The sequence below is a fragment of the Scyliorhinus torazame genome, chromosome 8, assembly GCF_047496885.1.
Source record: "Scyliorhinus torazame isolate Kashiwa2021f chromosome 8, sScyTor2.1, whole genome shotgun sequence".
Lineage (NCBI taxonomy): Eukaryota > Metazoa > Chordata > Chondrichthyes > Carcharhiniformes > Scyliorhinidae > Scyliorhinus > Scyliorhinus torazame.
Window position 1 is genome coordinate 25,685,449 of NC_092714.1, and position 576,716 is coordinate 26,262,164.

General features: G+C 49.9%; 6 protein-coding genes and 1 long non-coding RNA gene across 20 annotated transcripts; 3 read left to right on the plus strand and 4 right to left on the minus strand.

Annotated features, from left to right (window-relative positions):
• Positions 1-32,829: 32,829 nt before the first annotated feature.
• On the minus strand, positions 32,830-119,649 carry LOC140427693 (interferon-induced GTP-binding protein Mx3-like). 3 transcript variants are annotated; one of them, XM_072513198.1, is made up of 15 exons: positions 119,280-119,649; positions 109,837-109,946; positions 105,900-106,109; positions 95,650-95,842; positions 91,554-91,691; positions 85,477-85,631; positions 75,276-75,414; positions 72,579-72,777; positions 71,034-71,112; positions 69,511-69,633; positions 65,604-65,748; positions 49,587-49,745; positions 41,538-41,614; positions 37,634-37,834; positions 32,830-34,903 (listed from the first exon to the last, which is right to left on the minus strand). In XM_072513198.1, the coding sequence occupies exons 2-15, from the start codon at positions 109,900-109,902 to the stop codon at positions 34,676-34,678; spliced, it is 2,112 nt and encodes a 703-aa protein (XP_072369299.1). In that variant the 5' UTR covers positions 109,903-109,946; positions 119,280-119,649; the 3' UTR covers positions 32,830-34,675. The 3 variants fall into 3 exon arrangements, with proteins under 3 accessions (XP_072369299.1, XP_072369300.1, XP_072369301.1); XM_072513199.1 differs by lacking the exon at positions 119,280-119,649 and adding an exon at positions 115,627-115,819; XM_072513200.1 differs by lacking the exon at positions 109,837-109,946.
• Positions 118,801-179,529, plus strand: LOC140427696 (uncharacterized). The gene is made up of 3 exons (XR_011948588.1): positions 118,801-119,051; positions 178,521-178,597; positions 179,438-179,529. It is a non-coding gene; the product is annotated as an uncharacterized lncRNA (long non-coding RNA).
• On the minus strand, positions 137,913-194,759 carry LOC140427692 (interferon-induced GTP-binding protein Mx3-like). Of its 5 annotated transcripts, none has more exons than XM_072513192.1 (15): positions 194,383-194,759; positions 184,955-185,064; positions 178,479-178,688; positions 173,991-174,183; positions 170,027-170,164; positions 167,674-167,828; positions 165,420-165,558; positions 163,357-163,555; positions 157,497-157,575; positions 157,240-157,362; positions 152,931-153,075; positions 148,162-148,320; positions 144,621-144,697; positions 141,536-141,790; positions 137,913-138,906 (listed from the first exon to the last, which is right to left on the minus strand). In XM_072513192.1, the coding sequence occupies exons 2-15, from the start codon at positions 185,018-185,020 to the stop codon at positions 138,679-138,681; spliced, it is 2,166 nt and encodes a 721-aa protein (XP_072369293.1). In that variant the 5' UTR covers positions 185,021-185,064; positions 194,383-194,759; the 3' UTR covers positions 137,913-138,678. The 5 variants fall into 5 exon arrangements, with proteins under 5 accessions (XP_072369293.1, XP_072369295.1, XP_072369297.1 ...); XM_072513194.1 differs by lacking the exon at positions 194,383-194,759 and adding an exon at positions 190,730-190,951; XM_072513196.1 differs by lacking the exon at positions 194,383-194,759 and adding an exon at positions 183,420-183,597 and having other exon boundaries at positions 184,955-185,047.
• Positions 193,969-309,218, plus strand: LOC140427694 (interferon-induced GTP-binding protein Mx3-like). 2 transcript variants are annotated; one of them, XM_072513201.1, is made up of 15 exons: positions 193,969-194,154; positions 272,283-272,461; positions 275,317-275,429; positions 277,542-277,734; positions 280,859-280,996; positions 283,100-283,254; positions 285,040-285,178; positions 287,613-287,811; positions 290,232-290,310; positions 292,148-292,270; positions 293,136-293,280; positions 293,915-294,073; positions 302,907-302,983; positions 304,527-304,751; positions 307,613-309,218. In XM_072513201.1, the coding sequence occupies exons 3-15, from the start codon at positions 275,328-275,330 to the stop codon at positions 307,835-307,837; spliced, it is 1,959 nt and encodes a 652-aa protein (XP_072369302.1). In that variant the 5' UTR covers positions 193,969-194,154; positions 272,283-272,461; positions 275,317-275,327; the 3' UTR covers positions 307,838-309,218. The 2 variants fall into 2 exon arrangements, with proteins under 2 accessions (XP_072369302.1, XP_072369303.1); XM_072513202.1 differs by lacking the exons at positions 193,969-194,154; positions 272,283-272,461 and adding an exon at positions 272,561-272,580.
• Positions 213,015-264,879, minus strand: LOC140427695 (interferon-induced GTP-binding protein Mx3-like). Its single transcript, XM_072513204.1, has 13 exons — positions 264,585-264,879; positions 248,052-248,244; positions 244,107-244,244; positions 241,755-241,909; positions 239,493-239,631; positions 236,322-236,520; positions 232,602-232,680; positions 232,345-232,467; positions 228,019-228,163; positions 223,250-223,408; positions 219,709-219,785; positions 216,638-216,892; positions 213,015-214,008 (listed from the first exon to the last, which is right to left on the minus strand). Exons 2-13 carry the CDS (start codon positions 248,239-248,241, stop codon positions 213,781-213,783), a joined length of 1,887 nt encoding a protein of 628 aa, XP_072369305.1. The 5' UTR covers positions 248,242-248,244; positions 264,585-264,879; the 3' UTR covers positions 213,015-213,780.
• A 992-nt stretch (positions 309,219-310,210) lies between the features above and the next one.
• On the minus strand, positions 310,211-395,558 carry LOC140427697 (interferon-induced GTP-binding protein Mx3-like). Of its 6 annotated transcripts, none has more exons than XM_072513207.1 (13): positions 394,982-395,558; positions 365,343-365,548; positions 358,410-358,547; positions 357,190-357,341; positions 356,034-356,172; positions 354,670-354,868; positions 353,474-353,552; positions 349,582-349,704; positions 345,309-345,453; positions 343,897-344,055; positions 342,331-342,407; positions 317,716-317,937; positions 310,211-316,053 (listed from the first exon to the last, which is right to left on the minus strand). In XM_072513207.1, exons 2-13 carry the CDS (start codon positions 365,527-365,529, stop codon positions 315,811-315,813), a joined length of 1,863 nt encoding a protein of 620 aa, XP_072369308.1. In that variant the 5' UTR covers positions 365,530-365,548; positions 394,982-395,558; the 3' UTR covers positions 310,211-315,810. The 6 variants fall into 6 exon arrangements, with proteins under 6 accessions (XP_072369308.1, XP_072369306.1, XP_072369307.1 ...); XM_072513205.1 differs by lacking the exon at positions 394,982-395,558 and adding an exon at positions 385,747-385,844; XM_072513206.1 differs by lacking the exon at positions 394,982-395,558 and adding an exon at positions 385,744-385,818.
• A 28,045-nt stretch (positions 395,559-423,603) lies between these two features.
• On the plus strand, positions 423,604-472,128 carry LOC140427698 (interferon-induced GTP-binding protein Mx3-like). 2 transcript variants are annotated; one of them, XM_072513211.1, is made up of 13 exons: positions 423,604-423,773; positions 436,666-436,858; positions 437,075-437,212; positions 438,475-438,626; positions 441,925-442,063; positions 447,189-447,387; positions 449,518-449,596; positions 453,791-453,913; positions 456,967-457,111; positions 458,757-458,915; positions 462,535-462,611; positions 463,760-463,978; positions 468,062-472,128. In XM_072513211.1, exons 2-13 carry the CDS (start codon positions 436,669-436,671, stop codon positions 468,284-468,286), a joined length of 1,845 nt encoding a protein of 614 aa, XP_072369312.1. In that variant the 5' UTR covers positions 423,604-423,773; positions 436,666-436,668; the 3' UTR covers positions 468,287-472,128. The 2 variants fall into 2 exon arrangements, with proteins under 2 accessions (XP_072369312.1, XP_072369314.1); XM_072513213.1 differs by having other exon boundaries at positions 423,607-423,753.
• The last annotated feature ends 104,588 nt before the right edge of the window (positions 472,129-576,716 follow it).

Here is a 576,716-nt window from a genome sequence, read left to right on the forward strand (position 1 = left end):
AGCCTCCGTATATTCGTATTCAGCTGTCTCCCCTTCACAAACCCAGTTTGGTCCTCGTGGACCACCCCCGGGACACAATCCTCTATCCTCATTGCCATTACCTTGGCCAGAATCTTAGCGTCTACATTTAGGAGGGAAATAGGTCTATAGGACCCGCATTGCAGCGGATCCTTTTCCTTCTTTAGGAGAAGCGATATCGTTGCCTCAGACATAGTCGGGGGCAGCTGTCCCCTTTCCTTTGCCTCATTAAAGGTCCTCATCAGTAGCGGGGCGAGCAAGTCCACATATTTCCTGTAAAATTCAACTGGGAATCCATCCGGTCCCGGAGCCTTCCCCGCCTGCATGCTCCTAATTCCTTTCACTACTTCCTCTATTTCAATCTGTGCTCCCAGTCCCACCCTTTCCTGCTCCTCCACCTTGGGAAATTCCAGCCGGTCCAGAAAGCCCATCATTCTCTCCCTCCCATCCGGGGGTTGAGCTTCGTATAATTTTTTATAAAATGCCTTGAACACTCCATTCAGTCTCTCTGCTCCCCGCTCCATCTCTCCTTCCTCATCCCTCACTCCCCCTATTTCCCTCGCTGCTCCCCCTTTCCTCAATTGGTGGGCCAGCAACCTGCTCGCCTTCTCCCCATATTCGTACTGTACACCCTGTGCCTTCCTCCACTGTGCCTCTGCAGTACCCGTTGTCAGCAAGTCAAATTCTACGTGTAGCCTTTGCCTTTCCCTGTACAGTCCCTCCTCCGGTGCCTCCGCATATTGCCTGTCCACCCTCAAAAGTTCTTGCAGCAACCGCTCCCGTTCCCTACTCTCCTGTTTTCCTTTATGTGCCCTTATTGATATCAGCTCCTCTCGAACCACTGCCTTCAGCGCCTCCCAGACCACTCCCACCTGGACCTCCCCATTATCATTGAGTTCCAAGTACTTTTCAATGCACCCCCTCACCCTTAGACACACACCCTCATCTGCCATTAGTCCCATGTCCATTCTCCAGGGTGGGCGCCCTTCTGTTTCCTCCCCTATCTCCAAGTCCACCCAATGTGGAGCGTGATCCGAAATGGCTATAGCCGTATACTCCGTTCCCCTCACCTTCGGGATCAACGCCCTTCAAAACAAAACAAAACAAAAAAGTCTATTCGCGAATAGACTTTGTGGACATAGGAGAAAAACGAAACCTCCTTACTCCTAGGTCTGCTAAATCTCCACGGGTCTACTCCTCCCATCTGCTCCATAAAATCTTTAAGCACCTTGGCTGCTGCCGGCCTCCTTCCAGTCCTGGAACTCGACCTGTCCAGCCCTGGTTCCAACACCGTATTGAAATCTCCCCCCATTACCAACTTTCCCACCTCTAGGTCCGGGATGCGTCCTAGCATATGCCTCATAAAATTGGCATCATCCCAGTTCGGGGCATATACGTTTACCAAAACCACCGTCTCCCCCTGTAGTTTGCCACTCACCATCACGTATCTGCCCCCGCTATCCGCCACTATAGTCTTTGCCTCAAACATTATCCGCTTCCCCACTAATATAGCCCACCTGCTCTATTTAATCATTCCCTAAAATTTGACACATAATCCAATAGTGTAATTTCCGATTTCTCACACACCAATTTTTCCTTTATCAATTTAAGTGGTCCTCTTACCTCATGACCAAAAATTAGTTCAAAAGGACTAAATTTGGTTGACTCGTTAGGTCATCCCTAATTGCAAACAATACGAATGGGATTCCTTTATCCCAATCCTCTGGATAATCTTGACAATACGCCCTCAACATTGTCTTTAATGTCTGATGCCACCTTTCTAACGTTCCCTGCGATTCTGGATGGTACGGAGTTGATTTAAATTGTTTTAGTCCTAAGCTAACTTCTTTGAATAACTTTGAAGTAAAATTCTTTCCTTGATCCGATTGAATTTCTGTGGGTAGTCCATATCTAGTAAAGAATTTAAGTAAATCCTCCACAATCCTTTTAGCTGTAATATTACGTACTGGAATGGCCTCTGGAAACCTAGTAGACACATCCATTACAGTCAAAAGATATTGATTCCCACTTTTTGTTTTAGGAAGCGGTCCTACACAATCGATTAGGACCCGTGTAAAAGGTTCCTCAAATGCTGGAATGGGTATTAAGGGCGCTAGTTTTATCACCGCTTGAGGTTTCCATATCACTTGATATGCGTGACATGATTGACAAAATTTAACTTCATCTTTATGCAGTCCAGGCCAATAAAAATGTTCCTGGATTTCAGCTTGAGTTTTCCTTATTCCCAAATGACCTCCCACTGGCACCTCATGTGCAACTCGCAACAGCTCCTTTCTATACCCTACCGGCAATACTACTTGATGAACTTCTGCCCACTTTTCATCCGCCTGCATATGTACAGGTCTCCATTTTCTCATCAAGACATCATTTTTACGGCAATAACACTCTGGTATACTCTCAGTCATCTTCCGTGTATGCTTTCTGATATATCCGTTTTATTTCTACATCTTTCTGTTGGAACTCCGCCAATTTTCCTGAACTAAAAATATCCGCCTCATCCTCCACCTGTTCCTGCTCTTTTTCAACCATCTGATCAAAAATCGTTTCTGATAATTGCGCTTCATCTTCACCTTCACTCTTTGATCTCTCCTCTTGCCTTAACCTGTGACTTTGCGACCTTGTTACTACACAATCTGGAAAAATCCCAGGATATCCGTCCTTCAACACTTCAGTTGACTGATTTTCCACTGGCTTATCAACCACAATAGGCATCACTCCCACCTGCGATCCAGCTATATCATTACCCAAGATAAACTGTATTCCTGGACAAGATAGTTTATCTATTACTCCTACTACCACTTCACCACTCTTCACTGGACATCCCAACCTTACCTTATATAATGGAACGCGACTCCTCTCACCCTGAATTCCACATATCATCACCTTTTCTGGCAACATTCTTTCCAAACTACATAATTCCTCATCTCTTACCATTAAAGATTGACTAGCCCCTGTATCTCTTAAAATTGTGACTTCTTTACCTGCTCCTCCTGATACACATGAGTAAACCTTACCCACACAAGTAAATTCTTTAAAGACATCTGGCACCTTCTTAACAATTACTTCTTGAACAGGCTGTACAATCGTTTGCACCTCCTTCGCTTCCCTTGGGCCTTCCTTTACCACTCTAACAAACCCCACTGTTTTATCCTGTTTTACCACATCAGCCTTCCCAGTGCTTTTCTTCGACCACCAACACTGTGACTTTACATGGCCTAGTTTATTACAGTGAAAACATCTGAAACTTTTCATTTCTTTTCCACCATCCTGAATTCCTTTTTTGTTCTGAGGTACAGTCTCTTTATTGTCTCCCATCAGATCACCTTTACCTTTACCACTTGAGTATTTCTCATGTCCCCAGTTTCTATCCCTCATCGGCTGAAACTGATGTCGGAAACCAATCTTTGATTTATGAACTAATTCATAATCATCTGCCATTTCCGCTGCTAATCTCGCAGTTTTAACCCTCTGTTCTTCCACATGAGTTCTCACTACATCAGGAATTGAATTTTTAAACTCCTCCAAAACTATAATTTCTCTGAGAGCTTCATACGTTTGGTCTATTTTCAAAGCCCTTATCCACCTATCAAAATTACTCTGTTTGAGCCTTTCAAACTCCATGTATGTTTGATCAAATTCTTTCCTTAAATTTCTAAACCTTTGCTTGTAAGCTTCAGGCCCTAGTTCATATGCACTTAAGATGGATTTCTTCACCTCCTCATACGTTCCAGATACCTCCTCCGGTAGTGATGCAAACACTTCACTAGCTCTACCTACCAGCTTTGTTTGAATCAGTAATACCCACATGTCCTGTGGCCATTTCATTTGTTTAGCTACCTTCTCAAATGAAATGAAAAAGGCTTCCACTTCCTTCTCGTCAAACCTTGGCAATGCTTGGACATATTTAAATAGATTCCCACCAAGCCTTCGACTATGACGGTCTTTCTCACTATCCTCATCACTATCATCCAACTGTACGTTTCCCTTTACGTCTGCCAATTTTAACTGATTGTCATGTTTCATGGCCATTTACTGAACTTCAAACTCCCTCTCTTTATCTTTTTCCCTGATCTGTATCTCCCCTTCTTTTTCTTTTTGTTCTGCTAGGGCTATTCTTTCTTTTCTCCTTTCTTCTCTCTCCTTTTCTTTTTCCTCTATCTCTCTTTCTATTTCTTTTTCCTCTCTCTCTTTCTTTTTCTTTTTCCTCTCTCTCTCTTTCTCTTTCTTTTTCCTCTCTCTCTCTCTTCCTCTTTCTTTTTCCTCTCTCTCACTCTCGTATGCCAGCCGCTTTAATTCTTTCTCATGTTCCATTTGTTTAATTTGCAACTGAATTTTTGCCATTTCTAATGAGTCAAACTCTATCTCAGGCAACTTTAAATGCTTAACCCACTGCCATAATTACCTCATCTTTTCGCATTTTGTCAGGTAATGTTAACTGCAATGTTCTTGCCAAATCTAACAGTCTGCTTTTCGTTTCTGTCCGTAAAGTACTGCGTGTGACCTCCACCCCCAAAAACTTCTGAGCCTCTGAAAGAGCCATTGTTCACAACACTCTCCCCACTTAAACTAAAATACCACAGCGGAAAAGCAACAATCCTTCACTGTGTTTAAGTTCACAAAAGCCAATCCAATAGATTGTTATGGGGCGAGGCGTTTTCAGAACCCCTAAATGTATCATGGAGTTCAAACAACCTCTCCCTTTAATGGATTTGTTGCTTTTCCGAGCATGCGGCTTTTTCCCTAGGTGTGGGATTACAATTATGGACACGTGGGTTTTTAAACACAAAACACTGTTTATTCCATGAACTCAATTTAATATCTTAAATAAACATTGGATCTCTTAACACCCCTTACTTCAAAGATAACTCAGAAAATATTGCAACAGTAAATACTTCCTTAAAACTTCCAAGAGACTGAACACCTTTAAACAAAATCACATCAGGCTAAAGGCTTTACTTTAAATCACCCAAATGATCCAGAGATAGTCTTTCATGGCTGAGATCCAGCTCCCTGCAAAACACAGACACACATCCAGCTCTTTTCAAAACTTGCAGCTCTCTGGAAACACACAAGCACACACACTACTTTTTAAACTGAAACTAAAAACCTGCAAAATGGCTGACCTAAAGCCCAGCCCCACCCACTCTCTGACATCACTGTTTTCTTAAAGGTACATTGCTCAAACATCCATGTCTTAAAGGTACTCTCACATGACAAAAGAAAGACAAGAAAGAAAGAAATGGTAAAAGACAGTTAAAATGAAGTGGGCTGAAAACAAATGGTCTAGGTGGGGTAGAGCTAATCATTTGAAGTTGTTGAATTCGATGTTGAGACCGGAAGGCGTGCGTAACTGGAAGATGAGATGTTGTTCCTCCAGTTTGCATTGAGCTTCACTGGAACATTGCAGCAGGCCAAGGACAGACATGTGGGAATGGGAGCAGGGTCTTGTATTAAAATGGCAAGCAACGGGAAGGTCAGGGTCCTGAATGCGCATAGACCGAAGGTGCTCAGCAAAGCGATCACCCAGTCTGCGTTTGGTCTCTCTGATATAGAGACGACCACATTGGGAGCAGTGAATGCAGTAGACCAAATTGGAAGAGGTGCAAGTGAAACGCTGCTTAACCTGGAATGAGTGTTTTGGGCCTGGGATGTTAAGCATGGAAGAGGTATACGGGCAGGTGTTACACCTTCTGTGATTGCATGGGAAGGTGCCATGGGTGATGGGAGGGGAGTGTATGGTGGAGGAGTGGACTAGATTATCTCAGAGGGAACGGTCTCTGCGGAATGCTGACAGAGGGAGTGAAGGGAAGATGTGTTTGGTGGTGGCATCACGTTGGAGTTGGTGAAAATGGTGGAGGATTATGCTTTGCACACGGAGGCTGGTGGGGTGAAATGTGAGAATGAGGGGGACTGTATCCTTGTTCTGGGAGGGAGGGGAGGGGGCGAGGGTAGTGATGCGGGAGATGGACCGCACACTGTTGAGGGCCCTGTCAACAACTGTAGATGGGAAATCACGGTTGAGGAAGAAGGAACACATTTTTGGAAAGTGGCATCATCGGAACAAATATGACGGAGGCGAAGGAGCTAAGAGAAAGGGATGGAGTCCTTACAGAGTGTAGAGTGCGAAGAGCTGTAGTCCAGATAGCTGTGGGAGTCAGTGGGCTTGATGTGGGTATTAATAGATAGTCTATTGCCGGAAATGGAGACAGAAAGATCAAGGAAGGGAAGGGAAGTGTCTGAGATGGACCAGGTGAAAGTGATGGAGGGGTGGAAACTCGAAGCAAAGTTGATGAATTTTTCCTATGCCTTCTCGGTTGGGAGCGTACAGATTTAACAGGACTACCGGTGCTCCATCTGGGACACTGCTGACCATGGTGTACCGACCCCTTGGTCTGTCGCCGTCCTTGTCTCCGTGAACTTTGTCCTCTTGCTAATCAGTATGGCTACTCCTCTAGCCCTCGTCCCATAGCATGAATGGTACGTCTGTCCCACCGAGCTCTTTCTTACCCACAGTCGGTCCTTCTCCCTCAGGTGTGTTCCCTGTAGGTACATTATGTCGGTCTTGGGGCTGGTTTAGCACAGTGGGCTAAATAGTTGGCTTGCAATGCAGAACAATGCCAGCAGCGCCTGTTCAATTCCCGTACCGGCCTCCCTGAACAGGCGCCGGAATGTGGCGACTAGGGGCTTTTCACAGTGACTTCATTGAAGTCTACTTGTGACAATAAGCAATTTTTTTTTTCAGGCTTCTTAAGTGGGCGAAGATCCTGGATATTTTCGCTGGGCCATTAAGTCCCCTAACATTCCAGGTGATGATCCTGATGGGGGGGGGGGTTTCTGTCTCCCTGTTCCTGCGGGATCAACCATGCTGACCTGGTGGACGCGCCCCTGCACTCCGGGGTTTCCCTTTGTTTGGGGGCATTATTCCAAAATGCCCACGGTCGCCGTTCTCACCATGAGGCCGGGCCGCTGCACTCCGGGGTTACCCTCCAAAGTGGTTGCTTGCGGCGCCACCTTGCTTCTTCTGCCTGCTCCCGGCCTATCAAAGCCAATCCGAGTGCCGACTCTTTTTTCCGTCCTGTTTCCTGCGTGTTCTTGTTCCCCCCCCCCGTGCCCCTCCCCTCTCCCTGCGTCTCCCCCCCCACCCCCTCCCCCCCTGCCTTCGTTTGCCCTCCCTGCCCCCTCACCCACCCCGCCCCCTCACCCACCCACTCCCTCATTGGCCAGGTGTTCCCCCTCTGCTGGGAGGTGCGCCGTGGCTTCCCTTACTGCCTGCCTTCCCGTGTTAGCCCTCCCTGCCAGTACGGTGGCTCCCCTCCCAGGGCTGGTCTAACCCCTTGCCTGTGCCCGCCGCTGCCTGTTTTCCCTGTCTGCCCCCTCATCTGCTTTTCCCTGTCCTCGCTCTCTCCTTGACTGGTCTTTCTGACCAGAACAAGGCAGTACAGTCCCGTGCAAACATGTAACAATGTCTATGAGTCTCCGTTCCTGTTTCTTCCAGCGATCTTCCTCCGACCCACTTTCATCACTGCCTTGACTGCCCTTTGTCCAGGCCATTGCCTCCACTGGGGTATTGAAATAGTACTGCTTACTCTGGTGCATGACCCAGAGTCTGGCTGGGAATAATGTGCCAAATTGCACCCCACTTTTATGACCAGGCTTACTTTGCCTGTCTAAAATCGGCCCTTTCTTATGCAAGGTCTGCCCCAATGGCCTGATAAATACGGATTCTATATCCTTCCCTATGCTCATTTTCATCTGTCTGGCCCCTCGCAGGATCCTTTCATGGTCCTTGTATCGGTGCAGCTTCACTATGATCTCTCTCGGCTGCTCCCTTGCGTTGGGCTTCGGTCTGTGTGACCTGTGTACCCTGTCGAGTTCTGGGGTATTGGGGAAGCTGACTCTCCCAACTAGGTTGCTCAGTGTTGTGTTACCTGCGTGGTCGATAACACGTGTTACTCAATCCTTGGTTGATGGTGAGGTCTTCTGAATCTTGTTGGAGAAGACAAGAACTCGTCCAGTGACAACAAAGATGTATTGAGTAACTATAACTATTCATGCATGAGTTCTTTACCTTAACATGGAAACTAGGAATTGGTTAACAAGATTTAACAATAATAACTAAACGTAACTCCACTAACTATCTATGTGATTCTGATGTTACCCTGTTCACAGTGCACCCGAGTGAGAGAGAGAGAGAGAGAGACCCCGTGTGGCTGCCCTTTATACCCCTGTTGGTCCAGCCCTCTAGTGACCATGTGGTGCTGCTATCTACCCATTACCCCCTTGTTTGCATGCACCTACAGAGATCACTACATCTCCCCCTTTTTAAAAAAAAATATATATTTTATTCGAGTTTTTTTGGCCAAACATAACAATACGTAGTGTTTCTTTTACACAACAATAAAGCAATATAAATAGCCGTGGCCAGTTTTAAACAAATAAATAAATAATATATATAAACAAAAACAAAAGAAAAACAAAACTAAATGGCAACTGCCTTGTCCAAAATAAATACTCTCCAAAATTACAATCCAAGAGTCCAATATACAATTACATATATCAAATACCTATACATGTACAATAACATCCCTGAGAGTCCGTCCGATTCCTCCCCCCCCCTCCCCCCCCTCCCCCCTGGGTTGCTGCTGTTATCTACTTCTTTTCCATTCCCTCTATCTTTCTGTGAGGTAGTCGACGAACGGTTGCCACCGCCTGGTGAACCCCTGAGCCGAACCCCTTAACACGAACTTAATCCGTTCTAACTTTATGAACCCTGCCATATCGTTTATCCAGGTCTCCACCCCCGGGGGCTTAGCTACCTTCCACATTAACAATATCCTGCGCCGGGCTACAAGGGACGCAAAGGCCAACACGTCAGCCTCTCTCGTCTCCTGCACTCACGGCTCTTCTGCAACCCCAAATATAGCCAACCCCCAGCTTGGTTCGACCCGGACCCCCACCACCTTCGAAAGCACCTTTGCCACCCCACCCAGGGCCCCTGTAGTACCGGGCATGACCAGAACATGTGGGTGTGATTCGCTGGGCCTCTCGAGCATCTCGCACACCTATCCTCTACCCCAAAAAATTTACTAAGCCGTGCTCCAGTCATATGCGCCCTGTGTAGCACCTTAAATTGTATCAGGCTTAGCCTGGCACATGAGGACGATGAGTTTACCCTACGTAGGGCATCCGCCCACAGCCCCTCCTCAATCTCCTCCCCCAGTTCTTCTTCCCATTTCCTTTTCAGCTCATCTACCATGATCTCCCCCTCGTCCCTCATCTCCCTGTATATGTCCGCTACCTTACCGTCCCCCACCCATGTCTCTGAGATCACTCTATCCTGCACTTCCTGCGTCGGGAGCTGCGGGAATTCCCTCACCTGTTGCCTCACAAAAGCCCTCAATTGCATATACCGAAATGCATTCCCTTGGGGCAACCCATATTTCTCCGTCAGCTCTCCCAAACTCGCAAACGTCCCATCTACAAATAGATCTCTTAATTGTACTACCCCAGCTCTTTGCCATGCTCCAAACCCCCCATTCATTCTCCCCAGAACTAACCTATGATTGTTTCTTATCGGGGACCACACCGAAGCTCCCGTCCCTCCCCTATGCTGTCTCCACTGCCCCCAAATTCTCAATGTAGCCACCACCACCGGGCTTGTGGTGTATTTCTTTGGTGAGAACGGCAACGGCGCCGTCACCATTGCTTGCAGGCTAGTCCCCTTGCAGGACGCCCTCTCCATTCTCTTCCACGCCGCCCCCTCCCCTTCTCCCATCCACTTACACACTATTGAAACATTGGCGGCCCAGTAGTACTCACTTAGGCTCGGTAGTGCCAGCCCCCCCTGTCCCTACTACGCTGCAAGAATCCCCGCCTCACTCTCGGAGTCTTCCCAGCCCACACAAAACTCATAATGCTCTTCTCAATTCTTTTGAAAAAAGCCTTCGTGATCACCACCGGGAGGCACTGGAACACAAAAAGGAATCTCGGGAGGACCACCATTTTAACCGCCTGCACCCTACCTGCCAATGACAAGGGCACCATGTCCCATCTCTTGAAATCTTCCTCCATCTGTTCCACCAACCGTGTTAAATTAAACCGATGTAATGTGCCCCAATTCTTGGCTATCTAGATCCCCAGGTACCGGAAGTCCCTTGTTACCTTCCTCAACGGTAAATCCTCTATCTCTCTGCTCTGCTCCCCCGGGTGCATCACAAATAACTCACTTTTCCCCATGTTCAGTTTATACCCTGAAAAATCCCCAAACTCCCCAAGTATCCGCATTATCTCTGGCATCCCCTCCACCGGGTCCGCCACATATAGCAACAAATCGTCCGCATATAGAGATACCCGGTGTTCTTCTCCCCCCTAAGTACCCCCCTCCACTTCCTGGAACCCCTCAGTGCCATGGCCAGGGGTTCAATCGCCAGTGCAAACAATAACGGGGACAGAGGACATCCCTGCCTCGTCCCTCTATGGAGCCGAAAATAGTCAGACCCCCGTCCATTCGTGACCACGCTCGCCATCGGGGCCCTATACAGCAACTGTACCCACCTGATATACCCATCTCCAAAGCCAAATCTCCTCAGCACCTCCCACAAATAATCCCACTCCACTCTATCAAATGCTTTCTCAGCATCCATCGCCACCACTATCTCCGCTTCCCCCTCTGGCGGGGGCATCATCATTACCCCTAGCAGTCTCCGTATATTTGTATTTAGCTGTCTCCCCTTCACAAACCCAGTTTGGTCCTCATGGACCACCCCCGGGACACAATCCTCTATCCTCATTGCCATTACCTTGGCCAGGATCTTAGCATCCACATTCAGGAGGGAAATGGGCCTGTATGACCCGCATTGCAGCGGGTCTTTTTCCTTCTTTAGGAGGAGCGATATCGTTGCCTCTGACATAGTCGGGGGCAGCTGCCCCCTTTCCCTCGCCTCATTAAAGGTTCTCATCAGTAGCTCCCCTCATCTCCCTCGCTGCTCCCCTTTTCCTCAGTTGGTGGGCCAACAACCTACTCGCCTTCTCCCCATATTCGTACTGTACATCCTGTGCCTTCCTCCATTGTGCCTCTGCCTTACCCGTAGTCAACAAGTCAAACTCTATATGTAGTCTTTGCCTTTCCCTGTATAGTCCCTCCTCCGGTGCCTCCGCGTATTGTCTGTCCACCCTCAGCAGTTCTTTCAACAAATGCTCCCTTTCCCTACCCTCCTGCTTTCCTTTATGTGCCCTAATAGATATCAGCTCCCCTCTAACCACTGCCTTCAGTGCCTCCCAGACCACTCCCACCTGTACCTCCCCATTATCATTAATTTCCAAGTACCTTTCAATACACCCCCTCACCCTTAAACACACCCCCTCATCTGCCAATAATCCCATGTCCATTCTCCAGGGTGGAAGCTGTTGTTTTTCTTCCCCTATCTCCAGGTCCACCCAGTGTGGAGCATGATCCGAGATGGCTATAGCCGTGTACTCCGTCCCCGTCACCTTTGGGATCAGTGCCCTTCCCAAAACAAAAAAATCTATTCGTGAAAATAATTTATGTACATAGGTCTACTAAATCTCCAGGGATCTACTCCTCCCATCTGTATCATAAAATCCTTAAGCACCCTAGCTGCAGCAGGCCTCCTTCCGGTCCTGGACCTCGATCTGTCCAGCCCTGGGTCCAGCACCGTATTAAAGTCTCCACCCATTACCAACTTTCCCGCCTCTAGGTCCGGGATGCGTCCTAACATACGCCTCATAAAATTGGCATCATCCCAGTTCGGGGCATACACGTTCACCAATACCACCGCCTCCCCTTGCAGTTTGCCACTCACCATCGCGTATCTGCCCCCACTATCTGCCACTATAGTCTTTGCCTCAAACATTACCCGCTTCCCCACTAGTATGGCCACCCCCTTGTTTTTTGCATCCAGCCCCGAATGAAACACCTGCCCCACCCATCCTTTGCGAAGTCTAACCTGGTCTGTCAGCTTCAGATGCATCTCCTGAAGCATAACCACATCTGCCTTAAGTTTCTTTAGGTGTGCGAGTACCCGTACCCTCTTAATCGGCCCGTTCAGCCCTCTCACATTCCACGTGATCAACCGGGTTGGGGTGCTCTTGACGACTAGCCATTTCCTTTTTCAATCCAGCTCCTCACCCAGTTCCCACGTAGCTGTATCCCCCCCAGGCGGCGCCCCCCCCGCCCCGACCCCCCCCCCATACCAGCTCCCCCTTCTCCCCAGCAGCAGCAACCCAGTTAACCCCCCCCCCCCCCCGCCAGATCCCAAGCTAGCGTAATTGCACCCCCATGTTGCTCCCAGAAGTCAGCAAACTCTGGCTGACCTCGGCTTCCCCCCGTGACCTCGGCTCACACTGTGCGAGGCCCCCTCCTTCCTGCTTCCCTGTTCCCGCCATGATTACCATAGCGCGGGAACAAAGCCCGCGCTTCCCCTTTTGGCCCCGCCCCCAATGGCCAGCCCCCACAGCTCCTCATCCCCCCTCACCCCCTCCCCCACGACATGGGGAAGAGAGAGAAGTTACAGGGTCGCAGGTTTAACAATCTGGGAAGTTTTCTCTTCCCCCTTTTCCCCCCTTCATCCCACACATTCACCCCCCCCCCTTCTGTCCCAAACGTTCTTTTTCTTCTGGCCCGCTCACTCCAGCTTCTCCTCGACAATAAATGTCCACGCTTCGTCTGCCGTTTCGAAATAGTGGTGTTTCCCTAGATGTGTGACCCACAGTCTCGCCGGCTGCAACATTCCGAATTTGACCTTCCTTTTATGCAACACCGCCTTGGCCCGATTAAAGCTTGCCCTCCTTCTCGCCACCTCCGCACTCCAATCTTGATACACGCAGATCACCGCATTCTCCCACCTACTGTTCCGAATTTTCTTGGCCCATCTGAGGACCATCTCTCTGTCCTTGTATCGGAGAAATCTCACAACTATTGCTCGAGGAGTTTCTCCAGCCCTCGGTCTTCGCGCCATAACTCGATAGGCTCCCTCCACCTCCAGCGGACCCGTCGGGGCCTCCGATCCCATTAACGAATGCAGCATCGTGCTCACATATGCCCCGACGTCCGCCCCCTCTGCACCTTCGGGAAGACCAAGAATCCTTAAGTTCTTCCTCCTCGCATTGTTCTCCAGCACCTCCAGCCTTTCCACACATCTTTTGTGTTGTGCCTCGTGGATCTCCGTTTTCACCACCAGGCCCTGTATGTCATCCTCATTCTCAGCAGCCTTTGCCTTCACGACCCGAAGCTCCTGTTCCTGGGTCTTTTGCTCCTCCTTTAGCCCCCCAATCGCTTGTAATATCGGGGCCAACAGCTCCTTCTTCATCTCCTTTTTGAGTTCATCTACGCAACGCCGCAGGAACTCGTGTTGGTCAGGGCCCCATATTAAACTGCCTTCTTCCGACGCCATCTTGCTTTGTGCCTGCCTTCCTGGCCGCTGCTCTTGAGGATCCACCGCAATCCGGCTACTTTCCTCGCTTTTTTCCATCCGTGCCCGGGGGGGATTCCCTTCTGGATTACCGCACAGTGTTATTTGCCGTTAAAATTGCCGATGGGGCTCCTATCAAGAGTCCAAAAGTCCATTCCACCGGGAGCTGCCGAAACGTGCGACTTAGCTGGTCATCGCCGCACCCGGAAGTCCCATCTCCCCCTTTTTAATGTGTTACAGATTTTCTGTATGGTGTAACGAAAATTGAAAAAACATAAAGAATTAAGTCAACTGGGAACAGATAAAACAAGTAATGCTGTCTACAGAATGGGATGGTATTAATGACGGAACAAAGTCAATCAACGTTTAACAAGTCCAATCCTAAGGAAAATCTTTGTGAGCCCAGACTGTATGAGTTTGATCAGGTGGGTTGATCCTCTCGCCTGTCGTTGAGGTGGCAGTGTTTCTGTCGCCATGTCGTTGTGACCGTCAGTGTTTATGTGTGTCCGTGAGGACATCACGAGACATCGGAATGGTCGAGTCACTTTGTTGTCTTGATTTAGACTTTTTTTTAATGCTTGTGGTAGCGATTCTGTGTTGCATCTTTCTTGAAAGCTGGTTTGCTTGTTTGTTGTGGAGCAAATGCGAATTTGTGAGATTTGTTGCCATGCCATGGCATGTTTGTACTCTTGTTGCGTTCAATGTGTGTTCCGTGTGGATAATTTGAGTAATTGTCACAGTTATTGGTGTCAGTTACATTGAGCGTTTCTTTTTGAGAACTGTGAGAATGATCTGATGTCGTATTGATGTTGGTGACATTAGTCATTTGTGGTGGATTTGATTGCTCTTTGCTGCCTCGGTGCTCCTCTGATGGAGACATTTCCGGTACATTTGAATCATCTGTGATCTCTTTATGCTCCTCTTCCGGAGTTAAAATCTTCAAGATTTCAATTGACGTGGTCTCACTGGACCCAAGAGTAGTCCTACTCTGTGCTTCTGTACAGACGAGCTGAGATCTGTCAGTCTCGCTGTGATCCTGCACACTCGGTATGTCGAGTGTGATCGCTTTATCACTGTTTTCACATACAGTGGGTAGACATTAAGTGTCTTCTTGCCGATTCACGGCTGTCGCTCCGGAGTCGTTGCTTGCAGCTATTCTGGAGCCTGTAAACGAACTCGCTATGGAGGCCGGTATCACTCCCTCAGTGGAGTCAATCGGTGCTCTCTGCGTGGCGTCGCCTTCTGCTAGCATATGTGACATGTAGTTGTCATCCATTTTGTCGACGAGCTGCCGTACTGGATTCTCCCACCATGAGACCCATATGGGACTTGGCACCCATGTTGCTGCTGCAATGACCATCAGATCTGGAGAACTGATCCATGGCTGAATGGCATCCGTCAGCGAGCAAATCATCGCTTCTTGTCAAGGCTGTGTCATGGTGCTCTACTTGTCCAATGAGGAACTCATCTCCTGAGTAATCATCGTCAATGAACAAATCTTTTGCTATGGATTTGTCATTGTGCTCTTCTCTTTGGGTGTTGCAAACTGCTTGTTCCAGGGTGTTGTGAAAGCTATTTTCAACTGCTGGTGTAAGTTCGGGCATTGTTCTGTCTTTTGAGGTAAAAAAATTGGGGTTTGCAGCTTTAAATTTATTTTTGTTAATTTTCGTGCATTTCCCTTTTAAGTGGGCATGGTCCTCTGATGTCATGACGCTAGTGACGTCATGCGTAGGACTCGATTGCGCTTGCGCACTCTGAATTCCCTGTACTGTGTGCTCTTTTCGCAACTGCACATGTGCCGCTCAGAACTTCCGCCTGCTTCTGTTTCAACACTGCCCCATGGTAAGTTTTGGCGCCGTGTTTTCTTGGGATAAATTAAAGGTACTGATTTTTTTCTTGTTCATGCACTGTGCACTGTTTAATCGCGATTTCCAGAGTTAGACACTGTTGTTGTGAAAGTTTTTTCGCTAGATTTTGATCAGATAGTCCATAAATTAATTGATCTATCATCATGGCACCTCTGAAATCAGCATAATGACAGCCTTGTGCTAGTACCTGGAGGTCTGCAATAAAATCAGTGACTGACTCTCTGAATCTCTGGTGCCGATCACAAAATTTAAGTCTTTCCAGCTTCTCACCAGACTGATTTTTACAGTGTTGTTCAAATTTTGCGATAATTACTTTAAATGTAGTTTTGTCTTCACCTTCCAAGAAATGGAATGAATTATATATCTCCAGGGCTTGTGTCCCCGCCGCCAATAAGAGGTAGGCTATTTTTTAGAAATTGGCGCAATGGTTATTTCCTTAATTTCCAGAAATAGATTAAAGTGTTGAAGGAAAATTTTCCAATTATACTGGAGATTACCCGAGGTTCTGAGGGGCTCTGGAGCTGGAAGTGAGTCCATTTTACCAGTTTTTTTCTTGCTCGAGAGGTCCGACTGCTGCGATGCCTTCCATGGTCGAATATCTATCCAAATCTTTTTATTTTTCTTGTCGTCAAACCTAATCTGGCTAGTTTCTGTTTTTGTTAAGGCCAACACTCCTCGGTACATGTTGTGTTACCTGCGTGGTCGATAACACGTGCTACTCAATACTTGGTTGATGGTGAGGTCCTCTGAATCTTGTTGAAGAAGACTCGAACTCGTCCAGTAACAACAACGATTTATTGAGTCACAATTTGATCTGTCAGTTCTCCGCCCTCGATGCTGTCCGGCAGGCCCACGATCTGCACTTTCTGCCGTCGGGACCTATTTTCCGGGTCCTCAACCTTCTTCTTCAAGCTCCCCTGAGCCGCCATCAACCTTTTCACCTCTACTTCCAGAGCAAAGTTCCTGTCACTCAGGGCTATCAAAAATCTCTCAAGGATTTGAATCATCCTCTGCTGTGCCTCCACTTTCTTTCCCACTTTGTCGATTGTCATTTGTCGGGAGACCATCGCCTCCGTCACCACCACCTGGGTCTCGATTCTAATCGCCTCTTTCATGGCGGCCTGCTCCTTCTTTAGGACGGTCCTCCATCCGTCTCCTGGTGATTAGGGAGAGGCTGATGCTCGGGTCAACGGTCATGCCCCCTCTTGGGCTTCTCCTCACCTCGTGGGTCGCCAGTTCGTCCGCTCATTGTTCGTGGCCCTTTCCGCCGCTTCTGCAATCTCTTCAGCCTCTTGAGCTCCCGTTCGCTGGCGTTTTTTCCACGTTGTTCCTTTTCCCCCGTTGGGGTTGTTTTGTTATTGTTTTTTCGGGCAAATTTGTCGAAAAGCGTCTTTTTTGTTTCGGGTTGGGAGGAGAGCCACCTGATGTGCTCTCGCTCAGCACATCACCGTCACCGGAAGTCGATTCGGAGTTTATATGAGCGGGTAAGGTAGCCCAGGTTAAGAGGGTGTTTTGGAGAGGGCCAGGCGGAGAGGGGTTGGCGCTGTTGAGCTTGTTGAGTTCTCACTGGGTCTTGGCGAATGCTGAAAAGCTCAGGGGGTGTGCTGTGGGGGATGGGTCGGTGTGGGGGCGAATGGAGGAGTCCCTGTGTAGAGGGGTGAGCTTGCGGTCACTGTTACTGGCGCCGCTTCCATTCTCTCCAGCTAAGTACTCCACGAGCCCGGTGGTGGTTTCATCGCTCAGAGCGTGGAATCAGTGCAGGTCACGTTTTAAGATGGAGGGTATGTCATTGCGGGAGCAGATCTGTGGCAGTCATAGGTTTCTCCAGGCAGGGCTGGATTCTATGTTCAGGGTGTGGGAGCAGGTGGGGATAGTGATTTTTAGGGTCCTGTTCGTGGGGAGTAGGGTTGCGGAGTTGGGAGAGTTGGAGGAGAAGTTGGTAATGGGTTTCGGTATTTGCAAGTCAGGGATTTCGTGAGGATGGATTAGGCCATGTTTCTGAGGTTGCCATGCCCTATGTTGAAGAAAAAACTCCATATGAAGACAAGATGGGTTAGGGTGTGATTTTGGACATCTATGGGGAGAGGTTCTCGGTGGAGGATAAAAAGCGGAAGTGAGAGGGGAGGTTGGGTGGTCTGGTTGAGACGGGGTTATGGAGTAAGGCCCTGCGAAGGATAAATTCGACCTCCTCGTGTGCGAGGCTAAGCCGCAGTCAGTTTAAAATGGCGCACAGAGCGCACACGGCAGGCTCGGGGATGAGTCGTTTTTGTCCAGGGGTAGAGGATAGATGCGGACGGTGCTCGAAGAACTGACGAATCAAGGAGGGCCACTCATGCACCCACTCAATAGCCAAGGTTGCCCGTCACTGGTCTAAGATTCACTGAATTATTGGAGAGTCCTTCGGGGGTTTCTATTACTCTCCGTTTTAATGGGCCTAACCGTTTGCCTCACATTGAGCAACTGTGTGAAAAGCAGTGCCCAGAAGGAGTGAGGACCTATCTCAGTGGGACGAGGGACAATGAGAGTGAGGACTTAAGGTTGCGAACAACAAAAGGTTTTAATAAGTTGACAAGTGTAGTTGTGACAACTGACTTTGACTCACAACTATCGGTGCCTAACTTCACCCGTGCCCACTATGTGTCCCTAAAACCATTTCATCTTGCGAGCACTCCCACCACATATAGGTTTATTCCGAGGATGCACAGCAGAAGTGGGGTGGAGGCAGCCTGCTGCCTTCTCTGCCTTATTGCCTGAGATGTCCTTGGTGGGCGTCATTTGGAGGGCCAGGCCCTGGAAGACCCTGGCCGGATTTTGGGTGGTACTGATGTTGTTGCGGCAGCCTGTTCTGTCCGCTGCCCCTGGGAAGCGCCGGTAACAGGAAGGGCGGATTCAGAAGGCCTGATCACTCCCAGGATCTCCTGGGTAGAAGGTCCCACTCCAGAGCTCCCCCCTCCCCCCCCATCCCGGGTGTTCGTGGGTCCCTGGTCCCTCAACGGGACAGACAGCTGGAGTGAACTCCAGAAGCCTCAACATCATCTGGCACTGCCAGCCTTGAGGCCTGCTAGAATCTGCACCATGGTGGTGAACCCCTCAGCAATGGTCCTCTGTGTCTGTGCCATAGTCTCAAAGTCCTCAGCCGTGGTCCTCAGGGACTGATCCATGCTTTGGAGTTCTTCAGTCTTGACTTTGACTCTCGTTCCAGGCTTCCCACTGCGACTGTTGCCCTTCCAGGATTGGCCTGGGTGCCACGCAACATCGGCAACCTCTCCTGTGACTGAAGGCTTTGGGGCTCCTCCATTCAGCCCTGCAGTCGCAGTCCCTCCCGACTTACCTTTGCATCACCGGCAGCTGAGGGATGAACGTGTCCAGAGCCATAGCATCTGGATGGGGTGCAGCAGAGTCCAGGCGACACTGATTGTTGGTGGGCCAGTTTCTTCAGTGGTGTTCATGCAAGGCAAGGGACATGATATCATTTCCTGGAGGGACACGAAAAGGAATAGTGTTAGCCGCATGCCTGTCGGGTCAGAGGTCGAGGACATCTGGCATGTGTGGGCACTGCGCTTAAGCAGGGAGATGTTCTGATGAAAAGTGCGGTGGGGCGTTTTGAGAATGATGCTGGGAGGCCGGATGCTGGTCACCCGTGAGGTATTGGAAAGTGGGTTCAAGGTGATATACCGGGGGGGGTTGACGTAAGGGTTGATTTTCAAGGGGAGACAGGGGGCACCTGCCTTTGCAGGTTGTAGCAGGTCATTCAGCATTTCTATTCATTGGGTAGATTGTGGCCCAAATCTCCTCCATGGCACAAAGCAATCGGGTCAGGGCCCAACCCGAAAATCTGGGAGCTGGTCTTTTAGCTGCCGACCTCCTGGCTTGAATGAGACTGAGCGCTGTGCAGCCGTTTAAATGTTACACCCCCTTGATCGCAGTGCTCAGATGACCCACGGGGCGGGAGAGTCAGATGCTTTGCGCCTCAGGGTGCGGTGTTTTTCATGTGGAGAAAGCGTTTTCCCCCCAAGTGCCTAAATATCGTGATCCAGATTATACCGTCGCTGCCCGGGGGGTTCATACTAATTTTTGCTCCAAAAATTACACTTTGCCATTTTTCCGGAAGATTCTGTCCTATGTCTGACACTCCTTGAGGAGTTAATTTTGGAGTCTTTTATCTCTTTGAAGGTGATCAAGTAATTTGCTCCATTGACTGGTCTACTGTTACTCTCTTGAAAACTGATAATTCCAGACGAAAGGTCAGCTAGTGGGCCCCGATTTCAGCTGTGGTGCAGATCAGATAGCTGAGGGTTCAGGTTCCACTCGGTGGGCTGAATTTTCGAACCCTTCCCGTCAACGAGATTTTCCGGTTCCGCCGAAGGCGGCCCTCTGTGTTTTGTTATGCTCTTGACGTAGTATAAGCTGCTTCCTTGATGTGCACTCTGACAAAGGAAGGTTCAGACTTGGAGTTAGCTTTAACACGTTAATTAAACTATTAACAATTCTCCTACTTGGATTGGACTCTCCTGTTAATCCTTCTATAGCGCTACTCAGACTGACGAACCAGTCTGCTACAATCCACGTGGTGTTCAATCAACCCTGTGTACTCACTGAGTGTCTCCACTGGAAAGAGGAAGATCATGTGTGCTGTGTCCTTATATATGGGTTGGTGTAATGCCCCCCTGTGGTAGTGTCACCTCTGTGTGTATCGTGAATGCCCATTGGTCGTGTCCTATCTTACTGACCTATTGGTTGAATATCTGTGTGTCATGTCACTTGGTGCTCCCTCTAGTGTCTATCTAGTCTACGTGTATTTACGTTAACCCCTTGTGTATTTACAGTGATGCATATCACCACATCCCCCTTTTTTCATGTGACATATTTTCTGTACTGTGTTAAAGAAACTTGAACAAAAAACAGATAGATAAGTGATGCTCTGCACAAATCATGATAACAGTGATCATTAAACAATAAGTCCCAAATCATGTGCATGAGTCCAAAGTTCATTAATTATTATGGTCAAAAGGCTTTCTTGTTTGGTTGGTGAGTTGGTGATGTTGATGGTGGCATTTCTTTGTAAACACCATCAGTGTCCCTGTGCTGAAGGAACCAAGAAGTGGTCACATCACTTCGTTGTCGGACTTGGACTCTTTTTTTTTCTTTTGATGCTTGTGGTGGTAATTCTTGATGGCATCTGTCCTGAAAGCCAGGTTGCCTGTAGGTAGTGCAGCAAACGTGAAATGGTAAGATGCATCCTCCTGCCATGGCATGTCATTGTACTGAGCTCAGCAATAACAGTGTCCCTCATTTGCAGAGTTGTACCATGTCGTACCAGTCATAGTTCCATTGGCGTTGTGTTTGTCGTGCTTGTTGTCGACGTTGTTGCCTTTGGTTTGCTTCTTGCTATTGTCTTTGAAGTTGTTGTTGTGTTGGTTGGTTTTGTTGTTGTGTTTGCTGTACTCAAGGACCACACTCTGTGGATAATACGAGTCCTTCACACAGTTACTCGTGTTAGCGTGCTTTGTGGCATCTGCTGTCTCCTTGAGCGTGCCGTCACTGAGTTTGTGGCGCTCCCCATCTGGAGTCATGTCCGGCTTGCTTGAATCAGCTTTGGCTTGTCGGTGCTCCCTGTCTGGAGTCTGGTCTGTTTCACCTGAGTCAGGTTTGGGTTCTTGATGCTCCCCGTCCGGAGTCATTTCAGGTTCACTTGAATCTTCTGAGGTTTCTTGATGCTCCCCGTCCGGAGTCAAAACGTTCAGGAATGCATTTGCTTGTGGAGAGGCTCGAGCGAATGAGGTTTGAAGTAATGTGGTGTCACCGGAGTCACCAGTAGTCTCACTGTGATTGTCGAGTGCCTCTGTACATTCTAGCTGAGGTCTGTCACGTTGCACATCTGGTATGGGAAGTGGGATGCCATCATCACTTGTCTCACATCCAGTGGGTAGAGCCTCAGTGTGTTCTTGTCGTTCACTTGAGCAGGGTAGACTGTCAAAGTCTTCTTCTTGTTCACTGGAGCGTGGTAGACTGTCATAGGCTCCTTGCTGTACACTTGAGCATGACAGACTGTCATAGTCTTTCTGTTGTTCACTTGAGCGTGGCAGACTTGCATTGTCTGCTGCTGGTTGCACACTAGAGGTTGCTAAACCCTCATGGTCTTGTATATGAATGGACTGCGCTCTGGAGACTTGCGTTCCTTCCATCGTGGAGTCCGTCCACGAGCTCGCTGTGGAGGCTTGCGTCACTCCCTCTGTGGAGTCTTGCAGCGTTCTTTGTGTGGAATCATGCGTTGGTCTCGCTGTGGAGACCGTCATCACTTCTTGTTCATGCAAGGACTGCGCTCTGGAGTCTTGCGTTGCTTCTATCATGGAGGCTGTCCACGAGCTCGCTGTGGAGGCTTCTGTCACTGGAGTCACTTTCTGTGTGGAGTCGGGACTCTTTGCGGTGCGTGGACCACTCTGTGTGGCAGCAGGCCGCTCTCTGTGGGCTTGTACCGCTCTCTGCCTCTTAGCGTCAGGCCGCAGCATAATACTGCACTCACGAGTCGGGATATCATATAAGCTGGGCTGAAGATCCTCAAATCTGAAGAACACATCCGCGTCTGTGTTGGATTCTTCACTGTAGAACACATCTCGTTGCGGTTCGGATTTGGTACTGGGGTCACCATCTCCAATGTTGAAATTATTGTCTGAGTCGTAGCCTTCAAGGACTGTATCATCTCTTTGGGCGGTGCTAACTGCTTGTCGCAGGGTTCTGCGGAGGTTACTTTCAGCTACTGGTCGAATTTCAGGCATTGTGTTGTCGTTCCAGGTGAAAGAATCTTGTTTTGAGGCGTAACATTTTTTTCCCCTTGTTTTGGGACATTTCCCCTTTAAGTGGGCGTGGTCCGGGGCCTCTGACGTCATGATGCTTGTGATGTAGAGCGGAGAAATGGATTGCGCAGATCGCTGTTCCTTTACTTTGCGCATTTCTCTCAACTGCGCATGTGCGGTATCTTTTCCAAGATGGCCGCCGATCAAAATTGTCGTTCGTTTCTCCGGTACCTCGGCCTCGTGGTGAGTATTGACGCCTCTCTTACCGTTTTCTGTTGGTTTGTTTGTGTTTTCCTCGCAGTATTGTTCTAAATTGTCCAGGACTGTCTGGAAGACTCTCTTTACTTGCCCTCTGGAGTACTTGAAGGCTTTGAAGATTTGTTCTGCATTTGCACTTGCAATTGTGAGCAGAAGCTCTGTCTTTTCAGCATCGGCCATGTCTTGTAGGTCGGATGCTACCAGGAAGATCTCAAAGCTTTGCCCGAATGCACACCAGTTTTCACTGAGATTGCCGTGGCACCTGAGCCGCTGAGGAACCGGAATCCCGATCATCTTGCCTGGGTGCTTTTGCTGGTTGTCACGGTTTGCTGAGTTGTAACTATGGATTTAAACAGTCACTCCTGGGTACCATGATTTGTTATGCTCTTGATGTAGCATAAGCTGCTTCCTTGATGTGCACTCTGACAAAGGAAGGTTCAGACTTGGAGATAGCTTTAACACGTTTATTAAAATAGGGCAGCACGGTAGCATTGTGGATAGCACAATTGCTTCACAGCTCCAGGGTCCTAGGTTTGATTCCGGCTTGGGTCACTGTCTGTGCGGAGTCTGCACATCCTCCCCGTGTGTGCGTGGGTTTCCTCCGGGTGCTCCGGTTTCCTCCCACAGTCCAAAGATGTGCAGGTTAGGTGGATTGGCCATGATAAATTGCCCTTAGTGTCCAAAATTTCCCTTAGTGTTGGGTGGGGTTACTGGGTTATGGGGATAGGATAGAGGTGTGGACCTTGGATAGGGTGCTCTTTCCAAGAGCCGGTGCAGACTCGATGGGCCAAATGGCCTCCTTCTGCACTGTAAATTCTATGAAATCTATTAAATTAACAATTCTCCTACTTGGATTCGACTCTCCTGTTAATCCTGCTATAGCTACTCAGACTGACGAACCAGTCTGCTACAATGCACGTGGTGGGTGTGATGTTCAATCAACCCTGTGTACTCACTGAGTGTCTCCACTGGAAAGAGACTGAGCATGTGTGCTATGTACTTTTATATGGGTTGGTGTAATGCCCTCCTGTGGTAGTGTCACCTCTGTGTGTATCGTGAATGCCCATTGGTCGTGTCCTATCTTACTGACTTATTGGTTGAATGTCTGTGTGCCATGTCTCTGGTGCTCCCTCTAGTGTCTACCTAGTCTACGTGTATTTACAACCCCTTGTGTATTTACAGTGATGCATATCACCACACCCTGCTGGGTGGGTTCCCTGGGGTGGGACAGGCGAACCACGCAAAGTATCGTAGACATCCCCGGGACCGGAAGATTCTGCCAGGGTGGCAGGGGTAGGCCCCGCAGGAAATCTCGCCCAGAAAACTAAATGGAAAATCTGGGTCCATTCCTGCTGTGTTGAAGGGATGCTGTGCTGTTGAAGGTGCAGTCTTTTGGATAAATCACCACAGTGAGGCCAAGTCTTCCCTCTCAGGTGGGCATAAAAGCTCCTATAACAATCTTTCAAAGAAGAACAGGGGAGTTCCAGCCAATGTTTGTCCCTCAACCAACTTCCCGAGAGCTGAATATCTGGTCACTGATCCCGGTGTTTGTGGGAGCTTGCTGTGCGTCAATCAGTTGTTAATTAACGGATTGTTTTCTCTGGAGAAGTTTGGGAGGATTTGATAGAATCCCTACAGTGCAGAAGCAGGGACATATGGCCCATTGAGTCTTGCACTGACCATTTGAAAGAGTGCCCTACTTAGTGCCGCACTCCCACCCTATCCCCGTAACCCAGTAACCCCACCTAACCCTTTGGACACAAAGGGCCAATTTAGCATGGCCTATCCACCTAACTTGCGCACCTTTGGACTGTGAGAGAAAACCAGAGCACCCGGAGGAAACCCATGCAGCCACTGGGACAATGGGCAAATTCCACACAGTCACCCAAGGTCCGAATTGAGTCCGGGCCCAAGGTGCCGTGAGGCAGCAGCGCTAACCACTGTTCCACCGTGCCGCGGTGGCCTTTAAAATCATGAGGGGTCAGGATAGAGTAGATCGGGAGGATCTGTTCCCATTTTATGGAAGTGTCACAAACCAGAGGGCAGCAATTAATGTTGAAGGCTGACAGATCCATCGACGATATAAGAGAAAAAGTTTCCACAGAAAATGTGGTTAGGATCTGGAATGCAGTGCCCGACAGATGGAGACATGTTGTTCAAAAATAGAATGAGATAATTATCTAAGAAAATGAACTAAAATAAAATCGCAGGTTACAGGGAAAGGGCAGGTGTATGTGAACAGGTGAGTTTCTCTTGCAGAGAGCCGGCATTGACGCAAAGGGGCCGAATGACCTTTAGAGGTGTAACCATTTTATGATTTTATTCTATCGTTCTTCGTGTCTTCCAAAGCAAGAGGATTAATATTACATTGCACAAGCAGACAGCATCGGGAGATGGTGGTGCAGTGGGAATATTGCTAGGTTCAAGTCCCACCATGGTAGTTGGTGGGATTTGAATTCAATTAATAAAATCTGGTGTCATCAATTGTCACAAAACACTCATCTCAAGGATGTGTTCCATCTGCCGACTCGTGGCTCCAGGCCTACTGCAATGTGATTGGCTTTCAACTGCCCTCTGAAAAGGCCCAGCAAGCCGTTCAGTTCAAGCGTGACGAGGGATGGGCAACAAACGCTGGCCTTGATGGAATAAAAAGAAAAGAAGTTTGCTCCAGGTTTGCCGATCCTACAGGTCCTTTGGGATTGAAGATCAATTTCAGGGGCAGGCCAAAAATGATTGTTTTTAAAACAAAACATTTCAAGTTCTCAAGTTGATCAGTTGTAACAATGTGGGGAGTGGGATTCTCTCTGCGTCGCCCAGCAGGAAGGCTGTTAGACTGACTGACAAGAATCATCCAATCAGACAATGAAAAAAACCCACTACTGTTGCCAAATGGTGTGGGGAGCCAGGGATTTGTGTGAATGGAAGGGTCAGGCAACCAATGGGGGAAAGTGGGGGTGGCAGGTGAGTGGGCAGCAGGAGGCTGTGCGATGGAACCTCTCGGATAACATCCAGCCAGAATTGCCTCGAGACAGCACAGACGCAACAGGAAGGCTTCCTTCTATGCTGTATATCTGTTTTTGAATAGTTCTGTTTGCTGAGAAGGCTTTTAAATATCTGTAACCAAGTTCATAATCCCGACACCACCTTCAACACTCTATCCCTCCACCGTCGATGCACAGTAGCAGCCGTGTGTACCATCTACACGATGCACTGCAGCAACTCACCAAGGCTCCTTTGACATCACCTTCTGATGTACCATTAATCCACTGCTAGACGATGAGAGTGCGAGAACATAGGCTTTATTACACAAGAACTTGCCTGCCTGAGATCGCTGTAACAACTGAGCGCCGCCCCCAGACGGCCGGTCTATACACTGTCTGGGGGGTTCCAGGGTTCCAGTATACTACATGGAAAAGGGATCATATTACAGTACTCCATAGACAACTTATTCTGGTGAATGCATTCACCACATTCACCCCCTGTTAAAAAAATGAAGTCCAGCGGGGGTGAAGTGGGGTAATCAAATGTTCAGTCTGTCTGGAGGCCGGACTGTTCTATTGGACCTCCTCAGCCGTGGCGGTGCGGCGAGTGCTGCCTGCCGATGTAGTCGTTGACTCCGGAAGCGTGTCGTCTGGAGCTTCGGTCCAGCGTGTCGGCGATGGTTGAGGAGTGGGGGTAGGCAGGGGGTGGTGGATGGCGGCAGGGGTTGGTGGATAGCGGTAAGGGGGAGGTGGATGGCGGCAGCATAGGCTCGGGGGGGGGGTGTAAAGTGTTGGGGGGGGTGACGGTAGGCGGGGGGGGGGGGCGCATTGGCATGGGATCCAGCAGTGGCCAGGACCCGGAGGGAGACCGTATCTTGCAGTCCGTCTTGGTGCGCGATGTAGGCGTGTTAGAACAAAGAACAAAGAAAATTACAGCACAGGAACAGGCCTTTCGGCCCTCCCAGCCTGCGCCGATCCAGATCCTTTATCTAAACCTGTCGCCTATTTTCCAAGGATCTACTTCCCTCTGTTCCCCGCCCGTTCATATATCTGTCTAGATGCATCTTAAATGATGCCATTGTGCCCGCCTCTACCACCTCCGCTGGCAAAGCATTCCAGGCACCCACCACCCTCTGCGTAAAAAACTTTCCACGCACATCTCCCTTAAACTTTCCCCCTCTCACCTTGAAATTGTGATCCTTATAATTGACATCCCCACTCTTGGAAAAAGCTTGTTGCTATCCACCCTGCCCATACCTCTCATAATTTCGTAGACCTCAATCAGGTCTCCCCTCAATCTCTGTCTTTCCACCGAAACAATCCTAATCAACTCAACCTATCTTCATAGCTAGCACCCTCCATACCAGGCAACATCCTGGTGAACATCCTCTGCACCCTCTCTAAAGCATCCACATCCTTCTGGTAATGTGGCGACCAGAACTGCACGCAGTATTCCAAATGTGGCCTAACCAAAGTCCTATACAACCGTAACATGACCTGCCGACTCTTGTACTCGATACCCCGTCCGATGAAGGCAAGCATGCTGTATGCCTTCTTGTCCACTCTATCGACCTGCATTGCCACCTTCAGGGTGCAATGGACCTGAACTCCCAGATCTCTCTGTACATCAATTTTCCCCAGGACTCTTCCATTGACCGTATAGTCCGCTCTTGAATTAGATCTTCCAAAATGCATCACCTCGCATTTGCCTGGATTGAACATCTGCCATTTCTCTGCCCAACTCTCCAATCTATCTATATTTTGCTGTATTCTCTGACAGTCCTCCTCGCTATCTGCAACTCCACCAATCTTAGTATCATCTGCAAACTTGCTAATCAGACCACCTATACCTTTGTCCAGATCATTTATGTATATCACAAACAACAGTGGTCCAAGCACGGATCCCTGTGGAACACCACTAGTCACCTTTCTCCATTTTGAGACACTCCCTTCCACCACTACTCTGTCTCCTGTTGCCCAGCCAGTTCTTTATCCATCTAGCTAGTACACCCTGAACCCCATACGACTTCACTTTTTCATCAACCTGCCATGGGAAACTTTATCAAACACCTTATTGAAGTCCATGTTTATGACAAATACAGCCCTTCCCTCATCAATTAACTTTGTCACTTCCTCAAAGAATTCTATTAGGTTTGAAAGACATGATCTTCCCTGCACAAAACCATGCTGCCTATCACTGATAAGTCTATTTTCTTCCAAATGTGAATAGATCCTATCCCTCAGTATCTTCTCCAACAGTTTGCCGACCATTGACGTCAAGCTCACAGGTCTATAATTCCCTGGATTATCCCTGCTACCCTTCTTAAACAAAGGGACAACATTAGCAATTCTCCAGTCCTCCGGGACCTCACCTGTGCTCAAGGATGCTGCAAAGATATCTGTTAAGGCCCCAGCTATTTCTTCCCTCGCTTCCCTCAGTAACCTGGGATAGATCCCATCCGGACCTGGGGACTTGTCCACCTTAATGCCTTTTAGAATACCCAAAACTTCCCCCTTCCTTAAGCCGCCTTGACCTAGAGTATTTAAACATCCATCCTTCGCCTCAACATCCGTCATGTCCCTGTCCTTGGTGAATACCGATGCAAAGTACTCATTACGAATCTCACCCATTTCCTCTGACTCCACACATAAATTCCCTCTTTTGTCTTTGAGTGGGCCAACCCTTTCTCTAGTTACCCTCTTGCTCCTTATATATGAATAAAAGGCTTTGGGATTTTCCTTAACTCTGTTAGCCAAAGATATTTCATGACCCCTTTTAGACCTCTTTATTGCACGTTTGAGATTTGTCCTACTTTCCCGATGTTCCTCCAAAGCTTCATCAGATTTAAGTCGCCTAGATCTTATGTATGCTTCCTTTTTCATCTTAGCTAGTCTCCCAATTCCACCCATCATCCATGGTTCCCTAATCTTGCCATTTCTATCCCTCATTTTCACAGGGACATGTCTGTCCTGCACTCTAATCAACCTTTCCCTAAAAGACTCCCACATTTCAAATGTGGATTTACCCTTAAACAGCTGCTCCCAATCCACATTCCCTAGCTCCTGCCGAATTTTGTTATGCTTGGCCTTTCCCCAATTTAGCACTCTTCCTTTAGGACCACTCTCGTCTTTGTCCATGAGTATTCTAAAACTTACAGAATTGTGATCGCTATTCCCAAAGTAATCACCGACTGAAACTTCAACCACCTGGCCGGGATCATTCGCGAATACCAGGTCCAGTATGGCCCCTTCCCGAGTTGGACTATTTACATACTGCTCTAAAAAACTCTCCTGGATGATCCTTACAAATTCTGCTCCATCTACGCCTCCAACACTACATGAGTCCCATTCAATGTTGGGGAAGTTAAAATCTCCCATCACGACCACCCTATTGCTCCTACATTTTTCTATAAACTGTCTACATATTTGTACCTCTACTTCACGCTCGCTTTTGGGAGGCCTGTAGTAAAGTCCCAACAATGTTACTGCACCCTTCCTATTTCTTAGCTCTACCCATCTTGCCTCAGTGTTCAAATCCTCCATCGTGCCCTCCTTAATCACAGCTGTGATATCATCTCTGACCAGTAATGCAACGCCTCCACCCCTTTTACCTCCTTCTCTATCCCTCCTGAAGCATCTATACCCTGGGATATTTTGTTGCCAGTCTTGCCCTTCCCTCAACCAAGTCTCAGTAATATCAATAACATCATATTCCCAGGTACTAATCCAAGCCCTAAGTTCATCTGCCTCACCTGCTACACTTCTCGCATTAAAACAAATGCACCTCAGATCACCTGTCCCTTTGCGCCCATCATCTCTTACCTGTCTACTCTTCCCCTTAGTCACATTGAGTTTATCATCTAGTACCTTACTGGCTTTAGTTGCTGCCTCTTTACTGACCTCTAACTTACTAATCTGGTTCCCATCCCCCTGCCACATTAGTTTAAAACCTCCCCAACATTGTTAGTAAAAGCACCCCCTAGGCATTGGTTCCAATCCTGCCCAGGTGTAGATCATCCGATTTGTAATGGTTCCACCGCCCCCAGAACCGGTTCCAATGTCCCAAAAATCTGAAACCCTCCCTCCTGCACCATCTCTCAAGCCATGTATTCATAGAATTCATAGAGTTTATAGTGCAGAAGGAGGCCATTCGTCCCATTGAGTCTGCACCGGCTCTTGGAAAGAGCACCCTACCCAAGGTCAACACCTCCACCCTAGCCCCATAACCCAGTAACCCCACCCAACACTAAGGGCAATTTTGGACACTAAGGGCAATTTATCATGGCCAATCCACCTAACCTGCTCATCTTTGGACTGTAGGAGGAAACCGGAGCACCCGGAGGAAACCCACGCACACACGGGGAGGATGTGCAGACTCCACACAGACAGTGACCCAAGCCGGTATCGAACCTGGGACCCTGGAGCTGTGAAGTAATTGTGCTGTCCACAATGCTACCGTGCTGCCCACTTTCTTCCGGTCCACAGGTGACTCCCCTTCCGACTTCTTCGCTGTGACTCGGACAGTGTTTCGCACTCCCCAGCCTGGTGGTCGGGAGGATGCAGCCATAGCTCATACGTTGAGTCTAAACTGTATCGTCGTTAGGTCTAAACCAGAGGCTTAGACCAGCATGTAGATCCACCAATAGCAGCCGAGCTCTAAACGTTTCCTCTTCGATGACTTTAATCACTTGTTCTCCAATCCACGATCGCCATCAAAATCCTCTTCGCCAAAAGATCGTGGTTTCAATTCTGCCAGGTCAGTCCTTCATTCTGACTATTCTTGAATTTCTACTCTGACTGTCTCGTGCCACTGGTAGCAATCCTGAGATTACTACCTTTGAGGTCCTACTTTTTAACTTATCTCCTAACTCCCTAAATTCTGACTGTCGGACCTCATCCCGTTTTTTTACCTATATCGTTGCCTATATGCACCACGACAACTGGCTGTTCACCCTCCCCCTTCAGTATGTCCTGCAGCCGATCTGAGACATCCCTGACCATGCACCCGGGAGGCAACATACCATTCGGGAGTCTCGTTTTCGACCACAGAAACGCCTGGTCTACTCCCCTTACGATTGAATCCCCTCTGACTATAGCCCTGCCAGTCTTTTTCCCACCCTTCTGTGCAGCAGAGCCAGCCACGGTGCCATGGGCCTGGCTACTACTGCCTTCTCCTGTTGAGTCATCTCCCCCAACAGTATCCAAAACGGTATACCTGTTTTGGAGGGAGATGACCGCAGGGGACACCTGCACTGCCTTCCTGTACTTTCTCTGCCTTTTGGTCACCCATTCCCTGTCTCCATCACCAATCCTAATCTGCTGTGTGATCAACTCACTGAACGTGCTATCTTCGACCTCCTCAGCATCGCGGATTCTCCAAAGTGAGTCCATCCGCAGCTCCAGAGCCGTCATGCGGTCTAACAGGAGCTGCAGCTGGACACACTTCCTGCACATGAAGGAGTCAGGGGCATCGGCCGCCTCCCTGAACTTCTATTGGGGATTGGGGGTTGGCATGCAGCAGCTGGACCCTCTCGACCAGGGGGTCGGTCTTATGGCTCCTCGTATGTTTCCGGAGAAGGACAGGTCCCAGAGTTGTCGGCCAGGATGGAAGCGAGACCCCGGAGATGGACTTCCTAGGGAAGACAAACAGTCGTGAGGGGTCTCGTTCGTGGCTGTGCAGAGGAGCGATCTAATGGAGTGGAGTGCGTCGGGGAGGACCTCCTGCCAGCAGGCAATCATAAGAACTAGGAACAGGAGTAGGCCATCTGGCCCCTCGAGCCTGCTCCGCCATTCAATGAGATCATGGCTGATCTTTGTGGGCTCAGCTCCACTCTCTGGCCCGTACACCATATCCCCGAATCCCTTTATTCTTTAGAAAGGTATCTATCTTTTTCTTAAAGACGTTTAAAGAAGGAGCCTCAACTGCTTCACTGGGCAAGGAATTCCAGAGATTCACAACCCTTTGGGTGAAGAAGTTCCTCCTACACTCCGTCCTAAATCTACTTCCCCTTATTTTGAGGCTATGCCCCCTAGTTCTGCTTTCCCCGACCAGTGGAAACAACCTGCCCGCATCTATCCTATCTATTCCCTTCATAATTTTATATGTCTCAATAAGATCCCCCCGCATCCTTCTAAACTCCAATGAGTACAGTCCCAGTCTACTCAACCTCTCGTCATAATCTAATCCCCTCAACTCTGGGATCAACCTAGTGAATCTCCTCTGCACTCCCTCCAGTGCCAATATGTCCTTTCTCAGGTAAGGAGACCAAAACTGAACACAATACTCCAGATGCGGCCTCACCAACACCCTATACAATTGCAGCATAACCTCCCTAGTCTTGAACTCTATCCCTCTAGCAACGAAAGACAAAACTCAATTAGCCTTCTTAATCACCCGTTGCACCTGCACACCAACTTTTTGCGACTCGTGCACCAGCACACCCTGGTCCCTCTGCACAGCAGCATGTTTTAACATCTTACCGTTTAAATAATAATCCATTCTGCTGTTATTCCTCCCAAAATGGATAGCCTCACACTTGGCAACATTGAATTCCATCTGCCAGACCCTAGCCCATTCACCCAACCTATCCAAATCCTTCTGCAGACTTCCGGTATCCTCTGCATCGGGAGACCTCTAGACCGAAGGGCAAGAAAGAAGGACGGCCTTCCGTACCGTCGCGTTCCCCCTCTCCACCTGCCCGTTTCCCTGCGGATTGTAGCTCGTAGTCCTGCTCGAGGCGATGCCCTGACTGAGTAGGTACTGACGCAGCTCATCGCTCATGAGCACGGTGCCCCGGTCACTGTGGACATATGTAGGGAAACCGAACTGGGTGAAGTGCCTTTATAACGGTGGCCGAGGTCATGTCGGGACATGGGATAGTGAAGGGGAAGTGGGAATATTCGTCAATGATGGTCAGGAAGTATATATTACGGTTGGTGGAAAGGAGTGGTCCTTTGAAGTCGATGCTGAGGTGCTCAAAGGGCCGGGAGGCCTTTACCAGGTGGGCCTTGTCTGGCCGGTAGAAGTACGGCTTGCACTCTGCGCAGACCTGGCAGTCCCTGGTCATGGCCCTGACCTCCTCGGTGGAGTAGGGCAGATTGCGGGCTTTAATAAAGTGGATAAGCCGAGTGAACCCCGGATGACAGAAGTCAATGTGGATAGCCCGAAGTCGGTCGTCTTGTGCCCTGCGGGACAGGGCATCTGGGGCTTGTTGAGCTCCCCAGAACGATACTTAATATCGTAAGTATAGGTGGAGAGTTCGATTCTCCACCTCAAGGTTTTGTCATTTTTTATTTTGCCCCGTTGTGCGTTGTCAAACATGAAGGCAGCCGACCATTGGTCGGTGACGAGAGTGAACCTCCTACCGGCTAGGTAGTGCCTCCACTGCCGCACAGCTTCCACAATGATGTCGTTGTGTAATAAATTGATGTACCATTAATCCACTGCTAGACGATGAGAGCGCGAGAACATAGGCTTTATTACACAAGAACCTGCCTGCTTGAGATCGCTGTAACAACTGAGCGCCGCCCCCAGGCGGCCGATCTATCCACCGTCCGGCGGGGGGGCCAGAGGCGGAGCCCACCAGGGTTCCAGTACACTACATGGAAAAGGGATCATATTACAGTACTCTACAGACAACTTATTCTGGTGAATACATTCACCTCACCTTCTAAACCGTGACCTCTGCCATCTAGGACAAGGGCAGCAGATGCTTCAGAATACCACCACCTGCAAATTCCCCTCCAAGCCACACACTCACCTGACTTAGAAACATTTCAGCACGGTAGCACAAGTGGCTAGCACTGTGGCTTCACAGCGCCAGGTTCCCAGGTTCGATTCCCTGCTCGGTCACTGTCTGTGCAGAGTCTACACGTTCTCCCCATGTCTGCGTGGGTTTTCTCCAGGTGCTCCGGTTTTCTCCCACAAGTCCCGAAAGACGTGCTTGTTAGGTGGATTGGCCATGCTAAATTGCCCTTAGTGTCCAAACAAAAAGGTTAGGAGGGGTTATTGGGATAGGGTGGAAGTGATGGCTTAAATGGGTCGGTGCAGGCGCGATGGGCCGAATGGCCTCCTTCAGCACTGTATGTTCCATGTTCTATTTCATCGTTCCTTCACTGTTGTTGGGTCAAAATCCCGCAACACCTCAGCAGTATTGTTAGTCAACCTATACCATGCGGACAACAGTGTTCAAGGAGATTCTCACCACCACCACCTTCTGAAGGGCAACTGGGGATGGGCAATAAGTGTTGACCTAGCCAACGATGCCTGCATTCCGTGAACAATTAAAATAAAAACTTCTTTGGCCCTCCACCTCCCTCCCTCCTTTAAAACTCCGCGAGAAAGTTGGGTGTCTCCCTCTTCAGCTTAGTGGCCATTGTTGTCTTATTATGCACCTGCAAAGTTACCTGGGACATTTTAGACATTTAAAGTTGATGAGTAAATGGAAGTTTTTTGATGGGGGAACAGGAGTAGGCCATTGAAACCCTCCAGCCTATTCTGCTGTGCTTTTAGATCATGGATGATCCATACTCGAACTCCATGGGCGGGATTCTCCGCGTACCAGCGGGGCAATTTAGCGTGGCCAATCCACCTAACCTGCACATCTTTGGGTTGTGGGAACGAAACCCACGCAAACACGGGGAGAATGTGCAAACTCCGCACGGACAGTGACCCAGAGCCGGGATTGAACCTGGGACCTCGGCGCCGTGAGGTAGCAGTGCTAACCACTGCGCCACCATGCTGCCCCGTACTCTTGTGAAATTAACAACTGATGTTTATCGGATTTTATTTTGACCTACTTCCAGTGAAGCGTTTGGTGGTTGTCACATTCTGAATTGTAACAGATAATGACGCACAAGACAACACAATCTGCTGCTTTGGAACCTGAAGGAAAGAGATTCCAATAAGATGCCTCAACGACAAGTTAAAGTTCTCCTGATCACCCAGTTCTCTGTCCTAAGAGGGAAGCGGAGTCATGTGGACAAGGGAATCCCAGGGTTCAGTCCATGGACTTGTCCACGTTAACTGATTTCAGCCAAGGTGACACTCTGAGCTGCTACAAGGTTGGGGAGAGTAAATCCATCCGGGTTGATTCAACCGATGTCTTCCCTGTGACTCCTGGCGAAAGATGGTACATGTGTGTGACCTTGAGTGAGGAAGATACCAATGTACTTCCAGCTCAGTTGAATATTTTGTTGTAACTGACTTTCAAAGCTCAAACAGGAATAAATGAAGGAGAGAAAAATAGGCAAGCAAAAACAACACATCACATTCAACTATTTGTTCATCTGCGTTCAATAAGCACTTAAGCATATTCCAGCAATATCTTTTGTGCTTTTTTCAGCCGATCTATTTTGCTTTGAAGGGCTTCTCTCTTCCTCTTAGTATCTTGGTCTTCATACAGATATTCATCGATGCGGTCTCTATCTTGGATGAGTTTGAGCATCTCGGTCTGCAGTTTATCAGTGAATTGCTTCAGGATATGATAGGATATCACCAGAGGAATCTGGTCAGCCAGCCGACTGGAAGCAATCTAGAATTGGAGACCAAAAATGAAGGTTGAGAGTTATGCATGAGCTCTGTCTGCTCCACTTGTGTTTCACCAAATTTACCCAATTAATCGAAAAACCGTGGCAAAGGCTGAAGTAATATGGCCAAGTGGTTGTGTTATCAGACGATAAATCTGGATGTCTGATCTGATGGTGTGGAGATATGGAGCGCGATCTTCAAAATGTTTCTAACTGAGCTGGATTTGTGGGTGTTTCCTGACAGCCGTCCCGGGGAGACTGCTCCTGGTATCTAATGCAAATTAGGGCCGATATTGATGCCCCACGGGCTTCACGTCGGAAATGACTGTCCCGCCAGCTGAATTGTCTAGACTGCGCCCCGCAGCTCTCCGCTAACAAGGGGGAGGTGTAGTACTTAAGCCGATTGCACAGAGCACACCCCCAGATGGCACACAGTCATGTCACCAAGGAGATCTGCACCACGATTCGAAGATGCTGACCTGGCCAGACTGTTGGATGCGGTGGTGTCCAGGATACCCTGTTTCGTCGAGGGGGGTCAGAGGGTCAGTCACAGGGCAGCCAGTGCCGCCTGGGTGGCAGTGGCCATGGATGTCAGTGCGGGGAGTGTCACAAGGTGGACCGCCATCCAATGCCGCAAGAAGCTCAACAACCTCCATCGGACCGCATCGGCCCCTTGGCACCATCGCCACCCCGGCCACCACCGACTCCACCCGATGACCCTGCGGTTGGTACCGCACCATTCCCCCCTCAGCACAATACCGTGCCTGTGCCCCAGCACACCCTGGCACCCACCTGCGCACCCCACCCATCACCAGCAGCCGTGCCCACGCCTGTCCCCCACCGTAGCCCTCTCACACCCACGATGCATGAAGCATGCGGCCCACGATGCCCTCTCTTTGTCCCCGCAAGAGAAGTTGGCCCCTAACAGACAGGAAAGGGCCCTGACGGGCAGTGGGGTGCCGGCAATCAGAGTTCTCACACACCCCGAGGAACGGGTCCTGGAGATCGCGGGGGTGGCCGAGGACAGTTCGATCACCGACGTCGAGATTGGTCTGTGCCTCAGAGATGAGTATCCAGCGGCCCCCACCCAGATGACCCATCACACATGTGTTGTTCTTGCCAGACATAATGATCCTTCCCACCCATTGACCGCATGTCTATTCTCCTGCAGGATCTCCGTCTGATGGTGCTGGCCCTCCCAGGAGAACACCTCGGAGGAGAGCTCCGAGGATGCCATTGTCAAGGCATTACGGCTATCATCCCCATCCCCATCGGCTCAGAAACACATACCTTGGTGGGTGCAAGTAGTGGACAGGCTTCCGGGGCACAATCTGGTAAGCACCGCACAGTTGCTGATGCACATCAAGCTTGCTCTCCCGAGTTCCCCCCCTCATGACCACGGTGACGAGGCTTGTGCCACTGGCAAGTTGGCCAGGGCCCTCCGTCCCCAGGCCCTCCAGGGGACAACCGCCAGGGGCATCAAAGGCCAGTTGTGGAGGGCACAACAGACCACCACAAAACAGGCGACCGTCCGGCTGGTGTACAGTAGGGCACTACCAGAGTGGTCGAGCTATCAGAACTGCATTTTAAGCAGTCCGATGCACCACTCTAAGACAGCCCGGGTCGCCACATGGCCTTTGCTATATCGGATCTCCACATCGGTCAGTCGTTTCTGTACTGGTATCATTAACCAGAACCTAAGGGGATACCCCTTATCCCCCAACAGCCAACCGGCCACCCTGAGGTGTCCCTCGAAGATCGCGGGATCTCCAAAAGCCCCAGGATATAGCTGCCGTGCACACTCCTTGGGAAGCGTGCACATACCTGCGTGATCTTCATGTGATGGTCACACACAAGCTGAACGTTCAGGGAGTGGTACCCATTCCTGTTAATGAAAGCGACAAGTGATCCATCTGTTATCCCCTGGAACTGGGTCATAGAATCATAGAATTTACAGTGCAGAATGCAGGGTCATTCCAGCAATGGCGGAGAATCCTGCTGCCCGGTCATTTTGATGGGCTTTGTTCAGGCCAAAGTTTATATGGTCAGCTGCCTGGGCAAACAGGGCATCCGGGCTTCAGGGATGCATTTGTGGGTCGTTGGTTGGGACATGCCGCCCTGGAATGAACCCGAGGCGCAAAAGGTTCAGGGCTGTGATGCCCTTGACAGCCACCGGGAGTGGATAGCCTCCTCCTGCATGTGGTGCCAAGTCCGCACAACATGGCACAGGTGACACACCTTCCCCTTGTTGAGGTGGAGGCACTTTCGGCACATGCTGTCCGACAGCTGGATTTGGGCGGCACGGTGGCACAGGGGTCAGCACTGCTGCCTCACAGCTCCAGGGTCCCGGGTTCAATTCCAGCCTCGGGTGACTGTTTGTGTGGTGTTTGCGTGGGTTTCCTCCGGGTGCTCCGGTTTCCTCCCACACTTCAAAGATGTGCAGGTTAGGTGGATTGGCCATGCTAAATTGCCCTTAGTGTCCAAAAAGGTTAGGTGGGGTTATTGGGTTAAGTGGAAGGGTGGTGGCGTGGGCTTAAGTAGGGCCGGTGCAGACTCGATGGGCAGAATGATCTCCATCTGCACTGTAAATTCTATGATTCATCATGTCCTTCTCTGCTTCTTTTGTTCATCACTTTAATGACACAAAATAGGAAACTAATTGATTGGCAGGCATTAACAGTACACAATGCAGAGAGTTAATCTACGTGTTTTGGTTAACCTGATGGCATGTTTACCTTGTAGTACGTTTGTACGTGGTATGACATTTCCTGGATGCTGGCATTTGTAGTAAATATTAACGTCTTGCCTTTCATTGTACTTAAGTGCTGGCTGTAGATGCTGTCCTGGGAGTAGACCATATTTTCAATCTTGAACTGCGCCTGCAGCATCTTCTCCGCTTCACTCTCTTCCTGTCGGCTGATGGACTCAATTTTGATCTGTACACAAAGACAATAATGTGCACTAGACTAAAACCAGACTGAAACTAGACACTTCTTCCGGACATCGTCTCAAAATCGCAGGATCCAGCCCCTGATCTCATGTTTTGATCACAACCCATTCATTCTACTTCTAAAAATAAATTGCAAGTGGATGTTAGCTTTTGACATTAGTGGGTAATTGGTTTGGTGGTAAGAGGCATCGAGTAGTAAGAAAGGGGATGCATTCGCGGCAGGAGGCACAGCGGTTAGCACTGTTGCCTCATGGGACCAGGGACTCGGGTTCGATTCCGACCTCGGGCGACTGTCTGTGTGGAGTTTGCACGTTCTCCCCATGCCTGCGTGGGTTTCCTCCGGGTGCTCTGATTTCCTCCCACAGTCCAAAGATGTGCAGGTTAGATGGATTGGCCATTCCACATTTCCCCTTAGTGTCTGAAGGTTAGGTGGAGTCACGGGGATGTGACCAGTGGGGCGAGATTCTCTGGCCTCTCCGCGGTGTGTTTCTCTGCAGTGGGAGGCCGCCTGCCAACGGGATCTTCCAGTCCCGCCCTTGTCAACAGGATTTCCCATTGAATCCACACTACACTGCTGGGAAACCCACTGGGGATGCACCGTCGTCGGGACTGGAATATCCCGCTGGTGCGAACAGCCGGAAGATCTGGCCCAGGGTGCTTCCTACGTACAGGGGTCTCAGCTTTTCTCCAGACACATCTGTGACTGAGACGAAAGAAGGGAGAGGTTTATTTAAATCCCAGTTTGTGGATGACACAAAGTGATGAATCACAAAACATTGTGTAGATGGGGAGTAGAAAGTTTAACAGGGACTCAAACTGTAACAATCTTAAACATTCACTCCCTGCGGGACTGGCATTTCAGATCTGCCGTGTTCACCATCTACAAGATGCACTGCAACAATTCACCAAGGCTCCTTAGACAGCAGCTTCCAAACCCACAAACGCTGCCACGTAGAAGGACCAGGCAAGCAGATACATGGGAACACCTCTACCCACAGCTTCCCCCCCAATCACACACCACCCTGACTCGGAACTATATCCCCATTCCTTCAATGTCGTTGAGTTAGAATCTTGCAACTCCCTCCCTAACAGCACTGTGGCTGCACCTACACCACATGGACTGCAGCGGTTCATGAAGACGGTTCACCACCACCTTCTCAAGGGGCATTTAGGGACAGGCAATGAATTCTGGCCAAGCCAGCGATGCTGGCATTGCAAGAAATTTACAAAAGATAAAGAAAAGGTGTTAATAAGGCTAGCAGGTAGAAAGGTCGCCAGGCCCGGGTGGGATGCATCCTTGATTGCTGAGAGAGGTAAGGGAGCATATTGCGGAACCGTTGAAAGAAATTTTCCAAGCCTCTCTGAACACAGAATTAGTCCCGAGGGATTGGAGGATTGCAAATGTGACGCCGTTGTTTAAGAAAGGGGCAAAGGATAACCCAGGAAACTACAGACCTGTCAGCTTGACATCAATAGTGGGAAAACTGATGGAGGCCATAATACGGGATGAGATAAATATGCACTTAGAGAAAAATAAGTTAATACTCGACAGTCAACATGGTTTTGTCAAGGGCAGGTCATGTCTGATAAATTTAATTGAGTTCTTTGACGAGGTGATAAATGCAGTGGGTGAAGGTAGTGCTGTGGATGTTGTTTATTTGAACTTTCAGAAAGCATTTGATAGAGTGCCACACGGCAGGTTGGTTAGCAAATTAAAACTGTTTGGGATTGATGGGGCCTTAGCAGCATGGATTAGAAGTTGACTAAGAGATCGGAAACAGAGGGTGGGTATAGATGGGCATTTCTCAAACTGGAAACAAGTTGAAAGTGATGTTTCCCCGGGCTTAGTGTTGGGATCCTTGCCTTTTCTGTTTTATATAAATGATTTAGAAGTGGGTGTTGAGGGCAAAATCTCTAAGTTTGCAAATGAGACTAAGCTAAGGAGAATAGTGAATTGTGAGGATGACGCTGAGCGACTTCAGAGGGACATTGACAAGTTGGCCAAATGGGCAGACACCTGGCAGATGAACGTCAATGCAGTGAAATGTGAGGTAATCCGTTTTGGTGGAAGAAACACGGGGAGACAATATCGGCTCAATGGTGCAATTTGAGAGGAGTACAGGAACCTCGGGGTTCAAGCGCCTCATTCTCTGAAGGTGGCCAGGCAAGTTGAAACAGTTGTTAAGAAGGCTGAGAACATCCATTGGTTTATAAATAGAGGCATAGAGTATAAAAGCAAGGAAGTGATGCTACACCTCTACAAATCTTTGGTCAGACCACATTTGGAGTATTGTGTTCAGTTCTGGGCACCTGATTTAAGGAAGGATGTTAAAGCCCTGGAAAGAGTTCAGAGGAGATTTACGAGAATGACACCAGAAATGAGGTGGTTTAGATACACGGAAAGATTGGAGAAATTGGGCTTGTTCTCCTTGGAGTAGAGTAGATTACGAGGCGACCTTATTGAGGTGTTCAAAATCATGAACAAATTTGACAGGGTAAGAAGGATATTCTGTTTCCACTAATTGGTATGTCAGTGACGAGGGGTCACAATTTATAAATGGTCAGCAAGAGAGCTGGGAGTGAGATGAGAAGAAACCTCTTTACTCAGAGAGTTGTTGGGGTTTGGAATGTGCTGCCTGGCAGAGAGGTGAAGGTGGGTTCCACAGGAGGTTTCAAAAGAAAGCTGGATACGTGATGGATTGAGAGGGCTACAGAGATAGGACTGGGGAATGGGACTATCTAGGTTGCTCTTTTGGGAGCCGGTGCAGACACGATGGGCCCCTCGTGTGCTGTAAATAACAAATAAAAGGGTAATCAGAAAGACAAATGGACCGTTGGCTTTAACCTCAATGTGGCTGGACTACAAAAGGGGAAGGGTTGATGCTTTGTTTCTGCAGAGATTTATCAGACCTCATCTGGATGACCTCACTCAGTTTGGGCATTGCAACTCCTAAAGGATCTATTGGCCTTGGAGGTTCAATGCAGATTCACCAAAATGATACCGAGACTTTATGGGTTGAATGATGAGGTTGGGTAGTATAAACGTCGATATTCGCTTGAGCACAGAATGTTGACGGCTGATCTGTTTGAGGGTTTATAATGATAAAGTGATTTGAGGGGGTGGACACATATTTGCTGCTGGGAAGATCCACAGCGACGTTAACACTGGAACGTGGCCATTTCTGAGTGGAAGCAGGAAGCACTTTGTCACTTGAGAGGTGATAGAAGTGGGCAAGATCTGTGGAGAGAAACAGACTCTTCAGGTTCAGATAACTGGTGAAAGGTCATCTCGAACTGAAGCATTAACTCTGTTTCTCTCTCCACAAGACGCTGCCTGACCTGCCGAGCATTTTCTGCTTTTATTTCCGATTGCCAGCATTTGCATTTGCAGTGGAAGGTCAGAGGTCGAAACCTGGAACTTTCTCCCCATAAGACTGTTGGGTGCTGGGTCAGATGAACATTTCCAGCTCAGAATACCACGGGATATGGAGGTCGAGAACACCCACTTTGGAATTGAATAATGGGCAGGCTCAAAGGGCTGCCCGGTCGGTGCACCCATGTTCATAAGTGCAAAAAGACATTAATAAGTTAGCAATAAACAGTTTGCCACTGGTAAAACCTCAATCATTGGCTACAAATAGTCAAACCTCATGTAAATGTCTTGTTATAATGATACGTTTTTACTGTACCTTGGCAGCTTTCAAAATGTTGCAAAAGGCACTGAAATGTTGCTCGGCAATAGCAATAAAAGCTGTTCTTGTAATTTCTGCAACAGGAAATCGGAGACAAAATCACATCTTCCGCTCACAGCCCATTATCCAGTATGAGGTTCATTTTTAGATTTTCATTTTTCTTAATGCTTAGCTTATTAAAAAATGATCTTCTTCGTGGTCTATATAAACACAATTCAGGGAAAGTCCCCCCTTTTTTGGGAGCTTGCTGTTCAGTAAAGTCAGACCGAGACATAACGGGAGGGATCTTCCGTCCCGCCGCACCCGCTTTCCAGTGCGGCGCACCCCCAGTGCCAGCAGTGGGATTCTCCGTCCCGGCAGCCGGCCAATGGGGTCTCCCATTGCGGGCATTCCCGTGCCTTGTGGAAATCCGCGGGCCGAGCGCGCTACCGGCGAAACGGAGAATCCCACCGGCGGCGAATCCAGCTCGGCTTCAATAAAAACTGAAGGGATTCGCTGGCCTCGCCCGCCCGGCAAGTGGAAATTTCCGTCGGAGGTCAATGGGCCTTCACACGGCCTGCGGGACGCCCGTGGCGATCTTGCAGAGGGCGGGGCGGAAGTATCCAGCCTAAATCTGTCCACGGCAAACACATCTGCAGTAAGTGTGTGCAGCTGCAGGAACTTTGGCTCAGAGTTATTGAGCTAGAGGCTGAGCTGCAGACACTGTGGCGCATCAGGGGGGGGTGGGGGGGGACGTTACCTGGATGCTTTGGATCTCTGGAAAGGATGGCGAGTACAAGTCTAACATTAAGTCAACGCATGAGACTGGACGTTACAAATAAAATAAAAGCATAAAGATAAGGCTCTGTATCTGAATGCATGAAGCATTCAAAACAAAACAGACTATCTGGGAGCTTGCATAGAAATAGATAAAGAGGATGGATCAGTGGTTCGCACTGCTGCCTCACAGCATCAGATACCCGGGTTCGATTACCGCCTTGGGTGACTAGAGTCTGCACGTTCTCCCCGTGTCTGCGTGGCTTTCCTCTGGGTGCTCTGGGTTCCTCCCACAGTCCAGAGATGTGCGGATTAGGTAGATTGGTCGTGATAAATTGCCCTTGGTGTCCAGCATACGTTTTGGGGATGGAGCAGCACAGACAGGGGAGTGGACCTTGGTCGGGTGCTCTTTTGGAGTGTTGGTGCAGATCCGATGGGCCGAATGGCCTCTTTTTCCACTGTAGATATTCTATGATTCTAAGTATGATTTGATAGTAACTACAGTACATGGCTGCAGGAGAACATGGATTGCCGCCAGAATATTGAAGGGTACAGGAAATTTAGGAAGGACAGGAAGCCAGGAAAAAGTGGAAGGGTGGCTCTGTTAGCTAATTATGGTATTAGCTCAATAGATATGGACAAGCTAAGTTCAGGAAACAATGTTAAGGGCCATATGGACTTGAAACATTAATTCTGTGTTCGGAAAACAAAGGTAGTTTTCAGGGACTTATTCGGAAACCTTAGAAATAAGGTATTGTTTTAAGTGAGTTTAATTTCATGTTTCTGTGCCTGGAAAGATAAAATCTATAGTTGGATTAATGCTGGACAAAGGTGTTTTATGTGTGGGGGTTGGTTAAGTTCCAACTGTATTTCTATTGTGCTTATAGAGGGCTACAGCGTAAAGAATAAATAAAAGGCATATTCATGTGATTGTTGATTAGCAACTGGGGCTTTGTACAGTAGAGAAGCTTTTAAGTTTTAGTTTATCTAATTTCATTGCAGTTGGAGAAGGTTCGTTAGAGAGAAGGAAGCTCTCACAGCTCTGCTAGAATCAGTTGACTTATAATGCTAGAGAGAGAACATCTCGGCTTTGCTGGAAGTAAAGACATACCATGGATTAATGGTTAAGAAAAGAATGGCAGAGATCTGAAGTAAACCATGTTAAGGAAACTAGAGCAATTAAGAGAGGTTTCCAAGAAGTCTGAGGTTAAAGAAAGAGCACTGTTTAGCAAAGACAGTCTGAACTGAGAAGGAGGTTGGGATGCCAGAAATATATCTGAAGTGATTTTCATGTTTGTAAGGATTTACAACAGTCTGTGGAACATGAGTTGAAATAACTATGGAAATCAGTAACTGGATCTCAGAGTTTGTGTAAAAGCAGTGAAGACAAAAAAATCTGAAAAGAGTTGGTTTGAACCTTGACTGGGTTCGCTGGTAAACAAAGAACAAAGAAGAACAAAGAACAATACAGTACAAAGTCTTACAACACCAGGTTAAAGTCCAACAGGTTTGTTTCGATGTCACAAGCAAACCTGTTGGACTTTAACCTGGTGTTGTAAGACTTCGTACTGTGCTCACCCCAGTCCAACGCCGGCATCTCTACATCAAAGAACAATACAGCACAGGAACAGGCACTTCTGCCCTCCAAGCCTGCGCCGACCATGGTACCTACCGAAACTAAAACTGTATGCACTTGCGGAGTCTGTATCCTTTCATTCCCCCCCTATTGATAGATTTGTCTAGATGCCCCTTAAATTTCACTATCGTACCTGCTCCCACCCCCTCCCCAGGCAGCATGTTCCATTTAATTACCACCCTCTGTGTAAAAAATATGCTTCGCACAGCTGTTCTAAAATTTTACCCACACACTTTAAACCTCTGTCCCCGAGTACTTGACTCTCCTACCCTCGGACAGAGCATCTGACTATCCACTCTGCCCATGCCTCTCATAATCTTGTAGACCTCTATCAGGTCGCCTCTCAACCTCCGTCGTTCCAGTGAGAACAGACCGAGTTTATCTAACCTCTCCTCATACCTAATGCCCTCCATACCAGGCAACATCCTAGTAAACCACTTCTGTACCCTCTCCAAACCTCCACATCCTTCTGGACAATATTCCAAATGAGGCCTAACTGAGATCCTGTACAGCTGCAACATGACTTGGCAATTTTTATATTCAATGCCCCGATCGATGAAGGCCAGCATACCATATGCCTTCTTGACCACCTTATCCACATGCGTTGCCACTTTCAGTGATCGGTGGACATGCATGTCCAGATCTCTCTGCCATAAATACTCTGTATCCAACTTACCAGCTCTCCTCTGACCCCATGTGTCTTCACCTTTTGTACCAGTCTACCATGAGGTACCTTGTCAAAGGCTTTATTGAATCCATTTCTACAACATCTACTGCCTTGCCCTCATCTATGATCTCTGTCCCTTCCTTGAAAAACTCGATCAAAATTAGTGAGTCACGACCTCCCTTTCACAAAACCATGCTGTCCATCACTAATCAGTCCATTTGTTTCCAAATGTGAGTAATCCTGTCTCTAAGGATCTTTTCCAATAATTTCCCTACCACTGAAGTAAGGCTCACCAACCTATAATTTCCTGGATTATCTCTGCTGCTTTTCTTAAACAATGGAACAACATTGGCTACTCTCCGGTCCTCTGGAACTTCATCGGTAGCCAATGGGATACAAAGATTACTGTCAAGGCCCCAACAATTTCCTCCCTTGCCTCCCTCAGTATTCTGAGGGAGCAGTAAGTGTGTCCCAATCAATGTAGGGAAAGTTAAAATCACCCACCACAACAAACCTATTGTTTGTGCATCTTTCCAAGATCTGTCTGCATATCTGCTCCTCTATCTCTCAAAGAACAAAGAACAAAGGAAAGTACAGCACAGGAACAGGCCCTCCGGCCCTCCAAGCCTGCGCAGAGCATGCTGCCTGTCTAAACTAAGATCTTCTGCACTTCTGGGGTCCGTATCCCTCTACTCCCATTTTATTCATGTATTTATCAAGATGCCCCTTAAACGTCACTATCGTCCCTGCATCCACCACCTCCTCTGGCAGCGAGTTCCAGGCACCCACTACCCTCTGTGTAAAAAAACTTACCTCGTACATCTCCTCTAAACCTCGCCCCTCACACCTTAAACCTATGCCCCCTAGTAATTGACCCCTCTACCCTGGGAAAAAGTCTCTGACTATCCACCCTGTCTATGCCCCTCATAATTTTGTAGACCTCTGTCAGGTCGCCCCTCAACCTCCGTCGTTCCAGTGGGAACAAACCGAGTTTATTCAACCGCTCCTCATAGCTAATGCCCTCCATACCAGGCAACATCCTGGTAAATCTCTTCTGCACCCTCTCTAAAGCCTCCACATCCTTCTGGTAGTGTGGCGACCAGAATTGAACACTATACTCCAAGTGTGGCCTAACTACGGTTCTATACAGCTGCAAGATGACTTGCCAATTTTTATACTCAATGCCCCGGCCAATGAAAGCAAGCATTCCGTATGCCTTCTTGACTACCTTGTCCACCTGTGTTGCCCCTTTCAGTAACCTGTGGACCTGTACACCTAGATCTCTCTGACTGTCAAAACTCTCGAGGGCTCTACCATTCACTGTATATTCCCTACCTGTATTAGACCTTCCAAAATGCATTACCTCACATTTGTCCTGAATCCCGCTGGCTGTTAGGAGGTCTGTAGTAAACCCCCAACATTGTGACAGCACCCTTCCTATTCCTGAGCTTTACCCGTATTGCCTCGCTGCCTGAACCCTCCAAGGTGTCCTCCCTCAGCACAGCAGTGTTCTCCTTAACCAATAATGCAACTCCCCCTTTATCTTGCCTGAAGCATCTAAATCCTGGAATGTTTAGTTGCCAATCCAGTCCCTCTTTCAACCATGTTTCTGTAATAGCAACAACATCATCATTCCACGTACGAATCAAAGCTCTAAGTTCATCTGTTTTACCTGAAATACTCCTCACATTGAAACTAATGCAGTTTAGCCCACCTGCCCCGCTGCGTTGAACAACCACTCCCTGCCTGCTCTTCCTCTTAATCCTACTGGCCTTAGTCTGTCGCTCTCCCTCAGTTATTTCTCCCGCTGACCTACTGCTCTGGTTCCCACCCCTCTGCCATACTAGGCAATTCAATCTGTTGCTCTACCTTGCACTTTTCTCCTCACTAGCTTTTGTTTCTATCCCCTCTTTACTACCCTGTGACTTCCTGCATTGGTTCCCATCCCCCTGCCACATTAGTTTACACGTGGAGTAGAAGCTTTTTTGACAGTGTTTCTTGGAAGTCCTAGTCTGGATTTCAGAATGCAAACTGCTAAGGGAAAGCATATTTATGAGAGAGGATTTTAAAGTGTGTTCTTGGGAGTGGAAGTTGGAAACTCACAAAATCACAGAACCACTCCCCCACCCGATCACTGTAATCCCACCTAACCTGTATATCTTTGGGCACTAAGGGCCAATTTATCACGGCCAGTCCACCCAGCCTGCACATCTTTGGACTGTGGGAGGAAACCGGAGCACCCGGAGGAAACCCACGCAGACACGGGGAGAAAGTGCAAACCCCACACAGACAATCACCCGAGGTCAGAATTGAACCCGGATCTCTGGAGCTGTGAGGCAGCAATGCTAACCACTGTGCGACCGTGTCGCCCGTAACAACAATCACGTGACAATCATCGGGGGGGGGGGGGGGGGGGGGGGGGCTTCCGAGGCGAAATCCAGACACCAACTTGGGTTCAGAGCGAAGTGTGTAGTTGACCACAATCATATTGTGTGCTTAAAAGGTACTTTTGTGTATTATTTCGTGCCAATCCCAAACCCTGTGTGTAATTGTTGTGCTAAAGTGGGGGATAAAGAGGTATTGTATTATAATGCAACTTTTTATGAGGTGTTGGAGAGGCAAGTTTTGATCAGGAATAGTCAGCATGGCTTTGTCGGAGGGAGGTCATGCCTAACAAATTTGATTGAATTTTCTGAGCATGTAACCAAGTGTGTAGATGAGGGTAGTGCAGTTGGTGTGGTTTACATGGATTTCAGCAAAGCCTTTGACAAGGTCCCAGATGGGAAGCTTGTGAAGAAGGCAAATGCACGAGGGATACACAGTAACTTGATATGGTGGATTTAAAATTGGCTTTGCTGAAGGAGATGGAGGGTGATGCCAGACGGCTGCTTTAGTGACCGGAAGCCAGTGTCCAGTGGCGTGCCACAGGGATCTGTGCCGGGTCCCTATTGTTCATCATTTATATAAACAAATATATGACTCTGTAGGGGGTAGAATCATTAAGTTTGCAGATGACACAAAGATTGGCTGGGTGGTTAACAGTGAGGTTGAGTTTCTTGGGTTACAGGAAGATATAGACGGGATGGTCAAATGGACATGATGGTGGCAGTTGGAATTTAACCCTGAAATGTGTGAAGTGATACACTTTGGAAGGAGTAATGTGACAAGGAAGTATTCAATGAGAGGTCTGACACTGGGAAGTTTTGAGGAACAAAGGGACCTTGGTGTGTTTGTCCATAGATCTCTGAAAACAGAAGGGCAGGTTAATAGGGTGGTGAAAAAGACATATGGGACACTTGCCTTTATTAATCGCGGCATAGTTTACAAAAGCAGGGAGGTCATGTTGGAGTGTATAGAAATTTGGTGAGGCCACAGCTGGAGTATTGTGTACAATTATGGCCGTCCCATTATAGGAAGGATGTGATTGCACTGGAGGGGGTGCAGAGGCGATTCAGCAGCATGTTGCCTGGGATGGAACATTTAAGTTATGAAGAGAGGTTGGATAGACTTGGCTTGTTTTCGCTGGAGCAGAGAAGACTGAGGAGCCAACTGATCAAGGTGTACAAGATTATGAGGGGCATGAACAGGATGGGTAGGGATCAGCCGTTCCCCTTAGTTGAAAGGTCAGTCACGAGGCGACACAAGTTCAAGGTGTGGGGCAGGAGGTTTAGGGGTGATTTGAGGAAAAAACGGAGGATGTGATGGTCTGGAATGCACTGCCTGGGAGGGGGGTAGAGGCGGGTTGCCTCACATCCTTTAAAAAGTACCTGGATGAGCACTTGGCACGTCTTAACATTCAAAGCTATGGGCCAAGTGCTGGCAACAGGATTAGGTAGGCAGGTCAGGTGTTTTATGCTTTAGTGCAGACTATTCTGCACTGAATTATTCTGTGATTCCGTCATAAAAGCTGAACTGGCAAAAGTGAATTGGCAAATTAGGTTAAAGGCTAGGCCAATAGAGATGCGGTGGTAAACATTTAACGAGTGGTTAACTAGGAAGGGAGGGCAGCACGGTGGCGCAGTGGTAGCACGACAGTCTCCCGGCGCCGATGTCCCAGGTTCGATCCTGTCTCTGGGTCACTGTCCGGGTGGAGTTTGCACATTCTCCCCGTGTTTGCGTGGGTTTTGACCCCACAACCCAAAAATGTGCAGGGATAGGTGGATTGAACATGCTAAATTGCCCCTTAATTGGAAAAATGTATTGGGTACTCTAAATTTATAAAAAAAACTAGGAAGGTTAAAGATAGTATCAAACTTAAAGAAAAAGCACAATTATGCAAACGCAGGTGGAAGATCAAAAGATTCGGCAGAATATAAGGAACGCCAAAGGCTGGCAAAAGGATGAATAACGACGGGAACATTAGAGTAAACCAGCCAGAAATATAAAAACAAATAGGAAGCTTTTTCCTGAATATTTGAAAAAATCTAACGAGTTGACAAAGTGAGCATTTGTCTTATTGACAGTGAGTCTGGAGAATTGACAATGGAAAAAAAGGACATCCTGACTTGGAATATATCACCGTTCCTTCACTCTCCAAATTCCTGGAAACCCCTTCCTAAGAGCACTATGGGTGTACCTGCACCACATCGACTACAGTGGGTCAAGAAGTTGGTTCACCAACAGCTTCGCAAGAGCAATTAGGGATGGGCAATAAATGCCGGCCTAGCCAGTGAAGCCCATCCTGTGAAAGAATAACAAAAAAAAGGCAACTAATTTATTCAGTAGTCAGTGTGGATTCTGATATGAGGTTGGCAGCATAAATTCTAATCTGATCTGAGCTGGTTGATGCAAGGGGTGGGTAAGGACAGTTTGCTATGTTAAAGTTAGGAACCATTAACTCCTATGGATATGACTGAATTCTAGATGGTTCCTTGATGGGGACTTAGTGAAGATTTGTCTGGTCCCCTTTGTGAATATTCTTGTCACTGTATTGACCCAGTGATCTTAAAATATAGAGGTGCACATTTTAATTAAGGAAGTCAGGTACCTGTGACGGTTGTCAGTTTCTGAATGGCTGGTTCTTCCAACTTGACAATCTCATTCTTTACAAGTGATTCAAATGTTTTGTAGTTGACAAATCCAGGCAGTTCCCTTCCACGGTAAGATTCGTCAAAACATAGAACTTCATCACGCAGGAAATCTCGGACTAATAAAACCAATGGGGAAAAATAACTCTGTAAATCTTCAAGGCATCGAACTGTAGAATTCTTACAATGCAGGAGGAGGCCATTCGGCCCATTGAGACTGCACCAACCCTCCGAAAGAGCCCCCTACCGAGGTCCACTCCCCCACCCTATCACCGTAACCCCACCTAACCTGCATCTCTTTGGGCACTAAGGGGCAATTTAGCATGGCCAATTCATCTAACCTGCACATCTTTGGAGTGTGGGAGGATACCAGAGCACCAAGAGAAAACCCACGCAGACACGGGGTGATGCACTATCAATTACGATGAGACAAGAGCAGAGAGGAATCAAGGCTTTATTACGCAGAGATGTGTTGCCTCCTACAGCTGCTGCCAAAATGGCTGCAGCTCGGTGAGCACACATATTTATACTCCGCCTACTGGGCAGAGCCAGCAGGCCGGATCTACCCCCCTACCTGTAGTACAGGAGCCTTACCGTATTACTTCTCATATGTGCAATATATACAAACAGTGGTGACTACCACATTCACCCCCTGTTAAAAGAGTCCAGCTGGGGTGGTGGAACAACTATTTACATGTATGTGAGCATTTTAAAAGAGTACAGTTTGGGAAAAGTTCACAAATTTAGCCGGTCGGGTGCCTTGATCCTCCGTTGTGAGCGCCGCAGTCCCGGTGGCGATGCAGACGCCGGCTTGGTCGCCGGTGACTCCGGGAGCGTGTAGCCCTCATCTTCAGCCCCGGGTGGAACCAATGGGAGGACGGATCGTCCTGGAGCGGGGGCAGTGGTGAGGTGCGCTGGGGGGAGGATGGTTGGCGCCGGGGCAGTTGGGGGGGGTGACGGGGACCCAGCTGGTGCCAGGTCCCTGAGGGAGACTGTGTCTTGGCGGCCGTCAGAGTACGCCACGTAGGCGTACTGCGGGTTTGCATGGAGTAGCTGTACCCTCTCGACCAACGGGTCTGCCTTGTGGAGCCGCATGTGCTTGCGGAGGAGAACGGATCCTGGAGCTGCCAGCCACGTTGGGAGCGAAACCCCGGAGGTAGACGTCCTAGGGAAGGCAAAGAGACGTTCATTAGTCGCAGTGCAAAGTAGCGATCGGATGGAGTGGAGGGTGTCGGGGAGGACCTCCTGCCAGCGGGAGACCGGGTGATATTTGGACCATAGGGCCAGCAGGACGGCCTTCCAGATCGTCCCGTTCTCCCTCTCCACCTGCCCGTTTCCCCGGGGGTTGTAGCTGGTCGTCCTGCTCGAGGCAATGCCCTTGCTGAGCAGGAATTGAAGCAGCTCATCACTCATAAAGGAGGATTCCCGGTCGCTGTGGACATAAGCGGGGAAATCGAACAGAGTGACGATGTTATTGAGGGCTTTGATGACTGTGGCAGATGTCATATCGGTGCATGGAATGGCGAAGGGGAATCTGGAGTATTCGTTGACCACGTTAAGGAAGTACGTGTTTCGGTCGGAGGAGGGGAGGGGCCCTTTAAAGTCCATGCTTAGGCGTTCAAAGGGACGGGAGGCCTTCACCAGGTGCGCACGGTCTGGCCGGTAGAAGTGCGGTTTGCACTCCGCGCAGACCTGGCAGTCTTTGGTGACCGCCCTGACTTCCACAATGGAGTAGGGTAGGTTGCGGGCCTTTATGAAGTGAAAGAACTGGGTGACCCCTGGGTGACAGAGACCATCGTGTAGGGCCCGGAGCCGTTCCACTTGTGCGCTGGCGCAGGTACCTCGGGATAGGGCATCGGGGGGGGTCATTGAGCTTACCGGGGCGATAAAAATCTCGTAATTGTAGGTGGAGAGCTCAATCCTCCACCTCAAGATTTTATCATTCTTGATCTTGCCCCGCGGTGTGGTATTGAACATAAAGGCAACCGTTAGCGAGGTCGCGAGTTTCTTGATTGCCGCGAGGTCAAGCGTACCCCCTTCTAAGAGGCACTGGCGGATGTACGCCGACCCTATGCCCGTAACGAAAGCGTCCCTGATTAGGAGTTCGGAATGTTCAACGGCCGAAACTGTCTGGCAATCGTAGTTCCTCGTCAGGGCGTGCAGAGCACACCAGAAATCTTCCAATGATTCACCGGGGAGTTGTTGCTGCATGGACAGGAGGTGCCTGTCGTAGAGTTTGTTGATCGGCCAGTAGTTCTCTTTCAGAAACGCCATGGCCTCAGTGTAAATGTAGTTGGGCGCATCCCGGATAAGAGGAAAAATATCAGAGCTCAACCGTGTGTACAGGATCTGTAGTTTCTGTGCCTCTGAGGGTGGTTCTGTCGCTGATCCAATGTAGGCTCCAAAGCAAGCTAGCCAGTAGTCGAAGGCCGACCTGGCATTGTCTGCTTGAGGGTGCAGCTGCAGCCGATCTGGCTTGATGCCTAGGTCCATCGCTGTAAAATCTCTGCGTAATAAATTGATGCACTATCAATTACGACGAGACGAGAGTAATCAAAGCTTTATTACGCAGAGATGTGTTGCCTCTTACAGCTGCTGCCAAAATGGCTGCAGCTCGGTGAGCACACATATTTATACTCTGCCTACTGGGCGGAGCCAGCAGGCAGGAAACTACCCCCCTACCTGTAGTACAGGAGCCTGACCGTATTACTTCTCATATGTGCAATATATACAAACAGTGGTGCCTACTACACGAAGAGAAAGTGCAAACTCCACACAGTCACCCGAGGTCAAAACAGCAATGAGATAAATAACAAAATAACGTGGTTCGGTGGTGTTGGGTAAGGGACAATTTTTTTTCTCAAAAATATGGGGCGAAATTCTTCCCCAACGGCACCAATCAGATGGGCATCGCGCCGGCCCAAAGGTGCGGAATGCTCCGCATCTTTGGGGGCCGAGCCCCAACATTGAGGGGATAGGCCGGCGCCGGAGGGATTTCCGCCCCGCCAGCTGGCGGAAATGGCGTTTGGTGCCCCGCCAGCTGGCGCAGAAATGCGGCGCATGCACGGGAGCGTCAGCGGCCGCTGACAGTTTCCCGCGCATGCGCAGTGGGGAGAGTCTCTTCCACCTCCGCCATGGTGGAGGCCGTGGCGGAGGCGGAAGGGAAAGAGTGCCCCCACGGCACAGGCCCACCCGCGGATTGGTGGGCCCCGATCGCGGTCCAGGCCACCGTGGGGGCACCCCCCGGCGCCAGATCGCCCCGCGGCCCCCCCAGGACCCGGAGCCCGCCCACGCCGGTAAATACCAGCTTTGATTTACGCCGGCGGGACATGCAATTTCTGGGCGGGACTTCGGCCCATCCGGGATGGAGAATTGAGCGGGGGGTCCCGCCAACCGGCGCGGCCCAATTCCCGCCCCCGCCCAATCTCCGGTAACGGAGACTTCGGCGGGGGCGAGGGCGGGATTCACGGCGGCTAATGGCCATTCTCCGACTCGGCGGGGGGCCGGAGAATGACGCCCATGTTTGTTGGAATTTTAAAGAAAAATAATCAACACAAATAAGAACAAAAGAAATGCAAAACATCACTTGCAAATATGAAAGTTTAAAAAATGTTTTCCAATAAGGGATAATTTAGCGTGGCCAATCCACCTACCCTGCACATCTTTGGGTTGTGGGGGTGAGACCCACGCTGACACGGGGAGAATGTGCAAACTCCACACGGACTCATCACGCATGGATTCTCAGTGGAATTCTATAACAGGTTCGTTCCTGAGTTGGGGCTTCTCCTCGTGGAAATTTTCAATGATTTGTTTAATAACTGGGAGCTTCCGCACACGCTGACACAAGCACCAATTTCGCTTATTTAAAAGAAAGATGAGGGGCGTCATTCTCCGACCCCCCAGTGGGTCGGAGAATGGCCGTTGGCCGCCGTGAATCCCGCCCCCGCCGGTTGCCGAAGTCTCCGAAGGGAGAAAAGTCGGCGGGGCGTTAATGTCGCCGCTGCCGCGGAGAATGTCATGGGTCTGCGCAAGGCAGCCGATTTTCGGCCTGCCGATATTCTCCCTTCCGGATGGGCCGAAGTCCCGTCGACATGATGACCGTTCACGTCGACGTGAATCAAACCTCCTTTTCATCGGCGTGACCCTGTGCTCCAGGCTCACGCCGACCAGCGAGGAGGTGAGTGACGGCCTGGGGGGTTGGCTCTGGGCAGGCGATGGCGTGGCCGCAGTCTGAATGCGTGAGGAGAGGTGTGTCTCGGGTTGTGTGTGTGTGTGTGTGCGGCGGAGGGGGGGGGGGGGGTGGTTAGAATAGGCTGGGCTCCGGGGGACTGCCGGGAGGGGGTCCGTGCCGGGGAGGGGGATGGGGTCCGTGACGGGGAGGGGGATGGGGGGTCCGTGCCGGGAGGGGGATGGGGGGTCCGTGCCGGGGTGGAGGTTGGGGGGGGGTCCGTGCCGGGGAGGGGGATGGGGGGTCCGTGCCGGGGTGGAGGTTGGGGGGGGTCCATGCCGGGGAGGGGGATGGGGGGTCCGTGCCGGGGTGGAGGTTGGGGGGGGGTCCGTGCCGGGGTGGAGGTTGGGGGGGGGGTCCGTGCCGGGGTGGAGGTTGGGGGGGATGTCCGTGCCGGGGAGGGGGATGGGGGGTCCGTGCCGGGGTGGAAGTTGGGGGGGGGGTCCGTGCTGGGGAGGGGGATGGGGGAGGGGGTCCATGCCGGGGTGGAGGTTGGGGGGGTGGAGGTGAGTGACGGCCTGGGGGGTTGGCTCTGGGCAGGCGATGGCGTGGCCGCAGTCTGAATGCGTGAGGAGAGGTGTGTCTCGGGTTGTGTGTGTGTGTGTGTGCGGCGGAGGGGGGGGGGGGGGGTGGTTAGAATAGGCTGGGCTCCGGGGGACTGCCGGGAGGGGGTCCGTGCCGGGGAGGGGGATGGGGTCCGTGACGGGGAGGGGGTTGGGGGGTCCGTGCCGGGGTGGAGGTTGGGGGGTCCGTGCCGGGGGTGGAGGTTGGGGGGGGGTCCGTGCCGGGGAGGGGGATGGGGGGTCCGTGCCGGGGTGGAGGTTGGGGGGGGGTCCATGCCGGGGAGGGGGATGGGGGGTCCGTGCCGGGGTGGAGGTTGGGGGGGGGTCCGTGCCGGGGTGGAGGTTGGGGGGGGGGTCCGTGCCGGGGTGGAGGTTGGGGGGGATGTCCGTGCCGGGGAGGGGGATGGGGGGTCCGTGCCGGGGTGGAAGTTGGGGGGGGGGTCCGTGCTGGGGAGGGGGATGGGGGAGGGGGTCCATGCCGGGGTGGAGGTTGGGGGGGGGGGGTCCGTGCCGGGGTGGAGGTTGGGGGGGGGTCCGTGCCGGGGAGGGGGATGGGGGGTCCGTGCCGGGGAGGGGGATGGGGGGGTCCGTGCCGGGGTGGAGGTTTGGGGGGTTCCGTGCCGGGGAGGGGGATGGGGGGTCCGTGCCGGGGAGGGGGATGGGGGGTCCGTGCCGGGGTGGAGGTTGGGGTGGGGTTCCGTGCCGGTGAGGGGGATGGGGGGTCCGTGCCGGGGAGGGGGATGGGGGGTCCGTGCCGGGGAGGGGGATGGGGGGTCCGTGCCGGGGAGGGGGATGGGGGGGGGGTCCGTGCCGGGGAGGGGGATGGGGGGGGTCCGTGCCGGGGTGGAGGTTGGGGGGGGGGGTCCGTGCCGGGGAGGGGGATGGGGCGTCCGTGCCGGGGAGGGGGATGCGAGGGCAAGTGAGTTGGTCCACCTGGCCAGGTGCCAGCCTCCAACAGTTGGACCCAAGCGGTCCATGCCACCTGGCTGGGGGGAGGAGGGGATATGGGCAATGATGACATGTCGTCATTCACCCCCACCTCCCCCCCCCAACCAGGCCGTCATGTTTTCAGACCATCCAGCGATGTTGGCCGCCGTGGCGGCAGCCGCTCATGTCTATGTTGCCCTGGATGAGGAGGAGGAGGAGGAGGAGCGTGCCAGAGAGGCGGCAGAGGGACAGGCGGCAGCCGCCCAGGCTGGAGGGACACCTGACCGACAGGACGAGGAGGGGGAGGAGGACGTCGCGGCCCCACGGCAACGGAGGCACCCGAGGGCGCCCCGTGTGTACTGGCCCCGGCAGTCATACCAGGACCTCACGGACCGGGAATGCAGGAGGAGACTCCGGATGAGGCGGGAAACCGTGGCACACATCTGCCACCTGCTGGCACACCTGTCACCGCGTGGCACTGGCGGGGGTCACCCTCTCCCCGTGTCCGTCAAGGTTACGGTGGCCCTGAACCTTTATGCAATGGGGTCATTCCAGGCACCGAGTGGGGACCTGTCCGGCATATCGCAGACATCGGTGCATCGGTGCATCCGGGCAGTGACAGATGCCCTATATGCCATGGCGCACCGCTACATCCGCTTCCCCGTGGACCGGGCCAGCCAAGATGCCCGGGCCGTGGGCTTCTCTGCCGTGGCCGGATTCCCCATGGTCCAGGGCGCGATCGATGGGATGCACGTCGCCGTGCGGCCACCTGCAGATAACAGGGCCGTGTTCACCAACAGGAAGGGGACCTATTCGATGAACATACAGGTGGTCTGCGACCACCGCATGATGATCCTGCACGTCTGCGCCCGTTACCCAGGCACTGTACACGACTCATACGTGTTGTCGCGGTCATCCATCCCCGACATGTACGAGGGACGCCATCCCCGGCTGAGGGCTGGTTGCTGGGCGACAGGGGCTACCCATTGCGATCGTGGCTGATGACACCTATACGGAAGCCACGCAATGAGGCGGAGAACCGCTACAATGATGTCCATGTAGCGACAAGGGGAGTGATAGAGAGGTGCTTTGGCGTGCTGAAGATGCGTTTCAGGTGCCTGGACCTCTCTGGGGGCGCCCTCCAGTATCGGTCAAATAGGGTCGGCCGCATCATTGTGGTGTGCTGCGTCCTGCACAACATAGCCCAGCAGAGGGGCGATGTGCTGCAGGCAGAGGAGGGCGGAGTGTAGGAGCAGTAGGAAGAGGCGCAGTCCTCCCCAGATGAGGGGGATGGGGGTAATGGTCAGGGCAGACGGGGTAGACACAGGCGGGTGGCTGTCCACCATTACCAGCTGGCCCAGCGGGCACGGGACAGACTGATAGACGCCCGCTTCACTGACTAGATGGGCGTGGGAATCGGGTAGTATGGCCACAGACCGCACACCATGGCAACAGCCGACCACCCACACCCCCCACCCATCCACCCACCCAGCACCCTCACCCCCCTCCCCAACCCCACCCACCCCACCCGCATGCACACCACCCCCCCCATTGCCGATCCACCTGCGGCACAACGGGCCGGGCTCACACAGTTGCGGGTGGACGCGTGTCTATTGCAGGCCATGGAGGATGATGACAACCCACCCTGCGGTGAGCTCCTGGCTCTACATCGTTGGACTATGTCTGACCCATGGCCACAGTACCACCATCCACCCGGACCATCCCTGCATGCGGCTGTGACACTGCAGCGCACGGTCCCGTCCTCTGCCCGGGGGATGTTGATGGCGGCCCAGGGGGAAGGGGGCAGACTCACCTGGGGCTGAGGTAAGACCACCCCTCACACACACACTTGCGTTCAACGTACATGACACCCCCGCACGCTTTGGACAGAGCACAAAGGCAGCTTCTGTAGGTGTAACATTGACTTTAATAACCAAAGGAGTTCATGCACGTGCCCTAGCCCCTAAAACTCATCTGTGCCCTGCACCCGTGCCAACTTATTCAGTGTCTAATTGTTTGGCCTTACGGACCCTTTGACTATGTCTACGTGGTTCTCCCGACGGTACAGCAGAACTGGAGGTGGACTCCTGTGATTCCTGCCCTCTGACACTGGATCCCTTTGGCGGCCGTTTCCTGGGGCGCCCTGGCCTAGATGGGCCAGGCTGCGGCCCGGGCGACTGGGATGGCGAGCTGCCAGCCTGTCCTGCCCGTTGCCCACCCGATGCTCCTGGGACGGAAGGGGGGGGGAGTTCGAGGTGTCGCGGTGTACCGGGACCTCCCCTACAGGAGGAGCCGGGACGGACCACACCACCTCCTCCTCCCTCGGGGTGCCCGATGGCCCCCAGGCCTCTACATCGGTGGGGGATGCGAACGGACTGGCCATCCGACGCCCCCTGGAGGCCCGTGCTGGTATCGACAGGGGTCTGCAGGTTTGCAGCCATGGAGCCCAGGGGGTTGGCAAACCCTGTCTGTGACAGTGCGACGCCGGCTCGCACATGGCCACTGGCGCCGATGCCCTCAGCGATGGCATGCAGAGACTGGGCCATGGCCTGCTGAGACTGGGCCATGGCCTGCAGAGACTGGGCTATGGCGTTGAGCGCCTCTGCCATCTGGCGCTGGCTCATGGCCTCCTGTGAGAGGGCAGCCATTTCCTGGGCCACAGACGCCGCCTGCACGGAAAGCCCCAGGCCTCGCAAACCGTTCCCCATGTCTGACACCGTCGCACCCATTGCCTCCACCGCGGACGCCACCCGTGCGGTGTCAGCTTGGGTGGCACGCATGACCGGCAGCACTCCCAGCTCCTGGACGCGGGTGGACTCCTCCACCTGCGACTGCAGCCGCCGCAAGCCGCCCGTCACCCTCTTCGCTCGTCTCCGGGTCGGTGGTTGCATCGGATCTATGTGTGGGTGTGGTAACTCCAGGAACCCGGGATCCATCTGGGCGGCAGATGTTCGCTTGGGCTGGGCTGCCCTCCGACCGCCCCGCCCCTCTGCTGCTCCTACCTCCACCTGCTGTACCGGGACGGCTGTGTTGTGCGCACCAGTGAGTGTACCAGACGCCTCGTCACTAAAGTGCCCAACCGAGGTGAGTGTTTCTGCGATGGTGGAGGGTGTTGGTGACAGCAGTGGCGTTGTGTCGTGCTCTTCGTCCCACTCTGAGTCCATGGGACTTTGGGGTGGGGGTTCGTCTCCACCCATCCACTCTGAGTCACTGTCCGGTATTTCGTCTTCCTGGGCAGTGCTGTCCCGCGTAGTGGTGTCCCGGGTAGTGGTGTCCCGGGTAGTGGTGTCCCGGGTAGTGGTGTCCCGGGTAGTGGTGTCCTGGGTAGTGGTGTCCTGGGTAGTGGTGTCCTGGCTCGGATGTGACGGGGGCCTGTGGCTGCCCCCCTCGTCGCTGGGTGGTCGCTCCCGCACGTGACGGGGGTGTCGTCTCCCTGTTGCTCCAGGTCTCTCCGTCTCCCGTGGCCTCCGAGGGGCATCCTGCGGGTTTCGCATGCTGAAGGGTGCGGGTCTCTCCGTCTCCCGTGGTGTGCGAGGGGCATCCTGCGGGCGTCGCATGCTGGAGGGTGCGGGTCTCGCCATCTCCCGTGGCCTCCGAGGGGCATCCTGCGGGCGTCGCATGCTGGAGGGTCCGGGTCTCTCCGTCTCCCGTGGTGTGCGAGGGGCATCCTGCGGGCGTCGCATGCTGGAGGGTGCGGGTCTCCCCGTCTCCCGTGGCCTCCGAGGGGCATCCTGCGGGCGTCGCATGCTGGAGGGTCCGGGTCTCTCCGTCTCCCGTGGCCTCCGAGGGGCATCCTGCGGGCGGTCTGCATCTGCGGGGATGGGTGCCTGGACGTTTGGTCCTGCGATACACAATGAAGCATGCATGGTTAGACATCAGGCAGTGATCAGGTGATATGGGGGAGGGGGATATAGGGGAGGGGGGATATGGGGACGGGCTGTCGGTGGCTCACTTGCTACTACGCCCCCGACCTCTGCATCAGCCATCTCCCGGTCGTCAGGTCCGCCAGCCAGTTCCAGGGCCCTTTCCTCGTGTTCGGTCAGTGGCCTCTCATCAGCGGGGGCCTCCTCCAGTCCTCACATGCTCCCTATTGTTGTGTGCGCGCTTATCCTGTGGGGGGGGGGGGTGGCAGGGGTAAAAGGCAACACTGTTAGGCAGGTATATGAATGCACGCCATCGGTTGCGCGTGCATTGCAGAGGTTAAGGTTAGGGCTGGATTCACTTGGGGATATGGGGGAGGGGGGGATATGGGGGAGGGGGATATGGGGAGGGGGGATATGGGGGGATATGGGGGAGGGGGGATATGGGGGAGGGGGGATATGGGGGGGATATGGGGGTGGGGGATATGGGGAGGGGGGATATGGGGGAGGGGGATATGGGGGAGGGGGGATATGGGGGAGGGGGGATATGGGGGAGGGGGGATATGGGGGAGGGGGGATATGGGGAGGGGGGATATGGGGAGGGGGGATACGGGGGATATAGGGGAGGGGGGATATGGGGGATATGGGGGAGGGGGGATATGGGGAGGGGGATATGGGGGAGGGGGATATGGGGGAGGGGGATATGGGGGAGGGGGATATGGGGGAGGGGGGATATGGGGGAGGGGGATATGCGGGAGGGGGGATATGGGGAGGGGGGATATGGGGGAGGGGGGATATGGGGGATATGGGGGAGGGGGGATATGGGGGAGGGGGGATATGGGGGAGGGGGGATATGGGGAGGGGGGATATGGGGGAGGTGGGATATGGGGGAGGGGGATATGGGGAGGGGGATATGGGGGAGGGGGATATGGGGGAAGGGGATATGGGGGAGGGGGGTATATGGGGGAGGGGGTATATGGGGGAGGGGGATATGGGGGAGGGGATATGGGGGATATGGGGGGGATATGGGGAGGGGGAATATGGGGGAGGGGGGATATGGGGAGGGGGGATATGGGGGAGGGGGGATATGGGGAGGGGGGTATGGGGGAGGGGGGATATGGGGGAGGGGGGATATGGGGAGGGGGATGTGGGGGATATGGGGGAGGGGGGATATGGGGGAGGGGGGTTATGGGGGAGGGGGATATGGGGGAGGGGGATATGGGGGAGGGGGGGATATGGGGGAGGGGGGATATGGGGGAGGGGGTATATGGGGGAGGGGGGATATGGGGAGGGGGAAATGGGGGAGGGGGGATATGGGGGATATGGGGGAGGGGGGGATATGGGGGAGGGGGAATATGGGGGAGGCTCACCCTGCCTGCTCTGACGAGGTCGTTCACCTTCTTGTGGCACTGGGTGCCTGTCCGTGGTGTCAGGGCCGCAGCGGTGACGGCCTCTGTCACTTCCCTCCAGAGACGCTGGCTGTGGCGTAGGGCAACTCTGCGGCCGTGCCCGGGATACAGGGCGTCCCTCCTCTCCTCCACCGCGTCCAGGAGCGCCTCCACATCCCGTGACTCGAACCTTGGGGCTGAGCGGCGGCCAGCTATCCAGTCGGGTGTTCCGGTTGGGTGGGGGGAGCTGCGCGGCCTTATGAGCCGTCACGCCGTGCGGCGCGTATGACGCTGCACGGCGTGAACCACTGCGCAAGCGCGGATCCCGTTACGTCGCTGCTAGCCCATTTCGGGCCGGAGACGTTCGACCCATTTTTCCGCCGTGACGCAAGTCGGATTTGCGCCGTTTTTTGCGCCGATCGGTGGACTTTCCGCCGATAACGGAGAATTTCGCCCAATGATTCAGAGGAATGTGGGTCATATTGTCCAACTTTGCTTTCGAATATGGATGCAAAGTTGTTGGCTAAGGTGCTGGCAACGCGCATAGAGTGCGTGCCGGGAGTGATAGGAGAGGGCAAACGGGGTTCATGAAGGGGTAACAGCTATCGTCTAATATTAGGAGGTTACTAAATGTGGTGATGATGCCCCTGAAGGGCGAGGGAAGGGAGGTGATCATATCTGTGGACGCAGTGGAGGTATTCGACCGGAATGTGTGGGATTCCTTTTTCGGAATGTTTAGCGGTTTGGCTTTGGGCCAGGGTTGGGGGGTTGGATCAGGGTGTTGTCCATGGCTCCCACGGCCAGTGTACGTACGAACAATACATGTTCCGGCATTTCTGTTTGCACCGGGAAATGAGACAGGATTGTCTGCTGTCCCTGTTGCTTTTTGCATTGGCGATTGAGCCATTGGCAATGGTGCTTAGGGCTGCAACGGGTGGAGGGGTATAGAGAGAGCGGGATAGAGCACTGAGTGTCCCTGTACACAGATAACTTGCTGCTGTATGTTACAGACCTGGTGGAGAGTATGGATAGGATTATGGGGTATTGACAGAGGTTGGGGCATTGCCAGGGTATAAGCTCAATGTGGGAAAGAGCGAGGTGTTCCTGATTAATACTTGGGTGCGGGGGAGGAGTTTGGAGAAGTCGCCATTTCCGCTGATCAAGTCGAGCTTTTGATATCTGGGAATAAGGGTGACGCATAGTAGGACTCAGTTGAATAAATTGAATTTGGCTAATTTGGTAGAGGGGATTGATATACCCTCAATTATGACACGAGATAGTGTACTCGTAAAACGAGGGCTTTAATAAACAGAGAACTTCGCCAGCCAGAGAGATGAGTGCTCACTGAGCGCCGCCCACAGGACGTCACCTTATATCCGGCCCCTGGGAGGTGGAGCCAGAGGCGGAGTCCCCCGGGGTTCCAAACCCGGTCTTAAAAGGACATTACATGAATGATCTTAAAGGCACATTACCCATTCATCACAGGGATGTTCTCCCTCTTTTGTTGGCAGGGAGGGGCCAGACTGTGAAATCATAGAAATCATCAAAATCATAGAATTTACTATGCCGAAGGAGGCCATTCGGCCCATTAAGTCTGCACCGGCCCTTGGAAAGAACACCCTATTTAAGCCCACACCACTACCTGTAACCTAGTAACCCTACCTAACCATTTTTTTGGGGACACTAAGGGCAATTTAGCATGGCCAATCCATCTAATCTGCACATCTTTGGACTGTGAGGGGAAACCGGAGTGACAGTGCTAACCACTGTGCTACCGTGCCACCAAGCAGTGAAGATGATGGTCTTACCGAAACTTCTGTTTGTTTTTCAGTCTCTCAATTTTTGTCTCGAAGTCTTTTTTTGTGAGGATAAATAGTTTGATTTTGGATTTTATATGGGTGGGCAGGGTACTTTGGGTTAGGAAGGCGTTTTTGGAGAGGGACAGGCAGAGGAGAGTTTTGGCTTTGCTGAATTTGTTGTATTACCACTGGAAGTGCGTCATGGGGGACGTGTCAGTGTGGGGGCGGATGCAGGGGTACGCGTTTGAGAGCACTGGCGCTGGTGCCTCTTCCGTCTCGCCGGCCAAATACTCCACGGGCCCAGTGGTGGTTGCATCACTCAGGGTCTGGAATCAGGGTGGCATGCTGGCACAGTGGTTAGCATTGCTGCCTCACAGCGCCAGGGATCTGGGTTCAATTCTGACCTTGGGTCACTGTGGAGACTGCACGGTCTCCCCCTGTCTCCGTGGGTTTCCTCCGGGTGCTCTGGTTTCCTCCCACAGTCCAAAGATGTGCAGGTTAGGTGGATTGGCCATGATAAATTTCCCTTGAGGGTGGGGTGGAAGGAATAGGATGGGGGATTGGGCCTAGGTAATGTCGGTGCTGACTCGATGGGCTGAATGGCCTCCTTCTGCTCTGTAGGGATTCTATGAGAACAGGTGACATTTTGGGATTGAGGGCATGTCGCTGTGGATGCCAATTTGTGACAATCATAGATTTATCCCAGCAGGGTTGGACTCACTGTTCAGGGCGTGGGAGTGGGAGGGGATAGAGAGATTCAGGGATTTGTTCGTGGGGAGGAAGGAGCTGGCCACGTGTCCAAGCTTGCCACCCCTGTTGTTGCTTGAAAAGATTATGTCTGAGGACGAGATAGGGGAAGGGTGGGATATTTATGGGGGAGTTAATGGGGAGGGAGAGGGTCTTTTTTCTGTTCCCGCAGCCGGCCAATGGAGTTCCCCATTTTGGCCACCCTACGCCGCCTGGAAACCCGCGGGCTTGGGTGCGCTGCCGGCGGACAGGAGGATCCCGCTGATGGAGAATTGCGCTGCACTTCTCCAGCAGGAACCACCTCGTGCTGTCTTCCCTTACATCGCGCCACCGGAAGTCGGGGTAAGGGACAAATGTTGGCCAGGATATTGGTACGGTTCTGCTGCTCTTAATCACAGAACAACATGGGATCTTTTCCATCCACCTGACCTTGATAGGGCATTGATTTAACACCTGACCCAACAGACAGCACCTTCGACAGTATTACTGAATCTAACAACCTCCTAACCCAGACATGGGGAAGACATTATCACCAAGCTGATTTGTACCATCAGACTGAAATGTTGTGACTTGATTCACTGATAAATTGCTACGTGTAAGAAAATAGTTTTCAATGTTATGTATTGAGGAATGCCATTGCGCAGTGTTCTTAATTATATGTTATAAGTGGGATGGAATCTATTGCTTGACTAACGCACAAAATCCATTCTTCTGCCACAGTGGTTACCACTGTTGCTTCACAACTCCAAGGTCACAGGTTCGATTCCCGGCTTGGGTCACTGTCTGTGTGGAGTCTGCATGTTCTCCCCTTGTCTGCGTTGGTTTCTTCCGTGTTCTCCGGTTTCCTCCCACAAGTCCCAAAAGACTTGCTGTTAGGTAAATTGGACATTCTAAATTCTCCCTCAGTGTACCCAAACAGGCGCCGGAATGTGGCGACGAGGGTATTTTCACAGTAACTTCATTGCAGAGTTAATGTAAGCCTACATGTGACACTAATTAAGATTATATTATTATTATTTTGTTCTTGTGTGAATTCTTGGCCTTCCCATTGACTCTGTGCTAGTTTAGTGCCTGAGGCAAAAAGCTTTCTGCTCCCATTTTCAGGTGCAAATCTTTTCAATGCTCCTTCGATCTTGCTCCTGGATTATTCACAGCAGTGTCTAGGGGATTATTCTTTCAAACCTGGAGAATCCAGGAGAATGCTGGAATGTTGGTAATGTTAGATGCCAGGGAATGGCAGTGGGAGAATGCTGCTGCATGTTATCCCATTAGATGATTACTCAAGGTCATCGTTGGAGACTACCACATTTTTTAAATAGGAAGAGCAGGGGCAAAATTGAAGGGCGGGACTAAAATGTATCAATTTGTCTGGAGGCCTTCTGGTCCTTTTCTAGCATTTTACCTGTGGATTTGGGACAGTTTGGGCCAAGAATGTCTTTGCTACATTCTCTGTCTCCTTTCTCTTATTGATTTAGATTAGCAAGTGCGTGAGCACATGAGCATAATAAAGAACTTAGCATGACACAGATTTATATATACATTTGTGTCCCTCAGGATGTCCCCAAGGGACAGGGAGGGCAGGCCTCCATCTTTAACGTCTCTCCAGATACACCCTCAGTCAGAAAGCTAGATCGCACTCCCAGACTTTCATGAAGACATGGGGGCCGGGATTCTCTGACCCCCATCGGGTCAGAGAATCCCCGGGGGGAGGCACGAATCCTGCCCCGCCGCCGGCTGCCGTATTCTCCGTTGACAGCGGCTCCCCCCCTGGCGATTCTCCAGGCCCTGATGGGCCGAGCGGCCGTCCATTTTTGGCCAGTCCTGCCAGTGTGAATTACTCACCTCACGCACGGCGGAACCTGGCAGGTGAGTATGTGGGGGCGGTCCTCGTGGGGGGGCGTGAAAATACACCAGCTGGTCTGCGCATGCGCGGAATCGCGGCGGCCGTTCCGCACATGTGCAAGTTCACGCCGGCCCTTCGGCGCATGCGCAAACTCACGCCTTTGCCGCCAGCTGGAGCAGCGCCAACCCCTCCGCCGTACACCTAGCCCCCGAACATGCGGAGAATTCCGCACTTTCGGGGACTGTTGACGCCGGAGTGGTTGGCGCCGGTTTTTCCACCGGCGGGGGACTTAGTCTCCAAAAGGGGGTATCCCACCTGGGGAGTCCACGCCAAGTTATATCAACAGAAACAAAGGTTTATTTACAAGGTTTTGGTACACTGCTCCTGGGAATACCCACCCGGGTCTGAGTAGGACAGTACCAAACTGGCCGACCTTATGTACGATGGCAATTAAGCTTCTGCCACATCATTAGCGGAGAAGACCGTCTTCTACAAGGGACACGGGAAATACAATTGCTCCCACCCTGTAAATCCAGTGCTGTGCAGGTTATGACACATACTATCAATCATACCCCAGCCAGCAGTCTAATTTAAAAAGGTAGCTCAAATGATTCATACTCACAGTTTGATACATTCTTGTCCAGAAATGAATTCCAATCTGTAAACTCTTTTCGGACTTTGGTGACGTACCTCTTCCCACTTAAGATATTCTGAGGTTCTTCCCCAGTGGTCAAGCTTCTTGTGTGATTGCAGAACTTATTGATTTTCTGCAATCAATTGAAGTATTGGAAAATTACCATTGTGAGAACACAGGAAAACATCATACAGGGAACAACCATTATACCATAAAGCTTTGTTCTGCCACAGACCATGGGCAGGATTCTCCAAAATCGCGTTTGGTGCGGGGGCGAGGAACCACTTTTACGCTCTCGCGATTCTCCAGTCCCCGGAGAATCACCCGCGCACAATTTACGTGGTGCTGCTGGGGAACGATTGCCAGAGGCCCTCCCAGCGATGCTGCAATCCCGACCAGCCGAATTCCTGACGGCGTGGTCTAACCACATCTGGCCGGTCGGGACTCTCGCGCGGCGGCTGCAGACTCAGTCCGCGGCTGCCCTGGTGGGGGGCGGGGAGATCAAGTACCGGGGGGGGGTGGCCTTACGGGTGGCCGGGGCGGTGATCGGGCGGGTTAGATAGAGCGGCGCGGGGCAGATCGTTGGGACCTTCTTTGTTGGTCCAGGACCGCCAGCTGAGTCCGCCATCACGTTTGGCGCGGGTGTTGGAGGCCGCCGCTGTGTGCATGCGCAGATTCGGAACCGGAAGTACGGGGGGCTATTCGCGCAGCAAAAGCTGCGAGAAGCTCTCTGGGGCTCGGTCAGCCCCTTGCAGGTAGGCGAATAGGTCTTCATTTTTTCAAGGAAAGTCTGGCGTGAAACGCCAGCGTTTTTACACCAGCGTGCGGACATAGCCCCATTTTTGGAGAATCCAGCCTCGTGTATAATCAACTCCATCTGCCCACTCAAACTCCCAAGAAAACTTTCTTTAAAATATCCCCTCACTCGCAGGCAAAATTCCACTACCGTATCCAGCCTTACATCTCACTTCATATGAATCCTAAAGCTGAGGTTTTTCTCAGGTCATGTCTGGATCTGCTGCAAATTAATTGATTACTACAATTAAATGACAACTGCATTGTTATTGTTCTGTTTGACTGTCAAAATGGACTCAGGCAATTGAGATGAATCCAGGCCTTTCTTCATTTAGCAATTACTAAACGTCTATGCTTCCATAATCCTAGCTGTTGTAATAAGGGTGTCTTGCCGAAGACGTTTTGAGACTTGTATGTTTGAACATGAACCCTTTATAGGTAGTCTTTAACTATTTGTAGTTCCGAGGGTTGGTCATGCATGGAGCTGTTGCTTCCCTGCACGTTGACTTCAGAGTATGCTTTCTAGACAGTTGTCTCCCCAGTGTGTCTTATCATGTGACTCTATACATCATACCATAGTCAATGCTATTCTCCAGTCCCATTTTAACCCTTGCTTTGCTGAGCACCTTTGCGTTAGAATGCATGCAGGCATATAATACATCATCCCCTTTCTTCTCTAAATAAAGCCTTCCTCCCGTCTACAGAATGTTACAGTACAATTGTCACTTGCTATCCCTGCTCACCCGTCTCAAGCCTCTGACTATGAATTCAGACTGGCTTGAAACTTGACAGTTCTTCCACATCTCGGTCTGTCACATTTGAATCATAGAATCCCTGCAGTGCAGAAGGGGGCCATTCAGCCCATCGAGACCGCACCGACCATTTGAAAGACCATCCTCCACAGATCCAATCACCGCCCTATCCCTGGAACACCACCTAACCTTTGGGGCAATTAAGCATGGCCAATTGAATTATCCTGCAAATCTTTGGACTGTGGGAGGAGACCGGAGCACCCGGAGGAAAGCCACCCAGACACGGGGAGAAAGAGCAAACTGCACACAGGCAGTGTCGGAATCGAACCCGGGATCCTGGCGCTGTGAGGCAGCAGTGCTAGCCACTGTGCCGCCGTATCGCCCCCAAAAGTGCAATATCTCAGCTCAGCACTCTACTGAAGTATCAGCCTCTTGTGCTGAAGTCTTGGAAAGGGCCTTGAACCCACAACCTTCTGACCTAGAAGCAAGAGTGCTGCCAACTAAAGACTGGTAGATTTGGAGGGGTGACAGCAGTACTCTGTTTCTGGTATTTCTCTCTTTTAACAACGTTTCTGCCTGTTGCAGAATCTGTGGGTTTGTCCCATTCCTTCTGAAGGGAATGTGCACTCCATTCATTCTTCGAGTGGAATCAGATTTTCATTTTTTTGGGTGTCTTACTGGACGTATATGTTTCACAAATGGAACGTTTCTTTCCATTTGCTTCACAATCTCAGACAAACGCTTGTTTGCTGTTTCATTCTCAAATTGTTTTGCAAGCTTACGAATCTTTTTATTCAGCTCAATGATTCTCAGCACCCAATGATCAGGCGCGCCCAGTGCATTTTCTCCTTCGACTTCCTTGCGCTTCAGTGTCTGATTTACAGTTTTCGATCTTATTTCTGTCTTTTCTTTCTCTCCGCAACAGAACTTTGTCCTTTTCCTTCGTTTTGGTTTGGCTGTCCCTGTGGAGTGTTGACTTGTTCCAGTTCTGTAATTGTGCTTCTTTATCCACTCGCAGTTTGGAAAGTTTGAGGGGTTTTCCTTTCAGTGCCTCCTCTTTGCCATTCAGCTGTTCCTTCAGCTCTCCAGTCCGCTCCTTATAACCCACCGGCTTCCTCCTGGAATACGGAACATTGCCGAGTTTTCTCTGCCAACCGGTTTGTCAGTTTGCTCAGAGTGATGTTAAATTCATTTTCCTTCTCTTCACAATTTTCTAGAAGGATAACTTTTGTCCGGAGGGATTCTTCCAGCAGTAAAGGTCTTTCAACAGGTTTTCCTTTACTTTGCAAAGTTTGCTGCCTTCATCTTGAAGGCACTTCGAGTTACTTCTGCTGCGCTAAGGTCTCTTGTTGCCCTTGGCAGGGTTAGCCTCTCTCTAGGGTCTCTTGTTGCCCTTGGCAGAGTTAGCCTTTCTGGGTCTCTTGTTGCCTCTGGCAGATTAGCCTCTCTCTGGGGTCTCTTGTTGCCCTTGGCAGGGTTAGCCTCTCTCTAGGGTCTCTTGTTGCCCTTGGCAGAGTTAGCCTTTCTGGGTCTCTTGTTGCCTCTGGCAGATTAGCCTCTCTCTAGGGTCTCTTGTTGCCCTTGGCAGAGTTAGCCTTTCTGGGTCTCTTGTTGCCTCTGACAGATTAGCCTCTCTCTGGGGTCTCTTGTTGCCCTTGGCAGGGTTAGCCTCTCTCTGGGATCTCTTGTTGCCCTTGGCAGAGGTAGCCTCTCTCTGGGGTCTGTTGTGATTTTATGTCCATGGCTGTTTTCTTTTTTCTTACATTTCCCTCTGAATTGTGAGCTGTGGGTTTATTTTATCTTTCATTTTCCCTCGCTTTTACGATTTTGGGGACTCTTTTTCTTCAAGTTTTTAAACTTTTAAAGCTTTCTCCTGTTTTGAAACAAACTCTGTCTTGATGTTCCAGTGATCAGGTACATGGGACAGAGCTGAGGGGCAAGTTGGTCTCTTCCTGCCTGTCAATTTCACCTGACTGCATGTAATTTCATTGTATTGGCTACTCATGTATAAGGAACTGGTTCTCAGACCTGGATTTGCAGGTTAGGTGGATTGGCCAAAGCTAAATTACCCTTAGTGTCCAAAATTTGCCCTTAGTGTTGGGTGGGGTTACTAGGTTATGGGGATAGGGTGGAAGTGTGGACCTTGGGTAGGGTGCTCTTTCCAAGAGCCGGTGCAGAGTCGATGGGCCGAATGGCCTCCTTCTGCACTGTAAATTCTATGAAAATTCTATGATTTAACACACTGCGTGACTCTCTACTCCAGTGAATTCAACTTCACTTGTCCACTGAGGACGGGCGATAATGTTACGGAAAATAGAATTTAAATCCAGTTGTTGAAATAGCCTTACCTCGATCATAAACATCACCTTCTCATCGTAGGCGATGGGGACTCCGCTGCTGTAGATTTTCAGATGTTGCATTGTGTTGCTCAGCTTCATTTCAACATCCTTCCTTAACTGCGGCAGTGATCTCTTGCAAAGATAAATCAGATCACTTTTAGTAACAGGCCAAGTTGATAAATAGACCTGGCCATTTTGATGATACCTTACCCCCATTGACCGACCTTCCTTTCCAGATTTCCCAATCCCTTGTAACCGAAGAAATACGAAGGAGAAATTTGTCTATCACAACCTGAGGAAAACCTCAAGTTATCTCGACAGCCGGTGAAGTATTTTTGAAGTCTGGCCACTGTTACAATTGTGGGGATGCGGCAGGATCACTGCATAGGGCAAGGTCCAAAACGGGCCACATGATAATCTGTTGGGATCGTCTGTACGGGCAGAAGATTCCAGCTCACCTCCGGAATACAGCCATGGAATCTTTAATGCTTATCTAAATGGGCAGACAGAACCTCAGTAATAACTGAGAAGATGGCACCTTCAACAGCGAGCACTTCCTCAGAACTGCATCAGAGATTTTCTGCGCTCAAATCTCTGAAGTGGGCCTTGGAGCCACAACCTTTGAACTTGTAAAACCATAAGACGTAGAGCCGAAGTCAGCCACTTGATCCATCCAGTCTGCTCTGCCATTCAATTAGATCATGGCTGATCTGATCTATAAAACTCAACAGCAATAGTGCTACCACAAAGCCTCAGCTGACCATTTGCGTCCATTTATAGTGTCTCATTTGATGGCCTTTCCTTGTAACTTATTCCTCAGCTTGTATTTCAGTGAAAAAGTCCCCTTTCATAGAATTTACAGAGCAGAAGGAGGCCATTCAGCCCATTGAGTCTGCACCGGCTCTTGGAAAGAGCACCCTACCCAAGGTCAACACCGCCACCCTATCCCCATAACCCAGTAACCCCACCCAACACTAAAGGCAATTTTGGACACTAAGGGCAATTTATCATGGCCAATCCACCTAAGCCGCACATCTTTGGACTGTGGGAGGAAACCGGAGCACCCGGAGGAAACCCACGCACACACGGGGAGGATGTGCAGACTCCGCACAGACAGTGACCCAAGCCGGAATCGAACCAGGGACCCTGGAGCTGTGAAGCAATTGTGCTATCCACAAGGTTACCGTGCTGCCCCATACTTTCACTACTAAACGTTTTCACTATTAAATTGTGTCCCCTTGGATTCAACTAATGTTCATAGCCCAGGAAATAGATTTTGAAAATGAATGCACGAGCAGAAGGTTTTCCCCCATGTGCTGCATTCTGGGATCTCGAGCCTGGAGGTCAGAACTCCCAGTATGATATTATTGTGTGGAAAATCCCATGGAATATCCAAAACATGCTTGAATCAAACAAAACCCTCTCTGGGAATACTAACTTGTAGGAGTCCCCCCTCTGAACCCTGGGTAAGAGGAAACATGACAATCCAGATATCAAAGAGATTATAGATCGTATAACAAAATATAACTTACGATGATGTGATTGACAAGTTCCGTTGTTAGTCTACTAGCTAAACACGGGATGCTAGCCTTCCCCTCATCCAGAAGCTGCCTAAATAGTCAATTCAAAAAAAATGCCAGTGTGTTGGGATTGATGTATTGTGAACAAATAACAAAACGCTTAGTCGAGGAAACAGAATTTATAAAAATATTTTAACAGGTATCGTTGTTTTCAAATTCCTCCATGGCTTCATCCCTCCCTATCTCTGATAACCCTCTGAAATCTTTGCATTCCTTACATTCTGGTCGCTGGCGCATCTCAAATTTTAATCGCTTCATCATTGCCAACCTCTGACCTGTCCTTCCCATTTGAAGATGTTCCTTAAAACTACTGACCAAGCTCTTGGTCATATTGTCCTAAAATGAGCTGAATTTTTCCAGGTCGGGTCACAATCCCAATGTTGTCCTTTATTCTGAGTTGGGGACTCGGAAGTGGACTTGACGCCTCCTGGAGTCCCGTCCAGTTTTCATTGGGGACTGGATTCCAGCACTGGAGGTTTGGTCAGTGCTGGCCGTTGGTCTCTTTTTGTAGAGTAGGTGCTGCTGAGGGGCCAGTAGCAGGAGTGGCAGCATCGACACAGAGTAGGGGAGCAGCCGACATTGTATCAGGCAGAACTTAAATGGAGACATCAGTCTTCATGCAGTAACTGCAATGGCATACCTCCTGCTTGGAGAGACCTGAGCAGTACACCTTACTGCTGACAGATTAGAAAACGGCCTCAAATATTTCATTCCTCTGACCTCCCCCTGCATTGTTGTGATCGTGACACAGCGGGGTACTCTGTGCCATCAGGAAAACTTCAATCTATTGGCAGGAAAGGGATTGATTGCCCTATTAAGTTGCCTAATTAGTTACCTTCAGCTGCCAGGAAGGCTGAATGCCTTCCTCCAGGAAAGGTGCACGGATGCAGGAATATGTCATGGAGTCGGCCCAATGTGATTTAATCAAAATTTCAATGCTCATTCCCCCCCCCCCCCCGCGGTCTCCAACATCCTGCCTCCAAAGCTGTCTCCCTATGGGGCTGGGAAAATTCATCCCGATTTCTCCGTATGTGACTCAACACCAAATTTTGTTTGATATTGGAAATAAAAACAGCAAGTGCCGTTTCCTATCATTAGTCTGACTGATAATCTGATGAACATTTTGAAATGAAGATTACAATGATAATGAAAGGTTATAGAGATGGAATGCTTCCAAATTCAATGCGTGATGCACCCTAATGACCATATGGAAATTTAAAAAATTGCATGTGCCTCATTGTCAATCCACCGATTATTGGTGATACTTTTCGAATACTCTTACCACTTGCTTCAAAGTATGTCATTAGCACACTTCACCAACAACAAAATATGCGATCTTTGGCTAAATCTGTACAGATGTTTGGATGCAGATTAAAATACTTAAATAAACACAGAACGTGCAGGGAAATGGGTCATAGGTAAGTCTAGGGACCAAGGTTGAAGAGTTAGAAAGGAAAATGGGAGGAAATTAATTGGAAGAAAGTCTTCACACATTACCTAAACTGTTCATGGTCTTCAAAAAATGCCTTCTCTTTTGTGATTGCATCATCCAGTGTCAATTTGTCATTGATGTCCTTTTGCCCACGGCACTTGACAATCATGTAACCTTTCCTCAGCTCCACTACTATGTTTCGTACAATGTCGACCACATTCGCCTCTGTTCCTTTATCGACCAGGTCAGGTTTCGTTAAAATGCCTTCAGGTTTAAAATAAAGGCAAAATAAATTGACTCGGTTGTGCCATTTCTGTTCAAACAGTTCAAAATTGCATTGAATTCGCTGAGAGTGCGAATTCGCTGAGTGGGAATTCGGTGAGACTGGGAATTCGCTGAGACTGGGAATTCGCTGAGAGTGGGAATTCATTGAGTGCGAATTCGCTGAGAGTGGGAATTTGATGAGAGTGGGAATTCACTGAGACTGGGAATTCTCTGAGTGGGAATTTGGTGAGAGTGGGAATTCGCTGAGTGGGAATTTGGTGAGAATGGGAATTTGGTGAGAATGGGAATTTGGTGAGAGGGAATTTGGTGAGAGGGAATTTGGTGAGAGTGGGAATTCGCTGAGAGAGGGAATTCGCTGAGTGGGGATTTGGTAAGAAAGGGAATTTGGTGAGAGGGGGAATTTGGTGAGAGAGGGAATTTGGTGAGAGTGGGAATTCGCTGAGAGTGGGAATTCGCTGAGTGGGAATTTGGTGAGAGTGGGAATTTGGTGAGAGTGGGAATTCGCTGAGTGGGAATTTGGTGAGAGAGGGAATTTGATGAGAGAGGGAATTTGGTGAGAGAGGGAATTTCGTGAGTGGGAATTCGCTGAGAGTGGGAATTTGGTGAGAGTGGGAATTCGCTGAAAGTGTGAATATGGTGAGAGAGGGAATTTGGTGAGAGAGGGAATTCGCTGAGAGTGGGAATTTGGTAAGAGAGGTAATTTGGTGAGTAGGAATTTGATGAGGGGGAATTTGATTAGAGTGGGAATTTGGTGAGGGGGAATTTGGTGAGGGTGGGAATTTGGTGAAGGGGAATTTGGTGAGAGTGGGAATTTGGTGAGGGGGAATTTGGTGTGAGTGGGAATTTGGTGAGGGGCAATTTGGTGAGAATGGGAATTTGGTGAGGGGGGATTTTGGTGCAGAGAAGAAAGCGGTGCTGCCTTTTAGCCTCCAACACTCACAATGGTTTGTGTCAGCCTGAGGACCTGAGGCAGTAAGTGTTTAACTTTTTGCCCCACCTTAGTGCAAGTTAGTGCATAGAAAGCAAAAACTTACAGCGAACTAAAATGTAGATCTAAATAATGTGAATGATCCAGATTAATATATGCCAGAGCATGTCTCCTGCCAAAACCTTTGTGGGAGTTCATTCGCAGAGCGAACCGTCAGGGACAAGGGGCGCGATTCTCCACTCCCACGCCGGTTGGGAGAATCGCCTGGGTGCCAAAATTTCCAGGTTGCCAGTCCGACGCCCTCCCGCGATTCTCCCAAGCGGCGGGAACAGCCCGGTCGAGTTTCGCGGGCAGCAGGCCGGAGAATCGCCGGAGACACACAAAATGGCGATTCTCCGGCACCCCCGCTATTCTGAGGCCCGGATGGGCCGAGCGGCCAGGCCAAAACGGCGGGTTCCCCCCGGCGCTGTCCACACCTGGTTGCTGCAGTCGTGGGCGGTGCGTGAACGCTGGGGGGCGGCCTGTGGGGGGGGGGGGCCGAGGGGGGATCCTGCACCGGCCTTCACCTGGAATGTGGGGTGGCCCGCGATCGCTGCCCACCGACTCTTCGTGCCGTCCTCTCTGAAGGAGGACCTCCTTCCTTCCGTGGCCCCGCAAGATCGGTCCCCCATCTTCTTGCGGGGCATATTTAGAGAGGACGACAACCACGCATGCGCAGGTTGGCCGGCGCCAACCCGCGCATGCACGGATGACGCCTGTTATGCGGCGCCGGCCGTGTCATCTATGCGGCGCCGCTTTTACGCGGGCGACAAGGCCTGGCGCGGGTAGGTGACGCGGCCCCGATCCTGGCCCATTGTCAGGGCCTGAATCGGTCAGGACCGGGGCCGTTCCGCGCCGTCGTGAACCTCGACGGCGTTCACGACGGCGCGGCCACTTCGGCGTGGGAATGGAGAATCCCGCCCAAGGTGTTTGACCTGTAACAATCAGCCTCATGCTCAGCACCTTTAGTCAGCTATTGCACTTTGAGGTATCTTCATAAAACAATCGGAGAGCCACAGGTTCAAGATATATTCTTCTCACTTGCTACATGCAATTGATGTGGCAACATGCTGCCTCAATGAACCTTTTGGAATGCGTTATCTTTCTGTAAAGCTCTTCCGACCGCCCAAGACAAACACCCATTACCAGACAGTAATATCTAGAATTCCAGAACAGGCACAAATCAATAGGTGTTAGTGTGGCTGTGCCACAAGACTATGGGTGAGAAAACCATTTGGCCCATCTTATCACGCATGATGGTAGAATCTGCAGTTGCCCCACCACAGCCCCTGTTGTCCAACTCCTCCAGAAATGAACTAGATAAATATCAGATGGGAACGAGGAGGGGTGATGCTCAGACCTTGCACAGAATGTGTTGACCGGACAATGAACTCTTTCACAATCTTTTGGTGTCTTCACTTTACCAACACCACAACAGAAAGATTTGTCTCTGTCGGAGGGGCCAATTGAAGGCCTCGTAGTTCCCTTTTGTTAGCTGATATGCAATTACCCAGAGTTCTCTCTCCGGAAGGGTCCACTTCCTGGGCCATTTTCAGAGCTTCAGTGGTTGCTATGTCAACGTTGCATGGCACAACCACAAGGTTAATTGTTTCTTGTTTCTGAATGAATGACTTGATGAGTTTCTTAATCTGAAATGTAATACACCAGATCACATGATTATAGAACATAAAAAACATTTGGTGAAACCTTTGACAATCCATTCGATGTTCATCGAACAACAAAACTCGTGCCATTTTCCTTTTGCAGGCAGGAAAATTTATTTTTGCATTTTGATGTAACAGCTGAATGGACTTGAAGAGATTGGTAAATGTTGGTGTAATTTAAAAATTAGCACGAAGGGGTAGGACAAAAGGAATCCTGTTTGGGAGGACCATGGGGGTTTGCGGGGAGGTCCCCAGTGTGAGAAGAGGGGGGGAGATTTATCCACATGTCTGTGGGGGGTGGGGGATAGTGTTCCCCTTGCCCGTGGGGTTGGTCCCTCATGAGCCTTTTTCTTGGGGGCGGGGGGGGGGGGGGGGGCGGGGGGGGCGGGGGGCGCCCTGGTGAGCGTGAGGGGAAATCATAGTTTAAAAAGTGGATAATTCTTCCGACTATAGAATAGAGAACACTGCTCTAAAGAGGAGCATACAGACTTTGGTGTATCAATGCATATGCGTTGAACGAGGCAGGACAGGTTGGGTATGCAGTTAATAAAACACACGGTATCTTGGGCTTCAGTAATAGCGGCTGTTATGGGCCAGAGTTTAACAACTCCAAAATGTACTATGGAGTCCACCAAGGGCTGGTTTAGCACAGGGCTAAATAGCTGTTTTTTAAAGCAGACCAAGGCAAGCTAGCAGCATGGTTCAATTCCTGTACCAGCCTCCCCAAACAGGCACCGGAATGTGGTGACTAGGAGCTTTTCACAGTAACTTCATTTGAAGCCTACTAAGCGATTTTCATTTCACTTTTTTCATACCTGACCTGTAACGTTTTATTGATTTTGGCTACGATGAGCACACGAGCCTGCCTTTCAGGTGTTATTTAACAGAGTTCTTAGGTGCTTTTAATCACACAAAAAAAATCTTTATTCTACAAATTTAGTTAACATTTGTATACACATACACAGTAAGAACTTTTATCAACTACAAACATAAAGACCCCACACAGCTACAGTAATCTAGGTGTAACCCTGAATGAATTCCCCCTTAACTGTTCCAATTCAACAACAAAATCCAAGTAAAACCAGAAACCCCTTTTCAAAGGTGTGGTCCAGCACACGGCACACTTACTGGTATAAGACCTGTTATTGATACTCTGTTCCTCTTTTCAAACAGCAGGTTTGAATTCCTCCCTAAAGCAATTATCTCTTTTAAGTTACCAAGCAGTTTGGAAACAGCTTTTAAAATGAAGATAGAGAGAGACACTTCTTTTAACCTGTGCAGTTCAAACCAGTCCAAAAATTCTTAGCGAAAGTAAAACTCAGAGCCACAGCCCAGCTCGGCCCACACAATGACATCACTAAAGCCATGTGATAAGACAAAAACATTTCTTAAAGGGACACTCCCATGACAGAGCATAAAGTAAAAATGCAAATAAGTTATTTTCAACTCTATATAAAAAACTGGTTTGGCCTCAACTAGAATATTGCATCTGGTTCAGGGCACTTCATCCTATGAAGGCATTAAAGAGAGTGCATAAAAGATTCACGAGAATGGATCCAGCGGTGAAGAACCTCAGTTCCATAAATAGATTGAAGAAGTTGGGACCATTTTCCTTCGGGAAGAGATGAGGGGATTTTAGCGAGATATTCAAAGTCATGAGGGGGTTGGACAGGGTGGATGGGGAGAAACTGTTCCCACTCGTGTAAGGATCGAGAACTATTAAAAGAGGTAATAGTCGGCATAAGGGAAAAAACCTTTTCACGCTGCGAGTGGTTAAGGTCTGGAATGCACTGTCTGACAGTGTGGTGGGGGCGGGTTTAACCGAGGGATTCAGAAGGGAATTAGACTTACCTGGAAAGTAAGAATGTGCAAGTTTACGGGGAGCGGCTGAATGGCCTCTCTCTGAGATTTGTTCTTAACTATTACACTTTAATATTACGTAAAAGAATGGGACATCCCAAACCAGTTTTTTTATATATGAGTTTAAAATAACTTACTTGCATTTTTACTTTATGCCATGTCATGGGAGTGTCCCTTTAAGAAATGTTTTTGTCTTATCACATGACTTCAGTGATGTAATTGTGGGGGTGGAGCTGGGCTGTGGCTCAGAGTTTTACTTTCGCTTTGAGTTTTTGGACTGGTTTGAACTGCACAGGCATTGGCCCAGAAAATTAGTTCAGTATTGGTAGTTTTAATAAATGTAAAACATTTATGCAGAGCAAAACGTGAAGAAAGAAAGACTTCTTTTTATCCAACACTTCGGGATGTCCCACTGTTTTACATAATATTAAAGTGTAAGCGATCCCCCTTCTCTCACCTAACCCGGGAATGGTATGAAACCCGGTGAAGGGGAAATTGACATTGATAAATAACAAAATAACTGAGACTAAGAAACAAGAGTCCGGAGAAGGTGGGAGCGGAACATGCTGAATCTGTAGTGTTCAACTGACCCTGTTGACTTTAAGGACTGGCATGACGTTTCTTTGCGGAAATCAAAGTTTAAGTGACGTTTAACTCCTAACGTCTAGCCGTCTTGATTCTAAGCCTGTAATGTGATTAATGTCGTGTAACTGTGCGATTGTGAAAGGAAGTGAATGAACAAAATCCTGCAAGATGGTGTTCTATGAGATTAACTATAAATCAATGAGGTTAAAGTTATTGTGGAATTTGTAACAAACACTCCACATGGGCTGGTTGCTTGAAAATCGAGAAACATACATAGAAAATAGAAGCAGGAGCATTATTATCAAGACTGATCGTCAAGTTCAATACCCTAATCCCCCCCATATCCCTTGATCCCTTCAGCCCCAAGAGCTATATCTAATTCCTTCTTGAAATTGCACAACTTTTTGGCCTCAACTACTATCTGTTAAAGTGAATTCCACAGATTTACCACTCTCTGGGTGAAGACATTTCTCCTCACCTCAGTCCTACCCCTTATCCTCAAACTATGACCTCTAGTTCTGGATTACCCCAACATTGGGAACATTCTTTCTGGATCTACCCTGTCTAATCCTGTTAGAATTTTATAAGTTTCTATGAGATCCTCTCTCACTCTTCGAAACTCCAATGAATATAATCCTAACCGACTTAGTCTCTCCTCATATGACAGTCCCGCCATCCCAGGAATCAGCCTGGTAAACCTTCGCTGCACTCTCTCCATAGCAAGAACATCCTTCCTCAGGTAAGGACACCAAAACTGCACATAATACTCCAGGTGTGGCCTCACCAATGTGCTATACAATTGCAGCAAAACATCTCTATTCCTATACTCAAATCCTCTTGCTATGAAGGCCAACATACCATTTGCCACTTTACTGGCTGCTGGGCCTGCGCGCTTACTTTCAGCAACTGATGCATGAGGACACCAATGTCTCGCTGAGTATCCACTTCTCTCAATTTACACAATTCAAATAATAATGTCTTTCTATTTTTGCTACCAAAGTAGATAACATCATATTTATCCACATAATACTGCATCTGCCATGCATATGCCCACTCCCTCAGCCTGTCCAAATCCGGCTGGAACATCTCTGTATCCTCCTCACAGCTCACCCTCCCACCCAACTTTATATCATCTGCAAATTTGGAGATAATGCATTTAGTTCCCTCGTCCAACTCATTAATATGTAATGTTAACAGTAGGAGTCTGAGCACAGATCCCTGCGGTATCTCACTAGTCACTGCCTGCCAATCGTAAAAAGAAGTCGGCAGAGATGAGTTCTTTGTCTTGTTAATTGTGTGAGGGCTGGAGATCAAAGAACCCGCACCCAATCGCTGAACCTTGAGTAGGAAGGTTCGGCCAATCCAGAGCCGATCACGCAGGGAGCAAGCACTGAGCGGGTTATGATACTGGGCCCCGAGGTGATCGCTAGACAGATCAGGATAACGCTGTCTGATCAACTACTTGGAGATCAGGAGAGAACTGATCACTCGCTCCAGTCCGACTCTTGAATATTAGGCTTAGGAGACCTCATGTGGGCACGGGAGTATAAGTTTTATTGAGTGTAAGATGTTTAGAGTGCCAAATAAACTTTTTTTTTTTTTTTAAATATTTTATTGAAAATTTTTGGTCAACCAACACAGTACATTGTGCATCCTTTACACAATATTATAACAACACAAATAACAATGACCTATTTTATAAACAGAAAGTGAATAAATAATAAATAACAAAAATGAAAACTAACCCTAATTGGCAACTGCCTTATCACAAGTAACACTCTCCAAAAATATAATTTAACAGTCCAATATATAATTATCTGTAGCAACGACCTATACATATTATACAGTTATATTAAGAACCCTGAGAGCCCTTCTGGTTCCTCCTCCCCCCTCCCCCCACCCCCCCCCATCCACCCCCCCCCCCCCAGCACCCCCCCCCCCCCCCCCCCCCACCCCCCGATCCTGGGCTGCTGCTGCTGCCTTCTTTTTTCCATTTCATCTATCTTTCTGCGAGGTATTCGACGAACGGTTGCCACCGCCTGGTGAACTCTTGAGCCGTCCCCCTTAGGACGAACTTAATCCGCTCTAGCTTTATAAACCCTGCCATGTCATTTATCCAGGTCTCCACCCCCGGGGGCTTGGCTTCTTTTCACATTAGCAATATCCTACGCCGGGCTACTAGGGACGCAAAGGCCAAAACATCGGCCTCTCTCGCCTCCTGCACTCCTGGCTCTTGTGCAACCCCAAATATAGCCAACCCCCAGCTTGGTTCGACCCGGACCCCTACTACTTTTGAAAGCACCTTTGTCACCCCCATCCAAAACCCCTGTAGTGCCGGGCATGACCAAAACATATGGGTATGATTCGCTGGGCTTCTCGAGCACCTCGCACACCTATCCTCCACCCCAAAAAATTTACTGAGCCGTGCTCCAGTCATATGCGCCCTGTGTAATACCTTAAACTGAATCACTGATTGAGCCAGGGGCTCAATCGCCAGTGCAAACACGAGGACGACGAGTTTACCCTGCTTAGGGCATCTGCCCACAGCCCTTCCTCGATCTCCTCCCCCAGCTCTTCTTCCCATTTCCCTTTTAGTTCATCTACCATAGTCTCCCCTTCGTCCCTCATTTCCCTATATATATCTGACACCTTACCATCCCTCACCCATGTCTTTGAGATCACTCTGTCCTGCACCTCTTGTGTCAGGAGCTGCGGGAATTCCCTCACCTGTTGCCTCGCAAAAGCCCTCAGTTGCATATACCTGAATGCATTCCCTTGGGGCAACCCATATTTCTCGGTCAGCGCTCCCAGACTCGCGAACTTCCCATCCACAAACAGATCTTTCAGTTGCGTTATTCCTGCTCTTTGCCACATTCCATATCCCCCATCCATTCCCCCCGGGGCAAACCTATGGTTGTTTCTTATCGGGGACCCCCCCAAGGCTCCAGTCTTTCCCCTATGCCGTCTCCACTGTCCCCAAATCTTCAGTGTAGCCACGACCACCGGGCTTGTGGTGTAGTTCCTCGGTGAGAACGGCAATGGGGCTGTCACCATAGCCTGTAGGCTAGTCCCCCTACAGGACGCCTCTCTAATCTCTTCCACGCCGCTCCCTCCTCCTCTCCCATCCACTTACTCACCATTGAAATATTAGCGGCCCAATAATACTCACTTAGGCTCGGTAGTGCCAGCCCCCCCCTATCCCTGCTACGCTGTAAGAATCCCTTCCTCACTCTCGGGGTCTTCCCAGCCCACACAAAACCCATGATACTCTTTTCGATCCTTTTAAAAAAAGCCTTCGTGATCACCAACGGGAGGCACTGAAACACAAAGAGGAATCTCGGGAGGACCACCATCTTAACCGCCTGCACCCTCCCTGCCAGTGACAGGGACACCATGTCCCATCTCTTAAAGTCCTCCTCCATCTGTTCCACCAACCGCGTTAAATTTAACCTATGCAATGTGCCCCAATTCTTGGCTATCTGGATCCCCAGGTAACGAAAGTCCCTTGTTACCTTCCTCAACGGTAGGTCCTCTATTTCTCTACTCTGCTCCCCTGGATGCACCACAAACAACTCACTTTTCCCCATGTTCTATTTATACCCTGAAAACTCCCCAAACTCCCCAAGTATCCGCATTATTTCTGGCATCCCCTCCGCCGGGTCTGCCACATATAGTAACAAATCGTCCGCATACAAAGATAACCGGTGTTCTTCTCCTCCTCTAAGTACTCCCCTCCACTTCTTGGAACCCCTCAACGCTATCGCCAGGGGCTCAATCGCCAGTGCAAACAATAATGGGGACAGAGGGTATCCCTGCCTTGTCCCTCTATGGAGCCGAAAATATGCAGATCCCCATTCATGACCATGCTCGCCATCGGGGCCCTATACAACAGCTGCACCCATCTAACATACCCCTCTCCAAAACCAAATCTCCTCAACACCTCCCACAAATAATCCCACTCCACTCTATCAAATGCTTTCTCGGCATCCATCGCCACTACTATCTCCGTTTCCCCCTCTGGTGGGGGCATCATCATTACCCCTAACAGCCTCCGTATATTCGTGTTCAGCTGTCTCCCCTTCACAAACCCAGTTTGGTCCTCGTGGACCACCCCCGGGACACATTCCTCTATTCTCATTGCCATTACCTTGGCCAGGATCTTGGCATCTACATTTAGGAGGGAAATAGGTCTATAGGACCCGCATTGTAGCGGGTCCTTTTCCTTCTTTAAAAGAAGCGATATCGTTGCTTCAGACATAGTCGGGGGCAGTTGTCCCCTTTCCTTTGCCTCATTAAAGGTTCTCGTCAATACCGGGGCGAGCAAGTCCACATATTTTCTATAGAATTCGACTGGGAATCCATCTGGTCCCGGGGCCTTTCCCGCCTGCATGCTCCTAATTCCTTTCACCACTTCTTCTACCTCGATCTGTGCTCCCAGTCCCACCCTTTCCTGCTCTTCCACCTTGGGAAATTCCAGCCGATCCAAAAAGCCCATCATTCTCTCCCTCCCATCCGGGGGTTGAGCTTCATATAATTTTTTATAAAATAATAATTTTTATAAAATGTCTTGAACACTCCATTCACTCTCTCCGCTCCCCGCTCCATCTCTCCTTCCTCATCCCTCACTCACCCTATTTCCCTCGCTGCTCCCCTTTTCCTCAATTGGTGAGCCAGCAACCTGCTCGCCTTCTCCCCATATTCGTACTGTACACCCTGTGCCTTCCTCCATTGTGCCTCTGCAGTGCCCGTAGTCAGCAAGTCAAATTCTACATGTAGCCTTTGCCTTTCCCTGTACAGTCCCTCCTCCGGTGCTTCCGCATATTGTCTGTCCACCCTCAAAAGTTCTTGCAGCAACCGCTCCCGTTCCTTACTCTCCTGCTTCCCTTTATGTACCCTTATTGATATCAGCTCCCCTCTAACCACCGCCTTCAGCGCCTCCCAGACCACTCCCACCTGGACCTCCCCATTATCATTGAGTTCCAAGTACTTTTCAATGCACCCCCTCACCCTTAGACACACCCCCTCATCTGCCATTAATTCCATGTCCATTCTCCAAGGTGGGCGCCCTCCTGTTTCCTGCCCTATCTCCAAGTCCACCCAGTGTGGCGCGTGATCCGAAATGGCTATAGCCGTATACTCCGTTCCCCTCACCTTCGGGATCAACGCCCTTCCCAGCACAAAAAAGTCTATTCGCGAGTAGACTTTATGGACATAGGAGAAAAACGAGAACTCCTTACTCCTAGGTCTGCTAAATCTCCACGAGTCTACACCTCCCATCTGCTCCATAAAATCTTTAAGTACCTTGGCTGCTGCCGGCCTCCTTCCAGTCCTGGGCTTCGACCTATCCAGCCCTGGTTCCAACACCGTATTAAAATCTCCCCCCATTATCAGCTTTCCCATCTCTAGGTCCGGAATGCGTCCTAGCATCCGCCTCATAAAATTGGCATCATCCCAGTTCGGGGCGTACACGTTTACCAAAACCACCGTCTCCCCCTGTAGTTTGCCACTCACCATCACGTATCTGCCCCCGTTATCCGCCACTATAGTCTTTGCCTCGAACATTACCCGCTTCCCCTCTAATATAGCCACCCCCCTGTTTTTCGCATCTAGCCCCGAATGGAACACCTGCCCCACCCATCCTTTGCGTAGCCTAACCTGGTCTATCAGTTTCAGGTGCGTTTCCTGTAACATAACCACATCTGCCTTAAGTTTCTTAAGGTGTGCGAGTACCCGTGCCCTCTTTATCGGCCCGTTCAGCCCTCTCACGTTCCACGTGATCAGCCGGGTTGGGGGGCTTCCTACCCCCCCCCCCCCCCCCCCCCCTTGTCGATTAGCCATCCCCTTTTTCCAGCTCCTCACCCGGTTCCCACGCAGCTGTATCTCCCCCAGGCGGTGCCCCCCCGCCCATCCCCTCCCATACCAGCTCCCCCCTCTCCCCAGCAGCAGCAACCCAGTAATTCCCCCCTCCCACCCCCCCCCGCTAGATCCCCCGCTAGCGTAATTACTCCCCCATGTTGCTCCCAGAAGTCAGCAAACTCTGGCCGACCTCGGCTTCCCCCCGTGACCTTGGCTCGCACCGTGCGACGCCCCCTCCTTCCTGCTTCTCTATTCCCGCCATGATTATCATAGCGCGGGAACCAAGCCCGCGCTTCTCCCTTGGCCCCGCCCCCAATGGCCAACGCCCCATCTCCTCCACCTCCCCTCCTCCCCCCATCACCACCTGTGGAAGAGAGAAAAGTTACCACATCGCAGGATTAGTACATAAAACTCCTCTTTCCCCCCTTTGTAACCCCCCTCTTCGCCCCCCACATTCGCCCCACCACTTTGTTCAAACGTTCTTTTTAATAACCCGCTCATTCCAGTTTTTCTTCCACAATAAAAGTCCACGCTTCATCCGCCGTCTCAAAGTAGTGGTGCCTTCCTCGATATGTGACCCACAGTCTTGCCGGTTGCAGCATTCCAAATTTTATCTTCTTTTTATGAAGCACCGCCTTGGCCCGATTAAAGCTCGCCCTCCTTCTCGCCACCTCTGCACTCCAGTCTTGATAAACGCGGATCACCGCGTTCTCCCATTTACTGCTCCGAATTTTCTTTGCCCATCTAAGGACCATTTCTTTATCCTTAAAACGGAGGAATCTCACCACTATGGCTCTGGGAATTTCTCCTGCTCTCGGTCCTCGCGCCATCACTCGGTATGCTCCCTCCACCTCCAACGGACCCGCCGGGGCCTCCGCTCCCATTAACGAGTGCAGCATCGTGCTCAAATATGCCCCGACGTCCGCTCCCTCCACATCTTCAGGAAGACCAAGAATCCTCAGGTTGTTCCTCCTTGCATTGTTCTCCAGTGCCTCCAACCTTTCCACACATCGTTTCTGATGTGCCTCATGCATCTCCGTCTTCACCACCAGGCCCTGTATGTCGTCCTGATTCTCGGCTGCCTTTGCCTTCACGACCCGAAGCTCCCGCTCCTGGGTCTTTTGTTCCTCCTTTAGCCCTTCGATCGCCTGTAGTATCGGGGCCAACAGCTCTTTTTTCATTTCCTTTTTGAGCTCTTCCACACAGCATTTCAAGAACTCTTGTTGTTCAGGGCCCCATGTTAAACTGCCACCTTCCGACGCCATCTTGGTTTTTGCTTGCCTTCCTTGCCGCTGTTCTAAAGGATCCACTGCAATCCGGCCACTTTCTCCTCCTTTTTTCATCCGTATCCAGGGGGGATTCCCTTCTGGTTTACCGCACAGTGTTTTTAGCCGTCAAAATTGCCGTCGGGGCTCCTATCAAGAGCCCAAAAGTCCGTTTCACCGGGAGCTGCCGAAACGTGCGACTCAGCTGGTCATCGCCGCACCCGGAAGTCCGTGCCAAATAAACTTGTGCGCGAACAATAATTTGGTAGTCTTTGGTTGTTGATGCCCAGAGAAACGTCCAAACCTGAGTGAAGGATCGTAACTTACAAAATGCATTATGTTATTAAATTACAAAGATGAGGTCACACTTGTTATATGGGGGTCTGGGTTGGCAATCTATGTATATCATGACTTCACAAAGGACAATGAGATTATTGTCTTAATATTTAGCAAGGTGGCCTATTAATTGAGTTCTTCGTACCTGCTCTCCTATATTTATCGGCTGGTTGCCAACTGCGACTCTGGCGATTCCTGGCAAGTCGATAAGAGTCAGATCAGGAACATTGGTGGATTCGATTTCCAGGCTGATTAATTCATGGCTGATTCCCAATCCATCCCCCGCGATTGCATTCTGGGCTGGGAAGATGTCACATATGAGAAGTAACTGGATTAGATATCATGATAAGGCCCACTATCTTGTGCAGTTAGCTGTTAATATAGCTTAACGAGAAATCAGGCTCAAATGTATTGTTTATGAGGCTTATTGCAACATCTTCCTCAGCTATGTACATCCAACTGATGCCTGAACTTACAATAATAATCTTTATTATTGTCACAGGTAAGTTCACAGCAATGAAATTACTGTGAAAATCCCCTACTCGCCACACTCCAGCGCCTGTTCGGGTACACAGAGCGGGAATTCAGAATGTCCAATTCACCAAACAAGCACGACTTTCAGGACTTGCGGGAGGAAACCGGAGCACCCGGAGGAAACCCACGCAGACACGGGGAGAATGTGCAGACTCCGCACAGACAGTGACGCAAGTGGGAATCGAATCTGGCTCCTTGGAGCTGTGAAGCAACTGTGCTAACCACTGTGCTACCGTGCCGTCCATATTGTAAGCCAATCACCCAACTGGTTGCACCTACTGATGTCACTGAATATTTGATGCATCTATCAAAAGTATTGGTGCTCAATCAATGACTCCAGAAGCGAGATTGGATGACAATTGAAGGCTTTATTGGACTAGATGTTTCACCCAGCAGCGCAGGTACAGAATGCAGCTGCCAGGGAGGCACAGACTCTTATACTCCGCCTTACTGGGCGGAACCAGCATGCAGGCTTCACCAATGATCTTCCTGTCTCAGGTACCTCCCACACCAATGGTCTTACAGCATCAGCCTGGGTACCGTAATATCCCTAATACCGACTACCACAAGTATGGAATAGTTACCTGCAGCTCTGCATCAATATATAAGCTGATAGCTGCAATCTGGTATTCTTACAAAGCCCAAATGTTTGTTATGGATCTGTCAGCATCTCAGTTCATAAGTGAACTTGATGTTGTGAGGCCTTGATTAGGCCTCAGATAGAAGACTGTCCAGTTTTGACATGGTGGCTGATATTGAAGCTTTTGGAAGGGGATGAGGAGGGCCAGGAGCCTAATTGCAAGTTTGAAGCATCTTACTTGTGAAGATAGTCGCACAATCCTGGGGCGCTACACTTTAGAGATGAGTAGACTGAGAGAATTTGACTGAAGTTCGTGATTAAGAGTATAGGCAGAGTTCGCATTGATAGCTTGTTTCAGCCAGGTAGGATAGTGAGGGCCAGGCGGAAAGGTGGGGTGGGGGCTGGTTACCATTTCAAGCTAGAACGAGGTTGGATTTAGGAGGTGGTTCTTTTTTTAGGAGGTGGAATGGCCCTGTGGAAGAAGCTGCCAGATCATCCAATGGACGCCTATTCGCACAATTATGACAAGTTGGTACTGCTCATTCTCCGAAGAGGAAGGTTCAACAGTGTTTTCCCTAAATTGACCGGCCCTTTGCCTTTTCCAGGGTACTGCATGCCTCTCGGGATGGCTGAGTGCATTTATATTGTTTAGACATTTAGTGTCTAAACATTAAGATTGTTTAGTGTCTAAACATTAACATTGACCTTAGACATTAAGGTCAAAGCATTGTGACCAGCTGAATGGATCTTTTCCTGATTGTTATTGTTTAAATGTGTGTAGATCATTAAAAATATGTTTTGTATTAGGAGATCTGTCAGGTGCATTTGATCTCATTCTTTCAGGATATTTGACACCTTCCCATCACTGCACCTAGAATACAAGGAATCTGTTCATTTTTGTCTGGTTTAGGGGCTGGTTTAGCACAGGGCTAAAGAGCTGGCTTTGAAAGCAGACCAAGGCAGGCCAGCAGCACAGTTCAATTCCAGTCCCTGCCTCCCCGAACAGGCGCCGGAATGTAGTGACTAGGGGCTTTTCACAGTAACTTCATTGAAGCCTACATGTGACAATAAGCGATTTTCATCTTCTCTCTGTATCCTTTCTTCCACTGCAGTCAGTGCGGCACCAATTTCAATTGACTATAATTAGAGAAAGGCGATTTATTTGGGGGATTCACCAATAAAGAGTGCTTGAGTGTTCAATTCTCAAAGGTGTAAAGATATTAGCTATCATGTCATATTTATTCTCTTGACTTATTAAAATTAGATACGAATATATAAACCCTCCACGTGTCCCCAAAGTCCCTGAAAGCCCCAATGCCAACTTAGTGCCAACTCAAGTGAACCCATGCTTCCCGCCAACCACCCTTACACACTCCATGCCACCTCACCCAGTGTCCACCTTGGTCAGACCTCAGGACCTATGCTGAAACTAAATAAAGTTCTTAAATGTCTGACAATCATTGGTAAAAATTTAACTTCCTTTAATCCCTTATAAAAACTAACACTTCTATTCATAATCCCACCTTGAAGACTTTATGAGCACTTGGAGCTGTCAGTCAAACTGCGGACTGATCGTGTGAGGATGGATGTTATTTTTTATAATAGTTTTGGGAATATTGGGCGGGATTCTCCGGCCGTGCCGGCGACCGGAAAATCCCACTGATGTCAATGGACCTTTACATGGTCCGCGTGCTGCCTGGGGCGAACTTACTTGCGGTGGGCGGGGCGGAAGATCCAACTCATTGTATTATTCGCCAAGGAGGCTGTGTGTGTGTGTGGGTGTGTTTGCTTCTTTTGGGGTTACCAAAGAAACTAACTCAACAAATTGAGGGATAAATTAAGAGACAGCGCCGCAATGGGATGGTGCATCAAAGTAAACAGAATCTCAAAGGAAACTTAAAACATCAAGAGGCATCGAAAGAACGCCTCCGTTACTGTGATGCCCACCGGATATGGAAGGCCTCCAGATGCTCTTTTTCCAGGGATACCCAGCAACAAGCATAGCCACGGAAGGCGGGCTGACAGTGGGGATGGACAATCCCCTACATTGCCCACCGGCTGCAGATATTAATGGTCAGGTTGGCCAGCCCCAGAAGCAGGCCCATGATCATAGAATTTATGGTGCAGACGAATTCGGGCCATTGAGTCTGCACCAACCCGTGAGAAGAGCACCCTACTTAAGCCTATGCCTCCCGTAACCCAGTTACCTGACCGAACCTTTTGGACAGTGAGGGACAATTTAGCAAGACCAATCCACCTAACCTGCACATCTTTGGACTGTGGGAGGAAACCAGAGCACCCGGAAGAAATCCTCGCAGACACGGGGAGAAGGTGCTCACACCACATAGTCACCCGAGGCAGGAATTGAACCAGGATCCCTAGAGCTGTGAGACAGCAGTGCTAACCATCGTTCCACCCTCGTTGGGGTCTTCCTCATTCTCCGTTGCCCTCTGTGCCGGGTGCCCTGTGGGGCAAAAGTATAACCAAAAGTAAAGTAACAGATGTTTAATAAAATTAAAAAGGGGGTGCAGCCAGCCGAGGACAACTTATAAATGTGGGGTCCACAGATGTCACAAGGCTGTAAAAGACACATGCATCTTGGGAAACTGTGAATCAATGCAATCTACAGTTGTAAGGGTCAGCTGCATGCAACATACTCCATCCACCTCAGGTCGCTGATGGTGAGGGGGAGAACTCCCATGTAGAGAGCCCTCCAGTAAGGACCTCTGCCATCAGAAGGTACAGATGGCGGGAGAGGACAAGGAGATGAAAGATGCGCAGTCGCAAAATGTAAAGTCGCCTTGGTCCTAGATAATCATGGGTTGTTTTCCTCTTTGAGGGAAGAGCTGACTGGTGGATTTAATCTGGGGATCCCCACACCTCAGACAAGGGGCAAGGTTGAGAAGATGGGGCCTTCATGAATATCCTCAGCCTGTATGGGAATTGAACCCATGCTGCTGGCCTTGTTCTGCATCACGAACAAGCTGTCTACCCAAGTGAGCTAAACCCAGCCTATATAGGAAACCCCTCTGCACCCTGCTGAAGGTCACAGAGGTCATTTTGGTGGGGCATTGGCACCCGATGGAGGATTCAGGTCTTGGGGGCAATGTGAAATTCTGTCTGAGCACAGTTGTGCTCAGACGGGAGTCCACTGCATACCTGAGCATCCTTGAGACCTCGTGTCACAAAGGCCGAGGGGTCATCCAGTCCACTCCTCCACCCGATTCTGTGTGTTTTGCGGAAATATGCATATGCAAATTATTTAATTAAGCTGTAGGAATGTTAATAAAGTCAACTTGTCCAGGAAAGTTGAGAGATGAAAGGGGTAAAAGTGCTAAATGCATGCATTTGTAAGAAGAGGCCATGGTGAAATTGATTTCTAAGTAAATAGCTTAGCTTTAGAAATTTGCATTGGGAGATAGATAGGGACTTAGCTTCTTAGCTGCTATATTTCAAAGGGGATTGAACAACTTACAAAGGGGAGTGAATAGGAAGGCTTGAAAGATTTTTATTTTTGGGGGAAAGAGGTGCTGAGGGCGATGAAATCAAAGATGAAAGGCAAAAAAAATCTAAGGGGAGATATTGAGCTGAGTTTTTGTTGGCTGTGTGGGGAAGATATCCTCTGAACAGATCTGCGCTGAGACAATATTTGAATCTGAAGCAGCCATCCAGAAAACAGAAAAGTATTTGGTTTTAATTTTCGTGGATTTCCGCATGATTCGGAGAAATTGTATGGTGTACATTTTTCTAAAATGGCAGCAGTTTGCCTTTGTTAGTATTTGATAATATTACTGAATTTCTAGAGTTAAAAATCTACAAAGGGGTGTTGCCACGAAGACGTTAATTTATGTGTTCTGACTAAGTGGGTAGTTTGGGATGTTTCGCAAATGGCTGTAACTTTTATCCTGTGTGCTTAGGTTTTCTTTTCTTCATGTCAATAAATCTTTTCATTCCAAAATCTCCAAAATATTATTGGAATTCTGCGCTTCTGGAATCAGGAGGGTTAATTTGCATGTCAAGATTCCATTTGCGATTTTGCTTGCTCAGGAAATAACATCTGCTGAGGTTGTAAGAACGGACACCACACACAATAAGTTGTGAAATCTGTCATGCAGCACTAACCCCATAATAGTAGCCCTCGGTTTATGACAACAGACAGTGTGAAATAACAAGTAATGACTTTTTAAAAACACTGCAGAGTTATTATTCAAATATTTAAAGGACAGGAGATTTAGGCGGCACGGTAGCACAGTGATTAGCACTTTTGCTTCACAGCGGCAGGGGCCTGGGTTCAATTCCCGGATTAGGTCACTGTCTATGTGGAGTTTGCACGTTCTCCCCGTGTCTGCGCGCGTTTCATCCGGGTACTCCGGTTTCCTCCCACTAAGTGCCGAAAGAAATGCTTGTTAGGTGATTTGGAAATTCTGAATTTTCCCTCAGTGTACCTGAGCAGGTGCCGGAGTGCAGCGACTAGGGGATTTTCACAGTAACTTCATTGTAGTGTTAATATAAGCCAGCTTGTGACATTAATAAAGATTATTATTATTACATTTCTTGACATCTTGACAGCTCCCCTTGCCAGTTCTCTTGACAATTCCAATAAACTTGACAGTTCCAATGAGCCTGGACACATTTTACACAAACACATTTTACACTTTTTCATGCCAACTTTTTAAAATTCCAAAGGATATCTTAGCTTACTCAAAGGAACTTAACCTCTCCCAAAGGTGCCCCGGAACCATATCCAAAAGAGCACCTGAGCTGCGATAAGGGTCGCCCACCAATCCGAAGAGGAATTTTTCCCACCAAGCCTAAAGTGCATAGTTTGTGTTTTGCATACTTCACTGGTGAAACCCAGACCCGACTGGGGTAGGTGCACTTTAACATGTACACTTGCCTCCATGAAAGATGGATGTGCAATTTAGAACCCACTCCCATTCCCCACCCCCTGTGAAAGTTATTGGGGGGGGGGATAACTGGATTCTTGTCTCTTCAGCCATTTTCACAAAGATGGAGAGGTCCTCTGTCTCAAAGTGTTCAACGTGGAGATCGAACATTAATCTACACCGCACGTCTGTACTGGTTTCAAACAAAATATTGGAACAAACCTTTACGAATTTCTCCTTCCACCTCGGCTGCATTTTTAAGTCTCTGTGAGTAGTCTTTGTAGCTTATTTTTCCTTTCCAAACATTCTCCTTTTTGACTTTTTTCAGCTTGAGTTCCAGTGGACACCTTGTCACAATTCCTGTCACAGTGAAACAATACTGATGTCTAAAAACAACATATCAATTCAGTTCAACATGTGGGCTGTGGGAGGGATTATTTTGGAGCAGTGTTGTTAGGATAAAGTAGTGCAGTAAATAACAGTCTACCATACAGAATCTTCCACTCGAAACAACAGTGCGTTCTCTTCAATCCCAATTTAAACTGAGCGGAAAGGCAGAGTTGGCACCTTGTGAACCCCTTACAAACAAACTCAACAAATACATTCTTCATTCACGGTACATTCTTTTGAGAATACTTCCTTTTAAAGGAGCATCACTGGTAAGTGTTTCTCTTCTCTATCAATTGGCAAAGTTGGGGTAATTCAGCCAGTTACAGAAGGAAGTCGACTTTAAGTATGGATTCCCTTATTCCTTAAAAGGTCATTGCCGAGAAAATAATGGAATAGAAATTCTCTTGTATGGCAGCATCAAGTGCATGTTATACTCCAATGGGATCAATGGAACTGAAAATTGGGATGTGAGAATAATGGATGGGGCAATGTTTTACTCATCGCTCTGTGCTAAGGTCCAACATGAAGTTCTACTTCAAGGATAATCTGAAGATATTGTAAGATACTCATAGAGGTCTACACATTTTCTGTTGAGGTACCAACTCTAACTACTTCCCTCCTCAGCATATCCATCCATTTTATGACTTTCCGAAAACACTTGAACTTGACTCTTGAACTTATTTAAACTAACCTGTGACCTCCTTCCTGCCACCGCATACCTCTGGCATGGATATCTCGGCGACCCTTGACCCTCAGCTTCCTCTGGCTGCATTATCGGCAGTGGCCACTGCCTAGCCAGTGGTCATACAGGTAATGCAGAGCTGCCGGCCTCTGATTGGCCAGTAGCTCTCAGGGGATGGGGATGGAATTACACCCCGGGATCAGAAAGATCACCAGCTGCATAGTTAAGTGTCTGATTGGCACTTAATTGGATGGGCCTTCCTGAAAGTAGGCAACGTGGGTCTCTTGCAAACAGTCCAGCCAGCGGCCAAGATTCCTGTTACCTACATTAAATGCTGTCAATTATGTTGTGGCAATAACCCAGACCGGGTTCAAAAAAGGACAGAACTGGATGAAAAATATTCCTGGATGCCCGGGCTCAGGAAACACAGGAAAAGAAGAAAAGGACGAGGAATGGCAGTGATGATTAGGGAGAACATTACAGTGCAGGTAAAAATGGATTTCCTAAAGTGGTCAAGGGCAGCATCTATTCAGCTACAGTTAAGAAGCAATAGAGGTACCATTACACTACTACAGTAGCAAATGGAATGTCACACTGATTCTGGTCTCTTTCACAAGTGGAAACATGGTCTCAGCATCCCCCCTGTCAAGTCCCCTTAGGGTCTCACATGTTTCAATAAGATCACCTCTCATTCCTCTAAACTCAAATGGATATCGGTCCAATTTAACGCCCCTTCCTCATAAGATAACACCCTCATTCCAGAAAGTAGTTGAGTGAACCTTCTCTGAACTGTTTCTCCGCTCGTCAACCAGAAAATTGACCATTTATCCCGACTATGAGACCATAAGCCACAGGAGCAGATGTAGGCCATTCGGCCCATCGAGTCTACTCCACCTCAATGAGATCATGACTGATCTGATATGATAATCCTTAAATCCACATTCCTGCCTTATCCCCATAACCTTTGATTCCCTTACTGATTAATATCAGTATACCTCAGCCTCGAATATACTCAATGACCCAGCCTCTACAGCTCTCTGCAGTAAAGAATCCCAGAGATTCACTACCCTCTGAGAGAAGAAACCCCTCCTCATCTCTGTTTTCAATGGGTGACCTTTTACACTGAGATTACGGCCTCTGGTCCTAGATGTCATAATATGCACCCATGCAGATCATGAGGCAAAAACAGGCAGTGACAGACACCCAGGTGAGCCAATCAACACACAGGGCAGAACACAGATCACTGGACAGAACACCAGAGGGTGGTCTCCCACTATAAAACACACGAGGTATCGACAGTCCGCCTCTTTCCACTGGTGACAACTGTAGTGACAGTCAGGGTGTATATATCAGTCAGCACCTTCTACACGTAGATCAGAGCTAGTCTGGTCCAGTTAGCTAGAGTTAGTTTACTTAGAGTAGTAGAGAGTCCACCCACAGCCAGCTGTGTGCATAGTTATAGAAGTTCAATAAATCATGTTGAACCAACGCCTACGTTTGGTGCATGCTTTACAGTTTATCTGCATCGTGTTGCAGTCCGTATTACCCCAGGGCGAATAACACGACACTAGACTCTCCCACAAAAGGAACAACCTGCCCACATATTCCATGTCAAGCCCCCTGAGAAACTTATATGTCTGAATAAGATCGCCGCTCATTCTTCTAAACTCCAATGACTACAGGTCCAACCTACTGAACCTCTCGTAAGAAAATTCCTCCATACCCAGGATCAACCTCGTGAACCTTCTCTGGACTGCCTTCAATGTCAGTATATCTTTCCTTAGATATAGAGGCCAAAACTGCTCACAGTATTCCAGGTGTGGTCTAAATGGCACCTTGCATAGTTTTAGCAAGACTGCTCTATTTTTATACTCCACTCCCTTTGAAATAAAGGCCAACATTCCATTTGCCTTGCCTATGACCTGCTGAACTTGCAGGCTAGGTTTTTGTGATTTATGCACAAGGACTCCCCAATCCCTCTGTGCTGCAGCTTTCTGCAGTCTTGCTGCATTTCAATAATATCCTTAATCCTTCCAACAAAGTGCATAATCCTACATTATATTCCATCTGCCAAGTTTTTGTCCAGTCACTTAACCTGTCTATATCTCTCTGTCGACTGTTTGTGTCATCCTCACCATCTGCCTTCCCACCTATTTTTGTGTCATCCACAAACTTGGCAATAGTACATTTGCTTCCCTCGTCCAAGTCATTAATAGTTATTGCAAATAATGGTGGCCCCAGCAGTGATCCCTGTGACACTCCACTAGTTACTGGTTGCCTTCCTGAAAGCGTCCCTCTTATCCCAACTCTCTGCTTTCTATCAGTTATCCGATCCTCTATCTATGTTAATATACTACCCCCAGCACCCTGGGCTCTTATCTTATGAAGCAGCCTTTTGAGCGGTTCCTTAGTGAGTGCTTTTTGGAAATCAAAATATATTACATTCCTTCATCTACCCTGTTTGCTACCACCTCAAGAAATTCTAATCGCTCTGCACATTCTCCCCATGTCTGCGTGGGTGTCACCCCAAAACCCAAATATGTGCAGGGTGGGTGGAGTGGCCACGCTAAAATTGCCCCCTATTTTCCTCCGCCCCGGGCCCCTGTAGTTGTCCACCATGTTGCACGGGGACCGGCAACCGTGCGAATGTGCCGGCGCGGAGACGGCCGTCCCGCGGACCAGCGCCGGCCATGCAGGGCCGGCTTTCGGCGCCGGGACAGCGCACAGCACTCCGGTGCCATTCTAGCCCCCGAGGAAGAAGAGAATTACTGGGCGTGGAGGCGGGTTGACGCCAGCACCGCTCGCGCCAGTTTTGACGCCGGCGTCAACACTTGGCCGGGATACCGGAGAATCTCGCCATAGTGAGCAGGATGGGCAGGTAATGATTGTGCTGATCTTTGTGTTTCTTATACTCAGGATGGATGTCGTAGTGTTCACAAAGATCACACAAGAAGTTCATTAACAAAGCTAACATTTATTACACTACTTAATATATAGCTCGACACTTACTCCTATCACAAGCAATAATCTATTAAACTACAATCTACACTATACTAATACTTGTCCCATGCACTCTGTCTTAAACTGTACTCTCCTCTCTCCTGCACTCTCCCCCAGAAGCCCGAGAGTCAGTCCTTTTTATAGATCTGTTCCCAGTTCCATCTAGTGGTCAATTATGATATTACATTAACCCTTTATATACCACACATTCTACATAATGGCACAATGATTACAAAGTTCTCTTACCGCTGCCCCGTGGGAGTGACACCCCTGACAGTGCCTCCAAGACTGAGCTCTTCCCAGAACTCTGGTCTCCGATCACTGCGATGGCGGGAAGTCCCAAATCCTTCTCCACGCCATGCGCTCTCAGTGAATCAATGAGATCAATGCAAGGTCGTACCTTACTTTCGTATTCATTGTAAAACGCAGTATCCATTGACTGAAAGAGAGGACACTATCAAATAAATAAATGCAAAATATTTTTCACTTTAACTGAGTTCCCAGATATTACAAGTCCACACGTTGATTAATACAAAAGCTGGAACCACAGTGCTACAGAGTTCAAATTTCTTTCTAGCACTTCGTGGTGCACAAAGACAGACTTCTGTCTGTTTCCATAGTTAGTTATTCCTGGAACAGGTCGATTACCTGACACCAGAGGCTTATAGCTTGAAGCTCGCTACTCTGCAACAAGATGGATGACCAGGAGTCTCTCTCACTCTTGACCCGTGCCATTGGCTTATTGGACTGATTTGCAGGTTGACACACACAACCTGTCTGACCACGTCATGGACGCACATCCTAGGTCATCAAGTCCTGGGGTGGGACTTGAACTCGGAGCTTCTGGCTCAGAGGCAGGGATGCTACCACAAGACCTCCGTGTTCTACAGAGTACAACATCAGTATTTCTCTTGAAGATCACCAGTAGCTGTCTAAGGATGGATGTGATGTTCTGAGCCCACCCCAATTGCTTTATCTTGCAAGAACAAAAATCTGTTGTTGCATTATAAAACTGACCACAGTTCGGTGCTAAGTGAAAACTAGACCTTGGGCAGGGTTTACCGGCTCCGCCCACCACTGGGACTGTCTGGTTCCACCCAAAATCAATGGAGTTTTGGCTGGGCCACTGAATCTCCTTCAGCGAGACCCACCACAAGGTGCTAGAAAATCCCGGCCATTACCTTTGCCCACATGAAGAGATGCCTGCTCTCTCAGATACATGTCAAAAATGCAATGCGAGTGTTCAAAAAAATACATAATAATAATCTTTTATTATTGTCACAAGTAGGCTTACATTAAGACTGCAATGAAGTTACAGTGAAAATCCCCTAGTCGCCACATTCCGGCACCTGTTCGAGTTCACTGAGGGAGAATTCAGAATGTCCAATCCACCTAACAGCACATTTTTCAGGACTTGTGGGAGGAAAACAGAGCACCCGGAGAAAACCCATGCAGACACGGGGAGAGCGTGCAGACTCTGCATAGACACTGACCCAAACCGGGAATCGAACCCGTGTCCCTGGCGCTGTGAAGCAACAGTATTAACCACTGTGCTACCGTGCCACCCACTGGAGATTTCTGGCCAATATGTATCCCTGAACCAAAATCATTTAAAAACTGATTATCTGGTTATTTCATTGCTGTCTGCAGAGCTTGCTGTCTGCAAATTGGTTGCTGTACTTCCTACATAACAACAATGACCAGGCTTCAAAAAAGGTGCTCCATGACTTCCGGTTGCGGCGATGACCAGCTAAGCCGCACGTTTTGGCATCTCCTGTTTTAACAGACTTTTGGGCTCTTATCGGGAGCCCCAACGGAATTTTTTTTACGGCCAAACCCAGTGTGAGGTGACAAAGAAAGAAGTCCCCCCCGGGTGTGGATGGAAAGGAGCGACAGTAGTGGCCAGATTGCGGAGGATCCCTTGGAGCAGCGGCAGAGAAGAGAAGGGAGAAGCAAGATGGCGGCTGAGGGAGCCCAGATGGTATGGGGCCCGGAACAGCAGGAGTTCCTCCGACGATGTGTGGAGGAGCTCAAGAAAGAGGTGCTGGCGCCGATGTTACTGGCAATCGAGGGATTGAAGGAAACACAAAAGGTCCAGGCGATGGAGCTCCGTGGAGTGAAAGCAAAGGCAGCCGAGAACGAAGACGAGATACAGGGCCTGGTGGTAAAAACGGAGACGCACGAGGCACTACATAAGAGGTGCATAGAAAGGCTGGAAGCCCTGGAGAACAGCTCAAGGAGGAAGAATCTAAGGGTTTTAGGTCTTCCCGAAGGGACAGAGGGAGCTGATGCTGGGGCGTATGTGAGTATGATGCACCGTACTCTAATGGGAGCTGAGGCCCCAACGGGCCCCCTGGAAGTGGAGGGAGCGTACCGGGTCCTCGTGAGAAGACCAAAGGCAGGGGAAACACCACGAGCAATAGTGGTGAGGTTCCACTGCTACAGGGACAGGGAGATGGTCCTGAGATGGGCTAAGAAGACACGGAGTAGCAAGTGGGAGAACGCGGTGATACGCGTATATCAAGACTGGAGTGCGGAGGTGGCGAGAAGGAGGGCGAGTTTCAATCGGGCCAAGGCGGTGCTCCATAGGAAGAAAGTAAAATTTGGAATGCTGCAGCCGGCAAGATTGTGGGTCACACACCAGGGCACACACCACTACTTTGAGACGGCGGAGGAGGCATGGACATTCATTCAGGAAGAGAAATTGGACTAGACTTGAGAAATTGATGTTTGGAGAGAGGTAGCGAGGTGGTGGCACAGAAATGTAAAGTGGGGAGAGGGGAGGGGGGCCCGTGCCGACCATACGGCCCGACGAAACTACAATCTTCTACACTTCCTGGGTCCGTATCCTTCTATTCCCATCCTATTCATATATTTGTCAAGATGCCCCTTAAATGTCCCTATCGTCCCTGCTTCCACTACCTCCTCCGGTAGTGAGTTCCAGGCACCCACTACCCTCTGCGTAAAAAACTTGCCTCGTACATCTACTCTAAACCTTGCCCCTCTCACCTTAAACCTATGCCCCCTAGTAATTGACCCCTCTACCCTGGGGAAAAGCCTCTGACTATCCACTCTGTCTATGCCCCTCATAATTTTGTATACCTCTATCAGGTCACCCCTCAACCTCCTTCGCTCCAGTGAGAATCAACCGAGTTTATTCAATTGCTCCTCATAGCTTATGCCCTCCATACCAGGCAACCTTCTGGTAAATCTCTTCTGCACCCTCTCTAAAGCCTCCACATCCTTCTGGTAGTGTGGCGACCAGAATTGAACACTATACTCCAAGTGTGGCCTAACTAAGGTTCTATACAGCTGCAACATGACTTGCCAATTCTTATACTCAATGCCCCGGCCAATGAAGGCAAGCATGCCGTATGCCTTCTTGACTACCTTCTCCACCTGTGTTGCCCCTTTCAATGACCTGTGGACCTGTACTCCTAGATCTCTTTGACTTTCAATACTCTTGAGGGTTCTACCATTCACTGTATATTCCCTACCTGCATTAGCCCTTCCAAAATGCATTACCTCACATTTGTCCGGATTAAACTCCATCTGCCATCTCTCCGCCCAAGTCTCCAGACAATCTAAATCCTGCTGTATCCTCAGACAGTCCTCATCGCTATCCGCAATTCCACCAACCTTTGTGTCGTCTGCAAACTTACTAATCAGACCAGTTACATTTTCCTCCAAATCATTTATATATACTACAAAGAGCAAAGGTCCCAGCACTGATCCCTGTGGAACACCACTGGTCACAGCCCTCCAATTAGAAAAGCATCCCTCCATTGCTACCCTCTGCCTTCTATGGCCTAGCCAGTTCTGTATCCACCTTGCCAGTTCACCCCTGATCCCGTGTGACTTCACCTTTTGTACTAGTCTACCATGAGGGACCTTGTCAAAGGCCTTACTGAAGTCCATATAGACAACATCTACTGCCCTACCTGCATCAATCATCTTAGTGACCTCCTCGAAAAACTCTATCAAGTTAGTGAGACACGACCTCCCCTTCACAAAACTGTGCTGCCTCTCACTAATACGTCCATTTGCTTCCAAATGGGAGTAGATCCTGTCTCGAAGAATTCTCTCCAGTAATTTCCCTACCACTGAAGTAAGGCTCACTGGCCTGTAGTTCCCGGGATTATCCTTGCTACCCTTCTTAAACAGAGGAACAACATTGGCTATTCTCCAGTCCTCCGGGACATCCCCTGAAGACAGCGAGGATCCAAAGATTTCTGTCAAGGCCTCAGCAATTTCCTCTCCAGCCTCCTTCAGTATTCTGGGGTAGATCCCATCAGGCCCTGGGGACTTATCTACCTTAATATTTTTTAAGACACCCAACACCTCGTCTTTTTGGATCACAATGTGACCCAGGCTATCTACACCCCCTTCTCCAGACTCAACATCTACCAATTCCTTCTCTTTGGTGAATACTGATGCAAAGTATTCATTTAGTACCTCGCCCATTTCCTCTGGCTCCACACATAGATTCCCTTGCCTATCCTTCAGTGGGCCAACCCTTTCCCTGGCTACCCTCTTGCTTTTTATGTACGTGTAAAAAGCCTTGGGATTTTCCTTAACCCTATTTGCCAATGACTTTTCATGACCCCTTCTAGCCCTCCTGACTCCTTGCTTAAGTTCCTTCCTACTTTCCTTATATGCCACACAGGCTTCGTCTGTTCCCAGCCTTTTAGCCCTGACAAATGCCTCCTTTTTCTTTTTGACGAGGCCTACAATATCACTCGTCATCCAAGGTTCCCGAAAATTGCCGTATTTATCTTTCTTCCTCACAGGAACATGCCGGTCCTGTATTCCTTTCAACTGACACTTGAAAGCCTCCCACATGTCAGATGTTGATTTGCCCTCAAACATCCGCCCCCAATCTATGTTCTTCAGTTTCCGCCTAATATTGTTATAATTAGCCTTCCCCCAATTTAGCACATTCATCCTCGGACCACTCTTATCCTTGTCCACCAGTACTTTAAAACTTACTGAATTGTGGTCACTGTTACCGAAATGCTCCCCTACTGAAACATCTACCACCTGGCCGGGCTCATTCCCCAATACCAGGTCCAGTACCGCCCCTTCCCTAGTTGGACTGTTTACATATTGTTTTAAGAAGCCCTCCTGGATGCTCCTTACAAACTCTGCCCCGTCTAAGCCCCTGGCACTAAGTGAGTCCCAGTCAATATTGGGGAAGTTGAAGTCTCCCATCACCACAACCCTGTTGTTTTTACTCTTTTCCAAAATCTGTCTACCTATCTGCTCCTCTATCTCCCGCTGGCTGTTGGGAGGCCTGTAGTAAACCCCCAACATTGTGACTGCACCCTTCTTATTCCTGATCTCTACCCATATAGCCTGACTGCCCTCTGAGGTGTCCTCTCGCAGTATAGCTGTGATACTCTCCCGAACAAGTAGCGCAACTCCGCCTCCCCTTTTACATCCCCCTCTATCCCGCCTGAAACATCTAAATCCTGGAACGTTTAGCTGCCAATCCTGCCCTTCCCTCAACCAGGTCTCTGTAATGGCAACAACATCATAGTTCCAAGTAGTAATCCAAGCTCTAAGTTCATCTGCCTTACCCGTAATGCTTCTTGCATTAAAACATATGCACTTCAGACGCACCTGAAATTGGCGGATCAGGTTAGGCTAAGGAAAGGATGGGTGGGACAGGTATTCCACTCATGGTTAAATGCGAAAAATAGAGGGGTGGCAATACTGGTGGGGAAACGGGTATCGTTTGAGGCTAAGACCAGAGTGGTGGATAGTGGGGGCAGGTACGTGATGGTGAGTGGCAGATTGCAAGGTGAGGCGGTGGTGCTGGTGAACGTATACGCCCCGAACTGGGATGACGCGGGATTCATGAAGCGAATGTTGGGACGTATCCTGGACCTGGAGGCAGGAAACTTGTTAATGGGGGGGGGACTTTAACACAGTGCTGGATCCAGGGCTAGACCGGTCCAGATCCAGGACCGGGAGAAGGCTGGCAGCGGCCAAGGTGCTTAAGGGATTTATGGAGCAGATGGGAGGAGTAGATCCGTGGAGATTTGCCAGACCGATGGGTAACGAGTTTTCCTTCTTCTCCCACGTCCATAAAGTATACTCCCGGATAGACTTTTTTGTCTTGGGAAGGGCGCTGATCCCGAAAATGGCAGGAACGGAGTACTCGGCTATAGCTGTTTCAGATCAGGCCCCACATTGGGTGGATCTGGATCAAGGAGAGGAAAAGGAGCAGCGCCCACTTTGGAGATTAGACATGGGACTACTGGCGGACGAGGGGGTATGTGGAAGGGTGAGGGGATGTATTGAAAGATACCTGGAGGTCAATGATGGTGGGGAGGTCCAGGTGGGAGTAGTATGGGAGGCGCTGAAGGCGGTGGTTAGGGGAGAGCTGATTTCCATTGGAGCCCACAAGGGGAAACAAGAGGGTAAAGAAAGGGAGAGATTGATTGGGGAAATTCTGAGGGTGGATAGGCAGTATGCGGAGCCCCGGATGAAGGGCTATACAGGGAAAGACGAAGACTACAGACGGAGTTTGACCTGCTGACCACGGGTAAGATGGAGGCGCAGTGGAGGAAGGCACAGGGAATACAATACGAATATGGGGAAAAGGCGAGCCGACTGCTGGCCCAACAACTTCAACAAAGAACAAAGAACAAAGAAATGTACAGCACAGGAACAGGCCCTTCGGCCCTCCAAGCCCGTGCCGACCATACTGCCCGACTAAACTACAATCTTCTACACTTCCTGGGTCCGTATCCTTCTATTCCCATCCTATTCATATATTTGTCAAGATGCCCCTTAAATGTCCCTATCGTCCCTGCCTCCACTACCTCCTCCGGTAGTGAGTTCCAGGCACCCACTACCCTCTGCGTAAAAAACTTGCCTCGTACATCTACTCTAAACTTTGCCCCTCTCACCTTAAACCTATGCCCCCTAGTAATTGACCCCTCTACCCTGGGGAAAAGCCTCTGACTATCCACTCTGTCTATGCCACTCATAATTTTGTATACCTCTATCAGGTCGCCCCTCAACCTCCTTCGTTCCAGTGAGAACAAACCGAGTTTATTCAATCGCTCCTCATAGCTTATGCCCTCCATACCAGGCAACATTCTGGTAAATCTCTTCTGCACCCTCTCTAAAGCCTCCACATCCTTCTGGTAGTGTGGCGACCAGAATTGAACACTATACTCCAAGTGTGGCCTAACTAAGGTTCTATACAGCTGCAACATGACTTGCCAATTCTTATACTCAATGCCACGGCCAATGAAGGCAAGCATGCCGTATGCCTTCTTGACTACCTTCTCCACCTGTGTAGCCCCTTTCAGTGATCTGTGGACCTGTACTCCTAGATCTCTTTGACTTTCAATACTCTTGAGGGTTCTATCTACTTCGAAAGAGGGGGGCGGCGAGAGAGATCGGAGGAGTTAGAGACGAAACGGGAAAGATGGAGCAGAGATCAGGGAAAGTGAACGAGGTGTTTAAGACATTTTATGAGAGGCTGTCTAAGTCCCAACCCCCGGAGGGGAAAGAGGGAATGATACACGTTTTGGACCAGCTGGAGTTCCCGAGGGTGGAGGAGCAGGAGGTGGCAGGTCTGGGGGTGCAGATTGAGGTGGAGGAGGTGATTAAAGGAATTGGGAACATGCAAGCAGGGAAGGCCCCGGGACCTGATGGGTTCCCGGTGGAATTTTATAGGAAATATGTGGACCTGCTGGCCCCACCTCTGACGAGAACCTTTAATGAGGCTAAGGAAAGGGAGACACTACCCCCGACAATGTCGGAGGCGACGATATCGTTGATTCTGAAACGAGACAAAGACCCGCTGCAGTGTGGGTCATACAGGCCCATCTCCCTCCTAAACGTAGACGCCAAGCTGCTGGCCAAAGTGATGGCGACAAGGATAGAGGATTGTGTCCCAGGGGTGGTACATGACGACCAGACAGGGTTTGTTAAAGGGAGACAATTGAACGCCAATATACAAAGGTTGCTGGGGGTGATGATGATGCCCCTACCGGAGTGGGAGGCAGAGATAGTGGTGGCGATGGATGCAGAGAAGGCATTCGATAGAGTGGAGTGGGACTATTTGTGGGAGGTGCTGAAGAGATTTGGGTTCGGGGAGGGGTTCATTAGATGGGTTAGACTCCTGTACGGGGCCCCGGTGGCAAGCGTTGTTACAAATAGGCAAAGATCGGATTACTTCCGATTAGACAGGGGTGCCCCCTGTCCCTGTTACTGTTCGAGTTGGCAATCAAGCCATTGGCCATAGCGCTGAGGGACTCTAAGAAGTGGAGGGGGGTGCTCAGAGGGGGAGAGGAACATCGTGTGTCATTATATGCAGACGATTTGCTGCTATATGTGGCGGACCCAGTAGAGGGGATGCCAGAGGTAATGCAGATACTCAGGGAGTTTGGAGAGTTCTCGGGATATAAATTAAATATGGGAAAGAGCGAACTTTTTGTGATGCACCCCGGGGAACAGGGCAGGGGGATAGATGTTCTGCCGCTGAGGAGAGTAGCAAGGAATTTTCGATACCTGGGGATTCAGGTGGCCAGGAACTGGGGAACCCTGCATAAACTTAACTTGACGCGACTGGTAGAGCAGATGGAGGAGGACTTTAAGAGGTGGGATATGGTGCCCCTGTCATTGGTGGGCAGAGTACAGGCGGTTAAAATGGTGGTCCTCCCGAGGTTTCTTTTTGTGTTTCAGTGCCTCCCCATCCTGATTACAAAGGCCTTTTAAAAAAAATAGACAGGTGTATTACGAGCTTTGTGTGGGCGGGAAAGACCCCGAGGGTAAAGAGGGGGTTCCTGCAGCGCAGTAGGGACAGAGGGGGATTGGCACTGCGGAATCTGAGTGACTACTATTGGGCCGCAAATGTTTCGATGGTCTGTAAGTGGATGAGGGAAGAAGAAGGTGCGGCGTGGAAAAGGCTGGAGATGGCGTCCTGTGAGGGAACGAGCCTAAAAGCGCTGGCGACGGCGCCGCTACCGTTCTCCCCGAAAAGGTACACCACAAACCCAGTGGTAGTGGCGACGTTGAAGATCTGGGGGCAGTGGAGGCGACACAGGGGAGTGACGGGTGCCTCGGTGTGGTCCCCGATAAGGAATAACCACAGGTTCGTCCCGGGGAGGATAGATGGGGGATTTCAATGTTGGCAGCGAGCAGGAATTAGGAAGCTGAAGGACCTGTTTGTGGACGGGACGTTTGCGAGTTTGAGAGTATTGGAAGAAAAATATAAGTTGCCACCAGGGAATGCTTTTCGATACATGCAAGTAAGGGCATTTACAAGGCAACAGGTGAGGGAATTTCCGCAGCTCCCGACGCAAGGGATCCAGGATAGAGTGATTTCGGGGGCATGGGTTGGTGAAGGTAAAGTGTCCGAAATATACAGGGACATGAGAGACGAGGGGGAGACGATGGTAGAGGAGCTGAAGGGAAAATGGGAAGACGAGCTGGGGGAAGAGATTGAGGAGGGGCTGTGGGCAGATGCCCTAAGCAGGGTAAATTCCTCGTCCTCTTGTGCCAGGCTTAGCCTGATCCAATTCAAGGTTCTACACAGGGCGCATATGACGGGAGCAAGACTGAGCTGGTTTTTTGGGGTGGAGGATAGGTGTGGGAGATGCTCGGGAAGCTCGGCGAACCACACCCACATGTTCTGGTCATGTCCGGCACTGCATGAGTTCTGGGTGGGTGTGGCAAGAGTGATCTCAAAGGTGGTGGGGGTCCGGGTCAAACCAGGCTGGGGGTTAGCTATATTTGGGGTTGCAGAAGAACCGGGAGTGCAGGAGGCGAAAGAGGCCGACGTTTTGGCCTTTGCGTCCCTAGTAGCCCAGCGAAGGATTCTACTTATGTGGGAAGAAGCGAAACCCCCGGGCGTGGAGGCCTGGATAAACGATATGGCAGGGTTTATAAGACTGGAGCAAATAAAATATGCATTAAGAGGATCGGCTCAGGGGTTCACCAGGCGGTGGCTACCGTTCCTTGACTATCCCGCGGAGCGATAATGGAAAAACAGAAAAGTGAGCAGCAGCAACCCAGGGGGGAGGGGAGGGGGGAGGGAGTGTTTATTTTGTGCTTTGTTTTTGTTTTTCTTTTTATGCTAGTTGTTTATATTTGCTTCTTGTGTATTACTTTTTCCTCATTTGTTGTTAGTTTAATATATTATTTAAATAACGTTTAATGTACATTTTATTACTAAGTTGTAAAAATGAAAAATTTTTGTTTGAAAAACTTCAATAAAATATATATATTTTTTAAAAGGTGCTCCATTGGCTGTAAAGCACTTTGGGACATTCTGACGCTGTGAAAGGTGCTATATAAATGCACGTCCATTCATTTCTTTCCTGCCCACTTGGACAGAAAAGCCAAAAAGCCACAAGTTCCCATGGAACCCACTCTCAAGAGCTGAATGGGGAAGTGTGGGAGATGCAGGGTGGGTGTACTGGTTGCAGGAGGCTGAAGCTTCTGCATTACTTTCACAATACAAAGTCACTTACCTTAACTGAGATTTTTTTCTGTTCTTCCTTTTGTGCCTCCAGAGCACCAAATGCGGACAGCCAGACATTATTCGGACAGGCAAACCCCTTGGAATTACCACAATCTCCGTTAACAACTGGTGCGTCCATCACAATACTGGTTACAGGTGTTCCAACCGGTGGCAATAATGGTTGAATTTGACCATTTAACTGCATCAAATTTGTAGACACCTTGGAAAGGAAAGAAAGTAATTTTTTTAGCTCTGCATCAATAGTCATGATTCCAATAGATTATCAAGCAAACCTCAGCCCAAATTTAAATGATGTTGGTCTGACTGCTGTCTGCCACGGGCATCCTCAAACTGACATCCCACTCACTCCCTCCATCCAGCAGGAATAGAACCAACATTTCACGCTCCTGAATCTGGGTACCACAGAAAGAGGAAAATGTGGTGCAAAATATCTCATGTAACTCAGGTGCATTCCCTAATGGCCATTGCTGCAGGTACACTGAAAATCCCTTAGGGTACCTGACGGCCTCTGTCTCTTCTTAGCCGGTAACCCTCAATCCCAATCAGATATTTATCCCAGTGCTTGTTGTTATTTTCAGAAATGAACATGTAACATTGAGCTCTTAGGCTGCAGTGTATTATCCACTGCTCCATGATGTGAAAAACATCCTGTAATGTTAAGGGTTAAAAGTAAACTCCGTGTGGAGTTTGCACGTTCTCCCCCTGTCTGCGTGGGTCTCAACCCACAACCCAAAATGATGTGCAGGGTAGGTGAATTGGCCACGTCAAATTTCCCCTGGATTGGGGGGAAAAAAAGAATTGGATACTCTAAACTTAAAAAATGAATACGTTTTTAAAAAGGATGACAAGTTAAATTGCCATAGTCCCAGATGGCCATCGGCTTCTCTCCCCTTTCAGGGTCACCACGCCTCAGGTGCGGGACAAGGCGTCATGAATAAGCTCAGCCAGGACAGGAATTGAACCCACAATCGCGGCTTCGCTCTGCCTCACAAACCAGCTCTCCAGCCAACTGAGCTAAACACAATCCTTTCATGGTACCCCAGTTAAAATGAATTCATGGCTTGCCCTCGTGGAAAATTGTAACACATATAGGAATTTCCGGTTTATGTCCTTAAGATTTATGTTTTGCCGGTATTTTATAGTCCTGGATTATGTGATTCATTCATCTCTCTTTCAGTTGTGAATCTGTTTTGCTTGGGGGGGGGTCCTTCTTTATAGCTTCAAAGCTTAATGTGCTGGACTCATCTCTACTGGTCTTCCCCAAACAAAACCAGAAAAAACCTATCTAGCATGGTGCGTCCTACGTGAGCCATCAACCTATCGGACAGAATCGCCCGTGGTGGGAACCGTGGTAATTTGGAATGGGTGCATAAAAGTGTCCCGAAGGTGGGAAATTAGTTTGGAATTATGTTCTCCCAGCTTTGCAGGCAGGTTAAAGGTGGGTCAAGTTTCCCGCTGAGCAATGTTTGGAATCCCATTTGCTTTCATCAGCATCTTCTACATTCTGTGCACCGAATGTTTCTTAAAAGGCCAACTCGCCTGAATCACATTTCCCTCAAAATTAGTGGCTAATTAGAACTACACCTGGCGAGCTCCACTTTGTCCGGGTCTTAGAGGTCAGTAGTCACTGCTTTCGCCTTAATTTTGCAACATTACTGATAAACATCGGGTGCCTCTCGCAAAACCATTCTGGAATTTTGAGAGAGAGGCAGGACCAGGGGGTGGGAAGTGTAATGCTCGTGTTGGATGGCCTGATTTATATTACAAGAACACTTGTAGCTAATGCTATAAATGATTTATTAACATTAACTGATGAAATAACAGTATGATCATGCACAAGCAACCTGTCTCTTCCCTGCTCTCCACTCCGTCTCAGGTCACCTGACTCTAACATTCACTTATATACTAATGAGACTCCTAGTGGTCAGTCGGTGAATTTCAACACAACCATGATATCACAACAAGAAGGACCAGAGGGGCATGGTGAGATGGAGATAAGACCTGGAGATGGGGAAAGTTCAGAGATTAAGCTCGAGATGGGAGACAGGAGCTGGGGACAGGTCCAGGGAGGAATGGTGAAAGACCGCCCCGGGGACAAGTTTAACAGACTGTCCTGGGCAGGGTAAAAGACGGTCCAGTGGATCCCAGGTTCGATTCCCCGCTAGGTCACTGTCTGTGTGGAGTCTGCACGTTCTTCCCGAGTCTGCGTGGGTTTCCTCCAGGTGCTCCGGTTTCCTCCCACAGTCCAAAGATGTGCAGGTTAGGTGGATTGGCCATGATAAGTTGCCTTCTGTGACCAAAAAGGTTAGGAGGGGTTATTGGGTTACAGGGATAGGGTGGAAGTGAGGGCTCAAGTGGGTCGGTGCAGACTCGATGGGCTGAATGGCCTCCTTCTGCACTGTATGTTCTATGTTGTTCTATTAAAAAGGTAAGAAATCAGAAAGATAGAAAGTAAACCACCAATTGACAGTAATTAACTGTCAGAGGAGAAAGCTGAACTTGAACAATTGAACAGACTTCTCACCACCCTTCTCATGCCAGGTCACAAAGTGATGACACGAGAAAGCATTGATAACAGCGCTCAACATCTCGCCATAAAAATTGCTCTCTCGCCCCCCCTTGCTACCAACATCTTTCTCTGAACATCTCTCTTTACGTCTCTTTACTTCTCTCTGCTCTTCTTTCTCTTTCTCTGTCCCAGTCCAAAATGCCTCCTCAAGACCCCTTTTTTTAATGTCTTACAAATTGAAAGTGCACCTCAGCCAATTGGTAGAAAATAACCATTTGGTCTTTGTCAATAATTAAATAAGAAATAGCCCGTTGGTTTTCAGCTAATTACACACATTGTTTCAGCTTCAAGGCAACACTTCTTTTCTACCTCTTGCCCCACAGGGTGGTCTATCTTTGGGCCCCGTGCGTGATATACTCCCCAGCAACGTCCTCTCAGGCAGGTGTGTTCAGCTGGAGCGGCCTCCTGCTCCCATCCCTCGGAATGAGGACCTTCCACCAATCGTGGATGGCCTGAAGGAGAATCCGCAGGCAGGATTTGCTTAACCAGAGGGCTGAAGATTGAATGTGTTTTGAGGCTATCCTGGATGAGTTATCCAGTGCACCTGGCCTGCAGTGAGCGAATGGCTGTCCGGGTGCCATTTCAATATAGGGGCGGGACCTTGGACCCCTGAGGTCATGGAGGTGCGGCCACCTCCTTCCTGCCCCACCATAACATTTACCAAGCTCTTTGCTGATGCATGATTAAGGAGCTGAGGAGCAGAAGACTGTGCGTGTTCAGTCGTCCCACCACCCAGCAGGAATCAGGACAAATTTCCTGCCTGGCTCCGGGTTTATTTTGCAGAGGATTCCAGCCACCATTCCAGGAATGGGAAAATAAAACAAGACAGCAGAGGTCACTGCGATATATAGATTTTTTTAAATCTGAAAAATTCTACTCTGATCTGTAATGGCCATGAAGCAAGTTTCAACAGATACCAACAATGGCGGGAAAAGATTCAACTTACACCATTGAGCAAAATGGACAGTGCTGTTGCTTCCCTGTTACACTCCTTGTCCACTGCACTTCCTACTCGTTAAATGTACCGAGCAGGCACTGTAACATGTGGGGAGTGTAATGGGAAGGGATTGTAATGGGAGGGGAGTGTAACGGACAGAGCGTGGAATGTGGAGATAGTTTAAGGTTGGGAGTGTAACATGTGGGGAGTGTAATGGGAAGGGGGTGCAATGGGAAGGGATTGTAATGGGAAGGGAATGTAGTGGACAAAGAGTGGAATGTGGAGATAGTTTAAGGTTGAGAGTGTAACAGGCGGGGAGTGTAATGACGTGGTACTGTAACAGGCAGCCAGCGTGATCCTGTCTGTTTAGCATTAGTACCCAAGTTTAATTTCTCTTTTACACTCTTGCGTATGCAGTACCTGGGGGGTCACCACACTTTGTCTTGATGAACGGGACTTCCTATTCCGGTGTTTCGTTGAGTTCATGCTTGCCACCAAATCCCAGTCTCTATGGAAGTCTTGCAGTTAATCTGTGGAGATTATTGGAGGTTTCTGATCCAGTCTTAGTTTTTAGTGGCAGAAGCCCATCACCAACTGGGTAAGAAGCTCACAAGATATCTACTTGGTTAAATAGTCAAACTTAATCAATTGAAAACCAAAAATATACCACTGCAGGTAAGAGTGGAGAAGATGTTATTTTATATAGAGAATGGAGGTGTAGAAGAGTCCAGCTTTGATTTTGCATTGAACCTCATGATTTAGAAAGGGAAGGGGTGATCTGATTGAAGGTATTAAGACTCCGAAAGTGAGGAAACTTTCCTGCAGGTGGGATACTCTTGGACAAGGGGACAGCCATTCAGAAGAGAAGTTAGAAAACACTACTTTGTTCTCCCTGTGTCTGAGTGGGTTTCCTCCGGGTGCTCCGGTTTCCTCCCACAAGACGTCCCGAAAGACGTGCTGTTAGTTCATTTGGACATTCTGAATTCTCCCTCAGTGTACCCGAACAGGCACCGGAGTGTGGCGGCTCGGGGATTGTCACAGTAACTTCATTGCAGTGTTAATGCAAGCCTTCTTGTGACAATAAGAAAGATTATCAAAGGTCAATAAGTTGTGGTGAACGTATTGTACTAACCATTCACCACTGTATTACATTGTATCACGCTGTTGCCCATGTGGGCTCCACCTATGGACCATTGTACTGTACTACATGGAATGTATCATGTTGGTGCCCTTGTGGGCTCCGCCCCTAGCTCCACCCCCTTGAGGGGAGGTATAAAGATCTGCTGCCCTGTAAGCGGCTCTCATTAGCAGAGCAGTTGCAGGCGGGCACTGTTCTAGTCGATTAAAGCCACTGTTCACTTCAACTCTCTGTCTCGCGTGAATTGATGGTCGCATCAATTTAATCAACTACAACACCGCAATAGAATCAGCCCTCAAACCTGGCCGACTGGAACTCGACCCACAGGCCACGGAAGCCAAAGGGATTTTTTCACACTGGCTCCGATGTTTCGAGGCCTACCTCGCCGCCTCCTCCTCGCCCTCCATCACCGATGAACAGAAGCTGAGCCTCCTCCACGCCCGGGTGAGCCATTGAATCTCTGTACAACTCGAGGAAGCCTCCACATACGCGGACGCCCTCACAATGCTGAAGCGCCTATACATAAGGCCGGTGAACGAAGTGTACACGCGGCTTCTCCTCACCACTCGCCGCCAACGACCCGGGGAATCGCTGGAGGAGTACCTACACGACCTCAAAGTCCTTGCGCGAAGCTGCAACTACCAAGTCGTCACGGCCTCTCAACATATGGAACCCGCCGTCCGGGACGCCTACGTGGCTGGAGTCAGGTCCAAGTACGTCAGACAGCGCCTGCTCGCGAAAGGTGCCCTCAACCCAGAAGACGGTAAAACTAGCCACCTACCTAGAAGTAGCGTTCCAAAGCCTCAACGCTTTCCCGTCCGATCACGCGATCCCCTCGTGGACCCCTTACCAGAGATTACCCCAGGCCTGTGCCGCATGGCTACCCGCCCTACCCGGGGGGCTACCCTGCTATTTCTGTGGCCAGCACCAGCACCCCAGGCAGCGCTGCCCGGCTCGGAACACGAACTGCAGCGACTGCTGCAAAAAGGGACACTTCGCCAAAGTTTGCCTGGCCAGGTCTAAATCCTCCAAATCGCAGGCCCGACTCTCGGACTCACAGGCCCACAGGCCCTGCAGTGTGGCTGCATGTCTGCCGGCTCCGCCCCCTCCGGACGCGTCATCGGCCTCGTGTTGTGCGTGGGGTCAGCCATCTTCAACCCCGCACAACACGTGCGACTCACGGGGGTCGCCGTCTTGGCCACCGTCTCCCACGCTGCCCACCACATGCAACTCATGGGGGCCGCCACCTTGGATGCCATCTTCCTCACCGCCCGACACGTGCGACCGACGGGTGTCGTCATCTTGGCCGCCATCTGCAACTCCGCCGGACACGTGCGACCGACGGGGGCAGCCATCTTGGGACCACCCCATCACCTCCGACCACGCCGGCTACCTGCAACTCGGCGCGGTCACCCTCGACCAGTCACAACCAAAACACCTCCGGAACTCCATGATGACCGTCCGGGTCAATGGACACAAAACGCCTTGCCTGTTTGACTCCGGGAGCACGGAGAGCTTCATTCACCCAGATACGGTAAGGCGCTGTTCACTCCAAATCTTCCCCGCACTTCAAACAATCTCCCTCGCTTCCGGATCGCACTCAGTGCAGATCCGGGGGTACACTGTCTCGAACCTCGCGATACAGGGCGCCGAGTACGCCAATTTTAAACTATATGTACTCCTCGATCTCTGCGCTCCTCTCCTGTTGGGACTAGACTTCCAGTGCAACCTCAGGAGCCTAACTCTGAAGTTCGGCGGGCCCCTACCCACACTCACCGCATGTAGCCTCGCGACCCTTAAGGTCGACCCTCCCCCGCTCTTCAAAAATCTCACCGCCGACTGGAAGCCAGTCGCCACCAGAAGCAGGCGGTACAGTATCCAGGACAGGACTTTTATCAGGTCCGAGGTCCAGCGACTCTTGCGGGAAGGGATCATCGAGGTCAGTAATAGCCCCTGGAGAGCTCAGGTGGTGGTCGTCAGGACCAGGGTAAAGAACCGGATGGTTGTAGACTACAGCCAAACCATAAACTGGTACACACACCTCGATGCGTACACCCTCCCCCGGATAGCGGACATGGTTAATCAGATCGCACACTACCGAGTCTTTTCCACGGTGGATCTGAAGTCCGCATACCACCAGCTCCCAATCCGCCCGGAGGACCGCCACTACACAGCCTTTGAGGCAGACGGACACCTCTTCCACTTCCGCCGGGTCCCCTTTGGTGTCACAAACGGGGTCCCGGTCTTCCAAAGAACGATGGACCGAATGGTGGACCAGTACGGGCTGCGGGCCACATTTATGTACTTGGACAACATCACCATCTGCGGCCATGACCAGCAGGACCACGACGCCAACCTCCAGAGATTTCTCCAAACCCCCCAAGTCCTCAACCTCACTTATAACAAGGAGAAATGCATTTTCCGCACAACCAGACTTGCCATCCTCGGCTACGTCGTGGAAAACGGAGTTCTAGGGCCCGACCCCGACCGTATGCGCCCCCTCCTGCAACTCCCTCTTCCCCACTGCCCCAAGGCCCTGAAAAGGTGCCTCGGGTTCTTTTCGTATTATGCCCAGTGGCTCCCCAACTACGCAAACAAAGCCTGCCCACTGATCAAAGCTACCATCTTCCCACTGACGACTGAGGCCCGCCAGGCCTTCAGCCGCATCAAGGCAGATATTGCCAAAGCCGCGATGCACGCGGTGGATGATTCCGTCCCCTTCCAGGTGGAGAGCGATGCGTCAGAGGTCGCCCTCGCCGCCACCCTCAATCAGGCGGGCAGGCCAGTACCATTTCACTCCCGTACCCTCAACGTGTAAATATGGCTGACCCCACAGGAGGGCGGAAATTCCCCAATAGAATACTCACCTGGGGGGGGATTCTCCGACCCCCCGCCGGGTCGGAGAATCGCCGGGGGTTGGCGTTAATCCCGCCCCCGCCTGCTGTCGAATTCTCCGGCGCCGGGGTTTTGGTGGGGGTGGGAATCGCGGCTCGCCGGTCAGCGGCTGCTGGCAGCGCCCCCCCCCGCGATTCTCTGCCCCGCGAGGGCTGAGTGGCCGCCCGTTTTCGGCGTGTCCCGTCGGCATAAATAACAACAGGTCCTTACCGGCAGGACCTGGCTCCATGGGGGGCGAGATCTGGTCCCGGCGTGAAATGGACATGGTTCATCCCAGCAGGACATGGCTTGAAGGGTGGCTGGCGGAGTCCTCGGATGATGCCAGCACATGCTGGTGCACCCCCGCATGCGCCAACTCGCGCTGGCCGGCCCATCGGCGCGTTTGGCGTGGCGCCAAGCCCTTCCGCTCCAGCTGGCGCGGCGCCAAACACTCCGGCACCGGCCTAGCCCCTGAAGGTGCAGAGGAATCCGCACCTTCGGGGCGACCCAACGCCGGAGTGGTTCACGCCAATCCTCGGCGCCAGAATGGCCCGACCCGCTGGTACGCGGAGAATCCCGCCCCTGGTCTTCGCCCATCTAAATAAACCTGAGGGCCGACTTAGTCTCCCTTCAAGAGACACACCTGAGGGAGGACCCTGACTGAGGGTAAGGAAGAGCTGCATCGGACAGACCTACCAAGCATGCTTCGGTATGATGGCAGAGGGGGATGAGGGGTGTTTAGCAAAAGGACGAACTTTGCAGCGACAAAGATGGTAACATCGTGGGACGGGACGTAATGCTTAGCAATGTCCTGGAAGGCCACTTGTAAATATATACGCCACAAACTGTGATGACATGGACTTCATTAGGACCTGTTCATGATCAACAACCAATAAGAGGGGGGAGCAGGGAGGGGGAATCGAAACAGACAAAAGAGGAAGAGAATAGGGGAGGGGGTGGGGGAATTGGAGAAGGGAGGAAGGAAAACACCACCCAGAGCACAGAGGAAGCCAGGCAGAGGAACCAAAGGCCACCAAAGAGGGGAGAACCCTGGGGGCGACCATGGCAACAACAAGAGGAAGGACCTGGATTGCCTCAAACAAGCCCCTGGTATGTTTTAATACAATGGGACCCCACATGTAAATAGTTAAACAGTACGTCTGTGGTAACCGATTACTGGGGGCCCAATGTTAACATTTCCCATATCTGTATATATGTTTCCTATGTTTTTATTCCTGATTACTTTGTTTTTCCTTTTTTCATTCTGTTTTTACTGTGTTTTCTTTATGTTGCAAAGTTGCGACAATTAAATGAAAAACCAATAAAATTATTTTTTAAAACAGATTTCCACAGAGCAAGAAATGAGTTGCTCTATGTTGACGGTTCGATTATAGAGTCACAGGGTATGACATTGTGCTCTTCCGCTGGTGGATTTGAAGGCGGGCAGCAGGTTAAGTCTAGCAGTGGCCTGCCCCACACACAATTCTACCTGAGGCGGGGGTGGTCGTTGGGCTGCCCAGCCACCAGGCGGGCAACTGAAGCTCTTAAGCGGATAATTGCTGCCTACCTAACGGCTTTGTGTCACCACCGCTAGGGTTTATCCAATGGCCAGAGGTCGATACCAAGTGTCCAGCCTGTCACGGTTCCTTGTGCCCACTGGAGAGCTCCGTCAAATCCTGAGTTTCCCGAGCTAGCCCCCAATCCCCACAGCCTATTAAACCCTGACCCCCTCCCTCACCTCTTCCAACCCATTCATTCCCCAAAAGCCCCCCCTCGCTACATCACATAATTTAGCTACCAAGTCTGTTCTCGTGCTGAATGCCTCATCAAGCCCCCGGCGCAGGAACTGAACTTTCCACTGCTCAGAGTGTCTCTGATGGTACCAGAGAGCTGTCACCCTCTGATTGGCCAGCCACTCTCCCAGGTGGAGCCTCCTCTTCCCGAGGAATGAGAGTCCAGCCTCAATCCACTGGCCACTTAACTGGTGCAGGGCGGCCATTCCAAGTGTTGACAGACTCCCTCCCAACCTTTCAGCCAGCAGTGCGGGGTCTGTGGCACTCTGTAAAATGCAGCCCATAGGACACAGAAGGAAGGTATTTGGACTCTCAAGTCCACGCCAGCTTTCTGCAGAGCGACCCAAGTAGTTTCATTCCCCAGGTTACAGAATAAATTATGACCAGCACACCGGGAGATCTGACCTTTCAATGATTTGCAGGAATGTTGGATATTTGATACATGGTGGGTGCATTAGAGCTCAGCAAACCTGTTCTGTCCTTCAAAATAAATCACAACCTCTTAGCTGACTCCGTACTCCTTCTGGGATCTCTGCTCAAAGGCAGGTCCCATCTGATGTGTTAGGCAGGTAGGTTCGGTGTGGACTGCACTCGATGCAGGGAAGCTAGAAACAGACATCGAACACTGGAGAAGATCCAACACTGTTTTATTCAACGATGTGGAGATGCCGGCGTTGGACTGGGGTGAGCACAGTACGAAGTCTTACAACACCAGGTTAAAGTCCAACAGGTTTGTTTTGATATCACCTTTCATCCAAGGTGTCGATAGTGCAGATACATGGCAAACAAAACAATATTTACAGAGGTTAAATCGATGAAGTCACAAAATGTACAAAAGTCCAATCTACAGACACTAGCCGAAGGCTAGTGACATCGAAACAAACCTGTTGGACTTTAACCTGGTGTTATAAGACTTTGTACGTTATTCAACGATAGAACTGATATACATATTCAGCTGTGGGTCGACACTATACTGAACTGACTGGAGACCTTGTAGTAGCCTGACCAGACTTACTAGCTACTGCATGGTGTTTGCACTTGCTAGCTCGTGGACTCTGACTGTCTCAGTGGCTGGGTCCCGAGAGAGCGGGAAACCTAGTGCCCTCTGGCTTTATAGTGGTAGTGTCCTGTCTGGTGATTGGCTGCACTGTGTTGTGTGCTTACTGGTCATCCTGTAGGTCAATCACTGCCTGTCTGCATCTCATTATATACATGAGTGGATATTATATCTCCCCGCCTTTATTTTAAAGATAAATAAATACTAACTTGTGCGTGTGTATATATATATATATATATATGCCTGACTATATACAAAAGGTGCCTAAATGAACGTATATACATAGGAAGGTGTCGATAGTGCAGATACATGGCAAACGAAACAATATTTACAGAGGTTAAATCGATGCAGTCACAAAATGTACAAAAGTCCAATCTACAGATTCAGTCTTTGTGGTGGGCTCCGAATTCTTGTCGATCGCTGCAGAGGTGGATCAGGAGCCGCCTGCACGTGGGTAGGCGGGATCGCTGCCATTGCGGTGGTAGCATGGGCCGGCAGGATTGCTGGGAGATCAGTGGCCTCGTGGCAGGGTACATCCGGAGGAAGCATCGTGGGCGGCGGGGCACTTCGGTCAGGTAGCGGGCGCGGAATTCTTCGCAGTGCCCGTCTGTTGCGCTGTAGCAGGGAGACATCAGCTATGCAGACAAGGAACGATCTTGGGGCCACTTGTTTGATCACAACAGCTGTGGCTGACCAGCCGCCCACAGGCAACTGGACACGAACATGATCAGTTGGGGCCAGCTCGGGTAGATCCGTGGCATGAGCATCGTATGTGGCCTTCTTTGGGCCCGTGACTGCTGCATTTTCTGTAAGACCGTGAGGTGGTCAAGGTCTGGAACATGGATGGCTGGAACTGTGTTCCTCAGAGTGCGATTCATGAGCATCTGCGCTGGAGACAACCCAGTGGACAGTGGGGTTGCCCTGTATGCCAGCATTGCCAGGTTGAAGTCGGAGCCTGAGTCTTCAGCTTTGCACAGCAACCGCTTTACAATATGGACCCCTTTCTCGGCCTTCCCGTTTCACTGCGGGTAGTGGGGACTGGAGGTTACGTGACGGAAGTTGTAGGACTGTGCAAAATCAGACCATTCCTGGCTGTAAAAGCAAGGACCGTTGTCGCTCATTACCGTGAGCGGAATCCCATGCCTGGCGAACGTTTCTTTGCAGGCTTTGATTACCGCCTTTGACGTGAGGTCGGACAGTTCACCACTTCTGGGTAACTGGAGAAGTAGTCAACCAGGAGTACGTAGTCACGCCCCTTGGTGTGGAAAAGGTCTACACCTACTTTGCACCACGGAGAGGTCACGATCTCGTGCTGTTGCAGCGTTTCCTTGGGTTGAGCTGGTTGAAATTTCTGACAGGTAGGGCAGTTGAGGACTGTGTCGGCAATGTCCTGGCTGATGCCCGGCCGATAGACCATCTCCCGAGCTCTGCGTCGGCATTTCTCGACCCCAATGTGACCCTCATGGAGTTGGCCCAGCACCATAGCCCGCATGCTCTGAGGAATTACGATCCTGACGAGTTTCAGAAGGATTCCCTCCACCACCGTCAGGTCGTCTTTTACGTTATAGAACTGGGGACATTGTCCCTTCTGCCAGCCATTGTAAGGTGCTGCATCACGCGTTGTAGCAGAGGATCCTTGGCCGTCTCCTCACGAATTTGGACCACCCGTTCGTCAGAGGCCGGAAGGTTGGTGGCACACAACTGCACTTGCACTTCTATGTGGCAGATGAAGTCACTTTGTTCACACGGTGTGGTAATGGACCTGGATAAGGCATCTGCAACGATCAGCTCTTTGCCTGGAGTGTAGACATGTTCGAAGTCGTAGCAACGTAGCTTAAGAAGAATTTGCTATAACCGAGGTGTCATGTCATTTAAATTCTTCTGGATTATATGGACGAGAGGACCGTTTCTACCGTGAATTTTGGCAGGCCGTAAACGTAGTCGTGAAACTTGACTATCCCTGTCAGGTGGCCCAGACACTCCTTCTCAATCTGAGCGTACCGTTGCTCAGTGGGCGTCATGGCCCTGGAGGCATACGCCACTGGAGCCCAGGACGAGGAGTCATCTCGCTGAAGGAGCACCGCCCCAATGCCGTCCTGGCTTGCATCAGTCGATATCTTGGTTTCCTTGGTTGGGTCGAAGAATGCTGGAACCGGGGCTGTGGTGAGCTTTGCTTTCAGCTCATGCCATTCCTCTTCATGCGTGGGCAGCCACTGGAATTCCGTCGACTTCTTGACGAGATGGCGGAGGGCCGTGGTGTGGGATGCCATATTGGGAATGAATTTCCCGAAGAAGCTGACCATCCCGAGGAAGCGGATGACCGCTTTCTTAAACCCCCGGGGTCTTTGTGGCGTTGAGATTATTTATTTTCACCTCTGTAACATTACACCAACCGGTCCCCCTCTCTGCTCAGGTGCTGCGGAGAGCTTCACAGACACTGCTTACCTCTAGATTTAACTGTTCCAGTGCACTCCTGGCCATCCTCCCACAGTCCACATGTTCTAAATTCGACACCATCTCAAACTCTGCTGCCCGGGTCCACACACCCACCAGGTTCCCATTCAGCTTCCAGCCTAATGATCCACATTGCCTTCTGGTTAGGCTTTCGAATTCTCATCCTTACCAGCAGCAGGAAGCTGGACAGGCACCGAGACGTTGTCAAAACCCGACAGATAAGACAGAGCCTCAATGTCAACCAGCATTAACCAAAGGCACTCACTGACCTGCTGGGACGCCAGGATCGCACAGGAACAACAGGTCAAACAGCAACAAGGTAAACAACAACTTTTCCGGAAAACGACACAAGTTTTAAAAGGGAACAAAAGGTGGAAATAATGTGACATGAAAATGTAAACTTTCACATTCGGAAAACAGCGCTAACAGACGTGTGTGTGTGTCGGGGGGCGGGGGGGGGGGGGGGGAGAATGAAATGATTATGAATCTTTTGTACAACAAACCGCATCGAAATGACTCAGTTCAGTCGGGTTTAAGAACCACTTACCTGCATTTGGCTGCCGAATAGAAAGAGATGCCTCGATCTGCACAGTGAACGTGGAGTGTCGCTCAGAGGTGAAACAAATCAGTTGCGATTGAAAGGATCTAAAATGGGTGAGAACTCGAGACTCTGACCTCAGAACAACAGCACAGTGGAGCAGCCAGTCAGCAAAACCTGGAGCTCACACACCCCAATGATAAAGCTGCCGACGCCTCTCCTGCAGGAGCAAGGACTGTCTCTGCCGAGCTGCCTCTCTCACACAGGGCTGGCTGGCCAGGAAACCGAATCCTTGACTCGGTTCTGTTTTGTGATGAATTGAAACTGAAAGTAAACCAGGCTGCAGCCACTGACTCCTGTGAGAGAAGGTTTTTCGGCAGCAGTATCCATCAGGAAGAAGTTTCTGGAACCTCTTGGAAGGGTCAGCTGTGCAATATACTCTTGTCTCAGTAATGGTGACCATGACAACAATCGCAATTAAAAAATATATATATTTTTATTCAGAAAAGATTTTCATGCTAACATTGTAAAATAAAGGAAAACCATTGCAAAATAAGCCCCCCTCCCCCCGCCCTCCATGAGGAAACAAAACTTACAAAGCAAAAAACAAACTTTCCCCTGACAACTGACTGACTAATTCCCTGAAAGGGGGGCTGAAAGGCTGCCATCTCGTGTACAAACCTTCCACTGACCCGCTCATGGTGAACTTGACCTTCTCAAGGTACAAACCCCCCAGGTCACCCAGCCAGGCCGTGTCAGTGGGAGGTATCAGGGACCTCCTCCTGAGCAGAACTCACCTCTGGGCTATTGACAAGGTGAAGGCGAAGGCGCCCACCTTCACCCCCGTCTGCAGCACCGACAGTCCCATACACCAAAAATAGTCACCAAGGGGTGACCCATGTCGATCGGCCCTACTCCCGGAATGACGCCTTTATGGTGGGCGGGTGTCTTCTTCCTGGGTTGAAGGGGTGGGGTGGTATGTATTAGGGGTATTAAGGTACCCTGGGATGCCGAGAGGCTATTGGTGGATGGACACTGGATCCCGATTGGATCAGCCGCCTGCTGGCTCCACCCAGTAAGGCGGAGTATCAGAGCCCGGGTTCTCCCAGCAGCCGCATTCTGTAACTGTGCTGCTGGGGAACAAGTCTGTGTAATAAAGCCATCGTTCGACTCCTTCTCATCTCGTCTCGTGAGTGATTGATTGTGCTATAATTTATGCCGCAAACTTTTAAGGACATGGAGCTCCGAATCATGCCGGAGTGTCTGTGAATCAGCCCTCACGCGGCAAACGCAGCGGCCACTTTGAAACATTGGTTAGCGTGTTTCCAGGGATACCTCCAAACGGCCCCTGGCATACCTACAGAGGAACAGAAAATCCAGGTCCTGCATGCCAGGGTGAGCCCTGATATCTACACGCTTATAGAGGATGCGGAAGATTTCCCGACGGTGATCGCGATGCTGATAAGAATCTACGTTCGGCCCGTCAACCAGGTCTACGCATGCCACCAGCTCGCGACGAGACGGCAGATCCCCGGGGAATCGCTGGACGAATTCTACGATGCACTGTTGATACTGGGGAGAAACTGCAACTACCCATCGGTTGCGGCTAATGAACACACAGAGCTGCTGGTCCGAGATACGTTAGTGGCAGGTATGCTTTCATCCCAAATTCACCAGCGATTGCTTGAAAGAGACACACTAGGCCTCAAAGAGGCATGGGCCCTTGCGGACTCGTTTGATGTGGCGTCACAGAACGCCCGCGCCTACGCCCCCGACCGTGCAGCAGCCCCTTGGGCACCGTGGACCCCCGCCGTGACCGAACTCCCGCCCCCCCCCCCCCCTGCAGGCCTTCGCTGCCAGAGCGGTGGATCATCCAGGGGGGCCCCGCTGCTACTTTTGCAGGCAGGAGAAACTCCCCTGAATGCGCTGCCCAGCCCGCTCGGCCCTCTGTAAAGGGTGCGGGAAAAAGGGGCATTTCGTCGCTGTGTGTCAGGCCGCAGTTTCCGGGGGAGAACCCCAAACTCAACCCCCCCAGCGATCCATGTGCGACCAACGGGCGCCGCCATCTTGTGTCCCGGACTCCACGCGGGAGGGATGGGCGCCGCCATTTTGTGCCCCCACCCCGGCAACGTGCGATCCATGGGCAGCGCCATCTTGCCCACCACTGACCGTGTGCGACCCGTGGAAGCCGCCATCTTGGCTGATGTCTAAGGACCCCGGGATGGATGGCCACACGGGGCCTGAAGAAAATGTCCCGGTGCAGCAACTACGACTGGCTTCGGTCACCCTGGACCGGTCGCGGCCCCGAACGCTCCGAACAGCATCAACAACGATATTCGTAAACGGGTGCGAGACCCCCTGCCTGATCGACTCTGGGAGCACGGAGAGTTTTGTACATCCTGATACCGTAAGACGCTGTTCCCTTCCAATCCACCCAAGTAATCAAAAAAAAATTCTGGCGGCGTGGTCCCATTCGGTAGAGATAAAAGGGTTCTGCATCGCAAACCTCACGGTGCAGGGAAGGGAGTTCAAAAACTACCGGCTGTACGTCCTTCCCCACCTCTGCGCTGCCACACTCCTGGGATTGGATTTTCAGTGCAATCTCCAGAGCTTAACGTTTAAATTCGGCAGCCCTATACCCCCACTCACTATCGGCAGCCTCGCGACCCTCAAGGTCGATCCACCTTCCCTGTTCGCGAACCTCACCCCGGATTGCAAACCAGTCGCCACTAGGAGCAGACGGTACAGCACACAGGACCAATCTTTCATCCGGTCAGGAGTCCAGCGGCTGCTGAGGGAAGGCATAATTCAGGCCAGCAATAGTCCCTGGAGAGCCCAGGTGGTAGTTGTAAAGACCGGGGAGAAGGAGAGGATGGTCGTAGACTATAGTCAAACCATCAATAGGTACACGCAGCTGGATGCGTACCCTCTCCCCGCATATCCAACATGGTCAATCGGATTGCACAGTACAAGGTCTTTTCCACGGTGGACCTTAAGTCCGCCTACCACCAGCTCCCCATCCGCCCGAGCGACCGCAAATACACTGCTTTTGAAGCAGATGGGCGGCTCTATCATTTTTTAAGGGTTCCATTCGGCGTCACTAACGGGGTCTCGGTCTTCCAACGGGAGATGTACCGAATGGTTGATCGGTATGGTTTGCGGGCCACGTTCCCGTATCTCGACAACGTCACCATCTGCGGCCATGACCAGCAGGACCACAACGCCAACCTCCGCAAATTCCTCCAGACCGCAAACGCCCTGAATCTCACATACAACAGGGAGAAATGCATGTTTAGCACCGACCATCTAGCCAATCTTGGCTACGTAGTGCGAAATGGAGTGATAGGCCCCGACCCCGAATGCATGCGCCCCCTCATGGAGTTCCCCCTCCCCCACTGCTCCAATGCCCTGAAACGCTGTCTGGGCTTCTTCTCTTATTACGCCCAGTGGGTCCCCAACTACGCAGACAAGGCCCGTCTGCTAATCCAGTCCACGGTCTTCCCCCTGTCGACAGAGACCCGCCAGGCCTTCAGCCGCATCAAAGCGGATATCGCGAAGGCCACGATGCACGCAATCGACGAATCCCTTCCCTTCCAAGTTGAGAGCGACGCGTCTGACGTAGCTCTGGCGGCCACTCTCAACCAAGTGGGCAGAACCGTGGCCTTTTTTCACGCACCCCCCACGCTTCAGAAATCTGCCACTCCTCAGTGGAAAAGGAGGCCCAGGCCATAGTGGAAGCTGTGCGGCATTGGAGGCATTACCTGGCCGGTAGGAGATTCACTCTCCTCACTGACCAACGGTCAGTTGCCTTCATGTTCGATAATGCACAGCAGGGCAAGATCAAGAACGACAAGATCTTGCTGTGGAGGATCGAACTCTCCACCAATAACTACGAGATCTTGTATCGTCCCGGAAAGCTGAAAGAGCCTTCCGATGCCCTATCCCAACGTGTGCCAACGCACAAGTGGACCATCTCCGAACCCTCCACGAGGACCTCTGCCACCCGGGGGTCACTCGGTTCGATCACTTCGTAAAGACCCGCAACCTGCCCTACTCCATCGAGGCGGTGAGGACCGCCTGCAGGAACTGCCAGACCTGCGCAGAGTGCAAGCCGCCTTTTTACCGGCCAGATAAAGCGCACCTGATAAAGGCGTCCAGTCCTTTTGAGCGCCTCAGCCTGGACTTCAAAGGCACCCCCCCTCCACCGATCGCAACACGTACTTCCTCAACATGATTGACGAACACTCCCGGTTCCCATTCGCCATCCCCTGTCCCGACATGACCCCGGCCACGGTCATTAGAGCCCTCAGCACCATCTTTACACTGATCGGTTTCCCTGCCTACATACATAGCGATAGGGGGTCCTCCTTCATGAGTGACGAACTGCGTCAATTCCTGCTCAGCAAGGGCATTGCCTCGAGCAGGACGACCAGTTACAAACCCCGGGGGAACGGTCAGGTAGAGAGGGAGAACGGAACGGTCTGGAAGACCGTCCTACTGGCCCTGCGGTCCAGAAGTCTCCCAGTTTCCCGCTGGCAGGAAGTCCTCCCAGACGCCCTCCACTCCATTCGGTCGCTGCTGTGTACAACAACGAATCAAACACCTCACGAACGCCTCCTTGTCTTCCCTTGGAAGTCTTCCTCCGGAACGTCACTTCCGACCTCGATGGCTGCCCCGGGACCCATCCTGCTCCGAAAGCATGGCCAGACGCACAAATCGGACACGTTGGTCGAGAGGGTTCATCTCCTCCACGTGAACCCTCAATACGCCTACGTGGTGTACCCCGACGGCCGACAGGACACGGTCTCCCTGCGGGACCTGGCACCCGCCGGAGCCCCAACCACCCCCCCCCCCCAACACCAGTGACCCCCTCTGGAGCCATGCACACCCCCCCAACACCAATCACCCCCTCCCTCCCGCCGACGCACCCCACAGCCGCCCCCTTCCAGGTGGATTGGTCCTTCCCCCGGCCCCAAATAGGGATATTGGAACGGGACGAGACATCGTGACGCTCCCAGAGACGAAGAGGCCGGAACCGGCGCCCGCATCACCACCGGGGCTAAGACGATTGGCAAGGTCGACCAGGGCACCCATTCGACTCATCGAATCTGTATAATGAAACGAGATATGCCTCTGTAAATATTTTTTTTTGGTTGCCCAGTAATTGTAAGTTGCGGCATTGTAAGTAGTTAATATCGGAGCACAGCAGCCGTGTTAGCGGCATCCTAGGTACCTACTCTGGAAACCCCTACCACCATACTACCCACTACCCCACCGGGTTCCTTTTTAACAAGGGGTGAATGTGGTGGTATGTCTTAGGGGTATTAAGGTACCCTGGGATGCCGAGAGGCTATTGGTGGATAGACACTGGATCCCGCTTGGATCAGCCGCCTGCTGGCTCCACCCAGTAAGGCGGAGTATAAGAGTCCAGGTTCTCCCAGCAGCCGCATTCTGTAACTGTGCTGCTGGGGAACAAGTCTGCGTAATAAAGCCATCTTCGACTCCTTCTCATCTCGTCTCGTCAGTGATTGATCACATGTTCCCAGTTTGTGGACGTGATGTTGGAGTCGAGCCCCTATCAGTAACCCCTGTGGAGATTGGACACGCGTTGCTGGCGGACAAAGGTTTCTGTGAGCGTATGTCCTCCGCCAGCAGAGAGGACATTGAGTTCAATAGGAGCGAGGAACGTTGTGGGAACTCTGAAGGCGGTTGTTAGCGCCTAATAAAAAAGATGGGAAGAATTCTTTTCAATATATAAAAGGTAAGAGAGAGGCAAGAATGGACATTGGACCACTGAAAAATGAGGCTGGAGAAGTAGTAATAGGGAACAAAGAAATGGCAGAGGAATTGAATAGTTACTTTGCATCAGTCTTCAGAGTAGAAGATGCCAGTGGCATACCAGAACTTCAAGAGAGTCAGGGGGCAGAGGTAAGTGTAGTGGCCATCACTAAGGAGAAGGTGCTGGGGAAGCTGAAAGGTTTGAAGGTGGATAATCACCCGGACCGGATGGACTGCACCCCAGAGTTCTGAGAGAGATAGGTGAGGAGATTGTGGAGGCATTGGTGGTGATCTTTCAGAAATCATTGGAGGCAGGGAGGGTCCCAGAGGACTGAAAGTGGCTAATGTAACACCCCTGTTTAAGAAGCGAGGGAAGCAGAATATAGGAAATTATAGGCCGGTGAGCCTGACTTCGGTCATTGGTAAGATTTTAGAGTCCATTATTAAGGATGAGATTGTGGAGTACATAGAAGTGCATGATAAAGTAGGACTTTGTCAGCACGGCTTCGTCAAGGGGAGGTCATGCCTGACAAATCTGTTAGAATTCTTTGAGGAGGTAATGAGGATGTTAGACAAAGCAGCGAACGTGATAGATTTGGATTTCCAGAAGGCCATTGACAAAGTGCCATACAGGAGGCTGCTCAATAAGATCAGAACCCAAGTTGTTCAGGGCAATGTACTGGCATCGATAGAGGATTGGTTGACCGACATAAGGCAGAGAGTGGGGATAAAGGGGTCCTTTTCAGGATGGTAGCCGGTGACTAGTGGGATTACATCGGGGTCAGTTTTGGGACCACAGCTATTCACGATATATATTAATGATCTGGAAGAAGGAACTGAGGTCATTGTTGCTAGGTTTACAGATGATACAAAGATATGTAGAGGGACAGGTAATATTGAAGAAGCAAAGAGACTGCAGAAGGACCTGGGCAGGCCAGGAGAGTAGGCAAAGAAGTGGCAGATGGAATACAATGTGGAAAAGTGTGAGGATATGTACTGTGGTAGGAAGAATAGAGGCATAGACTATTTTTAAATGGGGAAAGGCTTTGGACAGCAGAAGCACAAAAGGACTTGGGAGTCCTTGTTCAAGATTCTCTTAAGGTTAACGTGCAGGTTCAGTCGGCAGTTAGGAAGGAAATGCAATGTTCGCATTTATTGGATGGATTTGATTTATTGTCACGTGTACCGAGGTACAGTGAAAAGTAGTGTTCTGCGTACAGGGGCTGGTTTAGCTCACTGGGCTAAATCGCTGGCTTTTAAAGCAGACCAAGCAGGCCAGCAGCATGGTTCAATTCCCGTACCAGCCTCCCCAAACAGGCGCCGGAATGTGGCGACTAGGGGCTTTTCACAGTAACTTCATTGAAGCCTACTTGTGACAATAAGCGATTTTCATTTCACAGTCCAGACAGACCGTTCCATACATGAAAAAAAAACACAGGACATACGATAGATACACAATGTAAATACATTGACACAGACATTGTGTGAAGCATACGGAGTGTAGGGCTACTCCGTAGAGGAGATGTGTGAAGAGATCAGTTCAGTCCATAAGAGGGTCGTTCAGGAGTCTGGTAACAGCAAGGAAGAAACTGTTTTTGAACCTGTCAGTGCGTGTTCTCAGACTTTTGTATCTCCTGCCCAATGGATGAGAAAATGACTGATGTGGGAAGGTCTTTGATTATGCTGCCTGTTTTCTCAAGGCAGCGGGAGGTGGTAGACAGAGTCAGTGGATAGGAGGCGTGTTCGCGTGATGGACTGGGCTGTGTTTATGACTCTGTAGTTTCTTACGGTCTTGGGCCAAGCAGTTACCATACCAGACTATGATGCAGCTAAATAGGATGCTTTCTATGGTGCATCTGTACAAATTGGTAAGAGTCACTGTGGGCATGCCGAATTTCCTTAGTTTCATGAGGAAGTATAGGTGCTATTGTGCCTTCTTGGTTGTAGTATCTGCATTGGTGGACCAGGACAGATTTTTGGTGATGTGCACACCTACGAATTTGAAGCTGTCGACCATCTCCAACCATGGATGTAGACAGGGGTGCGTGTATACTTCACTTCCTTTTAAAAAAAATGTATCTTATTCCAAACTTGCATAAAAGGTTACCAAACATAAACAATTCAGAGAACAAACTTCCCAACACACAACGATACAGTTTGTACAAACTTTTCCCTTTTTCATCCCCTCCTCCCTCCACCCACCCACCCCACGATGAACAGCTCCTCAATCACAGCCACAAACAACCCCACCTTGCCTCAAAGCTCTCCGTTGAAGCCCTTATTTCGTAATTGATCTTTTCCAGCCAAAGAAAGTCATGTCAATCCCCAGCCAGGCCGGGACTCCAACAGACGTCTTCACCGGGCAATCAGAGTGGCAAGAGCCATGATGTCAGCCTTCCTCCCTGCCATCAGCTCCGGCCTCTCCAATAAGCCATGGGGTACGGGCCTCTGGCACGGAGTCTGTCCCTGTTGCTCAGAAGGGAAGGGGGGAGAGGAGCAGAGCATTAGTAATTGGGGACTCTATAGTCAGGGGCACAGATAGGAGATTTTGTGGGAGCGTGAGAGACTCACGTTTGGTATGTTGCCTCCCAGGTGCAAGGGTACGTGATGTCTCGGATCGTGTTTTCCGGGTCCTTAGGGGGGAGGGGGTGCAGCCCCAAGTCGTGGTCCACATTGGCACTAACGACATAGGTAGGAAAGGGGACAAGGATGTCAGGCAGGCTTTCAGGGAGCTAGGATGGAAGCTCAGAACTAGAACAAACAGAGTTGTTACCTCTGGGTTGTTGCCCGTGCCACGTGATAGTGAGATGAGGAATAGGGAGAGAGAGCATTTAAACACGTGGCTACAGGGATGGTGCAGGTGGGAGGGATTCAGATTTCTGGATAACTGGGGCTCTTTCTGGGGAAGGTGGGACCTCTACAGACAGGATGGTCTACATCTGAACCTGAGGGGCACAAATATCCTGGGGGGGAGATTTGTTAGTGCTCTTTGGGGGGGTTTAAACTAATGCAGAAGGGGCATGGGAACCTGGATTGTAGTTTTAGGGTAAGGGAGAATGAGAGTATAGAGGTCAGGAGCACAGATTTGACGTCGCAGGAGGGGGCCAGTGTTCAGGTAGGTGGTTTGAAGTGTGTCTACTTCAATGCCAGGAGTATACGAAACAAGGTAGGGGAACTGGCAGCATGGGTTGGTACCTGGGACTTCGATGTTGTGGCCATTTCGGAGACATGGATAGAGCAGGGACAGGAATGGATGTTGCAGGTTCCGGGGTTTAGGTGTTTTAGTAAGCTCAGAGAAGGAGGCAAAAGAGGGGGAGGTGTGGCGCTGCTAGTCAAGAGCAGTATTACGGTGGCGGAGAGGATGCTAGATGGGGACTCTTCTTCCGAGGTAGTATGGGCTGAAGTTAGAAACAGGAAAGGAGAGGTCACCCTGTTGGGAGTTTTTTATAGGCCTCCTAATAGTTCTAGGGATGTAGAGGAAAGGATGGCGAAGATGATTCTGGATAAGAGCGAAAGTAACAGGGTAGTTATTATGGGAGACTTTAACTTTCCAAATATTGACTGGAAAAGATATAGTTCGAGTACAATAGATGGGTCGTTTTTTGTACAGTGTGTGCAGGAGGGTTTCCTGAAACAATATGTTGACAGGCCAACAAGAGGCGAGGCCACGTTGGATTTGGTTTTGGGTAATGAACCAGGCCAGGTGTTGGATTTGGAGGTAGGAGAGCACTTTGGGGACAGTGACGACAATTCGGTGACGTTTACGTTAATGATGGAAAGGGATAAGTATACACCGCAGGGCAAGAGTTATAGCTGGGGGAAGGGAAATTATGATGCCATTAGACGTGACTTGGGGGGGATAAGGTGGAGAAGTAGGCTGCAAGTGTTGGGCGCACTGGATAAGTGGGGCTTGTTCAAGGATCAGCGACTGCGTGTTGTTGATAAGTATGTACCGGTCAGGCAGGGAGGAAGGCGTCGAGCGAGGGAACCGTGGTTTACCAAGGAAGTGGAATCTCTTGTTAAGAGGAAGAAGGAGGCCTATGTGAAGATGAGGTGTGAAGATTCAGTTGGGGCGATGGATAGTTACAAGGTAGCGAGGAAGGATCTAAAGAGAGAGCTAAGACGAGCAAGGAGGGGACATGAGAAGTATTTGGCAGGAAGGATCAAGGAAAACCCAAAAGCTTTCTATAGGTTTGTCAGGAATAAGCGAATGACTAGGGAAAGAATAGGACCAGTCAAGGACAGGGATGGGAAATTGTGTGTGGAGTCTGAGGAGATAGGCGAGATACTAAATGAATATTTTTCGTCAGTATTCACTCAGGAAAAAGATAATGTTGTGGAGGAGAATGCTGAGCCCCAGGCTAATAGAATAGATGGCATTGAGGTACGTAGGGAAGAGGTGTTGGCAATTCTGGACAGGCTTAAAATAGATATGTCCCCGGGACCTGATGGGATTTATCCTAGGATTCTCTGGGAGGCCAGGGAAGAGATTGCTGGACCTTTGGCTTTGATCTTTATGTCATCATTGGCTACAGGAATAGTGCCAGAGGACTGGAGGACAGCAAATGTGGTCCCTTTGTTCAAAAAGGGGAGCAGAGACAACCCCGGCAACTATAGACCGGTGAGCCTCACGTCTGTAGTGGGTAAAGTCTTGGAGGGGATTATAAGAGACAAGATTTATAATCATCTATATAGGAATAATATGATCAGGGATAGTCAGCATGGCTTTGTGAAGGGTAGGTCATGCCTCACAAACCTTATTGAGTTCTTTGAGAAGGTGACTGAACAGGTAGATGAGGGTAGAGCAGTTGATGTGGTGTATATGGATTTCAGCAAAGCGTTTGATAAGGTTCCCCACGGTAGGCTATTGCAGAAAATACGGAGGCTGGGGATTGAGGGTGATTTAGAGATGTGGATCAGAAATTAGCTAGCTGAAAGAAGACAGAGGGTGGTGGTTGATGGGAAATGTTCAGAATGGAGTACAGTCACAAGTGGAGTACCACAAGGATCTGTTCTGGGGCCGTTGCTGTTTGTCATTTTTATCAATGACCTAGAGGAAGGCGCAGAAGGGTGGGTGAGTAAATTTGCAGACGATACTAAAGTCGGTGGTGTTGTCGATAGTGTGGAAGGATGTAGCAGGTTACAGAGGGATATAGATAAGCTGCAGAGCTGGGCTGAGAGGTGGCAAATGGAGTTTAATGTAGAGAAGTGTGAGGTGATTCACTTTGGAAGGAATAACAGGAATGCGGAATATTTGGCTAATGGTAAAGTTCTTGAAAGTGTGGATGAGCAGAGGGATCTAGGTGTCCATGTACATAGATCCCTGAAAGTTGTCACCCAGGTTGATAGGGTTGTGAAGAAGGCCTATGGAGTGTTGGCCTTTATTGGTAGAGGGATTGAGTTCCGGAGTCGGGAGGTCATGTTGCAGCTGTACAGAACTCTGGTACGGCCGCATTTGGAGTATTGCGTACAGTTCTGGTCACCGCATTATAGGAAGGACGTGGAGGCTTTGGAGCGGGTGCAGAGGAGATTTACCAGGATGTTGCCTGGTATGGAGGGAAAATCTTATGAGGAAAGGCTGATGGACTTGAGGTTGTTTTCGTTGGAGAGAAGAAGGTTAAGAGGAGACTTAATAGAGGCATACAAAATGATCAGGGGGTTGGATAGGGTGGACATTGAGAGCCTTCTCCCGCGGATGGAAATGGCTGGCACGAGGGGACATAACTTTAAACTGAGGGGTAATAGATATAGGACAGAGGTCAGAGGTAGGTTCTTTAAGCAAAGAGTAGTGAGGCCGTGGAATGCCCTACCTGCTACAGTAGTGAACTCGCCAACATTGAGGGCATTTAAAAGTTTGTTGGATAAACATATGGATGATAATGGCATAGTGTAGGTTAGATGGCTTTTGTTTCGGTGCAACATCGTGGGCCGAAGGGCCTGTACTGCGCTGTATTGTTCTATGTTCTATGTTCTATGTTCTATCCCAAATACCGCCACCAAAGGGTCCGGCTCAACCTCATCCCCCACGATCCTGTTAGTGCCACAAACACTCCCGCCCAGAATCTCTCCACTTTTCGCAGCCCCAGAATATACATGTTTGATTCACTGGTCCCTGCCCACACTGCTCACACTCATCTGTCACTCCTTCGGAGAACCAACACATTCTTGCCCAAGTCATATACCTGTGTACGACCTTGAACTGTATCAGTCTCCCCAGTTAATCTCCCTTCCCACCTCCCGTTCCCACTTATCCTTAATTTTCACCACCTGCTCACCTCCCTGATCTCCCAGCCACCCGTATATGTCTCTGATCCTGTCCTCCCATTCCACATCTGGAAGCAGCAGTCACTCCAACAGGGTGTACCTCGGCAACCTGGGGAACTCTTTCCAAACCTTCCATCACCTGCAGGTACTTAAACTCACTTCCTCTAGTGAGCTCTACGCTCTTCTTCAGTTCCTCGATACCTGGAAAACCCCTCGTCTAGGTGCAGATCCCTCACCTTAACCAGCCCCTCTTCTCTCCACTTCCGAAAAGGGGCTGGTTTAGCACAGTGGGCTAAACAGCTGACTTGTAATGCAGAACAAGGCCAGCACCGTGAGTTCAATTCCCGTACCAGCCTCCCCGAACAGGTGCCGGAATGTGGCGACTAGGGTCTTTTTACAGTAACTTAATCGAAGCCTACTCGTGACAATAAACGATTATTATTATATTATACATACAATCTCCCCCCCCCTCCCCCCCCTCCCTAGATTGGCTCTCCGACCCAACCCGTTCACCGGGAGCACTTCACTTTCCCCGACAGTAAGCTTCTATCCCGGGAACGCCCCAAATTCCCCAATAGGCCCAGGATGCTCTCTATGTCTGCAGCGGGTCCGAAACATATATCCGTGCATAGCGATACCCAATGCTCCCTTCATCCCCCCGTAATCCCTCGCCACTCTGTTGATGCCTTAAGAGCCAATGCCAGAGGCTCTATCGCTAGTGCAAACAACAGCAGCGACAGGGGGCACCCCTGCCTTGTTCCCCTGTGCAGTTCAAAGATTTGTGAGGCCATGTCGTTGGTCTGCACACTCGCCATATGTGCCACGTACAAGCCACAGACTTCGGCCCAAACCCAAACCTTCCCAGGACTTCAAACAGGTATCGCCACTCCACCCGGTCAAATGCCTTCTCTGCAACCATGGACACCACTACCTCGGGTACCTGGGCTCCCAGCGGGGTCACGATCACGTTTAACTGCCTCATTATATTCCTAGAAAGCTGCCTGCACTTTGCGAAACCTGTCTGGCCTCCGCGACCACCCCCGGGACACAACTTTCCATCCTTCCCGCCACCAACTTTAGCCAGCACTTTCACAGCAGAGATATGGCCTAATTGACCCACATTCCAACGGGTCTTTTCCCTTATTTGGTATCAATGTGATTGTTGCCTGCATCATTGTCTCCGGCAGCTCCCCCTTCTCCAACACCTCATTAAACACCCCCAAGAGATGTGGTGCCAGGTGCGTCACAGACTCCTTATAGAATTCCGCCGGGTAATCATCAGGCCCCGGGACATTCCCCGACTTCATACCCCTTATACTGTCCAATAACTCCCTCAGCCCCAAGGGCTCCTCTAGTACCTGCCTCTTCAACTGTGGAAACTTCAGTTCATCTAAAAACCGTCCCGTGTCCCCCTCTTCACCCCACAGGTCCACCCTGTATAGCTCCTTCTAATAATCCCGAAATGCTTTATTTATCTTCCCCAGCTCCGCCCCCACACCCCTGCCCCAGTCTGTACCTTCAATATTTCCCTGGACGAGGCCTGCCTTCGTAGCTGGTGTGCTAACATTTGATTTGCCTTCTCCCCGTATTCATACGGCACCACTCTTGCCCTATGCAGCTGTCCTGCTGCCCTCTCCGTCGTCAACCTATTGAATTGCCCCTGCAATTGTTTCTTCCCCACCAATCCCTCCGTGGTGGGCGCCCTCAAGCACGCCCTATCTATCTCAACTATCTTGTTCATTAGCCATTCATTTTCCTCCCTCCTTTCCCTATCCGCATGTGCCATGTACAAGATAATCTCCCCCCTGGACCACCGCGTTTCGTGCTTCCCAGAATGTGGCCGCCGATACCTCCCCGTTTTGGTTCAATTCGACATAATCTTTAACCACAGCCCACACTTTATCGCAAAACCCTCAATCTGCCAACAACCCCGAATCGAGCCTCCACCCAGGCCTCTGCTCCCATTTCAATCCAGGCTGAATCTCCAGCCGATACTTCATTTCCTAAAGTCAATAACTAGCTGCTTAGTTTTGCTGGCGTTGAGGGAGAGATTGTCGTTACACCATGCCACTAGGTTCTCTATCTCCCTCCTGTGCGTTGACTCATCGTTGTTCGAGATCCGATCCACTACCGTTGTGTCATCAGCAAAGTTGTAGATGGAATTGGACCCAAATTATAGGGAGCATAACAGGGGGATAAGTACTTGTGGGGCGCCAGTGTTGAGGACTATCGTGGAGGAGGTGTTGTTATTTATCCTTGCTGATTGTGGTCTATGGGTCAGGAAGTCGAGGATCCAGTTGCAGAGGTAAGTCCTTGGATTTGGAGTTTTGACAAGCGCTTGGCTGGGATAATGATGTTGGAGGCGGAGCTGTGAATGAATAGGGCTCTGACGTAGGAGTTCTTTTTGTCATGATGCTCCAGGGATGAATGTAGGGCCAGGGAGATAGCGTCTGCTGTGGACCGGTTGTGGCGGTATGCGAACTACAGTGGATCAAGGTATTCTGGGAGTATGGAGTTAATGCGTCGCATGACCAACCTCTCGAAGAACGTTACAATGATCGATGTCAAGGCCACTAGACAATAGTCTTTGAGGCACGTTGCCTAGTTCTTCTTTGGCACTGGTATGATGGTGGTCTTCTTGAAGCAGGACTGGATCAGATGACCCGACCCGGCAGGATGCCTACAACCATCGACCTGGAAGTTGAAGAGGCCCAAACTGGAGGTCTGACCACAACCTCGATTTGGATCTGACCCGGCCCTCGGAGAGCCCGACCCGGCCTGAGAACCGACGCCAGCCCCCGGATCACCCGATCTAGCTGCCGGAGCACCCAACCCAGCCCCTGACCACAAGACTCAGCCCGACCCAACCTGGAGAGGCCCGCCCAGCGACCCGACTTACCGGAGGATGGAAGGAAGAATGTGGAGGCCCGACCAGGCCTACTTCAAGGCCCAACTCCAGGAACGCCGGACCAGACCACCAACGCTGGAGCAGAACACGGGACCCGGCGCAACCTGACCCAGGAAGCCCCTGTCTGCGACCCAAACCCGGATTAAAGACCGCATAAAAGGCGGAGAACCCGCACGAGGACCCAAACATGCTGCAAGGTAGACCAATCCTTGCCTGACCGGATTGCAAACATCAAAATTGCAACCAGCACCCAGCACCCTGCCAGACACAACCACCTACCTTCCACAATGTCAGACCTCTCCCAGGACCATCCAGAAGCAGCTGCCAATCAAGGAATTGCGGGAGATGCGATGGTCTGCAGGTGAGACAAAAGCAACACGGCTTAAAGTCTCCTCTCCTCAGCATACTCTTGGCAAACGTCCAAGCGATCGGAAACAAGCTGGACGAACTTAACGCTAAACTCACCTCTCAGAGGGAAGAGACTGCTTTATGCTCTGTTTCATTGAATTTACAGTGCAGAAGGAGGCCATTCGGCCCATTGAGTCTGCACCGGCTCCTTGAAAGAGCACCCTACCCAAGCCCACACCTCCACCCTATCGCCACATCCGAGCACCAGGTGCAGTTGATGAGGAGGCAAACCCCTTCATCCTTTGCATTGCCTGGTGACAACGTCCAGTCCGTCCGGTGTATTAAAAAGCCTTCAGTTTGTATGGCGCAGTCCGGTGAGGCAGGGGCGAGCCATGTCTCTGTGAAATGGGCAGCACGGTAGCATGGTGGTTAGCACAATTGCTTCACAGCTCCAAGGTCCCAGGTTCGATTCCCGGCATGGGTCACTGTCTGTGCGGAGTCTGCACGTTCTCCCTGTGTGTTCGTGGGTTTTCTCCGGATACTCCGGTTTCCTCCCACAGTCCAAAGATGTGCAGGTTCGGTGGATTGGCCGTGATAAATTGCCCTTAAGTGTCCAAAATTGCCCTCAGTGTTGGGTGGGGTTACTGGGTTATGGGGATAGGGTGGAGGTGTTGACCTTGGGTAGCGTGCTCTTTCCAAGAGCCGGTTCAGACTCGATGGGCCGAATGGCCTCCTTCTGCACTGTAAATTCGATGATAATCTATGAAACCACCTCCTCCGGCAGCGAGTTCCAGGCACCCACTACCCTCTGTGTAAAAAAACCTGCCTCGTACATCTCCTCTAAACCTTGCCCCTCGCACCATAAACATATGCCCCCTAGTAATTGACCCCTCTACCCTGGGAAAAAGTCTCTGACGATCCACTCTGTCTATGCCCCTCATAATTTTGTAGACCTCTTACCAGGTCACCCCTCAACCTCCGTCGTTCCAGTGAGAACAAACCGAGTTTATTCAACCTCTCATCATAGCTAATGCCCTCCAAACCAGGCAACATCCTGGTAAATATCTTCTGCACCCTCTCTCAAGCCTCCACATCCTGCTGGTAGTGTGGTGACCAGAATTGAATAATATACTCCAAGTGTGGCCTAACTAAGGTTCTATACAGCTGCAACATGTCTTGCCAATTTTTATACTCAATGCCCCGGCCAATGAAGGCAAGCATGCTGTATGCCTTCTTAACTACCTTCTCCAACTGTGTTGCCCCTTTCAGTGACCTGTGGACCTGTACACCTAGATCTCTCTGACAAACACATCCTCCTTCACCTCCCACCAACATTCCGAAGGGACCTGTTCCCTCCACACCCTGTTCCACTCCCATCATCCACAACAATGCACCCCATCCCATCACACCTTCTCATGCATTTGCAGGTGTAATACCTGCCCCGTTACCCCCTCTCTTCTCACCCTCCATGGCCTCAACCACTCCTTCTGGATAAAGCACTTTCATTTGTGCTTCTTTCAACTCAGTTGTACTGAATTTTCTGCTCACACTGGGGTTTCTTCTGCATTGGGCAGACCAACCTGGTGACAGTTTTGAGAGAGCGGGGTGGGGCGAGGTGTTTTTCCTGCTGAGACTACAAGGAGAGGAGGAAAAGAAACCACTTTTCTGCAATGCCCAGGTGGGAAGGCCCTGGCGACCAGAGGGTTAATCCCTCCAGTGGTAGCTTTAGGGTCAGCAATTACTGCCAGGGCCCGTCCCTACCGGAGGATGGAAGGAAGAATCCACGTGGAGGCCCGACCAGGCCTACTCCAAGGCAGAGCAGACCCATATTGTGTGCCTCCCCACCCACTCACTGGGTCGCCTTGAGGCAGCTGTTGGGCTTCCCCGCATGGTGAACCCTCCAAGTGAACGAAGATCACTGCCAAACCTGTGTCAATGAGCATTTTCTGTTGTTGGATTTCCCCCATCCCCCCCCCCCCCCCCCCCCCACAATTAACCACGGGTATGGCCAGCAATGATAAACCCACTGCAGACTGTGTCAGGGAACGTGTGGTGACTTTTTCTGATTGTTGCTATTACTGCTGATACCTGCATTTCTTTTGAGCCAGTTGTCCGTACATTGCCAACATTATGGCTTCCAAGATGGTGGTTCTGCATTTCTCTTGGGGTTACACGGACGATTGGTATGAAAACATACACCTCATCCACATGGGTTCTCCCTCCACTTAGAAATAAGACTCAACACATCTTTGACATTTCCATTCTTTTAATGAACAATAGTTAACAAGAAAGTAGAACAACCTCTGCCAATTGGTGCATTTTCGAAGGCATTAAAACTTGAAGCTGATTCTTTCCTTTCAAACGCGCGAAGGTTGTGAGGATACAAAAAGAAACGATGATATAAAGGGAGGCAATTCACAGCAGAGAGAAAAATATGTTGAGTTTGACTGAATAAATTGCCGTTCACTTTACATTCGTTATACTTGGGATTTGCAGTGAGTGCAAACCGTAAAGCTCCAATAAAAAATAGCTATTTTGTTCAGCAATACTTAAGTCCTGTACCAGCAAACGACTATTTAAAATTAGTCTTTATTTAAAAATATATCAAGAGATATGTTGAGAAAGATGGTTTTGGTGTGGCTCATTCTCTTCCCTTCCCCCACCTTCTCCTGAAAATGCTTCTATTCATGATGGGTCAGTTTGCTGATGCTGGGCGCTATTCAACTAAATGGGAACAAGGTCCCACAGCGAGTGCGCCTTGCTGCTGTTCCCTGAGAAACACATGGCGATAAAACGGCACTCGCGATAAATAAGGGGCCTCAGTGGGGAACGTGCGGCCGAAGCTGCACAGAGCCCCAACCTTGTTTTCTACACCTGCCTTACACTTTCTACACATGGGGCTGGTTTAGCACAGAGGGCTAAATCGCTGGCTTGTAATGCAGAACAATGCCAGCAGCGCCGGTTCAATTCCCGTCCCGTATTATTGCCGGAACTCCTCAGTATAACGAGAGATTTATGAGACCCCGATGCGGCCCCTGACCCCCTCCAAGCCCCAACACACTATGGGAGGATCCCCTCCCCTCCCCACAGCCCCCGCCCCCCCAGCTGGCAGTGTCACCTGGGCACCTTGGCAGTGCCAGGCTGGCACCCAGGTGGCAATGTCAGCGAGCAAGGTTGGCACTGCCAGGGTGCTGGGCTGCCAGTGCCAGGTGTTATGGGCCAGGGTTTAGAGAACCCCAAAGTGCATCATGGAGTTCACCTGACCCACAACTTTTAATAGATTGTGGTATGGGGAGCACACGGCCCACTCTACAGGTGTGGTACAGCAGAAATGGAAACGTATCTTTTAAAGCAAAACAATGTTTATTCTATGAACTCAAGTTAACCTTTATAAAACATACAGTGAACATCTTAGCAACCATCAATTCAAATACAACCCCCAAAGAATACAACACTAAGTAATCCTTTAAGCTTTCCTTTTAACATTCATAAGACTTAAAACATCTTTCACCAGAAGCACATCAGGTTAAAGTCACTACTGTTATTAGTTTTAAATCACCAAGATTGATTTACAGTCTTTAGCTTACAGAAATAGACTCTAATACACCTTCTGGCTGTGACTGCAGCTATCCAGCTCTGAAAATGAAACTAAAACACACCCTGCAGCAAACAGACTAAAACAAAAGTAAAATGCTGACAGACAGCCCAGCTCCACCCACTCTCTGACATCACTGCAGTAATAAACACCCATTGCTTAAAGGTACTCTCACATGACACAGGGTACCACCCTGTAAAGGCCCTCCATCTGGTGGCCTCCGATCCTCTTGGGAGACCTCCACGAATGCCTTTCCGTCTGGTCCCCGTTTGTGGAGACCAGTGCCAAACGGCGCTCGCCCGAGATCTCCGAGGCGAAGGGGATAAGTCCCAACACCTCGGGTACCTCGAGAAATGCATATTAAAGTGAGACTCTAAAGGATCCTCACCGCTATGTCTTCTGATGGGGAAGTGGGATTACTCTCCGTAATAATGCTTTTCAGCTCTCAGCTTTACCATTCCAACTTGAAAGAGAGCTAGGTGAAATCTGGCAAGCTTCTCGATTTCCGACGACTCTCAACAAAACTTGGCCAGGTGATCCTGGGCTTGTGTCAGCCGCGCCAATCTGTTTTTGAGGTTCTTCCTTTTCTCAGCGGTGTTTCTCTCTTCATGGAGATACTCGTCAATGTGATCCTTCTCCTGAAGAATCTGAAGCATCTCAACCTGTAACTTGGAGGCAAACTCTTGCAGAATGTAATAGCCTATTATCAAGGGAATCTGGTTAGCCAGTCGATCGGTTGCAATCTGAGGAAAAAGAACAGGTGGAAACATGAACTTCCTTGCAAATTAACTCCAGTACATTCTCCAGCTCCTATAGACGAGGAAGGCTGCAGATATTTGGACCTTGGCACTGTGCTGAGTTGGCTACTTTTAGCTGGGTCAGGGTTTTCTGGTTGCCTCCAGTATGTTGGGAGACAATCCAGTAATACCTGGTATCCCTGCGATCTTGGGGATGCACCCTGTGATCCTTAGAGGCCCCCTATCCCCAACCCAGTGACAAAATTTGATGACACTGATCCCACCTACCTGGGTCATAGAATCCCTACAGTGCAGAAGTAGGCCATTTGGCCCATCAAACCTACACCGACCCTCTGAAAGAGAGGACCCTACCCAGACCATGGCCCCTCCGTATCCCCACCTAGCCTTTGGATACTTCGGGGAATTTAGCAATCCACCTAAACTGCACATCTTTGGACTGTGGGAGGAAACCGGAGCACCCGGAGGAAACGCACGCAGATACAGGGAGAACGTGCAAACTCCACACAGACAGTGACCCAAGTCCGGAAATGAACCCGCGTCCCTGGTGCTGCGAGGCAGCAGTGCTAATCCCTGCCACCATGCCGCCCCAAGGCTCCGATGCTGCTTCAGGCCAGGTGTAGTTCCAGCAGTGGCTGCCGCTCCCGGTGATGCTTCTGAGGCTGAAGAGCTGCTGGCTCTCCGATTGGCCGGCATCTCTTGGAAACACGATGTCTGCCCTTTAAAGGGTTGTGAAATCCGACGCAAACCGATAAATGTCCAACGGCCACTGAATCAGTCCGGAGCTCCCAGAAATGGCCCAAGGCGGAGTCGGCCTGAGCTTTCTGTCCACCATGGGGGGCTCCCCCCACAGCCAACAACATTCAACTTTGTGTTTGAGTGGGAGGAGAAGTAGGCGGATGATGAATAATCCCTGTGGAACTGTACCTCTGTGAGTCAACATCTTCAGAGTAGGAAGTAAAGGAACATTATACCAAAGGACAAACTGTAATTTTGATTGGATCATCAACTCCTTAGTGAAAAGGTGGCTGGGACTTGGTGGCTGTTGGACACCAATACTCCAAACTTCAAAAATAAATAGCCAGTGAAATACAATTTGAGCCAATAACAAAGTGCATTTGAAATTTTATGTTCTCTTTGGGCAGCATGGTAGCATAATAGTTAGCACTCTTTGTCAAAAGCGTCATCGGACTCGAAACGTTAGCTCTTTTCTCTCCCTACAGATGCTGCCAGACCTGCTGAGATTTTCCAGCATTTTTTCTTTCGTTTCAGATTCCAGCATCCTCAGTAAATTTGCTTTTAATTAGTTAGCACAGTTGCTTGCTTCACAGCTCCAGGGTCCCAGGTTCGATTCTTGGCTTGGGTCACTGTCTGTGCGGAGTCTGCACGTTCTCCCCGTGTCTGCGGGGGCTTTCTTCGGGTGCTCCGGTTTCCTCCCACAGTCCAAAGATGTGCAGGTTAGGTGGATTGGCCATGCTAAATTGCCCTTAGTGTCCAAAAAGGTTGGGTGGGGTGATGGGGATAAAGGGGATAGGGTGGAGGTGTGGGGCTTAAGTGGGGTGCTCTTTTCCAGGGGTCGGTGCAGACTCGATGGGCTGAATGGTCTCCCTTCTGCACTGTAAATTCTATGATCATTGTGCAGAAGCCTTTTGTCACAAGGATAAAGTTTAAACTATTAGGAGTGTTTGAGTGGGAGGAGAAGTAGGCGGATGATGAATAATCCCTGTGGAACTGTATAATCCTCCTAGAGCTTCTCCTTCTCTACTGCCATTACCTTGGCGGAAGGTCAGAAATCAAGCCGACGAACAGGGTTTAGGCTGGTTACAATGATGGGGCAGATGAAGCTGTGAGTATATTCACCTCCCACATTGACTCAGGATAAACCCAAGACAAGGGGCTGGATTCCCCGGCCTCCCAGCCACATGTTTCTCAGCAGCGGGAGGTGGCACGGCATTCACTGTCGCCAGGATTCTCTGTTCTCGCTGCTGTCAATGGGAATTCCAATTAAAGCCAGAGCTTTCATAGCACTTCCCGCAGTCTGGGCATTTATACGATCTCTCGTCAGTGTGAACTCGCCAGTGTCTCTGCATGTTGGATGAGCGAGCAAATCCCTTCCGACATGTGGAACAAACCAACGGCCTCTCCCCAGTGTGAATTCGCTGGTGTGTCAGCAGGTGGGATAAACAAGTGAATCCCTTCCCATATTGGGTGCAGGTGAACGGCCTCTCCCCAGTGTGACTGCGCTGGTGTGTCTGCAAATGGGGTGAAGTAGCAAATCCCTTCCCACACGCGGAGCAAATAAATGACCTCTCCCCAGTGTGAGTGCGTCGGTATACCAACAGGTGGGATGTCTGAGTGAATCCCTCACCACACTCAGAGCAGGTGAACGGCCTCTCCCCAGTGTGACTGTGCTGATGTACAGTGAGGTCAGATCATCGCCTGAACCCAGTCCCACAGTGAGAGCACCTGAACGGTCTCTTGTCAGTGTGAACATGTTGATGAGACATCAGCTCCTGGGAGCTAATGCGCTAACATAATCTTTTATTCTTTCGGTTTTAATTCCTTACAATCCATAAGGATATCTCTTTCTCCCCATTCAGAAGGATTCTGAACCCACCTTGTAGTACGTTTTCAGATGCATTGTCATTACTTCAACAGTGGCGCCATTGGCAGGCACAGATTCAAATCCGAAGCGTTTTGATTGGTGACCGTTTTTGCTCTCCTCTGACTCTTCCTTTTCGAACTTTGCTTTGTTGAGTTTCTGGCTGTAGATGCAGTCTTGCGAATACACCATATTTTCAATCTTAAATTGAATTTGCAGCTGCGCTTCTGCCAGACTTTCCTGGTGTTTCTTTAGGTCTTCCGTCTTTACCTGGCAATAAAAGAAGACATTACCAAAACTGGAATTCTCAGCCTCAGATTTAATATGTGCAGGAGTCTCAATTTTGTCTCTGTCATTGGGCTGCACAATGCACTTGTTCAACGGAATAACACCAAGGGCGAAAGGGTTAAATTAGGAGGCTAGGATGCGTAGACTAGGCTTTTATTTCTTTGCTTTCTATGACCAAAGGAGCAATTTGCTTGAGGTGTTGCAGCTGGTTAAAAGAGAAACCCTGTTTGGTCTAGCAAGGAGAATAGAGCCAAAACGCATACTCTTAAAATGAAATCATGTTCAAATGCAATTCTGCTGTAGTCTGATTGAAAGGGCTCAAAGGACTGGAGGAACTCCAAAGTCGTACAGGTTCGTTGGATTGGCCATGATCATTGTGCGGGGTTATAGGGATAGGGCAGTGGAGTGGGCCTAGGTAGAATGCTCTTTCAGAGGGTCAGTGCAGACTTGATGGGCCGCATGGCCTCCTTCTGCACTGTAGGGATTCTACGATTCTTATGGGAAAGTTCATGAGCACCTGCTGGCAGGTTTGCTGAAGGGTTGTGGAGGGTGGGAGGTTGGAGTGGGGAGGGGGTGGGAGTGGGGGGGGGCACTGGAAAATTACTGGCTGGCTTTTCCCACCATCCTGCTGACCCCCCCCAAGCTGCCCTCAATTTTATGCAGGCTGGGGCGAGTGCCGCCTGGTGTTAGCCACCAGCCCTCACCCCAACTGAATATATTTAAGAAGGAAAGACTCTGAAGGTGCAAAGGGGAACGGGGAGGGAGCTGGGGCTGGAGTCTCCGATTGCCGACGCCAAAATCGCATTCGGTGATTGGCCGGAGAATCCGTTTTGACGCCGAAATCGGGGGCAGCGCCGTTTTCCGGACGCTCCGCCCCCTCAAAGACGGCGTCAGCGCTGAGTACGCCGCACGCCATTGGGACGGCCTCAGGATGTCACCTGAGGCCCACACTCAATGCTCTGCCCCCGATGGTCTGACTTCCCGACGGGGTGAGGCGCGTGTGGTCACAGTTTTCGGGGACCTCGCGTGGTGGCTGCGGACTGTGTCCAGCGTTGCCACAGTCGGGGGCGGGGCCGTTCCGCTGGCCGGGTGGGCTTCGGCAGGGGCTGTGGGGACTGGTGGGGTGTGGTCCGGGGATGGCGAGGGTGTTTACAGGGGGAGCACTACCTGGCAGGCCAGGTCTGCGCGCGGACGGCACCATGTTGTACGACGCGACCGCTGCAGGTCGCCGCCGTGCACATGCACGGCCATGGGTCTGCCAATTCTCCACCCGTATCTGCAGGTATCTGCGGGGGGCTTTACGTGCATGGCTGCTAGCCCCCCAGCGGTGCTGACTTTTGGTCATAAGACTAGATACATGCTCCAGATATAGCCTCAAAATCAGAGAACCCAGTCCCTGGTCTCGGAAATAGAGAATCCAGCCCCTGGAGTATGGTGTCAAGATAGAAGACCAGCCATAATCATGTTGAATGGTGGAGAAGGCTCGAAAGGCCAAATGGCCAACTCCTGTTCTCTATCTTTCAATGTTTGCGTGAGGCCCTTAAGTAGCCAATTCTGCATTATATGAGTCTGGACCAAAAATATTCTGCCTGTCACACAATTGAGCAACATTGTGTATGAATTTAATGTCGTTACAATGCTAGGTATGTACGCCGCAAATACAGGAAACTGGTTGATCAAATCTTTTTCTCCCCCAATGTTTTTATTTAAGTTTTTTCAATTTTACCAAATATTACAAAAAATTTATGTTTTTACAAATCCACCGACACAACATTCAGGAAAAAAAACACAAACCCACACAATCCACTCGCTTCTCAATGCCTCCTCCCCCCTCCCCTTCCCCCACCCTTGCCCTAGAGACTGACAGTGATTAATTCCTTAAAATAGCCAATGAATGGCCGCCACCTCTGGTAGAATCCCTCAACCGATCACCTCACAATGTACTTGACCTTCTCTCGTTACAGAAACTCCATTAGGTCCCCCAGCCATGTCGAGGCGCTGGGTGGGGTTGGGAACCACCACCCCAGCAGAACATGCCTCTGGACGATCAACGTGACGAAGGCAAGGACATCTGGCTCCGCCCCGGTCTGCAGCCCCGGCAAGTCTGACACCCCAAATCTGACAACCAGAGGACAGGGCTCTAATTAGACATTTAAATCACCGACATGGTGCTGAAGAAGGAGACACAAAAGCTGGTTGATGAAATCAAACAACACGTCCCTCCACTTGTTTGTAATTGGCAGAGTACAGACTGTATTCAACCAGCTCATGCTCGTAAAACGCAAAGCAAAATGTCTCCTGTTAGATGTGATTCCGTGATTGGGCAGCACTTTCTGAACAATCCTGGGCGTGCTTACAGCTACACTAACAACCAATTTATGAGCAATTAAGCTCATACAGTAGTTTTTTAATTCTTTCTAGAACATAAATTCATCCACGAGGTTCTCTGAAAACAAAGGAATACGTTCAAACTTAGTCCCTTTTCTGAATTAATAGGGAGCTTGAGGAGCCGATAGTTCCCCAATGATTTCCCTACGGCAATGCATCGACTAATCAGAATAAACTTTCAACCTAACAGACCTCCTTGTTGGTACAAATTGTTGATTTTGTCTGAAATTCAGTATTCTGGAGCTGGTCCTACTGGGTACAGACAAAAATCTTTGGCAACACATCGGTCTTGTTGAACAATCAGCTCCCTCTGCCCAAATCCACGGCTGTGGTATTTGATACTCCATTAGCTAAATTCTACTTCAAGTTTGTGGGGTGAAAACAATGATCATTTTTAATCTACGAATTAGTATCTATGCGGTACCTTGGCAGCTCTCATGAGATTTGGGGTGCCATTAAAATTGTAGGCGGCGACTTCCAGAAAAGCACCTCGCACAATTTCTACGATAGAAAGTGGGAACAAAAAAATGACACATTCGTGAGTGAAATTAGAACAGGTCTTCACAATCACTGATGATTCCATAGTGTTTGATTTGAAGTAGTCCTAGCTGGAATGCAGCAAAACCTGGACAATGTCCAGGCTTGAGCTGATAAGTGGCAAGTTATATTTGCACTACCCGAGTGCCAGGCAATGGCCATCTCCAATAGGGTAGAATCAAACCATTGCTCCCTTGACATCGAATGACATTACCATTGCTGAATCCCCCACTACCAATATCCCGGGTTTTACCATTGACCAGAAACTGAACTGGCCAACCCTATAAATACTGTTGTTGCAAGAGCGGGTCAGAGGCAAGGAATTCTGCAGAGAGGATCTCGCCTCCTGACTCCCCAAAGCTCGTCTGTCATCCACAAGGCACAAGCCAGCAGTGTGATGGAATACCCTCCACTTGCCTGGATGTGTGCGGCCCCAACAACACTCACGGATGTATAACCATTCCAAAACAAAGCAGCCCGCTTAATCACCGCGTTTCCTTATACTCTGGGCTGTAGCTTCCAAGCTCCAAGGTGGGGGGAGGTGGTGGTGGGGGCAGAGGGGGACAATTCCCTGATAATGTGCTGGAAAATCCTCTTTGAAAGTTCACAGGTAAGGTTTGCAAGGCAATTGCCAAAGTGCAAACTTTCCCTGGGCAATTGTCCTGTACCAGGAACCACCGGTAAATCTGATTTGAATCAAAAACCTTGGATACATATATACATAGAAGATAAGAGCAGGAGGAGGCCTTTTGGCCCTTCGAGCCTGCTCCACCATTCATCACGATCATGGCTGATCATCCAACTCAATCGCATAATCCTGCTTTCTCCCCATAGCCTTTGATCCCATTCTCCCCAAGTGCTATTTCCAGCCGCCTCTTGAATATATTCAAAGTTTCAGTATCAGCTACTTCCTGTGGGAATGAATTCCACAGGCTCACCACTCTTATGTGAAGAAATGTCTCCTTATGTCTGTCTGAAATGGTTTACCCTGAATCCTCAGACTGTGACCCCTGGTTCTGGACACAGCCATTATTGGTAACATTTTCCTGCATCTACCTTGTCTCATCCTGTTAGAATTTTATAAGTCTCTATGAGATCCCCCCTCATTCTTCTGAACTCCAGTGAGAACAATCCCAACCTAGTCAATCTCTCCTCATATGACAGTCCCGCCACCCCTGGAATCAGTCAGTTAAACCTTCGCTGCACTCCCTCGAGAGCAAGAACATCCTTCCTCAGAGAAGGAGGCCAAAGCTGCACACAATACTCCAAGTGTGGCCTCACCAAGGCCCCGTATAAATGCAGCAACACAACCCTGCTTCTATACTCAAAACCTCTCGCAATGAAGGCCAACATACCATTAGCCTTCTTTACCGCCTGCTGCACCTGCATGCTTACCTTCAGCGAATGATGCACAAGGACACCCAGGTCCCGCTGCACACTCCCCTCTCCCAATTTACAACCATTCAGGTAGTAATCTGCTTTCCTGTTTTTGGATGGTTCTGGCTGGGTTATATCACTAGTTACGCAGAAAGATTTAGAAGAATTAAAACCTCTTCTAACTCCTGGGTAACCTGCATACAGAATGACGAGACTCCCCTCACACCCCAAGCTAGTGTTGTAAAAAAGTGGCTGTGCTTCTTCCCTTTGACAGATCTCACCTTCATAGAACATAGAACATACAGTGCAGAAGGAGGTCATTCGGCCCATCGAGTCTGCACTGACCCACTTAAGCCCTCACTTCCATCCTATCCCCATAACCCAATAACCCCTCCGAATCTTTTTGGTCACACGGGCAATTTTATCATGGCCAATCCACCTAACCTGCACGTCTTTGGACTGTGGGAGGAAACGTGAGCACCCGGAGCAAACCCACACAGACACGGGGAGAACGTGCAGATTCCGCACAGACATTGACCCAGCGGGGAATCGAACCTGGGACCCTGGCGCTGTGAAGCCACAGTGCTATCCATTTGTGCTACCGTGCTGCCCGAAGCCAGACCCCGGGGATGCACTGCTCAACTCGGATTTCCCCCGCCTGAGACGGAAGGTCGGGCAAGACAGGAGTGTAAAAGATTAAGGTAAAAGGCTCGGAGCGGAATGGCAACCTGACGCTGATTGTTGCTCCGAGCAAGCTGAGTACCTCCCGCTCCCTCCCTCACTAATGCACAAGTGGCATTAGGGCGCATTCTCTGTAACTGTGGCAACTCACCATGGCTCCATTGACAGCACCTACCAAATCCACGCGTTCTACCACTTAGATGGACCAGGGCAGCAGAGACACGGGAACATGACCACTTTCAAGTAACCCACCAAGTTTAAACATTTTCTTTGCCAATTGAGGGGCAATTTAGCGTGGCCAATCCACTTACCCTGCACATCTTTGGGTTGTGGGGGTGAGGCCCACGCGCACAAGGGGCGAATGTGCAAACCTCACATGAACAGTGACCCGGGGCCAGGATCAAATCCGGTTCATCACTGCCACAAGGCTGCAGTGCTAACCATTGCACCACACTGCCGTCCTAAGTACCCCACCAAGTTACACACCACCCTGACTTGGAACTATATTACAGTGGGAACTCCCTTCCTAACAGCACTGTGAGTGTACCTACACCACATGGGCTGCAGTGGTTCAAGAAGGTGACTCACCACCATCTTCTCAAGGGCATTTAGGGATGGGCAATAAATGCTGGCCTAGCCAGAAGTGTCTACATCCTAAGCTCGAAATAAAAGATTGGGTGGCCAATTTCCTTTGTGCACGCTCCTTTCCATCCCCGAATCCAACTTCACATTCAGGCACAACCAGCTGTGAAAGTCTCAGCTGTTATCTTTAAAGACCAGCTGAGTTTAGATGTTTTTATTGATATTGCATTATGTTTAGCTGACAGTAATTGAGGGCATGGGATTGGGAGTTATCACTGACCCAGATCATCACGCCCTGCTGTGTATGATCCACATTCATCCACACTATCTGCATTTGCCTCTCCATCAACTCTACCTGGACTCACTTCACCACCCTATCCCCGCAACCCCACCTAACCCGCACATCTTTGCACAGTGGGAGGAAACCGGAGCACCCTAAGAAAACCCACGAAGACACGGGGAGAACGAGCAGACTCCGCACAGTCACCCGAGGCCGGAATTGTACCCGGGTCTCTGGGGCTGTGAGGCAGAAGTGATAACCACTGTGCCCCACCGTATGTTTCAGACATCGTGCTCACACAGCATCGCTCTTGCCAGGAGATTGACATGACCTCTTCAATAGCAAATAGTGAGTCTCAGCCTGCCACATATGGTAACAAATGACTTCAGACATGTTTCAGGTGTACCATCGTCGGAACAGCACGGGAAGGATCCCAGAAAAAAAGTGTTTACACTTTTACGCTCTGTATTCCGTTCCTGATGAAACAATGGAGGTTTAGTTCACTTACCTGTAACTTTCTTGAGTGTTTGATTGGCCGGACGTTGCAGTTGAACAATCTGTTTCCTCACTGTTGTCTCAAACGTTTTGTAGTTGACAAACCCAGGTAACTCCCGCCCACGAGCAGCTCCCTCGAATTCTGCCACTTTATTCTGCATCAGTTCATGGACTGTTGGTCAAAATAAATAAATTGGAAATTGCCACATTTTCAAGTACAATTAATGTATTGTGTGATACTATGGCAGTCGTATTGTATACAGGATGTCCCTTCCAAGTGCTTCACAGCTAATGAAGTATTTTTGAAATTGAAATATAAGAAAAGCTGAAATGCACAATAAGGTCCCGTAAAGTTCAGCTGGACAATCTACTTTAGCGATGTTGACTGCCGAATCTATTTGAATGGATAGACATCTCACATGAAGGATGGGACATCCACGAGCAGACCACCCCTCCATCATCAGCACCACACGGGAGAATCAGTCCAGATTTCACTGCTCAAATCACTGGAGCAGGACGGGAACTCGCAACCACATGACTCAAAGGCACCCGAGTCACAGCTGACGCCATTCATACTCCTCTTTCCCCCCTTCTCAACTCAGAGTCCAAGAATTTAGATGCATACTATGTGTCGTAGAAGGGTCTGCTAAATACAAGGTTAATGCGGGTCTGAGTATCGTACCACCCACGCAGTAGCACTTAAAAACCAAAACGGAGCAATCACATCGCTGGGTGTGTTCTATAAGCCCCTTAACAGTCCGAGAGAAACAGAAGAGCTGATATGTAGGCAAATTTCTGAGAAGTTTAAACGTAATAGAGTAGTTGCAGCGGTAGATTTCAACTTCCCCAACATTATCTGGGGTAATTAATGAGTGTAAAAGGTTTAGAGAGAGAAGAATTCTTAAAACGCTTCCATGAGAACTTTGAAAGGCAGCAGATAGAAGGTCCTACAAGGTCCTGGACTTTTCAGGTATCGAAACCAGACAAATTGTTGAAGTATCAGTGGGGGAACATTTTGCAGATGGTGATCAAACCTCCATTAGATTCAAGATGGTTGGGGAAAAGGACAAGGATGGGCCTGGTGGGCGGCTCAGTAGCACAGTGGTTAGCACAGTTGCTTCACAGCTCCAGTGTCCTAGTTTTGATTCCCGGCTTGGGTCACTGTCTGTGCGGAGTCTGCACGTTCTCCCCGTGTCTGCATGGGTTTCCTCCGGGTGCTCCGGTTTCCTCCCACAGTCAAAGATGTGCAGGTTAGGTGGATTGACCATGCCAAATTGCCCTTGGGTTAGATGGGGTTTAAGTAGGGTGCTCTTTCCAAGGTGGGCTCGATGGGGCGAATGGTCTCCTTCTGCACTGCAAATTCTATGAATCAATGATAAAACGGGGGCAATGTTGATTTTAATAGGATCAGATATGATGTGGCCAGAGTGGACTGGAAGCAGACATTTTTAGGTAAATCTGTGACAGAACAGTGAGGCAGATTCAAGAAGGGAATGTGAAAGGGAGAGTACAGGGCCAACATGATCCAATCGGGTAGGACCAACAAATCCAGTGAACCCTGGATAACGAGGGATGTACAGAATTGGACCAGGCGAAAAGGGGAGGCTTATGACAGATCTCATATAGCAGCCCAAAATAGCAGATGTGTAGACATGGCGGACTTTCAATAAAAGGCAGCAGTGCAGCATGGGGCTCTGGCCAATGGGGGGACGCCATAGGGAGAGATGTTGTGAAAGGAACACCACCCAGAGTCTTTGTACCTTTTAATTTGCTGATCTGAGCTTATCAGCAGGCAATACAATACAACATCAGGTTCTGATTGATGGACTCTCCTTTGGTGCGGGAAAACAGTTGCCCAACATTGAGAGGGCGTTGAGACTCAAACACAATTCTTCTGAAGTGATGTGAAGCTTCTGAACTTTCGCTGACTAAAGGGGCAAAGCAGCAGCCAGGTTTCTGTCATTCAGACTGGCGGACAGCCTGAGGCAAAAGTGAGATCGCCGACCTAACATCGGAGTGTGAGTCCACAAAGCCTTCAGCGGGGCAAGGAGGTGGTGCTGGCACACGGCTGTCGAGCGGACCAGCGGGTTGACTCACAACCTCCAGGCCAAGGCAACCAACCCAAAAAGAACAGAGACCAGTGGGCCAGAGAGCCAGCAGCAGTGGCCAGGTAGCCGCCAGGAGCACGCACAGTCATCAAGGTTCAAGGCCCAGCCACGAGAGCAGAGAGGTGAGCAGAGAGGCCATTGTGGGTGGGGCTCGCTGTCATTGACGCAGGCCGCCCCATCAATGGGGGCTGGCCTCCAAAATGTGTAAGTCCCACACTGGCCCAAGATGAGTATAGATTATAGAGCGTCGCGGTGGCACAGTGGTTAGCACCGCTGCCTCACAGCTCCAGGGTCCCGGGTTCAATTCCGGCCCCAGGTAACTGTCTATGTAAAGTTTGCACTTTCTCCCCGTGTCTGCATGGGTTTCCTCCGGGTGCTCTGCTTTCCTCCCACAGTCCAAAGATGTGCAGGTTAGGTGGAATGGCCATGCTAAATTGCCCTTAGTGTCCAAACGTTTAGGTGGGGTTACTGGGTTATGGGGATAGGGTGGAGGCATGGGTTTTAGTAGGGTGCTCTTTCCAAGGGCTGGTGCAGACTTGATGGCCCAATGGCCTCTTTCTGCACTGTAAATTTTATGATTCTAGGAATGTGCACGAGGAAACGTCAAAATAACATTAGAGGAGCAAAAAGGGGATATGAAATGATGCTGGCAGGTCAGATAAAGGGAAACCCCAAGTAGTTTGATACGGCCCATTAAGGACCACGGTAGTAATTTGTTTGTGGAGCCCTGGACGTAGGTAGAGTTCCAAATGAATACTTTGTGTCGGTATTTACTAGTGAGAGGGACAGTGTGGGCATAGAAATCAGTGTGATAAAATTCAAGAAATTAACATAGACAAAGAGGAAGTTCTGAGTGGTCTGGCCGGCTTAAAAGTAGACAAATCTCCAGGGCCAGATGAAATGTATCCCAGGCTGTTGAGTGAGGCAAGGGGGGAAATAGCAGGGATGCTGGCAATAATTTTCAATTCCCCTCTGACCACAGGAGAGGTGCTGGAGGTCTGGAGGACTGCCAATGTGGTTGAAAGCTATTGTGAGACACAGAATTAATCTGCATTTGGAGAGGCAGCGTTAATCAAGAACAGTCAGCATGGTTTTGTTCAGAAGAGTCATGTCTGACCAACTTGATTACATTTTTTGAAGGTGTGTGTAGACGAGGGCACTGCATTTGACACAGTCTACTTGGACCTCAGCAAGGCTTTTGATAAGCTCATGGGAGACTGATAACAAAGAGCCCATGGGATCCAAGGAAATTTGGCTAATTGGATCCAGAATTGGCTGAGTGGCAGGAAGTAGAGGGTGATGATCGAGGGCTGTTTTCTGACTGGAAGCCTGTGTCCAGTGGGGTCCCACAGGGATCAGAGTTGGGGCCCTTGCTGTTTGTGGTTTACATAAACGATTGAGACTTGAATGTAGGAGGGTTGATCAGCAAGTTCGCTGATGATATGAAAATTGGTGGAGGATAGCCTTAGATTACAGGATATAGACAAATTGGTCAGATGAGCTGATCAGTGGAATAAGTGTGAGGTGATGCACTTGGGCAGGACAAACAAGGCAAGGGAATACATGATGAATGGCAGGACCCTGGGAAGCACTGAGAATCAGAGGGACCTTGGTGTGCATGTACATCCGTCCCTTCAGGTAGCAGCGCAGGTGCACACAGTGGTTAAGAAGGCATATGGTATACTTGCCTTTAATAGCCGAGCATAGAGTTTAAGAGCACAGAGGATTTGCTCAGAGGTATGAAACGTTGGTTAGGGCACAGCTAGAGTACTGCGTGCAGCTTTGGAATTTATAGGAGGGATGTGATCGAACTGGACAGGGTGCAGGGGAGATTTACCAGTACGTTGCCTGGGCTGGAGGGTTTTAGTTATGAAGAGAGATTGTCTAGACTGGGATTGTTTTCCTTGGAGCAGAGGAGACTGAGGGGGGACACGATTGAGACGTATAAAATTATGAGGGGCACAGATTGAGCAGACAGGAAGAAACCTTTCCCCTTGGTGGAGGGGTCAATGACCAGGAGGCATAGATTTAAGGTAAGGGCAGGAGGTTTAGAAGGAACGTGATAAAAAACTTTTTCACCCAGAGGGTGGTGGGAGTCTGGAACTCGCTGCCTGAAAGGATGGTGGAGGCAGAGGCCCTCATAACATTTAAGATGTATTTAGATGTGCACTTGCGATGGCCAAGTGCTGGGAAATGGGATTGGAATAGTTAGGTGGTTGATTTTGACCAGCACAGATGTGATGGACTGAAGGGCCTTTTCTGTTTTTTTTATGTTGTAGACCTCTATGACTCTATGATGTAAGAAGGTACATTACCTAGACCTAGGCCAGAGATGTGTTAAGACCTCGACATGGAGATATCTCTAGTCTGTACCCTTTACTGTATATATGTATATAGTTAGGAAAACAAAGCCTACTTCCGCACTAAAGGAATTCGACGTCTCTAAGGCGAGAATGAGCGTGGGGAGGTTTCGAAATCTTTTGTGAGGGAAGGACATTTGGGACAAAAGTAACTTCTGAGGGAATGTGACAAAATATTCTCCAGCCTGGTCCGATTAGATATGAATAGCCTTCCTCCAGGTTTCAATCAGAAGTTCCTACTCAGCTCTGGCAGGACTGGAAGAAAAAGCATTTGAAATAACATAGCCGTCGTTTCTGTTGCGTTATGCACTCACATTTATGTTTAACTTTATCAAGTTGCTTTTTCCAGTTTTCAAACTCCTTCCGTACTAAGGTGAAGCACCTCTCCTTCTTAAAGCAACCTTCTGGTTCTTCCCCTGAAGACAAACTGCTGAGGTTTTCACCAAATTCATTGAGTTTCTGTGAAGAAAACCAGAGACAGTGGAAATGGTGATCACTCATGACCCTGGACAGTAGTTAGTTGGGGGAGTACTGCTGTTGGAATTGGTTATCGCACTGGGGACGCGTTTATTTGGGTGACGTGCTAAATGGCAATAGTGATCTCGGATCACACCCCGCAGCACGGTAGCACAGTGGTTAGCACTGTTGCTTCACAACGTCAGGGCCCCAGGTTTGATTCCCAGCTTGGGTCACTGTCTGTGCGGAGTCTGAACGTTCTCCCCGTGTCTGCGTGGGTTTCCTCCGGGTGCTCCGGTTTCTTCCCACAAGTCCCGAAAGACATGCTCGTTAGGTGAATTGGACATTCTGAATTCTCCCTCCGTGTACCTGACCAGGCGCCGGAATGTGGCGAATAGGGGCTTTCCACAGTAACTTCATTGCAGTGTTAATGTAAGCCTACTTGTGACAATAAAGATTATTATTATCATTGCAAATGGTGAACGACTTTGAGTTACGTCATAAACGCAAGATCCTGCAGATGCTGGCTGGAGATTTGGGGCGAAATTCTCCCCAAACGGTGCGATGTCCGCCGCATGCTGCCCAAATCGGCGCCAATCAGACGGGCATCGTGCCTCCCCAAAGGTGCGGAATGCTCCGCATCTTTGGGGGCCAAGCCCCAACATTGAGGGGCTAGGCCGACGCCGGAGGGATTTCCGCCCCGCCAGCTGTCGGAAATGGCGTTTCTTGCCCCACCAGCTGGCGCGGAAATGCGGCGCATGCGCGGGAGCGTCAGCGGCCGCTGACAGTTTCCCGGCGCATGCGTGGGAGCGTCAGCGGCTGCTGACAGTTTCCCGTGCATGCGCAGTGGGGAGAGTCACTTCCGCCTCCGCCATGGTGGAGGCCGTGGCGGAGGTGGAAGGGAAAGAGTGCCCCCACGGCACAGGCCCGCCCGCAGATCGGTGGGCCTCGATCGCGGGCCAGGCCACCGCGGGGGCACCCCCAGGGGTCAGATCGCCCCGCGCCCCCCCCAGGACCCCGGAGCCCGCCCACGCCGCCTGGCCCGCCGGTAAATACCAGCTTTGATTTACGCCGGTGGGACAGGCAATTTCTGGGCGGGCCGGAGAATTGAGCAGTGCGGCCCGATTCCCGCCCCCGCCCAATCTCCGGTACTGGAGACTTCGGCGGGGGCGGGATTCACTGCGGCCAACGGCCATTCTCCGACTCGGCGGGGGGTCGGAGAATGACGCCCCTGAAAATAAATAAAGTAAGTTCTGGAAAATCTCAGCCGATCTGGAAGCATCTGTGGAGAGAGAAACGGAGTTAACTTTTCAGACTGGTCACATTGAACTTGAAATGTTAACTCTGTTTCTCGCTCTGCACGTGCTGCCTGACCCACTGAGACTCCCCAACTGGTTCTGTTTTTAACTTGAGTTACTGTGTGATGGGCAAGGTGCTCATTTTTAAACTATGTAATGCCAACATATATTAAAGATACACTGGCCGGGTCTAATCTTCCATTCTCCAGATACTTACACCCTGGAGTTAATTTGGAAAATGCATTGGGGACCGCCTTGGAAGTCCCCATGCACTGACTACACGGGAAATGTGTGGGAAGTTTCAATGTCTGTCGGGCAATGATTCTGCATCTGGAACTCTCCAAAACTCTGAATTAAAGTCAAAGACTCGAATGGTTCCAACTCACTTACTCAGAATTAGTTAGAAGGTTTGTGTCGGACCCGCTGGAGAATATGGGCAGAATTATGGGCCTGTTGGTGAGATTTGAGGCCTTCTAGAAACGTAGAAAATAGAAGCAGGAGGAGGCCATTCGGCCCTTTGAGCCTGCTCTGTCATTCATTATGATCACGGCTGATCATCAAATTGGATTAGATTGGATTGGATTTGTTTATTTACACATGGACCGAGGTACAGTGAAAAGTATTTTTCTGCGAGCAGATCATTAATTACATGACAAGAAAAGAAAAGAAAAGAAAATACATAATAGGGCAACACAAGGTATACAATGTAACTACATAAACACCGGCATTGGGTGAAGCATACAGAGGTGTAATGCTAATGAGGTCAGTCCACAAGAGGGTCGTTTAGGAGTCTGGTAACAGCGGGGAAGAAGCTGTTTGTGAGTCTGTTCGTGCATGTTCTCAGCCTTTTGTATCTCCTGCCCGATGGAAGAAATTGGAAGAGTGAGTAAGCCGGGTGGGAGGGGTCTTTGATTATGTTGCCCGCTTTCCCCAGGCAGCGGGAGATGTAGATGGAGTCAATGATGGGAGGCAGGTTTGTGTGAAGGACTGGGCGGTGTTCATGACTCTCTGAAGTTTCTTGCGGCCTTGGGCTGAGCAGTTGCCATACCAAGCTCCCATAAGGGCAGCACGGTAGCATGGTGGTTAGCACAATTGCTTCACAGCTCCAGGGTCCCAGGTTCGATTCCCGGCTTGGTTCACTGTCTGGCCGGAGTCTGCACGTTCTCCCCATGTGTGCGTGGGTTTCCTCCGGGTGCTCCGGTTTCCTCCCACAGTCTAAAGATGTGCAGGTTAGGTGGATTGGTCATGCTAAAAATTGCCCTTAATGTCCAAAATTGCCCTTAATGTTGGGTGGGGTTACTGGGTTATGGGGATAGGGTGGAGGTGTGGGATTGGGTAGGGTGCTCTTTCAAAGAGCCGGTGCAGACTCGATGGGCCTCCTTCTGCACTGTAAATTCTATGATCCTAAGGGACACTAATAATTTCAAAAGGCTGTGATGCAGCCAGATAGGATGCTTTCTATGGTGCACCTGTAAAAGTTGGCAAGAGTTAATGTGGACATGCTGAATTTCCTTAGTTTCCTAAGGAAGTATAGACGCTGTTGTGCTTTCTTGGTGGTAAATTGAATACCCTGATCCCGCCTTCCCCCATATCCCTTGATCCCTTTAGCCCCAAGAGCTATATCTAATTCCTTCTTGAAATTACACAACGTTTTGGCCCCAACTACTTTCTGTGGTAGTGAATTCCACAGATTAACCATTGTCTGGGTGAATAAATTTCTCCTCACCTCAGTCATAAAAGGTTTTACCCCTTATCCTCAAACTACGACCCCTAGTTCTGGACTCCCCCACCATCGGGAACATTTTTGGAAGAGTTTTCTTGACAAAGGCGGCGAAAGAAGAGTTCAACATCATGTCGAACCCGGAATTCATTGAGGTGGGGACGTAAGAGTACAAAGCGGAGTCCTTTGCTGAGAACGCAAAACGTTAGCTCTTTTCTCTCCCTACAGATGCTGCCTGACCTGCTGAGATTTTCTAGCATTTTCTCTTTGGGATCGGGAACATTCTTTCTCAATCTACCCTGTCTAATCCTGTTAGAATTGTATACGTTTCTATGACTAACCGACTTAGCCCCTTCTCATGTGACAGTCTTACCAGGGTGAGTAAGTCTGCAAATGACCTCAAGTCCGGGGCACACAGAAATTGGTAGAACCGTTTTATGCCAAAAACTATCCGAGGGCTTCTTTCTCTATCTGCCCAAGATTACTTTTGTCTTTATCCAAGGTCCAGGTGGTGAACAATACTGGCCTTTCGTCACCTGTGGCATTATGTGGCTCCCCCATCATTTGAGGTTGGGGATATTTGTGGAGCCTCTTCCACCAGTGAGCTGTTTAATTGTCCACCACCATTCACACGAGGATGTTGCAGGACCCCATCCATTGACTGCGGTATCGCTTAGCTCTGCCTGTCACTTGTGGCTTATGCTGTTCTACACGCAAGTAGTCCTGTGTTGTCGTTTCATCAGGTTGACAACTCACTTTTCAGTGTGCCTGGTGTTGCTCCTGACCTGCCCTCCTGCACTCTTCATTGAACCAGAGTTGATCCCATGACTTGCTGATAATGGAAGAGTAGGGGTTGCCGAGGATATGCCAGATTTCCAACATCCCGCAGCTTGACAAATGACCGAAGCTACTACATCTGTGCCCTGCGATGGACAGGAATGGAGGAACTCCTGCTGTAGGGAGTTTCTACTCTTGGTTTAACCCTTTCTTATGCTATTGGACATATGTGGACTGGATGCAGGTTTTGCCTTATGGACCCCCCTGATGATTTTGCCTGCAGTTTACGGGTCAGGATTCTGTCCTGAATAAGGGTCCAGGCCCCCCGGCAGTGTCTTTGTCGTTAGGTTTCACGATTTATTACATACAAACCTGGATCAGGAAAGTTACTTTCTCATGATGTGCTTCTGGAACTCCCTCACCATATTTTTCCAAATCTTTGGTCGTTAAACAGATTTTCTCTTCAATTTCCTTTTCTAAATCAGGCAAAGAGTCCTTGAAAACAAAGTGAAAGGACACCGTGACGTCTAAAATTAATAAATGCAAAACCTCATGTTAAGGTAACTGATTCAAACTCGGGAAATGTGAATAATGCTGAACCATAAAGAAGTTAAGCAAACAAAACTTACTTGGATGTGCTCAACAAGTTCACTTGTAAGTCTATCAGCCAAGCATGGGATGGAGGCCTTCTTATCCTCCAATAGAGGCCTAAAGAGCAAAGGAATTGCACAACCATGTTAGTCACACGGCAGGTATTCGCTCTAAACATCTTAGACGTAGATACGTGGAAATTGGTTGAAGGACAGGAAAGAGAATCGTAGTGAACCTTTAATGGTCAGGCTAGAAGAAGGTATATAGTGAGGTCCCCAAGGATTGGTAGAACAAAGAACAAAGAAAAGTACAGCACAGGAACAGGCCGTTCGGCCCTCCAAGCCTGTGCTGATCATGAAGCCCTAACTAAAAACAAAAACTTCTGTCCTTACTCGGTCTGTTTCCCTCTATTTCCTCCCTGTTCATGTACCCATCCAGGTGCCTCTTAAATATTGCTAATGTGCCTGTTTCCACCACAGCCTCTGGCAGTGCGCTCCAGGCACCCACCTGTTCATGGCAGGAGGGCCGACGCCCTTGCCTTTGCCTTCCTGATCGCCCGCCGTAGAATTCTGTTCAGCTGGCGCTCACTCTCTGTGTGAAAAACTTACCCTGCCCATCTCCCTTAAACATTCCCCCTCTCACCTTGAACTTGTGCTCCCTTGTAAATGACACTTCCATCCTTGGAAAAAGTCTCTGACTATCCACCCTGTCTATGCCTCTCATAATTCTGTAGACCTCTAGCAGGTCTCGCCTCAGCCTCCGTCTTTTCAGTGAAAACAATCCTAGTTTATTCAACCTTTCCTCATAGCCAATATCCTCGAGACCAGGCAACATCCTGGTGAACCTTCTCTGCACTCTCTCCAAAGCTACCATGTCCTTCAGATAATGTGGTGACCAGAACTGCACGCAATACTCCAAATGCGGCCTAACCAAAGTTTTATATAGCTGCAATATGATTTCCCAATTCTTGTGCTCAAGGCCCCGGCTGATGAAGACAAGCTTGCCATATGCCTTCTTAATCACCTTGGCCACCTGTGTTGCCACTTTTAGGGAACTGTGGACCTGCACACCCAGATCCCTCTGTATGTTAATAATAATAATGATCGCTTATTGTCACAAGTAAACTTCAATGAAGTTACTGTGAAAAGCCCCTCGTCACCACATTCTGGCGCCTGTTCGGGGAGGCTGGTACGGGAATTGAACCCACGCTGCTGGCCTTATTCTGCATTACAAGCCAGCTGTTTAGCCCACTGTGCTAATGTTCCTAAGGGTTCTGCCATTTACAGTATAATTCATACCTAGATTGGATCCTCCAAAATGCATCACCTCGCATTTGTCCGGATTAAACTCTATCTGCCATTTCTGTGCCCAAGCCTCCAACCTATCTATATCCTGTTGTATCCTCTGTCAATCCTCGGCACTATCAGCAACTCCGCCAATCTTCATGTCATCTGCAAATTTACTAATCAGACCACCCACATTTTCCTCCAGATCATTTATATATACTACAAACAACAGAGGTCCCAGCACTGATCCCTGCAGAACACCACTAGCTATAGATCTCCATTCTGAAAAACACCCTTCTGCTCCTATGTCTTATGGTCTTATTTGATTTCAATTGACTCGTATTCCAGGTGGCTTGAACTGGACTATCTGCCAAGCATGATGAGTAACACAATCATCATCAAGCCACAATTTGCCACAAACGCCATCCCTCAGACTCATGACAGACAACATTCTCCAATTCGTCCTCACTGAATTTAGAATCTGTGCACCCAGATGGAACCTAGAACATAATCACGAACAGCCCCCTACACCCACAGTCCAACAGTTTGGCAGAACGGACAGTATGCTCAGGCAAGCAACTTCCAGAGAATTGTCTCTGGGATTACAGATTATAATGCTGCACTCGTCAGTCTGTGAAACTTGCTACAATAGGGTCTGCCCTCATCAGCACAGCAACTATTTTCCAGATGTACCAGGACCACAATTCCTATTGCCAAGGCTCTGCTGCAACCCAAACTCAAAACCATTGTGAGTGTTGCACTCATGGAATGCCGATTAACATTCGGCCCTCTTGACGCCTGGTCTGAATGCTCACAGACTCGGCCTTTTGACACATGGTCTGAATGCTCACAGACACCCTGACACCTGGTCAAACAGTCAGGGTCCAGACCACACGTGGCCATGTGAGAAATATGAGAATGACTAGAGCGAGGGTAGGTCCGATCAAGGACGGTAGCGGGAGATTGTGTATTGAGTCTGAAGAGATAGGAGAGGTCTTGAATGAGTACTTTTCTTCTGTATTTACAAATGAGAGGGGCGATATTGTTGGAGAGGACAGTGTGAAACAGACTGGTAAGCTCGAGGAAATACTTGTTAGGAAGGAAGATGTGTTGGGCATTTTGAAAAACTTGAGGATAGACAAGTCCCCCGGGCCTGACGGGATATATCCAAGGATTCTATGGGAAGCAAGAGATGAAATTGCAGAGCCGTTGGCAATTATCTTTTCGTCCTCACTGTCAACAGGGGTGGTACCAGGGGATTGGAGAGTGGCGAATGTCGTGCCCCTGTTCAAAAAAGGAACTAGGGGTAACCCTGGGAATTACAGGCGAGTTAGTCTTACTTCGGTGGTAGGCAAAGTAATGGAAAGGGTACTGAAGGATAGGATTTCTGAGCATCTGGAAAGACACTGCTTGATTAGGGATAGTCAGCACGGATTTGTGAGGGGTAGGTCTTGCCTTACAAATCTTATTGAATTCTTTGAGGAGGTGACCAAGCATGTGGATGAAGGTAAAGCAATGGATGTAGTGTACATGGATTTTAGTAAGGCATTTGATAAAGTTCCCCATGGTAGGCTTCTGCACAAAGTAAGGAGGCATGGGATAGTGGGAAATTTGGCCAGTTGGATAACGAACTGGCTAACCGATAGAAGTCAGAGAGTGGTGGTGGATGGCAAATATTCAGCCTGGATCCCAGTTACCAGTGGTGTACCGCAGGGATCAGTTCTGGGTCCTCTGCTGTTTGTGATTTTCATTAATGACTTGGATGAGGGAGTTGAAGGGTGGGTCAGTAAATTTGCAGACGATACGAAGATTGGTGGAGTTGTGGATAGTAAGGAGGGCTGTTGTCGGCTGCAAAGAGACATAGATAGGATGCAGAGCTGGGCTGAGAAGTGGCAGATGGAGTTTAACCCTGAAAAGTGTGAGGTTGTCCATTTTGGAAGGACAAATATGAATACGGAATACAGGGTTAACGGTAGAGTTCTTGGCATTGTGGAGGAGCAGAGAGACCTTGGGGTCTATGTTCATACATCTTTGAAAGTTGCCACTCAAGTGGATAGAGCTGTGAAGAAGGCCTATGGTGTGCTCGCGTTCATTAACAGAGGGATTGAATTTAAGAGCCATGAGGTAATGATGCAGCTGTACAAAACCTTGGTAAGGCCACATTTGGAGTACTGTGTACAGTTCTGGTCGCCTCATTTTAGGAAGGACGTGGAAGCTCTGGAAAAGGTGCAAAGAAGATTTACCAGGATGTTGCCTGGAATGGAGAGTAGGTCTTACGAGGAAAGGTTGAGGGTGCTAGGCCTTTTCTCATTAGAGCGGAGAAGGATGAGGGGCGACTTGATAGAGGTTTATAAGATGATCAGGGGAATAGATAGAGTAGACAGTCAGAGACTTTTCCCCCAGGTGGAACACACCATTACAAGGGGACATAAATTTAAGGTGAAAGGTGGAAGATATAGGAGGGATATCAGAGGTAGGTTCTTTACCCAGAGAGTAGTGGGGGCATGGAATGCACTGCCTGTGGAAGTAGTTGAGTCGGAAACATTTGGGACCTTCAAGCAGCTGTTGGATAGGTACATGGATTACGGGAAAATGATATAGTGTAGATTTATTTGTTCTTAAGGGCAGCACGGTAGCATTGTGGATAGCACAATTGCTTCACAGATCCATGGTCCCAGGTTCGATTCCAGCTTGGGTCATTGTCTGTGCGGAGTCTGCACGTCCTCCCCGTGTCTGCGTGGGTTTCCTCCGGGTGCTCCGGTTTCCTCCCACAGTCCAAAGATGTGCGGGTTAGGTGAATTGGCCAATGATAAATTGCCCTTAATGTCCAAATTGCCCTTGGTGTTGGGTGGAGGTGTTGAGTTTGGGTAGGGTGCTCTTTCCAAGAGTTGGTGCAGACTCAAAGGGCCGAATGGCCTCCTTCTGCACTGTAAATTCAATGATAATCTATGATTAATCTAGGACAAAGGTTCGGCACAACATCGTGGGCCGAAGGGCCTGTTCTGTGCTGTATTTTCTATGTTCTATGTTCTATGTTCTATGACAGGCTGGCGGTGCTACACAGCCATGTTCCACAGCCACATGGTAGCCTCAGGTGGTACCCAGTATGTAAAGGTAAGATAAAGTTGCCAAAGTCCCAGATGACCATAGGCTGCTTTCCCGTTTGAGGGGGATAACTGACTGGCGATGGTTTAACCTGAGGATCACCACACCTCAGGTGAGGGGCAAGGTTGAGAAGGCGGGTGGGGGGGCCTTCATGAATAACCTCAGCCGGTACGGGAATTAAACCCACGATGCTGGCCTTGCGCTGCATCACAAACGAGCGGTCTAGCCATATGAGCCAAACCGGCCCCCACAATGTAGGAAACCAACGTCACCTACTTATAGGTATCGGAACCAGCACCAGCAGAAGCCACAGTACCCCAGCCATTCAGTTTCCAACTCAGGCCCCCTACATCAGTGGAAATGGAGGCTCCTGCCGAGGGCTACACAAGTCCTGCACCCATTGGGCACACCAAGGTCATCCACACTGAGGGCACTAACTCATAGTGAAGGTAGGGAGGCAATAAGAACAATAGAGGAATAGATGGAGATTATCCTGTTGATTATGATGCTCCAACAAATTGGAAGGAAGCTAGAATGCGATGAAGAGAAGAATGCCGTTAAGTCAAGGAAGGACAAAGGAAGAGAGTAAGTCCTGGGGAGAGTGAGAGAGAGAGAGAAAAAAAGAAAGGGGGCAGGATGGGGTGGAAGAATAATTAACTTAATATAGCAGAATATGCAAAACAGCATCACAGAAGTGATATTAAGGGATCAGTGGTGTAGAGATAGTGTCGCTGGACTGGATAGTGTCATCCTGGGGACATGGGTTCAAATCCCATCACAGCTAGCAGTGGAGGTTAAACTCCATTAACAAAATCTAGAATTGAAAGCCAATCTCAAGAATGATGACCATTACAACTATCTTTGATGATTGTAAAAACCTATCTGGTTCATGAATGTGCTTTAGAGAAGGAAATCTGCCATCCTTTCCTGATCTCCAGACCCACAGCAATGTGGTCGACTCCTAACTGCTCTCTGAAATGGTCCAGCAATCCCCTTAGTTAAAGGACAATTAGTGATGGGGCAACAGATTCTGGCACAGCCTGTGACACCTCACCCAATGAAAGAATAAATTTAAACCAATATCAATTTTGACATTGACCATTTCAGGAAATATTAGAGCTCGTAACCAAATGTAGGCCTCAGGGAGCGTCAAAAAAAGAATAAAAGAGGGGTTTAGAGAGAGACAATGCCAGAGCTTAGGAAGTCAGAAGTTGAATACACGGCTGCCAATGATGGAGGAAATAAATATCAGGAATGTTCATGAGGCTGAGATTGGAGGAGCACAAAGATCTTGGGTGGGCCGTGAGGCTGGAGGAGGGGACAGAGATAGGGAGAGGCGAGAAGGGATTTGAAAACAAGGATGAGAATTTTTTTAAATCAAGGTGTTGCCAGGTTGGGAATACATGTAAACCAGTGAACCTCGCATTGTGTGAATGCAATTTGGTGGCAGATTAGGATACAGGCAGCTTTAACTGAAGATCTTTTTAAAAATTGTTTTTGGTTGTACCTATATTCTTCATGGTCTTCAAAAAATGTTCTCTCATTCGCGATTGCTTCACTCAACGTCACTTTGTTATTAATCTCCCTTTGGCCGCGGCACTTGACAATCATGTAACCTTTCTTCAGCTCCACTACTAGGTTTTGTATAATGTCTACCACGTTGCTTTCTGTTCCTTTGTCAACCAGGTCTGGTTTGGTTAAAATACCTGCAATTTCAACACAACGTTTTGGTGAGATAACAGTGTCCCTGTGCTGCATGACAAATCTCTTCTTATTTGCTTTGAAATCTGAAGCCACTTCTCCATCATCAATGCCCCACCCCCCCAACTGTCTGTGTGGAGTCCCCCGTTCTCCCCATGTCTGCGTGGGTTTCCTCTGGGTGCTCCGGTTTCCTCCCACAAGTCCTGAAAGACGTGCTTGTTAGGTAATTTGGACATTCTGAATTCTCCCTCAGTGTACCCAAACAGGTGCCGGAATGTGGCGACTAGAGGATTTTCACAGTAACCTCATTGCAGTGTTAATGTAAGCCTACTTGTGACAACAAAGATTATTATTATATGACCATTGACTGCACTCATTGTGCACTTCCCATGAAAATTCCCAGGTGGAAGACCAGGGAGAGGAAACACCAAGTACCAATGGGATCGGGGGGATTTCACATCCATTGAAACTGAACAAACGTGAAGTCATACAGATCTTGGGAGGCTTTTATACCTGAATTCCCAGTAAATACTCCCAGGTATACATGCAACCACTACTCATTTTAAGTTGTAGATACAAATTATTTCATGTTTAGTGTGTTCAATGTCAGAATTTGCCAGGCTGGGGTTTAAACTCACAGTCTCTGTGTTACTAATCCAATAAACACAACCATTATGCTATCATACCTGCACTCTGTAACATTTGCATGCAAAATGGGTGAAGTTGCTTAGAACAGTATTCAAAAAAGGGGTCAACTTTTTCTTAAAATAACTCTTGCAGAAATTTGACACAAACAAGATTTAAGCATTTTCATGGCACACACTGGCTTCCAAGGCCGTAAGATCTCATCTCCAATTGCGGGCAATCTTCTGATCTGTAGCCATCCATGTCATTTACGAATATGATGCCGCACAATAAAAGGTGCAACTTAATAATAGTTGGCGGCAGGAGGAAACATTATTAAATGGGATTCTCTGTCGGCGGGATCCTCCGTTTCGTTGGCAGCGAACCCACGCCAGTGGGTTTCCCGACGGCGTGGGATGGCCACAATGGAAAACATTGGCGGGTGCCAGAATGGAGGATCACGCTGCCGGCAGAGGTGTGCCGTGCCGGAAAACAAGGTTGGCAGGAAGGAGAATCCCACTCTTGGCTCATCTATCTGGGTAATTTTCATGCCATACTTTGAATAACCCAAGTTTTATTTGTTGGCAACAACCAGCCTGTCTAGTTCATCCTTGATGTTACCCAGAAACATATGAACACAAGAAATAGGAGTTGGAGTAGGATGTTTTTCCCTTCGAATCTGCTCTGCCATTTCAACTGGATAGAACAGCACGTGGGCAGCACGGTAGCACAGTGGTTAGCATTGTGGCTTCTCAGCGCCAGAGTCCCATGTTCAATTCCCTGCTGGGTCACTGTCTGTGCTGAGTCTGCACGTTCTCCCCGTGTCTGCGTGGGTTTCCTCCGGGTGCTCCGGTTTCCTCCCACAGTCCAAAGACGTGCAGGTTAGGTGGATTGGCCATGTTAAATTGCCCTTAGTATCCAAAAAGGTTAGGAGGGGTTATTGGGGTAAGGGGGTAGGCTTGAGGTGAGTGCTTAAGTGGGTGGGTGCAGACTCGATGGGCCGAATGGCTTCCTTCCGCACTGTATGTTCTAAGAAACATAGAATATAGAACATACAGCATGACTGATCTTCCACCTCAACTCACCTTCCCTCAATATCCCCACATCCTTTAATTCTCTTGGTGCCCAACACTCCATTGGCTTCTATCTCTATTAAATTCAACGGTAGAACAAATACGTTGGTAATATTTTATTTCTGTGAAATGGTCAGATTTAGCATAGTCAGAAATTTTTCCGTTTAATTACCCAGAGTTCTCTCTCCGTAGGGGTCCACTTCCTGGGCCATCTTCAGAGCTTCCGTGGTCGCGATGTCAACATTGCACGGCACCACCACAAGGTTAATTGTTTCTTGTCGCGTAATAAATGATTTAATGAGTCTTTTAATCTGAAATAAAACATCCAACTATTAGCCGGAAAGTCAGTTTATGAATAACCAAAACAAAGTTTGGCGGCAGGGGTAGAGAGAAAGAGGGGGAGTGGAAGGCGCCAAAGAATTCACAAAGAGTAATCATTAGAAGAAGACGAATTGGACAACTATTTATACAAGATGTATTTGACTGCCACTAATATTATGCACTTCACTACGAGATGAAATAGTTTGCCCCTCAAAGTGAACGATGCATGTCACGGGGAGAAAAGGGAAGGTGTAAAATAGGTGTTCCATAAAACTTGCGATCAGCAGCAAATTATATAGCAATCAAAAAAAAAACCTCGAAAGGATACATCACAGATAAACCAGTTTACAATTCTACCACAACAAGATACCTTTCCCTACTGCTGCAATAAATTCTAATACCTGACAATGGCTGAGGGACTGGGTACCAGGGTAGGTGGAAAGGATAGCTCACTGGATGTTTAGAGCTCTGCTATAGGGATCTCGACCAGGAGACTGCTGATGAGGCAGCGCACAGATGCTGGGTACATCGACTGGCCTGCTGGACAGCTGTCTGTGTCTGTGGATAAGCATGCAGAAGTCCGGCCCCAATGCCATGGAGCCAACAGATGTGCTATGGAGCCTAATTTCACAGTTTGTAGGTCCAATCATTGCCTGCCCCTCCCAAGCATGCTAAACTTAACACATAGACTAGCTTAAAATTCCTTCCTTACACGCCGTATCCCAAAATATTATTTTCTATAAGAAATCATTGCAATTTGCCAATTCAAGGTGTTGGCCCTTTTATTTTGAAGTTAGTTAAACCATTTGAACACTGGGATGAATAGAGAGCTATTATTGAGAGTGAAATCTTACTGTGAGGCCAGGAAGATAGAGAAATGTTAAATGCTGAAGGAACTGGTCTTTTGAAGTTAAGGTAAATGTGTATCATTTAGGACATTGTTGAGGGAACTTTACTCAATGAAAACTTACATTGATATCATTCCTTTAATCTAGTAAAATATCCCAAATCTCAATTTGAAGTGCATAATTAAATAAATACTTTTTTTTAAAAATCATGGGATGGGGGCATTGATGGCAAGACCAGCATTCTTATTGCCCATCACTAATTGCCCTTTAGAAGGTGGTGGTGAGCTGAACTGCTACAGTTTATGTGGTCTAGGTATGCACATGGTGCTGTTAGGGAGGGAGTTTGGCCAAGTGACAGTGAATGAACGGTGATATACTTCCAAGTCAGGATGGCGTCACAAGTGTGGTGTTCCCATACATCCGCTGCCCTTGTTCTAAGGTGGTAGGGGTTGCAGGTTTGGAAGGGTCTGTCGAAGGAGCCTTGATGAGCTGTTGCAGTGCACACTGCTGTTTCTGTGCGTCAGTGGTGAAGGGAGTGAGTGTTTGCGGATGGGGCACCAATCAAGCGGGCTGCTTTGTCCTGGATGGTGTTGAGCTTCTTTGAGTGTTGTTGGAGCCTCACTCCTCCAGGCAAGTGGAGAGTATCCCATCACACTCCTGACATGCGGACACCAAAAAAATATACATTGGGCAAACGTAGAAGCATTGCCACATGAGATGGGTTTCAAAGTGCAACCTAAAAGGGAAGAGAGGTGGGGGAAGACAGAGAGGTTTAGGGTTGGGTATTCCAGAACTTGGAGTTTAGGACCTGAATACACAGTCGTCAATGGTGGGACAAAGGGATTTTGAGGATGCACAGGAGGCCAGAGTTGGAAAACTGCAGAGATCTTGGACAGGGTAAGGGCTGTAGAATGTTATGTATCTTGGGAAGGTTGGGGCTGTGGATGGAATTTGGTGAACCTGTGGACTGGTAGACAATGTGGCTCACTGACAGAAGGGTGAAAGGTGAATGTGACTTAGTGAGATTTAAGGATACTGGCAGCAGAATGTTGGATGAGATCTTGAGGTTCGAAGATGGGACACCAGTTGGGACAGCATTAAGGACAGGTGACCTTCCCTGTAGCTGACATACAAACAGCGCAACCAGCGAGTGTCTGATTGGTTAAAAAAAAAAGTGATATTGTTCAATGCAGAGAACTAGATTGTGTCAAATATAAAAAGAGTTTGATCACATTTTCACAGAGCCTGGCTACATACCTGATCGCCAATATCTGCTGGCTGGTTACCAATGGCTACTCTGGCAATCCCTGGTAGATCTATCAATGTCAGGTCAGGAACGTTGCTGGATTCAATTTGTAGACTTATCAATTCATTACTGATTCCCAGTCCTTCACCTGCTATGATGTCCTGGCCTGGAGAAATGTGATCACAGAATCATAGACATTTGTCACACACAAGGTAGCCAGTCTGCCAAGGTGATGTTTGGTCAGTTAAATTATAACATGCATCACGAAAAACATAGTTTGCAAGCCTTATTTTCCTTTGGGGAGGGGAAAGAATGAGAGAATGATGGGCTACTTTCATTTCAAATAAAGTCTAATTAGTCCAGATGATGTAATTTGTTTAGATGAGAGGTAAATAATTGCGCATGTATGTAGGAAATCATCCCTCCATCACTCAACAGTGTTTATCGCCAAAAGGACTACAAGAGGTATCAATTCCAACCGTGGGCCAATTTGGGAAGAAATTGTTTTGTTTTGTTTTTTAAAAATACTTTTATTCTCCTCCTTTTTCACATTTTCTCCCAACTTTACACCCACCAACAATAAACAATAATCAGTAACGAATGCAATGTTAATGCCCATATCAATAACAACGATCCCATCCTCCCACCAAACCCCCAAACAGCAGCCCGCATGTTAACATAAAAAATAACAAAATGGAATCACCCATTGTCATCATTAACACATACAATCCCCCTCCCCCCAACCTGCCCCCCCCTAAGGTCCGATGTTATCCAATTCTCTAAAAGTGCAGAATGAATAACGCCCATGAATTGTAGAACCCCTCCATCCTTCCCCTTAATTCAAATTGGACCTTCTCAAGAGTCGCGAATGAGAAGAAATTGTTGTTGGCCTCACCCGCTGCCACAGGCCCAGTTGGGCAGATATGTCCTTCAGGACTCTGCCAACCCAATCAGTATTTCTGCTACCGAGGAACTCTTGAAGATGGACATTGAAATCCCTACATTCTGTGCCCTTCCTTCCAAGTGATGTTCAACATCAGCTGACGGAGCAGTAGGTGATAATCGGCAGAAGGCTCCCTTGCCCAATTCTGAGTCAATCTTTGAAGTCACTGTTATAGATTCCCGACTATACACAACTGTCATTTTTTTATTCTTTCAACTGATATGGGCTTTGCTGGCTAGGCGAGTATTTTAATGTCCATCCACCCGAGAAGGTGGCGTATAATGCTGTTTCTTTTTAATCAATCATGGAGTCATTGGCATGCTCATAATTGCTCTCAACTAGGCCATTTCATAGTCAACCGCATTTAGATCGGGAGTCACATGTAGGCCAAAAGCAGGTAAGGCAGATTTTGTTCTCCATAGGATATTAGTGAACCAGATGGGTTTTACAACAATCGACAATGGTTTCCCTGGTCATTATTAGACTTTTAATTACAGATCCTTGGATGGGATATGAACCTGCGTCGCCAGAACATTACCCTGGGTCTCTGAATTACGAGTCCGGTGACAGTACCACTATACCACCACATTCCCTCAGGAAAGGGAGTGCCAGGATTTTGCATCAGCGACAGTAAAGGAACGACAATATTGTTCCAAGTTAGGATGATGTGTGACTTGGAGAGGAACATTTATCTTCTACCCTTTGTCTTTTAGGTGGTAGGGGTCTCAGGTTTAGAAAGTGATGGAGGACATCTTTGGAGCCTCAGTAGTCCCATTGGGAATGATGGCACTGGTGACGGCAGGTTGGAGACTATGCGGACACCTCAATGTGGAGACATTCTCTGAGATGTGGATTTAAATTAGAAACAATGAGGTCTTAAGCCTGTAGATCCCTCAGAACAGATGGGAAACCTCCTCTGGAGTAATTGTCTGGGCCCTGGTTGCAGTTTTTCTTGCTCACGGGCCCATAATTAGAGCATGGAGCCTCTGGTTTGCTGCAGGAAGACTGCCTCCATTCAGCTGGCAGTCTCCACACATCATGGGGGTCACACCTCTGGTGGCAAATTGCCACCAAGGCCACCTAACTGGGGCATTACCGAGCAGTGTTCAGCAATCAGAATTAGAAGCCCCGGATGATTTCAAATCTCCTCAACCAGGAGCCCTGAAGTCAGTTTTGATATCCAAACACCACTTAGATGGGATTAATTAACTGGGCCTAACCAGAAGATAAAGTTGGAGACTTTCCGAGTGTGTATGTTCGCACCGCATTCACTCACTTCATTGAAAAGCTTGTTGAATGTTTATTTCATGATGTTAGCAAAGATTCTACCTCAATACCATTCATTTTTATACAACATGAAGTGCAAAATAAAGCAAAAAGTCAGACAAACATGGGAGCGGTGTAGTTCAGTTGTACAGTACCTGTCCGAATCTCTTGCTCCACTTCTGATGGATCGGTCAGGTCCAGTTCATGACATCCATATGAGAGTTTGCCCTTCCAAACATTGGCTTCTTTGGCTTTCTTCAGCTTCAATTCAAGGGGACATCTGGTAACAATACCTGCCGTGGAATATTAAAAGGGTTGACATTGCTTCAAGCGATTCGCAGCCACATATTACTGCTAAGTAAGTGGATCATAGGACAGATCACACTTTAAACGAGCGAAAGAAAATTGATTGAGTCTCAGTACGACTGTCATAACTGGAAATTAATTGGAAGCCTGGAGACTGGTGCTGTATTAGAATGGTGTGGCATCCACATCAGAGCAGGGCACGGAGGTGGGGCAACATGCTGGTGCTCCGATGTCCCTCAGCGAGCTTCCCAACTAAGCCATGCTATTATGTCGAATGGATGAGGGAAGGCGAGCTCGTCGTTTAGAGAGATAATGGAAGGATTGTCCTGGTAGAGAAGATTGAGGGTGATCTAATTGGCGTGCTCAATATGATTGAAGGAGTTGGTGAGGTAGGTAAAGAAAAATAATTTCCTCAGAATGGAGAGTCCAGAACAAAGGGGACATAACCTTAAAATTAGAGTTCAGTTGGTCAGGGGTGATGTCTGCAAGCACGTGACCCAACAAAGAGTAGTGAAGATTTGAACATCTCTCCCGAAAATGACTGCTGAGTTGTGACGTTCAAAATTGAGAGTGATAGATCTTCGTTAAGCACTTTTAAGGAAGGATGTTGCAGATCAACTAGAATCTAACTGCATGGTGGTACAGACTCAAGGGTCGAAGTGACCAACTACTGTCCCTGTCCCAGGAATCACTGTACCGCAGTTCATGGATGGAAATAAAGTCTAAAGTGAGAAATGTATTGATGTATCTCGTCTCTCAGGAACATCTCACAATGGTTCACATACAATGAAATTACTTGGAAGCCTGTGGCTGGTGGTGTATTAGAATTCGTTCATGCACAGAAGGAGTGAGATGAAGGAGGAAAGTCTTTTAATTGTACCTGAAGAGGGAATGATGTTTAAGGCACCAAATGAATTCCCTCCTCGTCAGACTGATTATCCAACATCCAGAATTTGATGAGCAGAAATGTATTCCCACAATGGGGCACAAAAGGCAGCGCGGCGCGGCTGGTAGATGCCGGGTGATCCCTCTTCCGGAATCTACCTGGCTTGCCATGCCTCGGGAGATCTAACGAGATGTCGCGAGATGTCGCAATATGAATCCTACCCATTGTGGGCAGGGCCACTATTTTGCATATCTGCGCATTAGTCAGCGAGACCAGCTGTTTCACTCTAATTATGCTCGCCCATGATCTACCCAAGGTCTTCGCCTCGGACACTGCGGGTGAGCGGCGTTCAGCGTTGGTCTCCAGAAATGGGCACCAGATGGAACGCACTGGTGGGGGTCTCCCAGGGGATCTTAGGCCCCCAGGTGATTGCCCTCAGGGCAGGGTGGCACCCGGGAACTGCTGGTGCCATACGGGCACTGTGACACTGCCAGCCTGGCAGTACCAAGGTGCCCAGGTGACACTGCCAGCTGACAGGGGCACTGTCAGGGTGCGAGGCTGGCAATTTTCCCATGACAGGGATTGGTGTCCTGCATGCGGGGGGGGGGGACGGGGGGGGGGGGGGGGGGACGGGGGGGGGGGGGGGACGACGCAGAGGACCCCCTTATGTATTTAATTTAAAAAAACATTTAGAGTACCCAATTAATTTTTTCCAATTAAGGGACAATTTAGCGTGGCCAATCCACCTACCCTGCACATCTTTGGGTTGTGGGGGCGAAACCCACGCAAACATGGGGAGAATGTGCAAACTCCACATGGACAGTGACCCAGAGCCGGGATCGAACCTGGGACCTTGGCGCCGTGAGGCAGCAATGCTAACCACTGCGCCACCGTGCTGCCCTAGAGGATCCCCTTATAAGTGAGTTGGGGGCTCGGAGGTTCAAGAGATTGGGACCCCATTTAAAAATGGCGTCTAGATCTCCCCCTGTGCTGAGGAGTTCTGGCAAGCGAAGATCCTCAGTGCAGGAAACGTGACTATGTGCAGCGTTCTCGGGTGTTCCCTGGTGAGGCCCCGAATAGAACCAGAGTCCCAGTAGATAGCATGGTGTCTCACGGCGCTGCGAACACCGGGAAACACCCGACTAAACACGTTCATTGTAGGACTCTGTTCCCATTTGGCTCGGCCGCGCTCAATGTGTTTGGAAGACCAAAGATGATGTATTTGGTCCCCATGTCCTCTAACCATCAGCACCATCCCTCTCCCTGGCAACTATCTGAAGCTAATCCAAACTGTTCACAGCCTTGATACCTTTGACTCCAAGATGAGTGTCCAACAAAATATCCATGTCATCAGTGGTTAAGAAGGCATATGATATACTTGCCTTTATTAGCAGAGGCATAGAGCTTAAGAGAAGGGAGGTTATGCTGGAACTTTATAAAATGTTGCTTAGGCCATAGCCAGAGTATTGTGTGCAGTGCTGGAATCCACATTATAGGAGGGATGTGATGGCACTGGAAAGGGTGCAGAGGAGATTTACCAGGACATTGCCTGGGCTGGAGAGTTTTAGTTACACAGAGAGATTGGATAGACTTGGATTGTTTTCCTTGGAGCAGACTGAGTGGGGGGGGGGACATGATTGGGATGTATAAAAGTATGAGTGGCATCGATAGAGTAGACAGGAAGAAACCGTTCCCCTTGGTGGAGGGTCAATGGCCAGGGGGCATAGATTTTTAAGGTCATGGGGCAGGAGGTTTAGAGAGGGGTGTGAGGAAAAACCTTTTTACCCAGAGGGTGGTGAGAGTTTGGAATTCGCTGCTTGAAAGGGTGGTGGAGGCAGAGACCCTCATAACATATAAGAAATATTTAAATGTGCACTTGCAATCCCAGGGCATACAAATTTATGGGCCAAGTGCTGGGAAATGGGATTAGAATGGTGAGGTGGTTGTGTTTGACTGGCGCAGACGTGATGGGCTGAAGGGCCATTTCTGTGCTGTATAATTCAATGACTCTATGACTAAGAGCCTCTGTTTCCACCTCTATGATATATTGTTTAACTCTACTCATTTGCTTCTGAAATCCTCCTGAATGAATTTATTTTTATCTCTAGACTTGATTAGTCCAAAGCATTTCGGGTCAGTCCCCTGTCTTCCACCAATCCAAACTCGCCCAACTCAAACAGAATCCTGTTCACCCTGAATCCTGTTCACCCACCACCCTTGTGCTCACTGACCCTACGATAGTGACGTTTCAGGGGCATCTTGCCAAATACATGAATAGGATGGGAATAGAGGGATACGGACACCGGAACTGTAGAAGATTTTAGTTTAGACGGGTAGCATGGTCAGCGCAGGCTTGGAGGGCCGTTGGGCCTGTTCCTGTGCTGTACTTTTCTTTGTTCTTTTCATTGGCTTCCCCTTAAGAAATGCCTCGATTTTAAAATTCTCGACCTTACTTTCAAATCCGTTCATGGCCTCTCCCCTCCATTTCTCAGCAACCTCCTTCAGCCCTGTCACCCTCTTGAGATATCGCCACTCCCCCAAGTTGGCCACTTGAACAACTCTGGTTCCATTTGTTTCACCACTCGTCCTCTCTTCAGCTATTGAGGTCCTGAATCTGGAATTCCTTCTCTTAGTGTCTCTGCCTCTCTTTTCTCCTTTACGATGGGTGGGATTTTCTGCTCCCACATGCCACGACAATTGATGCAGAAAATGTGACAGCCCAGCAAACGTTGTGTTGACTTTGGGCGGGAATTCGGAACTGGAAATTCCGAAAGATCGACCGATGCTCCGTAGAAACGCCAATTTTGCCTGTCCTTAAAATTCTGTAATGTTGCTCAGTGTCCAATTATGTTTGATAATGTTCCTGAACATACTTACTACAATACCGACGCTCTACAAGTCAATGTTATTGTTAGCTGCTATCTTACCACTCCCTCTGGGAAGTGAGACCCCAGACAGTGCTTCCAGTACAGAGCTCTTCCCGGAGCTCTGATCTCCAATCACCGCGATGGCGGGAAGAGCCAGGTCCTTGTCCACGCCCAACCTCCTCAGCGAATCGATGAGATCAATGCAAGGACGTATCTTCTCCTCATAGCAATCATAAAACCTGGTATCCATTGTCTGAAAATAAACCCAAGAGTAATCCTTCAACAAAGAGCACCTGATCATTGAAATATTTCTGAGTTAGAACTAAATATTTCAAGCATCGCCATTTCCTATCTGACTACTTTTTTTAATGCTAAACTCTGGAATTCTCTCCGTAAGCGTTTCGAGCGCTCTATCTCCTTTTGTCTGTCACCCATTTTGGCCTGGACAAACCTTGGTCCATGTGTATGCATATTCTACCTCGTTGGTCTTGGGTGACTGATATAGTACCTGAGTACACAATCTCGCAGACACTCATGGATGACCATGGGTCGTCATTTGTCCGCGTCCTGCCTCTGTACCGGGCCCCCTTGTGTCCCGTAATCTGAATTTGGAAATGCCCAGACTAAGGCAGGTCTAAGAGGATCTTTATTTGTGGGCACTCACTGACTAATACAAATTATAAAACAGACCCAATAATTTGCTCAGTTCCACTTCCCCGATGATTGTAATTTTTCTGAATTATTCCTTCCCTGATAGTGCCACTCAGGCACCCTGGCAATGCCACCCTGTCAATTCCAGCCTGGCAGTGCAAAGGTGCCTGGGTGCCAAGCTGCCCATGACAGAGATCGGGCCTGGGGATGCCTTGCCCATAAGAGGTGTGTTGAGGTTGAGGGCATAGGTTGGGGCATTGGGGGGAGGGGGGGGGGGGGATGAAGTTTAAGGTGGGGAATCCGAGGGGGGTTGAGAGGTAAAGGCGGCATTTAAAAATGGCGCCCCAATCTCTTTCTGCACCAATGAGACGAGCTCGTCAGTGCAAGAAATAAAGGTACCAGAACAGTGAACTGTCAGAGGGATGAGAAGAAGGCTGAGAAGCCAGAAAGATATCTGAAGTGATTTTTGGGTTTGTGGGCATTTACTACAGACTGTGGAACATGAGTTAAAATATCTGTGGAAACCGGTGGGTGCATCTCAAGAGTTTGTGTAAAAGCATTTAAAACAAAGGAAAGCTGAAAGGCTAGATGGAAAACGTGGATTGGATTTCTTATTAAAAGTGGAGCAGAAGGTTTGTTTGAAAGGATAGTTTGGAAAACCTGGCATGGATTCTTAATGCAAACAACTGATGGAAAGCATTGTTTGAAAGAAGATTTTAAAGTCTGTTTTTTTGGGAGTGGATTTTGGAAACACTTATGTGACAGTCATCTAGGGGAATCTTGAGGGCAGCACGGTAGCACAGTGGTTAGCACAATTGCTTTACAGCTCTAGGATCCCAAGTTTGATTCCCGGCTTGGGTCACTGTCTGTGCGGAGTCTGCATGTTCTACCCGTGTCTGCGTGGGTTTCCCCCGGCTGCTCCGGTTTCCTCCCACAAGTCCCGAAGATGTGCTTGTTAGGTGAATTGGACATGCTGAATTCTCCCTCTGTGTACCCGAACAGGCGCCGGAGTGTGGCGACCAGGGGGTTTTCACAGTAACTTCATTGCAGTGTTAATGTAAGCCTACTTGTGACAATAATAAAAAGGTTATGAAAAGTTTGGATCAGCGAGCTGTGGCTTGACCAAACTTGCCGGTCACCTTCCTCAGCACTGATTGCTGGGTGGGTGCCACACTGCTACCTGACCTGTGAGGATGTCATAGCATCAGTGAGGGGTGCCCAGGGTGGGTGCCGTCCATCCACCCCATTCCCACCAATAACCATTCACATCAGCGAAATAATCAGGTCAAAACAGCCCACTATCTCACACTCATGGTGTGCTGTGAGGCAGCAGTTCTGTGAGTGTGCTTTTTGTTCTGAGAAGGGGCTGGGCATGAGATCAAATGTGATACGTGAAACTACACACTCAGGAAAAGGCTCTACATGAGGCTTGAGAGAATCCTGGCGGGGCGCAAAGCGTCTGAATGCTGCCGGCGGAGCCACTGTTAATGTGGGTGAGGGAAGTGGAGGAACCAGTGTTAATGGGGGCGAGGGAGGTGGAGGAGCCGGTGTTAATGTGGGTGAGGGAGGTGGAGGAACCAGTGTTAATGGGCGCGAGGGAGGTGGAGGAGCCGGTGTTAATGTGGGTGAGGGAGGTGGAGGAGTCGGTGTTAATGAGGATAAGGGAAGTGGAGGAGCCGGTGTTAATGGGGGTGAGGGAGGTGGAGGAGTCGGTGTTAATTTGGATAAGGGAAGTGGAGGAGCCGGTGTTAATGTGGATAAGGGAAGTGGAGGAGCCGGTGTAAATGGGGGTGGGGGACGTGGAGGAGCCGGTGTTAATGGGGGTGAGGGAGGTGGAGGAGCCGTTGTTAATGGGGGTGAGGGAAGTGGAGGAGTCAGTGTTAATGGGGGTGAGGGAGCTGGAGGAGTCGGTGTTAATGGGGGTGAGGGAGGTGGAGGAGTCGGTGTTAATGGGGGTGAGGGAGGTGGAGGAGCCAGTGTTAATGGGGGTGAGGGAGGTGGAGGAGTCGGTGTTAATGGGGGTGAGGGAGGTGGAGGAGTCGGTGTGAATGGGGGCGAGGGAGGTGGAGGAGCCGGTGTTAATGGGGGTGAGGGAGGTGGAGGAGCCGGTGTTAATGGGGGTGAGGGAGGTGGAGGAGCCAGTGTTAATGGGGGTGAGGGAGGTGGAGGAGTCGGTGTTAATGGGGGTGAGGGGGGTGGAGGAGCCGGTGTTAATGGGGGTGAGGGAGGTGGAGGAGCCGGTGTTAATGGGGGTGAGGGGAGTGGAGGAGTCAGTGTTAATGGGGGTGAGGGAGGTGGCGGAGCCAGTGTTAATGGGGGTGAGGGAGGTGGAGGAGTCGGTGTTAATGGGGGTGAGGGAGGTGGAGGAGTCGGTGTGAATGGGGGCGAGGGAGGTGGAGGAGCCGGTGTTAATGGGGGTGAGGGAGGTGGAGGAGCTGGTGTTAATGGGGGTGAGGGAGGTGGAGGAGCCAGTGTTAATGGGCGTGAGGGAGGTGGAGGAGCCAGTGTTAATGGGGGTGAGGGAGGTGGAGGAGCCGGTGTTAATGGGGATGAGGGAGGTGGAGGAGTCGGTGTTAATGGGGGTGAGGGAGGTGGAGGAGCCAGTGTTAATGGGGGTGAGGGAGGTGGAGGAGCCAGTGTTAATGGGGGTGGGGGAGGTGGAGGAGCCGGTGTTAATGGGGGTGAGGGAGGTGGAGGAGCCAGTGTTAATGGGGGTGAGGGAGGTGGAGGAGTCAGTGTAAATGGGGGTGAGGGAGGTGGAGGAGCCGGTGTTAATGGGGGTGAGGGAGGTGGAGGAACCGGTGTTAATGGGGGTGAGGGAGGTGGAGGAGCCGGTGTTAATGGGGGCGAGGGAGGTGGAGGAGCCGGTGTTAATGGGGGTGAGGGAAGTTGAGGAGCCGGTGTTAATGGGGGTGAGGGAGGTGGAGGAGCCGGTGTTAATGGGGGTGAGGGAAGTTGAGGAGCCAGTGTTAATGGGGGCGAGGGAAGTGGAGGAGCCGGTGTTAATGGGGGTGAGGGAGGTGGAGGAGCCGGTGTTAATGGGGGTGAGGGAAGTTGAGGAGCCAGTGTTAATGGGGGCGAGGGAAGTGGAGGAGCCGGTGTTAATGGGGGTGAGGGAGGTGGAGGAGCCGGTGTTAATGGGGTGAGGGAAGTTGAGGAGCCAGTGTTAATGTGGGTGAGTGTTCCAAAAAAACGTAATAATAATCTTTTATTAGTGTCACAAGTTGGCTAACATTAACACTGCAATGAAGTTACTGAAAAATCCCCTGGTCGCCACATTCCGGCGCCTGTTAGGATACAGAGGGAGAATTCAGAATGTCCAATTCACCTAACAGCTCATTTTTCAGGACTTGTGGGAGGAAACCGGAGCACCCGGAGAAAACCCACGCAGACACGGGGAGAATGTGCAGACTCTGTATAGACAGTGACCCAAACCGGGAATCGAACCCGTGTCCCTGAGCAACAGTGTTAACCACTGTGCTACCGTGCCACCCACTGGAGATTTCTGGCCAATATGTATCCCTGAACCAAAATCATTTAAAAACTGATTATCTGGTTATTTCATTGCTGTCTGCAGAGCTTGCTGTCTGCAAATTGGTTGCTGTACTTCCTACATAACAACAATGACCAGGCTTCAAAAAAGGTGCTCCATTGGCTGTAAAGCACTTTGGGACATCCTGACGCTGTGAAAGGTGCTATATAAATGCACGTCCATTCATTTCTTTCCTGCCCTCTTGGACAGAGAAACCATAAAGCCACAAGTTCCCATGGAACCCACCTTCATGCAAATCTATACTCTCAAGAGCTGAATGGGGAAGTGTGGGAGATGCAGGGTGGGTGGACTGGTTGCAGGAGGCTGAAGCTTCTGCATTACTTTCACAATACAATGTCACTTACCTTAATTGAGATTTTTTTCTGTTCTTCCTTTTGTGCCTCCAGAGCACCAAATGCGGACTCCCAGACATTATTCGGACAGGCAAACCCCTTGGAATTACCACAATCTCCGTTAACAACTGGTACGTCCATCACAATACTGGTTACAATTGTTCCAACCGGTGGCAATAATGGTTGACTTTGACCATTTAACTGCATCAAATTTGTAGACACCTTGGAAAGGAAAGAAAGTAATTTTTTTTAGCTCTGCATCAATAGTCATGATTCCAATAGATTATCAAGCAAACCTCAGCCCAAATTTAAATGATGTTGGTCTGACTGCTGTCTGCCACGGGCATCCTCAAACTGACATCCCACTCACTCCCTCCATCCAGCAGGAATAGAACCAACATTTCACGCTCCTGAATCTGGGTACCACAGAAAGAGGAAAATGTGGTGCAAAATATCTCATGTAACTCAGGTGCATTCCCTAATGGCCATTGCTGCAGGTACACTGAAAATCCCTTAGGGTACCTGACGGCCTCTGTCTCTTCTTATCCGGTAACCCTCAATCCCAATCAGATATTTATCCTAGTGCTTGTTGTTATTTTCAGAAATGAACATGTAACATTGAGCTCTTAGGCTGCAGTGTATTATCCACTGCTCCATGAGGTGAAAAACATCCTGTAATGTTAAGGGTTAAAAGTAAACTCCGCGTGGAGTTTGCACGTTCTCCCCCTATCTGCGTGGGTCTCAACCCACAACCCAAAATGATGTGCAGGGTAGGTGAATTGGCCACGTCAAATTTCCGGTTTATGTCCTTAAGATTTATGTTTTGCCGGTATTTTATAGTCCTGGATTATGTGATTCATTCATCTCTCTTTCAGTTGTGAATCTGTTTTGCTTTGGCGGGGGGGGGGTCCTTCTTTATAGCTTCAAAGCTTAACGTGCTGGACTCATCTCTACTGGTCTTCCCCAAACAGAACCAGAAAAAACCTATCTAGCATGGTGCGTCCTACGTGAGCCATCAACCTATCGGACAGAATCGCCCGTGGTGGGAACCGTGGTAATTTGGAATGGGTGCATAAAAGTGTCCCGAAGGTGAGAAATTAGTTTGGAATTATGTTCTCCCAGCTTTGCAGGCAGGTTAAAGGTGGGTCAAGTTTCCCGCTGAGCAATGTTTGGAATCCCATTTGCTTTCATCAGCATCTTCTACATTCTGTGCACCGAATGTTTCTTAAAAGGCCAACTCGCCGGAATCACATTTCCCTCAAAATTAGTGGCTAATTAGAACTGCACCTGGCGAGCTGCACTTTGTCCGGGTCTTAGAGGTCAGTAGTCACTGCTTTCGCCTTAATTTTGCACCATTACTGATAAACATCGGGTGCCTCTCGCAAAACCATTCTGGAATTTTGAGAGAGAGGCAGGACCAGGGGGTGGGAAGTGTAATGCTCGTGTTGGATGGCCTGATTTATAGTACAAGAACACTTGTAGCTAATGCTATAAATGATTTATTAACATTAACTGATGAAATAACAGTATGATCATGCACAAGCAACCTGTCTCTTCCCTGCTCTCCACTCCGTCTCAGGTCACCTGACTCCAACATTCACTTATATACTAATGAGACTCCTAGTGGTCAGTCGGTGAATTACAACACAACCCTGATATCACAACAAGAAGGACCAGAGGGGCATGGTGAGATGGAGATAAGACCTGGAGATGGGGAAAGTTCAGAGATTAAGCTTGAGATGGGAGACAGGAGCTGGGGACAGGTCCAGGGAGGAATGGTGAAAGACCGCCCCGGGGACAAGTTTAACAGACTGTCCTGGGCAGGGTAAAAGACGGTCCAGTGGGTCCCAGGTTCGATTCCCCGCTAGGTCACTGTCTGTGTGGAGTCTGCACGTTCTTCCCGAGTCTGCGTGAGTTTCCTCCAGGTGCTCCGGTTTCCTCCCACAGTCCAAAGACGTGCAGGTTAGGTGGATTGGCCATGATAAGTTGCCTTCTGTGACCAAAAAGGTTAGGAGGGGTTATTGGGTTACGGGGATAGGGTGGAAGTGAGGTCTTAAGTGGGTCGGTGCAGACTCGATGGGCTGAATGGCCTCCTTCTGCACTGTATGTTCTATGTTGTTCTATTAAAAAGGTAAGAAATCAGAAAGATAGAAAGTAAACCACCAATTGACAGTAATTAACTGTCAGAGGAGAAAGCTGAACTTGAACAATTGAACAGACTTCTCACCACCCTTCTCATGCCAGGTCACAAAGTGATGACACGAGAAAGCATTGATAACAGCGCTCAACATCTCGCCATAAAAATTGCTCTCTCGCCCCCCCTTGCTACCAACATCTTTCTCTGAACATCTCGCTTTACGTCTCTTTACTTCTCTCTGCTCTTTCTCTTTCTCTGTCCCAGTCCAAAATGCCTCCTCAAGACCCCTTTTTTTTATGTCTTACAAATTGAAAGTGCACCTCAGCCAATTAGTAGAAAATAACCATTTGGTCTTTGTCAATAATTAAATAAGAAATAGCCCGTTGGTTTTCAGCTAATTACACACATTGTTTCAGCTTCAAGGCAACACTTCTTTTCTCCCTCTTACATTGTGGTAGGCTGAGTGTCGATCAATAATTGGTTAATATAACCTACTGTCATTTAGGTTTGAGACATATTCCTTCCAGTCAAGGTTAACAAGTCATGTTATCTCTTTTTATTCTGTCAGCCTGAGAGGTACACAAGATTCTTATTCCCCCCACATTTTTAGTGCCTGTGTGACTAACATGTTTAGAATTAGAAAGGTTATAAATGTGTGTTCGAAATTACATTTCCAGACTTTCCAAGATATCTATTAATGAATGACTTCTTCTTCAATTGTCGCACAATATATCTGGCTGGTTTCCAATAATACTGGTTTAGTTTTTATTGAAATGACTTCCTTCAATTTTAGCAGAAAATGGTTACGAACATTTTAATTCAGACTACAAGATGATAGTCACATTAAAACTCGTGATTTTGAAACTACCAACAATAAAGTAACCAACATTGAAGGAGGGGGGGCAAGTGGAAGGGGGCGGCGGAGAGGGGGGCGGCTGTGGTGGGGGATAGCTGGACGGTCTTTATTTTGTGGTTTATACTTTGTAAGGATTACAAATTTTGGAGCAAAGAGGAACAGGGACGAAGGGCCCTGGAGTTGTTGATATTATTTGATTTTAAGTCTCTTCCAAGTTTTAATTTAATGGGGTAAATCATGGCAGGAGGGTCTAAATCTGTGGTGTACTCTTCCCGCTATACGTGGGAAGCCGGGAACATTTCCAGTTCCCAGGACCAGCATGTGTGCCGGAGTTGTCTTCAGTGGCAGTTCCTGGAATCCCAGGTTTCGGACCTGGAGAGGTGACTGGAGACACTGTGGAGCATCCACAGGACAGTGAGAGCGGTGGACAGCACACATGGAGAGGTGGCCACACCACAGGCTCAGACTCCACAGGCAGAAAGGGAATGGGTGACCACCAGGAAGAGCAAGAGGAATAGGCAGCGCAGGAATCTCATGTGGCCATTACCCTTGAAAGGGTCCTTCTTGTTGATTCCCTTATTTCAAATTTCTCTTACTTTGTGGTTATCATCTTGATCCACGGATATTTAATGGACATATACCTTTAAGTCAGGCAGAGGAAGTGAGGTACTCAAAAATTGCAAAATAGTACACTATAAGATTTAGCTTTTGAACAGCAGAATTCAGACTTTCTGGCGCCCAAGAGGTCAGAGGGATTTAGTTTGATAGGTTGGCTAGTGGCCAATGAATTGGCCAAAGACCATATTCTGCCCAGTGACAGGCGGTGATTGGGTTCTACCTGTGTGGATGACTTTCGTAGAAACTAGGAAGGGCCAGTCAGATCCTGGATGCTGAGAGGAGAAGCTGTGAGCTGCTGTCTCTCTCTCGCTCTCTTTTCCAGAAATGCTGCCTGCCTTCTGTTTTCAGAACCTGCACTGAGGCTTTGAGACTGTGATAAATCTACAGTAAAAACCAGAACAGACTGACAGCAAAAACCTTCAACTGAAGGTGCAGACTGAAGAAAAGTGTACACGGAAGATGTCCATCTGAAACAGAGGGCTGGATTCTCCGATTTGGAGACAAAGTCCCCACCCTAGCGTGGGAACGGTGGAGTTTTACGCCAGGAAAACTGGCGCAAAACAGCCACCGATTCCCCATTTTGCTGGGGAGACGTAGGAAGGCAGTGTGGAGCTCCCGGGTCTAGCTGCCGATATGCCCCGGAGAATCGCCGGATCTGTGGCCGCGCAGGCGCACGACAGCGGCATGCAGCGGCCTTGTTGTGCTTCATGGTGGATGCCGCTCGCGGACGCAGCCCGTGAAATAGTCCCTCACTTCGGCAGGATCGCGAGCCCTGGACCTCCCCACCACAGTGTCCCCATCCAGGAATAATGTCCCCCCGACCCGTGGATCGGCCCTCCCCCGACTGTGGTGGCGCTAGACGGAGTCCTTTGGTCCAGTCTGGGAACAGCCTCTGACAAACTCTGCCTGATATTCCCTTGCCGGTCTCTGCATCTCGAACATGTCTGTTCGGGCCAAGGCTCGTCGGCGGACTCAGACTCAGCAAGGACCTGGTCTCCAGCAGTCCTGCGAGTGGCAGAGGCCCCGGCTGTCAATGCCTCCTTGGGCTGTGGACCCCTGTCTGTGAGAGGATCACCAGATTGTGAAGCCAAGCCTACTCCAGAATTCCATCCCACCGAGGCACATGTATCTGTGTCGGTGGCAGATGTGGGTGAATGCAACATCCTCTGAGTATACGGTGGCTTCCGCCCCAGAGGTGTCATGGCCGCTGGGGCTGTGGCATGCGCAGGATGACATCCCGCCCTTTTTCTTGCTGGTATCTGCAATGGAGAAAGGAGAGATTTTGTGATTGACTAAGTCGGCTACATGAAAGGACACCGAAAGTCAACAGCCTGTATCTCACCAATGGATACCGGTTACATGCTCACTCGGTTATTGGGGAGGTTGACCTCATTTCCGAAGCAGTCTCGATCTCTCTCATCCCCAGCCTGCTCTATGGCCTGTTCCTCCAAACTGGAGAAGGTCCAGATTACTGGGGTATCACCTTGTTCACGCTCTCTCTAGTTATGGGCAACCTTGTTCTGCAGAAAGACAGAGGTATTAACTGCGATCCCAATGGGTGAATGTGCAGTTCCGCAGCATGAATGCCTATTGTAGCTGCTAATCCCGCTCCCTGCTAAGTGATTAAGAAGCCGCCTGTCCAGTAACTAATATGAGATGGTGAGCTTAAAGTGCCTGCCACACATTTGGTGCTGATGTCCTATCTACCGGTCATATGAGACATCGGTATGGACTCTAACCCTTAAACGATCTTATGCCCTTCTGAGAGTGTGAGGTTGCAGTGAAACGACAGTGCTCTTACCCAGGCGGAGCACAGCAGATCATTTATCCACTTCTTGCCCCACAGGGTGGTCTATCTTTGGGCCCCGTGCGTGATATACTCCCCAGCAACGTCCTCTCAGGCAGGTGTGTTCAGCTGGAGCGGCCTCCTGCTCCCATCCCTCGGAATGAGGACCTTCCACCAATCGTGGATGGCCTGAAGGAGAATCCGCAGGCAGGATTTGCTTAACCAGAGGGCTGAAGATTGAATGTGTTTTGAGGCTATCCTGGATGAGTAATCCAGTGCACCTGGCCTGCAGTGAGCGAATGGCTGTCCGGGTGCCATTTCAATATAGGGGCGGGACCTTGGACCCCTGAGGTCATGGAGGTGCGGCCACCTCCTTCCTGCCCCACCATAACATTTACCAAGCTCTTTGCTGATGCATGATTAAGGAGCTGAGGAGCAGAAGACTGTGCGTGTTCAGTCGTCCCACCACCCAGCAGGAATCAGGACAAATTTCCTGCCTGGCTCCGGGTTTATTTTGCAGAGGATTCCAGCCACCATTCCAGGAATGGGAAAATAAAACAAGACAGCAGAGGTCACTGCGATACATAGATTTTTTAAAATCTGAAAAATTCTACTCTGATCTGTAATGGCCATGAAGCAAGTTTCAACAGATACCAACAATGGCGGGAAAAGATTCAACTTACACCACTGAGCAAAATGGACAGTGCTGTTGCTTCCCTGTTACACTCCTTGTCCACTGCACTTCCTACTCGTTAAATGTACCGAGCAGGCACTGTAACATGTGGGGAGTGTAATGGGAAGGGATTGTAATGGGAGGGGAGTGTAACGGACAGAGCGTGGAATGTGGAGATAGTTTAAGGTTGGGAGTGTAACATGTGGGGAGTGTAATGGGAAGGGGGTGCAATGGGAAGGGATTGTAATGGGAAGGGAATGTAGTGGACAAAGAGTGGAATGTGGAGATAGTTTAAGGTTGAGATTGTAACATGCGGGGAGAGTAATGATGTGGTGTAACAGGCAGCCAGCGTGATCCTATCTGTTTAGCATTAGTACCCAAGTTTAATTTCTCTTTTACACTCTTGCGTATGCAGTACCTGTGGGGTCACCACACTTTGTCTTGATGAACGGGACTTCCTATTCCGGTGTTTCGTTGAGTTCATGCTTGCCACCAAATCCCAGTCTCTATGGAAGTCTTGCAGTTAATCTGTGGAGATTATTGGAGGTTTCTGATCCAGTCTTAGTTTTTAGTGGCAGAAGCCCATCACCAACTGGGTAAGAAGCTCACAAGATATCGACTTGGTTAAATAGTCAAACTTAATCAATTGAAAACCAAAAATATACCACTGCAGGTAAGAGTGGAGAAGATGTTATTTTATATAGAGAATGGAGGTGTAGAAGAGTCCAGCTTTGATTTTGCATTGAACCTCATGATTTAGAAAGGGAAGGGGTGATCTGATTGAAGGTATTAAGACTCCGAAAGTGAGGAAACTTTCCTGCAGGTGGGATACTCTTGGACAAGGGGACAGCCATTCAGAAGAGAAGTTAGAAAACACTACTTTGTTCTCCCTGTGTCTGAGTGGGTTTCCTCCGGGTGCTCCGGTTTCCTCCCACAAGACGTCCCGAAAGACGTGCTGTTAGTTCATTTGGACATTCTGAATTCTCCCTCAGTGTACCCGAACAGGCACCGGAGTGTGGCGGCTCGGGGATTGTCACAGTAACTTCATTGCAGTGTTAAGGCAAGCCTTCTTGTGACAATAAGAAAGATTATCAAAGGTCAATAAGTTGTGGTGAACGTATTGTACTAACCATTCACCACTGTATTACATTGTATCACGCTGTTGCCCATGTGGGCTCCACCTATGGACCATTGTACTGTACTACATGGAATGTATCATGTTGGTGCCCTTGTGGGCTCCGCCCCTAGCTCCACCCCCTTGAGGGGAGGTATAAAGATCTGCTGCCCTGTAAGCGGCTCTCATTAGCAGAGCAGTTGCAGGCGGGCACTGTTCCAGTCGATTAAAGCCACTGTTCACTTCAACTCTCTGTCTCGCGTGAATTGATGGTCGCATCAATTTAATCAACTACAACACCGCAATGGAATCAGCCCTCAAACCTGGCCGACTGGAACTCGACCCACAGGCCACGGAAGCCAAAGGGATTTTTTCACACTGGCTCCGATGTTTCGAGGCCTACCTCGCCGCCTCCTCCTCGCCCTCCATCACCGATGAACAGAAGCTGAGCCTCCTCCACGCCCGGGTGAGCCATTAAATCTCTGTACAACTCGAGGAAGCCTCCACATACGCGGACGCCCTCACAATGCTGAAGCGCCTATACATAAGGCCGGTGAACGAAGTGTACACGCGGCTTCTCCTCACTACTCGCCGCCAACGCCCCGGGGAATCGCTGGAGGAGTACCTACACGACCTCAAAGTCCTTGCGCGAAGCTGCAACTACCAAGTCGTCACGGCCTCTCAACATATGGAACCCGCCGTCCGGGACGCCTACGTGGCTGGAGTCAGGTCCAAGTACGTCAGACAGCGCCTGCTCGCGAAAGGTGCCCTCAACCCAGAAGACGGTAAAACTAGCCACCTACCTAGAAGTAGCGTTCCAAAGCCTCAACGCTTTCCCGTCCGATCACGCGGTCCCCTCGTGGACCCCTTACCAGAGATTACCCCAGGCCTGTGCCGCATGGCTACCCGCCCTACCCGGGGGGCTACCCTGCTATTTCTGCGGCCAGCACCAGCACCCCAGGCAGCGCTGCCCGGCTCGGAACACGAACTGCAGCGACTGCGGCAAAAAGGGACACTTCGCCAAAGTTTGCCTGGCCAGGTCTAAATCCTCCAAATCGCAGGCCCGACTCTCGGACTCACAGGCCCACAGGCCCTGCAGTGTGGCTGCATGTCTGCCGGCTCCGCCCCCTCCGGACGCGTCATCGGCCTCGTGTTGTGCGTGGGGTCAGCCATCTTCAACCCCGCACAACACGTGCGACTCACGGGGGCCGCCGTCTTGGCCACCGTCTCCCACGCTGCCCACCACATGCAACTCATGGGTGCCGCCACCTTGGATGCCATCTTCCTCACCGCCCGACACGTGCGACCGACGGGTGTCGTCATCTTGGCCGCCATCTGCAACTCCGCCGGACACGTGCGACCGACGGGGGCAGCCATCTTGGGACCACCCCATCACCTCCGACCACGCCGGCTACCTGCAACTCGGCGCGGTCACCCTCGACCAGTCACAACCAAAACACCTCCGGAACTCCATGATGACCGTCCGGGTCAATGGACACAAAACGCCTTGCCTGTTTGACTCCGGGAGCACGGAGAGCTTCATTCACCCAGATACGGTAAGGCGCTGTTCACTCCAAATCTTCCCCGCACTTCAAACAATCTCCCTCGCTTCCGGATCGCACTCAGTGCAGATCTGGGGGTACACTGTCTCGAACCTCGCGATACAGGGCGCCGAGTACGCCAATTTTAAACTATATATACTCCTCTCCTGTTGGGACTGGACTTCCAGTGCAACCTCAGGAGCCTAACTCTGAAGTTCGGCGGGCCCCTACCCACACTCACCGCATGTAGCCTCGCGACCCTTAAGGTCGACCCTCCCCCGCTCTTCGAAAATCTCACCGCCGACTGTAAGCCAGTCGCCACCAGAAGCAGGCGGTACAGTATCCAGGATAGGACTTTTCTCAGGTCCGAGGTCCAGCGACTCTTGCGGGAAGGGATCATCGAGGCCAGTAATAGCCCCTGGAGAGCTCAGGTGGTGGTCGTCAGGACCAGGGTAAAGAACCGGATGGTTGTAGACTACAGCCAAACCATAAACTGGTACACACACCTCGATGCGTACACCCTCCCCCGGATAGCGGACATGGTTAATCAGATCGCACACTACCGAGTCTTTTCCACGGTGGATCTGAAGTCCGCATACCACCAGCTCCCAATCCGCCCGGAGGATCGCCACTACACAGCCTTTGAGGCAGACGGACACCTCTTCCACTTCCGCCGGGTCCCCTTTGGTGTCACAAACGGGGTCCCGGTCTTCCAAAGAACGATGGACCGAATGGTGGACCAGTACGGGCTGCGGGCCACATTTATGTACTTGGACAACATCACCATCTGCGGCCATGACCAGCAGGACCACGACGCCAACCTCCAGAGATTTCTCCAAACCCCCCCAAGTCCTCAACCTCACTTATAACAAGGAGAAATGCGTTTTCCGCACAACCAGACTTGCCATCCTCGGCTACGTCGTGGAAAACGGAATTCTAGGGCCCGACCCCGACCGTATGCGCCCCCTCCTGCAACTCCCTCTTCCCCACTGCCCCAAGGCCCTGAAAAGGTGCCTCGGGTTCTTTTCGTATTATGCCCAGTGGCTCCCCAACTACGCAAACAAAGCCTGCCCACTGATCAAAGCTACCATCTTCCCACTGACGACTGAGGCCCGCCAGGCCTTCAGCCGCATCAAGGCAGATATTGCCAAAGCCGCGATGCACGCGGTGGACGATTCCGTCCCCTTCCAGGTGGAGAGCGATGCGTCAGAGGTCGCCCTCGCCGCCACCCACAATCAGGCGGGCAGGCCAGTACCATTTCACTCCCGTACCCTCAACGTGTAAATATGGCTAACCCCACAGGAGGGCGGAAATTCCCCAATAGAATACTCACCTGGGGGGGGATTCTCCGACCCCCCGCCGGGTCGGAGAATCGCCGGGGGTTGGCGTGAATCCCGCCCCCGCCTGCTGTCGAATTCTCCGGCGCCGGGGTTTTGGTGGGGGTGGGAATCGCGGCTCGCCGGTCAGCGGCTGCTGGCAGCGCCCCCCCCCGCGATTCTCTGCCCCGCGAGGGCTGAGTGGCCGCCCGTTTTCGGCGTGTCCCGTCGGCATAAATAACAACAGGTCCTTACCGGCAGGACCTGGCTCCATGGGGGGCGAGATCTGGTCCCGGCGTGAAATGGACATGGTTCATCCCAGCAGGACATGGCTTGAAGGGTGGCTGGCGGAGTCCTCGGATGATGCCAGCACATGCTGGTGCACCCCCGCATGCGCCAACTCGCGCTGGCCGGCCCATCGGCGCGTTTGGCGTGGCGCCAAGCCCTTCCGCTCCAGCTGGCGCGGCGCCAAACACTCCGGCACCGGCCTAGCCCCTGAAGGTGCAGAGGAATCCGCACCTTCGGGGCGACCCAACGCCGGAGTGGTTCACGCCAATCCTCGGCGCCAGAATGGCCCGACCCGCTGGTACGCGGAGAATCCCGCCCCTGGTCTTCGCCCATCTAAATAAACCTGAGGGCCGACTTAGTCTCCCTTCAAGAGACACACCTGAGGGAGGACCCTGACTGAGGGTAAGGAAGAGCTGCATCGGACAGACCTACCAAGCATGCTTCGGTATGATGGCAGAGGGGGATGAGGGGTGTTTAGCAAAAGGACGAACTTTGCAGCGACAAAGATGGTAACATCGTGGGACGGGACGTAATGCTTAGCAATGTCCTGGAAGGCCACTTGTAAATATATACACCGCAAACTGTGATGACATGGACTTCATTAGGACCTGTTCATGATCAACAACCAATAAGAGGGGGGAGCAGGGAGGGGGAATCGAAACAGACAAAAGAGGAAGAGAATAGGGGAGGGGGTGGGGGAATTGGAGAAGGGAGGAAGGAAAACACCACCCAGAGCACAGAGGAAGCCAGGCAGAGGAACCAAAGGCCACCAAAGAGGGGAGAACCCTGGGGGCGACCATGGCAACAACAAGAGGAAGGACCTGGATTGCCTCAAACAAGCCCCTGGTATGTTTTAATACAATGGGACCCCACATGTAAATAGTTAAACAGTACGTCTGTGGTAACCGATTACTGGGGGCCCAATGTTAACATTTCCCATATCTGTATATATGTTTCCTATGTTTTTATTCCTGATTACTTTGTTTTTCCTTTTTTCATTCTGTTTTTACTGTGTTTTCTTTATGTTGCAAAGTTGCGACAATTAAATGAAAAACCAATAAAATTATTTTTTAAAACAGATTTCCACAGAGCAAGAAATGAGTTGCTCTATGTTGACGGTTCGATTATAGAGTCACAGGGTATGACATTGTGCTCTTCCGCTGGTGGATTTGAAGGCGGGCAGCAGGTTAAGTCTAGCAGTGGCCTGCCCCACACACAATTCTACCTGAGGCGGGGGTGGTCGTTGGGCTGCCCAGCCACCAGGCGGGCAACTGAAGCTCTTAAGCGGATAATTGCTGCCTACCTAACGGCTTTGTGTCACCACCGCTAGGGTTTATCCAATGGCCAGAGGTCGATACCAAGTGTCCAGCCTGTCACGGTTCCTTGTGCCCACTGGAGAGCTCCGTCAAATCCTGAGTTTCCCGAGCTAGCCCCCAATCCCCACAGCCTATTAAACCCTGACCCCCTCCCTCACCTCTTCCAACCCATTCATTCCCCAAAAGCCCCCCCTCGCTACATCACATAATTTAGCTACCAAGCCTGTTCTCGTGCTGAATGCCTCATCAAGCCCCCGGCGCAGGAACTGAACTTTCCACTGCTCAGAGTGTCTCTGATGGTACCAGAGAGCTGTCACCCTCTGATTGGCCAGCCACTCTCCCAGGTGGAGCCTCCTCTTCCCGAGGAATGAGAGTCCAGCCTCAATCCACTGGCCACTTAACTGGTGCAGGGCGGCCATTCCAAGTGTTGACAGACTCCCTCCCAACCTTTCAGCCAGCAGTGCGGGGTCTGTGGCACTCTGTAAAATGCAGCCCATAGGACACAGAAGGAAGGTATTTGGACTCTCAAGTCCACGCCAGCTTTCTGCAGAGCGACCCAAGTAGTTTCATTCCCCAGGTTACAGAATAAATTATGACCAGCACACCGGGAGATCTGACCTTTCAATGATTTGCAGGAATGTTGGATATTTGATACATGGTGGGTGCATTAGAGCTCAGCAAACCTGTTCTGTCCTTCAAAATAAATCACAACCTCTTAGCTGACTCCGTACTCCTTCTGGGATCTCTGCTCAAAGGCAGGTCCCATCTGATGTGTTAGGCAGGTAGGTTCGGTGTGGACTGCACTCGATGCAGGGAAGCTAGAAACAGACATCGAACACTGGAGAAGATCCAACACTGTTTTATTCAACGATGTGGAGATGCCGGCGTTGGACTGGGGTGAGCACAGTACGAAGTCTTACAACACCAGGTTAAAGTCCAACAGGTTTGTTTTGATATCACCTTTCATCCAAGGTGTCGATAGTGCAGATACATGGCAAACAAAACAATATTTACAGAGGTTAAATCGATGAAGTCACAAAATGTACAAAAGTCCAATCTACAGACACTAGCCGAAGGCTAGTGACATCGAAACAAACCTGTTGGACTTTAACCTGGTGTTATAAGACTTTGTACGTTATTCAACGATAGAACTGATATACATATTCAGCTGTGGGTCGACACTATACTGAACTGACTGGAGACCTTGTAGTAGCCTGACCAGACTTACTAGCTACTGCATGGTGTTTGCACTTGCTAGCTCGTGGACTCTGACTGTCTCAGTGGCTGGGTCCCGAGAGAGCGGGAAACCTAGTGCCCTCTGGCTTTATAGTGGTAGTGTCCTGTCTGGTGATTGGCTGCACTGTGTTGTGTGCTTACTGGTCATCCTGTAGGTCAATCACTGCCTGTCTGCATCTCATTATATACATGAGTGGATATTATATCTCCCCGCCTTTATTTTAAAGATAAATAAATACTAACTTGTGCGTGTGTATATATATATATATATATATGCCTGACTATATACAAAAGGTGCCTAAATGAACGTATATACATAGGAAGGTGTCGATAGTGCAGATACATGGCAAACGAAACAATATTTACAGAGGTTAAATCGATGCAGTCACAAAATGTACAAAAGTCCAATCTACAGATTCAGTCTTTGTGGTGGGCTCCGAATTCTTGTCGATCGCTGCAGAGGTGGATCAGGAGCCGCCTGCACGTGGGTAGGCGGGATCGCTGCCATTGCGGTGGTAGCATGGGCCGGCAGGATTGCTGGGAGATCAGTGGCCTCGTGGCAGGGTACATCCGGAGGAAGCATCGTGGGCGGCGGGGCACTTCGGTCAGGTAGCGGGCGCGGAATTCTTCGCAGTGCCCGTCTGTTGCGCTGTAGCAGGGAGACATCAGCTATGCAGACAAGGAACGATCTTGGGGCCACTTGTTTGATCACAACAGCTGTGGCTGACCAGCCGCCCACAGGCAACTGGACACGAACATGATCAGTTGGGGCCAGCTCGGGTAGATCCGTGGCATGAGCATCGTATGTGGCCTTCTTTGGGCCCGTGACTGCTGCATTTTCTGTAAGACCGTGAGGTGGTCAAGGTCTGGAACATGGATGGCTGGAACTGTGTTCCTCAGAGTGCGATTCATGAGCATCTGCGCTGGAGACAACCCAGTGGACAGTGGGGTTGCCCTGTATGCCAGCATTGCCAGGTTGAAGTCGGAGCCTGAGTCTTCAGCTTTGCACAGCAACCGCTTTACAATATGGACCCCTTTCTCGGCCTTCCCGTTTCACTGCGGGTAGTGGGGACTGGAGGTTACGTGACGGAAGTTGTAGGACTGTGCAAAATCAGACCATTCCTGGCTGTAAAAGCAAGGACCGTTGTCGCTCATTACCGTGAGCGGAATCCCATGCCTGGCGAACGTTTCTTTGCAGGCTTTGATTACCGCCTTTGACGTGAGGTCGGACAGTTCACCACTTCTGGGTAACTGGAGAAGTAGTCAACCAGGAGTACGTAGTCACGCCCCTTGGTGTGGAAAAGGTCTACACCTACTTTGCACCACGGAGAGGTCACGATCTCGTGCTGTTGCAGCGTTTCCTTGGGTTGAGCTGGTTGAAATTTCTGACAGGTAGGGCAGTTGAGGACTGTGTCGGCAATGTCCTGGCTGATGCCCGGCCGATAGACCATCTCCCGAGCTCTGCGTCGGCATTTCTCGACCCCAATGTGACCCTCATGGAGTTGGCCCAGCACCATAGCCCGCATGCTCTGAGGAATTACGATCCTGACGAGTTTCAGAAGGATTCCCTCCACCACCGTCAGGTCGTCTTTTACGTTATAGAACTGGGGACATTGTCCCTTCTGCCAGCCATTGTAAGGTGCTGCATCACGCGTTGTAGCAGAGGATCCTTGGCCGTCTCCTCACGAATTTGGACCACCCGTTCGTCAGAGGCCGGAAGGTTGGTGGCACACAACTGCACTTGCACTTCTATGTGGCAGATGAAGTCACTTTGTTCACACGGTGTGGTAATGGACCTGGATAAGGCATCTGCAACGATCAGCTCTTTGCCTGGAGTGTAGACATGTTCGAAGTCGTAGCAACGTAGCTTAAGAAGAATTTGCTATAACCGAGGTGTCATGTCATTTAAATTCTTCTGGATTATATGGACGAGAGGACCGTTTCTACCGTGAATTTTGGCAGGCCGTAAACGTAGTCGTGAAACTTGACTATCCCTGTCAGGTGGCCCAGACACTCCTTCTCAATCTGAGCGTACCGTTGCTCAGTGGGCGTCATGGCCCTGGAGGCATACGCCACTGGAGCCCAGGACGAGGAGTCATCTCGCTGAAGGAGCACCGCCCCAATGCCGTCCTGGCTTGCATCAGTCGATATCTTGGTTTCCTTGGTTGGGTCGAAGAATGCTGGAACCGGGGCTGTGGTGAGCTTTGCTTTCAGCTCATGCCATTCCTCTTCATGCGTGGGCAGCCACTGGAATTCCGTCGACTTCTTGACGAGATGGCGGAGGGCCGTGGTGTGGGATGCCATATTGGGAATGAATTTCCCGAAGAAGCTGACCATCCCGAGGAAGCGGATGACCGCTTTCTTAAACCCCCGGGGTCTTTGTGGCGTTGAGATTATTTATTTTCACCTCTGTAACATTACACCAACCGGTCCCCCTCTCTGCTCAGGTGCTGCGGAGAGCTTCACAGACACTGCTTACCTCTAGATTTAACTGTTCCAGTGCACTCCTGGCCATCCTCCCACAGTCCACATGTTCTAAATTCGACACCATCTCAAACTCTGCTGCCCGGGTCCACACACCCACCAGGTTCCCATTCAGCTTCCAGCCTAATGATCCACATTGCCTTCTGGTTAGGCTTTCGAATTCTCATCCTTACCAGCAGCAGGAAGCTGGACAGGCACCGAGACGTTGTCAAAACCCGACAGATAAGACAGAGCCTCAATGTCAACCAGCATTAACCAAAGGCACTCACTGACCTGCTGGGACGCCAGGATCGCACAGGAACAACAGGTCAAACAGCAACAAGGTAAACAACAACTTTTCCGGAAAACGACACAAGTTTTAAAAGGGAACAAAAGGTGGAAATAATGTGACATGAAAATGTAAACTTTCACATTCGGAAAACAGCGCTAACAGACGTGTGTGTGTGTCGGGGGGCGGGGGGGGGGGGGGGGAGAATGAAATGATTATGAATCTTTTGTACAACAAACCGCATCGAAATGACTCAGTTCAGTCGGGTTTAAGAACCACTTACCTGCATTTGGCTGCCGAATAGAAAGAGATGCCTCGATCTGCACAGTGAACGTGGAGTGTCGCTCAGAGGTGAAACAAATCAGTTGCGATTGAAAGGATCTAAAATGGGTGAGAACTCGAGACTCTGACCTCAGAACAACAGCACAGTGGAGCAGCCAGTCAGCAAAACCTGGAGCTCACACACCCCAATGATAAAGCTGCCGACGCCTCTCCTGCAGGAGCAAGGACTGTCTCTGCCGAGCTGCCTCTCTCACACAGGGCTGGCTGGCCAGGAAACCGAATCCTTGACTCGGTTCTGTTTTGTGATGAATTGAAACTGAAAGTAAACCAGGCTGCAGCCACTGACTCCTGTGAGAGAAGGTTTTTCGGCAGCAGTATCCATCAGGAAGAAGTTTCTGGAACCTCTTGGAAGGGTCAGCTGTGCAATATACTCTTGTCTCAGTAATGGTGACCATGACAACAATCGCAATTAAAAAATATATATATTTTTATTCAGAAAAGATTTTCATGCTAACATTGTAAAATAAAGGAAAACCATTGCAAAATAAGCCCCCCTCCCCCCGCCCTCCATGAGGAAACAAAACTTACAAAGCAAAAAACAAACTTTCCCCTGACAACTGACTGACTAATTCCCTGAAAGGGGGGCTGAAAGGCTGCCATCTCGTGTACAAACCTTCCACTGACCCGCTCATGGTGAACTTGACCTTCTCAAGGTACAAACCCCCCAGGTCACCCAGCCAGGCCGTGTCAGTGGGAGGTATCAGGGACCTCCTCCTGAGCAGAACTCACCTCTGGGCTATTGACAAGGTGAAGGCGAAGGCGCCCACCTTCACCCCCGTCTGCAGCACCGACAGTCCCATACACCAAAAATAGTCACCAAGGGGTGACCCATGTCGATCGGCCCTACTCCCGGAATGACGCCTTTATGGTGGGCGGGTGTCTTCTTCCTGGGTTGAAGGGGTGGGGTGGTATGTATTAGGGGTATTAAGGTACCCTGGGATGCCGAGAGGCTATTGGTGGATGGACACTGGATCCCGATTGGATCAGCCGCCTGCTGGCTCCACCCAGTAAGGCGGAGTATCAGAGCCCGGGTTCTCCCAGCAGCCGCATTCTGTAACTGTGCTGCTGGGGAACAAGTCTGTGTAATAAAGCCATCGTTCGACTCCTTCTCATCTCGTCTCGTGAGTGATTGATTGTGCTATAATTTATGCCGCAAACTTTTAAGGACATGGAGCTCCGAATCATGCCGGAGTGTCTGTGAATCAGCCCTCACGCGGCAAACGCAGCGGCCACTTTGAAACATTGGTTAGCGTGTTTCCAGGGATACCTCCAAACGGCCCCTGGCATACCTACAGAGGAACAGAAAATCCAGGTCCTGCATGCCAGGGTGAGCCCTGATATCTACACGCTTATAGAGGATGCGGAAGATTTCCCGACGGTGATCGCGATGCTGATAAGAATCTACGTTCGGCCCGTCAACCAGGTCTACGCATGCCACCAGCTCGCGACGAGACGGCAGATCCCCGGGGAATCGCTGGACGAATTCTACGATGCACTGTTGATACTGGGGAGAAACTGCAACTACCCATCGGTTGCGGCTAATGAACACACAGAGCTGCTGGTCCGAGATACGTTAGTGGCAGGTATGCTTTCATCCCAAATTCACCAGCGATTGCTTGAAAGAGACACACTAGGCCTCAAAGAGGCATGGGCCCTTGCGGACTCGTTTGATGTGGCGTCACAGAACGCCCGCGCCTACGCCCCCGACCGTGCAGCAGCCCCTTGGGCACCGTGGACCCCCGCCGTGACCGAACTCCCGCCCCCCCCCCCCCTGCAGGCCTTCGCTGCCAGAGCGGTGGATCATCCAGGGGGGCCCCGCTGCTACTTTTGCAGGCAGGAGAAACTCCCCTGAATGCGCTGCCCAGCCCGCTCGGCCCTCTGTAAAGGGTGCGGGAAAAAGGGGCATTTCGTCGCTGTGTGTCAGGCCGCAGTTTCCGGGGGAGAACCCCAAACTCAACCCCCCCAGCGATCCATGTGCGACCAACGGGCGCCGCCATCTTGTGTCCCGGACTCCACGCGGGAGGGATGGGCGCCGCCATTTTGTGCCCCCACCCCGGCAACGTGCGATCCATGGGCAGCGCCATCTTGCCCACCACTGACCGTGTGCGACCCGTGGAAGCCGCCATCTTGGCTGATGTCTAAGGACCCCGGGATGGATGGCCACACGGGGCCTGAAGAAAATGTCCCGGTGCAGCAACTACGACTGGCTTCGGTCACCCTGGACCGGTCGCGGCCCCGAACGCTCCGAACAGCATCAACAACGATATTCGTAAACGGGTGCGAGACCCCCTGCCTGATCGACTCTGGGAGCACGGAGAGTTTTGTACATCCTGATACCGTAAGACGCTGTTCCCTTCCAATCCACCCAAGTAATCAAAAAAAAATTCTGGCGGCGTGGTCCCATTCGGTAGAGATAAAAGGGTTCTGCATCGCAAACCTCACGGTGCAGGGAAGGGAGTTCAAAAACTACCGGCTGTACGTCCTTCCCCACCTCTGCGCTGCCACACTCCTGGGATTGGATTTTCAGTGCAATCTCCAGAGCTTAACGTTTAAATTCGGCAGCCCTATACCCCCACTCACTATCGGCAGCCTCGCGACCCTCAAGGTCGATCCACCTTCCCTGTTCGCGAACCTCACCCCGGATTGCAAACCAGTCGCCACTAGGAGCAGACGGTACAGCACACAGGACCAATCTTTCATCCGGTCAGGAGTCCAGCGGCTGCTGAGGGAAGGCATAATTCAGGCCAGCAATAGTCCCTGGAGAGCCCAGGTGGTAGTTGTAAAGACCGGGGAGAAGGAGAGGATGGTCGTAGACTATAGTCAAACCATCAATAGGTACACGCAGCTGGATGCGTACCCTCTCCCCGCATATCCAACATGGTCAATCGGATTGCACAGTACAAGGTCTTTTCCACGGTGGACCTTAAGTCCGCCTACCACCAGCTCCCCATCCGCCCGAGCGACCGCAAATACACTGCTTTTGAAGCAGATGGGCGGCTCTATCATTTTTTAAGGGTTCCATTCGGCGTCACTAACGGGGTCTCGGTCTTCCAACGGGAGATGTACCGAATGGTTGATCGGTATGGTTTGCGGGCCACGTTCCCGTATCTCGACAACGTCACCATCTGCGGCCATGACCAGCAGGACCACAACGCCAACCTCCGCAAATTCCTCCAGACCGCAAACGCCCTGAATCTCACATACAACAGGGAGAAATGCATGTTTAGCACCGACCATCTAGCCAATCTTGGCTACGTAGTGCGAAATGGAGTGATAGGCCCCGACCCCGAATGCATGCGCCCCCTCATGGAGTTCCCCCTCCCCCACTGCTCCAATGCCCTGAAACGCTGTCTGGGCTTCTTCTCTTATTACGCCCAGTGGGTCCCCAACTACGCAGACAAGGCCCGTCTGCTAATCCAGTCCACGGTCTTCCCCCTGTCGACAGAGACCCGCCAGGCCTTCAGCCGCATCAAAGCGGATATCGCGAAGGCCACGATGCACGCAATCGACGAATCCCTTCCCTTCCAAGTTGAGAGCGACGCGTCTGACGTAGCTCTGGCGGCCACTCTCAACCAAGTGGGCAGAACCGTGGCCTTTTTTCACGCACCCCCCACGCTTCAGAAATCTGCCACTCCTCAGTGGAAAAGGAGGCCCAGGCCATAGTGGAAGCTGTGCGGCATTGGAGGCATTACCTGGCCGGTAGGAGATTCACTCTCCTCACTGACCAACGGTCAGTTGCCTTCATGTTCGATAATGCACAGCAGGGCAAGATCAAGAACGACAAGATCTTGCTGTGGAGGATCGAACTCTCCACCAATAACTACGAGATCTTGTATCGTCCCGGAAAGCTGAAAGAGCCTTCCGATGCCCTATCCCAACGTGTGCCAACGCACAAGTGGACCATCTCCGAACCCTCCACGAGGACCTCTGCCACCCGGGGGTCACTCGGTTCGATCACTTCGTAAAGACCCGCAACCTGCCCTACTCCATCGAGGCGGTGAGGACCGCCTGCAGGAACTGCCAGACCTGCGCAGAGTGCAAGCCGCCTTTTTACCGGCCAGATAAAGCGCACCTGATAAAGGCGTCCAGTCCTTTTGAGCGCCTCAGCCTGGACTTCAAAGGCACCCCCCCTCCACCGATCGCAACACGTACTTCCTCAACATGATTGACGAATACTCCCGGTTCCCATTCGCCATCCCCTGTCCCGACATGACCCCGGCCACGGTCATTAGAGCCCTCAGCACCATCTTTACACTGATCGGTTTCCCTGCCTACATACATAGCGATAGGGGGTCCTCCTTCATGAGTGACGAACTGCGTCAATTCCTGCTCAGCAAGGGCATTGCCTCGAGCAGGACGACCAGTTACAAACCCCGGGGGAACGGTCAGGTAGAGAGGGAGAACGGAACGGTCTGGAAGACCGTCCTACTGGCCCTGCGGTCCAGAAGTCTCCCAGTTTCCCGCTGGCAGGAAGTCCTCCCAGACGCCCTCCACTCCATTCGGTCGCTGCTGTGTACAACAACGAATCAAACACCTCACGAACGCCTCCTTGTCTTCCCTTGGAAGTCTTCCTCCGGAACGTCACTTCCGACCTCGATGGCTGCCCCGGGACCCATCCTGCTCCGAAAGCATGGCCAGACGCACAAATCGGACACGTTGGTCGAGAGGGTTCATCTCCTCCACGTGAACCCTCAATACGCCTACGTGGTGTACCCCGACGGCCGACAGGACACGGTCTCCCTGCGGGACCTGGCACCCGCCGGAGCCCCAACCACCCCCCCCCCCAACACCAGTGACCCCCTCTGGAGCCATGCACACCCCCCCAACACCAATCACCCCCTCCCTCCCGCCGACGCACCCCACAGCCGCCCCCTTCCAGGTGGATTGGTCCTTCCCCCGGCCCCAAATAGGGATATTGGAACGGGACGAGACATCGTGACGCTCCCAGAGACGAAGAGGCCGGAACCGGCGCCCGCATCACCACCGGGGCTAAGACGATTGGCAAGGTCGACCAGGGCACCCATTCGACTCATCGAATCTGTATAATGAAACGAGATATGCCTCTGTAAATATTTTTTTTTGGTTGCCCAGTAATTGTAAGTTGCGGCATTGTAAGTAGTTAATATCGGAGCACAGCAGCCGTGTTAGCGGCATCCTAGGTACCTACTCTGGAAACCCCTACCACCATACTACCCACTACCCCACCGGGTTCCTTTTTAACAAGGGGTGAATGTGGTGGTATGTCTTAGGGGTATTAAGGTACCCTGGGATGCCGAGAGGCTATTGGTGGATAGACACTGGATCCCGCTTGGATCAGCCGCCTGCTGGCTCCACCCAGTAAGGCGGAGTATAAGAGTCCAGGTTCTCCCAGCAGCCGCATTCTGTAACTGTGCTGCTGGGGAACAAGTCTGCGTAATAAAGCCATCTTCGACTCCTTCTCATCTCGTCTCGTCAGTGATTGATCACATGTTCCCAGTTTGTGGACGTGATGTTGGAGTCGAGCCCCTATCAGTAACCCCTGTGGAGATTGGACACGCGTTGCTGGCGGACAAAGGTTTCTGTGAGCGTATGTCCTCCGCCAGCAGAGAGGACATTGAGTTCAATAGGAGCGAGGAACGTTGTGGGAACTCTGAAGGCGGTTGTTAGCGCCTAATAAAAAAGATGGGAAGAATTCTTTTCAATATATAAAAGGTAAGAGAGAGGCAAGAATGGACATTGGACCACTGAAAAATGAGGCTGGAGAAGTAGTAATAGGGAACAAAGAAATGGCAGAGGAATTGAATAGTTACTTTGCATCAGTCTTCAGAGTAGAAGATGCCAGTGGCATACCAGAACTTCAAGAGAGTCAGGGGGCAGAGGTAAGTGTAGTGGCCATCACTAAGGAGAAGGTGCTGGGGAAGCTGAAAGGTTTGAAGGTGGATAATCACCCGGACCGGATGGACTGCACCCCAGAGTTCTGAGAGAGATAGGTGAGGAGATTGTGGAGGCATTGGTGGTGATCTTTCAGAAATCATTGGAGGCAGGGAGGGTCCCAGAGGACTGAAAGTGGCTAATGTAACACCCCTGTTTAAGAAGCGAGGGAAGCAGAATATAGGAAATTATAGGCCGGTGAGCCTGACTTCGGTCATTGGTAAGATTTTAGAGTCCATTATTAAGGATGAGATTGTGGAGTACATAGAAGTGCATGATAAAGTAGGACTTTGTCAGCACGGCTTCGTCAAGGGGAGGTCATGCCTGACAAATCTGTTAGAATTCTTTGAGGAGGTAATGAGGATGTTAGACAAAGCAGCGAACGTGATAGATTTGGATTTCCAGAAGGCCATTGACAAAGTGCCATACAGGAGGCTGCTCAATAAGATCAGAACCCAAGTTGTTCAGGGCAATGTACTGGCATCGATAGAGGATTGGTTGACCGACATAAGGCAGAGAGTGGGGATAAAGGGGTCCTTTTCAGGATGGTAGCCGGTGACTAGTGGGATTACATCGGGGTCAGTTTTGGGACCACAGCTATTCACGATATATATTAATGATCTGGAAGAAGGAACTGAGGTCATTGTTGCTAGGTTTACAGATGATACAAAGATATGTAGAGGGACAGGTAATATTGAAGAAGCAAAGAGACTGCAGAAGGACCTGGGCAGGCCAGGAGAGTAGGCAAAGAAGTGGCAGATGGAATACAATGTGGAAAAGTGTGAGGATATGTACTGTGGTAGGAAGAATAGAGGCATAGACTATTTTTAAATGGGGAAAGGCTTTGGACAGCAGAAGCACAAAAGGACTTGGGAGTCCTTGTTCAAGATTCTCTTAAGGTTAACGTGCAGGTTCAGTCGGCAGTTAGGAAGGAAATGCAATGTTCGCATTTATTGGATGGATTTGATTTATTGTCACGTGTACCGAGGTACAGTGAAAAGTAGTGTTCTGCGTACAGGGGCTGGTTTAGCTCACTGGGCTAAATCGCTGGCTTTTAAAGCAGACCAAGCAGGCCAGCAGCATGGTTCAATTCCCGTACCAGCCTCCCCAAACAGGCGCCGGAATGTGGCGACTAGGGGCTTTTCACAGTAACTTCATTGAAGCCTACTTGTGACAATAAGCGATTTTCATTTCACAGTCCAGACAGACCGTTCCATACATGAAAAAAAAACACAGGACATACGATAGATACACAATGTAAATACATTGACACAGACATTGTGTGAAGCATACGGAGTGTAGGGCTACTCCGTAGAGGAGATGTGTGAAGAGATCAGTTCAGTCCATAAGAGGGTCGTTCAGGAGTCTGGTAACAGCAAGGAAGAAACTGTTTTTGAACCTGTCAGTGCGTGTTCTCAGACTTTTGTATCTCCTGCCCAATGGATGAGAAAATGACTGATGTGGGAAGGTCTTTGATTATGCTGCCTGTTTTCTCAAGGCAGCGGGAGGTGGTAGACAGAGTCAGTGGATAGGAGGCGTGTTCGCGTGATGGACTGGGCTGTGTTTATGACTCTGTAGTTTCTTACGGTCTTGGGCCAAGCAGTTACCATACCAGACTATGATGCAGCTAAATAGGATGCTTTCTATGGTGCATCTGTACAAATTGGTAAGAGTCACTGTGGGCATGCCGAATTTCCTTAGTTTCATGAGGAAGTATAGGTGCTATTGTGCCTTCTTGGTTGTAGTATCTGCATTGGTGGACCAGGACAGATTTTTGGTGATGTGCACACCTACGAATTTGAAGCTGTCGACCATCTCCAACCATGGATGTAGACAGGGGTGCGTGTATACTTCACTTCCTTTTAAAAAAAATGTATCTTATTCCAAACTTGCATAAAAGGTTACCAAACATAAACAATTCAGAGAACAAACTTCCCAACACACAACGATACAGTTTGTACAAACTTTTCCCTTTTTCATCCCCTCCTCCCTCCACCCACCCACCCCACGATGAACAGCTCCTCAATCACAGCCACAAACAACCCCACCTTGCCTCAAAGCTCTCCGTTGAAGCCCTTATTTCGTAATTGATCTTTTCCAGCCAAAGAAAGTCATGTCAATCCCCAGCCAGGCCGGGACTCCAACAGACGTCTTCACCGGGCAATCAGAGTGGCAAGAGCCATGATGTCAGCCTTCCTCCCTGCCATCAGCTCCGGCCTCTCCAATAAGCCATGGGGTACGGGCCTCTGGCACGGAGTCTGTCCCTGTTGCTCAGAAGGGAAGGGGGGAGAGGAGCAGAGCATTAGTAATTGGGGACTCTATAGTCAGGGGCACAGATAGGAGATTTTGTGGGAGCGTGAGAGACTCACGTTTGGTATGTTGCCTCCCAGGTGCAAGGGTACGTGATGTCTCGGATCGTGTTTTCCGGGTCCTTAGGGGGGAGGGGGTGCAGCCCCAAGTCGTGGTCCACATTGGCACTAACGACATAGGTAGGAAAGGGGACAAGGATGTCAGGCAGGCTTTCAGGGAGCTAGGATGGAAGCTCAGAACTAGAACAAACAGAGTTGTTACCTCTGGGTTGTTGCCCGTGCCACGTGATAGTGAGATGAGGAATAGGGAGAGAGAGCATTTAAACACGTGGCTACAGGGATGGTGCAGGTGGGAGGGATTCAGATTTCTGGATAACTGGGGCTCTTTCTGGGGAAGGTGGGACCTCTACAGACAGGATGGTCTACATCTGAACCTGAGGGGCACAAATATCCTGGGGGGGAGATTTGTTAGTGCTCTTTGGGGGGGTTTAAACTAATGCAGAAGGGGCATGGGAACCTGGATTGTAGTTTTAGGGTAAGGGAGAATGAGAGTATAGAGGTCAGGAGCACAGATTTGACGTCGCAGGAGGGGGCCAGTGTTCAGGTAGGTGGTTTGAAGTGTGTCTACTTCAATGCCAGGAGTATACGAAACAAGGTAGGGGAACTGGCAGCATGGGTTGGTACCTGGGACTTCGATGTTGTGGCCATTTCGGAGACATGGATAGAGCAGGGACAGGAATGGATGTTGCAGGTTCCGGGGTTTAGGTGTTTTAGTAAGCTCAGAGAAGGAGGCAAAAGAGGGGGAGGTGTGGCGCTGCTAGTCAAGAGCAGTATTACGGTGGCGGAGAGGATGCTAGATGGGGACTCTTCTTCCGAGGTAGTATGGGCTGAAGTTAGAAACAGGAAAGGAGAGGTCACCCTGTTGGGAGTTTTTTATAGGCCTCCTAATAGTTCTAGGGATGTAGAGGAAAGGATGGCGAAGATGATTCTGGATAAGAGCGAAAGTAACAGGGTAGTTATTATGGGAGACTTTAACTTTCCAAATATTGACTGGAAAAGATATAGTTCGAGTACAATAGATGGGTCGTTTTTTGTACAGTGTGTGCAGGAGGGTTTCCTGAAACAATATGTTGACAGGCCAACAAGAGGCGAGGCCACGTTGGATTTGGTTTTGGGTAATGAACCAGGCCAGGTGTTGGATTTGGAGGTAGGAGAGCACTTTGGGGACAGTGACGACAATTCGGTGACGTTTACGTTAATGATGGAAAGGGATAAGTATACACCGCAGGGCAAGAGTTATAGCTGGGGGAAGGGAAATTATGATGCCATTAGACGTGACTTGGGGGGGATAAGGTGGAGAAGTAGGCTGCAAGTGTTGGGCGCACTGGATAAGTGGGGCTTGTTCAAGGATCAGCGACTGCGTGTTGTTGATAAGTATGTACCGGTCAGGCAGGGAGGAAGGCGTCGAGCGAGGGAACCGTGGTTTACCAAGGAAGTGGAATCTCTTGTTAAGAGGAAGAAGGAGGCCTATGTGAAGATGAGGTGTGAAGATTCAGTTGGGGCGATGGATAGTTACAAGGTAGCGAGGAAGGATCTAAAGAGAGAGCTAAGACGAGCAAGGAGGGGACATGAGAAGTATTTGGCAGGAAGGATCAAGGAAAACCCAAAAGCTTTCTATAGGTTTGTCAGGAATAAGCGAATGACTAGGGAAAGAATAGGACCAGTCAAGGACAGGGATGGGAAATTGTGTGTGGAGTCTGAGGAGATAGGCGAGATACTAAATGAATATTTTTCGTCAGTATTCACTCAGGAAAAAGATAATGTTGTGGAGGAGAATGCTGAGCCCCAGGCTAATAGAATAGATGGCATTGAGGTACGTAGGGAAGAGGTGTTGGCAATTCTGGACAGGCTTAAAATAGATATGTCCCCGGGACCTGATGGGATTTATCCTAGGATTCTCTGGGAGGCCAGGGAAGAGATTGCTGGACCTTTGGCTTTGATCTTTATGTCATCATTGGCTACAGGAATAGTGCCAGAGGACTGGAGGACAGCAAATGTGGTCCCTTTGTTCAAAAAGGGGAGCAGAGACAACCCCGGCAACTATAGACCGGTGAGCCTCACGTCTGTAGTGGGTAAAGTCTTGGAGGGGATTATAAGAGACAAGATTTATAATCATCTATATAGGAATAATATGATCAGGGATAGTCAGCATGGCTTTGTGAAGGGTAGGTCATGCCTCACAAACCTTATTGAGTTCTTTGAGAAGGTGACTGAACAGGTAGATGAGGGTAGAGCAGTTGATGTGGTGTATATGGATTTCAGCAAAGCGTTTGATAAGGTTCCCCACGGTAGGCTATTGCAGAAAATACGGAGGCTGGGGATTGAGGGTGATTTAGAGATGTGGATCAGAAATTAGCTAGCTGAAAGAAGACAGAGGGTGGTGGTTGATGGGAAATGTTCAGAATGGAGTACAGTCACAAGTGGAGTACCACAAGGATCTGTTCTGGGGCCGTTGCTGTTTGTCATTTTTATCAATGACCTAGAGGAAGGCGCAGAAGGGTGGGTGAGTAAATTTGCAGACGATACTAAAGTCGGTGGTGTTGTCGATAGTGTGGAAGGATGTAGCAGGTTACAGAGGGATATAGATAAGCTGCAGAGCTGGGCTGAGAGGTGGCAAATGGAGTTTAATGTAGAGAAGTGTGAGGTGATTCACTTTGGAAGGAATAACAGGAATGCGGAATATTTGGCTAATGGTAAAGTTCTTGAAAGTGTGGATGAGCAGAGGGATCTAGGTGTCCATGTACATAGATCCCTGAAAGTTGTCACCCAGGTTGATAGGGTTGTGAAGAAGGCCTATGGAGTGTTGGCCTTTATTGGTAGAGGGATTGAGTTCCGGAGTCGGGAGGTCATGTTGCAGCTGTACAGAACTCTGGTACGGCCGCATTTGGAGTATTGCGTACAGTTCTGGTCACCGCATTATAGGAAGGACGTGGAGGCTTTGGAGCGGGTGCAGAGGAGATTTACCAGGATGTTGCCTGGTATGGAGGGAAAATCTTATGAGGAAAGGCTGATGGACTTGAGGTTGTTTTCGTTGGAGAGAAGAAGGTTAAGAGGAGACTTAATAGAGGCATACAAAATGATCAGGGGGTTGGATAGGGTGGACATTGAGAGCCTTCTCCCGCGGATGGAAATGGCTGGCACGAGGGGACATAACTTTAAACTGAGGGGTAATAGATATAGGACAGAGGTCAGAGGTAGGTTCTTTAAGCAAAGAGTAGTGAGGCCGTGGAATGCCCTACCTGCTACAGTAGTGAACTCGCCAACATTGAGGGCATTTAAAAGTTTGTTGGATAAACATATGGATGATAATGGCATAGTGTAGGTTAGATGGCTTTTGTTTCGGTGCAACATCGTGGGCCGAAGGGCCTGTACTGCGCTGTATTGTTCTATGTTCTATGTTCTATGTTCTATCCCAAATACCGCCACCAAAGGGTCCGGCTCAACCTCATCCCCCACGATCCTGTTAGTGCCACAAACACTCCCGCCCAGAATCTCTCCACTTTTCGCAGCCCCAGAATATACATGTTTGATTCACTGGTCCCTGCCCACACTGCTCACACTCATCTGTCACTCCTTCGGAGAACCAACACATTCTTGCCCAAGTCATATACCTGTGTACGACCTTGAACTGTATCAGTCTCCCCAGTTAATCTCCCTTCCCACCTCCCGTTCCCACTTATCCTTAATTTTCACCACCTGCTCACCTCCCTGATCTCCCAGCCACCCGTATATGTCTCTGATCCTGTCCTCCCATTCCACATCTGGAAGCAGCAGTCACTCCAACAGGGTGTACCTCGGCAACCTGGGGAACTCTTTCCAAACCTTCCATCACCTGCAGGTACTTAAACTCACTTCCTCTAGTGAGCTCTACGCTCTTCTTCAGTTCCTCGATACCTGGAAAACCCCTCGTCTAGGTGCAGATCCCTCACCTTAACCAGCCCCTCTTCTCTCCACTTCCGAAAAGGGGCTGGTTTAGCACAGTGGGCTAAACAGCTGACTTGTAATGCAGAACAAGGCCAGCACCGTGAGTTCAATTCCCGTACCAGCCTCCCCGAACAGGTGCCGGAATGTGGCGACTAGGGTCTTTTTACAGTAACTTAATCGAAGCCTACTCGTGACAATAAACGATTATTATTATATTATACATACAATCTCCCCCCCCCTCCCCCCCCTCCCTAGATTGGCTCTCCGACCCAACCCGTTCACCGGGAGCACTTCACTTTCCCCGACAGTAAGCTTCTATCCCGGGAACGCCCCAAATTCCCCAATAGGCCCAGGATGCTCTCTATGTCTGCAGCGGGTCCGAAACATATATCCGTGCATAGCGATACCCAATGCTCCCTTCATCCCCCCGTAATCCCTCGCCACTCTGTTGATGCCTTAAGAGCCAATGCCAGAGGCTCTATCGCTAGTGCAAACAACAGCAGCGACAGGGGGCACCCCTGCCTTGTTCCCCTGTGCAGTTCAAAGATTTGTGAGGCCATGTCGTTGGTCTGCACACTCGCCATATGTGCCACGTACAAGCCACAGACTTCGGCCCAAACCCAAACCTTCCCAGGACTTCAAACAGGTATCGCCACTCCACCCGGTCAAATGCCTTCTCTGCAACCATGGACACCACTACCTCGGGTACCTGGGCTCCCAGCGGGGTCACGATCACGTTTAACTGCCTCATTATATTCCTAGAAAGCTGCCTGCACTTTGCGAAACCTGTCTGGCCTCCGCGACCACCCCCGGGACACAACTTTCCATCCTTCCCGCCACCAACTTTAGCCAGCACTTTCACAGCAGAGATATGGCCTAATTGACCCACATTCCAACGGGTCTTTTCCCTTATTTGGTATCAATGTGATTGTTGCCTGCATCATTGTCTCCGGCAGCTCCCCCTTCTCCAACACCTCATTAAACACCCCCAAGAGATGTGGTGCCAGGTGCGTCACAGACTCCTTATAGAATTCCGCCGGGTAATCATCAGGCCCCGGGACATTCCCCGACTTCATACCCCTTATACTGTCCAATAACTCCCTCAGCCCCAAGGGCTCCTCTAGTACCTGCCTCTTCAACTGTGGAAACTTCAGTTCATCTAAAAACCGTCCCGTGTCCCCCTCTTCACCCCACAGGTCCACCCTGTATAGCTCCTTCTAATAATCCCGAAATGCTTTATTTATCTTCCCCAGCTCCGCCCCCACACCCCTGCCCCAGTCTGTACCTTCAATATTTCCCTGGACGAGGCCTGCCTTCGTAGCTGGTGTGCTAACATTTGATTTGCCTTCTCCCCGTATTCATACGGCACCACTCTTGCCCTATGCAGCTGTCCTGCTGCCCTCTCCGTCGTCAACCTATTGAATTGCCCCTGCAATTGTTTCTTCCCCACCAATCCCTCCGTGGTGGGCGCCCTCAAGCACGCCCTATCTATCTCAACTATCTTGTTCATTAGCCATTCATTTTCCTCCCTCCTTTCCCTATCCGCATGTGCCATGTACAAGATAATCTCCCCCCTGGACCACCGCGTTTCGTGCTTCCCAGAATGTGGCCGCCGATACCTCCCCGTTTTGGTTCAATTCGACATAATCTTTAACCACAGCCCACACTTTATCGCAAAACCCTCAATCTGCCAACAACCCCGAATCGAGCCTCCACCCAGGCCTCTGCTCCCATTTCAATCCAGGCTGAATCTCCAGCCGATACTTCATTTCCTAAAGTCAATAACTAGCTGCTTAGTTTTGCTGGCGTTGAGGGAGAGATTGTCGTTACACCATGCCACTAGGTTCTCTATCTCCCTCCTGTGCGTTGACTCATCGTTGTTCGAGATCCGATCCACTACCGTTGTGTCATCAGCAAAGTTGTAGATGGAATTGGACCCAAATTATAGGGAGCATAACAGGGGGATAAGTACTTGTGGGGCGCCAGTGTTGAGGACTATCGTGGAGGAGGTGTTGTTATTTATCCTTGCTGATTGTGGTCTATGGGTCAGGAAGTCGAGGATCCAGTTGCAGAGGTAAGTCCTTGGATTTGGAGTTTTGACAAGCGCTTGGCTGGGATAATGATGTTGGAGGCGGAGCTGTGAATGAATAGGGCTCTGACGTAGGAGTTCTTTTTGTCATGATGCTCCAGGGATGAATGTAGGGCCAGGGAGATAGCGTCTGCTGTGGACCGGTTGTGGCGGTATGCGAACTACAGTGGATCAAGGTATTCTGGGAGTATGGAGTTAATGCGTCGCATGACCAACCTCTCGAAGAACGTTACAATGATCGATGTCAAGGCCACTAGACAATAGTCTTTGAGGCACGTTGCCTAGTTCTTCTTTGGCACTGGTATGATGGTGGTCTTCTTGAAGCAGGACTGGATCAGATGACCCGACCCGGCAGGATGCCTACAACCATCGACCTGGAAGTTGAAGAGGCCCAAACTGGAGGTCTGACCACAACCTCGATTTGGATCTGACCCGGCCCTCGGAGAGCCCGACCCGGCCTGAGAACCGACGCCAGCCCCCGGATCACCCGATCTAGCTGCCGGAGCACCCAACCCAGCCCCTGACCACAAGACTCAGCCCGACCCAACCTGGAGAGGCCCGCCCAGCGACCCGACTTACCGGAGGATGGAAGGAAGAATGTGGAGGCCCGACCAGGCCTACTTCAAGGCCCAACTCCAGGAACGCCGGACCAGACCACCAACGCTGGAGCAGAACACGGGACCCGGCGCAACCTGACCCAGGAAGCCCCTGTCTGCGACCCAAACCCGGATTAAAGACCGCATAAAAGGCGGAGAACCCGCACGAGGACCCAAACATGCTGCAAGGTAGACCAATCCTTGCCTGACCGGATTGCAAACATCAAAATTGCAACCAGCACCCAGCACCCTGCCAGACACAACCACCTACCTTCCACAATGTCAGACCTCTCCCAGGACCATCCAGAAGCAGCTGCCAATCAAGGAATTGCGGGAGATGCGATGGTCTGCAGGTGAGACAAAAGCAACACGGCTTAAAGTCTCCTCTCCTCAGCATACTCTTGGCAAACGTCCAAGCGATCGGAAACAAGCTGGACGAACTTAACGCTAAACTCACCTCTCAGAGGGAAGAGACTGCTTTATGCTCTGTTTCATTGAATTTACAGTGCAGAAGGAGGCCATTCGGCCCATTGAGTCTGCACCGGCTCCTTGAAAGAGCACCCTACCCAAGCCCACACCTCCACCCTATCGCCACATCCGAGCACCAGGTGCAGTTGATGAGGAGGCAAACCCCTTCATCCTTTGCATTGCCTGGTGACAACGTCCAGTCCGTCCGGTGTATTAAAAAGCCTTCAGTTTGTATGGCGCAGTCCGGTGAGGCAGGGGCGAGCCATGTCTCTGTGAAATGGGCAGCACGGTAGCATGGTGGTTAGCACAATTGCTTCACAGCTCCAAGGTCCCAGGTTCGATTCCCGGCATGGGTCACTGTCTGTGCGGAGTCTGCACGTTCTCCCTGTGTGTTCGTGGGTTTTCTCCGGATACTCCGGTTTCCTCCCACAGTCCAAAGATGTGCAGGTTCGGTGGATTGGCCGTGATAAATTGCCCTTAAGTGTCCAAAATTGCCCTCAGTGTTGGGTGGGGTTACTGGGTTATGGGGATAGGGTGGAGGTGTTGACCTTGGGTAGCGTGCTCTTTCCAAGAGCCGGTTCAGACTCGATGGGCCGAATGGCCTCCTTCTGCACTGTAAATTCGATGATAATCTATGAAACCACCTCCTCCGGCAGCGAGTTCCAGGCACCCACTACCCTCTGTGTAAAAAAACCTGCCTCGTACATCTCCTCTAAACCTTGCCCCTCGCACCATAAACATATGCCCCCTAGTAATTGACCCCTCTACCCTGGGAAAAAGTCTCTGACGATCCACTCTGTCTATGCCCCTCATAATTTTGTAGACCTCTTACCAGGTCACCCCTCAACCTCCGTCGTTCCAGTGAGAACAAACCGAGTTTATTCAACCTCTCATCATAGCTAATGCCCTCCAAACCAGGCAACATCCTGGTAAATATCTTCTGCACCCTCTCTCAAGCCTCCACATCCTGCTGGTAGTGTGGTGACCAGAATTGAATAATATACTCCAAGTGTGGCCTAACTAAGGTTCTATACAGCTGCAACATGTCTTGCCAATTTTTATACTCAATGCCCCGGCCAATGAAGGCAAGCATGCTGTATGCCTTCTTAACTACCTTCTCCAACTGTGTTGCCCCTTTCAGTGACCTGTGGACCTGTACACCTAGATCTCTCTGACAAACACATCCTCCTTCACCTCCCACCAACATTCCGAAGGGACCTGTTCCCTCCACACCCTGTTCCACTCCCATCATCCACAACAATGCACCCCATCCCATCACACCTTCTCATGCATTTGCAGGTGTAATACCTGCCCCGTTACCCCCTCTCTTCTCACCCTCCATGGCCTCAACCACTCCTTCTGGATAAAGCACTTTCATTTGTGCTTCTTTCAACTCAGTTGTACTGAATTTTCTGCTCACACTGGGGTTTCTTCTGCATTGGGCAGACCAACCTGGTGACAGTTTTGAGAGAGCGGGGTGGGGCGAGGTGTTTTTCCTGCTGAGACTACAAGGAGAGGAGGAAAAGAAACCACTTTTCTGCAATGCCCAGGTGGGAAGGCCCTGGCGACCAGAGGGTTAATCCCTCCAGTGGTAGCTTTAGGGTCAGCAATTACTGCCAGGGCCCGTCCCTACCGGAGGATGGAAGGAAGAATCCACGTGGAGGCCCGACCAGGCCTACTCCAAGGCAGAGCAGACCCATATTGTGTGCCTCCCCACCCACTCACTGGGTCGCCTTGAGGCAGCTGTTGGGCTTCCCCGCATGGTGAACCCTCCAAGTGAACGAAGATCACTGCCAAACCTGTGTCAATGAGCATTTTCTGTTGTTGGATTTCCCCCATCCCCCCCCCCCCCCCCCCCCCCACAATTAACCACGGGTATGGCCAGCAATGATAAACCCACTGCAGACTGTGTCAGGGAACGTGTGGTGACTTTTTCTGATTGTTGCTATTACTGCTGATACCTGCATTTCTTTTGAGCCAGTTGTCCGTACATTGCCAACATTATGGCTTCCAAGATGGTGGTTCTGCATTTCTCTTGGGGTTACACGGACGATTGGTATGAAAACATACACCTCATCCACATGGGTTCTCCCTCCACTTAGAAATAAGACTCAACACATCTTTGACATTTCCATTCTTTTAATGAACAATAGTTAACAAGAAAGTAGAACAACCTCTGCCAATTGGTGCATTTTCGAAGGCATTAAAACTTGAAGCTGATTCTTTCCTTTCAAACGCGCGAAGGTTGTGAGGATACAAAAAGAAACGATGATATAAAGGGAGGCAATTCACAGCAGAGAGAAAAATATGTTGAGTTTGACTGAATAAATTGCCGTTCACTTTACATTCGTTATACTTGGGATTTGCAGTGAGTGCAAACCGTAAAGCTCCAATAAAAAATAGCTATTTTGTTCAGCAATACTTAAGTCCTGTACCAGCAAACGACTATTTAAAATTAGTCTTTATTTAAAAATATATCAAGAGATATGTTGAGAAAGATGGTTTTGGTGTGGCTCATTCTCTTCCCTTCCCCCACCTTCTCCTGAAAATGCTTCTATTCATGATGGGTCAGTTTGCTGATGCTGGGCGCTATTCAACTAAATGGGAACAAGGTCCCACAGCGAGTGCGCCTTGCTGCTGTTCCCTGAGAAACACATGGCGATAAAACGGCACTCGCGATAAATAAGGGGCCTCAGTGGGGAACGTGCGGCCGAAGCTGCACAGAGCCCCAACCTTGTTTTCTACACCTGCCTTACACTTTCTACACATGGGGCTGGTTTAGCACAGAGGGCTAAATCGCTGGCTTGTAATGCAGAACAATGCCAGCAGCGCCGGTTCAATTCCCGTCCCGTATTATTGCCGGAACTCCTCAGTATAACGAGAGATTTATGAGACCCCGATGCGGCCCCTGACCCCCTCCAAGCCCCAACACACTATGGGAGGATCCCCTCCCCTCCCCACAGCCCCCGCCCCCCCAGCTGGCAGTGTCACCTGGGCACCTTGGCAGTGCCAGGCTGGCACCCAGGTGGCAATGTCAGCGAGCAAGGTTGGCACTGCCAGGGTGCTGGGCTGCCAGTGCCAGGTGTTATGGGCCAGGGTTTAGAGAACCCCAAAGTGCATCATGGAGTTCACCTGACCCACAACTTTTAATAGATTGTGGTATGGGGAGCACACGGCCCACTCTACAGGTGTGGTACAGCAGAAATGGAAACGTATCTTTTAAAGCAAAACAATGTTTATTCTATGAACTCAAGTTAACCTTTATAAAACATACAGTGAACATCTTAGCAACCATCAATTCAAATACAACCCCCAAAGAATACAACACTAAGTAATCCTTTAAGCTTTCCTTTTAACATTCATAAGACTTAAAACATCTTTCACCAGAAGCACATCAGGTTAAAGTCACTACTGTTATTAGTTTTAAATCACCAAGATTGATTTACAGTCTTTAGCTTACAGAAATAGACTCTAATACACCTTCTGGCTGTGACTGCAGCTATCCAGCTCTGAAAATGAAACTAAAACACACCCTGCAGCAAACAGACTAAAACAAAAGTAAAATGCTGACAGACAGCCCAGCTCCACCCACTCTCTGACATCACTGCAGTAATAAACACCCATTGCTTAAAGGTACTCTCACATGACACAGGGTACCACCCTGTAAAGGCCCTCCATCTGGTGGCCTCCGATCCTCTTGGGAGACCTCCACGAATGCCTTTCCGTCTGGTCCCCGTTTGTGGAGACCAGTGCCAAACGGCGCTCGCCCGAGATCTCCGAGGCGAAGGGGATAAGTCCCAACACCTCGGGTACCTCGAGAAATGCATATTAAAGTGAGACTCTAAAGGATCCTCACCGCTATGTCTTCTGATGGGGAAGTGGGATTACTCTCCGTAATAATGCTTTTCAGCTCTCAGCTTTACCATTCCAACTTGAAAGAGAGCTAGGTGAAATCTGGCAAGCTTCTCGATTTCCGACGACTCTCAACAAAACTTGGCCAGGTGATCCTGGGCTTGTGTCAGCCGCGCCAATCTGTTTTTGAGGTTCTTCCTTTTCTCAGCGGTGTTTCTCTCTTCATGGAGATACTCGTCAATGTGATCCTTCTCCTGAAGAATCTGAAGCATCTCAACCTGTAACTTGGAGGCAAACTCTTGCAGAATGTAATAGCCTATGATCAAGGGAATCTGGTTAGCCAGTCGATCGGTTGCAATCTGAGGAAAAAGAACAGGTGGAAACATGAACTTCCTTGCAAATTAACTCCAGTACATTCTCCAGCTCCTATAGACGAGGAAGGCTGCAGATATTTGGACCTTGGCACTGTGCTGAGTTGGCTACTTTTAGCTGGGTCAGGGTTTTCTGGTTGCCTCCAGTATGTTGGGAGACAATCCAGTAATACCTGGTATCCCTGCGATCTTGGGGATGCACCCTGTGATCCTTAGAGGCCCCCTATCCCCAACCCAGTGACAAAATTTGATGACACTGATCCCACCTACCTGGGTCATAGAATCCCTACAGTGCAGAAGTAGGCCATTTGGCCCATCAAACCTACACCGACCCTCTGAAAGAGAGGACCCTACCCAGACCATGGCCCCTCCGTATCCCCACCTAGCCTTTGGATACTTCGGGGAATTTAGCAATCCACCTAAACTGCACATCTTTGGACTGTGGGAGGAAACCGGAGCACCCGGAGGAAACGCACGCAGATACAGGGAGAACGTGCAAACTCCACACAGACAGTGACCCAAGTCCGGAAATGAACCCGCGTCCCTGGTGCTGCGAGGCAGCAGTGCTAATCCCTGCCACCATGCCGCCCCAAGGCTCCGATGCTGCTTCAGGCCAGGTGTAGTTCCAGCAGTGGCTGCCGCTCCCGGTGATGCTTCTGAGGCTGAAGAGCTGCTGGCTCTCCGATTGGCCGGCATCTCTTGGAAACACGATGTCTGCCCTTTAAAGGGTTGTGAAATCCGACGCAAACCGATAAATGTCCAACGGCCACTGAATCAGTCCGGAGCTCCCAGAAATGGCCCAAGGCGGAGTCGGCCTGAGCTTTCTGTCCACCATGGGGGGCTCCCCCCACAGCCAACAACATTCAACTTTGTGTTTGAGTGGGAGGAGAAGTAGGCGGATGATGAATAATCCCTGTGGAACTGTACCTCTGTGAGTCAACATCTTCAGAGTAGGAAGTAAAGGAACATTATACCAAAGGACAAACTGTAATTTTGATTGGATCATCAACTCCTTAGTGAAAAGGTGGCTGGGACTTGGTGGCTGTTGGACACCAATACTCCAAACTTCAAAAATAAATAGCCAGTGAAATACAATTTGAGCCAATAACAAAGTGCATTTGAAATTTTATGTTCTCTTTGGGCAGCATGGTAGCATAATAGTTAGCACTCTTTGTCAAAAGCGTCATCGGACTCGAAACGTTAGCTCTTTTCTCTCCCTACAGATGCTGCCAGACCTGCTGAGATTTTCCAGCATTTTTTCTTTCGTTTCAGATTCCAGCATCCTCAGTAAATTTGCTTTTAATTAGTTAGCACAGTTGCTTGCTTCACAGCTCCAGGGTCCCAGGTTCGATTCTTGGCTTGGGTCACTGTCTGTGCGGAGTCTGCACGTTCTCCCCGTGTCTGCGGGGGCTTTCTTCGGGTGCTCCGGTTTCCTCCCACAGTCCAAAGATGTGCAGGTTAGGTGGATTGGCCATGCTAAATTGCCCTTAGTGTCCAAAAAGGTTGGGTGGGGTGATGGGGATAAAGGGGATAGGGTGGAGGTGTGGGGCTTAAGTGGGGTGCTCTTTTCCAGGGGTCGGTGCAGACTCGATGGGCTGAATGGTCTCCCTTCTGCACTGTAAATTCTATGATCATTGTGCAGAAGCCTTTTGTCACAAGGATAAAGTTTAAACTATTAGGAGTGTTTGAGTGGGAGGAGAAGTAGGCGGATGATGAATAATCCCTGTGGAACTGTATAATCCTCCTAGAGCTTCTCCTTCTCTACTGCCATTACCTTGGCGGAAGGTCAGAAATCAAGCCGACGAACAGGGTTTAGGCTGGTTACAATGATGGGGCAGATGAAGCTGTGAGTATATTCACCTCCCACATTGACTCAGGATAAACCCAAGACAAGGGGCTGGATTCCCCGGCCTCCCAGCCACATGTTTCTCAGCAGCGGGAGGTGGCACGGCATTCACTGTCGCCGGGATTCTCTGTTCTCGCTGCTGTCAATGGGAATTCCAATTAAAGCCAGAGCTTTCATAGCACTTCCCGCAGTCTGGGCATTTATACGATCTCTCGTCAGTGTGAACTCGCCAGTGTCTCTGCATGTTGGATGAGCGAGCAAATCCCTTCCGACATGTGGAACAAACCAACGGCCTCTCCCCAGTGTGAATTCGCTGGTGTGTCAGCAGGTGGGATCACCAAGTGAATCCCTTCCCATATTGGGTGCAGGTGAACGGCCTCTCCCCAGTGTGACTGCGCTGGTGTGTCTGCAAATGGGGTGAAGTAGCAAATCCCTTCCCACACGCGGAGCAAATAAATGGCCTCTCCCCAGTGTGAGTGCGTCGGTATACCAACAGGTGGGATGTCTGAGTGAATCCCTCACCACACTCAGAGCAGGTGAACTGCCTCTCCCCAGTGTGACTGTGCTGATGTACAGTGAGGTCAGATCATCGCCTGAACCCAGTCCCACAGTGACAGCACCTGAACGGTCTCTTGTCAGTGTGAACATGTTGATGAGACATCAGCTCCTGGGAGCGAATGCACTAACATAATCTTTTATTCTTTCTGTTTTAATTCCTTACAATCCATAAGGATATCTCTTTCTCCCCATTCAGAAGGATTCTGAACCCACCTTGTAGTACGTTTTCAGATGCATTGTCATTACTTCAACAGTGGCGCCATTGGCAGGCACAGATTCAAATCCGAAGCGTTTTGATTGGTGACCGTTTTTGCTCTCCTCTGACTCTTCCTTTTTGAACTTTGCTTTGTTGAGTTTCTGGCTGTAGATGCAGTCTTGCGAATACACCATATTTTCAATCTTAAATTGAATTTGCAGCTGCGCTTCTGCCAGACTTTCCTGGTGTTTTTTTAGGTCTTCCGTCTTTACCTGGCAATAAAAGAAGACATTACCAAAACTGGAACCCTCAGCCTCGGATTTGATATGTGCAGGAGTCTCAATTTTGTCTCTGTCATTGGGCTGCACAATGCACTTGTTCAACGGAATAACACCAAGGGCGAAAGGGTTAAATTAGGAGGCTAGGATGCGTAGACTAGGCTTTTATTTCTTTGCTTTCTATGACCAAAGGAGCAATTTGCTCGAGGTGTTGCAGCTGGTTAAAAGAGAAACCCTGTTTGGTCTAGCAAGGAGAATAGAGCCAAAACGCATACTCTTAAAATGAAATTATGTTCAAATGCAATTCTGCTGTAGTCTGATTGAAAGGGCTCAAAGGACTGGAGGAACTCCAAAGACGTACAGGTTCGTTGGATTGGCCATGATCATTGTGCGGGGTTATAGGGATAGGGCAGTGGAGTGGGCCTAGGTAGAATGCTCTTTCAGAGGGTCAGTGCAGACTTGATGGGCCGAATCGCCTCCTCCTGCACTGGAGGGATTCTACGATTCTTATGGGCAAAATTTCATGAGCGCCTGCTGGCAGGTTTGCTGAAGGGTTGTGGAGGGTGGGAGGTTGGAGTGGGGAGGGGGTGGGGGGGGGGGCACTGGAAAATTACTGGCTGGCTTTTCCCACCATCCTGCTGACCCCCCCCAAGCTGCCCTCAATTTTATGCAGGCTGGGGCGAGTGCCGCCTGGTGTTACCCACCAGCCCTCACCCCAACTGAATATATTTCAGAAGGAAAGACTCTGAAGATGCAAAGGGGAACGGGGAGGGAGCTGGGGCTGGAGTCTCCGATTGCCGACGCCAAAATCGCATTCGGTGATTGGCCGGAGAATCCGTTTTGACGCCGAAATCGGGGGCAGCGCCGTTTTCCGGACGCTCCGCCCCCTCAAAGACGGCGTCAGCGCTGAGTACGCCGCACGCCATTGGGACGGCCTCAGGATGTCACCTGAGGCCCACACTCAATGCTCTGCCCCCGATGGTCTGACTTCCCGACGGGGTGAGGCGCGTGTGGTCACAGTTTTCGGGGACCTCGCGTGGTGGCTGCGGACTGTGTCCAGCGTTGCCACAGTCGGGGGCGGGGCCGTTCCGCTGGCCGGGTGGGCTTCGGCAGGGGCTGTGGGGACTGGTGGGGGGTGGTCCGGGGATGGCGAGGGTGTTTACAGGGGGAGCACTACCTGGCAGGCCAGGTCTGCACGCGGACGGCACCATGTTGTACGACGCGACCGCTGCAGGTCGCCGCCGTGCACATGCACGGCCATGGGTCTGCCAATTCTCCACCCGTATCTGCAGGTATCTGCGGGGGGCTTTACGTGCATGGCTGCTAGCCCCCCAGCGGTGCTGACTTTTGGTCATAAGACTAGATACATGCTCCAGATATAGCCTCAAAATCAGAGAACCCAGTCCCTGGTCTCGGAAATAGAGAATCCAGCCCCTGGAGTACGGTGTCAAGATAGAAGACCAGCCATAATCATGTTGAATGGTGGAGAAGGCTCGAAAGGCCAAATGGCCAACTCCTGTTCTCTATCTTTCAATGTTTGCGTGAGGCCCTTAAGTAGCCAATTCTGCATTATATGAGTCTGGACCAAAAATATTCTGCCTGTCACACAATTGAGCAACATTGTGTATGAATTTAATGTCGTTACAATGCTAGGTATGTACGCCGCAAATCCAGGAAACTGGTTGATCAAATCTTTTTTTTCCCCAATGCTTTTATTTAAGTTTTTCCAATTTTACCAAATATTACAAAAAATGTAGGTTTTTACAAATCCACCGACACAACATTCAGGAAAAAAACCACAAACCCACACAATCCACTCGCTTCTCAATGCCCCCTCCCCCCTCCCCTTCCCCCACCCTAGAGACTGACAGTGATTAATTCCTTAAAATAGCCAATGAATGGCCGCCACCTCTGGTAGAATCCCTCAACCGATCACCTCACAATGTACTTGACCTTCTCTAGTTACAGAAACTCCATTAGGTCCCCCAGCCATGTCGAGGCGCTGGGTGGGGTTGGGAACCACCACCCCAGCAGAACATGCCTCTGGACGATCAACGTGACGAAGGCAAGGACATCTGGCTCCGCCCCGGTCTGCAGCCCCGGCAAGTCTGACACCCCAAATCTGACAACCAGAGGACAGGGCTCTAATTAGACATTTAAATCACCGACATGGTGCTGAAGAAGGAGACACAAAAGCTGGTTGATGAAATCAAACAACACGTCCCTCCACTTGTTTGTAATTGGCAGAGTACAGACTGTATTCAACCAGCTCATGCTCATAAAACGCAAAGCAAAATGTCTCCTGTTAGATGTGATTCCGTGATTGGGCAGCACTTCCTGAACAATCCTGGGCGTGCTTACAGCTACACTAACAACCAATTTATGAGCAATTAAGCTTTAGTTTTTAAATTCTTTCTAGAACATAAATTCACCCACGAGGTACTCTGAAAACAAAGGAATACGTTCAAACTTAGTCCCTTTTCTGAATTAATAGGGAGCTTGAGGAGCCGATAGTTCCCCAATGATTTCCCTACGGCAATGCCTCGACTAATCAGAATAAACTTTCAACCTAACAGACCTCCTTGTTGGTACAAATTGTTGATTTTGTCTGAAATTCAGTATTCTGGAGCTGGTCCTACTGGGTACAGACAAAAATCTTTGGCAACACATCTGTCTTGTTGAACAATCAGCTCCCTCTGCCCAAATCCACGGCTGTGGTATTTGATACTCCATTAGCTAAATTCTACTTCAAGTTTGTGGGGTGAAAACAATGATCATTTTTAATCTACGAATTAGTATCTATGCGGTACCTTGGCAGCTCTCATGAGATTTGGGGTTCCATTAAAATTGTAGGCGGCGACTTCCAGAAAAGCACCTCGCACAATTTCTACGATAGAAAGTGGGAACAAAAAAATGACACATTCATGAGTGAAATTAGAACAGGTCTTCACAATCACTGATGATTACATAGTGTTTGATTTGAAGTAGTCCTAGCTGGAATGCAGCAAAACCTGGACAATGTCCAGGCTTGAGCTGATAAGTGGCAAGTTATATTTGCACTACCCGAGTGCCAGGCAATGGCCATCTCCAATAGGGTAGAATCAAACCATTGCTCCCTTGACATCGAATGACATTACCATTGCTGAATCCCCCACTACCAATATCCCGGGTTTTACCATTGACCAGAAACTGAACTGGCCAACCCTATAAATACTGTTGTTGCAAGAGCGGGTCAGAGGCAAGGAATTCTGCAGAGAGGATCTCGCCTCCTGACTCCCCAAAGCTCGTCTGTCATCCACAAGGCACAAGCCAGCAGTGTGATGGAATACCCTCCACTTGCCTGGATGTGTGCGGCCCCAACAACACTCACGGATGTATAACCATTCCAAAACAAAGCAGCCCGCTTAATCACCACGTTTCCTTATACTCTGGGCTGTAGCTTCCAAGCTCCAAGGTGGGGGGAGGTGGTGGTGGGGGCAGAGGGGGACAATTCCCTGATAATGTGCTGGAAAATCCTCTTTGAAAGTTCACAGGTAAGGTTTGCAAGGCAATTGCCAAAGTGCAAACTTTCCCTGGGCAATTGTCCTGTACCGGGAACCACCGGTAAATCTGATTTGAATCAAAAACCTTGGATACATATATACATAGAAGATAAGAGCAGGAGGAGGCCTTTTGGCCCTTCGAGCCTGCTCCACCATTCATCACGATCATGGCTGATCATCCAACTCAATCGCATAATCCTGCTTTCTCCCCATAGCCTTTGATCCCATTCTCCCCAAGTGCTATTTCCAGCCGCCTCTTGAATATATTCAAAGTTTCAGTATCAGCTACTTCCTGTGGGAATGAATTCCACAGGCTCACCACTCTTATGTGAAGAAATGTCTCCTTATGTCTGTCTGAAATGGTTTACCCTGAATCCTCAGACTGTGACCCCTGGTTCTGGACACAGCCATTATTGGTAACATTTTCCTGCATCTACCTTGTCTCATCCTGTTAGAATTTTATAAGTCTCTATGAGATCCCCCCTCATTCTTCTGAACTCCAGTGAGAACAATCCCAACCTAGTCAATCTCTCCTCATATGACAGTCCCGCCACCCCTGGAATCAGTCAGTTAAACCTTCGCTGCACTCCCTCGAGAGCAAGAACATCCTTCCTCAGAGAAGGAGGCCAAAGCTGCACACAATACTCCAAGTGTGGCCTCACCAAGGCCCCGTATAAATGCAGCAACACAACCCTGCTTCTATACTCAAAACCTCTCGCAATGAAGGCCAACATACCATTAGCCTTCTTTACCGCCTGCTGCACCTGCATGCTTACCTTCAGCGAATGATGCACAAGGACACCCAGGTCCCGCTGCACACTCCCCTCTCCCAATTTACAACCATTCAGGTAGTAATCTGCTTTCCTGTTTTTGGATGGTTCTGGCTGGGTTATATCACTAGTTACGCAGAAAGATTTAGAAGAATTAAAACCTCTTCTAACTCCTGGGTAACCTGCATACAGAATGACGAGACTCCCCTCACACCCCAAGCTAGTGTTGTAAAAAAGTGGCTGTGCTTCTTCCCTTTGACAGATCTCACCTTCATAGAACATAGAACATACAGTGCAGAAGGAGGTCATTCGGCCCATCGAGTCTGCACTGACCCACTTAAGCCCTCACTTCCATCCTATCCCCATAACCCAATAACCCCTCCGAATCTTTTTGGTCACACGGGCAATTTTATCATGGCCAATCCACCTAACCTGCACGTCTTTGGACTGTGGGAGGAAACGTGAGCACCCGGAGCAAACCCACACAGACACGGGGAGAACGTGCAGATTCCGCACAGACATTGACCCAGCGGGGAATCGAACCTGGGACCCTGGCGCTGTGAAGCCACAGTGCTATCCATTTGTGCTACCGTGCTGCCCGAAGCCAGACCCCGGGGATGCACTGCTCAACTCGGATTTCCCCCGCCTGAGACGGAAGGTCGGGCAAGACAGGAGTGTAAAAGATTAAGGTAAAAGGCTCGGAGCGGAATGGCAACCTGACGCTGATTGTTGCTCCGAGCAAGCTGAGTACCTCCCGCTCCCTCCCTCACTAATGCACAAGTGGCATTAGGGCGCATTCTCTGTAACTGTGGCAACTCACCATGGCTCCATTGACAGCACCTACCAAATCCACGCGTTCTACCACTTAGATGGACCAGGGCAGCAGAGACACGGGAACATGACCACTTTCAAGTAACCCACCAAGTTTAAACATTTTCTTTGCCAATTGAGGGGCAATTTAGCGTGGCCAATCCACTTACCCTGCACATCTTTGGGTTGTGGGGGTGAGGCCCACGCGCACAAGGGGCGAATGTGCAAACCTCACATGAACAGTGACCCGGGGCCGGGATCAAATCCGGTTCATCACTGCCACAAGGCTGCAGTGCTAACCATTGCACCACACTGCCGTCCTAAGTACCCCACCAAGTTACACACCACCCTGACTTGGAACTATATTACAGTGGGAACTCCCTTCCTAACAGCACTGTGAGTGTACCTACACCACATGGGCTGCAGTGGTTCAAGAAGGTGACTCACCACCATCTTCTCAAGGGCATTTAGGGATGGGCAATAAATGCTGGCCTAGCCAGAAGTGTCTACATCCTAAGCTCGAAATAAAAGATTGGGTGGCCAATTTCCTTTGTGCACGCTCCTTTCCATCCCCGAATCCAACTTCACATTCAGGCACAACCAGCTGTGAAAGTCTCAGCTGTTATCTTTAAAGACCAGCTGAGTTTAGATGTTTTTATTGATATTGCATTATGTTTAGCTGACAGTAATTGAGGGCATGGGATTGGGAGTTATCACTGACCCAGATCATCACGCCCTGCTGTGTATGATCCACATTCATCCACACTATCTGCATTTGCCTCTCCATCAACTCTACCTGGACTCACTTCACCACCCTATCCCCGCAACCCCACCTAACCCGCACATCTTTGCACAGTGGGAGGAAACCGGAGCACCCTAAGAAAACCCACGAAGACACGGGGAGAACGAGCAGACTCCGCACAGTCACCCGAGGCCGGAATTGTACCCGGGTCTCTGGGGCTGTGAGGCAGAAGTGATAACCACTGTGCCCCACCGTATGTTTCAGACATCGTGCTCACACAGCATCGCTCTTGCCAGGAGATTGACATGACCTCTTCAATAGCAAATAGTGAGTCTCAGCCTGCCACATATGGTAACAAATGACTTCAGACATGTTTCAGGTGTACCATCGTCGGAACAGCACGGGAAGGATCCCAGAAAAAAAGTGTTTACACTTTTACGCTCTGTATTCCGTTCCTGATGAAACAATGGAGGTTTAGTTCACTTACCTGTAACTTTCTTGAGTGTTTGATTGGCCGGACGTTGCAGTTGAACAATCTGTTTCCTCACTGTTGTCTCAAACGTTTTGTAGTTGACAAACCCAGGTAACTCCCGCCCACGAGCAGCTCCCTCGAATTCTGCCACTTTATTCTGCATCAGTTCATGGACTGTTGGTCAAAATAAATAAATTGGAAATTGCCACATTTTCAAGTACAATTAATGTATTGTGTGATACTATGGCAGTCGTATTGTATACAGGATGTCCCTTCCAAGTGCTTCACAGCTAATGAAGTATTTTTGAAATTGAAATATAAGAAAAGCTGAAATGCACAATAAGGTCCCGTAAAGTTCAGCTGGACAATCTACTTTAGCGATGTTGACTGCCGAATCTATTTGAATGGATAGACATCTCACATGAAGGATGGGACATCCACGAGCAGACCACCCCTCCATCATCAGCACCACACGGGAGAATCAGTCCAGATTTCACTGCTCAAATCACTGGAGCAGGACGGGAACTCGCAACCACATGACTCAAAGGCACCCGAGTCACAGCTGACGCCATTCATACTCCTCTTTCCCCCCTTCTCAACTCAGAGTCCAAGAATTTAGATGCATACTATGTGTCGTAGAAGGGTCTGCTAAATACAAGGTTAATGCGGGTCTGAGTATCGTACCACCCACGCAGTAGCACTTAAAAACCAAAACGGAGCAATCACATCGCTGGGTGTGTTCTATAAGCCCCTTAACAGTCCGAGAGAAACAGAAGAGCTGATATGTAGGCAAATTTCTGAGAAGTTTAAACGTAATAGAGTAGTTGCAGCGGTAGATTTCAACTTCCCCAACATTATCTGGGGTAATTAATGAGTGTAAAAGGTTTAGAGAGAGAAGAATTCTTAAAACGCTTCCATGAGAACTTTGAAAGGCAGCAGATAGAAGGTCCTACAAGGTCCTGGACTTTTCAGGTATCGAAACCAGACAAATTGTTGAAGTATCAGTGGGGGAACATTTTGCAGATGGTGATCAAACCTCCATTAGATTCAAGATGGTTGGGGAAAAGGACAAGGATGGGCCTGGTGGGCGGCTCAGTAGCACAGTGGTTAGCACAGTTGCTTCACAGCTCCAGTGTCCTAGTTTTGATTCCCGGCTTGGGTCACTGTCTGTGCGGAGTCTGCACGTTCTCCCCGTGTCTGCATGGGTTTCCTCCGGGTGCTCCGGTTTCCTCCCACAGTCAAAGATGTGCAGGTTAGGTGGATTGACCATGCCAAATTGCCCTTGGGTTAGATGGGGTTTAAGTAGGGTGCTCTTTCCAAGGTGGGCTCGATGGGGCGAATGGTCTCCTTCTGCACTGCAAATTCTATGAATCAATGATAAAACGGGGGCAATGTTGATTTTAATAGGATCAGATATGATGTGGCCAGAGTGGACTGGAAGCAGACATTTTTAGGTAAATCTGTGACAGAACAGTGAGGCAGATTCAAGAAGGGAATGTGAAAGGGAGAGTACAGGGCCAACATGATCCAATCGGGTAGGACCAACAAATCCAGTGAACCCTGGATAACGAGGGATGTACAGAATTGGACCAGGCGAAAAGGGGAGGCTTATGACAGATCTCATATAGCAGCCCAAAATAGCAGATGTGTAGACATGGCGGACTTTCAATAAAAGGCAGCAGTGCAGCATGGGGCTCTGGCCAATGGGGGGACGCCATAGGGAGAGATGTTGTGAAAGGAACACCACCCAGAGTCTTTGTACCTTTTAATTTGCTGATCTGAGCTTATCAGCAGGCAATACAATACAACATCAGGTTCTGATTGATGGACTCTCCTTTGGTGCGGGAAAACAGTTGCCCAACATTGAGAGGGCGTTGAGACTCAAACACAATTCTTCTGAAGTGATGTGAAGCTTCTGAACTTTCGCTGACTAAAGGGGCAAAGCAGCAGCCAGGTTTCTGTCATTCAGACTGGCGGACAGCCTGAGGCAAAAGTGAGATCGCCGACCTAACATCGGAGTGTGAGTCCACAAAGCCTTCAGCGGGGCAAGGAGGTGGTGCTGGCACACGGCTGTCGAGCGGACCAGCGGGTTGACTCACAACCTCCAGGCCAAGGCAACCAACCCAAAAAGAACAGAGACCAGTGGGCCAGAGAGCCAGCAGCAGTGGCCAGGTAGCCGCCAGGAGCACGCACAGTCATCAAGGTTCAAGGCCCAGCCACGAGAGCAGAGAGGTGAGCAGAGAGGCCATTGTGGGTGGGGCTCGCTGTCATTGACGCAGGCCGCCCCATCAATGGGGGCTGGCCTCCAAAATGTGTAAGTCCCACACTGGCCCAAGATGAGTATAGATTATAGAGCGTCGCGGTGGCACAGTGGTTAGCACCGCTGCCTCACAGCTCCAGGGTCCCGGGTTCAATTCCGGCCCCAGGTAACTGTCTATGTAAAGTTTGCACTTTCTCCCCGTGTCTGCGTGGGTTTCCTCCGGGTGCTCTGCTTTCCTCCCACAGTCCAAAGATGTGCAGGTTAGGTGGAATGGCCATGCTAAATTGCCCTTAGTGTCCAAACGTTTAGGTGGGGTTACTGGGTTATGGGGATAGGGTGGAGGCATGGGTTTTAGTAGGGTGCTCTTTCCAAGGGCTGGTGCAGACTTGATGGCCCAATGGCCTCTTTCTGCACTGTAAATTTTATGATTCTAGGAATGTGCACGAGGAAACGTCAAAATAACATTAGAGGAGCAAAAAGGGGATATGAAATGATGCTGGCAGGTAAGATAAAGGGAAACCCCAAGTAGTTTGATACGGCCCATTAAGGACCACGGTAGTAATTTGTTTGTGGAGCCCTGGACGTAGGTAGAGTTCCAAATGAATACTTTGTGTCGGTATTTACTAGTGAGAGGGACAGTGTGGGCATAGAAATCAGTGTGATAAAATTCAAGAAATTAACATAGACAAAGAGGAAGTTCTGAGTGGTCTGGCCGGCTTAAAAGTAGACAAATCTCCAGGGCCAGATGAAATGTATCCCAGGCTGTTGAGTGAGGCAAGGGGGGAAATAGCAGGGATGCTGGCAATAATTTTCAATTCCCCTCTGACCACAGGAGAGGTGCTGGAGGTCTGGAGGACTGCCAATGTGGTTGAAAGCTATTGTGAGACACAGAATTAATCTGCATTTGGAGAGGCAGCGTTAATCAAGAACAGTCAGCATGGTTTTGTTCAGAAGAGTCATGTCTGACCAACTTGATTACATTTTTTGAAGGTGTGTGTAGACGAGGGCACTGCATTTGACACAGTCTACTTGGACCTCAGCAAGGCTTTTGATAAGCTCATGGGAGACTGATAACAAAGAGCCCATGGGATCCAAGGAAATTTGGCTAATTGGATCCAGAATTGGCTGAGTGGCAGGAAGTAGAGGGTGATGATCGAGGGCTGTTTTCTGACTGGAAGCCTGTGTCCAGTGGGGTCCCACAGGGATCAGAGTTGGGGCCCTTGCTGTTTGTGGTTTACATAAACGATTGAGACTTGAATGTAGGAGGGTTGATCAGCAAGTTCGCTGATGATATGAAAATTGGTGGAGGATAGCCTTAGATTACAGGATATAGACAAATTGGTCAGATGAGCTGATCAGTGGAATAAGTGTGAGGTGATGCACTTGGGCAGGACAAACAAGGCAAGGGAATACATGATGAATGGCAGGACCCTGGGAAGCACTGAGAATCAGAGGGACCTTGGTGTGCATGTACATCCGTCCCTTCAGGTAGCAGCGCAGGTGCACACAGTGGTTAAGAAGGCATATGGTATACTTGCCTTTAATAGCCGAGCATAGAGTTTAAGAGCACAGAGGATTTGCTCAGAGGTATGAAACGTTGGTTAGGGCACAGCTAGAGTACTGCGTGCAGCTTTGGAATTTATAGGAGGGATGTGATCGAACTGGACAGGGTGCAGGGGAGATTTACCAGTACGTTGCCTGGGCTGGAGGGTTTTAGTTATGAAGAGAGATTGTCTAGACTGGGATTGTTTTCCTTGGAGCAGAGGAGACTGAGGGGGGACACGATTGAGACGTATAAAATTATGAGGGGCACAGATTGAGCAGACAGGAAGAAACCTTTCCCCTTGGTGGAGGGGTCAATGACCAGGAGGCATAGATTTAAGGTAAGGGCAGGAGGTTTAGAAGGAACGTGATAAAAAACTTTTTCACCCAGAGGGTGGTGGGAGTCTGGAACTCGCTGCCTGAAAGGATGGTGGAGGCAGAGGCCCTCATAACATTTAAGATGTATTTAGATGTGCACTTGCGATGGCCAAGTGCTGGGAAATGGGATTGGAATAGTTAGGTGGTTGATTTTGACCAGCACAGATGTGATGGACTGAAGGGCCTTTTCTGTTTTTTTTATGTTGTAGACCTCTATGACTCTATGATGTAAGAAGGTACATTACCTAGACCTAGGCCAGAGATGTGTTAAGACCTCGACATGGAGATATCTCTAGTCTGTACCCTTTACTGTATATATGTATATAGTTAGGAAAACAAAGCCTACTTCCGCACTAAAGGAATTCGACGTCTCTAAGGCGAGAATGAGCGTGGGGAGGTTTCGAAATCTTTTGTGAGGGAAGGACATTTGGGACAAAAGTAACTTCTGAGGGAATGTGACAAAATATTCTCCAGCCTGGTCCGATTAGATATGAATAGCCTTCCTCCAGGTTTCAATCAGAAGTTCCTACTCAGCTCTGGCAGGACTGGAAGAAAAAGCATTTGAAATAACATAGCCGTCGTTTCTGTTGCGTTATGCACTCACATTTATGTTTAACTTTATCAAGTTGCTTTTTCCAGTTTTCAAACTCCTTCCGTACTAAGGTGAAGCACCTCTCCTTCTTAAAGCAACCTTCTGGTTCTTCCCCTGAAGACAAACTGCTGAGGTTTTCACCAAATTCATTGAGTTTCTGTGAAGAAAACCAGAGACAGTGGAAATGGTGATCACTCATGACCCTGGACAGTAGTTAGTTGGGGGAGTACTGCTGTTGGAATTGGTTATCGCACTGGGGACGCGTTTATTTGGGTGACGTGCTAAATGGCAATAGTGATCTCGGATCACACCCCGCAGCACGGTAGCACAGTGGTTAGCACTGTTGCTTCACAACGTCAGGGCCCCAGGTTTGATTCCCAGCTTGGGTCACTGTCTGTGCGGAGTCTGAACGTTCTCCCCGTGTCTGCGTGGGTTTCCTCCGGGTGCTCCGGTTTCTTCCCACAAGTCCCGAAAGACATGCTCGTTAGGTGAATTGGACATTCTGAATTCTCCCTCCGTGTACCTGACCAGGCGCCGGAATGTGGCGAATAGGGGCTTTCCACAGTAACTTCATTGCAGTGTTAATGTAAGCCTACTTGTGACAATAAAGATTATTATTATCATTGCAAATGGTGAACGACTTTGAGTTACGTCATAAACGCAAGATCCTGCAGATGCTGGCTGGAGATTTGGGGCGAAATTCTCCCCCAACGGTGCGATGTCCGCCGCATGCTGCCCAAATCGGCGCCAATCAGACGGGCATCGCGCCTCCCCAAAGGTGCGGAATGCTCCGCATCTTTGGGGGCCAAGCCCCAACATTGAGGGGCTAGGCCGACGCCGGAGGGATTTCCGCCCCGCCAGCTGTCGGAAATGGCGTTTCTTGCCCCACCAGCTGGCGCGGAAATGCGGCGCATGCGCGGGAGCGTCAGCGGCCGCTGACAGTTTCCCGGCGCATGCGTGGGAGCGTCAGCGGCTGCTGACAGTTTCCCGTGCATGCGCAGTGGGGAGAGTCACTTCCGCCTCCGCCATGGTGGAGGCCGTGGCGGAGGTGGAAGGGAAAGAGTGCCCCCACGGCACAGGCCCGCCCGCAGATCGGTGGGCCTCGATCGCGGGCCAGGCCACCGCGGGGGCACCCCCAGGGGTCAGATCGCCCCGCGCCCCCCCCAGGACCCCGGAGCCCGCCCACGCCGCCTGGCCCGCCGGTAAATACCAGCTTTGATTTACGCCGGTGGGACAGGCAATTTCTGGGCGGGCCGGAGAATTGAGCAGTGCGGCCCGATTCCCGCCCCCGCCCAATCTCCGGTACTGGAGACTTCGGCGGGGGCGGGATTCACTGCGGCCAACGGCCATTCTCCGACTCGGCGGGGGGTCGGAGAATGACGCCCCTGAAAATAAATAAAGTAAGTTCTGGAAAATCTCAGCCGATCTGGAAGCATCTGTGGAGAGAGAAACGGAGTTAACTTTTCAGACTGGTCACATTGAACTTGAAATGTTAACTCTGTTTCTCGCTCTGCACGTGCTGCCTGACCCACTGAGACTCCCCAACTGGTTCTGTTTTTAACTTGAGTTACTGTGTGATGGGCAAGGTGCTCATTTTTAAACTATGTAATGCCAACATATATTAAAGATACACTGGCCGGGTCTAATCTTCCATTCTCCAGATACTTACACCCTGGAGTTAATTTGGAAAATGCATTGGGGACCGCCTTGGAAGTCCCCATGCACTGACTACACGGGAAATGTGTGGGAAGTTTCAATGTCTGTCGGGCAATGATTCTGCATCTGGAACTCTCCAAAACTCTGAATTAAAGTCAAAGACTCGAATGGTTCCAACTCACTTACTCAGAATTAGTTAGAAGGTTTGTGTCGGACCCGCTGGAGAATATGGGCAGAATTATGGGCCTGTTGGTGAGATTTGAGGCCTTCTAGAAACGTAGAAAATAGAAGCAGGAGGAGGCCATTCGGCCCTTTGAGCCTGCTCTGTCATTCATTATGATCACGGCTGATCATCAAATTGGATTAGATTGGATTGGATTTGTTTATTTACACATGGACCGAGGTACAGTGAAAAGTATTTTTCTGCGAGCAGATCATTAATTACATGACAAGAAAAGAAAAGAAAAGAAAATACATAATAGGGCAACACAAGGTATACAATGTAACTACATAAACACCGGCATTGGGTGAAGCATACAGAGGTGTAATGCTAATGAGGTCAGTCCACAAGAGGGTCGTTTAGGAGTCTGGTAACAGCGGGGAAGAAGCTGTTTGTGAGTCTGTTCGTGCATGTTCTCAGCCTTTTGTATCTCCTGCCCGATGGAAGAAATTGGAAGAGTGAGTAAGCCGGGTGGGAGGGGTCTTTGATTATGTTGCCCGCTTTCCCCAGGCAGCGGGAGATGTAGATGGAGTCAATGATGGGAGGCAGGTTTGTGTGAAGGACTGGGCGGTGTTCATGACTCTCTGATGTTTCTTGCGGCCTTGGGCTGAGCAGTTGCCATACCAGGCTCCCATAAGGGCAGCACGGTAGCATGGTGGTTAGCACAATTGCTTCACAGCTCCAGGGTCCCAGGTTCGATTCCCGGCTTGGTTCACTGTCTGGCCGGAGTCTGCACGTTCTCCCCATGTGTGCGTGGGTTTCCTCCGGGTGCTCCGGTTTCTTCCCACAGTCTAAAGATGTGCAGGTTAGGTGGATTGGTCATGCTAAAAATTGCCCTTCGTGTCCAAAATTGCCCTTAATGTTCGGTGGGGTTACTGGGTTATGGGGATAGGGTGGAGGTGTGGGATTGGGTAGGGTGCTCTTTCAAAGAGCCGGTGCAGACTCGATGGGCCTCCTTCTGCACTGTAAATTCTATGATCCTAAGGGACACTAATAATTTCAAAAGGCTGTGATGCAGCCAGATAGGATGCTTTCTATGGTGCATCTGTAAAAGTTGGCAAGAGTTAATGTGGACATGCTGAATTTCCTTAGTTTCCTAAGGAAGTATAGATGCTGTTGTGCTTTCTTGGTGGTAAATTGAATACCCTGATCCCGCCTTCCCCCATATCCCTTGATCCCTTTAGCCCCAAGAGCTATATCTAATTCCTTCTTGAAATTACACAACGTTTTGGCCCCAACTACTTTCTGTGGTAGTGAATTCCACAGATTAGCCATTGTCTGGGTGAATAGATTTCTCCTCACCTCAGTCATAAAAGGTTTTACCCCTTATCCTCAAACTACGACCCCTAGTTCTGGACTCCCCCACCATCGGGAACATTTTTGGAAGAGTTTTCTTGACAAAGGCGGCGAAAGAAGAGTTCAACATCATGTCGAACCCGGAATTCATTGAGGTGGGGACGTAAGAGTACAAAGCGGAGTCCTTTGCTGAGAACGCAAAACGTTAGCTCTTTTCTCTCCCTACAGATGCTGCCTGACCTGCTGAGATTTTCTAGCATTTTCTCTTTGGGATCGTGAACATTCTTTCTCAATCTACCCTGTCTAATCCTGTTAGAATTGTATACGTTTCTATGACTAACCGACTTAGCCCCTTCTCATGTGACAGTCTTACCAGGGTGAGTAAGTCTGCAAATGACCTCAAGTCCGGGGCATACAGAAATTGGTAGAACCGTTTTATGCCAAAAACTATCCGAGGGCTTCTTTCTCTATCTGCCCAAGATTACTTTTGTCTTTATCCAAGGTCCAGGTGGTGAACAATACTGGCCTTTCGTCACCTGTGGCATTATGTGGCTCCCCATCATTTGAGGTTGGGGATATTTGTGGAGCCTCTTCCACCAGTGAGCTGTTTAATTGTCCACCACCATTCACACGAGGATGTTGCAGGACCCCATCCATTGACTGCGGTATCGCTTAGCTCTGCCTGTCACTTGCGGCTTATGCTGTTCAACACGCAAGTAGTCCTGTGTTGTCGTTTCATCAGGTTGACAACTCACTTTTCAGTGTGCCTGGTGTTGCTCCTGACCTGCCCTCCTGCACTCTTCATTGAACCAGAGTTGATCCCATGACTTGCTGATAATGGAAGAGTAGGGGTTGCCGAGGATATGCCAGATTTCCAACATCCCGCAGCTTGACAAATGACCGAAGCTACTACATCTGTGCCCTGCGATGGACAGGAATGGAGGAACTCCTGCTGTAGGGAGTTTCTACTCTTGGTTTAACCCTTTCTTATGCTATTGGACATATGTGGACTGGATGCAGGTTTTGCCTTATGGACCCCCCTGATGATTTTGCCTGCAGTTTACGGGTCAGGATTCTGTCCTGAATAAGGGTCCAGGCCCCCCGGCAGTGTCTTTGTCGTTAGGTTTCACGATTTTCCGACCGTGTCGGATTTATTACATACAAACCTGGATCAGGAAAGTTACTTTCTCATGATGTGCTTCTGGAACTCCCTCACCATATTTTTCCAAATCTTTGGTCGTTAAACAGATTTTCTCTTCAATTTCCTTTTCTAAATCAGGCAAAGAGTCCTTGAAAACAAAGTGAAAGGACACCGTGACGTCTAAAATTAATAAATGCAAAACCTCATGTTAAGGTAACTGATTCAAACTCGGGAAATGTGAATAATGCTGAACCATAAAGAAGTTAAGCAAACAAAACTTACTTGGATGTGCTCAACAAGTTCACTTGTAAGTCTATCAGCCAAGCATGGGATGGAGGCCTTCTTATCCTCCAATAGAGGCCTAAAGAGCAAAGGAATTGCACAACCATATTAGTCACACGGCAGGTATTCGCTCTAAACATCTTAGACGTAGATACGTGGAAATTGGTTGAAGGACAGGAAAGAGAATCGTAGTGAACCTTTAATGGTCAGGCTAGAAGAAGGTATATAGTAGGGTCCCCAGGGATTGGTAGAACAAAGAACAAAGAAAAGTACAGCACAGGAACAGGCCGTTCGGCCCTCCAAGCCTGTGCTGATCATGAAGCCCTAACCAAAAACAAAAACTTCTGTCCTTACTCGGTCTGTTTCCCTCTATTTCCTCCCTGTTCATGTACCCATCCAGGTGCCTCTTAAATATTGCTAATGTGCCTGTTTCCACCACAGCCTCTGGCAGTGCGCTCCAGGCACCCACCTGTTCATGGGGAGGAGGGCCGACGCCCTTGCCTTTGCCTTCCTGATCGCCCGCCGTAGAATTCTGTTCAGCTGGCGCTCACTCTCTGTGTGAAAAACTTACCCTGCCCATCTCCCTTAAACATTCCCCCTCTCACCTTGAACTTGTGCTCCCTTGTAAATGACACTTCCATCCTTGGAAAAAGTCTCTGACTATCCACCCTGTCTATGCCTCTCATAATTCTGTAGACCTCTAGCAGGTCTCGCCTCAGCCTCCGTCTTTTCAGTGAAAACAATCCTAGTTTATTCAACCTTTCCTCATAGCCAATATCCTCGAGACCAGGCAACATCCTGGTGAACCTTCTCTGCACTCTCTCCAAAGCTACCATGTCCTTCAGATAATGTGGTGACCAGAACTGCACGCAATACTCCAAATGCGGCCTAACCAAAGTTTTATATAGCTGCAATATGATTTCCCAATTCTTGTGCTCAAGGCCCCGGCTGATGAAGACAAGCTTGCCATATGCCTTCTTAATCACCTTGGCCACCTGTGTTGCCACTTTTAGGGAACTGTGGACCTGCACACCCAGATCCCTCTGTATGTTAATAATAATAATGATCGCTTATTGTCACAAGTAAGCTTCAATGAAGTTACTGTGAAAAGCCCCTAGTCACCACATTCTGGCGCCTGTTCGGGGAGGCTGGTACGGGAACTGAACCCACGCTGCTGGCCTTATTCTGCATTACAAGCCAGCTGTTTAGCCCACTGTGCTAATGTTCCTAAGGGTTCTACCATTTACAGTATAATTCATACCTAGATTGGATCCTCCAAAATGCATCACCTCGCATTTGTCCGGATTAAACTCTATCTGCCATTTCTGTGCCCAAGCCTCCAACCTATCTATATCCTGTTGTATCCTCTGTCAATCCTCGGCACTATCAGCAACTCCGCCAATCTTCATGTCATCTGCAAATTTACTAATCAGACCACCCACATTTTCCTCCAGATCATTTATATATACTACAAACAACAGAGGTCCCAGCACTGATCCCTGCAGAACACCACTAGCTATAGATCTCCATTCTGAAAAACACCCTTCTGCTCCTATGTCTTATGGTCTTATTTGATTTCAATTGACTCGTATTCCAGGTGGCTTGAACTGGACTATCTGCCAAGCATGGTGAGTAACACAATCATCATCAAGCCACAATTTGCCACAAACGCCATCCCTCAGACTCATGACAGACAACATTCTCCAATTCGTCCTCACTGAATTTAGAATCTGTGCACCCAGATGGAACCTAGAACATAATCACGAACAGCCCCCTACACCCACAGTCCAACAGTTTGGCAGAACGGACAGTATGCTCAGGCAAGCAACTTCCAGAGAATTGTCTCTGGGATTAGATTACAATGCTGCACTCGTCAGTCTGTGAAACTTGCTACAATAGGGTCTGCCCTCATCAGCACAACAACTATTTTCCAGATGTACCAGGACCACAATTCCTATTGCCAAGGCTCTGCTGCAACCCAAACTCAAAACCATTGTGAGTGTTGCACTCATGGAATGCCGATTAACATTCGGCCCTCTTGACGCCTGGTCTGAATGCTCACAGACTCGGCCTTTTGACACATGGTCTGAATGCCCACAGACACCCTGACACCTGGTCAAACAGCCAGGGTCCAGACCACACGTGGCCATGACAGGCTGGCGGTGCTACACAGCCATGTTCCACAGCCACATGGTAGCCTCAGGTGGTACCCAGTATGTAAAGGTAAGATAAAGTTGCCAAAGTCCCAGATGACCATAGGCTGCTTTCCCGTTTGAGGGGGATAACTGACTGGCGATGGTTTAACCTGAGGATCACCACACCTCAGGTGAGGGGCAAGGTTGAGAAGGCGGGTGGGGGGGCCTTCATGAAAAACCTCAGCCGGTACGGGAATTGAACCCACGATGCTGGCCTTGCGCTGCATCACAAACGAGCTGTCTAGCCATATGAGCCAAACCGGCCCCCACAATGTAGGAAACCAACGTCACCTACTTATAGGTATCGGAACCAGCACCAGCAGAAGCCACAGTACCCCAGCCATTCAGTTTCCAACTCAGGCCCCCTACATCAGTGGAAATGGAGGCTCCTGCCGAGGGCTACACAAGTCCTGCACCCATTGGGCACACCAAGGTCATCCACACTGAGGGCACTAACTCATAGTGAAGGTAGGGAGGCAATAAGAACAATAGAGGAATAGATGGAGATTATCCTGTTGATTATGATGCTCCAACAAATTGGAAGGAAGCTAGAATGCGATGAAGAGAAGAATGCCGTTAAGTCAAGGAAGGACAAAGGAAGAGAGTAAGTCCTGGGGAGAGTGAGAGAGAGAGAGAAAAAAAGAAAGGGGGCAGGATGGGGTGGAAGAATAATTAACTTAATATAGCAGAATATGCAAAACAGCATCACAGAAGTGATATTAAGGGATCAGTGGTGTAGAGATAGTGTCGCTGGACTGGATAGTGTCATCCTGGGGACATGGGTTCAAATCCCATCACAGCTAGCAGTGGAGGTTAAACTCCATTAACAAAATCTAGAATTGAAAGCCAATCTCAAGAATGATGACCATTACAACTATCTTTGATGATTGTAAAAACCTATCTGGTTCATGAATGTGCTTTAGAGAAGGAAATCTGCCATCCTTTCCTGATCTCCAGACCCACAGCAATGTGGTCGACTCCTAACTGCTCTCTGAAATGGTCCAGCAATCCCCTTAGTTAAAGGACAATTAGTGATGGGGCAACAGATTCTGGCACAGCCAGTGACACCTCACCCAATGAAAGAATAAATTTAAACCAATATCAATTTTGACATTGACCATTTCAGGAAATATTAGAGCTCGTAACCAAATGTAGGCCTCAGGGAGCGTCAAAAAAAGAATAAAAGAGGGGTTTAGAGAGAGACAATGCCAGAGCTTAGGAAGTCAGAAGTTGAATACACGGCTGCCAATGATGGAGGAAATAAATATCAGGAATGTTCATGAGGCTGAGATTGGAGGAGCACAAAGATCTTGGGTGGGCCGTGAGGCTGGAGGAGGGGACAGAGATAGGGAGAGGCGAGAAGGGATTTGAAAACAAGGATGAGAATTTTTTAAATCAAGGTGTTGCCAGGTTGGGAATACATGTAAACCAGTGAACCTCGCATTGTGTGAATGCAATTTGGTGGCAGATTAGGATACAGGCAGCTTTAACTGAAGATCTTTTTAAAAATTGTTTTTGGTTGTACCTATATTCTTCATGGTCTTCAAAAAATGTTCTCTCATTCGCGATTGCTTCACTCAACGTCACTTTGTTATTAATCTCCCTTTGGCCGCGGCACTTGACGATCATGTAACCTTTCTTCAGCTCCACTACTAGGTTTTGTATAATGTCTACCACGTTGCTTTCTGTTCCTTTGTCAACCAGGTCTGGTTTGGTTAAAATACCTGCAATTTCAACACAACGTTTTGGTGAGATAACAGTGTCCCTGTGCTGCATGACAAATCTCTTCTTATTTGCTTTGAAATCTGAAGTCACTTCTCCATCATCAACGCCCCCCCCCCCAACTGTCTGTGTGGAGTCCCCCGTTCTCCCCATGTCTGCGAGGGTTTCCTCCGGGTGCTCCGGTTTCCTCCCACAAGTCCCGAAAGACGTGCTTGTTTGGTAATTTGGACATTCTGAATTCTCCCTCCGTGTACCCGAACAGGTGCCGGAATGTGGCGACTAGAGGATTTTCACAGTGACCTCATTGCAGTGTTAATGTAAGCCTACTTGTGACAACAAAGATTATTATTATATGACCATTGACTGCACTCATTGTGCACTTCCCATGAAAATTCCCAGGTGGAAGACCAGGGAGAGGAAACACCAAGTACCAATGGGATCGGGGGGATTTCCCATCCATTGAAACTGAACAAATGTAAAGTCTTACAGATCTTGGGAGGCTTTTTCCCTGAATTCCCAGTAAATACTCCCAGGTATACATGCAACCTCGACTCTTTTTAAGTTGTAGATACAAATTATTTCATGTTTAGAACATAAGAACTAGGAACAGGAGTAGGCCATCTGGCCCCTCGAGCCTGCTCCGCCATTTAATGAGATCATGGCTGATCTTTGTGGACTCAGCTCCACTCTCCGGCCCGTACACCATATCCCCGAATCCTTTTATTCGTTTGAAAGGTATCTATCTTTTTCTTAAAAACGTTTAAAGAAGGAGCCTCAACTGCTTCACTGGGCAAGGAATTCCAGAGATTCACAACCCTTTGGGTGAAGAAGTTCCTCCTAAACTTGGTCTTAAATCCACTTCCCCTTATTTTGAGGCTATGCCCCCTATTTCTGCTTTCCCCGACCAGTGGAAACAACCTGCCCGCATCTATCCTATCTATTCCCTTCATAATTTTATATGTTTCAATAAGATCCCCCCCGCATCCTTCTAAACTCCAATGAGTACAGTCCCAGTCTACTCAACCTCTCGTCATAATCTAATCCCCTCAACTCTGGGATCAACCTAGTGAATCTCCTCTGCACTCCCTCCAGTGCCAATATGTCCTTTCTCAGGTAAGGAGACCAAAACTGAACAGAATACTCCAGATGTGGTCTCACCAACACCCCATACAATTGCAACATAACTTCCCTAGTCTTGAACTCCATCCCTCTAGCAATGAAAGACAAAACTCGATTTGCCTTCTTAATCACCTGTTGCACCTGCACACCAACTTTTTGCGACTCGAGCACCAGCACACCCAGGGCCCTCTGCACAGCAGCATGTTTTAACATCTTACCGTTTAAATAATAATCCATTCTGCTGTTATTCCTCCCAAAATGGATAGCCTCACACTTGGCAACATTGAATTCCATCTGCCAGACCCTAGCCCATTCACCCAACCTATCCAAATCCTTCTGCAGACTTCCGGTATCCTCTGCCCTTTTTGCTTTACCACTCATCTTAGTGTCGTCTGCAAACTTTGACACATTGCACTTGGTCCCCAACTCCAAATCATCCATGTAAATTGTGAACAACTGCGGGCCCAACACTGATCCTTGAGGGACCCCACTAGTTACAGGTTGCCAACCAGAGAAACACCCATTTATCCCCACTCTCTGCTTTCTGTTAGTTAACCAATCCTCTACCCATGCTACCACTTTACCCTCAATGCCATGCATCTTTAGTTTATGCAGCAACCTTTTGTGTGGCACCTTGTCAAAAGCTTTCTGGAAATCCAGATATACCACATCCATTGGCTCCCTGTTATCTACTGCACTGGTAACGTCCTCAAAAAATTCTACCAAATTAGTCAGACACGACCTACCCTTTGTGAACCCATGCTGCGTCTGCCCAATGGGACAATTTCCCTCCAGGTGCCCCGCTATTTCCTCCTTAATGATAGATTCCAGCATTTTCCCTACAACCGAAGTTAAGCTTACCGGCCTATAATTACCCGCTCTCTGCCGACCTCCTTTTTTTAAACAGTGGTGTCACGTTTGCTACTTTCCAATCCTCTGGGACCACCCCAGAGTCTAGTGAATTTTGTTAAATTATCACTAGTGCGTTTACAATTTCCCTAGCCATCTCTTTGAACGTTTAATGTGTTGGCCACAATGGAAAACATTGGCGGGTGCCAGAATGGAGGATCACGCTGCCGGCAGAGGTGTGCCGTGCCGGAAAACAAGGTTGGCAGGAAGGAGAATCCCACTCTTGGCTCATCTATCTGGGTAATTTTCATGCCATACTTTGAATAACCCAAGTTTTATTTGTTGGCAACAACCAGCCTGTCTAGTTCATCCTTGATGTTACCCAGAAACATATGAACACAAGAAATAGATTTTGGAGTAGGATGTTTTTCCCTTCGAATCTGCTCTGCCATTTCAACTGGATAGAACAGCACGTGTGCAGCATGGTAGCACAGTGGTTAGCATTGTGGCTTCTCAGCGCCAGAGTCACAGGTTCAATTCCCTGTTGGGTCACTGTCTGTGCGGAGTCTGCACGTTCTCCCCGTGTCTGCGTGGGTTCCCTCCGGGTGCTCCGGTTTCCTCCCACAGTCCAAAGGCGTGCAGGTTAGGTGGATTGGCCATGTTAAATTGCCCTTAGTATCCAAAAAGGTTAGGAGGGGTTATTGGGGTAAGGGGATAGGCTTGAGGTGAGTGCTTAAGTGGGTCGGTGCAGACTCGATGGGCCGAATGGCTTCCTTCTGCACTGTATGTTCTAAGAAACATAGAATATAGAACATACAGCATGACTGATCTTCCACCTCAACTCACCTTCCCTCAATATCCCCACATCCTTTAATTCTCTTGGTGCCCAACACTCCATTGGCTTCTATCTCTATTATACTCAACGGTAGAACAAATACGGTGGTAATATTTTATTTCTGTGAAATGGTCAGATTTAGCATAGTCAGAAATGTTTCCGTTTAATTACCCAGAGTTCTCTCTCCGTAGGGGTCCACTTCCTGGGCCATCTTCAGAGCTTCCGTGGTCGCGATGTCAACATTGCACGGCACCACCACAAGGTTAATTGTTTCTTGTCGCGTAATAAATGATTTAATGAGTCTTTTAATCTGAAATAAAACATCCAACTATTAGCCGGAAAGTCAGTTTATGAATAACCAAAACAAAGTTTGGCGGCAGGGGTAGAGAGAAAGAGGGGGAGTGGAAGGCGCCAAAGAATTCACAAAGAGTAATCATTAGAAGAAGACGAATTGGACAACTATTTATACAAGATGTATTTGACTGCCACTAATATTATGCACTTCACTACGAGATGAAATAGTTTGTCCCTCAAAGTGAACGATGCATGTCACGGGGAGAAAAGGGAAGGTGTAAAATAGGTGTTCCATAAAACTTGCGATCAGCAGCAAATTATATAGCAATCAAAAAAAAAACCTCGAAAGGATACATCACAGATAAACCAGTTTACAATTCTACCACAACAAGATACCTTTCCCTACTGCTGCAATAAATTCTAATACCTGACAATGGCTGAGGGACTGGGTACCAGGGTAGGTGGAAAGGATAGCTCACTGGATGTTTAGAGCTCTGCTATAGGGATCTCGAACAGGAGACTGCTGATGAGGCGGCGCACAGATGCTGGATACGTCGACTGGCCTGCTGGACAGCTGTCTGTGTCTGTGGATAAGCATGCAGAAGTCCGGCCCCAATGCCATGGAGCCAACAGATGTGCTATGGAGCCCAATTTCACAGTTTGTAGGTCCAATCATTGCCTGCCCCTCCCAAGCATGCTAAACTTAACACATAGACTAGCTTAAAATTCCTTCCTTACACGCCGTATCCCAAAATATTATTTTCTATAAGAAATCATTGCAATTTGCCAATTCAAGGTGTTGGCCCTTTTATTTTGAAGTTAGTTAAACCATTTGAACACTGGGATGAATAGAGAGCTATTATTGAGAGTGAAATCTCACTGTGAGGCCAGGAAGATAGAGAAATGTTAAAATTTCTTCAGTTGCTGAAGGAACTGGTCTTTTGAAGTTAGGGTAAATGTGTATCATTTAGGACATTGTTGAGGGAACTTTACTCAATGAAAACTTACATTGATATCATTCCTTTAATCTAGTAAAATATCCCAAATCTCAATTTGAAGTGCATAATTAAATAAATACTTTTTAAAAAAATCATGGGATGCGGGCATTGATGGCAAGACCAGCATTCTTATTGCCCATCACTAATTGCCCTTTAGAAGGTGGTGGTGAGCTGAACTGCTAGTTTATGTGGTCTAGGTACGCACATGGTGCTGTTAGGGAGGGAGTTTGGCCAAGTGACAGTGAATGAATGTTGATATACTTCCAAGTCAGGATAGTGTCACAAGTGTGGTGTTCCCATACATCCGCTGCCCTTGTTCTAAGGTGGTAGGGGTTGCAGGTTTGGAAGGGTCTGTCGAAGGAGCCTTGATGAGCTGTTGCAGTGCACACTGCTGTTTCTGTGCGTCGGTGGTGAAGGGAGTGAGTGTTTGCGGATGGGGCACCAATCAAGCGGGCTGCTTTGTCCTGGATGGTGTTAAGCTTCTTTGAGTGTTGTTGGAGCCTCGCTCCTCCAGGCAAGTGGAGAGTATCCCATCACACTCCTGACATGCGGACACCAAAAAAATATACATTGGGCAAACGTAGAAGCATTGCCACATGAGATGGGTTTCAAAGTGCAACCTAAAAGGGGAGAGAGGTGGGGGAAGACAGAGAGGTTTAGGGTTGGGTATTCCAGAACTTGGAGTTTAGGACTTGAATACACAGTCGTCAATGGTGGGACAAAGGGATTTTGAGGATGCACAGGAGGCCAGAGTTGGAAAACTGCAGAGATCTTGGACAGGGTAAGGGCTGTAGAATGTTATGTATCTTGGGAAGGTTGGGGCTGTGGATGGAATTTGGTGAACCTGTGGACTGGTAGACAATGTGGCTCACTGACAGAAGGGTGAAAGGTGAATGTGACTTAGTGAGATTTAAGGATACTGGCAGCAGAATGTTGGATGAGATCTCGAGGTTCGAAGATGGGACACCAGTTGGGACAGCATTAAGGACAGGTGACCTTCCCTGTAGCTGACATACAAACAGCGCAACCAACGAGTGTCTGATTGGTTAAAAAAAAAAGTGACATTGTTCAATGCAGAGAACTAGATTGTGTCAAATATAAAAAGAGTTTGATCACATTTTCACAGAGCCTGGCTACATACCTGATCGCCAATATCTGCTGGCTGGTTACCAATGGCTACTCTGGCAATCCCTGGTAGATCTATCAATGTCAGGTCAGGAACGTTGCTGGATTCAATTTGTAGACTTATCAATTCATTACTGATTCCCAGTCCTTCACCTGCTATGATGTCCTGGCCTGGAGAAATGTGATCACAGAATCATAGACATTTGTCACACACAAGGTAGCCAGTCTGCCAAGGTGATGTTTGGTCAGTTAAATTATAACATGCATCACGAAAAACATCGTTTGCAAGCCTTATTTTCCTTTGGGGAGGGGAAAGAATGAGAGAATGATGGGCTACTTTCATTTCAAATAAAGTCTAATTAGTCCAGATGATGTAATTTGTTTAGATGAGAGGTAAATAATTGCGCATGTATGTAGGAGATCATCCCTCCATCACTCAACAGTGTTTATCGCCAAAAGGACTACAAGAGGTATCAATTCCAACCGTGGGCCAATTTGGGAAGAAATTGTTTTGTTTTGTTTTTTAAAAATATTTTTATTCTCCTCCTTTTTCACATTTTCTCCCAACTTTACACCCACCAACAATAAACAATAACCAGCAATGAATGCAATGTTAATGCCCATATCAATAACAACGATCCCATCCTCCCACCAAACCCCCAAACAGCAGCCCGCATGTTAACATAAAAAATAACAAAATGGAATCACCCATTGTCATCATTAACACATACAATCCCCCTCCCCCCAACCTGCCCCCCCCTAAGGTCCGATGTTATCCAATTCTCTAAAAGTGCAGAATGAATAACGCCCATGAATTGTAGAACCCCTCCATCCTTCCCCTTAATTCAAATTGGACCTTCTCAAGAGTCGCGAATGAGAAGAAATTGTTGTTGGCCTCACCCGCTGCCACAGGCCCAGTTGGGCAGATATGTCCTTCAGGACTCTGCCAACCCAATCAGTATTTCTGCTACCGAGGAACTCTTGAAGATGGACATTGAAATCCCTACATTCTGTGCCCTCCCTGCCAAGTGATGTTCAACATCAGCTGACGGAGCAGTAGGTGATAATCGGCAGAAGGCTCCCTTGCCCAATTCTGAGTCAATCTTTGAAGTCACTGTTATAGATTCCCGACTATACACAACTGTCATTTTTTTATTCTTTCAACTGATATGGGCTTTGCTGGCTAGGCGAGTTTTTTAATGTCCATCCACCCGAGAAGGTGGCGTATAATGCTGTTTCTTTTTATTCAATCATGGAGTCATTGGCATGCTCATAATTGCTCTCAACTAGGCCATTTCATAGTCAACCGCATTTAGATCGGGAGTCACATGTAGGCCAAACCAGGTAAGGCAGATTTTGTTCTCCATAGGATATTAGTGAACCAGATGGGTTTTACAACAATCGACAATGGTTTCCCTGGTCATTATTAGACTTTTAATTACAGATCCTTGGATGGGATATGAACCTGCGTTGCCAGAACATTACCCTGGGTCTCTGAATTACGAGTCCGGTGACAGTACCACTATACCACCACATTCCCTCAGGAAAGGGAGTGCCAGGATTTTGCATCAGCGACAGTAAAGGAACGACAATATTGTTCCAAGTTAGGATGATGTGTGACTTGGAGAGGAACATTTATCTTCTACCCTTTGTCTTTTAGGTGGTAGGGGTCTCAGGTTTAGAAAGTGATGGAGGACATCTTTGGAGCCTCAGTAGTCCCATTGGGAATGATGGCACTGGTGACGGCAGGTTGGAGACTATGCGGACACCTCAATGTGGAGACATTCTCTGAGATGTGGATTTAAATTAGAAACAATGAGGTCTTAAGCCTGTAGATCCCTCAGAACAGATGGGAAACCTCCTCTGGAGTAATTGTCTGGGCCCTGGTTGCAGTTTTTCTTGCTCACGGGCCCATAATTAGAGCATGGAGCCTCTGGTTTGCTGCAGGAAGACTGCCTCCATTCAGCTGGCAGTCTCCACACATCGTGGGGGTCACACCTCTGGTGGCAAATTGCCACCAAGGCCACCTAACTGGGGCATTACCGAGCAGTGTTCAGCAATCAGAATTAGAAGCCCCGGATGATTTCAAATCTCCTCAACCAGGAGCCCTGAAGTCAGTTTTGATATCCAAACACCACTTAGATGGGATTAATTAACTGGGCCTAACCAGAAGATAAAGTTGGAGACTTTCCGAGTGTGTATGTTCGCACCGCATTCACTCACTTCATTGAAAAGCTTGTTGAATGTTTATTTCATGATGTTAGCAAAGATTCTACCTCAATACCATTCATTTTTATACAACATGAAGTGCAAAATAAAGCAAAAAGTCAGACAAACATGGGAGCGGTGTAGTTCAGTTGTACAGTACCTGTCCGAATCTCTTGCTCCACTTCTGATGGATCGGTCAGGTCCAGTTCATGACATCCATATGAGAGTTTGCCCTTCCAAACATTGGCTTCTTTGGCTTTCTTCAGCTTCAATTCAAGGGGACATCTGGTAACAATACCTGCCGTGGAATATTAAAAGGGTTGACATTGCTTCAAGCGATTCGCAGCCACATATTACTGCCAAGTAAGTGGATCATAGGACAGATCACACTTTAAACGAGCGAAAGAAAATTGATTGAGTCTCAGTACGACTGTAATAACTGGAAATTAATTGGAAGCCTGGAGACTGGTGCTGTATTAGAATGGTGTGGCATCCACATCAGAGCAGGGCACGGAGGTGGGGCAACATGCTGGTGCTCCGATGTCCCTCAGCGAGCTTCCCATCTAAGCCATGCTATTATGTCGAATGGATGAGGGAAGGCGAGCTCGTCGTTTAGAGAGATAATGGAAGGATTGTCCTGGTAGAGAAGATTGAGGGTGATCTAATTGGCGTGCTCAATATGATTGAAGGAGTTGGTGAGGTAGGTAAAGAAAAATAATTTCCTCAGAATGGAGAGTCCAGAACAAAGGGGACATAACCTTAAAATTAGAGTTCAGTTGGTCAGGGGTGATGTCTGCAAGCATGTGACCCAACAAAGAGTAGTGAAGATTTGAACATCTCTCCCCAAAATGACTGCTGAGTTGTGACGTTCAAAATTGAGAGTGATAGATCTTCGTTAAGCACTTTTAAGGAAGGATGTTGCAGATCAACTAGAATCTAACTGCATGGTGGTACAGGCTCAAGGGTCGAAGTGACCAACTACTGTCCCTGTCCCAGGAATCACGGTACCGCAGTTCATGGATGGAAATAAAGTCTAAAGTGAGAAATGTATTGATGTATCTCGTCTCTCAGGAACATCTCACAATGGTTCACATACAATGAAATTACTTGGAAGCCTGTGGCTGGTGGTGTATTAGAATTCGTTCATGCACAGAAGGAGTGAGATGAAGGAGGAAAGTCTTTTAATTGTACCTGAAGAGGGAATGATGTTTAAGGCACCAAATGAATTCCCTCCTCGTCAGACTGATTATCCAACATCCAGAATTTGATGAGCAGAAATGTATTCCCACAATGGGGCTGTGTTGTGCACAAAAGGCAGCGCGGCGCGGCTGGTAGATGCCGGGTGATCCCTCTTCCGGAATCTACCTGGCTTGCCATGCCTCGGGAGATCTAACGAGATGTCGCGAGATGTCGCAATATGAATCCTACCCATTGTGGGCAGGGCCACTATTTTGCATATCTGCGCATTAGTCAGCGAGACCAGCTGTTTCACTCTAATTATGCTCGCCCATGATCTACCCAAGGTCTTCGCCTCGGACACTGCGGGTGAGCGGCGTTCAGCGTTGGTCTCCAGAAATGGGCACCAGATGGAACGCACTGGTGGGGGTCTCCCAGGGGATCTTAGGCCCCCAGGTGATTGCCCTCAGGGCAGGGTGGCACCCGGGAACTGCTGGTGCCATACGGGCACTGTGACACTGCCAGCCTGGCAGTACCAAGGTGCCCAGGTGACACTGCCAGCTGACAGGGGCACTGTCAGGGTGCGAGGCTGGCAATTTTCCCATGACAGGGATTGGTGTCCTGCATGTGGAGGGGGGGGGGGACGCAGAGGACCCCCTTATGTATTTAATTTAAAAAAACATTTAGAGTACCCAATTAATTTTTTCCAATTAAGGGACAATTTAGCGTGGCCAATCCACCTACCCTGCACATCTTTGGGTTGTGGGGGCGAAACCCACGCAAACATGGGGAGAATGTGCAAACTCCACATGGACAGTGACCCAGAGCCGGGATCGAACCTGGGACCTTGGCGCCGTGAGGCAGCAATGCTAACCACTGCGCCACCGTGCTGCCCTAGAGGATCCCCTTATAAGTGAGTTGGGGGCTCGGAGGTTCAAGAGATTGGGACCCCATTTAAAAATGGCGTCTAGATCTCCCCCTGTGCTGAGGAGTTCTGGCAAGCGAAGATCCTCAGTGCAGGAAACGTGACTATGTGCAGCGTTCTCGGGTGTTCCCTGGTGAGGCCCCGAATAGAACCAGAGTCCCAGTAGATAGCATGGTGTCTCACGGCGCTGCGAACACCGGGAAACACCCGACTAAACACGTTCATTGTAGGACTCTGTTCCCATTTGGCTCGGCCGCGCTCAATGTGTTTGGAAGACCAAAGATGATGTATTTGGTCCCCATGTCCTCTAACCATCAGCACCATCCCTCTCCCTGGCAACTATCTGAAGCTAATCCAAACTGTTCACAGCCTTGACACCTTTGACTCCAAGATGAGTGTCCAACAAAATATCCATGTCATCAGTGGTTAAGAAGGCATATGATATACTTGCCTTTATTAGCAGAGGCATAGAGCTTAAGAGAAGGGAGGTTATGCTGGAACTTTATAAAATGTTGCTTAGGCCATAGCCAGAGTATTGTGTGCAGTGCTGGAATCCACATTATAGGAGGGATGTGATGGCACTGGAAAGGGTGCAGAGGAGATTTACCAGGACATTGCCTGGGCTGGAGAGTTTTAGTTACACAGAGAGATTGGATAGACTTGGATTGTTTTCCTTGGAGCAGACTGAGTGGGGGGGGGGGGGGGGGGACATGATTGGGATGTATAAAAGTATGAGTGGCATCGATAGAGTAGACAGGAAGAAACCGTTCCCCTTGGTGGAGGGTCAATGGCCAGGGGGCATAGATTTTTAAGGTCATGGGGCAGGAGGTTTAGAGAGGGGTGTGAGGAAAAACCTTTTTACCCAGAGGGTGGTGAGAGTTTGGAATTCGCTGCTTGAAAGGGTGGTGGAGGCAGAGACCCTCATAACATATAAGAAATATTTAAATGTGCACTTGCAATCCCAGGGCATACAAATCTATGGGCCAAGTGCTGGGAAATGGGATTAGAATGGTGAGGTGGTTGTGTTTGACTGGCGCAGACGTGATGGGCTGAAGGGCCATTTCTGTGCTGTATAATTCAATGACTCTATGACTAAGAGCCTCTGTTTCCACCTCTATGATATATTGTTTAACTCTACTCATTTGCTTCTGAAATCCTCCTGAATGAATTTATTTTTATCTCTAGACTTGATTAGTCCAAAGTATTTCGGGTCAGTCCCCTGTCTTCCACCAATCCAAACTCGCCCAACTCAAACAGAATCCTGTTCACCCTGAATCCTGTTCACCCACCACCCTTGTGCTCACTGACCCTACGATAGTGACGTTTCAGGGGCATCTTGCCAAATACATGAATAGGATGGGAATAGAGGGATACGGACACCGGAACTGTAGAAGATTTTAGTTTAGACGGGTAGCATGGTCAGCGCAGGCTTGGAGGGCCGTTGGGCCTGTTCCTGTGCTGTACTTTTCTTTGTTCTTTTCATTGGCTTCCCCTTAAGAAATGCCTCGATTTTAAAATTCTCGACCTTACTTTCAAATCCGTTCATGGCCTCTCCCCTTCATTTCTCAGCAACCTCCTTCAGCCCTGTCACCCTCTTGAGATATCGCCACTCCCCCAAGTTGGCCACTTGAACAACTCTGGTTCCATTTGTTTCACCACTAGTCCTCTCTTCAGCTATTGAGGTCCTGAATCTGGAATTCCTTCTCTTAGTGTCTCTGCCTCTCTTTTCTCCTTTACGATGGGTGGGATTTTCTGCTCCCACATGCCACGACAATTGATGCAGAAAATGTGACAGCCCAGCAAACGTTGTGTTGACTTTGGGCGGGAATTCGGAACTGGAAATTCCGAAAGATCGACCGATGCTCCGTAGAAACGCCAATTTTGCCTATCCTTAAAATTCTGTAATGTTGCTCAGTGTCCAATTATGTTTGATAATGTTCCTGAACATACTTACTACAATACCGACGCTCTACAAGTCAATGTTATTGTTAGCTGCTATCTTACCACTCCCTCTGGGAAGTGAGACCCCAGACAGTGCTTCCAGTACAGAGCTCTTCCCGGAGCTCTGATCTCCAATCACCGCGATGGCGGGAAGAGCCAGGTCCTTGTCCACGCCCAACCTCCTCAGCGAATCGATGAGATCAATGCAAGGACGTATCTTCTCCTCATAGCAATCATAAAACCTGGTATCCATTGTCTGAAAATAAACCCAAGAGTAATCCTTCAACAAAGAGCACCTGATCATTGAAATATTTCTGAGTTAGAACTAAATATTTCAAGCATCGCCATTTCCTATCTGACTACTTTTTTTAATGCTAAACTCTGGAATTCTCTCCGTAAGCGTTTCGAGCGCTCTATCTCCTTTTGTCTGTCACCCATTTTGGCCTGGACAAACCTTGGTCCATGTGTATGCATATTCTACCTCGTTGGTCTTGGGTGACTGATATAGTACCTGAGTACACAATCTCGCAGACACTCATGGATGACCATGGGTCGTCATTTGTCCGCGTCCTGCCTCTGTACCGGGCCCCTTGTGTCCCGTAATCTGAATTTGGAAATGCCCAGACTAAGGCAGGTCTAAGAGGATCTTTATTTGTGGGCACTCACTGACTAATACAAATTATAAAACAGACCCAACAATTTGCTCAGTTCCACTTCCCCGATGATTGTAATTTTTCTGAATTATTCCTTCCCTGATAGTGCCACTCAGGCACCCTGGCAATGCCACCCTGTCAATTCCAGCCTGGCAGTGCAAAGGTGCCTGGGTGCCAAGGTGCCCATGACAGAGATCGGGCCTGGGGATGCCTTGCCCATAAGAGGTGTGTTGAGGTTGAGGGCATAGGTTGGGGCATTGGGGGGAGGGGAGGGGGGGGGGAGGGATGAAGGTTAAGGTGGGGAATCCGAGGGGGGTTGAGAGGTAAAGGCGGCATTTAAAAATGGCGCCCCAATCTCTTTCTGCACCAATGAGACGAGTTCGTCAGTGCAAGAAATAAAGGTACCAGAACAGTGAACTGTCAGAGGGATGAGAAGAAGGCTGAGAAGCCAGAAAGATATCTGAAGTGATTTTTGGGTTTGTGGTCATTTACTACAGACTGTGGAACATGGGTTAAAATATCTGTGGAAACCGGTGGGTGCATCTCAAGAGTTTGTGTAAAAGCATTTAAAACAAAGGAAACCTGAAAGGCTAGATGGAAAACGTGGATTGGATTTCTTATTAAAAGTGGAGCAGAAGGTTTGTTTGAAAGGATAGTTTGGAAAACCTGGCATGGATTCTTAATGCAAACAACTGATGGAAAGCATTGTTTGAAAGAAGATTTTCAAGTCTGTTTTTTTGGGAGTGGATTTTGGAAACACTTATGTGACAGTCATCTAGGGGAATCTTGAGGGCAGCACGGTAGCACAGTGGTTAGCACAATTGCTTTACAGCTCTAGGATCCCAAGTTTGATTCCCGGCTTGGGTCACTGTCTGTGCGGAGTCTGCATGTTCTACCCGTGTCTGCGTGGGTTTCCCCCGGCTGCTCCGGTTTCCTCCCACAAGTCCCGAAGATGTGCTTGTTAGGTGAATTGGACATGCTGAATTCTCCCTCTGTGGACCCGAACAGGCGCCGGAGTGTGGCGACCAGGGGGTTTTCACAGTAACTTCATTGCAGTGTTAATGTAAGCCTACTTGTGACAATAATAAAAAGGTTATGAAAAGTATGGATCAGCGAGCTGTGGCTTGACCAAACTTGCCGGTCACCTTCCTCAGCACTGATTGCTGGATGGGTGCCACACTGCTACCTGACCTGTGAGGATGTCATAGCATCAGTGAGGGGTGCCCAGGGTGGGTGCCGTCCATCCACCCCATTCCCACCAATAACCATTCACATCAGCGAAATAATCAGGTCAAAACAGCCCACTAGCTCACACTCATGGTGTGCTGTGAGGCAGCAGTTCTGTGAGTGTGCTTTTTGTTGTGAGAAGGGGCTGGGCATGAGATCAAATGTGATACGTGAAACTACACACTCAGGATAAGGCTCTACATGAGGCTTGAGTGAATCCTGGCGGGGCGCAAAGCGTCTGAATGCTGCCGGCGGAGCCAGTGTTAATGTGGGTGAGGGAAGTGGAGGAACCAGTGTTAATGTGGGTGAGGGAGGTGGAGGAGCCGGTGTTAATGTGGGTGAGAGAGGTGGAGGAGCCAGTGTTAATGGGGGTGAGGGAAGTGGAGGAACCAGTGTTAATGGGGGCGAGGGAGGTGGAGGAGCCGGTGTTAATGTGGGTGAGGGAGGTGGAGGAGTCGGTGTTAATGGGGGTGAGGGGGGTGGTGGAGTCGGTGTTAATGGGGGTGAGGGAGGTGGAGGAGTCGGTGTTAATGGGGGTGAGGGAAGTGGAGGAGCCGGTGTTAATGGGGGTGAGGGAGGTGGAGGAGCCAGTGTTAATGGGGGTGAGGGAGGTGGAGGAGCCGGTGTTAATGGGGGTGAGGGAAGTGGAGGAGCCGGTGTTAATGGGGGTGAGGGAAGTGGAGGAGCCGGTGTTAATGGGGGTGAGGGAAGTGGAGGAGCCGGTGTTAATGGGGGTGAGGGAGGTGGAGGAGCCGGTGTTAATGGGGGTGAGGGAGGTGGAGGAGCCGGTGTTAATGGGGGTGAGGGAAGTGGAGGAGCCGGTGTTAATGTGGATAAGGGAAGTGGAGGAGCCGGTGTTAATGGGGGTGAGGGAAGTGGAGGAGTCGGTGTTAATGGGGGTGAGGGAGGTGCAGGCGCCGGTGTTAATGGGGGTGAGGGAGGTGGAGGAGCCAGTGTTAATGTGGGTGAAGGAGGTGGAGGAGCCGGTGTTAATGGGGGTGAGGGAGGTGGAGGAGCCGGTGTTAATGAGGGCGAGGGAGGTGGAGGAGCCAGTGTATGGAGGTGAGGGAAGTGGAGGATCCAGTGGTAATGGGGGTCAGGGAGGTGGAGGAGGCGATGTTAATGGGGGTGAGGGATGTGGAGGAGCCAGTGTTAATGGGGGTGAGGGAGGTGGAGGAGCCGGTGTTAATGGGGGTGAGGGAGGTGGAGGAGCCAGTGTAAATGGGGGTGGGGGACGTGGAGGAGTCGGTGTTAATGGGGGTGAGGGAGGTGGAGGAGTCGGTGTTAATGGGGGTGAGGGAAGTGGAGGAGTCGGTGTTAATGGAGGTGAGGGAAGTGGAGGAGCCGGTGTTAATGTAGATGAGGGAAGTGGAGGAGTCGGTGTTAATGGGGGTGAGGGGGGTGGAGGAGTCAGTGTTAATGTGGGTGAGGGGGGTGGAGGAGCCAGTGTTAATGGGGGCGAGGGGGGTGGAGGAATCGGTGTTAATGGGGGTGAGGGAGGTGGAGGAGTCGGTGTTAATGGGGGTGAGGGAGGTGGAGGAGCCAGTGTTAATGGGGGTGAGGGAGGTGGAGGAGCCGGTGCTAATGGGGGTGAGGGAGGTGGAGGAGCCAGTGTTAATGGGGGTGAGGGAGGTGGAGGAGTCGGTGTTAATGGGAGTGAGGGAGGTGGAGGAGCCAGTGTTAATGGGGGTGAGGGAGGTGGAGGAGTCGGTGTTAATGGGGGTGAGGGAAGTGGAGGAGTCGGTGTTAATGGGGGTGAGGGAAGTGGAGGAGCCAGTGTTAATGGGGGCGAGGGGGGTGGAGGAGTCGGTGTTAATGGGGGTGAGGGGGGTGGAGGAGCCAGTGTTAATGGGGTTAGGGAGGTGGAGGAGTCAGTGTTAATGGGGGTGAGGGGGGTGGAGGAGCCAGTGTTAATGGGGTGAGGGGGGTGGAGGAGCCAGTGTTAATGGGGGTGAGGGGGGTGGAGGAGCCGGTGTTAATGGGGGCGAGGGGGGTGGAGGAGTCGGTGTTAATGGGGGCGAGGGGGGTGGAGGAGTCGGTGTTAATGGGGGTGAGGGAAGTGGAGGAGTCATTTTTAATGGGGGTGAGGGGGGTGGAGGAGTCAGTGTTAATGGGGGTGAGGGAAGTGGAGGAGCCAGTGTTAATGGGGGTGAGGGGGGGGCTGGAGGAGCCGGTGTTAATGGGGGTGAGGGAGGTGGAGGAGTCGGTGTTAATGGGGGTGAGGGGGGTGGAGGAGCCCGTGTTAATGGGGGCGAGGGGGGTGGAGGAGTTGGTGTTAATGGGGGCGAGGGGGGTGGAGGAGCCAGTGTTAATGGGGGAGAGGGGGGTGGAGGAGCCGGTGTTAATGGGGGTGAGGGAGGTGGAGGAGTCTGTGTTAATGGGGATGAGTGAGGTGGAGGAGCCGGTGTTAATGGGGGTGAGGGAAGTGGAGGAGTCAGTGTTAATGGGGGTGAGGGGGGTAGAGGCGTCGGTATTAATGGGGGCAAGGGGGGTGGAGGAGTCGGTGTTAATGGGGGTGAGTGAAGTGGAGGAGTCGGTGTTAATGGGGGTGAGGGGGGTGGAGGAGCCAGTGTTAATGGGGGTGAGGGAGGTGGAGGAGTCGGTGTTAATGGGGGTGAGGGGGGTGGAGGAGCCAGTGTTAATGGGGGTGAGGGGGGTGGAGGAGTCGGTGTTAATGGGGCTGAGGGGGGTGGTGGAGCCAGTGTTAATGGGGGCGAGGGGGGTGGAGGAATCGGTGTTAATGGGGGTGAGAGAGGTGGAGGAGTCGGTATTAATGGGGGTGAGGGAGGTGGAGGAGCCAGTGTTAATGGGGGTGAGGGAGGTGGAGGAGCCGGTGCTAATGGGGGTGAGGGAGGTGGAGGAGCCGGTGTTAATGGGGGTCAGGAAAGTGGAGGAGCTGGTGTTAATGGGGGTGAGGGAGGTGGAGGAGTCGGTGTTAATGGGAGTGAGGGAGGTGGAGGAGCCGGTGTTAATGGGGGTGAGGGAGATGGAGGAGCCGGTGTTAATGGGGATGAGGGAAGTGGAGGAGTCGGTGTTAATGGGGGTGAGGGAAGTGGAGGAGCCGGTGTTAATGGGGGTGAGGGAGGTGGAGGAGCCGCTGTTAATGGGGGTGAGGGAGGTGGAGGAGCCGGTGTTAATGGGGGTGAGGGGAGTGGAGGAGCCGGTGTTAATGGGGGTGAGGGAGGTGGAGGAGTCGGTGTTAATGTGGGTGAGGGAAGTGGAGGAGCCAGTGTTAATGGGGGTGAGGGAGGTGGAGGAGTCGGTGTTAATTGGGGTGAGGGAGGTGGAGGAGCCGGTGTTAATGGGGGTGAGGGCAGTGGAGGAGCCGTTGTTAATGGGGGTGAGGGAAGTGGAGGAGCCGGTGTTAATGGGGGTGAGGGAGGTGGAGGAGCCGGTGTTAATGGGGGTGAGGCAGGTGGAGGAGCCGGTGTTAATGGGGGTGAGGGAGGTGGAGGAGCCGCTGTTAATGGGGGTGAGGGAGGTGGAGGAGCCGTTGTTAATGGGGGTGAGTTGAGTGGAGGAGCCGGTGTTAATGGGGGTGAGGGAGGTGGAGGAGCCGGTGTTAATGGGGGTGAGGGAGGTGGAGGCGCCAGTGTTAATGGGGGTGAGGGAAGTGGAGGAGCCGGTGTTTATGCGGGTGAGGGGAGTGGAGGAGCCGGTGATAATGGGGGTGAGGGAGGTGGAGGAGCCGCTGTTAATGGGGGTGAGGGAAGTGGAGGAGCCGGTGTTAATGGGGGTGAGGGAGGTGGAGGAGCCGGTGTTAACGGGGGCGAGGGGGGTGGAGGAGTCGGTGCTAATGGGGGCGAGGGGGGTGGAGGAGTCGGTGTTAATGGGGGTGAGGGAAGTGGAGGAGTCATTGTTAATGGGGGTGAGGGGGGTGGAGGAGTCAGTGTTAATGGGGGTGAGGGAAGTGGAGGAGCCAGTGTTAATGGGGGCGAGGGGGGTGGAGGAGTCGGTGTTAATGGGGGCGAGGGGGGTGGAGGAGTCGGTGTTAATGGGGGTGAGGGAAGTGGAGGAGTCATTTTTAATGGGGGTGAGGGGGGTGGAGGAGTCAGTGTTAATGGGGGTGAGGGAAGTGGAGGAGCCAGTGTTAATGGGGGTGAGGGGGGGGTTGGAGGAGCCGGTGTTAATGGGGGTGAGGGAGGTGGAGGAGTCGGTGTTAATGGGGGTGAGGGGGGTGGAGGAGCCCGTGTTAATGGGGGCGAGGGGGGTGGAGGAGTTGGTGTTAATGGGGGCGAGGGGGGTGGAGGAGCCAGTGTTAATGGGGGAGAGGGGGGTGGAGGAGCCGGTGTTAATGGGGGTGAGGGAGGTGGAGGAGTCTGTGTTAATGGGGATGAGTGAGGTGGAGGAGCCGGTGTTAATGGGGGTGAGGGAAGTGGAGGAGTCAGTGTTAATGGGGGTGAGGGGGGTAGAGGCGTCGGTATTAATGGGGGCAAGGGGGGTGGAGGAGTCGGTGTTAATGGGGGTGAGTGAAGTGGAGGAGTCGGTGTTAATGGGGGTGAGGGGGGTGGAGGAGCCAGTGTTAATGGGGGTGAGGGAGGTGGAGGAGTCGGTGTTAATGGGGGTGAGGGGGGTGGAGGAGCCAGTGTTAATGGGGGTGAGGGGGGTGGAGGAGTCGGTGTTAATGGGGCTGAGGGGGGTGGTGGAGCCAGTGTTAATGGGGGCGAGGGGGGTGGAGGAATCGGTGTTAATGGGGGTGAGAGAGGTGGAGGAGTCGGTATTAATGGGGGTGAGGGAGGTGGAGGAGCCAGTGTTAATGGGGGTGAGGGAGGTGGAGGAGCCGGTGCTAATGGGGGTGAGGGAGGTGGAGGAGCCGGTGTTAATGGGGGTCAGGAAAGTGGAGGAGCTGGTGTTAATGGGGGTGAGGGAGGTGGAGGAGTCGGTGTTAATGGGAGTGAGGGAGGTGGAGGAGCCGGTGTTAATGGGGGTGAGGGAGATGGAGGAGCCGGTGTTAATGGGGATGAGGGAAGTGGAGGAGTCGGTGTTAATGGGGGTGAGGGAAGTGGAGGAGCCGGTGTTAATGGGGGTGAGGGAGGTGGAGGAGCCGCTGTTAATGGGGGTGAGGGAGGTGGAGGAGCCGGTGTTAATGGGGGTGAGGGGAGTGGAGGAGCCGGTGTTAATGGGGGTGAGGGAGGTGGAGGAGTCGGTGTTAATGTGGGTGAGGGAAGTGGAGGAGCCAGTGTTAATGGGGGTGAGGGAGGTGGAGGAGTCGGTGTTAATTGGGGTGAGGGAGGTGGAGGAGCCGGTGTTAATGGGGGTGAGGGCAGTGGAGGAGCCGTTGTTAATGGGGGTGAGGGAAGTGGAGGAGCCGGTGTTAATGGGGGTGAGGGAGGTGGAGGAGCCGGTGTTAATGGGGGTGAGGCAGGTGGAGGAGCCGGTGTTAATGGGGGTGAGGGAGGTGGAGGAGCCGCTGTTAATGGGGGTGAGGGAGGTGGAGGAGCCGTTGTTAATGGGGGTGAGTTGAGTGGAGGAGCCGGTGTTAATGGGGGTGAGGGAGGTGGAGGAGCCGGTGTTAATGGGGGTGAGGGAGGTGGAGGCGCCAGTGTTAATGGGGGTGAGGGAAGTGGAGGAGCCGGTGTTTATGCGGGTGAGGGGAGTGGAGGAGCCGGTGATAATGGGGGTGAGGGAGGTGGAGGAGCCGCTGTTAATGGGGGTGAGGGAAGTGGAGGAGCCGGTGTTAATGGGGGTGAGGGAGGTGGAGGAGCCGGTGTTAACGGGGGCGAGGGGGGTGGAGGAGTCGGTGCTAATGGGGGCGAGGGGGGTGGAGGAGTCGGTGTTAATGGGGGTGAGGGAAGTGGAGGAGTCATTGTTAATGGGGGTGAGGGGGGTGGAGGAGTCAGTGTTAATGGGGGTGAGGGAAGTGGAGGAGCCAGTGTTAATGGGGGTGAGGAGGGGTGGAGGAGCCGGTGTAAATCGGGGTGAGGGGGGTGGAGGAGCCGGTGTTAATGGGGGCGAGGGGGTTGGAGGAGTCAGTGTTAATGGGGGTGAGGGAGGTGGAGGAGTCAGTGTTAATGGGGGCGAGGGGGGTGGAGGACTCGGTGTTAATGGGGGCGAGGGGGGTGGAGGAGTCAGTGTTAATGGGGGCGAGGGGGGTGGAGGAGTCCGCGTTAATGGGGGCGAGGGGGGTGGAGGAGCCGGTGTTAATGGGGGCGAGGGAGGTGGAGGAGTTGGTGTTAATGGGGGCGAGGGGGTGGAGGAGTCGGTGTTAATGGGGGCGAGGGAGGTGGAAGAGACGGTGTTAATGGGGGTGAGGGGGGTGGAGGAGCCCGTGTTAATGGGGGTGGGGGGGTGGAGTTGGTGTTAATGGGGGCGAGGGGGGTGGAGGAGCCAGTGTTAATGGGGGCGAGGGGGGTGGAGGAGTCGGTGTTAATGAGGGTGAGGGGGGTGGAGGAGCCAGTGTTAATGGTGGTGAGGGAGGTGGAGGAGTCAGTGTTAATGGGGGTGAGGGGGGTGGAGGAGCCAGTGTTAATGGTGTGAGGGGGGTGGAGGAGCCAGTGTTAATGGGGGTGAGGGGGGTGGAGGAGCCGGTGTTAATGGGGGCGAGGGGGGTGGAGGAGTCGGTGTTAATGAGGGCGAGGGGGGTGGAGGAGTCGGTGTTAATGGGGGTGAGGGAAGTGGAGTAGACATTGTTAATGGGGGTGAGGGGGGTGGAGGAGTCAGTGTTAATGGGGGTGAGGGAGGGGGGGTGGAGGAGCCGGTGTTAATGGGGGTTAGGGGGGTGGAGGAGCCGGTGTTAATGGGGGCGAGGGGGGTGGAGGAGTCGGTGTTAATGGGGGTGAGGGAGGTGGAGGAGTTAGTGTTAATGGGGGCGAGGGGGGTGGAGGAGTCGGTGTTAATGGGGGTGAGGGGGGTGGAGGAGTCAGTGTTAATGGGGGCGAGGGGGGTGGAGGAGTCGGTGTTAATGGGGGCGAGGGGGGTGGAGGAGACAGTGTTAATGGGGGTGAGGGAGGTGGAGGAGTCGGTGTTAATGGGGGTGAGGGGGGTGGAGCAGCCCGTGTTAATGGGGGCGAGGGGGGTGGAGGAGTTGGTGTTAATGGGGGCGAGGGGGGTGGAAGAGCCCGTGTTAATGGGGGCGAGGGAAGTGGAGGAGTCGGTGTTAATGGGGGCGAGGGGGGTGGAGGAGTCGGTGTTAATGGGGGTGAGGGGGGTGGAGGAGTCAGTGTTAATAGGGGCGAGGGGGGTGGAGGAGTCGGTGTTAATGGGGGCGAGGGGGTGGAGGAGACAGTGTTAATGGGGGTGAGGGAGGTGGAGGAGTCGGTGTTAATGGGGGTGAGGGGGGTGGAGGAGCCCTTGTTAATGGGGGTGAGGGGGGTGGAGGAGTCAGTGTTAATGGGGGTGAGGGAAGTGGAGGAGCCAGTGTTAATGGGGGTGAGGGGGGTGGAGGAGCCGGTGTTAATGGGGGCGAGGGGGGTGGAGGAGTCGGTGTTAATGGGGGTGAGGGAGGTGGAGGAGTTAGTGTTAATGGGGGCGAGGGGGGTGGAGGAGTCGGTGTTAATGGGGGTGAGGGGGGGTGGAGGAGACAGTGTTAATGGGGGCGAGGGGGGTGGAGGAGTCGGTGTTAATGGGGGCGAGGGGGGTGGAGGAGCCAGTGTTAATGGGGGTAAGGGAGGTGGAGGAGTCAGTGTTAATGGGGGTGAGGGGGGTGGAGGAGCCCGTGTTAATGGGGGCGAGGGGGGTGGAGGAGTTGGTGTTAATGGGGGCGAGGGGGGTGGAGGAGCCAGTGTTAATGGGAGAGAGGGGGGTGGAGGAGCCGGTGTTAATGGGGGTGAGGGAGGTGGAGGAGTCGGTGTTAATGGGGATGAGGGAGGTGGAGGAGCTGGTGTTAATGGGGGTGAGGGAGGTGGAGGAGTCGGTGTTAATGGGGGTGAGGGAAGTGGTGGAGCCGGTGTTAATGGGGGTGAGGGGGGTGGAGGAGTCGGTGTTAATGGGGGCGAGGGGGGTGGAGGAGTCGGTGTTAATGGGGGCGAGGGGGGTGGAGGAGTCGGTGTTAATGGGGGTGAGTGAAGTGGAGGAGTCGGTGTTAATGGGGGTGAGGGGGGTGGAGGAGCCATTGTTAATGGGGGTGAGGGAGGTGGAGGAGTCGGTGTTAATGGGGGTGAGGGGGGTGGAGGAGCCAGTGTTAATGGGGGTGAGGGGGGTGGAGGAGTCGGTGTTAATGGGGGTGAGAGAGGTGGAGGAGTCGGTATTAATGTGGGTGAGGGAGGTGGAGGAGCCAGTGTTAATGGGGGTGAGGGAAGTGGAGGAGCCAGTGTTAATGGGGGTGAGGGAGGTGGAGGAGTCGGTGTTAATTGGGATGAGGGAGGTGGAGGAGCCGCTGTTAATGGGGGTGAGGGAGGTGGAGGAGCCGGTGTTAATGGGGGTGAGGGGAGTGGAGGAGCCGGTGTTAATGGGGGTGAGGGAGGTGGAGGAGCCGGTGTTAATGTGGGTGAGGGAAGTGGAGGAGCCAGTGTTAATGGGGGTGAGGGAGGTGGAGGAGTCGGTGTTAATGGGGGTGAGGGGGGTGGAGGAGCCGGTGTTAATGGGGGCGAGGGGGGTGGAGGAGTAGGTGTTAATGGGGGCGAGGGGGGTGGAGGAGTCGGTGTTAATGGGGGTGAGGGAAGTGGAGGAGCCAGTGTTAATGGGGGTGAGGGGGGGGGGGTGGAGGAGCCGGTGTTAATGGGGGTGAGGGGGTGGAGGAGCCGGTGTTAATGGGGGCGAGGGGGGTGGAGGAGTCGGTGTTAATGGGGGTGAGGGAGGTGGAGGAGTTTGTGTTAATGGGGGCGAGGGGGGTGGAGGAGTCGGTGTTAATGGGGGTGAGGGGGGTGAGGGGGGTGGAGGAGTCAGTGTTAATGGGGGCGAGGGGGGTGGAGGAGTCGGTGTTAATGGGGGCGAGGGGGGTGGAGGAGCCAGTGTTAATGGGGGTGAGGTGGAGGAGTCAGTGTTAATGGGGGTGAGGAGGGTGGAGGAGCCCGTGTTAATGGGGGCGAGGGGGGTGGAGGAGTTGGTGTTAATGGGGGCGAGGGGGGTGGAGGAGCCAGTGTTAATGGGGGAGAGGGGGGTGGAGGAGCCGGTGTTAATGGGGGTGAGGGAGGTGGAGGAGTCGGTGTTAATGGGGATGAGGGAGGTGGAGGAGCCGGTGTTAATGGGGGTGAGGGAGGTGGAGGAGTCGGTGTTAATGGGGGTGAGGGAAGTGGAGGAGCCCGTGTTAATGGGGGTGAGGGAAGTGGAGGAGTCGGTGTTAATGGGGGTGAGGGGAGTGGAGGAGCCGGTGTTAATGGGGGTGAGGGAGGTGGAGGAGCCGGTGTTAATGTGGGTGAGGGAAGTGGAGGAGCCAGTGTTAATGGGGGTGAGGGAGGTGGAGGTGTCGGTGTTAATGGGGGTGAGGAGGGTCGTGGAGCAAGTGTTAATGGGGGCGAGGGAGGTGGAGGAGTCGGTGTTAATGGGGATGAGGGAGGTGGAGGAGCCGGTGTTAATGGGGCGAGGGAGGTGGAGGAGTCAGTGTTAATGGGGGGGAGGGAGGTGGAGGAGTCAGTGTTAATGGGGGCGAGGGGGGTGGAGGACTCGGTGTTAATGGGGGCGAGGGGGTGGAGTAGTCAGTGTTAATGGGGGCGAGGGGGGTGGAGGAGTCGGTGTTAATGGGGGCGAGGGGGGTGGAGGAGCCGGTGTTAATGGGGGCGAGGGAGGTGGAGGAGTTGGTGTTAATGGGGGCGAGGGGGGTGGAGGAGTCGGTGTTAATGGGGGCAAGGGAGGTGGAGGAGACGGTGTTAATTGGGGTGAGGGTGGTGGAGGAGCCCGTGTTAATGGGGGCGAGGAGAGGTGGAGTTGGTGTTAATGGGGGCGAGGGGGGTGGAGGAGCCAGTGTTAATGGGGGCGAGGGGGGTGGAGGAGTCGGTGTTAATGGGGGTGAGGGGGGTGGAGGAGCCAGTGTTAATGGTGGTGAGGGAGGTGGAGGAGTCAGTGTTAATGGGGGTGAGGGGGGTGGAGGAGCCAGTGTTAATGGGGTGAGGGGGGTGGAGGAGCCAATGTTAATGGGGGTGAGGGGGGTGGAGGAGCCGGTGTTAATGGGGGCGAGGGGGGTGGAGGAGTCGGTGTTAATGGGGGCGAGGGGGGTGGAGGAGTCGGTGTTAATGGGGGTGAGGGAAGTGGAGGAGTCATTGTTAATGGGGGTGAGGGGGGTGGAGGAGTCAGTGTTAATGGGGGTGAGGGAAGTGGAGGAACCAGTGTTAATGGGGGTGAGGGGGGGGTGGAGGAGCTGGTGTTAATGGGGGTGAGGGGGGTGGAGGAGCCGGTGTTAATGGGGGCAATGGGGGTGGACGAGTCGGTGTTAATGGGGGTGAGGGAGGTGGAGAAGTTAGTATTAATGGGGGCGAGGGGGGTGGAGGAGTCGGTGTTAATGGGGGTGAGGGGGGTGGAGGAGTCAGTGTTAATGGGGGCGAGGGGGGTGGAGGAGTCTGTGTTAATGGGGACGAGGGGGGTGGAGGAGCCAGTGTTAATGGGGGTGAGGGAGGTGGAGGAGTCGGTGTTAATGGGGGTGAGGGGGGTGGAGGAGCCCGTGTGAATGGGGGCGAGGGGGGTGGAGGAGTTGGTGTTAATGGGGGCGAGGGGGGTGGAGGAGCCAGTGTTAATGGGGGAGAGGGGGGTGGAGGAGCCGGTGTTAATGGGGGTGAGGGAGGTGGAGGAGTCGGTGTTAATGGGGATGAGGGAGGTGGAGGAGCCGGTGTTAATGGGGGTGAGGGAGGTGGAGGAGTCGGTGTTAATGGGGGTGAGGGAAGTGGAGGAGCCGGTGTTAATGGGGTGAGGGGGGTGGAGGAGCCAGTGTTAATGGGGGTGAGGGGGGTGGAGGAGCCGGTGTTAATGGGGGCGAGGGGGGTGGAGGAGTCGGTGTTAATGGGGGCGAGGGGGGTGGAGGAGTCGGTGTTAATGCGGGTGAGGGAAGTGGAGGAGTCATTGTTAATGGGGGTGAGGGGGGTGGAGGAGTCAGTGTTAATGGGGGTGAGGGAAGTGGAGGAGCCAGTGTTAATGGGGGTGAGGGGGGTGGAGGAGCCGGTGTTAATGGGGGCGAGGGGGGTGGAGGAGTCGGTGTTAATGGGGGTGAGGGAGGTGGAGGAGTTAGTGTTAATGGGGGCGAGGGGGGTGGAGGAGTCGGTGTTAATGGGGGTGAGGGGGGGTGGAGGAGTCAGTGTTAATGGGGGCGAGGGGGGTGGAGGAGTCGGTGTTAATGGGGGCAAGGGGGGTGGAGGAGCCAGTGTTAATGGGGGTGAGGGAGGTGGAGGAGTCAGTGTTAATGGGGGTGAGGGGGGTGGAGGAGCCCGTGTTAATGGGGGCGAGGGGGGTGGAGGAGTTGGTGTTAATGGGGGCGAGGGGGGTGGAGGAGCCAGTGTTAATGGGGGAGAGGGGGGTGGAGGAGCCGGTGTTAATGGGGGTGAGGGAGGTGGAGGAGTCGGTGTTAATGGGGATGAGGGAGGTGGAGGAGCTGGTGTTAATGGGGGTGAGGGAGGTGGAGGAGTCGGTGTTAATGGGGGTGAGGGAAGTGGTGGAGCCGGTGTTAATGGGGGTGAGGGGGGTGGAGGAGTCGGTGTTAATGGGGGCGAGGGGGGTGGAGGAGTCGGTGTTAATGGGGGCGAGGGGGGTGGAGGAGTCGGTGTTAATGGGGGTGAGTGAAGTGGAGGAGTCGGTGTTAATGGGGGTGAGGGGGGTGGAGGAGCCATTGTTAATGGGGGTGAGGGAGGTGGAGGAGTCGGTGTTAATGGGGGTGAGGGGGGTGGAGGAGCCAGTGTTAATGGGGGTGAGGGGGGTGGAGGAGTCGGTGTTAATGGGGGTGAGAGAGGTGGAGGAGTCGGTATTAATGTGGGTGAGGGAGGTGGAGGAGCCAGTGTTAATGGGGGTGAGGGAAGTGGAGGAGCCAGTGTTAATGGGGGTGAGGGAGGTGGAGGAGTCGGTGTTAATTGGGATGAGGGAGGTGGAGGAGCCGCTGTTAATGGGGGTGAGGGAGGTGGAGGAGCCGGTGTTAATGGGGGTGAGGGGAGTGGAGGAGCCGGTGTTAATGGGGGTGAGGGAGGTGGAGGAGCCGGTGTTAATGTGGGTGAGGGAAGTGGAGGAGCCAGTGTTAATGGGGGTGAGGGAGGTGGAGGAGTCGGTGTTAATGGGGGTGAGGGGGGTGGAGGAGCCGGTGTTAATGGGGGCAAGGGGGGTGGAGGAGTCGGTGTTAATGGGGGCGAGGGGGGTGGAGGAGTCGGTGTTAATGGGGGTGAGGGAAGTGGAGGAGCCAGTGTTAATGGGGGTGAGGGGGGGGGGTGGAGGAGCCGGTGTTAATGGGGGTGAGGGGGGTGGAGGAGCCGGTGTTAATGGGGGCGAGGGGGGTGGAGGAGTCGGTGTTAATGGGGGTGAGGGAGGTGGAGGAGTTAGTCTTAATGGGGGCGAGGGGGGTGGAGGAGTCGGTGTTAATGGGGGTGAGGGGGGTGAGGGGGGTGGAGGAGTCAGTGTTAATGGGGGCGAGGGGGTGGAGGAGTCGGTGTTAATGGGGGCGAGGGGGGTGGAGGAGCCAGTGTTAATGGGGGTGAGGTGGAGGAGTCAGTGTTAATGGGGGTGAGGAGGGTGGAGGAGCCCGTGTTAATGGGGGCGAGGGGGGTGGAGGAGTTGGTGTTAATGGGGGCGAGGGGGGTGGAGGAGCCAGTGTTAATGGGGGAGAGGGGGGTGGAGGAGCCGGTGTTAATGGGGGTGAGGGAGGTGGAGGAGTCGGTGTTAATGGGGATGAGGGAGGTGGAGGAGCCGGTGTTAATGGGGGTGAGGGAGGTGGAGGAGTCGGTGTTAATGGGGGTGAGGGAAGTGGAGGAGCCGGTGTTAATGGGGGTGAGGGAAGTGGAGGAGTCGGTGTTAATGGGGGTGAGGAGGGTGGAGGAGTCGGTGTTAATGGTGGCGAGGGGGGTGGAGGAGTCGGTGTTAATGGGGGCGAGGGGGGTGGAGGAGTCGGTGTTAATGGGGGTGAGGGGGGTGGAGGAGCCATTGTTAATGGGGGTGAGGGAGGTGGAGGAGTCGGTGTTAATGGGGGTGAGGGGGGTGGAGGAGCCAGTGTTAATGGGGATGAGGGGGGTGGAGGAGTCGGTGTTAATGGGGGTGAGAGAGGTGGAGGAGTCGGTATTAATGTGGGTGAGGGAGGTGGAGGAGCCAGTGTTAATGGGGGTGAGGGAAGTGGAGGAGCCAGTGTTAATGGGGTTGAGGGAGCTGGAGGAGCCGGTGTTAATGGGGGTGAGGGAAGTGGAGGAGCCGGTGTTAATGGGGGTGAGGGAAGTGGAGGAGCCGGTGTTAATGGGGGTGAGGGAAGTGGAGGAGCCGGTGTTAATGGGGGTGAGGGAAGTGGAGGAGCCGGTGTTAATGGGGGTGAGGGAGGTGGAGGAGTCGGTGTTAATGGGGGTGAGGGAGGTGGAGGAGCCGGTGTTAATGGGGGTGAGGGAAGTGGAGGAGTCGGTGTTAATGGGGGTGAGGGAGGTGGAGGAGTCGGTGTTAATGGGGGTGAGGGAGATGGAGGAGCCGGTGTTAATGGGGGTGAGGGAGATGGAGGAGTCGGTGTTAGTGGGGGTGAGGGAGGTGGAGGAGTCGGTGTTAATGGGGGTGAGGGGAATGGAGGAGCCGGTGTTAATGGGGGTGAGGGAGGTGGAGGAGCCGGTGTTAATGTGGGTGAGGGAGGTGGAGGAGCCGGTGTTAATGGGGGTGAGGGAGGTGGAGGAGCCGGTGTTGATGGGGGTGAGGGAGGTGGAGGAGCCGGTGTTAATGGGGGTGAGGGAGGTGGAGGAGCCGCTGTTAAAGGGGGTGAGGGAGGTGGAGGAGCCGGTGTTAATGGGGGTGAGGGAAGTGGAGGAGCCGGTGTTAATGGGGGTGAGTGAGGTGGAGGAGCCGGTGTTAATGGGGGTGAGGGAGGTGGAGGAGCCGGTGTTAATGGGGGTGAGGGAGGTGGAGGAGCCAGTGTTAATGGGGGTGAGGGAGGTGGAGGAGCCAGTGTTAATGGGGGTGAGGGAAGTGGAGGAGCCAGTGTTAATGGGGGTGAGGGGGGTGGAGGAGCCGGTGTTAATGGGGGTGAGGGAGGTGGAGGAGCCGGTGTTAATGGGGTTGAGGGGAGTGGAGGAGCCGGTGTTAATGGGGGTGAGGGGGGTGGAGGAGCCGGTGTTAATGGGGGTGAGGGGGGTGGGGGTGGAGGAGCCGGTGTTAATGGGGGTGAGGGCAGTGGAGGAGCCGGTTTTAATGGGGGTGAGGGAAGTGGAGGAGCCAGTGTTAATGGGGGTGAGGGAGGTGGAGGAGCCGGTGTTAATGGGGGTGAGGGAGGTGGAGGAGCCAGTGTTAATGGGGGTGAGGGAAGTGGAGGAGCCGGTGTTAATGGGGGTGAGGGAGGTGGAGGAGCCGGTGTTAATGGGGGTGAGGGGGGTGGAGGAGCCAGTGTAAATGCGTCCGCCAGCGGCCCCGGTAAATGAGGACTTGTCTTGGTGTCTGCATGCAATTCACAACAGGATTACACTAAATACTTGTTTGTGTCACAAGCCGAGAGAAACAGTCGGATATAAAGAGTGAGGAAGAGAGAGAAGCTTCGGTGCCCATACCAGTCAAGTTTGTCCCCCGCAGTGTTACAGCAAGCAGGAATTTGGGCAGATGCCCTGCATGTGATTCTCGCGACCCCCCGCCCCATGTATTCAACTCCAGATTAGAAAGAGCAAGAGTTTCTAACGCCGCCGCCTTGGTATACACATACCTCCCTCTTCTCTGCTGTCTCTTCCTCATTCACTTTGTATCCACTCTGCTCCTCTTCCTTTGCTCCCAGGGTCTTCACTTTTGTCAGCACCTTCTTGATTCTTCAGCGCGGGAGAATTGTTTGTCAGTGGGGGGAAAGAAAGAACACGCATCTAATAAATTCCCAGAAATGTCTCTAGCTGCAAATCATTGAGCAGCAGAGCAAACAGTGGACAAGATAGAGCTGAATGAAGAGCGTCGTGTGGCACACTGGCGGATGGTCTGACACTTGTCTCCACCTCTCAACCGGCACCTGACAGATTTGTTTCTTCTTCAAGTTTCAGTTTACGGATACGGGGAAGTAAAGCACTTGCGTTTACATATTTTGACGTGACAGGATATCCTTTAGATATTTCTTCAGAATGGTCGCATGTTATCTTTTACACTTGGACAGAATTTGACCATAAAACATGCGATCTGTCATTGCTTTCTGTGCATGTGAGGTTGTGTCGACACAACTGAAGTGCACCTCGGCTGTATCCTTGCTCCTTTGGAGGCTGTGGCTGTACTTTTAGTTCAATTGGCTGGACAGCTGGTTTGTGAGCTGGCTTGTGATGTGGCGCTAAAGCCAGGAGTGTGGGTTCAATTCCCAACCCCGCTGAGGTTATTCATGCCTGGCCCCCTCAGCTGAGATGCGCTGATCCTCAGGTTAAATCAGCACCAAATCCCTCAAGGTTGTGGGAGTTACAAAACAGAAAAACAATCTCAGCAGGTCTGACAACATATATATTCATAGAATCAACAGTGGTGATGGAGGCCATTTGGCCCATCAAATCTGCACATTGATGGAAATGAAATTGGGAAGGATGTCTAATCTGATATCACTCATTTTACATGATTGTCAAAATGAACCCCATTATTATCCGATGCGAACAGCACAGACGGGGGCCATTTGCCACATTACACCTGTTTGAAATTTCTACTTCCCCTCTTCTTTCCCAACCTTATTTCTTTATTCTTTCATAGAACATAGAACATTACAGCGCAGTACAAGCCCTTCGGCCCTCGATGTTGCGCCGACCTGTGAAACCACTCTGAAGCCCATCTACACTATTGCATTATCGTCCATATGTCTATCCAATTACTTTGAATGCCCTTAGTGTTGGCGAGTCCACTATTGTTGCATGCAGGGCATTCCACGCCCTTACTACTCTCTGAGTAAAGAACCTACCTCTGACATCTGTCCTATAACTATCTCCCCTCAATTTAAAGCTATGTCCCCTCGTGCTAGACATCACCACCCGAGGAAAAAGGCTATCCAATTAGCCCTACTTCCCCTCTTCCTTCCCAACCTTATTTCTTTATTCTTTCATAGAACATAGAATATTACAGCGCAGTACAAGCCCTTCGGCCCTCGATGTTGCGCCGACCTGTGAAACCACTCTAAAGCCCATCTACACTATTCCCTTATCATCCATATGTCTATCCAATGACTGTCCACCCTATCCAATCCTTTGATCATCTTGTATGCCTCAATTAAGTCACCTCTTAACCGTCTCTCTAACGAAAACAGCCTCAGGTCCCTCAGCCTTTCCTCATATGATCTTCCCTCCATATCAGGCAACATTCTGGTAAATCTCCTCTGCACCCTTTCCAATGCTTCCACATCCTTCCTATAATGTGGCGACCAGAATTGCACGCAATACTCCAAATGCGGCCGCACCAGAGTTTTGTACAGCTGCAACATGACCTCATGGCTCCGAAACTCAATCCCTCTACCAATAAAAGCTAACACTTCGTACGCCTTCTTAACAACCCTCTCAACCTGGGTGGCAACTTTCAGGGATCTATGTACATGGACACCGAGATCTCTCTGCTCATCCACACTGCCAAGAATCTTACCATTAGCCCAGTACTCTGTCTTCCTGTTATTCCTTCAAAAATGAATCACCTCACACTTTTCTGCATTAAACTCCATTTGCCACGTCTCAGCCCAGCGCTGCAGCTTATCTATGTCCCTCTGTAACTTGTAACATCCTTCCGCACTGTCCACAACTCCACCGACTTTAGTGTCACCTGCAAATTTACTCACCCATCCTTCTACGCCCTCCTCCAGATCATTTATAAAAATGACAAACAGCAGTGGCCCCAAAACAGATCCTTGTGATACACCACTAGTAACTGGACTCCAGTCTGAACATTTCCCATCAACCACCACCCTTTGTCTTCTTCCAGCCAGCCAATTTCTGATCCAAACTGCTAAATCACCCTAAATCCCAGGCCATCCCATGTAGTTTCTGCAGTAGCCTACCGTGGGGAACTTTATCAAATGCTTTACTGAAATCCATATACACCACATCAACTACTTTACCCTCATCCACCTGTTTGGTCACCTTCTCAAAGAACTCAATAAGGTTTGTGAGGCACGACCTACCCTTCACAAAACCGTGTTGACTATCTCTAATCAAATTATTCCTTTCCAGATGATTATACATCCTACCTCTTATAAACCTTTCCAAGATTTTGCCCACAACAGAAGTAAGGCTCACTGGTCTATAGTTACCGGGGCTGTCTGTACTCCCCTTCTTGAACAAGGAGACAACATTTGCGATCCTCCAGTCTTCTGGCACTATTCCTGTAGACAAAGATGACTTAAAGATCAAAGCCAAAGACTGAGCAATCTCCTCCCTAACTTCCCAGAGAATCCTCGGATAAATCCCATCCGGCCCAGGGGACTTATCTATTTTCACACTTTCCAGAATTGCTAACACCTCCTCCTTATGAACCTCAAGCCCTTCTAGTCTAGTAGCCTGAATCTCAGTATTCTCCTTGACAACATTGTCTTTTTCCTGTGTGAATACTGACAAAGAATATTCATTTAGCACCTCTCCTATCTCCTCGGACTCCACGCACAACTTCCCACTACTGTCCTTGACTGGCCCTACTCTTACCCTAGTCATTCTTTTATTCCTGACATATCTATAGAAAGCTTTAGGGTTATCCTTGATCCTACCTGCCAAAGACTTCTCATGTCCCCTCCTGGCTCTTCTTAGCTCTCTCTTTAGGTCCTTCCTAGCTAACTTGTAACTCTCGAGTGCCCTAACTGAACCTTCATGTCTCATCTTTACATAAGCCTCCTTCTTCCTCTTGACAAGTGTTTCGACTGCTTTAGTAAACCACGGTTCCCTTGACAGGTACATACTTATCAAGGACACGCAGTAGCTGTTCCTTGAACAAGCTCCACATTTCCATTGTGCCCATCCCCTGCAGTTTTCCTCTCCATCCGATGCATCCTAAGTCTTGCCTCATCGCATCATAATTGCCTTTCCCCCAGATATAACTCTTGCCCTTCGGTATATACCTATCCCTTTCCATCACTAAAGTAAACGTAATCGAATTGTGGTCACTATCATCAAAGTGCTCACCTACCTCCAAATCTAACACCTGTCCTGGTTCATTACCCAGTACCAAATCCAAAATGGCCTCGCCTCTCGTTGGCCTATCTACATACTGTGTCAGGAAACCCTCCTGCACACATTGGACAAAAACGGACCCATCTAAAGTACTCGAACTATAGCGTTTCCAGTCACTATTTGGAAAGTTAAAGTCCCCCATAACAACCACCCTGTTGCTTTCGCTCCCATCCAGAATCATCTTTGCAATCCTTTCCTCTACATCTCTGGAACTTTTCGGAGGCCTATAGAAAACCCCTAACAGGGTGACCTCCTTTCCTGTTTCTAACCTCAGCCCATACTACCTCAGTAGATGAGTCCTCATCAAACGTCCTTTCTGCCACCGTAATACTGTCCTTGACTAACAATGCCACCCCTCCCACTCTTTTACCACCTTCCCTGAGCTTACTGAAATATCTAAACCCCGGCACCTGCAACAACCATTCCTGTCCCTGCTCTATCCATGTCTCCGAAATGGCCACAACATTCATGGGATAAGGGCATTGCTGGCAAGTACAGCATTTGTTCCACAGAGATCAGTCCTCGGGCCTTTTTTGTTCGTAGTGTATATAAATGATTTGGAAGAAAATGTAGCTGGTCTGATTAGTAAGTTTGCAGACGACCAAATATTGGTGGAGTTTCGGATAGTGTGAAGAGGATTTTCAGAGGATACAGCAGGATATAAACTGGTTGGAGTCTTGGGCGGAGAAATGGCAGATGGAGTTTAATCCGGACTAGTGTGAGGTAATGCACTTTGGAAGGCCCAAGGCATGTAGGAATTACCGAATACATGGTAGAACTCTAGAACTCTTGCGAGTACTGACAGACAGAGAGATCTGGGCTTGCAAGTCCACCGATCACTGAAAGTGACAACGCATGTGTATAAAGTGGTCAAAAAGGTGCTAATCCTCAACTCCATTTTCACTCCCGCCTTAACCCCATAACTCTTGATTCCCTTACTGATTAAAAATCTGTCCAAGTTAGCTTTGACCATACTTAATGACACATCCCCTACAGCCCCATGTGGTGAATAATTCCACAAATTCACTACTCTCTGAGAGAAGAAATTCCTCCTCATCTCTGTTTTAAATGGGTGACTCCTTACTCTGAGATTAAGCCTTCATAATTTAGACTCTCCTACAAGAAGAAACAAAATGTTCATATCTACCTTGTCAAGCCCCCTGAGAATCCTGGGTGGGATTCTCCCAGCGCTGGGCCGGGCCGGAGAATCCCCGTGAACGGGCCACGCCGTCCCGATGCCGGTACGCGATTCGCTGCAGAGCGGAGAATCGGCGCCATTGGTGCCGGCGTGGTGTTGCTAACTTTTGGTTGGTTCAATTTGCTCTGTTTTATAACCTTTGCTCTCGAGTCACCAGGTATCTTTATGATACCACCACGAGGTTCAAGTTCAAGTACTGATCAATAACTCAACACACCAATTAGTAAGATTCAAATCAAAACACATTTATTATACACAGTCAATCGCTACTCATGCATAAATTCTACTTTCTAGACTATTTTTATCACTAACAGGCCTATACTTAGCTTCGGACTGGCCCACCAGGTCAGAGGAACAGATGGCCTTTTGTTCGGGTTCTGAAACTGCAGGATCCAAAAGCTGGTATGGGCTGGTCGCTAGGAGCGCCTATCTCGTAGCGTGCGTTGACTGGAGACTTACTTGGTTGGTGCGGCAGCTTGGGCAGTTCACTCTCAAGGGTTGATTCGCTGCTGAATGACCCTGCCAAGAAGGACGATTTGAACTTGGGGACTCTACTTTATAGTCCCCAGGAGCTTCCCGCCATTCGGGGCGGACCCCGTACCTGGTTCCAAGTGATTGGACAGCGTTTCGATCACTTGGATCGATTTCTCCAATACTGGAGTATTCCCTGATCGCTGGGCGGTCCATGAGTGTCCATTGGCCTTCCTTTGTCTTGGCTCCTGCCAGCGCCGAGGAGTCTGGCTTGGCCTTATTCACCTTAAGTGTTTCAATTGTGCCCGGGGATCGCTCATTAATATGCAGATGGCTGCTGGTTTCACTGCTGTCTGGGCTTTTGCATGTTGCCGGCGTGGTTGGCATGGTTGGTTGGCTCTATGCAGCCGGCCCGCCAATTCTCTGGCCCGATTGGGCCGAGAGGCCGTACGAAAAGAGCCGAGTCCCCCCCGGCGTCGTTCTAACCTGCTCTGAGCCGACGGGACCTCGGCGTGGAAGGGCCAGGTGGTGGACTGTGGTGGGGGGGGGGGGGGGGGGGTCCGACCCCAGGGGGTGTCTCCGATGTGGCCTGGCCCGCGATCGGGGCCCACCGATTGGCGGGACGGCCTCTGTGGCTGGGGGCCTCCTTTCCTACGCGCCGGTCCCTGTAGTCCTGCGCCATGTTGCGTCGGGGCCGGCGCGTTGAAGGAGGCTACTGCGGATGCACCCATTGGCGCCGGCACCACTGTGCATGTCCTCGTTGCTGCCGGCGCAACTGCGTATGCGCAGTTCCCACGGCGCACAGTTCTCGCCGGGATCGGCAGCTGGAGCGGCGCGAACTGCTCCAGCGCTGTGCTGGCCCCCTGTAGGGGCCAGAATTAGTCCTGGGAGCGGCCCGTTCACGCCATCATAAAATGCGACGCTGTTTGCAATGGACACTCTGCCACGGGATGGGAGAATCCTGCCCCCTATATGTCTCAAAAAGGTCGCCTCTCAATTTTCTAAACTCCAGTTATTACAGACCCAGCCTATTTAATCTCTAATAAGAAAATCTCTGCATACCCAGGATCAACCTTGTAAACGTTCTCTGGACTGCCTCCAATGCCTGTATATCTTTTCTAGATAAGAATGTTTGTGAACTAGATGGAATTTTTTTAACAGTTCAATTCATGGTCATCATCTGATTGAACTGTTTTGATTTGAACCACCCAAGCAACAACAAAGATGTTCGGATTACCACTGCGCAGGTAAATCCCCCCAACTCAATGCTGCTGTGCATTTCTTCTGGGATCTTCTGATAAATTATGAGGTCCAGTCTTTGAATGTCAGTGAATGGATGAGTGAGTAAAACAGACAGGGTTAGTGGATGAATGGATTGGTGAGTTGGATGGGTAGATAGGTGAAGTCTGTAGGCAGTTAAGGTCGATATCATAGAATCTTAGCATTTACAATGCAGAAGGAGGCCATTTGGCCCATCGAGTCTGCACCAGCCCTTGGATATGTAGATGAGGTGGGTAGATGCATGGAGTGGGTCGGGCGGCTGGATAGTTTAAGCGAGTAAGTGGATAGGTTGGTGAGTGGATAGATGGGTGAGTGGGTTGTTAGGTTGGAATGGGGTAGTTCATTCAGGGGTAGTCAAGTGATTGGGAAGGGTAAGTCGTCAAGTTGGAAGTGTAGTCAGGTTTGATGGGGGGCATAGTCAGGCGGACAGGATGGATAGTTGGGTATTTGGGAGTTAGCCAAGTCGGGAGAGGCACTCAGGTCAGGGTTGGTTTGTTGAGGGGAGAGGGGGCTGAGTCAGATGTGGCCCGGGATAGTCGAGTGTTGGTGGGGGCACTGGTGTCGTCGGGTCAGGAGGGGTAGTTGGGTGGCCGGGGTGGGGGGGGGGGGGGGGGTGGTTAGGTGATTGGTTGGGGGAGGGGGATTGGGGATCAGTTGTGTCGTTACCCAGGCGCCAGACTCGGTTTTAACCTGCTTGACCCTTTTCGATATATTGCTCTATCACCAGGGCGGCACGGTAGCACAGTGGTTAGCACTGCTGCCTCCCAGCTCCAGGGTCCCAGGTTCGATTCCCGGCTTGGGTCACTGTCTGTGCGGAGTCTGCACGTTCTCCCCGTGTCTGCGTGGGTTTCCTCCGGGTGCTCCGGTTTCCTCTGTGCAAAGATGTGCAGGTCAGGTGGATTGGCCGTGCTAAATTACCCTGAGTGTCCAAAAGATTAGGTGGAGTTAAAGGATTGTGGAGATAGGGTGCTCTTTCCAATGGCTGGTGCGAACTCGATGGGCCGAATGGCCTCCTTCTGCACTGTAAATGTCCCATCAGCGGGGTAATTATAAACATCATCTTTTGATGCCTCTTCATTTTTTTAAAAAGGTTAAATTCTATAAAAACTTGCAATTATTTCATGCATCTATTCATTTAGAGTTTGCTCCCTTTGTGTGTTGTTAGTTTCACATTCGTTGCCAGGTGATGATTTTTTTTGGGGTGGGGGGGGGGGTTTGCTGGAACCATTGACCAGCTCGTCAGGAAATCAGAATTTAGAGAGAAACGAAACTGCACCGACAAATCATGTGATTTCAGGGAAAGGAAACCGAAACCAAAGAGAGCGAGGGTGAAATCTGTGCGTCTGCTTCACATCGACACTGCGGGGAAAATTGCGAAAGGCAAATTGAGTCAGTTTCCGCGGTGATTTCTGAGATACATCTCCTGCCCTTGATTCAGAGGAGGGACATCAAGACCCGAAGTCATCACAGCCGCAGGTAGGTAAAAAAAACACTTGGTCCGGTTGTTAATAACGTCAGATCCTCTGCAATCCACCCCCCCCACAAAAAAAAAAATTATTTGCTTTAGACCTGTGAGTATATCAGCTGTGATCACAGTAAGTGAAACTTGGGATTTTTAATAATGAGCAGACTTGCAAGTGCAATATTTTCATGTTGGAAATTCCAGCCTCCTCTCCCCCCGAGGTGCTGAACTCCAGCGAGTTTGGGTATCTTTATTTGCTATTATTCTCGAGTTTGGGTATCTTTATTTGCTATTATTCTATGATAGAGAATTGACAGTACTGCAGTTGTTTTCAGATACAAAGATTGCAACAGCTCTGTCCGCTAATTTGGTGGAGGTGCTGAACTATTTGAAGCCCAAGTACTTCTTATACAGCTCAATATGTGACGGTGGTGGTCCGTTTCAAGTGGGTGGGTTAACTCTTGGCTGCTGGGAATTGTGTGAAAGCTTCATTCACTAGTAGTTATTGCTGGAATCATGGATGGGTTGAAGCAGGCAGCCAATGCTGGAACTGTTTCCTCATAGCTGCAGGAAACAATCTGAATCGTATTACTTCCGCAATTCTCTTTTACCTCGTTTGTCTCGAGACCTGACTCTTGTTGGGAAATCAGAAGGTATTGTTGCCATCTACTTCACTGTAACCATCTTGTCCAGGCAAGCAACACTAACATTCTCTTCCTGTTCTCCCTGCAGCTTGTCCATGCCCCAATGGCGCTGTCATCTGCTCCTTAATGCCAGTCACGGCATTCACCTGATTAACATTGCTTGGCTGAAAGTGTAGATCCTTTAGCCCGGCACTGCAGGTAGAATTTCCCAGTTTAGCTAAGTTTTCAACCAGGAATTCTGACGAGGAGATTGTGATCCTGATGATAATGGAAAATGTGGGCATTTGGGGGGCGGTGGGGAGAGGGAACCGTGATTTTGTACCTAAAACCGGTGACACAGGCGTCTCATAACACCAGGGACCCGGGTTCAATTCTGGTCTTGGGTGACTGTGTGGAGATTGCACGTTCTCCCCGGGTCTGCGTGGGTTTCCTCCCGGTGCTCCAGTTTCCTCCCAGAGTCCAAAGGTATGCAGTATGGTGGATTGGGCGAGCTAAATTGCTCCTCGGGTGAGGTGGGGTTGAGGGGACAGGGTCGGGGAATGGTCCTGGGTAGGGTGCACTTTCAGAGGATTGGTGTGGACTCGATGGGCTGAATGGCCTCCTTCTGCACTGTAGAGATTTGATGATTCTATTCTATGGGAACCCGGAAGTAAAGACTACTGGTCAGATTCTCGCATTTCAGCCAAAGGCATTAAATTTTGACCTCCCGAGGTTCCGAACCTTATCTGGAAACAACTATTTTAAAGAGTGGAAATTGTATTTAAAATAGATAACGCAAAGAACAAGGGCAGCATCATCCAAGTTTAATGGTGTTTCTCTGGATTTACTGTTGTGTGTAGTCAGGACTCATGCCCCACAAAGAGAGGAAAATAATTCTGCTGTGGGGGGGTAAGCAGTAGGATCATTGTTCCCCAATCATAATAATAATTGCTTATTGTCACAAGTAGGCTTCAATGAAGTTACTGTGAAAAGCCCCTAGTCGCCACATTCCGGCGCCTGTTTGGGGAGGCTGGGGAATCGAACCGTGCTGCTGCCTTATTCTGCATTACAAGGCAGCGATTTGATGCAGTTCAGCGACAGAATCAGGTCAGGAGGCAGAGTCATCAACATCTTGTGGTGCAATTGCTTGCCCCCCTCCTCGCCCACCTGCATGCCCCCTCCCACCCACTGTGCCACTGCCCCCCTCACCCCGGTGAACTCTGTCAGAAGTGACACCATCACATCACATCTCGTGCCCACTTGAGTTTCTGCAGCACCCATCTTTGAGGATTGTCACACTCCCTAATCTCTCTCTATCCTCATCCACCACTCAGCCTGATCCTCATACAATACATTGAAAAAACCCAGAAAGTTCTGCCCTGCAAATTGTTGGCACAGGTGAGAAAAGCGCTGTGAAGCTGGCCGGATGCACTATTGGCTTTTCCCGTCATATTTACAAACGCTTCAAAATATTACCGGGGGCATGGCCCGTAGCATCTCGCTGGCGGTGCTAGGCCGGAAAAAGCCAGGAATGCCAGGAATCCCAACATCATGGCGCTGAGTTTAAAGGGCGCCCCGATGCCTGCTTTTAAAAAAAAAAGGCATGCTCCCACAGATAAGGTGAACAAGCACAACCCCCCCCCCGTGCGTACTACCAGGGTACTGCCAAGGCACTTGCCTTCCACCCTCCCTTCCCCCCCCCTTTATCTGTGCACCCCCAGTGGGTTCCCTTTGTATGGTATCCATTTGTAAAGAGCGGTTGTAAACCTTGCCAACATTCCTGATTTGGGGGAGTATACAGAAGGGCAGCCCAGTAATTATATGTAAATGCATGGAAATGAGTTTCCCGGGCTGGAACTAGATTACACCACTAATGAGGAGCGAGGAGAATGGGAAAAGGAGATCTTATCGGCGAGATTCTCGTTTTTCGACTGTCACGCTATTTTGCGTCCGGTTCACTCTGTGCGCTTGTGGCAAACGCAGGCGTAAAATCATGGCCGGGCCAACACAAACAGTCCAGCTGACAGATGGAGAGGGGTCCCTGGAGTAAAATGGCCCAGCAGAGTCTCCCTCTGTCGGAGGTGGAGAGATAGGGAAGCCACAGAAAGCTGGTGGCAGAGTTACAAACAGTTCTGAAGCACACGTGCTGACAATGTTTCACTAATTACTGAACTATGAGAAGACTAAATGTACTTGTCAAAATTGCTACTTTGCCACAAATAATTCACAGCCGGTTTGTTTTCCAGACCCTTTACACATGCCGTGGACGATGTTGGATGACGAGGACAATCAAGAGGACATTGTTCCTTCTGCTGCTGCACAGTCACAGTCACAGACCAACATAAAGACTCGCACTCCGGTAGGTCCAACGAGACACTGAATTGGGTTTTCAGCTGGTTAATTCACATTGAGCAGTCACAGGGTGACAGGGACAGCTGTAGAGACGGGCTTTTAAAAAAAAAAATTGTTAATGGGATGTTGGCATCGCTGGCAGAACCAGCATTTATTGCCCATTCCAGGGAACATTTAAGAGTCATCCACATTGCTGAGAATCTGGAGTCACACACAGGTCAGATGAGGTAAGGACAACAGATTTCCTTCTCGAAAAAGAACCAGGTGGGTTTTACGACAATCGACAACGGTTTCATGACCATCACTTTTTAATTCCAGATTTTTATTTAATTCAGTTTACCATCTGCCATGGTGGGATTCGAACCTGGGTCCCCAGAGCATTACCCTGGGTCTTTGGGTTACTCGTACGCCAACAATGCCACTGCCTCCAGGGGGCGGGGGAACACCATCCTCTCTGAGCTCTGCTCGACTGGTTACAGGTGCTGAACCGAAGGACTACTGTTGAGAAGTTGTCCTGGGACACCTATGCAGGGTGAATTAAATGCAAAGGAAGTTAAAATAAGTTTTTTAACTCCCTCATTTTCCTGTAGCTATGAAGTTAGATACTCTGCTAATTCCCCACCCACCTATCCTACTGATAGCGCTAGTGCCAGTGAGTAAGTTATTGACATGCACCTTGTTAAATCTGGTAGCTGCGTACTGGTACAAGGTCCCCGTCACGCGTCATTGGATCAGGAGCTACTTGACTCAACCCATCCATTGTTAATTGATACAATCGTCCTCCAGATCTCCAACTTGTGAGTGATGAGCAACAGCATTGGGTTGGAGCACATCTCAAAGAACAAAGAAAAGTACAGCACAGGAACAGGCACTTTGGCCCTCCAAGCCTCCACCGACCATGCTGCCCGTCTAAACTACAATCTTCTAGCACTTCCGGGGTCGGTATCCATCTACTCCCATCCTATTCATGTATTTGTCAAGATGTCCCTTAAACGTCACTATCGTCCCTGCTTCCACCACCTCCTCTGGCAGCGAGTTCCAGGCACCCACTACCCTCTATGTAAAAAACTTGCCTCGTACATCTCCTCTAAACCTTGCCCCTCGCACCATAAACCTATGCCCCCTAGTAATTGACCCCTCTATCCTGGGAAAATGTCTCTGACTATCCACTCTGTCTATGCCTCTCATAATTTTGTAGACCTCTATCAGGTCGCCCCTCAACCTCTGTCGTTCCAGTGAGAACAAACCGAGTTTATTCATCCTCATCATAGCTAATGCCCTCCAAACCAGGCAACATCCTGGTAAATCTCTTCTGCACGCTCTCTAAAGCCTTCTGGTAGTGTGGCGACCAGAATTGAACACTATACTCCAAGTATGGCCTAACTAAGGTTCTATACAGCTGCAACATGACCTGCCAATTTTTATACTCAATGCCCCAGCCAATCTCTTTAGTGTTTCATTTGCTCCTGATCCAACTACATAAAGCTGCCTCTTATATTCCAACCCACCGATGAAGCAGGCTGAGAACTCTGATCTTAACGAGTTTCCATCACGTTCCAGACCCACCCAATCCAAAAGCTTCTCTTTTTTTTCCCCCTTCCATTTCTTGTCCTTTTACAATCAGTAAATAAAACACCATACTGCCTGATGCTCTTGCTCACAGAAATGCCCCAGGTGATTAATTTTCCATTCAGAGAGTCTCGGGCCAGTGGCGCTGAGAATTTAAAAAAATGTATTTGTGGGAGCTGGGCATCAAGGCAAAGCCAAATTTATTATTGCCCTTGAGAAGGTGGTGAGCTTCCTTCTTGGGAGCTGAGTGGCTTGCTGGATCATTTCTGAGGACACTACATTGCTGTGGGTCTGGGGTTCGAAGTAGGTCAGGCTGGGCCATGAAGGTGGCAGATTACATTCCCTAATTGGTGAGCCAATTGGTTTTATGGCAAGCTGACATTTTCATCATCCCATTACCGATGCTTGTTCTTTTGCATTATAGACTTATTAAATAATTTAAACTCCCACTGGGGAACTAACTCGTGTACCATTTCCAGGCTTCGAGATTTCTCTTGCAATATAATCATCGTGCGTCACTGTATTGTGATCTTTGCTTCTGTTTTCTCAGGTCATGGATGCAGTGCTGTACAATCATTATGAAGAGAAGGTTCGCCCCTGTATTGATCTCATAGACTCGCTGAGAGCTTTGGGTGTGGATCAGGACCTGTCTCTTCCAGCCATCGCAGTGATTGGAGACCAGAGTTCTGGAAAAAGCTCTGTCCTTGAGGCACTGTCCGGAGTAGCTCTTCCCAGGGGCAGCGGTAAGAAGGATATCAATGTCGACTACCTTAAGACCCTTTCCATCTCGATCCTCATTCTGCCCCCCACCCCTTAATTTCCTTACTGGGATTACCTGGGCCAGTTAGCCTCCATCATTGCAAGTCTAGTCTAATGCAGCAGACAACCCTGTGAATGCTCACAGATTTTAATCCTTTTCCTCAAGATTGAGGCATTGGAGGAAACTTGTGCTCCTATGAAAAAGAGTTGATGCGGCACAGAGGACTAGCCTCCGGGACTTGACTTCAAATCCAGGTCAGGGTGATGTTATTAAAATGATATTGGAAACTTCTATGACTTAGTCCAGTTTCTCTTAGAAAATGCCCACAGATCTAAAACTGCCATTAATGGGCAACCTTACTCAAGTTAGCTGGAGGGAAAATAAGAAAAAAGATAAAGCAGTGAGCGTTGGACTGGATTGGGGGTGGGGGTGGGGGGGGGGAGTTGAGGCACCTTATTAAAGGGGAGTCTGAACTGGCCATCTGAGCTCTGCCCTATCGGCACCTGACGCAGGACTTTGAAAGTGGAACGTTTTTGCATTCCCCAACCACGACGTGTACGCACATACCTATGAACATGCATGCAAATTAGGAGTAGGCCACTCGAGCCTGCTCCGCCACACAATCAGCGATGGTCTTATTGAAACCACATCCCCACCCACCCCCGATAACCCTATCCCTCACTGTTTATCAAGAATATATCTAGCTCTGGCTATCTTGCCTGAAATGACCTCAAATGTTCACCAAGAAATGCTTTCAAAAAACATTAAAAAACAATTAAGATACAGAAATAATTAAAATGGTTCATGGAAGGTAGCCCGACATCTGAAGGGCAGGAACACGTGGTGAAAGTTTCACTCATATCAAACTTTGGTTCGATTCCATTTAAGGTATCCTGTTCAGTTCCAGGGAGCAATCTTCAGGAATATACACTGGCATTGAAGCATAGAATCCACAAAACCCCAAAATCTACAAAGGAGGCCATTCTGCCCATTGAGTCTGCACCGATTCCCTGAAAGAGCAGCTGACCTAGGCCCACTCCCTCGCCCTATCTCCGTAACCCCACTTATCCTACCCATCTTTTGAACACCAGGGGGCAATTTTAGCGTGGCCAATCCACCTAACCTGCACACCTTTGGACTACGGGAGGAAACCCACACAGACACGGGGAGAAAGTGCAAACTCCACCCAGGCAGTCACCCAAGGCCGGGATTGAACCCGGGTCCCAGTGCTAACCATTCTGCCACCATGCCGCCCTGGAATAGGAGGGGTGGGGGCAGTACAGAATTACCAGGATCTAAGTTTTGAAGAGCTAAATTACGAGGACAGTTTTCATAGAGTACACTTGTTTTCCCTTGAATATAAGAGTGAGATGATTGAAATGTGAAAGATCAACATCCCGGGGGTTACCGTTGACTGGAAGCTGAACGAGACTTGCCATATAAGTACTCTGGCTACAAGAGCAGGTCAGAGGCTGGGAATCTTGCAACGAGTAATTCACCTCCTGACTCCCCGAGGTCTGTCCACCTCCTGCAGGGCATGAGTCAGGGGTGTGATGGAACTTAACCTGGATGTGTGCAGCTCCAACAATGCTCAAGAAGCCCGACACCATCCAGGACAAAACAGCCCACATAACTGGCACCCCATCCACGACATAAACATTTGCACCGTCCATCACCGATGCAAAGTAGATGCAGTGTGCACCATCTACAAGATGCACTGCAGCAACTCACCAAGGCTCCTTCGACGGCACCCTCCAAACCCACAGCCATTACCACCTTGAAGGAACAGAGTAGTAGACGCATGGGAACCCCATCTCCACCAGCAAGTTCCCCTCCAAGCCACACACCACCTTGACTTGGAACTATGTCGATTCTTCCTGACGCTGGGTCGCAATCCTGAAACTTCCTAACAGCACTGAGGGTGTACCTGGTTCAAACAAATCTGCCCACCACCAGCTTCTCAAAGACAGTTAGGGAATGGGTGATAAATACTTGATTAGTCAGCAATGCACACAACCAGTAGACAAATACATTAAAAAAATATAAAGGAATTGCTGATAGAAGTTATTCCCCCCAGGTGAGTAAGCCCAGAACAATGGGGCATATCCTTAAAATTAAGGCTTGGCCATTGCAATATGATGTCAGGAGGCACATTCTCACACAAAAGCCTGTGGAGATTTGGAAATATATCCATATAAAAGCTGTTGAGGCTTGGGGGTCCATTGCAAAATTCTAAACTGAGATTGGTGGAGTTTGGTCAAGTAAGGTTTATGAATGCTAGGTGGGTAACTAGACGCAAGATGTAGTTCATCATAATCTACATTGAAGTGTAGAACAGGCTTGTGGGGCTGAATGGCCTAATCTATGGCCGCAGGGTGGCAGAGTGGTTAGCACTGCCGCCTCACGTTCTGCCCGATTGTGCGTGGGTTTCCTCCGGGTGCTCCGGTTTCATAGATCATCATAGAATTTACAGTGCAGAAGGAGGCCATTCGGCCCATCGAGTCTGCACCGGCTCTTGGAAAGAGCACCCTACCCAAGGTCAACACCTCCACCCTATCCCCATAACCCAGTAACCCCACCCAACACTAAGGGCAATTTTGGACACTAAGGGCAATTTATCATGGCCAATCCACCTAACCTGCACATCGTTGGACTGTGGGAGGAAACCGCAGCACCCGGAGGAAACCCACGCACACACGGGGAGGATGTGCTGACTCCGCACAGACAGTGACCCAAGCCGGAATCGAACCTGAGACCCTGGAGCTGTGAAGCAATTGTGCGAACCACCACGCTACCGTGCTACCTGCTGCAAGGTGTGCAGGTCAGGAGGGATTACGGGACTGGGGCAGAGGAGTGGGGCGAGGTCAGGTGTTCTCGGTGCAGACTCGATGGGCCGAGCGGCCTTCCTCCGCACTGTTTCTGGAGGTAAATGTAAAGTTCGATGGCCAACAATTTTGATGGGAGCTTAAGTCGGCTGGTTAAATCCTGATTCAGTGGAGGATCGAGGAATCTGCCTAATTGATCACAAGGCTTGAAACAACCTTTGCGCGTGGTTTGCTTTCTGATTATTGCAAGGTTGGAGGGTATCACTTCTTTCTATTTGACAGGTATTGTGACGAGATGTCCTCTCGAATTGAAGCTGAAAAAAGCCAAAACAGCAAAAAATTGGAAGGGCCGAATAAGCTACAAGAATTACTTAAAAGAACTGTCGGACCCGTCCGAGGTGGAGAAAGAAATTGTGAAAGGTGATAATATCGTGCTTTGAGACATTATGGTGAAATACTTCAGATCTGTTTATCAATGTGCCACTCGTCCTGTTGATTTCCTCTTCATCTCCCTACTCTTGAAGATCTTGGCTGCTTGCAGGGACTCCGTGGCATGGATGCTCTCTGGGACCTGACGCTATGCCCATTTTCCACGTGGCAGCCCTTGACCACAAGTGGTGGTGGGCTGCTTGACTAGGGGGGGGGGGGGGCAGGGGAGGAGAGAGAATCACTGCCAAACCCCAGCCCTGTCCTTGTTAGACACTCACGTTTGCTTCACCGAACAGCAGACAGAAGTGGAAACTTGTCTGCTTTGTGTGGGTGTGTGTGTGTGTGTGTGTGTGTGTCCGCTCCACTCTCCTCCCTGCCCCGCCCCACTCTCCTCCCTGAGCTTGATTGGCGCTGAGGCCAATGGAGGACCAAAAATTATATCCGTGGAGAGTTAAGAGGTGACTTAATTGAGGCATACAAGATGATCAGATGATTGGATAGGGTGGACAGTGAGAGCCTTTTTCCTCGGATGGTGATGTCTAGCACAAGGGGACAAACCTTTAAATTGAGGGGAGATAGATATAGGACAGATGTCAGAGGTAGGTTCTTTACTCAGAGAGTAGTAAGGGCGTGGAATGCCCTGCCTGCAACAGTGGTGGACTCGCCAACACTAAGGACATTCAAATGGTCATTGGATAGACATATGGACAATAAGGGAATAGTGTAGATGGGCTTTAGAGTGGTTTCACAGGTCGGCGCAACATCGAGGGCCGAAGGGCCTGTACTGCGCTGTAATGTTCTATGTTCTAACTCGGCACAGAGCAGGCAACGAGTCATGAGGTAGAAACTCATCTCGAAACTCAACGAAAACAGGCAATGTTGGATTGGCCATCCCTGTGCTCAGCACCTGGTACTTTGCAATCGGTGGTACTGAAAGGCAGGCGCTGGTTAGGGGCTGTTCGGATATCATCCATTTTCCTCCCCAAACATGCCACATGACTCGTAAGAATGGTGGAGGGGAGTTAATATTGGGCCGAGTTCGCTTATCCGCCTGAGAGGCTGTGTTGCGGTGGTTTGATTATCCGCCTTAACTTCAAAGTAGGCCAAGGCTCCTGCTGCAGCCATGTGAAGGCCTAAGAGGGAGGCCAAAAAATCTAAATCAGCATGAGATGCTGGTGGTAGTAGAAGCAAAATACTGTGGATGCTGGAAATCCGAAATGTAAACAGAAAATGATGGATAAATCCAGCCGGTCTGGCAGCGTCCGTGAGGAGAGGAAACTTGAGATGCTTGTGGGCCTGGAGGAACAGTCATTGTTTCTCAACCAGGCTGTTTGTGGGGATTTTTCCAGTTGTTCAGCTTTGGTGTACCTCACTACCTCATCGAGTGACCAGATGACGCAGAATTCTCATTTAAGATCCTTATTCAAGCTCTAGCGAGTAGCCTTGTTTGCCAACATGTGGCCCACAGGCTCTCAGTAGTGAAGTAGATGTAAGGTATAAGACTGCCCCATCACAGGCCCCACAAGGAATCTTTGATTCTCCTCCTGGCATCAGCGGCCAAGGCCCCTGCCCAGTGTTAACCATGCTAAGGGCTGCTCCCCTGAATTAGACGTGAGATTCCACTGGCCCTGGTGTTTGTCCTGCCAGTTTTGGCAGAGAGAGAGACCTGTATTTAAAAAGGCTTGTGATTTACACCGGCTTTCACGCTGAGATTTCCATGCGGGAAGACGGTTTTTCCCAACCTGCCCGACTGTCCCAAATCTGCCCAACCATCATCCCTCCCCCACAGATCACAAAAACTGAGGCTTACGGGTGAAGGAAAGGCAGAGACAGATAAAGTAGCAAGTAGAGACGAGGGGAATGGAACTGAATGCCACAGTGATACAGTGAGGTCCTCGTTGTTGACTCCGGAATCTTGAGCAGCGATCGTTCACTGATCCTGTGAGACGGAGAAGGGTAATCGGCGGAGTCTAATCTGATGAGTGGGGGTGAGGCGGGGGCAGGGTGAAGAACCACCTCATCCCCGTGCGCTCCACGGATTTCTGTCTGGCAGCTGTGCCGTGTGATTGATGCGGAGTTCAATTTGGTTTCCAGCTCAGAACACCATGGCTGGAAAGGACCTGGGAATCAGCTCGGAGCTGATCAGTCTGGAAGTGGAGTCGAACATTTTGCCTGACCTCACATTAATCGATCTGCCAGGAATCGCAAGAGTAGCAGTCGGCAACCAACCACAGGACATTGGCGAGCAGGTAACATCAATTCCAGCAGGAGGACAGCCAAACAATCAGGGCAGCCACCTTAATGTCGGCTGGCTACCTTTAGCTATGAAAGCGTGATAAGTAATCTGATCACACTTGAGGTGCCACCTTCTTGATCCTCTCTCATCTCCTGCATTTTCTCTCTTGCTTTAGGTTTTCCTGTCCATTGTCCGCTTCATTCCATTTGGCTATTTCACCCTTACCTCTTTCCCTTGCGTATTTTTATTCTCTGGCGTGTGTCGTTCGCACTCTCCTGAACCCAAACCTTGCTCGCTCCTCGATGTCCAGCCCTCGCTCGCTCGCCCCTGCTTATTAATTGTAGCTTACATTTGAAATCCACTTTCTTTTTGCAGTTGCAGCTGTGGCTTGGTGATAGCAGCCTGACCTTCAGCACTACTGAAGGGGTGCTGCACTGCCAGAGGTGCATTCCTTCAGATAAGACTTTAAACCGAGAGTCCGTCTGGTATCTCAGGTGGACACAAAAGATCCCATTATTTGGTCTCAGAATCAACTGAGAGCATAGCTCGTTCCCCTTATATTGTAATCCAGAAAGCCGGATGGTGAAGGATGTAACTGAAGCCAATCTTTACACCATTTATAAATACTTACTGACATAGTTACAGAATGCCAGCAAACACCTAATCCAAGCACCACAGTTTCAGTCTCGGTCTATTTTCATAAAGGAGGCCATTCGGTCTATCGTGCCCGTGCTGGTCAAAGATCTGACCACGTTAATCCCATTTTCAGCACTCGGCGCATAGCCCTGGAGATTCTGGCAGCGCAAGTGAATGTCCAAATACCACTTAAATGTTGCGAGAGTTCCTGACTCGATCACCCTTTCAGGAAGTGAGTTCCAGACTCCCACCACCCTCTGGCATCTCCTCAACTTCCCTCTTTGCCTTCTACCTCTTACCTTAAATCTATGGCCCCTGGTTATTGACCGCTCGACTAATGGAAGAAGTACCTTCTTGTCCATCCTATCTGTGCCCTATATAATCTTATACACCTCTAAGAGAACAGAGAACATACAGTGCAGAAGGAGGCCATTCGGCCCATCGAGTCTGCACCGACCCACTTAAGCCCTCGCTTCCACCCTATCCCCGTAACCCAGTAACCCCTCCTAACCTTTTTCGTCACTAAGGACAATTTAGCATGGCCAATCCACCTAACCTGCACGTCTTTGGACTATGGGAGGAAACCGGAGCACCCGGAGGAAACCCACGCAGACACAGGGAGAACATGCAGACTCCGCACAGACAGTGACCCAGCGGGGAATCGAACCTGGGTCCCTGGCGCTGTGAAGCCACAGTGCTATCCACTTGTGTTACCGTGCTGCCCGAGAGGCCCCCTCTCAACCTCCCCTGCCCCAAGGAAAACAACCTCAGCCTATCCAATATCTGCTCATAGCTCAGACCTGTTAAATCTTTTCTGCACCCTCTCCAGTGCAGTCACATCTTTCCTATAGTGTGATGGTCAGAACTGCACACAGTGCTCCAACCAGTTTTTTTAGGCCCAAGTTAATTCTTACCACCTACACACTACACAATTAATCCTAAACCAATATACAGTTGTCATTGTATTCCAGTCTACTGAGTATAACGACCAGCATTCCTTTTGTATTTTTAATTAATTTCTACACATGCTGTTATATTGCAACATTTTAGAATTACTTAATTGGTTGTAAAGCATTTTGGAATACATCGCGATCATGAAAGTCGTTTATATAAATCTTCTTTTCTTTCTTTAACAAATTGATTTTCTTCCCAATTTCTTCAGATCAAGCAGCTGATCAGTTCCTATATTAATGAAGATAAGACCATTAACCTTGTTGTCATCCCATGTAACGTTGACATAGCAACCACGGAGGCTTTGAAAATGGCTCAGGAAGCAGATCCTTCAGGAGGGAGAACCTTAGGTAGGAAGAAAGCTTTTTTCTTTAAGATGCTCACCATTGTAAAAACGCAGAATGCTGATCGTGGTTGGTTCTGATTTATACAACAACAACTTGCATTTGTCTAATGCCTTTAATGCACTAAAAACATCCCGAAGCACTTCATAGGTGTGTCATCAAGCTAAATTTGACGTTGAAATGATATTAGGACAGGTTAAGTGCGAGGTGAAGAGTTTTGTTAAGGAGCGCCTGGAAGGAGGAGGGGCAGAGAGGTTTAGGGAAGGAATTATGGAATTTAGGGCCTTGGCAACTGAAGGTACAGCTGTCGAAGGTGGTGCGATGAAGATTGAGGTGGCTTGGGGTAGGGCATGTATCTGGACGGATTTTGGGGTGAGAGGGGATCACAGAGGTAAGGGAGGATGGGACCAAGAAGGGATTGAAAGTTGACACGGGGTGGGATTTGGGGGGGGGGTCAGGAAAATTTGGCGAGGGCCCAAAAGTCAATTGAGGGGGTGGGGGGGGGGGGGGGGGGGGGGGGTAGGCCAGGAGAGCATTGGAGTAGTCAAGTTTAGAGTTAAAAATACATGGCATATCAAACATTCGTCTACTATTTTTGCTTCCAGAGTAAAATTTCCATCTTTCTGTGGTGCCTGACAAGGTTTGCCAGTTGTGTGACCTGGATCTGGTGGCTCTGTTCCAAGTGGGTTGAGTTTCTACAACGCTAGGACCAGGATTCTCCGTTACTTTGCAGAATGGATGACAACTCTGCTTCGTCATTCATGGCTTTAAAAAAAATGGCAGCATAGGACATGCTTTCAGAACCTTACCTGCCCGTACCTCGCCCTGTTTTCTAATATGTTCCTCAGAGTACCGCACTTTGATTAATTTTGTTTATGGCCTAATTTCTCGGTAAGAATTTGGTGATGGAAATCCGTGGGAGTTCTTTCTTTCATGGGGTGTGGGTGACACTTGCTGGGCCAGCGTTTGTTGCCCATCCTTAAGTACCCTTGAACTGAGTAGCTTGCTCAGCCATTGCAGAGGGCATTTAATTGTCAACCACAGTGCTGAGAGTCTGGAGTCGCTTGGAGGCCAGACCAGGTAAGGGGAAGGGTATTAGTGTCATGGTTGCTCTTGTGTTCGAGATTTAAAAAAATTAATAGAACTTAAATTCCACCAGCTGCCAGGATGAGATTTGAACCAACACCATCAGGGCATGAGCCTGGGTCTCTCTGGATTATAATCTTGTGGGATTGCCACTGCCTCCTCTGAAAGAGAGTGGTCCAGGCATTATTCTGCGATTTACCAGTTTGGGTCTAGTGTTTATCATGGAATTTACAGTGCAGAAGGAGGCCATTCGGCCCATCGAGTCTGCACCGGCTCTTGGAAAGAGCATCCTACCCAAGGTCAACACCTCCACCCTATCCCCATAACCCAGTAACCCCACCTAACACTAAGGGCAATTTTGGACACTAAGGGCAATTTATCATGGCCAATCCACCTAACCTGCACATCTTTGGACTGTGGGAGGAAACCGGAGCACCCGGAGGAAACTCCCGCGCACACGGGGAGAGCGTGCAGACTCCGCACAGACGCTGATGAGGATCCTGCTTGGCAAGGCAATTTAAGCTACCCACGTACACCGGGGGTGCATCTAAGGATGCTGAAGAGGCTGAAACATTGGACTGAAGACTGGGCGGCCGCAGGGTGCAAGGGTGGTAAGGTGTGAATCCCTCCTCGGGGACAATTTCCTCACTTCCCAGCGGTAACTCCCATTTGTAGTCTATTATGTATAGGCAACTTTTTTAACCTAATTCAAGGTCCTCTTTGAATGTCCAATCAGTGTCATGGCCCAGATCCCCCGGGGGGGGGGGGAGATTGGGAGTAGGAGTGGGGGGAGTGCGGGGGAACACTTCCGGGTTCACAGGTAGGGTATGCTTTTGCTTCCGCAGGTCTGCTCTCTGCCATTTGTGCCCTTGCCAACTGAAAAGCTGAGGGCACAGAGAAACCCAATATTTGGAATCTCTACATCTCGAATTCACCCCTTCTTGTGGAATCAGAATGGCACAGAGATGCATGTCAATCGTGTCAGTGCAGGCTCTTTCAGCCAGTTACGCTCTTTCCCCAAACCTCTGCAACTAATGGCAATACGTGACTAGAGGTGATGGTGTCCCCCATGTCCTCACATGTGTGACCCACAGTGCACCTAACTTAGAAGTATTTCATTGGACGTTGGATCCCCATTGTGAGAACTATTCCAGTTCCCAGCTAAAGAATAGGATGAGGCGAAATAGGATGCGTGTGGAGAGAGCGTAAAGGAGTGAGATGTGCCATGGTAGCTGCTGTGCAGCGAAAATACTTTCATAGAGCAGGCAGGCCCAACGACCAATGTCTGCACTGTGATATTCTGAGGCTCGTTTGTTCATCCGTGAAGCCTTATCATTGACCTTTGAACCCCCAGGCATATTAACAAAGCCAGACCTGGTCGACAAGGGGACAGAAGAAAGCATCCTTAAAATCATGAGGAACGAGGTTGTTGCATTGAATAAAGGCTACATGGTTGTCAAATGCCGCGGACAGCAAGACATTAATGAACAACTGACCCTGGCAGAGGCGTTGCAAAGGGAGAAGGCGTTTTTCAAACAGAATGAGTTTTTCCGGTAAGGTTCAATTATAGTGGAACATTGGTTATTTACTTGACCGTGTGTTTCTCTGCTGTAGAATTTCCTGCGTGTGACTATATGCCCCAATTTAAGGCACTATTAATCCAGTTGGGCACAATTTTAATTCTCCAGACTAGTGGAAACCAGGTGAGGTGGGTAGTTAAGTCGAAAAGCAATCTCCCTCCCTCTGATCTATTGAGTCCTGATGATTACCTCTTCTATGAAGCAGGGCATTTGCAGTAAGGCTGCGATGTCCTTTAAATGTGAAGACATCGTCTGGCCCTGACCCGTTGTTTCAGCAGTGACCTGAGGGTTTCCTCGTCAAGTCAGACCATCAGGGAGGTGGGTCGTTGGCAAGAAAATGCCTCACAAAAAAGAAACCTTTAGCCTGGGATCCCACCCCTTCTACCACCAGCTGTGGCTGACTTCCTGTTCCCCCCCCCCCCCCCCCCCCCCCCCAACTCTCCCACCCCCCAACTAGTTAATGGTTTGGGTGAGTCAGCAAGAAGATGTAAGGTAACGAGGCTCGGGCATTAAGGTCGGCTAGGCCTCCAGGTTACAAGGGTCACCATCCACTTCAAGGCTCGTGAGCAGTCTACCTGCCCTTTAAAATTCTGCGTGTGAAATGAAAAAAGATGAAGCACACTGCTGCCTTTGACCATGTTCGATCTCCCATCGCCAGACATAGCTCCTCAAGTGAATCCCACCAACATCCACGCCGGGAAAGCAGGAACCTGTGACCCAGGGGTTCCCTGCTCTCCGACATTGATCACCATGTGTTGGGCTTTGGAAGCTCCACCCCCAAAAGTCTGCCCAGAAGACTCCAAACAATGGTCCTACCAGATTTTATGAAGATTATTTTTAACTAAATAATAAATGTGTAAAACTTTGATCATTAACGATTGCATAATTTGATAGCAAACTGTGGTGGCCTTTAAGATTTCAGAAACATGGGGCAGCCATTTTGTAATGTCCCATGAGATCCCAGGAGCTGTAGATCAGTCAGCCATTTTGTTTCCTGCATTCAACCGTGGCTGCTTTTCTTCTTGACAGTAGGACACTTATTTTTACAGGGAAATTTAGATTCCCGCTGCACAATCACCAAAATGCGTGAGTGTCGCTTGACATTTCGTTTTCATAGTTCACCAAATTCCAGCTTTCCCTCACAGCTACGTCATAAAAGCTTTATGGTGCCTAATAATCACTGTTGGGAAATGGCAAGACAAAGAAAGCCACTTAACTTCAAACAACAGTAAAATAAAGTTAGCATTTTTATCACGACATGGTAGTGCAGGGGTTAGCACTGTTGCTTTACAGTGCCCGGGTCCCAGGTTCAATTCCATACTTTGATCACTGTCCGTGCGGAGTCTGCATGTTCTCCCCGTGTGTGCGTGGGATTCCTCCGGGTGCTCCGGTTTCCTCCCGCAGTCCAAAGATGTGCAGGTTAGGTGGATTGGCCATGCTAAATTGCCCTTGGTGTCCAAAAAAAGGTTAGGTGGGGTTACTTGGTTACGGGGGTAGGATGGAGGTATGGGCTTCAGTAGGGTGCTCTTTCCAAGGGCCAGTGCAGACTGGATGGGCCGAATGGCCTCATTCTGCACAGTAAATTCTGTGATTCGATCGAGGACCTCATCTTAATGGCCATTCTTCACCCATGGAGCTGAGGCAATGAATGTCAAGTGAGCCAGATCCTGGGTGGTCCTGAGATGGTCTGACTCTGCTCTGGTGTTGCCTGATTAACCGAGGAACCTTCACGGCGCCCTCTTCCTCTCGGTTATCTGATCCATTGTGCGACCTCAGTCCTCAGTGATTCCCTTGATGAAGATTTAGTGTAAAAATATAGGGCAAGGTATTGCACAGAAAAATGTGAGAGCTTTAATGCAGTACTTTAAGTGAACCTAGCCAAGAAAATACCCACAACTAATCTCCGTGTGCCACAGTGATTGATCCGAGTGAACTGTACTCGGGGGTGCTCATTCTGGGGCTAGAAGTTGGAAGTCATGCAACACTGGAATGAGCTCAGTCTGCACGAAGTCTTGACATTTGCAGGTTGCCGGCACTCTTTGAGGGCTTGGCCAATCGAAGATTCGGTTGGGTTCATGTCCAGGAAAACCGGAAATTCCTGACCGCGCAAACGTACCAGTATTAACCGGTGTCCTTTACACAGCCCAGGAATTTCAGAGCCACGATCTTAACTCTGGGGGGTGAGTGAGGAGTTGACGGGATGGAGTGTCAAGCTCACTGACCTAAGGCGAAGCCCATTTTAACGCCCCGGTTTGTATTTTAGGATTGGGCTCCCAGCAGCCGGGTTTATTCTGACGCTCCATGAGCTTGGAACGATCTTCCCGCATTGGTGGATCATAAAAATCGAGATGTCACGCCTTTGTTCATTGCACTTTTTTTCTCTTGTCGAGCAGAACCCTCTTGGAAGAAAAAATGGCAACAGTTCAATGTGTAGCTGCCAGACTAACCACAGAACTTGTCAGTCAGATCCGGGTCAGTAACTCCTCTGCTTTATCTCTCATTAGTAACTACACCTCAGACATTGTTGGTAGTAAAGCAATCTGAGTTCAAAGTAGTGTTTGTGCATAGACATTTATGATGCAGAAATGGAACATTTCAGCCTGACGGGAGTTTTTGCCCCACATTAACCTCCTCCTACTTACTTCATCAACTTATCAATGTCTCTTTTCCCTCTTCATATATCTATCTAGCTTCTGCTTAAATGTATCCATGTTATTTACCGCAAGAGCTCCCTGTGGTACCGCATTCCACATTCTAATTAATCCCATGGTAAAGAAGTACCTGCTGATTTCCCTATTGGATTTAGGCCATGTTTGTTGCAGATGCTGTGCATGTACAGTTCCAGTGTTTTACTCCATTGCATCATTATGAGTGACAGAACAGGCAGCGGCCAAACCTGTACAGGTTTAGAAGTATTTTTGTAACGGTGGAAGAAAATTTTCTAAAACTGGGGGGAAAGAAACAGTGGAACTCTTTATTGACTGCCACTTTTTCCTTGGAGACAGTAAAAAAAAAAGAAAATGACTTTGAAAAAAATTATATTTTATGAAGACTGAAACATTTGTGCAGAGGTTGAGTTTCTAGCCAGAGATTTACAACTTGTGTAAAGCAGCGAAATAAAGCCTATATATAGCCTTAACTTGATTTGTGGAACTGTACGTAGAAATCAATCTGGTACACTTCAAGAGTTTAACTTCATGAATAAGGTGATCAAATGGGTTTCTGCATGGGTCTCAGGAACATATCACGGAGCAGAGGAATGACATCATCCCATTCTGCGCATGCGCAGGCCAAAAGCTCGAGGGGAGATGGCTAACGGTGGCCATCTTGCATTGACAGGAGACAGTGTTGGATTTATTGATGACGAGCATTCATTGATAGCTCTAGCTTTAATTACCCGCATGAGTGGAAACATCTTCTCTACCCTATTCAAACCTTTTTATAATTTTAAAGACATCCTTTGAGCCATGTCTCAGCCTCCCCTTCCAGGAAGAAAGAACCTCGGCCTATTCCCTCTGATTTTACGACAGGAATCTCCTACTTTTTTCTCTCTCCGCTAATCTTCTGTTTGTTAGCTTGGCCGTAGTCTCTCCTCTGAGCTAAAGAATGGTGGCTTCCAGTTCAGACCATGGGCAGCGGGTGCAGTACTGAGAGAGTGCCACGTTGCCTGAAGTGCCCAGGGGGGTTCACCTATATCAAACCAAGGTCTGGCTCGGATGGCTATAAATGATCCCGTGACATTTATTCGAGGAAAAGCAAGGAAGTCACTTGGGTTTTCTTATCAGCAGCATAAAGTTGCATGACAAGGAAGGTCATTTACTTTCACCGTGGATCATCGAATATATAGCCGACAAAATTGAATTGAAAAATGTCCAACAGCATCGAAGTGAACTGCTAAACACAATTGGAATCATAAAGCGGTTTTCACCTCACAAGGCTAAGAGTCTAAACACTTAGAACATAGAAAATGTCTGTTTGACACTTAGACAACAAACTTGTCTGTTTGGTTGAGAGAGCCCAAGGAAGAAGGTGAAGATCAAATAAGTTTTAGAAGTGATGCTGAGGGAGAACCACACTGCTCTTTTCTTCATCATTCCAAACTAATCGCTCATTCCCACGTCAGGAATATGAAAGCTTTAAGGCTCGGGGAGTTGACATTTCGATCCTAAATCAAGGTGAAGTGTAAAGATTGGGAAGATGCCATTTTTTTTTTCAAGCAATGGGTATAAGCAGTTTTGCAATTCAAATAGGGGTTTGTTTGCTTGAAGTAACAAAGGTTTCAATTTATACATTTTTTTCCCCTTTGAAGAAAACCCTGCCGACAATCGAAAGAGAGGTTCGGTGCAAAATTGCTGAAACTAGTCGGGAACTGGAAATGCTGGGAACAGGTGTGCCCGATGATGAAGAGGATAGAATTCCTTTCCTCATTGACGTAAGTGCCCATTGGTTGGTGGCACGGTAGCACAGTGGTTAGCACTGTTGCTTCACAGCTCCAGGGTACCAGGTTTGATTCCCGGCTTGGGTCACGGTCTGCGCGGAGTCTGCACGTTCTCTCCGTGTCTGTAGGTTTACTCCAGGTGCCCCGGTTTCCTCTCGCAATCCGAAGATATGCAGGTGAGGTGGATTGGCCGTGCTAAATTGCCCCTTAAGTCCAAAAAGGTTGGGTGGGGTTACGGGGAGAGGGTGGAGGTGTGGGCTTAAGTAGGGTGCTCTTTCCAAGTGCCGGTGCAGACTCGATGGGCCGAACGGCCTCCATCTGCATTGTAAATTTTATGATTCTCCTCGTGTCTGCGTGGGTTTCCCCCATAACCCAAAGATGTGCAGGATAGGTGGATTGGCCGTGCTAAATTGCCCCTTAATTGGTTTTTAAAAAAAAGAATTGGGTACTCTAAATTTTTTTCAAAAGGAAGGCATAATTCCTTCCCTAAAAGACATTAGAGAACCAGAAGTGTTTTTACGACAATGATCACTGGTGATATATTCCAGATTTATTTATAGAATTTGAGTTCCACCCAGCTGCCATGGTGGGATTTGAACTCTTGTCCCCCAGAGCTTTAGCCTGAATCTCTGCATTACTAGTCAAATGGTATTACCACTACACCACCTTGTAACTACACAGGCTAATGCAGCGTGCAGGCAATTTCCTCACAGCTGGGAGTCTGCATTTCACTAAGTAGAGACATGTCATCCATTGTTTTTCATTGTGAAGAAGCTGGCGGGGAAGGGAAAGGTGCTGGTATGGGTTTGGTGGTCAGGTTTCAGTTGAAGACTAACTTAAACTTTCCAATGAACTGCAGAAAATCCGAGCTTACACTGAAGACCTATTCAGCTTGACAATTGGAGAATATTCAAAGGAGTATGATGATGATATGAAATTGTACACCATGGTCCGAAAGAGTTTTGGAAAGTGGCATGACCTTCTTGATGCAGATCAGACAGAGTGTAAGTGTTCACTTAGCTTTCAGAAGCCTCCGTGAAGCATTGCGATCGGGCATTAAGCTTGATCAAGTGCATGAATGTTTTTCTGCGCGAACCTGTATTAATACAGCGCCTTTTATTTATTCAGAAACTCCCGCCAATGAGTTACGTTCTCGATGAAGTCACTTCAATAATGTAGGAAGAACAGCCAATTTGTGTGCAGATAAGTTCCCATGAAGAGCAATGAGATGAATGATCAGGTTTTAGTGATGCTGGGTTTACCCGACATCGGAAGAACTCTCTGCTGTTCTTCGATGGGACCTTTTGACTTTCATCTGAGCCAGGAAGCCGTGCCTCTGCGTCGGGTTGCAACCATGAATGAACCAACCATGGCTGCCGATTGAATCTGAAGACACTAGTATCTTTGGCTGGGGTTTTGCCACCTCGCTGCTGCTGTGTGTCTCCCCCTGGTGGATGCGGGCACACATTGTCGTTGGGTTAAAGTCAGGAGTGGGAACTAGGGGCTGGCTCAGTGAGCTGGTCTTAAACTGCACTGGACAACGATAGCCTGAGAAACACAAAAATGTAATCACAGGACTTTGAAATACAGGCCTTTTGTAGTAAATGTGTGTGGGTTTTTTTTTTTGCGTTGATGCAGTTAAAGATATCATGAGCGATAAAGTGTCAGAGTACACGGAGAAGTCTCGTGGGAGAGAATTACCAGGATTCACCAATTACAGAATTTTTGAATCGCTGGCCAAGAATCAGATCGTGAAACTGGAGTCTCCCTCTCTGTGCATGCTGAAAGAGATAGCAGGTACGGTGCTGACATGTCTGTATGTTCCACGCTGCACTCTACAACATGAAAGACACTACACCATAGAGCAAAGGATTTGCAATTATATGCAGGGCAGTCACCTCTGAACACCCCAAAGCATTTCACAGTGAGTGCTGGACTTCTTTTCAAGTGCCGCCATTGTTGTAAAATGCGGTACGTTTTCGCTTAACGTCACAAATAAAATAGTGCCAGTATATCCGTTTAATGATGTTAGTTTCACTTCAACGGTGTTTGCCGCAGATGGATTCCGTTCCTCTGGCCCTCCTGCTCACTGGACATTTCCTGCAGTGCTTCCACCCCACGCCCTCAGTCTCTCTCCCGGCTTTGCCAACTCCTGCCCTTACCTGCTCTTGCCCTCCCCCCCCCGGCCTCTGTTCTTACCCGGGTCCTCAGGACTTATTCTTCAGTGGCTGCTGGCTGTGTTCCGAAACTCACACTCAGTCTTGAACTCCATTCAGTGGCAGACATTCTGTCAGTGCAGGTAGCTGCTAACTGCACCGTCCAGCTTCTGCCACTAGAGTGTCTCCTGGTAACTCGAAAAGCACCGTGTACTGAGGTGTGAGCAGGTCCTGTACTGTAATTTAAAAAATAATTTAATTTCTATAATGTTTATTTTATACTTGGTGATATATCTTAATCTACAGACTATTAAAAGCTAGGTACGCAGTGTTGCACATGTATGGTACAGTATTTCGTAGATTTCATAGAATTTACAGTGCAGAAGGAGGCCATTTGGCCCATCGAGTCGGCACTGGCTCTTGGAAAGAGCACCCTACCCAAGCCCACACCTCCACCCTATCCCCATAACCTAGTAACCCCACCCAACACTAAGGGCAATTTTGGACACCATTGGCAATTTAGCCTGGCCAATCCACCTAACCTGCACATCTTTGGGGGGAAACCGGAGCACCCGGAGGAAACGCACACATACACGGGGAGAACAGACAGTGACCCAAGCTGGGAATCGAACCTGGGACCCTGGAGCTGTGAAGCAATTGTGTGAACCACTGTGCTACCATGCTGCTCCGAACTTTCAACTTGTACATTTTTGGCTGGGGGAGAATATCCGTAGGAACCTAACTTCAGCTTTAACATTGACTCCTATGGGAGTCCATGATTCACTTAAAGCTGTTTCACTTAAAGTCAGAATTTTTAGGAATGCAACCACAACTTTTAAGTGAGGACTCGTTCATACCAATAGGAAACATGACAGCTAATTGCACACCGCAAGGTCCCCATAAAGAGTAAGGGTATCATGGCAAGGTATCGGTTTTCAGTGATGTTAAGTATTGGCTAGGACACCAGGGGTAACTCTCCGGTACCTCTTTGCATAGTTTCATGGGATCCTTTATATTCTCTTGAGAGAAGACTTGGTTTAACATCTAAAAGACCTCACACCTGACAGTGCAGCAATCTCTCGGTACTGACCTGGAGTGTCTGCCTCGTTTACATGTTCAAGGAGACTTATGAACCCACAACGTTCTGTCTAAGGTGAGGGTGTGTCTTGCCCAACCCACACTGGCAGTGACCCAAGAAGCATGTTCTTTTCAGAAACTATTTGAAATATTGAGCACCACACTACCCCATCTCCAATCAACTACCCCGCAACCCCCCATCCCGGCTACCCACCATCCTGCACAGTGCAAATCCCCACCACCCCCATCCCTACAAAAAGACTGTGCATGCTGACATTTCCAAGCTGGAGGTAATAGGTTTTCATGAGGTAAGAGTATCAAAGGACCAATCAGCCACGATCTAGCAGATGATCTCAATAATCTAATAGAGGGATAGGACAGAGTTGAGAGGCTGAATGGCCTACTCCTGTTACATTTTGACAGAAATATAGTTTGTAGCGGTAAAAGTAGCACCATTTTCTTTCTAGAAAGGGACTGGGTAACTATCTGGTAGGAACTGAACCAATGATTATAATGATAGGTACAGCTGGCGAGTAGAATCCCTACGGAATGCGATGGTTATTGCACCACAAGATCCATGGTGGGGGTCGATAAGAAAGGGAGCGGTTCCTGTACAGGGCACAGATACAAGGTCGGGCAAAATGCTCTTGATCTCATTTGATTCATTTTTGGGACACGGAGCAAGATTGCAGACTCTTGGCAGATTAAGTAGGAGCAGGAATAGCCCTCGAGCCTTTTCCACCATTTGGTTACATCGTGGTCCTGAAGACCTTAAGACACAAGAGCACCGGTAGGTCATTCGGCCCCTCGAGTCTGCTCCGCCATTCAATGAGAGCACGACTGTTCTGATATAATCCCCAACTCCACTTTTCCGCCTTATCCCCATAACCCTTGATTCCCTTACTGATTAAAAATCTGACTCTCAGCGTTGAACATACTTAATGACCCAGCCTCTACAGCTCTCTGCGGTAAAGAATTCCACAGATTCACTCCCCTCTGAGAGTAGAAATTCCTCCTCATCGCTGTCTTGAATGGCGACCCCTCACTCCGAGATTATGCCCTCTGGTCTTGGATTCTCCTGCAAGGGGAAACTAACTCTTTTTTTTTTTTTAATATTTTTTATGAAGGTTTTTTAACAACACAATTTTTTCCCCTTACAAACAATAAACCCCCCCCCCCCCGGTAACAAAATAACGCAAAATCTCCCTGAGCAAGATATATACATGGCAAGATGGGATATTTACATAGCTTTATACACTGGCTCTTGGCCGCACGTACCGTTTCCCCCCACCCTCCATGCTATCTCCCGCTCGTCCATCCCCTCAAACAATCTCTTGTCCCCCCCCCCCCGCTCCGCGAGATATTCCAGGAACGGTTGCCACTGCCTGTAAAACCCCTGTGCAGACCCTCTCAAAGCAAACTTAATTCTCTCCAATTTTATGAACCCCGCCATGTCGTTAATCCAGGCCTCCAGACTAGGGGGCTTCGCCTCCTTCCACAATAGCAAGACCCTTCGCCGGGCTACTAGGGACGCAAAGACGAGAATGCCGGGCTCTTTCGCCTCCTGCACTCCCGGCTCATCCACTACTCCAAATATTGCTAGTCCCCAGCTTGGCTTGACCCGGACTTTCACCACCTGGGATATTACTCCCGCCACACCTCTCCAGAACCCCTCCAATGCCGGGCATGACCAAAACATATGGACATGGTTCGCCGGGCTCCCTGAACATCTTTCACATCTATCCTCTACCCCAAAGAACCTACTCAGCCTCTCCCTTGTCAAATGCGCTCTGTGAACCACCTTAAATTGTATCAGACTGAGCCTGGCACACGAGGAGGAGGTATTAACCCTACCCAGGGCATCAGCCCATAGCCCTTCCTCAATCTCCTCCCCCAGCTCCTCCTCCCATTTACCTTTCAATTCTTCTACTAGCGCTTCCCCCTCATCTTTCATCTCTTGGTGTATTTCCGACACCTTGCCCTCCCCAACCCATACCCCCGAGATCACTCTATCTTGAACTTCTTGTGCCGGGAGCAACGGAAATTCCCTCACCTGTCGCCTCACAAAAGCCCTCACCTGCATTTATCTAAATGCATTTCCCGGGGGTAACTCAAATTTCTCCTCCAGTGCCCCTAGGCTCGCAAATGTCCCGTCAATGAACAGGTCCCCCATTCTTCTTATCCCCGCCCGATGCCAGCCTTGGAACCCCCCGTCCATCTTCCCCGGGACAAACCGGTGGTTACCCCTGATCTGGGACCACACCGATGCTCCCATTGCACCCCTGTGCCTTCTCCACTGGCCCCAGATCCTTAGTGTTGCCGCCACCACCGGGCTTGTGGTGTATCTTGTCGGCGAGAGCGGCAGCGGTGCCGTTACCAGCGCCCCCAGGCTCGTTCCTTTACAGGACACCATCTCCATCCTCTTCCATGCCGCCCCCTCTCCCTCCATGACCCACTTGCGGATCATCGCCACGTTTGCTGCCCAGTAGTAACTCCCTAGGTTTGGCAAAGCCAACCCTCCTCGGTCCCTGCTGCGTTCCAAGAACCCTCTCCTAACCCTCGGGGTCTTATTTGCCCACACATACCCCATAATACTCCTACCTACTCTCTTGAAAAAGCCCTTGGTGATCACGATGGGGAGGCACTGAAACACGAACAAAAACCTCGGAAGGACCACCATTTTGACCGACTACACCCTACCCGCCAGCGAGAGCGGGAGCATGTCCCATCTTTTAAAATCCTCGTCCATTTGCTCCACCACACTCGTCAAATTCAGTTTATGTAGGGCCCCCCAACTTCTGGCTATCTGGATCCCCAGATACCGAAAACTCCTCTCCGCCCTCCTCAGCGGTAGGTCCCCTATCCCTCTTTCTTGGTCCCCTACCTGTAATACAAAAAGCTCACTCTTCTCTACATTGAGCTTGTAGCCCGAGAACTCTCCAAACTCCTTCAGAGTCTGCATGACCTCCACCATCCCCTCCATTGGGTCCGCCACGTATAGCAGCAGGTCATCCGCATATAGCGATACCTGATGCTCCTCTCCCCTGCGGACTATCCCCCTCCATTTCTTAGACTCCCTAAGTGATATGGCCAAGGGTTCGATCGCCAATGCAAACAACCCCTGCCTCGTCCCTCGGTACAGCCGAAAGTACTCCGACCTCTGCCGGTTCGTCACTACACTCGCCACCGGGGCGCTGTAAAGGAGCTTAACCCATCTAATAAACCCTACCCCCCAACCCAAACATGCGCAATACCTCCCAGAGGTACTCCCACTCTACTTGGTCAAAGGCTTTTTCCACGTCCATAGCTGCCACTATCTCCGCCTCTCCCTCCTCCGATGTCATCATTATCACGTTTAAGAGCCGCCGCACATTGATATTTAACTGCCTGCCCTTTACGAATCCCGTTTGGTCCTCGTGAATCACCCCCGGGCCACAGTCCTCAATCCTAGTGGCCAGTACTTTCGCCAATAGCTTAGCATCCACATTAAGGAGCGAAATCGGCCTGTACGATCCACATTGCAGTGGATCCTTGTCTCGCTTTAGAATCAAGGAGATTGTCGCCTCCGACATTGTCTGGGGCAGGGTTCCCTCCTCTCTTGCCTCGTTGAAGGTCCTCACTAGTAGCAGGGCCAGCAGGTCCACATATTTTCTATAGAACTCCACCGGGAACCCGTCCGGCCCTGGGGCCTTCCCCGCCTGCATGCTCCCCAAACCCTTACTCAACTCCTCCAACCCAATTGGTGCCACCAAACCAACCGCCTCCTGCTCCTCCACCCTCGGGAACCCCAGCTGGTCCAGGAATCGCCTCATCCCCCCTTCCCCCCCCCGGGGGCTGGGATCTGTACAGCTCTTCATAGAAGGCCTTGAATACCTTATTTATTTTCGTTGCACTTCGAACAGTGGCTCCCCTTCCATCTTTGATTCCCCCTATTTCCCTCGCTGCCGCCCTCTTACGGAGCTGGTGCGCCAGCATCCGACTAGCCTTTTCCCCATACTCGTAGGTCGCCCCTTGCGCCTTCCTCCACTGTACCTCCGCCTTGCCCGTGGTCAGTAGGTCAAACTCCGTCTGGAGCCGTCGCCTTTCCCCAAGTAATCTTTCCTCCGGGGCCTCTGCGTATCTCCTGTCCACTCGCAAGATCTCCCCCACTAACCTCTCCCTTTCCATTCCCTCTGTCTTCTCCATATGAGCCCTGATGGAGATCAGCTCTCCCCTGATCACCGCCTTCAACGCCTCCCATACCACCCCCACTCGCACCTCCCCATTGTCGTTGGCCTCCAAGTACCTTTCAATACACCCCATCACCTTCCCACACACCACCTCATCAGCCAGCAGTCCCACATCCAGCCGCCACAGCGGGCGTTGGTCCCTCTCCTCTCCCAGCTCCAGTTCCACCCAGTGCGGGCATGATCCGAAACGGCTATGGCCGAATACTCCGTCCCCTCCACTCTCGGGATGAGCGCCCTGCCCAGAACAAAGAAATCTATCCGGGAGTAAGCCTTATGTACGTGGGAGAAAAAAGAAAATTCCCTGGCCTGCGGTCTTGCAAACCTCCATGGGTCCACTCCCCCATCTGATCCATAAAACCCCTGAGCACCTTGGCCGCCGCCGGCCTCCTTCCCGTCCTTGATCTGGAGCGGCCCAGTGCTGGGTCCAGTGCTGTATTGAAGTCCCCTCCCATTATCAGTCCTCCTACCTCCAGGTCCGGAATGCGCCCCAACATGCGCTTCATAAATCCAGCATCGTCCCAGTTCGGGGCGTATACATTTACCAACACCACCCACGTCCCTTGCAACCTACCACTCACCATCACATATCTCCCTCCATTATCCGCTACGATAGTCTTGGCCTCAAATGACACATGCTTTCCCACCAGAATTGCCACCCCTCTATTTTTCGTGTCCAATCCCGAGTGAAATACCTGTCCTACCCATCCCTTTCTTAACCTGACCTGGTCCGCCACCTTCAGGTGTGTCTCTTGGAGCATTGCCACGTCTGCCTTCAGTCCCTTCAAGTGCGTGAACACTCGAGCCCGCTTCACCGGCCCATTCAGGCCCCTCACGTTCCACGTTATCAGCCGGATTGGAGGGGCTCTCACTCCCCCCACCCCCACCGCCGACTAGCCATCTCCTTTTCTGGGCCAGTCCCTTGTCCGCGCCTCCCTCACTCTCCAGTCCTCCAGCCGGGGGACCCCCGTCCCAGCCACCTCTTCTGTGTCCCGTTCTCTTTCGGCCAGTGCAGCAGCAACCCTTTTCAGCCCCCCCCCCCCCCGCTAGATCCCCGTCTAGCTTTTTTGCTCCCCCCATATCCCTCCCGTAAGTCAGCTGACACCTGCTGACCCCGGCTTCCCCCGCCATCCCTTTGACCCCCCCGTGTGGGAATCTCCCAATCAATGTACATTTCTTCGTTCCCCTTCCCGCCTTTCTTGCCGCGCGCGGGAAAGAAAACCCCGCGCTTTCCAGAGCCTGCCCCGCCCCCACGGAGCAGCTCCTGTCGTGGCCTTGTCCCTCTCCCCCAGCCCATATAGCATTTCCTGCGCGTGGTTGACCCCCTATGTACAACAACCATCATACTTCAACCCTCAAACACCCCCCTCCCACACAAACCCGCAATTAGAGTCCAACTTTTCAGCTAGTATAAAGGTCCACGCCTCTTTGGGCGTTTCGAAGTAGTGGTGTTGGCCATTATGTGTAACCCACAGTCGCGCTGGCTGCAACATTCCAAATTTCACTCCTTTCCGATGCAGCACCGCTTTGGCCCGGTTGAAACCCGCTCTCCGCTTAGCGACCTCCGCGCTCCAGTCCGGGTATATTCTGATCTCCGCATTGTCCCACTTGCTTCTCCGTTCCTTCTTGGCCCATTTCAGGACCCTCTCTCTGTCCGTAAACCGGTGAAATCTCACCACCATCGCCCTTGGCGGCTCATTTGCCTTGGGCTTCCTCGCTAGCACTCGGTGCACCCCATCCAGCTCCAGCAATCCCGGGGGGGCCTCCGCACCCATCAGCGTCCCGACCATTGTGCCCGCATATGCCGCAGCATCGGCCCCCTCCACTCCTTCTGGGAGACCCAGGATCCTCAAGTTGTTTCTACTTGATCTGTTCTCCAGGTCTTCGAGTCTTCCCGCCCACGTCTTGTGCATCGCCTCGTGCCGCTCCACTCTCTCCGCCACGAGCTCGTCATCGTTCTCACTCACTTTTTCCTGGATCTCCTGGATCTTCACCTCTTGGGCTTTCTGGGTTGCTCCAAGTCTTTCAATCATTGCCAGCATAGGCGCCACCATCTCCTTGCGCAGCTCCTCGAAGCAGCACTTGATGAACTCTTGCATCTCCTCTTTGTCCGTGGGGGCCGCCATTTTGCTTTTTTTTTCCTTCTTCTCCCGCTGCTCCAGGGCCGCTTTTTTCGCCGTTTCGCTGCGGGTCCGATCCATGCAGGTTAGACCTTTCTCCTTCCTTCCCCATGGGTTGGTTTTTTAAAAAGTGCCATTGGGGCTCTGTTAGCGGGCCCAAAAGTCCGTCTTCGCGGGAGCTGCCGAATCGCGCTGCTTAGCTCCGCATCGCCGCAACCCGGAAGTCGGGGGAAACTAACTCTGAGGGGGCTTGACAGAATAGATACTAAGAATCCTACGTATCCCGACAACTGAATATTGGCCCCATCTACCTGCCTTGGCTCTTCATCCTTTAATATTCTGACCGGTAGCAGACCTGGAGACCTGGAGAACAGGTCAAGGAGAAACAATTTGAGGATCCTGGGTCTCCCAGAAGGAGTGGAGGGGGCCGATGCTGCGGATATGCGGGCACAATGATCGGGACGCTGATGGGTGCGGAGGCCCCCCCGGGATTGCTGGCAGCACGGTAGCATTGTGGATAGCACAATTGCCTCACAGCTCCAGGGTCCCAGGTTCGATTCCGGCTTGGGTCACTGTCTGTGCGGAGTCTGCACATCCTCCCCGTGTGTGCGTGGGTTTCCTCCGGTTGCTCCGGTTTCCTCCCACAGTCCAAAGATGTGCAGGTTAGGTGGATTGGCCATGATAAATTGCCCTTAGTGACCAAAATTGCCCTTAGTGTTGGGTGGGGTTACTGGGTTATGGGGATAGGGTGGAGGTGTTGACCCTGGGTAGGATGCTCTTTCCAAGAGCTGGTGCAGACTCGATGGGCTGAATGGCCTCCTTCTGCACTGTAAATTCTATGATAATCAAGACAATCTTGCCAAAATGTTGTTTGATTCTATGGTAGAGTGGTTTGGGCTTGGTGATCCTTTTCCATAGCTACCTTCCCATGTTAATCAGCTTGTTAGGATTGCATTAGTGAGGCGCCATCATAAATGAAAGTTGTTCAAAACACAATCAGAAGAAATGCCATGTGCTCCTTGTCATGATATCTTTCCTATTTTGCTTGCAGACCAGGTCCAGTCAGTATTTAACGATTTGGCTTTGCAGCATTTTCCAGGGTTGCCAAACCTAATGAAAAGCATCAAGGTACGTATTGTTCCTGTTTATGGGGGTGGTGAATGATTGCGATTGGACTTTCAGTCTGATCAGGGGCTGGTTCCAGGTCCCAACCTTGCCCCGTGTGCTTTAGAAAAACCCCACAGTGGATTTTCGATAGCTCATCAAAGACTAAGGAGTCGGGAGATTAACCATCCCGTTGTTGATGGGGGATTTGCCCCCAATGCTGGAGCGTTGTGCAGCTGTTGATCTGGGGGCTGAGGATCCCTCCTGTGATCTCTCCCACCGTCCTCCGCTTCCAGGCCTGAGCCACCATGCGGGGCTGGGATTGGTCCATCCAGATCTCCGTGGGTGTCTGCGTTGCTGCCTGACCAGAAGAGGCCCCATAGTTAAAAGTAATCGGCCTCAATCGGCTGCCTGCCACTTAATTGACGTAGGGTTAGAATCGGGGCAGCAAACCCACACCGTGGCTGTCGGTAGCAAATTGTCTGTCTGCCTTCCCACTCCCAATCCGGACCTCGCACTTAGTTTAAAAAAAAACCTGGCCAGGGTGTCTAAACAAATCTGTGTCCCAATCCATTGGAGGAGACTGAATGCGAATAACAGCGTATTTACAGGAAAGGACTGAAGGGAATTAACAAGGTCTGCTGGGACATCCTCTGTTGTGTGTCAACGCTCCAATTTGCACCAGTGCCCCTAGATTGGAGAGATGGAAAATTAACCGGGGTTCCTGTTCCAGATCTCAACTTGAAAATAAACATAGGCATTGGATGAAGCTGCAATTGGCTAAGAGATGGGAGGCAGTGATGGTAGAATGAAATTTTCACTGAAGTGAAGTATGTTGCAGGTCCCCTCGGTGTTGCTATTGGGATGAGTGACACTGAACCCCTGTCATTCCCATTAAATCCAGCAGCGGGTGCGGGAATGAATAAGATATTTCTCTCAGAGTCACCAGCGCAGACATGATGGGCCAAATAGCCTCCTGTAAGATTCTGAGCCAGTGCTGAAGTTGGTTTTAATCCTTTGCAATGCTGTCAGCCTTGGCTTAAAGACTGAGAGAAGCTACCGAAGGTTATCAGTCACCCACTGAAACAGTCCCAAAAAACACCTCCCTTTCACAGCGGTGAGGATCCCTTTAACTAACATGAGTGAAGGCTGCTTTCTGCCTGTTCCCAACATTGATCTAATGGAGTGTGCCAGTGAGGGGCTCGGGTCCTCACAGTCTCATGGGTCCTCATACAGGCACAGGACACTGATTAACATATTTTAATGATGCAGTATTTGTTTTGGGCAACCATCAGGGACAGTCAATGTGCTGAAACCATTATGGTCATAGAACCCATTTCCGACCCAAGGAAAGACTAGAAATCTCCACCCCCTTGTGCTTGCATGCACTGTAGGGGTCTGGTGAGGGGGGGCGGGGGGGAGGGATGTGGCCGGGTGGCGTTGCTTGCAAAGCGAAACACAACGTCACATTTAACGAGATGGAACAGACAGCAGTGTCCAGGGAAGGAGGAGACCATTGCAAACCACCTGGCCTGTCCCAGTAAAATACCAAACCTTTCCTCCGCAGAGTACGATTGATGAAATCCGCCAGGCGCAGGAGATGGAAGCCGAGGAGATGCTGAAGACTCTGTTCAAGATGGAGAAGATGGTCTACAGTCAGGACATCATCTACTGCAACAAGCTGAATCAAATCCAGGCCGAGTACGAGGTACCAGAAGAACAGAGCCAGAGGTTGATTTCCATGAACACTGATATCACCGCAATGTCCATTCACTTGGAGACCTACTACTTGGTGAGCTACCCACCGGGCTGTGCAAGTCATCTTTACTGTTAAGCTGAATGTGGTGAATGTATTACGGCAACCATTCACCACTGTATTAATTACATTACATTGTGCTATGTTGATGCCCTTGTGGGCTCCACCTATGGACCATCGTATTACATTACATTACATTGTATCATGTTGGTGCCCTTGTGGGCTCTGCCCCTGGCTCCATCATGTTGGTGCCCTTGTGGGCTCTGCCCCTGGCTCCGCCCCCTCGGGGGAGGTATATAGATCTGCTGCCTGCAGGCGGCTCTCAGTACAGAGCAGCCGCAGGCAGGCACAGTTCTAGCTGATTAAAACCACTGTTCACTTCAACTCTCCGTCTCGTGTGAATTGATGGTTGCATCACTGACGTTGTTATTCTAATCAATTGATCGCTCTGTTGACCTCCTCTCTTGTCGTACTTACGAAGGGCTGTTGACTGCACACTGTGTACCAAATGCTTTCCGTTGTACAGAGGAGGAGGTGTGACGAATAGGGGCACTAAGCAGGGAGGGCAGCTGAAAACTAGGCAAGAAATATCCTATTTTCCGAGGATCAAAGAGCAGAGGTGCCGTAAGAATATCTTTTAAAATGGCGGCTTTTTCAGCTGCCAGTCCAAATGTGCTGAGTCGTCACTGAACACTCGGGTCGTAATAAATAGGAGCAGGAATAAACCGTTCAGCTCCTTGAGCCTGTTCCACCAGCCAGTAAGATAATGGCTGATCTGATTGTGGCTTTAAATCCACTTTCCTGCCGACTTCTGTCTAACTCAGCCTCGAATATATTCAAGTACCCAGCCTCCACTGCTCTCTGGTGAAGGAAGAGAATTCAAAGGCCAACAAATCTCTGCAAGAAAATAATCCTTCTTAAATGGGAGGCCCCTTATTTTTAAACTGTGTCCACCCCCACCCCACCCCGAGTTTTAGATTCCCCGATGATGGGAAGCCTTGTTAAATCCTCCGTGTCTTATACGTTTCAATAAGACCACATTTCATTCTTCCAAACTCCAGTGAGCGTGGACCCAACATACTCAACTTTTCCTCATCAGGTAAGCACCTAATCCTGGAAATCAACCAAGTGAACTTTAATGCCAGTATGCCCCTCCTTAAGTCAGGAGACCAGAAGTGCAATCTCGCCAATTGCCCTGTACAGTTGTAGTAATTCTTACCTACTTTTATACTCTATCCCCTGAGCAATAACAGTCCCTTCGCCTTCCTACTTGCTGCATGTTAACTTTTTGTGATTCATGTACAAAGCACTCAAATCCCTCTGTACTCCAGGATTCTGAAAACTTTTCCATTTAAATAATATATTTTATTCTTCTTGTCAAAGTGGGCAACCTCGTATTTTCACATATTATAAATCCATCTGCTAGATTTTTGGCTACTCACTTAATCTATCTATGACCTTTCAAAGATTCTTTGTGTCCTCCTCACAACTTGCTTTCCTATCTTTGTTTCATCAGCAAATTTGGCTACATTACAATCGGTCCCTTCACCCGAGTCATTAATATAGATGTAGTTGAGACAGCAACACTGACTCCTGCAACACTCCACCAGTTACAGATTGCCAAACTGAAAATAACCCATTTATCCTCACTCTCTGTTTCCTGTCACTTAGTATATCCTATATTAATGCTAATACATCATCCCCAACACCACAACCTCTTTCTTGCATAGGAACCTTTGATATGGGACTTTTATCAAATGCCTTTTTGAAATCCCAATACACAACATCTATTTTAGTCCACCCCGCTTGTTACATCCTCAAAGAACTCTAATAGATTTATCAAACACCAATAATCTTTCACAAAACCACTAACATGACAGAATTTTATATTTTACTGTAACAAATAAACTAAAAGCAACACTGACTGAACATTGCTTGGAAGCCCAATCTACAGAAAAAAGCGCTTTCCCTCGAGCACAACCGGAAGCCCCATGCCATGTTTATAGAGTACTCCACACTCCCAAGAGGGTATGTAGCCTTGTAGTTAAGGTCATGAATTGTTCTCATCTCAAATTACACAAGCGACAATGTCACAATTTAAAAAAAGTCCATTAACTCAATTTCCTGAGTATAACTGAAACCGACTTCCAGCATTAAGACACCCTCTGCTGACTCTTTGGTCTCCAAACCTCTAGAGTTCCATCTGTTCAAACATGGAATCCATTCACAACAACATTCTGCTTGGTGGTTAATGCAAAACAGTCTATCCCTCTGCTTGCCGCAGTAGCTGCTGTCCTTCCTCCCAGGTCCCTCGGAGTAACTATCCAAAAATGTGAGCTGCCCTTTATATAATAATATATGTGCCAAGATGGGAAACCTGGCCCTTGGATATGTAAGAGTTCAAATCTGGCCTTCTGCCCTCATGACAACCAAATCACCTGTAGCTGGGCAGATGTCAGTGTGATTTCACCCCACCCCACTCCAGGACATTCTGTTTGACCTCCAAGTTCAAACCATTCCCACCTTAACGGCTTGTTTTGTCTTGAGGGGAAGCACGTAACTAGGGATCGCCAACATACAATAGTCGCCAAAAGAATTCCAAGAGGGAATTCGAAAGAAACCTCTGCACCCAAAGAGCGGTGAGAATGTGGAACTCTCTCTAACCACAGGGAGCACTTGAAGTGAACAGTATGGATACGTGTAAGGGGAAAGTAGACAAGCATTTGAGGGAGAAGGGAATAGATTGAGGTGATAAAAGGTGGAGAGGAGGCTTGAGTGGAGCATCAACCCGTTTGGGGCAAATGGACTGTTTTATCCGATGTAAACCTTTGGCACAAGGCCGACAGGACCCCAAGGAGAAGGCTGCTTGACGGTGCGTCTGCTTTTTTATGTTTCAGATTGCTTCGAACCGACTAGCCGACCTGGTTCCCATGGTGCTGCGATTCTACCTCTTGCAAGAGTACGCGAGCAAGCTGCAACGCAATATGCTGCAGTTGTTGCAGGGAAAGGAGCGGATGGACGAGCTGCTGGAAGAAGAGGAGGACGTCTTTGAGAAGCGCAAGTTTCTCAACTGTCGCCTGAAGAGGTTGAGAAAAGCACGGCAAATATTGACCATGTGCTGAAGCAAAGCCCCTCAATAGATATATTCAGCAAACTAGTACGTCTTTTGTGAGTGACTGATGTTGACCTCCAAAAAGAAGCCTATGGGGATAATATGCCGAAGAGAAATCAACATTCCTGTCCTTTACCATTGTGTTCAATGATCTAGTAACTAAATTGAATCTGTTAAGGCCAATCAGCCCCTTGTGTCTGTTGTGCCACCCAGTTATATTATGGCAGATCTGTATCTTAACTTCACCTAACCACTGTATCCTTGCCTGCTAAAAATCGATTGATCTCCAATTTGAAATGATCAATTGTGCCCCAGCATCTACAAAGTTTTGATGGGGGCGGGAAGACAGGTCCAGATTTCCCCAGTGTGTCCTCACATGCTTTGGCATTAATACAGTTATGCCTCCTTGTTTTGGACCTGCCCAGCAGAGGTAGTTGTTGCTCTCTCTCTACCTTTGATCATAATCATTTGGCGATACACAGCTCTGATTATTGCTGAAAGAATAACGGGACATTTTTTACATGCGCTCATCAGGACAATTCGGCCACCATCGACTGGTGTGTTCTCCATGGCAACGTCTACCAATCCAGAGTCCACCTGCCAGCTAATCATCACTCTCAGCTCATGTGGTATAAATTGTTACTTTCTTCACAATTGGCATTCTTGCGAATTGTCATGTTGAGTAGAAGATGAAAAGCTTCGGCAACACATGCCTTTTTTTCAGCAATATCCTTTGATAACCTTAAATGCCTCTATTAGATCACCACCCCGTAGTCTGTTAGACTGAATGTAGGCTTGTGAGACAGATGGGCAAGAACCTCAACCACCCACAATACTTGACGTTGAAACAGTTGTGGACAAATTTCTAATAGATGCACGGTTATCCCTTGGCAGCACTGACATCTAAAATGATCTCCTCTCTGCAACGTACTTAGCCTGTTTAGTCTCCGCAATTCTTTCCCCCCTTTCCCCCACCCCAACATTCTGTCTCTGAAAGAAAACTCTGGCCATTTCCTGGCATAACTCTTGTTTATCACACTATCATCAATGCTGGTTCTTGGCACAAGGTGTACAGCAAGAAGGGATTCAGGCCGTTCACAAAACAAAGACAAAAATAGTTGTGTAGCATTAGGGAATTGTTACTTGGGTTTCATGCGCACAACCACACACTCTTATTTTTCATGTGAGTTCTGCAGTTCTTGTATTGTTTGTTAGAATAATATTTCTTTTCAAAATGCAGTAGTTTATTAAGTGATCTGGCTGGTATGTTCTGGTCACATTGGACAGGCGCACTGATGGGGCTTCATACAGGTGGATGTGAAACAGTGCTATAACTGTGTGTATTCTATTGTAATGAGCCTCTGTTAGTTCAATAAAAAGTGTTCAAGTCATGCCTCTGCCTGTTTTGATCTGTCAAATCAACAGGATTTTCACTCAGTGCCTGAGCTTAACCTGGGGATTATTCCTTTTTGCTCTCTGAATTATCGTTTCCTTTAAGTCTGAATGTGAATGGAAAAAAAAAGGTTTGCATTTAAATAGCTCCCTCATGACCACCTGACATCCTAAATTATTTTTAAAACAATGAAGTACGTTTGAAATGTAATGAAGAAGTCTACGAGAAAGCAGAGCGGGTATCACAACCGCAGCAAATCCCATCCACAATCCAATGTCCATGTGTTTTCTGGTGGGGGTGACTCGATATCTCCCAGGAATGCGATTGGCCCCGTCCCATCCTCCCAGGCTTAACTTTGGTCAATACTTGTACCTGAGCTGAAAATAGTTAATTCAGCGCATTTCCAGGATTGAACATCTCGGCCACCGGGGGAGCTGTGTGACCTTTTGGGATACGTGGGACTGGAATCTCTGTTGTCGGTGGCGGAGTTCCTGATGTGGTTGGTAGAGAATCCAGCGTCGGTCAAAAAACAGGACCATGCCCCCATGTCAGCGGGAGGATGAAAACAGGTCACATTGATCCTTTTGCATCCTATTAACGGGATGAACACCGGATTCTCCAAGCCTGCGCGAATCTCCGGTCGGGATTCATTTGGACGAGAATTGTTGTAAGTATTTCCCCGCGTGGCCCTGGCAAGGTGGAGCTCGCGATGAGCCAAGGGGGTAACTCTTCCAGGCAGTTGCCCCCAAAGACCAGCAACAGACCCCACCCCCAGAAGAGAGCCCCCCCCCCACCCTTCCCACTAGAAACCCCTCCAACATAGAGACCCCCACCTGGAAGCCCCCCACTACAGAGACCCCTGCCTGAAAGCTAGAGAGTAGTCCAGACACAGACAGTGAATAACAAAATAACTGCTTTAAAACTTGTCTACTGGCCCAGGCAGAGGAAGCAGCACCTGGAAAGAAAAACAGCTGTGTTTAGATCCTCTCATTCATATCAATGTGAAATTTTATTTTACTCGGTTGTGATTGACAGCTTTCACACACACACAGATGACTGGATTGTTTAATTCATTTCGCTTCACACTTGACTGGATTTCAAGTAGGAAGCTGTGAAATAAATGCAATGTTTATAAACATTTAGCTATGATTGACAGCTCCTGGACCACACCAGTGATTTCTGGAGTGAAAAAGTAGAAGTGAGCGAACTCTTTGCCTGACACTCGACCCTCTGCCACATTGGTAACCCAAGTACTGGCAGTGGGTGGCGGAAAATCCAGCCCACTATAACCTGAAAATGACGTACTTGTCTGAGCTGGAGACCAGTACCTGTCATTTTCCAAGCTTCGCTGCTTTTTCCTCCTGGCAACATAAGTCTGATGATCAAACTAGAAATCAGGGCCGGGAATCTCTGAGCCCGCGCCGGCTCGGAGAATCGGTGTTGCTGCCGAGGCAGCCCGCGACGACAGGTCCGATGCCGGGTTGCGATTCTCCGGCGACCGCCCGCTCCGTGCGGGCGGTCCACGCGGCGCCGGTCGGGCGCCGTTGAAAGAGGCCCCCGCAGCGATTGTCCGCAGTCGACCGGCCGAGTTCCCACCAGCGTGGGTCACGTGTGGTTCCACCCGGTGGGAGCTTGGCGTCGCAGCTGTGGTGGCCGTCCTGGTGAGGGGGCGGGGGAATCGGACTCCGGGTGGTGGGGGGGGGGGGGGGTGCCCATGGTGGCCAAACCAGCGATCAGGGGCCACTGATCGGCGGGCGGGCGCGATCCGGGGGGGGGAGCCTACCTCCTTCCACGCCGGCCCACTGTGTGGTTCCCCCATGTTGCGCAGCACTGGCACGCATGGGGGGACCCTCGGACGGCCGCTGCGCGCATGTGCAGACCTGAGGCAAGCAGTGCAGGGCCGAGTACAGCAGCTGGATTAGCGCGGAACACTCCAGCGCCGTGCTGGCCCCATGTGGGCAACAGAATCGCTGGGTCAAGAGACCCGTTGACGCTGACGTGAAACACTCCGCTGTTTACGCCAGCATGAAATGAAATGAAAATCGCTTATTGTCACAAGTAGGCTTCAATTAAGTTACTGTGAAAAGCCCCTAGTGGCCACATTCCGGCGCCTGTTCAGAAAGGCTGGTACGGGAATTGAACTGTGCTGCTGGCCTGCCTTGGTCTGCTTTAAAAGCCAGCTATTTAGCCCTGTGCTAAACCAGCCCCCTGGCATCAACATTTTGCCGCATTTTCAGAGAATCCCTGCCCTAATTGCTCCTCCTTTCTTCAACCTTGAGTGTGTTTCCATTAGCTTTTAAAACCTTCAATTATTTTTGGAATGTCACCAAAATAAATGTTAGAGCCCTATCCTTGTAACCACCCCCTGTCCATTTCTGGACTTGTGAGAAAGTGGCGCTGTTAATGATGACCCCAACCAAATATGTGGACTTGTTGGCCCCGTTGATGGTGAGGACGTTCAATGAGGCCAGGGAAGGGGGGACTCTACCCCCGACGATGTCGGAGGCGACGATATCGCTAATTTTGAAGAGGGATAAAGATCCGTTGCAGTGCGGGTCCTATAGACCTATTTCATTATTGAACGTGGACGCCAAATTGTTGGCAAAGGTACTGGCATCGAGGATAGAGGACTGTGTCCCGGGGGTGGTGCACGAAGACCAGACAGGGTTCGTAAAAGGGAGACAACTGAATGTTAACGTGCGACGACTATTAGGGGTGATAATGATGCCCCCAGTGGAGGGGGAGGCAGAGATAGTGGCGGCAATGGATGCAGAGAAGGCACTTGATAGGGTGGAATGGGAGTATTTATGGGAAGTGTTAAGGAGGTTTGGGTTTGGGAACGGGTTTATTAGCTGGGTTAGACTTCTTTATGGGGCTCCAACGGCAAGTGTAGTTACAGGTCGACAAAGATCGGAGTATTTCCGACTATATAGGGGAACAAGACAGGGATGCCCGCTGTCTCCATTGTTGTTCGCGTTGGCAATTGAACCTCTGGCCATGGCGTTGAGAGACTCCAGGAAATGGAGAGGGGTGATTAGAGGGGGAGAAGAACACCGAGTCTCGTTATACGCAGATGACCTATTGTTATACGCGTCGGACCCAGCGGGGGGATGATAGAGGTTATGCGAATTTTGAGGGGGTTCGGGGATTTCTCGGGGTATAGGCTAAACATGGGGAATAGTGAATTATTTGTGATACATCCAGGGGACCAGAGTAGAGAGATAGAAGGCTTGCCTCTAAGGAAAGTGGAAAGAAACTTCCGATACCTGGGGATTCAGATCGCTAGGAGCTGGGGAACCTTGCACAGACTTAATCTGACACGGCTGGTAGAACAAATGGAGGAGGACTTCAAGAGGTGGGACATGCAGCCTCTGTCGCTGGCGGGCAGGGTGCAAGCAATCAAGATGATGGTCCTCCCGAGATTCTTATTTGTATTTCAATGTCTCCCTATACTAATCACTAAGACCTTTTTTAATAAAATAGACAGGAGCACAACGAGCTTCGTGTGGGCAGGGAAAGTTCCGAGAGTAAGGAGGGGGTTCCTTCAGCGTAGTAGGGACAGAGGGGGATTGGCACTACCGAACTTGGGCGATTACTATTGGGCCGCCAATGTGGCAATGATACGTAAATGGATGATGGAGGGTGAGGGAGCGGCGTGGAAAAGACTGGAGATAAAGTCCTGTAAAGGGACGAGTTTAGAGGCGCTGGTGACGGCGCCGCCAGCGTTCTCACCTAAAAAGTTTACCACGAATCCGGTGGTGGCGGCAACATTGAATATCTGGGGACAGTGGAGGCGACAGAGAGGGGTGCGGGGAGCCCTGGTGGGGTCCCCAATCAGGAACAACCATAGGTTCGCCCCAGGAAGAATGGATGGAGGATTTCAGAGCTGGCACCAGTTGGGAATTAGGAGGGTGGGAGATTTGTTTATAGACGGGACTTTTGCGAGCTTGGGAGCATTGGAGGAAAAGTGTGGGTTGCCCCGGGGAAATTTCTTGAGATATATGCAGGTGAGGGCGTTTACTAGACAACAGGTGAGGGAATTTCCGTTGCTCCCGACACAGGGGATTCAGGACAGAGTGCTTTCAGGGGTGTGGGTCGGAGAGGGCAAGGTGCCAGAGATATACCGAGAGATGAGGGAAGAGGGGGAGGAGTCGGTGGGCGAACTGAAAGGAAAGTGGGAAGAAGAACTAGGGGAGGAGATAGAGGAGGGTATGTGGGCTGATGCCCTAAGCAGGGTAAATTCCTCTTCCTCATGCACCAGGCTTAGCCTGATTCAATTTAAGGTGCTACATAGAGCACACATAACGGGAGCAAGATTGAGCAGGTTCTTTGGAGTGGAGGACAGATGTGGGAGGTGTGGCAGGAGCCCGGCAAACCACGCACATATGTTTTGGGCGTGCCCGGCACTGGAAGGGTATTGGAAGGGAGTGACGGGAGTGATCTCGAAAGTGGTGAAGGCCCGGGTCAAACCAGGCTGGGGGTTAGCTCTATTTGGAGTTGCGGATGAGCCGGGAGTGCAGGAGGCGAAAGAGGCCGACGTTGTGGCCTTTGCGTCCCTAGTAGCCCGGCGCAGGATCCTACTCATGTGGAAGGAGGCGAAACCGCCCGGACTGGAGGCTTGGGTAAATGATATGGCGGGGTTCATTAAATTGGAGCAGATAAAGTTTGCCCTGAGGGGGTCGGCTCAAGGGTTCACCAGGCGGTGGCAGCCATTTCTCGACTACCTAAGGGAACATTAGAGGGAAGACAGATGACCAGCAGCAGCAACCCGGGGGGGGGGGGGGGGGGGTGGGGGGGGGGGTGGAGGGGGGGTTTAGTTTAGTTTATGTCAAAAGATAATGGGGTTTTGTTATTTGTGTATTGTTAAAAATTTCATTGTTACGTTTGCTTTGTAAGAGGGGAAAAATTGTTCTATGGAAAAAAATTTCAATAAAATATATATTTTTTAAAATGATGACCCCAACCCAATCGATGGGTAATCAGTGCCTGTAGGTGTATTGGTTTTAATGTGGGATGTAACTCTAATGATCCGGAATGTAACAACTTGAAATAATTCATGAAGCATACGACGTGGAAATAGAAACAAGATTTACTGTAACCATGGGCGAAATTCTCCCGAAACGGCGCGATGTCCGCCGACTGGTGCCCAAAACGGCACCAATCAGATGGGCATCGCGCCGCCCCAAAGGTGCGGAATGCTCTGCATCTTTGGGGGCCGAGCCCCAACATTGAGGGGCTAGGCCGGCGCCGGAGGAATTTCCGCCCCGCCAGCTGGCGGAAACGGCCTTTGTTGCCCCGCCAGCTGGCACGGAAATGACATGTCGGGGCGGCGCATGCGCGGGAGCGTCAGTGGCCGCTGAAGGTTTCCCGCGCATGCGCAGTGGAGGGAGTCTCTTCCGCCTCCGCCATGGTGGAGACCGTGGCGGAGGTGGAAGGGAAAGAGTGCCCCCACGGCACAGGCCCGCCCGCGGATCGGTGGGCCCCGATCGCGTGCCAGGCCACCGTGGGGGCACCCCCCGGGGTCAGATCGCCCCGCGCCCCCCCCAGGACCCCGGAGCCCGCCCATGCCGCCTTGTCCCTCCGGTAAATAGGTACTTTAATTTACGCCGGCGGGACAGGCAATTTATCGGTGGGACTTCGGCCCATCCGGGCCGGAGAATCGAGCGGGGGGGCCCGCCAACCGGTGCGGCCCGATTCCCACCCCCGCCGAATATCCGGTGCCGGAGTCTTCGGCAACCGGCGGGGGCGGCATTCACGGCAGCCCCCGGCGATTCTCCAACCCGGCGGGGGGTCAGAGAATGACGCCCCATTTATTTAATTGCAATTCATAGAATCCTAGAATTTACAGTACAGAAGGAGGCCATTTGGCCCATTGAGTCTGCACCAGCTCTTGGAAAGAGCAACCTACTTTAAGCCCACACCCGCACCATATCCCCATAACCCAATAACCCCTCCGAATCTTTTTTGGACACTAAGGGCAATTTATCTTGGCCAATCCACCTAACCTGCACATCTTTGGACTGTGGGAGGAAACCGGAGCACCCGGAGAAAACCCACGCAGACACGGGGAGAACATGCAGACACCACCCAAACAGTCACCCAAGCCGGGAATCGAACCTGGGACCCTGGAGCTGTGAATCACCTGAGGAAGGAGCAGTGCTCCGGAAGCTAGTGATTTGTAACAAACCTGTTGGACTTTAACCTGGTGTTGTAAGACCTCTTACTGTGCTCACCCCAGTCCAACGCCGGCATCACCACATCATGACTTTTTAACCAAAGAAGATGGAAACAGGATTTGTGATGACTGTAATTTGAAGAAATTCCATGATCTTTCAGCCTGGTTAGTTTGACTTCAGGTGAATTGAGCTGAAATAAAATCAGAGTGTCCCACCAGAAAAGGTTGCCCTGTGTATCATAAGAAGCTCCAGAGCCTTATCTCATTGTTCCTCTTCTGTACAAAAACCTCTTTCCGTTTAGTGCCGCTCTGACGTGTTTGGAAGGGGCTGATAGAAATTGAATACAGTGAGAATGTAAAAGAGAGAGCACCGAGCAAAGCTGTTAAGAAAAAGGATTTGTCAAAACACGCTGCGTCACTGCACTTTGCTGATTTCATTAGACATCAGAATAGCCCTGGCTTTGTTCAATTGGTTCAGGGAATCAGTGAAACTTTTGCGTTTCTTTGCTATTTCGAAATTCTCAGTCAGGAGACCGTCAGCATCCTCTTCATTCATAAAAGTTTGAGCCATCTTGAATTTGACCTGGCTTGCAAATTCTTGCAGAAGATGATATCTTGTCACCATGGGAACCATTTGAATCAATCGATCGATAGCAATCTACGTAATTTAAGGAAATAAAAACAAGTTCAAACAAAAATGGTTTCCTATTAAGGAGAAGGAGAAAAAGAAATAGAAAGATGGCTTTCATGACAACCGAACATCCCATCGCCAATGAAGTACAGTCGCTGCTGTTATGCAGGAAATGCAGAATAGTGATTCTATGATGGCACTTGGCCTGGAGTATGGGGGAATGATCCACAATGTGAGGTCAAATCCCACCATTGCAGCTGGGGAATTTAAATTCAATCAATTAAGTGAATTTGGAATAAAAAGCTAAGATCAATAAAAGTGACAATTAAACGCTTGGATTGCCACAAAGACCCATCTGCATCAATGGTGCCGGGGTGGAGATGGTTGACAGCTTCAAATTCCTAGGTGTGCACATCACCAACAATCTGTCCTGGTCCACCCACGTCGACGCTACGACCAAGAAAGCACAACAGTGCCTTTACTTCCTCAGGATACTGAGGAAATTCAGCATGTCCACACTGACTCTTACCAACGTTTACAGATGCACCATAAAAAGCATCCAATCTGGCTGCAACATAGCCTGGTATGGCAACTGCTCGGCCCAAGACCGTAAGAAACTACAGAGAGTCACGAACACAACCCAGTCCATCACGCAAATCCATCTCCCATCCACTGACTCTATTTGCACCTCCCGCTGCCTTGGGAAAGCGGGCAGCATAATCAAAGACTCCTCCCACCCGGCTTACTCACTCTTCCAACTTCTTCCATCGGACAGTAGATTGAAAGGTCTGAGAACAGGCACTAACTGTTTCAAAAACAGTTTCTTCCCCGCTGTCATCAGACTCCTCAATGACCCTCTAACAGACTGAGTTGATTGCTTCACACATCTTCTCTACTGAGTAGTACTACACTCCATATGCTTCACCCGATGCCTGTGTCTATGTATTTACATTGTGTATTTCTATATGTCCTATGTTTATTTTCATGCATGGAGCGATCTATCTGGACTGTACGCAGAACAATACTATTCACTGTACCTCGGTACACGTGACAATAAATCTAATCCACATCGAAATTTGGTTCATGAATGTCCTTGAGGGAAGGAAATCTGCCCTGCATGCTGGGTCTGGTCTACCTGTGACTGCAAACCAGTTCTCTGAAATGGCCAAGCAAGGCTCTCAGAAGTGTAAGGATGGACAATGTGGTCTTGGGCCACAGACCATCATTCACTGGGGCTGGCTTCGCACAGTGGGCTAAATCGCGGGCTTGTAATGCAGAACACAGCCAGCAGCGCAGGTTCAATTTCCGTACCAGCCTCCCTGAACAGGCGCCGGAATGTGGTGACTAGGGGCTTTTCACAGTACCTTCATTGAAGCCTACTTGTGACAATAAATGATGATTATTATTATCAATGATTGAAGGAAGAATCCGATTTCCGGTAAAGAACCGGTAAACGACAGTGTTATAATGGCTAATAATCGGTTCTCGTGATGTTAGCTGAAGGCTAATTATTGGCCAGGACACCAGGGAATTCTGTTCTGTTCCACTTCAAAACAGTGCTACCTGAGGGGACAGGTGGCCCCAGTTTAAGTCTTATCTGAAATAAGGCATTCCCTCGGTGTAGCAATCCCTCACAGCAAAACAGAAGCATGTAACTAGGAAGACGTGACTCTGCTTACAAAGACCCACCTGATAATACACTTGTAAGTGAACAGCCATTATGTTGCTAGAATGACCTGACGATGGACTGGGCTCCGTATGGCGGTTATTCTGAGATCTTGATTGTAACTCTTCCAGTTTGAAGCTGTACATCGCATCTGGCGCATAAACCATACCCTCCATGTTAAAATGCAGCCTCAAATTCTGTTCTGTAGCCAGTTCCTGGTTCCTGCGGATTTCAGCAATCAGCTCCTGTGAAGAAAGGATGGAGATGTTTGAAAAGCTTTTGAGAATGAAAGTTAATTGTTGGCTTCATTCCCAGTAAGCTCCCACCTTTGGCACCTGTAGTACAGTGGTCATATTGAGCCACTGCACCTCAGGAAGGATATTGGGCATGATTCTCCCCCAAAAATGACTGGGCACCGCATTGCGCCTGGCGTAATGGGCGAATGGTGTGAGAGTCCCAAATTGCACGAGTCACCCGACTCGATCCGCCTTTTGCGATCTGGATCTCGCCATCGCTGATCGTGATCCAGATCTGCAGGTTTAAGTGAGCCATTGGGCTCCTTTAAATATCCGGACACCGCTTTCACCCGGAGCTCGGGAGTCGGTGGGTGAGCCGGGACCCTGAAAACAGCGCGGGAGGTGAGTGAGCCGGGACTCTGAAAACAGCGCGGGAGCTGAGTGAGCCGGGACTCTGAAAACAGCGCGGGAGCTGGGTGAGCCAGGACTCTGAAAACAGCGCGGGAGGTGAGTGAGCCGGGACTCTGAAAACAGCGCGGGAGGTGAGTGAGCCGGGACTCTGAAAACAGCGCGGGAGGTGAGTGAGCTGGGACTCTGAAAACAGCGCGGGAGCTGAGTGAGCCGGGACAGTGAAAACAGCGCGGGAGCTGAGTGAGCCGGGACTCTGAAAACAGCGCGGGAGCTGAGTGAGCCGGGACTCTGAAAACAGCGCGGGAGCTGAGTGAGCCGGGACTCTGAAAACAGCGCGGAGGCTGGGTGAGCCGGGACTCTGGAAACAGCGCGGGAGCTGAGTGAGCCGGGACTCTGAAAACAGCGCGGGAGCTGAGTGAGCCGGGACTCTGAAAAGAGCGCGGGAGGTGAGTGAGCCGGGACTCTGAAAACAGCGCGGGAGCTGAGTGAGCCGGGACTCTGAAAACAGTGCGGGAGCTGAGTGAGCCGGGACAGTGAAAACAGCGCGGGAGCTGGGTGAGCCGGGACAGTGAAAACAGCGCAGGAGCTGAGTGAGCTGGGACTCTGAAAACAGCGCGGGAGGTGAGTGAGCCGGGACAGTGAAAACAGCGCGGGAGGTGAGTGAGCCGGGACTCTGAAAACAGCGCGGGAGCTGAGTGAGCCGGGACTCTGAAAACAGCGCGGGAGGTGAGTGAGCCGGGACTCTGAAAACAGCGCGGGAAGTGAGTGAGCCGGGACTCTGAGAACAGCGCGGGAGCTGAGTGAACCGGGACTCTGAAAACAGCGCGGGAGCTGAGTGAGCCGGGACAGTGAAAACAGCGCGGGAGGTGAGTGAGCCGGGACAGTGAAAACAGCGTGGGAGCTGAGTGAGCCGGGACTCTGAAAACAGCGCGGGAGGTGAGTGAGCCGGGACTCTGAAAACAGCGCGGGAGCTGAGTGAGCCGGGACAGTGAAAACAGCGCGGGAGGTGAGTGAGCCGGGACATTGAAAACAGCGCGGGAGCTGGGTGAGCCGGGACTCTGAAAACAGCGCGGGAGCTGAGTGAGCTGGGACTCTGAAAACAGCGCGGGAGCTGAGTGAGCCGGGACTCTGAAAACAGCGCGGGAGCTGGGTGAGCCGGGACTCTGAAAACAGCGCGAGAGGTGAGTGAGCCGGGACAGTGAAAACAGCGCGGGAGCTGAGTGAGCCGGGACAGTGAAAACAGCGCGGGAGCTGGGTGAGCCGGGACTCTGAAAACAGCGCGGGAGCTGAGTGAGCCGGGACTCTGAAAACAGCGCGGGAGCTGAGTGAGCCGGGACTCTGAAAACAGCGCGGGAGGTGAGTGAGCCGGGACTCTGAAAACAGCGCGGGAGCTGGGTGAGCCAGGACTCTGAAAACAGCGCGGGAGGTGAGTGAGCCGGGACTCTGAAAACAGCGCGGGAGGTGAGTGAGCTGGGACTCTGAAAACAGCGCGGGAGCTGAGTGAGCCGGGACAGTGAAAACAGCGCGGGAGCTGAGTGAGCCGGGACTCTGAAAACAGCGCGGGAGCTGAGTGAGCCGGGACTCTGAAAACAGCGCGGGAGCTGAGTGAGCCGGGACTCTGAAAACAGCGCGGAGGCTGGGTGAGCCGGGACTCTGGAAACAGCGCGGGAGCTGAGTGAGCCGGGACTCTGAAAACAGCGCGGGAGCTGAGTGAGCCGGGACTCTGAAAAGAGCGCGGGAGGTGAGTGAGCCGGGACTCTGAAAACAGCGCGGGAGCTGAGTGAGCCGGGACTCTGAAAACAGTGCGGGAGCTGAGTGAGCCGGGACAGTGAAAACAGCGCGGGAGCTGGGTGAGCCGGGACAGTGAAAACAGCGCAGGAGCTGAGTGAGCTGGGACTCTGAAAACAGCGCGGGAGGTGAGTGAGCCGGGACAGTGAAAACAGCGCGGGAGGTGAGTGAGCCGGGACTCTGAAAACAGCGCGGGAGCTGAGTGAGCCGGGACTCTGAAAACAGCGCGGGAGCTGAGTGAACCGGGACTCTGAAAACAGCGCGGGAGCTGAGTGAGCCGGGACAGTGAAAACAGCGCGGGAGGTGAGTGAGCCGGGACAGTGAAAACAGCGTGGGAGCTGAGTGAGCCGGGACTCTGAAAACAGCGCGGGAGGTGAGTGAGCCGGGACTCTGAAAACAGCGCGGGAGCTGAGTGAGCCGGGACAGTGAAAACAGCGCGGGAGGTGAGTGAGCCGGGACATTGAAAACAGCGCGGGAGCTGGGTGAGCCGGGACTCTGAAAACAGCGCGGGAGCTGAGTGAGCTGGGACTCTGAAAACAGCGCGGGAGCTGAGTGAGCCGGGACTCTGAAAACAGCGCGGGAGCTGGGTGAGCCGGGACTCTGAAAACAGCGCGAGAGGTGAGTGAGCCGGGACAGTGAAAACAGCGCGGGAGCTGAGTGAGCCGGGACAGTGAAAACAGCGCGGGAGCTGGGTGAGCCGGGACTCTGAAAACAGCGCGGGAGCTGAGTGAGCCGGGACTCTGAAAACAGCGCGGGAGCTGAGTGAGCCGGGACTCTGAAAACAGCGCGGGAGGTGAGTGAGCCGGGACTCTGAAAACAGCGCGGAGGCTGGGTGAGCCGGGACTCTGGAAACAGCGCGGGAGCTGAGTGAGCCGGGACTCTGAAAACAGCGCGGGAGCTGAGTGAGCCGGGACTCTGAAAAGAGCGCGGGAGGTGAGTGAGCCGGGACTCTGAAAACAGCGCGGGAGCTGAGTGAGCCGGGACAGTGAAAACAGCGCGGGAGGTGAGTGAGCCGGGACATTGAAAACAGCGCGGGAGCTGGGTGAGCCGGGACTCTGAAAACAGCGCGGGAGCTGAGTGAGCTGGGACTCTGAAAACAGCGCGGGAGCTGAGTGAGCCGGGACAGTGAAAACAGCGCGGGAGCTGGGTGAGCCGGGACTCTGAAAACAGCGCGGGAGGTGAGTGAGCCGGGACTCTGAAAACAGCGCGGAGGCTGGGTGAGCCGGGACTCTGGAAACAGCGCGGGAGCTGAGTGAGCCGGGACTCTGAAAACAGCGCGGGAGCTGAGTGAGCCGGGACTCTGAAAACAGTGCGGGAGCTGAGTGAGCCGGGACAGTGAAAACAGCGCGGGAGCTGGGTGAGCCGGGACAGTGAAAACAGCGCGGGAGCTGAGTGAGCTGGGACTCTGAAAACAGCGCGGGAGGTGAGTGAGCCGGGACAGTGAAAACAGCGCGGGAGGTGAGTGAGCCGGGACTCTGAAAACAGCGCGGGAGCTGAGTGAGCCGGGACTCTGAAAACAGCGCGGGAGGTGAGTGAGCCGGGACAGTGAAAACAGCGCGGGAGCTGAGTGAGCCGGGACTCTGAAAACAGCGCGGGAGCTGAGTGAGCCGGGACAGTGAAAACAGCGCGGGAGCTGAGTGAGCCGGGACTCTGAAAAGAGCGCGGGAGGTGAGTGAGCCGGGACTCTGAAAACAGCGCGGGAGCTGAGTGAGCCGGGACTCTGAAAACAGTGCGGGAGCTGAGTGAGCCGGGACAGTGAAAACAGCGCGGGAGCTGAGTGAGCCGGGACAGTGAAAACAGCGCGGGAGCTGGGTGAGCCGGGACAGTGAAAACAGCGCGGGAGCTGAGTGAGCCGGGACAGTGAAAACAGCGCGGGAGCTGGGTGAGCCGGGACAGTGAAAACAGCGCGGGAGGTGAGTGAGCCGGGACTCTGAAAACAGCGCGGGAGCTGAGTGAGCCGGGACTCTGAAAACAGCGCGGGAGCTGAGTGAGCCGGGACTCTGAAAACAGCGCGGGAGGTGAGTGAGCCGGGACTCTGAAAACAGCGTGGGAGGTGAGTGAGCCGGGACAGTGAAAACAGCGCGGGAGGAGAGTGAGCCGGGACACTGAAAACAGCGCGGGAGGTGAGTGAGCCGGGACAGTGAAAACAGCGCGGGAGGTGAGTGAGCCGGGACTCTGAAAACAGCGCGGGAGCTGAGTGAGCCGGGACTCTGAAAACAGCGCGGGAGGTGAGTGAGCCGGGACTCTGAAAACAGCGCGGGAGGTGAGTGAGCCGGGACTCTGAGAACAGCGCGGGAGCTGAGTGAACCGGGACTCTGAGAACAGCGCGGGAGCTGGGTGAGCCGGGACTCTGAAAACAGCGCGGGAGCTGAGTGAGCCGGGACAGTGAAAACAGCGCGGGAGCTGAGTGAGCCGGGACTCTGAAAACAGCGCGGGAGCTGAGTGAGCCGGGACTCTGAAAACAGCGCGGGAGCTGAGTGAGCTGGGACTCTGAAAACAGCGCGGGAGCTGAATGAGCCGGGACACTGAAAACAGCGCGGGAGGTGAGTGAGCCGGGACTCTGAAAACAGCGCGGGAGCTGAGTGAGCCGGGACAGTGAAAACAGCGCGGGAGCTGAGTGAGCCGGGACTCTGAAAACAGCGCGGGAGCTGAGTGAGCCGGGACTCTGAAAACAGCGCGGGAGCTGAGTGAGCCGGGACTCTGAAAACAACGCGGGAGCTGGGTGAGCCGGGACTCTGAAAACAGCGCGGGAGCTGAGTGAGCTGGGACTCTGAAAACAGCGCGGGAGCTGAGTGAGCCGGGACAGTGAAAACAGCGCGGGAGCTGGGTGAGCCGGGACTCTGAAAACAGCGCGGGAGCTGAGTGAGCCGGGACTCTGAAAACAGCGCGGGAGCTGAGTGAGCCGGGACTCTGAAAAGAGCGCGGGAGGTGAGTGAGCCGGGACTCTGAAAACAGCGCGGGAGCTGAGTGAGCCGGGACTCTGAAAACAGTGCGGGAGCTGAGTGAGCCGGGACTCTGAAAACAGCGCGGGAGCTGAGGGAGCCGGGACAGTGAAAACAGCGCGGGAGCTGAGTGAGCCGGGACAGTGAAAACAGCGCGGGAGCTGGGTGAGCCGGGACAGTGAAAACAGCGCGGGAGCTGAGTGAGCTGGGACTCTGAAAACAGCGCGGGAGGTGAGTGAGCCGGGACTCTGAAAACAGCGCGGGAGGTGAGTGAGCCGGGACTCTGAAAACAGCGCGGGAGGTGAGTGTGCCGGGACAGTGAAAACAGTGCGAGAGGTGAGTGAGCCGGGACTCTGAGAACAGCGCGGGAGCTGAGTGAGCCGGGACTCTGAAAACAGCGCGGGAGGTGAGTGAGCCGGGACTCTGAAAACAGCGCGGGAGCTGAGTGAGCCGGGACAGTGAAAACAGCGCGGGAGCTGAGTGAGCCGGGACTCTGAAAACAACGCGGGAGCTGGGTGAGCCGGGACTCTGAAAACAGCACGGGAGCTGAGTGAGCTGGGACTCTGAAAACAGCGCGGGAGCTGAGTGAGCCGGGACAGTGAAAACAGCGCGGGATCTGGGTGAGCCGGGACTCTGAAAACAGCGCGGGAGCTGAGTGAGCCGGGACTCTGAAAACAGCGCGGGAGCTGAGTGAGCCGGGACAGTGAAAACAGCACGGGAGCTGAGTGAGCCGGGACTCTGAAAACAGCGCGGGAGCTGAGTGAGCCGGGACTCTGAAAACAGCGCGGGAAGTGAGTGAGGTGACGGTGAGAAGTTGCTGAACACAGCGGGTCTGGTGGCCTGAAGTGCATATGTTTTAATGCAAGGAGCATTACGGGTAAGGCAGATGAACTTAGAGCTTGGATTACTACTTGGAACTATGATGTTGTTGCCATTACAGAGACCTGGTTGAGGGAAGGGCAGGATTGGCAGCTAAACGTTCCAGGATTTAGATGTTTCAGGCGGGATAGAAGGGGAGGCGGAGTTGCGCTACTTGTTCGGGAGAATATCACAGCTATACTGCGAGAGGACACCTCAGAGGGCAGTGAGGCTATATGGGTAGAGATCAGGAATAAGAAGGGTGCAGTCACAATGTTGGGGGTATACTACAGGCCTCCCAACAGCCAGCGGGAGATAGAGGAGCAGATAGGTAGACAGATTTTGGAAAAGAGTAAAAACAACAGGGTTGTGGTGATGGGAGACTTCAACTTCCCTAATATTGACTGGGACTCACTTAGTGCCAGGGGCTTAGACGGGGCGGAATTTGTAAGGAACATCCAGGAGGGCTTCTTAAAACAATATGTAAACAGTCCAACTAGGGAAGGGGCGGTACTGGACCTGGTATTGGGGAATGAGCCCGGCCAGGTGGTAGATGTTTCAGTAGGGAAGCATTTCGGTAACAGTGACCACAATTCAGTAAGTTTTAAAGTACTGGTGGACAAGGATAAGAGTGGTCCGAGGATGAATGTGCTAAATTGGGGGAAGGCTAATTATAACAATATTAGGCGGGAACAGAAGAACATAGATTGGGGGCGGATGTTTGAGGGCAAATCAACATCTGACATGTGGGAGGCTTTCAAGTGTCAGTTGAAAGGAATACAGGACAGGCATGTTCCTGTGAGGAAGAAACATAAATACGGCAATTTTCGCGAACCTTGGATGACGAGTGATATTGTAGGCCTCGTCAAAAAGAAAAAGGAGGCATTTGTCAGGGCTAAAAGGCTGGGAACAGACGAAGCCTGTGTGGCATACAAGGAAAGTAGGAAGGAACTTAAGCAAGGAGTCAGGAGGGCTAGAAGGGGTCATGAAAAGTCATTGGCAAATAGGGTTAAGGAAAATCCAAAGGCTTTTTACACGTACATATAAAGCAAGAGGGTAGCCAGGGAAAGGGTTGGCCCACTGAAGGATAGGCAAGGGAATCTATGTGTGGAGCCAGAGGAAATGGGCGAGGTACTAAATGAATACTTTGCATCAGTATTCACCAAAGAGAAGGAATTGGTAGATGTTGAGTCTGGAGAAGGGGGTGTAGATAGCTTGGGTCACATTGTGATCCAAAAAGACGAGGTGTTGGGTGTCTTAAAAAATATTCAGGTAGATAAGTCCCCAGGGCCTGATGGGATCTACCCCAGAATACTGAAGGAGGCTGGAGAGGAAATTGCTGAGGCCTTGACAGAAATCTTTGGATCCTCGCTGTCTTCAGGGGATGTTCTGGAGGACTGGAGAATAGCCAATGTTGTTCCTCTGTTTAAGAAGGGTAGCAAGGATAATCCCGGGAACTACAGGCCGGTGAGCCTTACTTCAGTGGTAGGGAAATTACTGGAGAGAATTCTTCGAGACAGGATCTACTCCCATTTGGAAGCAAATGGACGTATTAGTGAGAGGCAGCACGGTTTTGTGAAGGGGAGGTCGTGTCTCACTAAATTGATAGAGTTTTTCAAGGAGGTCACTAAGATGATTGATGCAGGTAGGGCAGTAGATGTTGTCTATATGGACTTCAGTAAGGCCTTTGACAAGGTCCCTCATGGTAGACTAGTACAAAAGGTGAAGTCACACGGGATCAGGGGTGAACTGGCAAGGTGGATACAGAACTGGCTAGGCCATAGAAGGCAGAGGGTAGCAATGGAGGGATGCTTTTCTAATTGGAGGGCTGTGACCAGTGGTGTTCCAGAGGGATCAGTGCTGGGACCTTTGCTCTTTGTAGTATATATAAATGATTTGGAGGAAAATGTAACTGGTCTGATTAGTAAGTTTGCAGACGACACAAAGGTTGGTGGAATTGCGGATAGCGATGAGGACTGTCTGAGGATACAGCAGGATTTAGATTGTCTGGAGACTTGGGCGGAGAGATGGCAGATGGAGTTTAATCCGGACAAATGTGAGGTAATGCATTTTGGAAGGGCTAATGCAGGTAGGGAATATACAGTGAATGGTAGAACCCTCAAGAGTATTGAAAGTCAAAGAGATCTAGGAGTACAGGTCCACAGGTCATTGAAAGGGGCAACACAGGTGGAGAAGGTAGTCAAGAAGGCATACGGCATGCTTGCCTTCATTGGCCGGGGCATTGAGTATAAGAATTGGCAAGTCATGTTGCAGCTGTGTAGAACCTTAGTTAGGCCACACTTGGAGTATAGTGTTCAATTCTGGTCGCCACACTACCAGAAGGATGTGGAGGCTTTAGAGAGGGTGCAGAAGAGATTTACCAGAATGTTGCCTGGTATGGAGGGCATAAGCTATGAGGAGCGATTGAATAAACTCGGTTTGTTCTCACTGGAACGAAGGAGATTGAGGGGAGACCTGATAGAGGTATACAAAACTATGAGGGGCATAGACAGAGTGGATAGTCAGAGGCTTTTCCCCAGGGTAGAGGGGTCAATTACTAGGGGCCATAGGTTTAAGGTGAGAGGGGCAAGGTTTCGAGTAGATATACGAGGCAAGTTTTTTACGCAGAGGGTAGTGGGTGCCTGGAACGCACTACCGGAGGAGGTAGTGGAAGCAGGGACGATAGGGACATTTAAGGGGCATCTTGACAAATATATGAATAGGATGGGAATAGAAGGATACGGACCCAGGAAGTGTAGAAGATTGTAGTTCAGTCGGGCAGTATGGTCGGCACGGGCTTGGAGGGCCGAAGGGCCTGTTCCTGTGCTGTACATTTCTTTGTTCTTTGTTCTTTGAGCCGGGACAGTGAAAACAGCGCGGGAGCTGAGTGAACCGGGACAGTGAAAACAGCGCGGGAGCTGAGTGAGCCGGGACTCTGAAAACAGCGCGGGAGCTGAGTGAGCCGGGACTCTGAAAACTGCGCGGGAGGTGAGTGAGCCGGGACTCTGAAAACAGCGCGGGAGATGGGTGAGCCGGGACTCTGAAAACAGCCCGGGAGATGGGTGAGCCGGGACTCTGAAAACAGCGCGGGAGCTGAGTGAGCCGGGACTCTGAAAACAGCGCGGGAGCTGAGTGAGCCGGGACTCTGAAAACAGCGCGGGAGCTGGGTGAGCCGGGACTCTGAAAACAGCGCGGGAGCTGAGTGAGCCGGGACTCTGAAAACAGCGCGGGAGGTGAGTGAGCCGGGACTCTGAAAACAGCGCGGGAGCTGAGTGAGCCGGGACAGTGAAAACAGCGCGGGAGGTGAGTGAGCCGGGACTCTGAAAACAGCGCGGGAGCTGAGTGAGCCGGGACTCTGAAAACAGCGCGGGAGCTGAGTGAGCCGGGACTCTGAAAACAGCGCGGGAGCTGAGTGAGCCGGGACAGTGAAAACAGCGCGGGAGCTGAGGGAGCCGGGACTCTGAAAACAGCGCGGGAGCTGAGTGAGCCGGGACTCTGAAAACAGCGCGGGAGCTGGGTGAGCCGGGACAGTGAAAACAGCGCGGGAGCTGGGTGAGCCGGGAGAGTGAAAACAGCGCGGGAGGTGAATGAGCCGGGACAGTGAAAACAGCGCGGGAGGTGAGTGAGCCGGGACAGTGAAAACAGCGCGGGAGCTGGGTGAGCCGGGACAGTGAAAACAGCGCGGGAGCTGAGTGAGCCGGGACAGTGAAAACAGCGCGGGAGCTGAGTGAGCCGGGACAGTGAAAACAGCGCGGGAGCTGAGTGAGCCGGGACAGTGAAAACAGCGCGGGAGCTGAGTGAGCCGGGACTCTGAAAACAGCGCGGGAGCTGAGTGAGCCGGGACTCTGAAAACAGCGCGGGAGCTGAGTGAGCCGGGACAGTGAAAACAGCGCGGGAGCTGAGTGAGCCGGGACTCTGAAAACAGCGCGGGAGGTGAGTGAGCCGGGACTCTGAAAACAGCGCGGGAGGTGAGTGAGCCGGGACAGTGAAAACAGCGCGGGAGGTGAGTGAGCCGGGACTCTGAAAACAGCGCGGGAGCTGAGTGAGCCGGGACAGTGAAAACAGCGCGGGAGCTGAGTGAGCCGGGACTCTGAATACAGCGCGGGAGCTGAGTGAGCCGGGACTCTGAAAACAGCGCGGGAGGTGAGTGAGCCGGGACTCTGAAAACAGCGCGGGAGCTGAGTGAACCGGGACTCTGAAAACAGCACGGGAGCTAGGTGAGCCGGGACTCTGAAAACAGCGCGTGAGCTAGGTGAGCCGGGACTCTGAAAACAGCGCGTGAGCTAGGTGAGCCGGGACTCTGAAAACAGCGCGGGAGCTGAGTGAGCCGGGACAGTGAAAATAGCGCGGGAGGTGAGTGAGCCGGGACTCTGAAAACAGCGCGGGAGCTGAGTGAGCCGGGACTCTGAGAACAGCGCGGGAGCTGAGTGAGCCGGGGCAGTGAAAACAGCGCGGGAGGTGAGTGAGCCGGGACAGTGAAAACAGCGCGGGAGCTGAGTGAGCCGGGACTCTGAAAACAGCGCGGGAGCTGAGTGAGCCGGGGCAGTGAAAACAGCGCGGGAGCTGAGTGAGCCGGGACAGTGAAAACAGCGCGGGAGCTGAGTGAGCCGGGACTCTGAAAACAGCGCGAGAGCTGAGCGAGCCGGGACACTGAAAACAGCGCGGGAGCTGAGTGAGCCGGGACTCTGAAAACAGCGCGGGAGCTGAGTGAGCCGGGACTCTGAAAACAGCGCGAGAGGTGAGTGAGCCGGGACATTGAAAACAGCGCGGGAGGTGAGTGAGCCGGGACTCTGAAAACAGCGCGGGAGCTGGGTGAGCCGGGACTCTGAAAACAGCACGAGAGGTGAGTGAGCCGGGACATTGAAAACAGCGCGGGAGGTGAGTGAGCCGGGACAGTGAAAACAGCGCGGGAGCTGAGTGAGCCGGGACAGTGAAAACAGCGCGGGAGCTGAGTGAGCCGGGACTCTGAAAACAGCGCGGGAGCTGAGTGAGCCGGGACTCTGAAAACAGCGCGGGAGCTGAGTGAGCCGGGACAGTGAAAACAGCCCGGGAGCTGAGTGAGCCGGGACTCTGAAAACAGCGCGGGAGGTGAGTGAGCCGGGACTCTGAAAACAGCGCGGGAGCTGAGTGAGCCGGGACTCTGAAAACAGCGCGGGAGCTGAGTGAGCCGGGACTCTGAAAACAGCGCGGGAGCTGAGTGAGCCGGGACTCTGAAAACAGCGCGGGAGCTGAGTGAGCCGGGACTCTGAAAACAGCGCGGGAGCTGGGTGAGCCGGGACAGTGAAAACAGCGCGGGAGCTGGGTGAGCCGGGAGAGTGAAAACAGCGCGGGAGGTGAATGAGCCGGGACAGTGAAAACAGCGCGGGAGGTGAGTGAGCCGGGACAGTGAAAACAGCGCGGGAGCTGGGTGAGCCGGGACAGTGAAAACAGCGCGGGAGCTGAGTGAGCCGGGACAGTGAAAACAGCGCGGGAGCTGAGTGAGCCGGGACAGTGAAAACAGCGCGGGAGCTGAGTGAGCCGGGACAGTGAAAACAGCGCGGGAGCTGAGTGAGCCGGGACTCTGAAAACAGCGCGGGAGCTGAGTGAGCCGGGACTCTGAAAACAGCGCGGGAGCTGAGTGAGCCGGGACAGTGAAAACAGCGCGGGAGCTGAGTGAGCCGGGACTCTGAAAACAGCGCGGGAGGTGAGTGAGCCGGGACTCTGAAAACAGCGCGGGAGGTGAGTGAGCCGGGACAGTGAAAACAGCGCGGGAGGTGAGTGAGCCGGGACTCTGAAAACAGCGCGGGAGCTGAGTGAGCCGGGACAGTGAAAACAGCGCGGGAGCTGAGTGAGCCGGGACTCTGAATACAGCGCGGGAGCTGAGTGAGCCGGGACTCTGAAAACAGCGCGGGAGGTGAGTGAGCCGGGACTCTGAAAACAGCGCGGGAGCTGAGTGAACCGGGACTCTGAAAACAGCACGGGAGCTAGGTGAGCCGGGACTCTGAAAACAGCGCGTGAGCTAGGTGAGCCGGGACTCTGAAAACAGCGCGTGAGCTAGGTGAGCCGGGACTCTGAAAACAGCGCGGGAGCTGAGTGAGCCGGGACAGTGAAAATAGCGCGGGAGGTGAGTGAGCCGGGACTCTGAAAACAGCGCGGGAGCTGAGTGAGCCGGGACTCTGAGAACAGCGCGGGAGCTGAGTGAGCCGGGGCAGTGAAAACAGCGCGGGAGGTGAGTGAGCCGGGACAGTGAAAACAGCGCGGGAGCTGAGTGAGCCGGGACTCTGAAAACAGCGCGGGAGCTGAGTGAGCCGGGGCAGTGAAAACAGCGCGGGAGCTGAGTGAGCCGGGACAGTGAAAACAGCGCGGGAGCTGAGTGAGCCGGGACTCTGAAAACAGCGCGAGAGCTGAGCGAGCCGGGACACTGAAAACAGCGCGGGAGGTGAGTGAGCCGGGACAGTGAAAACAGCGCGGGAGCTGAGTGAGCCGGGACTCTGAAAACAGCGGGGGAGCTGAGTGAGCCGGGACTCTGAAAACAGCGCGGGAGCTGAGTGAGCCGGGACTCTGAAAACAGCGCGAGAGGTGAGTGAGCCGGGACATTGAAAACAGCGCGGGAGGTGAGTGAGCCGGGACTCTGAAAACAGCGCGGGAGCTGGGTGAGCCGGGACTCTGAAAACAGCGCGAGAGGTGAGTGAGCCGGGACATTGAAAACAGCGCGGGAGGTGAGTGAGCCGGGACAGTGAAAACAGCGCGGGAGCTGAGTGAGCCGGGACAGTGAAAACAGCGCGGGAGCTGAGTGAGCCGGGACTCTGAAAACAGCGCGGGAGCTGAGTGAGCCGGGACTCTGAAAACAGCGCGGGAGCTGAGTGAGCCGGGACAGTGAAAACAGCCCGGGAGCTGAGTGAGCCGGGACTCTGAAAACAGCGCGGGAGGTGAGTGAGCCGGGACTCTGAAAACAGCGCGGGAGCTGAGTGAGCCGGGACTCTGAAAACAGCGCGGGAGCTGAGTGAGCCGGGACTCTGAAAACAGCGCGGGAGCTGAGTGAGCCGGGACTCTGAAAACAGCGCGGGAGCTGAGTGAGCCGGGACAGTGAAAACAGCCCGGGAGCTGAGTGAGCCGGGACTCTGAAAACAGCGCGGGAGCTGAGTGAGCCGGGACTCTGAAAACAGCGCGGGAGCTGAGTGAGCCGGGACTCTGAAAACAGCGCGGGAGGTGAGTGAGCCGGGACAGTGAAAACAGCGCGGGAGGAGAGTGAGCCGGGACTCTGAAAACAGCGCGGGAGCTGAGTGAGCCGGGACTCTGAAAACAGCGCGGGAGCGGAGTGAGCCGGCACAGTGAAAACAGCGCGGGAGCTGAGTGAGCCGGGTCTCTGAAAACAGCGCGGGAGCTGGGTGAGCCGGGACTCTGAAAACAGCGCGGGAGCTGAGTGAGCCGGGACTCTGAAAACAGCGCGGGAGCTGAGTGAGCCGGGACTCTGAAAACAGCGCGGGAGCTGGGTGAGCCGGGACTCTGAAAACAGCGCGGGAGCTGAGTGAGCCGGGACAGTGAAAACAGCGCGGGAGGTGAGTGAGCCGGGACAGTGAAAACAGCGCGGGAGGTGAGTGAGCCGGGTCTCTGAAAACAGCGCGGGAGCTGGGTGAGCCGGGACTCTGAAAACAGCGCGGGAGCTGAGTGAGCCGGGACAGTGAAAACAGCGCGGGAGCTGAGTGAGCCGGGACTCTGAAAACAGCGCGGGAGCTGAGTGAGCCGGGACTCTGAAAACAGCGCGGGAGGTGAGTGAGCCGGGACAGTGAAAACAGCGCGGGAGGAGAGTGAGCCGGGACTCTGAAAACAGCGCGGGAGCTGAGTGAGCCGGGACTCTGAAAACAGCGCGGGAGCGGAGTGAGCCGGCACAGTGAAAACAGCGCGGGAGCTGAGTGAGCCGGGTCTCTGAAAACAGCGCGGGAGCTGGGTGAGCCGGGACTCTGAAAACAGCGCGGGAGCTGGGTGAGCCGGGACTCTGAAAACAGCGCGGGAGGTGAGTGAGCCGGGACTCTGAAAACAGCGCGGGAGCTGAGTGAGCCGGGTCTCTGAAAACAGAGCGGGAGGTGAGTGAGCCGGGACAGTGAAAACAGCGCGGGAGCTGAGTGAGCCGGGACAGTGAAAAAAGCGCGGGAGCTGAGTGAGCCGGGACTCGAAAACAGCGCGGGAGCTGAGTGAGCCGGGACAGTGAAAATAGCGCGGGAGATTTAAAAAGCGCAGGAGCTGCGAGTCGGAGCGGCGATTTTAAAAGATCGCGGCCTAGTTTCGGGAGCCGTTCGGAGGAGGAGAAGCAGTCTCTGTCAGGGAGAGAACCTGAGAACATCTAAGACACTCAGAAGGTAAGTAAGTGATTTTTACTCATTTTTACTTTTATACCTTTTTCAAATTGTGTGTGTCGGGGGGAAACTGAAGTGACATCGCAGAAAAGCTGTGGCCTGAGTGGCTGGTTGGGAGACTACACTAAATTAAAAAAATTAAGCATTGGTAACTAATTAAACATAATTACTTAATAATAATTTAGAGGGATATCTAAGCCAGAGATCGGAGAGTACTATATTTAGCTTTCGCATTTCTATTAGAAGTCTAGTGCTAGGAAACAGATAGTTAACTGTAATTTTGACATTAAAAAAAAATATATTAAAAATTTTTTTTAAATTTTTTTAAAAATTTTAATTAATTGACACAATGTCAGTTAGAGGGGTGCAGTGCTCTGACTGTGAGATGTGGCAGGTCCGGGAGGCTTCCAGCATCCCGGATGGCTTCATCTGCAGAAAGTGCACCCAACTGGAGCTCCTCACAGACCGCATGGTTCGGTTGGAGTAGCAATTGGATGCACTTCGGAGCATGCAGGTGGCGGAAAGTGTCATTGATTGCAGTTATGTAAATGTGGTCACACCCAAGGTGCAGGCAGAGAAATGGGTGACCACCAGAAAGGGCAGGCAGTCAGTGCAGGAATCCCCTGTGGTTGTCCCCCTCTCGAACAGGTATACCCCTTTGGATACTGTCGGGGGGGATAGCCTATCAGGGGAAAACAGCAGCAGCCAGAGCAGTGGCACCACGGCTGGCTCTGATGTTCAAAAGGGAGGGTCAAAGCGCAGAAGAGTAATAGTAATAGGGGACTCTATAGTCAGGGGCACAGATAGGCGCTTCGGTGTACGTGGAAGAGACTCCAGGATGGTATGTTGCCTCCCTGGTGCCAGGGTCCAGGATGTCTCCGAACGGGTAGAGGGCATCCTGAAGGGGGAGGGCAAACAGGCAGAGGTCGTTACACATATTGGTACTAACGACATAGGCAGGAAGGGGCATGAGGTCCTGCAGCAGGAGTTCAGGGAGCTAGGCAGAAAGTTAAAAGACAGGACCTCGAGGGTTGTAATCTCGGGATTACTCCCTGTGCCACGTGCCAGTGAGGCGAGAAATAGGAAGATAGAGCAGCTAAACACGTGGCTAAACAGCTGGTGTAGGAGGGAGCGTTTCCGTTATCTGGACCACTGGGAGCTCTTCCGGGGCAGGTGTGACCTATACAAGAAGGACGGGTTGCATCTAAACCGGAGAGGCATAAATATCCTAACCGCGAGGTTTGCTAGTGTCACACGGGAGGGTTTAAACTAGTATGGCAGGGGGGAGGGCACGGGAGCAATAGGTCAGAAGGTGAGAGCATTGAGGGAGAACTAGGGAATAGGGACAGTGGGGCTCTGAGGTAGAGCAGACAGGGAGAAGTTGCTGAACACAGCGGGTCTGGTGGCCTGAAGTGCATATGTTTTAATGCAAGAAGTATTACAGGGAAGGCAGATGAACTTAGAGCTTGGATTACTACTTGGAACTATGATGTTGTTGCCATTACAGAGACCTGGTTGAGGGAAGGGCAGGATTGACAGCTAAACGTTCCAGGATTTAGATGTTTCAGGCGGGATAGAGGGGGATGTAAAAGGGGAGGCGGAGTTGCGCTACTGGTTCGGGAGAATATCACAACTGTACTGCGGGAGGACACCTCAGAGGGCAGTGAGGCTATATGGGTAGAGATCAGGAATAAGAAGGGTGCAGTCACAATGTTGGGGGTTTACTACAGGCCTCCCAACAGACAGCGGGAGATAGAGGAGCAGATAGGTAGACAGATTTTGGAAAAGAGTAAAAACAACAGGGTTGTGGTGATGGGAGACTTCAACTTCCCCAATATTGACTGGGACTCACTTAGTGCCAGGGGCTTAGACGGGGCGGAGATTTTAAGGAGCATCCAGGAGGGCTTCTTAAAACAATATGTAGACAGTCCAACTAGGGAAGGGGCGGTACTGGACCTGGTATTGGGGAATGAGCCCGGCCAGGTGTTAGTTGTTTCAGTAGGGGAGCATTTCGGTAACAGTGACCACAATTCAGTAAGTTTTAAAGTGCTGGTGGACAAGGATAAGAGTGGTCCTAGGATGAATGTGCTAAATTGGGGGAAGGCTAATTATAACAATATTAGGCGGGACCTGAAGAACATAGATTGGGGGCGGATGTTTGAGGGCAAATCAACATCTGACATGTGGCAGGCTTTCAAGTGGCAGTTGAAAGGAATTCAGGACCGGCATGTTCCTGTGAGGAAGAAGGATAAATACGGCAATTTTCGGGAACCTTGGATAACGAGAGATATTGTAGGCCTCGTCAAAAAGAAAAAGGAGGCATTTGTCAGGGCTAAAAGGCTGGGAACAGACGAAGCCTGCGTGGAATATAAGGAAAGTAGGAAGGAATTTAAGCAAGGAGTCAGGAGGGCTAGAAGGGGTCACGAAAAGTCATTGGCAAATAGGGTTAAGGAAAATTCCAAGGCTTTTTACACGAACATAAAAAGCAAGAGGGTAGCCAGGGAAAGGGTTGGCCCACTGAAGGATAGGCAAGGGAATCTATGTGTGGAGCCAGAGGAAATGGGCGAGGTACTAAATGGATACTTTACATCAGTATTCACCAAAGAGAAGAAATTGGTAGATGTTGAGTCTGGAGAAGGGGGTGTAGATAGCCTGGGTCACATTGAGATCCAAATAGACGAGGTGTTGGGTGTCTTAAAAAATATTAAGGTAGATAAGTCCCCAGGGCCTGATGGGATCTACCCCAGAATACTGAAGGAGGCTGGAGAGGAAATTGCTGAGGCCTTGACAGAAATCTTTGGATCCTCACTGTCTTCAGGGGATGTCCCGGAGGACTGGAGAATAGCCAATGTTGTTCCTCTGTTTAAGAAGGGTAGCAAGGATAATCCCGGGAACTACAGGCCGGTGAGCCTTACTTCAGTGGCAGTGAAATTACTGGAGAGAATTCTTCGAGACAGGATCTACTCCCATTTGGAAGCAAATGGACGTATTAGTGAGAGGCAGCACGGTTCTGTGAAGGGAAGGTCGTGTCTCACTAACTTGATAGAGTTTTTCGAGGAGGTCACTAAGATGATTGATGCAGGTAGGGCAGTGGATGTTGTCTATATGGACTTCAGTAAGGCCTTTGACAAGGTCCCTCATGGTAGACTAGTACAAAAGGTGAAGTCACACGGGATCAGGGGTGAGCTGGCAAGGTGGATACAGAACTGGCTAGGTCATAGAAGGCAGAGAGTAGCAATGGAAGGATGCTTTTCTAATTGGAGGGCTGTGACCAGTGTTCCACAGGGATCAGTGCTGGGACCTTTGCTCTTTGTAGTATATATAAATGATTTGGAGGAAAATGTAACTGGTCTGATTAGTAAGTTTGCAGACGACACAAAGGTTGGTGGAATTGCGGATAGCGATGAGGACTGTCAGAGGATACAGCAGGATTTAGATTGTTTGGAGACTTGGGCGGAGAGATGGCAGATGGAGTTTAATCCGGACAAATGTGAGGTAATGCATTTTGGAAGGTCTAATGCAGGTAGGGAATATACAGTGAATGGTAGAACCCTCAAGAGTATTGAAAGTCAAAGAGATCTAGGAGTACAGGTCCACAGGTCAATGAAAGGGGCAACACAGGTGGAGAAGGTAGTCAAGAAGGCATACGGCATGCTTGCCTTCATTGGCCGGGGCATTGAGTATAAGAATTGGCAAGTCATGTTGCAGCTGTATAGAACCTTAGTTAGGCCACACTTGGAGTATAGTGTTCAATTCTGGTCGCCACACTACCAGAAGGATGTGGAGGCTTTAGAGAGGGTGCAGAAGAGATTTACCAGAATGTTGCCTGGTATGGAGGGCATTAGCTATGAGGAGCGGTTGAGTAAACTCGGTTTGTTCTCACTGGAACGAAGGAGGTTGAGGGGAGAACTGATAGAGGTCTACAAAATTATGAGGGGCATAGACAGAGTGGATAGTCAGAGGCTTTTCCCCAGGGTAGAGGGGTCAATTACTAGGGGGCATAGGTTTAAGGTGAGAGGGGCAAGGTTTAGAGTAGATGTACGGGGCAAGTTTTTTACGCAGAGGGTAGTGTGTGCCTGGAACTCGCTACCGGAGGAGGTGGTGGAAGCAGGGACGATAGTGACATTTAAGGGGCATCTTGACAAATACATGAATAGGATGGGAATAGAGGGATACAGACCCAGGAAGTGTAGAAGATTGTAGTTTAGTCGGGCAGCATGGTCGGCATGGGCTTGGAGGGCCGAAGGGCCTGTTCCTGTGCTGTACATTTCTTTGTTCTTTGTTCAACGGCCATGCCTGCAAGACCGCGACAGGCCACCGTTTAGCACTGATTTACACAAAATGTGGACCAGGCGTGATGGCACCTCAGGGGGTCCTGCATTGGAGTGGGTGGTCGGGTCTGCTAGTCTGGAATGCTGGCTGTGCCAAGGTGCCAAGTTGGCACTGCCAGTGTTTGGGCATGGGGGTATGGGGGAGGGGGGGTTCCAGTAGCTTCAGAAAGGTTGGGGGAATGAAGGGGGAGTCAATAAAGCAAGGGGGTCCTGAAAGGGGGGTACAGAGATCATGTCTGCCAGTCAAAATGGCGGCCTGACCTGCGAGGAGCCGTTCCCGCTGGCGAGCTCAGCTTGTCAGCAGGAAATCGACTAAAGTGTGGGCTCGGCTGGGAGAAACACCCCGAGGCCCAGAAAGCCGGCAATCTGTCGGTGATTAGCGGAGTGAATTATATCATAGAATTTACAGTGCAGAAGGAGGCCATTGGGCCCATCGAGTCTGCACCGGCTCTTGGAAAGAGCACCCCACCCAACGTCAACACCTCCACACTATCCCCATAACCCGGTAACCCCACCCAACACTACGGGCAATTTTGGACACTAAGGGCAATTTATCATGGCCAATCCACCTAACCTGCACATCTTTGGACTGTGGGAGGAAACCGGAGCACCCGGAGGAAGCCCACGCACACACGGGGAGGATGTGCAGACTCCGCACAGACAGTGACCCATGCCGGAATCGAACCTGGGACCCTAGAGCTGTGAAGCAATTGTGCTATCCACAATGCTACCGTGCTGCAGCCGCCAAGGAATATACTGCCAAACGTGCCCAAAAGTGGGCTTCGAATGTTTCTGCTGAATCACGGCCGTTGTCATTTTGGGAGGATTTGGCAGAATGTCCCCCTCTCGGCCTTTTGGGTGAGATCCAGACCTGGATTCACCCACACTTTGTTGTTTTTTTGGGCCTTTGGCTGTTTCTCACCAGAGAAACTTGGAACCTTTTTTCAGCAGTGGGGAATGTCATGATATTCAAACACACACATCATGATAGACACACCAACAGACAAATCAGAACACACAACACCACAACCAATGACAGAAAGACATAAAAGCACAGACACGACCCCCGGTGGTCAGTATTAGCTGCAGAGGAGAACCAGGACACATCTATTGCCAAACACACTCAGGGAGACAGCACGTGCAGAGTATCCAGAACGAACTGTATTATAAGAGTTATAATAAAATAGAGTTGTACCACATACAACTGTGTTGGCTCATCTGTGCACCAGAGCACCCAACACAACATGGTACAGGAGTGGATCGATACCTGCCGGCATACCTCCGTGTACACAGACAACCAGCAGTGCCCAGGCATGATGTACGAGCTCCCGGTTCCGCAGGCGCTCCAGTGCCACGGCGATCTCCGCGAAAACTGGCAGCGATTCCGGCAAATGTTCGAATTGTTCCTGGTGGCAGCTGAACTCAAAGACCTGGATGATAGGGAAAAAATTGAATTTCTCCTCACCATCGCCGGTGCAAGGGCAAGAGAAATATTCAGAAGGTTCAGGTTCTTCAGGAGGCAGCAAAGGTACGATTACCAGGCAGTCCTGGGCAAATTCTCCAAGTACTGTGAAGAAAACGCAATCCAATCGGCACATAAAGGTAAGAAAAGCTGCAGTACTCACCTCGTGGCTGGGATCCCGGAGCCCGAATTCCCAGAGGCCGAAATCCCGGGCCTGAGAGAAGGCTGGGTCGAGGTCGGCGGCCATCTTGCTAAAGGTATAACGCTAGCACAGTTGCGCGCGCATGCGCAGTCCAGAAAACGGCCATCGGTAAAGGAACAGCGATCTGAGCATGCGCAGTCGCTTCCTACGTGCTACATACCGAGCGTCAGGATGTCAGAGGCCCCAGACTGCACCAATTTAAAAGGGAAACGTCCCAAATCCAATTTAAAAGGGAAATGTCCCAAATCAAAAAAACAAAAATCTGTTAAAGCTGTAAAACAACCTTCCCTCACCTGGAATGACAGCACAGTGCTGCAAATTGACCCAGGAGATGAATTTGACCTCCGAAGAACCCTCCGACAAGCAGTTACCTACGCACAAGCCGATGATTCCGACCTTGAATACTTCGATGACGATTTTTACAGTGTTTCCGGACCTCGCGAGCCCAATGATAGCTCCGTGGTCCTATATGACTATGACTCGGACGAACCTTTCGTGTTGCACATTGGCGGCCCCCACATTGAATCCGACGCAGATGCGGATTCATTTTTCGGATTTGAGGATCTTCAATCCAGCAGATATGACGTTCCAACTTATCAGTACCGGATGATGCTGCAGCCTGACATTAACAGACAGGGAGCGGTGCAAGCACACGGAGAGTGCCCTGCTGCCACACAGAGCGTGGTCCACGTCCCGCTCAACGTTCCCGACTCTATGAAAGAAGACATGCAAGACTCCAGAGTGCAGTCCTCGCATGAACCAGAAGTGACTCCAGTGTCACAAGCCTCCACAGAGAGCTCGTGGACAGCCTCCACGATAGAAGCAACGCAAGACTCCAGAGCGCAGTCCTTGCACGAACAAGAAGTGACTCCAGTGTCACAAGCCTCCACAGAGAGCTCGTGGACGGACTCCACGATGGAAGGAACGCAAGACTCCAGAGCGCAGTCCTTGCAGGAACAAGACCATGAGGGTCTAGCAACCTCTCCTGACCAACCAGCGGCAGACGATGCAAGTCTGCCATGCTCACGTGAACAGCAAGAAGGCTATAACAGCCTACCATGCTCCACTACACAGCAGCATGACCATGACGGTCTCTCATGCTACAATGAAGGGCACAGCGCTGAAGACTGTTCAAGCCCAACTGAAGACAAGCCAAAGGAATCGCCTCGTCCAAGCCCGAAGAAAAAAGGTTTATGCGCTGACCTTCAGGATCATTATAGCCGAACAGAGATTAATAATGCTGCACGGCCACAGAAGGATGCTGAGGATTTGCTAACGAAATTAATTGAATGTTTAACTTGCAAGGAGCAGACTGAGAATTGCCAGTGTTTTAGTACGGATCGAAAAAATGGACAAGACATTGATCCTCAGGTAATGGAAATAACACAACCTGAATCATATCTACAGCAGGGACAAATGTCTCCCTTCAACACAATGCCGCAAAATCCCAACTTCGGAGACCAGCAGCTAGTCAGTAATGACTCTTCAAACCTTGAGGAGAACATTAATTGCATTGAACCTATACACACTCCACTGATTATTGAGCAGAACATTGGAGCAAGAATCCTGAGGACACCGACATCGAGTAGCCAGATAACGAATTTAAAACCCACAGCAGTTTCAAGTGAACCAAGTGTGCTTTCCACTAATGGTGAAGATGCAGATAAGGTCGACCCAATTATCCATTGTACCACACTAACCCCAGTGATTAAGCAGTTATGTATGGGGAGTATAATGTGGGCAATTGAGAACAGTAAAAGAGAGACTGTGACCATGCCAGTCCCAGCAAAATCAGACCCAGAGACCATGAAGGCATGTACATTAGACAAAGTTACATATGAGGTACCTGAGAAGAAAAGTGAAACGGAATGTTCTTTGGAAAATGGTACAATGTTCAAGTTTTTTTTTTCTCTCGCATCCAAGTTTTGTTATGGTACAACCTTGTTAGTGTGACGCACCCGACATCGCCCCATGTAAATAGTTACGTCATAAACACACGCTGTACACAACACACACACACACTCTTAGATGCACTCACGACACAATTATATTTATAACCACGTAGGCACTTATCTTTGTAAAAAGGGGGGATGTCATGATATTCAAACACACACATCATGATAGACACACCAACAGACAAATCAGAACACACAACACCACAACCAATGACAGAAAGACATAAAAGCACAGACACGACCCCCGGTGGTCAGTATTAGCTGCAGAGGAGAACCAGGACACATCTATTGCCAAACACACTCAGGGAGACAGCATGTGCAGAGTATCCAGAACGAACTGTATTATAAGAGTTATAATAAAATAGAGTTGTACCACATACAACTGTGTTGGCTCATCTGTGCACCAGAGCACCCAACACCACAGGGAACTAAACCCGTTGGCCAGGCCGGCTCCACAGAGATCGGGGCACCATTTTTGAAGGGTGCTCTAATATCTAAGTGAGCTTGAGGGTTCCCCACACATCCCACTCATCAATAATGCGACTCTGGCAGACCACAGGCACCCATCCCCCACCCCCGACAAGGGGGAACACCCTGCCATGGGGTCGCTGAGGGCCCCCAATTTGGGGCCTTCCCTTTCATTCCCCCCCCTTTCCACCCCACCTTTCAGGACCCTCCCTTCACCCCTCCAACCTTCAGGATGCCTCTTCATGCCCTCCAACTTGTAATATCCCTCTTTCATGGGCATGGCCCCCCCACAGGCCCTGATCCTTGACAGTGCCAACCTGGCAGTCTGGCATTGCCAGCCTGGCACCCAGACAATGCCCCTGACACTCTGCCAGGGCGCTTGGTCGGTACTGCCAGGGTGCTTGAGTGCCAGGGGGAGTGCCAGCGCACTGCCATTCCCTGTCCCACCTGGGGGCTCCAATGGTCTCTGAGGCTCCTAAAGTGGTCCGCAAGCCTGTCCCGCTTGTGGAGACCAGTATTAATCGGCGCCCGGGTGCGGCCTACCCACTTGTCTGGATGAGTGCAGCTCCACCAAAACTCAAAAGGCTCAACAACATCCGGGACAAAGGTTGATTGCTTCCCCTTCCACAAACATTCACTCCCTCCAACTCTGACGCACAGTAGCAGCCGTGTGCACCACCTACAAGATGCACTGCAGGAACTCACCAAGGCTCCTGAGACAGCACCTTCCAAACCCACGGCCACTATTATAAGTTCATAAGATATAAGCAGAATTAAGACATTTGGCCCACCGAGTCTGCTCACCATGGCTGATCTCATCCTGGCCTTAACTCCACCATCCTGCCCATTCTCCGTAACCCTTCAACCCATTACCAATTAAAAATCTGTCGAACTCCTTGTTAGATTTACTCACTGTCCCTGTATCCATCACACTCTGGAATAGCGAATTCCACAGATTCACAACCCTTTGGGAAAAGTAGTTTCTCCTCCGCTGTTTTAAATTTGCCACTTCTTATCCCAAGACTTAGACCTCTTGTTCTACAAAGCTCCACAAGATGTAGAATCCGCTCCGTGTTTATTTTATCCATACCGTTTATCATCTTGTATATGTCAATTTGATCCACCCTCATTTTTCTAAACTTTAGAGAGTATAAGCCTAAACGGTTTAATCTCTCTTCATATGACAAACGCCTCATCTCTGGAATCAACATTGTGAACCTCCTCTGAACTGCCCCCAATGCCACAACATCTTTCCTCAAATAAGGGGGCCAGAGCCGTGCACAATACTCCAAGTGTGGTCTCACCAATGCCTTGTATTGTTGCAACAACATTTCCTTACCTTTATACATCTAGAAGGACAAGGGCAGCAGATACATGGGCCCACCACTACTTGGATGTTCCCCTCCAAGTCCCTCACCATCCTGACTTGGAAATGTATCACCGTTCCTTCACTGTCGCTGGGTCAAAATCCTGGAACTCCCTCTCTAACAGCACTGTGGGTGTACCTACACCACATAAACAGCAGTGGTTCAAGAAGGCAGCTCACCACCACCATTATTAAGGGTAACCAAGGATTATTTGGGACGGATGACAAATGCTGGCCGAGCCAGAGAAGACCACACCCCGTAACAATTAATTTTGAAAAAACATACCTTGCTCGCTTGCAGTAATTTGGGCAAAGTATTAAAATGTTCGTATAGCATTGCGTTAAATACTTGCTGGACTTTATCTGTGGAAAGAACACAAGAATTGGCTGAATTACAATGATTGTTATAAAACACGGTAATGCATAACTTTTCCAGTGAATTGGGAACTGCACATTTTGGGAACATTAATAAAAATGTGACAAGAATTATGAATGAAAATTATACGCTGGGCGTTGACAATTTTCCAATCAGCATGACCGACAGACTTGGAATGGTTCGTGAAAGCGAGAAATTTTATCTAAAGTAAAGCAGGATTTGCACTTCTACCACACTTTCCATAGACCTTGGAGATCCCAAATAAATGAATAGTATTTTTCTGGAGGTTAGATGCTGTGGGCATGTCAACAACTGCTGCACAGCAAGATCCCACGAACTGTAACAATAGGTTACCGGAGGATCTGTTTTCCTTTTAGTGATGTTGGTTGAGAGACACATTTTGGCTGGATTGTATCTCAAAGAGCGAGGTATGGATGTTCTTGGTGTTGGTGTGAACGTTATGCTTCAAATTTACCGATGCATCAGACATAACAGACGATCGCAAGTCAGAGGGAACCCGGGAGCTGGCTGAGGGCTGGAGAGTTTGGAGAAAAGTGACTGGAGGTGTGGTGAAGGGTGGGGGGAAGCAGAGGAGGAAGGTTGGTGAGGGATTGGGGCATGGGGTACTTGAGAATCGGAAGGGGCTTGAGCGTTGTGGGACTTGGGAATTGGAGGAGTCTCAGGAGTTTGCAGGTCTTGGGAGTTGATTGGGACTGTGACTCGGGAGGAGGGAGATGGGGAGGGGCTCAGGAATTGGGAGTTAGAGGAGGGACTTGGGAGTTGGGGAGTTGGAAGTCAGGAAGGGGCTCAGGGATTGGGGATCAAAGGAAGGGGCTTTGGAGTCTGGTGTGATCGAGTTGGAAATTGGGGTCAAGAGGCTGAAGTTCATGACTATGGTTTTAAAGGTTCTGAATGATTTGTGTCATTCCAGGGTCTGTTGTCTATAATTAGACAACTCCATTACGTATCCAGCAGGGTGGTAGGCAGTGAACTAGTCAGGCTTTGGTCTTTCCCTTCTAGTAATTCCTATGTTCCTAACAAGCAGAGACATCTTGGAAACTACTGGGATCTCCAGCATACCTTTCCCTGTCTCTGCTGCTGCTGAAACCTAGCAACAACTGCTAAGAATATTGAGTTCCCAGTTCAAATCAATGCAACGCAACTTTGTGGCTGGAACTGAAAGGGAAACAAAAGATACAATAAAAGATAAAGTAACGCGGTAGCACTCATCAGTGGAATGGAATATAGCTTTCTGATAAATTTGTTCAAGGGATATGGGCAGTGCATAACTAGATTAAAAGTACTTGATGATTACAAATCATTGTGGAAATTCAAAATTATTTTTAATACGTGAGGTTTCCAGAGGCATCAATTTTAGTTCACGCTTTCATGAAAACTGTCACCGACCGGTATCAGCCACAAAAAATTATTGATGACTCCGGAAATTCAGTGTGGGACATGTCTTGTTTACTTTACCTCCAACTTCTTTCATCACTTGGAGAGAGGGCAGCAGTAACTTGTGAATCTGTTCTCGAATGACAGACTCGAATATTCGGTACTTTGTGAATCCGGGTAACTCTCTGCCTTGAGAGTATTTGTCGTGGAACCTGACCTTCGAGAGAGCTTCATCGTTAACTGAAAACAAGCACGAATAATAAATGACCAATCAATTAAATTAACACATCTGGAATAAAAGGCTCGCCTCAGTAATGAAACCATGAAATGACTGGACTGTTGTAAAAACCCATCTGGTTCACGAACGCCCTGTCACCTTTATTTGACTAGAGACATAGCAATGTGGTTGACTCATAATTCCCCTCTGAAATGGTCAAGAAAACCACCCAGATATATTGAACCACGACTATATGCCGTATATCAATGGATTATTGATCATTCAGTCTACCTAGTTAGAAGAATTGGTCTTTGAATTTCATACTGTCCTTTATATTGAGGTTAAATTAATTTCTATCTTTAAAACTTGATAAAACTAGTCACAAGAGATATTCAATGCTTTGCCTGATCTTACCTCTGCTTAACCGAAAAAAGATAGCAAAATAAAATCCCAACACTTCCCAGTGGCCAGTTCATAGAATCATAGAATTTACAGTGCAGAAGGAGACCATTCGGCCCATCACGTCTGCACCGGCTCTTGGAGAGAGCACCCTACCCAAACCCACATCTCCACCCTATCTCCATAACCAGTAAACTCACCTAATCTTTTTGGACACGACGGGTAATTGATCACGGCCAATCCACCTCCCCTGCACATCTTTTGACTGTGGGGGGAAACTGGAGCACCCAGAGGAAACCCCCGCAGACACGGGGAGCAAAAGAGAAAATGCCGGAAAATCTCAGAAGAGCTAACGGTTCAAGTCCAGACGACCCTTTGTCAGACACGAAGGGAACGCACAGACTCTGCCCAGACAGTGACCCAGGTCAGGAATCGAACCTGGGACCCTGGAGCCATGAAGCAACAGTGCTAACCGCATGCTGAGACCAGGTATCTCAACACAGTTTGGGAATGGAACCATTTTAAATATACATATATTCTTATTCAAACCAGAACATACATAACCATGAACGTTTAATCATTCAACAAATATAACATAATCCCCACAGTTTGACATTTTTCCCCCCCGTATTTTCCCTTTGACACTGCCCCCCCCCCCCCCCCCCCCAACCCCCAACCCACTGGCAACGGGAATCGAACCATTACAACTTTACCGATTATTCCATAAGGAAGAACCAAGAGCAAGTTCGTGATCCAGAATACAGGGTTTGGAGTAGGGTCTAAATAAGGAAACCAAGCACTTCCCTCGAAAGAACGGAATGAAAATATATTTAACAATGAAATAAGAAAGAAAGAGAACAAAATTAGTAATACTTACGCTTTACCTTCTCTAACTCCAGCCTGTTGAACCACTCTGAAAAGACCTTCCGAGAAAAGTCACACAGCTTCTTTTCATTGGCGTAGTCTTTCCTGTAATCGCCCGTCACTAAATTAGTGATCTCGTCACAATAAGTTAGAATTTTCTGGAATGAACAAATGGTAGCTTCCTTTTACCGTTGCATATTAAGATGGGCATCGCAAACTGGTACGATCTAACTTATAGCACCTTGGCAGAGATATACTAACCATGCTTTTAAAACAGGTGCTTGGACCTGCTAATAACTCCTGTTTTACAACACCTGACCCAAATCGGAAATAGGTCTGCTAATCAAGATGATCAAGTCTACATTAGCCTAAACCATCGGCCCTGTAAACTGCTCCTCGTGACCCCACAGGTAAGCCATGTGCCACTGTTGTTCACTGTTTGCTTGCTCCCCAGGATTGCCCAGGATTCTCCAGAACTTGAAGATTAATTTCCCAGACTCTGGTAACAAATATCTTAGGGGCATTAAATCATAAAGTTTTTCAACACTATTTTGTTTGTTATTAAAATGTAGGTGACGTGTGTAGAAGCCAGGTATTTCTAATACACCTAATATAGGTAAAAGATGGCTGTTTAAGCGTAAATATTAAGCCCCAGTTTTAAGTTAAGGATTAAAAACACATATTCTGCTATTTGAAAAGATAACTGCTGTAGTTTAAAAGTTTTGTTACCCCATTTTTAGTTAGTTAGTTGGTTGGTGGTGTTGGTTTGAAGCTGAAAATTAGCTGAATTTCTCTCTCTCTCTCTTTTGCGACTTACTATTCGTTATCTATCAACCTGTCCTTCATATTTCACTTTCTAACTCTGAGAAGTTATTTTGAGCTGTTTGCCTAAGCAAGTAAAATGTTGTCTGTTATTGTTTGAAAGTTCAATTCCGTTGTTTATGACAGCATTTTGCCATCCAGTGTCCTACTCTACCACAGAAAAGACATTGTGGTATTTCCTCACGTGATTTTAATGGAACAAGGGTACATGTTTGCCCTGGCACTTCTGGTGGAATTGTAGTTACTGCTGATATTCCTGCAGGTGCTGCAACAGCTGCCGCTAGAGCAGCAGGTACCATAGGCTGAAATTGAGCAATAGGTAATATGGGCTAAATTTGAGCAATAGGCTGCATTTGAGCAGCTGCAATGTTAAAAGTTGCCTGATTGTGCAAGCCACGATCTATCTGAATGCATCACTCATTAAATGACAGTCTGCTTTCCGCAAGTCAATAGTTCCTGGCAGATCCATTTACAATTTTTAACTCTTCAACGCCTGACCTTCAGAATAACAATTAATAAATTAATCAAATTTGATACTACTGATTCAGTATTAATAAATTATACAATATGTTAATAATACAATGACGTCCTTGTAATAGTGGATAAATTCTCCAGATGGGTGGAAGCTGCTCCAACTAGAAGAGGGACAGCTGCCCATACAGCCAAAGTGCGATGCAAAGATTTTATCCCCAGATGGGGAGTACCAGCTAGCATTGACTCAGACAATGGATCCCACTTCACAGGTGCTGTTTGTAAGGAAATCTGTAAACTACTAAACATTAACTGGAATTTACACTGTCCTTACATCCACAATCATCGGGACAAGTGGAACGTGTGAATCGAACTTTGAAAGAAAGACTGTCTAAATACAGCCAGGAAGGCATGAATTGGGTCCAAGCTTTGCCAATAGTGAGGCGCCATGTGCCATTAGCCTTTTTTTACAGGCCATACAGGGCTGTTTGATGAACTGTGAATGCGCACTAAAATACCCCTTTCTTCAACTTGTTCTTTATAGGTAGAATGCCTTGAATTGAAGTTTTATTAATAGGGTATTGTTTTATACAAGGTGGAGTGGATCCCATAAAAGTGACTGGTTCCATTTTCAAAAGACCACACTCATTCCTTTCCATTGGCAAAGCTTGGACCCAATTCATGCCTTCCTGGCTGTATTTAGACAGTCTTTCTTTCAAAGTTCGATTCACATGTTCCACTTGGCCTGATGATTGTGGATCGCAAAGTGCTGCTGGTAACCGATTGGTTAAGTCCATCAACTGGCGTAGTCGATTGGCAGGAGGGAAGGAGTTCCGATACGACCTTCGGAGAGGTTCGGAAAGCTTCGGAAATAATCGGAGGAGGCCCAGGCGACGACGGAAGCTTCGGGGATAATCGGAGGAGACCCGGAAGACAGTCGGAATCCAAGGCTAGACTAGGGTAAGAAATATTTTTTTCACCCATTAAAAGTCTTAAAGCCGCATCAATCAGTGCTTTGACCCCTGAAAAAGACATTTTTGTAGACTGTGTTAAATCAATCAGGTGCCGATCGTTGAGACTAACACAGCCTACACACAGTCAGCGACTTAGAAAAAGATAGGTGAAAGGTTGAATTTATGGCTGATCCAGATCAAAGTATAGATTCAGAGCCTTTAGCAGGCAGAAAATTACTCCCTACGACGATAAAAAGAGGATATGGGGTACCAGAAATTTTTATTGAAGATATGTTGGGGAATTTGGGGTCTTTCATTCATAGACAATTTGACCTATGTGAAGCCTCAAGAAAAATTGAATCAAAGTATGATATCCCCAGAGGACAGTGGTCCTTCAATAATATCAAGAGAGCTTGGGGAAAATGCACACGATTGCACGGTGCAGAACGTGTAAAATGGTCCCTGGCAATTATGGGACAAATACGCAGACAGCAAGAAAATGAGTATAGGTCCACTAAAAACCAACTAATTGCAGTTGTTGAAGAATTGCGAGATGCAAAATCCAAACTTGAGTATTATGATGAAATTAGAACAGAATTGCAAAACAAAACCTCTAAACTCCAGCAGTCATCTTTTCAAATAGCAGAATTCCAAAATCAAGTTTTTGAAGTGGAGTCAAAATACCAACAGTTGCAATCAAAAACTGAGCGAATTGAACTTGAAAATTGCAAGTTAATCAAAGAAAGATGTGTTTTAGAAAATGATTAAATGAATTTGCAGAATATGTGTTTTTAATCCTTAACTTAAAACTGGGTCTTAATACTTACGCTTAAACAGCTATCTTTTACCTATATTAGGTGTATTAGAAATACCTGGCTTCTACAGTTCGGCCCTTTGATAAATCGAAAGATTTAGTGAGATATATCAGAATAAGGTAAAAGACATCATTAATGCGATAGGATAGGTAAAAGCGCAAAGAATAACTCATTCATATTGTCATTGCAGTTTTAAACAATAGAATGGACACTTAGCATTGCAACAAGCATTTCAAAATAATTATTATAATTTTCAAAGAATAACAATTAATAAATCAAAAAACTTGATCCACCCCAAGTTATCTCTCTCTGGGATAAAATTTGCGGGTGGCTTGGACACACTGGAATGTCCACAATAAGAATAATCCTATTCTCCTGTGTAGCTGTATTCATCATTTACATAACATACCAATGTGCCAAGTGCATCAAAGAACTATTCGCTAAACGCAGGGGACCAACTGTCAGAATGATTCAAATTAACCCAACTGCACCCCCAATTGATGAATTTGAGATGAAATACTATTGTTGAAATATTACTGATCAATCAAAGGTTCCTTTTTAAAAATTCATTCACGGGATGTGGGTGGCACTGGCCAGCCCTGCATTTATTGCCCATCACTTGAGAAGGTGGTGATGATCTGCCTTCTTGAACCGCTGAAGTCCTTGAAGTGCAGATACACCCATAGTGCTGTTAGGCAGGAAATTCCAGGATTTTGATTCTGTGACAGTGAAGAAACGGAGATATATTTCCAAGTCAGGATGGAGAGTGACTTGGAGGAGAACCTCCAGGTGGTGGGGTTCCAATGTATTTGCTGCTCTTGTCATTCTAGATGTCACACCTCAGTTGAGGGGCAAGGTTGGTAAGACGGGGCCTTCATGAATAACTTCACCCCATACGGGAACAGAACTTGACTACTGGCGTTGCTCTACATCACCAACCCGGCATCCATGGTAGCACAGTGGTTAGCACATTTGCTTCACAGCTCCAGGTACCATGTTCGATTCCCGGCTTGGGTCACTGTCTGTGCGGAGTCTGCACGTTCTCCCCGTGTCTGCGTGGGTTTCCTCCGGGTGCTCCGGTTTCCTCCCACAGTCCAAAGATGTGCCGGTTAGGTGGACTGGCTGTGCTAAATTGCCCTTAGTGTCCAAAAAAAGGTTAGGTGGGGTTACTGGGTTACAGGGATAGGGTGGAGGTGTGGGCTTAGGTAGGATGATCTTAACTTACGTTGTTCAGGAAGAGCTTTCTCGCCTGAACGTCCTCTGGAATATTGTCACCCAGTTCATCCAACTTATTTTGGATTTCAATCATTTTCTCCCGAAGAGCTTCCTGCATGTTTGGCAGCCAATTCTTTGCAAAGCAAAAACAAATTTGAAAGACACTGTACATGGAAATACTTGCAATAGAGTCACTGAAAATGACACCTCAGACCTTTTCACGTAGTCGACCAAATTCATCGCGATGTACCAACTGTGCTTCCCCTCTCCCTCCGTTCCTGAAGGGCGTGTACCTTTTCTGGAGCACTTTACAAACAGATCGCTGACTTTTACCTGCCTTTTTTCCCATGTCACTTGGCACCCACGTAGAATATAAATCTCCTGTCTTCAGCCAGGAAAAGTTTAATTCTCCCAGCCTCAATAGCCTCTTGAGCAGTGGATTATGGTTATCCAGCAGCTTTTTAGGGCCACTGATGTAAGGCTTTATATTTAAAGCATAATCTCTTGCTTCGTGGTTTCCGCACCAGAGGAAACAGCTCCTTTGTTATTTATGCCATTGCGCGAACCATCTTCAACATGGGACAACATCCAACTGTAATCAGATGGCAACCTCAACTCGTGACCATATCTCAACCCTCAATAAAAAATCTGTATCATGTATGGTTGCACCCTATTTTATCCAATGGAAGGTCTTCACCATGCAAATTACAAAGAACAAAGAACAACGAACAGTACAGCACAGGAACAGACCCTTCTGCCCTCCAAGCCTCCATCCATCATGCTGCCTTTCCAAACTAAAACCTTCTGCACGTCTGGGGTCCGTATTCTCTTCTCCCATCCTATTCATATATTCGTCAAGGTGTCTCTTAAACGTCGCTATCGTACCTGTTTCCACCATCTCCCCCGTCAGCGTGTTCCAGGCACTCACCACCCTCGGTGTAAAAAACTTTTCTCGCACATCTCCTCTAAACTTTGTCTATCGCACCTTAAACCGATGCCCCCAGTAATTGACTTTTCCAATCTGGGAAAAGCGTCTGACTATCCACTCTGTCCATGCCCCTCATAATATTGTAAACTTCTATTAGGTCGCCCCTCAACCTCCTTCGTTCCAATGAGAACAATCTGAGTTTATCCAACCTCTCCTCATAACTAATACCCTCCAGACCAGGCAATATACTGGTAAACCTCCTCTGCACACCAGAATTGTATGCAATATTCCAATTATGGCCTAACTAAGTTTCTGTACAGCTGCAGCATGAATAGTCAATTTATATACCCAATGCCCCGACCGATGAAGACCAGCATGCCGTATGCCTTCTTGACCACCTTATCCACATGCTTTGCCACTTTCAGTGATCTGTGGACCTGTACGGCAGATATCTCTACCTGTCAATGCTCCTAAGGCTATTTACTGTATAATTCCCGCCTGTATTGGACCTTCCAAAATGCATTACCTCACATTTGTCCGGATTAAACTCCATCTGTCATTTCTTCACCCAAGTCTCCAACTGACCTACATGCATTTTGGTAGGTTTAGGTAATGCAATTTTGGTAAGTCTAACATCGAGGGGAAATATACCGCAAATGGTAAAACCCTTTGGAATATAGAAAGTCAGAGAGATCTGGGCGTGCAGGTCCACAGATGTTAGAAGTTGGCAACACAAGTGGCAAGGCAGTCAAGAAAGCATACGGAATGCTTGCCTTCATTGGACTGGGCATTGAGTATGAAAACTGGCAAGTCATGCTACAGTTGTATAGATCCTTGGTAAGGCTGCACTTGGAATATTGCGCACAATTCTGGTCGCCACACTACCAGAAAGATGTGGAGGCTTTGGAGAGGGTGCAGAGGAGATTTACCAGGATGTTGCCTGGTCTGGGGGGTATTAGCTATGTGGAGAGGCTGAATAGACTCGGACTGTTTTCATTAGAAAGACTGAGGTTGAGGGGTGACCTGATAGAGGTCTACAAGATTATGAGGGGCATGGATAGAGTGGATGGGCAGGCACTCATTCCCAGGGTGGAGGGGTCAGTCACCAGGCGGCATAGGTTTAAAGTCCATGGGGCAAAGTTTAGAGGTGATGTGCGAGACAGGTTTTTTACACAGAGGGTGGTGAGTGCCTGGAACCCGTTGCCAGTGGAGGTTGTGGAAGCAGATCATTAACGGCGTTCAAAAGGCATCTTGACAAACACATGGATAGGATGGATATAGAGGGATATGGCACGAGGAGGTGCTGAGGGTTTTGGCAAAGGTTGGTATCATGGCCGGTACAGGTTTGGAGGGCCGATGGACCTGTTCCTGTGCTGTATTGTTCTTTGTTCTTTGCATCCTGCTGAATCCTCTGACAGTCCTCATCACTATCTACAACTCCACCAACCTTTGTGTCATCTCCAAACTTACTAATCAGACCAGTCAGATTTTCCTCCAAATCATTTAAGTGTACTACAAACAGCAAAGGTTCCAGCACTAATCCCTGCGGAACACTACTAGTCACAGCCTTCCATTCAGACACGCACCCTTCCACTGCTACCCTCTGTTTTCTATGACCGAGCCAATTTTGTATCCATCTTGCCAGTTCACCTCTGATCCCTTGTGATTTCACCTTCTGAACCAGTCTGCCATGAAGGACCTTGTCAAAGGCTTTACTGAAGTCCATGTAGACACCATTCACTGCCCTTCCATCATCAATCATCTTCGTCACTTCCTCAAAAAACTCAATCAAGTAAGTGAGACACGACCTCCCCTTCACAAAACTGTGCTGCCTCTCGCTAATAAGTCCATTTGTTTCCAAATGAGAGTAGGCAGCACGGTAGCCTTGTGGATGGCACAATTGCTTCACAGCTCCAGGGTCCCAGGTTCGATTCCAACTTGGGTCACTGTCTGTGCGGAGTCTGCACATCCTCCCCGTGTGTGCGTGGGTTTCCTCCGGGTGCTCTGATTTCCTCCCACAGTCCAAAGATGTGCAGGTTAGGTGGATTGGCCATGCTCAGTTGCCCTTTAGTGTCCAGGGATGCACAGGTTAGGGTCCGGTGAAAGGGGGGTGGCCGCTGCAGACTCGATGGGCCGAATGGCCTCCTTCTGCACTGTAAATTCTATGAAATAAAAATCCTGCCCGGAAGAATTCTCTCCAATAATTTCCCTACCACTGAAGTAAGGCTCACCGACCTGTAATTTCCTGGATCATCCTTGCTATCCTTCTTAAACAAAGGAACAACATTGGCTATTGTCCAGTCCTCTGGGACCTCACCTGTAGCCAATTAGGATGCAAAGATTTCTGTCAAGGTCCCAGCAATTTCCTCCCTTGCCTCCCCCAGTATTCTGGGGTAGATCCCATCACGCCCTGGGGACTTATCTACCTTAATGTTTTTCAAGAAGCCCAACACCTCCTCCTTTTTGATATCGACAGGACCCAGACTATCCACACACCTTTCCCTGGACTCATCGTCCACCAAGTCCTTCTCTTTGATGAATGCTGATGTAAAGTATTCATTTAATACCTCAGCCATTTCCTCTGGCTCCACACATAGATTCCCTCCTCTGTCCTTGAGTGGGCCAACCCTTTCCCTGGCTACCCTCTTGCTCTTTATACACGGATAATAAGCCTTGGGATGTTCCTTAACCCTGTTTACCAATGGCTTTTCATGACCCCTTTTAGCCCTCCTGACTCCTTGCTTAAGTTCCTTCCTAATTTCCTTATATTCCTCATGGGCTTCATTTTTCCCCAGCCTTCTAGCCCTTACGAATACTTCCTTCTTATTTTTGACTAGGCTCACAATATCCCTCGTTATCCAAGGTTCCCGAAACTTGCCATACCTATCCTTCATCCTCCCATGAACCAGCCGGTCTTGAATTCTTATCAACTGAGGTTTGAAAGACTCAGAATAAAGAGTTAAATGTGACTCACCGTGATTTGGTGAATGAGCTCACTGGTGAGCTTTTCAGACAGATGGTCGAAGGATGCCAAACCATTCTCCAGCAGTGGCCTTTGGAGACAAAGAGGAATGTATCAATATAATTTTGTCAATGAAGTAGCATTTATTTTGCTCCCTGATTTTCTTTGTTCCTTTTCTTCCTTAGATTTCCCTGTCAAGTTTGGTTGGATAACACTCCTTGGGACATTTCACTTGGGACAAGTTGTTGTTGTGGTAATAAGACTCATCAGAATTAAGAGGGTGAATAGGGTGACCTTTCCTCCCCAGAATGTGTGTTTGAGATGAATGTTATGTAAACAGGAAATGTTCGGAATAAATTATCATCACACTAACCCGCAGAATGTATTTCCTTACCCATCTTGCCATTGTTCCTTATATTTTTTATCTACCCAAAGGACACCAGATGCCTTTTTCCACCTGCTGCTACCTAACTAACTGAAGTCATCCCATTAATGCCAGTCACGGTCTCCCATTGAGCTTATTGGGTGAGAAATGTTTCTTCCTTGATCCCTTACCTCACCCCCTTTCCCAAACTCCAGGGAATTATTTTTTTTACTCATTCCTGGGATGTGGGTGCCGCTGGTTTGCCCATCCCTGAGGGCATTCCAGAGTCAACCACATTGCTGTGGATCTGGAGTCACATGTAGGCCACTGGATTACGAATCCAGTAACAATACCACTATGCCAAGGCCTCCCCATGTTCCACACTTTTGTGTTTGGGATTTGCAAATATTCTGCTTATGAAAAAGGAAAATCCCCTAATTGCTCAAATTGGGAGGTAAAAAACAGACAATTTTGGAAATTCCTTGAGTGTGTGGGATCCATGGATCAGGCCTGCAGGCCAATAGCAAAACCCGCCATATTGTCCATTCAAATCAATGGAATACTCAATGGTTCTGTAAGGTTCATGAGATTTACCAGTTCTTCCTTTTAGCTTTTCACTCAGACAACCCTGAAACATTAAAGGCCAACCTCTATTCCTGCCTAAGCTTAAGCTACGAGGAATAATTACTGGAGTAAATGTCTCCATGGCTGTGGTAATGGGAGGGATGCATCTCAGCAAGACCCGTATCCTTGAGAACACCAAGTAGAATATTGATGAAAGCAAAACAGGATCTGATTACAGCAGTAAGTGAAAGTCAGGTTTGTCTTTCATGGAAAATGATACCGAAAATGTGAGTTGTTTTTCAAAAATGTGATTTCTTCCTCCAGTGCAGCATTCATTGTTGTATTCGCGTTCAGCCCCTTTTGTCCACGGCACTTGACAAGCATGTAACCTTTTTTCAGGGGAACAACTTTGTTGTCAAGGATTTTAATAATATCTTCTTCTGTACCCTTGTCAACCAAGTCCGGTTTTGTTAGAACACCTGGAACATGAAACATTAAGGGCAATTAGCGATGGGCAATGCATGCTGGTCTAGCCAGTGAAGCCCACATCCCTTGAATGAATGAATAAAAAAAAAAGTTGAGTGCCTCAAGGAATGGGTGTGCATTTTAGATCTGACGAATCTCCTCTCCAATGTCCCATCTAATTATTTTTATTGTGCGCGGCCTATTCGTTTATGTGTATGATACTGTCAGGATGAGGTGACTTCTGCATGAGTGATATTAAACTGCATTTGTTCACTAGCTGACCAAACAAATACTGAACTGTTTTAAAAGGACCATTTAAACAAAAGAAAAGACATTGACTAAAGTTGGCTGCCACAAGACACCTGACTTGTATTGCCAGTGATCAGTTTCTAATGTGGGATGCAATTCAGACATGCATCTATCTCTGGAATTTCACACTGGAGGATGTGAAGAAAACATTTCAAAGGGATCTACTGAACTGTACTGGACATAACATTTTCATTTCTGTAGGGTTACCTCGCTAGCAGAGACTGAAAGTCTGCTAGAATATTGGTTATAAAGAAATATGTCTTCCTATCTCAATTAGTTACAATGAAAATGCACAAGGACACGAACTTGCCACGTTCAGGGTAGAAGCTGTTGTGTACTGCACCAATTTTCCGGGCATAAAGCGGGCGAATTGCCAACAAATGTGGCACCCACGTTTTGCCCGATGAGCACAGAAACCTGTCCCTCTCAGGGTTTTAGCTGTGATTGCCAGTGGGTTAATCAGCATTACCCCATTGCCTGCTCCAACCCTCCCTCTTGGGAATTACTCACCAGCCGCTGTTGGTGACCTCAACAGGGCCAACATTTGCCATTTCAATGTGTGAACTGCCTGTGTTCACAGGGCCTGAGGCTCAATTTGTGCTGGGACAGGTGCCAAGCACTGGTCTCTCAGCCGGCCCAAAGTCAGGGCCTCATGCAATCCCTCAATAGCCTGTCATATGTGTTGTTGATCCAGCCTTCACCTGTCACTCCCAGGTAAGTCAGCGGAATCAAAAGCAATGTGGGTATTCGAAAAGCGGGACAAGCGTATCCCTCATTCTTGGTTTACACTTATACTCAAAACACTTCCAATGTCCAGTACATTTCACCCTCTGCCTCTGCCCAGTGTCTCTGAACCTTATTTCGATTTACCCAGTGTTCTTTCTCCTTCAGGATCGACCACCCGTGCCATCGCCAATGCTTCAGTGGTTGCAATGTCCATGGTGCAGGGGATGACAACCAAAATAATAGTCTCCTTTTTTTGAATAAACTTTTCGATAAGTTGTTTGGTCTGGAAGATAAAAGTTATTGACTGACATTAGTGTAAATTCTGTAAATTGAGGTAACTGGCATGGAGTGGCAAAAGGCAGGCCCAGAGAGTAGCGGTAGGATTGAAATGCTATTGTTCTGATTATGTAAGCCACTGTCTCATTTAGCAAGGCCCCATGGTGGGAGCAGCAACTCACAAAATAGCTTTATATTTGTACTAATGGATCTTTCATTGTGAGTCTCATAAATCATTTAAAAAGACTGAGTACGGAATTAAATCATCCTTTGTGTGAAGGTGTGTTTCTGAACTCCTCTATTCTCATTGTCCATCTTTTAAATCTTTCACAACTCTAGCTACGCAGGTATCCACATGAAAATGAAAATCGCTTATTGTCACAAGTAGGCTTCAATGAAGTTACTGTGAAAAGCCCCTAGTTGCTTTCCGGCACCTGTTCGGGGAGGCTGTTACAGGAATTGAACTGTGCTGCTGGCTTGCCTTGGTCTGCTCTTAGAGCCAGCGATTTAGCCCTGTGCTAAACAGCCTCCCCACATGTAACTGCCGTAACTGCAGTGTTGACCAGAATCAGTGCTGACATTTGGTTTGACAGAGCTGGTAATCAAATCATTTGACTGGAAATAGTTACAGAGACATAACATTTTAGTTATCATTCAAATGTGCTCCGAGATGTTGAGCACTTTAGCTACAACCTGTTGTATTAATCTGTCAATAATCTCAGTTTGCTGAATTATGTAGTTCGATGGAGCCATCTAACAAATAACGTCTATTATTGGCTCTGCTGAACTCAGCTACAATTCCCTGAACTTGCTAAACATTCCATTCTTCTTACAGGTTAAATCTGAAAGTTAATATCAGATATCAATATTTTCCTTACAAAACTAGGCACTCACATGCTAGCAAGTTATGGACCTGCTCATATACCTCTGCATCCAATCTCTTATCATTAAAGGAGATCTCCCTGCTATTTTACCAGCCCCCAAATTAGTCCAATGCTGAGCCCCATTATCAGGTTTGTTTTACCATTTTTCCAACATCTTGGGGTTGGTTTCCAACGGGAACTCTGATAATTCCAGGTAAGTCGATTAATGTTAGGTCAGGGGCATTTATTGATTCAACTTGTAAGCTGATGAGCTCCGAACTTATGGCTGTTTTGTCAGTCAGAAGGTCCTGGGCTGTAGGAACAAAAGGTATGTTTATAAGTGGTTCGCCAATCAGTCATGCCCTTCCCTTCATACAACTGACCAGATAGCATCACACTCTGACCACTGAAACAACCTTTTTATTTTGAAAACTAATGTTTATCTCTTAATTTACTCGCGTGAAAAAGAATGAGCTACTGGGTGGGACTTTCCACCTCAAAGGCAAGAGTGGGACCACTGAACCATTCCTGACACTGTGACGCCGGCCTTTTGAAGACAGGGGGCTGGATTCTCCAGTCGTCGACGCTGAAATCGCGTTTGGCGATCGGCCGGAGAATACCCGATTCCGACCAAATCAGGGGCGGCGCCAATTTCCCGATGCTCCGCCCCCTCCAAAGTGGCGTACTCTAGAAGTACGTCACACCCCATATTGACGGCTTCAAGACATTGCCTGAGGCCTGCCCTCGACGCTGCGCCCATGAACCGACCGAGTGCCCGACGGCGTCAGTCGCGTATGGTCCCATCCGTCGGGGACTCGGCGTGGCGGCTGCAGACTCAGTCCAGTGCCGCCACAGTCGGGGGAGGACCGATTCGCGGGCGGTGGGGACTGTAGTAGGGGCTGTGGCACTGTGGTGGGGGGGGGGGGGGGGGGTGCGGTCCGGGGTGCGAAAGCCGGCCAAAGGTGGGGGCACTAATTTGCGTGCCGGGTCCACGAGCTGTCTCCGCCATGTAGCGGCTGCTGCAGGCCGGCGCCGTGCGCAGGCGCGGCCACGGACCCAGCGATTCTCCGGGGCGTATCGGCAGCCAGAGCCGGGTGCTCTATGCTGCCGCCCTGCTGGCCCCCAGCAAAATGGGGAATCGGTGGCCGTTTTGCGCTATTTTTCTGGAGTATAACGCCACCGTTCCCATGCCGGCGTGGGGACATAGCCCAGAATCGGAGAATCCAGCCAGGGACTCCTGGTGGACTGTGTCTGCAAACTCCTACTTCTTTACCAGAGCATTCACCATGGACAGGATGGATGTGGATAAGGAAATATATCTTTGCTCATCTAAAAAGACCCTAATTACTTCAAAAAAATATTCATTGTTACACCCTTGTACCTTTAAGAATTTCGTCTTCCACCTGATCTACATGATCCAGTGTTTTGGCGTAGTCTCTATAACTTATTTGTCCACGCCAAGGTCTATCGCCTCCAACTTTCTTCAGCTTCAACTCAAGAGGGCATCTTGTCACAACGCCTGTAAATGTAGATTATAGGTTAACAAATGAATCAGTGGGAATTGTTCACTGGCTTGCTGTGTATTCTCACTGGAGTTCAATCAGACAGACATACATGTCTCACATGTGTAAGACAGCAATTCTAAGTCAAGCTGCCTGGAGTCTTTCTCGCGAAAAGTAAGAATAGGAATGTTGTCAAGCAACATCATGAAAAATGAGTGAGCAGACATGATACAGGAGGTAAATGGCAATAGATTCCTGACTGTGTTAAGTGGAGAACAAGACATTGTGAGGAGTATGTTATCTGAAGGAGAATAGAGGCTGGCAATGAATTACATGTTAGGTAATAGGTTTCTGGAAGGTACGATCAAGCGTAGGATCAAGCTTGAGATTAGGGGTAATGCCTGTTTTTGTCAGCATGAATCTAGCATGTTTCTCTGGTGTGGACCATGAACTAGATTCAATTTGAATTTCTATTGGTTTTTGGAACACGCAAGGAGATGGATTAAGGGCTTGCCCTGTTTACTCTGCACATTGGCTTTGTAACTCTGAGAGATAAATAACATTCAAAACAATCTTAGTCCCAATGCATGGATAGACACCGCCTGTCCGTGAGGTATGTGGAGCGAACTCCACAGCACTGTGGGCGCCCACACCTCTGGGGCTTCAGCGGTTCAAGAAGGCAGCTCATCACTACCTTCTCAATGGCAATTAGGAATAGGCAATAAATGTTGGCCCAGCCAGCGATGCCCACATGCTAAAAATTAATTTTTAAAAAGGAAGGTAGGAAAATGCAGGACTGCAAAAGCCCCATAGTCTATGTCACCTTGGCTGTCAGGGGTGGATGTGGTGGTGTGAGGGGACTGCTATATGGTTGTGAATGTGGGAGGTGTTCCACCTGGGACTAGGCCTTGGATTCTCGAAAAATGCAGTAAATGTTGACGTCGGCGTAAACACCAGGATGTTTCATGGGCAGCACGGTGGCGCAGTGGGTTAGCACTGCGGCCTCACGGCGCCGAGGTCCCAGGTTCGATCCCGGCTCTGGGTCACTGTCCGTGTGGAGTTTGCACATTCTCCCCGTGTTTGCGTGGGTTTCGTCCCCACAACCCAAAGATGTGTAAGCTAGGTGGATTGGCCATGCTGAATTGCCCCTTCATTGGAAAAAATGAATTGGGTACAACGAAATTTATTTAAAAAAGCACCGGGATGTTTCACGCTGACATCAACGGGCCTCTTGGCCCAGCGATTCTGTAGCCCACAGGGGGCCAGCACGGTGCTGGAGTGCTCCGCGCGCTGCTCCAGCTGCCGTACGCGGCCCTGCACTGCTCACCGCGGGTCCGCACATGCGCGCGGCGGCCGCTCACGCGCCGGCGACGCGAAACATGGCGGAACCACACAGCGGGCCGGCGCGCAAGAAAGTAGCCCCCCCCCCCGGAGAGTCTGATCCCTCCGCTAGCAGGACGGCCAGCGCGGCCGCGGGTCCGAGCCCCGCTGGGTGGAACCATGTTAGAACCACGCAGGTGGGAACTTGGCCTGTCGACCGTGGAGAATCGCCATGGGGGCCTCTTTCAACGGCCCCCGACCGGCGCCATGTCGACTGCGCGCGCGCGACTGCCGCCGATTCTGGAGAATCACGTCCCGGCGTCGGACCCGATCGCTGCCCCCGTGCCGAGCGCCATTTCGGCGCGGAGGCTCGGAGAATCCCGGCCAAGGTCTGGGTGTTTAAATAGTTACTCTTGAGTTAGAAGTGTTTTTTCTCCCCTTCTAACTCTTTCAGAGTAACTATCAGTGTAAAACTAGTTTTAACGCTTCTGGACAATTGACAGATAAACCTTTACCTGGAAACTTCCAGAGGGATTCCTCAGCGCTTCATTAGGGTACCCCCAAATGCGATGTTAAAGATCCAGAAAGTTACGGCAATATGTCTCAACGACTAACTCCTTATCAACTATTTGGAGAATCACTACAAAATAGGCACGGTTGTAACTCTGACTTCCAGCAAAGAAAGGCAGGAAACTAAGACCTGTCGAGGTAGTTATTTAAAGGATTGGAGTTAAAGAGTGTGGAGGCCTGCCTCTGGACTGGCATACTCGGATCTCCATACATTTGTAGTGGAACCTCACAGCATTATTAATAATAAAAAATAATCGCATTTACAAATATTCTTTTAGTACCTCAGCCTGGCCCAGTGACTCCTTCTTAATCCCTAATCGACACTCCCACTCACTCGGCTGCCCTTTTACTATTGTTTAGAAAAGGCTCTCAGTCTCTTTTATTTGTTAGTCCCTGGCCTGTTCTCATACACTATCCACTCAGTTCCATTTCCAATTCTCGCTATGCTTTGTGTTCAGCTTGGTTCTCTACTATAGCCTGAGCCTAATCTTTATCATGCGCCTCCTTTCTCAATTTCATTTTTAATCTTAATATAATTTAGCGAACTCTAACTTTGAATGCTCTTCCTTTCCCTCCCTCTGTACTCAAATATGTCCTCGCTGCAGATGCTCATTATTAACCCCTGACAGTCTTTAATAGCATTCCACCTGGGCCGTATCCTTTTTCACTCACCTGAAAGTAATCCTGACGGAAAAAAGCGGTCTTCGAACCGGCATACACCGCCCAATCCGGACCCGCTGGGGGCGGGGGGTTGGGGGGGGGGGAGGGGGGGGGAGTGGGGGGGGTGGGGGGGGGGGAGTGGGGGGGGTGGGGGGGGTGGGGTGGGGGGGGAGGGGGGGAGTGGGGGGGGGTGGGGGGGGTGGGGGGGGTGGGGTGGGGGGGAGGGGGGGAGTGGGGGGGGTGGGGGGGGTGGGGGGGGTGGGGTGGGGGGGGAGGGGGGGAGTGGGGGGGGTGGGGGGGGTGGGGGTGGGGTGGGGGGGGGAAGACGGACGAGGTGGGGGACGGACGACCATTAGCGATCACCCTGTGGGACTCGTGGAGTACGAGCTTCCCAAGTCGGGGGCAGCAGCCACCCAGCTGCGGCTCGTTAGAGCTGAACATAAAAGCCGGCCCAAGCAGGTGCCGGGCAGTTGGTCGTTCCAATGGGGACTGTGATTATGGATAGTTGCTACCGTGGCCAGATTAACATAATTAGTTAAAATAAATCTTTGTTTCTTACCGCTGGCTCCCTCGGTCATTGAACCTTTGAACAGGTCAAACTTGCCACCCATGGTTGCCCAAGGTGCTGGCCAGCATTTCACGACAACCAACGGCGTTCAACACATTCAAACTGCTCCCTATCACCCCTGCTTCAGACAGACTGGCTGAGGGAGCCGTCCAAACATTCAACGCTGCCGTGAAGAAGCAGTTACCAGCCTCTCTACAACTCAGACAGGCCCATTTCCTGCTCAATGATCCTCGGGCGGGCTTCTCCGGTCCCCCCCGCCGCGTGTTTCTTGGCGGCCCATTGAAGCCACCTCATGCTGCCGGAAAACTCACAGTGTGCTGCCAGTGGGAAAAGCACAGTACGAAGTCTTACAACACCAGGTTAAAGTCCAACAGGTTTGGTTCGATGTCACTAGCTTTCGGAGCGCTACTCCTTCCTCAGGTGAATGAAGAGGTCTGTTCCAGAAACACATATATAGACAGATTCAAAGATGCCAAACAATGCTTGGAATGCGACCATTAGCAGGTGATTAAATCTTTACAGATCCAGAGATGGGGTAACCCCAGGTTAAAGAGGTGTGAATTGTGTCAAGCCAGGACAGTTGGTAGGATTTTGCAGGCCAGATGGTGGGGGATGAATGTAATGCGACATGAATCCAGGTCCCGGTTGAGGCCGCACTCATGTGTGCGGAACTTGGCTATAAGTTTCTGCTCGGCGATTCTGCGTTGTCGCGCGTCCTGAAGGCCGCCTTGGAGAACGCTTACCCGGAGATCAGAGGCTGAATGCCCTTGACTGCTGAAGTGTTCCCTGACTGGAAGGGAACATTCCTGCCTGGTGATTGTTGCGCGATGTCCGTTCATTCGTTGTCGCAGCGTCTGCATGGTCTCGCCAATGTACCACACTTCGGGACATCCTTTCCTGCAGCATATGAGGTAGACAACGTTGGCCGAGTCGCACGAGTATGTACCGCGTACCTGGTGGGTGGTGTTCTCACGTGTAACAGTGGTATCCATGTCGATGATCTGGCACGTCTTGCAGAGATTGCCATGGCAGGGTTGTGTGGTGTCGTGGTCACTGTTCTGAAGACTGGGTAGTTTGCTGCAAACAATGGTTTGTTTGAGGTTGCGCGGTTGTTTGAAGGCAAGTAGTGGGGGTGTGGGGATGACCTTGGCAAGATGTTCATCGTCATCAATGACGTGTTGAAGGCTGTGAAGAAGATGACGTCGTTTCTCCGCTCCGGGGAAGTACTGGACGACGAAGGGTATTCTGTCGGTTGTGTCCCATGTTTGTCTTCTGAGGAGGTTGGTGCGTTTTTTTGCTGTGGCGCGTTGGAACTGTCGATCGATGAGTCGAGTGTCATATCCCGTTCGTACGAGGGCATCTTTCAACGTCTGTAGATGTCTGTTACAGTAACAGACATCTACAGACGTTGAAAGATGCCCTCGTACGAACGGGATATGACACTCGACTCATCGATCGACAGTTCCAACGCGCCACAGCAAAAAACCGCACCAACCTCCTCAGAAGACAAACATGGGACACAACCGACAGAATACCCTTCGTCGTCCAGTACTTCCCCGGAGCGGAGAAACGACGTCATCTTCTTCACAGCCTTCAACACGTCATTGATGACGATGAACATCTTGCCAAGGTCATCCCCACACCCCCACTACTTGCCTTCAAACAACCGCGCAACCTCAAACAAACCATTGTTTGCAGCAAACTACCCAGTCTTCAGAACAGTGACCACGACACCACACAACCCTGCCATGGCAATCTCTGCAAGACGTGCCAGATCATCGACATGGATACCACTATTACACTTGAGAACACCACCCACCAGGTACGCGGTACATACTCGTGCGACTCGGCCAACGTTGTCTACCTCATACGCTGCAGGAAAGGATGTCCCGAAGCGTGGTACATTGGCGAGACCATGCAGATGCTGCGACAACGAATGAACGGACATCGCGCAACAATCACCAGGCAGGAATGTTCCCTTCCAGTCGGGGAACACTTCAGCAGTCAAGGGCATTCAGCCTCTGATCTCCGGGTAAGCGTTCTCCAAGGCGGCCTTCAGGACGCGCGACAACGCAGAATCGCCGAGCAGAAACTTATAGCCAAGTTCCGCACACACGAGTGCGGCCTCAACCGGGACCTGGGATTCATGTCGCATTACATTCATCCCCCACCATCTGGCCTGCGAAATCCTACCAACTGTCCTGACTTGACACAATTCACACCTCTTTAACCTGGGGTTACCCCATCTCTGGATCTGTAAAGATTTAATCACTTGCTAATGGTCGTATTCCAAGTATTGTTTGGCATCTTTGAATCTGTCTATATATGTGTTTCTGGAACATCCCTCTTCATTCATCTGAGGAAGGAGCAGCGCTCCGAAAGCTAGTGACATCGAAACAAACCTGTTGGACTTTAACCTGGTTTTGTAAGACTTCGTACTGTGCTCACCCCAGTCCAACGCCGGCATCTCCACATCAGTGGGAAAAGAGAATGCCAACAGCTGGAGAATTCCAGCCCTCGTGTCCCGGCAGATGTTACACCAGCAGAGGCATTAGAATATGGTTGGGTCTGATTTTTCTGAATTTGACAGGGAGGGTGGAGGCAAATGAAAACGCACAGAAGAAGCATCGCGACCCAAAGAAACTTGAGAGAACTTTAGAGATTGATGCTTTCATTTATGTAAAGAATTTTGGTGCTTGTGCAAATTGGATCCCTGGAATGGTCATGGCCAAAACAGGCCCAGAGTCGTATGGGATAGATGTCCAAGGATAAAGGATGAAAAAACACTCGGACCATTTGAGAAGAAGAGTACCACACACTGAAGCAGCGGGGCGGTCTACCCCTAGTCTGCCCCTCAGTGATATTGCTGCGGCTGAAATGAATGCTGCAGCAAGCTACCCTGAGGGAGGGCCCAATAATGTCTCAGGGGGAACTGGGGAAACTTTCCGCGAGGATGCATCATCACAAATCGAGAGTTAACCCATTGAAGTTCAAACCAAAGTAACCTCTACTACAGAAGCACCTCTACTGAATAACAACGCTCTCAAAGTCCCAAGAAGTCGCCGGACAATTTGTTGGATAATATTGCAAATAGTTCCATTGTTATTGAAATGTGTTCATCAGGAACTTAAAGGGGGAGGAATGTGGTAGGGTGCCCCTTTAAGGGGGTGAGTCCTTGGAGGGTCATGTGACCCGTAGGGCCGGTGTGCATGAACCCTGAGGTTTTCCAGTTCATTAGCGGTTTGGAGCTGTGGAATACGGTAGCCTTTATCTCACTCTCTGTGTATAGTTACGGACCTTAATTTATTTGTTAATCTATTTGGTGGTCTCCCGTTTGTCAAGATATTTCACTTTCTGTAGATGGGTCATTTGGACTCGAAACGTTAACTCTGTTTCTCTCTCCACAGACGCTGCCAGACCTGCTGAGCTTATCCAGTGTTTTCTGTTTTTACTCCCATCCTCATTGGGCTGAAAGCATACACTTCATGAAAGTTAACATGTGCACGGTTCCCGAATTCCTTTCCCTCTTTTGCCCTTTCATTACTATCCTCACTGTTCCTCACTGAATTGTCACAATTGCATGGCTCCTGAATCAATGACATTGAGGACACCTGCTCCCATTATCTCTGAAAGCCCCAGAACTTCTGAAAATAGTGTATGGCAGATGAATTGGACCATGAAATATTCTTCTTACCATTGCCCCTGGGGAGGGCCACGTCAGAGAGCATCTCCAGCACAGAGCTTTTCCCCGAGCTCTGGTCTCCAATCACAGCGATGGTGGGGAGGGCAAATTCCTTATCTATACCCATTGATCTCATCTCATCAATGATGTTAATATAACCACGGACCTTCTCCTCATACTTATCGCAAAAGATGGACATTTTCTGAAGAGCAAACACTCTGTGGAAATAAAACATGTTTTCCAATTATTGTATGCTGTGTTGATTGCTCTGAACAAATCACCAGGTAAAGCCCAGGTTTGACTTGCTCAGAGGCCTATGAAACCCGCCCTGCTTCCATTGTATGGGATGTAGGATACTTCCCATTGTAAGTGATCTCCACCTCTGCCGCCTCGAGTCTCTCTTCAAGCAAATGCTTTCATTGACTGCAAAATCATTTCTGGCTCACCGCCTCGCTGATCTCAGTGGATTACGAAGAGTGAAAATAAGCAGAAAACTCTTACTACAGTGTCCCTGGAGATGGCCGCATCAAAGAGCATCTCTAGCACACAGCGCTCCCCCGGGATGGTTGGGGGGACACACGCGCCCACATGCCATATATTCGTAGATTTCTGTGTGCAAGCAATTGTGCTTTAGATCAGAAAATCTAAAAAAACATCAGCAATTAAGCCCAATAGTGGATGCCCCTTCAATCCTGTCAATGTTCATAGCATCACTGGGAGGCATCTGAAAGTGGAAAAGTGGAATCTTTCTGATGGTTTCTGTGGCAATAATAATGGAAGGTTTTATAATCCTGCAGCAAAACCCACTGCCTGATTCTGTAACCAGTAGTTATTAACAATAAGCTTTCCTACATAGTGAGTGGTAATAGCTTTGTTAATGTATAAATATTCCAAAGTATTACGCTAAATGGCAAGCTACATTACACCTGGTTCCCAATGGATATTAAAACTATCCAGACCGGGACATCATGGACTATGTTCAAGGCATTTGGAAAGAGAATGCACACACTTTGGACTGCTTGATTGCCTTGGGATGAAGGTGGGTAACAATCTCTTACCTCCTACTGCAGTGGCACCCAACCTTTTCAGCTCCCCGGCACACTTCAACGATAAGGCAAGCAAATCCACAGCAAACCCATTTTTATTCAGCTGAATCGATTGTTCATAACTACATTGTAGTAGCGAACTGACAGTGGCCAATCACATACAAGGTGCAGGGCCACCTGGTGTCCCGTCTCCATGGAGAGGGTATGTTGCAATTTTTCTGATGGGTTCCGCGTGGATACTTGCTGTTTCAGGACATTGGAAATGAACGATTTGGAAAGGCAGCACCCCACTCGGGGCCGGTTTAGCACAGGGCTAAATCGCTGGCTTTGAAAGCAGACCAAGGCAGGCCAGCAGCACGGTTCAATTCCCGTACCAGCCTCCCCGAACAGGCGTCGGAATGTGGCGACTCAGGGCTTTTCACAGTAACTTCATTTGAAGCCTACTTGTAACAATAAGTGATTTTCATTTTTTTTTCACAAGCAGCAACAGATCTCGAATTATATTTGTTTGCATACCATTTTTTTAAATGCCCGTTTTAAATTTAAAATATTTGAATTAATCAAGACCACGGTCAGGGAGAAAGGAAATATTACAAACCATGTCTCGCACTTGAATCGACAAAATGTGTGGCATCAAAAGTAAGAGAGAAAAAGATTCTGAACTGAACCTGAACTGTTCAGTTGAAATCGTTAATTTTTGCTTTAAAAGCTGCCGAAAACAAGGTTGTTATTGGAGAAGGGGAAAAAAAACAGCAAGTGATTTGGGGTGGTATGGTGAAGGGGTGGAATGGTGGCACAGTGGTTAGCACTGTTGCCTCACAGCGGGTTCCTTTCTGGCCTTGGGCGACTTTCTGTGTGGAGTTTTCACATCCTCCCCGTGTCTGCTGGGGTTTCCTCCGGTTTCCTCCCACAATCCAAAGATGTGCAGGTTAGCTGGATTGGCCAGGTCAAATTGCCCCTCAGTGTCCAAAGATGTGAAGGCTAGGTGGGGTTACGGTGATAGGGCGGGCGGGGGGAGTGGGCCTAGGTAGGATGGTCTTTCAGAGGGTCGATACGTGCAGACTCAATGGGCCGAATGGACTTCGCCAGAACTATTGGATTTTTTGATTCTGTGGATTTCCAGCAAACCTGCTCACCCCAAACTAAATATCTGTCATTAGAATTTGGAGGAACATTACCCCTTCCAGCAAAAGCCTGACAAGATTACTCTTTAATTTATTCGTTACAAACAGTGGCCTGTTTAAATCTAAAGATAAATGTAAATGTCTCTAATCCCACGCACCACATTTTCTTTTTCTATCTCGTTCACTCGGAACCAGCGTGTCAGAAGAGCTGCAAGGTATCCTTTCAATCAACACTTACACACCTGGATGCCAATGGCCCTGCAGTGACAGTTATATCCCCCAAACATCAATCATTATTGAGGAGTTTTATAATAAAAGTCTTTTTAATTATGTCTTTAACCAAGGGAAAGTTTTTGGGCAAATACAGGAACCAATGGCCTGTGGATATAAATGATATGCACCCAGAAATGAGGAATTCACAAGAATAACACCAATAATCAATCAATCAATCAATCAATCAATCAATAATGTCACTTTCAACATGAGTCCGACTGAGGTAAATTGGGGAGTGGGGCTGGGAGAAGATTATGTGGGCCGAGCGAGGATCTGGACATGCAGATAAAGGTGGACAGTAATCCTGGTGTGAAATAGCTTTGCTGAGAGAGTTGGCGGTCTCTTACCTGAGACAAGACTCTGGGGTGGGCACAGCCGCACAAGCGGGCAGCACGGTGGCACAGTGGGTAGCACTGCTGCCTCACAGTGCCAGGCACTTGGGTTCAATTCCGGCCTCGGGTGACTATCTGTGTGGAGTTTGCACGTTCTCCCTGTGACTGCGTGAGCTTCCTCCGGGTGCTCCGGCTTCCTCCCACAGTCCAAAGATGTACAGATTAGGTAGATTGACCATGCTAAAAGTGCCCCTTTGTGTCCAAAGATGTGTCGGTTAGATGGGGTTTTGGGGATAGGGCGGGGGAAGTGGGCCTGGGTACGGTACTCTTTCGGAGGGGCGGTGCAGACTCGATGGGCCGAATGGTCTCCGTCTGCACTGTAGGGGCTCTATGGAATTCTATTCTATTGAATAAGCACTATGCCTTCATTACAATAAATATCCAACCTCTTTTTTGCAATGGGTCAAAGAAGGCCGAAGTACGCTAATTCCTTTGTAACTTTTTTTGTGTGTGCCGTTGTATGCGTTTGTGAGTTGTTGTGAATACATTTTGTATGCTTGAGTAGTGAATATTTATCCTTTTTCAAAAATTTCAAGAAAACCTATCATTTGTATGTTCTTGGGAGTTACACTGAGGTGAGGGGTAGTGGCTGCATACAAGGGTCATTAATAAATGAACACCGTACAATGCTAATTAATGTATTGGCAAACAATTGAGCCAGGTGACAAGTTATTGGCCTGCCAGGTTTAATTGACATGCAAATATATGCAATTAGGTAACCGGATTCGGTTTCGTTTCGACAACACAGTCAATTCAAGCTCCACATGCCCCAGAGTCATAACACAAGTGAATTAACCAATACGTGTAAAAATACCTGGGGCGTCATTCTCCGACCCCCCGCCGGGTCGGAGAATGGCCGTTGGCCGCCGTGAATCCCGCCCCCGCCGAAGTCTCCGCTCTCGGAGATTGGGCGGGGGCGGGAATCCGGCCGCGCCGGTTGGCGGGACCCCCCGCTGGATTCTCCGGCCCGGATGGGCCGAAGTCCCGCCCAGGAATTGCCTGTCCCGCCGGCGTAAATCAAACCTGGTATTTACCGGCGGGACCAGGCGGCGTGGGCGGGCTCCGGGGTCCTGGGGGGGGGGGCGCGGGGCGATCTGACCCCGGGGGGTGCCCCCGTGGTGGCCTGGCCCGCGATCGGGGCCCACCGATCCGCGGGCGGGCCTGTGCCGTGGGGGCACTCTTTCCATTCCGCCTCCGCCACGGCCTCCACCATGGCGGAGGCGGAAGTGACTCTCCCCACTGCGCATGCGCGGGAAACTGACAGTGGCCGCTGACGCTCCCGCGCATGCGCCGCATTTCCGCGCCAGCTGGCGGGGCAACAAACGCCATTTCCGCCAGCTGGCGGGGAGGAAATCCCTCCGGCGTCGGCCTAGCCCCTCAATGTTGGGGCTAGGCCGCCAAAGATGCGGAGACTTCCGCACCTTTTTGCCGGCGCGATGCCCGTCTGATTTGCGCCGGCTTTGGCGCCAGTCGGCGGGCATCCCGCCGTTGGGGGAGAATTTCGCCCCTGATGTCTTTGGCCCTTGGCTGCCCAATAATCACAATTACCGGGTTTGTAAATGTAAACACGATTATGGTTTATTTATAATAAGAACTATCATGAAAAATGCAGTAAATACAGGATAAAAGCAAATTACTGTGGATGTTGGAATCTGAAACCAAAGAGAAAATGCTGGAAAATCTCAACAGGTCTGGCAGCATCTGATGGGAGAGAAAAGAGATAATGGGCGCGATTCTCCACTCCCACGCCGGTTGGGAGAATCGCCTGGGCCGCCAAAATTTCCGGGGACGCTGGTCCGACGCCGTCCCGCGATTCTCCCAAGCGGCGGGAACGGCCCGGTCGAGTTTCGCGGGCCGCAGACCGGAGAATCACCGGAGACACCCAAAATGGCGATTCTCTGGCACCCCCGCTATTGAGGCCCGGATGGGCCGAGTGGCCAGGCCAAAATGGCGGGTTCCCCCCCGGCGCCGTCCACACCTGGTCGCTGCAGTTGTGGGCGGTGCGTGAACGCTGGGTGGGCGGCCGCTGGGGGGGCGAGGGGGGATCCTGCACCGGGCTTCACCTGGAATGTGGGGTGGCCCGCGATCGGTGCCCACCGATCGTCGGGCCGTCCTCTCTGAAGGAGGACCTCCTTCCTTCCGCGGCCCCGCAAGATCCGTCCCTCATCTTCTTGCGGGGCGGATTTAGAGAGGACGACAACCACGCATGCGCGGGTTGGCGCCGGCCAACCCGCGCATGCGCGGATGACGCCCGTTATGCAGCACCGGCCGCGTCATCTATGCAGCGCTGCTTTTAGGCGGGCGACAAGGCCTGGCGCGTGTAGATGACGCGGCCCCGATCCTGGCACATTGTCAGGGCCTGAATCGGTCGGGACCGGGGCCGTTCCGCGGCGTCGTGAACCTCGACGGCGTTCACGACGGTGCGGCCACTTCGGCGTGGGAGTGGAGAATCCCGCCCAGAGTTTCGAGTCCAGAAAGGTCATCTGGACTCGAAACGTTCGCTCCTTTCTCTCCCAACAGATGCTGCCAGACCTGCTGAGATTTTCCAGCATTTTCTCTTTGGTTGCAGTAAATACAACTGGTTAACAATCATCTAACCCCTGGCCCCCACTTTAACTGCTCCACTCTCTTCCCACACACACAACACAGACAAGCACAGAGGGCGGGAGAGGGTGGGGGCAGAAAGGGTGAAAATAATAAGGATGAAAGTCAAAAGATAAGTCTTTGCTGCAACAGCAAAGACAAAAGAAAGGATAAATAAGGGAATGAACAAGGAATAATCAGGAAGGACTCATACAGCTCATTAAAACAGAACATGTCTGTGATTGAAATATTAGTATATTAAAGACAGTCTCACTAGAAATTTGCTCAGGAGTCTTCGAGTGCATGAGGAATGAGTGTTTTGGGCTTTCTTTTTCAAAGGGAAGAGTGCAGCGGAGAGAGAAAATCTTTGGAGTATCCCTAATTTTGCCATAAAAATCTGGACCGGGAATACCTGTTGAACCAGCAGAGGGACTACAGGGCTTGCCCGCGAGACGAGGGAGGGAGATTGCCGGTGTGACTCATCTTCACGAGAGAACTGCAGTTTCCACCTGGCTTTTGATTCATGGCTTGAATTTACGAGTGGGTCTTGTGAGTTACTCCCCACATTTTGAACGGGAGAAATTAAATTGAGGCGGTGGTGACACAGTCGTCCTTTCCCGACCGGTCCTGTTAAAAGTAGCTGCCGAGCTGCTTTAGCAGCTCTGTGGTGGCGGGTTGTGCTCTGCGATGGGGAGATGGTGTGAGATGAATGTTGACAGGACTTCGGGGGAGGAGCGCGGGCTCTCTCGCTCTCCCGCTCTCCCAGCGCACCACACAGCGGGGCAAGCACAAAACCGCTCCGTTTACACACCAAATTGGTTCCCATTTCACTCAGCAATGTAAACAATCAACAAGATGTATCCGAATAAAAATTCAAACTGCCTTTTTGCCCCCACACAAAAAAAAAACAAATTTGGGGCTCGCCGTCTGCCCCACAGCCTTGGCCATGGCACACTTGCTTGCTTGGCGCAGCACACTGGTTGAAAACCATTGTTTTAATAATAATCTTTATTAATGTCACAGGTAGGCTTACATTAACACTGCAATGAAGTTACTGCGAAAATTCCCTAGTCGCCACCCTCTGGCACCGAGGGAGAATTTAGAATGTCCAATTCACCAAACAAGCAATTATGTGAGGAAACTGGAGGAAACCCAGGCAGACACGGGGAGAAGGTGCAGACTCCGCACAGAAAGTGACCCAACCAGGAATCGAACCTGGGACCCTGGCGCTGTGAAGCAACAGTGCTAACCACTGTGCTACCGAGCTGCCCATCAAGGCCCATCCTTGTCCTTTTCCCCAACCATCTTGAATCTAATGGAGGTTTGATCACCATCTGCAAAATGTTCCCCCACTGATACTTCAACAATTTGTCTGGTTTCGATACCTGAAAAGTCCAGGACCTTGTAGGACCTTCTATCTGCTGCCTTTCAAAGTTCTCATAGAAGCGTTGTAAGAATTCTTCTCCCTCTAAATCTTTTACACTCATTACCCCTGGCGCTGTGAAGCAACAATGCTAACCACTGTGTTACCGTGCCACTCCTCAAGTCGTTAATTCCATCCATATATCAATTCTGTGTAAACTGACTTCAGTAGCTTTGTCACCTTTTATTTAATATCTGTAACAGTTTGTCCCGCTCAGGAATGTATCAGGTCCCATTATCAGAGTAAAATCTTATTACAGTTGGTGCCAGCAAGTCTCTACCTGAGGTACATTGCAGAGCCTTCATGGCTTTAGGCACATGGATCTCCTAGCAACTATCTCCGTTTTGTGGGTGAAGAGTCACCTTGACATTTTCTGCCTTTTAGCTTCGCTTAATTCAAGCCGATTCTTTAATATTTATTTTATGTTTAATATTTCCAGCTCAGATGCGTCACTGATTATTGCTTGCTTCATTTGCCAATTTAAAATTCAGTCTCAGTCTGCCTTTGGTTCTGTAGACCCCCCCGTATCTCGGTGGTGTATTTTTGTTGCGGCAAAGAGAATATGGGGTGGGGGGTGGCCGCCCTCTGGATTCTTGTAAAACACGATGAGAGGTTTGTGGAGGGATGTTGCTCGTACAATCAAAGGCGGAGATTTGTCCAAAACCCACGTAAACCGTCTGCTGATGTCGTGTGTACAATGTGTGAATGACCTTGGTTCAAGGTTATTCTAACATCACATCACGTGATGCTTAACCAGCAGCAATGTATTCTCTGATCCAAAACACCAGTCTTGCTGTTGTTCCAGTCATCCACAAAGCAAAGGTAATGGCTCAAAACCCTAAACTCGAACTCGAACTCTAACAGCACTGTAATAAGTCTTACAGCACCAGGTTAAAGTCCAACAGGTCTGTTTCGAGTCACTCGCTTTCGGAGCGCAGCTCCTTCATCATGAGGAACGGCGTCAACACTCTGCCGCGAGAACGGAGAATCCCGCCGTGATTCTTAGAATCACAGAGCTGGCTGTGACCCAGCCTGTGTCATCAGATACCACAAAGAAACATGGACGCTGACAACATTTTCCTGCCTTATTCCCCTCCTCACCCCTGAGTTCAGCCTCTTCCTGCTATCTGGCAGGATGAACAAGTTGCAGATAGTGTCATATGGATTTTCCTGCTTTCCAATCCACTTCTCTCACCCTTACATTCCCCTCTGACCTCTCAGACAATCACGGTCTGCCACCTGCTCACCCACAGCAGCCCAAGGAGGAAACAAGCGAGCAAGGATTAGACAGCACAGCACAGGCAAGGAGACCCCATCCATCACTTGTCCTGCCACTTAAAATAAAGAAATAATCTTTATTGTCACAAGTAGGCTTACATTAACACTGCAAAGACGTTACTGTGAAAAGCCCCTAGTCGCCACATTCCAGACCCTGTTTGGGTGCACAGAGGGAGAATTCAGAATTCTCAGCCGGTACGGGGAATTGAACCCGCGCTGCTGACCTTGCTCTGCAGCACAAACCAGCTGTCTAGCCCACTGAGCTAAACCAGCCTTCCATTTGCAGCCACCATCTCAGATACCGCACTACATGTACTTTGGACATCAGCGCGCAGTGATTCACAACGCAGGTTTATAACCTGGAGTGATTTACAAAGGCATAACCTGGACACAAGTGGTCCAAATTTGTCCTTTGGGTATCAGAACAGTCAGTTGGGCTTTGTGATGTTAGAATAGCCTTGAACCAAGGTCATTCACACATTGTACACACAAACAAATGGTCCTTCAAGCACCCTTTGATGTGTTGGGTGTTCTGGAGCACAACACTGGAAGTGGTGCAACTCTATTTTATTATAAGGTTAACTATATTAACATACTTGAACTATGGGTAAATGCAATACCAGCTTTAATTGTTGACCCTTGCCTAGTCCTAACCAGGTGATGCACTCAGCATATGGTGAATGTCTGTGTTGCAGGCTGTGAGCTCTGTGCTCCGAGCTGGCTGCTACTAGAATGAGCGGGAACTCTCCTGTCCCCTGTCTTTATAGTGCGTGTGCTCTCACTGGTGATTGGCTGCGGTGTTGTGTATGCTGATTGGTCCCACTGCATGTCCATCAGTGTGTGTGTCTGCACCATGATATTCTGGTGTATATTATGACATCCCCCCTTTTATATGAACAATATGTGCCTGCGTGACAATAAATATCATGCCGTGAATGGACCTGACTATGTGTGTGCGTGTTATTTACATGACTATGTACATGAGGCTAATCTATTTACACGGGAAGGTGCCTGGTGCAGAGAAATAGTGTGTCACACCAACAACGAAATGAACATTATATACAAACTACTGGAACAATGAAACAGGAGAACAGAACAGATCAAAGAGTCCAACATCGTAAAACTCATAAGTCAAGTCTCTGAGGTGGGTGACGAATTCTGGTTGACCGCCTCAAGGGTGGGTCAGGAGCCACCGGCTGAGGAACAGGCTGGGCCACGGCAGAGTGAGGAGGATGCAGAGTATTCGGAATCTCCACATAGTCCAGGTTGGGGACAACAGGAGGGCGTGGCACCTGTGGAGGATCACGTAGCGAGCGTGGAACGAGACGAAGGGCATGCCGATTGCGGCGGCGAATGGAACCATCTGGCAGATGAACCAGGAACGAGCAGGGAGATACCTGCTGAAGAACCACAGCAGTTGCAGACCAGCCACCCCCCGGAAGATGGATGCGGACGTTGTCATCCTGTGCCAGAGCAGGGAGATCAGTCGCCCGAGCGTCATGCACCGCCTTGTGTTGTACACGAGACTGTTGCGTCCGCTGAAGGACCAGAACGTGGTCGAGGTCTGGGACGTGAATGGACGGCACCGTGGTCCTGAGGGTGCGACCCATGAGCAGCTGGGCTGGCAACAGGCCCGTGGAGAGTGGGGCCAAACGATAGGCCAGCAAGGCGAGGTAGCAGTCGGATCCTGCATCGGCAGCCTTGCAGAGGAGCCGTATGATGATGTGGACGCCCTTTTCCTCTTTGCCACTGGATTGGGGGTGCAGCGGACTGGATGTCACATGCACAAAGTTGTACCTACTGGCAAAGTTGGACCATTCCTGGCTCGCGAAGCAGGGGCCATTGTGCGACATCACAATGAGTGGGATGCCGTGACGAGCAAAGGTCTCCTTGCAGGCACGGATGACCGCCGATGATGTGGTGTCGTGCCGGCGTACGACCTCTGGGTAGTTCAAAAAATAATCTACAATCAGAACATAGTCCCTGCCGAGCGCATGGAACAGGTCAACACCTACCTTAGACCAAGGGGACGTGACCAACTCATGGGGCTGTAGGGTCTCACATGGTTGGGCGGGCTGGAACCGCTGACAGATGGGGCAGTTGAGCACTGTGTTGGCGACGTCCTCATTGATGCCGGGCCAGTACACAGCCTCTCGGGCCCTCCATCGACACTTCTCCACGCCAAGATGGCCCTCGTGTAGCTGTTCCAAAACGAGCTGGCGCATGCTGTGCGGGATCACGATGCGGTCCAGCTTCAGGAGGACACCATCGACTACTGCCAGATCGTCTCTGATATTGTAGAACTGCGGGCATTGGCCCTTGAGCCACCCGTCCGTCATGTGGCGCATGACACGCTGTAGTAGGGGGTCAGCCGCAGTCTCGCAGCGAATGTGGATAAGGCGTTCATTCGTGGCCGGCAGATTGGAGGCCGTGAAGGCCACATGGGTGTCAACCTGGCAGACAAACCCCTCTGGGTCACACGGCGTGTTGACTGCCCTGGACAGAGCGTCGGCTATGATCAGGTCCTTGCCCGGGGTGTATAGGAGCTGGAAATCGTACCGCCGGAGTTTAAGCAGAATGCGCTGGAGGCGAGGCGTCACATCATTCAGGTCTTTTTGTATAATGTTGACCAGCGGGCGATGGTCGGTCTCAACAGTGAATTGGGGGAGGCCGTACACGTATTCATGAAATTTGTCGACCCCAGTCAACAGACACTCCTTTTCGATCTGCGCGTAGCGCTGTTCCGTGGGGGTCATCTGCAACGGGGCTCATGATGATGACTCATCGTGTTGCAGGGGCACCGCCCCAATGCCGGATTGGCTGGCATCCGTTGAAACTTTTGTTTCCTTCGTGGGATCAAAAAATACCAATACCAGGGCCGTGGTAAGCTTGGTCTTAAGCTCCTCCCATTCGTGCTCGTGGGCGGGAAGCCATTGGAAGTCTGTCGTCTTCCTGACCGAGTTCCGGAGAGCTGTGGTATAGGAGATGAGGTTGGGGATGAACTTCCCCAGGAAGTTGACCATGCCCAAAAATCAGAGGACCGCCTTCTTATCCGCTGGCTTCTGCATGGCCGTGATGGCTGCCACCTTGTCCGCATCCGGCCGCACACCCAACCGGGAGATGTAGTTCCGTCTTGAGTTCCGTCTGGCCGAAGGAACATTTGGCTCTGTTGAGGCGAAGGCCTTGGTCCCGTATTCGTTTGAAAACGTGCTGGAGGCGAATGATATGCTCCTGCGGGGTGGTGGACCAAATGATGATGTCGTCAACATAGACGCGCACACCCTCAATGCCCTCCATCATTTGCTCCATGATCCGGTGGAATACTTCTGATGCCGATATAATCCCAGACGGCATCCTGTTGTAGCAGAATCTGCCGAACGGGGTATTAAAGGTACACAGCTTTCTGCTGGACCTGTCTAGTTGAATTTGCCAGAATCCTTTCGAGGCGTCAAGTTTGGTGAAGATGTTGGCCCGAGCCATCTCGCACGTGATCTCCTTGCATCTGCGGATAGGGTAATGCTCCTTCATTATGTTGCGATTCAGATCCTTTGGGTCAATGCAGACCCGGAGCTCGCCGGAGGGCTTCTTTACGCACACCATGGAACTGACCCAGTCGGTTGGTTCCGTCACTCTGGAGAGCACTCCTTGGTCCTGGAGGTCCTGCAGCTGCTGCTTGAGGCGGTCCTTGAGGGGTGCTGGGACTCTGCGAGGTGCATGAACCACAGGCGTGGCGTCTTGTTTGAGCAGGATTTTGTAAGTGTATGGAAGTGTGCCCATGCCTTCGAAAACGTCGCGGTGCTGGTCGATGATGGCATTGAGTTGCACCCTGAAGTCTACATCCTGGAAGGCAGACGTGTCCTCTGGAGAGAGAGAGTGTACTCGTTGAACAAGGTTCAGGAGTTTGCACGCCTGTGTGCCTAGCAGAGAGTCCTTCGAGGGCCCACGATCTCGAAGGGAAGGATGGCGTTTTGCGAGTTGTGCGTCACTTCGAGTTGGCATGAACCGGTAGAAGGAATGACGTTGCCATTGTAGTCCACTAGTTAGCAGGTCGACGGAAGAATGGTTAGTTTAACCCAACGGTCTGAAAGGCTGACCACGCCAGGAGATTAGCGGAAGCACCAGTGTCCAGGCGGAATTGTATCTGGGATTGGTTGACCGTCAGGGTGGCACACCACTCGTCGTCTGGATCAATGCTGTGCACCGACAGCGGCTGGTGGTTTTGATTCGGGGACAGCCTGTTCTTTGTTATAACAGCGACTCGAAAAGGCTCCTTCGGGTCCTCGGTGTCACTGGTCTGTGGGAAGTCGGAATCGGACTCGGTTTGGGGGTAGGTAACTGCTTGTTGCAGGGTTCTTCGGAGGTTTATTTCATTTCCTGGTTCAATTTGAGGCATTGTGCTGTCATTCCAGGTGAAGGAAGGTTGTTTTACAGCTTTTAAAGATTTTTTCTTTGAATGTGCGTGGTCCGGGGCCTCTGACGTCATGACGCGCATGACGTAGCACGTAGGAGGCGTTTGCACATGTGCAGATCGCGGTTCCTTTACTGATGGCCGTTTTTGTGATTGCGCATGCGTGGCGTCGCGCAACTGCGCAAGTGCAGTCCCTTTAGAAAGATGGCCGCCGACCAAAATCGTTCTCAGCTCCGGGATTTCGACCTCGAGGTGAGTACTGGCGCTTCTCTTACCTTTCCTTGCTGGTTGGAGTGTGTTTTCCTCACAGTATTTGCAGAATTTGTCCAGGACTGCCTGGAAGTCGCTCCTGTTTTGCCCCTTGGAGAACGTGAATTTTTAAAAGATTTCTTCTGCTCTGGCACCGGCGATGGTGAGGAGAAGATCTGTTTTTTCAGGATTGGCCAGGTCTTCTAGTTCGGCTGCCAGCAGGAAGATTTCAAACTATTGCCGGAATGCACGCTAGTTTTTGCGGCGATCGCCGTGGCACTGGAGCTGCTGCGGAACCCGGATCTTGAACATCTTGCCTGGGTATCGTTGCTGGTTGTCACTGTACGCTGAGGGGCCGGCGATGCGAAGCGGCGGCGGCGGGTTGATGTTCTCCATACTTCAGGATGCCGGAATGCTGATTAGTTTCAGGTGTGCTAGTATGCAACCATTCCATGATGTGTTGGGTGTTCTGGATCACAAACAGGTCACCAACACTGGAAGTGGTGCAACTCTATTTTATTATAAGGTTAACTATATTAACATACTAGAACTGTGGGTAAATGCAATACCAGCTTTAACTGTTGACCCTTGCCTAGTCCTAACCAGGTGATGCACTCAGCACATTTGGAATGTCTGTGTTGCAGGCTGTGAGCTCTGTGCTCCGAGCTGGCTGCTACTAGAATGAGCGGGAACTCTCCTGTCCCCTGTCTTCATAGTGCGTGTGCTCTCACTGGTGATTGGCTGTGGTGTTGTGTATGCTGATTGGTCCCACTGCATGTCCATCAGTGTGTGTGTGTGTCTGCACCATAATATACTGGTGTATATAATGACACCCTTTACCCTGAAAAGCACTGCACAGGTTATGTCGTATGTGATGCTACCCCTAAATTTTTCAGTGATTATTGGACTTGGATTATCGCCAGTTAAAAAAAAATTCAGTTAAAAAAAGTCAAGCTCTTCTCTACTTTGGTTTTATCAAAAGTTATGTTTCATGATTCAATGGTTCACACAAGCATCAGTCTAATAAATGTGAAGTAACATTCGTATCACATAAACTCCAGACAATGGTCACCTCCAACAAGCGAGAATCTAACCATCTCCCTTTGATGATTAATAGCATTACTATGGCTAATCTCCCTCATAAAATCACTAGGGACTTAACATTGAGCAGGAATGGAACCCGATCAGCCTTTTAAAGACAGATGTTACAAAGCAGGTTAGAGGCTAGGAATTCTGCAGCAAGTAACCCGCCTCCTGGCTCCCCAAAGCCTGTCCACCATCTAATTTACAAAGCAGAAGACAGGAGTAGAATGGAATACTCACCATTTGCCTGATCAAGTGCAGCTCCAAGAACACACAAGAAACGCAAGCAGACTTCAGCTATGAAGAGAGGCTGGTTAGGCTGGGGTTCTTTTCCTTAGAATAAATAGGTGCAGACAAGATGGGCCAAAGGGACCATTTCTGTGCTGTAAAAGCTCTACGGGCGGAATTCTCCCCTACCCGGCGGGGCGGGGGTCCCGGCGGGACGGAGTGGCGCGAACCACTCCGGCGTCGGGCCGCCCCAAAGGTGCGGAATCCTCCGCATATTCAGGGGCCAGGCCCGCCCTGGAGTGGTTTGTGCCCCGCCGGCCGGCGGAAAAGGGGCTTGGCGCCATGCCAACCGGCGCCAAAGGGCCTCCACCGGCCGGCGCGGGTTGGCGCATGCGCGGGAGCGCCAGCGCGTGCTGGCATCATCCCTGCGCATGCGCAGAGGGCTTCGTTTCCACGCCGGGAATGGCGGACCGGTACAGCCTCCGGTGCGGAAAGGATAGAGTGTCCCCACGGCACAGGCCCGCCTGCGGATCGTGAGCCCCGATTGCAGGCCAGGCCACCGTGGGGGCAACTCCCGGGGCCAGATCCCCCCACGCCCCCCGAAGAACCCCGCAGCCCTCTCACTCCACCAGGTCCCGCTGGTAAGGGACCTATTCCAATTTACGCCGGCGGGACTGGCGGGCGGGACTTCGGCCCATCGCAGGCCGGCGAATTTGGGCTGCCCCGGCACCCATTGAGTGGCGCCGGACCCCGCCATTCTCCGAGGCAGGCGTCGCGACTCACACCGGGCCGATTTTTGGGGGGCCAGAGAATTAGGAGGACGGCGGGGGCGGGATGCACGCTGACCCCCGGCGATTCTCCGACCCGGCGGGGGGTCGGTGAATCCCGCCCTATGACTCTACCATCCAGGCCAAAGCAACCGACTTCATCAGCCACCTGTCTGCTATTTTAAACAAATCCCCAGTACTCTTGCACATTAACAGATGTGTACACCACCTGCAAGACGAACTGCATAACTTTGCATAACTCCTTTGACAACACCTATCAAACCAATGATCTCTATCACTGGGAAGAACAAGCGCCATAGGGATATGGGAACACCAACGCCTGCAAATTTCCATCTCAGTCATTTACTATCCTGACTTAGAAATATTTGTTGTTCCTTCATGGTCACTGCGTCAAAACCTTGGGACCCCTCCCGAACAGCACTGTGAGTGTTCGTACACCACATTCTAAATTATTAGATTACCGATGAGAATATGAATTATTAAAATCGAATTTTATTCGGAACTTGTCTTCGGGGTATAGTAAAGTAGGAAAACAGTGGGAGCGCTAATCAGTTGACATTCACCTCCAGTGGGGGAACAGTCTCCCAAGTGGAGAATCTCGCCCAATAAAAAGTACATTACATAAATGTGTAATAACACCAGGTTAAAGTCCAACAGGTTTGTTTCGATGTCACTAGCTTTCGGAGCGCTGATCCTGCCTCAGGTGAATGAAGAGGTCTGATCCAGAAACATATATATAGACAAATTCAAAGATGCCAAACAATGCTTGGAATGCGAGCATTAGCAGGTGATTAAATCTTTACAGATCCAGAGATGGGGTAACCCCAGGTTAAAGAGGTGTGAATTGTGTCAAGCCAGGACAGTTGGTAGGATTTTGCAGGCCAGATGGTGGGGGATGAACGTAATGCGACATGAATCCCAGGTCCCGGTTGAGGCCGCACTCATGTGTGCGGAACTTGGCTATATGTTTCTGCTCGATGATTCTGCATTGTCGCGCGTCCTGAAGGCCGCCTTGGAGAACGCTTACCCGGAGATCAGAGGCTGAATGCCCTTGACTGCTGAAGTGTTCCCTGACTGGAAGGGAACACTCCTGCCTGGTGATTGTCGCGCGATGTCCGTTCATTCATTGTCGTAGCGTCTGCATGGTCTCGCCAATGTACCACGCTTTGGGACATCCTTTCCTGCAGCGCATGAGGTACACAACGTTGGACGAGTCACACGAGTATGTACCATGTACCTGGTGGGTGGTGTTCTCACGTGTAATGGTGGTATCCATGTCGATGATCTGGCACGTCTTGCAGTGATTGCCATGGCAGGGTTGTGTGGTGCCGTGGTCACTGTTCTGAAGGCTGGGTAGTTTGCTGCAAACAATAGTTTGTTTGAGATTGCGCGGTTGTTTGAAGGCAAGTAGTGGGGGTATGGCGATGACCTTGGCAAGATGTTCATCTTCATCGATGACATGTTGAAGGCTGTGAAGAAGATGTCGTAGTTTCTCCGCTCCGGGAAAGTACTGGACGACGAAGGGTATTCTGTCGCTTGTGTCCCGTGTTTTTCTTCTGAGGAGGTCGGTGCGGTTTTTTGCTGTGACGCGTTGGAACTGTCGATCGATGAGTCGAGCGCCATATCCCGTTCGTACGAGGGCATCTTTCAACGTCTGTAGATGTTTATTACGCTCCTCCTCGCCTGAGCAGATCCTGTGTATACGGAGAGTTTGTCCATAGGGGATGGCTTCTTGAATGTGTTTAGGGTGGAAGCTGGAGAAGTGGAGCATCGTGAGGTTATCCGTGGGCTTGCGGTAAAGCGAAGTGCTGAGGTGACCGTCCTTGATGGAGACGAGTGTGTCCAAGAATGCAACTGATTTTGGAGAGTAGTCCATGGTGAGTCTGATGGTTGGATGGAACTTATTGATGTCATCGTGTAGTCGTTTTAGTGATTCTTCACCGTGGGTCCAAAGGAAAAAAATGTCATCGATGTATCTGGTGTATAACGTCGGTTGAAGGTCCTGTGCGGTGAGTAGGTCTTGTTCAAACTTGTGCATGAAGATGTTGGCATATTGGGGTGCGGAATTGGTCCCCATGGCTGTTCCGTGTGTCTGGATGAAGAACTTGTTGTCGAAGGTGAAGACGTTGTGATCCAGAGTGAAGCGGATGAGTTGCAGAATTGCGCCTGGTGATTGGCAGTTGTCGGTGTTGAGTACTGAGGCTGTTGCAGCAATGCCGTCGTCATGAAGGATGCTGGTGTAGAGTGCCGAGACGTCCATTGTGACGAGGAATGTTCCTGGTTCAACTGGTCCATGGGTACTGAGTTTCTGTAGGAAGTCCGTCGTGTCGCGACAGAAGCTGGGCGTACCTTGTATGATGGGTTTCAAGATTCCCTCGATGTAGCCAGAGAGGTTTTCACACAGGGTCCCATTGCCTGAAATGATAGGATGGCCTGGTGTGTCGACCTTGTGTATTTTCGGGAGGCAGTAGAGATCTCCAATGCGGGGAGTACGTGGGATGAGAGCACGTAGGGTGCTCTGAAGATCTGGATCCAAGGTCTTGATCAGTCTGTTAAGTTGGCGGATGTGTTCCTTGGTCGGATCTGCGGGTAACTGTCTGTAGTGTTCTTGGTTGTTACCGACAACTCAACAACCAAGAACACTACAGACAGTTACCCGCAGATCCGACCAAGGAACACATCTGCCAACTTAACAGATTGATCAAGACCTTGGATCCAGATCTTCAGAGCACCCTACGTGCTCTCATCCCACGTACTCCCCGCATTGGAGATCTCTACTGCCTCCTGAAAATACACAAGGCCAACACACCAGGCCGCCCAATCGTTTCAGGCAATGGGACCCTGTGTGAGAACCTCTCTGGCTACATCGAGGGAATCTTCAAACCCATTGTACAAGGTACGCCCAGCTTCTGTCGCGACACGACGGACTTCCTACAGAAACTCAGCACCCATGGACCAGTTGAAACAGGAACATTCCTCGTCACTATGGACGTCTCGGCACTCTATACCAGCATCCCCTATGATGACGGCATTGCTGCAACAGCCTCAGTACTCAACGCCGACAACTGCCAATCTCCAGACGCAATTCTGCAACTCATCCGCTTCATTCTGGATCACAACGTCTTCACCTTCGACAACAAGTTCTTCATCCAGACGCACGGAACAGCCATGGGGACCAAATTTGCACCCCAATATGCCAACATCTTCATGCACAAGTTTGAACAAGACCTACTCACCGCACAGGACCTTCAACCGACGTTATACACCAGATACATTGATGACATTTTTTCCTTTGGACCCACGGCGAAGAATCACTGAAACGACTACACAATGACATCAATAAGTTCCATCCAACCATCAGACTCACCATGGACGACTCTCCAAAATCAGTTGCATTCTTGGACACACTCGTCTCCATCAAGGACGGTCACCTCAGCACTTCGCTTTACCGCAAGCCCACAGATAACCTCACGATGCTCCACTTCTCCAGCTTCCACCCTAAACACATTCAAGAAGTCATCCCCTATGGACAAGTTGTCCGTATACACAGGATCTGCTCAGACAAAGAGGAGCGTAACAGACATCTACAGATGTTGAAAGATGCCCTCGTACGAACGGGATATGGCGCTCGACTCATCGATCGACAGTTCCAATGCGCCACAGCAAAATACCGTACCGACCTCCTCAGAAGAAAAACACGGGACACAACCGACAGAATACCCTTCGTCGTCCAGTACTTTCCCGGAGCGGAGAAACTACGACATCTTCTTCACAGCCTTCAACATGTCATCGATGAAGATGAACATCTTGCCAAGGTCCCCCCCACCCCCCCCACTACTTGCCTTCAAACAACCGCGCAACCTCAAACAAACCATTGTTTGCAGCAAACTACCCAGCCTTCAGAACAGTGACCACGACACCACACAACCCTGCCATGGCAATCACTGCAAGACGTGCCAGATCATCGACATGGATACCACCATTACACGTGAGAACACCACCCACCAGGTACGCGGTACATACTCAGGTGACTCGGCCAATGTTGTCTACCTCATACGCTGCAGGAAAGGATGTCCCGAAGCGTGTTACATTGGTGAGACCATGCAGACGCTGCGACAACGAATGAACGGACATCGCGCGACAATCACCAGGCAGGAATGTTCCCTTCCAGTCGGGGAACACTTCAGCAGTCAAGGGCATTCAGCCTCTGATCTCCGGGTAAGCGTTCTCCAAGGCGGCCTTCAGGACGCGCGACAACGCAGAATCGCCGAGCAGAAACTTATAGCCAAGTTCCGCACACATGAGTGCGGCCTCAACCGGGACCTGGGATTCATGTCGCATTACATTCATCCCCCACCATCTGGCCTGCAAAATCCTACCAACTGTCCTGGCTTGACACAATTCACACCTCTTTAACCTGGGGTTACCCCATCTCTGGACCTGTAAAGATTTAATCACCTGCTAATGCTCGCATTCCAAGCATTGTCTGGCATCTTTGAATTTGTCTATATATGTGTTTCTGGAACAGACCTCTTCATTCACCTGAGGAAGGAGCAGCGCTCCGAAAGCTAGTGACATCGAAACAAACCTGTTGGACTTTAACCTGGTGTTGTAAGACTTCTTACTATAAATATGTAAGGTTAACAATATCCACATGAACTATTTCTGGCTGCTGAAGAAAAGCATTATCACATGACAGGACTGAAGATGATTGGGGAGAGGGAAGTGTTAATTGGATAAGGACCAGAATGAAGGAAGCACAAAGCCAAGAACCAACAGTAGAGGCGACGAGGGGAAGCGAGAGAGAGAAAAAGAGAGAGAGAGAGCGAGAGAGAGAGAGCGAGAGAGAGTGCGAGAGGGAGAGAGAGAGAGAGAGAGAGAGCGAGAGAGACAGAGAAGAGTCTCAAAATCCCTACAGTGCAGAAGAAGGCCATTGGGCCCATCGAGCCTGCACTGGCCCTCTGAAAGAGCATCCCGCCCCCACAACTCCACCTAACGTTTGGACACTAAGGGGTAATTTAACATGGCCAATCCACCTAACCTCCACATCTTTGGACCATGGCAGGAAACCGGAGCACCCGGAGAAAACCCACGCAGACACGGGGAGGAATGCAAACCACACAGACAGTCGCCCGAGGCTGGAATCGAACCAGGGTCCCTGGCGCTATGAGGCAGCAGTGCTAACCACTGTGCCACCGTGCTGCCCCGTCACCATCTGCCTCCTGTCCAGTCGCAGACTTATAAATGAATTTTAAAACAACAGCCACAGTACCCATGTTAGACTAAAAATTATTGCCCGACTTTCTTGCCATAGCTTCTTGAAAACTTAATAAACCCATTAAAATGGTCTCAGAAGTGACCTTTTTGTCAATCCCACCCCATTACAATGAGGTGGGCGAATACCCCAAAAAAGAACAACATGGACTGCAGCAGGTCAGGTAGATTGCTCACTGTCACCTCAAGGGCAATTAGGGAAGGGCACAAAATGCCGATGTTTCCATTGATGCCAAAGTCCTTTAAATGAAAAGTTGCACATACAACCTTATATCAGGGCTGCAGATTTCTGGAGTGCTTGCAGATTTTTTCTTGCCTGCTGTTTCCTTCGAAAAGACTCTTTGGGATCTGTGCTGCAAACTGCCTTCTTTTATCTCCTTTTTATACTGTTCTTGCTCGGGGGCGGGGGCGGGGGGGGGGGGGGCAGGTTTAAGGGCAGATCACACTTTAATAATCAAATAATGTTGCCAGGCGTTCAACGTGGAACTTATTCTGTGCGTCACTCAATTTCTGACATCATGCTGAACCAGCTAACGTTCTTTCTCTTCCTTGCCTGGACATGATTTGATTTCCTGTTGCTTTCTCACCATCCCTCTCGTCTTCAACAACACTGTGCAAATTTAACAAGAAAAATTTAGAGTACCCAATTCATTTTTTCCAATCAAGGGGCAATTTAGCGTGGCCAACCCACCTAGTTTTCGCATTTTTGGGTTGTGGGGGCGAAACCCACGCAAACACGGGGAGAATGCGCAAACTCCACACGGACGGTGACCCAGAGCCTGGATCGAACCTGGGACCTCGGCGCCGTGAGGCACACTGTGCTAATTTTATCAATCTTGAAACAGGGTAGGAGGAAGGAATTCTCAAATCTCAAACCATTCTTCAGTGCTGAATATTAGTGAGTGTGGTGATTCCTGGGGTGGGATGCAAAACCTAGACCTTAGGGGCCTAGGGCATATCCACAACACTATGGGGCAAATGGCTGTGCTGGGCGTGGTATAACTATCAGCATTACAAGGGTTAATGTAGTACCATGAATAGCCACTAGCGGGAGCTGCAGATACTACTATATAAAGCAGTGATGCTAGATCTCAGGGGTGGAGGCAGCTAGTGAAGGTCATAGGAGCAGTTAGTGTGAGAAGGTTAGATTATAGTCTATACCAGTTAGTGAGGTTAGCAGTAGGTGAGCGTAGTTAGATGTTATAGATAGATGTTTCAGTAAGAGTAGAGAAGGCGGTAAAAGAGGTGGAGGAGTAGCATTGTTAATCAAGGATAGTTTAACGGCTGCAGAAAGGCAGTTTGAAGGGGATCTGCCCACTGAGGTAATATGGGCCGAAGTTAGAAATAGGGAAGGAGCTGTCACATTGTTAGGAGTTTTCTATAGGCCCCCAAATAGTAATAGAGATGTGGAGGAAGAAATTGCAAAACAGATTATGGATAGATGTGTAGGTCTCAGGGTAGTTGCCATGGGTGACTTTAACTTTCCAAGTATTGATTAGAACCTCTATAGGTCAAACAGTTCGGATGGGGCAGTTTTTGTACAGTGTGTGTAGGAGGGTTTCCTGACACAATATGTGGATAGGCTGACAAGAGGGGGGTTCACATTGGATTTGGTACTGGGTAATGAACCGGGCCAAGTGTTAGATTTGTTTGTGGGAGAGCACTTTGGAGATAGTGACCACAATTCAGTGTCTTTCACTATTGCAATGGAGAGGGATAGGGCCATACGGCAGGGCAAGGTTTATAATTGGGGGAGGGGTAATTATGATGTGATTAGGCAAGAATTATGGAGCATAGGATGGGAACAGAAACTGTCAGGGAAAGGCACAAATGAAAAGTGGAGCTTGTTCAAGGAACAAATACTGCATGTCCTTGATAGGCATGTCCCTGTCAGGCAGGGAGGAAATGGCCGTGTGAGGGAAGCATGGTTCACAAAAGATGTTGAATGTCTTGTCAAGAGGAAAAAGGAAGAGTATGTAAGGACGAGAAAACAAGGTTCAGTAGGGTCGCTTGAGGGTTACAAGGTAGCAAGGAATGAGCTGACAAAGGGCTTAGGAGAGCTAGGAGGGGGCATGAGAAGTCCTTGGCGGGTTGGATAAAGGAAAACCGCAAGGCTTTTTACTCTTATGTGAGAAATAAAAGAATGACCAGGGTGAGGGTAGGGCCGGTCAACGACAGTAGTGGGAACTTGTGCATGGAGTCAGAAGAAATAGGAGAGGCGTTGAATGAATACTTTTCTTCAGTGTTCACAAAGGAGAGGGGCCATGTTTTTGAGGACGAGAGTGTGATTCAGGTGGGTAGGCTGGAGGAAGTAGATATTCTGAGGAATGATGTATTAGCAATTTTGAAAAACCTGAGGGTCGACAAGTCCCCTGGGCCAGATGGGATATACCCAAGGATTCTTTGGGAGGCAAGGGATGAGATTGCAAGGCCTTTGGGTTTGATCTTTGGGTCCTCGCTGTCCACAGGGATAGTGCCAGAGGACTGGAGAGTGGTGAATGTTGTTCCTCTGTTCAAGAAAGGGAACAGGAATGACCCTGGTAATTATAGGCCAGTTAGTCTTACTTCGGTGGTCGGGAAGATAATGGAAAAGGTCCTGAAGGATAGGATTTATGACCATTTGGAAAGATGTAACTTAATCCGGAATAGTCAACACGGATTTGTGAAGGGTAGGTCTTGTCTCTCAAATTTGATTGAATTCTTTGAGGAGGTAACTAAGTGTGTAGATGAAGGTAGAGCAGTTGATGTCGTATACATGGATTTTAGTAATTCGTTTGATAAGGTTCCCCATGGTCGGCTCATGAACAAAGTAAGGAGGTGTGAGATAGAGGGAAATTTGGCCAATTGGATAAGTAACTGGTGGTGGTGGATGGAAAATTTTCAGACTGGAGACCAGTTACCAGCGGTGCACAACAGGGATCAGTGCTGGGTCCTCTGCTATTTGTGATTTTTATCAATGAATTGGAGGAGTGGGCTGAAGGGTGGGTCAGTAAATTTGTTGATGACACCAAGATTGGTGGAGTAGTGGATGAGGTGGAGGGCTGTTGTAGGCTGCAAAGAGACATTGATAGGATGCAGAGCTGGGCCGAAAAATGGCAGATGGAGTTTAACCCTGATAAGTGCGAGGTGATTCATTTTGGCCTACAGCCATACTAGTCTGAAAACGCCCGATCTCGTCTGATTTCGGAAGCTAAGCAGACTCAGGCCTGGTTAGTACTTGCAGGGGCTGTTTAGCACAGGGCTAAATCGCTGGCTTTGAAAGTAGATCAAGGCAGGCCAGCAGCAAGGTTCAATTCCCGTAACAGCCTCCCTGAACAGGTGCCGGAACGTGGCGACTAGGGGCTTTTCACAGAAACTTCATTTGAAGCCTACTTGTGACAATAAGCGATTTTCATTTCATTTCATTTTTGGTAGAAAAAATTTGAATGCGGATTACAGGGTCAACGGCAGGGGAGGAATGTGGAGGAACAGAGAGATCTTGGGGTTCATGTCCACAGATCTCTGAAGGTTGCCACTCAAGTGTATAGAACTGTGAAGAAGGCTTATAGTGTGTTAGCGTTTATTAACAGGGGGCTTGAGTTTAAGAGCCGTGGGGTTATGCTGTAACTATACATGACCCTGGTGAGACCACATTTGGAGTGTTGTGTGCAGTTCTGGTCACCTCATTATAGGAAGGATGTGGAAGCATTGGAAAGGGTGCAAAGGAGATTTACCAGGATGCTGCCTGGTTTGCAGGATAAGTCTTATGAGGAAAGGTTGAGGGAGCTAGGGCTTTTCTCTTTGGAGCAGAGGAGGATGAGAGGCGACTTAATAGAGGTTTATAAGATAAGAGGGGGATAGATAGACTGGACGTTCAGAGACTATTTCCTCAGGTGGATGTTGCTGTTACAAGGGGACATAACTATAAGATTCAGGGTGGGAGATATAGGAGGGATGTCCGAGGTAGGTTCTTTACTCAGAGAGTGGTTAGGGTGTGGAATGGACTGCCTGCTGTGATAGTGGAGTTGGACACTTTAGGAACTTTCAAGTGGTTATTGGATAGGCACATGGAGCACACCAGAATGACAGGGAGTGGGATAGCTTGATCTTGGTTTCGGACAATGCTCGGCACAACATCGAGGGCTGAAGGGCCTGTTCTGTGCTGTACTGTTCTATGTTCTATGTTATTAATCAATATTGACCCAGTTTAGTAATGTAATTAAAATCATACCTTTGTTTAAATAAAAGCTATACTGTGGTCTTTGTGGAACACTGCACCAACCATCCTGAATAAGCAACGCAAAGACCATCACATGGTATGAGGAGTCTATTCCTTGAAATAAACAGTAATGAGATTAGTGTAGAATAGCATTGGAGATTAAAGAAAGAAATCCAGAAGCTACAACTCAGAAACAAATCTAGTAAAGACTGATCAGAAGATGGAAGGTCTCAAGAAGCCTGACCACTCCAAGACACACGGTAAACTATGCCAGAACTGGTCTTTCTTTAAGCGACAATTCAAAGTCTTTATTTCAGACTCCGCGCTAGAAAATGCATTAGACCAACGTAAAATAGCTCTCCTGCTAAATTTGGCTGGACCACACGCATTGGAATTATTCAATTCATTTGAATTCAGTGCAAATGAGACAAACGTAAATACAGCATGGTGCTACAGAGATGTTCGATTGCGAAAAAAGTCTATGAGCGCTACATGCTAAACAAATGGCTACAGTTCAGAGGAGAGTTTATAGATTCAGAAGTTACAGATCTTAAGCTGCGAGCGCAGTCCAGTAATTTTGCCTCAGGCTCCAAGTCTATGGATAAAGTTGTGTTCGGAATCAACGGAGAACGGGTGCGTGAGAAAAAATTCAGAAGACCGGTTTAGTCGATTGAAGACGCTATGAACATTTGCAAGGCCAGCGAGCAGGCATCAAGCGAACATGCCGAATTCGTGGCTAAGGAAAAGAGTGCGTAATCGATAAACGTTGCTGACGCCATTAATGCCGTGCGCAGCAAAGTGTTCTGGGCCAGGGTTTAGAAAACTCCAAAGTATATCATGGAGTTCACCTGACCTACAAATGTTTATCAATTTTGGTTATGAGGAGCACAAGGGCCCGCCTTTCAGGGATTATTCAATAGAGGCCTCAAGCAGTTTTAATCAAAAACAAGCTTTATTCTATTAATTTAGTTAACATTTTTATAAACACACACAGTAAGCATTTTTATCAACTACCAACATAAATACCCCACACAGCTACAGTACTCTATATATACACTTAATACATTTCCCCCTTAAACTGTTCCAATTTAATAACCAGATTCCATAAACCATAAACCCTTTTACAAAGGTGTGGCCCAGCCCACAGCACTCAAGACCTGGTTTGGATGCTCTTGTTTCCTTTCCAAAACAGCAGGTTTGTATTCCTTCCAGAAAGCAATTATTTCTTTTAAGTTATCAAGTAATCTGGAAACAGCTTTTAAACTGAAAATAGAGAGACAGGTCAAGACACCTCTCTTTCTGAGCACAGCAACCAAATGTGAAAACAAAAGCAAAAAACTCAGAGCCACAAGCAAGCCCCAAACCAAAGCGAAAATAAAACCAACTCCCAGAGCCACAGTTGTAGCGGTTCAAGGAGGCAGCTCGCCGCCTTCGCAAGGATGGCACAGTGGTTACCACCGCTGTCTCACAGCACCAGGGACCCGGCTTCAATTCCATCCTTGGGTGACTGTCTGTGTGGAGTTTGTACTTTCTCCCTGTGTCTGCGTGGGTTTCCTCCGAGTGCTCCGGTTACCTCTCACACTCCAAAGACAACAGATGAACGGACATCGCGCGACCATCGCCAGGCAGGAATGTTCCCTTCCAGTCGGGGAACCCTTCAGCAGTCAAGGACATTCAGCCTCTGAGCCTAAGCGTTCTCTAAGGCGGCCTTCGGGACGCGCGACAACGCAGAATCGCCGAGCAGAAACTTATATCCAAGTTCCGCACACATGAGTGCGGCCTCAACTGGGACTTTGGATTCATGTCGCATTACATTCATCCCCCACCATCTGGCCTGCAAAATCCTACCAACTGTCCTGGCTTGAGACAATTCACATCTCTTTAACCTGGGGTTAATGCTCTCTCTGGCTCTGTAAAGACTTAATTACCTGCAAATGCTCGCATTCAAAGCATTGTCTTGCATCTTCGGTTTGGTCTGTATAAATGTTTCTGGAACATACCTCTTCATTCACCTGAGGAAGGAGCAGTGCTCCGAAAGCTAGTGTTTGAAACAAACCTGTTGGACTTTAACCTGGTGTTGTAAGACTTCTTACTGTGCTCACCCCAGTCCAACGCCGGCATCTCCACATCAATCCAAAGATGTGCAGGTTAGAAATATGCATAGAAACACACATAGGAAATAGAAGCAGGAGGAGGCCATGCGGCCCTTCGAGCCTGCCCCACCATTCATTATGATCATGGCTGATCATCGAATCCAATAACCTGATCCTGCCTTCCTTCCATGTCCCTTGATCCCTTCAGCCCCAAGTGCAATATCTAATTCCATCTTGAAATTACACAACATTTTGACCTCAATTACTTTTTGTGGCAGTGAATTCCACAGATTCACCACTATCTGGGTGAAGACATTTCTCCTCACCTCAGTCCTAAAAGATTTATCCCTTATCCTCAAACTATGACCCCTAGTTCTGGACTCCCCCACCATCAAGAACATTCTTTCTGAATCTACCGTCTAATCCTGTTAGAATTTTGTAAGTTTCTATGAGATCCCCTCTCACTCTTCAAAACTCCAATGAGTATAATCCTAACCAACTTAATCTCTCCTCATATTACAGTCCCGCCAGCCCAGGAAACAGTGTGGTAAACCTTTGCTGCATTCCCTCCATAGCATTAATATCCTTCCTCCGATAAGGACACCGAAACTGCACACAATACTGCAGGTGTGGCCTCATCAATGGCCTAAACAATTGCAGGAAAATATCCCTAATCCTGTACTCAAATCCTCTCTTTATGAAGGCCTATTTGCCATCTTTACTGCCTGCTGTACATGTGCACTTACATTCAGTGACTGATGCATGAGTACACCAAGGTCCTCTGCGTAATAATAATCTATAATGATAATTTTTATTCATGTCACAAGTAGGCTTACATTAACACTGCAATGAAGTTACTGTGCAAATCCCCTATCGCCACACTACGGCGCTGTTTGGGTATACTGAGGGAAAATTCAGAATGTCCAATTCACCTAACAAGCACTTCTTTGGGGCCTGTGGGAGGAAACCGGAGCACCCGGAGGAAACCCACACAGACACGGGGAGAACGTGCAGACTCCGCACAGACAGTGACCCAAGGCGGGAAGATGAACCCGGGTCCCTGGCACAGTGCTAACCAGTGTTCCATTGTGCCGCCCACAGGCTATCCACCTCTCTCAATTTACACCCATACAAGTAATAATCTGCTTTCCTATTTTTGCTACCAAAGCGAATAACCTCACATTTATTCACATTACACTGCAGGTGCCATGCATATGCCCACTCACTCAGCCTGTCCAAATAACACTGAAGCATCCCTGCTTCCTCCTCACAGCTCACCCTTCCACCCAACTTTGTATCATCTGCAAATTCAGAGTAATACATTTAGTTCCCCCATCCAAATCATTTTTTTCTTTTTTTTTAAATTTAGGGTACCCAACTCTTTTTTTCCAATTAAGGGACAATTTAGCATGGCTAATCCAACTACCCTGCACATCTTTTGGGTTGTGGGGGTGAGGCCCAGGCGGACACGAGGAGAATATGCAAACTTCACACGGCCAGTGAACCGGGGCTGGGATCGAACCCAGGTCCGCAGCTCCGTGAGGCAGCAGTGCTAACCACTGTGCTACCGTACCGCCCTCTGGTCTAAATCATTAATATATATTGCGAACAGCTGGGATCCTAGCACAGATCCCGGTGCTACCCCACTAGTTACTGCCTGACAATCGGAAAAAGACCGATCTATTCCAACTTTTTGCTTCCTCTGTGTTACCGAGCTTTCTATTTACCTTAAGCCACTACCCGAATCCCATGAGCTTTAACTTTACATTGTAATCTCCGATGTGACACCTTGTCGAAAGCCTTCTGAAAGTCTAAATAAACCATATCCAAAATTCCTGGGGTAAGGGTATGGGGGGGAGGGACAGTGGGCCGAGATATAGTGCTCTTTCAGAGGGTCAGTGCAGACTCGATGGGTTGAATGGCCTTGTGGCGCACTGGGTAGTGTGGTGATGTGCATGCACACATAAATGTTTTTAATTAGCTATCAATGCACTTGGTGTTGGTATGACATCCGACCAGCAGGTGGACATCCATCACATGACTGACATCCGTCACGTGACTGAGGACACCCGCCAGTTGGTAGTAGGACGTATGAGAGGATAGATGCAGTTAGAGTTGTTCCAATAGAATTCATTTAGTAGTTATTGTCTGTTTGGAAATCTGTTACATATCTTGCCACGTGTGTGACCATAAGACCATAGACATAGGAGCAGTATTAGGCCTATCGGGTCTGCTCTGCCATTTAATCATGGCTGATATTTTTCTCATCTCCATTCTCCTGCCTTTTCTCCATAACCCCTGATCCCCTTATTAATCAAGAACCTATCTATCTCTGTCTTAAAGACACTCCGTGATTTGCCTCCACAGCCTTCTGCGGCAAAGAGTTCCACAGATTCATCACCCTCTTGCTGCAGAAATTCCTCCTCATCTCCGTTTTAAAGGATTGTCCCTTGAGTCTGAGAGTGCGCTCTCTGGTTCTAGTTTCTCCTACTTGTGGGAACATCTTCTCCACGCACACTCTATCCAGGCCTCTCAGTATCCTGTAAACTTCAATAAGATCTCCCCTCATCCTTCTAAACACCAATGAGTACAGACCCAGAGTCCTCAACTGTTCCTCATACAACATACTCTTCAATCCAGTGATCATTCTTGTGAACCTCCTCTGGACCCTTTCCAAGGCCAGCGCATCCTGTAACAAAAAGGGTTTCCTTTACTCCCCAACAGGCTGGTATTGGGCGTCACAGATAACTGTGGGTATCTCTCTCTTGCAGGTGTTAAAACCACAACCCGGAAGTGTCGCACTGGGACAGCTTTGCAAAAGAGAGGGGACAAGTCTCACTGTTTATACCAACCAGTGAGGTTGTCCTTATGCCACACCAGTTACCCTGACTGTCACCTACGCCTGTGTGAGTCTCTCTCCTGTGATGGTGAAGCGCCCCACTAGTGCAAAGTCACAAGAGAGAGAGAAAGAGGGACCACTGTTTATTCCTGACCAGTAGCTTCTCTTGAGTGAGCGTGTTCGAAGCGCTCAGATTCTGAAATACTATGTGTAAAACAAGAGACTAAACGGCACATCGAAAATTCTTACAGCTTACACAGATTTACTTTAGCGACGCAAACACAGATACACAGATATATTAATTCACCCACCCCAAACCTCAACAAGCTACACTAATTGGGAGTTTTCTGTGAGCTGGAAGAATATACTCACTGCTCCAGGGACAGGATAGTTAAAAAAAACGTTGACACAGATTTCTTTAGATCTTCTTCCAAGCTGGCCGGTCCTTGTGGCTGTTGGTCCTCCGGTTCTCGTGGTCTGTTTTCAGCAAGGCGAAGCGTGTATCAGGCAAGAGAATAGAGTTCTTTCACAGTTCCTCAGACTTGACTTTTTAAGGCAAAACCCTGAATGGGTTAAACACTGACCCTCCCACAGGTGAGTTCCAGGACAAAGGAAGCCTTTCTGATTGTTGACAGAATGGAAGTGATCAAGTTCCCCAATCAAAAGGTGTCATAATGTAATTTGATTTTAATCAGTGCCCTTACAAAAAGCTTGCAATGTCTCTGGTTTCTGCTGGTCTCTTGACAATGGTCGCTGGAGACAACTTTAATTGTTATCCTATTAAGGTATTGTGAGTCTTTCTGGCCGGGGCCGCAAGTGATTTGCATTTCAACTGCCCCTGGTCTCTGAATGAGATTGGGCTGCTTCATGACTCACGGCCTGTTTGTCTTGATTCAGTTGGCTGCCTGATCTGCCTATTTAAAATGGAATGTCCTGTTCCAACATGTCCAGTTCATTTTGGTCCTTTGATTAGTTTGCTACAACTTACAGATGCCCCTTTGATACAATCAGATCCAGGCATTGGTGGTAACACAGTATGTCCCACCCCCTATGTATGCCACCTGTGGAGGGACATGGCTAGCAGCCATTGCTGCCATGGTGCAGTTTATAGACTCTGCCCCAGCAGTACTGAACCCGCACAAGATCACTTGTGCTCCCCTGCTCCGACAACCCGAAAGGTCAGTGCCTGTCACGGTGTGCTCCCACACAATGACATAGGGCGGTGTAACGAACATGTACACCCCCATGAATGACTCCCACATTCTCCACTCGGTACAGAGGGGCTGGTTGTGCAGAGGTTCCCATCACCTGGATTCTCACAACTACCCCCATGATTGTGTGGTTGACTTCTCACAATCCACAGGTACTGGGTAGGCTTCTGAGGCTACACGAAGTTGGCGGGGACTCAATGTTATAAGGGTGTAGCGCTGCTAGGTGCTGGTTGCTTATCCATGAGGGGACCTGACCTTGTCTCAAATCCTCCAGATTGTTCCTCCCCCCTCCCAGCAACCAAGCCCCATAGAGCCCACACACCTCATTTTGTGCAGCCTGATCGGATGCATTCCGATCCTCTCTAAAGCGTTTATAGTTTTGGCATGTGTCTCCAATTGTGCTCTAATTTCTTTTAAATGTAGAGTCATTACCACCTCCTCGTGTAACCCCGACCCGACCACAGCATTTTCATCCCCCAAAATCTTCCTGAGCTGGCTCTTTGAATTTTTCATTTGCCGAGCCAATTCTACATTGTCCAGGCTATTGACAATTGATGTGCCAGTATTAAATGCTGTGAAACCATCATTGACCAGCTCTCGCCGTTTTCTCCCTGGTCTCATAGTAAAAACATTCTCCTGTTTATACAATTGATCAATATTTACATCCCCGAAATCCAGATTACAAAACCTTTGAAACATGTCTTTCAGAAGGGCTTGGTACAGTAGTTCTGTTTCCTGAGGACACCATGCAGGTAACTGTACCTCTGTCAGGTTTAAAACCACTGAAGCCACAGCGTAATGTCCCCCCTGATACAGCAGCTTTTCTGTGGGAATGAGCACTAACCCATTCCTGGGCCTCTGGGTGGTGGTTGGACAGTTGTGAGGGTCGAGCGGTTGGGCTGTGGGTAGGGGCTTCTTCACCTGAACCAGCAGTTTGGTGGCTTTCACTGCCATCCCTGCCCTGGGAGCTCCACATGCTTCCCCACTGCGGTCCCCATTTATCCCGTTCCCGGGGTCCTGCCACCACCTCACAAAGGTAATTGCTGCCCCTCCGGGACACACCTTGGCAGTACCCCATAAACACAAATATAACCCTGGTCATATGCCCACCATTTCTCCCAACATACAGTGATCCCTCCTGGTGACCCCGTGATGGTCCGGTAGGTGTCATTGTCCAGTCTTTCCCAGTCCGAGGATCGATCCCTCATGTCCGAGCCCAGCTTCCTGAGCCACCACCATCTCCCAAAAGGAACGTCCCCCTCACAGGTCATGCACACCCGCCTGCCCTCAGTCACCCTAACCCGGTCAGTCACCAATTTAATTTCTGCACACGGGACGGACACTTCCTCGTATTCAAAGCTCCTGTGGCTGGAGAATCTGGTCGAGTTTGACCCCAGCCATCCAGGTCATCTTCCCTCATGGGAATTGTTGGCCTGGCCGTCTGCTACCGGGTTCACCTGTCCGGTTGTTACAAGGGGTGCCCTGCCCCCAGAGCACCCGTAGACCAGGGACTCCTCTGTGTCCCCTCATCGCCCGGCACACACCTGTATGCCCATCGCCATCAAGATCCACATCGTCGGGTGCCCCATCTGTAAAACATACAAAACACATCCTTACCTCTACAGAACTACCTCCCTTTCCGAAAACACACCCTGACTTAAAGTGCATGAATTTTATTCAGGCGGCAGCAGCAGCTACCGCTTTGAAGAATAAAATCCCGTTTAAACTAATTTCCACACATTACAAACATATTTTACAAAACCTCCCTCTGGGGGGGGGGGGGGAAACCCCAAAACAAAACCAAATACTATGTACAATGCCACCCGTCTCCGGGTGGCCAGCTTGAAACCTGCATTCACTTATGTGAGGCCATTCATCTAGCTGGCTGGCTGCGCTAGCCAGAACTCTACTCTCTTGCCTAACCCATGCTTCGCCGTGCTGAAAATTGAACACGAGAACCGAAGGAGCAACAGCCGCAAGGATCGGCCAGCTTGGAAGAAGATCTAAAGAAATCTGTGTCAACGTTTTTTTTAACTATCCTGTCCCTAGAGGGGTGAGTATTTTCCTCCAGGTCTCAGAAAACTCCCAATTAGTGTAGCTTGTTGAGGTTTGGGGTGGGTGAGTAAATATATCTGTGTATTTGTGTTTGCGTCGCTAAAATAAATCTGTGTAAGCTGTAAGAATTTTCGATGCGCCGTTTAGTCTCTTGTTTTACACATAGTATTTCATAATCGGTGTTTGTGTGTGTGTGGGTTAATCTGAGTTGCAGAAGACTTAAGTTCTCTTGAATAAATCAATTATTTTAAAACTACCATTGTTGTGGTCTCACCTTCCTTTCACTGTCCGCTCTGGTCAAGTCACAATAATTGCCAGGACACAATCCCATAGTCAAAGACAGGGAAAGGGAATCTGAGCGCTTCGAACACGCTCACTCAAGAGAGGCTACAGGTCAGGAATAAACAGTGGTCCCTCTTTCTCTCTCTCTTGTGAAGTTGCACTAGTGGGGCGCCTCCGGGTGACATTCACCATCACAGGAGAGAGACTCACACAGGCGTAGGTGGCAGTCAGGGTAACTGGTGTGGCATAAGGACAACCTCACTGGTTAGGTATAAACAATGAGACTTGTCCCCTCTCTCTCGCGAAGCTGTCAAGTGCGACACTTCCGGGTCGTGGTTTTAACACCTGCAGGAGAGAGACACCCACAGTTATCTGTGATATCCAATACCAGCCTGTTGTGGAGTAAAGGAAACCCTTTTCGTTACAATTAAACATATTTTACACTACAAAACCTCCCTCTGGGGGGGAAACAAAAACCCCCAAACCAAATACTATGTACAATGCCACCCGTCTCCAGGTGGCCAGCTTAAAACCTGCCTTCACTTAGGTGAGGCCACTTATCTTGCTGGCCGGGCTGCGCTAGCCAGAACTCTTTTCTCTGGGGGGGTCTGCCTTCCCCTTTCTTCCTCTGCTATGGGATCTCGGGGTCCCCCTCGGCTCCCTGCCCAAGCTGATAACCCTTTGTTGCTGGCCCTCTTGTTTCTGGCCCTGACCCCAGGTGTCATTAGTGGGTCACTGCGGGTTTTGAGACCCTGCTACTCATTCGCCTGACTGGGGGTTCCCACATCAGAGATGACACCTCCATCTCCTCTCCTTCTGCCATTTCTGTCTCTCTGAGGCAGTTTACATTACCTGCCTGTGGAAGGCTGGAGTCTGTGTCCTTACACAGGCTTACCACCCTCCACACTGTCTCCTTAAACCCGTCACTCAGGCTTGTAGCCTCCCTCCACTACTGTCCCTTTAAAAATTCTCATTCAACCCTTGGGCTGCCTTGAGAGGGGATGCTTGGGGATTGTCCGTGTGGACGATGGTGCTGGAGGCACCTGTGTCCAGCAAGTGACTCCCTACCACATCCTGCACCTCTAGCTGGGGATCCCACACGGGTCAGATTCTGGTGGGCACAGATAAGGGGGCTGTTTCGAGGGCAGTCATCAGGGTGTCTGAGGTATGGATACTGGTGCATCCTGGCCTGTTGCCATGGCTACCTGTCCTGATTCTACGGCTTTCGATTGTAAATATGATAATAAATCCTTCCGATTTATCATCCCCAATCCCAGTTCCCCTAACGTTGGCATTGGGGTTATCACTGCAGGAGCCCTCTCCTCAATTTGCTTGTTTGGGCTCTTACAATCCCTCTTGAAGTGTCCGGGTTTCCAACATCCATAGCACCCCGGCCTTTTGTCTGGGATTCTGCTGCCTTCCTGTCTCCACTGCCTTCTCTTTGTGGGGGCTGGTGCAATCTTGTGCACCCTTCCCTTGGAGGGCTTTTCCTCATCCCTGTCCCCATTCCGATATGCCAGGGTGAGCTTACAGATCACCTCATCTTCCCTGACATTTGGGTCTTGCGGGTCGATCCAATATTCTGCCTTGGCTCTAATCCAGGGGAGACAGTTAGCCACTAGTGTTTTAAGTCAGTGGGCTGCCCTCCCATCTAAATTCTGCCTATCGATGGGGGCCCCGCACGCTCCCTCTGCGCCTGTCTGCGAACATGTCTGGGGACTCTGCCACCTGTTGTTTTGTCTCCCACACCCTCACAAATGGGCTACCCTGATTTAATCCCATGGCCTCCAAAACAGTAGTCTGAGCTGCCACCACTGTTGCAGGTCTTCTCCCTTCCCGGGAGGTCACTGCCTTGCAAAGATAGGGGTCCAAAGTCATCAGCAGCAACTTTACCCTTTCCATCTCATCACAGTCATTTATATTGACTGCCTGCTGCACCTCCATAAAATGTAACGAGGGGTCCTGGTCAATTTTGGGATGTGGATCACCATTCCCCTTAGTGTGTGCGTCCCGTGGGGAAAGATAATGTCACTTTCATGCAGTCCCCTGTCTGCCTGTCCCACTGGGGCACCATACTTGCGTTGCCTTACCGGGCACATCTGCCCTACCTGGGGCTGCTGCCCCTGTAATTCTCCTACCTCCGGCTCTCCCACCATGATCGGTAACCCCACCCCCTGGTGTGCTACACATGGCGGAGATGCCGCTAACCGAGGGTGCTCTCCTGACCCCCCATGGCCCTATCCCTCCCCTTACAGCTCGAACCCCACCTGCCGACCCGGACACGTTACCGGCGCCTCAGGAGGCAGTCTAACCCCCCCCTTGCCCATGGGGAATCATCTGCTGCTTGAAGCCCTCTATCTCCTGGGGACACTCCCGGTCCTATCAGGCAGATACGTCCCCTTGCCTGGGACAGAGCCTCTTCAAGCTTTTTGATCCTCAGCTGACAAGGTCTGTGGTCGCTCCCACCCAGCTCACTACAGGCCACCCTGTACGCTGCCTGGATGACTTTGAATTTCCCCTCTAATTCTCTGTACCATTGGGTACCCTGTACATGGAGTTCTTGGAAATTTCTCTCCCTCTCCTTTGCCTCTGTTACTTGGCATTGGAGATACCCTTGGGTATTCCGGTTAGACTCATTCACCTGCGGAATGAACTGTTTGGCTTCATACATCTCCTCATAGAGCCTTTCCTCTGCCCTAGCGCTTTCCTCAGCATTCCTCTGTACTACCTTTAGTTGGCTCTCCAACTCAATAATTTGCTTTTCCATTTTTGCTACCTGTTGGGACAAGCATACTAGCCAGACTGCCTTTTCCTGGTTTTTATGATGGCTCTTACTCTCTGTCCATTCCCTTCCAGCCTATACTGGCTGCTCTGCTCCTGTGAGAGCTAATACCCACGGTTTTGTGAGATTAATTTTCTTGAATGAATAGGAGGAAATCCTCTCTTCCATTTTACTCCTTTCTCTCACCCCCTCAGGTAAGTCACAAATTCCAGTCCACCGTGGACCCGCCACGGTCGCCATTGTAACAAAAAGGGTTTCCTTTACTCCCCAACAGGCCGGTATTGGGCGTCACAGATAACTGTGGGTGTCTCTCTCTTGCAGGTGTTAAAACCACAACCCGGAAGTGTCGCACTGGGACAGCTTTGCAAGAGAGAGGGGACAAGTCTCACTGTTTATACCTAACCAGGGATGTTGTCCTTATGCCACAACAGTTACCTTGACTGCCACCTACGCCTGTGTGAGTCTCTCTCCTGTGATGGTGAAATGTCACCCTGAAGCACCCCACTAGTGCAACTTCACAAGAGAGAGAGAAAGAGGGACCACTGTTTATTCCTGACCTGTAGCCTCTCTTGAGTGAACGTGTTCGAAGCGCTCAGATTTCCTTTTCCGGTCCTTGACTACGGGATTGTGTCCTGGCAATTATTGTGACTTGACCAGAGCGGACAGTGAAAGGAAGGTGAGACCACAACAATGGTAGTTTTAAAATAATTGATTTATTCAAGAGAAATTAAGTCTTCTGCAACTCAGATTAACCCACACACACACAAACACCGATTATGAAATACTATGTGTAAAACAAGAGACTAAACGGCACATCGAAAATTCTTACAGTTTACACAGATTTATTTTATCGACGCAAACACAGATACACAGATATATTAATTCGCCCACCCCAAACCTCAACAAGCTATACTAATTGGGAGTTTTCTGTGAGCTGGAGGAATATACTCTCTGCTCCAGGGACAGGATAGTTAAAAAAAACATTGACACAGATTTCTTTAGATCTTCTTCCAAGCTGGCCGGTCCGTGTGGCTGTTGGTCCTCCGGTTCTCGTGGTCTGTTTTCAGCAAGGCGAAGCGTGTGTCAGGCAAGAGAGTAGAGTTCTTTCACAGTTCCTCAGACTTGACTTTTTAAGGCAAAACCCTGAATGGGTCAAACACTGACCCTCCCACAGATGAGTTCCAGGACAAAGGAAGCCTTTCTGATTGTTGACAGAATGGAAGTGATCAAGTTCCCCAATCAAAAGGTGTCATAATGTAATTTGATTTTAATCAGTGCCCTTACAAAAAGCTTGCAATGTCTCTGGTTTCTGCAGGTCTCTTGACAATGGTCACTGGAGACAACTTTAATTGTTATCTCATTAAGGTATTGTGCTTCTGTCTGGTCAGGGCAATAGGTGATTTGTATTTCAACTGTCCCTGGTCTCTTGACAATGGTCACTGGAGATAACTTTAATTGTTATCTCATTAAGGTATCGTGCTTCTGTCTGGCCAGGGCAATAGGTGATTTGTATTTCAACTGCCCCTGGTCTCTTGACAATGGTCACTGGAGATAACTTTAATTGTTATCCCATTAAGGTATTGTGAGTCTTTCTGGCCGGGGCCGCAAGTGATTTGCATTTCAACTGCCCCTGGTCTCTGAATGAGATTGGGCTACTTCATGACTCACGGCCTGTTTGTCTTGATTCAGTTGTCTGCCTGATCTGCCCATTTAAAATGGAATGTCCTGTTCCAACATGTCCAATTCATTTTGGTCCTTTGATGAGTTTGCTACAACTTACACTTTTAGTTAAGGAACTGGATGTTCTGTATACCTCATTGCAATGGTCATCTGCCAGAACACAACATGGTACTAGGAATGCAGATAGTTTAAAGATACCGAAAGTGAAGACGAGGTGAAACCTAAAAATGAAATGAGAAGATTCTTCCGCTGATCTGGTGAACGATGGCTATCTGCAAATCAACGCAGCAAATGATGGTGAAGCTCGAGATGGATGGTTTAAAGGCACCCCACTAGCTTCAAGTCTCAGGTAATGTAGAAGAAAACTGGCGCATTTTCAAGCAACAATTTAGACTCTGTGTTTCAGCCCTTGGCCTGTAGGCATAGCCTGACGAGAGGCAAGTTGCATTGCTGCTTACGATAGCATGCCCTCAAGCACTAGAAATATACAATACCTTTGCTTTTGATAGCGACGAGGAAAGCAAGAGCTACGATGAGGTGATTAAATACTTTGATTGGCATTGCTCTCTGAAGTAAAACAAAACATTTGAACGTTACTCATTTTGTTCATGTACCAAACATGCAGACAAATCGTTTGATAGCTTTGTGACTGACTTGCGGCTGAAGGCCCAGTCCTGCAATTTCAGCAACCTAAAGTCACTGATGATTGGTGACCAAATAGTGTTTGGAATATCGAGTGATAATCTCCGTGAGAGATTGTTGCGGGAAGAAGGTCTAAATTTAGAAAATGCTATCGCAAATCTGCCATGCAAGTGAGCTGGCTGCACAGTGCGTCAGCATGCTCAACTTGAAACATTCTGGCGCCAATCTCGGAGAAGGTGCCGGCGCCATCAGTACTGTGACACAGTTAAAAAATAAACGTGGTCTCAGTGCAGGCGCTCATTTTAAGCACACCGTGATGCAGTCAAATAACAAATATAGTCTCAGTGCAGGTGGCCATTTTGAGCGGCTGACCGGATCCGCAATTTAATGTCAACAATGTGGTAATAGAGGTGCCATGATGATGTCCCACAATAGGAAACGTCTGTTACAAGTGTGGCAGAATGAGTCATTTTGCTAGCCAATGCGCCTTACATCCGATAGTTGATCAAACAGAATTAATTAGTGTGCATGATGTGATATGCATCGATGGCCTGGCTATTGTGACTATGATCTCGACGGGGTCGCGGATATGTCAACCAGCCAAAGCCTCGCTGTGTACAACCATAGTGATGCGAATGTGAAGACAATAGAGGATAGTGGACAACTCCGATGATGATTAACAGCACGCTGATCAAATGTAAGCTCGACACGGGAGCGAGAGCAAATTTAATCACAGCGTCAGCGTTGAACCGGCTGAAAATCAAACCGATAATGGTCCCAAGAGCAGTACTTCTGAAGGACTACAACGGTCATCAAATCAAAACGTTAGGTGTATGTGAGCTTGCAGTCACTCCCAAGGGCAGAATGTGCATGATAACTTTCTCTGTAGTGGAAACAGAGCGTGAATCGCTCATTGGAATGGAAGCGTGCAAAGAGCTAGGGCTCGTCCAGAGGGTGTACGTTGCAGAAAGCATGGCACCCCGCTGACAGGTATGTGTTGAATCTATTATGAAGGACTATCTGGAGGTGTTTCAAGGCTTTGGCACCCTGCCTTTTACTGCTGCATCCAGCTGAAGGAGCATGCAAAGTCGGTCGTGCTCACACTGAGACATGTGCCTGCTCCGCTGAAGGGCAAACTGAAGGTCGAGTTACACAGAATGTTGACTTTAGGAGTCATCAGGCGCATAGAGAAAACCACCGACTGGGTTAACTCCGTGGTGTGTGTTAAAAAAAAGAATGGTGATCTGAGGACACGTATGGACCTCAAGCTTAACATCAAGAGGGAGCACAACCCAATTCCGAAGAGGGAAGACATAGTGTGCAATGACTGGAGTGATGTGTTTCAGCAAATTCGACACAGCAAGCACCAGGCTGTGCACGTTTAACACACCCTACAGGCACTACTGCTCCCTGAGAATGCCGTTTGGCATAAGCTCGGCGTCTGAAATCTTTCATCATGCCATGGAGCACATGGTAGAAGGGTTACCAAGCCTCCGTGTTTATGTCGATGATATTATAACCTGGGGGTCCACACGTGGGGAGCACGATGAAAGGCTTCTGAGAGTCCTACAATGAGTAGAAAACAATGACCTCAAGCTCAACAAAACAAAATGTCAAATTAGGGTTGTTACCATCACCTTTTTAGGGGACAGGTTCTCGGCACAGGTGTGTCGCCGGATGCCGAACGTTTAAGGCCATTCTAATGATGCCACGTCCCACAGACAGAAAAGGTGTTTTGCGCATACTAGGGGTGATCAACTTTGTGGGCAAGTTTATTCCCAACCACGCCTCCAAAACTTCTCAACTACGACACTCGATAAAAAAGGACGTAATGTTTCTGTGATCTCCCATATTTGAGCAGGAGTGGCAAGCATTGCGCACCTTGCTGACGACAATGCCGGCCGTGGCGTTCTTCGACCCGGTGAAGCGGACTAAGATGTCGACTGATGAGTCCCAGGATGGCCTCGGAGCAGTATTGCTGCAGCAGGGCGCGGACGACAGCTGGCGACCGATGGCGTATGGGTCCAGAGCGATGTCCGAAACAGAGCGCAGGTATGTTCAGATTGAGAAAGAATGCCTTGGGATGGTCACGGGTCTTGAAAAATTCGATGATTACGTGAACGGGCTGCCGACGCTTCTGGTGGAGACTGACCACAGGCCACTCCTCTCCATTGTGCAAAAGAGTTTTGCTAAATGTTCCTGAGAATCCAACGCTTAATGACGAAGCTTCAGCGCTACGGCCTTGACCTCATCGACACACCAGGCAAGTATCTTGCTGTGGCTGACACGCTTTCTTGACCCACAGGCATCAAGGAGGCACACCTGGTTGATGAGGAAGAGCAACTACATGTCAATCTCGTTGCTGCCTCGTCCCTGTTTCCGATGGCAGGTCGCACCTAATAAAGGATGTAACCCTACAAAAGGTTATCAAATGTCTCCGAGAGGGATGACCTAAGGGTCCTGCTCGGAATATCATCATGTCCGCTCAGAATTGAGTGAGGTAAATGGTCTCCTTTTGCGACAGCACCGGATTGTTATTCGGGAAACCTTGAGGCCGCTCATGCTCAAGAAACTCCATGATAGGCACCTGGTCGGTGAGAAGTGCAAGCGCAAGGCAAGGAGTGCAATCTATTGGCCAGGCATCACCCGAGACATTGCACTGGCCGACCACTGCGTCACGTGTCAGAAATTCAGCTGCAAGCAAAGCAAAGAGCCGATGCGCATGGATGAAATTATCGCAAGCCCATGGCAGAAAGTGTGCATGGATCTGTTCCATTTCATGGGCAAGGCTACCTTGTAGGTATTGACTACTTATTGAAAAATCCGGAGGTTGCACAATTGGCAAACCCGAATGCTTGGTGTGCCATACAACATGCCAAAGCGATCTTTGCCCGGCGTGGTATACCATCCATTGGCAGGTCGGACAATGGGCTATGTTTCAAAAATCATGAATGGGCTGAGTCACTATGATTTCCAGGCACGTAACCTCTAATCCTCCATATCCCCAGTCGAACGGGAAGGTGGGTAAGGGTGTACACATAGTGAAGCAGCTGCTAAAAAAGGCCACAGATAGCCAAGACGACATCTATTTGGCATTTCTAAGCTGTCGTTCGGCGCCACTGGTCAATGGCCGGCAGAGCTACTCATGACAACCCTGCCTTCTGTCAGATCAAGCAAGATAAATACTCAGGGATAAAGCTTGATGAATACGTGGCTGGAGGGATGGTGTCAGGGGGAGGGTTTCAGATTCCTGGGGCATTGGGACCGGTTCTGGGGGAGGTGGGACCTGTACAAACTGGATGGGTTACACCTGGGCAGGACTGGAACTGATGTCCTCGGGGGGGCTATTTGCTAGAGCAGTTGAGGAGGGTTTAAACTAATGTGGAACTGAACAGGTTTTTTGGGTCGCTCTTCACAGTGGAAGACACAAATAACATGCCAGTGACTGATGGAAATGAGGCTTTGACAGGTGAGGACCTTGAGATGACTGTTTCACTAAGGAGGTAGTGATGGGCAAGCTAATGGGGCTAAAGGTAGACAAGACTCCTGGCCCTGATGGAATGCATCCCAGAGTACTAAAAGAGATGGCGAGGGAAATTGCAAATGCACTAGTGATAATTTACCAAAATTCACTAGACTCTGGGGTGGTCCTGGCGGATTGGAAATTAGCAAACGTGACACCACTGTTTAAAAAAGGAGGCAGGCAGAAAGCGGGTAATTATAGGCCAGTTAGCTTAACATCCGTAGTAGGGAAGATGCTGGAATCTATCATCAAGGAAGAAATAGCGATGCATCTGGATGGAAATTGTCCTATTGGGCAGACGCAGCATGGGTTCATAAAAGGCAGGTCATGTCTAACTAATTTAGTGGAATTTTTTGAGTACATTACCAGTGCGGTAGATAACGGGGAGCCAATGAATGTGGTATATCTGGATTTCCAGAAAGCTTTTGACAAGGTGCCACACAAAAGGTTGCTGCATAAGATAAAGATGCATGGCATTAAGGGTAAAGTAGTAGCATGGATAGAGAATTGGTTAATTACTAGAAAGCAAAGAGTGGGGATTAATGGGTGTTTCTCTGGTTGGTAATCAGTAGCTAGTGGTGTCCCTCAGGGATCAGGGCCAACAATTGTTCACAATTTCCATAGATGATTTGGAGTTGGGGACTAAGTGTAATGTGTCCAAGTTTGCAGACGCCACTAAGATGAGTGGTAAAGCAAAAAGTGCAGAGGATACCGGAAGTCTGCAGAGGGATTTGGATAGGCTAAGTGAACGGGCTAGGGTCTGGCAGACGGAATACAATGTTGACAAATGTGAAGTTATCCGTTTTGGTAGGAATAACAGCAAAAGGGATTATTATTTAAATTATAAAATATTAAAACATTTTATAATGTTGCAAAAAGTCGCAAAAAGTTGGTTTACAGGTGCAACAGTTGATTAAGAAGGCAAATGGAGTTTTCTCCTGCATTGCTAGAGGGATGGAGTTTAAGACTAGGGAGGTTATGCTGCAATTGTATAAGGTGTTAGTGATGCCACATCTGAAGTATTGTGTTCAGTTTTGATTTCCTTACCTGAGAAAGGACGTACTGGCGCTGGAGGGTGTCCAGAGGAGATTCACTAGGTTAATCCCAGAGCTGAAAGGGTTGGATTACGAGGAGAGGTTGAGTAGACTGGGACTGTACTCGTTGGAATTTAGAAGGATGCGGGGGGATCTTATAGAAACAGATAAAATTATGAAGAGAATAGATAGGATAGATGCGGGCAGGTTGTTTCCACTGGCGAGTGAAAGCAGAACTAGGGGGCATAGCCTCAAAATAAGGGGAAGTAGATTTAGGACTGAGTGTAGGAGGGACCTCTTCACCCAAAGGGTTGTGAATCTATGGAATTCCTTGCCCAGTGAAGCAGTTGAGGTTCCTTCATTAAATGTTTTTAAGATAAAGATAGATAGTTTTTTGGAGAATAAAGGGATTAAGGGTTATGGTGTTTGGGGCGGAAAGTGGAGCTGAGTCCACAAAAGATCAGCCATGATCTCATTGAATGGTGGAGCAGGCTCGAGGGGCCAGATGGCCTACTCCTGCTCCTAGTTCTTATGTTCTTATGTTCTTTGGCAGCTCGCCCTGTAAATCGACGACTGGAGTGGAAATTGCTTTTTCAAAAGGGGAGGCAGAAAGAGGTCTATGATAGATCCGTGAGGAAACTTCAGCCACTCTATCCAGGCGATACCATCAGACCCGAGGATGCCGATGGCAATGGGTGGTCAAGACTGGCAAAGGTTATGTAACAGGCAGGCCCACGTTCGTGTCTGGTTGGAACTGAGGATGGTTCAATCTTGCGAAGGAACTGAAGAGCGCTTTTGAAAGTGCAACGGCTTTTCCTGCTGAGTCCAGCAGAAGAGCTGGTGTGCAATCCCAAACGTGAAGAGGACACAGACTACCCAACAGAGCCAACGAGCAGAGAAGCATCAGCAGCAGTGAACACGGAACGAGCAGGAACGCCACCAACAAATGAATGTGGTACACGATTCAGCCATCTCTCAGGAGATCGACCAGGTTGTGTCGCAAGCCTGACAGACTGAATTTGTAACAAACTGTGTACAGTATGTGTTCAGAGTTAGCATGCATATCAGATTGTGTAAAGGACTGTCACATTTGTAAATATTAATACTTCTAAAGGAAGGGGGATGTGGTGATATGCATGTACACATAAATGTATATTGTTATATATCAGTGCACTTGGTGTCGGTGCAACCTCCGACCAGCAGGTGGTGTCAGACATCCATCATGTGACTGAGGACACCCGCCAGTTGGTAGTAGGATGTACGAGAGGATCGATGCAGTTAGAGTAGTTCCAGTAGAATTCATTTAGTAGTTATTGCCTCTTTAGAAATCTGTTAGTTATCGTTCCTGTGTGTGTTAATAAATCACCTTGTAGTTAAGCAACTGGGCATTCTGTGCATCTCATTGTAACGGCCATCAAGTTGCAAAAGTCTCCCAAGTGCGGCAAGGGAAAGTAGTGGGAGTGCGAGAGATTCCTGGTCAGCCATGTAATGGGGAGGATGTTGGAGCCTCTACCATCACGTTCCACAGCTTTAGACTGCAGCATGTGTGTAGATGTGCATGCTGCCATGGTAACTGGTGAAATGTAACACACCACCTCACATTCTTATGTTTCCTGGAAAAGATTTCAGAAAACCAATGTATCGCTAGCACGGAGTTGGTTAATCTTCAGTGATTCAGATTCTGCAGGATATATGTGATGTAATATGATCGGAAATGTGAAGCAACGCTACTGTGGCAGTATCCACCTATGTTAAAACTGATCAGAACTGATTTTATATTAAATCATATATTCACTTTATATTAAAAGCTGATCAGAGCTGATGTTATATTAAATCATGTATTTAACCCTATATTAAAAACCGATGGCTGATGAGTCCATTATCAATGTAAACCATTACTTATCGCAATAATGTTTTTCAATATATATTATCTTTGTAAGAGTCCAGATGCAGTGAAATCATTAAGTCTCGTGGCCTTGCCATTAAGGGAGGTTGTTGCTTGTCTAGTGGCCTTGCCACTAAGGGAGGCTACTGCTTGGCAAGAGACCCTGCCAAGAAGGGAGACTGGTGTTTTTCTGGAGATAGCTACCGGAGGTATCAACCTCGTATCTATAGAAACAGGTGCCCTGATAGGCCTCCCTGAAATTAAGGCCTTGTCAACCAAGAGAGCGAGATTGTCCTTTGTCTCAAAATAACTGTGGGGAGTTAAGTTGTTTTTCAGAAAAAGGGGCTAAGCTAAAACTCCCCTCGAACTCCCGAGCTCTCCCTGAGTGTAAAAACAATATAAATATTCAAGCAAACGCTGCGAAAGTCAGAGTTTCGCTTGGAGAGCTGTTTAGGATATTACTGGGTGTTAAAACTGCAATCTCGACTCGTTGAGCTCAGCTCTTGATTGAGTATCGAGCTCTGAGAACTATTAGTCGATGTGAGTATGAGATGTTCATAGTTTAAGCAAGTATGTAGTTAAGAAGCTCAGAGGCTAACTCATCACGTATCCTGTATCTGTCAAACTGTATCATTTATCAAAACACTTGTATTACCCTTTTTTCTTTAAATAAATTGCGTATATATTTAACCATACACATCCGTGTCTATTTTAATAAATAAGAGTGACATTTAACTAAGACTCATCATATTCTCACCCTCTGAGGCTATCTGGAGGTTCACGTGCCCATGCCTAGCTCTCAGGAATTAGAAATATATTGTGATGGGAGAGGTGTTTTCAGAACCCCAAAATGTATCATGGAGTTCAACCCCCCCCCCCCCTTTAATGGATTGTTGCTTTTGAAGCACCCGGCTTGTCCCCCAGGTGTAGTATTACAATTATGGACACGGGGGTTTTAAAACAAAACAATGTTTATTCCATGAACTCAAATTAACCTTTTAAATAAACATTGGATCTCTTAACAGCCCTTACTTCAAAGATAACCCCAAAAATAATACAACACTACCCAATCCTGCAAATGGTTCCTTTACACATCCAAAAGACTTAACAAATCCTTCAAAACAGACATGAGGTTACATTCAATATATTTATAGTCTTTGGATTTGCAGACATCAACAGACCAGCTCTGTTTCTTCCTGCAGCTCTCAGCAAAACACACAGACACTCCCAGCTTTCTCCTCAAACTGAAACCAAAAGCAGAAGTGAGCTCAGCTTCCCCCACCCTCTGCCATCACTTCAGTAATATGATCAGCTCCATTTCGTAAAGGTACATTGCTTAATCATCCATTTCTTAAAGGTACTCTCACATGACAATATAGTTGAAGTTAAGGAAAAGATAGTAATCTAAGTCACAATTTACCCTGTACACTGAATGTAGTGAAAGCAAGGCACATTGTTTATACTATAATTAGATCTGCCATATAGCGAGTCTTACTTTAGATATAAACTAGACCTTGTCTAGTAGCTTACAACCTCAACTAATCGGGGAGATCTTAGATAAATACTCCTCAACTGTCATACTACCACTTGATGCACAATCAATTACTTGTGAGACAAGGAGAGTCATACTAATCGACTTTTATCAGCTAGAACTGTACCCAGCAGCTTCGATACAGAAAGTGAAGGCTGCTGGGACGGCATTGGTTCTTATACCCCGCCTCTCAGGGTGGAGCTATGTGCGTTAGCCAATGGTAGACTCCTAGGTCTATCCAATGGGCATCCACCTCTCAGGTACTGCAATACCTGGTATTACCACATTCATCCCCTGTTAAAAAAAGGACCCAGCGGGGTGATGGCCAGTGTTACTGTCGCCTTTTGCATGGTAGGACCAGGTATTGCAGGTACCGTGATGTCGAGGGTAACAGAGAAAGTTTTTATTGTTTTATGGCGCAGCAATCAGACGATCGGGTGGCCTGGTCTTCCTTCTGGAGCGTCTGGGCTTCGGCGATGATCCTGGTGGGGGCGCCGGCGGTTGTGGCTCTGGGAACGTGGTGTCATCCTCCCTGGCAGCTTCATCACCCCTAGGCGGCGCTGTTGGGGCGAAAAATGGGCAGGGGGAGGGGCGCCTGTAGGGGGCGTCGGTGCCTGTTCGGCGCTGAGTAGGGGCGGAGGCAGTACTGACCCTCCGGTCAGGTGCTGCAGGGAGGGTGGGGGTGGGGACAATGGTGCGGGTGCGCGTGGGGCTCCGGCGGGCGCCAGGTCTCGAAGGGAGACCGTGTCTTGGCGGCCGTCGGGGAACGCTACGTAGGCGTACTGGGGGTTGGCGTGCAGCAGGTGGACACTCTTGACCAACGGGTCCGACTTGTGCGCCCGCACGTGCTTCCGAAGCAGGATGGGTCCGGGTGTCGCTAGCCAGGTGGTGAGCGAGGTCCCGGAGGAGGACTTCCTGGGGAAAACAAGGAGACGTTCGTGAGGTGTCTGGTTTGTGGTAGTACAGAGCAGCGACCGAATGGAATGAAGGGCCACTGGGAGGACTTCTTGCCAGCGGGAGACTGGGAGATTCCTGGACCGAAGGGCCAGTAGGACGGTCTTCCAGACCGTTCCATTCTCCCTCTCTACCTTCCCGTTTCCCCGGGGGTTGTAACTGGTCGTCCTGCTGGAGGCGATGCCTTTGCTGAGCAGGAATAGACGCAGTTCGTCGCTCATAAAGGAGGACCCCCTATCACTGTGAATGTACGCGGGGAAACCGAACAGTGTAAAGATACCCTGGAGGGCCTTGATAGCAGGGGTTGTGGTCATGTCAGGGCAGGGGATGGCGAATGGGAACCGGGAGTATTCATCAATCACATTCAGGAAATACGTGTTGCGGTTGGTGGAGGGGAGGGGGCCCTTGAAATCCATGCTGAGGTGTTCAAAGGGACGGGAAGCCTTTATCAGATGCGCTCTTCTGGCCGGTAGAAGTGCGGTTTGCACTCCGCGCAGAGACGGCAGTCCCTGGTGACTGTCCTGACCTCCTCGATGGAATAGGATCTTAATGAAATGGAAGAAACGAGTGACCCCCAGGTGGCAGAGGTCCTCGTGGAGGGCTCGGAGGCGGTCCACTTGCACGGTGGCGCAAGTGCCGCGGGACAGGGCATTAGGAGGCTCGTTCAGCTTCCCGGGACGGTACAAGATCTCGTAATTGTAGGTGGAGGGTTCTGTCCTCCACCGCAAGATCTTGTCGTTCTTAATCTTGCCCCGCTGTGCATTATCGAACATGAAGGCAACCGACCGTTGGTCCGTGAGGAGAGTGAATCTCCTGCCGGCCAGGTAATGCCTCCAGTGTCACACAGCTTCTACTATGGCCTGGGCCTCCTTTTCGACTGAGGAGTGGCGAATTTTGGAAGCATGGAGAGTGCGGGAGAAGAAAACCACGGGCCTGCCCGCTTGGTTGAGGGTGACTGCCAGAGCTACGTCGGACGCGTCGCTCTCGACCTGGAAGAGGAGGGACTCGTCGATGGCGCGCATCGTGGCTTTTGCGATGTCCGCTTTGATGCGGCAGAAGGCCTGGCGGGCCTCCGACGACAGGGGGAAGGTTGTGGATTGAATCAGGGGTCGAGCCTTGTCGGCGTAATTAGGGACCCATTGTGCATAATAGCTAAAGAAGCCGAGGCAGCGCTTTAGGGCCTTGGGGCAGTGAGGGAGGGGGAACTCCATGAGGGGGTGCATGCGTTCAGGGTCGGGGCCTATGACTCCATTTCGCACTACGTAGCCTAGGATGGCTAGACGGTCGGTGCTAAACATGCATTTCTCCTTATTGTAGGTCAGATTAAGGAGGTTCGCGGTCTGGAGAAATTTACGGAGGTTGGTGTCGTGGTCCTGCTGGTCATGGCAGCAGATGGTGATGTTATCAAGATGCGGGAACATTGCGCGTAAGCCGTACCGGCAAACATTCGGTCCATCTCACACTGGAAGACCGAGACCCCGTTCGTGACACCGAAGGAAACCCTTAAAAAGTGATAGAGCCGCCCATATGCTTCGAAGGCAGTGTACTGGCGGTCACCATGACGGAGGGGTAGCTGGTGGTAGGCAGACTTGAGATCCACCGTGGAGAAGGTGAATTGCGCAATCCTGTTTACCAGGTCGGCTATACGGGGGAGAGGGTGTGCGTCCAGCTGCGTAAACTGGTTGATGGTCTGGCTATAGTCGATGACCATCCTATGTTTCTCTGCGGTCTTTACCACCACTACTTGAGCTCTCCAGCAAGGCTGTTGCTTGCTTCGGTGACCCCTTCCTTCAGCAGCCTTTGGACCTCGGATCTGATGAAGGTCTGGTTCTGGGCACTATACCGTCTGCTCCTGCTGGCGACGAGTTTGCAATCCGGGGTGAGGTTCGCAAACAGGGAAGGCGGGTCGACCTTAAGGGTCGCGAACCGCGGACAGTAAGGGGGGGCATAGGGCCGCCAAATTTAAAGGTCAGGCTTTGTAGGTGGCACTGGAAATTCAGCCCAAGAAGGGTGGCTGCGCAGAGGTGCGGCAGCACGTACAGGCGGAAATTGCGGAATTCCCTGCCTTGGACAGTGAGGTTCGCTAGGCAGAACCCCTGTATCTCCACTGCGTGTGACCCAGAGGCCAGGGAGAGCGTTGGTTTACGGGATGGGTGACAAGAGGACAGCGCCTTACCGTGTCGGGGTGGACAAAGCTTTCCGTACTCCCGGAGTATATCAGGCACGACGTCACGTGGCCATTGATGGCGATCGTTGTGGTGGCTCTCGCTAGCGTCCGGGGCCGACTCTGGTCCAGGGTCACAGAGGCCAGCTGCAGCAAGGGGAAGGTCTGGTCAGACAGCGTGGAGTCGACAGTGCTGGGGGCCTGAGGCCGGTCCCAGGTAACGGAGGCCAGCTGTAGCAAGGGGGAGTTCTGGTCAGGCAGCGTGGAGTCGGCGGTGCTGGGGGCTTGAGGCGCCATCCAAGATGGCGTCAGCCACGGGTCGCACATGGAGTCCGGGGATACAGAAGATGGCGTCGGCGAGGGACAAAATGGCAGCGCCCATCCACCCAGCGTGGTAGCCGGGGGGCAAAATGGCCGCGCCTGTGGGTCGCACGTTGCCTGGGGGTAGGAGGGCGGCGGTGGGCCTTGGACGGCCGGGACCTAGAACAAAGGCTGCTGATAGTCGCTGGCGACCGCTGCCACGGCGCCGGCCTGGCAGACCGCGACATAGTGGCCTTTCTTGCCGCACCCTTTGTAGGTGGCGGTGTGGGCCGGGCAGCGCGCGCGGGGATGATTCGCTTGGCCACAGAAGAGGCAGCGTTGGCCGGTGGTGAAAACGGGCCATCTAGCAGCGCAGGCCTGCAGGGTTAGCGGGAAAGTCCAGGGGACTGCCGTGACGGGGTGCCACGCAGCCCAGGGGGGCGCCGTGCGCCCGGGACCAAAAGCCAGTGCGTTTTTGTACGCAACGTCCATAGACCCTGCCGGGGCCCGTGCCTCAGTGGGGCCCAGTGTGTCCGTTTCAAGGAGCCTTCTGCGGATGTTGGGAGAAGACATACCTGCCACGAAAGCGTCCCGAATTAAAAGTTCCGTGTGCTCATTCCCCGTGACTAGTGGGCAGCCGCAGTTGTGGCCCAGCACTAGTAGAGCCCGATAGAAATCCTCCAGTGTTTCTTCAGGGCTCTGCCTTCTAGTTGCCAACAGGTGACGGGCGTAGACCTGGTTCAGAGGACGGATGTAATGTCCTTCTAGCAGCTTGATAGCTGCAGCATAATTCTCCGTCTCCTCGATCAGAGGGTAGATTGCAGGGCTGACTTGGGAGCGTAGAAGGTGCCTCTTCTGCCTTTCGGTGGGGGTGTCGGCGGCTGTGTCGATGAAGCTCTTAAAACACGCCAGCCAGTGCTTGAAAATAGCAGCGGAGTTGTCTGCGTGGGGGCTGAGCTGAAGGCACTCCGGCTTGATGCGGATGTCCATCCTTTCAGAAGTTCTAGCTGATTAAATTGATGCACAATCAATTACTCGTGAGACCTGGAGAGTCATAACTAATCGGCTTTAATCAGCTAGAACTGTACCCAGCAGCTTCGATACAGAAAGCGAAGGCTGCTGGGACAGCATTGGTTCTTATACCCCGCCTCTCAGGGCGGAGCTATGTGCGTTAGCCAATGGAAGACTCCGAGGTCTAGCCAATGGACATCCACCTCTCAGGTACTGCAATACCTGGTATTACCACACCACTCAAGTGTTTTTCAGCTTGGGATGAAATGAAAGTCATGCTGTTTCTGGGAAATCGTAAGCTGGGAGAGAAATCGAACTGCTTCCCCTTTATTCAGCCTCCTTGCTTGGTCACAACAAAGGTTTATTTTTTATTTTCCAAACTAAATGTACTTTTTACTATCTATGCAGTGAATAATAATGAGCCAATCCCGAGGTTTTATAGGGTCAAAGAAGGAACAGTTTATTAGCTACTGAGAGAAAAAACAATAAAAGTGAAGGTGTTGTGCACACACACATGTATACACATACACACGACACAGACACCCTTGTATTCACACATGACACACACACACACAAGACATACACACACACAAGACACACGCGACACAGACACATACACACACAAGACACACACACACAAGATATACACACACGACACAGACAAGCACGCACACACACAGACACACACAAGAGACACACACACACACACAGACACACAAAACACAGATGCCCACACACACGACACATCCCACACACACACAAGACACAGACACACACACACAAGACACAGACACACACACACATGACACACACATGCAAGACACACACATGCACACAGGCAAACACAGTCACACACATGCACAGACCCACATACACAAACATAGAAACAAACATAGAAAATAGGTTCAGGAGTCGGCCATTCGACCCTTCGAGCCTGCAGCATGTGGAAACCTAACATGGCCGTTTTGCAGCCTCATAGGATACACGGCATAAAGTCTTAAAGGGTCCCATTGTAAATTGCTTTACTACCTCATTAATTCAGTCTAATTATACATCTATTAAGCGATGTACAACTCTCAACCCTGCTACGCTACTACCCAACACTGACGACGGCACACCTCACTGTTGTGAGACAGTTACCACCTGGTAACTAAGCAACGCGCAGACCTCAGCGAGGTAGCCCTGACCAACCCAGAGTTAACATATCTTGTAGATGAGTCAGCGCTCAGAAGTCAGAAAGGAAAATGCTGCTCCGGCTATGCTATTGTGCCACCCCATGAAACCATAGATGCAGCCACCCTTCCAGATAAATTTTCAGTTTAATAAGCTGAATTGTTTGCCCTTGTATGAGCCTGTATATTAGCCACTGGCAAGACCATAAATATTTATAAGGATTCAAGGTATGCTTTTGGAGTGGCCCATGATTATGGACAGAGTTAGAAATTCAGGGGAATCCTAACATCATCAGGCTCAACTATTAAAAATGCAGAATTAGTCGACAATCTTTTATGGGCAATTCAGACCCCAAAGCAATTGGCAATTTTAAAATGTCAAGCCCACACAGGATATAAAGAAAACATTTCAAGAGGACATGTGAGGGCAGATGAAGCTGCAAAACAGGTGGCACTATCAGAGACGTGCGCGCAAGTAACTGCCTATATTTTAAGAAATACCAAGCCTGTTGATTCCCCACCTACAATTGATGATGTAGTGACCTTCCAGTCCCAGGCAAATCCCGATGAGGTTACAACCTAGGTACAAAATCAGGAGTATGGGTTCACCATGACGGCCGCATGGCGGCACCCAAATCTTTACTCCCATGGATTGTCCGATGCGTTCATTTCATAGAATTACAGTGCAGAAGGAGGCCATTCGGCCCATCGAGTCTGCACCGGCTCTTTTTGAAAGAGCACCCTGCCCAAGCCCACACCTCCACCCTATCCCCATAACCCAGTAACCCCACCCAACGCTAAGGGCAATTTTGGACACTAAGGGCAATTTAACATGGCCAATCCACCTAACCTGCACATCTTTGGACTGTGGGAGGAAACCGGAGCACCCGGAGGAAACCCACGCACACACGGGGCAGACAGTGACCCAAGCCGGGAATCGAACCTGGGACCCTGGAGCTGTGAAGAAATTGTGCTAACCACCATGCTACCGTGCTGCCCATACATTCACACATGCGGGCAAAGGGGGGATGGCAGACTATATTGCAAAAACATGGTATGCACCAGGTATTTGGGCAATTGCAAAACAAATTAGCACGCAATGTCTCACTTGCCAAACCATAAATCTGGGAAAAATGGAAAAAGTACAGCCTGCATCCCACCCAAATCCAACAGGACCTTTTGTAAGTTTACAAATGGGTTTTATTGAACTACCCTCATGTATGGGTTTAAATATGTTTTACTAAATATAGATGTATTCTCTCGGTGGATAGAAGCTTTTCCATGTAAAAACAATGATGCAACTACAGTTGCTAAGCTTCTGTTAAAAGAAATTGTGCCGCGGTTTGGCATCCCTGTACAGCTATCAAGTGACAATGGGTCACATTTCACAGGAACTAATATACGAGAAATGAGTAAAACTCTACAAATTTCACTGCAGCTACCATCCACAGTCAGCCGGAATGGTGGAACGATACAATGGAGTTAAAAAAAAGTAAGCTAGCAAAGCTGTATGGTGAAACTGGACTAAAATGGATTGAACTACTACCTTTGGCACTGATGATAATAAGATCGGCAACCATCAGGGCAACAGGACTATCGCCGCATGAGATTGTTATGGGGAGACCTCAGAGACTACCTTTCTCAGCACCGTGCACGGCAAAGCAAATGGACATTCCCAAGTATGCTGAACTACTGTATTGCTCTCACAAAAAGCATTTCTAGATTTCATTTGCAGGTTAAGGAAGCCCAGGTGGATCCAGCAGCGGGAAAGTGCCAAAGCCTCGAAACAGGAGACTTCATCCGTGTCAAGGCTTTCAAGAGGAAGACCAACCTACACCCGAGGTTTGAGGGTCCAATCCAGATTCTACTGCTGACCAACACCGCAGTGAAGGTTAAGGAGCGGCCCACATGGATATACGCATCGCACTGCAAAAGAGCCCCCGACCCGGAAACTGGGGGACAGGTTTGACAATGCTGGCAATTTTCTGCCTAATGGGACCAACTGGGACATTTACTGGACTACATATGAACACATTCCTTTACATGTCGTATGTATGCGCAAGAGGAGCCAACCTATCTAACTGTTGGGTCTGTACCCATATGCCCATACACAGTAAAGGGGGAGTACCACTAAGATCTATCCCTTTAAGCACCTCACAAACTATGGAGTGGTACCTATTCCAAAACGGCTCCCGCAGAAATGGGAGTGGGGCTATGCATTTGCCTCTGCTTCCTTGGAATCGCCATAAAGGGTTGCTGCCACATGGGAATCAAGAACATAGATCCCTGTCCACCATAATGTCCCTTCCTGCTGAAATACCCCCAGAAGAGCCGTACCTGACTGAACTGAAAAGGATGATACCAGTATAACGTTGACATAAATATATTAAAAAGGAGGGACTGTGGAAACCTAACATGGCCGTTTTGCAGCCGCATGGGATCATGACATAAGGTCTTAAAGGGTCCCATTGTGAATTGTTTTACTACCTCATTAATTCAGTCAGCAGACAGATGGCCCCCTGTAACATGATTACATTGTCTTGAGTTTAATCGATCTCTTGACGAGATCAATTCAGTTTGTATGGTGACACACGCATACACCATTGTTCAATGATAGTACCATCGGAGTCAGTGACATCAGTCGATTAACATGGCCTTTGTATTGCTAATGTATATTCATCTATGTAGTGTCACTGCAGAAGACATTGACGTCACTGATCACCTCTTCTTTGTATCGGAATGGTACCTTTGTCTCTGTGTAAGCCAACTGAAAGGTTTAGCAATTATCAATGTATCACCTGTGGGGGGAAGGGTTTATTTTGTGTATAAGGATCTCCACATCCCTCGTGTTCCTCAGAGTGAGCCTGCTCCGACCCTTGAGTCCAGCGGCCTCTGTCCTTGTGACGAGTAAAATCATTTAACTTTAAATGTGTTGTTATCTGTTACACTTCTTTCAGTCTAAAAGTCTTACTCGGATGTTAAAGATTTCGACAACCACCGTTCAATATGATCATGGCTGATCATGAAAATTCATATCCCACTCCCGCTTTCTCTCCATACCCCTTGATCCCTTTAGCCACAAGGGCCACGTCCAGCTATCTCTTGAATATATCCAATTAACTGACCCCAACAGCTTTCTGTGGTCTATAGAATGCTGGAAAATTATCATCAGTGCGTCCTTTAAATCTAGGGGCACTTCCTTAAGTATTCCGGGATGCAGAGCATCAGGCCGTGGGGACTTATTGGGTTTTAGTCCCATCAATTTCCCCAATACAATTTCCGGACTAATAAGGATTTCCTCCCGTTCCTCCTTCATGCTAGACCCTCAGTCCCTTAGTATTTCCAAGACATACACACACGCACACAGACACATGCATACACACACGCAAAACACAGACACACAAACACACGCATATACACAAGACACAGACACACGCACACAGACACATGCATACACACACACGCAAAACACAGACACACAAACACACGCACATACACAAGACACAGACACACACACACAGACACATGCATACACACACGCAAAACACAGACACACAAACACACGCACATATGCAAGACACAGACACACGCACATACGCAAGACACAGACACACGCACACAGACACATGCATACACACACGCAAAACACAGACACACAAACACACGCACATACACAAGACACACACACACACACAAGACGCACACACAGACACACACAGGAACACGACACACACAGACAAAGACACAGATGCACATACGTATACACGAGGCACAGAAATACAGATAATATGAACTTTCCCCTCCATCTTGACCCCCTTTTTGTTTTTTGGTTCCCTTGCTGTGCTCCAATACAACCTCCCCCCTCCCCCACAGGACCATTAGACCCTTGTTTTTTCAATTTTGCTTCCACAGAGCACTGACTTTGTTTTCCTGTGAACATGTTCCACATCTTGCCTTTATGCCAATATTAGCACTCTTCAGCCCTCAATGGCACCATTAATACTCCCCTTCATCTCATGTGCATGGCATCTTTGTCAATCTCTCCTCAGCTCTGGTTTCACGCTCACCTTCTATTCTTCCCACCTCCTCCCCCACAATCCATCTAATTTCTACCTTTCTCCAGTACCGAAAAAGAATCATACGGATTTGAAACTTTAACTCTGTTAGCTCTGGTTTACTGGTTAGCACTGCTGCCTCACAGCTCCAGGGACCTGGGTTCAATTCTGGCCTCGGGTCACTGTCTGCGCGGAGTCTGCACGTTCTCCCCGTGTCTGCGTGGGTTGCCTCCGGCTGCTCCGGTTTCTTCCTACAGTCCTAAGATATGCAGGTTAGGTGGATTGGACATGCTAAATTGTCCCTTAGTCTCCAAGGATATGCAGGTTAGGTGGGGTGATGGAGATGGGGCGGGGGGGCTGGGTAAGATGCTCTCGCAGAGCGTTGGTGCAGAGTCGACGGACAGAATGGCCTCCTTCTGCACTGTGGGAATCCTGGGGCGGCATTCTCCGAACCCCCGCTGGGTCGGAGAATCGTCGGAAGGGAGGGGTGGGGGGGTGGGGGGGGGGGCGTGAATCCTGCCCCCGCCGGCTGCTGAATTCTCCGGCGCCGGGGTTTTGGCGGGGGCAGCGCCCCCCCCATCCCCACCCCCCCCCCCCCACCCCGGCGATCCTCCGGCCCGCAATGGGACGAGTGGCCGGCCGTTTTCGGCGGGTCCCGCCAGCGTAAATCACAACAGGTCCTTTCTGGCGGGACCTGGCTCTACGGGCGGCCTGCGGAGTCCTCGAGGGGGGGGGGGGGGGGGGCAGGGGGGTGCGGGGGGATCTGGCCCCTGGGGGTGCCCCCACGGTGGTCTGGTCCGTGATCGGGACCCACCGATCCGCGGGCGGGCCTATGCCGTGGGGGCACTCTTTCCCTCCGCACCAGTCACTGTCAATCTCCGCTATGGCCGGTGTGGAGAACAACCCCCCCCTCTGTGCATGCGCTGGGATGACGCCAGCACATGCTGCCGCTCCCGTGCATGTGCTATCTCGCGCCGGCCGGCGGAGGCCCTTCAGCGCCAGCTGGCGCGGCGCCAAACACTCCAGCGCCGGCCTAGCCCCTGAAGGTGCGGAGGATTCTGCACCTTCTGGGTGGCCCGACGCCGGAGTGGATCACGCCGCCGGTTCGCGGAGAATCCCGCCGAAGTTTTCGTTAGAGAGAAGAAGGTTAAGAGGTGACTTAATTGAGACATACAAGATGATCAGAGGATTGGATAGGGTGGACAGTGAGAGCCTTTTTCCTCGGATGGTGATGTCTAGCACGAGGGGACATAGCTTTAAATTGAGGCGAGATAGATATAAGACAGATGCCAGAGGTAGGTTCTTTACTCAGAGAGTAGTAAGGGTGTGGAATGCCCTGCCTGCAACAGTAGTGGACTCGCCAACACTAAGGGCATTCAAATGGTCATTGGATAGACATATGGACGATAAGGGAATAGTGTAGATGGGCTTTAGAGTGGTTTCACAGGTCGGCGCAACATCGAGGGCCGAAGGGCCTGTACTGCGCTGTAATGTTCTATGTTCTATGAAGGTCTATGTTTCTCTCTCCACAATTGCTGCCAGACATTCTAAGCGGGATTCTCCCATTCCGGCGCTACGGCCCGACGCCGGCGTAAAAAACAGCGCATACCACGGAAGTTGCGGATTTAGAACCTAGAACATACAGTGCAGAAGGTGGCCATTCGGCCCTTCGGGTCTGCACCAACCCACTTAATTCTCCACAGTTCCGGGGTCTAGGCCGGTGGCGGAGGGGTTGGCGCCGCGCCAGCCGGCGCCAATGGACTGCGTGAGTTAGCGCATGCGCAGAACCGCCGGCGTGGTTCAGTGCATGCGCAGGCCGGCTGGCCTATTCTGGCACGTGCAGGGGGGTGTCTTCTCCGCGCCGGCCTCAGTGAATGAAATGAAAATCGCTTATTGTCACAAGTAGGCTTCAAATGAAGTTGCTGTGAAAAGCCCCTAGTCGCCACATTCCGGTGCCTGTTCGGGGAGGCTGGTACGGGAATTGAACCGTGCTGCTGGCCTGCCTTAGTCTGCTTTCAAAGCCAGTGATTTAGCCCTGTGCTAAACCAGTGGAGCCCTACACGTGCCAGCGGGGAAGGAAGAAGTGCCCCCACGGCACAGGCCCGCCCGCAGATCGGTGGGCCCCGATCGTGGGACTGGCCAGAAACCGATGGCCGCTCGGAATTGCCCGGGGGGGTGGGGCCGCTGCCAACGTCCCCCTACCGACGTGGCGTGGTCCCCGCCCCTGATCGAAAACCGCGCCCCCCGGGGATTCTCTGATGTGGCGGGGGGTCAGAGAATCCAGCCCTCTTAGTTTACCCAGACTCTTCTGTTTATAGTTCAGATTTCCAGCAACCACAGTAGTTTGCATTTACAAGGATGGATATGTTGGCCAACTAATGGCTGTAGCACGGGGGCAAAGTCATGCGGTTAAACCTCTTAAATCCAGTGGGGGGGGGGGGGGAACCTGAATGAAAGACATTAATATTGTGGAGAGACAAGCCTTGCTCATTGTGATAGCAGAGTAGGCTCAGGGATGGGAAGAGGGGTTTTGCCAAATAGGGAGTTCCACTGGCGTTGCTGCGGATTTTCCTGAATCCTCTGTGTCTTTAACTTGTCTGGTTGCTCTCTCTCTCTCTCTTTAAATTAAACATCTCATTCCAGTCACAGGCTTTCAGCAGCTGACAGGAAATGGACTTTAATGCTGACGTTATAGTCTGGAATTGAAACTGAAAGTGAGTTTGTAAAGTCAGTTCCTGCTTGGTTCCAAATCTTCATCTCCAGCACCCTCCCCCCCCCACCACCACCCGTCATCTGAGAAGGGACATCTATATTTTGTGGCTGGGCCGTAAGCACAAAGTGAGGCACGGTGACTCAAACATTGGTGAGGTCTAATTCACTCAGGTAGGTGCAGCCAATCTGCTCTCTACCCGCCCGTTCCTCTGTTCACTGCTGCAGGATTGAACAGACTGGTACTGTTCTGTCCCTACACTTCCTGATCCTTTCACCTTGATGAGTCAGAATCAAATTTCACCGGGGAACTGACACAGGAGGGTCCCAGAGGGAAGCATGGGGGCTCTGAGTATGCGGGGGGGGGGGTTTAAGGAGACATGAGGGGTGGAATCCTCCCCCCCCCCCCACGCCGGGTGGGAGAATCGCCCGGGCGCCGCGCGAGTCCCACCATGCCGTCCCGATGCCCGCACGCGATCCGCCCCCCCCCAAACCAGCGTGGCGCGAATCACGGCTGGCAGCTGGGAGAATCGCCGCTTGCCGTTGGTAATGGGCAAGCAGTGATTCTCCGGCCCGGATGGGGGCGCAAAAGGGGTCTGGCCCGAGATCGGTGCCCACCGATCGGAGGGCCGGCCTCGCTGAAGGGGACCTCCTTTCCTCCGCCGCCCCGCAAGATCGATCTGCCATCTTCTTGCGGGGCGGCCACGGGGAGGATGGCAACCGCGCATGCGCGGGTGACGTCATTTACGCGGCGCCGGTCACGTCATTTACGCGGTGCCAAGGCCCGGCACGCGTAAATGACGCGGCACCGCTCCTAGTCCCCCGGGGGCGGGAGAATAGGGGGCGGGAGGGTGGGGGTGGGTGAGGGTGGGGGTGAGGGGGTGTGGGTGGGGGTGGGTGGGGTGGTGGGGGTGTAGTGGGGGTGGGGGGGGTGTAGTGGGGGTGGGGGGGGTGATAGTGGGGAGTACCGGGGCCCCAGAATTAACAGTGGAATCAGCCCTCTTGTCAAGGGATTGATTCACCTTCGATTAAATTAATCTCCTGTCACATTGCCTCACACGTGACAATTTTCCCTGCCCCTCTCCCGAGATATATTTTATTTTATTTATTTATTTATATTTTCTTAAATAAATTTGGAGTACCCAATTCTTTTTTTTTTCCCATTAAGGAGCAATTTAACGTGGCCAATCCACCTACCCTGCACATCTTTGGGTTGTGGGGGCGAAACCCACGCAAACACGGGGAGAATGTGCGAACTCCACACGGACAGTGACCCAGAGCCAGGATTCGAACCCTGGTCCTCGGTGCCGTGAGATAGCAGTGCTAACCACTGCGCCACCGTGCCATGGTGGTTGGAGGGAGGGCACATTGACACACAAGGCTGGGATTGTCGCTGAAACTTGTTTATTGTAAAATGGAGGAGATTAGATTAACCTAGATTTCTAATTTGATCCATATTGGTACATCTATGGCCTGTCTTGCCCACGTTAATCTTTGCTGTTTTAGTCAGGAACCTGTGACCAGCCCAGCTGACCACTTCGTACTGTTCATGTTTCACTCTGAGCTTACTTCCCCGTTCTGTACCTCACCCCATCTGAATATCTCTCTGCTCCTTTCTCCCCCGTACACTTATCGAACGTGCCATTGATGGCATCTGATTTGCCTTGACTTGCTTACAGTAGTGAGTTCCATGTTCTTACCGCTGTGTGCCCAAAGAATGTTTCTCGCATTCCTAATTGGTTTTATTAGTACCAACCCCATTTTTAAAATCGACCTTGAGGTCTCGTAACTGAGAACCATGCCTGCACCAGATCTCTCCAGAATTTTAAAGACCTTTACCTGACCCTCCCCTCAGCATCTCTGTTCTGGGAAAGGGATGGATTTTTAATCTCCACACAGGGTTAGCCACCCGAGGCCGGAATCGAACCCGGGCCCCTGGCGCTGTGAGGCAGCAGTGCTAACCATTGTGCCACCCGTGCTGCTTGTTACTGGGGAAGGGCAGGGGTCACATGAGGACACCCAGTTAAGTTTGTCCGTGGCTTGCTTCATCATCGAATAGCGTGCAAGCACTCGCAGTCGATGCCCTCACAGGAAGGGAGTGTGTGTGTGTGAGTGTGAGTGTGTGTGTGTGAGTGTGTGTGTGTATGTGTGTGTATGTGAGTGTGTGAGTGTGTGCGTGTGAGGCACTCCCACCTCTGCCTGCTTTTATACGTTTGGGAAAGAAAACTGGGAGGAGTAGCGGAAAGGTGAGGAATTTGGCAAGAGATTTAGTGAATACTCAAGGGGGTAAAGTTTACAAGGCTATGGAGAACGAGCAAGGGAATGGGTTAATTGAATAATATAGCCACATAGGAACAGGAGTAGGCCATTCAGCCCCTCGAGCCTGTCCCGCAATTTAATGAGATCATGGCTGAATGTGGCCAAACTCTGGGGGCGGGATTCTCCGACCTTCCGCACTGAAATCGCGTTCAGGGCGGGGCGGGGAGTTACCCAAAATGGGCTCCCACACCGGCACGCGATTCCCCGGTGACCGGAGAATCGGCGCCAGTTGCGCGCGTGTGATCGACGCGGCGCCGGTCGGGGGCCGTTGAAAGCGGCACCGCGGCGATTCTCCGCGCTCGACGGGCCGAGTGTCCGCCGAGTCCCGCCGGCGTGGTACACATGTGGTCTCATCCGGCGGAATCTCGCCCTTCTGGCTGCGGGGGCCGTCCTGGTGGGGGGGGGGGTGGGGGGGTGGGGGGGGGCAGGGGATCTGACTCCGGGGGTGCCTCCACAGTGGCCAGGCCCGCGATCGGGGCCCACCGATCGGCGGGCGTGCTCATTCCGGGGGGAGCCTATGTTCCTCCGCGCCAGGCCCCTGAAGAGCTTTGCCATGTTGCGCGGGGGCCGGCGCGGAGACTGCCGCCGTGCGCATGCGCGGACCCGCGGGCACAACCGCAGAGCCCCGCCGGCAGCCGGAGCTGCAGGACGCACGCCGGGGCCCTGCTAGCCCCCTTGAAAACAGAGAATCACCCCGGACTTTCTCGGAATATGTCCGGAGTGATTCCCGCCTGTTTTCCAGCGGGTGTGGGGACTTAGTCCCTAGAAGGGAGAAACCCGCCCCATATACCCACATACCTGCCATTGGCCCATATCCCTTAACATCTTTTTCAGAATTATAGAAATCCTACAGTGCAGAGGCCATTTGGCCCATCAAGTCTGCACTGACTCTTCAAAAGACCACCCTATCTAAGCCCAATACTCCACCCTGTAAACCCACCTAACCTTTGGACAATTAGGGGCAATTTAGCCTGGCCAATCCACCTAACCTGCACATCTTTGGACTGTGGGAGGAAACCGGAGCACCCGGAGAAACCCACGCAGACACGGGGGGAACGTGCAGACCCCGCACAGACAGTCGCTCAAGGCCGGAATTGAACCTGGGCCCCATGGCCCATTGAGGCAGCAGTGTTAACCACTGTGCCACCGTGCTGCTCCACTGTGCCGCTTAAAGAAACTCTATCTGTCTCAGACTTAAAATTTACAACTGTTCCAGCTGTTTGTGGGAGAGAGTTCCAAACCTCTACCACCCTTTGAGTGAAGAAATTCTTCCTAACATCTCTCCTGAACGGTTTAGCCCCACTTTTTAGACTTTGCCCCCAAATCTCCAACCCGTGGGAATAGTTTATCTTCATCTACCCTGTCTTTCCCTGTTAATATCCTGGATACTTCAATCAGATAACCCTTTAACCCTCTAAATTCTAGCGAAGATGGGTCTGATGGCCACCTCCAGTATTGTAGCATTCCATGATCCTAAGGCATTCTTGTCCAGATGTTTTATTTTCAGCCAAATCATAACGTGTCCTTCAAGTCAATCTGTAGGCTAAGAAAGTCCGACAACCGTGGTGTGGCACGGTGGTACAGTGGTTAGCACTGCTGTCTCACAGCACCATGTACCCAGGTTCAATTCCAACCTCGGGTGACTGTGTGGAGTTTGCAAGTTCTTCCCGCGTGATGCACGATCAATTGCACATCGACGAGAGTTGAATACAACTGAGGCTTTATTACTCTAAGATGTGTGGCCTCCTACAGCAGCTGGTGAAATGGCTGCTGTATGGGGAGCACACATATTTATACTCCGCCTACTGGGACTACCACCGTGCCTGTAAGAAGTCTTACAACACCAGGTTAAAGTCCAACAGGTTTGTTTCGATGTCATTAGCTTTCGGAGCGCTGCTCCTTCTCACCTGAGGAAGGAGCAGCGCTCCGAAAGCTGGTGACATCGAAACAAACCTGTTGGACTTTAACCTGGTGTTGTAAGACTTACTGTGCTCACCCCAATCCAACGCCGGCATCTCCACATCACCGTACCTGTAGTACAGGGTCTTACCACACATCTTCTAATATGTACAACAGTGGTGATTACCACATTCACCCCCTGTTAAAATTGAGTCCGACGGGGGTGGTGGAGAACTATATACAGAGCAAGTTTAATATACAGAAGTGAAAAAAAAAAAATTCTTTCTGAAGTCCAGTACCAGGTGGTTTGATCGTCCCGAACCAATTATAGATTTAGCCGGTCCGGGGCCTTGATGTGGCATTGGGAGCGATGGCGGCGGCGATTCTGGTGTTGGTCTGGTCCTTGGTGACTCTGGGAGCATGCCAAAATCCTCTTCAACCTCGGGCGTGGGCAGGGGGAGGACGGTCCTTGGGGGGTTGCTGCTGGGTACACCGGGGGAGGGGGGGGTGGAGCCTGGCCGGAGGGGTGTGTGTGTGTGGAACCTGCTGGTGCCAGATCCCTGAGGGAGACAGTATCCTGGTGGCCGTCAGGGTATGCTACGTAGGCATACTGGGGGTTAGCGTGGAGTAACTGCACCCTTTCAACCAATGGGCCCGCCTTGTGGAGTCTGACGTGCTTACGGAGGAGTACGGGTCCTGGAGCTGAGAGCCAGGTCGGGAGCGACACCCCGGACGTGGACTTCCTGGGGAAGCAAAGAGATGTTCATGGGGTGTGTCGTTAGTGGCGGTGCATAGTAGCGACCGAATGCTGTGCAGTGCATCGGGGAAGACCTCCTGTCAGCGGGATGCCGGGAGATTTTTGGACCGTAGGGCCAGTTGGACGGCCCTCCAGACCGTCTCGTTCTCCCTCTCCACCTGCCCGTTTCCCCGGGGGTTATAGCTGGTCGTCCTTGCTGAGCAGGAACTGACGCAGCTCATCACTCATGAATGAGGATCCCCTGTCACTGTGGATGTAGACGGGGAAGCCGAACAGAGCGAAGTTTGTGTTGAGGGCTTTGATGACGTCATGGCAGACGTCATGTCGGGGCATGGGATGGCGAAGGGGAATCTGGAGTATTCATCGACCACACTGAGGAAATACGTGTTACGGTCGGTGGAGGGGAGGGGCCCTTTGAAATCCACGCTGAGGCGTTCAAAGGGGCGGGAGGCCTTCACCAGGCGCACGCGGTAGAAGTGCGGTTTGCACTCCGCACAGACCTGGCAGTCCCTGGTGATTGCCCTGACTTCCTCGATGGAGTAGGGCAGATTGCGAGCTTTGAGCAGATGGTACAATCGAGTGACTCCCGGATGACAAAAGTTGTCGTGCAGGGTCCGGAGTTGGTCTACTTGTGCGCTGGCACATGTACCTCGGGATAGGGCGTCTGAGGGCTCGTTGAGCTTGCCGGGGTGATACAAAATCTCGTAGTTGTAGGTGGAGAGCTCAATCCTCCACCTCAAGATTTTATCATTTTTGATCTTACCCCGCTGTGTGTTGTTGAACATGAAGGCTACCGACCGTTGGTCAGTGAGGAGAGTGAATCTCCTGCCGGCCAGGTAATGCCTCCAGTGCCACACAGCTTCTACGATGGCTTGGGCCTCTTTTTCGACGGAGGAGTGCCGAATTTCGGAGGCATGAAGGGTTCGTCAAAAGAATGCCAGGGGCCTGCCTGCCTGATTGAGGGTGGCGGCTAGGGCGACGCCTGATGCGTCGCTCTCTACTTGAAAGGGCAGCATCTCGTCTACTGCGTGCATCCCTGCCTTGGCTATATCGGCTCTAATACGGTTGAAGGCATGTTGAGCCTCGGCCGTCAGGGAGAAAAGGGTGGACTGGATGAATGGGCGGGCCTTGTCCGCATAGTTTGGGACCCACTGGGCGCAGTATGAAAAGAACCCCAGGCAGCGTTTGAGGGCCTTGGGGCAGTGGAGAAGGGGGAGCTCCATGGGGGGGCGCATGCGGTCGGGATCGGGCCCCAGAACTCCTTTCTGGACTACATAGCCGAGGATGGCTAAGCGGTTCATGCTGAATACACACTTCTCCTTGTTAAAGGTGAGATTTAGGAGAGTGGCGGTGTGGAGAAATTTGGCAAGGTTGGCATCGTGGTCTTGCTGATCATGGCCGCAGATGGTGACATTGTCTAGGTACGGGAATGTGGCCCGCAACCCGTACCGGTCGACCATTCGGTCCATCTCCCTTTGGAAAACCGAGACCCCATTGGTGACGCCGAAGGGAATCCTGAGAAAGTGGTAGAGGCGGCCATCTGCCTTAAAGGCAGTGTATGGGCGGTCCGCCTTACGGATGGGGAGCTGGTAGTAGACGGATTTGAGGTCTACCGTTGAGAAGACCCGGTACTGTGCAATCTGATTGACCATATCAGATATGCGTGGGAGGGGGTACGCGTCGAGCTGCGTGTACGATTGATGGTCTGGCTGTAGTCCACGACCATTCTGTGTTTCTCCCCACTTTTCTCCACTACCAGTTGGGCTCTCCAGGGGCTGTTGCTGGCCTCGATGATGCCTTCCCGAAGCAGCCGCTGGACCTCGGACCTGATGAAGGTCCTGTCCTGGGCGCTGTACCGTCTGCCCCTGGTGGCGATGGGTTTGCAATCCGGGGTTAGGTTTCCGAATAGGGAAGGCCTCACACAGTGAGCGGTGGTAGGGGCCCGCTGAATTTCAAGGTTAGGCTCTGGAGGTTACACTGGGAGTCCAGGCCGAGTAACAGGGCAGCGCAGAGGTTGGGGAGGACGTAGAGGCGGAAGCCGCTGAATTCGACGCCCTGGAGCGTGAGTGTGACTATACAGTAACCCGGATCGCCACGGAGTGGGATCCAGAAGCCAGGGAGATTCTTTGATAGGCGGGGTGTACCACAAGGGAGTAGCGCTTACCATATATGGATGGATGAAGATGGCGGCGCCCACTGGCCGCATGTGGTCTGAAATGAAATGAAAATGAAAATCGCTCATTGTCACAAGTAGGCTTCAAATGAAGTTACTGTGAAACGCCCCTAGTCGCCACATTCCGGCGCCTGTTCGGGGAGGCTGGTACTGGAATTGAACCGTGCTGCTGGCCTGCCTTGGTCGGCTTTAAAAGCCAGCGATTTAGCCCAGTGTGCTAAACCAGCCCCTGAGGGGGAGAAGATGGCGGCGCCCACTGGCCGCGCGTGGTCCGGGAAGGTGAAGATGTCCATTGTCCGTACATGAGGGGGGTCGGGGCAATAGCGGCGACTGAGCGGGCCTGGCACACCGCAGCGAAGTGCCCCTTCTTGCCGCAGGCCTTGCAAAGGGCGGTGAGGGCCGGGCAGCATGGCGGGCGTGTTTCTGTTGCCCGCAGAAGTAACATCGTGGGCCCCCGGGGTTGACTGGCTGGCACGTGGCACAGGCTTATTGGCTGGGTGAGGCCCCCAGTGGGGCTGTCGTCTGCAGAGTCCACGATGTGTAGGAGGGGTGGGCCGCGCGGCTGGTGGTGTAGGCCTGAATATTGCGCGAGGCGACCGTCATCGATAGCGCCAGTTTTCTTGTTGCTGGGAGGTTGAGCGTGGCCCCCTCTAAAAGCCGCTGGCGTATGAGGTCTGCCCCTATCCCCGTAATGAAGGCGTCCCGCATGAGGAGGTTCGAATGTTCCATGGCCGTGACGGCCTGACAGTCACAGTCTCTGATCAGGGGAATTAAAGCACTCCAGAAATCTTCTACGAACCCACCAGGGAGTTGACTGCGAGTAGAGAGTATGTGTCTGGCGAAGAGCGTGTTTGTCTGCTGGGCGTAGTTCTCTTTCAGTAGTGCCCTGGCTTCACCATAGTTCGGCGCATCCTGGATAAGCGGAAAGACGTTGGAGCTCAGCCGCGAGTAGAGTATCTGGATCTTCTGAGCTTCCGGGATTGGGTCTGGTGCAGACCTGATGTAAGCTTCGAAACAAGCTAGCCAGTGTTGAAAGTCCTTTTTGGCATCGCTTGATTGCGGATCCAGCTGCAGGCGATCCGGCTTGATGCAGAGGTTCATCTTCTGAAAACTTTAGTGTAATAAATTGATGCACGATCAATTGCACAGAGACGAGAGTTGGATGCAACTGAGGCTTTATTACTCGAAGATGTGTGGCCTCCTACAGCAGCTGGCGAAATAGCTGCTGTATAGGGAGCGCACATATTTATACTCCGCCTACTGGGCGGAGCCAGCAGGCAGGAAACTACCCCGTACCTATAGTAGAGGGTCTTACCACACATCTTCTAATATGTACAACAGTGGTGATTACCACACTGTGTCTGCGTGGGTTTCCTCCGGCTGTGCGGGTTTCCTCTCTCAGTCCAAAGATGTGCAGGTTAGATGGATTGGCCACGATAAATTTCCCTTAGTGTCCAAAAGGTGAGGTGGGGTTATGGGGATAGAGTGGGGAGAGTGGGCCTTGGTAGAGTGCTCGTTCAGAGGGTCGGTGTAGACTCAATGGGCCGAATGGCCTCCTTCTGCACTGTTGGAATTCTATGATACTCGGTAGACAAAGTCCACATGCCCAGAATTTCACGCTCCCCCACCAGTGGGTTCATGGGATTGACCCCAATGACGGTTCTCCTGCTATTGCTCATGCTGCAGGGTGAGTCCTTCCTCTACAAAATGGCAGACATAGAGAGGAAGAGAATCTCTCCCTCTCAGAGGGTTGTGAGGTTTTGGAACTCTTCCGCAAAGGGCTTTGGAGGCAGAATATATTTAAGGCAGTGTTGGACATATTCTTGAACAGAAAGGGGGTGAAAGGTTACCCGGGGGGGGTATGCAGCAGCGTGCGGTTGAGGTTACAATCAGATTGGCCATGACCTCACTGATTGGCAGAGCAGGCTCCAAAGGGTTGAGTCCAGCTCCCTCTTGTGGATAATCCCGCACTTTCAGTTTTCAGGAGACCTTTAATTAGTAGCTGTGACTTCAAGGCTGGGAGACCAATCCCGAGGAGCTGAGGGAGTGCATTCAGATTTCACAAGCAGCCAGGCAGTTAAGAGAAGAAAAAGCCCCTGCTGCCTCACGGCGCCGCGGTCCCAGGTTCGATCCCGGCCCCGGGTCACTGTCCGTGTGGAGTTCGCACATTCTCCCCGTGTTTGCGTGGGTTTCGCCCCCACAACCCAAAGGATGTGCAGGGTAGGTGGATTGGCCACGCTAAATTGTCCCTTAATTGGAAAAAATGAATTGGGTACTCTAAATTTATTTAAAAAAAGAAAAGAAAAAGATTTCACAAGCAGCTCTTTTCGATGAAGAGCAGGGGAATCCTCCCCAGTTTCCTGATCAATATTTACCCTTTGGACGGCTGGTTTGTGATGCAGGGTAAGGCCAACATCATGGATTCAATTTTCATACCGGCTAGGTTATTCATGAAGGCCGCACCTTCTCAACCTTGCTTCTCACCTAAGGTGTGGAGATCCTCAGGTTAAATTACCATCAGTCAGCTCTCCCCTCAAAGGGGAAAGCAGCCTATGGTCATCTGGGACTATGGCGATTTTACTTTTTATTTATCCTTCAACCCACATCACATAGACACACAACTTTTGGTAGTCGCCCTCTGGGCGTACCCCAGAGGATAAGCTATGGGATGTCGCGGAAAACCCGTAGCAAAGACACTGCAGGATTTGCCTGAAAAGTTTCAACTTCTGATGGAAGATTGTCCTGCTTTCTGGGACCCTGCAAAAAGAAAAACATTTGTGGGCGGGATTTTTGGGCCGCATCCGCCCGGCGACCCGAAATTCCCGCCCAAGGTCATGGGACCTTTACATGGTCCCCGTCACGTCTGTGTTGATCTTGCAGTGGGCGTGGCCGGAACATCTAGCCCTCTGTCTCAGAGTTGGAGACTTCAAATGCTTTAACTCACTCATCTGAATCGTTAGACAGGAAATGTCAGACTGAAATAAAAGGTCTAACTCCTGGGGAACTATGTAACTGATCCCCCTCCCCCCCGATTCATGAGTGCCCACCTTCGATTTCTCCCCCCCAACCCCCCGGACTCCCTTCCTCGACTCTCCCACTCCCCTCTTTGACCTTCCGACTCCCCTCCTTGGCCCCTAACTCTCCTCCTGAGCTCCCGGCACACCCGCCCCGCCCTGCCCCCAACTCTTCCATCAACCCTTTGACACCCTCTGACCCTCCAGCACCGTCCTCCACCCAACAATCCTCCAGCCCCCCACCGCCCCAGACCCTTCGGAAAAGCCCCCTATCAGAATCAGCGTGGCAGACTTTCGAGACTGTCCACTCACTTCCCTCAATAGTTACTGATGCACGATCAATTGCACAAAGACGAGAGTTGAAAACAACTGAGGCTTTATTACACTAAGATGTGTGGCCTCCTACAGCAGCTGGCGAAATGGCTGCTGTATGGGGAGCACACATATTTATACTCCGCCTACTGGGCGGAGCCAGCAGGCAGGGACTACCCCCGTACCTGCAGGACAGGGCCTTACCACACATCTCCTAATATATACAACAGTGGTGATTACCACAGTTACCCAGGCAGTGTTAGACTGAACAAAAAAGGTCTAACTCGTGGGTAACTATACAACTAACCTCCAGCTTCATGCCCCTCTCCACAACTGACCCTCAGACTCTCTATTACTCCCCCACTGTCCCGACCTGACCCTATCCAACCTCACCACCCCGCCCTGCTGGCAACCTACCCACCCTGCCATCTACAACCTTGCCATCCTATCGGCCCTGCCACCTCCCAGCTGCCGCTCTGCCACCCACCCACTCTAATGGTGACAATTCTGATGTGCCAAGTCACACAGCAGGAAGCCCATGGAAACGCAGCCAGCAAGAAGTCAACCCTCAGAGAGGAAGGAGAAAAGGAAAACAATGAGACGAAATAGGAAAGCTTGAAATCTCACAGTACATATATTGCATCCTTATAACCTCGAAATATCTGCTGTGAATAAAACTTTGAAGTTAGTTTATTGACTGTCATTCCACACTGTGTCCCTAGAACATGTTCCGGCTCCATCTAGTGGTTACATTGGGGAATGGTAAAGCTTTTTCACCCAGTGCTTCACTTGACAAGTTCCTTGCTGTGACACAAAGGATGAAGTGAACAATTCTTCAGGTGCTGGCCCTCTGTTTTCTCCTATCACTGCTGGGGTTTTATGCTGGAAGTGGCTGGCAGAGACATATGAATGTCTGTCCACATGTGAGCAAGCATTGTGTTGTGAAACTATGCTTTATACCAAAAATTATTTTTGCATTTACTTGCTGGAAACCCCAAATTGATTTAAAAAAAAGACTAAAGCCACATCCCAGTGACTTGGCATCACAGTCAAAACGGTTGCACATTTGCATCACTGTTCCTTCCGCATTCCAAAACTATTGAAATGGAGACAGCCTGACTACAAAGCCACACCAGGAACAATGGTATTAAATTTGTTCTTGGGATGTGGGTGTAGCTGGCTGGGCCAGCATTTACAAACAAACAACAACAAAGAAATGTACAGCACAGGAACAGGCCCTTCGGCCCTCCAAGCCCGTGCTGACCGTGCTGCCCGACTAAACTACAATCTTCTACACTTCCTGGGTCCGTATCCCTCTATTCCCATCCTGTTCATTTGATGCCCATTCTTAATTGCCTTTGAACTGAGCGACTTGCTGGTCCATTTCAGTGGGGGCAGATAAGAGTCAACCACATCACTGTGTGGGTCTGGAGTCAAATGTAGGCCAGACCAGGTAAGGACGGCAGATTTCCTTCCCTGAAGGACATTAATGAACCAGATGGGTTTTTACAACATTGACAATGGTTTCATGGTCATCATTTTGATTCCAGATTTCTTTATTGAATTCAAATTTCACATCTGCCGTGGTGGGTTTCGAACCCGGGACCAGCATTACCCTGTTTCTCTGGATCACTAGCCCAGTGACAATACCACTACACCACCGCCTCCCCTAAGAAAATGAACAGAGGCCATGACCTGCGAATTATCAACGTTTCCAGACAATCACCTGAGTGCTCAACTGGGTGGAGAAAGCCATTAGACAAGATTAGTTGGACAATGGCTGAGAGAGACATTTCTACCAATGATCAAGTTAGAACTGAAATACGCTAGCCATGACCATATTTGGGTTACTGAGCAGTTGGTTAAAGAGAGTCATGTGAGAAGCCAACCCGTTGTGTGTTTATGCACATCTTTCCTTCACAGAACAGGACAAGCAATGGAGATGCTAAGGATCAAGACCCTGAGTGGATTCTCTCTCTCTCACTCTCTTACTCTCACTCTCTCTCTCACTCCCTCTCTATCTCTCCCTCTCTCCTGCCTGCCTTTCCCTTGATTTTGTCCATCCAGGTGCCACGGACAAAGATTTTACAAATCAACTCTAATCGGCGCTGTTGTTTCCAGACAAACAGATAGCCCGTACACTTACATCTTTAAACGTCCTCAATGCTGAAATCTGCATGCCTTAGACCGGGTTACCTACAATTAAAAACTACCTTCTTTTCTTCTTAAAAACTCTCTGCGTAATTGTGTATTTTACTGTCACATAGTGTAAACAGTTAAGCACTCCTGAAATTAGCAAGAAAATCCTTTTTTTAAAATAAAAACTTGTGGATGGCAAATGAGGAGTGGGAAAAGAGGGGAGCCACCTGACCCCCCTCATCAGATTGTAACAATAGAAAGTAAGATTCAGATTTATACAGCGCACTGCATGACCTCAGAATGTTTCAAAGCAATTTACCCTCAATTCATGTACAAGACGCGGGACTCACTGAGCGGGGCATCGAAAGAAATGGCACTGTGCATATGATACATTTCACCTCCACCTCTGAAGACAACAATTAAGGATGTTTGATTGCATTGCTCTGTTTTCAGAAAATGGCCAGCCTCTTGTACACTGAATTTGAAAATAAAATTCGTCCTTACATTGATCTCATTGATTCGATGAGAGAATTGGGCCTTGCCCAGGACCTACCACTACCCACAATCGCCGTGATCGGGGACCAGAGTTCAGGGAAGAGCTCGGTGCTGGAGATGCTGTCGGAGGTGGCTCTTCCCAGGGGCACTGGTAAGAAACCTATCATGTTTATTCACTGTGCCCGCCATGTTATGCCATGGGATAGTTGCCTTTAAACATGGGCCATGCCCAAAATAAATTTATTTCTCTCTGCCATGTTAGTAGAGGCACCTGTCCATTTATCGCACTATCTCTCAATATTCAAATCGTGAATATATTGGTGGAATTTACTTTGCAAAGTACTCTTACTGCAATGTTTCACATCAGGTATCGTCACCAGATGTCCTCTTGAGTTGAAACTGAAGAACGCAGTGAACGGATCGCCATGGAATGGACAATTACGTTATCGAGATTATTCGGTAACACTGAACAGCCCACATCAGGTGGAAGAAGAAATTAAGAAAGGTACAAAGTGTAAAGCGATTGTTCCCCGGTTTCATTCGAATTAAATCGATTGGGGAAAAAAAAGCACAGTGCAATGTGTTAGGGGGAATGGGTGATGCAGTGAGTTAGACACCCCTCGGATGGGGATTCTGGTTAGGTGGATTAGCTTTGCTAAGTTGCTCTTAGTGTCCAAAAAAGATTACGTGGGGTTACGGGGATAGGGTGGAGGTGTGGGCTTAGGTGGGGTACTCTTTCCAAGGGCCAGTGCAGAAACGATGGGCCGAATGGCCTCCTTCTGCACGATAACTTCTATGATTCCATAGCCCAGGCTCACTGAGTGAAAACTCCTTGCCTCATTGGCTGCGGGAGTCCTGTGTAAAATTCTTTTGAAAATTCCCAAGGCTGTTCTCTTTGGGATCACAACGCTCCTAATTCTATAATCATTAGGATGCAGTTGTGCGCTCTCGATGTTCTCCAGGTGCCATGTTTGATGGGACTCTGCACTGCTCTGGGATCTTCACCTCAAACCTCCTTGGGGGGCTTGTTAAATCCAGTGCGTTGAGTGCTCATGATTCCACATGGCTGGGTGTAGGATTGTCATCTGCTTCTTTCAACAAACAACGACAGCCAGCACACTTAAGACAGTAAAAATGGCTCAAGATGCTTCACAAGGCACCAAGCCACTCGAGGCCGTATTAGAACAAATGACCAGGTTAAGGAGATAGGTTTAACTAGCGACTGACAGGGGTGGAGAGAGGTAGAGAGCACAGAGAGGTTTAGGGAGAGTATTCCAGAGTTTAGGCCTAAGCAGCTGAAGGCACAGCCACAAATCAGGATGTGTCAGAGATCAGAATGGGAGGGGTGCAGAGATCCCAGAAAACTGTGGGGGGGGGGGGGGGGGGGGGGGGGGCAGGGGGGTGCTCGATGAAGCTGAGATATTGAGGGAAGGAATGGATTTGAACACACAAACGTGAATTTTAAAATCGTGGTGTTGCCAGACTGAGAACTAACTTGGTTTAGTGATGATGTGGAGATGCCGGTGTTGGACTGGGGTGGGCACAGTAAGGAGTCTTACAATGCCTGGTTTAGTGAGAACAGGGATAATGGGTGAACAGTGCGATCATAGCTCAAAGGTCCACCGTCTTATGGCCACGTTACCCCTGGACGATGATGGCTGTGTCTCCCGAAGGGTGTCACCTAATCTGATATCTATATGTAAAATGGAGATGATGCTATTGCAGAGGGCAGTTATGAAAAAAAAATGCACGTATTTTATTTTACAGCCCAGGAAAATCTAGCTGGAAGAACTGGGTTAAGTTCTGAACTGATCAGTCTGGAAGTGGAATCGTCTTGTGCTCCGAACCTGACCCTGATAGACCTGCCTGGAATCATTAGGGTTCCCATTGGTGACCAGCCTCAGGACATTGGACTCATGGTAACCAGATCTGGTGTTAATATGAGCCACACAAGTATAAGTTCTTCGAAACAGCAATTTAACTTGTTATTTTACAATTTGGTCTTAATCTTAATTCCCATTAGTTCCCTTTTTATATTAATTTTGGAGCATCCGGAGGAAACCCACACAGACACGGGAAGAACGTGCGGACTATGCACAGTGACCCAAGCCGGGAATCGAACCTGGGACCCTGGCGCTGTGAAGCATCAGTACTAACCACTGTGCTACCGTGCTGCCCCCTGTGCACCCGTGCCACCCCCACTGCGGCAGCACTAAAGATTTTCTTCAAATGTTTGTTCACAATTATTTACAACCAGGACCACACAGTAAGGAACATTACTCTCTCTTTGCACATACTGTGCAGTGACCTGCTCCTTTGGAGTTCCTAGATCATCTGATTTGATGTCATGCCTACATTATCATTGACATCACTGTCTCATTAACATAAACATTAACCCTTTACTTTACAGTGGGGTGACCTTCCTATTTTTTCACAGCTGCCCACCTGCTGGCAAACCAACCAAACCTTCTGGGAAACTCCTTCCTGTTTCCTGACGTGGCAATGTCCGCTGTCACTAGCAAGCCCAGGATATCTAGTTGAATGCAACGTCTTGTTACTGACTCAGATCTAACATTTTTGCTGCTCCCCCACCCCCCACCCTCCCCTTTCCCAGCTGCATCAATAGTGAGAGCTGCTGCCCACATTTTTCAGGAATTGGCTTCTAGTTTCAGTTGTCCAGATTGGCAACTGTTCTCATTTTTCTCTTGAAGTCTTGACTCACATGGGTACAGGTTTTGCTGAAGGAAGATACAGGCTCTCAAAGCTTTTCATCTTGCACTCATCAGGGCAGCTCCCAAGATCAGTGCAAGACAAAAAGCTTCAGTAGTGTACCTCTTCTTTCAGCAATACTCAAGATCCATACTATCAAACGACTATAGATACAAGTTTTCAACATCAATCTCGATTAGTGAATTACTGTAGCTATCAAGATGTTAGTGCTGGAGTATTGGTAACAAAGTTATTTTTCCCCTCCCAGTGTTAAAATGAACTCTGGCCCAGCACAGATGAGATCCAGAGATTGTTACAATGCTGTAGTGTTTAGGACATTGGAGCTCAAATCTTCCTCATGAATTCATGAAATTTAATTAATCTGTGCGGAGTCTGCATGGTCTCCTCGTGTCTGCGTGGGTTTCCTCCGGGTGCTCCGGTTTCTTCCCACAGTCCAAAGATGTGCAGGTTAGGTGGATTGGCCATGCTAAATTGCCCTTAGTGTCCAAAAAGGTTAGGTGGTGTTACGGGGATAGGTTGGAGGTGTGGCTTAGATAGGATGCTCTTTCCAAGGACCGGTGAAGACTCAATGGGCCGAATGGCCTCCTTCAGCACTGTAAATTCTATTACAACATCAAATTAGTTGACCCACATCCTTGGAAATTTCCATCCAAAGGGGTATATCTGATATATCACCATAAGAACATAACAAATAGGAGGAGGAAATATCAATCGTGCTCCGGCATTGAATACAATCCTGACTAATCTTCTATCGTAGCTCCACCCTCCCACACCATCCCCATATTTCTTGTTGCACATACGAGCATCAAGAACGAGAGGCGACAGATACAAAATAATTGGCCAAAGTAAAAGTGATGTGAGGAACAATTGTTCTCACCCAGACGGTGTTTGGAGTCTGGAACGAACTTCCTGAGAGGGTGGTGGAGGCAGGATTAATCGGGGTATTCAAAAGGGAATTGGATTGCGATCTGAAAATGTAGAATGTGCACGCTTACGGGGAAAAGGGAGGGGATTTGGATTAGGTAGAATGCTCTTTCAGAGGGCTGGTGTAGACCCGATGGGTCGAATGGCCTCCTTCTGCACTGCAAAGATTCTGTGTTTCTCTGTATCCAAAACGCCATCAATCTCTGTATTGAAAATATTCAAAACTGAGCATCTACAGCTCTCTCCACCTTCCAGTCCGAAGTAGTTGACTCTCTGTGTTGAGACCTCGAGGGCGCGATTCTCCGCTCCCGCGCCGGTTGGGAGAATCGCCTGGCGCGCCATTTTTCCACGCAACGCCGATCCGACGCCCTCCCGCGATTCACCCAAGCGGCGAGAACGGCCCGGTCATGTTCTGCGCGGCGCAGGCCGGAGAATCGCCCGGGACACCCAAAATGGCGATTCTCCGCTGTCCCCGTAATTCTCCCGTCCGGATGGGCCGAGCGGCCTGCCCAATATGACGGGTTCCCACCGGCGCCGTCCACACCTGGTTGCTGCCGGTGGGAACAGCGCGGGAACGCTGGGGGGACGGCCTGTGGGGGGGGGGGGAGGGGGGTTCCTGCCCCAGGGGGGGCCTCAAATGGGGTCTGGCCCACGATTGGTGCCCACCGGTCGGCGGGCCGGCCTCTCTGAAGGAGGACCTCCTTTCCTCCGCGCCCCGCAAGATCCATCCGACACCTTCTTGTGGGGCGGCCTCGGGGAGGACAGCAACCACGTATGCGCGGGTGACACCAGTTACGCGGCGCCGGCTGCGGCATTTACGCGGTGCCGCTTTTACGCGGTGCCAATGCCCGGCGCTCGCTGACGACGCTGCTTTCGCGACACACACCCCCAGTTCCTCACGGCCCCGCTCCTAGCCCATTTTCAGGCCTTGAATCGATCGCGATCGAGGCCGTTTCGTGCCGTCGTGAAACTCGACGGCGATCACGACAGCGCGGGCACTTAGTCGCGGGAGCGGAGAATCGCGCCCCTAGTTCTAGATTCGTCAACCAGGCTCTCAGCATCTGCCCTGTCAAGCCCTCTATGAGTTTGATACATTACAGACACTCTAAGTCGTATGGTTAGACTCTTAGCTCTGAAGAGCTGAAAGACGTGACGTGCTGTTAGGTAATTTGGACATTCTGAATTCTCCCTCTGTGTACCCGAACACGCGCCGGAATGTGGCGACTGGAGGCTTTTCACAGTAACTTCATTGCACTGTTAATGTAAGCCTACTTGTGACATAAAGATTATTATATTTAAAAAAAGTAAATAAACAGCAACAGCAGCGCAAGTGGCATCTTCAGATTGACGAAATAACAGTTAGCTGCAAATACAATCATTTCAAGAAGAAATCTTACCACTTTCTTAGCAAAACTATGGGATGGACGATAACTCCAGTCTTTCTGGCAAAGTAATTAGAAAAATAAAGCAGTGGTTCTGCCGCGGCATCTCAGCAGCATGCCTTTGTACCAATCTCGAGAGTGTACCTCGATAATTAACCATTACATTCCTCTTGTTTCCTAGATCAAAAATCTCATCAAATCCTACATTAAAAAAGAAGAAACTATCATTTTGGTTGTCATCGCCTGCAATGTGGATATTGCCACCACAGAAGCATTGCAAATGGCCCAGGAAGCTGACCCGAAAGGAGAAAGGACCCTGGGTAAATTGAAGTGGGATTTTGCGGAAGCAAATCTGGTTTTGCGGCTGCTTTTGTGCTCGCGATTTCAAGACAGGACATTGCTTGGAAACCCTTTCGCACTTTGTCTCCTCCCCAATGTAATTGTCAAGGGTTGCCAGAAAACACAAAATCCTCCACACTGAAATCTGACTCTTACCCATTTACAAGCTTTTATTTACAGAGGCTACATTATATTGTCCCGCCCACGCCAAGCGCCACATTTCAGACTGTTGCTCTTTATATCTCTCTTGTAAATACATTACCAGTTACGCGTCCCATTTGACCCACTGTAACAAAAACAAATTAAAGACAAAGCGAAACGTTCGAGGAAATTCCATACTTAAAACGTCAACCCCAGGTTTGATTTTGCACTGGAGCCTGCCGGTCGCAGAAGGCCTCAAACTCGCTAGTGGACACTGCACACTCACTTTCCAGGGTCACTCAGGCACAGACCTAACCGCGGGAGAGAGTCAGGCCTCCTTGACTGCCCACTGCTTGGAAATGTTGATGGGCAGCTTGATGGGGCCTAGAAGCAGATCGAGAAGGAGGATCTAACTCTCTTCCTGCACATTCCACCCCCACCCCCCCCCTCCCCCACCCCCCAATCACACCTGGTGGTCAAAAATCAGGAGTGTGGGTCTGAACGGCAACCGGAAAGTGAGGAGCAGCCTTTTCAGATAATGGAACAGGGAACTCCACAGGCATCAGAGATGACAGGTGGCCTAGGAGACTGTGAATTGACTTAGCTGTCTGTCGTCCAGGACTCACGGGCAACAACCCCCGAGCCAAATCTGCAAATGGGCAAAAGTGCGATTCCGGGATACAGAGCCTCCCACTGGTGGCTTATCCTAGCGGGAATTCTCTATCCGTTCACGCCGACGGGATTCTCTGGACCCGCCGCAGTGAATGGAGTTTTGGCTCAGCACCAGATTCTCCGCTCTCGCAGGCAGCGGTGGAGGCCCGACCCCAGATCGGGGAATCCCGGCCCTATTTTGGGTGAAACAAACAAACTAAACCAACAACTTAAGGGGCACCTTTTTGTAGGGACACAAGTGAGTCCCCAATTGTTGCCCAGCACCCGCCTACAATGAAACTCTCAATTAATATGCAATTATCAATTGTAATCCTTAAGTTTTCCAATATTGGTTCATAATTCAAGAAGCCATGAAAATTCTGACATATCCTGGGGACTTGTAAAAATATTTTCACATGCCAACGCTTCTTTTCTTTTTTTTTCAGAAAATATTTTATTGAGGCATTTAGAATTTTAACATTTAAAACAAAGAGATTCTCCATCACACAGAAAACCCCACAAAAACAAACCGAACTCCCCCCCCCATCCCTAAACCCTAACTATCCATTCATTAGATTCCCTGCCCTTATTCGTCACTTCCATGCCTCCCAATTCCCCCCCTCCTCTTGCTGATGGCCAATTCTCCTTGAAGAAGTCGATGAACGGTGCCACCTCCGAGCGAACCCCTGTAACGACCCCCTTAAGGCGAACTTAATTTTCTCTAGCCTAAGAAACCCTGCCATGTCACTGACCCAAACCCCCGACTTTGAAGGCTCCGACTCCCTCCATCCCAGCAAAATCCGTCTCCGGGCCATCGGAGAGGCAAAGGCCAAAACGTCGGCCTCTCTGCCCCCCTGGGCTCCCGGATCTTCCGACACTCCAAATGTTGCCACCTCTGGTCTCGGAGACACCCTCCCTTCCAGGAACTCTGACATGACATCCGACAATCCCTGCCAAAATCCCCTCAGCCTTGGACACGCCCAAAACATATGCACATGATTCGCAGGACCTCCCCCACACTGCCCACAACTGCCCTCCACCTCCTCAAAAAAACTGCTCATCCGCGCCACAGTCATATGAGCCCTGTGGAACATCTTGAACTGGATCAGGCTAAGCCTGGCACACAATGAGGATGCATTGACTCTCCTCAGGGCCTTCTTACATAACCCGACCTTCCAGGTCCCCACCCGAATCTTCCTCCCACTTCCTCTTCACTTCCCCAATTGGGACCTCTTCCCACTCCATCAGTTCCTTTCTATTTCCGAGTCCCTCCCCTCCCCAACCCCTGTTTTAGACAACAACTTATCCTGTAGTCCCCTTAGTGAGAGGGCGAGGGAAGCCCGGTACCTGCCTCCAGACAAAATCCTGCACTTGCAAGTGCTGGAACCCATTCCCCAAGGCATCTCAAACTCTTTCTCTAGCTCCTCCAAACTCGGAAAACCCTCCTCAATGAAGAGATCCCCAAATCTCGCAATCCCTGCCCGCTGCGAATAGCCAAGGGTCACCCAAGGCCGATCATATCCATTGGGATCCAGCTGGAGAACAGTGGGGAGAATACACACCAAATCAGGCAGCGTCTGCAAAGAAAGGCACAGAATGGTGAACGGTCATTGACCTGAAACATCAGAACTGGGACAAGGTTTTGAGCACATCAAGGGGGGGGGGGCTGTTGGGGGGTGGAAACTGACAAAAGGAAAGGACTGTGACAGAAGGAAGACTGGGGACATTAAATGATAAAGGATTTTGTGCTATAAGGTCAAAGGGAATGGTAGTGGGGCAAGTAAAGTAAAGATGTGCCTAGAGGAGGTGTGAATGGCAAAGCACCAAACAGCTGCCACCTGAAATCAAAAGCAATAGTAATCACAACCAGCAAAGGAATAGAAAACAAAATGGTGGCCGTGGTTATAATCATGGAATGGTTTGAGCTTGGAATGAGACCATTCGGCTCACTCGGCCGGCTTTCTGCAAGAGCAGCTTATCTCCCCTGCCCTTTAAATCTTTACACTTCAGGTAACAATCCAGTTTGGCGAGAAAATACAGGGACAAGGAAGCAAGCCAGGGGTGTGTGGTTGGGGGAGGAACAAAGAAGATGGAAGGTCTGTGACTTGGGAAAAGGCAATAAATGTTAAGTGACACAAGGGATGATGGTGCTCAGGCGGCAGGGAATGGCAATGGAACTGGGAAAGATTTGTCCAGCGTTCCATTGGATAACCAAGCGGTGAGGGATAGAACTGGATGCTGGACTGTATATACTTCCAAGTTTTTATTTACGGAGACAAACACGTACCTCCAAACCCAACAGAGTTTCAGTCTGCTCCTAAATGGAGGAGCACAAGTGAATCCCCAGCAGCTGAACACAATTACAATACAATTAAAACAGGTGGTGACAGCAGAACAGCATGGAAAATCTGGCAATAAGCGGAAGGCTTTTATGGCCGAGGAATGTGGTGGAAAAAAGGTGGGAAGATTCAAGGGGCGTGACTTAATAAAAAGAAACAAAGTCTGTTCTGGGCAGGTTTAGACCCCACTATCTCACGGCACTCTGTTTTTTATTCGGGCTTTATCTGAGCCTCACTCAGTCGCAGGCTCCCCTCACCATTGCAGGGGGAGTTCGGGACGCCAATTTTAAATGGCGTACCGATCTCTCGGGCCCCCAACGCAACTCCCGGACCTCCTCCCGCCATCCAGCTCACCTGTTGGGGGGGGCCTCGAGTCGGCCCCGCATCCTACCTCAATCAGGACAAGACATCCCGGGTCCCATCCCCAGCACGGGCAAAATGCCAGCTTGGTCATGCCAGCCTGGCACCCTGGCAGTGCCCCTGCCAGCCTGACAGTGCCAGCTGGGCATCCTGGCAGCGCCTCTCATGGAACTTACTGGCCATGTCGCGCCCCGAGCGGGGGGGGGGGGGCGCGAGGCCTTTAGGTCGCCACCCAAGCAGTGTAGACCTGCTACAAACTCGCCTGGGACTGAACAGTTTCATTGTGTAAGGTTAAAGTGAAATACGGCAAATGCTGTAAATCTGCAATAAAAACAGAGAACGTTGGAAAAACTCAGCTGGTTTAGCTCAGTGGGCTAGATAGCTGGTTTGTGATGCAGAACAAGGCCAGCAGCGCGGGTTCAATTCCCGTACCAGCTGAGAATTCTGAATTCTCCTTCTGTGTGTCCAAACAGGCACCGGAATGTGGCGACTGGGGGCTTTTCACAGTAACTTCATCACAGTGTTGATGTAAGCCTATTTGTGGCAATAAAAAGATTATTATTATTATGTCTGACAGCATCTGTGGGGAGAGAAACAGAGTTAACGTTTCGAGTCCACATGAGCTCTAAAAAAGAATCCTCCACACTCGAAACATTAACTTTGTTTCCCTCGCTTTATGTAGGATCTGTGCAATCACTGGACAGGACCGACTTCCATCCCAAAATCACAGAGTAACACAGTGCAGAACAGGCCCTTCGCCCCATTGAGTCTGCACTGACGCATGAAAGACACCTGACCTGCCTACCTAATCCCATTGGCCAGCACTTGACCCATTGCCTTGAATGTTCCGACGTGCCAAGTGCTCATTCAGGTACTTTTTAAATGATGTGAGTCATCCGGCCTCTACCACCCCCTCGGGCAGTGCATTCCAGACCGTCACCACACTCTGGGTAAAAATGTTTTTTCTCAAATCTCCCCTGAACTTTTTGCCCTCCACCTTGAACTTGTGTCCCCCTCGTGACTGATGCTTCAACAAAGGGGAACAGCTGCTCCCTATCCACCCTGTCCATGTCCCCCATAATTTTGTACACCTCAATCAGGTCTCCCTTCAGTCTTCTCTGCTCCAGTGAAAACAACCCAAGCCTATCTACCCTCTCTTCATAGCTCAAATGTTCCATCCTAGGCAACATCCTGGTGAATCTCCTCGGCACCCCCTACAGAGCAATCACATCCTTCCTACAATGTTGGGACCAGAATTGCACACAGTACTCCAGCTGTGGCCTCACCAAAGTTCTATACAACTCCCAACATGACCTCCCTGCTTTTGTAATCTATGCCCCGATTGATAAAGGCAAGTGTCCCTTTTTCACCATCCGATTAACCTGCCCTTCTGCCTTCAGAGATCCTTTTGAACCATTTGGGTTGGATCAAAGACCTAACCTCATCCATTCTCAAATGAGATTCTACTTGAAAGGTGACTTGTTCATCCATCTCAAAATTGGATTCAGTATCCGCTGTTATGTTAATGTGCCATTGGGTATATAATGCCAACAATGGATTGAAGAGTGACTGACACTGACTGAGAAGTCACTGAATGTTGTACTTTACTTTGCAGGTGTTCTTACAAAACCAGACTTGATTGATTACAATACAGAGCAAGATATTCTCAAAATCATCAACAATAAAATGGTTCCTCTGCAAAAAGGCTACATGCTCATCAAGTGCCGGGGACAGCATGACCTCATTGGAAATACATCCCTGGCTAATGCGCTGGAGAAGGAAACTGAATTTTTCTGCAAGAATATTCATTTTAGGTACCCATTTTGCTCTTCATAACAAAGCAGCTGAAATACAACCTTTATTTCATTAGTTGAATTATTACAATAAAATTGACCAATGAGGAACAATGCTTCTTAATGGGCGATCGATAGCGTCTCCATGGGGTTGAGTTGGTTTTGAGGTTAGATCCTGTCAGGAAGGCTGAGGCCTAGTTAACCCACTGAGGCACTGGTCAGGTCCATTACACTCTATCGCACTATTGATGATTGACTGCTGTTATGGGCCAGGGTTTAGAGAACCCCAAAGTGTATCATGGAGTTCACCTGACCCACAACTTTTAATAGATTGTGGTATGGGGAGCACACGGCCCACTCTACAGGTGTGGTACAGCAGAAATGGAAAAGTATTTTTTAAAGCAAAACAATGTTTATTCTATGAACTCAGTTAACCTTTTTTAAACCATACAGTGAACATCTTAGCAACCATGAATTCAAATGCAACTCCCAAAGAATACAACACTCAAAATAATCCTTAAACTTTTCTTTTAACATCCATAAGACAAAAAGAACCCTTTGTACAGAAAGACATCAGGTTTAACTTCACTACTGAGAACAGTTACCATGTTGAAATCACCAAATGGACATACATAAGCTTGCAGAGATTCACGCACATCCTGCTGTGATTGCAGCTTCTCCAAAACTAAAACGAAACTAAACATACCCTGCAGCAAACAGCCTAAAGCGAAAGTAAAAGCTGACAGACAGACCAGCTCCAATCCACACTCTGACATCACTGCAGTAATAAACACCCATTTCTTAAAGGTACATGCACTACAGCGATTCTATAAAAATCACCCATTTCTTCAACACCCATTTCTTAAAGGTACTCTCACATGACACTGCTCAGCTCATTACTGTATCTGAAGATGTGTCACTGAAGGTCATCCCAATCAACTCCAGCTAATCTTGCAAGCCAAAGGCCATGGGCGGAATCCTCCAAGCCTCTGCGCCGAAATCGCGATTGGCGCAGGGGCGGAGAATGGCCGTTGATGCTGAAAACCAGTGCGACGCTGCTCCCGCGATTCTCCGGTCCCTGGTGGGGGGACCCCTGGTGGGGGGAATCCTCCACCGGAAGGAGCCTCATGAACGGCCAGGCTAGCGATCGGGGGGCCACCGATCCGCGGGCGCGCGCACTCTCGGGGGGGCCTATATTTTCGGGGCCGCTCCGCAGTGTGACTCCGCCATGTCGTGCGGGGTGGCCACTGAAGGCCTCTGCCATGCGCATGCGCGGACTCCCGACCGGAAGTGCAGGGCCCCGTATCGGCAGACAGAGCTACGAGGAGTACTCCCGGGCCTGCCCGCCCCCTGCAAATTGGAGAATCACCCTGGACTTTCTTCAGGAAATGCCCGTGTTTTGATGCTGGAGTGGGGACATTGCCCCATTATTGGAGAATCCCGCCCCTTGTGTCCAGAATCCTCCTGGTTGGATGAACCAAAGGAAGTGCTCCTTGCCGGTACTTGTACACATACTCACCAGTACTCCTTGGACAGCACCTTCTAAACTCATGACCACTGCCATCTAGAAGGACATGGGCAGCAGATACCTGGGAACACCACCACCTGGAGGTTCCCCTCCAAGCAACTCGCCATCCTGACCTGGAAATATATTGGCGTTCCTTCACTGTCACTGGGTCAACATCCTGGAACTCCCTACCCCACCGCACACTGCACTGACAGCAGTGGCTCAAGAATTTGCACTCACTCCCTGCATTTGACAACTTCAGGACATCCCAAAGCATGTTATGGACAAAGAAATATTAGTTTTGCAGCATGGCCCCTGTTGTAACGTAGCAAATGTTTTCATAATTTTGCACCAAAGGATCTTCCACCGACAGCAGCGAAATAAATTACCACAGCATCTGTTTTAGTGGTGTCGCCTGATTGGTAAGTAAGGGCAGGACAATGGGAGAACGTGCCTGCTCATCTTTCAGTAGTGCAGGGGATCTGTTTTGCCTGCTCCAGAGGTGCTAGGCCACTGTCCAGCTTCCTCTTTGCTATGAATTGGTAACAAAGGGGAGGAATTGGTTTCTTAAGAGGAAAATCAGAAATACTACCATCATTTGTGTCGGCTTTTTCAACATATTTTCAATCTTTCTCTCTCCATAGACCACTGCTGGATACGAAATTGGCATCCTTCCAGCACTTATCCACTAGACTCACCAATGAGCTCGTTATCCAAATCCGGGTGAGTTACACACACTTTTATTGTGGGTTGGTTTATGGGACTGAATGCAAAATGGGAACAAATCTGTGCTGCATGTTATCGTCTGAGAGGTGTCCGCCATCCCTTGTTAGGATCATAGTTGCTGGTCTTTGGAGAGGTGATGAAGGACGAAGCACGCTCAACCTTGATGAGACTTCTTAAGCCCCACTGCCACCAGCTCAGGCCCAGCTCTACTTTCCAGCAGATAATCTGGGGAATCAGTAATAAGAAAGGTAACGGGAGCTCAACCAACCAGCAATGCAGGTACTGACGGCCCTCTAACCCCGCCAATGTTTACATGCAGTGGTGGGGAAGGGGCTGCTGCCTGTGTTCCTGTGGAGGTCAGAGGGGGAGCTTGGAATGGGCGGACAGCAATAAGGCTGTCATTTTCCTTGAGAAGGTGGTGGTGACTTCTCGAACTGCTGCAGCCCCTGTGTTGTGGGTAGTCTGGCTACACTCGGCTAAAAATGGCCATTCTCATCTGGTCTTGGAAGCTGGGTAGAGTCTCACTTGGATGGGAGGATGCCGGGAACACCATGCTCCAATTCCAATTCCCTTCCTGCACTTACCGGTGCATTAAGGCAGATATTCATCTGTTTCCATCGCGAGTAATTCCCGTAACAGGTTACTAATCTGTCGCCGGGGGCCAGTAACTTGAGGGGTGCCATGCCACGTCAAGCCTGGCTGACCAGGCGTCACTCCTGCTTTTACCACCAGCCATTGGCGTATTCGGAAGGATTAGCAGGTTGACGTGCAACCTGTTTGGCCACTTTATGGACGCATCTTCCTTAGCCATCAAGTCCTGGGTGAGTCTTGAACCCAGAGCTTCTGGCTAAGTGGCAGGGACACTACCAACTGCGCCATGAAACTTCCACTGTGAACACCATGTGCATTATAATAAAGAGAACATGTCGTATCCAGGCGATCGCATTGTGGCCAGGTTACAATTTTCACTAGGCTGCCTGAGGGAAAGTGCTCCTTCAGGGTCCATATGGAAATCCTATGCTCCTTGACACAATCTTATACCCCACTCCCCAGTCTCACTAATTGGCTGGGACCCCTCTGGTGAAGTCTGGCAAGCAGATCCCCATCTCAAACGATGGCTCAGGGGCTGAGGAATTTTTGACCAATTCTCAACAACATCTGATCAGAATAGGAGAGAAAGGAAATCATCTAAATACGCAAAGCTGGTCAGCTGGCCATTGTGGTGGGAAGGCCTGAGCAATTTTGACTTTCTAATTCCCCCTTTCACCCCCAATCACTGGGTTATCTACAGTTACCTACTAGTATGCACTTGTAAAATAAAATTCATTTGCAGGCTGTGGACATAGTTGACTAGTCCAGCATTTATTGCCCATCCCTAATTGTCCTTGAGAAGGTGATGGTGAGTTACCTTCTTGAACCGCAGCAGTCCATGTGGTGTAGGTACACCCACAATTCTGTTAGGAAGGGAGTTCCATGACTTTGATCCAACAATAGTGAAGGTACGGCAATTTATTTCCATGTCAGTGCAGACGATCAAGATGAATGTACTGCCAAGGTTCCTCTTCCTGTTTAGATCCATCCCGATCTTCATCCCCAAGGCCATTTTCCAAAACATAGACAATCTAATCATGGCATTTGTGTGGGGAGGTAAGAACCCGAGAATTCCCAAACCGACACTCCAAAGAGGGAAAGTCAGAGGGGGCATGGTTCTGCCAAACCTACAAAAGCACCACTGGACAGCAGTGGCAGAAAGAGTGAGGGGATGGGTACAAGAACCCGACACAGATTGGGTACAAATGGAGGAGGCATCCTGTAAAGGAACAACCCTCCGGGCCCTGGCCACAGCAGCACTCCCATCCTCCTCAACAAGATACACAACGAGCCCAGTGGTAGCGGCCAGGCTGAGAACGTGGACCCAGTTGAGACAGCACTTCGGGATAACCAAAATGTCCCCCATGGCCCCCATCTGCGGCGATCACAGATTCCCCCCCAGCCATGCTAGATACCACCTTCAAAAGATGGAGTCGGGACGGGGGCACACTGATGGTCGGGGACTTCTACGTAGGGCGCAGACTGGCGACACTGGATGAACTGACGAGGAAGTGGAAGCTAGCAAGAAGACAGGAATTGAGACACCTCCAAATAAAGCACTTCCAAGCAAAGAGACAGTAGGGTATCCTGGGCCCAGAAGGTACACGACTAGAGGTCCTGATAGGCACAAGCAACGAGAAGGGGGGGGGGGCTATGTGGGAAAATATAGGGACAGCTACTGGACAGAGCCCAGACTCCACTGGGCAGGACCAGACAAAAATGGGAGGACGAACTGGAGACAGGTAGGATGGGGACTCTGGAGTGAAGTCCTGAGCAGGGTGAACTCCACCTCCCCCTGTGCAGGGCTAAGCCTAATGCAGCTCAAAGTGGTGCACAGAGCGCACCTGACCAGAACCCGAATGAGCAGGTTCTTCCCGGATCTGGAGGACAAATGTGAGCGGTACCAGAGGGGCCCGGCCAACCACACCCACATGTTTTGGGCTTGCCCCAAGATTGCTGGGTTCTGGACAGCCTTCTCCGAGGCACTGTCCAAGGTTGTGGGGGTGAAGCCATGCCCAATAGTGGCAATCTTCGGGGTATCAGAGCAGCCAGAGCGACACATGGGGAAGGGGGCCAACGCCCTCGCTTTCGCTTCCCTAATCGCACGGCGGAGAATCCTGCTCGGCTGGTGATCGGCAGCACCACCCACAGCTGCTGACTGGCTCCCTGACCTCTCGGAATTTCTCCACCTGGCGAAGATTAAGTACGCCATCCGAGGGTCGGAGGAAGGCTTCCTGGATACTTAGGGGCAGTTTGTCGGCCTGTTCCAAAACCTGTAACGAGGAGTAAGCCAGAGGAAAAAAAAAGAAAAGCTGAAGAACCAAAGGACTGCGCAGCCCCGGGGGTGGGGGTGGGGGGGGGGGGGGTGTATTTCCAAGTCTGGCTGGTGAGTGACCATGAAGGAGAGCTTCCAGGTGGTGGGCTCCCAGGTATCTGCTGCTCCTGTCCTTCTAGATGGTAGTAGTTGTGTTTGGAATGTGCTGTCTAAGGAGCCTTAGTGAGTTCCGGCAGCGCATCTTGTTGATGGCACATACGGCTGCCATCATTCGTCAGTGATGGACGGAGTGAGTGTTTGTGGAAGGGGTGCCAATCAAGCCGGGCTGCTTTGTCCTGGATGGTGTCGAGCTTCTTGAGTGTTGTTGGAGCTGCACTCATCCAAAAAGGGAGAGTATTCCAATGAGCTCCTGACTTGTTCCTTGTAGGTGGTGGACAGGCATTGGGGAATCAGGAGGTGAGTTACTTGCCACAGGATTCCTAGTTTCTAACCTGCTCTTGTAGCCATGGTATTTATATGGCTAGTCCAGTTCAGTTTATGGTCAATGGTAGCCTCCAAAAAGTTGATAGTAGGAGATTCAGTGATGGTAATGCTATTGAATGTCAGGGGCGATGGTTAGTTCCTCTGTTTTTGGGATGGTCATTGCCTGGTATTTGTATGTCACTTGCCTCTTGTCAGCCCAAGTCTGGCTATTGTCCAGGTCTTATTGCATTTGGACTACATCTGTATCTTAGCAGTCGCGAATGGTACTGAACATTGTGCAGTCATCCCCACTTCTGACCTCATGATGGAAGGAAGGTCATTGATAAAGCAGCTGAAGGTGGTTGGCCGAGGACACTACCCTGTGTACCATCCAACACTTCATTTATTTTAAGCTAGAATTGGACCAAAATTTACTGAAACTTAATTCATTCGCCCTTGAGCTCATCTTCAAAATTACATCAGATGATTCGGGATACGGAGAGTAATGGACATCCCAGAGAGATTTGTACAAGATGATTGGAAGTTTTAAAGCAATTTTACCTCCCCTACTTTAGTGATTATTTGGACAATGAATTTACAACATCTTGTAAACTCACGAGAATCACAAAAGACAGTTTTGTTTTTATTATTTACAAACTTCAGTCAAATGGAGATTGACAGCTTGTTTCTGCATCAGTAACCATTTATAATTGTGACGATATAAGCAATCGACAGAACTTCTACTATGTGTGTTTTAGCAGTTGATATAAAGTTTTGGTAACCTCACCAATTTTTACCTCTTGCGTGAAATGTTATCCATGCTTTATTTAATATGCTTTTGTTTTACTGGTGTTTCCACAAAGAAATGTCTACCTGGTATTCATGAGAAGATCGGGAGCAAGATAAGCGAGATCACAAAACAATTAAATAAATTGGGAGGGGCGGTCGCAGAAGACACTAGAACGAGAGTACACAATCTGACCAGTGTAAGTTGTGATAATTCTGTGAGAAATAACCATATTGGCAAATGGAACACTAATTTAGAATGCAGACTCATAAGGTTTACTGGCCAATAAGGATTGATGCATAATATTTTGTTAGGCAAGGCATGACATAATACGCAGGTTCTATACACGTTGGTCTGTCTTGCCGTGGATCCCAGGGCTTACAGGCCTTCTCTTCTTGGCTGCCTGAACCAGATCGCTTGGCTCATAATGTTCTTCAAGATTTTAGCTCAGTCAACCTAACCTTATTTTCCTTTGCATCTTTGAGACTTAAACTCTAATGCATCCTTTTCCAACCCACAACTTCCTAGCCTATCTTAACTGCTGAAGCTTCCAGTCCACCTTAAGTGCTGAAGCTACACACCTCACAGCTGCCTGCTGAGTTTTTTTTTGTCTTGTGGAAACTGCTTTCTAACAAATGATTGTGGTTTTCCCAAATGATTAAAGAAACTGTACTCTGATTCTCCCAAGCTAAACTCTAACTGACTGAACCATTCCTCAGCGACTAAGTGTTTATACATTTTCTATTCACTCTCTTAAACCCTGGTTATCCTGATCATACAGTATCCACTGATCTCTATTACTGGATTCTTATGCCAATTCTCAGCCTGTAACGGTTAATTGCATCACTGACTGAGCCTAATACCGGGTTTCTATAGCTATTCCTCAACCTGTGACAAGCAGTCTTCAATTGGCAATGTCTGACATAAATGCTAACCTCCTAGCAAGTGCCCTAATCCTAACTCTCCCAACAAATGACCCTCAGCAAGTGTTCTGCTATAGGGCGGGCGGTGGTACAGTGGTTAGCATTGCTGCCTCACAGCTCCAGGGACCCGGATTCAATTCTGGCATTGAGTGACTGTCGGTGTGGAGTTTGCACTGTCCCCCCGTGTCTGCGTGTGCCATCTATTTTAAAAAAAAACTTTTCTTTGGGGGCCAAGTTTCTGGCTTTGATATCTCAATTCCACGCTCCACCCTTCCCCATCACCCCAAGCCCCCCCTCCCCAAGTAGGGCCTTCATGCTCTCCTGAAGGCCACAAACCTCATCTCACTGAGCATAAAATGAGACCTGGTTTCACTGAGCTCAGGGTTGTGTGAATTTCCCGTGTAAGGTAGTCTTTGGCTTCTGCCCAATGCCCGAATCTTCTCCTTTGCCCCATTTGCCTTCTAAGGTGTGTGTGGAGGCTGGCCCTCTCTACAAGTATGACTGGAAGTTTGCAGTATGGGCTGCAATATGTTCAGGCCTTGGTGGATTTCCAGTCACTTCTGCTGCATCTCTGGCAGGAGGGGGAGGAGTGTATCATGGAGGGTGAGCACATTTGACCCCAATGACTTATATGCTTCATGTCCAAACTTGGTTTGTGTTTGACCACACATTCCACTGATAGTCTGTGGTTGGCTAAAACTTTATTTGTGGATCTTGGTGAACTGTCAAATGAAACGAAAATCCAAACCCTTGCTTGATTATGTAATGTCCGGATTTCTTTACAATACTTTGAACATAGTGATGAACCCCACGTGTAGTCCAATATAACATTGTATAGCACAGTGTAAGAAGGCCATTGGATCGCACTACGATTAATTTCAATGGCGTAGTGGTATTGTCACTGGCCTGGTAATCCAGAGACCCAGAGTAATGCTCTGGAGACCCAGATTTGAAACCCACCACGGCAGATCGTGAAATTTGAATTCAATACAAATCTGGAATTAAAAATAATGATGACCATGAAACCATTGCCGATTGTCCTAAAAACCCATCTGGTTCACTAATGTGAAAAAAAAATGAAAAATGAAAATTGCTTATTGTCACAAGTAGGCTTCAATGAAGTTACTGTGAAAAGCCCCTAGTCGCCACATTCCGGCGCCTGTTCGGGGAGGCTGTTACAGGAATTGAACCGTGTTGCTGGCCTGCCTTGGTCTGCTTTAAAAGCCAGCGATTTAGCCCTGTGCTAAACAGCCCCTTAATGTCCTTCAGGGAAGGAAACTTGCTGTCCTTAGCTGGCCTGGTGGTTGACTATAATAATGTAGTTGACTCTTCAAGGGCCTCTGAAATAGCCTAGCAAGCTACTCAGTTACAGATGGACAGCAAATGCTGTCCCAACAGCGGAGATCACATCCTGGGAATGTCGGAGCTTGCGTTTTGTGTACAAATTTGTTGCTACGTGACGACACATTGACTGGAAAGTGCTTTGGACATCCTGAAGTTATGAAAGATGCTCTAGAAATCCAAGTACTTTCAATAGTAAGAAGGGGCCCATTGAGGCTATAAGGGGCGGGGGTGGAAGGCCTGCTCTTTGCCCTGTATTTGGCCCAACCATAAGACCATAAGACATAGGAGCGGAAGTAAGGCCATTCGGCCCATCGAGTCCACTCCACCATTCAATCATGGCTGATATCAACTCCATTTACCCGCTCTCTCTCCATAGCCCTTAATTCCTCGAGAAATCAAGAATTTATCAACTTCTGTCTTAAAGACACTCAACGTCCCGGCCTCCACCGCCCTCTGTGGCAATGAATTCCACAGACCCACCACTCTCTGGCTGAAGAAATTTCTCCTCATCTCTGTTCTAAAGTGACTCCCTTTTATTCTAAGGCTGTGCCCCCGCGTCCTAGTCTCCCCTGCTAATGGAAACAACTTTCCTACGTCCACCCTATCTAAGTCATTCATTATCTTGTAAGTTTCTATTAGATCTCCCCTCAACCTCCTAAACTCCAATGAATATAATCCCAGGATCCTCAGACGTTCATTGTATGTTAGGCCTACCATTCCTGGGGTCATCCATGTGAATCTCCGCTGGGCCCGCTCCAGTGCCAGTTATGTCCTTCCTGAGGTGTGGGGCCCATAATGATGGACAATTGACATTCAGTGCTTCGACTGAGAAGACGCATTTAATGTTGTTTTAGCACAAAGATATCCATTTCCACAACAAAACTATTTGATAAAGGTAACTCCAGTACCATCCCATTTATTTTAAACTTCTAATATTTCAGTGCAACCCAAACAGGAAAACTAATCCTTGTTAATTTAATTGCAGAAGATTCTGGTCTACTGTGAAGAACTCACTAACTTAGCAATGGGAGATTACAAAAACGAATATAATCCCGAGATGAAGTTACACCACTATGCCAGGGAAAAGTTTACAGAGTGGTATGCGAAGTTAGACATCGCCAGAATAAAGCGTAAGTATTTCCTTGCCACCTTGAAATGTTTTTAATTGCTTTCTGCTCCTTTGGAGCACCGTGTGTGTCCCCCTGGCCGATTGTGGCAACATATGGCAGGCAGAAATGACCAATTGCTCCATCACGTCAGACCCCATTATGGGGCAGCACAGTGGCACAGTGGTAAGCACTGCTGCCTCACGGCTCCAGGGTCCCGTGTTCAATTCCGGCTTCGGGCGACTGTCTGTGTGGCGAGGGTGCTTTCTCCCCGTGACTGTGTGGGTTTAATCTGGGTGCTCTGGTTTCCTCCCACAGTCCAAAGATGTGTAGGTTAGGTGGATTGGTCATGTTAAATTGCCCCTTAGTGTCCAAAAGGTTAGGTTGGGTTACTGGATTTACAGGGATAGGGTTGAGGCATGGTCTTAAGTAGGGTGCAGACTCGATGGGCTAAATGGGCTCCTTATGCACTGTAGGTTCTATGATTTTATGACTATGGCCATACCATGGTGCCTAAATACCTCCCACCCACCTAACCCATCATCCATATCATCTCTAAGTAGAGGCAAAGTAACTGGAGGGAAACAGGCTAATAGGGGAAAGAAAATCTTATAAATTCTGCATGAACTGCCTTGGATGATTGAAACCAGTCTGGGAGGTCACATGTGTGGTGATATGCATGTACACATTAATGTATATACTCATCTATTAATGTATATAGTTATCTGAATGACCACCGATCAGCAGGTGGCGATAGAGGTCCACCATGTGGCTCTACAGATCCGGCATGTGGTAGTAAGTCGTACTAGAGGACAGTCGCATTAGATCTGGCTGCAGGAGAATTCACTTATTCGTTACCGTTTGTATTATCGTTCATTAGTTATCTTTCATTTTGTCAATAAACAATATTACTAGTCAAAGAACTAGATGTTCTCTGTGCATCTTTACCACGGCCACAACACAGAACATAACAACATGAACCAAGTTTTGGAAGACATAAGAAACAGGAGTAAGCCTCTCTGCTATTCAATAAGATCATAGCTGATCTGATTGCAGCCTTAAGTCTATTTTCTTGCCTTTGATTTCCATTGTGAATTTAAAATCTGTCTCATTCAGTCTTAAATATATTCAATGAGCCAGACTCCACTGCTCTTTATGGTAGAGAATTCCAAAGATTAATGACTCTCTTGAGAGAAGAAAATGTTCCTCTTCTCCATCTTAAATGGGGGACACATTGTCTATAAGGACTCTTCCCTTTTATCTGATGTGATCTCTGCCTCAGTTAGGAACTGGTTCAGCTTCCTATTGAAGATATCATCCTGTCCCCTTCCTCTGAATCCATTTAAGTTCACCAGAAAGACCCAACACAGGAATACACATGTGCACCGTACATAGTCCGCACCACCTAGGCCTGGAACTACTGCCACTCTCCTGTCAAAACCTTGCCGGAGTGCAGTGGAAACTGCCTGATTGGAGTTGGTGCTGCTTTTCCCTTGAGGTTACGGGAGAGGAGTGGGAATCAGCTCCAGGGAAATTCTGGCGAGAGCGACAAAGGAAATTCTTGCTGTTCCCCCGCCCCCCATCCCCCCACCATGTTGCACTGTTTCACATGAATAACGGGTGTAGAATAAGCCAAATAGCTGAAGTTTCCTTCCCCTTGTGTTTTCAGTCAACGAGAACGCAACCAACCTGGCCAAGCATCACGAGAAACACTCGCAAGGGAGAGAGCTGCCTGGATTCACCAAGTACCGGGTTTTCGAAGCTATTATCAGAGACCAGATTCGAGAGTTATTAGATCCCTCTCTCGAAATGGTGAATGAATTCTCAGGTAAGTCATGAGATACATGCATGAAAAGCTGCTTCAAACAATCGGCTTAATCAATGGCTTTTGTGGGAGACCCGGCAGTTAGGGCTTTGCGAAAGTAGCTGAATTTCAGGCCCCGTGATGTTTCTGTGGGATTCTAGTCTGCAATCCGCTTATCTGTGAGGCACGATCAATTGAACAAAGGCTAGAGTTGGATACAACTGAGGCTTTATTGCTCTAAGATGTGTGGCCTCCCACAGCAGCTGGCGAAATGGCTGCTGAATGGAGGACAGGCATATTTATACTCCGTCTACTGGGCGGAGCCAGCAGGCAAGGACTACCGGCGAACCTGTAGTACAGGTTCTACCTTACATCACCTAATAGAGGTGCAACAGTGGTTTACCACAATCTGAAACTTCTCTTCTGCTGGAAAAACAATAACTGAAAATCGCAGGAGCTGTTGAATCTTTGTAAATGCCTCTGCCACCTCCAGGTTTGACCAATTTTGACACTTAATAACCTTTTATATTGTCACAAGTATGAAGTTACTGTGAAAAACCCCTAGTCGCCAACATTCCGCCGCCCGTTCGGGTAAGCTGGTACGGGAATTGAACCCGCGCTGCTGGGCCTTGTTCTGCATCACAAACCAGCTGTCTAGCCCACTGAGCTAAACCAGCCCTTGCAGACCTCCATCCTCCGTTGCTCAAGACCTATGCTTCTCATATTTTGGCAGTAGTGTGGTGGCTCTCATGGTGGACAAAGTAATCCACAGGCCTGGATTAATCAGCAGAAACTAGTTCATATTACATATTTGGGCGGTAGGGTAGCACAGTGGTTAGCACTGCTGCTGCACAGCGTCAGGTACCCGGGTTCGATTCCCGGCTTGGGCCACTGTCTGTGTGGAATCTGCACGTTCTCCCCGTGTCTGCGTGGGTTTCCTCCGGGTGCTCCGGTTTCCTCCCACAGTCCAAAGATGTACAGGTTAGGTGGATTGGCTACGCTATATTGCCCCGTAGTGTCCAAACGTTAGGTGGGGTTGCTGGGTTACGGGGATAGGGTGGAGGTGTGGGCTTAGGTAGGGAGCTCTTTCAGGATTTGATGGGCCAAATGGTCTCCTTCTGCACTGTAAATTTTATGCTTCTATGATATTGGCAATTTGGAAACTTTATAAAAAACTTATGCATTGAAAGCAGTAAAAGTGCCCAACTTGCCATTAAGCTCAAATAAACTCCACAACTGGCTCATTCACTTGCTGCGGGTAAGGAGTCCTGTCATCCTTATGAGGTCATTCTGACTGCAGTCCACACACTAATGTGGGTGAAACCTCCCCTTGTAATGACCAAGAAATCCGTCGATGTTTACCTGGACTGCAGCAGCTCAAGAAGACTACCCATCTTCCAAGGGCAACTAGTGAAGGACAATAAATGCCAGCCTTGCAAATAATGCCAACACTTTATTAAAACACATTGGGCGGGATTCTCCCGTACCCGACCGGGGGGGGGGGGTGTCCCAGTGGGACGGAGTGGCGTGAACCACTCTGGCGTCGGGCCTCCGCACATTCAGGGGCTAGTCCCGCCCCGGAACGGTTGATGCCCCGCCGGCTGCGTGGAAGGCCTTTGGCGCCGCGCTAGCCGGGGCCGAAGGGACTCCGCCGGCCGGCGCAGGTCCACGCATGCGTGGGAGCGTCAGCGGCTGCTCACGTCATCCCCGCGCATGCGCAGGGGGGGTTTACCTACGCATCGGCCCTCACGGCGGCTTACACGGCCGGCGCGTAGGAATAGAGTGCCCCCACGGCACAGGCCCGCCCGCGGATCGGTGGGCCCCGATTGCGGGCCAGGCCACCGGAGCCCGCCCGCGCCGCCAGGTCCCGCAGGTAAGGGACCTACTCCAATTTAAGCCGGCGGGACCTCCATAGAACGAGCGGGACTTCGGCCCATCGCGGGTTGGAGAATCGCCGGGGGGGGTCCACCAACTGGCGCGGTGCGATTCCCGCCCCCGCCGAATCTCCGGCACAAGAGAATTTGGCCGCTGGGGGAGCCGGGATTCACGCTGTCCCCGGGCGATTCTCCGACCCGGCGGGGGGTCAGAGAATTCCACCCATTGTGTTTATTGTGCACATTAAATCTCACTCATCACTTTGCTGGATCATATCTTATAGAACATAGAACATACAGTGCAGAAGGAGGCCATTCGGCCCCTCGAGTATGCACCGACCCACTTAAGCCCTCACTTCCACCCTATCCCTATAACCCACTAACCCCTCCTAACCTTTTTTGGACGCTAAGGGCAATTTAGGATGGCCAAACCATCTAACCTGTACATCTTTGGACTGTGGGAGGAAACCGGAGCACCCGGAGGAAACACACGCAGACACGGGGAGAACGTGCAGTCTCCGCACTGACAGTGATCCAGCGGGGAATCGAACCTGGGACCCTGGAGCTGTGAAGCCACAATGCTATTCACTGTGCTACCATGCTGCTCTTGGCTTCACCAACTCAAGTTTCAAATTTTTAAATCTACATTACAGCTGTCACTGGTCTTGCCTCGCTTGGGATGCCCTTCAACTCTGTAACTCTCCAGCCCAAACTCACAAATTCTCTCACTGACCTCCAGTGCAAGCCTCCAGCCTTCATTCCAACATTGATGGCAGAAGCTTTGGGCCTATTCTCTGGAATGTCCTCGTGAAACCGCCTTCCCCTTCCATTCCATGACACGGCTTCTCAAACCCCACCTCATTCACTGAATGTTTGGTTATTCCCCCTAACATCTTTCCTGTTGACGTCCCCTTTTCCCAACAACTGACCGAGACCTGGGGGACATTATTTGCAGAGTACAAGTGAACGTTACTATTATTGTTCCATTATTGTTTTACAGGCATTCATGTTTCTCTAACGGAGGGTGGGATTTTCCTGCCCCGCCCCCGTGACATGATTCCCAATGACAGAGGCGGCTCACCATTGGCCGCTGGCGGGATCTCCCGGTCCCGACGATGGCGCACCCCCGCCATGGGTTTCCCGGCAACCAAGGGTGCATTCAACAGGAGAACGGTGGGGCCAGGAGATCCCGCTGCCAACCAATAGGTGGCCAACTCCATCCCGCCCACAGTATTTTGAATTCTCCATCAAGCGCTTCAGACTGGATTTTCCCTCTGGGTGTAGGAAGCAGAAGTCGGGACTGTTTTTCGGTCTTGAACCTGCCCCCAGGGGAATTTGTCACTCACTGGGATTTTAACAGGGCCATGATGGAGACAGATCCTCCATCCGATAGAGAGAGGTGAGGGGGCTCTCAAATCTGGAGCTTGAAAGCAGTAGCCAGCTGCAATGTATCATACGTTACTGAGAGGATGCTTCAACATGGAGATACCCTCTCACCAACATTTTCTTATCTTAAATTAAGGAACAGGTACGGTAGCCAGACCATCACTGTAAGGGGCGGCGAATCCCTCCAACGGGTGGGCTACCTATAATTGCTGGTCCCCAGCCTGGCTGCTGACCCATCTCCAAATTTGTAACTGACGCTCACCAGTGAAAGTCCAAGGTGGCCTCCTTCAATAGGTCCCGCGGGAGGGCACAAATGCAGCCATTTTGATTGTCATGTTGCATTACTAAGTGTAACCCAGTTATTTTTTATTTTCTCCTCCCAGCTAAAGTTGCGACAGTGTGTAACACGTTGGCATGTCAACATTTTAATGGCCTCCCTGTTTTAATCAGTGAAATTCAGGTATGTAACACTCACTGCTAACTCACCTGCTGCTGTTTTAGTGGTGGACTGACTGGGTTTACAACGTCCAACACGGCCACTTCATTGTTTGATCTGCCCAAAGTGCTTCTCTACTCAGCTAGAATGCCGGGAGACCAATTCACTCCTTGTTTGGACAGTCAGGGTTTCTGCTGGTGCCCTGTAAGGTAAAATATGACAAATGTTTGTTTCTAAAGTCCATGGTGGAATTATTAGGAGTCATGTTGTGTGTCTGGTTAGCTGGCTTCAAGGCATGCTAGCTTGGATTGTCAAGGGTGTGCACAAGCACTGAAGCAGGGAATCTCCTCCGAGCCACTTCATTCCATCACTCCCCAAGCAACCCTTCCAAAACTAGGGGGACAAAACCCCAAGTATGGAATTGGAACTAAATGAAGAGGAAATTCAGGGTATATGGGGTGACTGTTCTGCTATCAACAGATTCCTGCCTAATGGTGGAAGTTCCGATCTAGCCATCTAGGGGCGGGATGGTGGCACAGTGGTTAGCACTGCTGCCTCACAGCTCCAGGGTACCAGGTTCGATTCCCAGCTTGGGTGACTGTCTGTGTGGAGTTTGCACGTTCTCCCGTGTCTGCGTGGGTTTCCTCCGGGTGCTCCGGTTTCCTCCCACAGTCCAAAGATGTGCAGGTTAGGTGGATTGGCCGTGCTAAGTTGCTCCTTAGTGTCCAAAAAAGGTCAGGTGGGGGGACTGGGTTACGGGGATAGAGTGGAGGTGTGGGCTTAAGTAGAGTGCTCTCTCCAAGGGCCGGTGCAGACACGATGGGCAAAAGGCCTCTTTCTGTACTGTTGATTCTATGATTCTATCTTCTAATTCTGTGCTTTAAAATGACAACAACCAAACATTTGCATTTTTATGTACGTGAAACATGAAGCATGTAGGGTGGATAGATGAACATGACTCTCCTGAAGACAGCTTCTGGTTTTCTGGGCAGTTTGGGGCAAGACTCCCCCAAATTTGGAGCTTTGGTAAAGTCAAGCTTAGCACTGCCACGTTCCCAACACAATAAAACCATTAGCAAATCAGGCTTGCTAGCACCAGGAACCTGCTGGTATCCTCTCACTCTTTCTCTTCTGTTTCTTGAATGTCATGATTCTCTTTGCTATTTCCACAGTTTAAAATTGCTGAAGTCTGTCACAAAATGGAAAGAGAGGCAGAGCAAATGATCAGAACAAACTTTCAGATGGAGGAGATGGTTTACGCACCGGATGAAATGTACAGCTACAAACTGTCCGAATTTCAGTCGCTTTCCCAACAGAGGGGGACCAACACAACGGGAAATTCAAACGCCGATGTCCAAACAATGGTCGTCCATTTGCAAACCTATTATCAGGTGAGATCACGCGAGTAATGTTGCGTGTCCTTTGCTCTGTTTCTGAGAGAGGTGTCGAGGAATGAGATTGTAAATTAAAGGATTAGGTTTTGGGCAGAAAGGTTCAAGTGATTCAGGAGGTCACGCTAGCAACTGCGCTTTGTGGGCAAAGCTGAACATGTTATTGGACCTCGAGAGCTATCATTACTGAATCAAAATTAATTATGCCACATAGATCGTGCATAAAAAGAAAGGACTTGCATTTAGGTAGGACTGAATTTACTGCTGACATTGTGATGCGCAATCAATTACTCTCGAGACGAAGGTAATCAGTAACTGAGGCTTTAATACACTAGAACTTTACCCCAGCAGCTTCGGTACAGAAAGTGAAGGCTGCTGGGATGGCACCATCTCTTATACCCCGCCTTCAGGGCGGAGCTACGTCATACAGCCAATGATAGACTCCAGGGTCTTAACCAATGGCGTCGGCCTCTCAGGTACCGCAATACCTGGTACTACCACATATTGCACATGCACAGTTGTAGGCGCGCCCATCATCTTTATCGGGGGCAATATGCAGCCTAGTCACGTGCTGGAATTGCAAATATTTCATCTTCGGCGGCATCAAGTTAACACTTATCCCTTCCATTCACAGCTGAACCCAAACCTCACAGACTGGGGCCGGAAAGAGCAAGTGAAAACATATGACCCGCTCCGTCCACCCATCCTCACTCCCAACCCCCAATTAATTTTTTAAAACAATTTCCAATTAAGGGGCAATTTAGCGTGGCCAATCCACCTACCCTGCACATCTTGGGGTTGTGGGGGTGAGACCCACGCAGACACGGGGAGAATGTGCAATCTCCACACGGACAGTGACCCGGGGCTGGGATTGAACCCTGGTCCGCGGCGCCGTGAGGAAGCAGTGCTAACCACTGCACCATATGCTCTCCTCAACCCCCAATTAAAATGACACATCACATTGAATGGTAGAACCCTCAAGAGTATTGAAAGTCAAAGAGATCTAGGAGTACAGGTCCACAGGTCATTGAAAGGGGCAACACAGATGGAGAAGGTAGTCAAGAAGGCATACGGCATGCTTGCCTTCATTGGCCGGGGCATTGAGTATAAGAATTGGCAAGTCATGGTGCAGCTGTATAGAACCTTAGTTAGGCCACACTTGGAGTATAGTGTTCAATTCTGGTCGCCACACTACCAGAAGGATGTGGAGGATTTAGAGAGGCTGCAGAAGAGATTTACCAGAATGTTGCCTGGTATGGAGGGCATTAGCTATGAGGAGCGATTGAATAAACTTGGTTTGTTCTCACTGGAACGAAGGAGGTTGAGGGGAGACCTGATAGAGGTATACAAAATTATGAGGGGCATAGACAGAGTGGATAGTCAGAGGCTTTTCCCCAGGGTAGAGGGGTCAATTACTAGGGGGCATAGGTTTAAGGTGAGAGGGGCAAGGTTTAGAGTAGATGTACGAGGCAAGTTTTTTACGCAGAGGGTCGTGGGTGCCTGGAACTCACTACCGGAGGAGGTAGTGGAAGCAGGGACGATAGGGACATTTAAGGGGCATCTTGACAAATATATGAATAGGATGGGAATAGAAGGATACGGACCCAGGAAGTGTAGAAGATTGTAGTTTAATCAGGCAGCATGGTCGGCACGGGCTTGGAGGGCCGAAGGGCCTGTTCCTGTGCTGTACATTTCTTTGTTCTTTGTTCTTTGGTATTGGCGTCTTTTTTTAGAAATCTATTGAAAGATAAAATCGCGAAAGGAATGGCCGGGGAGAGAGAAGGAAAGCGGAAGAGGCAGAGGCCGGGAAATGGCTGTGCTCCGAGTGCCGGCGTTCAGGAAGCGTGGAACCTCTCGAAATTTCAGACCAGCAGTTTAATTAGTTCGGAGGGATGGGACACCAGGGGCGTCATTCTCCGACCCCCCGCCGGGTTGGAGAATCGCCGGGGGCTGCCGTGAATCCCGCCCCCGCCGGTTGCCGAAGTCTCCGGTACCGGATGTTCGGCGGGGGCGGGAATCGGGCCGCGCCGGTTGGCGGGCCCCCCCGCTCGATTCTCCGGCCCGAATCGGCCGAAGTCCCGCCGATAAATTGCCTGTCCCGCCGGCGTGGATTAAACCACCTTTTGAACGGCGGGACAAGGCGGCGTGGGCGGGCTCCGGGGTCCTGGGGGGGGCGCGGGACGATCTGGCCCCGGGGGGGTGCCCCCACGGTGGCCTGGCCCGCGATCGGGGCCCACCGATCCGCGGGCGGGCCTGTGCCGTGGAGGCGGAAGAGACTCCCTCCACTGCGCATGCGTGGGAAACTGTCAGCGGCCACTGACGCTCCCGCGCATGCGCCGCCCGGGGATGTCATTTCTGCGCCAGCTGGCGGGGCAACAAAGGCCATTTCCGCCAGCTGGGGTGGAAATTCCTCCGGTGTCGGCCTAGCCCCTTAATGGTGGGGCTCGCCCCCCAAAGATGCGGAGCATTCCGCACCTTTGGGGCGGCGCGATGCCCGTCTGATTGGCGCCGCTTTGGGCGCCAGTCGGCGGACATCGCGCCGTTTCGGGAGAATTTCGCCCCTGGTTATTTTTTTTTTGTGCGTGTGGTATAAGTCACTTTGGGAAGTGAAATACGACTCGTTATTAAAAGTTTGAAGACTGCCGAAAAGAAATTGTCATCGTTTCTGAGGGCAGATCTGTGTTTCCTCAAATGATGTCATTGGATTCTGCCCATGTGCTGACAAGTTCATGCACTGCTGGCAGCCATCTTGCCTTTGCAAGAGTCGCAGTGTTTGGACAACACCTTCCATGGGCCTCAGGGTATCGCAGAACGCTTTACTGCCAGTGAAGTACAACAGTTAATGCACAGCTAAAGTAATGTAGGGAAATGTGGCAGCATGTTTCCACTCAGCAAGGACCCACACAAAGCTAGAAAAACATTGAACATGAGATAGGAGAGATAGGAACAGGAATAGACCTGTCATGCCTGTTTTGTTGTTCTGTACAGATGCTGGACTTCAACTCCATCCCTGCCCGCTCCCATATCCCTAGGGATTTCCAAAGATTCATAACCTATTGAGTCACATAATTTCCCCTCACCTCAGTCCTGGATGATCGGCCCTTTATCCTGACACTTTCCCCACTGTTTTAGAATTCCCGACCAGCAGAGTCAATCACTCAGCCACTACCCGATCAGTCCCCTTCAGATTCTTGTATTTCTTCTCTTGTAAACAACCCTGACAAACTCCAGAGATTATTGGCCCAATTTCCTTAGCTTCTCGTCATAGGGAGTTGACCTCTGCCAAACACAACATAGCTACAAATAGGTCGGTCATCAACTCATCAACATTTTGGTGCAATGGAGCTTATCAAAATACACTTACGATCATCCTGATAGTCCTTTAACTGAGATGGTCTTAAAGCTGCAGGGGTACCTGAATTAAATGTCGGCACTATATTTTTAATCATTCCTCACAATAGAGATTTATTCATTAGGAATATATGTTAGAAATGTGGGCACAGGCTCCACAGGATTCCTAATTCCCACTGCGCATTTTGAAGAAAATATGACTAATAATCTTTACCTGCCCTCAGCTCAACTTGGGAAGGTTTGGTAATGTATTAATTGACTGCCTAGTTTCGCTATCTTTACTTAAAAGTGCCATAGGTCAGTTAAAGTTAAATCAGTTTTAGATTTTCTTTTATAAAGTTGAGTTAATTTTTAAACGGTGGTGAGTAAGCTGTGTTGAGTACGCTGTGGCGGCATGATAGCACAGTGGTTAGCGCTGTTGCTTCACTGCGCCAGGGTCCCAGGTTCGATTCCGGCTTGGGTCACTGTCTGTGCGGAGTCTACACATTCTCCCCGTGTCTGCGTGGGTTTCTTCCGGGTGCTCCGGTTTCCTCCCACAGTCCAGAAAGACGTGCTGTTAGGTAATTTGGACATTCTGAATTCTCCCTCTGTGTACCCGAACAGGCACCGGAGTGTGGCGAATAGGGTTTTTTCACAGTAACCTCATTGCAGTGTTAATGTAAGCCTATTTGTGACAATAAAAAGATTACTATTATGTATTGTTTGAGCACTACCCTTCTTTTAAATCTTCAGATTGCTATAGATCGGCTGATCCAAATGGTTCCCATGGTGCTGAGGTATTATCTCCTCCAAGAACTATCTGCCCAGATGAAGGTGGAGCTGGCTCAGTTATATTTCCACTGTAAGGATCTGGATGCTCTCCTTCGCGAAGATGATGACACAGCAGAAAAACGAAGAGCTTTGAAGGACAACCTGGATCGGTTGACCACGGCACGGAACCTTCTGATGAACCATTGATTTTTCTGTTTTGTCAATGAACATGGAGGATGTGAGTGGGGCAGTGGAGTATGAAAGTGGTGCTGGAATGGAGATTCTGGCATCAAATGTGTGGCATTTGGTGATGGGGTTAGGTCGGAGGGAGATGCAGTCTTGCATTCTTGATCTCAACTATGCTGTGTGGGAAGCTCTCCACTTCTTCCTCGAACAGAGTCCTGAACAATCCACATCCACCAACACTCTCCTCCGCCTGGCTGCACTTGTCCTCTCACTCACCAATTTATCCTTTAACTTGTCTCACTTCCTCCAAACCAAAGGTGTGGCTATGGGTACTTGCATGGGTCCCAGTTTAGCTTGTCTCTTTATGGGGTATGTGGAACATTCCAGCCTTATTCCGACCCCATCCCATAATTCTTTTGTCGCTACATCAACGACTGTTTCAGAGCCACTTCACATTCCTGCCTGAACTTGGAAAAACTTATTAATTTCACTTCCAACTTCCACCACTCTATCGCCTTCACATGGTCCATCTCCAACACCTCTCTTCCCTTCCTTGACCTTTCTATCGCCATTTCTGGGGATAGACTGTCCACGAGTATCCATTCATTAGAAGCCCACCGACTGGCACAGCTACCTTGACCACAGCTCTTCACACCCTCCAAGGACTCCATCCCATTCCCCCAGTTCCATCGCCTCCGTCACATCTGTTCCGATGACACCACTTTCCAAATTTTACCCCCTATTCCAGAATCAGGATAGGGTCCCCCTTGTCCTCACTTTTCATCCCACCAGCCTCTGCATTCAAAGGATCATCCTCCGCCAGTTCCGCCAACTCCAGCATGCTTCCCCCACCAAACACATCTTCCCCTCACTCCTCCTGTCAGCATTTCGCAGGGACCATCCCGTCTGGGATACCCTGGTCCACTCCTCAATTACCCCAACACCTCACCCTCTTCCCACAGCACCTTCCCATGCAATCGCAGAAGGTGTAACACCTATCCCTTTACCTCCTCCCTGCTCAATATTCAAGGGCCTAAGCTCTCTTTTCAAGTGAGGCAGTGCTTCACGTGCACCTCCTTCAATCTCGTCTACTGCATTTACTGCTCCCAATGTGGTCTACTCTACATTGGAGAGACTAAACGCAGACTGAGTGACCGCTTTGCAGAACATCTTCTGTCTGTCTGCAAGCAGGACCCAGACCTTCCTGTCGTTTGCCATTCCAACTCACCGTCCTGCCCTCATGTCCACATGTCCATCCTTGGCCTGCTGCAATGTTCCAGTGAAGCCCAGCACAAACTGGAGGAACAGCACCTCATCTTCTGATTAGGCACGTTACAGCCTTCCGAACATTGAAGTCAACAACTTCAGACTGCGAAATCTCTCTCCACCTTCACCCCATTTTCAGTTCTCTTAATTTATTTTCATTTCTTCCATCGCTCTGTTTTTCCCTCACCATTGTCTCCACTCCCCACCCCTCTTGGGCCATCTGTTCTCCGTTCCTAGTTGCTCTTTGACACACTACTCACCCTTGTTCTGCCATTTACACATTCTGATCTCTTAATGCGCCATTATCAGCATCCTTCTCCACCATTTAAAATCCCTTTGTCTTTCTGTCCACGACATCTTTGTCAATCTCCACCTATCCCCAGCCCTTTAACCCAGCCCCACCGTTCCATGTCCCCCCCCCACAACAGTATAAATCTGACCCTGTTTCCAGTCCTCTCCAGCTTTGACGAAGAGTCAGCCAGACTGGAAACATTAGCTCCCTTCTCTCTCCACCGATTCTGTCAAACCTGCTGAGATTGTCCAATATTTTCTGTTTTTGTTTCAAATCCCAGCGTCCGCAGTAATTTACTTTTATATTTATATGGCTAAACCAGTTCAGTCTGTGGTCAATGGTAATCCCAGGGTGTTACGAGTGGGGATTCGATGATGGTAATGCCATTGAATGTCAACGGGCAATGATTAGATTCTCTCTTGTTGGAGATGGTCGTTGCCTGGCATTGGCGTGTTGTGAATGTTACTTGTCACTTATCACCTCGAGCCTGGATATTGTCCAGGTCTTGCAGTGCTTCAACATGAACTTGGAAAAAATTGGAGTCTTTAGGAAACAGGTATTTTCTGCCATGTTGACATTCCTAAGCTGTTAGGCTGGCGTTTTGTGCGCCCCCTTATCTGTGCAAATGTTTAAAAAGGATCAGGAAATGACACCCCAGCTTGACACAAACTAAAGATCTGACCTCGAACTGGCTGACGGGACTTCCGGTGACAGTATGTAGGGGGAGGACGGGCACGATGTGGCTCCCGCTAGGGTACTGTCTTTTTAGTCTTTTTTGCCCAGTGCCTGGGTTTTGTTTTTGCTTGAGTGATTGTATAAGGTGCCCACATAAGGGAAATGCCCAGATGGACCAGGGCAAAGAAACGAAAGCAGAAGTTCATCGACGGAATTAGAGACTTCTCCGGACATTTCAGTGGAGAGAATGCGGAGGCTGCTTCTGTGACTCCGGCCACTCCACTATCGGCTAGGATGCTTACCGGTATCTTGGCGGTGGAAGCCAAGGTGGGCAGTGTCCAAGGAGCCAGGTAATTCGATGGAAGATGTCCTGGCTCCCATTCGGTCGGCATTGGAGAAGACCAACGAGACGGTAAAAGCGCATGGCGCTGTGATAAAGGGCATGGAGGTGGCTCTCTCGGGGCACAGCGCCCAGATTGCCTCTCTGGAAATGGAGATGTCTCTGATGGCTGGTATGAGCAAAGCACTGATAGTCAAAGTGGATGATTTGGAGGATCGTTCCCGGAGGCAGAATATTTGAGTTCGGGGGCGTTGCCAGAGGGAATGAAAGGCCCAACGCCCACAGAATACTTTATGAAGGTGTTTGGGAAGATGGTGGGGGAGGGTGGATTCAAGTCTCCTCCCGAGCTGGATAAAGCCCACTGGGCATTCCGACAGAAGCCTCGTCCCAACCAACCATTACGGGCTGTATTGTGAAGTTCCATAGCTTATAGGAAAAGGAATGGTTTGTGGAACATCACAACTATAAATGGGAAAGCCATTCCATCAGGCTTTACCAAGACGGCTCAGGGTGACGTTTGAGAGAAGAGAGGTTTTTTTGCATCGGAGGAGGCGGAGCTGTTGCCAGACTCCTGAATGAACCTTTTATGGACTAAACTGATCTCTTCACACAGCTTCTCTACTGAGTAGTGTAATGATATGTATATAGTCAGGTTAGTGAAGGGTTAATTATTACATCTCAGTGTAAATCAAACACTAGAGATTGCCACCACTTCTCTGTATCTAAGTCAGACCCTAAGGGAATTCTGGGTATAGTGTAAGTGTTAGTGAAGGAGAAAGCCTGAGAACAACACTAGGTGAAGATTAGATCAGGGAGAGTTAACACGAGATTATTATTCGTGACTATTTAGATTATTGACTATTGCTAGACAGATTCAATATTACTTTATTATTAACTATAGCTCAGTAGCATGTGTGAATGTCATTTAATTAATCGTTATACAATAAATTGGTTTCATTTCAATCTAATGATTGGTGGATTCTTTGTCATCAACTCAACAGACCATTCTGGAACAAAAGACAAAGAACACAAGATATTACCACCAAAGGTAATATAACATGGTATAAGGAGTGGACAACTTTAAGTTGCAATGTACCACAATATAACATGCTACCAGGAGTTGTATGTGTCACCCGCTGCATGTGTCTATGTATTTACATTGTGTATTTATGTTTGTCCTATGATTTTGTTTCATGTATGGGATGATCTGTCTGGACTGTACGCAGAACAATACTTTCACTGTACCTCATGGCAATAAATCAAATCCATTCCAGTGTTTTTGTAAAGAGATGAGGTTTCTGTGAGGTTTATGGAAGTTGGGGATGGGCAGGTGGATATGGGAGTTGTTGGGGTTCCTCGTTCAATTTCGCATTTCTTTGTTCTCGTGTGGGATGAGTGTTTTGAAAGTTAAGATTTGGGTGGGGGGTGCTTAAGGTTTGGGGGGTTTTGTTCTCTGTGCTGTCACTGTTATGGGTAATATATAGCTCCCTGCTGGAGTATGATATTTTGAGGGATTTTTAAAAACTTTGTGCCTTTTTTCTGTGTTACGACACCCTGGGCTGGTGTGCGGTCTATTCCAGACCCACAGACCCCAGAGTCCCAACTCAAGTAAGCTAACGAACAGTTCGTATAAAGTTTACAGAATCTTTGGCCCCTTGACAGCTCAATACGTTATAGCCACCACGTTTGTCCGGTGAACACAATAGCGATTTATAAAGGAACAAAGTTGAAATATGCAATAATTATAAATGAATAACGGCCAGGTTATTGTAGCCATCTGGGATGGCCACTTTGCAAAGATTGCAGGGAAAATGGACAATACTGAGAAAGCAAGCAGGTTCAGGGTTTGTCTGCATATTGGAGCCGCAGCTCCCAGACAAGACCAAAACTGCAAACCCACTAGCATACTAATGGCCCATCTCCGGGGACAAAAGAGTAACCGATACTAAGGCAGACACCCCGGCGCCAGAGGAGACCAGAACAAAGCAGGCCAACGGCCACCTAGGACACGCCCAGCCATCAGGGCACCCACCCCTTTATTGGAGGAAATCGATAGGAATGATCGAGAAACGGCTCAATTAATTGGGGCCAAGTTCAAGGCCCGCCCAAAAGTGCGCGAAGCCCCTTTTGGGTATAAGAAGGATCCCCCAAGAGAGAATCGTTCTCTTGGCTCTGGCTCTCACCGAGGAGAGACCTGCCAAACGGCTGCACCAGAACAAGTAAGTCCAAGGTCAATGCACGCTACCAGACAGACGACCTTAGCTATTATCCCGTACCAGTTCCATCGCAGCAGCCTCAGAACCGAACAACGGCTATTGTTCCTCTGACTGAGTGGGCGCCCGAAGCTAAGTATAGGCTTTAGCAGTAGTGATAGTTTAGTCTGTAGTGTTTATGCATGAGTATATTTAACTGTGTAAATAAATAAGCCTTTGACTTTGAACTAACTAACTGGTGTATCGAGTCTTTGATCAATATTCGGTTTGAACCTTGTGGCGGTATCGAAAGATACCTGGCAACTCTAGAGCAAAACGTAATTAGAATTAAGGAAGGCGACCATATTGACCGCCATATTCAGAACCAAATAAAGAGAACAACAAATAGCAACATTTACTGGCGACTCTGGTGGGACTTGACCTAGAAGTGGCCTAGTCACTCCAAGAGAACCCAAATTTGAATTGGAATCCAATTGGAAACAGAAAAACCACAAGTGTAAGAACGATACTGATCAAACCTCTGAGATTCGGAAGTGTGTTAATGCATGCGTACTAACAGGGATGTAAGGTAAACCTGATAGATTTTGTTGCATTAAACTGTCGGGAGTTTTGTAGGCCGGAAAATAGAGTAAACCGTACCCGTGTTTACATCACCACTTTATCACCCCCTGTTCCAAATTCAGTAGAGAACCCAGAGATAGAAATGGCAATGAAGGCAATGGAACGACTTATGAACCCCCAGGAATTCGAGGTCGCAGTGACCAGTAGAGTAGGACAGGGTCCCGTATGGTACCTCAAAGGGAAAGGATGGCCCCTTTGGAGCGAATTCTGCGCTAATGACGAAACAGGTCCCGGGAGTATAGACATACTCGGTGGGAGAACCTGTCAGAGATCCACAAGAAGAGCTTAGGGAAAGCTTGCAAGATGATTGCAATCATTTCCTTCTTGGCACAGTTGTGAGGCACAGAGGAGGTTGTTAGGACGCTCCGTAGAGAGATTGAGGAGAGAGACAGAAATAGTGAGGGAGATGTGAGCGAATTTGAGAAAGAGAATAAGGAGTTAAGAGAACAGTTAGCAGCGAGGGACAGAGAGGTGGATGATGCCAAGAGGGCACACCAGTGTTGTCTCACCCATTTGAGTAGTTTTCAGACCCAGTATGATAAGGCCTACCAGGACACGCAACGCGCGGTCTTGGTAAGACAAGAAACTGAGCAACAAGTAGAGCAATTGCAGAAACAGTGCAATGATTTAAAAGCAGCCCTACGAGCACTCCACACTTCCACGATGGAACAAAGGCAGGGCTCCGTAGATCACGTAAATTGCAGAATTGCAATCTCTGCTTTCTGTCCAGAATGGGTTTCAAAGTACGTTTGGACCCCAGTTAGACCAGGAAAACGTCCCGATTGGCAGGAGGTAAATAAAAGTGTCCACAGATACGTACATGGGACATACACGCAAGAAAAACCCCAGAAAAGGAAAGCACCCCAACCCCCGACTGAACAGGCAGAACACACCCCCATGAACCCTGTAACCACACACCGCAGGGCCGCAGCGGAAGGAAATGCAGATTTCCTATATACAACCCCGTTAACCGTGACCCACTTACAGGACGCATGTGGAAAGATTACATCGTTCTTTCCCACATCAGACCCCCACCAGTTTTTCGCTAGAGTTAAACAGCGGGCTACCATGTACGGCCTGGACGAAAAGGAGCAAGTGAAGCTCACAGTTTTAAGCCTTAACCCTTCAGTCGTGGCAGTCCTTCCCAACCCACAGGATGTAGGAGGAGGCACACTCCAAGAGATGCACACAGCGACCCTAGATGCGATCGGCTACAACAGAGGAGACCCCGCAAAAGGCCTAAACAACTGTAGGCAAAAGAAAACAGAGCACCCCACAGCGTTTGCTGGACGCTTGTGGATACACTTTACAGCGGTATTCGGAGAGTTAGCCCGCACCCATTTGTCCGCGGATAATATGGCCAAATGGACTCGAATCCTAGTCTCTCGTGCGACAGAGGCAGGAGAGAGAGCTTGCGCATATTACGACCCCTCAGACGAGGCCCACAATGAGAAATGGGTTTTGAAGAGATTGTCCCACACTTGGGAACAATCCGTCCAAGGCAAAACCGCATTTGCAAAACCCGAGGAAGAGCAGGCAGACATGAATCCAGTTAAAGCGCACCAGAACCCCGCATGTGTAAATGAGGGCAGGAACAGCCCACAGCAGCTTAAATCCCAGGAATGTTACAACTGTGGACAATTAGGACACTTTGCACGAGAGTGCAACATGCCCCAAAAGCAGCAGAGAAACCAATAGACAGGCACCCTAAATAAGAATAGGGCAAAGCCAATCCATAGCGTTTGCGCCCGTTCAGATAACATAGACATGAACGGCACCGACTGATGGTGTTCGGGCTCCTCAACTTGGGACAAGTCCGGTAGACCGGTCGTAGCAGGCAAAGTCCAGGGACACCCCGTAGAATTTCTTTGGGACACAGGATGGTCCTGCACCACACTCAATTCCTCCACGATGTTTCAGCGAGACACGTGGCCCACAACAGACACCATCACACTCAACGGCTTTACAGGTCATTTACAGCAAAGACACATCACAGTCGCTGTAGCGATACAAATAGGGAACATTACGACTAAACACCCCGTAGTTTTGGTCGATCTACCCCAGACAGCTGAACACATCCTAGGAATCGATTTTATGAGCTCCCACAACATCTCTTTTGATCCAGGTAATAAATGTGTATGGAGAATGGCAAAGGCAGCACGAGCCCCCGCCACGCTCACAGTTGGAGACTATGAAAACAGAATTAGCTCAGTAGGAGACTTCTGGTTCGACCCTCGAGCCATTAGTCAGAATAAAGAGGTTAGCGAAGTCCTGCAGCAACACAAAGCAGCATTTGCACAGCACAAGCACGACTGTGGCAAAATAGCTGGCTTGGTAAATATTACAGGTCCCGACCCCAGACCCCAAAAGCAGTACGGTTTTCCCCAAGAGGCAGAGGGAGAAATCTCCAAAGTATTAGAGTAATAGAGAGTTTGCTTGATCAAGGCATACTCCGATCAGTAGCCTCTACGAACAACGCACCAATTTGGCCGGTCAGGAAACCCGATGGATCATGGCGACTGACTATTGATTACCGGGAACTGAACAAAGTAACCCCAGTAGCAGCCCACACCGTAGCCACGAGTCCCGAGACATGCTCAAACAGAGACCCAGTCAAAAAAATTTTCGGTTTTGGACATTAGCAACGGCTTTTGGTCCATTTCATTGGATAAAGCGTGTCAGTACAAATTCGCCTTTACATTCCATGGTCAACGGTATACGTGGACGTGCCTTCCACAAGGCTTCCACAACTCCCCCTCCATTTTCTACCGACAGCTGGCAAATGGACTAGCAAAATTTTCCCGACCCGATTGTCTGGTCCAGTATGTAGATGACTTGCTGCTACAGACAGACACAAAGGGAGAGCACATTTCGCTTCTCGTCGAACACCTCAGACTCCTAAAACAGATTGGATATAAAGTCAACCCCAAGAAGGCCCGGAATTTGCAGGAAAAAGAGAATTGACTCGATCGTCAAATTGCCCCTTCCCCATAATGTCTCAGCCCTCCGGTCATTTCTAGGACTGGTTGGCTACTGCAGAAACCATATCGACGGTTTCTCCACAAAAGCAGCGCCCCTATCCGAACTTCTCAAGAAACAGGCACCTTGGGAATGGCTTCCACAGCACACAGATGCCGTGGATGCTTTAAAGAGAGCCCTCAGCACAGCCCCCGCATTACAGATCCACTTTCCCCGTACGCAATCGAAGTTGCAAGCACCGACCGAACCCTTTCGGCTGTTACTCCTCCAGGAACGCCATGACCAATTACGCCCTGTGGCATACGCCTCACGCGTGTTAGATCCTGTCGAGCAAGGATTTTCTGCCTGTGAAAGGCACCTGCTCGCAGTTTTTTGGGCAGTACAATACTTCTCCTACATTACAGGACTCAATCCCATCACCATTCTCACTGAGCACACCCCAACGCAGCTATTATTAGACGGTCGACTTAAAGATGGCACAGTCAGCCAAATCCGCGCAGCCCATTGGACCCTTCTTTTACAGGGACGGGACATTACAGTTAAAAGAACCTAGACCCACACTTTCCTAGCCGACAATTTGCAATATGCAGGTACCCCACATGAGTGTGAGATCATCACCACAAAACACAACACAGGCCCATTTATACCTAAGTCAGCTCCCAGGAAAGCAGGAAATACACCCCAGAAATCCCAGCCCACAGATACGTGCGCACCCCTGAAAATCTATGTGGATGGCTCCTCCACAGTTTTGAACGGAAAGAGAATCAACGGTTGCGGCATTTACATAGAGGACGCGCAGGGACGCCCTAGATGAGATTTCATTAAAGTTGCCAGGACACTTAGGCTCGCAGGCAGCAGAACTGGCAGCCATAGCGTACATCGTAGACCACCCCAACTCGTTTCCGACCCCGGCAGACAAATATTCGGACAGTTTATATGTATGTAATAGTTTAACGGAATTCCTACCCCTGTGGGAAACTAGAGGATTCGTTTCCGCAGATGGAAAGCCCCTACCCGCAGCCCCATTACTCCGACATATCCTAGAGACAGCTAAAAATAGGAAATATGGCATAATTAAGGTTCACAGTCATCACCGTTCTTCCCCCCCCCCCCCCCCCCGGTAACTTTAAAGCAGACGCACTAGCGAAGGCAGGTTCCAGACATAGTCACTTTTGGAACCCCCCCCCGAGAGCACCCCAGTACACGTGGTTCAGGTCTCATAGACCAACATTCAGGATCGAGCAAAGTCCCAGAAGGAAGATGAAAAACTCAGGGAAGTTTTAAAAGGAACCTTCCCAGCCCCATATGACAAGTTTAAGAACGCAATCACCACACATGACGGTGTGATTTTGAAAGAAGGCAGTTATATAGTTCCCAGCCAGGACAGGAACCAGATTATTTGTCAGTTCCATGATAATCATGGGCATCAAGGCATTGAACCCACCCTAACCCATCTCAGACCGCTCTGCTGGTGGCCTGATTTAAAAGCCAATGTTACTCACTACATTGAAAATTGCTTCATCTGTGCCCAGAACAATCCAGACAGATATGAAAATCGCTTCTTGTCACAAGTAGGCTTCAATGAAGTTACTGTGAAAAGCCCCTAGTCGCAACATTCCGGCGCCAGTTCGGGGAGGCTGGTACGGGAATTGAACCGTGCTGCTGGCCTGCCTTGGTCTGCTTTAACAGCCAGCCATTTAGCCCTGTGTGCTAAACCAGCCCCTATGCAAGAAAGGCTCAGCGTAGTCACACCCGCCCCGTTAATGGCCGCTGGACGAATTTGCAGATAGATTACATAGGACCCCTACCCCCCTGCAGAAATGGTTATAAGTATGTGTTGGTGGTCATCGGCACCTTCACAAAATGAGTGGAAGCTTTTCCATCCAGGATGAATACGGCCAAAACAACAACTAAAATACTAACACAGCACATCTTTACAAGATGGGGCCTCCCACGCAGTATAGAGTCCGATCAAGGCTCCCATTTTACAGGACGAGTAATGAAAAACGTCCTCAAAATTTTCGGAATTAGGCAGAAGTTTCACATAGCATACCAGCCCCAGTCAAGCGGCATCGTAGAGAGGATGAACAGAACTCTAAAAGCCACTCTCAGGAAAATGGTGCAACAGAACAACAGCACCTGGGACTCAGTTCTCCCATTTGCTTTAATGTTCTTACGAAACATGGTACCCACGTCCACAGGATACACCCCCACACCCTCATGACCGGATGCCCCATGAAAGGGACAGACTATTTATTAGGACTGGATTTGGCCAGCCCCGCAGTCACCGCCCTCACGCATGAAATGCTGTACAGCACCTTATTGAGAATATAAAGGCAGCCCAGCTCGCAGCAGCTGTGAGGCTTGGGACCAGGAGGAAACAAAGCAAAGCTTGTTTCATCAAAATGGTACATGCCACTGAGTTTGTAGTAGGGCAGCAAGTGATGCTTTCCCTATACAACCCCAGTTCATTCCTTTCCCCCAAATTTTCTGGACCGTACTCCATTTCAGATAAAGTAAGCCCCTCTGTATACAAAATCACATATCCCAATGGCAAGTCTGCGTGGTGTCACATAAACCAGCTTAAGGCTTATGGCTCGCAGAACAACCATGCACACCACATCTTGCTCGCAGCAGCGGATGAGCACGCCCCGCCCACAGATGACGTATTCCACCCTCCCCCAGCCAGTCCAGCCCGTCCTCAAACACATCTTCAACCCCACCCCCAGAGGAACGACTCCGCCTCTCCCTTCAACCAGTAGTGACAGCGACAGTGATAGCGACAGCAATGACGACAGCCACGGCACAGCACGTTATGATTACACCCCTGCACCAGGCCCCACTCCCAGCGAATCCGAGCATGATTCCAGTGACCCCTTCAAAATCGCATACATCAAAACCCCTGACCCAGACTCACCGTCCGACGATTACGGATTACAACCGAGTAGCTCCAACCTCGACACACGATTCTGGCACCGAGACTCATCCGGAATGATGAGATGGACCCCAATTCACCCCAAGCAGCTTTAGCCAAACACTCCAGTCAAGAGTATGGCAGCCGGGAGAAGATGATGACATAGAGTCTGACTCCCACCAAACGAATCCCTTTGCGACCCTGTTCGCTATTGAGCAATGAGGTGTCCACATGATGAAAAAAAAGGAACCGATGGAGAGATACGGTGTCCTTTCTGATGGAACATGCACCATGTTTGTTGTATGTTTGTTTGTCTAATGTCCATGTTTGTTGTTTGTGAATTTGAAAGTTTTTCATGGCTCCACGCCACCACCCTTTTGATGCCCAATGGCTGTTAATGGAACAAGTTTGTCCACAGACAACCGTTCAGAGGAACTAGTTTGTCAGCAGACACCACTCATAGCAACTCTCCTGATTCGATCACGAGAGGCAGCCCCCCACAACGACCACATTCTTACCCGTTCTTGCCGGTCGCTCAGGCAGTGGAGAAACGGCACTGGTCCCCGCCCTGCCTGAGGACCCCCTCTGATCAGCTATGCTCGGGTAGAGCACAAACGGCACTGGTCACCATCCTACCTGGGGATTCCACTCATTTCTTACCCGCCGCGGCCTATACGCACCTGATTTTGGCACTTTCAGTTTGAGATTCTTTTGTTTGTTTTTGGCGATCCTTAGGTTGCTTCCGTATGCTATTTACATCCTCAAGCACTAGGATGGTAGATCGCACAGGCTGCGAGATGGCTCGCACTGTGTCAGTATTTTTCTCGGATGTCTTGCCAAATATTCGTTTTTTTAAAAAATGAGGGAGTCACATATGGTGACCAATTATAATGGGTAATTGGCAATAAAGGACAGACAGAAAGACATAAGAGATCATTAGCAAGATAATAACAGATATTATGCTTGTGTCCATAGAACTCCGGAACGTCAGGAACCCAAGAGGAAGAAAAGAAGAAGACCGACGAAAGGAAAGATGAAGACAACCTTCGCGTTTTTCACCTGGATCTTAGCTGGATCCTTTCAGTTGCGCACGGACGCTACCCCCCTGACCCCTACCACACAGGCCATGAACGATTCCCACCCCTACCATACACTGTACCCCGAGATAGTTAACTCCGAGACAGTTACCGACACCCCGACCTGGTGTGACAAGTTTATAACCTGGTATTCACTATCGTACGTTGTAGAATCACTCTTAGTGCTGGCGATACTCTGCAGTGTCGTGCAGACACTTGGACTCAGAAAATGGCGAAGGAGAGCCTACCGCTCTCGCACCCCGGTATACACGTTTAGGCCCCTATTTTCGGACTTCACCAAACCCCCCAACCCCTTGAGTGAATTAAAGTGCATCCGTTTTTCTTTGTGTGTGTTTTGTTCAATAAAGAAATGTAAACCTCTGTGTCTGACTGTCAAGCCAGGGAAACTTGTGTTGCTGCTATTTGTACATTTAAAGTGTTGTAGAATTATTGTTAATTGTTCGAGTGAGGATAGTTTATTGAGGATAGTTAGAGGTTCCAGTTTTTAAATTTTGTAATATATGCCTGAATGTCATAGCGCCCCGTAGAGTTTTATAATTATGTATGTTAAATGATTTTAGGTAAAAATTCCGATTCATAGGATAGGGCAGCATAGAGCCCATGAAGTGCTTATGGGTGCCCCGCTTGGTCAGAGAACGAAGACGACGCGGTAATGTGATCCTTCACGCTTCGCGTTGAGGATCACAAGGAGGGTGTGTAGCCATCTGGGATGGCCACTTCCCGATTACAAAATGGACACTTTGCAAAGATTGCAGGGAAAATGGACAATACTGAGAAAACAAGCAGGTTCAGTGTATGTCTGCATATTGGAGCCGCAGCTCCCAGGCAAGACCAAAACTGCAAACCCATTAGCGTACGAATGGCCCATCTCCGGGAACAAAAGAGTAACATTTGAGTAACCGATACTAAGGCAGACACCCCAGCGCCAGAGGAGACCAGAACAAAGCAGGCCAACGGCCACCTAGGACACGCCCAGCCATCAGGGCACCCACCCCTGTATTGGAGGAAATCAATAGGAACGATCGAGAAACGGCCCAATTAATTGGGGCCAAGTTCAAGGCCCGCCCAAAAGTGCGCGAAGCCCCTTTTGGGTAAAAGAAGGATCCCCCAAGAGAGAATCGTTCTCTTGGCTCCGGCTCTCACCGAGGAGAGACCTGTCCAACCGCTGCACCAGAACAAGTAAGTCCAAGGTCAACGCAGGCTACCAGACAGACAACCTTAGCTGTTATCCCATACCAGTTCCACCCCAGCAGCCTCAGAACCGAACAACGGCCATTGTTCCTGACTGAGTGGGCGCCCGAAGCTAAGTATAGGCTTTAGCAGTAGTGATAGTTTAGTCTGTAGAGTTTCGTGCATGAGTAGATTTAACTGTGTGTGTAAATAAATAAGCATTTGACTTTGAACTAACTAACTGGTGTATTGAGTCTTTGATCAGTATTCAGTTTGAACCTTGTGGCGGTATCGAGAGATACCTGGCGACTAGAGCAAAACGTAATTAGAATTATGGAAGGCGACCACATTGACCGCCATATTCAGAGCCAAATTAAGGGAACAACAAATAGCAACATTATAGAACATAGAACATAGAGTGCAGAAGGAGGCCATTCGGCCCATCGAGTCTGCACCGACCCACTTGAGCCCTCACTTCCACCCGTAAGGCCAGAAAGGTGGACACCAGTTAAGTTGGCATGGATGAAGCACATAGGATAGTGATAAAGGCGAGGGCACAAAACTGTGGCAATACGTTCAACTGTTCACAATAAACACCTGTTCACAAATGTTCCAACCTGCCTCTGTCAGAAGGCTGTGAGGGATGGGCTGGGCCAGCTACAGAGGCAGTGCTGGGTGGGGAGCAATGGGCAGCAGTTGGACGTGGGCACGGGCGAGGTTCGCCAAGTCAACCACCGCACATTGCCCAGTACCCGGTCCTGCCCCCTCCCTCTCCCCTGCTCCCACCCATCCACCACCCCATGGGTTCAATGTGATGGAAAGGCCAGCTCGCATGCAGGGATCACCCAGGTAGATGGTGGAAAGTGCGACCGTGGGCAGGAGTCAGACGTTATCGAATGATGCGGAACACCAGAGCTCATCGCAGAGCAGGTCGTTATCACCTTCCGTCCCATGGACCAGACCCGCTGTTACTGCCAATGCAGGGCCCACACCCCATAGTGAGGCAGGTAGGGGTGCAGGTGAGGAGTGGAAAGGGAGCGTGAACATGGGAGGGGGTGGTCGAGGCAAGTAGGGTGTGGGGGTGGGAAGGGATGTTCATGTAACTGTCAGGCAGGCCCCCTATTCGGTGAACCTAGAGGTGATTAGAGCGTCCCGTGCACGTTGGCCCTGGCGCACACATTGTGCGGCCTCCCGTACCTGCCTGGGCCCATGCCTTGCCCATCCTCACCCACCCCCACATCCTCCTCGTCGGACGTGGCCTGGTGTTCACCCCCCTCCTTCAGTACATTGCCCCTCTGCTGTGCGATGTTGTGGAGGCTGCAGCAGGCCACCACAATGTGGGAGATTCTCCTAGCGCCATACTGGAGGGCCCCTCCAGAGAGGTCCAGGCACCTGAACTGCATCTTCCAGACGACAATGCACCACTCGATCACGTCCCTGTTTGCGACACGGGTGTCGTAACAGATATCTGTGTCGGTCTGTGGCGTCCGAATAGGCACCATCAGCCACGACTGCAATGGATAACCCCTGTCGCTCAGGAGCCAACCCCCCAGCCAGGGGAACGCCTAGAAGGTGTCAGGAACCGTTGTGTGTGCAAGTATGAAGGCGTCGTGTATGCTGCCTGGGTATTGGGCTCAGGCGTGCATGATGTGCATCTCGTGGTCACACACCAGCTGCACGTTCATGGGCTGGAACCCCTTTCGGCTTGTGAAGGGCAGCTCCTGGTGCACCGGTGCTCGTAGGGGGACATGCGTCCCGTCGATCATCCCCTGGTCCAGGCATCCCGGCGATGGCGGCGAATCCCCCTGCACAGGCAACCTGGTGGGCTCAGTCCACATTGAAGCTGATACATTTGTGCCCACCGGGCATATATCACCTCCGTTATGGTGTAGATGCACCTGTGCACCGAGGTCTGTGAGATTCCAGACAGGTCCCAGACTCAGAGCCTGGAAGGACCCCATGGCGAGAAAGTTCAGGGTGACCATCACCGTGGTATGATGAGGGGTGGTGGGGGTGGGGGAGTTGGGGCACCCACATGGCTGGTGTTGCTCTGCACAACTACGGGCCACAGTGGGTGGTCAGTGGGGTGCACAGCAAGGTGGTTGCCTTGCATGCCACGGCCATGGTGGCCCATACAAGGACACCCCAGTCCTGGGGGAACATCCCATCTCCACGGCCCATCCCCTGGTCACCCTCCGCTACTTTCCCCAGCCCTGGCAGTATCCCCCCCCACCCCCTCCCCCGGCCAGCCCAGCCAGCAGCAGGGCCGGCAGCCCATGGCCCATGTCCTACATCCTCTCTGTCCAACAGTAGCCAGGGCGCTGATTTCCTGATTTTAAATACCACACACAAGTGAACCTCGCCATCGGTAATTCCTCATGGTGGAGGTGGAGCTTCGCAGGAGACCCAGAGGATACCGGGGCGGGCCCACTAATGATGTGCCAATGGCGCTCACTGAACAATTTGCATGCCGACACCAGCACTCACACCACTATTGAGGCACCAGACTACAGCATTCCTTTGGGAGCCCGGTGCCAGCCTTGAATTTTACCTCACGCAGGATTCTCCGCCCAATCCTGTTTTGCGATTCTGTGTCGCTGGTTGGAGAATTACGCCCATGATTTTTTCCAGGAATATGTACAATTTTAACATTGAATTGTTGGAACGATGAACTCCAACATAATAATCTTTCGTTCCGTGTTTTAAACGTCTCTATAAACGCAAGCGGATAATGGATCGGAAAAGTCCAGGGCGTCCAGCACCGACTCGTCCTCCCACAGGGCTCCCGATCTCCAAAACCCTCCTTGGCGCTGCGTGGACCACAGCAGTTTCGCTTGTTCCTGCAACATGTCCAACACACATTGTTCCTCAGTCTCTAACTGAGCCAGTCTTTGTGGTTGCAGTCGAGGTGGGTGTGGCTTTAGTGATTCAAAGATTCTGAGGTCCATACCATGGGTAGATAACAGAGGGCTCCCCCGGTGTTTCCCGACAGCTCCCTCTTTGCTCTTTCACTACCTGTACAATATCCGCCTCTTTCTATCTCATGTAATACAGCCTCTCCTGATTGTCCAATGAATGTTTAACCAAATTTCGAGGATCTCCTACAGCTAAACTATGAGAGCGATTGTCAATGCTGAGGGAAGTATTGGGTTCACTTTTAACGAGCAGACTCTTTTCAACCCCTCCAGCTTGACATTCTCCCTTATCATTCACATGGCCACCTTCAGCAACAAGTACAGGGGTCAGTCCTCTCAGGGTTGGTTGACTTCACAGGCACTATTCCTTGAGTAACAACTTTTACCTGCTCATTGGAGTTTTCGTAGTCACAACCTTTATCTCCAGTTAGTAATCTGGACTGACATGATTTGAGATTTCCAGATTTCAATTTTGCTTTTCTACTTTCAGAATAAGGGTATGGAACATTATTGGCTCCATGACCTTTTTGGTTTTTGCTAACATTTGGGGTTGCAGAAACACTACAGGGGTCTCCATCCACCATCCCCATAACTCTCGAAAGGGGTTGATTGCCAATTACTTCAACTCCCTCGCCAACTACTTCTGTTACCTCGAAGAGGCGCTATAGACCTTCAAAAGGATATGGGTAGTAACAATGTGTATATTGTAAGGGATACAAAGCGTTAACAATTTGTTGTCAATACTTCTCACCACCGATGCGCAGGTTAGATGGATTGGCCTTGCTAAATTGCCACCTAGTGCCCAAAAAAGAGCACCCTACTTAAACCCACGCCTCCACCCTATCCCCGTAACCCCACCTAACCTTTTTGGATACTAAGTAGCAATTCACCATGGCCAATCCACCTAACCTGCACATCTTTGGACTGTGGGCGAAAACCCGAGCACCCGGAGGAAACCCTCGCAGACACAAGGAGAACGTGCAGACTCCTTCAAAGCAAGCCTCCTCTGGGAAATTCTTTCACCTGAACGGAATAGTCATGGGTTTACTGCAAGAGGCGGTAACAAGTTACTTTTAGAAAAGTCCAATTCCCTTTCTTCTTTCGGGTTGCTATCTCCTTTCCAAGCTTTGGAAGAATTGCTTGCCAATCGTTCAAGCGCAATTAGTGACAGGTCTATTTGGTAACAACTGCCTATCATCACTTCATAGTCAGAATTGAAATCCAAAGTCAAAACGCTTGACGGATTCTTCATCCTTATGGTCACCTTCAATCTGAGAATGTTCAGTATCTGGTTCATCACCACTGTCATTTGATATTGTTTCAGGAACCAATTTGTATGCATCCAGAATAGCCTTTTTTACCCTCTTATAAACCTTAGACTCCTGCTCTGACAAGGCAGCATAAACATCCTGTGCCTGTCCCTGTTAATTTACTCTGCGGGGGTAATGCCTACTTTGCCTTTGACCACACCATTTGGCTTGCTATTTTCTCAAAAGTTCTAAGAAACATTTCTACTTCCTTCTCGTCAAATTTAGGCAGGGCCTGTATAAATGCAAACATATCGACACTGACACTGAGTTTTGTTCTCGGATTAAGCTCCCCATTACATTCTGGCAGCTTGCCATCCATTTCCAGTGCCTTGAGCTGAAAGTCTTTCTCGGATTCCAACTTCCTTATTTTCATCTCTACTTCTTTTTTTACTCTCTCTCTTTTCTCTTTCCCCTTTTTTTCTCTTTCCTGTCTCTTCACCTCCATCTCCACTGCCTTTTGCTTCATCTCCATTTATTTCTGCTTCATCTCCATTTATTTCTGCTTCATCTCCATTTATTTCTTCTTCAACTACATTTCTATTCTTTTTAATTCCCTTTCATGCTCTAATTGCAACCAAACCCTCTCCAGCTCAATTTCCCCACCAGAAGACAGCCCTGATCTACACTACCTCATCTGCTCCCCTGTGCTTCCAGCATCCCCATCAAATTTAAATGTTTTGCAATAGCTTCAATTACCGCTGCCTTCTGAGCTTTAACAGAAACATTCAGATTTAATTTCCCTGCCAATTTGACTAATGGGTCTTTATGAAGCCCCATAAATAAACCAGATTTATGTCTTCCACCAGAAGAAAATGATTAGCAGCACCCTGAGCAATCCTGTTTTATCATACAAATCTGATGTATTTTTAAACCTACACTGTAACCCAAATTCGCCGTCCGACATTCCAAGACCCCGGACGAGCCCCAAATTTATGTTAACACACCCTGGACTAGTATGCGGTTGTCCCCAATTTATGTTAACACACCCTGGACTAGGATGCGGTCTCCCCCAATTTGTGTTAACACACACTGGACAAGTATGCGGTTGTCCCCAATTTATGTTAACACACCCTGGACTAGGAAGCGGTCACCCCCAATTTATGTGAACACACCCTGGGCGAGTATGCGGTCGCCCCCAATCTATGTTAACACACCCTGGACTAGTATGCGGTTGTCCCCAATTTATGTTAACACACCCTGGGCTAGAATGCGTTCACCCCCAATTTATGTTAACACACCCTGGGCTACTATGTGGTCGCCCCCAATTTATGTTAACACACCCTGGGCTAGTATGCGGTCACCCCCAATTAACGTTAACACACCCTGGACTAGTATGCGGTCGCCCCCAATTTATGTTAAAACACCCTGGGCTAGTATGCGGTCACCCCCAATTAACGTTAACACACCCTGGACTAGTATGCGGTCGCCCCCAATTTATGTTAACACACCCTGGGCTAGTATGCGGTCGCCCCCAATTTATGTTAACACACACTGGGCTAGTATGCGGTCGCCCACAATTTATGTTAACACACCCTGGGCTAGTATGCGGTCGCCCCCAATTTATGTTAACACACACTGGGCTAGTATGCGGTCGCCCCCAATTTATGTTAACACACCCTGGACTAGTATGCGGTCGCCCCCAATTTATGTTAACACATCCTGGACTAGTATGCGGTCACCCCCAATTTGTGTTAACACACCCTGGGCTAGTATGCGGTCACCCCCAATTTATGTTAACACACCCTGGACTAGTATGCGGTCACCACCAATTTGTGTTAACACACCCTGGGCTAGTATGCGGTCGGCCCCAATTAACGTTAACACACCGTGGACTAGTATGCGGTCACCCCCAATTTATGTTAACACACACTGGGCTAGTATGCGGTCACCCCCAATTAACGTTAACACAGCCTGGGCTAGTATGCGGTCGCCACCAATTTATGTTAACACACCCTGCACTAGTATGCGGTCGCCCCCAATTAACGTTAACGCACCCTGGGCTAGTATGCGGTCGTCCCCAATTTATGTTAACACACCCTGGGCTAGTATGCGGTCGCCCCCAATTAACGTTAACACACCCTGGGCTAGTATGAGGTCGTCCCCAATTAACGTTAACACACCCTGGGCTAGTATGCGGTCGCCCCCAATTTATGTTAACACACCCTGGGCTAGTATGCGGTCACCCCCAATTTATGTTAACACACCCTGGGCTAGTATGCGGTCGCCCCAATTTATGTTAACACACCCTGGACTAGTATGCGGTCACCCCCAATTTATGTTAACACACCCTGGGCTAGTATGCGGTCGCCCCCAATTTATGTTAACGCACCCTGGATTAGTATGCGGTCGCCCCCAATTTACGTCAACACACCCTGGGCTAGTATGCGGTTGTCCCCAATTTATGTTAACACACCCTGGACTAGTATGCGGTTGTCCCCAATTTATGTTAACACACCCTGGGCTAGTATGCGGTCGCCCCCAATTAACGTTAACACACCCTGGACTAGTATGCGGTCGCCCCCAATTAACGTTAACACACCCTGGGCTACTATGAGGTCGCCCCCAATTTATGTTAACACACCCTGGACTAGTATGCGGTCGCCCCCAATTTATCTTAACACACCCTGGACTAGTATGCGGTCGCCCCCAATTAACGTTAACACACCCTGGGCTAGTATGAGGTCGCCCCCAATTTATGTTAACACACCTTGGACTAGTATGCGGTCACCCCCAATTTATGTTAACATACCCTGCACTAGTATGCGGTCGCCCCCAATTAACGTTAACACACCCTGGGCTAGTATGCGGTCGCCCCCAATTAACGTTAACACACCCTGGACTAGTATGCGGTCGCCCCCAATTAACGTTAACACACCCTGGGCTAGTATGAGGTCGCCCCCAATTTATGTTAACACACCCTGGGCTAGTATGCGGTCGCCCCCAATTAACGTTAACACACCCTGGACTAGTATGCGGTCGCCCCCAATTAACGATAACACACTCTGGGCTAGTATGAGGTCACCCCCAATTTATGTTAACACACCCTGGACTAGTATGCGTTCGTCCCCAATTAACGTTAACACACCCTGGGCTAGTATGCGGTCGCCCCCAATTAACGTTAACACACCCTGGACTAGTATGCGGTTGTCCCCAATTTATGTTCACACACCCTGGACTAGTATGCGGTCGCCCCCAATTTATGTTAACACACCCTGGACTAGTGTGCGGTCGTCCCCAATTTATGTTAACACACCCTGGGCTAGTATGCGGTCGCCCCCAATTAACGTTAACACACCCTGGGCTAGTATGAGGTCGTCCCCAATTAACGTTAACACACCCTGGGCTAGTATGCGGTCGCCCCCAATTTATGTTAACACACCCTGGACTAGTATGCGGTCACCCCCAATTTATGTTAACACACCCTGGACTAGTGTGCGGTCGTCCCCAATTTATGTTGACACACCCTGGGCAAGTATGCGGTCGCCCCCAATTAACGTTAACACACCCTGGGCTAGTATGAGGTCGTCCCCAATTAACGTTAACACACCCTGGGCTAGTATGCGGTCGCCCCCAATTTATGTTAACACACCCTGGGCTAGTATGCGGTCACCCCCAATTTATGTTAACACACCCTGGGCTAGTATGCGGTCGCCCCCAATTTATGTTAACACACCCTGGACTAGTATGCGGTCACCCCCAATTTATGTTAACACACCCTGGGCTAGTATGCGGTCGCCCCCAATTTATGTTAACGCACCCTGGATTAGTATGCGGTCGCCCCCAATTTACGTCAACACACCCTGGGCTAGTATGCGGTTGTCCCCAATTTATGTTAACACACCCTGGACTAGTATGCGGTTGTCCCCAATTTATGTTAACACACCTTGGGCTAGTATGCGGTCGCCCCCAATTAACGTTAACACACCCTGGACTAGTATGCGGTCGCCCCCAATTAACGTTAACACACCCTGGGCTAGTATGAGGTCGCCCCCAATTTATGTTAACACACCCTGGGCTAGTATGCGGTCACCCCCAATTTATGTTAACACACCCTGGACTAGTATGCGGTCGCCCCCAATTTACGTCAACACACCCTGGGCTAGTATGCGGTCGCCCCCAATTAACGTTAACACACCCTGGGCTAGTATGAGGTCGCCCCCAATTTATGTTAACACACCTTGGACTGGTATGCGGTCACCCCCAATTTATGTTAACATACCCTGCACTAGTATGCGGTCGCCCCCAATTAACGTTAACACACCCTGGGCTAGTATGCGGTCGCCCCCAATTTACCTCAACACACCCTGGGCTAGTATGCGGTTGTCCCCAATTTATGTTAACACACCCTGGACTAGTATGCGGTTGTCCCCAATTTATGTTAACACACCCTGGGCTAGTATGCGGTCGCCCCCAATTAACGTTAACACACCCTGGACTAGTATGCGGTCGCCCCCAATTAACGTTAACACACCCTGGGCTAGTATGAGGTCGCCCCCAATTTATGTTAACACACCCTGGACTAGTATGCGGTCGCCCCCAATTAACGTTAACACACCCTGGGCTAGTATGAGGTCGCCCCCAATTTATGTTAACACACCTTGGACTAGTATGCGGTCACCCCCAATTTATGTTAACATTCCCTGCACTAGTATGCGGTCGCCCCCAATTAACGTTAACACACCCTGGGCTAGTATGCGGTCGCCCCCAATTAACGTTAACACACCCTGGACTAGTATGCGGTCGCCCCCAATTAACGTTAACACACCCTGGACTAGTATGAGATCGCCCCCAATTTATGTTAACACACCCTGGGCTAGTATGCGGTCGCCCCCAATTAACGTTAACACACCCTGGACTAGTATGCGGTTGCCCCCAATTAACGATAACACACCCTGGGCTAGTATGAGGTCACCCCCAATTTATGTGAACACACCCTGGACTAGTATGCGGTCGTCCCCAATTAACGTTAACACACCCTGGGCTAGTATGCGGTCGTCCCCAATTAACGTTAACACACCCTGGGCTAGTATGCGGTCGCCCCCAATTAACGTTAACACACCCTGGACTAGTATGCGGTTGTCCCCAATTTATGTTAACACACCCTGGACTAGTATGCGGTCGCCCCCAATTTATGTTAACACACCCTGGGCTAGTATGCGGTCGCCCCCAATTCATGTTAACACACCCTGGACTAGTATGCGGTCACCCCCAATTTGTGTTAACACACCCTGGACTAGTATGCAGTCGCCCCCAATTTATGTTAACCCACCCTGGACTAGAATGCGGTCGCCCCCAATTAACGTTAACACACCCTGGACTAGTATGCGGTCACCCCCAATTAATGTTAACACACCCTGGGCTAGTATGCGGTCGCCCCCAATTTATGTTAACCCACCCTGGACTAGAATGCGGTCGCCCCCAATTAACGTTAACACACCCTGGACTAGTATGCGGTCGCCCCCAATTAACGTAAACACACCCCGGACTAGTATGTGGTCACCCCCAATTTATGTTAACACACCCTGGGCTAGTATGCGTTCGCCCCCAATTTATGTTAACACACCCTGCACTAGTATGCGGTCGCCCCCAATTAACGTTAACACACCCTGCGCAAGTATGCGGTCGCCCCCAATTTATGTTAACACACCCTGGACTAGTATGCGGTCGCCCCCAATTTATGTTAACACACCCTGGACTAGTATGCGGTCGCCCCCAATTTATATTAACACACCCTGGGCTAGTATGCGGTCGCCCCCAATTAACGTAAACACACCCTGGACTAGTATGTGGTCACCCCCAATTTATGTTAACATACCCTGGGCTAGTATGCGGTCGCCCCCAATTTATGTTAACACACCCTGCACTAGTATGCGGTCGCCCCCATTTAACGTTAACACACCCTGGGCTAGTATGAGGTCGCCCCCAATTTATGTTAACACACCCTGGACTAGGATGCGGTCGCCCCCAATTAACGTTAACACACCCTGGGCTAGTATGCGGTCGCCCCCAATTTATGTTAACACACCCTGGACTAGTATGCGGTCGCCCCCAATTTATGTTAACACACCCTGGACTAGTATGCGGTCGCCCCCAATTTATGTTAACACACCCTGGACTAGTATGCGGTCGCCCCCAATTTATATTAACACACCCTGGGCTAGTATGCGGTCACCCCCAATTTATGTTAACACACCCTGGACTAGTATGCGGTCACCCCCAATTTATGTTAACACACCCTGGGCTAGTATGCGGTTGTCCGCAATTTATGTTAACACACCCTGGACTAGTATGCAGTCGCCCCCAATTTATGTTAACACACCCTGGGCTAGTATGCGGTCGCCCGCAATTCATGTTAACACACCCTGGATTAGTATACGGTCGCCCCCAATTTATGTTAACACACCCTGGGCTAGTATGCGTTTTTGTCCCCAATTTATGTTAACACACCCTGGACTAGTATGCGGTTGCCCCAATTTATGTTAACACACCCTGGACTAGTATGCGGTCGCCCCCAATTAACGTTAACACACCTTGGACCAGTATGTGGTCGCCCCCAATTAACGTGAACACACCCTGGGCTAGTATGTGGTTGTCCCCAATTTATGTCAACACACCCTGGACTAGTATGCGGTCGCCCCCAATTTATGTCAACACACCCTGGACTAGTATGCGGTCGCCCCCAATTAACGTTAACACACTCTGGGCTAGTATGAGGTCGCCCCCAATTTATGTTAACACACCCTGGGCTAGTATGCGGTCGCCCCCAATTTATGTTAACACACCCTGGACTAGCATGAGGTCGTCCCCAATTTATGTTTACACACCCTGGACTAGTATGCGGTTGTCCCCAATTTGTGTTAACACACCCTGGACTACTATGCGGTCGCCCCCAATTAACGTTAACACACCCTGGACTAGTATGCGGTGGCCCCCAATTAACGGTAACACACCCTGTGCTAGTATGCAGTCGCCCCCAATTTATGTTAATGCACCCTGGACTACTATGCGGTCGCCCCCAATTAACGTTAACACACACTGGGCTAGTATGCGGTCGCCCCAAATTAACGTTAACACACCCTGGGCTAGTATGCGGTCGCCCCCAATTTATGCTAACACACGCTCGACTAGTATGCGGTCGTCCCCAATTAACGTTAACACACCCTGGGCTAGTATGCGGTCGCCCCCAATTAACGTTAACACACCCTGGACTAGTATGCGGTCGTCCCCAATTTATGTTAACACACCCTGGACTAGTATGCGGTCGCCCCAATTTATATTAACACACCCGGGGCTAGTATGGGGTCGCCCCCAATTTATGTTAACACACCATGGACTAGTAAGCGGTCACCCCCAATTTATGTTAACACACCCTGGGCTAGTATGCGGTCATCCCCAATTAACGTGAACACACCCTGGACTAGTATGCGGTCGCCCCCAATTTATGTTGACACACCCTGGGCTAGTATGCGGTCGCCCCCAATTTATGTTAACACACCCTGGACTAGTATGCGGTCGCCCCCAATTAACGTTAACACACCCTGGGCTAGTATGAGTTCGCCCACAATTTATGTTAACACACCCTGGACTAGTATGCGGTCGCCCCCAATTAACGTTAACACACCCTGCGCAAGTATGCGGTCGCCCCCAATTTATGTTAACACACCCTGGACTAGTATGCGGTCGCCCCCAATTTATATTAACACACCCTGGGCTAGTATGCGGTCGCCCCCAATTAACGTAAACACACCCTGGACTAGTATGCGGTCGCCCCCAATTTATCTTAACACACCCTGGTCTAGTATGCGGTCGCCCCCAATTTATGTTAACACACCCTGGACTAGGATGCGGTCGCCCCCAATTAACGTTAACACACCCTGGGCTAGTATGCGGTCGCCCCCAATTTATGTTAACACACCCTGGACTAGTATGCGGTCGCCCCCAATTTATGTTAACACACCCTGGACTAGTATGCGGTCGCCCCCAATTTATATTAACACACCCTGGGCTAGTATGCGGTCACCCCCAATTTATGTTAACACACCCTGGACTAGTATGCGGTCACCCCCAATTTATGTTAACACACCCTGGGCTAGTATGCGGTTGTCCCCAATTTATGTTAACACACCCTGGACTAGTATGCAGTCGCCCCCAATTTATGTTAACACACCCTGGGCTAGTATGCGGTCGCCCGCAATTCATGTTAACACACCCTGGATTAGTATACGGTCGCCCCCAATTTATGTTAACACACCCTGGGCTAGTATGCGTTTTTGTCCCCAATTTATGTTAACACACCCTGGACTAGTATGCGGTTGCCCAAATTTATGTTAACACACCCTGGGCTAGTATGCGGTCGCCCCCAATTTATGTTAACACACCCTGGACTAGTATGCGGTCGCCCCCAATTTGTGTTAACACACCCTGGACTAGTATGCAGTCGCCCCCAATTTATGTTAACACACCCTGGACTAGTATGCGGTCGCCCCCAATTAACGTTAACGCACCCTGGACTAGTATGCGGTCGCCCCCAATTTATGTTAACACACCTTGGACTAGTATGCGGTTGTTCCCAATTTATGTTAACACACCCTGGGCTAGTATGCGTTCGCCCCCAATTTATGTTAACACACCCTGCACTAGTATGCGGTCGCCCCCAATTAACGTTAACACACCCTGCGCAAGTATGCGGTCGCCCCCAATTTATGTTAACACACCCTGGACTAGTATGCGGTCGCCCCCAATTTATGTTAACACACCCTGGACTAGTATGCGGTCGCCCCCAATTTATATTAACACACCCTGGGCTAGTATGCGGTCGCCCCCAATTAACGTAAACACACCCTGGACTAGTATGTGGTCACCCCCAATTTATGTTAACATACCCTGGGCTAGTATGCGGTCGCCCCCAATTTATGTTAACACACCCTGCACTAGTATGCGGTCGCCCCCATTTAACGTTAACACACCCTGGGCTAGTATGAGGTCGCCCCCAATTTATGTTAACACACCCTGGACTAGGATGCGGTCGCCCCCAATTAACGTTAACACACCCTGGGCTAGTATGCGGTCGCCCCCAATTTATGTTAACACACCCTGGACTAGTATGCGGTCGCCCCCAATTTATGTTAACACACCCTGGACTAGTATGCGGTCGCCCCCAATTTATGTTAACACACCCTGGACTAGTATGCGGTCGCCCCCAATTTATATTAACACACCCTGGGCTAGTATGCGGTCACCCCCAATTTATGTTAACACACCCTGGACTAGTATGCGGTCACCCCCAATTTATGTTAACACACCCTGGGCTAGTATGCGGTTGTCCGCAATTTATGTTAACACACCCTGGACTAGTATGCAGTCGCCCCCAATTTATGTTAACACACCCTGGGCTAGTATGCGGTCGCCCGCAATTCATGTTAACACACCCTGGATTAGTATACGGTCGCCCCCAATTTATGTTAACACACCCTGGGCTAGTATGCGTTTTTGTCCCCAATTTATGTTAACACACCCTGGACTAGTATGCGGTTGCCCCAATTTATGTTAACACACCCTGGACTAGTATGCGGTCGCCCCCAATTAACGTTAACACACCTTGGACCAGTATGTGGTCGCCCCCAATTAACGTGAACACACCCTGGGCTAGTATGTGGTTGTCCCCAATTTATGTCAACACACCCTGGACTAGTATGCGGTCGCCCCCAATTTATGTCAACACACCCTGGACTAGTATGCGGTCGCCCCCAATTAACGTTAACACACTCTGGGCTAGTATGAGGTCGCCCCCAATTTATGTTAACACACCCTGGGCTAGTATGCGGTCGCCCCCAATTTATGTTAACACACCCTGGACTAGCATGAGGTCGTCCCCAATTTATGTTTACACACCCTGGACTAGTATGCGGTTGTCCCCAATTTGTGTTAACACACCCTGGACTACTATGCGGTCGCCCCCAATTAACGTTAACACACCCTGGACTAGTATGCGGTGGCCCCCAATTAACGGTAACACACCCTGTGCTAGTATGCAGTCGCCCCCAATTTATGTTAATGCACCCTGGACTACTATGCGGTCGCCCCCAATTAACGTTAACACACACTGGGCTAGTATGCGGTCGCCCCAAATTAACGTTAACACACCCTGGGCTAGTATGCGGTCGCCCCCAATTTATGCTAACACACGCTCGACTAGTATGCGGTCGTCCCCAATTAACGTTAACACACCCTGGGCTAGTATGCGGTCGCCCCCAATTAACGTTAACACACCCTGGACTAGTATGCGGTCGTCCCCAATTTATGTTAACACACCCTGGACTAGTATGCGGTCGCCCCAATTTATATTAACACACCCGGGGCTAGTATGGGGTCGCCCCCAATTTATGTTAACACACCATGGACTAGTAAGCGGTCACCCCCAATTTATGTTAACACACCCTGGGCTAGTATGCGGTCATCCCCAATTAACGTGAACACACCCTGGACTAGTATGCGGTCGCCCCCAATTTATGTTGACACACCCTGGGCTAGTATGCGGTCGCCCCCAATTTATGTTAACACACCCTGGACTAGTATGCGGTCGCCCCCAATTAACGTTAACACACCCTGGGCTAGTATGAGTTCGCCCACAATTTATGTTAACACACCCTGGACTAGTATGCGGTCGCCCCCAATTAACGTTAACACACCCTGCGCAAGTATGCGGTCGCCCCCAATTTATGTTAACACACCCTGGACTAGTATGCGGTCGCCCCCAATTTATATTAACACACCCTGGGCTAGTATGCGGTCGCCCCCAATTAACGTAAACACACCCTGGACTAGTATGCGGTCGCCCCCAATTTATCTTAACACACCCTGGTCTAGTATGCGGTCGCCCCCAATTTATGTTAACACACCCTGGACTAGGATGCGGTCGCCCCCAATTAACGTTAACACACCCTGGGCTAGTATGCGGTCGCCCCCAATTTATGTTAACACACCCTGGACTAGTATGCGGTCGCCCCCAATTTATGTTAACACACCCTGGACTAGTATGCGGTCGCCCCCAATTTATATTAACACACCCTGGGCTAGTATGCGGTCACCCCCAATTTATGTTAACACACCCTGGACTAGTATGCGGTCACCCCCAATTTATGTTAACACACCCTGGGCTAGTATGCGGTTGTCCCCAATTTATGTTAACACACCCTGGACTAGTATGCAGTCGCCCCCAATTTATGTTAACACACCCTGGGCTAGTATGCGGTCGCCCGCAATTCATGTTAACACACCCTGGATTAGTATACGGTCGCCCCCAATTTATGTTAACACACCCTGGGCTAGTATGCGTTTTTGTCCCCAATTTATGTTAACACACCCTGGACTAGTATGCGGTTGCCCAAATTTATGTTAACACACCCTGGGCTAGTATGCGGTCGCCCCCAATTTATGTTAACACACCCTGGACTAGTATGCGGTCGCCCCCAATTTGTGTTAACACACCCTGGACTAGTATGCAGTCGCCCCCAATTTATGTTAACACACCCTGGACTAGTATGCGGTCGCCCCCAATTAACGTTAACGCACCCTGGACTAGTATGCGGTCGCCCCCAATTTATGTTAACACACCTTGGACTAGTATGCGGTTGTTCCCAATTTATGTTAACACACCCTGGGCTAGTATGCGGTTGTCACCAATTTGTGTTAACACACCCTGGACTAGTATGCGGTCGCCCCCAATTAACGTTAACACACCCTGGGCTAGTATGAGGTCGCCCCCAATTTATGTTAACACACCCTGGGCAAGTATGCGGTCGCCCCCAATTTATGTTAACACACCCTGGACTAGCATGAGGTCGTCCCCAATTTATGTTTACACAACCTGGACGAGTATGCGGTTGTCCCCAATTTGTGTTAACACACCCTGGACTACTATGCGGTCGCCCCCAATTAACGTTAACACATCCTGGACTAGTATGCGGTGGCCCCCAATTAACGTTAACACACCCTGGGCTAGTATGGAGTCGCCCCCAATTTATGTTAATGCACCCTGGACGCGTATGCGGTTGTCCCCAATTTATGTTAACACACCCTGGACTAGTATGCGGTCGCCCCCAATTAACGTTAACACACCTTGGACTAGTATGTGGTCGCCCCCAATTGACGTGAACACACCCTGGGCTAGTATGCGGTTGTCCCCAATTTATGTTAACACACCCTGGACTTGTATACGGTCGCCCCCAATTTATGTTAACACACCCTGGGCTAGTATGCGGTCGCCCCCAATTTATGTTAACGCACCCTGGACTAGTATGCGGTCGCCCCCAATTTGTGTTAACACACCCTGGGCTAGTATGCGGTTGTCACCAAATTGTGTTAACACACCCTGGACTAGTATGCGGTCGCCCCCAATTAACGTTAACACACCCTGGACTAGCATGAGGTCGGCCCGAATTTATGTTTACACACCCTGGACTAGTATGCGGTTGTCCCCAATTTGTGTTAACACACCCTGGGCTAGTATGAGGTCGCCCCCAATTTATGTTAACACACCCTGGGCTAGTATGCGGTCGCCCCCAATTTATGTTAACACACCCTGGACTAGCATGAGGTCGTCCCGAATTTATGTTTACACACCCTGGACTAGTATGCGGTTGTCCCCAATTTGTGTTAACACACCCTGGACTACTATGCGGTCGCCCCCAATTAACGTTAACACACCCTGGACTAGTATGCGGTGGCCCCCAATTAACGTTAACACACCCTGGGCTAGTATGCGGTCGCCCCCAATTTATGTTAATGCACCCTGGACTACTATGCGGTCGCCCCCAATTAACGTTAACACACACTGGGCTAGTGTGCGGTCGCCCCCAATTTATGTTAACACACCATGGGCTAGAATGAGGTCGCCCCCAATTTATGTTAACACACCCTGGACTAGTATGTGGTCGCCCCCAATTTATATTAACACACCCTGGGCTAGTATGCGGTCGCCCCCAATTTATGTTAACACACCCTGGACTAGTATGCGGTCACCCCCAAATAATGTTAACACACCCTGGGCTAGTATGCGGTCGCCCGCAATTAACGTAAACACACCCTGGACTAGTATGTGGTCAGCCCCAATTTATGTTAACACACCCTGGGCTAGTATGCGGTCGCCCCCAATTTATGTTAACACACCCTGGGCTAGTATGAGGTCGCCCCCAATTTATGTTAACACACCCTGGACTAGTATCCGGTCGCCCCCAATTAACGTTAACACACCCTGGGCTAGTATGCGGTTGTCCCCAATATATGTTAACACACCCTGGACGAGTATGCGGTCGCCCCCAATTTGTGTTAACACACCCTGGACTAGTATGCAGTCGCCCCCAATTTATGTTAACACACCCTGGACTAGTATGCGGTCGCCCCCAATTAACGTTAACGCACCCTGGACTAGTATGCGGTCGCCCCCAATTAACGTGAACACAGCCTGGGCTAGTATGCGGTCGCCCCCAATTTATGTTAACACACCTTGGACTAGTATGCGGTTGTTCCCAATTTATGTTAACACACCCTGGGCTAGTATGCGGTTGTCACCAATTTGTGTTAACACACCCTGGACTAGTATGCGGTCGCCCCCAATTAACGTTAACACACCCTGGGCTAGTATGAGGTCGCCCCCAATTTATGTTAACACACCCTGGGCAAGTATGCGGTCGCCCCCAATTTATGTTAACACACCCTGGACTAGCATGAGGTCGTCCCCAATTTATGTTTACACAACCTGGACGAGTATGCGGTTGTCCCCAATTTGTGTTAACACACCCTGGACTACTATGCGGTCGCCCCCAATTAACGTTAACACATCCTGGACTAGTATGCGGTGGCCCCCAATTAACGTTAACACACCCTGGGCTAGTATGGAGTCGCCCCCAATTTATGTTAATGCACCCTGGACGCGTATGCGGTTGTCCCCAATTTATGTTAACACACCCTGGACTAGTATGCGGTCGCCCCCAATTAACGTTAACACACCTTGGACTAGTATGTGGTCGCCCCCAATTAACGTGAACACACCCTGGGCTAGTCTGCGGTTGTCCCCAATTTATGTTAACACACCCTGGACTTGTATACGGTCGCCCCCAATTTATGTTAACACACCCTGGGCTAGTATGCGGTCGCCCCCAATTTATGTTAACGCACCCTGGACTAGTATGCGGTCGCCCCCAATTTGTGTTAACACACCCTGGGCTAGTATGCGGTTGTCACCAAATTGTGTTAACACACCCTGGACTAGTATGCGGTCGCCCCCAATTAACGTTAACACACCCTGGACTAGCATGAGGTCGGCCCGAATTTATGTTTACACACCCTGGACTAGTATGCGGTTGTCCCCAATTTGTGTTAACACACCCTGGGCTAGTATGAGGTCGCCCCCAATTTATGTTAACACACCCTGGGCTAGTATGCGGTCGCCCCCAATTTATGTTAACACACCCTGGACTAGCATGAGGTCGTCCCGAATTTATGTTTACACACCCTGGACTAGTATGCGGTTGTCCCCAATTAGTGTTAACACACCCTGGACTACTATGCAGTCGCCCCCAATTAACGTTAACACACCCTGGACTAGTATGCGGTGGCCCCCAATTAACGTTAACACACCCTGGGCTAGTATGCGGTCGCCCCCAATTTATGTTAATGCACCCTGGACTACTATGCGGTCGCCCCCAATTAACGTTAACACACACTGGGCTAGTGTGCGGTCGCCCCCAATTTATGTTAACACACCATGGGCTAGAATGAGGTCGCCCCCAATTTATGTTAACACACCCTGGACTAGTATGTGGTCGCCCCCAATTTATATTAACACACCCTGGGCTAGTATGCGGTCGCCCCCAATTTATGTTAACACACCCTGGACTAGTATGCGGTCACCCCCAAATAATGTTAACACACCCTGGGCTAGTATGCGGTCGCCCGCAATTAACGTAAACACACCCTGGACTAGTATGTGGTCAGCCCCAATTTATGTTAACACACCCTGGGCTAGTATGCGGTCGCCCCCAATTTATGTTAACACACCCTGGGCTAGTATGAGGTCGCCCCCAATTTATGTTAACACACCCTGGACTAGTATCCGGTCGCCCCCAATTAACGTTAACACACCCTGGGCTAGTATGCGGTTGTCCCCAATTTATGTTAACACACCCTGGACGAGTATGCGGTTGTCCCCAATTTGTGTTAACACACCCTGGACTACTATGCGGTCGCCCCCAATTAACGTTAACACACCCTGGACTAGTATGCGGTGGCCCCCAATTAACGTTAACACACCCTGGGCTAGTATGCGGTCGCCCCCAATTTATGTTAATGCACCCTGGACTACTATGCGGTCGCCCCCAATTAACGTTAACACACACTGGGCTAGTGTGCGGTCGCCCCCAATTTATGTTAACACACCATGGGCTAGAATGAGGTCGCCCCCAATTTGTGTTAACACACCCTGGACTAGTATGTGGTCGCCCCCAATTTATATTAACACACCCTGGGCTAGTATGCGGTCGCCCCCAATTTATGTTAACACACCCTGGACTAGTATGCGGTCACCCCCAAATAATGTTAACACACCCTGGGCTAGTATGCGGTCGCCCGCAATTAACGTAAACACACCCTGGACTAGTATGTGGTCAGCCCCAATTTATGTTAACACACCCTGGGCTAGTATGCGGTCGCCCCCAATTTATGTTAACACACCCTGGGCTAGTATGAGGTCGCCCCCAATTTATGTTAACACACCCTGAACTAGTATCCGGTCGCCCCCAATTAACGTTAACACACCCTCGGCTAGTATGCGGTCGCCCCCAATTTATGTTAACACACCCTGGACTAGTATGCGGTCGCCCCCAATTTATGTTAACACACCCTGGACTAGTATGGGGTCGCCCCCAATTTATACTAACACACCCTGGGCTAGTATGCGGTCGCGCCCAATTAACGTTAACACACCTGGGCTAGTATGCGGTCGCCCCCAATTAACGTTAACACACACTGGGCTAGTATGTGGTCGCCCCCAATTAACGTTAACACCCCCTGGGCTAGTATGCGGTCGTCCCCAATTTATGTTTACACACCCTGGACTACTATGCGGTTGTCCCCAATTTGTGTTAACACACCCTGGACTACTATGCGGTCGCCCCCAATTAACGTTAACACACCCTGGACTAGTATGCGGTGGCCCCCAATTAACGTTAACACACCCTGGGCTACTATGCGGTCGCCCCCAATTTATGTTAATGCACCCTGGACTAGTATGCGGTCACCCCCAATTTATGTTACCACACCCTGGGCTAGTATGCGGTCGCCCCTAAATTAACGTAAACACACCCTGGACTAGTATGTGGTCACCCCCAATTTATGTCAACATACCCTGGGCTAGTATGCTGTCACCCCCAATTTATGTTAACACACCCTGGACTAGTATGCGGTCGCCCCCAATTAACGTTAACACACCCTGGGCTAGTATGAGGTCGCCCCCTATTTATGTTAACACACCCTGGACTAGTATGCGGTCGCACCCAATTAACGTTAACACACCCTGGACTAGTATGCGGTCACCCCCTATTTATGTTAACACACCCTGGACTAGTATGCGGTCGCCCCCAATTTATGTTAACACACCCTGGGCTAGTATGCGGTTGTCCCCAATTTATGTTAACACACCCTGGACTAGTATGCAGTCGCCCCCAATTTATGTTAACACACCCTGGGCTACTATGCGGTCGCCCGCAATTTATGTTAACACACCCTGGATTAGTATACGGTCGCCCCCAATTTATGTTAACACACCCTGGGCTAGTATGCGGTTGTCCCCAATTTATGTTAACACACCCTGGACTAGTATGCGGTCGCCCCCAATTAACGTTTACACACCTTGGACTAGTATGTGGTCGCCCCCAATTAACGTGAACACATCCTGGGCTAGTATGCGGTTGTCCCCAATTTATGTTAACACACCCTGGACTAGTATACGGTCGCCCCCAATTTATGTTAACACACCCTGGGCTAGTATGCGGTCGCCCACAATTTATGTTAACACACCCTGGACTAGTATGCGGTCGCCCCCAATTTGTGTTAACACACCCTGGACTAGTATGCAGTCGCCCCCAATTTATGTTAACACACCCTGGACTAGTATGCGGTCGCCCCCAATTAACGTTAACGCACCCTGGACTAGTATGCGGTCGCCCCCAATTAACGTTAACACAGCCTGGGCTAGTATGCGGTCGCCCCCAATTTATGTTAACACACCTTGGAGTAGTATGCGGTTGTTCCCAATTTATGTTAACACACCCTGGGCTAGTATGCGGTTGTCACCAATTTGTGTTAACACACCCTGGACTAGTATGCGGTCGGCCCCAATTAACGTTCACACACCCTGGGCTAGTAAGAGGTCGCCCCCAATTTATGTTAACACACCCTGGGCTAGTATGCGGTCGCCCCCAATTTATGTTAACACACCCTGGACTAGCATGAGGTCGTCCCCAATTTATGTTTACACACCCTGGACTAGTATGCGGTCGCCCCCAATTAACGTTAACACACACTGGGCTAGTATGTGGTCGCCCCCAATTTATGTTAACACACCCTGGGCTAGTATGCGGTCGCCCCCCAATTTATGTTAACACACCCTGGACTAGCATGAGGTCGTCCCCAATTTATGTTTACACACCCTGGACGAGTATGCGGTTGTCCCCAATTTGTGTTAACACACCCTGGACTACTATGCGGTCGCCCCCAATTAACATTAACACACCCTGGACTCGTATGCGGTGGCCCCCAATTAACGTTAACACACCCTGGGCTAGTATGCGGTCGCCCCCAATTTATGTTAATGCACCCTGGAATACTATGCGGTCGCCCCCAATTAACGTTAACACACACTGGGCTAGTATGCGGTCGCCCCCAATTAACGTTAACACACCCTGGGCTAGTATGCGGTTGTCCCCAATTTATGTTAACACACCCTGGACGAGTATGCGGTTGTCCCCAATTTATGTTAACACTCCCTGGACTAGTATGCGGTCGCCCCCAATTAACGTAAACACACCTTGGACTAGTATGTGGTCGCCCCCAATTAACGTGAACACACCCTGGGCTAGTATGCGGTTGTCCCTAATTTATGTTAACACACCCTGGACTAGTATACGGTCGCCCCCAATTTATGTTAACACACCCTGGGCTAGTATGCGGTCGCCCCCAATTTATGTTAACACACCCTGGACTAGTATGCGGTCGCCCCCAATTTGTGTTAACACACCCTGGGCTAGTATGCGGTTGTCACCAGTTTGTGTTAACACACCCTGGACTAGTATGCGGTCACCCCCAATTTATGTTAACACACCCTGGACTAGCATGAGGTCGTCCCGAATTTATGTTTACACACCCTGGACTAGTATGCGGTTGTCCCCAATTTGTGTTAACACACCCTGGGCTACTATGCGGTCGCCCCCAATTAACGTTAACACACCCTGGACTAGTATGCGGTGGCCCCCAATTAACGTTAACACACCCTGGGCTACTATGCGGTCGCCCCCAATTAACGTTAACACACCCTGGGCTAGTATGCGGTCGCCCCCAATTTATGTTAACACACCCTGGACTAGCATGAGGTCGTCCCGAATTTATGTTTACACATCCTGGACCAGTATGCGGTTGTCCCCAATTTGTGTTAACACACCCTGGGCTACTATGTGGTCGCCCCCAATTAACGTTAGCACACCCTGGACTAGTATGCGGTGGCCCCCAATTAACGTTAACACACCCTGGGCTAGTATGCGGTCGCCCCCACTTAACGTTAACACACCCTGGGCTCGTGTGCGGTCGCCCCCAATATATGTTAACACACCATGGGCTAGAATGAGGTCGCCCCCAATTTATGTTAACACACCCTGGACTAGTATCTGGTCGCCCCCAATTTATATGAACATACCCTGGGCTAGTATGCGGTCGCCCCCAATTTATGTGAACACACCCTGGACTAGCATGAGGTCGTCCCCAATTAATGTTTACACACCCTGGACTAGTATGCGGTTGTCCCCAATTTATGTTAACACACCCTGGACTAGTATGTGGTCGCCCCCAATTCATATTAACACACCCTGGGCTAGTATGCGGTCGCCCCCAATTTATGTTAACACACCCTGGACTAGTATGCGGTCGCCCCCAATTAACGTAAACACACCCTGGACTAGTATGTGGTCAGCCCCAATTTATGTTAACACACCCTGGGCTAGTATGAGGTCGCCCCCAATTTATGTTAACACACCCTGGGCTAGTATGCGGTCGCCCCCAATTTATGTTAACACACCCTGGACTCGCATGAGGTCGTCCCGAATTTATGTTTACACACCCTGGACTAGTATGCGGTTGTCCCCAATTTGTGTTAACACACCCTGGACTACTATGCGGTCGCCCCCAATTAACGTTAACACACCCTGGACTAGTATGCGGTAGCCCCCAATTAACGTTAACACACCCTGGGCTAGTATGCGGTCGGCCCCAATTTATGTTAATGCACCCTGGACTACTATGCGGTCGCCCCCAATTAACGTTAACACACACTGGGCTAGTGTGCGGTCGCCCCCAATTTATGTTAACACACCATGGGCTAGAATGAGGTCGCCCCCAATTTATGTTAACACACCCTGGACTAGTATCTGGTCGCCCCCAATTTATATTAACACACCCTGGGCTAGTATGCGGTCGCCCCCAATTTATGTTAACACACCCTGGACTAGCATGAGGTCGTCCCCAATTAATGTTTACACACCCTGGAATAGTATGCGGTTGTCCCCAATTTATGTTAACACACCCTGGACTAGTATGTGGTCGCCCCCAATTTATATTAACACACCCTGGGCTAGTATGCGGTTGCCCCCAATTTATGTTCACACACCCTGGACTAGTATGCGGTCGCCCCCAATTAACGTAAACACACCCTGGACTAGTATGTGGTCAGCCCCAATTTATGTTAACACACCCTGGGCTAGTATGAGGTCGCCCCCAATTTATGTTAACACACCCTGGGCTAGTATGCGGTCGCCCTCAATTTATGTTAACACACCCTGGACTCGCATGAGGTCGTCCCGAATTTATGTTTACACACCTTGGACTAGTATGCGCTTGTCCCCAATTTGTGTTAACACACGCTGGACTACTATGCGGTCGCCCCCAATTAACGTTAACACACCCTGGACTAGTATGCGGTGGCCCCCAATTAACGTTAACACACCCTGGGCTAGTATGCGGTCGCCCCCAATTTATGTTAATGCACCCTGGACTACTATGCGGTCGCCCCCAATTAACGTTAACACACCCTGGACTCGTATGTGGTCGCCCCCAATTTATATTAACACACCCTGGGCTAGTATGCGGTCGCCCCCAATTTATGTTAACACACCCTGGACTAGTATGCGGTCACCCCCAAATAATGTTAACACACCCTGGGCTAGTATGCGGTCGCCCCCAATTAACGTAAACAAACCCTGGACTAGTAAGTGGTCAGCCCCAATTTATGTTAACACACCCTGGGCTAGTATGAGGTCGCCCCCAATTTATGTTAACACACCCTGGACTAGTATCCGGTCGCCCCCAATTAACGTTAACACACCCTGGGCTAGTATGCGGTCGCCCCCAATTTATGTTAACACACCCTGGACTAGTATGCGGTCGCCCCCAATTTATGTTAACACACCCTGGACTAGTATGCGGTCGCCCCCAATTTATACTAACACACCCTGGGCTAGTATGCGGTCGCCCCCAATTAACGTTAACACACCCTGGGCTAGTATGCGGTCGCCCCCAATTAACGTTAACACTCACTGGGCTAGTATGTGGTCGCCCCCAATTAACGTTAACACACCCTGGGCTAGTATGCGGTCGTCCCCAATTTATGTTTACACACCCTGGACTAGTATGCGGTTGTCCCCAATTTGTGTTAACACACCCTGGACTACTATGCGGTCGCCCCCAATTAACGTTAACACACCCTGGACTAGTATGCGGTGGCCCCCAATTTATGTTACCATACCCTGGGCTAGTATGCGGTCGCCCCCAATTAACGTAAACACACCCTGGACTAGTATGTGGTCACCCCCAATTTATGTCAACATACCCTGGGCTAGTATGCGGTCACCCCCAATTTATGTTAACACACCCTGGACTAGTATGCGGTCGCCCCCAATTAGCGTTAACACACCCTGGGCTAGTATGAGGTCGCCCCCTATTTATGTTAACACACCCTGGACTAGTATGCGGTCGCACCCAATTAACGTTAACACACCCTGGACTAGTATGCGGTCACCCCCTATTTATGTTAACACACCCTGGACTAGTATGCGGTCGCCCCCAATTTATGTTAACACACCCTGGGCTAGTATGCGGTTGTCCCCAATTTATGTTAACACACCCTGGACTAGTATGCAGTCGCCCCCAATTTATGTTAACACACCCTGGGCTAGTATGCGGTCGCCCGCAATTTATGTTAACACACCCTGGTTAGTATACGGTCGCCCCCAATTTATGTTAACACACCCTGGGCTAGTATGCGGTTGTCCCCAATTTATGTTAACACACCCTGGACTAGTATGCGGTCGCCCCCAATTAACGTTTACACACCTTGGACTAGTATGTGGTCGCCCCCAATTAACGTGAACACATCCTGGGCTAGTATGCGGTTGTCCCCAATTTATGTTAACACACCCTGGACTAGTATACGGTCGCCCCCAATTTATGTTAACACACCCTGGGCTAGTATGCGGTCGCCCCCAATTTATGTTAACACACCCTGGACTAGTATGCGGTCGCCCCCAATTTGTGTTAACACACCCTGGACTAGTATGCAGTCGCCCCCAATTTATGTTAACACACCCTGGACTAGTATGCGGTCGTCCCCAATTAACATTAACGCACCCTGGACTAGTATGCGGTCGCCCCCAATTAACGTTAACACAGCCTGGGCTAGTATGCGGTCGCCCCCAATTTATGTTAACACACCTTGGACTAGTATGCGGTTGTTCCCAATTTATGTTAACACACCCTGGGCTAGTATGCGGTTGTCACCAATTTGTGTTAACACACCCTGGACTAGTATGCGGTCAGCCCCAATTAACGTTAACACACCCTGGGCTAGTATGAGGTCGCCCCCAATTTATGTTAACACACCCTGGGATAGTATGCGGTCGCCCCCAATTTATGTTAACACACCCTGGACTAGCATGAGGTCGTCCCCAATTTATGTTTACACACCCTGGACTAGTATGCGGTCGCCCCCAATTAACGTTAACACACACTGGGCTAGTATGTGGTCGCCCCTAATTTATGTTAACACACCCTGGGCTAGTATGCGGTCGCCCCCCAATTTATGTTAACACACGCTGGACTAGCATGAGGTCGTCCCCAATCTATGTTTACACACCCTGGACGAGTATGCGGTTGTCCCCAATTTGTGTTAACACACCCTGGACTACTATGCGGTCGCCCCCAATTAACATTAACACACCCTGGACTAGTATGTGGTGGCCCCCAATTAACGTTAACACACCCTGGGCTAGTATGCGGTCGTCCCCAATTTATGTTTACACACCCTGGACTAGTATGCGGTTGTCCCCAATTTGTGTTAACACACCCTGGACTACTATGCGGTCGCCCCCAATTAACGTTAACACACCCTGGACTAGTATGCGGTGGCCCCCAATTTATGTTACCACACCCTGGGCTAGTATGCGGTCGCCCCCAATTAACGTAAACACACCCTGGACTAGTATGTGGTCACCCCCAATTTATGTCAACATACCCTGGGCTAGTATGCGGTCACCCCCAATTTATGTTAACACACCCTGGACTAGTATGCGGTCGCCCCCAATTAGCGTTAACACACCCTGGGCTAGTATGAGGTCGCCCCCTATTTATGTTAACACACCCTGGACTAGTATGCGGTCGCACCCAATTAACGTTAACACACCCTGGACTAGTATGCGGTCACCCCCTATTTATGTTAACACACCCTGGACTAGTATGCGGTCGCCCCCAATTTATGTTAACACACCCTGGGCTAGTATGCGGTTGTCCCCAATTTATGTTAACACACCCTGGACTAGTATGCAGTCGCCCCCAATTTATGTTAACACACCCTGGGCTAGTATGCGGTCGCCCGCAATTTATGTTAACACACCCTGGATTAGTATACGGTCGCCCCCAATTTATGTTAACACACCCTGGGCTAGTATGCGGTTGTCCCCAATTTATGTTAACACACCCTGGACTAGTATGCGGTCGCCCCCAATTAACGTTTACACACCTTGGACTAGTATGTGGTCGCCCCCAATTAACGTGAACACATCCTGGGCTAGTATGCGGTTGTCCCCAATTTATGTTAACACACCCTGGACTAGTATACGGTCGCCCCCAATTTATGTTAACACACCCTGGGCTAGTATGCGGTCGCCCCCAATTTATGTTAACACACCCTGGACTAGTATGCGGTCGCCCCCAATATGTGTTAACACACCCTGGACTAGTATGCAGTCGCCCCCAATTTATGTTAACACACCCTGGACTAGTATGCGGTCGCCCCCAATTAACATTAACGCACCCTGGACTAGTATGCGGTCGCCCCCAATTAACGTTAACACAGCCTGGGCTAGTATGCGGTCGCCCCCAATTTATGTTAACACACCTTGGACTAGTATGCGGTTGTTCCCAATTTATGTTAACACACCCTGGGCTAGTATGCGGTTGTCACCAATTTGTGTTAACACACCCTGGACTAGTATGCGGTCAGCCCCAATTAACGTTAACACACCCTGGGCTAGTATGAGGTCGCCCCCAATTTATGTTAACACACCCTGGGATAGTATGCGGTCGCCCCCAATTTATGTTAACACACCCTGGACTAGCATGAGGTCGTCCCCAATTTATGTTTACACACCCTGGACTAGTATGCGGTCGCCCCCAATTAACGTTAACACACACTGGGCTAGTATGTGGTCGCCCCTAATTTATGTTAACACACCCTGGGCTAGTATGCGGTCGCCCCCCAATTTATGTTAACACACGCTGGACTAGCATGAGGTCGTCCCCAATCTATGTTTACACACCCTGGACGAGTATGCGGTTGTCCCCAATTTGTGTTAACACACCCTGGACTACTATGCGGTCGCCCCCAATTAACATTAACACACCCTGGACTAGTATGTGGTGGCCCCCAATTAACGTTAACACACCCTGGGCTAGTATGCGGTCGCCCCCAATTTATGTTAATGCAACCTGGACTACTATGCGGTCGCCCCCAATTAACGTTAACACACACTGGGCTAGTATGCGGACGCCCCCAATTAACGTTAACACACCCTGGGCTAGTATGTGGTCGCCCCCAATTAACGTGAACACACCCTGGGCTAGTATGCGGTTGTCCCCAATTTATGTTAACACACCCTGGACTAGTATACGGTCGCCCCCAATTTATGTTAACACACCCTGGGCTAGTATGCGGTCACCCCCAATTTATGTTAACACACCCTGGACTGGTATGCGGTCGCCCACAATTTGCGTTAACACACCCTGGGCTAGTATGCGGTTGTCACCAATTTGTGTTAACACACCCTGGACTAGTATGCGGTCACCCCCAATTTATGTTAACACACCCTGGACTAGCGTGAGGTCGTCCCGAATTTATGTTTACACACCCTGGACTAGTATGCGGTTGTCCCCAATTTGTGTTAACACACCCTCGGCTACTATGCGGTCGCCCCCAATTAACGTTAACACACCCTGGACTAGTATGCGGTGGCCCCCAATTAACGTTAACACACCCTGGGCTACTATGCGGTCGCCCCCAATTAACGTTAACACACCCTGGGCTAGTATGCGGTCGCCCCCAATTTATGTTAACACACCCTGGACTAGCATGAGGTCGTCCCGAATTTATGTTTACACACCCTGGACTAGTATGCGGTTGTCCCCAATTTGTGTTAACACACCCTGGGTTACTATGTGGTCGCCCCCAATTAACGTTAACACACCCTGGACTAGTATGCGGTGGCCCCCAATTAACGTTAACACACCCTGGGCTAGTATGCGGTCGCCCCCAATTAACGTTAACACACCCTGGGCTAGTGTGCGGTCGCCCCCAATATATGTTAACACACCATGGGCTAGAATGAGGTCGCCCCCAATTTATGTTAACACACCCTGGACTAGTATGTGGTCGCCCCCAATTTATATTAACACACCCTGGGCTAGTATGCGGTCGCCCCCAATTTATGTTAACACACACTGGGCTAGTGTGCGGTCGCCCCCAATATATGTTAACACACCATGGGCTAGAATGAGGTCGCCCCCAATTTATGTTTACACACCCTGGACTAGTATGCGGTTGTCCCCAATTTATGTTAACACACCCTGGACTAGTATGTGGTCGCCCCCAATTTATGTTAACACACCCTGGGCTAGTATGCGGTCGCCCCCAATTTATGTTAACACACCCTGGACTAGTATGCGGTCGCCCCCAATTAACGTAAACACACCCTGGACTAGCATGTGGTCAGCCCCAATTTAAGTTAACACACCCTGGGCTAGTATGCGGTCGCCCCCAATTTATGTTAACACACCCTGCACTAGTATGCGGTCGCCCCCAAATAATGTTAACACACCCTGGGCTAGTATGCGGTCGCCCCCAATTAACGTAATCACACCCTGGACTAGTATGTGGTCAGCCCCAATTTATGTTAACACACCCTGGGCTAGTCTGAGGTCGCCCCCAATTTATGTTAACACACCCTGCACTAGTATGTGGTCAGCCCCAATTTATGTTAACACACCCTGGACTAGTATCTGGTCGCCCCCAATTAACGTTAACACACCCTGGGCTAGTATGCGTTCGCCCCCAATTTATGTTAACACACCCTGGACTAGTATGCGGTCGCCCACAATTTATGTTAACACACCCTGGACTAGTATGCGGTCGCCCCCAATTTATATTAACACACCCTGGGCTAGTATGCGGTCGCTCCCAATTTATGTTAACACACCCTGGACTAGCATGCTGTCACCCCCAATTTATGTTAACACACCCTGGGCTAGTATGCGGTCGCCCCCAATTAACGTTAACACACACTGGGCTAGTATGTGGTCGCCCTCAATTTATGTTGACACACCCTGGACTAGTATGCGGTTGTCCCCAATTTGTGTTAACACACCCTGGACTACTATGCGGTCGCCCCCAATTAACGTTAACACACCCTGGACTAGTATGTGGTCGCCCCCAATTAACGTTAACACACCCTGGGCTAGTATGCGGTCGCCCCCAATTTATGTTAACACACCCTGGACTAGCATGAGGTCGTCCCCAATTTATGTTGACACACCCTGGACTAGTATGCGGTTGTCCCCAATTTGTGTTAACACTCCCTGGGCTACTATGCGGTCGCCCCCAATTTATGTTAATGCACCCTGGGCTAGTATGCGGTCGCCCCCAATTAACGTAAACACACCCTGGACTAGTATGTGGTCACCCCCAATTTATGTTAACACACCCTGCACTAGTATGCGGTCGCCCCCAATTAACGTTAACACACCCTGGGCTAGTATGAGGTCGCCCCCTATTTATGTTAACACACCCTGGACGAGTATGCGGTCGCACCCAATTTATGTTAACACACCCTGCGCTAGTATGCGGTTGTCCCCAATTTATGTTAACACACCCTGGACTAGTATGCAGTCGCCCCCAATTTATGTTAACACACCCTGGGCTAGTATGCGGTCGCCCCCAATTAACGTAAACACACCCTGGACTAGTATGTGGTCACCCCCAATTTATGTTAACATACCCTGGGCTAGTATGCAGTCGCCCCCAAATTATGTTAACACACCCTGCACTAGTCTGCGGTCGCCCCCAATTTATGTTAACACACCCTGGACTAGTATGCGGTCGCCCCCAATTTATGTTAACACACCCTGGACTAGTATGTGGTCGCCCCCAATTTATATTAAAACACCCTGGGCTAGTATGCGGTCGCCCCCAATTTATGTTAACACACCCTGGACTAGTATGCGGTCACCCCCAATTTATGTTAACACACCCTGGGCTAGTATGCGGTTGTCCCCAATTTATGTTAACACACCCTGGACTAGTATGCAGTCGCCCCCAATTTATGTTAACACACCCTGGGCTAGTATGCGGTTGTCCCCAATTTATGTTAACACACCCTGGACTAGTATGCGGTTGTCCCCAATTTATGTTAACACACCCTGGACTAGTATGCGGTCGCCCCCAATTAACGTTAACACACCTTGGACTAGTATGTGGTCGCCCCCAATTAACGTGAACACACCCTGGGCTAGTATGCGGTTGTCCCCAATTTATGTTAACACACCATGGACTAGTATACGGTCGCCCCCAATTTATGTTAACACACCCTGGGCTAGTATGCGGTCGCCCCCAATTTATGTTAACACACCCTGGACTAGTATGCGGTCGCCCCCAATTTGTGTTAACACACCCTGGACTAGTATGCAGTCGCCCCCAATTTATGTTAACACACCCTGGACTAGTATGCGGTCGCCCCCAATTAACGTTAACGCACCCTGGACTAGTATGCGGTCGCCCCCAATTAACGTTAACACAGCCTGGGCTAGTATGCGGTCGCCCCCAATTTATGTTAACACACCTTGGACTAGTATGCGGTTGTTCCCAATTTATGTTAACACACCCTGGGCTAGTATGCGGTTGTCACCAATTTGTGTTAACACACCCTGGACTAGTATGCGGTCGCCCCCAATTTATGTTAACACACCCTGGACTAGCATGAGGTCGTCCCCAATTTATGTTTACACACCCTGGACTAGTATGCGGTTGTCCCCAATTTGTGTTAACACACCCTGGACTACTACGCGGTCGCCCCCAATTAACGTTAACACACCCTGGACTAGTATGCGGTGGCCCCCAATTAACGTTAACACACCCTGGGCTAGTCTGCGGTCGCCCCCAATTTATGTTACTGCACCCTGGACTACTATGCGGTCGCCCCCAATTAACGTTAATACACACTGGGCTAGTGTGCGGTCGCCCCCAATTTATGTTAACACACCATGGGCTAGAATGAGGTCGCCCCCAATTTATGTTAACACACCCTGGACTAGTATGTGGTCGCCCCCAATTTATGTTAACATACCCTGGGCTAGTTTGCGGTCGCCCCCAATTTATGTTAACACACCCTGGACAAGTATGCGGTCGCCCCCAATTTATGTTAACACACCCTGGACTAGTATGCGGTCGCCCCCAATTTATATTAACACACCCTGGGCTAGTATGCGGTCGCCCCCAATTAACGTAAACACACCCTGGACTAGTATGTGGTCACCCCCAATTTATGTTAACATACCCTGGGCTAGTATGCAGTCGCCCCCAAATTATGTTAACACACCCTGCACTAGTATGCGGTCGCCCCCAATTAACGTTAACACACCCTGGGCTAGAATGAGGTCGCCCCCCAATTTATGTTAACACACCCTGGACGAGGATGCGGTCGCCCCCAATTAACGTTAACACACCCTGGGCTAGTATGCGGTCGCCCCCAATTTATGTTAACACACCCTGGACTAGTATGCGGTCGCCCCCAATTTATGTTAACACACCCTGGACTAGTATGTGGTCGCCCCCAATTTATATTAAAACACCCTGGGCTAGTATGCGGTCGCCCCCAATTTATGTTAACACACCCTGGACTAGTATGCGGTCACCCCCAATTTATGTTAACACACCCTGGGCTAGTATGCGGTTGTCCCCAATTTATGTTAACACACCCTGGACTAGTATGCAGTCGCCCCCAATTTATGTTAACACACCCTGGGATAGTATGCGGTCGCCCGCAATTTATGTTAACACACCCTGGATTAGTATACGGTCGCCCCCAATTTATGTTAACACACCGTGGGCTAGTATGCGGTTGTCCCCAATTTATGTTAACACACCCTGGACTAGTATGCGGTTGTCCCCAATTTATGTTAACACACCCTGGACTAGTATGCGGTCGCCCCCAATTAACGTTAACACACCTTGGACTAGTATGTGGTCGCCCCCAATTAACGTGAACACACCCTGGGCTAGTATGCGGTTGTCCCCAATTTATGTTAACACACCATGGACTAGTATACGGTCGCCCCCAATTTATGTTAACACACCCTGGGCTAGTATGCGGTCGCCCCCAATTTATGTTAACACACCCTGGACTAGTATGCGGTCGCCCCCAATTTGTGTTAACACACCCTGGACTAGTATGCAGTCGCCCCCAATTTATGTTGACACACCCTGGACTAGATGCGGTCGCCCCCAATTAACGTTAACGCACCCTGGACTAGTATGCGGTCGCCCCCAATTAACGTTAACACAGCCTGGGCTAGTATGCGGTCGCCCCCAATTTATGTTACTGCAGCCTGGACTACTATGCGGTCGCCCCCAATTAACGTTAACACACACTGGGCTCGTTTGCGGTCGCCCCCAATTTATGTTAACACACCCTGGGCTAGTATGCGGTTGTCACCAATTTGTGTTAACACACCCTGGACTAGTATGCGGTCGCCCCCAATTAACTTTAACACACCCTGGGCTAGTATGAGGTCGCCCCCAATTTATGTTAACACACCCTGGGCTAGTATGCGGTCGCCCCCAATTTATGTTAACACACCCTGGACTAGCATGAGGTCGTCCCCAATTTATGTTTACACACCCTGGACTAGTATGCGGTTGTCCCCAATTTGTGTTAACACACCCTGGACTACTATGCGGTCGCCCCCAATTAACGTTAACACACCGTGGACTAGTATGCGGTGGCCCCCAATTAACGTTAACACACCCTGGGCTAGTATGCGGTCGCCCCCAATTTATGTTACTGCAGCCTGGACTACTATGCGGTCGCCCCCAATTAACGTTAACACACACTGGGCTCGTTTGCGGTCGCCCCCAATTTATGTTAACACACCATGGGCTAGAATGAGGTCGCCCCCAATTTATGTTAACACACCCTGGACTAGTATGTGGTCGCCCCCAATATATATTGACACACCCTGGGCTAGTATGCGGTCGCCACCAATTTATGTTAACACACCCTGGACTAGTATGCGGTCACCCCCAAATAATGTTAACACACCCTGGGCTAGTATGCGGTCGCCCCCAATTAACGTAAACACAGCCTGGACTAGTATGTGGTCAGCCCCAATTTATGTTAACATACCCTGGGCTAGTATGCGGTCGCCCCCAATTTATGTTAACACACCCTGCAGGAGTATGCGGTCGCCCCCAATTAACGTTAACATACCCTGGGCTAGTATGCGGTCGCCCCCAATTTATGTTGACACACTCTGGACTAGTATGCGGTCACCCCCAAATAATGTTAACACACCCTGGGCTAGTATGCGGTCACCCCCAAATAATGTTAACACACCCTGGACTAGTATGCGGTCACCCCCAAATAATGTTAACACACCCTGGGCTAGTATGCGGTCGCCCCCAATTAACGTAAACACAGCCTGGACTAGTATGTGGTCAGCCCCAATTTATGTTAACATACCCTGGGCTAGTATGCGGTCGCCCCCAATTTATGTTAACACACCCTGCAGGAGTATGCGGTCGCCCCCAATTAACGTTAACACACCCTGGGCTAGTATGCGGTCGCCCCCAATTTATGTTAACACACCCTGCAGTAGTATGCGGTCGCCCCCATTTAACGTTAACACACCCTGGGCTAGTATGAGGTCGCCCCCAATTTATGTTAACACACCCTGGACTAGTATCCGGTCGCCCCCAATTAACGTTAACACACCCTGGGCTAGTATGCGGTCGCCCCCAATTTATGTTAACACACACTTGGCTAGTATGCGGTCGCTCCCAATTTATGTTAACACACCCTGGACTAGTATGCGGTCACCCCCAATTTATGTTAATACACCCTGCACTAGTATGCGGTCGCCCCCAATTAACGTTAACACACACTGGGCTAGTATGTGGTCGCCCCCAATTTATGTTAACATACCCTGGACTAGTATGTGGTCGCCCCCAATTTATGTTAACACACCCTGGACAAGTATGCGGTTGTCCCCAATTTATGTTAACACACCCTGGTCTAGTATGCGGTTGTCCCCAATTTATGTTAACACACGCTGGGCTAGTATGCGGTTGTCCCCAATTTATGTTAACACACCCTGGTCTAGTATGCGGTCGCCCCCAATTTGTGTTAACACACACTGCAGGAGTATGCGGTCGCCCCCAATTAACGTTAACATACCCTGGGCTAGTATGCGGTCGCCCCCAATTTATGTTGACACACCCTGCAGTAGTATGCGGTCGCCCCCAATTAACGTTAACACACCCTGGGCTAGTATGCGGTCGCCCCCAATTTATGTTAACACACCCTGCAGTAGTATGCGGTCGCCCCCATTTAACGTTAACACACCCTGGGCTAGTATGAGGTCGCCCCCAATTTATGTTAACACACCCTGGACTAGTATCCGTTCGCCCCCAATTAACGTTAACACACCCTGGGCTAGTATGCGGTCGCCCCCAATTTATGTTAACACACACTGGGCTAGTATGCGGTCGCTCCCAATTTATGTTAACACACCCTGGACTAGTATGCGGTCACCCCCAATTTATGTTAATACACCCTGCACTAGTATGCGGTCGCCCCCAATTAACGTTAACACACACTGGGCTAGTATGTGGTCGCCCCCAATTTATGTTAACATACCCTGGACTAGTATGTGGTCGCCCCCAATTTATGTTAACACACCCTGGACAAGTATGCGGTTGTCCCCAATTTATGTTAACACACCCTGGTCTAGTATGCGGTTGTCCCCAATTTATGTTAACACACGCTGGGCTAGTATGCGGTTGTCCCCAATTTATGTTAACACACCCTGGTCTAGTATGCGGTCGCCCCCAATTTATGATAACACACCCTGGACTAGTATGCGGTCACCCCCAATTTATGTTAACACACCCTGGGCTAGTATGCGGTTGTCCCCAATTTATGTTAACATACCCTGGACTAGTATGTGGTCGCCCCCAATTTATGTTAACACACCCTGGACTAGTATGTGGTCGCCCCCAATTTATGTTAACATACCCTGGACTAGTTTGTGGTCGCCCCCAATTTATGTTAACACACCCTGGACAGGTGTGCGGTTGTCCCCAATTTATGTTAACACACCCTGGTCTAGTATGCGGTTGTCCCCAATTTATGTTAACACACCCTGGGCTAGTATGCGGTTGTCCCCAATTTATGTTAACACACCCTCGTCTAGTATGCGGTCGCCCCCAATTTATGATAACACACCCTGGACTACTATGCGGTCACCCCCAGTTTATGTTAACACACCCTGGACTAGTATGCGGTTGTCCCCAATTTATGTTAACACACCCTGGACTAGTATGCGGTTGTCCCCAATTTATGTTAACACACCCTGGACTAGTATGCGTTCGCCCCCAATTTATGTTAGCACACCCTGGGCTAGTGTGCGGTCGCCCCCAATTTATGTTAACACACCCTGGATTAGTATGCGGTCGCCCCCAATTCATGTTAACACACCCTGGACTAGTATGCGGTCGCCCCCAATTAGCGTTAACACACCTTGGACTAGTATGTGGTCGCCCCCAATTAAAGTGAACACACCCTGGGCTAGTATGCGGTTGTCCCCAATTTATGTTAACACACCCTGGACTAGTATGCGGTCGCCCCCAATTTATGTTAACACACGCTGGGCTAGTATGCGGTCGCCCCCAATTTATGTTAACGCACCCTGGACTAGTATGCGGTCGCCCCCAATTTGTGTTAACACACCCTGGACTAGTATGCAGTCGCCCCCAATTTATGTTAACACACCCTGGACTAGTATGCGGTCGCCCCCAATTAACGTTAACACACCCTGGACTAGTATGCGGTCGCCCCAATTAACGTTAACACAGCCTGGGCTAGTATGCGGTCGCCCCCAATTTATGTTAACACACCTTGGAGAAGTATGCGGTTGTTCCCAATTTGTGTTAACACACCTTGGACTAGTATGAGGTCGCCCCCAATTTATGTTAACACACCTTGGACTAGTATGTGGTTGTCCCCAATTTATGTTAACATACCCTGGGCTAGTATGCGGTTGTCCCCAATTTGTGTTAACACACCCTGGACTAGTATGCTGTCGCCCCCAATTAACGTTAACACACCCTGGGCTAGTATGAGGTCGCCCTTTTTTATGTTAACACACCCTGGACTAGTATGCGGTCACCACCAATTTTTGTTTACACACCCTGGACTAGTATGCGGTCACCACCAATTTATGTTTACACACCCTGGACTAGTATGAGGTCGTCCCCAATTTATGTTAACACACCCTGGGCTAGTATGCGGTTGTCCCCAATTTGTGTTAACACACCCTGGACTAGTATGCTGTCGCCCCCAATTAACGTTAACACACCCTGGGCTAGTATGCGGTCGCCCCCAATTTATGTTAACACACCCTGGACTAGTATGCGGTCGCCCCCAATTTGTGTTAACACACCCTGGACTAGTATGCAGTCGCCCCCAATTTATGTTAACACACCCTGGACTAGTATGCGGTCGCCCCCAATTAACGTTAACGCACCCTGGACTAGTATGCGGTCGCCCCCAATTAACGTTAACACAGCCTGGGCTAGTATGCGGTCGCCCCCAATTTTTGTTAACACACCTTGGACTAGTATGCGGTTGTTCCCAATTTATGTTAACACACCCTGGGCTAGTATGCGGTTGTCACCAATTTGTGTTAACACACCCTGGACTAGTATGCGGTCGCCCCCAATTAACTTTAACACACCCTGGGCTAGTATGAGGTCGCCCCCAATTTATGTTAACACACCCTGGACTGCTATGCGGTCGCCCCCAATTTATGTTAACACACCCTGGACTACAATGCGGTCGCCCCCAATTTATGTTAACACACACTGGGCTAGTATGCCATCGCCCCCAATTAATGTTAACACACCCTGGGCTAGTGTGCGGTCGCCCCCAATTTATGTTAACACACCCTGCACTAGTATGCGGTCACCCCCAATTAACGTTAACACACCCTGGACTAGTATGTGGTCACCCCCAATTTATGTTATCACACCCTGGGCTAGTATGAGGTCGCCCCCTATTTATGTTAACACACCCTGGACTAGTATGCGGTCACCGCCAATTTATGTTAACACACCCTGGACTAGTATGCGGTCGCCCCCAATTTATGTTAACACACCCTGGACTAGTATGCGGTCGCCCCCAATTTTTGTTAACACACCCTGGGCTAGTATGCGGTCGCCCCCAATTTATGTTAGCACACTGTGGCGCACAAAGACTCCGAGAGACGTATAGAGTGAAGTCGATGAGGCTTTATTAAGCGTGTCTGTTCCCCCGCAGCTCGATAGTAGAATGGCCTGCGGGGGAGGACTCCGGCTTCTTATACTCCGCCTTCAGGGCGGAGCTAGAGGTCAACGGCCAACCAGGACTCGAGATCTGTCAGCCAATGACATTAGGGCTTCCAGTCCCACATGGCCCCTAATACATACTACCACATTCACCCCTTGTCAAAAATGAACCCGGCGGGGTGATGCTTCGTATGGTGGTAAGGGTTTACAGGGCTGGTCCTGGGAGGAAAACATTCATACGGCAATACAGTATGTACAATTTTGTCCTGTTTCAACTATTTACAGAAGGTATCGGGAGAAAAAGCAAAATGTTCTTGTGAAAAGTCCATATATTGATTTTGATCGACGCCACGATTCGGTCGGGCGGTCTGGTCGTCCGTGTCGATCGCCTCGGCCCCGGTGGTGGTGATGGTGCTTGTTCCGGTGTTGTCGTCTCCTGGAGCCTTACGGTTTCAGCTTGGGCTTTATTCTTGGTCAGGCCTAAGGGGAGGGGAACCGATCCTCCTGGGAAGGGGGCGGTCGCGGGGTGCGGCGGTGGCAGGAAGGGGGGGGCTGGGTGAATGGTGTCGGGGGTGTGTGTGTGTTGCCGGTGGGCGCCAGATCCCGCAGGGAGACCGTGTCCTGTCGGCCGTCGGGGTACTCCATGTAAGCGTACTGCGGGTTCGCGTGGAGGAGGTGAACCCTTTCGACCAACGGGTCCGCCTTGTGTGCCCGCACATGCTTTCGGAGCAAGATGGGTCCTGGGGCCGCCAGCCAGGTCGGCAGCGACGTTCCAGAGGAGGACTTCCTAGGGAAGACAAGGAGACGCTCATGAGGCGTTTGATTAATGCTCGTACATAATAGCGACCGGATGGAGTGGAGAGCGTCTGGGAGGACCTCCTGCCACCGTGAAACTGGGAGGTCCCTGGACCGTAGGGCCAGTAGGACGGTCTTCCAGACCGTGCCGTTCTCCCTCTCTACTTGCCCGTTCCCCCGGGGGTTGTAGCTGGTCGTCCTGCTCGAGGCTATACCCTTGCTGAGCAGGAACTGGCGCAGCTCGTCACTCATGAAGGAGGACCCCCTGTCGCTGTGGACGTATGCGGGGCAACCGAACAGTGTGAAGATGGTGTTCAGGGCTTTAATGACTGTGGCCGAGGTCATGTCAGAGCAGGGGATGGCGAATGGGAAGCGGGAGTACTCGTCCACCACATTAAGGAAGTATGTGTTGCGGTCGGTGGAGGGGAGGGGCCCTTTGAAATCCAGACTAAGGCGTTCAAAGGGGCGGGAAGCCTTAATCAGGTGCGCACCATCCGGCCTGGAAAAATGCGGTTTGCATTCTGCGCAGATGTGGCAGTCCCTTGTGACTGTACGGACCTCCTCTAAAGAGTATGGGAGGTTGCGGGACTTGATAAAGTGGAAAAACCGAGTGACCCCCGGGTGGCAGAGGTCCTCGTGGAGGGTTTGGAGGCGGTTAATTTGTGCGTTGGCACATGTGCCGCGGGATAGGGCATCGGACGGCTCGTTCAGCTTTCCGGGACGATACAAGATCTCGTAGTTGAAGGTGGAGAGCTCGATCCTCCCACCTTAAGATCTTGTCGTTTTTGATTTTGCCCCGCAGTGCATTATCGAACATGAAGGCTACCGACCGTTGGTCGGTGAGGAGCGTGAATCTCCTGCCGGCCAGGTAATGCCTCCAATGTCGCACAGCTTCCACTATGGCTTGGGCTTCCTTTTCCACTGAGGAGTGGCGGATTTCTGAAGCGTGGAGGGTTCGGGAGAAAAAGGCCACAGATCTGCCCGCTTGGTTAAGGGTGGCCGCTAGAGCTACGTCGGAGGCGTCGCTCTCGACCTGGAAGGGGAGGGACTCATCGATGGCGCGCATCGTGGCCTTTGCGATATCCGCTTTGATGCGGCTGAAAGCCTGGCAAGCCTCTGTCGACAGAGGAAAGGTCGTGGTCTGTATTAGGAGGCGGGCCTTGTCTGCGTACTGGGGGACCCACTGGGCGTAGTATGAAAAAAAACCCAGGCAGCGTTTCAGGGCTTTTGAGCAGTGCGGGAGGGGAAATTCCATGAGGGCGCGCATACGTTTGGGGTCGGGGCCTATTATCCCATTGCGCACTACGTAGCCCAGAATGGCTAGCCGGTTGGTGCTAAAAACGCTCTTGTCCTCGTTGTACATGAGGTTCAAGGCTTTGGCGGTCTGGAGGAATTTTTGGAGGTTGGCGTCGTGGTCCTGCTGGTCGTGGCCGCAGATGGTTACATTGTCGAGATACGGGAACGTGGCCCGCAACCCATGTTGATCAACCATTCGGTCCATCTCCCGTTGGAAGACCGAGACCCCGTTTGTGACGCCAAATGGGACCCTCAGGAAATGGTATAATCGCTCGTCTGCCTCGAAGGCTGTGTACTTGCGGTCACTTGGGCGGATGGGGAACTGATGGTAGGCGGACTTGAGGTCTACGGTGGAGAAGACTTTATATTGGGCAATCCGATTGACCATGTCGGATATGCGGGGGAGAGGGTACGCGTCTAGTTGTGTGTACCTGTTGATGGTCTGGCTATAGTCTATGACCATCCTTTGTTTCTCCCCTGTCTTCACTACTACCACCTGTGCTCTCCAGGGACTATTGCTGGCCTGGATTATGCCTTCCTTTAGTAGCCGCTGGACTTCGGAGCGAATGAAGGTCCGGTCCTGGGCGCTGTACCGTCTGCTCCTAGTGCCGACGGGTTTGCAATCCGGGGTGAGGTTCGCAAACAAGAACGGGGGTTGCACTTTGAGGGTTGCGAGGCCGCAGATAGTGAGTGGGGGTATTGGGCCGCCGAATTTGAATGGAAGGCTCTGTAGATTGCACTGGAAATCTAATCCCAGTAATGTGGGGGCGCAGAGTTGGGGAAGGACGTGTAGTTTGTAGTTTTTGAACTCCCTCCCCTGCACCGTTAGGGTAACTATGCAGAAACCTTTGTTCTGTACGGAGTGGGATCCTGCAGCTAGGGAAATCTTTTGTGCGCTGGGATAGGTGGTCAAGGAACAGCATCTTACCGTGTCGGGGTGGATAAAGCGCTCCGTGCTCCCGGAGTCGACTAGGCATGGTGTCTCGTGCCCGTCTATTAGCACCGTTGTCGTCTTCGTCTGGAGTGTCCGGGGTCGAGCTTGATCGAGCGTTATTGAAGCGAGACGTGGTTGTAGTAGTGGAGCGTCTTCTTCGAACCCCGTGGAGGGGTCCGTTGTTACCGTCCAAGATGGCGTCGGGGATGAACAAAATGGCTGCCCCCATACATCGCACATGGCTGGGGGTCACAAGATGGCGGCGGGGGTGGACAAAATGTCCGCCCCCATGCGTCGTACAGGTCTGGGGTGGTCCAAGATGGCGGCGCCCTTCCTCCCCTCGTGGTGGCCGGGTCCCAAAATGGTGGCGTCTGCGGGTCGCACATGGGGCGCTGGGGGGGTTGGGGAGCGTTAGGGCTGCACGGGGCTCCCTCATCTCTGGGGACAGCGGTGGTCGGGACCCAAATTGGTAGCGGCGGCGGGTCATACGTGGGGACGGGGGGGGGGGTTGGGGAGCGTAAGCGGCGTGCAGGGCTCCCTGTTCTCCCGGGACCGCGGTGGTCGGGACTCAGAGTGGCTGCGCCGGCGGGTCATATATGGGGCGCGGGGGGGGGGTTGGGGAGCGTAAGCGGCGTGCAGGGCTCCCTGTTCTCCCGGGACCGCGGTGGTCGGGACCCAGAGTGGCTGCGCCGGCGGGTCATATATGGGGCGCTGCGGGGGTTGGGGAGCCTAAGCGGCGTGCAGGGCTCCCTGTTCTCCCGGGACAGCGGCGACCTCGCGGGGCCGGCACACAACCGCGAAATGGCCCTTTTTCCCGCAGCTCTTGCAGATAGCTGCGCGGGCCGGGCAGCGCTGCCGGGGGTGTTTCGCCTGGCCGCAGAAATAGCAGCGGGCGCCCCCGGTGCGACTTGGCGTTTGGACCGCGCAAGCCTGTGGGGTGTCTGGGGGGGGGGTGGGTTTGTCGCGACGGGTACGTACGGAGCCCAATGGGCCGCCGCGCGGTCGGGGCCGTAGGCGCGGGTATTCCGCGCGGCCACGTCTAGGGAGGCTGCTAGGGCCCGTACCTCTGAGAGTCCTAGCAACTCTTTTTCTAGAAGTCTTTGCCGAATTTGGGAGGAATTCATACCTGCCACAAAAGCATCGCGCATTAACATGTCCGTGTGTTCATTTGCGTTCACCGAAGGGCAGCTGCAGGCTCGTCCCAAAATCAGCAGCGCGGCGTAGAATTCGTCAATCGATTCTCCGGGACTTTGCCGTCTCGTCGCGAGCTGGTAGCGAGCGGAGATTTGGTTAACTGGGCGGACATAGAGACTTTTCAGTGCTGCGAACGCCGTCTGGAAATCCTCCGCGTCTTCGATGAGGGAGAAAATCTCCGTGCTTAACCTCGAGTGCAGGACCTGTAGTTTTTGGTCTTCTGTGACCCGGCCGGTGGCCGTTCTGAGGTAGGCCTCGAAACAAGTCTGCCAGTGCTTGAAGGCTGCTGCCGCGTTCACTGCGTGGGGGCTGATCCTCAGGCATTCCGGGATGATTCTGAGCTCCATAAATAGGCACGCTTAATAAATTGTGGCGCACAAAGACTCCGAGAGACGAATAGAGTGAAGTCGATGAGGCTTTATTAAGCGTGTCTGTTCCCCCGCAGCTCGATAGTAGAATGGCCTGCGGGGGAGGACTCCGGCTTCTTATACTCCGCTTTCAGGGCGGAGCTAGAGGTCAACGGCCAACCAGGACCCGGGATCTGTCAGCCAATGACATTAGGGCTTCCAGTCCCACATGACCCCTAATACATACTACCACACACACACTGGGCTAGTATGAGGTCGCCCCCAATTAACGTTAACACACCCTGGGCTAGTATGAGGTCGCCCCCAATTTATGTTAAAACACCCTGGACTAGTATGTGGTCACCCCCAATTTATGTTAATATACCCTGGGCTAGTATGCGGTCGCCCCCAATTTATGTTAACACACCCTGGGCTAGTATGCCGTCGCCCCCAATTTATGTTTTTTTTAAATAAATATTTTATTGAAAATTTTTGGTCAACCAACACAGTACATTGTGCATCCTTTACACAATATTATAACAACACAAATAACAATGACCTATTTTATAAACAAAAAATGAATAAATAATAAATAACAAAAATGAAAACTAGCCCTAATTGGCAACTGCCTTATCACAAGTAACACTCTCCAAAAATATAATTTAACAGTCCAATATATAATTATCTGTCGCAACGACCTATACATATTATACAGTATATATTAACAACCCTGAGAGTCCTTCTGGTTCCTCCTCCCCCCTCCCCCCCCGCCCCCCCCGATCCTGGGCTGCTGCTGCTGCCTTCTATTTTCCATTCCATCTATCTTTCTGCGAGGTATTCGACGAACGGTTGCCACCGCCTGGTGAACCCTTGAGCCGACCCCCTTAGAACGAACTTAATCCGCTCTAGCTTTATAAACCCTGCTATGTCATTTATCCAGGTCTCCACCCCTGGGGGCTTGGCTTCTTTCCACATTAACAATATCCTGCGCCGGGCTACTAGGGACGCAAAGGCCAAAACATCGGCCTCTCTCGCCTCCTGCACTCCCGGCTCTTGTGCAACCCCAAATATAGCCAACCCCCAGCTTGGTTCGACCCGGACCCCCACTACTTTTGAAAGCACCTTTGTCACCCCCATCCAAAACCCCTGTAGTGCCGGGCATGACCAAAACATATGGGTATGATTCGCTGGGCTTCTCGAGCACCTCGCACAACTATCCTCCACCCCAAAAAATTTACTGAGCCGTGCTCCAGTCATATGCGCCCTGTGTAATACCTTAAACTGAATCAGGCTTAGCCTGGCACACGAGGACGACGAGTTTACCCTGCTTAGGGCATCTGCCCACAGCCCCTCCTCGATCTCCTCCCCCAGCTCTTCTTCCCATTTCCCTTTTAGTTCATCTACCATAGTCTCCCCTTCGTCCCTCATTTTCCTATATATATCTGACACCTTACCATCCCCCACCCATGTCTTTGAGATCACTCTGTCCTGCACCTCTTGTGTCGGGAGCTGCGGGAATTCCCTCACCCGTTGCCTCGCAAAAGCCCTCAGTTGCATATACCTGAATGCATTCCCTTGGGGCAACCCATATTTCTCGGTCAGCGCTCCCAGACTCGCGAACTTCCCATCCACAAACAGATCTTTCAGTTGCGTTATTCCTGCTCTTTGCCACATTCCATATCCCCCATCCATTCCCCCGGGGCAAACCTATGGTTGTTTCTTATCGGGGACCCCCCCAAGGCTCCAGTCTTTCCCCTATGCCGTCTCCACTGTCCCCAAATCTTCAGTGTAGCCACCACCACCGGGCTTGTGGTGTAGTTCCTCGGTGAGAACGGCAATGGGGCTGTCACCATAGCCTGTAGGCTAGTCCCCCTACAGGACGCCCTCTCTAATCTCTTCCACGCCGCTCCCTCCTCCTCTCCCATCCACTTACTCACCATTGAAATATTAGCGGCCCAATAATACTCACTTAGGCTCGGTAGTGCCAGCCCCCCCCTATCCCTGCTATGCTGTAAGAATCCCTTCCTCACTCTCGGGGTCTTCCCGGCCCACACAAAACCCATGATGCTCTTTTCAATCCTTTTAAAAAAAAGCCTTCGTGATCACCACCGGGAGGCACTGAAACACAAAGAGGAATCTCGGGAGGACCACCATCTTAACCGCCTGCACCCTCCCTGCCAGTGACAGGGATACTATATCCCATCTCTTGAAATCCTCCTCCATTTGTTCCACCAACCGCGTTAAATTTAACCTAGGCAATGTGCCTCAATTCTTGGCTATCTGGATCCCCAGGTAACGAAAGTCCCTTGTTACCTTCCTCAACGGTAGGTCCTCTATTTCTCTACTCTGCTCCCCTGGATGCACCACAAACAACTCACTTTTCCCCATGTTCAATTTATACCCTGAAAAATCCCCAAACTCCCCAAGTATCCGCATTATTTCTGGCATCCCCTCCGCCGGGTCTGCCACGTATAGTAGCAAATCGTCCGCATACAAAGATACCCGGTGTTCTTCTCCTCCTCTAAGTACTCCCCTCCACTTCTTGGAACCCCTCAACGCTATCGCCAGGGGCTCAATCGCCAGTGCAAACAATAATGGGGACAGAGGGCATCCCTGCCTTGTCCCTCTATGGAGCCGAAAATATGCAGATCCCCGTCCATTCGTGACCACGCTCGCCATCGGGGCCCTATACAACAGCTGCACCCATCTAACATACCCCTCTCCAAAACCAAATCTCCTCAACACCTCCCACAAATAATCCCACTCCACTCTATCAAATGCTTTCTCGGCATCCATCGCCACTACTATCTCCGTTTCCCCCTCTGGTGGGGCCATCATCATTACCCCTAACAGCCTCCGTATATTCGTGTTCAGCTGTCTCCCCTTCACAAACCCAGTTTGGCCCTCGTGGACCACCCCCGGGACACTTTCCTCTATTCTCATTGCCATTACCTTGGCCAGGATCTTGGCATCTACATTTAGGAGGGAAATAGGTCTATAGGACCCGCATTGTAGCGGGTCCTTTTCCTTCTTTAAGAGAAGCGATATCGTTGCTTCAGACATAGTCGGGGGCAGTTGTCCCCTTTCCTTTGCCTCATTAAAGGTCCTCGTCAATACCGGGGCGAGCAAGTCCACATGTTTTCTATAGAATTCGACTGGGAATCCATACGGTCCCGGGGCCTTTCCCGCCTGCATGCTCCTAATTCCTTTCACCACTTCTTCTACCTCGATCTGTGCTCCCAGTCCCACCCTTTCCTGCTCTTCCACCTTGGGAAATTCCAGCCGATCCAAGAAGCCCATCATTCTCTCCCTCCCATCCGGGGGTTGAGCTTCATATAATTTTTTATAAAATGTCTTGAACACTCCATTCACTCTCTCCGCTCCCCGCTCCATCTCTCCTTCCTCATCCCTCACTCCCCCTATTTCCCTCGCTGCTCCCCTTTTCCTCAATTGGTGTGCCAGCAACCTGCTCGCCTTCTCCCCATATTCGTACTGTACACCCTGTGCCTTCCTCCATTGTGCCTCTGCAGTGCCCGTAGTCAGCAAGTCAAATTCTACATGTAGCCTTTGCCTTTCCCTGTACAGTCCCTCCTCCGGTGCTTCCGCATATTGTCTGTCCACCCTCAAAAGTTCTTGCAGCAACCGCTCCCGTTCCTTACTCTCCTGCTTCCCTTTATGTGCCCTTATTGATATCAGCTCCCCTCTAACCACCGCCTTCAGCGCCTCCCAGACCACTCCCACCTGGACCTCCCCATTATCATTGAGTTCCAAGTACTTTTCAATGCACCCCCTCAGCCTTAGACGCCCCCCCTCATCTGCCATTAGTCCCATGTCCATTTTCCAGGGTGGGCACCCTCCTGTTTCCTCCCCTATCTCCAAGTCTACCCAGTGTGGAGCGTGATCCGAAATGACTATAGCCGTATACTCCGTTCCCCTCACCTTCGGGATCAACGCCCTTCCCAGCACAAAAAAGTCTATTCGCGAGTAGACTTTATGGACATAGGAGAAAAACGAGAACTCCTGACTCCTAGGTCTGCTAAATCTCCACGGGTCTGCACCTCCCATCTGCTCCATAAAATCTTTAAGTACCTTGGCTGCTGCCGGCCTCCTTCCAGTCCTGGACTTCGACCTATCCAGCCCTGGTTCCAACACCGTATTAAAATCTCCCCCCATTATCAGCTTTCCCATCTCTAGGTCCGGAATGCGTCCTAGCATCCGTCTCATAAAATTGGCATCATCCCAGTTCGGGGCATATACGTTTACCAAAACCACCGTCTCCCCCTGTAGTTTGCCACTCACCATCACGTATCTGCCCCCGTTATCCGCCACTATAGTCTTTGCCTCGAACATTACCCGCTTCCTCACTAAGATAGCCACCCCCCTGTTTTTCGCATCTAGCCCCGAATGGAACACCTGCCCCACCAATCCTTTGCGTAGCCTAACCTGGTCTATCAGTTTCAGGTGCGTTTCCTGTAACATAACCACATCTGCCTTAAGTTTCTTAAGGTGTGCGAGTACCCGTGCCCTCTTTATCGGCCCGTTCAGCCCTCTCACGTTCCACGTGATCAGCCGGGTTGGGGGGCTTCCTACCCCCCCCACCCCCTTGTCGATTAGCCATCCCCTTTTTCCAGCTCCTCACCCGGTTCCCACGCAGCTGTATCTCCCCCAGGCGGTGCCCCCCCGCCCATCCCCTCCCATACCAGCTCCCCCCTCTCCCCAGCAGCAGCAACCCAGTAATTCCCCCCTCCCACCCCCCCCAGCTAGATCCCCCGCTAGCGTAATTACTCCCCCCATGTTGCTCCCAGAAGTCAGCAAACTCTGGCCGACCTCGGCTTCCCCCCGTGACCTCGGCTCGCACCGTGCGACGCCCCCTCCTTCCTGCTTCTCTATTCCCGCTATGATTATCATAGCGCGGGAACCAAGCCCGCGCTTCTCCCTTGGCCCCGCCCCCAATGGCCAACGCCCCATCTCCTCCACCTCCCCTCCTCCCCCCATCACCACCTGTGGAAGAGAGAAAAGTTACCACATCGCAGGATTAGTACATAAAACTCCTCTTTCCCCCCTTTTTAACCCCCCCTCTTCGCCCCCCACATTCGCCCCACCACTTTGTTCAAGCGTTCTTTTTAATAACCCGCTCATTCCAGTTTTTCTTCCAGAATAAAAGTCTACGCTTCATCCGCCGTCTCAAAGTAGTGGTGCCTCCCTCGATATGTGACCCACAGTCTTGCCGGTTGCAGCATTCCAAATTTTATCTTCTTTTTATGAAGCACCGCCTTGGCCCGATTAAAGCTCGCCCTCCTTCTCGCCACCTCCGCACTCCAGCCTTGATAAACGCGGATCACCGCGTTCTCCCATTTACTGCTCCGAGTTTTCTTTTCCCATCTAAGGACCATTTCTCTATCCTTAAAACGGAGGAATCTCACCACTATGGCTCTGGGAATTTCTCCTGCTCTCGGTCCTCGCGCCATCACTCGGTATGCTCCCTCCACCTCCAATGGACCCGCCGGGGCCTCCGCTCCCATTAACGAGTGCAGCATCGTGCTCACATATGCCCCGACGTCCGCTCCCTCCGCACCTTCAGGAAGACCAAGAATCCTCAGGTTGTTCCTCCTTGCGTTGTCCTCCAGTGCCTCCAACCTTTCCACACATCGTTTATGGTGTGCCTCATGCGTCTCCGTCTTCACCACCAGGCCCTGTATGTCATCCTCATTCTCGGCTGCCTTTGCCTTCACGACCCGAAGCTCCCGCTCCTGGGTCTTTTGTTCCTCCTTTAGCCCTTCGATCGCCTGTAGTATCGGGGCCAACAGCTCTTTCTTCATGTCCTTTGTGAGCTCTTCCACACAGCATTTCAAGAGCTCTTGTTGTTCAGGGCCCCATGTTAAACTGCCACCTTCCATCGCCATCTTAGTTTTTGCTTGCCTTCCTTGCCGCTGTTCTAAAGGATCCACTGCAATCCGGCCACTTTGTCCTCCTTTTTTCATCCGTATCCAGGGGGGATTCCCTTCTGGTTTACCGCAGTGTTTTTAGCCGTCAAAATTGCCGTTGGGGCTCCTATCAAGAGCCCAAAAGTCCGTTTCACTGGGAGCTGCCGAAACGTGCGACTCAGCTGGTCATCGCCGCACCCGGAACCACCCCCAATTTATGTTAACACACCCTGGACTAGTATGCGGTTGTCCCCAATTTATGTTAACACACCCTGGGCTAGTATGCGGTCGCCCCCAATTTATGTTAACACACCCTGGGCTAGTATGCGGTCGCCCCCAATTTATGTTAACACACCCTGGGCTAGTATGCGGTTGTCCCCAATTAACGTTAACACACCCTGGACTAGTATGTGGTCACCCCCAATTTATATTAACATACACTGGGCTAGTATGCGGTCGCCCCCAATTTATGTTAACACACCCTGGACTCGTATGCGGTTGTCCCCAATTAACATTAACACACCCTGGACTAGTATGCAGTCACCCCCAATTTGTGTTAACACACCCTGGACTAGTATGCAGTCACCCCCAATTTGTGTTAACACACCCTGGACTAGTATGCAGTCACCCCCAATTTGTGTTAACACACCCTGGGCTAGTATGCAGTCACCCCCAATTTGTGTTAACACACCCTGGGCTAGTATGCAGTCACCCCCAATTTGTGTTAACACACCCTGGACTCGTATGCAGTCACCCCCAATTTGTGTTAACACACCCTGGGCTAGTATGCAGTTGTCCCCAATTAACGTTAACACACCCTGGACTAGTATGCAGTCACCCCCAATTTGTGTTAAACCACCCTGGACTAGTATGCAGTCACCCCCAATTTGTGTTAACACACCCTGGACTAGTATGCGGTCCCCCCCAATATGTGTTAACAAACCCTGGACTAGGATGCGGTTGTCCCCAATTAACATTAACACACCCTGGACTAGTATGCAGTCACCCCCAAATTGTGTTAACACACCCTGGACTAGTATGCGGTTGTCCCCAATTAACGTAAACACACCCTGGGCTAGTCTGAGGTCGCCCCCAATTTGTGTCAACACACCCTGGACTAGTATGCAGTCACCTCCAATTTGTGTTAACACACCCTGGACTAGTATGCGGTTGTCCCCAATTAACGTTAACACACCCTGGGCTAGTATGCGGTCACCCCCAATTTCTGTTAACACACCCTGGACTAGTATGCCGTTGTCCCCAATTTATGTCAACACACCCTGGGCTAGTATGCGGTTGTCCCCAATTAACGTTAACACACCCTGGACTAGTATGTGGTCGCCCCCAATTTATATTAACACACCCTGGGCTAGTATGTGGTCGCCCCCAATTCATGTTAACACACCCTGGACTCGTATGCACTTGACCCCAATTAACGCTAACACACCCTGGACTAGTATGCAGTCACCCCCAATTTGTGTTACCACACCCTGGACTAGTATGCAGTCACCCCCAATTTGTGTTAACACACCCTGGACTAGTATGCAGTCACCCCCAATTTGTGTTAACACACCCTGGACTAGTATGCGGTCGCCCCCAATTTGTGTTAACACACCCTGGACTAGTATGTGGTCGCCCCCAATTTGTGTTAACACACCCTGGACTAGAATGCAGTCACCCCCAATTTGTGTTAACACACCCTGGACTAGTATGCAGTCACCCCCAATTTGTGTTAACACACCCTGGGCTAGTATGCGGTTGTCCCCAATTAACGTTAACACACCCTGGACTAGTATGCAGTCACCCCCAATTTGTGTTAACACACCCTGGACTAGTATGCAGTCACCCCCAATTTGTGTTAACACACCCTGGGCTAGTATGCAGTTGTCCCCAATTAACGTTAACACACCCTGGACTAGTATGCAGTCAGCCCCAATTTGTGTTAACACACCCTGGACTAGTATGCGGTCGCCCCCAATATGTGTTAACACACCCTGGGCTAGTATGCGGTTGTCCCCAATTAACGTTAACACACCCTGGACTAGTATGCAGTCACCCCCAATTTGTGTTAACACACCCTGGACTAGTATGCAGTCACCCCCAATTAACGTTAACACACCCTGGACTAGTATGCAGTCACCCCCAATTTATGTTAACACACCCTGGACTAGTATGCAGTCACCCCCAATTTGTGTTAACACACCCTGGACTAGTATGCAGTCACCCCCAATTTGTGTTAACACACCCTGGGCTAGTATGCGGTCACCCCCAGTATGTGTTAACACACCCTGGACTAGGATGCGGTTGTCCCCAATTAACGTTAACACACCCTGGACTAGTATGCAGTCACCCCCAAATTGTGTTAACACACCCTGGACTAGTATGCGGTTGTCCCCAATTAACGTAAACACACCCTGGGCTAGTATGAGGTCGCCCCCAATTTGTGTCAACACACCCTGGACTAGTATGCAGTCACCTCCAATTTGTGTTAACACACCCTGGACTAGTATGCGGTTGTCCCCAATTAACGTTAACACACCCTGGGCTAGTATGCAGTCACCCCCAATTTCTGTTGACACACCCTGGACTAGTATGCGGTTGCCCCCAATTAACGTTAACACACCCTGGACTAGTATGCAGTCACCCCCAATTAACGTTAACACACCCTGGACTAGTATGCGGTCACCCACAATTAACGTTAACACACCCTGGGCTAGTATGCGTTCACCCCCAATTTATGTTAACACACCCTGGGCTAGTATGCAGTCGCCCCCAATTTGTGTTAACACACCCTGGACTAGTATGCGGTTGTCCCCAATTAACGTTAACACTCCCTGGGCTAGTATGAGGTCGCCCCCAATTTGTGTTAACACACCCTGGACTAGTATGCGGTTGTCCCCAATTAACGTTAACACACCCTGGACTAGTATGCAGTCACCCCCAATTTGTGTAAACACACCCTGGACTAGTATGCAGTCACCCCCAATTTGTGTTAACACACCCTGGGCTAGTATGCAGTTGTCCCCAATTAACGTTAACACACCCTGGACTAGTATGCAGTCACCCCCAATTTGTGTAAACACACCCTGGGCTAGTATGCAGTCAGCCCCAATTTGTGTTAACACACCCTGGACTAGTATGCGGTCGCCCCCAATATGTGTTAACACACCCTTGACTAGGATGCGGTTGTCCCCAATTAACGTTAACACACCCTGGACTAGTATGCAGTCACCCCCAAATTGTGTTAACACACCCTGGACTAGTATGCGGTTGTCCCCAATTAACGTAAACACACCCTGGGCTAGTATGAGGTCGCCCCCAATTTGTGTCAACACACCCTGGACTAGTATGCGGTTGTCCCCAATTGACGTTAACACACCCTGGGCTAGTATGAGGTCGCCCCCAATTTGTGTTAACACACCCTGGACTAGTATGCGGTTGTCCACAATTAACGTTAACACACCCTGGACTAGTATGCAGTCACCCCCAATTAACATTAACACACCGTGGGCTAGTATGCGGTCGCCCCCAATTAACGTTAACACACACTGGGCTAGTATGAGGTCGCCCCCAATTTATGTTAACACACCCTGGACTAGTATGCGGTCGCCCCAAATTAACGTTAACACACCCTGGGCTAGTATCAGGTCGCCCCCAATTTATGTTGACACACCCTGAACTAGTATGCGGTCGCCCCCAATTTATGTTAACACACCCTGGGCTAGTATGCGGTTGTCCCCAATTAACGTTAACACACCCTGGACTAGTATGCGGTTGTCCCCAATTTATGTTAACACACCCTGGACTAGTATGTGGTCGCCCCCAATTCATATTAACACACCCTGGGCTAGTATGCGGTCGCCCCCAATTTATGTTAACACACCCTGGGCTAGTGTGCGGTCGCCCCCAATTTATGTTAACACACCCTGGACTAGTATGCGGTTGTCCCCAATTTATGTTAACACACCCTGGACTAGTATGTGGTCGCCCCCAATTAACGTTAAAACACCCTGGACTAGTATGTGGTCGCCCCCAATTTATATTAACACACCCTGGGCTAGTATGCGGTCGCCCCCAATTTATATTAACACACCCTGGACTAGTATGCGGTTGTCCCCAATTTATGTTAACACACCCTGGACTAGTATGAGGTCGCCCCCAATTTATGTTCACACACCCTGGACTAGTATGAGGTCGCCTCCAATTTGTGTTAACACACCCTGGGCTAGTATGCGGTCGCCCCCAATTAACGTTAACACACCCTGGACTAGTATGCGGTCGCCCCCAATTTATGTTAACACACCCTGGACTAGTATGCGGTCACCCCCAATTAACATTAACACACCCTGGACTAGTATGCCGTCGCCCCCAATTTGTGTTAACACACCCTGGACTAGTATGCCGTCGCCCCCAATTTGTGTTAACACACCCTGGACTAGTATGCGGTCACCCCCAATTAACGTTAACACACCATGGACTGGTATGCGGTCGCCCCCAATTAACGTTACCACACCCTGGGCTAGTATGCGGTCGCCCCCAATTTATATTAACACACCCTGGACTAGTATACGGTCACCCCCAATTAACGTTAACACACCCTGGACTAGTATGCGGTTGTCCCCAATTTATGTTAACACACCCTGGGCTAGTATGCGGTTGTCCCCAATTTATGTTAACACACCCTCGGCTAGTATGAGGTTGTCCCCAATTTATGTTAACACACCCTGGGCTAGTATGCGGTCACCCCCAATTTATGTTAACAAACCTTGGCTAGTATGTGGTGAACCCCAATTTATGTTAACACACCGTGGACTAGTATGCAGTTTTCCCCAATTTATGTTAACACACCCTGGACTAGTATGCGGTTGTCCCCAATTTATGTTAACACACCCTGGACTAGTATGAGGTCGCCACCAATTTGTGTTCACACACCCTGGGCTAGTATGCGGTCGCCCACAATTTATGTTAACACACCCTGGACTAGTATGCCGTCGCCCCCAATTTGTGTTAACACACCCTGGACTAGTATGCGGTCACCCCAATTAACGTTAACACACCATGGACTAGTATGCGGTCGCCCCCAATTAACGTTAACACACCCTGGGCTAGTATGCGGTCGCCCCCAATTTATGTGAACACACCGTGGACTAGTATGCGGTTTTCCCCAATTTATGTTAACACACCCTGGACTAGTATGCGGTTGTCCCCAATTTATGTTAACACACCCTGGACTAGTATGAGGTCGCCACCAATTTGTGTTAAAACACCCTGGGCTAGTATGCGGTCGCCCACAATTTATGGTAACACACCCTGGACTAGTATGCCGTCGTCCCCAATTTGTGTTAACACACCCTGGACTAGTATGCGGTCACCCCAATTAACGTTAACACACCATGGGCTAGTATGCGGTCGCCCCCAATTAACGTTAACACACCCTGGGCTAGTATGCGGTCGCCCCCAATGAACGTTAACACACCCTGGGCTAGTATGCGGTCGCCCCCAATTTACGTTAACACACCCTGGACTAGTATGCGGTCACCCACAATTAACGTTAACACACCCTGGGCTAGTATGCATTCACCCCCAATTTATGTTAACACACCCTGGGCTAGTATGCGGTCACCCCCAATTTATGTTAACACACCCTGGGCTAGTATGCGGTCGCCTCCAATTAACATTGACACACCCTGAACTAGTATGCGGTCGCCCCCAATTAACGTTAACACACCCTGGGCTAGTATGAGGTCGCCCCAAATTTGTGTTAACACACCCTGGACTAGTATGCGGTTGTCCCCAATTAACGTTAACACACCCTGGACTAGTATGCAGTCACCCCCAATTAACGTTAACACGCCCTGGGCTAGTATGCGGTCGCCCCCAATTAACGTTAACACACCCTGGGCAAGGATGAGGTCGCCCCCAATTTGTGTAAACACACCCTGGACTAGTATGCAGTCACCCCCAATTTGTGTTAACACACCCTGGGCTAGTATGCAGTTGTCCCCAATTAACGTTAACACAACCTGGACTAGTATGCAGTCAGCCCCAATTTGTGTTAACACACCCTGGACTAGTATGCGGTCGCCCCCAATATGTGTTAACACACCCTTGACTAGGATGCGGTTGTCCCCAATTAACGTTAACACACCCTGGACTAGTATGCAGTCACCCCCAAATTGTGTTAACACACCCTGGACTAGTATGCGGTTGTCCCCAATTAACGTAAACACACCCTGGGCTAGTATGAGGTCGCCCCCAATTTGTGTCAACACACCCTGGACTAGTATGCAGTCACCTCCAATTTGTGTTAACACACCCTGGGCTAGTATGCGGTCACCCCCAATTTATGTTAACACACCCTGGGCTAGTATGCAGTCGCCCCCAATTTGTGTTAACACACCCTGGACTAGTATGCGGTTGTCCCCAATTAACGTTAACACACCCTGGGCTAGTATGAGGTCGCCCCCAATTTGTGTTAACACACCCTGGACTAGTATGCGGTTGTCCACAATTAACGTTAACACACCCTGGACTAGTATGCAGTCAACCCCAATTAACGTTAACACACCGTGGGCTAGTATGCGGTCGCCCCCAATTAACGTTAACACACACTGGGCTAGTATGAGGTCGCCCCCAATTTATGTTAACACACCCTGGACTAGTATGCGGTCGCCCCAAATTAACGTTAACACACCCTGGGCTAGTATCAGGTCGCCCCCAATTTATGTTGACACACCCTGAACTAGTATGCGGTCGCCCCCAATTTATGTTAACACACCCTGGGCTAGTATGCGGTTGTCCCCAATTAACGTTAACACACCCTGGACTAGTATGCGGTTGTCCCCAATTTATGTTAACACACCCTGGACTAGTATGTGGTCGCCCCCAATTCATATTAACACACCCTGGGCTAGTATGCGGTCACCCCCAATTTATGTTAACACACCCTGGGCTAGTGTGCGGTCGCCCCCAATTTATGTTAACACACCCTGGACTAGTATGCGATTGTCCCCAATTTATGTTAACACACCCTGGACTAGTATGTGGTCGCCCCCAATTAACGTTAAAACACCCTGGACTAGTATGTGGTCGCCCCCAATTTATATTAACACACCCTGGGCTAGTATGCGGTCGCCCCCAATTTATATTAACACACCCTGGACTAGTATGCGGTTGTCCCCAATTTATGTTAACACACCCTGGACTAGTATGAGGTCGCCCCCAATTTATGTTAACACACCCTGGACTAGTATGAGGTCGCCTCCAATTTGTGTTAACACACCCTGGGCTAGTATGCTGTCGCCCCCAATTAACGTTAACACACCCTGGACTAGTATGCGGTCGCCCCCAATTTATGTTAACACACCCTGGACTAGTATGCGGTCACCCCCAATTAACATTAACACACCCTGGACTAGTATGCCGTCGCCCCCAATTTGTGTTAACACACCCTGGACTAGTATGCCGTCGCCCCCAATTTGTGTTAACACACCCTGGACTAGTATGCGGTCACCCCCAATTAACGTTAACACACCATGGACTGGTATGCGGTCGCCCCCAATTAACGTTACCACACCCTGGGCTAGTATGCGGTCGCCCCCAATTTATATTAACACACCCTGGACTAGTATACGGTCACCCCCAATTAACGTTAACACACCCTGGACTAGTATGCGGTTGTCCCCAATTTATGTTAACACACCCTGGGCTAGTATGCGGTTGTCCCCAATTTATGTTAACACACCCTCGGCTAGTATGAGGTTGTCCCCAATTTATGTTAACACACCCTGGGCTAGTATGCGGTCACCCCCAATTTATGTTAACAAACCTTGGCTAGTATGTGGTGACCCCCAATTTATGTTAACACACCGTGGACTAGTATGCAGTTTTCCCCAATTTATGTTAACACACCCTGGACTAGTATGCGGTTGTCCCCAATTTATGTTAACACACCCTGGACTAGTATGAGGTCGCCACCAATTTGTGTTAACACACCCTGGGCTAGTATGCGGTCGCCCACAATTTATGTTAACACACCCTGGACTAGTATGCCGTCGCCCCCAATTTGTGTTAACACACCCTGGACTAGTATGCGGTCACCCCAATTAACGTTAACACACCATGGACTAGTATGCGGTCGCCCCCAATTAACGTTAACACACTCTGGGCTAGTATGCGGTCGCCCCCAATTTATGTGAACACACCGTGGACTAGTATGCGGTTTTCCCCAATTGATGTTAACACACCCTGGACTAGTATGCGGTTGTCCCCAATTTATGTTAACACACCCTGGACTAGTATGAGGTCGCCACCAATTTGTGTTAAAACACCCTGGGCTAGTATGCGGTCGCCCACAATTTATGGTAACACACCCTGGACTAGTATGCCGTCGTCCCCAATTTGTGTTAACACACCCTGGACTAGTATGCGGTCACCCCAATTAACGTTAACACACCATGGGCTAGTATGCGGTCGCCCCCAATTAACGTTAACACACCCTGGGCTAGTATGCGGTCGCCCCCAATGAACGTTAACACACCCTGGGCTAGTATGCGGTCGGCCCCAATTTACGTTAACACACCCTGGACTAGTATGCGGTCACCCACAATTAACGTTAACACACCCTGGGCTAGTATGCATTCACCCCCAATTTATGTTAACACACCCTGGGCTAGTATGCGGTCACCCCCAATTTATGTTAACACACCCTGGGCTAGTATGCGGTCGCCTCCAATTAACATTGACACACCCTGAACTAGTATGCGGTCGCCCCCAATTAACGTTAACACACCCTGGGCTAGTATGAGGTCGCCCCCAATTTGTGTTAACACACCCTGGACTAGTATGCGGTTGTCCCCAATTAACGTTAACACACCCTGGACTAGTATGCAGTCACCCCCAATTAACGTTAACACGCCCTGGGCTAGTATGCGGTCGCCCCCAATTAACGTTAACACACCCTGGGCAAGGATGAGGTCGCCCCCAACTTATGTTAACACACCCTGGACTAGTATGCGGTCGCCCCCAATTAACGTTAACACACCCTGGGCTAGTATGAGGTCACCCCCAATTTATGTTGACACACCCTTGGCTAGTATGCGGTCGCCCCCAATTAACGTTAACACACCCTGGACTAGTATGCGGTCGCCCCCAATTTATGTTAACACACCCTGGACTAGTATGCGGTCACCCCCAATTAACATTAACACACCCTGGACTAGTATGCCGTCGCCCCCAATTTGTGTTAACACACCCTGGACTAGTATGCCGTCGCCCCCAATTTGTGTTAACACACCCTGGACTAGTATGCGGTCACCCCCAATTAACGTTAACACACCATGGACTGGTATGCGGTCGCCCCCAATTAACGTTACCACACCCTGGGCTAGTATGCGGTCGCCCCCAATTTATATTAACACACCCTGGACTAGTATACGGTCACCCCCAATTAACGTTAACACACCCTGTACTAGTATGCAGTTGTCCCCAATTTATGTTAACACACCCTGGGCTAGTATGCGGTTGTCCCCAATTTATGTTAACACACCCTCGGCTAGTATGAGGTTGTCCCCAATTTATGTTAACACACCCTGGGCTAGTATGCGGTCACCCCCAATTTATGTTAACACACCCTGGGCTAGTATGCGGTGACCCCCAATTTATGTTAACACACCGTGGACTAGTATGCGGTTTTCCCCAATTTATGTTAACACACCCTGGACTAGTATGCGGTTGTCCCCAATTTATGTTAACACACCCTGGACTAGTATGAGGTCGCCACCAATTTGTGTTAACACACCCTGGGCTAGTATGCGGTCGCCCACAATTTATGTTAACACACCCTGGACTAGTATGCCGTCGCCCCCAATTTATGTGAACACACCGTGGACTAGTATGCGGTTGTCCCCAATTAACGTTAACACACCCTGGACTAGTATGCAGTCACCCCCAATTAACGTTAACACGCCCTGGGCTAGTATGCGGTCGCCCCCAATTAACGTTAACACACCCTGGGCAAGGATGAGGTCGCCCCCAACTTATGTTAACACACCCTGGACTAGTATGCGGTCGCCCCCAATTAACGTTAACACACCCTGGGCTAGTATGAGGTCACCCCCAATTTATGTTGACACACCCTTGGCTAGTATGCGGTCGCCCCCAATTAACGTTAACACACCCTGGACTAGTATGCGGTCGCCCCCAATTTATGTTAACACACCCTGGACTAGTATGCGGTCACCCCCAATTAACATTAACACACCCTGGACTAGTATGCCGTCGCCCCCAATTTGTGTTAACACACCCTGGACTAGTATGCCGTCGCCCCCAATTTGTGTTAACACACCCTGGACTAGTATGCGGTCACCCCCAATTAACGTTAACACACCATGGACTGGTATGCGGTCGCCCCCAATTAACGTTACCAAACCCTGGGCTAGTATGCGGTCGCCCCCAATTTATATTAACACACCCTGGACTAGTATACGGTCACCCCCAATTAACGTTAACACACCCTGTACTAGTATGCAGTTGTCCCCAATTTATGTTAACACACCCTGGGCTAGTATGCGGTTGTCCCCAATTTATGTTAACACACCCTCGGCTAGTATGAGGTTGTCCCCAATTTATGTTAACACACCCTGGGCTAGTATGCGGTCACCCCCAATTTATGTTAACACACCCTGGGCTAGTATGCGGTGACCCCCAATTTATGTTAACACACCGTGGACTAGTATGCGGTTTTCCCCAATTTATGTTAACACACCCTGGACTAGTATGCGGTTGTCCCCAATTTATGTTAACACACCCTGGACTAGTATGAGGTCGCCACCAATTTGTGTTAACACACCCTGGGCTAGTATGCGGTCGCCCACAATTTATGTTAACACACCCTGGACTAGTATGCCGTCGCCCCCAATTTATGTGAACACACCGTGGACTAGTATGCGGTTTTCCCCAATTTATGCTAACACACCCTGGACTAGTATGCGGTTGTCCCCAATTTATGTTAACACACCCTGGACTAGTATGAGGTCGCCACCAATTTGTGTTAACACACCCTGGGCTAGTATGCGGTCGCCCACAATTAACGTTAACACACCCTGGACTAGTATGCAGTCACCCCCAATTTGTGTTAACACACCCTGGGCTAGTATGCAGTTGTCCCCAATTAACGTTAACACACCCTGGACTAGTATGCAGTCAGCCCCAATTTGTGTTAACACACCCTGGACTAGTATGCGGTCGCCCCCAATATGTGTTAACACACCCTGGGCTAGTATGCGGTTGTCCCCAATTAACGTTAACACACCCTGGACTAGTATGCAGTCACCCCCAATTTGTGTTAACACACCCTGGACTAGTATGCAGTCACCCCCAATTTGTGTTAACACACCCTGGACTAGTATGCAGTCACCCCCAATTTGTGTTAACACACCCTGGGCTAGTATGCGGTCACCCCCAGTATGTGTTAACACACCCTGGACTAGGATGCGGTTGTCCCCAATTAACGTTAACACACCCTGGACTAGTATGCAGTCACCCCCAAATTGTGTTAACACACCCTGGACTAGTATGCGGTTGTCCCCAATTAACGTAAACACACCCTGGGCTAGTATGAGGTCGCCCCCAATTTGTGTCAACACACCCTGGACTAGTATGCAGTCACCTCCAATTTGTGTTAACACACCCTGGACTAGTATGCGGTTGTCCCCAATTAACGTTAACACACCCTGGGCTAGTATGCAGTCACCCCCAATTTCTGTTGACACACCCTGGACTAGTATGCGGTTGTCCCCAATTAACGTTAACACACCCTGGACTAGTATGCAGTCACCCCCAATTAACGTTAACACACCCTGGACTAGTATGCGGTCACCCACAATTAACGTTAACACACCCTGGGCTAGTATGCGTTCACCCCCAATTTATGTTAACACACCCTGGGCTAGTATGCAGTCGCCCCCAATTTGTGGTAACACACCCTGGACTAGTATGCGGTTGTCCCCAATTAACGTTAACACACCCTGGGCTAGTATGAGGTCGCCCCCAATTTGTGTTAACACACCCTGGACTAGTATGCGGTTGTCCCCAATTAACGTTAACACACCCTGGACTAGTATGCAGTCACCCCCAATTTGTGTAAACACACCCTGGACTAGTATGCAGTCACCCCCAATTTGTGTTAACACACCCTGGGCTAGTATGCAGTTGTCCCCAATTAATGTTAACACAACCTGGACTAGTATGCAGTCAGCCCCAATTTGTGTTAACACACCCTGGACTAGTATGCGGTCGCCCCCAATATGTGTTAACACACCCTTGACTAGGATGCGGTTGTCCCCAATTAACGTTAACACACCCTGGACTAGTATGCAGTCACCCCCAAATTGTGTTAACACACCCTGGACTAGTATGCGGTTGTCCCCAATTAACGTAAACACACCCTGGGCTAGTATGAGGTCGCCCCCAATTTGTGTCAACACACCCTGGACTAGTATGCAGTCACCTCCAATTTGTGTTAACACACCCTGGGCTAGTATGCGGTCACCCCCAATTTATGTTAACACACCCTGGGCTAGTATGCAGTCGCCCCCAATTTGTGCTAACACACCCTGGACTAGTATGCGGTTGTCCCCAATTAACGTTAACACACCCTGGGCTAGTATGAGGTCGCCCCCAATTTGTGTTAACACACCCTGGACTAGTATGCGGTTGTCCACAATTAACGTTAACACACCCTGGACTAGTATGCAGTCACCCCCAATTAACGTTAACACACCGTGGGCTAGTATGCGGTCGCCCCCAATTAACGTTAACACACACTGGGCTAGTATGAGGTCGCCCCCAATTTATGTTAACACACCCTGGACTAGTATGCGGTCGCCCCAAATTAACGTTAACACACCCTGGGCTAGTATCAGGTCGCCCCCAATTTATGTTGACACACCCTGAACTAGTATGCGGTCGCCCCCAATTTATGTTAACACACCCTGGGCTAGTATGCGGTTGTCCCCAATTAACGTTAACACACCCTGGACTAGTATGCGGTTGTCCCCAATTTATGTTAACACACCCTGGACTAGTATGTGGTCGCCCCCAATTCATATTAACACACCCTGGGCTAGTATGCGGTCGCCCCCAATTTATGTTAACACACCCTGGGCTAGTGTGCGGTCGCCCCCAATTTATGTTAACACACCCTGGACTAGTATGCGGTTGTCCCCAATTTATGTTAACACACCCTGGACTAGTATGTGGTCGCCCCCAATTAACGTTAAAACACCCTGGACTAGTATGTGGTCGCCCCCAATTTATATTAACACACCCTGGGCTAGTATGCGGTCGCCCCCAATTTATATTAACACACCCTGGACTAGTATGCGGTTGTCCCCAATTTATGTTAACACACCCTGGACTAGTATGAGGTCGCCCCCAATTTATGTTAACACACCCTGGACTAGTATGAGGTCGCCTCCAATTTGTGTTAACACACCCTGGGCTAGTATGCGGTCGCCCCCAATTTACGTTAACACACCCTGGACTAGTATGCGGTCGCCCCCAATTCATGTTAACACACCCTGGACTAGTATGCGGTCACCCCCAATTAACATTAACACACCCTGGACTAGTATGCCGTCGCCCCCAATTTGTGTTAACACACCCTGGACTAGTATGCCGTCGCCCCCAATTTGTGTTAACACACCCTGGACTAGTATGCGGTCACCCCCAATTAACGTTAACACACCATGGACTGGTATGCGGTCGCCCCCAATTAACGTTACCACACCCTGGGCTAGTATGCGGTCGCCCCCAATTTATATTAACACACCCTGGACTAGTATACGGTCACCCCCAATTAACGTTAACACACCCTGGACTAGTATGCGGTTGTCCCCAATTTATGTTAACACACCCTGGGCTAGTATGCGGTTGTCCCCAATTTATGTTAACACACCCTCGGCTAGTATGAGGTTGTCCCCAATTTATGTTAACACACCCTGGGCTAGTATGCGGTCACCCCCAATTTATGTTAACAAACCTTGGCTAGTATGTGGTGACCCCCAATTTATGTTAACACACCGTGGACTAGTATGCAGTTTTCCCCAATTTATGTTAACACACCCTGGACTAATATGCGGTTGTCCCCAATTTATGTTAACACACCCTGGACTAGTATGAGGTCGCCACCAATTTGTGTTAACACACCCTGGGCTAGTATGCGGTCGCCCACAATTTATGTTAACACACCCTGGACTAGTATGCCGTCGCCCCCAATTTGTGTTAACACACCCTGGACTAGTATGCGGTCACCCCAATTAACGTTAACACACCATGGACTAGTATGCGGTCGCCCCCAATTAACGTTAACACACTCTGGGCTAGTATGCGGTCGCCCCCAATTTATGTGAACACACCGTGGACTAGTATGCGGTTTTCCCCAATTTATGTTAACACACCCTGGACTAGTATGCGGTTGTCCCCAATTTATGTTAACACACCCTGGACTAGTATGAGGTCGCCACCAATTTGTGTTAAAACACCCTGGGCTAGTATGCGGTCGCCCACAATTTATGGTAACACACCCTGGACTAGTATGCCGTCGCCCCCAATTTGTGTTAACACACCCTGGACTAGTATGCGGTCACCCCAATTAACGTTAACACACCATGGGCTAGTATGCGGTCGCCCCCAATTAACGTTAACACACCCTGGGCTAGTATGCGGTCGCCCCCAATGAACGTTAACACACCCTGGGCTAGTATGCGGTCGCCCCCAATTTACGTTAACACACCCTGGACTAGTATGCGGTCACCCACAATTAACGTTAACACACCCTGGGCTAGTATGCGTTCACCCCCAATTTATGTTAACACACCCTGGGCTAGTATGCGGTCACCCCCAATTTATGTTAACACACCCTGGGCTAGTATGCGGTCGCCTCCAATTAACATTGACACACCCTGAACTAGTATGCGGTCGCCCCCAATTAACGTTAACACACCCTGGGCGAGTATGAGGTCGCCCCCAATTTGTGTTAACACACCCTGGACTAGTATGCGGTTGTCCCCAATTAACGTTAACACACCCTGGACTAGTATGCAGTCACCCCCAATTAACGTTAACACGCCCTGGGCTAGTATGCGGTCGCCCCCAATTAACGTTAACACACCCTGGGCAAGGATGAGGTCGCCCCCAACTTATGTTAACACACCCTGGACTAGTATGCGGTCGCCCCCAATTAACGTTAACACACCCTGGGCTAGTATGAGGTCACCCCCAATTTATGTTGACACACCCTTGGCTAGTATGCGGTCGCCCCCAATTAACGTTAACACACCCTGGACTAGTATGCGGTCGCCCCCAATTTATGTTAACACACCCTGGACTAGTATGCGGTCACCCCCAATTAACATTAACACACCCTGGACTAGTATGCCGTCGCCCCCAATTTGTGTTAACACACCCTGGACTAGTATGCCGTCGCCCCCAATTTGTGTTAACACACCCTGGACTAGTATGCGGTCACCCCCAATTAACGTTAACACACCATGGACTGGTATGCGGTCCCCCCCAATTAACGTTACCACACCCTGGGCTAGTATGCGGTCGCCCCCAATTTATATTAACACACCCTGGACTAGTATACGGTCACCCCCAATTAACGTTAACACACCCTGGACTAGTATGCGGTTGTCCCCAATTTATGTTAACACACCCTGGGCTAGTATGCGGTTGTCCCCAATTTATGTTAACACACCCTCGGCTAGTATGAGGTTGTCCCCAATTTATGTTAACACACCCTGGGCTAGTATGCGGTCACCCCCAATTTATGTTAACACACCCTGGGCTAGTATGCGGTGACCCCCAATTTATGTTAACACACCGTGGACTAGTATGCGGTTTTCCCCAATTTATGTTAACACACCCTGGACTAGTATGCGGTTGTCCCCAATTTATGTTAACACACCCTGGACTAGTATGAGGTCGCCACCAATTTGTGTTAACACACCCTGGGCTAGTATGCGGTCGCCCACAATTTATGTTAACACACCCTGGACTAGTATGCCGTCGCCCCCAATTTGTGTTAACACACCCTGGACTAGTATGCGGTCACCCCAATTAACGTTAACACACCATGGACTAGTATGCGGTCGCCCCCAATTAACGTTAACACACCCTGGGCTAGTATGCGGTCGCCCCCAATTTATGTGAACACACCGTGGACTAGTATGCGGTTTTCCCCAATTTATGTTAACACACCCTGGACTAGTATGAGGTCGCCCCCAATTTGTGTTAACACACCCTGGACTAGTATGCGGTTGTCCACAATTAACGTTAACACACCCTGGACTAGTATGCAGTCACCCCCAATTAACGTTAACACGCCCTGGGCTAGTATGCGGTCGCCCCCAATTAACGTTAACACACCCTGGGCAAGGATGAGGTCGCCCCCAACTTATGTTAACACACCCTGGACTAGTATGCGGTCGCCCCCAATTAACGTTAACACACCCTGGGCTCGTATGAGGTCACCCCCAATTTATGTTGACACACCCTTGGCTAGATTGCGGTCGCCCCCAATTAACGTTAACACACCCTGAACTAGTATGCGGTCGCCCCCAATTTATGTTAACACACCCTGGACTAGTATGCGGTCACCCCCAATTAACATTAACACACCCTGGACTAGTATGCCGTCTCCCCCAATTTGTGTTAACACACCCTGGACTAGTATGCCGTCGCCCCCAATTTGTGTTAACACACCCTGGACTAGTATGCGGTCACCCCCAATTAACGTTAACACACCATGGACTGGTATGCGGTCGCCCCCAATTAACGTTACCACACCCTGGGCTAGTATGCGGTCGCCCCCAATTTATATTAACACACCCTGGACTAGTATACGGTCACCCCCAATTAACGTTAACACACCCTGGACTAGTATGCGGTTGTCCCCAATTTATGTTAACACACCCTGGGCTAGTATGCGGTTGTCCCCAATTTATGTTAACACACCCTCGGCTAGTATGAGGTTGTCCCCAATTTATGTTAACACACCCTGGGCTAGTATGCGGTCACCCCCAATTTATGTTAACACACCCTGGGCTAGTATGCGGTGACCCCCAATTTATGTTAACACACCGTGGACTAGTATGCGGTTTTCCCCAATTTATGTTAACACACCCTGGACTAGTATGCGGTTGTCCCCAATTTATGTTAACACACCCTGGACTAGTATGAGGTCGCCACCAATTTGTGTTAACACACCCTGGGCTAGTATGCGGTCGCCCACAATTTATGTTAACACACCCTGGACTAGTATGCCGTCGCCCCCAATTTGTGTTAACACACCCTGGACTAGTATGCGGTCACCCCAATTAACGTTAACACACCATGGACTAGTATGCGGTCGCCCCCAATTAACGTTAACACACCCTGGGCTAGTATGCGGTCGCCCCCAATTTATGTGAACACACCGTGGACTAGTATGCGGTTTTCCCCAATTTATGTTAACACACCCTGGACTAGTATGCGGTTGTCCCCAATTTATTTTAACACACCCTGGACTAGTATGAGGTCGCCACCAATTTGTGTTAACACACCCTGGGCTAGTATGCGGTCGCCCACAATTTATGTTAACACACCCTGGACTAGTATGCCGTCGCCCCCAATTTGTGTTAACACACCCTGGACTAGTATGCGGTCACCCCAATTAACGTTAACACACCATGGACTAGTATGCGGTCGCCCCCAATTAACGTTAACACACCCTGGGCTAGTATGCGGTCGCCCCCAATGAACGTTAACACACCCTGGGCTAGTATGCGGTCGCCCCCAATTTATGTTAACACACCCTGGAGTAGTATGCGGTCACCCACAATTAACGTTAACACACCCTGGGCTAGTATGTGTTCACCCCCAATTTATGTTAACACACCCTGGGCTAGTATGCGGTCACCCCCAATTTATGTTAACACACCCTGGGCTAGTATGCGGTCGCCTCCAATTAACATTGACACACCCTGAACTAGTATGCGGTCGCCCCCAATTAACGTTAACACACCCTGGGCTAGTATGAGGTCGCCCCCAATTTGTGTTAACACACCCTGGACTAGTATGCGGTTGTCCCCAATTAACGTTAACACGCCCTGGGCTAGTATGCGGTCGCCCCCAATTAACGTTAACACACCCTGGGCAAGGATGAGGTCGCCCCCAACTTATGTTAACACACCCTGGACTAGTATGCGGTCGCCCCCAATTAACGTTAACACACCCTGGGCTAGTATGAGGTCACCCCCAATTTATGTTGACACACCCTTGGCTAGTATGCGGTCGCCCCCAATTAACGTTAACACACCCTGGACTAGTATGCGGTCGCCCCCAATTAACGTTAACACACCCTGGACTAGTATGCGGTCGCCCCCAATTAACGTGAACACGCCCTGGGCTAGTATGCGGTCGCCCCCAATTAACGTTAACACACCCTGGGCAAGGATGAGGTCGCCCCCAACTTATGTTAACACACCGTGGACTAGTATGCGGTCGCCCGCAATTAACGTTAACACACCCTGGGCTAGTATGAGGTCGCCCCCAATTTATGTTGACACACCATTGGCTAGTATGCGGTCGCCCCCAATTAACGTTAACACACCCTGGGCTAGTATAAGGTCGCCCCCAATTAACGTTAACACACCCTGGACTAGTATGCGGTCGCCCCCATTTTATGTTAACGCACCCTGGGCTAGTATGCGGTTGTCCCCAATTAACGTTAACACACCCTGGACTAGTATGCGGTTGTCCCCAATTTATGTTAACACACCCTGGACTAGTATGCGGTCACCCCCAATTAACGTTAACACACCCTGGACTAGTATGCGGTTGTCCCCAATTTATGTTAACACACCCTGGGCTAGTATGCGGTTGTCCCCAATTTATGTTAACACACCCTGGGCTAGTATGAGGTTGTCCCCAATTTATGTTAACACACCCTGGGCTAGTATGCGGTCGCCCTCAATTTATGTTAACAGACCCTGAACCCGTATGCGGTTGTCCCCAATTTATGTTAACACACCCTGGGCTAGTATGCGGTCACCCCCAATTTATGTTGACACACCCTGGGCTAGTATGAGGTCGCACCCAATTTATGTTAACAGACCCTGAACCCGTATGCGGTTGTCCCCAATTTATGTTAACACACCCTGGACTAGTATGCGGTCGCTCACAATTTATGTTAACACACTCTGGACTAGTATGCCGTCGCCCCCAATTTGTGTTAACACACCCTGGACTAGTATGCGGTCACCCCAATTAACGTTAACACACCATGGACTAGTATGCGGTCGCCTCCAATTAACGTTAACACACCCTGGACTAGTATGCAGTCACCCCCAAATTGTGTTAACACACCCTGGGCTAGTATGAGGTCGCCCCCAATTTGTGTCAACACACCCTGGACTAGTATGCAGTCACCTCCAATTTGTGTTAACACACCCTGGGCTAGTATGCGGTCACCCCCAATTTATGTTAACACACCTTGGGCTAGTATGCAGTCGCCTCCAATTTGTGTTAACACACCCTGGACTAGTATGCGGTTGTCCCCAATTAACGTTAACACACCCTGGGCTAGTATGAGGTCGCCCCCAATTTGTGTTAACACACCCTGGACTAGTATGCGGTTGTCCCCAATTAACGTTAACACACCCTGGACTAGTATGCAGTCACCCCCAATTAACGTTAACACACCCTGGGCTAGTATGCGGTCGCCCCCAATTAACGTTAACACACACTGGGCTAGTATGAGGTCGCCCCCAATTTATGTTAACACACCCTGGACTAGTATGCGGTCGCCCCAAATTAACGTTAACACACCCTGGGCTAGTATCAGGTCGCCCCCAATTTATGTTGACACACCCTGGACTAGTATGCGGTCGCCCCCAATTTATGTTAACACACCCTGGGCTAGTATGCGGTTGTCCCCAATTAACGTTAACACACCCTGGACTAGTATGCGGTTGTCCCCAATTTATGTTAACACACCCTGGACTAGTATGTGGTCGCCCCCAATTCATATTAACACACCCTGGGCTAGTATGCGGTCGCCCCCAATTTATGTTAACACACCCTGTGCTAGTGTGCGGTCGCCCCCAATTTATGTTAACACACCCTGGACTAGTATGCGGTTGTCCCCAATTTATGTTAACACACCCTGGACTAGTATATGGTCGCCCCCAATTAACGTTAAAACACCCTGGACTAGTATGTGGTCGCCCCCAATTTATATTAACACACCCTGGGCTAGTATGCGGTCGCCCACAATTTATATTAACACACCCTGGACTAGTATGCGGTTGTCCCCAATTTATGTTAACGCACCCTGGACTAGTATGAGGTCGCCCCCAATTTATGTTAACACACCCTGGACTAGTATGAGGTCGCCTCCAATTTGTGTTAACACACCCTGGGCTAGTATGCGGTCGCCCCCAATTAACGTTAACACACCCTGGGCAAGGATGAGGTCGCCCCCAACTTATGTTAACACACCGTGGACTAGGATGCGGTCGCCCCCAATTAACGTTAACACACCCTGGGCTAGTATGAGGTCGCCCCCAATTTATGTTGACACACCCTTGGCTAGTATGCGGTCGCCCCCAATTAACGTTAACACACCCTGGGCTAGTATGAGGTCGCCCCCAATTAACGTTAACACACCCTGGACTAGTATGCGGTCGCCCCCATTTTATGTTAACGCACCCTGGGCTAGTATGCGGTTGTCCCCAATTAACGTTAACACACCCTGGACTAGTATGCCGTTGTCCCCAATTTATGTTAACACACCCTGGACTAGTATGCGGTCACCCCCAATTAACGTTAACACACCCTGGACTAGTATGCGGTTGTCCACAATTTATGTTAACACACCCTGGGCTAGTATGCGGTTGTCCCCAATTTATGTTAACACACCCTGGGCTAGTATGAGGTTGTCCCCAATTTATGTTAACACACCCTGGGCTAGTATGCGGTCGCCCCCAATTTATGTTAACAGACCCTGAACCCGGATGCGGTTGTCCCCAATTTATGTTAACACACCCTGGGCTAGTATGCGGTCACCCCCAATTTATGTTAACACACCCTGGGCTAGTATGCGGTGACCCCCAATTTATGTTAACACACCCTGGACTAGTATGCGGTTGTCCCCAATTTATGTTAACACACCCTGGACTAGTATGCGGTTGTCCCCAATTTATGTTAACACACCCTGGACTAGTATGCGGTCGCCCACAATTTATGTTAACACACTCTGGACTAGTATGCCGTCGCCCCCAATTTGTGTTAACACACCCTGGACTAGTATGCGGTCACCCCAATTAACGTTAACACACCATGGACTAGTATGCGGTCGCCCCCAATTAACGTTAACACACCCTGGACTAGTATGCAGTCACCCCCAAATTGTGTTAACACACCCTGGACTAGTATGCGGTTGTCCCCAATTAACGTAAACACACCCTGGGCTAGTATGAGGTCGCCCCCAATTTGTGTCAACACACCCTGGACTAGTATGCAGTCACCTCCAATTTGTGTTAACACACCCTGGGCTAGTATGCGGTCACCCCCAATTTATGTTAACACACCCTGGGCTAGTATGCAGTCGCCCCCAATTTGTGTTAACACACCCTGGACTAGTATGCGGTTGTCCCCAATTAACGTTAACACACCCTGGGCTAGTATGAGGTCGCCCCCAATTTGTGTTAACACACCCTGGACTAGTATGCGGTTGTCCCCAATTAACGTTAACACACCCTGGACTAGTATGCAGTCACCCACAATTAACGTTAACACACCCTGGGCTACTATGCGGTCGCCCCCAATTAACGTTAACACACACTGGGCTAGTATGAGGTCGCCCCCAATTTATGTTAACACACCCTGGACTAGTATGCGGTCGCCCCAAATTAACGTTAACACACTCTGGGCTAGTATCAGGTTGCCCCCAATTCATGTTGACACACCCTGGACTAGTATGCGGTCGCCCCCAATTTATGTTAACACACCCTGGGCTAGTATGCGGTTGTCCCCAATTAACGTTAACACACCCTGGACTAGTATGCGGTTGTCCCCAATTTATGTTAACACACCCTGGACTAGTATGAGGTCGCCCCCAATTCATATTAACACACCCTGGGCTAGTATGCGGTCGCCCCCAATTTATGTTAACACACCCTGGGCTAGTGTGCGGTCGCCCCCAATTTATGTTAACACACCCTGGACTAGTATGCGGTTGTCCCTAATTTGTGTTAACACACCCTGGACTAGTATGTGGTCGCCCCCAATTAACGTTAAAACACCCTGGACTAGTATGTGGTCGCCCCCAATTTATATTAACACACCCTGGGCTAGTATGCGGTCGCCCCCAATTTATATTAACACACCCTGGACTAGTATGCGGTTGTCCCCAATTTATGTTAACACACCCTGGACTAGTATGAGGTCGCCCCCAATTTATGTTAACACACCCTGGACTAGTATGAGGTCGCCTCCAATTTGTGTTAACACACCCTGGGCTAGTATGCGGTCGCCCCCAATTAACGTTAACACACCCTGGACTAGTATGCGGTCGCCCCCAATTTATGTTAACACACCCTGGACTAGTATGCGGTCACCCCCAATTAACATTAACACACCCTGGACTAGTATGCCGTCGCCCCCAATTTGTGTTAACACACCCTGGACTAGTATGCCGTCGCCCCCAATTTGTGTTAACACACCCTGGACTAGTATGCGGTCACCCCCAATTAACGTTAACACACCATGGACTGGTATGCGGTCGCCCCGAATTAACGTTAACACACCCTGGGCTAGTATGCGGTCGCCCCCAATTTATATTAACACACCCTGGACTAGTATGCGGTCACCCCCAATTAACGTTAACACACCCTGGACTAGTATGCGGTTGTCCCCAATTTATGTTAACACACTCTGTGCTAGTATGCGGTTGTCCCCAATTTATGTTAACACACCCTCGGCTAGTATGAGGTTGTCCCCAATTTATGTTAACACACCCTGGGCTAGTATGCGGTCGCCCCCAATTTATGTTAACAGACCCTGAACCCGTATGCGGTTGTCCCCAATTTATGTTAACACACCCTGGGCTAGTATGTGGTCACTCCCAATTTATGTTAACACACCCTGGGCTAGTATGCGGTGACCCCCAATTTATGTTAACACACCGTGGACTAGTATGCGGTTTTCCCCAATTTATGTTAACACACCCTGGACTAGTATGAGGTCGCTACCAATTTGTGTTAACACACCCTGGGCTAGTATGCGGTCGCCCACAATTTATGTTAACACACCCTGGACTAGTATGCCGTCGCCCCCAATTTGTGTTAACACACCCTGGACTAGTATGCGTTCACCCCAATTAACGTTAACACACCATGGACTAGTATGTGGTCGCCCCCAATTAACGTTAACACACCCTGGGCTAGTATGCGGTCGCCCCCAATTTATGTTAACACACCGTGGACTAGTATGCGGTTTTCCCCAATTTATGTTAACACACCCTGGACTAGTATGCGGTTGTCCCCAATTTATGTTAACACACCCTGGACTAGTATGAGGTCGCCACCAATTTGTGTTAACACACCCTGGGCTAGTATGCGGTCGCCCACAATTTATGTTAACACACCCTGGACTAGTATGCCGTCGCCCCCAATTTGTGTTAACACACCCTGGACTAGTATGCGGTCACCCCAATTAACGTTAACACACCATGGACTAGTATGTGGTCGCCCCCAATTAACGTTAACACACCCTGGGCTAGTATGCGGTCGCCCCCAATGAACGTTAACACACCCTGGGCTAGTATGCGGTCGCCCCCAATTTATGTTAACACACCCTGGACTAGTATGCGGTTGTCCCCAATTAACGTTAACACACCCTGGACTAGTATGCAGTCACCCCCAATTAACGTTAACACGCCCTGGGCTAGTATGCGGTCGCCCCCAATTAACGTTAACACACCCTGGACTAGTATGCGGTCGCCCCCAATTAACGTTAACACACCCTGGACTAGTATGCGGTCGCCCCCAATTAACGTTAACACACCCTGGACTAGTATGCGGTCGCCCCCAATTTATGTTAACACACCCTGGGCTAGTATGCGGTCGCCCCCAATTTATGTTAACAGACCCTGAACCCGTATGCGGTTGTCCCCAATTTATGTTAACACACCCTGGGCTAGTATGCGGTCACCCCCAATTTATGTTAACACACCCTGGGCTAGTATGCGGTGACCCCCAATTTATGTTAACACACCGTGGACTAGTATGCGGTTTTCCCCAATTTATGTTAACACACCCTGGACTAGTATGAGGTCGCCACCAATTTGTGTTAACACACCCTGGGCTAGTATGCGGTCGCCCACAATTTATGTTAACACACCCTGGACTAGTATGCCGTCGCCCCCAATTTGTGTTAACACACCCTGGACTAGTATGCGGTCACCCCAATTAACGTTAACACACCATGGACTAGTATGCGGTCGCCCCCAATTAACGTTAACACACCCTGGGCTAGTATGCGGTCGCCCCCAATTTATGTTAACACACCGTGGACTAGTATGCGGTTTTCCCCAATTTATGTTAACACACCCTGGACTAGTATGCGGTTGTCCCCAATTTATGTTAACACACCCTGGACTAGTATGAGGTCGCCACCAATTTGTGGTAACACACCCTGGGCTAGTATGCGGTCGCCCACAATTTATGTTAACACACCCTGGACTAGTATGCCGTCGCCCCCAATTTGTGTTAACACACCCTGGACTAGTATGCGGTCACCCCAATTAACGTTAACACACCATGGACTAGTATGCGGTCGCCCCCAATTAACGTTAACACACCCTGGGCTAGTATGCGGTCGCCCCCAATGAACGTTAACACACCCTGGGCTAGTATGCGGTCGCCCCCAATTTATGTTAACACACCCTGGGCTAGTATGCGGTCGCCTCCAATTAACGTTGACACACCCTGAACTAGTATGCGGTCGCCCCCAATTAACGTTAACACACCCTGGGCTAGTATGAGGTCGCCCCCAATTTGTGTTAACACACCCTGGACTAGTATGCGGTTGTCCCCAATTAACGTTAACACACCCTGGACTAGTATGCAGTCACCCCCAATTAACGTTAACACGCCCTGGGCTAGTATGCGGTCGCCCCCAATTAACGTTAACACACCCTGGACTAGTATGCGGTCACCCCAATTAACGTTAACACACCCTGGACTAGTATGCGGTTGTCCCCAATTTATGTTAACACACCCTGGACTAGTATGCGGTCACCCCCAATTAACGTTAACACACCCTGGACTAGTATGCGGTTGTCCCCAATTTATGTTAACACACTCTGGGCTAGTATGCGGTTGTCCCCAATTTATGTTAACACACCCTCGGCTAGTATGAGGTTGTCCCCAATTTATGTTAACACACCCTGGGCTAGTATGCGGTCGCCCCCAATTTATGTTAACAGACCCTGAACCCGTATGCGGTTGTCCCCAATTTATGTTAACACACCCTGGGCTAGTATGCGGTCACCCCCAATTTATGTTAACACACCCTGGGCTAGTATGCGGTGACCCCCAATTTATGTTAACACACCCTGGACTAGTATGCGGTTGTCCCCAATTAACGTTAACACACCCTGGACTAGTATGCAGTCACCCCCAATTAACGTTAACACGCCCTGGGCTAGTATGCGGTCGCCCCCAATTAACGTTAACACACCCTGGGCTAGTATGCGGTCGCCCCCAATTTATGTTAACACACCGTGGACTAGTATGCGGTTTTCCCCAATTTATGTTAACACACCCTGGACTAGTATGCGGTTGTCCCCAATTTATGTTAACACACCCTGGACTAGTATGAGGTCGCCACCAATTTGTGGTAACACACCCTGGGCTAGTATGCGGTCGCCCACAATTTATGTTAACACACCCTGGACTAGTATGCCGTCGCCCCCAATTTGTGTTAACACACCCTGGACTAGTATGCGGTCACCACAATTAACGTTAACACACCATGGACTAGTATGCGGTCGCCCCCAATTAACGTTAACACACCCTGGGCTAGTATGCGGTCGCCCCCAATGAACGTTAACACACCCTGGGCTAGTATGCGGTCGCCCCCAATTTATGTTAACACACCCTGGGCTAGTATGCGGTCGCCTCCAATTAACGTTGACACACCCTGAACTAGTATGCGGTCGCCCCCAATTAACGTTAACACACCCTGGGCTAGTATGAGGTCGCCCCCAATTTGTGTTAACACACCCTGGACTAGTATGCGGTTGTCCCCAATTAACGTTAACACACCCTGGACTAGTATGCAGTCACCCCCAATTAACGTTAACACGCCCTGGGCTAGTATGCGGTCGCCCCCAATTAACGTTAACACACCCTGGACTAGTATGCGGTCGCCCCCAATTAACGTTAACACACCCTGGACTAGTATGCGGTCGCCCCCAATTAACGTTAACACACCCTGGACTAGTATGCGGTCGCCCCCAATTAATGTTAACACGCCCTGGGCTAGTATGCGGTCGCCCCCAATTAACGTTAACACACCCTGGGCAAGGATGAGGTCGCCCCCAACTTATGTTAACACACCGTGGACTAGTATGCGGTCGCCCCCAATTAACGTTAACACACCCTGGGCTAGTATGAGGTCGCCCCCAATTTATGTTGACACACCCTTGGCTAGTATGCGGTCGCCCCCAATTAACGTTAACACACCCTGGGCTAGTATGAGGTCGCCCCCAATTAACGTTAACACACCCTGGACTAGTATGCGGTCGCCCCCATTTTATGTTAACGCACCCTGGGCTAGTATGCGGTTGTCCCCAATTAACGTTAACACACCCTGGACTAGTATGCGGTTGTCCCCAATTTATGTTAACACACCCTGGACTAGTATGCGGTCACCCCCAATTAACGTTAACACACCCTGGACTAGTATGCGGTTGTCCCCAATTTATGTTAACACACCCTGGACTAGTATGCCGTCGCCCCCAATTTGTGTTAACACACCCTGGACTAGTATGCGGTCACCCCCAATTAACGTTAACACACCATGGACTGGTATGCGGTCGCCCCCAATTAACGTTAACACACCCTGGGCAAGGATGAGGTCGCCCCCAACTTATGTTAACACACCGTGGACTAGTATGCGGTCGCCCCCAATTAACGTTAACACACCCTGGACTAGTATGCGGTCGCCCCCAATTAACGTTAACACACCCTGGACTAGTATGCGGTCGCCCCCAATTAACGTTAACACACCCTGGACTAGTATGCGGTCGCCCCCAATTTATGTTAACACACCCTGGGCTAGTATGCGGTCGCCCCCAATTTATGTTAACAGACCCTGAACCCGTATGCGGTTGTCCCCAATTTATGTTAACACACCCTGGGCTAGTATGCGGTCACCCCCAATTTATGTTAACACACCCTGGGCTAGTATGCGGTGACCCCCAATTTATGTTAACACACCGTGGACTAGTATGCGGTTTTCCCCAATTTATGTTAACACACCCTGGACTAGTATGAGGTCGCCACCAATTTGTGTTAACACACCCTGGGCTAGTATGCGGTCACCCACAATTTATGTTAACACACCCTGGACTAGTATGCCGTCGCCCCCAATTTGTGTTAACACACCCTGGACTAGTATGCGGTCACCCCAATTAACGTTAACACACCATGGACTAGTATGCTGTCGCCCCCAATTAACGTTAACACACCCTGGGCTAGTATGCGGTCGCCCCCAATTTATGTTAACACACCGTGGACTAGTATGCGGTTTTCCCCAATTTATGTTAACACACCCTGGACTAGTATGCGGTTGTCCCCAATTTATGTTAACACACCCTGGACTAGTATGAGGTCGCCACCAATTTGTGGTAACACACCCTGGGCTAGTATGCGGTCGCCCACAATTTATGTTAACACACCCTGGACTAGTATGCCGTCGCCCCCAATTTGTGTTAACACACCCTGGACTAGTATGCGGTCACCCCAATTAACGTTAACACACCATGGACTAGTATGCGGTCGCCCCCAATTAACGTTAACACACCCTGGGCTAGTATGCGGTCGCCCCCAATGAACGTTAACACACCCTGGGCTAGTATGCGGTCGCCCCCAATTTATGTTAACACACCCTGGGCTAGTATGCGGTCGCCTCCAATTAACGTTGACACACCCTGAACTAGTATGCGGTCGCCCCCAATTAACGTTAACACACCCTGGACTAGTATGCGGTCGCCCCCAATTAACGTTAACACACCCTGGACTAGTATGCGGTCGCCCCCAATTAACGTTAACACACCCTGGACTAGTATGCGGTCGCCCCCAATTAATGTTAACACGCCCTGGGCTAGTATGCGGTCGCCCCCAATTAACGTTAACACACCCTGGGCAAGGATGAGGTCGCCCCCAACTTATGTTAGCACACCGTGGACTAGTATGCGGTCGCCCCCAATTAACGTTAACACACCCTGGGCTAGTATGAGGTCGCCCCCAATTTATGTTGACACACCCTTGGCTAGTATGCGGTCGCCCCCAATTAACGTTAACACACCCTGGGCTAGTATGAGGTCGCCCCCAATTAACGTTAACACACCCTGGACTAGTATGCGGTCGCCCCCATTTTATGTTAACGCACCCTGGGCTAGTATGCGGTTGTCCCCAATTAACGTTAACACACCCTGGACTAGTATGCGGTTGTCCCCAATTTATGTTAACACACCCTGGACTAGTATGCGGTCACCCCCAATTAACGTTAACACACCCTGGACTAGTATGCGGTTGTCCCCAATTTATGTTAACACACCCTGGACTAGTATGCCGTCGCCCCCAATTTGTGTTAACACACCCTGGACTAGTATGCGGTCACCCCCAATTAACGTTAACACACCATGGACTGGTATGCGGTCGCCCCCAATTAACGTTAACACACCCTGGGCAAGGATGAGGTCGCCCCCAACTTATGTTAACACACCGTGGACTAGTATGCGGTCGCCCCCAATTAACGTTAACACACCCTGGGCTAGTATGAGGTCGCCCCCAATTTATGTTGACACACCCTTGGCTAGTATGCGGTCGCCCCCAATTAACGTTAACACACCCTGGGCTAGTATGAGGTCGCCCCCAATTAACGTTAACACACCCTGGACTAGTATGCGGTCGCCCCCATTTTATGTTAACGCACCCTGGGCTAGTATGCGGTTGTCCCCAATTAACGTTAACACACCCTGGACTAGTATGCGGTTGTCCCCAATTTATGTTAACACACCCTGGACTAGTATGCGGTCACCCCCAATTAACGTTAACACACCCTGGACTAGTATGCGGTTGTCCCCAATTTATGTTAACACACCCTGGACTAGTATGCCGTCGCCCCCAATTTGTGTTAACACACCCTGGACTAGTATGCGGTCACCCCCAATTAACGTTAACACACTATGGACTGGTATGCGGTCGCCCCCAATTAACGTTAACACACCCTGGGCTAGTATGCGGTCGCCCCCAATTTATATTAACACACCCTGGACTAGTATGCGGTCACCCCCAATTAACGTTAACACACCCTGGACTAGTATGCGGTTGTCCCCAATTTATGTTAACACACTCTGGGCTAGTATGCGGTTGTCCCCAATTTATGTTAACACACCCTCGGCTAGTATGAGGTTGTCCCCAATTTATGTTAACACACCCTGGGCTAGTATGCGGTCGCCCCCAATTTATGTTAACAGACCCTGAACCCGTATGCGGTTGTCCCCAATTTATGTTAACACACCCTGGGCTAGTATGCGGTCACCCCCAATTTATGTTAACACACCCTGGGCTAGTATGCGGTGACCCCCAATTTATGTTAACACACCCTGGACTAGTATGCGGTTGTCCCCAATTAACGTTAACACACCCTGGACTAGTATGCAGTCACCCCCAATTAACGTTAACACGCCCTGGGCTAGTATGCGGTCGCCCCCAATTAACGTTAACACACCCTGGGCTAGTATGCGGTCGCCCCCAATTTATGTTAACACACCGTGGACTAGTATGCGGTTTTCCCCAATTTATGTTAACACACCCTGGACTAGTATGCGGTTGTCCCCAATTTATGTTAACACACACTGGACTAGTATGAGGTCGCCACCAATTTGTGGTAACACACCCTGGGCGAGTATGCGGTCGCCCACAATTTATGTTAACACACCCTGGACTAGTATGCCGTCGCCCCCAATTTGTGTTAACACACCCTGGACTAGTATGCGGTCACCCCAATTAACGTTAACACACCATGGACTAGTATGCGGTCGCCCCCAATTAACGTTAACACACCCTGGGCTAGTATGCGGTCGCCCCCAATGAACGTTAACACACCCTGGGCTAGTATGCGGTCGCCCCCAATTTATGTTAACACACCCTGGGCTAGTATGCGGTCGCCTCCAATTAACGTTGACACACCCTGAACTAGTATGCGGTCGCCCCCAATTAACGTTAACACACCCTGGGCTAGTATGAGGTCGCCCCCAATTTGTGTTAACACACCCTGGACTAGTATGCGGTTGTCCCCAATTAACGTTAACACACCCTGGACTAGTATGCAGTCACCCCCAATTAACGTTAACACGCCCTGGGCTAGTATGCGGTCGCCCCCAATTAACGTTAACACACCCTGGACTAGTATGCGGGCGCCCCCAATTAACGTTAACACACCCTGGACTAGTATGCGGTCGCCCCCAATTAACGTTAACACACCCTGGACTAGTATGCGGTCGCCCCCAATTAATGTTAACACGCCCTGGGCTAGTATGCGGTCGCCCCCAATTAACGTTAACACACCCTGGGCAAGGATGAGGTCGCCCCCAACTTATGTTAACACACCGTGGACTAGTATGCTGTCGCCCCCAATTAACGTTAACACACCCTGGGCTAGTATGAGGTCGCCCCCAATTTATGTTGACACACCCTTGGCTAGTATGCGGTCGCCCCCAATTAACGTTAACACACCCTGGGCTAGTATGAGGTCGCCCCCAATTAACGTTAACACACCCTGGACTAGTATGCGGTCGCCCCCATTTTATGTTAACGCACCCTGGGCTAGTATGCGGTTGTCCCCAATTAACGTTAACACACCCTGGACTAGTATGCGGTTGTCCCCAATTTATGTTAACACACCCTGGACTAGTATGCGGTCACCCCCAATTAACGTTAACACACCCTGGACTAGTATGCGGTTGTCCCCAATTTATGTTAACACACCCTGGACTAGTATGCCGTCGCCCCCAATTTGTGTTAACACACCCTGGACTAGTATGCGGTCACCCCCAATTAACGTTAACACACCATGGACTGGTATGCGGTCGCCCCCAATTAACGTTAACACACCCTGGGCAAGGATGAGGTCGCCCCCAACTTATGTTAACACACCGTGGACTAGTATGCGGTCGCCCCCAATTAACGTTAACACACCCTGGGCTAGTATGAGGTCGCCCCCAATTTATGTTGACACACCCTTGGCTAGTATGCGGTCGCCCCCAATTAACGTTAACACACCCTGGGCTAGTATGAGGTCGCCCCCAATTAACGTTAACACACCCTGGACTAGTATGCGGTCGGCCCCATTTTATGTTAACGCACCCTGGGCTAGTATGCGGTTGTCCCCAATTAACGTTAACACACCCTGGACTAGTATGCGGTTGTCCCCAATTTATGTTAACACACCCTGGACTAGTATGCGGTCACCCCCAATTAACGTTAACACACCCTGGACTAGTATGCGGTTGTCCCCAATTTATGTTAACACACCCTGGACTAGTAAGCCGTCGCCCCCAATTTGTGTTAACACACCCCGGACTAGTATGCGGTCACCCCCAATTAACGTTAACACACCATGGACTGGTATGCGGTCGCCCCCAATTAACGTTAACACACCCTGGGCTAGTATGCGGTCGCCCCCAATTTATATTAACACACCCTGGACTAGTATGCGGTCACCCCCAATTAACGTTAACACACCCTGGACTAGTATGCGGTTGTCCCCAATTTATGTTAACACACTCTGGGCTAGTATGCGGTTGTCGCCAATTTATGTTAACACACCCTCGGCTAGTATGAGGTTGTCCCCAATTTATGTTAACACACCCTGGGCTAGTATGCGGTCGCCCCCAATTTATGTTAACAGACCCTGAACCCGTATGCGGTTGTCCCCAATTTATGTTAACACACCCTGGGCTAGTATGCGGTCACCCCCAATTTATGTTAACACACCCTGGGCTAGTATGCGGTGACCCCCAATTTATGTTAACACACCCTGGACTAGTATGCGGTTGTCCCCAATTAACGTTAACACACCCTGGACTAGTATGCAGTCACCCCCAATTAACGTTAACACGCCCTGGGCTAGTATGCGGTCGCCCCCAATTAACGTTAACACACCCTGGACTAGTATGCGGTCGCCCCCAATTAACGTTAACACACCCTGGACTAGTATGCGGTCGCCCCCAATTAACGTTAACACACCCTGGACTAGTATGCGGTCGCCCCCAATTAATGTTAACACGCCCTGGGCTAGTATGCGGTCGCCCCCAATTAACGTTAACACACCCTGGGCAAGGATGAGGTCGCCCCCAACTTATGTTAACACACCGTGGACTAGTATGCGGTCGCCCCCAATTAACGTTAACACACCCTGGGCTAGTATGACGTCGCCCCCAATTTATGTTGACACACCCTTGGCTAGTATGCGGTCGCCCCCAATTAACGTTAACACACCCTGGGCTAGTATGAGGTCGCCCCCAATTAACGTTAACACACCCTGGACTAGTATGCGGTCGCCCCCATTTTATGTTAACGCACCCTGGGCTAGTATGCGGTTGTCCCCAATTAACGTTAACACACCCTGGACTAGTATGCGGTTGTCCCCAATTTATGTTAACACACCCTGGACTAGTATGCGGTCACCCCCAATTAACGTTAACACACCCTGGACTAGTATGCGGTTGTCCCCAATTTATGTTAACACACCCTGGACTAGTATGCCGTCGCCCCCAATTTGTGTTAACACACCCTGGACTAGTATGCGGTCACCCCCAATTAACGTTAACACACCATGGACTGGTATGCGGTCGCCCCCAATTAACGTTAACACACCCTGGGCTAGTATGCGGTCGCCCCCAATTTATATTAACACACCCTGGACTAGTATGCGGTCACCCCCAATTAACGTTAACACACCCTGGACTAGTATGCGGTTGTCCCCAATTTATGTTAACACACTCTGGGCTAGTATGCGGTTGTCCCCAATTTATGTTAACACACCCTCGGCTAGTATGAGGTTGTCCCCAATTTATGTTAACACACCCTGGGCTAGTATGCGGTCGCCCCCAATTTATGTTAACAGACCCTGAACCCGTATGCGGTTGTCCCCAATTTATGTTAACACACCCTGGGCTAGTATGCGGTCACCCCCAATTTATGTTAACACACCCTGGGCTAGTATGCGGTCGCCCCCAATTTATGTTAACAGACCCTGAACCCGTATGCGGTTGTCCCCAATTTATGTTAACACACCCTGGGCTAGTATGCGGTCACCCCCAATTTATGTTAACACACCCTGGGCTAGTATGCGGTGACCCCCAATTTATGTTAACACACCCTGGACTAGTATGCGGTTGTCCCCAATTTATGTTAACACACCCTGGACTAGTATGCGGTTGTCCCCAATTTATGTTACCACACCCTGGACTAGTATGCGGTCGCCCACAATTTATGTTAACACACTCTGGACTAGTATGCCGTCGCCCCCAATTTGTGTTAACACACCCTGGACTAGTATGTGGTCGCCCCCAATTAACGTTAAAACACCCTGGACTATTATGTGGTCGCCCCCAATTTATATTAACACACCCTGGGCTAGTATACGGTCGCCCACAATTTATATTAACACACCCTGGACTAGTATGCGGTTGTCCCCAATTTATGTTAACACACCCTGGACTAGTATGAGGTCGCCTCCAATTTGTGTTAACACACCCTGGGCTAGTATGCGGTCGCCCCCAATTAACGTTAACACACCCTGGACTAGTATGCGGTCGCCCCCAATTTATGTTAACACACCCTGGACTAGTATGCGGTCACCCCCAATTAACATTAACACACCCTGGACTAGTATGCCGTCGCCCCCAATTTGTGTTAACACACCCTGGACTAGTATGCCGTCGCCCCCAATTTGTGTTAACACACCCTGGACTAGTATGCGGTCACCCCCAATTAACGTTAACACACCATGGACTGGTATGCGGTCGCCCCCAATTAACGTTAACACACCCTGGGCTAGTATGCGGTCGCCCCCAATTTATATTAACACACCCTGGACTAGTATGCGGTCACCCCCAATTAACGTTAACACACCCTGGACTAGTATGCGGTTGTCCCCAATTTATGTTAACACACTCTGGGCTAGTATGCGGTTGTCCCCAATTTATGTTAACACACCCTCGGCTAGTATGAGGTTGTCCCCAATTGATGTTAACACACCCTGGGCTAGTATGCGGTCGCCCCCAATTTATGTTAACAGACCCTGAACCCGTATGCGGTTGTCCCCAATTTATGTTAACACACCCTGGGCTAGTATGCGGTCACCCCCAATTTATGTTAACACACCCTGGGCTAGTATGCGGTGACCCCCAATTTATGTTAACACACCGTGGACTAGTATGCGGTTTTCCCCAATTTATGTTAACACACCCTGGACTAGTATGAGGTCGCCACCAATTTGTGTTAACACACCCAGGGCTAGTATGCGGTCGCCCACAATTTATGTTAACACACCCTGGACTAGTATGCCGTCGCCCCCAATTTGTGTTAACACACCCTGGACTAGTATGCGGTCACCCCAATTAACGTTAATACACCATGGACTAGTATGCGGTCGCCCCCAATTAACGTTAACACACCCTGGGCTAGTATGCGGTCGCCCCCAATTTATGTTAACACACCGTGGACTAGTATGCGGTTTTCCCCAATTTATGTTAACACACCCTGGACTAGTATGCGGTTGTCCCCAATTTATGTTAATACACCCTGGACTAGTATGAGGTCGCCACCAATTTGTGTTAACACACCCTGGGCTAGTATGCGGTCGCCCACAATTTATGTTAACACACCCTGGACTAGTATGTCGTCGCCCCCAATTTGTGTTAACACACCCTGGACTAGTATGCGGTCACCCCAATTAACGTTAACACACCATGGACTAGTATGCGGTCGCCCCCAATTAACGTTAACACACCCTGGGCTAGTATGCGGTCGCCCCCAATGAACGTTAACACACCCTGGGCTAGTATGCGGTCGCCCCCAATTTATGTTAACACACCCTGGGCTAGTATGCGGTCGCCTCCAATTAACGTTGACACACCCTGAACTAGTATGCGGTCGCCCCCAATTAACGTTAACACACCCTGGGCTAGTATGAGGTCGCCCCCAATTTGTGTTAACACACCCTGGACTAGTATGCGGTCGCCCCCAATTTATGTTAACAGACCCTGAACCCAGATGCGGTTGTCCCCAATTTATGTTAACACACCCTGGGCTAGTATGCGGTCACCCCCAATTTATGTTAACACACCCTGGGCTAGTATGCGGTGACCCCCAATTTATGTTAACACACCGTGGACTAGTATGCGGTTTTCCCCAATTTATGTTAACACACCCTGGACTAGTATGAGGTCGCCACCAATTTGTGTTAACACACCCTGGGCTAGTATGCGGTCGCCCACAATTTATGTTAACACACCCTGGACTAGTATGCCGTCGCCCCCAATTTGTGTTAATACACCCTGGACTAGTATGCGGTCACCCCAATTAACGTTAACACACCATGGACTAGTATGCGGTCGCCCCCAATTAACGTTAACACAACCTGGGCTAGTATGCGGTCGCCCCCAATTTATGTTAACACACCGTGGACTAGTATGCGGTTTTCCCCAATTTATGTTAACACACCCTGGACTAGTATGCGGTTGTCCCCAATTTATGTTAACACACCCTGGACTAGTATGAGGTCGCCACCAATTTGTGTTAACACACCCTGGGCTAGTATGCGGTCGCCCACAATTTATGTTAACACACCCTGGACTAGTATGCCGTCGCCCCCAATTTGTGTTAACACACCCTGGACTAGTATGCGGTCACCCCAATTAACGTTAACACACCATGGACTAGTATGCGGTCGCCCCCAATTAACGTTAACACACCCTGGGCTAGTATGCGGTCGCCCCCAATGAACGTTAACACACCCTGGGCTAGTATGCGGTCGCCCCCAATTTATGTTAACACACCCTGGGCTAGTATGCGGTCGCCTCCAATTAACGTTGACACACCCTGAACTAGTATGCGGTCGCCCCCAATTAACGTTAACACACCCAGGGCTAGTATGAGGTCGCCCCCAATTTGTGTTAACACACCCTGGACTAGTATGCGGTTGTCCCCAATTAACGTTAACACACCCTGGACTAGTATGCAGTCACCCCCAATTAACGTTAACACGCCCTGGGCTAGTATGCGGTCGCCCCCAATTAACGTTAACACACCCTGGACTAGTATGCGGTCACCCCCAATTAACGTTAACACACCCTGGACTAGTATGCGGTCGCCCCCAATTAACGTTAACACACCTTGGACTAGTATGCGGTCGCCCCCAATTAATGTTAACACGCCCTGGGCTAGTATGCGGTCGCCCCCAATTAACGTTAACACACCCTGGGCAAGGATGAGGTCGCCCCCAACTTATGTTAACACACCGTGGACTAGTATGCGGTCGCCCCCAATTAACGTTAACACACCCTGGGCTAGTATGAGGTCGCCCCCAATTTATGTTGACACACCCTTGGCTAGTATGCGGTCGCCCCCAATTAACGTTAACACACCCTGGGCTAGTATGAGGTCGCCCCCAATTAACGTTAACACACCCTGGACTAGTATGCGGTCGCCCCCATTTTATGTTAACGCACCCTGGGCTAGTATGCGGTTGTCCCCAATTAACGTTAACACACCCTGGACTAGTATGCGGTTGTCCCCAATTTATGTTAACACACCCTGGACTAGTATGCGGTCACCCCCAATTAACGTTAACACACCCTGGACTAGTATGCGGTTGTCCCCAATTTATGTTAACACACCCTGGACTAGTATGCCGTCGCCCCCAATTTGTGTTAACACACCCTGGACTAGTATGCGGTCACCCCCAATTAACGTGAACACACCATGGACTGGTATGCGGTCGCCCCCAATTAACGTTAACACACCCTGGGCTAGTATGCGGTCGCCCCCAATTTATATTAACACACCCTGGACTAGTATGCGGTCACCCCCAATTAACGTTAACACACCCTGGACTAGTATGCGGTTGTCCCCAATTTATGTTAACACACTCTGGGCTAGTATGCGGTTGTCCCCAATTTATGTTAACACACCCTCGGCTAGTATGAGGTTGTCCCCAATTTATGTTAACACACCCTGGGCTAGTATGCGGTCGCCCCCAATTTATGTTAACAGACCCTGAACCCGTATGCGGTTGTCCCCAATTTATGTTAACACACCCTGGGCTAGTATGCGTTCACCCCCAATTTATGTTAACACACCCTGGGCTAGTATGCGGTGACCCCCAATTTATGTTAACACACCGTGGACTAGTATGCGGTTTTCCCCAATTTATGTTAACACACCCTGGACTAGTATGCGGTTGTCCCCAATTTATGTTAACACACCCTGGACTAGTATGAGGTCGCCACCAATTTGTGTTAACACACCCTGGGCTAGTATGCGGTCGCCCACAATTTATGTTAACACACCCTGGACTAGTATGCCGTCGCCCCCAATTTGTGTTAACACACCCTGGACTAGTATGCGGTCACCCCATTTAACGTTAACACACCATGGACTAGTATGCGGTCGCCCCCAATTAACGTTAACACACCCTGGGCTAGTATGCGGTCGCCCCCAATTTATGTTAACACACCGTGGACTAGTATGCGGTTTTCCCCAATTTATGTTAACACACCCTGGACTAGTATGCGGTTGTCCCCAATTTATGTTAACACACCCTGGACTAGTATGAGGTCGCCACCAATTTGTGTTAACACACCCTGGGCTAGTATGCGGTCGCCCACAATTTATGTTAACACACCCTGGACTTGTATGCCGTCGCCCCCAATTTGTGTTAACACACCCTGGACTAGTATGCGGTCACCCCAATTAACGTTAACACACCATGGACTAGTATGCGGTCGCCCCCAATTAACGTTAACACACCCTGGGCTAGTATGCGGTCGCCCCCAATGAACGTTAACACACCCTGGGCTAGTATGCGGTCGCCCCCAATTTATGTTAACACACCCTGGGCTAGTATGCGGTCGCCTCCAATTAACGTTGACACACCCTGAACTAGTATGCGGTCGCCCCCAATTAACGTTATCACACCCTGGGCTAGTATGAGGTCGCCCCCAATTTGTGTTAACACACCCTGGACTAGTATGCGGTTGTCCCCAATTAACGTTGACACACCCTGGACTAGTATGCAGTCACCCCCAATTAACGTTAACACGCCCTGGGCTAGTATGCGGTCGGCCCCAATTTACGTTAACACACCCTGGACTAGTATGCGGTCGCCCCCAATTAACGTTAACACACCCTGGACTAGTATGCGGTCGCCCCCAATTAACGTTAACACACCCTGGACTAGTATGCGGTCGCCCCCAATTAACGTTAACACGCCCTGGGCTAGTATGCGGTCGCCCCCAATTAACGTTAACACACCCTGGGCAAGGATGAGGTCGCCCCCAACTTATGTTAACACACCGTGGACTAGTATGCGGTCGCCCCCAATTAACGTTAACACACCCTGGGCTAGTATGAGGTCGCCCCCAATTTATGTTGACACACCCTTGGCTAGTATGCGGTCGCCCCCAATTAACGTTAACACACCCTGGGCTAGTATGAGGTCGCCCCCAATTAACGTTAACACACCCTGGACTAGTATGCGGTCGCCCCCATTTTATGTTAACGCACCCTGGGCTAGTATGCGGTTGTCCCCAATTAACGTTAACACACCCTGGACTAGTATGCGGTTGTCCCCAATTTATGTTAACACACCCTGGACTAGTATGCGGTCACCCCCAATTAACGTTAACACACCCTGGACTAGTATGCGGTTGTCCCCAATTTATGTTAACACACCCTGGGCTAGTATGCGGTTGTCCCCAATTTATGTTAACAGACCCTGGGCTAGTATGAGGTTGTCCCCAATTTATGTTAACACACCCTGGGCTAGTATGCGGTCGCCCCCAATTTATGTTAACAGACCCTGAACCCGTATGCGGTTGTCCCCAATTTATGTTAACACACCCTGGGCTAGTATGCGGTCACCCCCAATTTATGTTAACACACCCTGGGCTAGTATGCGGTGACCCCCAATTTATGTTAACACACCCTGGACTAGTATGCGGTTGTCCCCAATTTATGTTAACACACCCTGGACTAGTATGCGGTTGTCCCCAATTTATGTTACCACACCCTGGACTAGTATGCGGTCGCCCACAATTTATGTTAACACACTCTGGACTAGTATGCCGTCGCCCCCAATTTGTGTTAACACACCCTGGACTAGTATGCGGTCACCCCAATTAACGTTAACACACCATGGACTAGTATGCGGTCGCCCCCAATTAACGTTAACACACCCTGGACTAGTATGCGGTTGTCCCCAATTAACGTTAACACACCCTGGACTAGTATGTGGTCGCCCCCAATTAACGTTAACACACCCTGGGCTAGTATGAGGTCGCCCCCAATTTGTGTTAACACACCCTGGACTAGTATGCGGTTGTCCCCAATTAACGTTAACACACCCTGGACTAGTATGCAGTCACCCCCAATTAACGTTAACATGCCCTGGGCTAGTATGCGGTCGCCCCCAATTAACGTTAACACACCCTGGGCTAGTATGAGGTCGCCCCCAATTTATGTTAACACACCCTGGACTAGTATGCGGTCGCCCCCAATTAACGTTAACACACCCTGGGCTAGTATGAGGTCGCCCCCAATTTATGTTGACACACCCTGGACTAGTATGCGGTTGCCCCCAATTTATGTTAACACACCCTGGACTAGTATGCGGTTGTCCCCAATTTATGTTGACACACCCTGGAGTAGTATGAGGTCGCCCCCAATTTGTGTTAACACACTCTGGGCTAGTATGCGGTCGCCCCCAATTAACGCTAACACACCCTGGACTAGTATGTGGTCGCCCCCAATTAACGTTAACACACCCTGGGCTCGTATGCGGTCGCCCCCAATTAACATTAGCACACCCTGGACTAGTATGCGGTCGCCCCCAATTAACGTTAACACACCCTGGGCTAGTATGCAGTCGCCCCCAATTAACGTTAACGCACCCTGGACTAGTATGCGGTCACCCCCAATTAACATTAGCACTCCCTGGACTAGTATGCGGTCGCCCCCAATTAACGTTAACACACCCTGGACTAGTATGCGGTCGCCCCCAATAACGTTAACACGCCCTGGGCTAGTATGCAGTCGCCCCCAATTTATGTTAACACACCCTGGACTAGTATGCCGTCGCCCCCAATTTGTGTTAACACACCCTGGACTAGTATGCGGTCACCCCAATTAACGTTAACACACCATGGACTAGTATGCGGTCGCCCCCAATTAACGTTAACACACCCTGGGCTAGTATGCGGTCGCCCCCAATTTATGTTAACACACCGTGGACTAGTATGCGGTTTTCCCCAATTTATGTTAACACACCCTGGACTAGTATGCGGTTGTCCCCAATTTATGTTAACACACCCTGGACTAGTATGAGGTCGCCACCAATTTGTGTTAACACACCCTGGGCTAGTATGCGGTCGCCCACAATTTATGTTAACACACCCTGGACTTGTATGCCGTCGCCCCCAATTTGTGTTAACACACCCTGGACTAGTATGCGGTCACCCCAATTAACGTTAACACACCATGGACTAGTATGCGGTCGCCCCCAATTAACGTTAACACACCCTGGGCTAGTATGCGGTCGCCCCCAATGAACGTTAACACACCCTGGGCTAGTATGCGGTCGCCCCCAATTTATGTTAACACACCCTGGGCTAGTATGCGGTCGCCTCCAATTAACGTTGACACACCCTGAACTAGTATGCGGTCGCCCCCAATTAACGTTAACACACCCTGGGCTAGTATGAGGTCGCCCCCAATTTGTGTTAACACACCCTGGACTAGTATGCGGTTGTCCCCAATTAACGTTAACACACCCTGGACTAGTATGCAGTCACCCCCAATTAACGTTAACACGCCCTGGGCTAGTATGCGGTCGCCCCCAATTAACGTTAACACACCCTGGACTAGTATGCGGTCGCCCCCAATTAACGTTAACACACCCTGGACTAGTATGCGGTCGCCCCCAATTAACGTTAACACACCCTGGACTAGTATGCGGTCGCCCCCAATTAACGTTAACACGCCCTGGGCTAGTATGCGGTCGCCCCCAATTAACGTTAACACACCCTGGGCAAGGATGAGGTCGCCCCCAACTTATGTTAACACACCGTGGACTAGTATGCGGTCGCCCCCAATTAACGTTAACACACCCTGGGCTAGTATGAGGTCGCCCCCAATTTATGTTGACACACCCTTGACTAGTATGCGGTCGCCCCCATTTTATGTTAACGCACCCTGGGCTAGTATGCGGTTGTCCCCAATTAACGTTAACACACCCTGGACTAGTATGCGGTTGTCCCCAATTTATGTTAACACACCCTGGACTAGTATGCGGTCACCCCCAATTAACGTTAACACACCCTGGACTAGTATGCGGTTGTCCCCAATTCATGTTAACACACCCTGGGCTAGTATGAGGTTGTCCCCAATTTATGTTAACACACCCTGGGCTAGTATGCGGTCGCCCCCAATTTATGTTAACAGACCCTGAACCCGTATGCGGTTGTCCCCAATTTATGTTAACACACCCTGGGCTAGTATGCGGTGACCCCCAATTTATGTTAACACACCCTGGACTAGTATGCGGTTGTCCCCAATTTATGTTAACACACCCTGGACTAGTATGCGGTTGTCCCCAATTTATGTTACCACACCCTGGACTAGTATGCGGTCGCCCACAATTTATGTTAACACACTCTGGACTAGTATGCCGTCGCCCCCAATTTGTGTTAACACACCCTGGACTAGTATGCGGTCACCCCAATTAACGTTAACACACCATGGACTAGTATGAGGTCGCCCCCAATTTGTGTTAACACACCCTGGACTAGTATGCGGTTGTCCCCAATTAACGTTAACACACCCTGGACTAGTATGCAGTCACCCCCAATTAACGTTAACATGCCCTGGGCTAGTATGCGGTCGCCCCCAATTAACGTTAACACACCCTGGGCTAGTATGAGGTCGCCCCCAATTTATGTTAACACACCCTGGACTAGTATGCGGTCGCCCCCAATTAACGTTAACACACCCTGGGCTAGTATGAGGTCGCCCCCAATTTATGTTGACACACCCTGGACTAGTATGCGGTTGCCCCCAATTTATGTTAACACACCCTGGACTAGTATGCGGTTGTCCCCAATTTATGTTGACACACCCTGGACTAGTATGAGGTCGCCCCCAATTTGTGTTAACACACTCTGGACTAGTATGTGGTCGCCCCCAATTAACGTTAACACACCCTGGGCTCGTATGCGGTCGCCCCCAATTAACATTAGCACACCCTGGACTAGTATGCGGTCGCCCCCAATTAACGTTAACACACCCTGGGCTAGTATGCAGTCGCCCCCAATTAACGTTAACGCACCCTGGACTAGTATGCGGTCACCCCCAATTAACATTAGCACTCCCTGGACTAGTATGCGGTCGCCCCTAATTAAGGTTAACACACCCTGGACTAGTATGCGGTCGCCCCCAATAACGTTAACACGCCCTGGGCTAGTATGCAGTCGCCCCCAATTTATGTTAACACACCCTGGACGAGTATGCGGTCGCCCCCAATTAACGTTAACACACCCTGGGCTGGTGTGCGGTCGATTCCAGCCCCACAGACCCCAGAGTCCCAACACAAGTGAATTAACCAACAATTCATATAAAGTTTTCAGAACCTTTGGCCCCTTGGCTGCTCAATAAGTTATAGCCACCAGGTTTATAAGGTGAACACAACAGCTGTTTATTTCAGCATCAGTTCTGGGGCAGGACGGACCTGTACCGTTGGGACGGTTTTCACCTGAACCATTCTGGGACCGGTGTTCTCGCGAATAGGATAAATAGGTTGGTCACAAGGACTTTAAACTAGCAAGTTGCGGGGAAGGGAAATGTAAAGCTATGGACAGTATAATGGTTCATGGAGATCAAGGCAGCAGGTTACGTGACAGGTTATTATGTAGAGATATGGGTTCAAAGACAAGGAAAATTAGGAGAAAGGGTAAGAGGAAAAATATATTGCGAAAAGTTACTGATCAAGGTGTTAGGATTCATAACAAAGACATAAAAAACAGCATAAGTGTACTTTACCTGATTGCTCGTAGTATACGAAATAAGGTAAATGAGTTGATGGCGCAAATCATCGTGAATGACTATGATTTAGTGGCCATTACTGAAACATGGTTAAAAGATGGTCACGACTGGGAGTTAAATATCCAAGGGTATCAGACTATACGAAAGGATAGAATGGACAGTAAGGGCGGTGGTGTAGCTTTGTTGTTTAAGGATGGCATCCGGGCAATAGTAAGGGATGATATTGGTGCTATGGAGGACAAGGTTGAATCAATTTGGGTGGAAATCAGGAATAGTAAGGCGAAAAGGACACTTATAGGAGTAGTCTATAGGCCACCAAATAGTAACAGGATGGTAGGGCAGGCAATAAGCAAAGAAATAACGGATGCATGTAGAAATGGTACAGTGGTTATCATGGGAGATTTTAATCTGCATATCGATTAGTTTAACCAGGTTGGTAAAGGCAGCCTTGAGGAGGAGTTTATAGAATGTGCCCGGGATAATTTCCTGGAACAGTATGTAATGGAACCTACTAGGGAACAAGCGGTCCTAGATCTGGTCCTGTGTAATGAGGCAGGATTGATTAATGATCTCATAGTTCGGGATCCTCTTGGAAGGAGCGACCACAATATGGTGGAATTTAAAATACAGTTGGAGGATGACAAGGTAAAATCAAGCACTAGTGTTTTGTGCTTAAACAAAGGCAATTACAATGGGATGAGAGAAGAACTAGCTAAGGTAGACTGGGAGCAAAGACTTCATGGTGAAGCAGTTGAGGAACAGTGGAGAACCTTCCGAGCGATCTTTGACAGTGTTCAGAAAAGATTCATACCGACAAAAAAGAAAGACGGTAGAAAGGGGAAAAATCGACCGTGGATATCTAAGGAGGTGAGGGAGAGTATCAAATTGAAGGAAAAAACATACAAAATGGCAAAAATTAGTGGGAGACTAGAGGACTGGGAAGTCTTTAGGGGACAACAGAAAGCTACTAAAAAAGCCATAAAGCAGAGTAAGGTAGACAATGAAAGGAAACTGGCTCAGAACATAAAAGCAGGTAGTAAAGCTTCTACAAATATATAAGACAAAAAAGAGTGGCTAAGGTAAATATTAGTCCTTTGGAAGATGAGAAGGGAGATTTAATAATAGGAGACGGGGAAATGGCAGAGGAGCTGAACAGGTTTTTTGGGTCAGTCTTCACAGTGGAGGACACAAATAACACGCCGGTGACTGATGGAAATAAAGATATGATAGGTGAGGACCTTGAGATGATTGTAATCACTAAGGAGGCAGTATTGGGCAAGCTAATGGGGCTAAAGGTAGACAAGTCTCCTGGCCCTGATGGGATGCATCCCAGAGTGTTAAAAGAGATGGCTAGGGAAATTGTAAACGCACTAGTGATAATTTATCAAAATTCACTAGACTCTGGGGTGGTCCCAGAGGATTGGAAAGTAGCAAACGCAACACCACTGTTTAAAAAAGGTCGGCAGAAAGCGGGTAATTATAGGCCGGTAAGCTTAACTTTGGTTGTAGGGAAAATGCTGGAATCTATCATTAAGGAGGAAATAGCGGGGCACCTGGAGGGCAATTGTCCCATTGGGCAGACGCAGCATGGGTTCACAAAGGGTAGGTCGTGTCTGACTAATTTGGTAGAATTTTTTGAGGACGTTACCAGTGCAGTAGATAACGGGGAGCCAATGGATGTGGTATATCTGGATTTCCAGAAAGCTTTTGACAAGGTGCCACACAAAAGGTTGCTGCATAAACTAAAGATGCATGGCATTGAGGGTAAAGTGGTAGCATGGGTAGAGGATTGGTTAACTAACAGAAAGCAGAGAGTGGGGATAAATGGGTGTTTCTCTGGTTGGCAACCTGTAACTAGTGGGGTCCCTCAAGGATCAGTGTTGGGCCCGCAGTTGTTGACAATTTACATAGACGATTTGGAGTTGGGGACCAAGTGCAATGTGTCAAAGTTTGCAGACGACACTAGAATGAGTGGTAAAGCAACAAGTGCAGAGGATACCGGAAGTCTGCAGAAGGATTTGGATAGGTTAGGTGAATGGGCTA

Bases quoted from the DNA above. Each gene is read 5' to 3' on its own strand.
- LOC140427693 (XM_072513198.1), bottom strand. From the start codon at position 109,902: ATGAACTCAACGAAACACCGGAATAGGAAGTCCCGTTCATCAAGACAA. The intron at 72,778-75,275 runs GTAATTGCATAT...TTAAACCTGAAG, and splicing joins TTCCGGAGAGAGAACTCTGG to GCATTTTAACGAAACCTGAC. The intron at 49,746-65,603 runs GTGAGTATGAAT...TGGTTTTATTAG, and splicing joins GGACAAGAATGTATCAAACT to TCCGAGATTTCCTGCGTGAT.
- LOC140427692 (XM_072513192.1), bottom strand. From the start codon at position 185,020: ATGAACTCAACGAAACACCGGAATAGGAAGTCCCGTTCATCAAGACAA. The intron at 141,791-144,620 runs GTACCGCATAGA...TTTTATTGCCAG, and splicing joins ATCTCATGAGAGCTGCCAAG to GTAAAGACGGAAGACCTAAA. The intron at 138,907-141,535 runs GTGGGTTCAGAA...CTTTTTCCTCAG, and splicing joins ATCTGAAAACGTACTACAAG to ATTGCAACCGATCGACTGGC.
- LOC140427695 (XM_072513204.1), bottom strand. From the start codon at position 248,241: ATGGATACCAGGTTTTATGATTGCTATGAGGAGAAGATACGTCCTTGC. The intron at 244,245-248,051 runs GTAAGATAGCAG...ATTCCACGGCAG, and splicing joins CTCACTTCCCAGAGGGAGTG to GTATTGTTACCAGATGTCCC. The intron at 239,632-241,754 runs GTATGTAGCCAG...GTTTTATTTCAG, and splicing joins CAGCAGATATTGGCGATCAG to ATTAAAAGACTCATTAAATC.
- LOC140427694 (XM_072513201.1), top strand. From the start codon at position 275,328: ATGCCGTGGACGATGTTGGATGACGAGGACAATCAAGAGGACATTGTT. The intron at 302,984-304,526 runs GTACGTATTGTT...TTTCCTCCGCAG, and splicing joins ACCTAATGAAAAGCATCAAG to AGTACGATTGATGAAATCCG. The intron at 304,752-307,612 runs GTGAGCTACCCA...TTTATGTTTCAG, and splicing joins ACTTGGAGACCTACTACTTG to ATTGCTTCGAACCGACTAGC.
- LOC140427697 (XM_072513207.1), bottom strand. From the start codon at position 365,529: ATGTCCATCTTTTGCGATAAGTATGAGGAGAAGGTCCGTGGTTATATT. The intron at 353,553-354,669 runs GTATCATTTTCC...TTGTCTCCAAAG, and splicing joins AAAAACAACTCACATTTTCG to GCCACTGCTGGAGAATGGTT. The intron at 316,054-317,715 runs GTGGGTCTTTGT...TAAATTACGTAG, and splicing joins ACTTACAAGTGTATTATCAG to ATTGCTATCGATCGATTGAT.
- LOC140427698 (XM_072513211.1), top strand. From the start codon at position 436,669: ATGGCCAGCCTCTTGTACACTGAATTTGAAAATAAAATTCGTCCTTAC. The intron at 458,916-462,534 runs GTAAGTCATGAG...TTCTCCTCCCAG, and splicing joins AATGGTGAATGAATTCTCAG to CTAAAGTTGCGACAGTGTGT. The intron at 462,612-463,759 runs GTATGTAACACT...CTATTTCCACAG, and splicing joins TTTTAATCAGTGAAATTCAG to TTTAAAATTGCTGAAGTCTG.